Below are 495,945 nucleotides of genomic sequence, written 5' to 3'. Positions count from 1 at the left end.
TTCTTAAACAACTAGCATATGAATCACCTGTAGACCCCGTTAAAAATGCCCAGTTTGATTTAGTAGGTCTGAACTGGTTCCTGAGTCAGGCATCTCCAACAAGCTACTGAATGAGGCTGATGCACTATTGGAGGACCCAACTTTTGAGTAGCAACATTGTAGAGATGGTTTACAGAACACTTGGGGAGCCAGGGGGCGGGGGTGGCTCTCAGGTTCCTATTATAATCACAATAATAGAAACAGTGTTAACTTTTGCAGGGCTTACCTATACTAAGTACTGTTCTAAGCACTTAATCTGTTAACTCATATTACCACAACTTTGCGAGTTAGGCACAGCTATTATTTCTAGTTCAGGGATGAGTTCACTTTAAGTTTTAGTCCCCCCCTACCCCTAACTCGTTCCCATCTTTGATGGCTTACTTCTACTCTTCAAGCCTGTAGAACATGAATATGATTTAAAAAGTGAAAACTGCACAAAAAACACACTCGGAGAAGTGCATTTCTTCCGGAATTCCACCCATTCTACTCAGTCCTCTGAGTAAACAACTTCATGGTTTTCTGGTTTGTCTTTCCTGTGTTTCTTTGGTAAAGCTAAATGATCCATGTGTATCCTTCCCCAGCTTCTTTCTCACACAAAAGGAGACAAGCTCTACATGCTTTTTTTGCACTTCTTTCATGTACCAGTATCTTAGGAAGTGCACTCCATGTCACCTCACAGAGATCTTCCTCATTGTTTTTTACAGCTGCATGGGCCATCAAATACACATTCCATTGTGTGGTTCCATAGTGTGTTGAAATAGTAGCTGGCTTATGTTTGGACATTTATGTGGTTTCCAGTTACAAATGATGCTGCAATTAAGAAACTTTTACGTGTATATTTTCATATTTTTGGCTGTATATCTTTAGGGTAAATCCTTAGAAGTGAGGTTGCTGTTTTCTGGGTTACAAATCAATGTGTATATAGTGATTAAAAGATTTTTTTTAAGCTATTGCCATAGTCCTTTCCTTAGAGCTTATATCATTTTACTTTTCAACATTTCACACAGCAACATATGAGTGTCTGTGTTCCACAAGCTTTCTAAGCTTCTATTGTCAAGCTTTTGAATTTTGCAATCTGATGGGTAAGAAATACTATCTCAATGAGGTTTAATTATTTACATTTCTATTATAATAAGTGAAGTTGAACATTCTTTTGTATATTTAAGGGCCATTTTTATGTGTTTTTATTAATGATATATTTATCATTAATAAAATGATTTTTATTGCTCATTCTTATATAGATTTTTTGGTTTCCTTTTGTCTTCAATTTTAAAAGATCTTTGTATGTTAGGGATATCAGCTCTTTATCTGTGATGTGTATTCCAAATATATTCTCTCAATTTATCATTTATATTTTGACTTTAAAACATTATTTTTGTTGACAGGGATAGCTGTCATTATTTAAAACATGTTCTTGTAATACACATATGTAATTCAATTGCAATTACTTAATTCTCATAGTAGTTCCATGAGTAGATATTATTTCTTTCATTTTACAAACAGCAGTCCAATATTAAATGATTTGCCCAAAGATCTAATGATAATAATATAATTTATGGAATGCTTATATTTTTTTAATACTTATTTTTTAGTTGTAGTTGGACACAATGCCTTTATTTCACTAATTTATTTATATGTGGTGCTGAGGATCGGACCCAGGTCTTGCACATGCAAGGCCAGTGCTCTACCACTGAGCCACAACCCCAGCCTGCGGAATGCTTCTATGTTTACTTATTGTTTTTACAACTGTTACTTTTTAAAACACTATGTGAGCTGGGCATGGTGGCACACACCTGTAATACCAGTGGCTTGGGAGGCTGAGGCAGGAGGATTGCGAGTTCCAAGCCAGCCTCAACAAAAGAAGGCACTAATTAACTCAGCGAGACCCAGTCTCTAAACAAAATATGAAAAGAGCTGGGGGTGTGGCTCAGTGTTCAAGTGTCTCTGAGTTCAATACCTGGTTACCACCCCCTGAAAAAAACACTATGTGGCAGGCACTGAGACTATAATGGTAAATTATTTAGGGGGACTTTATAGCCCAGCAAACAAGAAGCCAGATTTTTGTCAAGATAATCATGCTAATAAAAGTGTAATTACAAACTTGGATAAATGTATTAAAAGAAAAAAAAAAGATGAGCACATTTAAATAAAAACCTAATCCAGATAAAGAAGGCCTGAGGTATTTGAAATTAGGCATCAACTAGATGGAGATGAGGGGGTGTGGTAGCCACACCAGGGCATTGGTCAGTCCAGCTGCAGGCTACATTTCTGATCCCATCACACCCTAGGCCAGGCATCTTGACACAGGACAAACTGCATAACCAAGGGCCAGCATGTGTGCAAACCCACATGAGTGGAATTAGCATTCAGGAACAGAAGGAAGCCTGAGGAGGCCCCTGTGGATGAGCACAAAGAGCAGAGTGAAGATAAAGCTGGAGAGGAAGGCAGGCCAGAGAAGGTGAGCCTGCGGGGCCAGGATGAAAAACTTTGTTTTCTGTCCTAAGAGCAATGTGAACTCTGGAGAGTTTAAGCAGGAGGTGAGAGGATCAGTCTAGTTGCTGCTTGGAAAATGGGTTGGAAAAGACCAGGATGGATGCAGAAGAGGGCCAAATCCTGGTTACTGTAATAATTTTCTATCAATAAGTAGAGAGACTAGAAAAATGTTAACAGAACAGTAAGAGAAAAACTAGAGGACATAAAGGACAAGGGCATCATTAGATTTTATGAGAATTAGAAAGAAGTGCTTCTCTAGATGACAAGTTTTTAAAAGGCATCTCCAGGCAGGTGAGATGGTGCACAACTATAATTCCACACTCTTGGGAAGCTGAGACAGAGGATTGCAAATTTGAGTCCTATACCCTCGCTCAAAATAAAAAAATAAAAATAAACTTGGGATGTAGTCCTGTTCAATCCCAAGTATGAAGGGAAAAAAAAAGAAAGAAAGAAAGAAAGACATCTCCTCTGGCGGAGGCATTCCTATAGATGCAGGGCTTGGGCAGCAGACAGTGGCATTACAAGAAGAATTAGGCTTCCCCTTCCTCTAGAAAGATTCAGCTCCACACCAGGGCATTGGTCAGTCCAGCTGCAGGCTACATTTCTGCTCCCATCACATCCTAGACCAGGTATCTAGACACAGCACAAATTGCATAACCAAGTTCAATGTCTGTGGCAAGAGAGAAGATCGTAACCAGAGGGATGATATGGTCAACTATGTCAAAGCAAAGTCAAGAAGAACTTCTTTTTCTGATATGCAAGAGGACTGACCAATGTTTATTTGATACAAGAACATTGAGATGCTTGGGAACCTTGAGCAGGATCTATTTTGATAAAGAGATGAAAACAGAAGTTGTAGTAAAGTGAACTGAGAATCAAACAGATGGAGAAGAAGGTGCTAATTTGTATAATTTAAACGTGTGGGGCTGGGGTTGTGGCTCAATGGTTGAGCACTTGCCTAGCATGTGTGAGACACTGGGTTCGATCCTCAGCACAACATTTCAAAAAAAAAAAAAAAAAAAAACACACTAAATATACATACTAAAGGTATAATAAAGAAACTTGCAAGGAGTTTGTAAGGGGAAGGAGATGTGTGGTGCTGAAGTAGAGTTAGCTAGGAGAGGCATGAGGATATTTGCAGAGTGATGAAATAGGATCCAGTGTATGGAACGTTGTTGATTATACAGGAGAAAGAAGGGATGCTATAGGGTAAGTACTGGGAGACAATTCTCCATGGATCTTTTGTATTTCTGTACATTTTGTGGAAGCTTTGTTCCAGGTTGCCTTTTCAGAGATATTTGTATAGAAACAGCCTTGAAAGATAGAGATGGCATCTCCCTTCAGAATAGAGAGCACATATGTTTGCCACTCAGGATAAGATTTCCTTCCAGAGCAAAGAGTGGGCATGTTTGCTAGTGGCCCATTTAAAAGACTGGGGTTTCCTAATCTCAGGGTTCCTCAGCTGTGACACAAACCCACTGTGTACAGCATTCATCTGGGTCCTTTTCTGTATCACTTCCCACACATAGGACTTACCGTAGGACTTAGGTTGGAGAACTATGTAGCCAACTCAAAAATGAAGTTCATGTTACCTTCTGTTCTGTAAGTCATAAAGTCCTTTGTCTCTGACCTAGGATCTATGAAATGGTGACAGATTAACTTGTCAAGAACCTCATAGTTCCTTTTTTTTTTTTTTTACATGACCGCATGATTTATTTATTTTTTAATGAGCACTTTTTTTGTGTGTGTGTGGTACTGGGAATTGAACCCAGGGCCTTATGCATGCAAGGCAAGCAATATACCAACTGAGCTATATCCCCAGCCGATACTTCATAGTTCTTAATAGTACGTTTTCTGAGAAAGAAAGAGAGGATTGAATCCAGAGCACTGTGAGGAGTTGGCATTAGATCAGGAGTGGGAATGAGATTCTTTTCAGATTATCTCTTTATCACCAAATTTTCATTCATTTAGTTATGATGTGTCTGGGAATGTTTTTATTCTGTTTGTTTATCCTGCCTGAAGTTTTCTGAGATTTTTGTTTTTTTGATACCAGGGATTGAACTCAGGGGCACTCAACCACTGAGCCACATCCCTAACCCTATTTTGTATTTTATTTAGAGACAGGGTCTCACTAAGTTGCTGAGCACCTTGCTTTTGCTGGCCTGCCTCTGCCTCCTAAGCTGCTGGCTTGCTGAGATTTTTTTGATCTGTAGATTTATACACTTTATCAAATTTAGAAACATTTGAGAGATGGTTAATCTTCAGGATGGGAACTCAAGCTGTTTTTCGGCATAGGGATTTGGTCAGGGTTCTGGTTGTATGGGAGTGTGTCTTAGGGAGAGGGCCCAAAGATAACTTTCTTCTTTTGCTGTTTTACCAAGCTCCAAACACAGAATTGTGTTTAGAATACTAGTATTCTGTTACAGTTAGGACATTTAGAGGAAGACCAAACAATCAACTTCAAATCACTGAAAATATCAATGCAGTGGATATTTCATTATGAGTGATAGGATTTCTTTTTTAGCCTTTAAGGGAGCTATGCAGTTTCTGCTAGGTGATTGTGGAGGCATTAAAAGTGTCTGATTTTTCACAATGCCTGCTGTCTGTGGGGCTAGCACTAAGGGGCTACCATAATGTCTAGTGTAAGTTAGCTAACTGTCACTAGGTTTACTGAGGCAGAACCTGTAGGATATTGTTTGGAATTGACATTCTCTATTGTTACTTTGCTCATTTTTACATTTTCTTTTTTTGTTTTCACTGGAAAGATGATGCTCAGTTTAAAACAAAGTGTACAGATTCCTTGTTATAATAAAAATGTATGTGTGCACGCGCACACACACACACACACACACACACAAGCTATATTTTCCAGGCTTAACATCTCTTCCTCTGATGTTTAGGCATGAAGCTGGTACAGTGGGTATAGACACTGGAATAGATAATAAGTTCACAGGAGAGCGACAGACCTTCTCCTTATCACTGCATACTCTCCTATGTGTATAAAAAGCATCAATTTACATTCATGTGGGATTAAAAGAACTGTAAAAATTCATTTATAATAAGCACCCAAAGGATTAGATAGAAGATGCAGTATTAAAGTCTCCTCTCTTCTGAACTGGAATGCTCTTAATGACAGCTGTTTTTTTCTGCTGACCAAATAAATAAAAATAAACTTTTATCTTTACTACTCTATTTTGGATGTGAGCAGTTTTCAGTGACTCTTGAGAAATATGAATCTTTAGTAAAATCCTTGTCAGAGCATTTAAAATGATCCCTCAGCTCTTGTCCCAGGCCCACCTACTTTTAATTCTAGTCTTTCAGTTTTTTTTCCTTAACTTATTCCAACTGTTCTCTATACATTGGCCAGAGAAGGCTAATGGAAAGGTATCTGCTCGAAACCATCCAACAGCTTTCCAATGAATGCCCCTTGGTTAAAGCTGCATTCGATTAATATGAGAAATTATTTCCATCTGTCACTCCTCACTCCCTCAGCAGCCCTGTCCTGCTCACAGCCCTTGACAGTGAGTTTCAAGCTGCTTCTTATAATATAAGCGGCTCAAATCCAAATGATCTACAGCTCCCTTAAGGAGTGAAGCTAGTTCCTGGTTTTGTGGATTTGCACATATTGCTCTCTTCCTACCATATATCTCTCTAGTGGTGTTCCTGAGAAATCCTACATATTCTTTTTTTTCTGGCTATAATAATTTAGAACTTCACATGGGAATGGAGACTAACACAACTCTTGTAAGCACACACAACTCATTTAAACATTAACGTTTTAACTACTTTATTCTGACTTTTTAAGGAGAAGTAAAACACTTTAGGTAGAGCTGATATCTTCCACATGATGCCTTCTGATCTTATTCCCCTGCCTGAGATAACTGCTATCATAAATTTGTATTTATTCCCACACATGCTTTTATACTTTCACTATGTATGTATTGATAAGCAATACACAGCATTTGTTAGCAAGTTTTAAGATCTGGTAAATGGTTCACATTATATTTGTAATTTTACAACTTGTTTGGTTGTTGTTGATAGGCATACTCTTCACATAATATAACAGTATATTATACAAATAAACAATGTATCCATTCTCTTGTTGATGAACTTTATTGAATTTTTTGTTTGTTTGTTTTTTTGGGTAACGGAAATTGAACTCAGGGGCACTCAACAACTTAGCCATATCCTCAGCCCTATTTTGTATTTTATTTAGAGACAGGGGTCTCACTGAGTTTCTTAGTGCCTTGCTTTTGCTGAGGCTGTACAGAAAAACCTAAGGATTTCATCAAAATTGATTATTTGCAATTATTAAAAAGAAAATGTGGTATATATTCACAGTGGAATATTAATCAGGCTTAAAGAAGAATGAAATGATGGATTTTGCCAGTAAATGGATGGAGCTGGAGAATATCATGCTAAGTGAAATAAGCCAATCCTAAAAAAAACCAAAGCCTGAATGTCTTCTCTGATATGCAGATGCTAATTCATAATAGAGGGGGTTGGTTAGGGAAGAATAGAGTTACTTTGGCTTAGACTGAAGGGAGTAAGAGTGGGAAGGGGTTATGGGGTAAGAATGATATTAGAAGGAATCAATTGGACATTACTACCCTATGTGCATATATGACTGCATGGCCGGTGTGATTCTACATCATATACAACCAGAAGAATGAGAAGTTACACTCCATTTATGTATGATGGGTCAAAGTGCATTCTACTGTCATGTTTAACTAATTAGAACAACAACAACAACAACAAAATAATGAGGCAAAAAAGTTTATTGTGAATTTTCTTATACACATCTCCTTGTGTATGTATGTTATGATTTAGACATTAGGTGTCCTCCAAATACTCATGTATGAGACAATGCAAGAAAGTTTAAGAATGAAGTGATTGGGTTATAACAGGTTTATCCTAATCAGTGCATTAATCCCTTGGTAGGGATTAACTTGATGGTAACTGTAGGCAGGTAGGTATGGCTAGAGGAGATGGGTCCCTGGGGGTATGCCTTTGGGGTTTATATTTTGTCCTTGCAGAGTTTTCTCTTTGCTTCCTGGTGCCATGTTCCTTGCTAATTTCCTCTACCACATTCTTCCACCATTATGTCCTGCCTCACCTTGAGCCCTGAGGAATGGAAACGGCCATCTATGGACTGACACCTCTGAAACAGTGAGCCCCCCAAATAAACCTTTCCTCCTTTAATTGTTCTTGAAAAGCTGACTAAAACAACATATGCGGGAATTTCTCCATGATAATTACCTAAAAGTAGCTGGGTCATCAGTACATATATCCAATGTTACTGATGTCACACTGCTCTCTACAGATGTTTGTATTAACTGTGCAGTATTTTCTTAAGTGTATTCTCTAAGAGAAGGAACTAGACAAGAATGTCTACTTTCATCACTATTATTCAATATAATACTGGAAGTCCTGGCTAGAGCAATTAGTCAAGAGAAAGAAATAAAATTCATCCAAACTGTGTAAGAGGAAGTCAAATAGTCAAATTGTTCTTGTTGCAGATGACCTGATCTTATGTATGTACAGAACAACCTAAGGATTTCATCAAAAAGCTTAGAACTGATAAAAAAATTCAGTAAAATTGAAGGATGCAAACTCAACATATAAAAATCAGAAGAATTTCTAAACACCAATAATGAACTAGCTGAAAAAGAAATTCAAAAAAAGAAATCCCACTTTATAATAGCTTCAAAAATACCTAGAAATAAATTTAACCAAGGAAGTGAAAGATCTCTATAAGTATAAAACACTGAAAAAAAAAATTGAAGTGGACTCAAAAGGAAAAGATATCCCATGTTCATGGATTAGAAGAAATAAAATTAAAATGTGCATACTACCCAGAGTAGTCTATAGAGATTCAATGCAATCTGTTTCAAAATACTAATGACATTCTTCACAGGAATAGTAAAAACAATTTATAAAATTGGTAAAGAACTACATAAGATCCCAGAGAACCAAAAGCAATCCTGAACAAAAAGAACAACCTGATTTCAAAACAGAGACCCCAGAGCCTGCTAAGAATTATTCACACTAGACAATCCTCAGCCTGCTCATTCTGTTTATCTTCTTCTTCCAAAAAATTACTACAATAAAGGTTCCTATCCGTGCCTTCTCTTCATTTCTGCCTCAGGACCAACTCTGCAGCTCCCCTGTGTGACCCTGAGTGACATGGCATATCTTTTCCTCTTAAATCTGTGGGTGACAAACTGTCTTTACAATGTCTGTCATCTTCTAACCTTGTTGGCCTCACCATACCTGAATAATAATGAAATCGAGATTTTAAAACAATATAACCAAGCGGTGTGTGAGAGTTCCTGTTAACATACAAGAGTTCTTATTTCCAGCACCAATATGATTAGATTCTGATTTTTGCCACTCTGATTAGATATGAAATTTTTTGTTGTTTTAAATGATATCTGCCTGATTATCAATGAGGCTGAAAACCTTTAAATTTTTCATCATTCCAGTTTTTTCTTCTATGAATTTCTATTTTTATTCTTTGTCCATTGACAAACATTGTCTTTGTTTTAGCCAGCTCTTTCACTGCTCTGACCAAAAGACCTGACAAGAACAACTAGACAGGGAGAACTGTATATGTGGCTCACGGTTTCAGAGGTCATGGGGGAAGAGAGTAGTGGAGGAAAGCAGCTCGGGACATAGCCACCAGGAAGCAGACACACACACACACACACACACACACACACACGCCTACACACCCACAAAGAGAGAGAAAGAGAGCCCCCTTCATTACAGAAAAAACATAAACCTCAAGAACACTTCACGAGCAACCCCCCCACCTATGATTATTGCACAGTTAATCCCTATCAGTGGTTTCATGCATGGATTAGGTTAAGGGTCTCATAAGCCAATCATTTTACCTCTGAACTTTCTTGCATTGTCTCACACATGAGCTTTTGGGGGACACCACATTCTAAACCATAACTTCCTTCTTTCTTCTTTTATCAAATTGCATCATTATATATATATATATATATATATATATATATATATATATATATATATACATACATATATATATATTCATTCTAGACTCTAGTCCTTTATACATTATGACTTTTTTTCCTCCCAGTCTGTGGCTTCTTTTTTTTTTTTTTTTTTTTTTTTTAAGTTTTATGGTCTCTTCAGTTACAAAGATCAGGTCAATTTGCCCTCATATTTTCCCTTATGATGTGTGTATTTTATATCATGTTAAAGTAATCCTTCTTTCCCCAGGACCACATTATTTTCTTCTAAGAGTTGTAAAGCATTCCTCCTTTCATTTTTGACTTTAATCCATCTGGAAGTTAATTTTTGTGTAATGGCATATCCAGGGATCTCTGTGTTTTAAAAAATATTTTCTATTACCCTAGTGTCTTTTTTTTAATTGTTCTTTTTAGATATACATGATAGTAGATGGTATTTTTAAAAACATTCTTCATTGTAGATTGACACAATACCTTTATTTATTTTTATGAGGTGCTAAGGATTGAATCCAGTGCCTCACACATGCTAGGCAGGTCTTCTACCACTGATCCACAACCCCAGCTCCAGTTGATGGTATTTTGACATATTATACATACATGGGATATAACTGATTCTAATCAGGAGCTCATTCTTGTGGTTGTACCTGATGTGAAGTTTCAGTGGTGGTGTATTCATATATGAACATTGGAAAGTTATGTCTGATTCATTTTCTACTGTCTTTTCTATTCTCATCCCCACTCCCTTCTCTTCATTTCCCTTTGTCTAATCTAATGAACTTATATTCTTCCCTCTCCCATTATTGTGTGTTAACATCTACCTATCAGAGAGAAAATTTGACCTTTGATTTTTTTGGGATTGACTTATTTCACTTAGCATGATAATCTCCAAATCTATTCATTTACTGGCAAAAATCATAAAGTCATTCTTTTTTATGGCTAAGTAATGTTCCATGTTGTATATATACCATATTTTCTTTATCCATTCATATGTTGAAGGGCACCATTGTTGGTTCCATAGCTTAGCTATAGTAAATTGAGCTGCTACAAACATCTATGTGGCTTCATCACTGTAGTATTCTGATTTTAAGTCCTTTGGGTATGCACAGACGAGTGGGATAACTGGATCAAATGGTGGTTCCATACCAAGTTTTCTGAGGAATCTCCATACTGCTTTCAGGGATTTGGTTTTATTTTCTTATTTTGAATAATGAATTGCTTTAGTATAATCCTTTCTTTACTCATTACAAATAAAACTGCTATGACTACATGCTTTCATTTCTTGAGTAAATATTTATGAAAGGACTAGTTAAGTCATATAGTAGGCATATACTTAGCTCTTTAAGACATTGCCAAACTGTTTTCCAAAATGATCTGTATGGTTTCACAGTCTTGTCAACAGTATAAGAGAGTTCTAGCCCTTGCCAGTACTTGATATTGTTTGTCTCTTATCAATACTAGCAGGTTTGCAGTGATATCCCAATGTGGTTTTAATTTGTATTTCCCTCATGATTAACCATGTTGAGCATAATTTCATGTGCTTATTTCCCCTCCTTATATTTATTTTAGTGAAGTATCTGTTCAAATCTTTCTCTATTTTTTTTTTGTTTGTTTACTGGTTTGTTTGTTTCATTATTTTTGAGTTTTGAGAGTTCCTCATGCATTCTCGATACAAGTCCTTGATCAGATATTATTTTGCAAGTATTTTCCCTGGTCTGTGGTTAGTCTTCTACTTATTTTAGCAATGTTTTACAAAGAGAAAAAGGTTTTAATATCTTTATTTTAGTTATTTATTTTTATGTACTGAGGATTGAACTCAGTGCCTTGTACATGCTAGACGATTGCTGTATCACTAAGCCACAACTCCAGCCCCCCCAAAATTTTAATTTTGATAATATTTTAATTTGCTGTATTTTTTAAAAAATATTTTTTAGTTGTCAATGGGCCTTTATTTTATTTTAATTTATATGCGGTGCTGAGAATCAAACCCGGTGCTTCACACATGCGAGACAAGCACCCTACCACTAAGCTAAAACCACAGCCACTAATTTGCTGTTTTATGAAAGAAAGTTTATGCACTTTTGGTAGCATAGGTAAGATATTGCCAACCAACTTAATATTCTCCTATGTTTTTTTCCTAGAAATTTCACATTTTTAGGTTTTATATTTTGGTCTGTGATCCATTTGGAGTTAATTTTTGTATATGATGTTAAGATATAGATAGAATTTCGTTCTTTTGCATTTGTGTATCCAATTCCAACTCCACTTGTTTAAAAGAGTTTCCTCAAAGCAACTTAGCAAGACCCTGTATCAAAAGAAAATATAATAAAAGGGCTGGGGAGGTGGCTGAGTGGTTAAGTGCCCTGAGTTCAATCCCTGATATTCCCCTCCAAAAACAACAACAACAAAGACTATCCTTTCTCCATTGGATTACCTTTGTACTTTTGACAAAAATCAAGAAAAGCAAGTTGCTCACATATATTTGTCTATCTTCCTGGACTCTCCACTGTTTTATTGCTCTATTTGTCTGTCTTGATGAAAGGAAGTTTATGAAAGAAGCTGTACCATATTGTCTTGATTACCAGTTTTATAATAAATCTTGAAAGAAAGTATTTCTCCAATATTCTTCTCTTTCAAAGTTGCTTTGGCTATTCTTGGTCCTTTGCAATTCCATATGTCTCAGGATAAGTTTGTCAAGTTCTGTAGAAATGCCTGTGGGATTTTGACTGGAAATGCATGGATGTTTACGTCAATCTGGAGAGAGCTGACAAGTTAACAATATCAAGACGGCCAATTTGTAATCACAATACATCTCTCCTTTTAGTTAGCTCTTTCATTTCTCTTAGCCATACTTTGAAGTTTTCACATAATTTGAAGTTTACACATAATTTCTCAGATTTATCCCTGTTTCTTTTTTCTTTTCTTCTTCCTCTTTTTTTGGTTACCAGGGATTGAACTCGGGGGTACTTTACCACTGAGCCACATCCCCAGCCCTATTTTGTATTTTATTTAGAGATAGGGTCCCACTGAGTTGCTTAGTGCCTCACTTTTGCTGAGGCTGGCTTTGAACTCTTGATCCTCTTGCCTCATCCTCCCGAGCCACTGGGATTACAGGTGTGTGCCATGGCATCCAGCTGGATTTATTCCTATTTCATATTTGTGATGCTATTATAAACTGACTTACAAAAATGCTATCTCACTTCAATGTGGAATCTAAAATAATCAAACTCACAGAAGAAAACAGAGTGGTGGTTTCCAGGGATGGGAGCAAAGTGAAATAGGGAGATTAGTTACTCAAAGAGAATCAAGTTCCTCCTATGCAAGATGAGTACTTTCTGGAGAGCTGAGGTACAGCCACGTGACTGCAGTTAGCAATAAGGTTGTAAGTTTGAAATTTGCTTAAGAGATATTAAGTGTTCTCATCCCCCCAAAGGACTATGTATAATAGATATGTGAAGAATGAACACATAAATAAAATGACTGAAGTGGGCCATGTAGGAAAAATCCTCTGAAATCATAGTTTCATCTCTCACATTTAAATGTTTCAAAAGGTACTATTACCCCAGGGATGCAGTCTACCTTCAAAAGATGGCTAATTCATTAATTGGAGGTATATTTAGGTCCAATATTGTTGATGTCAAAAGAAAGAAAGTTTACCATGGCTGAACCCTCGAGACTTAAAATTTTTTCCTCGATTTTAAAAAATCCTCTTGAAAATCAATAAAGCATTAACATACTTTTTATTTTTTCAGATGTCAAAAGCAAGGAGGAAAATGTCTAAATCACCATTTTTATCCTTGACATTTAGCTAGAACCTGCACTTCACAAGCACTCAATAAATATTTGTTGAATGAATGTATGAGAGTGCTTCTTGTAAGACAGGCATTGTGTTAACCACTAGGAAAATTCTTGGGAGAAAAGTCATTTTCAGAATTCTTTATTGGCTTTTCTTAGTGTAGCTACAGAGTGGTTAGTAGAAAAAGCTGAATAAGAGAAAAAAAAATGCCTAAAATAAAAGCATAATTGCTATGACCAATGATGAAACAAAAACATCATATGTATACTTGACTTCAGCATCAACCTGACCAGGCTTACAAATCCTCCATGAAATTTAATTAAAAATGAATGAAGACAAATGAACTTCAAATGGCTTTTGGACATAATTTTTATTTAAGCATGGGCTTTTAGCATGGCTCACCCTGGAGTGCAGCCTTCAGTTATTCTAATAGAGAGGTCAGGGATACAGGGGCCATTATAATCTTGCTGGTGTTGGTTGCACTTCATCCAAAGAAGATGTGAATATGACCCGCAGGAAAAACAACCCACGAAGAGAACACAATGAAAAAACATCCACTGTTTTACAAATCACTTTGTTACCACAGACACAAAATGGCAGTTACTGTTAGTAAATCAGCCACAGAACACTTTTTAAAAAAGAAATCTGTAGACAAGGAAATGGGAATTCCTTTGTGGGAGACAGGGTCTTCATACACAATTTTTAAGTAGAAAATATCTCAAGGTCAAGCATTTTTCTCATCCACAAAACAATGCTAGATCAACGTACATTTTAAGGAGTATATTAAAGGAGATACAATATCTTTACAACTATTATCTTGAATAGGTATTTCAATTAACTTTCTGCAGAATATAAGTAGATCAAAATTCAGCAGCAAAATATTGCAACATAACACGTAAATACAGTTTCAATGTGTTATACTGTAGAAGAGAATACATAAAGGACAAACGATGATAATTTAATCATATAAAACATGATACAAAGCTGAAATACAGTCCACTTAAATAGCTTTGTGACCAAGAATGTTAAATACTGTGCTAAATGCCATTTTAAACATAAAATCTCTTAAATTTTTGTGCTTAAACTTTTTTTTCAGTTAAACTATTTCTTATTTTCAATACTGCCACTGTAACTGATATTACAACAGATCACAATTTTCACGGACACATCAACATGGAGACATTTACTTATGAGCAAATAAGTCACTTGTCATTAGTTCACAGTGTGGGAAAGTGGTATACACTCGGTCTGGAGAAGGGCTTTCTGTTAACCACCAAGTCCTTCACAGATATTTCCTGATATCAGATGTGGTGAGAGGTTTAAAGGAATGGAAAGCAACACGTCACATGTTGGAAGGAAAAATAATCTTTTTGATTCTTCATGGGTGTCGCCTAAGTGACCTTCGTCTTCTGTTGTAGAAGTGCCTGAGCCCATGTTGCCGTGAAAAATTCATCATGTAATTTTGTTTGCGAGTGCTGTTGAAATGAGAATGGATACAGGCAGGGAGGGAAAGGAGAAAGAGCATGTAAGTCCCATCATTGAATGTCAATCTATTCTAGATCCTAAGTTACCTGCTATTTGAAAGCTCTCAGGATTCATAGGTCATGCTGACATTACCACCCAGGGACACAGGAACTAAAGACTGATACCCACAGCCACTGCCCTTGGCCCTAAAGAAATCCCTTTCTTTTCAGAACCAGAAAAGAATCAGAAAAAAAAGCCTTTTTTTTCTTGATTAATAGCAAAAGCAGACATACACTTTCGGATTTTAATTTTATTCTTGAGCTCTTCCTGAAAACATCTATTTGACGAACTTTAGAGGAAGTACATGCTGGGCCCATGATCTTATTTACATATATCTTTAACAATTAGGAAAAATAGTTTGATCACTCCAGTAAAGATTTTCACTTAAAGCTTAAAAAGCAAAACAAAGAAAAGCAAACTTGTTGGATGAGTCAGTTGAACCTTCCTACTTTATGCAGTCCCTGGATGCAAAATGAGGAAGTACATTTCTCTTAGAATGTTGGATTCCATTGTCTTCCTCAAACAGTAAGCAATAGTAGTGGTATTCTATACACAGGGATTTATGAAACGGATACTATGCTAAAAAGAGGTCATAAAATACAAAGGAGATGAAATTGAATATATAACTAATTGTAAACATGTTTACGAATTCTCCCTACATACACACATTGATACATACATACTATGTGTGAGGCTGGTAAAAATACTCAAAATGAATATCAGAAGCCTGCAGGAAACTGCATGGTACTGGGAGTGATGTTGCTAGGGTTTTGGCAGGGAAAACACATTTTTAAAAAGATCATGATCTATAACATCACTGAAAAGAATCATACTCACACACTGACCTGAATGACAACATATTTATATGTCGCATCAATATGTGGTTTATGAGTGTGAGCCTATCAATATTTTCCATATTCACTGAGTCTCTTGACTACATGGTCCCAAAGCCTTTCATCCTTAATACAAGGAAACTTAAAACACATGCAGAGTGGGATAATGTCATATGAGGCGATCTCACCATAAAGATCGACATGACATGGATTTGAGTTAGGGAAAGCAAAGGAAAAGGATAATTTTTCACTGAGAAGTGTAATCTTCTGGAATGTCAATCATTAATAATATACTAGTGTGGTGTAAAATGATGTTGTTTTACCTAGTCTATTTTACTCAGCATTATACTTAGGGATATTATACTAGCACTTGTAAAATATAGGAAAATTTAAAATAAGAGAATTTTATAGTTAACTTTGATCATTTGAAAATTTATAATAAACTGTCTCAAAGCAAAATACATAATTTCAATTTCATGTATAATTAAAAAGTAATAACATCTGTGTTAAAAACCTGATTAAAAGATAGACATGAAATTGATATATGTATTTTATAACATAAAGTGCTAATCACTTTCCACCCTGGATTTACTATAAAAATGCTATAAAACGGAAATAAAGAATAGACTCTGCAGGCATTTTAAAGAAAAAGAAAAAACCCTCAGGTTTTGTCTTCAGGTGGCCTAACTACCCATGATATTCCATACATCACCTAAGTTGATCAGTTTCAATGTCACGTTGGAAGATGCAACAAATGTGTCCATTATTCATCAGCAGCTATAAGTACTAACTGCTGCCTCTGTAAAACTGAGTTCCAAAAAAAGGACAAGGAGCCGATGCACTGAACTCATCCACATCGGGAGAAACTATCTGGTTACTTCTTTATTCACAAAATCTTGGGACTGGTTTTTGATCTATTCCTGCCAGCACCCTAGGTCACCTCATAGCCTTTCCCCAAACTGTTATAGTGGTCCCCTAAACTAGTCTCCTTATCTCAGTTCTCTCCCCGTATGAACGAAACTCCATTGACAGAGAAACCATGAAGTGCTAGGAAAGAACAATTTAATAACACAATTGTGTGTCTGTTCTCCTATACAGACATACAATTGATTTGACACGCCCTTTTCAGTAAACTTTCCCCTGAATGATGGCTTCACCTTGCTCAAAAACCATTCCTAATTCTCTTGTGGATGGAGTGATATATAAGCCACTTTAACCAGATATCTCATGTTCTCTAGATGTTTTCAGGCTTTCTCTCCCCTTTGCTTCCTACATAGACTTGTCAGAAGTCTTTTCTACCTGACTCACTAGTCAACCTCCAACATCATATCTTCATTTAATTGCTTCATTCCTCCCTTTGTTCCTTCCTTCCTTCCTGGTACCACCTCCAACATCACATCTTTAATTCCTTCCTTCCCTTCCTTTGGTCCTTGTTCCTTCCTTCCTGTACCAGGGATTAAACCCAGAGGTGCTTAACTAACACTGAGGCACATCCCCAGTCTTTATTTATTTATTTTTTATTTAGAGACAGGGTCTCATTAAGTCACTTAGGGCCTCGCTAAGTTGCTGAGGCTGGCTTTAAACTTGCGACCCTCCTGCCTCAGTTTCCCAAGCCACTGGAATTACAGGCTCACATCTTCAATTTCTACTTGGTCAAGTATCACATTTTCTATATTGCTCACCCCTCCCCTCCAGAAGTAATTTTTTTTTCTACTTTGAACTCTCATAGTACTAATTTCCTTCTTTGAATGGAGTTTATGTTCATATCTTGGCTCTCCCCATGTCTAAACTTCTGCCTGTCCCCCAGATCCCCCAACCCCATCCCACAGCACTGAGCCTCCTGCCTGACCCTTGGGTGGTCAAGGTGTGTTTATTGAACTTTTGGTGACTTACTGATTGGATTCCTGTCGTAAATCATTACTCTTTAACTATAAGGAATAATTGCAAAGTTAAAGCAATGAGATTATTTTGTTGAAAACACGTTTAAAGATATAAAGTACTGAAAAAAGTTAAAAGACTTTACATTAAGTAAAAGGTACTGTTAGTTTTCACATTAAAAACTAAAAACATAGAACACTCAAGATATTCAATTATTGACATAAAATCTACCTCAGTATATGGGAACAAAGGAACATTTAATTTAAACAAAAGTTGGTGTATGTTTAATGGCTTTAAAGCAACTTTGCTGTGTAATTATTGGCTTGTTATAGAGCTGATTTAAATTTTCCATCCTTATGTGTCAGAAGATAAATATTAGCAAATTTCAGATCTTTAATACCCTGCAAATTAGCCCAGGTGGAAGTTTATAGCTAATTCAGGAGGCACATTGATTCATAGGACACTCTTTAATTTTGGATAAGTTTATGTATGATGACCATATCTTTGGATTCCTGAGAATGTTAAAGTGCACTCAATAATGTGCTTGTTTTAGATGCCTAGTGTTTAAATGGTCATATTAAAAAATGACTTTTAAAGCATCCTTTAAATTAACTGGTTATTTGGTGATGTTAAACATAAATCTCTCTCAAGCCAGTTAGGTTGGAATCTAGTCAGGTGGATTTTTCTTCCAGTTCATAAGGCTTTTAAAATCAAGCATTATGAAGAGCTAGAACAAAATGCTGTCTAAATCTAGGACTATTTAATAAACTGGTATGGTTATAAGCAGTTATTGTATCTTCTAAAATGTCTAACTTGCAAGCCTGCATATTAGGAAAGTTTTTAATAGGTTTAAAAATCTAATATTCACTCAATTTTTTTTGTGTGAAGTTTGTCTGAGTCTATTTTTGCTTTTGATACATATAGATGTGTAGCTATAGATAACCTCATCAATAATAATAGGTGCAATGGATTTTTAAAGATTTATTTCTTTATTGCATACAGGGGAAAGTAATGTTTAAATAAGTTCAATGAAAGCCAGTAGTACTCATGCCAAAAGCATGTTATGTCACTTGACATGTCAATTTGTTTTGGTGGGGATAGAACTAGGACCCTTTAGAAATTCTCCCATTATGAATAAGTCATTAAAAGAAGGGAAAACAAACATCAGGGATTCCTGAAAATACAATTTAGAGTTCCATTGTTGTGGAAGGAGTTTAGGGACTTACATGGTATGTGGAATTATGATTCTGCATGGGAAATATGGGTGGTGCAAGATCTTTGAAGAACTAGTGACTCTCTTCTCTTTAGAACCATTACTCTACTGGATCCACAATCTTAGCTCATTTGTTATTATGAAAACAATTCAACTGATTTTTTTTCTTTTTTGTGCATGTGTGGTATTGGGTCTTGTGCATATTAGGCAAGTGCTCTACCACTGAGCTACATTCCCAGCCCTCTACTGATTTTTTAATGGATTCTAAAGGAAATGGGAGAGATGGAGATAAATAGAATAATTTGACATGAAATTGAGGCATTTTTACTGGTCTGTAATTAACTCATTTTTCATCAAAAATTGGCTCAATAAATGATGATTTAGATGAATGTAGAAATAAGAATCCAGTGGACTGTTAGACATTTCTTTCAGAGAACAATTGGTGAGAGTAAGATGGAAGCTGCCATTCAGACTAGTCCTTGGCATAGAGGAAATTCATTTGAATTTCAAGACAAACACACATTTTGGGGAAGACTACATATTAGTAAGTGTAGGCCCAAATGCCCCAGATATACTAAAGACTTCCTGTTTCTCTTCTTAGCTAAATGGAGATGAGAATAATATCTGATAACGCATATCTCTGGGAGTTGTAAGGATTAAATGAAAATTTGCAATATCATATATAGATGGTCAAGAAATGATAACCATTTTACTTTCTTTCTTAAGTTTTAAAGTATCTTAACTAGTGGACAAGTTTAAGTATATATTAAAGGTAGCCAGTCTTATCTAAGGACAGGATCTAGAACTCATAAAATATCATGAATAAATCTACTCCTCTCTGCTAATTTATTTATTAACTTAGAATAGACTTTTAAAGGGGCTGGGGCTATAGCTCAGTGGTAGAGCACTTGCCTGGCATGTGTAAGGCACTGGGTTCAATCCTCAGCACCACATTAAAAAAAATAAATTAAACAAAACAAAACAAAAGAATGGACTTGTAAAGTCAAGTCACCTTCATGTGTCTCTAGCCTAATAGGTCTTTTGAAAAATATTACATTTAATCAGGACTCCTAGATCTTCTACACACACCTTTTATTGTCACGTTCCTCATAACAAACTTGTAAACTGTGAGCTTCAAGCACACTTCATACAGTGCCAGGCACAGAGGAGAAACTAAGACAGATCTGCTGACCAGTGAAGGAATGCTAATGAGCACTCTGGCCTCCGTGGTTGTACCCATATTGTATAGGTTAGAGACTTCTCTCAACTTGGCTATCTCTTGAATTTGCACAGATACAGGTTTCAAATGTTCCATTGTATCCCAATGTCATTTATAATAGCTGTTTTCATAGATTTTTATTTTCAGTTGCAAAGGTCTTCTACAAAACTTCTCAGTTAACTTTGGTAACATTGATCAAAGTAAGAGTAAACAGTTCCCCAGATTTAGTGAGGAGGACTTACCTTACTCTAGTGGAAAACCAATGACAGCAAATAATGAAATATAACACAAGTTAAAAAATGGCTTTCAATGCATGCAGCACTGTGATTAGTCATAAAAGTCTGACCAGGTTTAGACGCAATATAGGATTTTTCATCTCTTTTGAAAATAAAAATTAAACAAGTTATTTCTTATTCTCCTATACCCGATATATACATACACTTAACTTTTTAATGTAATGCAACATGCAATATTTGCTCATAACCATATGTCAAGGTACATGTAGCCATAGTACTACATTTGGCATAAATGTTGCATATAAAGTATAAATATTAAATCAATAGTTTAATGACCACTATTAATTTTATCTGATTTTCAATTATTTATATTTTAGGAAATACTAATTCCTGATTATAATAAGGAATGGGCTTTGAAAATGCAGAAGTCCGCTACATCAGATAACACAATCAAATTTAATAAAGGATAAATATGCTTTGCAACAAATGTAATATGCTCATCTCCATAAATCATTTGTGCCAAAAAACGTGACAGTATCTTGATGATGAATAGCATGAGGGGATGGTCATGATGGAACTTATATTAAAATCTGATAAATGTGTTTAAGGCCACAGCAACATGTTGGTTCTCAATTCTCAGTAAATGTGATAATAATTCACTTTTAATTAAATCATTTCACAAATGCTAGCTTTTTACTGAGTGATTCGCTTTCAAGGTACACATGCAAAAATCAGCCCACTTCATTATACACATGACAGGTTGTGACTTAGACATGTACACAGGAGATGTGATGTGTGAATGAAATGCATAGTTGGGTGAGGGAGATTCTTAGGAGAGAAGGATGAGTGCCCAACAAAAAGGTTAAGACAAGCAATTCTCTTCTATCCTAAGAAGAACCCCACCAGCATGGATCTTGTGAGGGATCTGCCCAAATGTATTAACAAACATTTACTGAAAAACAAATGTTCTACACTAGTAAATGAATTCAGAGAAATTAGGTTTCTGACACTGGATTGTCAATGATCATGTTATGCTACATCATTTAGACTTTAGGGAATGAGGAGTTTTTGTAAGCTAGTGAGGCTGGAAAAAAATGATCTGTCAATTCAGTTTATCTGCTACATGGCAGATTAGCAGGGGCTAATCATCACGAAGCACTTTTCATATGTAGGTTTTACTGGAAAACATCATGAGAGTGGGAAGATTACACTCTCAAACAAGCATAAGAGACTTTGTTAAATGCTGAAATGGTGGTTTTTATCTTTATGGTACAGGGCTGGTCGTTCTGTGTATCCATATTTATGGAACTCAAATCTTTTCACATGTAGTCTTTGAGAATTAAATTAGTGAATTCAAAATATGTCATGTATCCTGTTCATTTAGGATGCACTTCAAAACCTTGAAATATTTTCAAAAGTGCTGAATTTGTTCTTAACAAACCTCATCAGTCCTTTTGATTAATGTGGGCAGTATGGACATTAAATTCAAGGTAAGATACCATGCGTGAACACAGTTTCTCTTTCTAGGGGTTTTTAGCATGTGTCCTTGGTGCACATGCACAAAAAGCGAAACTATGATAATAAAGCTAGAGTAAGGCCAATCTTCATTTAGAAAATACATTCTTAAAAATTTGTAAGTGAAATGTATGCCCCCAACCATTAGTTGCAAAAACATATTAATAGCCCTATTTGTAGCATTCATTTAGGTAGGGCTTGTGTCTCTGAAGATGTGTGCCTCAGGTTTCTCCTTCACTCTGCACCTGAGGAGCAAACATTACCAGCTCATATAACTAAATATTCTGCTTTAGACATGTTGTTAAGTGAGAAAATATTCTCAATTAATATGGTTTTATGGGAGTATTCTACTTGTCTACTTTAAAATATGCATCTTCCATAGGAAAGTTATAATTAGCAATATTTGTGAATCATGACACAAACCTTGGCTAGCTTCTTTGCGCCTCACATGATTGAAAGACACTCTGGGACATTATTATATGTTACTTTTTCTGATTCCTCTACAACTATTTTATGTTCATTAAATAAATGCATCATGCTGAAGAGCTACCAAGTGCATATTAATGAATGCTTAAAAGTTTTTGTGACTCTTAAAGAAGTACTTTGAAAGGGTATAGTAGCTAGAAATGTTGAATACTGACAGCAGAACAAAACATCAAAAACAGGTCTTAAAATATACTTTAAGATTATATTTTTCAAAAATAACTCATTTTTGAATTCAGCTTTGTGGGGAAAAGAAGGAAAATAAGGTTACTTCTATAATTTTAATAAATGTTTGAAATATCATTGAAGAGAGAGCATTTAGTTTTATGTATATAAAATATGTACACAAAAAGTGTTTGGCAATATTTGTGAAGTTATAATCTCTAGGTGACTCACTGAAAGAAGACTTGGAATAAAACAACCGTTGATACCAAGTATATGTGGTGATGGCCTTTTTTCATTTGGAACATTTTAGTGCCCTGAGAGATTGAGATAATGACAAGTACAGGTATGTGATAAGTTCTTCAAAGTAATAAAATGAAGTGATACAATACATATTGTAGCCTCAGAATAACACCAGAAACACTAAGAGTGTCTGAATTTCATTTTTATAATAGTATTGTGATGCTGGTAGTTGCTTATACAAATTAATAGCAACACTAGGTATTCTGGAAGGTTCTCTTGGGGGCTATGTGAGGCTTCCTGTTGGGGTTCTGAAAGTCTCTGAGGCAGCATGTCAATAGGCAGCAGAGAACAAGCTCTGTTTCTAGGTTATGGAGGGGTTGTGTTGCTGAATGTCAGGGAAGTCTGTACTTCTGCTCTTCAATTTTAGTCCAAGGGAAGTGATGATATGTCTCCAAAATCCAAAGTAGGTAACTCTAATTGCTTGTCTGGGTGGGAGAAGAAATCTACTCAAATGTATGATATGCTGAGGATTTTTATGTCTATCAAGGGTAGAATTAGCATCCTGCTTTCTTCTGAGGACTGACAAGTTTTGAAGTTTCCACAGGAATTGTCAGGCACAGGAAACTCCATTAATGCAAACTTTCTTGGCAGGAAATCTGAGAGATAAGAGTGGTTATTGACTCTAATTTGAGTCTGAATCAATTTATTGGAATCACCTGAGGTGTTTTTAAAACTGATTGATGCTCAGTTCCCACTGCAGATCAATTTAAACCATCCACAGGGATGGGCCTGGACATTATGACATTTCTTGATGCTTTCAGAAACTTCCCAAGTGATTCTGACATTCAATCAGACTGAGAATCACTACTCTGTAAGGAAAGTAGCCAGGGCAACACAACTTGAGGGTTGAATTTTGATCTATGAGGACATTTCTCTAGGGGCTCACTCTATGTATATTCATGTTAAGCCCAAGTTATTTTATTTTCCTGGAATAATGTATCTGTGGAAATCAATAGCTAAGTAAAACATCAGCCTCATGTTTAGATTCGAAAGAGTCTGGACTGTTCCTTTAAACTTCAACTTTGTCTTGTGGAGGCAGAGCCCAGCAAGTTGTCCAAAAGCAGCAGAGCGCACAGTGGGGGCTTGTGTAGGGACCGGGTTGCTCTTGGAGTTGGGGTTGATATGGATGCCATGCAAGCAGGTGCCTCAGTGAGAACTAAGACAGGGCTAGCTCAAGACTGAAGAATTCAGCTCATGGCTATGATCGAAAGAAAACAAATCTGGTAGTTTTCCTACCAATCAATCATTTAAATTTGCTTTCAAAATGACTGAAATCAGCCACAAGACTGATTTCACTTTGGATTTGGTAAACAGAATGAACATTTGAACCTATCTACCGAGAAGATTCGCCTCTCCTTGCCAACCACTTGGTGCCATCAGTTCGAACCCGTCGAGACATAAGCATTCCAGTTCTACAGGAACTAGATCGTTAGAGAAAAAGCAAGTCATCTCTCTGCGAGGGGATGAATAGTCAACCCGGCCAGGGGAAAGTAGTGACAGCCCTATTTCATGGGAGAAACCAGCGGGGACACCCTTAGCCCATTGGGTGCTGGTATTGGTCAGTGGGGATTGGAAACCACAGATTCTGTATTCTAGATGCAGTCATGCCATTAAATGGAGAATGCCTCGGGCATCTGTGGCTAAGATAGGAGGCTGTAATTGGGCATGTTGGCCACCAACACTCTGTATATAGACCAGTACAGATCCTTCACTTTTAGGGTATCATTCTATTTTATAGGGCAACCCAGATCTGGCATAAGATATTGTTTCCCGTTTACCTGGAGACTTGTTTTATCCAATTTAACCACTGATGTCAATCCTTAAATAAATGTTTTACTTACTGAAGATTTTTTTTCTAAGGTACATTAAGATATATTCAGGGCTTTGTTATTTCACTGTCGACTTGAGCTATAGCTTGCCGTTGCTGAAGAGTGTAAGCCAAAGTGGTCCTGTGGGAACCTTCTTATCAGGAACATTTCTTACTGAATCAAGGGAGCATGCCAGATCAAAGGAGTTTCAAACCTTTCTCAAATGGACACAGGATGCCATGTATCAGATACTCACAGGACGACCTCCACATGGTCCAAAGCCCACTGATCATGACCTGTTCCATTGTGGCGTGGTTGCCACCAGCGCAGTAGGACTCCTTTCATCCGTGCCTCCCTGGGTCACAGATAGAAGGAAAAAGAGGTTGAACACCAGCAAACAGAACTTTCTGGGATGTAACTTGCCCACTTTAGATATTGTAATAGGTTGAATCAATACAACTTTGGGCATGGAATTTGCTTAGGTCAGTGCTCTTCTAAGTAGCATTTTATTAGCCACTCAATGAGGAGTACTTCTTTTCCACGTCTCTTCCTCTTTTCCCTTGCTCCAGGAATAGCAACACATTTGATCACAAACATGAAATACTCCATGTGACAGGCACTGTGCTGGAAGTGGGTGAACAATGCTAAGCAAAACTGATAATGACCGTCTATGCTCAGTAAATTTTCAAATTAGCATACTAAGCAGAAAATAAAAATTCTGTTTCCCAAGGAACAGAAATACTGTTTAAAGAAAGGGAAGTATGCAAAAAGTGCCTTTGTATGAGTTGATATTTTCTATTCCCTCTTTCCCTTCTTCCTTGCTTCCTATCCTAACAGACGGTAGTAACATAACCTTTGGAGATCTGCATTAGTCTTGATTCTGCACTGCCTAGTTTTGTGGTACTGGTCCAGTAACTTCACCCAACCTCCACCTCACACTCTGTGATTCTCTGGGAGCAGGAGAGAGACCATGCATTTCTAACCAGGCTGCTTACAGGGGAACGTTGTAAGACACCCTCTGAGCTTGTGTGAAGTCCTTTGGCTGGTGCTGAGCGATGACATGCCAGGTGATGCCGTTGTTAACGCTATACTGCAGCAGCACTGCCTTGTCCACGGCATGGGGGCCATTCAGGTCACTGTTGCAGCTGTCTGTCTGGGATGTGCTCCCAATTTGTAGAACAAACATAATTTTGCTGAAAAACACAGTGGAAATTGTATTAAAACAAAAGTCAGGATGTATCAAAGGAGAGATACTTTCTTAATCATTTTATTAAAGTTCACAAAATCAGCTCTCTGTATCTGTAGATTTGGCACCTGTGGATTCAACTAATTACAGACAGAAAATATGGAAAAAAATTACATCTGTATTGAATGTGTCTTCTTATTATTATCCAAGCAAGATAGTACAGATGCTGTTTATAAAACATTTATGTTGCATTTAGTATTATAAATGATCTAGAAATGATTTAAAATATATAGGAGGGTAAGAATAGATGATGTCCAGCTGGGTGCTGTGGCACATGCCTGTAATCCCAGTGGCTTAGGAGGCTGAGGCAGGAAGATCATGAGTTCAAGGCCAACCTCAGCAAAAATGAGGTACTCAGCAACCCTGTCTCTAAATAAAACACAAAATAGGGCTGGGGATGTGGCTCAGTGGTTGAATGCCCCTGAATTCAATCCCTGGTTACTCTCCCCTCCAACAACAAAACAAAACAAAACAAAAAAATGACTAGGGATGTGGCTCAGTGGTAAAGCACCCCTGGGTTTATTCCTCAGTACCGAAAAAAAAAAAGAAAGAAAGAAAGAAAGAAAAAAAAAACTAGTATAGGTTATGACCAAATACTACATCATTTAAAAATAATTTTTTAGTTGTTGATGGACATTTATTTTATTTATTTATTTATATGTGGTGCTGAGAATCAAACCCAGTGCCTCACACATGCCATAACCCCAGCCCCCCGACATCATTTTATATGACTTGAGCATCCATGGGTTTCTGTAACTGTGGGAAATCCTGGAACTAATTTTCCATGATGCCAAGGGATGAATATCAAGTAAAAATAGATATGAATAAATCATATTAGTCATACAATTTATTTATGTTATCTTTTATATTAGAATTGTGAAAAATAACTCAGAAGGCTGCTTTTCTACAAAAAAGAAAACAATTTTGACTTTCCAAGATGGATCTTCTTTTTATGATGCTGGAAATCTTTTTAGAGTATTTCACCTGAAACACCTTCTATTTTCCAAATTGTAACATGGACCAAATGGGCAGCTGAGGACATGGAGAAGGCAAGAAATAAAATTGCCATATTTATACAATATGCTTTTTACAAATAGCTCCAAGTAGAAGAGCATCTGGACAAAGATAAATCATCATGTCTATTTTAGAGAAGGTTGTCTGGATGTCAGAGATGAGGAAAACTAGGAACATGCAGGCTCTGGCTCACATCTGCTCTGTCCCACTCATCTTCTTGCTTTTCATAGGCATTCTTGCACTTAGAAGACACAGCTTTTAAATAGAGGAAATATATCCTCAGAAGATTCCTAGTGATTTACAGAATGGCCCTATTTAGAGTATATGGTCACATAAAGAACCTTCTTAAAACTTACATTTGCATAAATTAAGTTAAAATAAAGTTACTTCTACCACATGTTGTGTAACTGTTAACCAAGTGCTTTGGTGCAGCTGTTCATATACAGGGTCAAGGAAGACATCAGGTGTCTCTAGACTAACTATATCATTTTGGTAGGAAAAAATGGAAATGAGTGGTTTATATTAACAGTCTCGTGCATCTATCCACCATCCCTATGGTGGATACAACTTTTAGAATCTCCATGGTTATCATACAGGGATCCATACTGTTTTCATTGTTTACCATATAAAGGACTACTAAACCTGCTTTTCTGCCTCTGAAAATACATTCCTAATATTTTATAAAGCGAACATCTACCTCATTGGTCAAATGTCTAAATCTCAAATGTCCTCATAGCTCCTGAAAACTCATCAGCATTCAGGGAATATTCCAGTCCAGTACTCAGTAACATTTCTAAAGTCTTGGAATATTTTCTTGAATTACATAGATGAAAAACTGTGACTATTCTGGCTAAGGCAGAATGGATGGGAAGAGCAGGTAGAGAAAGAAATTCGACCTTCTGGGGTCTCCTTTTCTTTGTTACTTTCCTAGTCCATTTGGAGGATTTCTGTCTATTTGATTCTATACTAATCTCCAATTCCTGTAGAGCATGTGAAGTATTAAAGATCTCATCCATTTATTCACCATTACTATTTACTGAATTTAAGCTAAATAGAGGTATAAGTCTTCATTCCTAAAATATTCATAAACACATTTATTTTACATTCTTGCCTGTGGTCAACATTAAGTTATCTATAAGGATTTCCTAGCCGATTTTTTATATTTGGATATTTCTCCCAATATGTGTCCATGTTACAACTACTCAGCCAATATGCGTGAAGAAGTATACAACAATTCTACAATAAATTTAAGCAAAATTATTCTAAGTTGGTAAAACTTATAATGCTTCCTTGCACCAAATTCGAATAGTATTTAGGTTTCCACTATTTGGTGACATCTGTTTCTTAAAGTTCAAGATCAAAGCTAACAGCGTCTGGACTACAACACAGGGGTTTGGTTACCTTGCTCGAGTGAGATCCAGAGGTTTGGTAGCAGCCTGCCTTATCTGACAGCCATTAAAATAGAGTGAGTCTCCATGGGCATAGGGTGCCAGTTGCCCACAACCACTTCCTATTACGCCACCTTGAATGGTCTCCCAGTTTGCCTCAGTGACTCTTGCTGATTCAAAATTATCTTTAATGTAACTAGGAAGATCGTGACTGAAAACAGAGCAATCATCACCTACGGGTAAAAGAATAATCATAGAAATCAGAATTGGCTGGAACAAGCAGAATCATCAGAGAATAAGTATTCAGTTTTAGATTTGAGCCATTGTTACTGCAAAAATGGCAAGGGCCTGGGGCCTGGGGTTCAGTGGTAAAGCATTTGCCTGACATGTGCAATGTCCTAGGTTCAATCCCAGTGCCACCATTAAAAGAAAAAAAAAAAAAAAGAATGGCAAAATACCAAGTAGACACAGACTCCTAGAAATAATTATTTTTTTGTTGTTGAAAAACATCCATTATTTTTGAGATAATGTTCATTAAAATATGTAGGTGCCAATGTAGTTAATGCTTGTGTGCATCTGTTATTGAAATACCACAGCATCTGGCCAGGCCTTGCTTGTTTACAAATGATAAGTCTCAGTAGGAAGTTTGACCTGGCATGAGAGGCCAATCTAATTTCTTTTTCTCCCAGCATGATTTTGTAGAAATAAGTCATGTTCTTGATCTCCTTCCAGCTCTACATTCCTTAGTGCAGAGTCTGTATCTTAATTCATTGCACCTAGCACAATACTTAGCTCATTTAAGATATTCAATAATAATTCTGGGATAAATAAACAAATACTGAATAAACTGGAGTTATCTGTCAAAGAACACTGAGCTGAAATATTATCATTTAAGTAAGACCCTATGTTAGCAAGGTGATTTGAACAGTACATCTTTTCTAAATGTCCACCAAAGTTCAAAATCAAAAGGCTAAGTAGTGTTGGTTTATGGGGAGGGCAAATTCCAGACATCTGGGACTTTTTGTGAGGACATTTGATTCATTAATTTGCCTGAAGTTAAAATTCTTTAGCTAATGCACAGATGGACCCAGCTGGTCTCAGTGGCAATGATAACAGGAGAAAGGAGATGGCTAAGTAATTTCTAACATCAGAGATGTGCAGCAGTCTACATTAATCATAGCCACTTCATCTGGAGGCAAGGAAATAGCATCAACCAAGAAATCAAAATATATCCTACTCTGAAATTCAAATATATGGATTTTAACCTTGTATGCCTAGAGAAAGTTGTATAATTCTGATCCTCTTTGGAGAAATCTCTCATCTATGAGAACTTAACAAAGTTGACTGGAAAATACCACCCCATACTGTCTTCTCTCCAGCTGTTACTAGCTGTGTGATGTCTGGCTAGTCACTTAACTTCCCTGAGTCTCAGTTCCTTTACCTATTAAGTGGGTATAATTATTTTCATGATAGGAAACATGTGCAGATGTCATAAATATTAAATGACTCTGGAAAATGGGATGGGTATATACTGTGTCAACAATAAAGCATAAGAGAGTGTATGGATTAATTCAGAGGATTAACTTGCTATATGGCAGGTATTAGGCTATTAGGATATAATGGTAATTGTGTAAGGTGAACTTTGTAATGATCTGTTAAAAATATTGGATTTAAGGAAAGCAGGGTTATAAGCTTCTTAATAACCTGACAAAAATTTTCCTGTGATGTGAGGTTCTGAGTAGACACTATTCCAAATACACACTTGGCCTCTAGAAACTGATGCAGAGAAAAGGAATGGATGTCTTTGAGTCATGAAGGTTATTTTGAGTGACAAAGTGACCTAGGCAGCACAGCATCTTGAGTTATCAGCTACTTCTTGGGAGGACAGTGCCAGCTGCTATTGGAAGAGGCTGAGGAAGGGTGGATATAGACAAGTGCATCGTAGAAAATAGCCATTGACAAAGTATTTAGGGTTGGGCAGCTAGGCCAGGAAGGAGAGAGGCCAAGAAGTGGAATTCAGTGTTGGGGGTATGGGTGGGGCAGGAAGTTATATGAAAGATAGGAAATGTAAAATACTACAGAATATCCTGAGTGGATTTATTTGGATTCATATTCACTTATAAACTTATAGAATATCCTGAGTGGATTTCATTCTGTATTGCAAAAAACAAAAAAGAAAAAAGAAAAAAACTTCCATGAAGAAAACATAAAACTATTCTTGGAAATTAATTCCAAAGATAAATAATTTTGTGTTCAAGGAGACCTCCTCAGCCTGGAGTTCCTATGCATTTCCTAATGGGCTCCTGTACACATGTTAAGACAAGGAGACCTCCTGGTGTTCTGAAACAACAAGGCCCAGGGTTCACACCTTGGAAACTCTCATCACAGATGCAGATGGCGCCAGTGGTACAGTATCCGTGTCCACTGCAGAGCTTGGGGCAAGCCTCTCCAATGTACACATGGTCAATGGCCCAGCTTTGCTTCTCAATTTCTTCCCCTTTCTGGATCCAGCGGAACTGTGTCGCACTGAAGAGACCCAGAGAGAACAGGAGAGAGTCATCAGTAAGCTGATATTTCCCATGGCTGCGCCCAACCTCTGCCTCTAGGAAAGGGGACCTGAGAAAAGGGCTTCCCAAACTTCGGAAGTCCCCCAAAGATAGAGGTAAGTGAACGTGTACCCCTCAGACTCAGGGAACATATTCCAAAATGCCTTTCTGGAAGCTTTTGTCTTCCTGAAAATTTTATGTGAATTTTCTATTCTATTCCATAATACTTTGGTGTCTGCTTGTTCCTTTGGAGGTGTACCCTTTTCCAAATCTTTGAGTAAAATGCATGCTGCTCTATAGAGATTGCACAGCACTGTATTTATTTTCAGCTCTGGGCAACCTGGCAGTCATATACCCCAGGGGGTACTCCTGTCTGGATGAGAAGCACAGTCTTGTGAGAGCAGAACATTGGGGCAGAATTGGTGCCAACTCCAGTCTTTGTTTAGGGTCTGGCATTCAGGGCCTGAATAAGTTTGGCACATGCATGGTATATAGTTGAAAGGAAATCTGAGATCTATGAATAATTTACAAACAAGATATAATTTCTTATTTTTTCCTGGGACATACAGTTGCTATTTGGGGGCATGGGTAGGCAAGAAGAGCGTAGGAAAACAGGAGAGGGTCCTAGGGCTAAAACTAAAACTAAGGCCTCTCTTTATCATGAACTCTATAGAGATGGCCAGAGAGTTCCACTAGGCAAAACTTCACATGCAACCTACCTGGAGGAGACATGGTCGGGCAGCTGGATGGTGATCCTCTTCCAGCTGGAGCTGTTGACAGCATTGTAGATGGTGGCTTCATGGAACTGGAAAGGGGAACAGCCAATGCTATTTGAAGAGGAAGGAAGGCATTGGGTCTGAACCAGCTGCCAGGAATCAGACCTGCAGAAAGCAGAAGAGTTGCATTAGGCAAGTCATAAGAGAATTTTATAACTAATTGAATGCGAAGGTAATGCTTTGGATTACCTTCACATTAATGTGAAGCTTCCTGTTTCATAAACATTTATGATTAGAGATCACAAAAAGAAAAATTGAAAATAATTTCTCATAAGAAATATTCTGAACTTCAAAACTATGCGGATACATTCACAAATAACAGAATAAAATAATAGCATGCATGACAATAAGATCTAGTCACAAGGTAAAATGGACTATATCAGACTTTTATTCACAAATGCTAATATGTTTTAGGAGATGTGACTTTCACTGAAGCATATGTAGATCATTTATTGGTTAAAAATTTTCTTAAGGTTGATTGAAAATGACCAACATGAATAAAACAGTTCTACTCTGAGAAAAAAATTTAGTGTCCTACTAATTTTTAAATATAAAGTTTCTTGGCTGTTGATTTTCTTGGTTTGAAGAGAAAATTTGAAGATGTGTAAATTTTATAGAAAGGAAATCTGTATGAAAATACATATGAATCATCCATTTTAATACATAAGATTCCTTCACTGTAAGCAGCTGCTTTAAAAGTCGATAAGCATTTGAATTGTGTATTTAAATTTGGAAAATATTTAATATTATTTTGACTAACCTTGCATCCTTTGTGTATTCCAACATCACAGAATGGAGGTCACCACAGGAAGTGGCTTCACAACCCACTACAATCTAAAGCAAACACAAAGAGTCAATATACAGGCAAGACTAAATAATATCTAATATCATTAATTAGAAATCCCATCTCTCTCCATCACAATTCTGATAGGCAAAAAATATTCAGAGATGGTTTTATAGAGCAGCTGCCAGGACATAGAGGGTTCATTTTTTTGAGTTCTGTTAAAGATATGCAGTTTTCCATTAAGATGGGAATTTAGGACTTTATAAGGAACTATTTCAACTAACTTGATTAGTGTAACATGTCAATTTGGCTAAAAAGAAAGTAATGTTAGAATTTATGGAAAAAATTAAAAACATTACTGCTTTGAAACATTTTCACTGGTATCCTAATTTTGTTGATGCTACTGTTAAATATTTATTTGGATTCAAAGTAGAAATTTTTAATTACTAATATTCATTCTTAGGGATTTTTCCTTTTCCATAAGAATAAAATCTTCCTAGATGATGTGAAATCAAGTGGTTGAATAATTAATAATGCATAAATGCTATAAAAATTTGGTGATTCAAATTTAAGTCCTAATAATCTATTTAATCATTAAATCCTATTTCAGTGCCAATATTAGGGAAGATGAGTACTAAAAACTATACACTCCTGAGTAAAACAACTCTGAATTCAAAGGGAGAGTAAAAAACATGGTAATAGGAATCATAAAGGATATAAGTAAAATGCTGTGGTACTTCATAGGAAGGAAAAATTGTATTTGATTAGATGTATTAGAAAATAGTTTATTGAATAGAGTGCATGTGAGCTGCCCCTTGAAGAATGGGAAGAGTCTGAAAGATAGAGATAGGAGAAAGATATTTGGGTGGAAGAATGAGTGTTAGCAGACACAGAAGTGTAGATCACAGCACATAGTGTGTTTGGACCTAAGTAGAGAGTATGTGGGATGTTGGGAGACAAGGTTAGAAAGATCAGTTGAATTTGGAAGAACATGAGTTGTAATGTAAGGTATTTGATCTTAATTTTGTATACAATGCAGAGTCATTGAAGGTCGATGAGGAGTGGACAGATGAACTCAGCTGTAAATGTCAATCACACTTTGATGTCAAAGTCAGGAGTGGAGAGAGGCTGGGTGTAAAAAGAGTACTTAGTGGACAGTGGACTTAGGACAAGAATGGAGTGGTGAGAGTGCAAACGGTAGATTCCACAGAAGCTAAGAATATTGTAAATTAGAATTAGAAGGGTACAGGAATTGATTAACTGTGAAAAGTGACTAGTCAAAGACTAATATTTCAAGCTAGTTTCTAGGTGAAAGGTGCTGCCATCAACAGAACAGAAAAATCAGAAAGAGGAGTTGTATGGGGAAGGGGGAGATATTAAGTTGACTGTTAGACATGTTAAGTTGAGGTACTAATTAGAAAAAGCAGAAACATGTAGATGCTATTAGAAATATTGAGTTAATAGTTAGTGAGCCAAGGTCAGATAATGCAGATTTGAGATCTACTTCTTCAGATTATGAGACTTGAAGCTAGAGGAATGGATAAAATTCCCAGCAGTGCCAATGTATATGGAAAAGAGAAGAAATCTGAGATGCATTGAGAAATGCTGGCATTTAGAGGGCTGAGGGAAGAAAAGCAAAAAAGGAGACAGAAGTAGATTTCAAAGAGCGGGGTGCAGTGGCACACTCCTGTAATCCCAGCAACTCAACTCAGGAGACTGAGGCAGGAGAATCACAAGTTCAAAGCCAGCCTTAGCAACTTAGAGAGGCCCTAGGCAACTTAGTGAGAGTTCGTCTCAAAATAAAACATAAAATGCACTGGGGATGTGACTTAGTTGTTAAGCACCCTTGGGTTCAATCTCTGGTATCCAAAAAAAAAAAAAAAAAAAAAATAGTAGAGATAAGATAATCAGCAGTGAAGCCAAGGAGAAAGAGATTTCCACAGTTTGGAGAGGTGAGGACAATAGTGTCAAATGGTTCACAGGAGAGGAATGGAGGAGAGCTATGGGATGCAGCATAGAAAGTCTATGGTAACTTTGAAGAATACAGGGTTTATTTCTTTCCCTCTCTGTGTGTCTCTTTTGTAGTGCTGGGGATGGAAACTGCAGCCTCATGCATGCACTCCACCACCACTGAGCTACATCCCCAGCCCACTGAGGGATGCAGTTTTTGAAAGATACAGTGATATTTAACTATTTCTGGGGACAAACTTTCTTTTAAACAAATTGACTTGGGTTAGAGACAAAAATTACAAGTCTCCTTCAGTTTTGGATTGACAGAAGCTCCAAAAGAGAAGCCCCCGTCAACTCAATCAAATGTGATGCCTTTGATATGGGCCACAGTGTGGGACTGGCTGAAGACAAACTTTCACTCTTAAGGAACATCCTGGAAGTAGGGATGGTGTAACTCTAGATATGACCTTGGACAACCTTCATGCCACTAAAGCTAATAGTCCTGAGGGAGCAGAGGCATTGGGGAGCTTGCCTCACCTTCTAGTCTCTGAAGGAGAGTTTAACAGTGCCAAGGCAAAAAGCAAATGCTTTTTTTTGGTATCAGGGATTGAACTCAGGGGCACTTGACCTCTAAGCCAGGTCCACAGACCTGTTTGTAGTGCTATTTTTGTGTATTATTTAGAGACAGGATCTTACTGAGTTGCTTAGCGCCTCACTTTGTACTAAGGTTGGCTTTGAACTCACAATCCACCTGCCTCAGCTTCCTGAGCTGCTGGGATTATAGGCATGCGCCACTGTGCCTGGTGCATACATTTTTATTTCTGCTAATAAAGATTCTTACTATTAATCATCACTGTAGTAAAATCTTTTTAAATAAGGGAATTCGAATAAGTGATGTCCTTAAATTATCTAGTTATAAACTGCATTTTTGTAGTGTGTTTTGAAATGGAGAGACATTAATTGCTATTACTCTTTCTTTCTATGAATTACCTGTTCTGCCTTCCCTTCTATCTCTATATACAGATAAAATATGCAGCTAAAAAGATTTGAAAGTTCCCTCTTGTTCCCATTAGCTCCAACTGGGCTAATGTACAGGTTTGTGAAGTCAGAGACAAGGGAAAACTGAAGGATATACTGAAAAAAGGTGGACCAAGAAGCAAATGATCTGAGACACATGACAGGCATGGAGTGGGGGAAAGACAAGGAGAGAACTGGGCAACATAGGAGAGTCTCAGAGCGAGAAGTGGGCAGAGATGCTTATTTGAGCTTTTTATTTATAAGGTCTGGGAAACTGAAATCAAGATTACATCTATGAGATACACTACAGTTATACTTCTTGCTACTTCCCCGACATGTTCAGAGATTCTGTCTATGCTTAAATCATCTTACTTGAGCAAAGACCTTTGTGAAAGATTACCTCCTTCATTCACAAGAGAGTCTTTATTAATGAATGAAATCAATCGTTTCCTTATAGCTGTCCAAATAAAAATTCTCCCCCAATCCCCCAGTACAACACTCCCTTCTGTTTTGAAGAGCCACTTCCCCTTACTTTAAACTGCATCATGTATCCTGGTTGTATAATGAGTTCCCGGGAGGAGAGAGCATTGTGAGTCTTGTCCTTCTTTTTATTTGGCCAGTAGAGGTGGAAGGATGGATTGCCACAAAATCCTGCTGTCCTTACTGCATTAGGGTAAAAACTCCAGTTTTCTTCATGGGAAGTGCCTTCTGTTAAGGCAAATTGGAAGCAATACGGCATATTATTTTCTTGAACTGATTGGTTTATTGCTGGATCATGTTTATGATGTAACATTTTGCTTACTCCTTAGGACTTATTTTATTTAACTACTTAAATATATATATAAATTCAAGGTGAGGACTCAAATTTAGGAAAAAAATACTGAATGCTAATATAATGATTACCCCACTTTCAAAACATAATTGCTTTTCTGGGTAATTTGCATCATTACAAAACTCTTCTTGGTAGACTGTTTAAGCCATTGCAATATGTATCTCTGTGATACAGAAATTACTCAAGGAACTAAAATTATTTTTGGGCATTATAATTCCAAATTACATTTGAAGCAAGACATTTTACTTTTTGCAGGGTTTATTAAATTATCAGCTGACATGTGAACCAGCAGTCAACTCTAAATGTTTATAAACCACTGGGTACAACCACAGTGAACATTTGTTGAGCAGGAGTATGTGCTAGGTTCTCTTCTAAGTTCCTTTCATGTAGTGACTCATATGAAGACATAAGAACACAAACTGCTCACAGAGAAAACTGTTTGATGCCTTGTTTCTTACCATCATCAAAAGTGTCCACCAATTGACTCGGATTGATTTCTGCCCCACCAATCAAAATGTTGTCTAGCGCCCACTGAGCGCGCTCCACTCCAGAGACCACAATTCCATTGCTGATCACAAAAGGCTGCCACCAGCGAAGTCTAGTGGTGTTGGTGAGGGCATCTTCGGGAAGAAGTATGTAGTCGTGTCTAACAGAAATATATTTCTGGAAATCCATCTCATGGAGCAAAGTCCAAGTAATTCCTATAAATATAAACATACCAACAAAGTAACTTACCTGGGAAAAAAAATCCCATAAATCATCAGTGTACTGCAGATACTACACTCTTCAATTAGGAAATGCAAATTGATTTTGCTGACTTTAAGGTAGTTATTCACCACTTATAAACACTGTTTCAATATGATGTTGGTGATATGAGGGGAAGGATATTTAAAAATACTTGACCAAAATGAATATTAAAGTAAAAATGACTTATTTTCTGCTTTTAAAATTTAGTTCTGATTCTTTTTAGGCATTATTTCTCATAAACTATAAGATTCATGTTTCTATGACAATAACTTCTAGTATTTAAAAAACATAGCTATTATAATTCTATGGCACTTATAGTTAGTTGAACTAGTGTGAAGTTTATTTTTTCTTGTTGTTTTTCTGGTATTGGGAATTAAACCCATGAATTCTATACCTCTGAGCTACACCCCCAGCTCTCTTTTTTTTTTTTTTGAGATGGGGCCCAAGTTTCTGAGGTCGGTCTCAGTCCTGTGACCCTTCTGCATTAGCCACCCAAGTCTCTGAAATTGGGAGCTGGAGACATCGGTCAGTGGTAGAGTACTTGCCTGATATGCAGAAGGCCCTGCATATCAATTGCCAGCACTATAAACGAAACAAAAGTCTCTGGGATTACAGGTATGTGCTACTGCACTGGCTTAAGGTTTGCCTCTTACTGTTTGAAAAGATGAAATGTTAAATTACTTAAGAAGATATCATTTGAAAGGCTAAATACTTTAGATTCCTCTATCAACTAGTTATTCAGAATGATATGTGTTTGTTATAGCATGTTTTCTAAAGACCTCATGGTATTGCTGGTCTATTACTTAGCTACTCCAGAATAATAAAACAGAATTTTGTTGAGCAGAATAATAAAACAGAATTTATTCTATGACAGACTCATGAATTCAGAATATTTTCACTGCTAGTAATGAGGTTTTCTTGTAGATCTCTGTAGCATTTACGATTTGCTTATTGACACAAAAATTTTAAACATGCTTTAAAATGTTTAAAAATTATCTTTTGCTTGGAAAAGCACATTAGATTTTATTAATTATGTCACTTATAAGCAAGTTTTAGCTAAGCTAGTGGGGATTTTCTTCATTAATAAAGTTTGGAGTTTATTTTTTTAATGTGATTTCTCTCTTGATCCCTTTTTTTGGGTAGATTTTGCCTAATACAGAAGTCACATGCACGGAACATGTAATGGGAGCGAGATCTTTAGCTTTTTCTTTGTCACTCTTTAGATTGCCATTGTGAGCAAAGCTTTGCTGAGATGTTTCTGAAGGATGTTGGATGTAATTTGGGAATGTGCTTGAAGGTGTGGCATTAGCCCCTAAAACCTGCCTCCATCAGTGGAGTAGTCCAACAGCACGCCTTCCTTCCGGCAGATGGGCCGATGGCAGGAGGTCATGTTGTTCTCACTACCGATGCGTCCCCAGTATTGCAGGAATCTAAATGCAAGCACATATTCTCTATCAGAATAAGGAATTAGAACACACCCTGCTCAAATTCTAGATAACAATTTCTTCCACAGGTGTTCGTTGCTTTGGGGCTAATTTGCTATGTTGCAATAAAAATAATTAAACATTGACTTACTTTGCACCTCTGAGATCCAAATCTTGAGTAATAGCTTGTCTCACAGTGGATCCCCCAAAATAGAGTGCAGTGTCTTCAGCAAGAATTCCACACTCAGTACAAGTACTTCCACCTTCTAAGGACATCCATAAGTCAGGCTTGATTTCTTCACTGTCAAAGCGCTCCTTCAGGAAAGTCTGAAAAAATAAGTAAGTGGAATTTGCTTAAGAAAAAAAAAATTCAGATAATACCCATAGAATACTTAAGACAATACAGAGTTAACTGAATTTAAAACAAATAGGAGCTGATTTCAGTGCTTTACCAAAGATATTTTAAAAAGCCAACAGGATATCTCCACAATTTTCTCTTCCACTATATATTGAAGATCATTATAACTGCTTAAATAATGCTTAATAATTAGAAAGTAAAGTCTAGATTAAAAATCTCAAACAATTGTAATGTCAACTACAGTAACATTCTCATTTGTAAAAATTTACTCAAGTGCATACTCCAAATACATATATTAATTTACACAGCATACAGAAGTACTGTTGTAACTTATTATTATATTATTAAACATGTGTAAAAATAAAAATTTAGAAAAATAAAATATAGGCAGCCTTTCATGCTTTCCCCTCAACATTCTCCAGTGGGTTGTCCTGGAGTGTGTGGCCCCTGACTTCAGAGACTCCTTAGGCAGCCAGAACCCTTCAACTTTTAGCATTCAGTGAACCTAGAATGCTTCTATGGTTAGGGAAGGATATTTGAAACCAAAGCTTTCTGTTTAAAGTTAAAAGAAACTTTAGAATTAGAAGGCCATGGGACATACTTTTTGCATGTTTTATCAGAGCCAAGTTGCAGGGTGATGGGGAGAAATACTTGAAACTCAAAATAAAACATTTTCCCTGAGTCTCTGGCTTATCTTTTTAACTAAAAATGATCAACAATTAGAAATAGTCTATTTTCTAAAGAGACTTTATTCCAAAGAGTAATAAAGGTGCACAGCTACAGTTTATGCCAAATTAGCTTATTCTCTCATATCATTGCCAAGATTTTCTTTTGTTTCTGTTCACAGTACATTCATTTTGTCCATAATATAATTTTTCATTCATTTGACATAATTTTTTTTTTTTTGGTACCAGGGATTGAACCAAGTGGTGCTTAACCACTAAGCCACATCCCCAGCCATTTCTTTCTTTCTTTTTTTTATTTTGAGACAGGGTCTCTAAGTTGCTTAAGGTCTTGTTAAATTGCTGAGGCTGGTCTTGAACTTGTGATCCTCCTAAGCTGCTGGGATTATAGGCATGTGCCACTATGCCCAGTGAGATAATTTTTTTAAATGATGAAAATATTTAATAAAAACTGTTTGCTAGAGTTGTGATTTCAGTAATTGTATCCAGAAAAAAATGACATTTTTTTCTGTGCTAGTTAAGATGATTTAAATAGACCCTCTTTTTCCTCAAACTTAGAACACAGTCAGCTCTATAATTAAAGACATGCAATCACATGTCAGTTTTACTTTATTCACTAAGGGTGATAAATGAACATAATTTTTATAAATGAAGGTGTATATGAAAGAGCACGAGTTAGAAGAAATGAGTGGTTGACTGTCCAGATTCTCATTAGAAGGGTCTGAATCAGAATTCACCATTTAGATTTGTGTAATTTCTTATCCAACCTAGGAATACTAATGAAATTGGCATGTTTGTGAAAGACTAGATTCTTTTTGTTTATTTACTACCCATGGCTATAAAGCTATGTTTCTCATGTGGTAACTCCATTTGTTGACAATGGACTAACATCTTCAGACATAAGTGAGCATTGTTTCAATTTTAATTTTAATATTTTTCAATTCCAAAGTTGTGGAAGTACTGGAGGAAACAAAAATGACAGAACAGGCTTTGTTTACATCGTTTGCCTCTCAGTTGTTGGATTTTAATCACTTGTGCTTTATCGCTTAGCCATTTTTCTGTTGCCATAATGATGAATGCTTTATACTTATTTGCAGAAATAAAATGTGTATATGGCAACTGTGTTGAGCAACTGTGTTTGTTTTGCATGTTAAATAATGATGGAACAGCTAACACCTCCAAAAATGACCTTTTTATTCTTTATATACAACCGCATTTCAGCAGTCAACAAACTAAAACATAGAATTTTCTGAACTAAAATTCATTTAATCCTGCTTGAAAATTTGATCTTTTGTGATAATATGTCTATATTATTTGCTTTATTTAACAACAACAACAACAGCCTTATTCAAATGGTGCGTTAATTGGAAAAAAAATGAGGCTTAAGAAAGAATTCACTATTGATTTTAAATTAAGCTTTAAAGAAAAAAGAAACCTGCTCCCATTTTTGGGTGATGGAGGCAGAAAGATTGTAAATTTGAGGCAGTCTCAGCAACAAGACCCTAAGCAACTTAGTGAGATAGTGAGACTCTATCTCAAAATAAAAAATATAAAAGTATCCCTAGGTTCAATCCCTGGAAAAAAAAAAAAAAGGAAACAAAGTGTTCATCTTCTTTAACCCATATAGTCTGACTTATTTTATGAATTGCATAAATTGTTGTTCCTAATATTCTTGTATCTAAGATTAACCTAAGACATATTTTTTAGTTTCTGTCCAAAGGATTTATTTCCTGGGGTACCCAAAGAATCTCATGTTAGATCAATAATCATACACATAAACTGGTTCCTAGGCATGACCTTTAATAAAAATAAATGCTTCTGTAGGGGCTTTAACATTACCTTCAGAGTGTGAGTCAAGTAGCAGTTTGGCCCAGAGTATCCCGGATCACAGATGCACTGCTCCTTTAAGCAATCTCCATGACCCCGGCAGTTGTCCAAGCATCCAGGGCCCAGGTAGAAATTATCGATTGCCCACTGCATATCTGAGTACTTCTGATAGAACCTAAACCTTACTGGACTATTGGCAAAACAAAAGTTAATTTTTTAAGTCAATTATTCTGCATATATAGTTAGTACTGGAGGGAAAAAAATTAAGAATCTCTTGCTAGATGAAATGAGTTAATAAAAAACATTTTCTGACCACCATTTTCTGTTTCTAGTCATGGAGCTGTAAAGCTGGTTTCTACTAAATTTTACTATATCTGAGCAAACCTGCAAAACAAAATGAAATCAGTGGAATCTCCATGTGAGCAATAGGAATGTTTTAAAATACAGAGCTATAACTTTCATAGATCAGGTTTTTATGAACTGCAGTTCGGTGGTTGTAAGGCAACTTAGATTCACTGATTACATTTCTGAACTTGTACAGAAGGAGAGCGAAGCCTTTCACAGAGCTCGCCACATATCACACAGCCCTCAGGCAGCCGGAAAACGGCAACTTCTGAGTTCCCTGAAGATGATCAATATTCTCAGAGTAACTATGCTAATTAGAAAAGGGTTATATTAAAGGCTAATTTCCCTGAGATTTTAAATTTTATCATTGTTCTCCTCTGTCTTCTGGGGGTAAAACAAGGCTCACAATTAACCCTATATTAAAATAAGTCACACAATTTTGGTTTAAAGAGTACAAAGTGCATGAAAGAACTTTCTGGGGTTATGTAAATGTTCTGTATCTTGTTTTATGATGTGGTAACATGGGTTACACAAGAGTAAAAGCTCATTGATCTTAACAATTAAGATGTCTGCATTTTACTGGATGCAAATTATACCTCATTATAAAGAAAAAAAGGAAGAGAGAATAGGATGGGGAAACAAGTGAGTACTGAGGTGTTCCCCAGCATCCATTTCATCCCAGATGATTCATATGAGATATTATTGGATTATGAATTCTCTAACTATTAAGCGGCTCAGGAATAGGCTAATTTGTACCAATGGGATGCAAAGATGTACTCATTCTGGATCTACTGGAAAATAAAGCAACTCTCTTTCTCTCCCACTGGAAATAGGAAAGGAAGCATTCTGCTCCTGTTTTTTGGTTGTCATCTTATGTTCAATAGTGGAATCAGGCTGGGTGGAGTGGTGCACGCCAGCAGCTTGGGAGGCTGAGACAAGAGGATTGCAAGCTTGAGACCAGCCTCAGCAATTTAGCGAGGCCCTGAGCAATTTAGAGAGATGCTATCTCAAAATAAAAAACAAAAAGGACAGAGGATGTAGCTCAGTGATCAAGCACCCCTGTGTTAAGTCTTCAGTACCAAAAAAGAAAAGAAAAAGTGGAATCAACCCGAGAGCTGAGTATGACACCATTGTTGTGGACAGAGGAGCAAAGAACAAGGGAATAAGAAAGAATAGTATCCTTGAAGACATGTGTATTTGCAAATCAACCAATCCCAGTGTCCATTTATCTTTGGATTCTTTCATCAAAGATAAAACAAATTTCATTTCTAATTAAGCCAATTTGAATTGGTTTTAAAATTTTTGTTACTTGTAGTTGAAAACATCCTGATTTAGCTTCCTAGCATGCTAACTGATTCATTCCAGCAAATGTATTCCAGGAAGCTGTGAGTGGTCATATAGTAAGTGATAACTACAGGACACTGGAAAAGCTGTGTGTATGCACATTATTCAAAAGCTCTGTATGTTCTGGTCATATATCACAATCTGTTTCACAAGAAGGCTTTTCATTTAGCTAGACTATATGATTAATTTAGTAGAGGTACACTTGTCATTTTGTTTAATGTGTCTCTTGTCTTAATTTTATAGTAGAAGGGAACTCTTTTGGAATTACCTTAAATTAACATATCCACAGACTTTCCAGAGCATGGTTTGACCACTTTGGCTCACCATTGCTCCAAGCTAATTACTTTTCACTGCAGGTGCGGAACACAATGTTTTCATAAGAAAAAAATGGAACCTACAAGCCAGACTTGTACAAATAGCACAAAGAGTTAGGATTTGCAGTTTGCCCTATTATGGATGTAGAAAGCATATGTGCATGGTGGACTACAGTCCACAAGGTCAATAAGGTCACATACACCTTTTCATCTGGCTCCAAGGCCATCACTATTGCTGTTTCCAAATGATGATAGTGTGGAAAATGGAAGGATATGCCAAGGATCATTTTCTCAAGTCTGAGGATTGCAACTTGAGGTCTCATGAAGTCAGCTCATCATGGAAGTCACTGATTAGAGCACCCTAAGATTTAGGGATGTTGAGAACACTTTCCACACAATCACACATAATTTCTGACTTGATGACAGTGTTCCTAATCAACTGCTGGATGTGATGCTTGAATTCAGTCTTGAATTTACATTTTCTACTTACTTTCCCACGAGGCTTTCAGGAAGTGGGTAGGTGATCCTTTTCCACCCTTTAGTTGGAAAGAATACAGATGGCTGAGACACACTTCCAGAGCATTTTGGGTCAGCAGGTAAGCACTGAGGGACTAGATAATTCCAGCTCACACCAAAGTCAGTAGAATATTGCACATGAATTTGATTCTGGGCAATTTTTTCAGATACTTTGCATCCAACAGAGATCTAGTAAACAGAAAATCAAAATAACATCAAGATCATCAAAACCGTATTACATATTTCTGCTCTAAGGACTTGGCTGCAAGAAAGCTGCTAAACACTTGGTATACACCATACTGTATTTTCAGGTTCATTACTTGTTCTGCTAATGGACAGGGGAGGTGGACAAGTTGCCCAAGGTGACAAATTATAGAAAGTGCCAAATGTATTGTGGAGGGGGTTTGGAGAGAAGCTGAAACCTGTGCTTTTGCCATGCTGGCTGATTGCCTTGAAAGGCCTGGGTTATTCTTACAAATTGTTTTGTTAATGTCCTGGCACTTTTATTTGGCAGAATACTTGACCAAGAAGGATTGCTAACAGCTTTACCAATTTTATTATTTTGTCATACAATTTATGACTCTCAATAAATCACTTTTGACTATAAGTTAGATGCATGAAGGAGAATAGAAGTTACTTTTAATAAAGCACAGCACCCTTCATTTATGGAGACAGCCATAATGTGATTTTTTTCCCTAAAAAAAGTGAGATTTAGGTAGACCAAATAAATCAGTTGACAAAATACCTTAACCAAAATCTTGGCCAAAGTTGATCCTGGCATGAATTCTACTCATGCTTGTTTTCTATAATTTCCTTCCTCTAGAAACATCCAAATGCTCTTGTAAAAGAAAAGAATAACCATTGGAGCCTCCTCTTAAGGGATTAGGTATATAGTGATTTAAGTCAGGGAGTTGGAATCAGTATCTTACATTTTTTATTATCAATATTTTGTTCTATCAGTATTTAATCCTGAGCAGAAACACAATTACTCTTATGAAAGATTCACCTTGAAATAGTTCAGAAATGAAATATTTGTAATCACTAAGCAATATATAGGTGAGTGAATTGTATGTTACCTAAATATTAAATTTTATTTTTCAAGCTATGTATTAAGTCAATGAAATATTAGGTGATCTTTGTCTCTATGATGTTTTTGATTGGTTATATTGCTTAAGTATGGTTATTTATGTAATCAAGGCCATGACGTTTTCACCTTGAATTGCATAATCCAGCCTTCAGTGGGAGTCAGGTCATGGGTCACTGCATATACTTCTCGTCCATCATGACTGCCACAGATCATGACACCGTCAGGAGAGTCACAGAACCTTTCTACTGTGCAATCATCATGGAATAGCCAATGTTCATTCACTTAAAAAAAAAAAAGAAAAAAATCTTATGACAAAAATGCTTTAAGTAAATTTTCACTTTAAGCAAGATTAAGAATTATTTTCTTCAGTCATAACTAACATTTTTATTTCAGGTACGGCTGCAAGAATTAGAATTATTTTAAGTAAAAACCTCTCTTACATACAGTATGTAACATACAATCCCACTAATGTAAATATACTGTTTTTTGGAACATGGATACTGGGATTACTGAGATATACACACTATCTTTTTTAGTACACAGACAAGTATAAGTAATGGAATTAGTCTACACTTGCAAAGAAAAAGAGCAGATTTGTATTGGATGTGTTGCAAGTGAAAAATCAAAGGGAAATATTTATCTAATTTTTTGACAGATTTAACTTTGTAAGCAGCATCTGAAAGAGAGAAAGAATTTTTAGTAACATGATGAGGAAGAGAGTTAGTTGCTTCTACTTGAACTCTAGTAGTATTATCTGTGTAGTTAGAAAGATAGTAATAAAATTTTTCTGTAGCCTTATTGAGGTATAAATGAGGCTCAAACATTGTACACATTTAGTATATACATAAGTTGATAAGTTCGGATATACTCACACACGTGTGATACCATCACCATGACCAAGGTAAACATACCATCACTTTCAAATATTTCTTTATGTTCTCTTGTGTGTGTGTGTGCGTTGCATGTGTATGTGTTTTATTTTTGAATAAGAAGATACTGTATGAGATACTGTATTCAACATATTTTAAGTGCACAATATCATATTCTTAACTGTTGTACATAATACATAATAGGACATATTCATCTATATAACAGAAACTTTATACCCATTATATGTGATTCTCCATTTCCCTCTTCCCCAGATCCTGAGATGATTTTGGGGAGAGGTCCCAGAAATTTTTTGAGAAAAATTAAATCTTTGTATTGTACAGTTTGTTATAAAGACTACTTTTAATTCTGAACTGTGAAGCTATACTTAATTTGGCAAAAACTAAGATTATTTTAGAAACTCAGTTTATCTCTAAAATAATGCTATTGTAAATTTAAGTCAACAATCCTCTTCATATTTGAATATTTAGGTATGGATTTTTAAGTATTCTAGTTATTTCTTTAAATAAATCTTGATTCTTCTTCTAAACCAGATCAACAGTAACTCTTTGAAGAAAGGTACTCAAAACAAAAACAAAACAAAACAAAAACTGATGGGATAGATTTGGAAGACTCTAAAGAAAACTTTAAGTAGCAAGATAATGAATTGATTAGTCCAGAATATATCTTATGTGTTGAGTCTTTTTCTCTTAAATACACACCCCTCACGATTTTCTTTCTCTTTTGGAAGAGGTGTAGGTGTTTTTACTAATTTTTATCCCAGAATGATTAGAAATTAAACATATCATAAATTTCATCTAATGATATACTTTGATCTGACAGGTCCAACTTTTCTCTAGAAGTTTCCTGGTTAGCCCCACATTTACAATGGAGATGAACAAGTGTAACTGGAGGCTTGGGGCCAGGATACAAGCAGCAGAGTCAGATGGCCTCAGAGGATCCAGAGAAGAGACCAAGCAATTTCATTGTAATTCAGGCTTCACCCATGGTGTGTCTGTTTGATTTTGTCTGAGCATAACATGTGCCTGTAGAACAAGCAGCTTATCTCTGGGATTCAAATGGCTACTGCAATATCCTTATCTGTGTCTCCACTATGAGGGATTTGGAGACACATTTAATCCTACATCACAGATATAGGACTCAAGAGTCAAAGTGCACAGAAATTTGAATTCCAATTAGAATACTCTGAGCCAGTTTATTCTATGGTACATATTTCATTTTATGCTAGAACTCTGCAATCCTGATGAAAGAGGATTAATCAACTAACTCAGCAATCTCTTCTGCAATATCAGAAACTATTCTGTAAGTAGATGTTCCGGTTTTTAGGAATTCCATTTTTTGTAAGACAGACAGGAGCCAGAAAATTTGTTCCTTCAATTGTATATCACCAATTAATTCTAAAGTAAAAATCACGAGTAAGGTACTTGAAAAATTAGTCTGTATTTGCTTTTATTCACATAGAAGCAGTGTTAAAATTATTCTCAGATTCTTAAACTCCCTAATGGAAATCATTGCACAGGGGAAAATAAATGAGTTACTTAGCAAAGTTCTCAGTTAGATTTACATAAGCAAATCTTAATAAACTTCTTAAGAGAATAAGACTATTTGCTAATGAGGAGGGACATTTTAAACTTTTTCTATTTGCAAGTGTGGTTTTTTAGTAAATATTTGCAGTTACACCATAGTGCCACATGCTATACTAATAAATGAGATGAAATTAATTAACCTAAATATTCAGCAACATCAAAGGAATAAACTATGATTAAATATTATAAAGCTATTAAAATTTTATTTTTAAAATGTTCTTAAGGACATGAGGAAAAAAATCAGCATTCAATTCTAAATGAAAAGGGCAGGTTACAAAATATATGTATGATTTGATTATAATTTTGTTATGTTTACATAAAGACAAAGGAAAAATGATACTCTGAGAAAATATGCTGAAATATTGATAATGGTTGTCCCCTAAGTGATATTTATTTTAATTCTCATGATTTTCTGCATTTTATCAATCTCACATTTAGAACACACATTGCTTTTACAATAAAGCATTAATAATTAAGTATTTTAAGTATTTAAAACTCCACACATTTCAAATTTTTTTCCCTATATAAATAAGCATCATTCCCCTGGAAGATTCTTCCCAGTTTTATTATTTTAAAATTATCCAGGTTGTTATGCTAGAACTGAATATAAAACATGATCCCCTGTGTGCATAGCTACAGTGATGTGTATCTAAATTTACCATTTAGATACATTTGCAGGGTTAGTATGAGATACATAATTAAAGATCACTACTTTTTATGAAAATGCTGTTTTCTGTAGTATAACCAAAGCACAGCAAAGGCACATACTTAATACATAACGCCACTTAACATTACTAGAATGGTATGAAATAAAAAGAAAACAATAGGGCTGGAGGAATTGTAGCTCAGTGGTAGAGCACTTGCCTAGCATGGGTGAGGCACTGGGTTCAATCCTCAGCACCACATAAAAATAAATAAATAAAATAAAGGTGTTGTGTCCACTTACAACTAAATTTTTTTTTTTTTAAGAAAACAATACATTACACATGAGAATAGTATTTAGAGGTCCTTCCTAGTGTTCAGTATCATTGAACTGCCCCTATTGAGAAGGAAGGATAACAGGCAGGACCCAGGACAAGCAAAACCTGGGATTCTTTCTGAAATATGAAAGTAACAAATGTGTCTGTCAGACACATTTTATCTTTGGATATTAAAACAAGTAGCCAGGAAATATTGGCTTTCTACTGAAAGTGGAAAACAGAAAATATAGAAATGAAAATATTCAAAGAAGAGAAAATCCCTGTTCATAAAATTATAAAGTGCTATTTATTTTATTTATTTATTTATTTTAAATATTTATTTATTTATTATTTTTTTAAAGAGAGAGAGAGAGAGGGAGAGAGAGAGAGAGAGAGAGAGAGAGAGAGAGAGAGAGAATTTTTTAATATTTTTTTTTTTTAGTTTTTGACGGACACAACATCTTTATTTGTATGTGGTGCTGAGGATGAACCCAGGCGGCACGAAAGTGCTACTGCTTGAGCCACACCCCCAGCCCCAAATATTTACTTTTTTTAGTTGTAGTTGGACACAATACCTTTATTCCACTCATTTAGTTTTTATTTTTTTAATGTGGTGCTGAGGATTGAACCCACGCATGCTAGGCGAGCACTCTACCGCTGAGCCGTAATCCCAGCCCCCAAAGTGCTATTTATTAAAATGCACTAGCCAGTTTGAATGAAAGAAAAGATTTAGTTATAATGTCAACTGGGAAGGTTGTGAGGAGCAAAGGATGACAACTTTTCCCTGTTTCTGCACCACCTGGGCAGCTGAAAGGGTCCACTTTTTTTTTTTTTAATTTTTCAGTTGTAGATGAACACAATATTTTATTTATTTAGTTTTATGTGGTGCTGAGGATGGAACCCAGTGCCTCACATGTGCTAGGCAAGCACTTTACCACTGAGCCACACCCCCAGCCCCCACATTTCACTCTTTAGAGAAGACTCACACAAATGACTGAGTGTCCACTGTAGTTTATTTAGCGTTAGTGAACAGTACCTGCAGTTTTGTCCTCCATAAACATGTCGAAAGCAATTCTCCCAACAGGGCCTGCGTCTGCCGGGGAGCGCTCATGCTGGGGTACTGGAGCACTGCTGAAGGTGTCCAGCATGACAGTCCTCTGGTCAGCAGAGCCTGAGATGAGGACATTGTCAATAGCCCAGTCATTCTGGTCCAGGCCATCGTGTCGTGGTTGCCACCAGCGAAATCGAGTAGCAATCTCTTTAGCATCGGCAGGGAGAAGGATATTCACAAACCTATGAGAAAAAGATGGTGGTAGGAAAACCTTTGTCACATATATGAGTAAAACACAAGCAACCTGTGATAGATATTTTATGTTACATGGCAGGCGAGATAGGAGAGGGCGCTAGATAAAATAATTTTTAAAAGCCACAATTAACTGGCTTGATTCTACAGTCTTGGTAGTCACTAAATTGAGGAAATAGAATGTGAACAAATGCAAGCATCCTGGAACTCCCCACTTACTGGAACTGTCTGTGGCAGGCTTGGAGGGACTCCACAGGGTTTTGAATACCTGGGGTATCTGTAGGCCTACAACATGGCACATTAGTTGGCACAGCCAATATTGAGGGTGTTGCCCCTGTCCCCAAAGGTTGATACGAATGTCTCTTTCCCTTGGCATTTTGTGTTCATTCTAGTCCCCTGAGTGCCAGCAACTGGATTGGAATATGGACACTGGATTGTGACGGATGTTTGAACTCTCAGGTGTATACTATCAGGTGTCTGAGTTATAGACACACATTGTTTGTATGCTCTTTTTGATATTTATTTTTTAGTTGTAGATGGACACAATACCTTTATTTTATTTTTATGAGGTGCTGAGGATCGAACCCAGTGCCTCATGCATGCTAGGCAAGCGTTCTACTCCTGAGCCACAACCCCAGCCCTGATTGTATGATTTATCAAAAACATTCTATGAAGAAATACCGAATGAGAAATGAGCTAATAATAAGCCAGCCTGGCATACTCTTCCTGACTTAGTCACCAAAGACAAAGAAATACATAAGTCTGTGCTCCCACACGAACTTTTTATTAGCTAGAAATAAGGTTTTGAAAAATCCTCTAATCAAAATATGCATTAAAACTCAGGAAAGCATCAAACCCTTTTAAATGTATATTCACAATTTATAAAGTCTGTTGTGGAAAATAGTTTCCTTAGGTTTACTCTCCTCTGCATAAAGGATCATTTCTTTTTTTTAAATCTATGCTAATCTAGCTTTCTTTAATTTCAAAGGCTGCCTTTCAGTGCTTCTGGGTGGGACCAACCAGCTCAAGTCCATCCCAAGAAGAACCCCCAGCTGAGATCTTCAGTGGCAGTCACTTGAATCTGCCTTTCACATTAAAGAGGTTTCATGACTTTGGTTTTGTTTACATGGTATCATCTTGTATTTTTTATTTTTTCCTTCCTCTCTTTTTTATGTCTTCTTTGAGATTACAGTGCCCAGGATAATCGGCAGTATTCCAGGCATGAACCAACGAAGATTCATCAAAGCTAGGAAGCTTTTATTGGGTTTCTAACACTATGATTTTAAATACTATTTTGATTTCCCCTATCATTTTGTATACTCTTTGGATCATGGCAACCTAATGGGTATTGATGTCAGGGAAGAAAAGTACAGTGTGGATTTTAGACCCTTATCTGTGTTATTCCTGCCAGTGTAGAGACATCAGCTTCTAGGCAGAGTCCTCTACAAAGTTCATTTCCTCATGCTTCTCATCTGCCACCTTCCATTTGTGAATGTGTGTGTGAACGTCTTGTGACGTCTTCTTATAATTTACCCCACTGATTCAGCACATTTAATTCACATTTTCAAATACATTAATAATATCAGAAATCTACCAGCTTCTGGGGGGATTTACAGTAGTACTTCTTTATTTGGAGCAATGATTTTTCCCTCATATATTTGGTTTTTAGTTGTAGTTAGACACAATACTTTCAGTTTACTTATTTATTTTTATGTGGTGCTGAGGATCGAACCCAGCGCCTCGCATATGCTATGCAAGCACTCTACCCCTGAGCCACCTTCTATCCCTTCAGCCCCCCTTTATTTTATTGTCATGTGGTGCCCAGGATCGAACCCAGTGCCTCACAGGTGCTAGGTGAGCGTTCTGCCACTGAGCCACAACCTCAGCCCTGGAGCAATGATTTTTTAAAAAATATTTTTTCTGTCCTGTTTCTAAATTAGTTTTCTTTCTCTGATAAATCCTTAACCACATTTAAAAATTTCTGGGGTAGAAAGTTATTTAAGGCTGCTTGAAAGTCTAAATAAATCATGACCACAGTTCCCACCTTGGTCAATGAGTTTCTCCTTCAGAGAACTAAGTAGATCAGATGGGATGCTTCCACCCTGTAGAAACACAGCTCCCTCTCCCTGTGCTTATGCTGCTGAAGTGTTCATGCTTCAGAGTCAATAAAGTCCTCCCCAAAGACCAGGGAAACAGATTACTTGACTTAAGTATTATCTCCTCTTAATAGGTGAGTACATTTTTTTTACACTGTTACACTGTGTACCACTTAGCTTGCAGTTGGAGTCCTTAGTTGATTTGCAACTTTAATTTAAAATTAAAAGGATTTAAAATTTTGCTTGTAGAGATTGCGGACATTTCCTCCATTACCCTTCTATTTTTTCTTCCTCCAAATAGGAGCCAATCTTTTTATCAAGATGACTAGTTCCCCAGAATAAAGACAAATCCAGCCTTCCTTGCATCTGAGTGTGGTTATGTGACTAAATTCTAGGAATGAGAATGGAAGTATGTGCTACTGTTAGGAAGTGGCTCTAAAGAGACAGCATATCCTTCTTGCCCCCTCATCCTTCCTGCTGCCCTTTTTGAATTATGAGATCAAAGTCACACAAAGTGTAGCAGAACAAGAAGATAGAAGGAATTGGGGTCACTGCTGCTTGTGAAGTCCCGCAGCCCTAGGCTACTTTTGGGGGGATTTACATGAGAGCAAAAAATTTTTGTTCAGGTTATATTGGTAGAACCTATTCTTAACTGATATATTGAATTTAAATAATCATTTATAAATTTGTTATTTTACTCAATTTTTAACCTGTATCTGGCTTGTCATATAGTAAGGGACTATCCTTTTTTTTTATTAGTGCATTATAGATATACATAGAGTTTCATTTAACATATTCATAAACATATATCACATAATTTGCTCCATTTAGAACCCCAATACTTCCCTTTTCTCTCCCCTCTTCTTTCCCTTGATCCCTTTCTCCACTCTATTGGTTTTCCTTCTATTTATTTATTACCCATATGTTTTGTATTTCTTTCTTTTTTTGAAACCAAGGATTGAACCTAGGGGCACTTAACCACTGAGCCAATTCCCAGGCCCTTTTTTTATATTCTATTTTGAGATGGTCTCACTTGTGTTGGGCCTTGCTAAGTTTATGAGGCTGGCTTTGAACTTGTGATCCTCCTGCCTCAGTCTCCCAAGCCACAGGGATTACAGGTGTGCACCACCCCTCCTGGTTATTATCTGTATTTCTTGATTGGGTTGTATTTCTTTCCTCCTTTTTCTGCCCTTCCTCCTCTCCTCTTCCTCTTCTTTTTCCTTCTACTTTAATGAATAGGCCCTTTTACTTTTTAATAATTACTTCGACCTTTGTAATTGATTACATTGATTGCTTTTGGCCCTACGATAGTATTTTTTTTCTCCTTTCCCCCCATATCTTTTATTGGTGAATTATAATTATACATAATGGTGGGATTTGTTGTTACATACAAACAATATAAATTTGTTGTTTTTTTTTTAAATGACCCATACGCTGTGTGTTTAGTCAAGGTTGTTTAATAAGGGGTTCTAAAATAGACTCTAGACTTCTTAAGAATGCTTACATCTAATTTTATTTATTTATTTTTTTAGCCCAAAATTCTCTAAAACTGAGTGGATACTATATAAATAAATATTTGTTTTTCTGTTTTCATTTTCCCAAAATGTTAAAATTAAACATCATACACTTACTAATTTCTATGGGTTTTTGCATTGTGTTTATTCACTGTTGACTCATGATAGCATATTTCTTCTTATTCTGAGATTTAAAAACTGTTTTTTTTTTAAGTGGGAATTGAACCCAGGGATGCTTTACCATGGAGCTGCATCCCTAGACCCTTTTTTTTTTTTTTTTTGGACTGGGGATTGAACCCAGGGGCACTAAACTACTGAGCCACCTCCCTAAATAACTTTATACTTTTTATTTTGAGACAGGGTTTCACTAAGTTGCTTAGGGCCTCACTAAGTTGCTGAGCTGGCCTCAAACTTGCAATCCTCCTGCCTCAGCCTCCCAGATTGCTGGGATTACAGGCATGCACCACCATGTTCAACATAACTGTTTTTAAAATAAAAACCCAAACCAGCTATTTATTCAATCCAGAAACCTTTCTTCATGACACAGACTGATTTCTAGTAGCTTTGGTGAAGATTTTTGCTCAACAGACTACTTATTAGAGATAAAACAGAACACAAACCCAGGTTTACTGTACTGGTCATAGAAAATTTCCATTAGCAGATTCCAGGTAATGCCTCCATTGATAGAATATTCCAAGAGAACACCTTGGTTACGGTTGTTTGGTGTAATCAGGCATCCATACATGAAATAAAATTGGATAAACTCCGCATTGGTGAGGTTTAGATCCACGGTGACCAGCAATCGACTACAACCCTATGGAAAAGGAAGAGAATAAAAAAAATACTGATAAAGAATCTTGATTGCAGATTATAGAATTTCTCTGGTTTCTGTCCTTTGTAGTCCAAGTCGTGTCGTGGCTCTGGTTTTCTTATCATCCTTGTTGCTATGCCAGCTCCTAGCATGGTGCCCAGTACGTAGTAAATACTCGGCAAACATTTGCTCAACTGTGAGATTTTAGTATTCAAGACTTCCTTACTATATGGAAATTTCAGTATTCAATACAGAGGGTCATATATTCTAAGGAGATTTTCTATACATGTGTATTTATCTAAAAGTATATATAAATTTATTTGTTTATTTATCTATTTATTTATTTATGGTACTGGGGCCTGAACCCAGGGCCTTTTACATGCTAGCTAGGTAAGTGCTCTACTACTGAGCTACATCCTCAGCCATTTTTAGTTTGAGACAGGGTCTCACTAAGTTGCCCAGGCTGGCCTCAAACTGGTGATCCTCCTGCCTCAGCCCCCTGAATATAGGTGTTACCACTTTACCTGGCTCTTTTTATATATATTTTTAATAAGCAAGGTGAAGGGTGGGGTTAAAGAAACTATTAAACTGTCTCTTGTTATTGAATGGCATTTATTTTATATATATAATGTTTTGTTTAGTTGTAAATGGACATAATACCTTTATTTTGTTTATTTAATTTTATAGGGTGCTGAGGATCGAACCCAGTGCCTCACATGTGAGAGGCAAGTGCTCTACTGCTGAGCCCCAGCCCAGCCCCTAATATATATATATATTTTAAAAAGGCATCAGCTATCAATGGAATAGCACATTGGGACGGCTACTTTAATATGAAAATTTTAATGCCTATGTTTGAAAATTTTTGTATAATTTAGTTAAATCACAGATAATAGTTGCAACGCTTTTTATTTGTAGTAGATTTTAATGTCATCTATATTCATTCACTAATTAATGTCTATAGGTAGGTATTTCTTGGTTGAAAATATGTGGAAATCTAGGTCACTTAAGAGGTCCACATACTCCAGGAAGAGAATCCTAAACACTGTGTTCTTGATGTTGATGATGATGAAAATCCTATACACTTTATTATTTTTACTCTTAAGCTAAAATACTAAACACAAATAATACACTTCATTAGGACCAATGCAAACTCAAAGTTAGAGCATGGTAGAAAAAAATAGAGTTAATAGCAAATTTTTTATTTTCAAAAAATTAATTTGCCTGTCTAATCATGATTTTGGAGAAACTGTGTTCTGAAACAAAGTTCATCTTTGGCAGCAAAGGAGAATAATTATAAATTTTCTTAAAGAAAGTTCCCAACATTGCTGCTGTCATTCACAAAATAATATGCTATAAATACAAGTGCCTAGTAATTACCGACAATTATTCTTTCTTGAATAATTTCAGAAAGAATTAATTGTTGTTAATACATTCAGGAATCATCAAAGCTCATTTTCCAGATTTTTGGCTCCTTAAATCCCATATCTGTTGCAAGCTCAAGGGTTTTCAATTAGAGTTATATCCAGATGGAAGCCCCCACACACTGTGCAAGTGCTCGCCCTTCCAGGATTGAAATCCATTTAAGTCCTTTAAAAATGTGTACTTAAATATTCTCTGCACTGATACTACTCTGCATAATTAAATTGGCTGAACTGATTTGTGGTAGGAAAATACTGGAAATAATCACCGTTTTCTGATTTGTATAAAGTTGCAAGATCAGATCAATGTTGAGCATTTAGGGCAACTAGGGTAACTAACCTTCTGCATCTTGATTTACCCATTATACTTCAAAAGAGACTCAACCATTTGGGGGAAAACTTGAAGGATGTAGAAATGTGTAACCAACAGCCAAGCCCTCACCCCGCTGAAATGGAGAGCCAGCCCTGAAGCCACAGCCCCACAGACGGTACTCAATTTTCCTCCGTTCACAGTCAGCCAGTTCTGGTTGGAGGGAGCTCGATTGAAGTTGTCTTTGAGTTGGGTTGGAAGGGAGGTCTCAGGCTCATCACAGTATAGGCCACCCCACTGCTCATCACAGCTGGATGTGGAGAAAGAGGAAGGAAAAGTCAACATCAAACAAAACCCCTGCAAGCGTATTCTCATATTAGTGAAGTCAACTCTTTTTCCTAGTCCAGGATGATGAAAGGTTACTGATTTTCACAGAGCTTGCCAGAATTCACTTACCCTCCTTAACAATGCTTTAGGTTAGAAAAAAACTGAATTAACTACCTCTAGGCTTTCCTGAAATAGTGACACTTGGGGGCTACAGGTAGAGAAAAATAAATGACTTCAAAGAATATATTAAAACCCTGTCTCTCCATGACCCAACTCTGGATGGCTGACAAACGATTACAGCTGACAAGGTGAACTGGTGGGTCCTATAATTATAAAATTGATGTTTTTAATGTAGGCTTTGGGTCAATTTAGAATCTAAGAGGTCATGTTGCAAGCATCTGAAGATAATTTGCATAGTAACTGCCATCTTTGACCAAAGGACTGACTCCCCTGTTCAGGATGGAAGGGGATGTGAACATAGAACTGGGAGGTTCAAGGGTCTCCAAGGTCAGTCTGCAAAAGGGCTATGATCATTAATCAAAGGAAAGACTTCTCATGATGTGATGATTAGTGGAGGAGAGAATATGTATTCTCTAACATTATTTTCCTCCATATTACTCCACCAAAAAGTATAATCTTTGAAAATAAAGCTCAAGCTATAGTGTGAGTATATGCATTTGTGTGCTAATGTGCCCACAGTTGTACTCATACACACACTTTATTTATATTCTTCCAAACATGCTACAGCTTTCTAAGAATAATATACTAGGCCTCTTTGTCAAATATGCCTGGTAAATTGACCAGACATTTATATACTTTCTTATGCAAACAACATGGAATATCAATTAAATCATGACAAATGCATATCATTACAAATATTCATACCTAAGTGAGAAAAATATATATGATGTATTATTTTTGATCAGAACATACTGAACTCCTGAACTTCTTCTAATGACTGTTTCAAGGCTCAAGTGTATCACAAAAACACAGAAGGAAATAAAATACAGCCAATTATAATTTAGCTTTCTTCTGACAAGGTAGCTGTTGTTCAGTTCCTAATCTCTAAGCAAGAATGAAGATATATAATACCCATCAACTTCACAGTTAGTTCAATATCATATTTCAGGAAAAATGTATAACCCAAGGTAGCTTGGGAGCAATACAAAAACCAGTTTCAGGAAAACCTCCTAGATGGGATGTGAATCAGAAGAAAGGAAAAAATTTACTTACACACAGCCTCCCTGGATGCACTTCCCATGGCCACTACACATGTCTATGCAGCCATCCCCGATATAGACGTTATCTATTGCCCATGTCTGTTGCTTGTCAAAAGGAGCTGGTTGATGCCAACGGAAACGAGTGGCTTGGGACCTTGGAAGAAGAGAATCACAATGAAGGATACAGTGGAATGGAATCCCAAATTTCGTATGGGAAACTTCATGGAGTGATACCGGGGCTATTGCTAACTTATATTATTAAATTCGGAAAGGATGCCTGCCCTTGAGCAGATGTAACCTCTCTGCATTCAACTTTGGAACAAAATATGCCCTGGATTTCAGTCTCCACCACTTGCATCCTAAGACAGATACTTTTGTGCAATGGGCACACTGGTCCACCTCATGCAGCATACTTGAGGAATTCTCCAGATGAAAGCCTTAGGGACAGTATGAGTGTAAAATGGGGGATCAAAGAAAACCTAGATAATTCTATAGAGAAAACAGAGGGTGAAAAATACAACCAGATTTACTTCATATTGATTTAAAAGCAATTTGGAGAACAAAAGTTCTCCATTCCAGAAGCAGAAACACACTTGCTCATGCACAGTTTTGGGAGTGTCTTGTGAAAAACATAAGCATATGTTTTCAGAGGCACTAGATGGCAGTAAAATCCAAACAATATGTGAGGTTCACGCAAAGTGAACATTAAATGTCTTGTAAAGGAAATCATTTGTGTTTATTGATCCACATGTGTGTTGGCTTTTGACTGAGGAATATCAGTTTTAAAGGGTACAAAAGATCAAACAACAGCAAGGATCTTGTACTTTCTAATTGAAAACATTTACATAAAATGTAGAAAATAGAAAAGAAATGAATCAGAACTAAAATCTTCTTTCTGGAAAATAAATAGTTCAGTCCAATAAGTGTCTCCTATGCATCTGTGCACCACTGATCTCTCCACAGTTCTCCTTGCTCCCCAGCTCCCATATGTTCCCCCAGCAAAGTCATCTCTGCCTAATTTTCTCCTATCACTTCCTGTTGCATTTCACTTAAACCCCAAACCCTCATGAGGTTTAGCCTGAGCAAGGCCCTCTCCTTTCCTTCATTCTGGCCACTCATGTCGAGAGCCTCACTTCCCTCAGTGCCCAAAGCAAACTCTTTCCCACCTTCCTGCATGCATGCTCGTCTTCTCTCTCACTTTTTCTATGCCTGGTTCATCCCTGTGGGTCCTTCAGATCTCTGAGGAAGTGTCAAGTCATCACAGACAATTTTTTTCTTGACTCCTTTAAAAATGTTTGTTCCCTGTTATTCTCTGTCATAGAAAACTGTTCGTTTCCTTTCACAGTATTCAGCCTAATCATAATCATGTGTTGCTCTGCACATATATTTGATGCTACCTGTCTCCTTGGAATGCTAAGTTATAAGGGAGTGGGTGGAGTTGATCCCTTTCTACTTGACATTGTACATTTAATGGACAGCACCTAGCGCTAAGCAGTGCTCTGTAGGTAGAGGGAATTTGTATCGGGGCCACCATTATCATAGAAGGCAATGTTGTAAAGATCTCTCCCCACTTGGAGCTGTGCAGCTCAGTGACTCTGCTATTTTTAATGACAGAATTTATTAACAGCTATGTCTGTTTACATGCAGCACCATCTGTAAGTAACATAATGGAATGCCATATTTTCATAATTCAATTCTTGTATTCTGATAACTAGTCAACATTTATATCTGTATTGTGTCTTTCTTTTGAACTCTTACATTTCTAAAAGGCAGGAAATACCTTCAGGGAATATTGTTTGGTAACCTCAGAGCTTATAGATAGTAAATAAAAATAAACATTCCTTGTTCCCCTAATATCATATACATGCTTCATCGAAGTTCTTATCATTTTGTGTTTAAACTGCACATTTATATGTAGTTCCCTCTGTTAGGTTATTCTCCTTAATTATCATCTTATTGTTGGCACCTATAGATTGCACTTCATAAATAGTCACTGAGAGAATATTAAGTTGATAGCAATAAAGATGCCCCCCAAAAGTAAAATAAAAGACATTTTGTAGAGCAGGGTCTGGGGTCAGCTGTGCAGGGCAGTGACTTGGTAGCTGTTGAAGGGGAGGAGAGCTTCCCAGCAGGTGTGAGGTGGCACGGGCTGCCCAGCAGGTGGTGGCTTTCCAGTCATGGTTATGTTTAATCACTGTCTGGGCAACCACTGAACAGAGAGATCGGACAGAAGATTTAAGAGCCTGATGCATTGTTGGAGTTGACAGCCTTTGTGGGGACTTCCAACCCTGACATATTCATTTGTGCAGCTCTCTGGAGTTCCACAGAAAAGGAAACAGTGGGAGACCAGGTGAAGAATGTACTAAAACCAGAGTTGGCCAGTGGAAGTAAAGTGAGTGAGGGCTCTAATTTTTTGCTCTGCCACCAAAGAGTTCTATGTCGACGGTGAGTAATTTAACATCCATAATAAGGAGGTTACATTTGACCATTTCTAAAGCTCCTTCTCAAAAGATGATTTTTATATTCTTAGGAATAATTATACCTAGTAATTATGTGCCCATAAAACAAGGGTGCATATATCATCCAATATTACTTCATAAAAAGAAACACTGTCACTAAGGGGAAGAACTAAAATATAAGTTAGCAAAGATCTGGAAGTTGAATTCAACCGCTAAGCCTTTCAATAAGACTCCTTATTCCCAGCACTGTCACAGTCTTGCTATGTGAAAGGGCCAAATCACTTATGTTTATGTGCTGACACTTCCCCATCTGTAGAACTAGGAAATGCTACTTCCTGACTCACAAGGGTGTTGTGAAAATTAATTAGTTCATGTTTACCGAGACCTACAAGTGTCTCGGTGTATCCCTTGGCAGGTGTCATCCTTTATCCTGAAGGTTCCTTATAATGATAGCTACCACCAGCTGCTGCTTCTTGGAGTTGGAGAAAAAATGGCCCCAGAGCAGATTTTTAATTTTTACACATCCTTGAAATCTCTCCTTTTGCATACATTTTTTAATTTATACCACTTCCTCCCCATCTAATGCACAAAGCAAGGCTACATGAGTGTTGTTTAATATATAAATATTCATTCATGTCATCCTTAAAGAAAAAGAAGGACAGTAAAACACAATGTCTCTGGAATGACCCTTTCAGTTCCTGGGGACCTGGCCAAGTCAAGGGAACAGAGAGCAACCAGGCCAGAATGTCTGGATGGTAGTATCTTGAAGGACATTAACTTTCTCTCATGTATGCTGGGAACTAGGACAAGTTAGTTTTATTTGTAGAAAACTAGTTTTTTTTTTTGCACATATGCCAGGACAGCTGCTCCTTGGGGTGCTGGTCAGACTAGGAACAAAGAAAGTTAAGCAAGCTAATGCTGCTTAACTTCTATAGTCTAGATGATACAACTCCTCTCTCTTTGGTAACTGGTGTGGAACTTGGGGCACTTTGGAAAGAATATATGTCCCTGGGTGATTACCACTGGATAAAATGCTGTGAGGGAGAAATGTTTTTTTTTTCCTGGAGCACCATTGTGAAGGAAAGGAGGTGAAAGCACTGTGGTAAAGCACTGTGAGGGACAGAGGTGCTCCTGTCCTACCAAAGCCAATGGACTCTGGAGAAGTCTCCTATCTAGCCCATTGCCACAGACTCTTCCCCATAAATATTTCCTAATAAAACCCTATATCTCACTCCCCTATTTCTGGGTTCTAGATCTCTCAATAACCTATCTCTGTCCTAGAACAAATGAGCTGTGGATCCTACACCATTGCTAAGCAGTTAGAAAGTTACTGCCAATAACATGGTTCCTATCACTAGCCTCTTGGTATGTTTCCCAACACTGCCTCCACATCTTTTAATAGATTTCAATACATTTCAGTTTCTGCTCTTTTCTTCAGGATGACTTCATCCTCCTACTCTAACAGTGAAGATGAGGCCCAATGACCCAGGTCACACACCGATTCACTAATAAAACAAGGAAGGATCTCGTTTCATTATTACTTTGTATTCCTGTTCAGTAGATCTTTCAAACTATTTTGCACACAACCTCTAAAAATCAAAGTTAGTAAGAGAAGATTTTAAATGAGCCACCCTACTTGGCCTTTCTTTTTCCCTTGGTAGAGAATAAATGGAGAACTTTGTAACAATCCTGGCCTAACCACTGACTGTGTGATGTTGGGGAAAATAAAATAACCTCTCAGTCTCACAGTCCCCATTACAAAAGGAAGGCAGAGGGATCTAGAGGTTAAAGGAGACTTAAGAGACATTTCTACCAATTATACTGATTTATCTTGACTGGAAAAAAAACCTATGACACATTTTGAGATGGGGAAATTGGAACCCTGAATATAGAATAAAGACAGAATAAGAAATTACAACTAATTTTTTAGGCATGATAACAATATCACAGATTTGTTGTTTTAAAGTCCCTCTCTTCTAATGATACACACAAAAATATCTACAGTTGACATAAGATGCTGTCTAGGATTTGCTTTAAAATAACACAGAAGGTAGGAGCAAGCACTACTAGTTATGAAACAATGATATCAGACATGAATTGATAATTGTCAAAGCTAAAGTACGTGGAGGACTGGTAAACTATTCTCTTTAATTTTCTATGTTTAGATTTTAAAGAGTCAACATTGTGAGCAAAAATTATCTGTAGTCCTTTTAAAATCACAGTGAAAATATTAATTTGAGAATTAAAAATAAAATAATGTGGCTGTCATTTTTAGATTAATATAGATTTTAATTAATTAACTAATTAGTTGTTTTTTTAAAAACTTGTAGCATGGGGGTTAAACATAGGGTGCTCTAGTACTATGTTATACCCATGACCCACTATCATTTTTTTGAGGCAGAGTCTTGCTAAATTGTCCAGGCTGTCCTTTAATTTGTAATTCTCCTGCTTCAGCCTCCTGAGTAACTGGGATTTCAGGCATGCTTTACCATGCCCAGTTAATTTTAAAATTATTTTTGCTGATAATTATAAGTAATTATGACATAAAAACAATGTATTTTGACTAAGTCCACTGAGGGCATCAAATACATTGGACCAGCCATCAAATACGAGACATTTTTTTTTTTATAATTTGTAAAATATCTATTTCCTCAATGGAGATTGACTTGTAGTTAACATTAAACAGTCTTAATAATCCATATATGCAAAACACAGCCAAACTATACTTCTCTGATAAAATTTTGAAAACAATGTTAACAACGAATAAAGCTGAGAGTAGTTGCAGAATTTATGTAATTAGTTTTATTCTCTATTGTAATGGAAGTAAAACTATATTTAATTTGCTTTAACAAAGTGTCCAAAATATATTAATATATTTAGTAGATGAAAATCAATAGTAGCATGAATTGTATTAGACAAAATTATTTTACTATGTCCTACGGTCCTGAAATACCAGCAATATTTTTGTAAAATAATGGCAGCAACGTTCAAAGAAGTAAAATGATATGTGAGAAGATGATATGAAAGAAAAGTCCAATACTTGTTTGGCTTGGGTGAAAGTTTTTAATGAGATAGTCAGTAATGTGAATGCTTGCAAAAAGGTTTTCAAAAGATGCTATTATGCTGGAAGTAACAATTGACAGAAATAAAGAGAATGAGGGCAAGAATAAAAATCTCTCCTTAAAAAAATGAACTTGTAGGGCTGAGTTTGTGGCTCAGTGGTAGAGTGATTGCCTAGCATGTGCTGGGTTCAATCCTCAGCACTACATAAAGATAAAAAAATAAAATAAAGGGTATTATGTCCATCTACAAATACACACACACATAATATAAAATGAACTTTTAACTCTTGAATGTTTGAAGAACCCAGCAAACATTAAGCTTAGTTATTTGGTTTCCTTAGTATGACTCCATTTCTTTGCTAGTAGTTATAGTATGTAGGAATGTCATTGGAAAATATCCTTCCTCAATAAATTTATTTGCCTGCAAAATTTTACAGCCTCCTTCACCCTCTTCCCATTACCCCAATCCTTCCACAGTTCACCCTTTCTTTTGCTTCCCACTTTTCCTTGGAACCTCTAGCAAACATTAAGTAGCTTCCATGCTGTGGCTAAAACCACCTGGCATCCAAAGTGTTGTAGTTAATCTTTAAACAAGGTGGTATCAGTAGGGTCACGAGGGCTAGTTGAAGGAATAGATCATCTTCAAACTGTGACTTAAAATAGCCATGTCACACCTGAGCCTTCCAGTGATCACTCCCCCCCTCTCTTTCTCGGTGGATTTGAATTACCTGCCCTTCCATTGACCCACCCTGGTTCTCAGGTGACATTTCAAGAACCCTTGCCATTTGAGTCACCTGTTATTTTAGGACTGGGTTAGTAAAGAAGAGGAGGCAGATTCAGATGAGGGGCTATGAAATGGATTTTAGCATCTTTCTGTCTCCATTTTCAGTCTTTCTCAAGAACTCTTGGCATTCTTCCATTCCTATTCCTCCTAGGACCATATCTCTTAGGCAAGTAATAAAGATGTAGTACTAATATAGTGGTTAAGCCCATGGGCTCTGGGGCCAGACAAACTGTATTTATTTCCAGTAGCTTCCTGAAACTGTTCTTTTGAAGGTCACTGATTATCTTCTAATTGAAAAATCCTGTAAGTTTACTGTAAAACTTTTTTCTCTACTACTCTCTGTAGCTTATGTCACTGAGGACCATCTCTTCTTGCTTGATTATCTCTTCTGAATTGGCTTATGGTCACCATGTTATTTTGGCTTTTGACTGAGTCTTCTCAGTTCCTTTGTTAACCACTTCCACTCCCGTTACTGCACTTAGGAATCCTCTCTTTTCTTTCTGAAAACTCTCTTGTGGAGAGCTGATGCAGTTTGATAGCATTGTCTATCACTTCCATGCTCATACCTCCAAAGTTTATTAAATTTCCCTTCGGCTCAGATTCTCAACTCTCTAGCAAATAGATATTTCCTTATGTATTTCCAGCCATCACATTTAATTTGGCAAATTTTGACTTAACTTGCCATATTGTCCCTCCTGGAATCTACTTTAGTTCTCTCCCCACTTCTTCTCACTAGCCTGCCAGCCTTTAAACTTCAGAGACATCTCTTGTGAGTATAATGAAGAAGAAGTCAGTGACTGAATTTTATCAACTTTCTTTAAAATTTTCTCTAACTAAAGTACCTCGTCCCTCCGTGTTAGCCGTAGCCCTGACCCTTCTTCCTTTATCAATAGGTCATTAGCATAACACCTCTGCCACCTTCTCTTAAGTCTCTCTGTTCTTCCATTTTTTTTCTCTTACAAGGATATTGCCAGCTCAAGAAACACCAGAGTAGTACATTTTCCCTACAAGTCTAACCCCCTTTCCTTGCTTCAATGCTTGCTGTAAGTTAACCCAACTCTACTAACTAGCAGCTTCCAGATATGAGTCCTCTGCTTTAATCAGCAACTCCTGTGCTTCTTCCAGGATCATGTCCACAGGTTCCTGTCTTGTTCAGCTGGTTCCCCTGCTTTAAAATGTTCTTCCCTTTACCCACCTAATTCCTAGCCATTCTTCAAGTCCAGGGTTCAACACTCCCATGAAACCCTGTAACTCTGGCAATTCAACACTTTCTCTCATTTCCACATCTGTAGCATTTCTAGCTCTTCCCCAGTGAAGCTCTAAATTATACACAGCATTAATTATGTTTAAGTTGTCCCTTAGGTATACTTCTCATTTTCCTCCAATGGGTTGTAACCTCCTTTAGGGCAATGAGTTAAGACAGTGGCAAAGCAGAACCATGGGCTCATGCTTGGGAAGCTACACTGGGGCTTCAGAAGATTTCTTCGTTTTAAATCTGACAATAAACTTGGGCTATGGTTAACAAGTGTGATCATACGGTTAATTCATAAAAGTAAAAATGATTTATAATGCTATACATACTTCCATGCACAATTATTAGCTTTTTTTTTGGTATGGTTAAAAGGACCTCTATTTTTCAGATGAGGAAACTGAAGTTTGGAAACTTCAGTAATAATTGTCTATAGTTTGTTTACAGACTCACAGGGCTGAAAAGGCAGAGCTCTTCCTATACTACACATTCATCTTCTTTTTTTCCAGGAAAATCTAACCTAACCAATGTGTAAGGCAAAGAATAAATGATAAATCTACCCCAATTATTTATTGTTGAATATAGCAATGCCTCCAGCAGTGTATTGTATCTTCTGTTTAGTCTCAATGTTCCCTTCCCAGTGAGAAGGACCAGCATCCATTCAGTTCTGCAACTCAGAAACCAGGGAGACACCTTCAATGCCACACTTTCCCTCAACTTCCCATGTTCATTTCATCATCAAGTTGGTCTACTGTTCTTGTCTCCCTGTCTCTTAAATTTCTACACTTCTCTTCTTAAGTCAAAACTACAAGCATTTCCACCTCTTTAGGAGCCTCCTTGCATCTATTCTTATCCCCTCCAATTTGTATTCCAGTTAGAATAAGCTTTTCTGAATTTGAATCTGATCATGGCTCCCTGTCCCTGAACATGCCCATGGCCTTTTTGGTGTTCCTATAATAAATCCTCAAATCTTTAATAAAACCTGCTCTTCATGGTCTGACATCATCTCACACCTTACTCTGCCTGCCCTACCATCGTCTGTCTAATCCACATGTACAGTATCTCAAACATGCTCACTTCCTCCTACGATAGGCCATTATTCTTACCTGGAACACTCTTACCCTTATTCTTTACCTAATTAGTTCCCATTCACCCTTTATATCCTACCTAAATTACCATTTTCTTGAGAAATTATTCCATGGTCTTGATCAAATGAAATTTCCTTATGACATCCAATATTATAGCATCATGTATTTGATCTCCATCATTGCATAGTTGGATTGTATATTTACTTCCATGACTACTAGGGTATTTCTGGCTAATAACTCTCTCATTGACCTAAAAGGTCTTTGAGGCAGAGATACATCTCATTTGCACCAAGATCCAGTACATAATTAAGCAGTTCAAAAGTATTTGCTTTATGAGTGGATAATTTGCTTCATGAATGAATAATTGCTACTGATGATTACTGGCCATTTCAGTTTGATTGATGAATGGTTTGATGCTAATTTGTGGACAATCAACTTTGGTTTACTTTCACTACCACTGTGGCAAAAATCCTGGGATCCTAACCTATGGTCACATGATAAGTGAGTGGAGAAAGCGGCAATGTCACATGGTCACAGTCATTCCCAACCCTTATTTAGCACAGATTTTAAGTTGTCAACATCACATTTATTTATGGCAAAGAGCTACAAACTGAAATCCTCAATTCAGGCTGGTGGGCCACATAAACATTTAACATTTGAACACATTTCCAGACCACAAGACGGTCAGCTTAACCTAAAACAAGAATATGCCATATTTAACATGTAGGGGAATTAAGAGTTAACAGAGTACAGATATGTTAACTTATGTTTGAGGAAAGTGCTCTGAGGCTGGCATGTTGTTCTAATGATCTTTGGCATGTGGCAGAGCATGATAAGAAGGGGGTCCAGCCTGGGTTACAACCATGCACATTTCTTTCTGAATTACCCAAAGGGCTTTGTTATAAGACAGTGTCACCTTGAAGACCATTGTGCAACATGAGCCTTGAGGGTAATACAGTAAACAAACTGCAAATTTTCAATACGGTAACAGAAGGTAAGAGGAGTAAATGAATGCTCATCAGATTTTTTCAAATATCATTTGAAAGGGTCAAAATTCTTGTGGGTATGTGCAAGAGACAATTAAAAGATAGATTAAAAGATGAGAAATAATTACTTTTCTTGAGTAAAAGACTCCAGGGTATAATGACTAGCTGGAGTAAATCTTAGAATGTCGCTTATTTGCAAAATGCGGCCGAGTAGCTGGGTAATAATTCATAGAATTCATAAAGACTTAAAAGACTGCTGCCTTAATGGAGTTTTTTTTTCTATTTTACTTATTAAGATCGCCTTAATAATTCATGCATGGCAATACCTTTAACGAGCAACAAAATCTCATGTATCTCATTTAAACTTGGCAAGTGTGCTGACAGTTAATATAGCCTCGTGCCTCTGAGCCAGCAATTGTAAAGCAGCCCTGGGCTGTTAGTAACTGAAACCATCACATTTATGATAATCCCAAGAAAAGTTACGTCCAGATGAATGGTTGGATTTTATGGCCATTTGCTAAGAGATTTATTCATTCTTCATTTGTGGGGAGGCGACAGAACAATAATGAGACCAAACTATAACTCTTATTCCACATGCTGCGTTAGTTGCTTCTTTCTTAATGGCAGAAACTGATCACTATTTTCTTGGAGGGAACAGGAGTTTCTATCAAGATTTTTAAAGTTTTCCTATGATAAAGACGTACTTTCGATGGTGAAAGAGTCATATTACACTATTCTACTAAGCAGTTAATCCTCTGCCTTACCCGAATAGCAGAATAAGTGCACAGGTAATTTAGATTCGACTTCTTTACCAGCATTTACCAGGCAATTTTCTTAAGCCACGACCATTTCCCATAGACACAGTGAATGAAGCATTTACAACTGTCTTTCACAGAAGAGAATGCTCCGGGTGATGATTCTCAAGATATTGTTCAAAATAAAATTCCCAAAGCAGAAGCTAATGTTAACACAAAATTATTTGCTACATCCATTCATATGATAATGCTCACTACATTATGTCAGTATAACTGGCAAATATGCTCAATTTAAATCTATTTTGTGTTCAACTGACCTATTTAAATTATTTGTTCTTGGCATCTCTAAATTTGGTTGAAAAAGTTGGTTAATGGAGCCAATGTTTTCTTCTATAGGCCATTCTTTAAAAAATATTTTTAAAGTAAAGGCCTTGATTTTGGGAATATTCAGAATAATGTCACCACAAAAACAAGCTTACCTTATTTTTATTAAGATTGCCTTAATAGTTCATATATAGCAGTACCATGGACAGGTAACAAAACCTCATCTATCCCATTTAAACTTTCTGTGCTAAAATATGCCAATGGAAGTTGGGTCAGTTCATGCAGAAGCATCCCTACCTAGTGTAAGGCGGGAGAGGCAGAGTGATTCTGGTCCACTTGTTGAAAGTATCTGAAACCAGGATCCGCTGCAGATGATAGCGATTGCATTCAACATTGGTAGGCAGACAGTCCCTCACCAGTGGGTGCCATGACAATCCAAGATCCACTGAGTACTCCAGTTCAATAGCTGCAACAGGAAACAGACCCAAGAACCATAGTCACTTATCACATTTCTATATTTTATTTTCAATCAAATGTCAATTTGATTTTTCCCTATATTTGTGTTTCTTACTCTGAAATGTTTCCCCATATTTTGTACATTATTTATTATGTACATTATTTATTATTTTTAAATTTCTATATTGAAATATTTCTGTACATTATTTATTATTTTTAAATTTCTATATTGAAATACTTCTGTACATTATTTATTATCTTTAAATTTTTATATTGAAATACTTTTTATTTCAAGGAAATATGATCTAGTGAAAAAAGTAAATTTTGCTGAATCCTCCTTTATAATGAGAAACTTTCAGAGCGATTACAGCAAAATTATTGCTTCATAGCTATACATGTTATATATTTATAATTTAATATCATACTAGTAACATAAATTATATAAATGCATTAAGTGCTATATAATTTATAACTGTAAATTAATGTATAATGTTCATTTAATTATTAACACACAGAGAATATATTAATTATATATTTTAATGATCAGTCTTTAAATAGTTAAAAAAACTGAGCAGACTTCTCAAATTTTGACCTTCCTACAGGAATTCTGAATGTCAATTTTGCTGGTGATTTAAAATTCATGACTATACAAGTACATATAAAAATCATATTGCTCACTTACTGGACTTTAACTTTTTGAGTCAGAATGTACCTATTGAAGACAAAATTCAATAATATTTCAGAAACTCACAATTCATCTATGTATCACACATGGACTTATCAGAGGTTCTGAATGGTCCTAGAGCAGAGGCAGCCACAGATGTTTGGCCCTGTCTGGAGATGGATGACTTACCATAGCAAGAGTCTGTGACTGAGCAGGAGGCAGCAAAATCTATCTGTAGGAATGAATCCTCATTCACAGCAATGTCTGTGGTGACCACATAACGGGTGCTGGCCTTTTCAATGAAGACCAGGGCATCACCTGTAGAGCCACACACAGGCATCTTGGTGCCCCCTGGGTGGAGCAGCCATTTTCTACTATCCAGAGTTGTGAAATCATCCTCCAAGACTGTATTACCAGAAATATTTCCTCCAATAAGAATCTAAAATAGAGTAAAAAAAAAAAAAAAAAAAAAGCAACACCCTAAATTCTCAATTTGGCTTTAAGGTACGGGAAAGTTCAGTCTTTTTGTTTGTTTGTTTTAATCTGCCAGTCTGTTCAGAGCTGGCACTATACAGCTAGCATAATGTTAGGGGGCCTTTCAGAATGCTCTTGTTTATGTGGTCTGCTTGCCCATCTGGCAAGAAGCTAGAGAAAACAAATCAAAGGATTGACAAAACCATTCACAGCATTCACTGGCCAAACTGTGCCTTTGGAAACTATATGTACCCAAGCTGGGAAAGCAAACTTTGGCTTACGTGTGATTATTTTCTAGGTAAAATTTCTATTTACGGACACTTGTACCCTGAGGCATTTCAGTTCCAATTCATTCAATGGACTCTACTGTTTGTTCACAGGTACTTTTTCTATTCTATTATGTATGAAGTTCCTTTAGGGCAGTCCATAAAGACGTTGAGCAGATTTATTCCTCTTTTTTTCTTTAAAGGCCAGGAAAGAAGATTTGAAAATGGCTGACTTTCTGTGGCACCAATGCCAGTTTTGCACATTTTCCTTTCAGGGAATTATAACCTTGTATCAGGCTTGATAAAGTTGCTGGATCCATATGGCAGCATTCTTTATGAGCAGGATCTAGGCCTTCTGTTGCATGGTTTATTTTCATGGGCTTACGCAATTGAGGGACCAGAGAATGAAAGGAAGCTAAAGCCCTTATCTAATCTAGCTGTGGGTCCTTAGGCAAGTCACTAAATTGGCCTGGACTTCCTATACGGAGTTAGGGGATTGGACTAAATGCTTTCTAAGGCCATGTTCAGCTCAAGTGACAAAAATTAAAATAGTTAATCCTGAAGGGACTGACCTGATCGATAACCCAGGGGCTGTAGAAGTGCCCATTTTCAGATGGCTGCCACCATCGGAGGCGAGTAGAGCCAGAACGAGCTTTCAAAGGTATCTCCAGGGCAATGTACCTGCCCACGTTGCTGGAGTTGCTGAAAAGAAACTCTTGAAGGAGACTCCAGGTGAGGCCACCATTGAGAGAATACTGTAGAAGCACAGGCTGGCTCCTAGGGTCTGGAACACCTTTCCCACATCCCAGTCTCATGAAGAACTGCACAAATCTGACATTAGTAAACTTTACTGTAGACTTTTACTTCAATGAGAAATCCATATTATAACAGAATACAAGCACCAAAGATATGTGGGGGGAATGAATGGCTTTAAGGAATGATGATTTAATGAATGTCCAAAGCAATCACTTCAAAGCCTGATTTTCCTTTTTAATGTGAAAGGGAGTTAATTAAATGTGAAGTGTGAAAAATGGCAATTCTGTGCCCATATTTGGATCTCAAATCTCTCCTTAGAGGAGAATCTGAGGGAAGTGAGCATTCTTTGCACCCTTTGGCTGCTCCATAAGATGATGGGAGGGATCCAAAGGCTGTTCTAATTTGGGAGTGTGTAGTTATCTACTTAAGATAAATTGGATTCTAGTCCTTAGTATTTGAAACTAGAAGAATGGAATTAATAGAGATTATGCCACGTTATCAGCAAAATCAATTCTCAGGTTTCACCAGTACTTTTACAGATCTCGTATCACTGGTTTTGGGAGACACATTTAAATTCATCAGTTGTAGCACCTCTTTGCAAAAGGCCAGGCAGTTTTGGAAGAGGTGTGTCAAGCCTGGACCTCTTTTCTGTCTTTTGTGCCAGAGGCAGGGAAACATGGGTGTGGGTGGTTGGTGGTAGCCAGCTGAGCCAGCCTCTATCTGTTGCTGGGTCCGGGGATGGATGATGCTGGCCGCTGAGAACTGTGGCAGCCAGCCAGTGGCAGCTTTCCTAGCTGGCAGGGAGGTGGACAGAGCAGTAGCAAGCAGCTGGGGTGCCAGTGAAAACGAGCTCACATGTTATCTTTGGCAGGCAAGCTGCTGGTGCCTGGTCTGGACACTACGATAGATGGTAATGCAGAATAAATTTCATGTAGAACTCAACATATATACCTAATAACGTATGCATGCCAAACATGAGAAATGTAATGGGGCTCATAATAAATGTTATCAGTACCATATAAAAAAATTCATTCCTCATGATTTCCCCACCTTCCATTTATTTGTCTCATGACCCTGGAAAAATTGGGATCTTACATGAAGCATTGTCAGGTCAATATATGCAAATCCTACACAGCATGCTATGGAGATGAGCTATATTATGAAGCTTTTAACATTGGATTAAAGAAAACATACGTGGCTAGTGCCTAGTGATAGTTACACTCATAAAAACATTAATTATTTACAGAGAAAGATTTTCAGAATATAGTCTACTTATATTAGGAATATGTTTATATTAATTTAGTAATAAAATAACTACCAAGTTGTTGGTAGTTAAGAAAAAGCATATCAAAATTACTTATTTGAAAAACCTAGTAACTTCTAAATTAGAGAAATTAGCTTCTAGTGAAAATCTGAAGTAAAATGTATCAAGTTAAACTATATATATTAAAATGGAATAAATATAAGTAAAGTCTTTCTATAACTGCAAAATTATTATATCACAGATAGAATTGTATTTTATATGAAGTGTGATAAAATGTATGATCAATAAAGATTTAGGTGGAAGAGGCAATGAATATGTAAGACATATCTTAAGATACTTTGAAATATTTCGAAAACTAAAAACACGATTTCTTTATTCACTTGCAAAAATAGGTCAGGGTTCCATTTTATACATGTTAAATTGTCTTTCTTAAGTTTTTGGCTCATCAAATGATCAAGGGATACACATCTTGACAGGACATAATCCTCTGAGCCAGTTTAAAATGTTTGTTTCTGAGTGACTGTGCTCAATTTAGAAAATGACTTCTTAGAATGTGTGAGTGAATCATTGGAAAGATGCTTATAAAGAATAAGGTCATGCCTCAAATGTTCTTAAATAAAATTGCTAGTGGAGATAAAATTAACCGTGAATAATTTAAGGATGTATTGCATTTCAAATAAGCTCTTTGCTACGTGTGTTATAATAAATGTATATAATTTCTGCATAGTCCAAGTACTAATGAAAAGTTTGTAGAATGTGGATAAAGAAGATGCAATATCATCTTCTTGAAGTTAAAGTAAATCAAACATTGTCATTTGCCAGTCTCAAACTTACAAAAGAATAGATATTAGGGTTTGTCTGTTTAGCTGTGCTTCATTTCTGATGTGGCTATTGAACTAATCTTTCAGTGTTGACTGGAAATAATATGAACTGTGTCTTAATGGAGGCTCCCACCAGGAAGAAGTCCAGCATCTCTAAGGGAAGGCCTTGTCCTTGAGATCTCTCTGCTTCTTTCTGTTTTGATTAGGTCCATTATCATACATTACAATGCAGTCTTCCAATGATTACCTAGCATGAGATAAATCCAGGTCCCGAGTCATCAACATGCGCAAGCCATCCTCATTGAAGAAGAGGTTGTTTCCACTGGAAAGGATTCCACACTTCCGGGATGGCTTTCCACCACTCATTAATAAGAATCTATCAGATTCCAGTTGACCTGAAAAAAGTGGGAAATGTAGTTTACCCATGAACCCCAAGTATAATTATTCTATTTTAAAAGGAATATGGTAAATACATTTTGTACTTTTTGTTTTATTTTTTTCAGTGCTGGGGATTGAGCCTAGGGCCTTGGGCTTGTAGGCAAGTGCTCTACCACTGAGCTACACTGCCAGCACCACCATATAGTTTTCAAATATAAAGTCATAAATATTAAAGTGTATTTTGGGAGAAGGCTCCTTTTCAACGTATTAGTTTATTTGAATTGTTTAGCCTGGGCTAGTATAATCTAAGAGCCCACATGATAGAAGGAAAAATCTTTCCTTGAGGATTAATAGTCTGGCCAGATGGGTCTCTCTTTTTTATTATTCCACACTGAAAAAAAAATGATACTACATAGTCACAGAGTGTGTGGCCCCAAAGTGAAGGAGAATATACAGGCTTTTCACCAGTCTTTCCACTGTGTCCTCTCTAATGTGAGGATAGTATTAGGCAGGGATAACAAAAGATTTTTTAAAAACATGGTTTTAATAGAAGAAATTTTAGTGTAACTTAATAGCCCCTATTAAATAATATGTGTGTGTATGTATGTATGTATATTTTGGTGCTGGAGATTGAACTCTGGGTGTTTTTACCACTGAGCCACATCCCCAGCCATTTTTATTTTGAGATAGGGTCTCATTAAGTTGCCCAGGCTGGCCTTGAACCTGCAATCTTCCTGCCTAATGCTCACAAGTTGCTGAGATCACAGCGTATATTACTGTGCCTGGCTTAAATAATGTTTTGAAAGTCAGCTTTCAACTGTATTCAGCTATTCATCTTAGATTTCATATATTTTTATTGTAAAATATGCAAAACATTAAGTTTACCATTTAAACCATTTTACAGTGAAAAATTCAGTGACATTAAGTATGTTATTTGTGTTGTGCAATCATCACTGCTGATAGTTCAAGTTTCTCAATGCCCCAAAAGGAAACCTTGTACCCCCACTAAGCAGTTACTCCCCATTTTCCCACCTCCACCCACTGGAAACCACTAATTTTTCTCTGTTTCTATGGATTTACATATTTTGGATATTTCATATACATGAAATATATACCATGTGGCCTTTTGTGCTGGCTTCTATCACTTGGCATAGTGTTTTCAAAGTTCATTCATGCTTTAAAATGTATTCATATTTCATTCCTTTTTATGGCAGTATAATGTTCTATTGTTTATCTATACCTAAATCTAGTTTTAATATGTACTGTAAACCCATAAATATATAGTTTTAAGGAAAATTTGGGAAAAACAAAGAAAATTTTTTAATCTCATTATCCTAATATAGATAGCTATGACATAAGACTTTCTCTTAGAAAATATTTTTCCATAGCTTGGTCATAGTGCATCTACAATCTAAATGCTTTTATATAATCATTACATCATGTACATTTTTCTATGTTGTGACATTATCTTCACATATAATGATGCTGGATTTAGAGGTGTAAAAGCAAGCTCCAAAAAGCGATGAGAGGTTCTTTAGTGAGTTATTGGGAAAGCAATGAAAGGAAGTTAGATTTCTGATAAATCATTTCTTCCCATCCAAGAAGACTAACTTTCTGGAGATATTTTCCAAAATTTTCATTAATTAGAAGTTACATGTGACATAAAGGGTAAGTAAAAATAGCCTTAGTTTTTTCTCTATAAAGGTCCTGTTCGCTCTTGATGATTATTTAAAAAGTGGAACCCTAATAAATTCAGAACTAAATGAACCCTTCAGTGTTTACAATTATTTTGATAAAATTGATACTCAATTTATAAGTTCTTTCATAAAGTTACACAGAATTTATGAAAAGACTACCTTCAAAATCATCCTTAAGAAAATCAGGATTTTTGGTGCTTATTTTACAGGTTGGACCTGAGTAGCCAGGATCACATATACATTTGGTTCCATTGACACAGCTCCCATGTCCATTACACATCTCTTCACATTGGGGACCAATGTAGACATTATCAATGGCCCATGTCACTGGCTGAGAGCCTGCGGGGTAAAATCCCTGATACCATCTGAAACGTACAGATCTGGAAAAGAGGTACAAGTCTTTAAAAAATGAATCAACAGAACAATACACCTTTAGAGTAAACACGTCTGATCAATAAGCAATGGGAAGTTATCTCCTGTGTACCATAATCAAGAAGCAGAAAATATAATCTGCCATTTCAGGAACAAAACTACATTCTCCAATCTCCAGAATTTTTTCAATAAGTTTCTTGCTTCTGGCAAGCCCATTGCAATTCTATCAATATGTAAAAATCCCACCACCTGACCTGCCCACCTTTTTCAATACTTCATACCTCAATGAAGATTCCATCCCTATCATGTATACCCTGCATAACAAACATTTTAATTTTTCAAATTGAGGTAAACTTCATATAGCATAAAATTAACCACTAACCATTTAAAGTGTACAGTTCAGCGGCATTTACACAGTCACTGTATTGTCTCTATCTAGTTATGAGATATTTTCATCACCCCTAAAAGAAACCCCCTTTGCCCACCCAGCCCCCGACAAACCACTAATCTGCCTTCTATTTCTGTGGGTTTCCTATTTTGACATTTCATAGAAATGAAATATATGTGACTTTTGTGTCCAGCTTCATTCATTTAGCATAATTATTTTAAGGTTCATCCACATTAGCAAGAATCAAAATTTCATTCCTTTTTATGAATGAATAATATTCCACTATATCAATATACCATTTTTTTTCATTCATCAATTGATGAACACTTGGTTGTTTCCACCTTTTGGCTACCGTAAATAGTGATGCTATGAACATTTGTGTATAGTACAATATTTGCTTAAATAAGTGTTTTGAATTCTTTTGGGGTAGAATGGTAGTGTAATTGCTGGGTCTTATGATCTATGACTAATCTTTTTATTTCTCAATATCCCTTCCATAGTTTTGATGGAATTTCCATTATTATAGTTATCATAGCTGGAGTTATTTAAAAGTGTGCTAATTTCCTCACTTGTAGAAGCTTGTAGAAGCCAATGTCCATATGTCCCTTTTCACATTTTCGATGGTGTCCATTTCTATTTTTCATACACAGTAGATATTCAGTAAATTTTTAAGAGAAAAAGCAAGAAATCACCTATATTTTTAGTTTGCAATTTCTTAATTTTTAAAAAACTCAAAGATAAATAAATGAACTGTCTTATGTTAATGATGATAAATTAGCTCCTTGGAAATAATCTACATATTTAGGTAGCAGTCTAGAAATAGTTTAGTATATTTTATCATATATAAAACTCAGTTCAAAGAAGATGGACTTATTAAATAAATTAATTAATTAAAAAAAGAAGATGGATTTATTTTAGAGAGGGCAGGATATAGAAATGGCACGTACACATACTTTTGTGCATTTAGAATCTGTCCAATTTCCTGTTATTATAGAAACTGAATTCTTAATATTTTTTTATTATTTGAGAAATAGAACTCAGAAGTCAAGTACTAGAGCTGGGGATGGATGGTGAGAGGGAAATGTATTTGTTAAGCTTCTAAAATTTAGAAAATAGTAAAGGAGGTGGAGTCAAGTTCTTACACATAAATTTAACTCTCATTCCTTGTTTATATCAAGACTCCAACTATACTGAGCTGCCCCCAAAATGCCAGTTCATAATTAAACTTATTTTCAAATACTTGCCAGAGTTTAGTCTTGGCAAGAAGCACTTCTTACCTTTTGAACTTCCAGACTGCTGAGCTGAGGGAAATGGCTGGAGTTTTCCTTTGAACAAAAGCCTACATGGATTTTTTTGAACTTCTTATTTATTCAAATGTTCTGAATACAAATTAACCACCTTGGTTGGATATTTATTATTGTTCACCTGCCTTGACAGAAACTGCAGGCGTTATGATAAATGGTATGAAGGGTATGGTTTTGCTGTGGTTCCCTTCTGCCAAAATCTTATTTTGAAAATCCCTCATTCTCCTTGGTGAATGTCAGCACCTGTCCTCCTAAACCAGTGTTACTGAAAGGATCTGTTTTCTAAACATAAACTTAACATTTCAAGCACACAGCACTGCCTCCATTAAATAGGGTTTTTGGTGGACTCATTATGAAACTGCATAAAGCAAAAACAATTAGGAAGTTTAAAGACAAAAGATTCTAGACTAAAAGGACACAAAGGTGATGTGAATAAAATTAGATGGAAACTCAATACTTGGCTTTTTAATATAAATGGGCAATATGCAGAGGCAAAAACATCAACATTTGCCACCTGAAAATATTTGATATATTTGTGTGCGTGTGTGTTTGTGTGTGTGTGTCTTTCTCTAGTGTCTAAAAAGTCACAGGGGTAATTTCAATGTAGATTTTATTTATTTTTAGCAGCTAGCACTTGAGCCATTACTATGTGCCATGTTGAATACAAACCAAGAAATGGTTCACTGAGTTGGAGAAAATTTAACTTTTGCCTTCCAGCAATTCATGCCTGTGTGCATTTTAAAAACAGTGCTAATTCCTTCCCTGAAACAAGGACTAGACAACAAATTTTTCCCCTCACAGAAATGGCTGAAGGCAGTTTGAAAGGTAGGTTTATACCACTCTGAGAGTGGGCATGCCTCCATAACCCATTTAATTTCTTCTCATAGAAATAAAACAACACAGACTACAAAGGACATGACAGTGTAAATTCTGTACACAACAATATAGGATTGTATTTTGTAAGTGGATTTTTATCAGTGGGGTGAAAACTCAGATGTCTGCATTTCTCTTGTTCAAATTTCCAAAATTATGTTGCCATTGTTTAAAAGTAAGCAAAGCAGAACAGCATCACCAGCTGCCAAGTGTGGTGGTCTCCATGACATGCACATTGTCCTGGTATGGGCATCTTCATTCAGGGGCTCTCACTGGCAGACTTTTTTGACCGTATTTCAAAACCTTCAGACAGCATTGCCATTAATTCCATATTGGGAACTTGCTGAAGCAAGTCTCAGTTGGTTAAACAATCTAAAATCATGGCCTACCACCTATCTTTAAGGATTTTTTTCTACCTAATAATTCTTAGCTGGGCAATTGGAGAAAACCAGGTCCACGAAAGGGAAAACTTGGCACTTCTCAGCAATATAGTGATGGAGTTTGATGGAATGTTCTAGTCATAGGTGTGTGTCTGTGTGTGTCTGTTTAAGAGACAAAAGAACATAAACTGGGCGACTGACAAACAACAGAACTTATTTCTTACAGTTCTGGAGGTTGGAAGTTCAAGATCAAGAAGCAAGAACATTGTGTCTGGTAAGGCTTGCTCTGGGGTTCACAGATAAGGTAAGATAACTGTCTGGAACTTCTTTTACAGGACAGTAATCCCACTCATGAAAGCTCTACCCTCATGACCTAATCACCTCCCCAAAGACCCCACTTTCTAATACCATTACTTTAGGGGTCCATATTTCAACAGATGAATTTTGGGGTGGGGTAGAACATGAACGATCATACTTCAGTACTGACTGCCTATGTGACTGGATAGCCAGGCTTTTCCCCCTGACTACCTGCCCACAGGCATGGTCTTTTGGAAGTTTTGCTTCTGCTTCAACACTTGGATTTCTGGCCAAAGATTGGTTCAGATTTTTAGGAAACCTGCAATTGAGAGCTCTGGAAAATGAGAGTTGTGGTTTGCTGAGTGATGCTAATATTAGCATGTTAAAAATGAGGATCACACTTTGTTGCTGAAGTCCTCACACTTGCTGAATGGAGTCTTTTGTAATTCCTTAATATCTTTCCAATAAATTCTTCAACAATTTTAGAATAATTTTTATATTTCTTGCAACAAACTATCTTTAATACAACTGGTTTTGGATAAAAAGTTTTTCCAGAGCTATTTCCCCCTTCCTACTTCTTCTGTAAACAGCTGTCCCAATCAAGAGGAGCTTTCTGGTTGCACAGACTGAATTATCAGCTCCATTCAGGAATTCTCTCCAGAGACTCTGCTCGCCTCCTCTGGATATCATTTCTAAGGAACTAGGGGGACATTTTGGTTAGTAGTGTTTATCTTTTTAAAAATAGCTGGATTTTCTATCAAAATAATGTCTCATATAACAACAAGGATTAGTAAGTGACATTAGCTGACAACAGAAAATATTTAAGTCCTTAGCAGTCAAATTATAAAACTTATGCTATCGAGATGATGAGGAAGGAAATGGATTTATGTTCAAAGAAGACACAGACTTTGGAAAATTCACTTTCATTCTTTTGGAAAAGTACTACGTATTAGTAGTAGTTTTGTTTGAATACTACTAATTATGCTCAATTTCACATCAGAAATATAAATCTATTTCCATTTTGAAAGTAGGATAGTACTTCTTTCTTCTTTTTTACATACTCTGAAATAATAAATTCCTTATTCTGAAAGAACAGACAAATTCTGAGGCAGGCTGCTTTGTTGACTTCCTCCCTTTGTTCACTTATATTATTAGCTTTATTTTTTGAACTATATTCTTTATTTCATTTTTATTATGGTTGAAGTCCTTTATCTCCAAATAACTTTTCAACAGAGGTTGAAAAAGTAGAAATGCCTGAGGGAAAAGTGCTAATGATTTTTTTTTTTTTTTTTTTTTTAGTGAGACATCAGGAATGTGTTTGGGCTTCCATCCTCCATTTGTTCCCACTTTCTGCATGAGAGACACAGGAAGATGTTTGAATGATTTGAATGAGGTGGGGTCACAGGTACAGTCTACAGAGTGCTCTTAAATCTACCTTCATACTGTAAGTTAGCAGCTTTATCAACTCTGTGTCCTATGCTTTAAATACCTATCCATCTGGTTCAGGTGAGAACTGAGAAAGAAGAGGAAGGTGGAATTTTTCCCTGATAGAGTAGCAAGTCAACGATGACTTCAGGAACAAACTCTCAAATGCGACAGTTTCCATCTTGAAAGGTATGACTACTCTCTTTTGCAAAATACTTGAGAGAATAAAAATTCTTCATTCTGGAGGAATGAAGACAGAAATTCTGAGCCAGGCTCAGAATCAAAGTGGTACCAAGCAGCAGGTCCTCACCCGCAAAGGTGCAGCTTCCCGAAGTGCACGACCTCCCTCCTCCAGCCCTGGGTGGTCCCCGCGTAGTACGTGCTGCTAGGGTGGTGCTCAGTGGAGCATAAGGAGCTGACGTGGCTGCTGCTGTGGTAGCAGAGGGGAAGCAGCAGGTGCCAAGTGGCCCCAAAGTCCCTTGAAAATTCCAGTCTGACTGGATCAGTAGATGAGCTATCAGTGGAGCATCCAACATTGATCTTGGGATAAAAGAAAAAATGATACAAATTATCTCAGAGCGACAAGCCTTGAAATGATTCACCACTTCATTATTTTCCAGAGAGTCCATTTTCCTGGGAGCTGTCTCACTGAAATATTTAACACTGTAAGATTCTGTTTTGCCTGAGCAATATCATATATTTCCTTTAAATTACATTTTTTTTTCATAAAGAACCTCAAGAGACCTCATGAAAAATTTATTTTCCCTCATTTTATGAGAAACCAGGAAGTGGATAAGGCAAAAAGCTGGGAGAATTCCAAATTTTACCTTTTGCCTATTTTCATAACCAAACCAAGCAATTTGTAATAAAAAGAGTTGTTTCCCTAATCCTGTCAGCTTCTCCCCCTAGTCTGTTAGGGAGGAATGCTTTCTGTTTTTCCTCTTCTGATACCTTCTAAGAAATCCCAGAAGTTATACATATGGAGGGTCTTCAACAATATTCAATATCAAAACAAAACAGAATACGATCGATATTATTTCCCTGGCACAAGGAAAGAGGTTTTTTTTCCTCCTCAGATATATGTAGTTAAGGTGGACAGGGCTGTTTTGAAAATATACCCAGTGAAATGACCACTAGAGTTAAGCAAATTAATCTGTCCATTGCTTCCATGGTTACCCTTTTTATTTTTTAAAAAAATTAAAATATATTTTTTATAACTTTATTCACTCATTCATTCATTCATTCATTCATTCATTTTTATGTGGTGCTGAGGCTCAAACCCAGTGCCTTACCCATGGTAGGCAAGTGCTCTACCACTGAGCTATAACCCCAGTCCTCCACAGTTACCTTTTGATGTGTACTGGGATGTGTGTGTGGGGTAAGAACAGCTAAAATCCACCCTCTTACCAAAATTCAGTACACATTACAATAATATTTTCAACTATAATCCTCATGCTGTACACTAGGTCTCTAGTTTATTAATCCTACATAACTGTGAGTTTGTATCATTTGACCTACTCCCATTTCCTTCTCATCTGACCCCGGATAACCTGCTTCTATGTAAAGACCTTTATACCATGAGAGAAAAACAACTACTTCATCCCCTGAACCAAGGCTTTCAAGGGCAATAAGCTAAAACTTACATGCATGTGATTCTTCCTGTGAAAACATCCCCTTCAGATTGAGATGAACATTTTCTATCATGCCATCACAGCCACTGGTTAATGATATGCAGTTTGTATGTGTACATATGTTTACTCTTTTTACTTTTTGATGAGTAAACTACTGGTATTTGATAAACTTTTCAACTATAGATACTTGCTTCTACTTTGAATTCATTAGTAACAACTCTTAAAAGAGACAAAGGTATGACCTTTTAATTAGCATTTAAAGCATAAAATAAGATTAGAAAATATAGCAGTTTACAAAATAATTTCTCCACTACCATTTGGTTTTTAACTTCTGAGATTGCAACCAATAACTCTAATGTCGAGAATGCAGAGGGAAAGTCTAAAATATTCAAAACTGTGCTGACACAATTAGGCACTATTTTAAATAAGTCTGCTGATTGGTTGATACAGACCTCAGCTATGAAATTCTGTTATAATGTACCTTTGTTTCTGTGGATTTTATCCAAGATTTTGAAATATGTAAAGGTTTTTATGTTGTTAATCTGTTTTCTTGACAAACATAAGGAGTATGAAAATATTAACAAAATACACAGCAAATTTCTTTAAAATGATAAAACAGTGCAGTATTGTTTTATCTGTAAAATCCATATTAGTGTGAAAATGTATATAGACATTGATTTGGGTCCTAAGAAATATCAAGTTTCACATGGAAACTGAATACAATAATATCAGAATATGATCCTTTTCATTTTTATAATGGTCAAAATAATTTATTTCAACAATTTATTGTAGTAGGTGGGGACACTATATCATCGATAAAAGACAGAAACTCAGAAATAAATGTTGGTATGACATTATTAGCTCTGCTAGTAAAAGTGAATTATTACTCCAAAATCTCTTATGCCCTTGCACAAAAATGGAAGTCATAATGCATGAAATTATCTGAATTTTCCCTCTACTTTTGTAGCTTTTGTTCAAGATAAAACAAAAAATATTTTCCCATTTTTTTAAATTGCTGCATTTTAGAGGGATTAGTTGTTACATATTTGTACATGCACACAATATAATAATATAATTTGGCTGATATTATTCCCCAGTATTTCCACTTTCCCTCCCCTGCTCCCTCCTTCTGGTCCCTTTCCTTTATTCTACTGATCTTCCTTTGATTTTCATGAGATCCCTCCATCTCCTTTCTTTTCCTCTTTACTCTCCACATGAGAGAAAACATATGACCCTTGACTTCTGAGTTTGGCTTATTTTACTTAACATAATATTCTCAAATTCCATCCAAAAGTTTTAAGTATTCCTGATAGAATCAAGTTAAATACCTCAAATTGTATTATGGTGTTCTCATTCACATTGAGGTCACGGGTGGTAATCGAGTGTTCACCGACTTCATTAGAAACGAACACCATCGCTGAATCTTCCTCACTGTTATTCAACAAACAAACAAACAAACAAAGCACAACAAGGAATCCACTTAGGTAAGAATTCATCAGGATTTGTATAGAGCAGTAGTTTTATTTTTACCTTCTCAATTAAATACTTACGGTGCTCCCTTTGAAGAATAGGGGCAATAAAGACCAATGTTACCGCCAGGATAGAAAAACCAATTGTCTTCTCTGGGCCCAAAGTCAAATGTATCCAGAAGCATCACAGGGTTGTTCAGATTATTTCCATCAATAATAAAATCATCAACAATCCAGATCTCTTCTTTCTTACCTAAGGCATTTTTAGATAAAAGCAAGTTTTTCCAAAGATGAAAATCAGATGGACATTTTTGCTCATTGGAAGAAAGTAAAGGACGGAAGGAACTCAGTAACAATAGGTCAAACATATGCCTTCTAGACAAAACCCACAAACGATATGACAGCGTGTTCACAGTGATCAAAGTGTGAAGAAATTTAAGCTTGCAACCATAATAAATTGACACGGCACAGAAATGCCTCGCTAATTTCAGAAAGCGTTAACAAATGGCTTGTGGGAGTGTGCTGTCCTTCCAGTTACAGTAGCATTACGCAGGGTGGGGTCTGAGTCGTTTGTGGTTTGGGGAAATCTGTAAGATGTCTGGTCTGTGGAGAGGGGCAGTCGGACTCAGAACCAGGAATAGTAACTAGTCTACTCAAGGAGCCACTTGTGACTGGGTCAAACCATGACTTAGCACCAGGATTAATTTAGGTGGAAGGACTATGGCCCTTAAAACACTGCCCCGGTAGATAAATAAATAAACAATTAGATGCAGTTAACACAAAGGAAAAATATTCTAATATATAATGCTTAATTTTTCCTTAATGGTTTTCAAAATCTCCAAAGCTTATTTAAAGATATGCGGGAATATATAGAGAATTAGTGTGTCATACGATTTGACTCAGTGACGTAGGCCAGGTGTTTAAGGAATATGCCGCAGGGCTGATGAGAAGGCAAAACCCAGGCTGCTTTTACAAAGCACTGTCTGGACTGAATTTGAAGCAAGCTGATAAAACCAGGCCAAGTAGAAATGTCAAGATTCCTTCTAACTGGCTTCTTTCTACATTTAGTACAATTCTCACAAAATATAAAAAAGGGTCTATAAAAGAAGCCTGCAGAATTAACGTAATACTTTAAATGAAATGTGTTGAATTTACTCTAATGCTTTGTTTCCTTATTTTTGAAGTGGCTGGTAATACAATTAAAAACAAAAACCCTGTGAGCATTCCAAACACAGTATGGAGACAGCAAGCTTCTGGATTTTGAACTGGTTATATTCATTTTTTGTATTTTTATTTATTGATTATACAGGAGATATACATACATACACACACACACACACACATACACTCACACACATATATACACACAAGACATCTATATCTACCTGTAGACCTATACATATATAAATAATCCTATATAATATCATATATATTTATGATAATTAATTTAGATGAAAATCATCATAATTTTATATATTTTTTTCAAAATAAGCTAAAATTTTATGTCTTAATAAAGAGATACTCATACTTTAGAGATGGAAGTACTTCTTTCTTCTTCATTTCTGTATTACCTCTGCAAAGAATTCTGCTTAATGTGGTATCTCTGTGCTTATTTGGGCAATTACATACATGATTTAGTAAATTCTGGTTCTTTGTAATCAACAGTTAATAGAAATATTGGAGGCAATAAAACATTACACATTACAATCATTTTTTGTAACCATTTGAAAATGCCATTAAATTATACATTCACTTTAACTTATCACTGAAGCAAGTGTATGTGGCAAGATATTCTGTTGGGCACATGAACTGCTTTGTCTGAGTGCTTTTCCCTTGGCCATGGTGTTTTGCTATCACGTTCTATTTCACTAAGGAAATGACAAAATCAGAACCATTCCTAAATGAATTCAACAAAAATGCACTTACAACCAATGAATGCCTAATGATAATGCTGGATGTTTTAAAAAGAATATTAGCTCTGTGTCAGGATTCAGCTGTATTTAACCATCAGGAGAGCTTACTAGTCAAGTATGCAGAGGTGATAAAGATACATAAAGTTAAGTATTCACTGAGACAGGTCAAAAGTGAGGCATGTAGCACACGTGTGCTGTGGACAGCTAAGTCCCTGGGTTGACACTCTCTCCACTCCTGAGAAATAAGTATGTTAACATTCCAATGGTAATTTTGATCACAGATAAACACATGCATTTTTACCATTATTATAAGGTTGCCAAAGTCTGAATCTTGTAGCATTGGTTTGGGCACCGTATGGCAAGGGAACATTAATGAAAAGTATATTGGTCGTTTGAGGGAAGTAAAATTCATCCATCAGGTGCCAAGTGATTCCTCCATTGATAGAAAATTGTAGCAAAACAGAGTGAGACCTCTCTGGGGTACCTAGGAAGAAGATAACAAAGGCATAACATGTATTGTGATAAAAACAGGGAAATAGTATGTTTGTAGCTATTCTTCTAGCATCAATGCATGAGCTGGTTTACGTTTACATAGAGGTTTTATAGTTCAAATGCATATGAAAGTGATGACAGGCTGGGTTTTTTTTATACAAATGTATCTTAAAAATACACAATAAATCTGGGATTTGCATACAATAACTCCCTTTGTCTTTTAGCTATGTGCCCACACACTTCTCATTTAGGAAATGTTACATTGAAAATTTTTGATTTTACTGGCATGGTAATTTTATAAGGGTCAAACATTTAAATCTTGAGGTACAAACAAAAAACTACTTGAAAATTTATTATACCCACAATGACATTTTTTAAAAAAGAAAATCAATTAGTTAAACATGAAAAGTCAGTTCTGGCCAAATTAAACTGTTATATCATATGCATGTATGAATATGTAACAATGAATCCCACCATTATGTATGATTATAATACATCAATAAAAAGTATGGAAAAAAACATGAAAAGTCAGAATGACAAACAGTAGGTATTTGGGAGTTCACATCTATAAAAGGAAATACAAAATTTTATAAAATAAAAAATTTTAATTTAAAGCTCTTATAGCTAGAAAATAGTGGTGGAAAGACTCAGGGACATAATGATAAATTAAACTACCATGGAACTATTGAGATTACTGTGGCTATATGAAATAAGTTAAAAATCAGTAGTTATCTTACGCTAAAGAAGAACATTTGTGAACATTCATGTATACCAATTTATATTAGCTCTTTTATACAACAAAATTTGTAGTCCTTAAGTACAGTACTTCTTTCTGGAGGAATTATGCTTGGAGAATTTTCTTGAACGAAAACAATGAATTCAAATCTCTAGACATAGCTTACCTTTTGCTATAAATCTAAGTGAAAACTGGACATACACAGTATTGGTGCAATCTAGATCTCTTGAAATAAGCATCCTCAGTCCTTCCTGAAAACAAAAACAGACGGGTCAAGCAATCTTGTTTCATTTGCAAAGTTATTTTCCTCTGATTTTACACATTTAACTTGCACTAGTTAAATAATTACCTATCATGATCAAGAAGCAAAATTTTGTCCAATTCAAAAGGAGAAATTGAACAATCTTCATTCCCTCTCTCATAATGGTCTCCATTTCCTGTGTGTGAGTAACCCAATTGCATTGTCTCACCTCGGAATCATAGTTTGCTGTGACTTTTATAAAAACCAGCACAAATGATAGCATTATATATCTACAAGACTTTTTAAAAATAGCCTCCTTTGATCACAGCATGTCGTGAAAGAAGTAAGGAGAAAAGCAGATGGAAAATGTGCCAAGGGCTCCTGCTGGAGGCCGGGAACTAATAGGTAACTTTCTCAGGGTTCTGAGGAGTCTTAGAGACTCACTACTCCCTTGCCTGCTCTGCCAGCCCCAGGAGGCTCTCATTCAGACTGACACAACACCCCCCAGTTGGTCGGGTTAAATAAGGCATAAGTAAGGCAGGTCCCCAGGCCTAGGCTGTAAGCATTCATGCAGAGAAGCCAAGGAATGAGGAAAGAGAGCACATTAGCTTTCATAATTTTTTCTGCTAATTAGCTATTTCTGGTTGCCTGAGATTGACAGTTTGAAAGGTTGTTTTCTTCACGTGTACCTACTATTGTGGTGACAGCCAGTAAGACAGATCTCACTATGCAAATGTCCCAAGGTCTAAACAGGCTTTTGAGTTTCTCAGCTGTGACTTCATTGTAGTGACTCTTCAGTGATCTATAGCTATACTACTATAATACTGTGGGTTCTTTTAGAGTTCTTTTAGAGTGGACACTGTCAACTGATTTCTTAATTATCAGCTAGCAAATACCAGACCTAATGATAACTAGAAAGAGCAAATTTCCCTCTTTTTCTTAACACTCATTATAGCTCACAACCTTCAGTAGCTTAAAAATGTTAAAGCAACTTTCACAATAACAATCATATACTGACTGCCTATTACATGCTGTGTTCTGAAAATAGGCATTTTAGCTATTTAAAGCATCTAGTACCACTAAGAGAAAGATACTATTATTCTTTTGCAGAAAAAGAAACTGAAATGCAGAGAGAGACAGTAACTTGCTCAAAATACAGTCGATAAGGGATAATGGTAAGATTGGAACCCAGATAGGTCAGATTCTGAAACTTATCTTCCATTCTCTATAAGATATCAGTGTTTTGTCTACTAAGCCATCTCTAGGTGTGGCGAGAAGAAATCCAGATAATACTACATTTCGAATTTGACAGTTGTTTGGTATTGTAATAAAAAAGCAACCACATTTATTCCCACCTCTCAACTTCACACCCCAATGATTCATACTGGTAGAATTGAAGGTTACCAAGTAAAAGCCTTCTATTTCCAGTCTTCATTTTTCTTTTATGCCTAATAATTCTCTGCCTTGCTCAGTCCATGATGCTTCCTCTCATTGCCTGTTGTTCATGTCTCAGCATCTTTTCCTTCTTCCTTCTATACGTGAGGGCATTAAGCTGTGGGTTCTTTTATAGCTCAGTGCCATGCATAGGTTGAGGTTAAGAGGAAGGCTTGTAATGAGCTTTGAGGTGAACAGCTGATAGACTCAGCTAATAAATATGCCTTTCCAACATCAAGATAAAGGAAATGATTACTCTGCCCCTTTGATCAAGGAATATAAGTATAAAATTGTTCCCACAGGCAAATGCAAGTCACCCATAAAAGAATCCATTTTCTATTTTTTTTGTAGGAGCAATTTTGTTGAAAGTGTGGGTATAATCTGTAATCTAAAAGTAACCTTCTTTCATATTTGCAGTATTTGTCTATAATTTAGTACTTGATATTGATATTTATACAGTGGAACTGTCAAACCCTGTTGCCACACATATTTGGTTCACACAGATGTTTCTTTTATCATCCTCTTTCCAGTTTCAGTGATCCATTTGTGCCAAATGTGAAGAATTCTTTTGTATCCAACAAGCTATTTTAATAACTGATAGTACTCCTGAATCTATGAACATTAAAAAAGAAACTATCATTTCCTTTTCACGCAAGAATGCCTTGCCAGGTCAAACTGCAACCTACGGAGTCCTCTACATCTTGCAGAGCTGAAAGACAGTAAGTCTAATACGTATGATGCTTGGTTGCTCTTGCATTTGGATGGCTAAAGGAAAAATATAAAAGGACCGTGTATCTTTCTTGTTTGTAGACTTCAAGGACCATGTTGATTCTACTGGTCAGAAAGTTATCAGGCAAAGGTCTTTGAATCATGAAAAGTTATAGAGCATCTGTCAGTGGGATCAGAAGTTCATTAGTGATAAGACTAAAGCCAAGCCCCCAGAAGTTTCCACTCTAAATGTCCTACCTCAATTGCGTTGGTCCTTCAAAATTCTTAGGAATTGAAATTTCTCAGGTCCCTAAGTATTTCTTTTCCTTTTTCTCATCAAAAAACTTGTGAAGAACTTGGGTTCAAAAAAGATGATAACTGCCAACTATTAACTATAATTGAAAAAGTTCCAGGGTGTCTAATTTTCTGAATGTTAGGTATTAGTCATTAAGGTTGTGTATAAACCCATGCAGATTTTTGTCAATGATTTCATTTGCACACCTCGATTAGTCAATTTCCCCATGCTGAGAGGGATGGGATGTAGCATGTATTCATACATGGAGATGTGCCAGCTGAGCACAGATTTTTATCAACTGCTTAACATTTCTCTGGTAAGACATCTAGGGTGAAATATGAAAATATACTAACAGTGTTTGAGAATGCCACTTAACTTGACTTAAATGTTTGGTTTTCTTAAAGTGACCACCAAGAAGTTCTATCATCAGGAAGAAAAGTGAAAAGAAAAGAAAAAAGGAAAAACATTTTCAGAAAACCATTAAAAAACAGAGCAAACCAATTGTTTAATAACATGAAAGGTTACATTCCTGGAAAGTATATTCTAAGAATTAAATGCATATTTATAATTCCAGCAGGAAGTAAGGAAAATTTGATCACCAAAGCAGAATAAAATTTCATGCCCCAGAGAGCATTAAAAAAATGACCACTAAGTAGACGAGGAAACATGTTTTGGGCTAGAAGACAAAAGCTACGTATAAAATAATACACCATCTGAACAGATTCAGAAATGCATTTGTGTGAAGCAATGAGTGAAAAGGGGAATGACGGTAGCAGCTGGGAGTGGTGTAAGGAAGTAGAATCTTACTGACCCCTTTAAAGATGAGAGACGTTCCAGATTTGATGGTTTCACCGTTCAGATTCCCCCTCTCTGCACCATACACTTCAGGCCACAGATCAGGATGCAAGTTCCCATTGAAATCATCTTTCAGAATTGAGGGGAGAGGAACAACAGGAACACAGTAGGGTCCACCAAAGCCCCGGTCACACCTAAGGAAAAAATGAGTGGAGAAAAGGCATCATTTGTCATGGGTTCACCATGCCAGGTTTCCTGTGGCATTGCAAAGAAAGAAAACTTCCGATTTGATTAACTTACACACAGCGTCCAGCATCACAGATCCCTCTTCCAGAGCACATCCAAGGGCACCCTGAGGCCAGTACAACATTATCAATAGCCCAGGAATCAGCACCCATGGTGTAGTTGGCCTGAATCCATCTGAACCGGGTCCTGGGAGAACTAACCAAAGAAAACACACCATTGATTTGACAAATAATTTCCAAAATATTTTTCATCGATGTGCCCTCTTCCAGGGTCCCACTCTTCTTTGAGGTAACTTATACTAAGTAGAAGATGCTGTTTCTTCTTGACCCATAAATAGGAGCAGAAAGCATGCTATTTAAATATTTTGCCATTTCTTTCATATAAGAGTCTACAAATACATGTGCGAGATGGAAAAGTTATTTTGAACTATTGATCATTGTGTTTTTGAAATACATGCATATTTTACTTTCAGTGTTTTTTACTGCTACTCAATACTGGGAAAGAGATCAAAGGTGATAAACCTAAGGAAAAACTGGACTCTTAACAACATTCTGGCCGTGAGGTTCCTATTCCATTGTCCCTAAGTAGTTTCTGAGAGTACATGAAGCCCTGTCATACTTCTGCCTTCTCTCTTGGTTCTCAGTGTTCTGGCTCTCTAGAACTGAGGACTAGGAGGGTGTGATATATTCCCACAGTCTCCACTGTGTTTGCAATCTGTTATCTGGAGTATACTAACAGTCCCTAGTGGAGGAACAGAGGAAGGGCAGAAGATTGCTAGTTATCTGGAATGTGGAATGAGGTCCACCTGAAGTTGAACCACTCAGGTACTACTGTTTCTCCACACCGGTTTTCTTTTAGTGCCACGTAGCTGTCAGCAAGGTGGCTTTACTATTATATTACTTTTATCATGTTACTATTCTGCTAAACCTCTGTCAATGGTTCTCCACCAAACACCTGCACACTCAAAGCCAAATACAGCTTCCCCAGCATCCACTCCCTCCCCAGGTCCAACCCATCTTTCCCAATTTCTTGTCTTAAAATTATATTCTGGCAACTGGATTTTGTTCTAGCTTACAACTGTTTGAATGCTCTCCTATGTGCTTTGTCACTTGAGTAGACCCTACTCACTCATACCCAGATGAGACAACAATTCCTCCAGGAAGCTCCTGCCAATACCATCAAGCTAAATCAGGTAGTATCCTCCTATGTTTCACTAATGTTTCCGAATATTACCTCTGTTATTATTTTATTTGTAAATATATGTTTATAGACATCTGTTATCCTAAACAATATATTTGGATCCTGGCCTTAGCTTATTCTTTTAGTACCAAAGTACTTAAAATGCAATCAATATCTAATACATATTTGTTGGGTTAAAAAAAAAAGAGCGAGGCATTACTTAAAACTCCAAGGGTCCACAGAGAACTATTTTAGGACAAAAGCTAATGTGTTTTGGTTTCCTATACTTTCCCTGTCATTTTGCTGTGCATCTATGAATCTCAGTTAAATCAGAAAAACAGACACCACTGTAAGCAGTTAACACCAAGAGAATTTAATGCAAAAAATTGGATGATGATGGCAGAGCTCAGATGTCAATAGCAGTGGTGAGAAAATCAGAGTTTAGCAAAGTTAGGAAGTCACTACAAGTGTAAAGCTGGAGGGACATAAGGAAGAGACATTTTTGCTGGTGCCCAGGCCCAGGATCACATGGCAGGGCATTTAAGAACCACAAAAGTTGGCAAGGATGCACTTGAGGGGTGGGGGAGTGTTTGTGAGGGGGAATGCCCTGATTTATCACTTATTTCCAGCCTCCCACCTCTTATCAGTGTCTGACAGTGTCTAAGCCTACCAGGAAGCCAGTGGATACAGGAGGCTGGAAGCTGCAAAAGCCAACTTTCTGCAGGAAAGGAAAGGCAAAGATCTAAGGGACAGAGATGGTCCCAGAATGGCACAGTTTCTAATAAGTCACTGCTGTACACATTAGTCCTAGAGAAAGATCCTCAAATAACCCAAATGCCTCCACAAGAAAAGTGGGTGCTATGCTAAGTCAATACGACTTTTGAATGTGATCTGAAATGTTGGGAATGGCAAGAGAGATGCAAGACAAGAAGAGCATTCAAAATATAAATACATAAAAATAAAAACAAACCCCAAACCCCACCTTCTATTTGTACTGTGGTCCTGAGATTAGAAAACCAAACCAAACCAAACCAAATCCAAACAAACCTAGAAGCTAAGGGTACTCTCTGATATGCAATAATTTCACATTGCTTAATGTGAGTAGGTATGTTTAGCTTATGGGTAGAGGCTTATTTTTACAACAGAATGAAAACTAAATCTGGTGGGAGCCCTCATGTTGCCAAGGAATAGAAAAATGCAGCCTTGTAAAACTTCTGGAACTCTAGGCAGTAAAAACTGCAACCCAAGGAGCCTTGTAGTTTTCTTCTTTCTGGCACACTGCATGCATAATTATCATGAAGAGTAATAGAGTCCCCAAGTAGAATCACAATTATTTTCAAATTAGGTGACAGAAACCTAAAGTTCTGACATGTAGCCAAATGACAATTCTCACTTGGTGGAGAGTGGAAGGTAGACAGTGATCCGCTTCCAATTCTGGAATCTTTCCGAGGTGTAAATTGAACTTTCTGTGTAGTGCAGACAGCCAATGGTTGGAGGAACACACTCTTCAGTGACAAGATGCCAGTCCCTGCCATTGTTCAGAGAATACTGGAGCTGTATACTGTGGGAGGCACTGAAGGGCTTGCTGCAGCCCATGCTCATTTCAAACTGCAAGAAGGTAGATGCTGACACATGAAAATCCCAGGTCTCAGCATAACGAGGTTTTCCTACCAAAATAAACAAATAAAAAAAGGCGGGGGGAGAGGTGGGGGGGTGAAGTTGAATGGTAGCATTTAATTGTACTCTTACTTGTCACTTATGCCTACAATCAATATTTTCAATAGTAAACAAAAATCACGCATCTTTAGTGCCTCATAGGGCTTTGACTTTTCTTCGCACATTTACTGTTTCTATATGGTTACCACAGACTTGGAAATATGGAAGTCTGCCGACTTGAAAAGTTTTACCATCTTAAAAGAATTGATAAAGAGTGAAGTTTATAATTTTGCAAATTATGAAACACAGGAATGCCATCATACAGATATGTTGGTCCTGCCTTTAAGAAATCTTTTTCCTATTATGTTCGCTGAAAGGCAGTTTTAACAAAAGAGTCACTGGGCTCACTAAGTTATTTCAGAGGACAATATTTTGATCCCACAAGAGCCTCCCTAAACAAAAGCAGTTAGGCACACAGTTTAATATTAGAGAATTACGTTTGAGTTTTAGCTAATTTAGTTCTCTATTTAATGAAATATCCTCCTTTATCTGATGATAATATATACCTATGTTTTCAGTGAATATCAGAGCAGTATCCATAGAGAGACAGTCAATATCAACTTGACCTCCTTGGATTCGATACCAGTTGGCTTGCAAATCTATAGAGCCATCAAATTTGTCTTGAAATCCAGTTTGAGAGCTGTCATTCATTCCTATAAGGACATCATCCAAAGCCCACTGGGCTGAATGCTTCCCTGCAATCAGATGAATAAAGGCCATTGGAGAAAGTTCATTATAGAGCAATATGAATATCTTTGTGACCATGATTTTAAATCAAATTGTCTAGAAATTGACAGCAAATTAAAAAAACACATAATATAAGATGGATATGGATGCTATACGATCTGAAAGCTACCATCAAAGTTGAGGTGAGCAATGACTTACCATGTTGTGGTTGCCACCATCGAAAAGCTGTTGCAGGTGTCTTTGCCTCCCGTGGCAGGTCAATGGAAATGATCTGTGGTTCCAGAAATGACATGAAGTCCAACTCTCGAAGCAAATGCCAGAGTATCCCATTGTCATTTGAATACTGAACAACAAGCCCTGAGTTATAAGACATAAATTTAGTTACTAGGACAGCTTTCCTAGAGGCAAGGAACAGTATTTTTTAAATGGCAAAACTGCAGCAACTTCAAATTGAATCTCATGGAATGAGAGCACATCCATCTAACATCCAAGGAATGAGTTAGTGGACCCGAAGGCTCATCAATTTCTTGACAGTTTCTAATGCACTGACTCCCAGTAAATGGAGACCAAAAATACATAAGCTCTTTTAAAGACCACTCAGCTTTGTATGAGTGATGAGCAGGTTGGTAAGGGGACCATAAAAACCCCCGCTCTAGATCATGTACTTGAATTTTAGATTTTGTCCTGAACATGACAAAGTCTCCTGTCATTATTATATACTCAGAAGAAATATCTCAATCTTCCTGGCACAAAATCAAGCGGCACTCTGCTGCCAAAGCATCGGGCAGTAAGCTCTGCCTAGTCTGGACTTCTAAGACTTTTTAACTAGAACTTTGCACTTGGCAGATCTCAATTAAAGAAGCTTGAATAGGGTCAAATGATTAAATAGTGAAGCAGAAATACTTCTATCCAATGTGACCTGTGCTTTCCTTTCTCCTGTCACTCTTTTCCTCGATGCTTATCCTATCTACACATCTCCCTGTCTATAGCATGACACAATCTTGGCAATTAATGTGTAAGGACCTCATGTGCTACTTCTGCTGTTTCACCCAGAAATATTTTTATTTATTTACTTTTATTTTTTTTGGGGGGGCATCAGGGATTAAACTCAGGGGCACTCAGCCACTGAGCCATAACCCCAGTATTTTATTTAGAAACAGAGTCTCACTGAGTTGCTTAGCACCTTGATGTTGCTGAGGCTGAGTTTGAACTCACAATCCTCCTGCCTCAGCCTCCAGAGCCACTGGGATTACAGGTATGCGCCACTACGCCTGGCTATCTTTACTTTTTATTAGTACATTATAGTTATGCATAATATTTGGGCTCATTTTGACACAGTCATACATCATGGAATATAATTTTCTTCACTTCAGTCTCCAGTACTTCCCCTAGCCCCCCCCCCCAGTCCCCCTTCCTCTACCCTGCTAGTCTTCTTTCTATTTATTTAGGTTTTATAATTAGTGCTTTATAGATATTCATAAAGCTGGAATTCACTATGGTATATTCCCATATATGTATATGGCACAATTTGGTCAATTTCAGACTATCAGGGAGGGAGGATTGTCTTTGGTCTCTCCTTTCAGAGATGACCCACTCTCTCCCCCTCCATCTTGAGAATGCTTTGCCATTCTTTAACCATGAAAAAGATATTTGTGTAATTTAGCACCAGTTTTAGGAAAAAAAATAGATATGAAATATATGAAGGAGAGGGAGCAGAGGTCCTATCTAATTGCCTACTTTGCAGTTATTCCTAAAATAGGAACAGCTTTATTCATAATTATGACTGAGGACACTGAACTACTTGCTAATAATTTCATAATTCACATAAATTATGCTCAGTAAAAATATACTTGTTATATTTATTTTATTATATTATTACTCTTGGAAAACTATAAATCATTTATGGTATCTGTAACATTTTAATTTCCCTATTATTGAGTGACTAGAACTTCTCCATCCCTTTATCATGTTAGATAATAAAAGTTCACTAAAATAAAGTTTCAAGAAATATTAGGATGAAAAATATAGCCAAATGAAAGCTGTTTAATGCTAATTAATAGCATATGGAATTATGGTTACCAGATCTGACAAGGAATAAAGCCAGAAATAATAATAAAGCATATGTATGCTAAAAATTAGAAACCTCAAAAGAATTAAGTATACTATATTTCAAATAGAAGAACCTACCAAACAATGAGAGGATAAAAATGGCTTGAAGCACAGGGCCTCTTTGGGGAGTCAGCTTGCTGTATACAGGTGTAGGGATAGGAGTTAGAGCTTTTCCATGTGTTGGGGAAGGGAATGTCATGAAGAAAATGGAATCTCAGCTGTTTCTAGTCTTTATTCTAGTCAAATTGAGGACTGTCTGGCAAAAGCTCTAGTCTCTAACCCTTAATGTTTGCTCAAATTATCTCCTATTGACTTTGTAGTGTAAAGGATGGATAAGAGTGTAGACATGTCAAAATTTAGTTTTCTTGTGTCTACTAATTTGTATTATTATGGTTTATATTTAATACCATGAGAAAGATGAAGGGGTGTGTGTGTGTGTGTGTGTGTGTGTGTGTATCTATGAAGAGAAAGAGAATATTAAGATAGCTATTTGAAGGTGACCTATTTAGAAGGTAGATCCAGAAATGAAGCATCATGAGAATAAAATCTCACTGACTGATCCTTCTCTTCCCTTCCACTCAAAGCACAATCCAAGATCAGGACCTGCATCACCTTGGAACAAGCCTTATCTGTGATGATTTATAAAATATGTCCAAAATTCTTTGACATTCCTCCCTTCAAAAAAAAAATGAAGCTTAATTCTCTTCCCTTTGAGTTGGATGGATTTAGTAACTTGCTTCTAAAGAACAAAGTGTGGTAGGAGCCATGGAGTGTGACTTCTATGACTAGGTCATTATAGACACTGCATCTGGGGTGGGGGGCTGTAGCTCAGTGGTAGAGCACTTGCCTACCATGAGTGACACCTTTGTTTGATTCCCCTCCTACCAAGAGTGTAAGTTTCTTCCTTGCTTTCTCTTAGGTGCCTTGCTCTGGAGAAAGCCAGTGAAGTAAGGCAACCTATGGACAGGTCTATACAGAGAAACTCTAAAGCCTCTTGCCAAAGCCAGAGAAGAACGGAAGCCTCTGCCAACAGCCATGTGAGTATGCCATCCTGGAAACAGACTACATCTCCAATGACTGTCCCCATCCTGGCCTTTGTCTTAACTGTAACCTCACAAGGGATCCTGAGCCAGGACTACTCAGCTAAGCTGTTCCCAACTTCCTGACTCACAGAAACTGTGAGACAACACATGTTTGTTGTTTGAAGCTACTCCATTTTAGGATAATTTGTTATGGAGCATACCACCCCAGTCCTACTCAATCAGAATTTGCATTTTAACACATGCAAATCCCAAATGATTTCAGGTGTACCGAAAGTAGGAGCTGCGTGGCTCAGAAGGTACGTCCTTCCCTTGGTCTCCGCTCCTTGCCCTCTCCTCACTAGCTTCTTCAGGAGAGTCACATATACCTTCCGGCAGCAACAAGATCTACAGGGATGAAACCTCAATTCCAGAGGACAATGAAGAAGTGCCTCCCAGAGAAGTAAGAGAGTGTGGAGGAATGGAAGAGGGGAAGCAATATCCATATTTGGTATCAGTTGCTCAGCCTCATTAGCTGTGTCATCTAACACATTGTACGTCTGAATAAACCAAGCCATTTTAGCTCATCTACTGAATGTTTAAGGCATGTAAAACATTTCTCTTTTTAAACTACAACTCCATCTGCATTCTGCCGAGCCTTATGGAAAACAGCCTAATTTTGACTTTAATTCCAAATATGTAAATTGATGCTTCAGCTTGAGTAAGTAAAGAATCTTCACTTTCATCACTGGAAGAGATTTGTTCAAGGATTTAGGCAGATTTACATGTTAACAACCAGCTTTCAATAAAAGGCTGAGAAATGCCTGTGGGATGTGAATTACATGGCCCATATTGAGTCTAAGAAAATGGTTCAGGACTAGCTGGGAACAAGTTACTTCTTCCTAAAGGGATCCTAAGGGGAATTTGCCCCACAGGGTAGACAATGGCACTTGTAATCAGAAGTTAAGTATAGAGCAGAGCATCATGTCCATGATAAGCAGATGCTTCCTACTGGGCTAGGTTCAGGGTCTTTCTTTTTCTTTCTTTCTGCTTTTTTGCTTATATAAAAACCAGGGTACAAATATGAAATTTTCATAAGAGCCATGCATGTAAACTTCCCTTAGATTTCAATTTATTAAATGTCACTTCCTTGGTAAGTCATACCTAGACTATTCTACCTAAACTGGCACCTTACCTGGTATTGTTTACTTTCTAGCTCAACCAGTTTCCGTCTAACTCCTATCAGCTAACAGTTTCTGACTTATTTCTTTTCTTTATTGTTTGTGATCTGACTCCTTCCACTAGATTTTAAGTTCCTTGAAGGTGGTCATTAGTATTACCCTGGCTGCTCCTGACCCAAGGTAGGTTTGTGCTTTCTTCTCTTCCCCTTCACTGACATGGCTGACAACATTCAGGATCTACCCAGTAGATGCTTCACGATCTTGTGAGCTGGGATGAGGACCTCAGATGACCCATGAAGAAAATGTAGCACAAGGAAAAAACCCTTGTTTTAACCCATACGTAGGTAGAGGGTTTTTATTCTAGCAGAGCCTGGCTCATCATGACTGATGCATTTATGTTTCGGTGACATTGTATCTGCAGCACCTAGAACAGTGTCTGGCTTAGAATGGATTCTCAATAAATATCTGTAGAAAAAAATCAAAGAATGCAAATGTTCTATACAAATTTCCAGACTGCTACTTTAGTAGATAGATGATTTGGATAATCACTAGACTAAAGTACTGAGATGCTCAGAAGTCATTAAAGCCTTCAGTTACTGGAAATTTTGAGTTGATGAACAGCACTCTTAGTGGTTCTGCTGACTAACAGGTGCTGTTTAAGTCAGTATGTTTTACACAGTCACACCTGACATAATAACACACTTAGATAATAATCCTGTAAAACTCCCCACATGTTGTTTTGAGGCCACCGTGTTGAGAAGGACCCATCTGAGAAATCCATGGAGTTTTAGGAACCACCTCATATTCTGGGTTCCTGAAAGAATCCCATTCTATCTACAGAGCTTCAAGGCTTTGCATTTCTTTCAGAACTGAGTCTTTTGGGGGCAGAAGATGGTAAGATGCCTAGTGAGGATTCAGGGTAAGGAGAGAGGAAGTATAGTATGATGGTTAAGGTGTACATTGGGGAGCTGATGTGAGTGGTTTGAATCCTTGTTCATCCACTTACTAAATGCATGGTTGTGGGTAAGTTACTTGACCTCTCTGTGTCTCCGTGTCTACATCTGTAAAATAGGATTAATAATGGTACTAGGGACAGCAAAGGAATACCATGGAGATGAAACAAATTAACACCAGTAAAAGACTCAGACACAGTGCCTTGCATGTAATAGGTGCTCAGTAAAAGTTAATGTTCTGTAGTTATATAGACATTAAGAAAAATTAATTAATACATTTTTAATAAAAGTTAATATCTATAGAACTGTTCCTCTCACATAAGGATTCCTACAGAATTTTGAGGAGCAGAAGTAGAGTTCAATCTGTATTCAATAAAAAGTATGTCAACATGAACCTAAATGTTATATATAAATAAAAAGAACCAATAAAAAGGAAAAAAATTATAAAAATAGAAAATTAAAGAAAACAATTAAAAAATAATAATAATGCCCTATGCCAACAAGTTTTAGTTCTCACACTGACTGCAAAAGTCTATGCAATTACTTCCTTTTCGCCCCTCCAAGTGGAGACTTATAATGAAATTGAGCTCTCTAAAACAAATGACCTTTGACCCTACCTGCACTCAGAGCAGTCATGGTATTTTTCAGGCCTAAGGATCTGTATAAAACATTTGAACTATGACTCTGTGTTGTCACCCTTTCCATTAAGGATAAAAGAAGGCAAGACATGATTCAGGGTAATGTATCAGTTTGTATAATCCAGACCAAATTTTGGGTAGAAAAGGGGCTAATTTGCCTATATAAACTGTCATTTCTATGGAAATATACCCACTTACCTTCATTTCTAGCCCTTGGTTTGATGCAGGTAATACCTGAAGTTTTGCTTCCAATTTGTATATAAAACTGAACAAGCCTGGAGAAGGAGAAGGGAAAGAAAAAAAAAAAAACACCCCTCAGTTTACTTACAAATAGGTGAATTCTCAGAAGAGGTTTAACCCTTTATATTTTGACATAGAAAGAAAAAACTCTCTAATTCTTAAGTATTACTTTTAAGCCTAAGGGACACATGACAGGCAAAAATAAGTACATATCTTAATAAGTTAACTCTGTAATTATTTAGATGAAGTTAATTAATAGTTAAGTTATAATGATCTAAAAAAAAAGAAATAAAACAATTTAATCCCCTTTCATTGTGATGGTCTGATATACTCTAATGGGAGATTTCTTAAATCTAGACAATACCATTTCTGGACATTCAAATGAGAGAGAGGAAAAAAAAAGATCTAATACTAAGAAGTTGAACACTATATTTGTTTAGGGCCAGATAATTATCTATTATTGATTTAGACTCAGTTGGCTGAATTTTTCACAACTGAATCTCACTCAGTGTTATGTAAATTCTGACTCTGTCCATGGCAATCAGAGGAGACTATCTGCTTGACACAAGTACAGCTTTGAGAGAAGAATATGCAAGGACATGTAAAGAGACTAAAGTTAGCAAACCACATTAAAGAGAAACCCAGGTTTAAGTGTCCTTTCTACCTGTTCTCTAATAATTTAATGGATGGAAAAGAGCAGAATTTTATTTTAGGTGTGCTACTATTACTTCTTTCGACCTTAAAAACCAAACAGTTCTCTATACTACCAGTAGGTGTCAGTGTAGGTATTTTAAATTTCTGGGGTAGTTTTCAATAAGTGATGATGAATAAATTTAGATAAAATGAGGATCATTTTCAGACATGGAATTTAAAGTTGAAAAAAATCTTTGTTTCAACAGCACATACAAGTATAATATCAAGGACTTTTTTAAATAATTACAAATAACTTTAGAAACCAAGTTAAATATACACTAGGTGTATAAGCTTCGGTGATTCCTGTATGCTGATTGATAAATTATGGTATGACTTTTGTAGTACACATCTATTTAATTATTGAGCTAAGGCTATGCTTCAATTTTACATAGTATAATCTGTATATAGAACCATTAATCTGTACATAGAAATTGATATAAAATATCAATTCTCCATAGTAAAACAGAATGTTTTAGGTTGGCCACATGGTGTGGTCGATACTATGTTCATGGAGAAGTATACCAACTAATAACTTACCTGATATTTCTGGTGTCCAGAGGGACAGTTCTTGCCTCCCTTTTCCCAGGGCCATTAAAGTAAAGAGACTTGCCATCATTAAGGGTTCCGCAGCCAGTTCCAACCTGGCCACCAGTTATCTTGTACCACAGAGGGCTGAGCTTCCCCTCAAACCTATCAAACATCTCGCTGTAATTAGGGATATTTGACACACAGGTTCCTTGTGCAGCTTCAGAGAAAAAAAACACATAGGAGCTTTGTTGGAATCACTAAGCATTAAAAGGTATATTCAGTACATGGACAAAGAATTTCCACAGGTGTTAGGAGAAAGACGCTACATAGAAATTTGTATCTTACAATGATCTGCCTGAAAGACAAACATCACTACTATCATCAAAAATTCTATTCTGAACCAGAGATATGATAACTTATGATATAATGGTGTATTAAGAATTGTAATGCAAAAATAAATAAATTTTAAAAAAGTTCTATTCTGGGGCTGGGGTTGTAGCTCAGTGGTAGGGCACTTGCCTACATTGGATATGATCCTCAGCACAACATAAAACTAAATAAATAAAATAAAAGTATTGTGTCCATTTACAACTAAAAAATAAAAATAAATGCTATTCTGCTTCTGTATTTTTATATTTTTTTAAATAATGATAGACTTTGGGAATGATGCATCTCCACAGTTCTTGCTAACCAGTGGATCTGTGTAAACTGAGAAGTAGATTTTGTCCACAGTTAAATTTATTCATTTGTTGTCCTTCTATTACAGGATCAACAAGGGGAGTTAGTCCTGGACTAAATAAAAAAAAAAATGCCACCCTCTGAAACTATAAATGACAGCACTCTCCACAGAAGGCCTGCAACAGCGAGTCTGCCTTTGGTTATGTGCCAGAGGCGGCCAGAGCACAACAAGCTGAGAAGGAGGCTTTGAAGTTGCTCCCAGGAAAAATTCAGAAATGATTTTGAAGCTTATAATGTTTTCTTCAGTTTTACTCTTTAATCTCAGTTCCCTTTTCATTTTTGCTTATAGTAACATTCAAAGGTGACTGTGGTTAGAAAATACTTCTTTTGCAATGCTTTCTTTGGGCAGTCTTCCATTGTTGTATTTTTGCTTTAAATGCATACAATTATATTTCTTTTTTAAAATTTACTTTTTAGTTGTAGTTGGACACAATACCTTTATTTTTATGTGGTGCTGAGGATCGAACCCAGGGCCTCGCACGTGCTAGGTGAGCACTCTACTGCTGAGCCCCAGCCCCAGCCCCTACAATTATATTTCTTTTTAAACAAAAGTAATGTAAAGGGTGCAGGGAGACCCTGCAGCCAAGTGGTTAAGAGCCTATGTTTAGGTTTTGGAGAATGACTGCCAGAGTTTGAAGCCCAACTCTAGCAACTCCTAGCTGTGTGACCTGAAGAAATTTATAAAGTCTCTCTGTACCTCAGTTTCCTCAAATGTAAGTAGATTTTATAGTACTATGGCATAGGGGTTATGTTAGAATTAAATGAGGTGAAATAAAAAGCACTTACTTCAGTGCTTAGGATGAAGAAGGGTCCCAAGCAATGTTCATTATGGTTGCTATTAATAATAAATCTCTAGGGAGTTAAATTTGTGACCTCATATTTTCTTCCTTAAGCAGCTTGAAACTACAAAATATATTTTTTATTTATTTTTTTTAGTTATTTGTGGACACAATACCTTTATTTCATTTTATTTTATTTTTATGTGGTACTGAGGATTGAACCCAGTGCCTCACACTTGCAAGGCAAGTGCTCTACCATTGAGCTACAACCCCAGCTTTACAAAATATCTTTACCTCATGTTCCTAAATGGCAAAATCTTACAATTCTTAGACTTAAAGAAGAATAAACTCAGCATCTACTTCTTTGAAAGAATCACATGAAATTATTGACTAGAGACGAACATTATACAAGCAAACCATTAAACTCATGTATTTGGCCTTACCAGTGTACCCCAGGTCACAGAAACACACGCCTGAGATGCAGTCCCCATGGCCACTGCAGTAACTGGGACAAGGCTCAGATATGTACACTCCATCTAAGCCAAACGGAGGCACGTTCTTCTGTGAGCTGCTCTCCTGGATCCACCGAAATCTGGTTTTGCTGTTGGGAGAAAAAAAAACTCACATCTGTTTCCTCACACACAGCCTTGGGATATAGACAGTTCAGGAAGACTCAAGAGAGATTTAATATTTATTTAAATGTCATGTGTGTTCTACCCCATGTGTAACCTTCATAAATTGTCTCTCCGAGATCTTTCTCACAATTTCTTGATTTTTTTCCAGCATAAATGTTTCAATACCAAGAGGATATTATTATTATTTTTTTACATAAATTTTTTGATGGCCAGATATATCATAGGTTTTTATCTGCATAATTTTCCATCCTAGGTTCTTTAAGTAATCAATAAAAACCAGAGTGAATCCTTTCTTTTCTTTTACTTAATATTTTACCCTTCCATCACCCTACTTTTATGGATATTATAGATTTGGTATTTTCAGAAAAGGTTACTTGGGAGTTTTTGAAACCTTCAAATACAATGTTCTTCTTTTGTTGGGACATAGAAGAGGACTCTGGCCATTGACCATTGAAATGATTCAGGTAGAGAAGAGTTAAGTTTATAATGACAGCTCTCCAACCATCTCTGACTTCCTTCTTTTACTCCTCATGTTTATTCCATGAACTCTTAACAACCAGCTGGGCTGCCAATCAACACTGGTACTGCCTATGAACAAAAAAGGGACCTAGTTCCAAGACTTCAAAATCCTACAAACCAGGAGGCTAGGAAGCTGCTCAGTCTTTTTCTCCCCCAGTACAGTAGTTCTGGCCAGAACTGGGGAAGCAACCCTGTTTGCAGATCCTAAGGTTCCTACCGATTCAAGAAACAGAGCACACTCTGAGGTATTTTGAGAAGGTAAAAGATCTCTCAGGAGTACAGTATTACAGAATCCATATTAACAAAACAAAACTGAACCAAGCTCTGTCTTTAGTGGACTAATCATTTGATTAAGTAGGTTAGTTCAGGACATGATGAATCATAATTGGGAGTTCTTGATGGAAGACTTTTTCAGAATGAAGAAAAACAGATGGTTCTTCTTTTACTTCTTCTAGTCTTTGCTACTTGGCCTTTAGTTGGATGGTGCAAATCAAATCAACAAAACTTCCACTAGCCACAAGGTAAGCAAGTTTTGCTTCATTTCCATCTCTTTAAGTTGTGCCTGGTTCCTGATGCCTGCTGCTACTTTGTTCTTATCTCAGTGTCTTGCCACACAAGTAATTCAGCAACCTCAGACTTGCTAGCATAAGAATGGGTAAAGAACTCATTAAAGGGCTAGGGTTGTAGCTTGGTAGTAGAGTGCTCACCTAGCATGTGTACTGGGTTCTATTCTCAGCACCACATATACAATAAAATAAAGGTCCATTCAATAACTAAAAAAATTTAAAAAAAATACTCATTAAAAACTAGTCAGAGACAGACCATCTGAAGAAGCAAGGAAGTATGTAGGCCAAAGCTAAGCTAATAAGAATGTCTAGATTCCATATTTTAAATTAGAGGAGATACAGCCTTGAAATTATTAATATTTTTTAAAAAAATTTTTTAGTTGTAGATGGACATAACTTTATTTATTTATTTGTTTATATGTGGTGCTGAGAATGGAACCCAGTGCGTCACATGTGCTAGGCAAGCGCTCTATCACTGAGCCACACCCCAGCCCAAAATTATTAATATTATTAATGTTATTTGGGTGCATGTACCTTTCTTGATTTTTCAAGGAGACACAGTAGAATATAGAACCATGATCTCCTGTTAAACAGCATTAACTTATTTTGGAGAGCCACACAAAGAAACAAAGGAGTCTTCCTTGTAGTTAATTGCCTATCTCTGATCATTATGTTCATTCAACATTCTTCATTAAACCAACATCTATCGAGTGCCTGCCACATGCCAGGCATTGTGCTGGGGTTGAGCATACCAAGGGAAGCAACATCCAGACTTGCTTCCTGCCTGTGAGTGGCTCACAGTCGAGAGAGAAGACACACTTATCAAGCACTTAAACAAAAATATGAACATCTGTAACACGGATAACCACTGCTAAGAAGAACAGAGTTAGGAGAGCATGCAGGAGAGATCTTTGATTTGCTAGTCTGAAAGTGGGTTGGAAGTGATCTGGAGGAAGTAATGACTCAGGAGAAAGAGTTTAACTTATGTAATTATGTAAATATGCAAGTAAACCATAGTGTGGTTTGAATTATTGAAATCACTAAACAAAACTTTCCCTTTGTTTTTCCTGTTTCAGATAAGCAAGAAGGGTCTATATTTTTGTCCTATTCTCTAGTTTTCACCTTTGTCTGGAGGATGCCTGCATGAACAGGAGAACTGGTTTCACCCTTCCACCACCACACAGCTCAGAGATGTTGCCTCTACATCTCCAAACTAGGAAGATTCCTGTGTACCTGATGTTCTGTGCAGAGATGCACATGGGGTGGGTAGTGAAGACATTCTTTTTAAAATTTTTTTTAATTTTAATTTTTTAGTTGTCGATAGACCTTTATTTTTTTAATTTATATGTGGTGCTGAGGATTGAACCTTGTGCCTCTCACATGTGAGGCAAGTGCGCTACCGCTGAGCCCCAGCCCCAGCCCTGAGACTTTCTTTAGAATACTAAGCAATGGTGTCAAGACACATCCATGGACTATGTGTGGACCAAACTGGCATCACAGCCAATGAATAGGAAAATCTGGTATCAGAGAACTTCCAGTGGGAATCCTACTGGTTAAGACCACACAATTTCATGTGAATTTCTTTTTTTTTAAATGTTTAAAATAATTCCATGTGAATTTCTATTCAGTTCTGCCATGTTCTACACAGCACTAGAGACGGGGTGACCTGCTGTAGCCACTCAGCCTCTCAGAGATGGGTATAACCTGCCAAGATGCCAATCACCCTGTTGACTGCAAGACATCATGAAGCAAGACTCCACCCCTAAACCTTATCCTTGCCTTTGATATACCCCCTTAAATAAAACTACCAGAGCCATTTTAGTTGTTCAACTCCAGCACCTATATGGGCTGGACCTAACAGGCACTCCAAGCTTCTTAAAACTATAATTCTGACTTTGTCTTTTTTCTTTACTAATTATTTTAGATTTTATTTTCCCAGGTGGTTTATCCCCTCCTAATCAGGAAAAATTACCCTGGCAAGGTGCTGGCCACCTTGTGATATGCAGACACCTGTTTCAGAGCAGACTTGCAAGCATACAGTCTGGATGGAGAGGCCTCTGAGATCTGGGAGAGACCTATCAACACCAGTGTCCCTCCTCTGTAGGCAAGAACTAAGTGAATTAATAGAAGCACAAAGGGCTCCTTTGAGAAAATTGGCTTAGATTATTTCTGAAAGAGCAATGTTCTAGTAACTATTATAAGCATGTTGCCTCATGGCAAAATAGCTCCAATTTTAACACTTAGAATTCTCAGCTTTTGAACACTGCGTTTGGAGATATCTGAGTTTAACATATTGCAGAAGGAACAACAACAGCTCATTTACTTGGGGTAAAGTAGAAACATATTTACTATTCTTTAGCAGAGGGTTCTTCATCACAAGTGCCATCAACCAGCAAGCTGGATAGTATCCAAATTAAGCAGGAAGAAGCTGGATTCTAATGGAGAAGATTTATTCTTCTAAAAACTGAAGTCCAACAAAATACTGATATATTGGGAGCCTCAAATTATTGGCTCATTTTGTGATGCTAAAGATGATCTTTTCTTACTTCTCACATGTAGCTTTACCAATTGGGTTATTCCACCCAACATCAAACCAACTGTAGTTACAGCTTCAGCTCCATATTTCTGGGCTTAGAGAAATCAAGCCAGATTGGTGTTCCTTGGCTCCTGTTTGTAATTATCTGCTGTTACAGTGATGTCTCCCAGCACCCTGGTATTATTGTTGTAGCAAAGATGTACCACTTGATGTTCCTTAGTTACACCTCTCTTGGGAAGAGCTGTGGTTAGGCCATAGTTTCAGAAATCATGGGGAGAGGAAGGCAAAGGCGGCACTGTTATGGGCACAGCTTGTGATGGGCAAGAAGCAGGATGAGATCCCTATTTAGCAGAAAACACAGACAGGTTTTTATGGAAAAGGAAAGGTGGTTCAGAGGATGAAGCCCAGAAGGTAGATGCAATAGCTGAGAAGAACAATGAATTAGAGATTTGTCTTAATGAAAGAAACTTTCCTATCCTAGGCCTGGCTCTGAGAGGAGGGAGTCCTACTCACAAACCACTTGTTGGCTTTCTGAATTCCTATGGCCCAGTGACTGCTGTGTGCCTCAGATCTCCACCTTCGCTTTTTAGTGTGTTTTTCTTCGTTTGCTTGTTTTTATTTTTTTTGAACAGTTATCCTGTCATTATAACTTGACTTTACAGGTTGGTATAGATCAAAATATTTGGGAGTGAGTACGTGACACTGTGATGGGCTAAGACCTTGGGGGATCTTGGAGGATAATGAATGTGTTTTGCATGTGGGAGAGATTTGAGTGAACAGAGGTAGGACAGATATGTTAGATTGTAACCATAATGATCTCCCCCAATTAATCACACCTCCTTTTGTACATGTTTCTCTGTAATGTGTACTTCCTATCAAAAAAGAGGAGTCTATTTCCCAACCTTCTGCATGTTGACTTGTTTTGTAAATTTCTTTGACTGGCAAGATGTGGCAAATTAGATGATTTCTTGGGACTCAGGAACCACCTAACTGAAAAATACTGGGAAGAAGACCACAAAAGAAGGAAGGTTCAGCTGTTCCTAGACACTGACTCATCAACTGAATGCAGCTACATGAAGGAGGCCAGGAGAGAGACAAGTAGACCTGCCCAGGCAACCCCACAAACCAACAGAGATAATAAATCATTGCTTTTTTAAGTCACTAAGCTTTGTAGAGGTGTGTTGCCTGACAATAAATAACAGCACAATATTATCCTAGGCTCAGCTAAGGAATATAGACAAAGAGTAAGGCTGAATTCTGAAAATAATAATGTATCTCTGCATCCTTGACTCTCTTTTCCTTTCAATGGTTAGGAGATGACAAAATCTGGAAAGGCTGCCTCGGTTCCAAAGATGGAAGTCATACGCTCAGGATGTCAGAGTCAACCTGTCAACTCTGAACTGCTCATCTTTGGACCATGATATAAGAAAGAATGAACTACTTTGTTTAAATCTTGCTAAGCATCTGTGTTTGTGAGTTTCTGTGTTACAGTCGTTGGCCAGATCTGTATTTTAACTAAAGCAGACTACCAAATTCTTAATTTCATTAAAAAAGGTAGACTCATCAACCCTGCTACCTGAACATCAAAGACCTAAAGCATTTCAGTCTCACTTTGATAAACTACAAAGAACACTGACATATGAAGATAAAAATTACTTATAAGTTGACTTGGATCCACTGATTGAAATAGCTTAATGGCTATGTCTTGAAATAGATGGTGTTTAAAGATTATGTTTCAAAGTTTATCAGGCTAGCACAGAAACTTTTACATCTTTGACCAAATCAGTGCCTTTCTTTTTCAGGAAGTGTTCCTACATGAACATTGAAGGTGTCATTTTTTTAGGTATGCATGCCTAAGTAATGACAGAGGCAGAGACTACAGCCAGCTTCTCTAGCTGAATGATGCATAACAAATTTTCTGATCAATTAGGTGAAAGATTTCACAGACAGAATAGTCTCTAAAAATTTTATGAATAAGCCACTTATTCATAAAATTGCTAAGCATCTGCCATTATATCAGTCAGGGTGAAATGGTTACTGTGGTAACCAACAACTCCCAATCTTGTAGTTTAAACCAACAAAAGTTGATTTCGTGCATGTCCAGTGTAAGTTGGCAAGGAAGTCTGGTTATTGTAGATATTCAGGGACCCAGAGTGATGTAGGCTTTGTTTCAGTGATGCTTCTATGAAGTAGGGACATAGAAAAATGCACATGAGCTCTTAAAGTCAGGTTTCATGTCCATTCACATTTCATTAGGCCATGAAAAACTTCAAAGCTGTGGGGGAAAGTATAACCCTACCTTGTTCCAGGAAGGAAGAAAGTTGGAAATATTTCTTAATTACCCTACTGAGTATCCCAACCACATGCTGCATCATCAGGAAGCAGTGCAAACAGACTTTTTATATCATCTCAGCTCTGAACCCAGCTGCCTTGACTAAGTTACAGTTAAGGTTACATTCCAGAATTCAATTAAGTGTCCACTTGGGCTGGGGCTGTAGTTCAGGGCAGAGCGCTTGCCTTGCATATGTGAGGCACTGGGTTCGATCCTCAGCATCACATACAAATAAACAAATAAAATAAAGACATGCTGTCCATCTACAACTACAAAAAATAAAATAGAAAAAGAAGTGTTCACTTGAAGAATGTTTCTTTCTTTCTTTTTTAAATGATAGAGTTAAAGATAACCATCTTTGTGTAACCTATGCCATCTGGTACAAAGACGCTATGAATTAATTCTAGAATACTGAACCTGGAAAAAAGTGCATTTTAAAAATTGGAATATTTCTATTTTCCTTCTTTTTACTTAACAATGAGAACTAAGTTGTGCTATATTTTCCCCCCTTTGTTCTAGCTTCCAGGAAGCTAAGAGTTCAAATTGTTGCCCTATTAATGAAACAGGTTCACTTCCAATTCCCTCATCAATTGTTTTACTCTTTCTCTCTATTGTCTTATTATTTGTTTTAATGGTCATTTAAAGGGGTTGTTTATTTTGCAAGATACCTCAACTTGTCCTCGAAAGGAGACACTAAATCACTAAAAATCTACAAATGGCAAAAGCCTGATGTAATGATGCCTGACAGCTCTTTTTAGACTTCAACGGCTTTTGTTCACTGCTGTCTACTCAATGCCCTGAACAGTACTTGGCACAGGTAGGTGTGCAATAAATCTTTGTTGAATGAATTAATGGGAAAGTGAGCAAATCCGTCTCAATTACAAGTATGTGTGAGCATATGTGTAGCACATGTGCATGCGTGTGCGCGCGCTCGCGCACACACACACACACACACTCATTTCCACCTATTTTGGAAATTTTGTCCTAGAGTTCTTTACCTTATGAGTCATTACTTGAAGAGAAACAGACATATTATATAAATTTTTCCAAGTTATTGAAATTCTTGAAATGTAGCTATTGAGATAAATAAATGTTCCCATGAAATGGTAGCTGTGGTACATAATAAGAAAGATTACCTTACCTGGCTGCAAGAGTCCTTGGAATAACAATGGTGATTCTTGTCCACTCTTCAAAGTCCCCTGTATGATACATGGTGGGCTCACTCAGTTCCCTGGAGCTCCCTTCGCATCCTTTGCCTGCAGAAGCTGGGAAACAGCCTTCTTTCACCAGAAACCAGGACATTCCAGCATCATGAGAGTACTGAAGAAGAACTGGGGCAGTATTGCTGAACTGATTGGCACATCCTATGTTTAGCTGTTAAAAAGGACAGAATTACACAAGGTTTTGGTTCCAAGACATCATCCAACAAATTAGGCACTACAGCAGCCAGAGCCCTTTCTACTCAGTCTGCATGAAATCACAATGTCAAGACTGTGCAGCTCAATCCCAACCAAAGCCCTACCATAAATTCTGGGATTTGTTGGTGGATGCAATCAGCAAGTACTTTTTAGCAGAAAGCTGAACAAGCTACCTACTTTATGGGTTTCTTGGGACTATCAAAAAGAAGAAAAATGTATAATGTCTATGTTTCTGAAATTGCGTCCTTCTCCCTCTTGGTATAAAAAGGGAAAGCAGAAGATGGAGAAGCAGGTGTTTTTCTCAGAGCAGGAAGAGAAGGCTGGGTTCTCTGCTTTTCACAGAACCAAAATCTTTATTCTGTTTGTTTTTTTTTTTTTTTGCCAAAACTTACTAAGAAATCAGAATCAGCTTAGATGAAAGTGCTAAATTTTTGCTACAGCAAAAATTTAGCAACATAATTAAGAAAAAGAACTATTATCATTCTGTCCTTGAGTAGAGACTGTCATAGGATTCATAATAATGAAAAAAATTGTAAAAAAAATGCAACCTAAATCCTATTGCTTAGCATATTGTTTTTATTTTTCTGTTTTCCTTTCTTCTTTTTATATGGGAGTATATATTTTGGACATGTCGTTGAGGCTATCACATTTCTAGAACTTTCCTCCTATTTTCTATTTAACATTACTTTATTATCTTATGCAACATAGCAATGAATATATCTTTTCCTTTTCAGTTGATTTTTTATCACCAAATAAATCCCTAGGAATGGTATTACTGAGTCAAATTTAGAAACACGTTTTACATTTTCTAATTATAGATGTTCATTTAGTATCAGTTTGGTTCAAATAGATCAGTTTTACCACAGCACTGGGTATTATATCAGCTTAAGATAGTTTCTTTCTAAACTAATACATACATAAATGAATTTTAATACTGTTTTAGTTTTCAGTTTTGATAGCTATAACTTTCAGACATTCCCCCTATTTATTTAATTATTGGTGTCTTAGGTGAATGGTCTGTTTAGATCTTATTCACATTTTTGACTGGAGCTTTGATGGGATTTTATTTCAGGAGACTTTAAAAATAAGAATAGTCTAATTACAAGAAAAATTGTAGTAAGGAACCAAAAGAACATGGTTGTGACCAAAGACTAAAGGAAGACATAAAGGTAGAAAGGGCCAGAGACACATAAAAATGGAGGTTGGAGTTCATGAGATAAATCAGTTATCCTTGTGACTGTAGGGTAGCTTTATCTAGTCTTTAAAAGTCTGTATTTTCCTCATTTCCAAACTCAGAGCTAGAAAAAAAAATCTCTCAGAAGGATTTATACCTTTGACTGCTAGGAATTTAAATGTGACTCATTTATTTAAGTTTATGTAGAAAATGTCAAGAATATAATTAACGGTTTGCACTCTCAAATGCATGATAAAGATCTTCTAAGGACTGGGGTTGTGGCTTAGGGGTAGAGCGCTTGCCTACCATGCATGAGACACTAGGTTCTATCCCCGGCACCACATAAAAATAAGAACAAATAAAATAAAGGTATTGTGTCCATCTACAACTAAAAGGAAAAAAAATGTTTTAAAAAAGATCTTCTAGCAGAAATTTGTTTTATTGTACTACTCACTAGTAAGAATAGCCTTTGGCTGGCACCTGGTGATGGCAGCCTCATTGGGCACACAAAGTTAGCTTTTTCTCTTGAATTTTTATGACTGCTATTATTTCTAAGGTAAGCAAGTTGTTGGATCTTTTAGTTCATTGACAAGTTTGTGATTAGAAATCAGGCAATGAAGTGATACAGACACACTCTGAGTTGTATTAAATATATAATTCAACTTAGACTTTGCATTCAGGATCCATTTGTATATACATCTAGCAAATATTTACTGGAGAACCTGCTAAATATAATCTATACATGCTTATGTCTCTCCTACTTTAAAAAGCAAAGCAAAAGAAAATGAAAATTCTTAATGATTTTTGGGTCTGCCTGTAACTACACAGTTAAACATATTGAGATAAAGGCCATATTTGCTGCATAAATTCCTGCATAAATTCCTCAACATTTTTCAATCCATTATAAACTGATTTTTGCTGTTACCATTGCAATGAATTACCAAGGAAACCCCATCAAACTAAATCTGATGGAAAAATTTAATCCTTATTTTACAGATTATTTTGTTCCTTCTGACACTGTTGACCATCTTTTTTTTTTAATTGACCACATAGCCTGACTTTCTAATGCTGCTGTTTTGTAGGATTCAGTTCTTGTTTTCCTTACATTCTAATTCTGTGCATGCTTTCAATCTCATTCATAAGCATAACTTTGAGTGCATTCTGAATGTCCCTGACTCCCAGCTATGATCTATCACCCAGTAGGTCACCAAAACCTGCTGACTATTCCCTTAACATCTCTCAGACTTATGTACTTATCTTTTTAACTCAAGATATGCTTTAACCTGACCTAATTTATCACTACAGCTCTACATTGTTTCTTTACTCAAATATGTTTGAAAAGTTGATCACTTTTCTCTGTCTCTTCCACTGCTGGGCAGGGCCTGTTCCTACCAATTCTTAGTTGGATCACTGCAATAGCTGCCCCAGGGTATCTCTGCTATAGTCCTTGCCTCTGCTAGCAGATTTCCAGCACAGTGATTATTTAAAATCCCAAGTCAGTGCATGTCATCCTTTAGCTGGACACTTTATTCAGAACAGAGGCCCAAGTCTGACCTGACATTTTTTTTACACTCTATTCACTTCTCTGTTGTAGTCATGATGACATCCTTGTGGTTTCTAAAACATTCCCAAAAAACACTCCCACTTCAAGACCTGGTACTTTTTATTTCATGTGCCTGCAGAGATCTTCCCCGTGTAGCTGCATGACTCACTCCTTGAATTTTTATAGGTTATAGTTTAACTAGTATTTTACTAGAGATCAACCTGACAATCCTTTATATAGTGGTTACTGCTCTCCATCACCCAACCCTGTACTCTCTATTTTGTATTTATTCATAGCCTACAACAGTGTCTGAAACATACAGACTTTATGTTTGCTGAACGAATGTACTTGTTGACTGCTTTCCCCTTGTTAGGTAAACACTCATATTGCTGCCAGAATGACCCTTCTAAAATACAGGTCTGATTGTGGCATTCAATAGATTAAAAATCTCTGTTACTCACTGTTCTTGGGATAATATCCGAGTGACTTGGTGTAGAATATAATCAAAATGAGCTCTTTCACCTCTGCTACATATACCTCTTACTCCTCCACGTTTCTAAATCTGCCATTCTCATTTGCATTTTCATGTATTTGAGTGTTTTGTTTCTTCTTTCTGGATTTCTCCCCTTCCATTCTTTAGCGGTCTAAATCTCTATATTTCCAGAAGTTTTAAATTTTCATCCATCTATCCATCCATGCAGGGTACTCTCACAGAATTTATGGCCTACTTCTACTAAAGCACTCTTATGACTGTACTGTGACTATTTAGTTTTCTGGCTCAAATTTTTCTTGTGCACTCTTGCCCTTTAAGTACTTAACAATTTTTTTAAATTTAGATTTTTTAAACTTTAGAATATCACCCTGCAGAATTTAATGCCTAACTTACCATGGTTTTGTCAGTGATTAAATGGAAAATATGATGAGAAATAGCACAGTATTCTGGAAATATATCTGACATTAATGTTATTTTGTTACCATTTTAAGTGTTACCAACACATGAATATAGATTCATGTACCATTATTGATGCTTTCCCCATTACAGTTTAGCATCAACATCTAAACGGGGAAGGATAACATTTTACTAATCATATTATTTATGACTAACTTCCTTGTTTACAGGCTTGTGGAAATTATATTTGAAGAGCTGCCTATAAACATCTGATCTCTTTAATAATTCCATTTGTAAATTATTTAGGATCTGCATCCTGCCGTTATGTAGGGACCATGTAGTTGTGCTAGCTCATTAAAACTGCATTACTTTCGACCCCAGAATTCACCAATGGGATTTTATTATAAACACAATGAAATTTTGATTAGGGTTCTGAGACAAGTGCTTGTCAAAGTAAATACTTGCTATACATGTTGATATGTTACCACAGTGCTGAAAAAATAGGCTTTTAGGAGAACAATTATAAGTGGAGTAAAGGAGGGGAAATTATTTAGTAAATTCATAAAATAACTCATAAGCCCAAACATCACTAATAAACTGAAAAGGGAGGTTTATCCAGCCCCATTAAGAAGCATGGGATTAAATCACCATCAGATTGATGTCTTCAAGGTCCATGTTATTTTTAATTATGGACAAGTTCCATAAGTACTTAAAGAAATAGAATGATATAGCCACAACTTCTAGGACTTCTTGAAAACTGATAAACTTTTTTCCTCATGAGTAGATCTTTTCAGCTCTGTCATCCTGTGATTGAGGAACCTTTTTCATTCAAGTGAGTGCCTTTGTTAACAGAATAAGAAAAATTTGTGTTCTTTGTTTCACTTATAAATGTGCAAGATGATTTTACTCTTTTACCTGCTTTGGGAAGACCTTTGTGCATAAATACCTTGAACTGTAGCACATATCCAGGTTTAAGGGTCAAATCTCGAGTTACTGCAAATCGATCTCCATCTGATTTTCCAAACACCATGGCTGAAGGCGTGGTGGCACAAAAGGTTTCATTTTTAACCATTCCTTCATTAGCCAACATCAACCACACACTCATTTGATTCATAGGGTAATCAAACGCTGGCTTCTCATAAAAGTTCTAATAGCAACAATACAAATAAAGCAGGAAAGCAATTTAATGGCTCTGAAAACAAAAAAGGAATTTTCAGTTCATGACATGCTGAACCATGTACCACTTGTATTTCTAGGAAAATACAGAAGATTCTCTATATTAACTTTCTTTTGACTGCCATTCACATTTTCTCTTGACGATTTAACAACCAAAAATACTTTGCTGCTGTTTATAATCATTTTATAAATACTCTAACCATTCTGCTTGATAACTTGGTTAGACTTTATAGTCCTTTTCACATCCAAATAATCTGTGAACTAGTAGCCAAGAGAGGTAACCAAAAAATGAAGTTACAAACACTAAAATACCTGGGGTAAAGTTGGGTTCACAACTGGAATAACCTGCTTCTGCTTCTCTGACAGAATGATGATATCATCTACTGCCCACTGGTCATAGTCCTCCCCAGAGAACACAGGCTGCCACCAGCGGAACCTGGTGCAAGGGGTCTTAGCAGTGGCTGGAAGCTCCAGATACACAAATCTGCAGAAGAGCAAATCATTTATGGGGAGGAAAGGAAAAGCTGTGTTTTTCTTAGAAGCTGGTGAAATAACAAATTTAGCAACAGGAGAATTTAGTTTGATATTTTGAAATTCTAAGTTTGGACAGATCAGACAAGGAGGCTTAATGTTGTGAGAAAGTTTGATCCTGATCATGTTTACTTCATTTGGAATGGTATCTTTTGGAGAAGAGGAAAAATATTTCAGCTGCATTTGATTCACCCACTTCTTTTGACTACCAGAAGGTGGCTCATAACTTTTAAAGAAATATCAAGAAAAAAACAGTTCCTTCATACATATTACATAAATAATGGTAATTTTAAAAATGTAAGGGTAATTCTTACCAGGGAAAAAAATCTAATTATGGTTTGGTCTTTGTGAACATTTTTTTTTTTTTTTTTTGGTACCAGGGATTGAACTCAGGGGCACTCTATCACTGAACCACATCCCCAGACCTATTTTGTATTTATTTAGAGAGAGGGTCTCACTGAGTTGCTCAGCACCTCACTTTTTGCTGAGGCTGGCTTCGAACTTTCCATCCTCCTGCCTCAGCCTCCGGAACCGCTGGGATTACAGGCATGTGCCACAACGTCTGGCTCTGTTGACATTTTGATGTATATTATCCTACTCTGTAATTTATTTTATAGGCATTTATATTTTGGAACAACATTGTATCGTAAGTAATTATGTCAGTAAAATTATTTAAGAACAATTTGATGTATATGATTTTTCATTACATTGACATGCTAGAGTTTATCTTTCCCTATTACAAATAATTTTGTGGTGGGACTTCCTATACATAAAGCTTCCTCTACTCCTTACTTTTTTTTTTTTGGTAAGAGTCCTAGAAGTGAAATTATTGGGTCAAGTAAACTGGTCATGTTTAAGGCTCTTGATTTTCTAAATTCCTGTCTGGAAGGGTTATAATGGTTTATGATAATTTGCAGGATGACACAAGAGAGACTGTTTTGCTGTTCCCATGTGGAGACAGCTCTGGGTGCTACCATTAAAAAAAATGGCATTGTGACTGTTAAAAAATGGTATCTTTTCATGCAATGGAAGTTTATTATGATTCACATTTTATTGAACATATGTACTTCCTCTTTAGTAACATCCACTCATTCCTTTTATTTATTTTTCCCATTATTGTGGGATCTTAGTGCTTTTCTTGACAATTTGTATAAGCTTTTTACAGGAACATTGATCCTTTATCTCATATTTGTTGCAAATACTTTTCCCAATTAGCTTTCCTACTTTTCACATCATATGTGCAGTCATATATGTACCTAGGGTAATGATGTCCATCTCATTCCACCATATTTCCTGTCCCCATGCACCCTCCCCATCTTTTCCTCCCCTTTGCCCAATCAAAGTTACTCTATTTTTCCCATGTCCCCTCACCCCCTTATGGATCAGCATTCACTTATCAGACAGAACATTCAGTCTTTGGTTTTTTGCGATTGGCTTACTTAGTTTAGCATGATATTCTCCAATTCCATCCATTTACCTGCAAATGCCATAATTTTATTATCTTTTAATGCTGAGTAATATTCCATTGTGTATGTACCACGGTTTCTTTATCCATTCATCTATTGAAGGGCATCTAGGTTGCTTCCACAGTTTAGTTTTTGTGAATTGAGCCGCTAAAAACACTGATGTGGCTGCGTTACTATAGTATGCTGATTTCAAGTCCTTTGGGTATAGATGGAGATGGCATAGCTGGTGGTTCCATTCCAAGTTTTGTAAGGAATCTCCATACTGCTTTCCAGATTGGTTGCACAATTTGCAGTCCCACCAATAATATATGAGTGTGCCTTTTCTTCTACATCCTTGACAACATTTATTGTTGCCTGTATTCTTGATAACTGACATTCTGACTGGTCATGAGATAAAATCTTAGAGTAGTTTTGATTTACATTTCTCTAATTACTAGAGATGTTGAACATTTTTTCATATATTTGTTGATCAAATGTGTATCTTTTTTTGAGAAGTGCCTGTGCAGGTCCTTAGCCAATTTATTGATTGGATTGTTTGTTTTCTTGTAGTTCTAGATGGACAGCATGCCTTTATTTTAAGTTTTTATTTATTTATTCTAAGTTAAGTTTTTTGAGTTCTTTATATATTATTTGTTGTCTTCTGAATCTCCGAAGGAGATTTTGAACTTTTGTAGTTTTCTTCACAGAAATTCTCATTATTGTTTGTTAAAGTTGCTTCTTATATTTATTTATGTATTTGCCACCATGAGTGGGGTTTTTTTTTTTTTTAACCATATATTTCAACTCAGACTTTCTTAATCAGTTCAGCATCACAGAAACCTGAGAGAATATGGTGGATTCTTTGGCCTCCCATAAATATTCCCATAAATAAGACATTTGAGGAGACTCACAATGCCTGGAATCCAGGTTATCTACTTTGGTTTAAACTAAGTATTTCTGGGATTTGAACAAGCCATTTAATGTTTGTTTATTTACATAGTTGTCTAGTTACTTTATTGAACTAATAATATCCAATTTGACCACTAAATTACTTGGAAAAAATAATTTGTCTTATTCTAAACTGTTGTTTAAACCAGTTTGGCACTGTTACTCCCCTCTCCACTCCCCCTAGTTCTACTGGACTGCATCTCGGGGACTCTCACTAGGTTTCCTCTCCTATCCAGGGTTCATGACTTTCTCACTAGATGTTAAATCTCATTTTGCCCAGGTGTTTCATTTCTGGTTTCAGCCTCTACCCCATGTTCCTTAGATAAAAATCTTTTTCATGTTTACTTGTGTTATATGTTATGGAGAATTATATTGCCTTTAAAGGACCCAATATTTTGAAAACACAAACTTGTAAACCTTTTACCTGTAATAAAGGTATATTTGAAGTGGTATGTTTAAAATATATTTGATTTGTAAGACTTTGATCTACATATTTCTCAATAATTGTTTTTCAACACCAGACTCAGTTGTAATATGCAAAACAGGAACAATATTAATATAGTAAAGCTTAATAATCATCAGTGGTCAACATGTAAGAAGAATTTTGCCTTGCATTAAAGTGGAAATATAGAGATTAGAAAAAGAAACACTCTAAAAGTGATCTTTGCATGAATTTTAATATTTATGTAAAATGTAAAGTATAAACACAGAATTTCAAAATACTACATAATTACAAAAGAACTAAATTTTAAAATATTGACTGCCTAGTGCACAAAATTATTTTCCTAAATGCTTCAACAGTTGTTGTCTGAATTTCTTTCTCCCTTAGTAACTGTGGTCTGAACCCAGGAGCATTTTACCACTGAGCTACATATCCAGCCCTTTTAATTTTTTATTTTGAGACAGGGTCTCACTAAGTTGCTTAGGGCCTTGCTAAATTGCCGAGACTGGCCCTGAACCTGCAATTCTTCTGCTTTAGTATCCCAAGTTTCTCGGATTACAGCTGCAGGCCATTGTGGCCCAGCTGAAATATTTAATAACATATATTCTCCATCTACAGAATAGTCCATTAAAAATTTTTAGAAAATCTGAACTCTACAGACTCATTCATATATTATTTAGGACTAGTCCTGGATGTAGCCATATGAAAACTTTTAACAACAACAAACCCATCTCTCTCTTGAATCTAACAGTTGAGCATATTTTGTGTTACATATAAAACCAAAATCCAAACCAAAAATCTTCCAATAGAAAAGTGAGTTTGGAACATCCCTATAAGACACTGGGTAAACAGAGATCTATCATCTTGCTTTTCTTTTAGCCACCATTTTCCCCCCAAATATTTAAAAACTCCAACATGAATGCAAATGGATTTTGTTCCATCAGAACAGAAATGAAGTGAAAGTGGAATGAAATCTTTATATGTTGGGTTATCATTTGTGTTAAATATTTATGAGTTTGGCTATTTTTGTAACTGTCAACATTTTAGAAATGCCTCAACAAAAAATGTAATCTTTACCATTCCCAGAAACCACTGGAAGACCCAGTAGGTGGGAGGTTACCTTGGCTTGCTGAAATCTGAGAAGTACATCTCTGCCAGCAGGTGCCACTGGATGCCCCCGTTGTTGCTGTACTGGAGGAGGACGCCCTCCTCGCGGCTGTCGGGTTTGTTGCACACACCACTCTCTCCGCCTATTTGGATGTAGAACTGGACAAAGTCCACCCAAGAGGTATCCAGATCCCAGCTCACCAATTGTCTTTTCCCAGCCTTTCCAAAGAACAATAAAACCACTGTCAATCATTTGAGAGCTCTTTGGCATTTGACTGTTCAGTTCCAAATTCACATGAACATCCTAACACTATGTGGAAGTGGTCTTGTCCCCAGTTACTTTTGGGAGGAGCAAGCTGTGCCATTTTGTTGTTCTGTTCTAGCTATAGTAACTGTTCTTGGATATATTTGTTTAATCTCTTCATCATTGATTCCCAGAATAGATTATGAGGCCCTTGGGAATTTCTCATTATACCAAAGGGTATTTGAAAGTTTTTTAAAAATGAAGCAAAATTAACTTTAATTAAAACACTCCCAGATTTTGCTTTATAAATCTCCTTTGGGCAGAGTAATGGAGAAGGAAGACAATATACCTTGAAATCAGAGGGCTTTTTGGTTTTTGTTTTTGCAGTGCCAAGGAGAGAACCAGGGCCTTGTGCATGCTAGGCAGGCACGCTAACACTGAGGTACATGCCCAGCCCCACTTGAATCTGGGTTTGAATCTCAGCCTAATACTGTTCAGGAGCTGTGTGGCCTTTCTGAGCTCTTATTTTCCTCAAAGGTACAATATGGGTAAAAAATACCTTATTCATAGGATGTTGTGACCATTGGGTGAAATAACACATGACACAGAAACTGTCTAGCTCACTGTGTGCCTTCCTGAGGGAACATCCTCTCCAGAGATATGCCTGGATCCTCCTTTCCCCATGGGAAACAAAATCAAACAGGCAAGACAGAAATTTCTTGGCAAAAGAGAGTACTGCAGTGTGTCCCGCTCCTAGTCTGCCTGCCTGCTATCTGCCTGTCTTTCACTTCCAATACAGAGGTTGGGAAGGGTTCATTTAAATTAGTTATTACAACCACTAAACAATCTTGTTATGTCTTTAAAGGGTTGAAACTTCCCACAAATCCACTTTAACTCAACTTTTCCCATTGGTATGTCTGTCCCCTGAGCATCAAGGTATTGTGGTGAGGTGTACAAACTACAAGAATGTCACTGTTGTTGTGTGTGAATGGTTTCATAAGAAGGGAACTGAAGAAGGTTTGCTTTTGATACTTTTTCCCTAAGCAGGTATTGATTAATCCATGGACTTCTCTGAGTTGATCTCAGAGAACTCATAAGAAATTCAACTAAAAAGTCAGTAAGAAAAAATGGGGTTGGGGAGGGAGAGCAAGGGAGGAAGATTACCTCTAGATAGGGAATAGGGGTGGGAGGGAAAAGGAGGGAGAAGGGGAATTGTATGGATGGTGAAAGGAGACCCTCATCATTATACAAAATACATGTATGAAGATGTGAATTTGGTGTCAACATACCTTATGTATAATCAGAGATATGATAAATTATGGTATAATGGTGTATTAAGAATTGTAATGCAAAAATAAATAAATAAATAAAAAGAATTAATTGGACAGAAAGTGTATCTTTATTTTCTTTATACATCTGTTTAAATGATTTTTTAATTATGTCTTCATTAAGCATAAAAATGTCCTAAATGGAAGAAACTGAAACTTATCAAGGTAAAAAAAAAAAGAAAAGAAAAACTGAGATGGTATACATAGTACAGAAAACACTCCTCATCCTTACAACCTGAACCCTACTCTAATCCACTAAGTTCATTCTGGAAGGGTTTCAGCTATCAGAAGTTACAGGATCAATATTTGGGACTAATTAAAGGAGTACTCTGCTATTGTCAGAACTAAAGCCAATTAAGAGACTCCAAGACAAATGAAGGTTCCCACAAAATGAGAATTGAAGTTAATTCTGAGGCTGGAACTCCCTCCTTGAAACTTTCATTTTTAAGTATGTATTTGAAGGAATCTTATAAGTAATATGCATTTTGAACTTGTTATATGTACTTAAAATTTTTCTGATGGTTGATTTGAAACCCTCAGTGATCCTAGTATTTTCATGCTCCAGGCTCATTGCAGGAAGAATGATTTTTAGAGGAAAACCTACAGAACCTAGCAGGTTAATTCCAATCTAAGCAAACTTGTGAAAAACTTGGCATGTGGGAATGAGCCAGAAGGATAAACATCTAAGGTGAGGAAAGTTTAAAAAAAAGCCAATTATCACAATTAGCTGGTTGGAATGATTGTTCTATTGTGAAATTCACAGAGCAGAGTTGTTTTTCCAGGAGATGATAGTGTTAGTCTACAGAGGTTTCGAAAGAAGGTTTTGTGGGATTTTTGTAAATGATGGAAAATATCACACTAATGCTTAGTTTGGCACTGAAAGTGTTTTTTCCTAGAGAATAGCACAAATCACTTTCTTTTGTTCAGTGACCTGAAATAATGCTGAATATTGTTTTAAAGGAAGAGGGAGAAAAAAGATGAAAGAAAAGGAAATGGCTCATGACAAAGTTTTTGTTGGAATTTAGAAATGGATGTAAAAGATGCTTTGAAGTTCTTCTGTTACACTGTGATCAATGGATTTGTGCGTATGTGCTGATACATGTGCACATGTGTGTTTCTATGTGCATGTGTGTTTGAGTAGTAGGTTAAGCATCTCCTCATTCCGGGAGTGTGGAAATTACCTTTCAACTTTATCCTCAAATTCTAGATTAAAATGGTTCACTACTTTAAGGGTTTAGCCAAAAATGAAATAAGTTTTAATAAGGAATGCTTTTACAACTAGAATTTTTACAACAGAACCTCTAAAATACTTCATTTATCTTTATCTTTTGCTTCCCATTGAAATTTCTTTAGATAATCAAAATGCCCTAAAAACAAAGACTTCGATTTATTTGATAGTAACCATTCCTTCAGCATTTCTTTCTTAACTTCATTCCTTCCTTCCTTCATTCACTCATTCCCTTCTTCAATTTTTTTACCATGTATTATAGAAACAACCACGCAAAGGGCCCACAGATTTGCAGCAGAGACAGTGATGACAACTGAGGACTGCAGACCAAGTCCTGGTTACTTGTTGAGGCCCCTTTGGTCCTATGATCACTTACTAGTTCTCAAATCTATTTAGTATTCAGGGTATTTATTGACACGTGTATGTCTAGTGCCAGGCATGAATTTGGGAGCCTAATACTTTATCTTTTGACTCTGTTAGTGGGGTTCTATATTCTGCTAGGTACTGTGTGGATACAAAACAAGATGATCAGTAGATGTATGAATGGAGAGTGTTCTAAAGATAGAGAGATTACTACAGTTTTCCCTAGCTCCCAAAGTCTTCATGGACACAGCAGGCTTTGAGTGGATGCTGAAAGGTTTATGTGATGCAAAAAAAAAAAAAAAAAGGAAGTGTAATGGGGCACAGGATCCAGAGCAAGGCAGGGAAACTGGAAACCTTGGATGACCAGGAGAGTTTCCTGGCTGAAGCAGACGACTCATGTTTGGAAAATGAATATAAGTTATGCAGGGAGGGGAGGAGACCATCCTGGACATTGTCAAGAGGAAAGGAAAAGGATGGAAGTATATTTTTAGATAAGTTAATCGAGGGTGCTTTGTGCATGGCCTAAAGTCCTTCTTTGGGGATCTTGCCTATTCTCCACTTCCAAATGTTTGCTGTGGGACTGCCAAATTGGTATCCCCCTTTTCTACCAAATCAGTGAACACATGACTATGGCTCTGACCACCATTCCTCTAAGGACAGAGAGATTGACAATCTAAAACCTTCCTCTGTGTTTTTCCTTGTCACTGCGTGACAACGGAATGGAGATAGAGATGGCTCTGTGGGCATTTGAGTTATTGACATCTATGAGGCCTCCTTGTGTTTTGACTGCATGAAACCAGTTTTTCCCTTTTTTGACTTCAGGTGGTTTCCCCAACTAGATATCTAAACAGATCTCAATCATTTAAGAAAAAAAAAAAAGCAAGCAATTACTCTGAGATATTCTGACAAAAATTCACAAGGGAAAGCTGGATTGGGAGGTGAAGAGAAAAATTTCACTTTTAAAATTACGTAGACAAATTCAATAATACCAATTTGAAATTTATTTTCATAAAATATAATTATGATAGCTAACATTTACTGAGCTTTTTTGATGTGCCCAACATTATTTTTTGTTCTTACTGCATTAACTCACTTATTACTCTCAAAATCCCACTTTCCAGACAAGAAAACTAAAATACAGAGAGATGACATAACTTTGAAAGGTCAATCAATAAATAAGTTTTGGAGCACAGATACAAACCCAGGAAATCTTACTCCCTAGGCTCTCTTGAATTAAGTGGAAGAAATAATGACATGTAACACAGATCTTTTATGTATTTAAAATTTGTGTATGTGTGTGTGTACACACACATTTACTGGGATATTTGGGTATATGTTGGTGAAAGATTCATAATCTTATTTTTTAAAATTTTATTTCAGTTATTCCTTAGAAGGTCAGGCACTTTAAACAACAACAACAACAACTTTATTTTGTTTATTTAGTTTTTTTTTTTTAATACAGTGCTGGGGATTGAACCCACGGTCTCAAACATGCTAGGCAAGCACTTTACCACTGAGCTACAACCCCAGCCCTCATAATCTTATTTTAAAATTAATGCTTATAGCCTTCTCTTTTCTGTGCAATTTTATAGCATATGCAGATCTATATAATGCATGTTGATCATTCATTGACTATTATCTTTAATAATATTCATTAGAGGACCTTCATTGTCAATGAATCCATTCCCGACTTTCTATCATTCCTTGTCTTGTTTATTTTCTGATTCTTTGTTCTGCACCTGCATCAAAACAAAACCTGTACCTATTTTTGCACTTGCATAAATTAATTTATCTTGGATTTCCGCCTAAACATATTCTGCAACATATCAGCCCTATGGTATATTATTCACACCTCTCTACTTAGTACATGATGTAAAGTAGGACATTTCTAATTGTCTCAGAATTGGTGGCTCTAGTCCTTTCTGGAAAGTAGTATTTAAGCACTACACGTTCTAAAGAGAGCTGCCAATAATAACAGTTAAGAGATGTTGTTCAGTTTGGAGATTAAAACTGTACCCTTTCTAGTCCCTTTGAAAATTACATAAGAAGATACACTGGAGCAGACAGGAAAAGAATGTTCAATCTATACTGTAGCAAGGGAGGAGAAGCAGATGATTACCTCTATCTCATCCTTAACCAAGCAACAGGGATTGTGGGTATTCTAAGATAATCAGTCAATTATACTGTGGTCCCTACTTGGAATCTACCAATCTGCATGTCTAATTTGGTAGCACTAGTGTGAAAGCTGAAGATTGCAAGATAAACTTTGATGTAGAGTTTCACCAGTATCTATGGAACCAAGCCAAAATAAGACCTGAGATTTCTGCTCACCATGGACAGCTGCTCAGTTCTCTTGGGACAGCCCTCCCTACCCTTATTCCTCCTTTCTCCAATCATATTTCTGAGGTTAATGGAATGACAAATTAATAAATGAACATAAAAGTGGTTTTCTATATGTCAGAGATTCTTTTACATAATTGTTAAATTCTAGCTCATTTAATCTACATAAAACCCCCAACAAAGTAGATTCTCTATTGTCCCAATTTCGCAGATGAGAAAGTGAAGCCACAAGGAGATCGAAGTAATGTGCTCAAAATTACAGAGCTAAGAAATGGTAGAATCAGGTTGAATCATGCAGACTGGTTCCAGAGTTGCTTCCTTAACCTCTAAGCCCTTCTACTCCTACCCCTGCTCATTTCTCACCTGAAGCCCACACATCCAAACACCTGCCAAAGGCCAGGGTAAGGAAATACCAAGAGCCTCCCCATTTAAAAAGCCTCAAGACACAGCCTGTCTGACATCAGAAGAGAAGAAACAGGATTGAGATCAGGTACAATCTGTAGTAACCAAAAACAATGAAAAAAACTCTTTTAAGTTTCCCAAAATGTAGTGAAGTGAAAGGAGTTCAACAAAACCCTGTCAAAAGCAGGGAACGTGGGCAAAAGCAAAGCATTGCATATATGTACCTTTGGAGTTCAGCCGGTGCTCTAAGCAAGTCACACATTAAAGTAGCCACTGCCCTGTGACTCACCCCAGTCTTGGTCATACCTTGCTGAAGTACAGAGATGATCCAGAAGAGACGACTCCACATCCTTGTTCTGGTTTTACAATTTCTCCCCCAATTACTTCTTGCCAGTCAGACTCCCAACCATTCTGGTTCTCAAAATCCGACATAATTGTGGAAGGAAGTGCAGCTTCTGGATGGCATTCAGTGCCTTGGTATCCTTGGTCACACCTATGAGAGAGCAGGGCCAAGTAACCAAGTCACCAACTACTTGGCAGCACAACAGCCATCTTGCCAAAAACATGTTAGGTGTCTCACTTTTCCTTGCGTCTTATCATTAGCATGAGATTTTTCTTTACAGTGTTTACCTGTGTATGTGGTGTGGTACTAAAACAATTTAGTTTTCATACTCCCCCAAATAAATAGAATCCTTCCTGAGAAGACATCATGGTAGAATGGTAGAATTTAGGCATTAAATAGCAATGAGGAAGGACACAGGTATATGTGCTTATATGGAGTCGGGGTAAGATATAGTGGAATTTTCCGGCAGGCTTAAAAAAGTCACATAGAAATGTTTGTCTGTTCAACCAACATGCAACTATGGCCATGTTTCAGTTTCTCCTTCTGATTTAATTATGTCTCTTTTATAGTCTTTATGGATTCAAGTGTGTTCCTTTCTCATTCTCATTAGTGATAATCACTGTCTCCCTGCATGTACAACCTTGAGCTTCTGTTGAAGTGGCACAGGAGAGCGAGCTGCAGTTTCACTAGTGCTTTAAGACTTTCAAGGAGAGAAAGGGGAAAAGACAGCAAGGCGTTTTTAATAAACTCTGAAATTTAAAAACCAGAAGCTGTTGTCTCTAGACTATATATGGCTTTATACTTATTTTAATATATCTTTTTTTTTCTTTTTTAGTACTAGGAATTGAAACCAGGGGTACTCTATCACTGAGCCACACCCTCAGATTTTTAATTTTTTTTTCATTTAGACAGGGTCTTGCTAAGTTGCCTAGGCTGGCCTAGAACATGGGTTCCTCCTGCTTCAGCCTCCCAAATGACTGAGATTACACGTGTATACCTCTGTACTCAGTTAATGTAATGGTATCTTTTACATCTAAAGAAAGAAGAGAAAGTAGGCTCATTTTCTTTTGGTTATTTCATCATTTATTAGTCTATCTACTAACTGATGACAACAGCTGTGGTACACTCATAGACATGATCCTGAGAAGCAGGGATGGTTTGCATTTACTGGAGCACGCACCTGCACATGCCATGGTCACATGAGCCATGCCCACTGCACATGTTGGGGCACTGCTGCCCGATGTAAATGCTGTCCAAAGCCCACTCATCCTGGGCTGTGTAGTAGCTCTGACTCCATCGGAAGCGGGTGGCACTGGACCTGGAAACAAAGTACATAATAAAAATAGTGCTCCAGAATGCCAGAGCGCCAGATAACTCACTTTCTGGAACTTGTATTTAGCTGTTCATCATTTATTTTCACTCAACTACTGTGCAATACAACAATTCTATCATGAATGAAAGTTAAAAAGAAATCCCCTATATTAGATATACTTCAATCTTAATTCATTTGAGATGTTTTAAAGAAAAACAAAATATCTTTATTTTTGTGGCTGCTCAGAGATTTGGTGCTAGAAAAAGAACAAAAGAGGATACTTTTTAAAAAATAAAAATATCTACTAAATGGAGGCTTTCACAGAAAAAATGTAAAATTTCCAGTCAGAATAATTCAGTTTCTCAGAACAAATGTATCACTAGTTATTGGCAGATTTTCAGTTAGCTTACAATATAAAACAAAAATTTTATTTGGGGTATTATAGTTCAGGGGGAAGAGGACATATTGTATATATACCATACTATTTCACAAATAAGAACACCTGCATGTTAAATTCTGCTTCTTCTGAAACACTGACTTGCTTAAATTTCAGGGACCAGCTGATCTTTACTGGAGATGAAAACTGAAGGGGAACATTGCACAGAGAGAAACACTTGGGACCTTAATTCATTGAAACCAGATATAAAGCTTAAAGAAGAGAGTATTTTGAGAGCACTGTCAAAAGGCCTCCAGTCACTCACTACTTTAAAATATTCTTTTTAAAATTATGGCATATTTCTCACCTGTAGGAATTTTCAGGAATCTGTCATTAGATCTTTTTGGCTAAAATACTAAACAAAATAACAAAGAAAGGACTTGCAGAATGATTGTGGTTGCTTAGCTTCCTGATTAAACCATCCCTAAGCATGCCATCTACACATACATTTGATCTTAATGTCTCTGAATGATCCATTAAATTTTCAGCATCAATTACACATATTAAGTACTCCCTAAGTACATAACAGACCGTTAAAATCCAGACTGAGTTTTATTGTTTATTTTACCAATGATCTGTTGCTAATAGGTTGCACTTTCATTCCTGGTAGGATAATTCCTGGATTCACTGGGGTATATCCAGTAGACACAGTTTTGCTGGTGTATAGTCCTCGTCAAAGGACATACAGTAGGACAGATGTACCGCCTCCTCTATGGTAACAGATTTGTGCTTGTAATTAAACGGTCATGACAATTTCCATAGTCCCATTAAGAAATGGTTTTTAGAAAAGCCCTCTCTAAAAGTGGATACATTGTCTTGTAGTCTAGAGCCCTACAGAATAGAAGCAAATAAAACTCATGCACCATTGTCATCATGAAAAGGAGAGTTGACTCTAATCTGAGTCAAGTCCAGGACCACAGCTGACGACCATCTGAGACAGGAATATCTTTAGTTCCAATGGTTTACACAGGAAAAGAATAAAGTAAGTGCTCATAAAATTGTGTTAAAAAATGAGTCAATGAGTGGCTGAACAGCTCAGGAAAGGGTAGACTGTTTCTCACTTCTGTAGGTAATATAGTAAAGAATCAAAGGACAAGACCCCTCGGACCCTGCTGAACAATTTATCACCTGTGTGACCTTTAGTGAGAAATCTAAGCCTTCAGGGGCATCTGCTTCCTCACTTCTCAAATAGAGGGTTTCAGCAAACTGATTTCTAAGATCCCTTCTAGCTCTCAAATAAAATGATTCCTCTAGTGGTGTGTTGGCCAAGGTGACAGTTTTCTTTATAGTTACATGCTGCTACAAAACCCATGGCATACTTTATTAGGAGGCTTTGTCACTTCCAGTATTTAAATGTGGTATGAGGGTTCAGGAAGCTGTCCTAGATTTCCCAGTTCATTTATGCTTTTACTAGTCACGTGCAGACACATTCTGAATTCTTTTTCTAGGTAAATTAAACCTTACACACATTCTATGAACTCTTAAAAAAGTTATTTCCTTAAGACAAAAAGCTTAAGGGGAATTATTCCATTTAAATAAAACCCATAGTTTAATGTTCTGATGTTAATTAAGAGAGAGTGCAATAAATGGTGGTTGAATATTGGCTTCATTTTTAGTGAGAAAAAAAAAATCAGTTGTGTGAGCCATCTCCAGCTGGTCACACGTGGGAGGACAAGGTGTGATCTCACTGATTTTCAGCTGCATCACTGCTAAATATTGGCCCAAAATACCAATGTTTAATTTGCCTGATTCTCTCTTTCTCCCAACTAAGTAATCTTAGGAAGGTCTTGCACACTTTGGATAGAATCTGAAAGTGGAACTACTGCTATGTGGGTCATGAAATGAAGTTGACTTGCATTTAAAACCCAAACTCTATGGATTCCCCAAAGCAACAGAACTTGAATCTTCATTTAATTTTTTCCCCCATATAAACTTCAAAACAGAAACAAAGTGGCATTGAGTCATCTCTTGGTAGTTGGATAGCCTGAGGAATCAAGGTAAATGAAGGCTGACTAAATTGTATTTTCCACCTTCAGAGTTCCTGTAATTACATTTACCCAATTATTCTGAAACTCATTCAGTCATTAGGTGTTGATTTGTTTATGAAGTTGGCGACTGACAGCTGTTTGGGTCTCATTAGGCCCTGTTCTTATGTAAATGTCTCTCATAAAAACGAAGTTAATTTTCATTGGGTAACAACTGTTCAGTTCTTATACAATATAATTTCTCTGAGCAGGTGTATACATTTGATATTTCCATTCTAAGTTATCCTAACTAGTACATTTTCCAAAGTTAACAGATCTTTAATAATGCAAGAATCACATTTGCTTTTATGCATTCAATTTATATTTTGTGTAAGTTTGAATCAAAATAGCAGAACAAAGATTTGTCCAAAATAACACAGCTTCAAGCTAAGCTTCATGGCTTTCCCCAATGAAATATTATTTGCAAAAGTTTGAAATGAATATAATAAAGTTATCAAGAATGCCAAGGAGAGTAAATATATCTAATCTTTATAGCAGAAATTTTAAATGTTATAGATCCCAAAACAATGGCAATAACCAGTTAAACACTATTTATTTAAATGTAACAATAATGTAAGTATTAGTCAGTAAGAATGCTAAAATAAATATCCTACTGAGCTGTTTGTTTTTAAAAAAATATTTTCACTTTCTTTTTCCAGGGCTTTGAAGGAAAGTTGGAAAAGCAGAAAGAATTCATTTTTTTTAACATGTGTTTAAAGGCAAATGCACAAAAAAAAACTTAGTTGATTTTTTCTGTCTTCAGACTGAAGTATCTTATAATAAAATATCTCTTTAGTTTACTGAGGCACACTGAATTGAAATTCTATATAATTTTCCAACATTCAATGAGCCACCTACGATATAGCAGGCACTGTGTTCAGGCTAGAGTTTAAGGGTCAATATATCTCCTTTCCAGTGTTTAATTAACATTGAGGACAATTAACCTTTCCTGACTATGCTAAAACTTTCACTTTGCTGATACATCTTTCAAGTTAAGAAATAATAGTGCAAAGAAAAAAAAAAGAAGAAATAGTAGTATAACATACATTTTGAGTGTAAAATATCTATAAACATGTTTTTCTGATAAGGTTAATACTTTTGGGGTACTTACTAAACTACAATAAATAAGAAAAATAGCTCATAATGTTTCTAGGGGTGAAAAGACATCTCTAAAATATACCACTGATATTATCTTACTATAATTTTGAAATCATACCACACATTTTCATGAATAAAAATAATTTTCAAATAATGATAGAAATATACTTATTTGTATATGTGAAATAAGGGGGAAAAACCCTCAGTAGCTTGGGTCCAGTATGACTACTACTTCAATTACAGATGTATCATTTTGCATAAATTTCTACTGATATATATGATTAGAAAGTCCTTGAAATTAAATAAAAGTTTGATTATATTCCCAGCAGTAGGCATCAAAAAGTAGATCTTGCAGAAAGTAAGAACTTGTTATACAAAATATCAACAGAGTACCCAGAAATGGCTCACAGTTGGACAAAAAATAAAAGATCTGTATGAATAAAATTTCAAGCATTTTATTCCAACTGTCGTAATGATGCACCCTTAAAACTAATTAAGGAGGCATTCTTACATAATGCCATTATTCAATTTTCAACTAAAAGTATTAAAATAATGCCAGGTTGTTATTTAACCAATTATTTTTGTATAGAATCTAATTTTTAGATAAAATAATCTGAGGATTTATTTCATAATTTTCTTTTCACCAAAGGGGTATGGAAGATAGATATCACAGAAAAATATAATACTTGTCTCTCTCATGCTTTTTCTGCTGTTCACATCACAGAATCTTACAATTCCAGGACTGTGAGGGACCCTTAAGATAATCCAATTTAAAAATTTCATTCTATGCATAAAGAATTGGCCTTAAAAGGTAGTGAATGTGAAGATCATGTGGCTAGCCTCTGACAAAGCTACTCTGAGAATTCAGGCCTTCTAATTTCTATCTGGGCTTCTTCTTTGGGCAAAGTTCATCCTGTTCAAGGGCTTTAAATCCTATTCACAGTACTTAATTCTTAATCCCCCATCCCTTAAGTACTGCACTGTTTTGATTGGTCATCCTAACATGAAACAGTGTAACATCTGGGAAAAACTATTGTGTGGTTTTTTTCTTTTACATTACTAAAAATATTCTTTCTTGATTACTGAAGCCTCTGCCTCCTAGGGATGATTTTTATTTATTGAAAAAATATGACTAGAGAAAGGAGTATATGTTAAGTTTTTGATATAAAAAGAAGGGCTTTGAAGCATGTCAATAAATTTGCAATTTATACTGCTTGAAGTTTTAGATTCCTGTATCATTGCCTTTTGTATGTCAAATCTAAAGGAACTGGCTCTTAAGTTCTCACCCCCAAAATAAAAACTTGGGGCAGGCAAGAAGGGATGTCAGAGGAAGCTGGGACATGGGAAAGAAATTTTTCATGTTTTTCATTAGCTCTATTTTTTAAATATTTTCAATACAAAAGAAATATCTGGGTTTTTGGATGGTACAAAATAATGAATAAATATCTTGCCATTGTGCTTAACTCATCTTAATATCCAAGTCATGCCAATAGAGATAGTAAGTTAAAGTGACAGCCATATCTAAAGATGTCATCTCTCACCAAGTTTTTTGGGGAAGAAGCACTATGACTCTTCTCCACTGTGTGAACTCACTGGCATGGTAAATGCTTGCTGATGTAAATTCTTGACAACTCGGCATACTTGGAAGGCATTCCTGAAAGAGAGATAGGCAAAATTAAACTCCATCTTCTATTCCCCAGGGGAAATATGTTTACTTATCACTGTAAGTGAAAAAGACCTGAGGGAGCTGGGCATGGTGGCAGATGCCTGTAATTCTAGCTGGGAGGCGCAGGCAGGAGTATTGCAACTTCAAAGCCAGCCTCTGCAATTTAGCAAGGCCCTAAGCAACTTAGTTAGACCCTGTCTCTAAATAAAAAATAAAAAGGGTTGAGGATGTTGCTCAGTGGTTAATTACGCCTAGGTCCCAAAACAAAAACAAACAGAAAAACCTGAGGAAAGTCTAATGTAATAATCTTAAGTATTGGTGGTGGTGATGTGGATGCAATCCATGATTTTGGGAAATAACTGCAAATAAGATGCTACATGGAATTAAACGTCTCCCAGTTCTCACATGTACAAACAGAAATGGATTAGGAGCCATTTTTAAAATCTGTTGTTAGCATACAGTAAAATTATTATATTCATCATGGTATTTATGCATTCATTACAATGCCAGATTATCAATGTATATATAAAAAAGTAAATTTTATTTTTAAAAAATGGATCTGTATTTCTTTTTTGTTTTATTTTGTTTCTAAAGAGAAACCAGGTAAAGATAACTAGGAAAGGAAGAAATGAAGACATGAAATGGGGAAAGGAGAGGACGTTTACAGTGAAAAAAGAGTAGAGAAAATAATATTCAAAACACAATTTGAGAGTATTTGTTCTTGAAGTTATTCCCATTTAGTATCTCAGAATGAAGAATGTGGTCTCCTTATAATACATTGCTGACTTTATGTCAGCTTTAAGCTATATAATACTTTTTTTTTTTCAACTCAAAAGAGACTTTTAGAATTTTAACTGCTTTCAAATGGAAAAGGAAGAAGCCACCAATCACAAACATGAGAAAATATACTTACTTCCTGGACAAGATGCCAGGTAAGGCCATGGTTGGTTGAGTACTCCAGCTTCACCTGGTTGTCCATGTGTGGGGTATATTTCTGGCCACATCCCATCACCAAACTGAACTGAATCATATAGGAAGCGCCTATCTGCATTGATTGTGTTTCCACATAGCGCATACTTGAGGCGAGTTTAGAATCTCCTGTAAAACTGAAAGAGACAGAGGTGGAAGTCAGAAAATTCTAAAAGTGATGTATCAGAAGAAAATTAAGCTCCTCACTTTTTTTCTTTTTTTGGTACTGGGAATTGAACCCAGAGGCACTTAACCACTGAGCCACATCCCAGACCTTCTTATTTTTTATTTTGAGACAAGGTTTTGCTAAGTTGCTTAGGGCCTTACTAAGTGGTTGAGGTTGGCTTCAAACTTGTGATCCTCTTGCCTCAGCCTCCCTAGCCACTGGGAATATAGGTGTGTACCACAGCTCCTCACTTTGTGCTGTATGCTATAACAGTTTCAGGTTACTTATTTAAACCTTGCTAAGTTCCAGAACATATTTCATTCAATCAAATAAATGTGATTTAAAATAATCAATTAAATAAGCTACTTTTTAAGAAAGTTGATACCTATAATTGTCAAATGTACCTGAAATTGGGTATTCACTCATATATTGCCCTCATTAATCTCACCTCTTGCAATCTATCCAAAGGAAATAATTATAAATTCAGAGACAATTTCATAAAAATGTGATGAATATTACACGAATAATTATAATATAATTTTTTGCAATCTTATTGTCAAACTAGAGAAAAATGGAAGGCTTAAGTATAAAATGGCATAGCCAGCCACCTGGCAAAAATTGTGTATATTTCAAATATTTATGAAGGTCATATAATCACATTAAATTTATATTATGAAGTACATTTCAAAAATCTCCATAAGATGATGAAGAAAGGAAATTGACCAGAATGCTTGTGGTGGCTGTGCTTGGTGGTAAAAAAATTTGATGATTTCCAAATTTTTTTGTTTTATTTTCCAAATAGATTCTAATGCTCATGCATTAAGTACTAAAAAATCATAAAGTAATCTTAGCAGTTGTACCCTAAGTCAGTAAAATTCCCATGTTTTACTGGGTCCCAACTGAGTGCTATATAACTGTAATTGTAAACTGTTTGAAGGTAAACAAAATTATTATTATTATGTTTTAGAGAAAACTTCTCAAGGAATTTGTAATCTACCAGAGAAAAATTAAAAAATGGACACATTGGCATTGAAGTTACACAGGTCAACTGCACTAGGGTTTATCTGCCATGGCACTTGTTTCTGCAATTCTATAAAAGGTCCACTACTGCTCTTCCACAGTAACCCCTACTAGTCAAAAGGCACAGAAGATGTGGGCAGAGGAGCTAATGTAATACTTTGTTGCATTTAATATATTTTCTATTATGGTATCAGCAAAATAAGGAGTAACTACGATGACTTGCTTCTTGCAGAGAGGAAGATGTTATTTATAATGGAATATTATTCATATATAGGTTCACAATAGACTTGGACTTGAGGTTATAAAATATAAACTTTTCCTATCAATGAGTAATTGCCATTTATTTTTTTTTATTGTTGGTTGTTCAAAACATTACATAGTTCTTGATATATCATCTTTCACACTTTGCTTCAAGTGGGTTATGAACTCCCATTTTTAGCCCATATACAGATTGCAGAATCACATCAATTACACATCCATTGATTTACATATTGCCATACTAGTGACTGTCGTGTTCTGCTACCTTTACTATCCTCTACTATCCCCCCTCCCCTCCCCTCCCCTCCCCTCTTCTCTCTCTACCCCCTCTACTGACCTTCATTTCTCCCCCTTGTATTATTTTTCCCTTTCCCCTCATTTCCTCTTGTATGTTCTTTTGTATAACCCTGAGGGTCTCCTTCCATTTCCATGCAATTTCCCTTTTCCCTCCCTTTCCCTCCCACCTCTGCATTAAAAAATGACAAAATCATAGAATTTGCAGGGAAATGGATGGCACTAGAGCAGATTATGCTAAGTGAAGCTAGCCAATCCCTAAAAAACAAATGCCAAATGTCTTCTTTGATATAAGGAGAGTAACTAAGAACAGAGTAGGGACGAAGAGCATGAGAAGAAGATTAACAATAAACAGAGTAATTGCCATTTAGATAAAAGATTTTAAATTAAGATTTATACTTGGAAAATGAGTAGAGAAATAAAATAGAAGAGCTTCAATATCTGCTTTAGTAGAATGTTAAAAAACAAAAACAAAGGAAAGAGGTATATTCAGGATAGCTGGTCTTGCAAATCAGTTAAGAAATAGCAAAAGCCACAACTTGTTTATTATTATCAATAAAGGTGCCCATCATTTGTTGTTAGGCCCAGTCCATGACTGTGCTCAGAATAATACCCAAGTTATCTTCTTTAGTTTCATCTTCAGAGTAACTCTGTATAGTAGGAAAAATGATCTCTTTTTAGCAATTGAGGAAATGGGCTAGTCAATGGTAGAGAATCAATGAGAAATTGGCTTTGCTTGACTCCAGAGTCTCTTAACCAATACACTATTTCTGTATCTTCCAATCATTCTAAAATTGGGAGAGAATAACACTGCAATTTGAAACAAATTTTGCTTATAGTTAATTTATAAGTCATTAACTTACGCAATGATACCATGGTGTTAAAGATATAAAGCTATGATTGTTGTTTTATGTTACAGTACACAGGACACAATCTAAAAAATGCAACACTGTAAAATGAAATTTTTAGCAATATTGGCGGAGTAAATCAACATAGAACAAAAACAGTAATAAGCCATATAGGCACGAACTTATCTCCATAATTTCGATGGTCTTCTGAATAGGCACAAAAAGGTTTTCCAAAGGCTTTTTTTCTGGGAGAAATAGTGGTGCTTTTAGGATTAAATGCCCTTTCTAAAGCTTTCAAAGAAGAAGGTAATTAGAGGAATGCCAACTAGGCTTCATTTAAATTGTTCTTGCTTTAAAGATGTGCTGTTTGTCCTGGGTGTCTTGAAAGAAAACCCCACAGCGCAGGCAGCATAGGTCCTGATGGGTCTGCAAGTGACATGAAGACACTAAAGCCTTCTCACTTCTGCCATGCATGGTATTTCCCCACCCCAGAATTTCTGAAATAACTTAAGAATATTTTCAGTTTTTTTTGATAAATTCATCTCTTTTGGACTGTTTATTGTCTCTATAATTCTATACAAAAGCAGATGAAAATCTGTGTTTTTCACACACACGTTGTGTGCACCTAATCATTTGTATCCATCACAAATGGAACCATGAAATTTGCTGAGGACCTGGAAACATACACACCAAAGGACGTGTTCTGAGCTACTACGATGGAGAACAACAGATTTTGATAATGCCATGACACCAAGAAAATCAAAAGATAAAATATATATAAAACAGCGAGTTCAATAAGCAAAATGATGGCAGTGAAACAATGACAAGTCTTGCTTAGCAACTATTGTCTGTCAACTGGTGGAAGCGCTGTCCAGTGGGCCTAGTGTTTCTTATTATGGGCAGATGCTTAAGAGTGGGCCAATTCAACTGCCAGCCACAGCCTATTTTGTCCCCAGTCACCTTCCAGAGATTGTGTCTACCAATGAGTTCTCACCAATGAGATGTAAGAGATGCTAGGTGGATTTACTCACTGGCTCAATTACAAGCTTTTAAAAAGGGACAGATGGAATTGACTGCCACACCCTTCTGCCTGTTGCTTCTATGGGTTTCCTTCCTTTCTAGTGACAATAACAGAACAAGCAGGTGGGTGGAGATAACTTTGCTGACATTGTGAAGTGGAAGCATGGGTCTCTGGTGGCCTTGTTAAGATACTCACCAGTCCTGGGCTGTCTATCCTAGGGCTGCTTGTTATAAGTGAAAAAATAAACCTCTTTACTTTTGTTTATGCCATGGTCAGTGTTTTCTTGTTTTATGAACTGGCTCTGGATGCATTTCTAACCACTACCCCTGCCATACCCATAGCGCTGTACGCTGTACGATATGTATCCTTAATGCCTTAATCAGAAAATAATACAAGAAAGGCACAAATGTCTATGCTTTAAGTTCTAGTTCATTCACAGCACAAGTTCATCTGACTACCTGACTCAGTTGCAGTGTTGGGGGCAGAGAATTTCCTCTAATTTACAGAACAGCTCCTTTTTGCTGCTTACTGAAGTCAAGATTATGTTTACAAAGGCAAAAATGAACCTGAACTTTTTCTCCGTTACAATCATAGGAAGAGAAAAGAACAGGCAGCATCAGCATTCTGAGAAGAAATTCTGGAGACAGAATGCACTAGGAATCAGGAGGCTTAGCTTTATTCATGCTAACTTGCAAGAGTGCCTTAAAAATAAAGGAATAACTTGTAAAAGTTCCTGTGTTTAACTGCAAGATTTCATGAGCCAATGGGGATATCTGTTTCCACTAGGACAATATTACCCCTCCCTTCAATTCCAACTGCAAGAAGGCTAGTAGGCTATTATGACACCAGTCAAATGGATAACACCATGATGTAGCTTCAGTCTCCACAGTTCTAAGTTCTTGGTATAGCTCCTTCACCTCCTCCTCCCCTGCTTAATTTCAGGTGCTGCCGAGGACCTGCTTTCCTGACCACATTGAAACCTCCCTGCAGCGAGGGATCATATTTTATTACTCTGCCTCCCCAAAAGATGCAAAAAGGACCTGTATCTCACAGAAAACATGGTGTTAGACACCATGATGTTTCAATGGTTGGATTATCTCATTTGACCTTTGAGCCAAGGCCATTTGGGAGACATCAGGGATCTGTAACACTGTGTCACAGAGAAGGACAACTGAGAGATGGAGTTGCTGGTCCCAGAGTCACACAGTTGCTAGAAATCAAGAAATGAGACCTTCTGACTTCTATTTTGACATTCTTTCCACTATATTCCACCTGGGCAAGGCTCTCAAAGAATGTTTGCTAAATGAAATGAGCACATGAGTGCAGTCTCTCACCTGGGGAGAAGACAGGTTTTACGAAACTATAGCTACTTCAATACCATAATGAACACAGATAAGGTTTTGAGGTGACCTTGGCTTAAAGAAATCACATTCTCTCCAGAGTCTCTTTTCCATCTTCAGAAAAAATAAAAGACTTTCATATGAAAGGAAGATAACATATAACTAAAGTAAGCAGTAGAATACTTGGGCCACAAACTCCTTAAAAGCAAATTCATGTCAAACAGCCAAATCATCCAGGGACTGAGTCATTTTTGACAACTGATTTCACCTCTTTAAGAATATTTTTGTCAGACAGTCAACATGGCTGAAATCTCATTATTAATGTGCTGTAACAGAGGACACTATATCCATATTTACATTTCTTAGAAATCGAAGCAAAACTGCTATTTTCAAGAATCTCACAGAAAAGAAAAAATCTGCAGAGTTCTTTTCAGAGAACAGAAGAGTCACAGAATGCTATTTTTTTTGAAACTACACATAAGTTTTAGTCATCTGCAGAAGAAGATGTGAATGAATCTCGCTCTTAGATATCATTGTCTTTTTATGTTTTTATAATCATCAAAGGTATGTTCACTAGATTTGATAGAAAAAAAAAACCTGTTGATACCATGGGATTAAAGGTAGCATTTTAATTCAGTTGCTATTTCTACAGTATTAGAAATAACCATAATATTTTAGTGGATTTTATAAATTGTATACTTACTGAAAAAACAATCTGACAATGTAGAAGAAGCATTTTTTTAAAGAAATTAGAGCTTGCAACTCCATTATATGGATATGATCACTTAACATTTTAATATAAATACTTCTAGAAATTTTTCTTATGCTTACATAAACATACAGACACATATACACTCATTTTTATTCTGTAAAAAAGTTAAGAGCTGGGATGGATTGCACATGCCTGTAATCCAAGTGATAAGGGAGGCTATGGCAGGAGGATTGCAAGTTCAAAGCAGCCTCACCAACTTAGAGAGTTCTTAAGCAATTTAGCAAGACACTTTCTCAAAAGAAAAAATAAAAAGGGCTGGGAATATGGCTCAGTGGTTAAGTGCCCTAGTTCAATCCCTAGTATTAAAAAAGAAATCATAGTGTATTTGCCTTTTTCTTTTTTTTTTTCAATGATTTCATGGCCATCTTCCATTGTCATTTTTTAAAATTTAATTTAATTTTTTAATTAGCTACACATGACATTACAATGATCTTGGCAATTCATACATTTGAATCATTGGGGTATAATTTCTCATTTATCTAATTGTACAGATTGCAGAACCACCCACCACCATTGTCATTTTTAACAAATAAAGCCAATCTCCAAGTATGGAAATTTTAGAAAGCTGTTTCCATTTGTCATTGCTATAATCAATGTATCTATAATATGCATCTTATGTATCTGTGCACTTGTCTAATAATTTCTGAAGATAAATTCCTAGAATCAGAATTGCTTAGTCAAAGCCAAGCCTCCATCATTTAGAGTGTGATTTTAATATTTTGCTTTAGTCCTCTATGGATCAAGATTGCAAACAAGAGATAAGACCCAGACAAATGAAAAGAGATAATTAACAGGCATGTTGTTAAAGTTGACACTCACTGCCAGGGTTGTTTCCAAAAAGATCGTACCAAATTACATTTAAAGAACATTATGACTGAGGAGCCGATTCTTAGCACTTGTCAATATTGAACACTGATAATATTTTTCATTTTAGCTACTTTATGTCTCTTAATTTTTATTTTTTGATTATTAATAAAATTAAATGGCTATTTGTGCTTATTGGCTATTTGTATTTTTATGTGTGTGGAAGCAGATTTTTCATGTACTTTTTCCATTTTAAAGAATAGGGTTAATCTTTATAATTGCTTTGTAGTAGTTCTTCATATATAGAGAATGGATAGCCTGTTATGTTAAAAACATTCCCCCACTACAAATTTGTTGTAATAGGTTGTTTTTAAGGAGAATTTTTTTCTTCCCCAAATACAAGTTTAGAATTTTTAAGCAGCGGAATTCTTATGATGTTGTTTTATTGGTGCAAATGACATTTGAAAGAAATATGTATTTTTTATATGTAAACTTTCAAAAAATAAATTAAATTTGTTAATTACCTCCTTTCGTTTGTATAGGTCTTCACTTGTTTTTTGTTTGCAATCTTGATCCACAGAAGACTAAAGCAAAATATTAAAATCACACTCTGAATTATGGAGACTGTAATTTCCCCTTCATAATTCTAACAGTTTTGCATTCTGGTCCTTGCTCTATGGTGGGCAATATGTGGAGGCCCCTGACTGTCTTCACTTCTGTCAGCTTCTCCCCCGATGGCACCCACCTCTGTTCTAGTTGACAACCTCAGCTTCAGTTAGAAGGATTTAGTGAGGACTGGGCTGAGGGGCTAAGCTCTTCCTCACTCTGCTCTCAACACACTTTCCTCTAGCATGGTTTCTTCCAGAAACCCACTCATATTTCAGGTTCCAAAAATGGTATGGCATTTCCTGCTTCCTGGTGCATCATTCCAAGGTCAGAAGGAGAAAAAGAGTAAAACATGTTGACTTTGATGAACTATTTAGTAGTATTCCTCTCTGTTTCTTGACTACATTCTCTCAGCCAGTTTCTCAACGGTACTTATTATCTAACTAAGAAATTCCCAGATATCACATTTATCTTATGTAAACACTTTTTTAACTTACTTTATTCAATCTACAGCCTCAAAAAAATTTTAATTCCTCTACATAATGCATTTTGTCACGCAGTTATTTAATACTTCACTTAAAGAAGTTTTTATGGATTTTTAAGTGACCAGATCCATCCTTATTTATTGAGTTAAGATTTCAGAGTTAGGTTGGCAATCAAAGATATTTTGTACTCTATGTGCTTTTGAGCATCTGTTTTAGGTTCTTTTTTTATATATATACTTTTGTTCCTAGCACCTGCTTTGTTTTGCTTATCTTTATCCTTCCTATATAAAGTAAGTTTATATTTTTCAACTTAATTTTCATCCTTATTCTCTCAGTTTAGAAATTCAAATATAGCTCTTTAAATCAGGATTAGATAGTTTATGCTAGATAAACTCTTAGGCCAACAAAAAGTATAAGTCAGGTTCTTTGGTTGTTAATAATTCAGCTTTTACAGAAAGCTATCTCATTGCAAACAAAGATCAGATTAAAATTGAGCACTCAGTAGAAAATATCTCCAAAAGGATTAGACAACATTTTGTGTGGGAAATAAAAGTGGAGGGACCGAGTCCCCTAAGAGGTTTGGCTATCTGTACACAAAGGCCATCACCACAAAGGAACATGACACTATCTACCCAGGTTATGAGCATCTACAGGGTACTACTGTAGGATGGGTGGGTAAATAGGACACAGACACCACAGGGTAAGGGTCCTCTACTCCTTGTTTAGGAGTCCAGAGTTCCATTCATAGTCCAGTCACTTACCCAGGTCACCTATTCACTCAGACCAATTCATCTAGATGCCATAAGCTAATTCCAGTAATTTTTTTAAATCTAGTTTAACATTTGTAGAAATTTGTTGGTGAGATACCGGTTTTGAAGACTGCTAAGTTTCAATTGATAAGTCTTCATTTGGCCTTTTTTGAATGAAATGTTTAGCGATTGGAATAAATTGTGGGAGAGACAGACAACCCTCTGCTGAGTGACAGGTAGAGGAGGAGGAGTTACAAAGCACAGTCCAAAATGTGCCCCCAGAGAGAGGAGGGAGAAGATGAGAAGGAAGGACAGAAAGGACAAGCTGTCAGGTAGAAAGTGGGGGAGACCTACGAACCAGAGAGGGGAGAAAAAAATCTTCTCAAAACTCTAGTGGTGCCTGCTGGTCTCTTTATCAGGCAGGTGTGTGTGTGTGTGTGTGTGTGTGTGTGTGTGCAGACAAGGTATCAGGGTCTATTTTTATCTACAGTACTTCCTGATATTTATGTGGGGGTGAAGGCAATCAATAAACTTTAGCTATTTCTAGCTTGTCCTATGTCTGTCCCTGCCTTCAAAGCATCTGCTGTCTCTTGACTATCCAGAACCCTTGGATTCCTGTTTTTCTCACATTGCATCATATCATCTACAGAGTTACTTGGGTAGAAGTGCCTTGCCTGATCCACACTTAATCCTCTATTCTTAGGATGTACCCTTTGAACATCCTCTGGGGTCCTTTCTATTTCTCTACCTTGCTATTCACTTCCTTTCAGAAAGGAAAGGAAGTACTGGTCCATGTAGTCAGGCCTGACAGCCCTGGCTGAAAAGATTTAGCATGGAGGGGAGAGTTAGGGAGAGAAAAATACATGAGGCTGCATTGAAATCTCCTTTTCCCCCTTCTAGCTGTGAATAGCCATGTGCATTATTTAGAGAATACTTAAGCAGAGCCATTTTAAGAATTTTTTAAAGACCTTGATACTTTTAATTTTGGAAACTCCATCCCACATCACAGCAAATATACTAAAATGCACCTGTGTTCCACTATGAAGTACAAATGTTCTTAGTTGTTAAAATCTTCAAATGGATTTTACAATTTTGTATTTAAATTTTATTTGGCTACAGGTAATGCCTTTAATATACATACGGCTGTGATTTCTCAGCGTACTCAGGAATCTGAACAGAAAATTATTTCTAAGATTGTGAAATTCTATGAATAATAAGTTTAGTAATTAATGAAGTTGGCATAATGTTGTGTTTTGTAGACATTAAATTAAAATTCATTACTCATTTTTTATTTTGCAATTTTCTTGTCCTATTTTGGAGACAATACACATTTCCTAGATCTTGGACTTTTTCCAGACCCCTGGAAAGCTTGGAGCTATAGCATTATGCCCAAAAAGAGTAATGGAAGAGCTTCCTAGGCAGAGATATAGCTAGTGCAAAGGTGCTGGGGGAAAAAGAGTTTGGCTTGCTGGAGCACCAAGAAAGAAGAACATGACTGGGTTGATTTGGTGAAAGGCAGTGAGGTAGAGGTGGAGGTTGTAGAGGCTGACACAGCCAGGTGACCCAGGGAAGACCAAGAGGATTTTTGTGAACCATTTTCCAGAGAAAATAATAGCCTTAGCCTACTGAATTCCTGTTTCAACAGACATAACTTCAGATCTCACCCATCAAATGTAGATTTATTTTTTGATATTGTTTTGTTTAGTGGTTTGTTTTCTTACTTCTGAAGTCTTGTTTAGTTACTTAGTCCAAAAGGAAGATTTTGAAGGAAATTAACTTTGAGAAATTAAAGATTTAAAAATCAACCCAGTGGACATGAACAGGACATGAGTTGTGGAACACAGCCATTATATCCTTTTCTTAGGCTGATCCTCCAAAACATGTCCTCCAAAACAGATCAAGGGGTCCACTTCTCCATGGCCATCTTCCGACTCCAAGCACCATGACAACATGTGCAGATGGTGCTACTGACTTCCTTGATAAGCTCCTTCTACTGCTCTCCTATAACCCCCTGCCTCTCCACACAGCAACCATCACTATTTAAAAACATAAGGTCACATCACTCCTCTGCTTCTCCTGCCTCCTCAGGCCCTTTGTCCTCACAGTTCCCTCTGCCCACCTGCTCTTCTTCCATAGCATTGTCAATCATCATTCTGAACTCTAATGCCTCCCAGAGGGCTTCCCTGACCCTCTCACCTAAAATAGCCCCACTCTCCTCTTCTGCCACCTAAAACTAACTTGATTACCCTCATAGCATCATAATAATCAAGGATATTATTAAGAATAGGAACTTGTTCCTGGTCACATATCTGTAATCCCAGTGGTTTGGGAGACAGGAGGATCCCAAGTTCAAAGCCAACCTCAGCAACTTAGCAAGACCCTGTCTCAAAGACTTGTTTACTGTTGCTATTGTCCTCCAGAATATGAAAGCTCCATAAGCAAAGGGCTTCTCTATCTTTATGTCCTATACTGACTGCTACCCTTTCAGTACAAATAGTGCCTGTAAAGCCGTCGATGAACAATTGAATGTATACACTATTCTATCAATAAATGAAAGATTTCCTATAATGAGATCCTTATGGTGAAAAAGCCTAATACATAGGCTCTATTTTAGAAATAAATCACTTATAAATCTATTTAGGGTTAAACTCAATAGCAATTTTATAGAGGCATGGAAAGCCTCAGCTACTGAGAATACTCTTCACAGCTGTTGAGAATAATAGGAAGTGACTGCAGTGTGTCACTCAACATATTTACCTTCTCTAGCAGTTAAACTTCCTAGACCAGTCAGTAGTTCACTAGGAAGTAGCAGTTGAGGTGGCTCTTGGGAGCTGCCTCCTCCCAACTGACTTCCTTCAGCAGAACAATTTTAGCTGTTTTGATGCTCTTTTTAAGAGTCATTGTGAAAAGAATCCAAGTTGTTAAAAACAAAAACAAAACCTTAAATAGAGGAAATTTCTATATAAGTTATAGATTGATTTTTAATAAAAGAAAAATCCTGTAGAAATTCTACTTGGCTATTATTTTTATTCTATGTCAATTCATTTTACAAAGGGTTGTTTAATAGTTTTCCTCTTAACCTGAGTAATCAAGGACATCTACAGTTTCAGCAAGGCACTAATTGGAGATCTCCTTTGTCCAAGTTTACCAACAACACAATCTTTATATTAGCATCAAGAAACTTCTTTGACAAATTTCATAGACTAGTAGAAAGGAATAAAGATCTGGGGCTGGGGCTGTGGTTCAGTGATAGAGTGCTTGCCTAGCATGTGTGAGGCACTGGGATCAATTCTCAGCACTGCATATAAATGAATAAATAAATAAAGGCCCATGACAACTAAAAAATATTAAAAAACAAAAAAGAGAAAGGAATAAAGATCTGCATGTAGTAAAGACTCTGGTTCATACATCCTTATTTTTAAAAATTAACCAATATTTAGAAGAAGAGGCATATATCATTTAAAAATGTGTAGTCCAGCTGGGTGTGGTCTGTAATCCCTCCAAGAATATCAAAAGTTTGAGGCCAGCCTCAGCAACTTAGTGAGACCCTGTCTTGAAATAAAAAAATATAAAGGGTTAGGGATGTGGCTCAGTGGTAGAGCATTCCTGGGTTCAATCTCTAGTACTGAAAAAAAAAAATCAAATCAAATAAAAAATACGTGGCCCAGTGCTTGTTTAATGTGTGACAGATCCCAGTGCAGATCTGAGTGTCCCTACAGATGCACCTGAAGTCTGATGCATCTGTAGGGACACTACTAGGTGATCACCAGGTCAGTCTGGAATCTTGTTGGGTTGTTCATCACTGTACATCATTGTTTCCTGATGGTCCTTAAAACCTGGAAGTACCTTAACAACAACTTAATAGCCTCTCAAATATAGATTAAAATTTCACCCATCCTTCAATTCTGCTATAGGATTATATAATTATTATATAACACAAAATTATTGATTTTCTTCCATCCATTAGTTGAGCTATAGTACAATTTTCTAGCTCATGGCAAATGAATTGTATTTAATTTATATTCTGAGATAAACAGGCACTTAGCATCCTTTTTCATCGTAGGTTTTTGCCTGGGAAACCATTGCTTCTCATAAAATATACAAACAATTTTTACCTTGTCCATATCATAGATACCCCAATGACATAAGAACGCATACTTTCTTGTTTTTTGGTACCAAGGATTGAACTCAGGAGCACTCAACCACTGAGCCACATCCCCAGACCTATTTTGTATTTTATTTAGAGACAGGGTTTCACTGACTTGCTTAGTGCCTTGCTTTTGCTTAGGCTGGCTTTGAACTTAAGATCCTCCTGTCTCAGCCTCCCAAGCTGCTGGAATTACAGGCATGCACGACTGCGCCCGGCCAAGAACAAATACTTTTTAAATGTCAGGAACACACAGAATTTGTCAGTTCTTTCTGACTTGGGCTACCCATCCTGAAGCTGTTCTCTTCGTCTTCTCTCTCCGGTTTCCTACATTTCCAGGGCTGAACATACCACCTCTAGCTGGTGTGAAAAGCTAGGCTTCAAAAAGCATCCCATCCCTTCATCACACACCACCCAGTGCTACTTGTTTTGCCCTCACATCTTTTGTCATTCACAGTGAATTTCACTTCTTACACATTGCTTTTATTTTCTCTCTCATTATTTACTTTAGAAAATCTTTCTTTCTAAAATGTGAATCTAACAGGACTAGTGCTAGTGATTTACTTGTATAAAGAAAAAAAAAAGAAAGCTTTAATTAGCAATAAATAAAACATTAGACTTAAAAAATGAGCAGCTTTAGTGTCCATGAAGTTCTCAGGAGTTTCTTTTCATGTTCCTGCAAGTTTCACCTTTTACTAAATCTCCTTTTAATTAAATCTGCTTTTCTTCAAGCACCACTAATAATAAGCAAAACTATAGCTCTTCTAATCCTATTTTAATTTTTACTTTAAGTGTTAATAAGGTCATTATACTTTTTTTGTACTTTTGTATTGCAAATAAACTATGTTTAAGTTATATTATAAGACAAATACGCTTTTAGGACACTTTTTTTGTGTGTGTGGGATTTCATTGTAACATAACCACCCACCATTCACAAAATCTTATCTATAAAAACATATTCAGTGTTACTGGAATATAATCCACTTATACCGCGGTGATGATTGGTATTTAAATAGGAAAATACTGACAAAAATAAGTATAGGCACTATGATCTTTCTTTTGCACCAACCAAATCTATTTTATACAAGAAAAAGCTTACTTAACATTTCTATTTGAATTCTTTAAATTTTAGAGGCATGGTCTTTTGCATTATTCAGGCAAAATGTTGTTTACTAGCCTTTAAAATTCAAGAAAGTTTCTCATAATGCAGACCTACATATGTGAAACTACAGATACCAGCTTTTTCCCTTCAACCAGAGAAGGGAGTGGAAAAGGCAGATAGACGGTAGGCACTTTCTATCTGTGACCTTACCTAAACTTTATAACAATCTTGGGAACAGAAACTATTGCCCTCATTTTACAGATGGCAAGCTCAAGTTCAGAGAAGCTAAATACATTTCACTCGACTTCTGATGTTACTGCTTTGACATTGGGACATGTTTGGTAACTTCAAAATGAAGCCATTAAAATGTCATCTCTAGAAATCACAAAAAAAGTGTGTGTGATGGTGTTTCTCTCTCTATGCTCCACCCTGAGCCCATTTTTAGGGGCTGGCAATGGAGAGGATCAGGTAGAGGGCTGAGGTTAGAGTTGGAATGAGGGTGAGAGATGCCACCAGGTCATGATGAGCTGGAAGGCACATACTGAGAGAGCAGGAACTGGAAGTCAGGCATGTCTATTGTACGTTATTTACTAATAAGGTTTAGGTATTTCCTAATTTTTTTTTTTTGTGTGTGTGTGTGGGTGCATACCAGGAATTAAACTCAGGGGCACTTAGCCACTGAGCCACATTCCCAGCCCTATTTTGTATTTTCTTTAGAGACAAGGTCTCACTGAGTTGCTTAGTGCCTTGCTGTTGCTGAGGCTGGCTTTGAACTTTCAATCCTCCTGTCTCAGCCTCCCAAGCAGCTGGGATTACAGGTGTGCACCACCTTGCCTGGCTCAGGTATTTCCTATTTTGATAGAGTTGCTTTAATGCAATCTTCTTAAAATAGGTTGATCAAGATACACTTCTCAAAATGGTTAAAATTTGAGAATTTAGTTAAAACTTCCCTGCTTTGATTATCCAAGCTTCTCATTGGAATTGCCTGAATTTCAACTCAAACCTATGGCCTCAAAGCCCAAGCTTATACCATACCACAACCACTAAAAACAACTGCCAACTCCAATACAACAACTGTCACCTCAATATGCATACATTTAAAACCAAAGCTGTACATGACAGCAACGTCCTTTCCACTTGTTGTATCTGGCTAGTTTATTAGATAGGAAGGAGAAACACTAATGTCCTTTACTATGAGCACTAACAATCTTGAACAAACCTCAATCAAAAGTATTTCCCTCTGGGATCTTCAAATATATGTAATAGGTTTTAAAATTATTTTTAAATCCGGGAGCAAGCAGAAATTCTGACTTCAGATACGGTGTATGGAAGAAAGGAAACTACTACTAAGAATTAAAAGCAACACATTTCTTTCCTTAAAAACAATGTGCTCTAGCATGACAAGCTGTAAAGTGATTTACAACATATTGACAGCAGTTCTTCTAATGAAAAAGCAATTGTCCAAGTATTCCCTGGAGAATGCTCTCAGTAACAACAATCCAAGCTCATGGAAAGTCATGAGTTAGAAAATGAGAACCAAATGAACTCACAGCTGGGAAGAGCCAACAATAATTAATTTAATACCAGCCATTCAGTGTAGACCATGTCTACATGTCCCTCGAGAGAAACAAGGTCACTGGAGGGCAGAAGCCACGTATTCAAATATGTTTAAAGATTTTTTTACTTAATAAAATAACATGCTTCAAAAATTTTATATAAAAAACCTGATTTTTTAAGATGAGGAGGCAAGAATAAATAGTTGGTCAGTATCATCACTTGAATTTCAGTATAGGACAAGTGTTTCTGAAAAATGTCACCAAAGTGACTTCACATTGAATTTTGGACAATTCATTCCTCAACAGCAGCAGAAAGAAAGCAGTGTCATTAAAAGGGGTTTTATTCTGACTCACTGGCTAGGAAAATGGGAACAGTTTGAGATCGTCCATGTTGTTTCATTTAAATGAACAGCAAGCATGTTTCATGTCCTTATTAAAACGGTTACTGTGTTTTTCTAGTCTCATTATCACTGCTAGAGTCTCCCCTCTGTTGTTCCACGATCAAGAAAACTCCTTTTTGTTTCACAGAAGATCAGAAAGTCAAACCTGATTGCTCACATGTTGTTGTTAATAAAATTCCTATGGTGCTGCTCAAGGTGCCCATGGGGATTGCATAATTATTTATATTTTCTCATGGTTTTCTATAATTACTGTGATTGTACTTTCACAAACTAAATGTATCTCCATCAATTAAAGCAGTGGTGGGTTAAGAATATTCATCAGACTTGTGTGAAAGGATATTGTTCTTAGGGTTTTGATCAAAGCACAGAAATTAAACTGCTGTTATCATGCATTCAACCCAAGTGTTAAATTAAAATGCTCAGCAACTTTGGAGTTTATTTGAGCAGATGTTAACTATTTATGAAAATAAACATGATACAGGACTTGCATTCATGATAGGACTCTTTGTTGTATTAAAAGTGGTAGAAAAAAAAGCCCTAATACACAAACTTATGGGATATGTCTTATGGTATGTGACCAATTGGAATTACTGTTAATTCAGGTCAATTAAAAATTTTACAAGCATAAAATTCTAATGAATTGCATTTTGGGCTTACATATTTATATCTTTCTATCTGTTTCACCCCTTACTTTCCATTGAGGCAAGAGAATGAAGGAAGAGCCTCTATAGAAATAAGCATCTGATGCTATCAAATTGAAAACATAAAAGATAACCTTTCCTACATTGAATAGAAATTTCATTCTATCTAGCCTGACATGCTTGCAGCAAAAGTGACCGGCTGTAGTTCCATCCCATTAGCTGTCATTTTGATGCTAGAATTTTAGCCTGCTGTGTGTGAAATGTGACTGTACATGCACAATTCCCATCAAAGGTAATTTTCTGTGCAATGGTGTGTAAAATTTACCTCTAATTATGATAAGGTCACTGATGGGTCATTTATGATATACTCTCCAGAGACAATGGTGGTGAATAGCTTTCAGCATGATTCATCTGAAGGAATTAAATTGACTCAATAGAAAAGAAAAATCTCTAAAAAAATTATTCCCCAATCAGGTCTATAGTTCTAAAGGAAACTAGAGCAGGGTAGTATGCATAGTGGTGAAGGTTGTGGACTTTGGAATCATGCAGACCTAAATTTTAATCCAGGATCTCTGAGCCCACATGAAATGGCCTCTGAGTATCTTGTGGTCTCCCTCCTGGACATGTGTTCTCTCACTAAATGGGTTCCGTGTACCACGGGCCTCTCTCCTGGTCCTTGAATAGGCCATGGTCATTCTTGTTTTGCGGTCTTTATACCACATTTCCTCATAGTTGAAATTCTTTTCCTCCAGATCCCCACATGCCTAGAACTTCCTTGTTGTTCACTTTCCAATATGTAGAATGTATCATTCCACTGTCTGAACTATCCAAAGGTTGTCTTCTCTGCAAGGCATGTTGGGAGTTCCCTATGTCATGTAGTCAGCTCCTATCCCAGTTAATCACTGCTGTATCATCTGGCTGATGTTAATGAAATACTAATCACAACTGAAAGTATTTATTTACTATTTGCTGTATAATCAAATTTCAATGTGAGCATAGGGGGGATTTAAAAATTAAGGGTGTTATCTTAATTAGGATATTCCACAATCTTGAAACCCCATTGGCATTAACTATATGAGTCACTGGTTCAATATTTCTTGATTAAAAAAAAGACATCTCAGTTACTAAATCAGGGCTGAAAAAAACTTCTTGGAGTTTGTATAAAACAGCACGAAAACAGAACTATTTATGAGAAAGTTTGCTAAATAGTCACCAGAGTGATTTCACTCTGATCATCATGGACCTACATGAAGGAAGAATATGGTAGTCGCTTTTATTAGTAGTACTTTTTTTTTTTTTTTTTTTTGCTACCAGGGATTGAACCCAGGAGAACTTAACCACTGAACCACATCCCCAGCCTTTTTTATTTTGAAACAAGGTTTTGCTAAGTTGCTGAAGCTGGCCTTGAATTTATGGGTGCTCCTGTCTTAGCCTCCTGAGCTGTTGGGATTATAGGCTGTGCCACCATGTCTGGCTCATTAGCAGCACTTATTGATGAGGGTTTTATATGTAATTGCGGAAAACAAAAATTTGAGATTAAGGAAGATGAAATTTCATATTTATTTAAATCTTTCTATTTTGTTTTCAGTCCTCCTCTGAAGACATCTTATTTGCAGGCATAATATTCACTTGTTAAGTGGTTCAGTAAGTATTTGTTAACAAATGACTAAATACTAAATGAACTGGAAGATCATTCTTTATGTTCCAATACCTAATGTAAATTATACAATGAAAATGATGAAATCCTTACCAAAGGGTCCAGTCATGGTCACAGTATGGCTGAACATTTCCAAGGTAGAATCCTAGAGATTGAGTGACCTCCACAAGATTGGTAAAATCAAGACTAATGCTGTTGAATAGAACAGAAGTCATGATAATTTCATCAATAGCCCACACGTCTTCCCCCTGGGAAGAATGATATGGTTGCCACCATCTGAACTGAATTCCAAACTGTCTTGCATCATCTGGTAATTCTACAGAGATTATTCTAAAGAAAAAAAAAGTTAAAAATTCAAATTACTTTGTTGTCTTAATATACAAATATATATATAGCAATACAGTTTTATCCCCCTGAAGTGTAGTCTTAAGAACAGTTCTATTACAAATATTCTTTTGAGATGTCCAGTTTCTTGACTGACATCTCAAAGGATGTAACAATGTAACAGTGTTTTCTAAACCCATCCAAATATGTGACCATGCTCATTCATTTGCTCTCAAAATGGTGAACTCAATACAACACAGTAGTCAAAGTGGCAGGATTCATGGGAGTTTGGTGAAAGATCTCGTGGCAGCTCATTACATATTTACATTTTGGGGCTAGAACCATGGCACTTCCTCATTCCCCAGAGTTTAGCAAAGTGCGTATAGGTCACTTGCTGTGTCATGGCAGCTACGACAACAAACCTGTATCTGACAAATGGGGAAGAAAATTAAGAATAATATCTAATTTCCAGGAGCAATTATTGTACACAGCAGCAGGAACCATACATTAATTGCCACTGCAATGACATCTGCTTGAAAGCTCCATAAATCACAGTACCATGCTGCTCACATCCACACACAGGTGAGATGTGAAACAAACAGCAAATGGAACATTTGTCTCCATCAATGTACAATTAAACTCCAGGAGAGGTGCTTGCAGTAAATGCATACTGAAGGGACTGCAATCGCCCTCCACTCTCCTCCCCGTTGCTTAGCAAAAAGAAAAACTTCCTGAGACAAGTTGAGATAACTCAGAAATAAACTTTAAAAACTTCAATGTCCAAGGCAGAATTTAATGGAGAAATTAGGTTGATTTTCATATCTTTGTTGTATAAAAAACCATGTCAAATGATATGTATAAGAATGTAATTTCTTACATATTGAAACTATTAAAAACAATATCCATTTTTTTCCTTTAAATAATTTGTACATGGATATTTAGGGCAGAAGAACATGACTATCTTTGTTAGTTATACAAAAACTGGAAAAAAAAAAAACCTGGAAGGACATTTTGGTGCATGAGCAAATGCGTGTTTTAATAATGAAAAATCAATATGCAAATATAGAAATCTAAAATTTTTAAAAAAATTTTTAGTTGTAGATGGACACAATACCTTTATTTTATTTATTTATTTTTATGTGGTTCTGGAGATCAAACCCAGTTCCTCTTGCATGCTAGGCAAGCACTCTACCACTGAGCCACAGTCCTGGCCCCAGAAATATAAATTTTAAAACACTTCTTAAACTATAAAGACATAGCAAAATACATTTGTGACCTTTAAAGACTTTCCATGATCTGCTAAATTTTTTATACTAATGGAATTTATTAGAGTAAAACTAAGGTAAATTAATTTTCATTTTACAATAAAATATTTTTATTAGATAGATACATGTATTTATTCATAATAAACATACAGAGGGTAAATAAAGTTATTAAGTTATATTTAAACTGGCTAACCAATGAAAACATCAAGTATTGACAATAATTTAATTTACTTCAACCTATTATTAGAAAATTATAATTTTCTTTTTGGTAATAATTTTTAAAGGAGCTAATATTCTCTCTTAGGAAAATAAATATTATATTTAAAAATAACAACTGAAAATAGATTTTCCATGAAAATTTTAAAGAAAACAAAATATATATGCATGTGACAGCAGTAATTAAAGTGATCAAGTTAAGACTCTTCATCTACAATCAAACTCTTGGGTTAGAGTCCTTGTTCTGAAACCTAATTATTGGTGATTTTGCAACCATAGAGAGATAACTCCATGTGCTTTGCATCTTCATGTGTGAAATTGATATAATGATATCCATAAAGTAAGGATCAGGGACTTTCTTGCCTGTTTTCCACTCTCATGTCTTAGTACTTTGTGCAGTACCTGGCACATAATAAGGATTCCACGAGTCCTTGGTGTATAAAGTGTTATTACCAGTATCCCTGACAGAGATGCAAGGACAGGCATGAGAAGGTTAAAAATTATTTTTAGGAGCTCGGGTTGTAGCTCAGTGGTAGAGTCCTCGCCTAGCACTGTGTGAGACATTGGGTTTGATATATATAAATAAATATAAATAAATAAAATAAAGGTACAATTGACAACTAAAAAATATTTTAAAAATTACTTTTAGGTTAAGCAGATTCTAAGTGGCAATGACAGGATTTGAATCTAAGCAGCTTTGTTCTAGAGCCTTATTCTTACCCTCTATATCACATCTTGGGGTGGAGTAGGAGTTTGCTGATTTCACTACTCTTACATATCAGAGTGGCTGGTTAACATAGCTATAGGACCATTTGATTTGAATATGACTAGATAAGAACCCAGAAACTTAATTCAACTTTCTGTCTCAATATCCCTTTTTGTGGGTAGGGAAGAAGTTCATGGATTTCTTTTAAAAAATGTTCAATAATTATATGTACTATGAAATTGGATGACATGATAAAACCAGGAAGAAATCAAATACGATAATCAAGATATAAAAATAAACTATGATTTGATCTTATAATAACTTTAGAATATAAAAAGCCCTATAATTAAGAAAAATCTAGAATAATTTTAGTCTCAACAGCAATATTTTACATTAATAAAGGTACCAATTAGTTCAAAGACATTCTAGTCAGTTTGAATTAAAAGACTAATTTAGATATATTACTAAATTTTAAATTTTATAAATAAACAGATTGGGTTCTTTTATTTGCTGAATCATAGACAAGCAAATTATCTGAAATTGTCTAGGAGTAACAGTGGTTAGCCAGCGAGCATATCTAATTTATGTATCACACTTCATTTTCAAACAACCACGGCATAAAAAAGAACAATATGGAACTCACAGCAATTATAGGAAGCAATTTATACTGAAGAAAATACAAAAAATGACTAAAGGCATAAAGATATATTTAACTCTCCTATGAAGACTCTCCATGGTTTGTATTATTTATCATATGGAATACAATTTAGTATCTAGAATATATCAAATTCCACTTCTGCCATGTCACCTTTTATTAATATTTGTAAGAGACAGGGGGTGGGAGGAAGATTCTCACAGACAGAGATACATATATAGAAAATGAAAGTGTACTGCTATCACTACTACACTCCCCTTTTCAAAAAATCTCTACTGTGATCATAATCTTTCAAGCTCTGCACATACCTAATATTGAAAAGCCACCTTGATTCTGCTTGGAAGAAAAATGTTGCTGTCAAATGGCAGGCAAGATTAAACATACCTTTGCAATAGCACATTAAATGTGTAATTATTTTTCATATCAACAAAGATTAATTAAATTTCATGATATAGATTGATTACTGAATTTTGCAGCTGTCCATCCTTGTCAGAAAAAAATTGGGCTTTAGGCCAAGTTAACTTAGGATTGTGATATTTTCTTCATGTTTTCATTATACCTTAATTTTTGTTTAATTTTCTTTTAATGCTTATTATGGAGAGTCTATAAAATGTTTTTTAGGATTCATATATCTCTACTGAGTGAGAAAAACAAATTCAGCCTTGCATTTTTATATACATAGGGAAAATACCCAACATGGCTGGTGCATTCTTAAAATTTTATGATGTATAAAATTTAAGTCATTTAATAATAGTTATTAATTACTCTCTGTTATGTGCTACTTCATTTTCTAGAAAATAAAAGTACTCATGTATTTGCAAATATTTAAATATGGGGGAGAGCTACACAAAATTGCAAAAATATGTCAGTGGCTCTCTCTCCTACTTCTCTGTCTTTTCTCATGGTGCCAATGCAAATCTGAATAACTAATGTCCTCCACCTTCTCATCTCCTATGATTAAAAGGTTCTTCCAGAAAGGGGACTGGTGTTTATCCAACAGCCAGGTGGCTACCAATGTTAGTTCTTTACACACGACTGTGCGTATAGACCACAATGTGCACTGCTAATGATATTTTAATTTTTTACCTTAATTTTCAGATTTCTCATTCTCTTCCCTTGTTCTTTTAAAAGGAACTGTGGTGAGCATCTCAAAAAGTATTCTTGCAGGGGAGAGAATCTTTCAAATATGTATGAAATCTATTACTAATGGTGGTTACTACTCTGCTAACATTGAAAGATGACTTTCCTTTAAGCAAAACTTGAATCTGACAATAGGTCATGACATATAGAAGCTAAAGGAAAACAGAAGCAGCCTAAAGAAAGGGCTTTAATTATGTCCTCACACCCTACCTTTGCTAGGGACTTTACAGCATGCTAGAAAATTTCTTTGTACTCTTTACTTAATTACACTGCATGCAAAATTTAGAAACATATTGGTTATCATATTTTATTAATTATATGTCATAATTTATTATAAAATCAATAAAAATTTGTTAACAGTACTTACCATTTAATTCCATATTAAAATAATATCTAATAATTTACATTATAGATATTATTATAGAATAAGGAAGATGGAATAAACCATTTTTCTTTCTTAAACAACAAAATATTTTCCTTAGATGCACATTTCAAAATAAGAATAATTTTCTCCAAATTATCAGAAATCAGTCAGACAAAAAAATTAGAAAAATGTGTCTCACTAGTTTTTTATTGCAAGACACATCAATCTTTGTTCTCTCCATCTCTCAATAAAAAAAAAAAATCTGAAATCTTAAACTGTTTAAATTATGTTTGTCCCAGGAAGGAGATATCACATTAACCATTTTTCCAAATGATTTCCAACGTACCTGGGCTCATGGTAGTTGAGATATGAATAGTGCTCCAAGAGTTTCCAAGTTATCCCATTATCATAGGAATAATGCAATAAAACACCTTCACCAGGCTGGTCCGGGGCTCTGCATGTGCTCAGAACAGACTTGCTCCCCAGTCTCAATGTGAACTGGAGAAACCTAGACATGAATTGCCTATGATTAGTGGATGCATAAACATTTTTACTCATAATGTTAATTTTGGTTTTTAAAGAATTTCAAACAAATTTAAATTAACTACCTACAAGATGTAGGTTTCCACTTATCCCTCTGTTACAAAATGTAAGTAATGACACTGTGAGATGTATGAATATGTGTAGATGAGATCAATGTGCATATTTTAAATACAGATATATATTCATAAAAGTATAACTGTATGTTCATACATATTTGTATACTATGTACTTATGTACACACACTTAAAATGCCAATCACTCCTTTACTGCATTATTTATTAAGAACTGGGGGAAGGGAAGATGTGGAATAAATCTAATCAGCCTCTGCAAGCTGTCAAATAAATAAAACTACATGAATAATTAACTAGCCTTTGGCTTAAGAGCACAGTTTTGATTTGAACATCTCATATTTAAAAAAATCTAGTCAGTCATTAGTATCTCAAAGTCATTGATGAGCTTTCTAATTTATTAAAAACTGGAACAAATTAACCCTAAATAAATGGTAAGTTCCTTTCCATCCTGGTTAAAAATTGGGAGATGGATATATCCGCAAAAAAAGAAAAAAGAATATAAGTTGAAAGAGATGTAAATTCAACATTAGCATCTGGTTTCTGCATTATTCCAGCCCTCCTTCACTCACCTGGATTGGGAGCTGTCCAGGAAGGATGTAATTAACTGGCGTCTCCCATCTTTATTGAAAACCAGGGCCTTACCGCTAGCGAGAACACCACAGCCAAAACTGACTTCAGCACCACGGATAGAGTAAAAGTTATGGTAGGAGGAGAGCCTGGAACTGCCAAAACTTTCCGAAATAAACATTGGGAATGTCTGGGATGCCATCTCACAAGCTGGGCCAGAAAACCCAGGGTCACATCTGAAAGAAATGCAGTGTAAAATTAAATCTTAAACTGTGAATTCTTTCAGAGGGTCTTCATTCTACTTTGGGGAAGAGGGAGTCCAGAGGCCAGGATTTGATTGAATGGTAAATGAAGCTTATTAGTCTCTGAAGAATACCGAATCAGAAAACTTGATAAGGACTGATTGACTGTAAATATTCCAGAAGAATATAGTCTTCATAAACTGCTACTGTAATAAGTTTATGATTAAAATAATAATCCAGCACTCACCTTCAACCAGTGACCTCAGTTTATCTAACATTCATCTGTAGTCTGCATATTTGCAACTTAAAATCTCATAAAGATACACATACACATATACTTATAATAATACTCATTAAATTTATAAAGAAAACAATATAAATAAAATACTTCAAATAAGATACCTGGAATAAGTTTCCTCTAAGGACAAATGCAAAAAGACATATTATAATAGGAATTATTGTAAATATTTAGAAACAATTGGAAATATATCTTTAACCATTTCAGACCTATATTGACATTATAAAGAGAATATATTCACCCTTGACCTATACATAAATTCCTAGGATAACTGTGTGGTGTCTCTGTGGGCTCCCAAATTAGGCATACTTCAAGAAAAATCAACTCATTTCCTCTCCCACCCCCAACAATTTGCTTGGGAGAATGTGCTATATTTCTGTTAGCTGACTAGACTATATAAGGAGTTCCCTGAGTCTTCTATCAGTGAGTAAAACCTCATCACAGATGGATGAATAATTGAATATGAGAAAATTCTCACATTTTAAGGAGTATGCTCATCAGAAATTAGTTCCAAATTCTTTTTATAAAAAAATATTTTAAAATTTTGGATACTGGGGATGGAGCCCAGGGGTGCTCTACCACTGAACTACATCTCCAGCCATGTTTATTTTTATTTTGAGACAGGGTCTCACTAAGTTGCTTAGGGCCTTGCTAAGTGCTGAGGCTGGTCTCCAACTTGCAATTCTCCTGTTTCAGCCTCCTGAGTCTCTGGGAATATGGGCATGTGCCATAGCACCCAATTCAAATTCTTCATTTTTACTGCACCAGTTCTTTCTTACTACACTTACAATGTTACCAATTATAAAATGGGATTATTTTCTTTTGGTGTAGGGGATTCTCATGGAAGCATTCAAACTTCCTTTAGTCTGAAACAAACCTTTTGTAAAGTAAGTATGCAAATGAAGTGATAACTATAGTATGACCCAGAGGATACTTCTTAAGCAGTGTTACTGAAACTGGGGTCCATATTGACCTTCCACAGGGTCCACAGTATGTGTGAATGTTCAGAAATCAAATGCCAAATTTTATATATGTATTAGATTTTCTGGGGAGAAGTCCATATTTCCATTAGATTTTCAAAGAATTTGCACCCTATAATGCCAAGAACAACTGCAGCATGAAGGCTTTGGGTTGTCTTGGCATCTTGAACAGCATTGAGGAAAGGGGTCATAAAGAAAAACAATATTTACTGGACATGTAAATCAGCTTCAAACAGTTGTTTTCTTTCACATGTATATAATCTCATGGACATAGTCCGACTCTGAATAAATAACCAAGTAGTTCCAAAAAGGGGAAAAAATTGCTAAATTGAACACATTTTATTTATTTATTTATTTTTTATTGGTTGTTCAAAACTTTACAAAGCTCATGACATATCATCTTTCATACATTTGATTCAACTGAGTTATGAACTCCCATTTTTACCCCAAATACAAATTGCAGAATCACATCAGTTACACATTCACAATTTTTACATAATGCCATATTAGTGACTGTTGTATTCTGCTGCCTTTCCTATCCCCTACTATCCCCCCTCCCCTCCCCTCTCATCTTCCCTCTCTACCTCATCTGCTGTTGTTTAATTCTCTCCCTTGAATTGAACACATTTTAAAGTCAGGAAACTGAATGTGTCTTACCATGACAACAAATTGGAATTTGTGCTCCCAAACAAGACTATTGCCAGTATCTATTTAGGGTAAATGGGATTTTATGTATCTTAAATGTGTCTTCTTAGGACTAGTGGTTGGGAGAAATTGGTGACTATATAAGATGAAGCACATTGGAGTCAGTTCTTATTTAGTGATTCTTATAGTCCAGTTTTAATAAAAGATTATGCAGTTGGGAAAGAATATAGAGAAGCATTCCACTTGTATTTCAAAATTAAAACAAACAAATAAAAAACAACAACAACAACAAAAATCTTTGTAGTTGTTATTTTCCAGAACAGTAAGGCTGCACAAACTAGTGATTTCAGTGATAACAAGAGGCTCCCTGACTCTAAATACATCCCTGCTGATTCATCTAGCTACCCTTAAATGTGGCATTAAGTTCATTCTGTATGTCGGGAGAAAAGCCCCCACTGTTGAGATTCACGGATCATAATTGAGAAGAGTTCCAATGCTGTCTCTCCCCATTAGCCTCTCAACACAGTTAGGCTCTCAGATTAGTGAATTTAGTCAGTTTAGAAACCGAGGCTTGGGATTGTAGACAGGAAGGAAAATGTTGGGGAACAGAAGCAGGTGGGATTCTGGTAGCAATTAATAGTAATAATGAGGGGAGCAGTGTGGAGAAAAACAAACAGTTGCAGAGCCCCCAAATTCAAGGATCTGCTTAAAGGAAATAAGTGGTGTTGAATAAAATTTTTCTCCCTGCAATTTTGCTCAAACTCAACAAGGCACATAGTCTGGGAAAAGAGGCAGTGGTCAAATGTTTAGCCTAATATAGAAAGCCAATGAATGTTACAGAAAGCATTGTCAGAATAGGGGAAAAGCTCTATTTCTAACTGGTGAAAATATTTTGTAAAACTTCAGAATGAGGAAAGGATGATTAACTAGGGTAACATATGGTGTCAAAAAGAACAATATCAAAAGCACAAAATTACCATTCAAATTTATCTTGTGTTGATTTTATTTTAAATGCATTTAAAAAGTGGATGTCCCGGTTATGGATTATGCATGAAGATACAACTTGAAGAAAAAACCAGCCAGTGTTACATGAGGCAGTGTCTCGGGTGGGAGCTGATAGTTTTATTTAAAAGCATAGAGACTTGTATTCTGTTTTGAAATTAAAACAGAAACTTACCAATTTTTCACATAATTTACACGATATTTTCATGTGCAGAGTGATTTTTTTTTGCTAATTAAATCCACTGAAATATAGTTTAAAAAGTTAACCTTCAGTCTAATCTCAGGGCTTACAAAAGTGTTTGCCTCATGCATATAATTTTCAAATGATTAGGTTCAATGCCCTTTGTAAGTTCTGTAGTCATTAACTACCCAATTAATTAATTATTCTTTTTGTTTGAGGGTATTAACTTTATCTGTATGACAAAGTTGGCTGTGTTTCAGGTATTCCTGGAATATTTTATAATTAAATATTAATCTGAGAATGACATAATAAATGTAAATATCCATTCTTGCTATAAACATAGCACAATTTACTAGTGATGATTAAATTATGAAATGCATAATTTCAGACTTCAAATTCAGCACCACTGTTCTAGAAAATACTTTATAATCATCTTAAAGAGCCAAATAATTTTCAGAAGTACATAAGATTGTAAAGTTATATTTAAAGATGTTGCATTTTCTTATCAGATCTGCTAAATCTGGCCCAGTTCTGATTCCTTTAGCATTGGGTCTATGGATCATTACTAATTTTATCTTTAATGAAACATTGACAAATTATGCTAGGAATCAAAACATGACTCATGAACACTAGAACAATATTATGAAGAGGAATATAACAAAGATAGGAAAGAGAGCCATCAAGTTATGATGAATTCCAATTTGTTCACAAATTTACATGACAGATACTAAATCTGTTCACAATTGACCCTCATATAAATTTATTAAATTTCACTTACAAAATACATTTAAATTTCACTTAAATTTTATTGGGAGTATCCTGTTTTTGGTTTTAAAAATACTTCAAAAGACTACAAAAAAAGGATACTAAAATCAATGAAAATGATTCTGCCTTTGATATATAAATTATATACCAAAAAGGAAAAGCATGCACATTTTTTTTCAAATGCTTACTTGCAACCATGTCGAGTGCACTGTCCTCTGCCAGAACAGAACTTGAGACACGATGGACCAATATAAACTGCAGGAAAAAAGGAATCATGTAAAAGATGGCGACATAACTGGAAAAACGAGGAACACCAACAGTACGATTTTGTGAAGCAAAATCTATGAAATATGGTCTATTGCTTGTGTGTTTGGTAATAGGAATCCATCGTGACATATGAAGTGCTATGTGACAGGGTAAGTGCTTAGTTACAAACCTGCTGGAAGTGCTTTGCCTTCCATAAATAACCTTTTCAAGATTTTAATGTTTTGTACTAAAGAAAATAGGACCATATGACAGGGATTCCTTAACAGAGTCTCTTCTGCTAAAACATTTTCAGACTGAATATTACTGCTTGTATTTTGACCTTTCTATACCATTTAGGTAGAAATGAAGAATTCATAAAGGATCGATTTGATACATCACAAAATGGAGAGAGATCCTAACTACAATGACCATTCTTATTTGGGGGAAAATCTACAACATTGTAAATGATTGTTACATTTACTAATTCATTCTCCCTGGAAGTATGGTATTAAGAATCTGTTATTGAGCATAAAAGTTAATTCATAATGCAGACCTTTATTTTTTTTCCCATTCCCCTCACAATCTCTTATATGTAATTTTGTATAACAATGAGGGGTCTCCTTCCATTTCCATGCAGACCTTTTTCCTTAAATACTGAGCTTGACTAAAAATGCAATGTTGCAAACCTATATTCTAATCTTTGGAATGTTGAAAAATGCTCAAGTGATAGGTTCTGATATACTCAGACTCTAATACATTTAAAGATACTAAGTATTTTTGTAATTGGCACAATCAACAAATGAAACAGCCCCAAAGTGGGACAAAACCAAAGAGGATTTGAGATATAATTAAGATGTTATGAAGACCTCACATATTCACTTTCAGGCACAAGACAATTTACCATCCATTATCACTTTCTTCTCTGCCCTATAAGCATGTCACGATATTTAAACAATTCTATTTTAGAATAGACTTTCCTGTGGCCTACACTCCTAGAAACACATAATCCCTTCAGCCAATTAATAGGAGGAGTAATTCAAATGAGATGCAAAGCAGGCTGGTGGTGGAAAAAAAACCTTGATGAAGGAAACTACTGGTTTAGAAGAGAAGAGATAGCAAGCCACATTATTAACAGCATTGGTTTTAGATGTCAGATAATCCTGGATTTGTATCTGGCTTCACCAGGAAACTTTGATTAACTGATTCATCCTGTTTAAGCCTCAGTGGTCCCATTCTTTAAAGTGGGAGAATGATATTCCTTGGAAGAGTTATTAAAATGTTTCATGTCACCACATGGTTATAATCATCATCACCATATTGGGGTTGTTTCCACTGCCACTCTCCTGCCCTATGTTGTTTCAATGGGCTTCACTGTACGTCAACTGCTGAGCCATCAGAATGGGGCTCTATTATTTCTTTAGCCTGGAAAAATGTATGGATTTTCTTTCCAGCACACTTGGTTTTATGACTGTAGTAGAACCTGCTCCAGGTGCTGTGAGAGGAATATTGCACTCTGAAGAATTACTCTGGAGGCTGCCCTACAGTACATACATGCCATAGTTCAGAAAGTCTCCAGGGTGAAAACCCCAAACCAACAATAACATAAGGCTTTCCAAACCAATGAAAAAACAGCGATAAGGATTTGTCATCCTGTCCTACTGAGTAGAGTCATTAGGACTCCTAAGTTTACAGTCTTCCTTTCCACAAGAGTATGGAAAGCATACAGTAGTTTTCTTTACTACTATTGTTAATGTAATATAGCTGAAAAAATAAAAATATGACAACAAATATAATTTAACCTAGGATTTTCCATTTTGTGAAGATTTTTAGGATAACTTCCCACATACTTTCTTATTTATTTATTCTTTTTAGTTATATGTGATAGTAGGGTATATTTTGGCATATTACACATAACATGGAATATAATTTCCCATTCTTGTGGGTTGTACATGATGTGGAGTTACACTGGTTGTGTATTTCATATATGAACATAGGAATTATGTCCAATTCATTCTACTGTCTTTCTCATTCTCCCTCCCCCTACTCCCTGTCCAATCCAGTGAAACTACTCCCTCCAACTCCTGCCTAACCTGAGTTAGCATCTGCATATCAAAGAGAACATTTGGCCTTTGAGGGGGGATTGGCTTATTTTACTTAGCATAATAATCTCCTGCTCCATCCATTTACACGCAAATGCCATAATTTAATTTTTTTAAACACTGAGTAATATTCCATTGTGTATATGTACCACATTTTCTTTATCCATTCATCTGTTGAAGGGCACCTAGGTTGGCTCCAGAGCTTAGCTATTATGAATTGAGTTGCTATGAACATTGATGTGGCCATGTCACTATAGCATGCTGATTTTAAGTTCATTAGGTATAAACCAAGGAATGGGACAGCTAGGTCAAATGGTAGATCCATTCCAAGTTTTCTGAAGAATCTCCATGCTGCTTTCCATAGTGGTTGCACCAGTTTGTCATCCCACCAGCAATGTACTCACATACTTTCTTTACAAATAGCAGGAGCTGGCTATTGTAAGGGAAGAACATACCTAACAGAATTATGATACTGGTCTGTTTCTTTCTCTATGTTTCTTTTGATGGTCATAATTCTGTAATTCCATACTGAAAGGGGGAGATTGCAGGGGAATTCTATAGCACTTGTTTCTCTTGGGAAGGAGTGTGTGTCTTCTCTTTGCTTTGTGAAGAAGCCAGAGACTGTTCCTGTTTTTGTGAAAACCTCACATAGGATGATAACAGAATTGAAGAGATTCTGCCCTCAGTTTTGCATTTAACACACATTGCTACCCATATGCATTCTCTGTATCCTAACCTCTTCCTAGTATACTCAAAGCATGATGGTAGGAACCCAGATACATGAAGTAGCTCTTTCTGACCCAAATCATATTATAATAGCCTTATTCAGAAAATTGAGATACTCTTCTCATAGGCTTTTATATCTATACTTCATTGGACTCTCAGTTTCCTCGCATGCTTTATTTCATTATTAATTTTGAAACTTCTTTTGTGATTATTAAAGTAATAAAAGTAATGAGCTTATGAGAGAACCCTTGAAAACTATGACAGTAGGAAAAACCCGTTCATATCCCACTACCCAGAGACACATGCTTGTTCCCTAGAGCTCATTAAAAGGTGTAGTAATTAAAATGCTATGCAAAATATTCTATCATTGCCCTGTAATCCCAGCAACTCAGGCAGCTGAGGCAGGAGGATCACAAGTTCAAAGCCAGCTTCAACAACTTAGCAAGGCCTTAAGCAACTTAGCGATTAAGATGAAAAATAAAAAGGGCTGAGGATGTGGCTGAGTGGTTAAGCATACCTGGGTTTAAACCCTGGTATCAAAAAAACAAAAACAAAAACAAAAGAAAAATCTGTCAATGGGGAAACTCTATTTTAACAAATTCAACTTTAGATGTTTTTACAAATGCACTATGTTTATAAAACTCACATGGCCTTCAAAGTGTGGGCTTTTTACTGTTTTTTTTTTTTTTTTTTTGAACATAAAATATTTAAAAAATTCACATTGGTTTATGGGTAAGCCATCTTGCCTGAAGTTATTCCCAAATTTAAAGAACTTTATATATGTAATTAGCTTCTCAGTGTCTACATTATTCAAAAATAACAAAAGAAGATTAAGACATGGAAAAACCAACATTAAACAATTATGTAGGTTTTATAAAGTTGATCACAAATCTGTGACCATCGGCTGAAGTATTGACATTTTGTCCCTCTTTCCCTTCCCTGTCTCTCTCCCTTTCCTTTTCCTTGTAGTATAAACTTTCAGTCAAATTTATATACTCTGAAAACAGAAAATATTTGAATCCATCCATAATTAGAATAAAAAATAAGAAAATTGACTATTAATAACAAATGTAAGAAATTAGTCATCTAACCCTATAACTTAAAATACCTTTTTTCATTGTGCATCTGTCCTAAGTGTTATTGGCTTAAAAATGATGCAAATTGTCAACAATTTACTTAAAAACTTGTGTGTATATCCACTTTTTCCTTTTATGCTATTTTCTGGAAAAGGAAGCAGAAGTTTCACCAGTATTTTAGAGATGATGTTGCTTTCAGTGTAGTGTCTGCAGCAAACAGATAAGTCTTCCAGATGTTATGGCAGTTACTAAGAGAATAATGGGTCTTATTTTAATACACGCAGGATGGTATTTATGTTAATTTTGCATAACACATTCAAAGAAAATGTTAGGATATCCCTTGTCATCAACTGTGAATTTGAGTTTCAGGGCTTTAAGCATTTTTAGACCGTGTATGTTGAAACATTCTAGCATCTAATATTGCTGACTACACAGGCTTTTTTTTTTTCTGATTGCGCATCCCTGGGTTTCTAACGGAATGCAAAGGAGAAAAGGAAGAAAGGGCGTTTGATGAATCGCAAGACCATGACTTAGAAATGTGATTAAGTCTGGGATGACTAACAAAAGCACAGGAAGACTCCACATCAATGGCATGTGATTATGACAGGCATAAACACTAACCATTATCAATCGCCCACATGTTTCCAAGGATTGATCCCGTTTGCCTCCAACGGATCCTGGTGTCTTGGGTTAGTGCTGCGTTAGGGAGGGGAATCGTTATTCGGTTCCACCTGCAAAAAAGTTAGCACAAAACCAGACTATGTTGACATCTTTTAAATCCATTTGATATGCGTGTGATGTTCCCATCTCTAGGTACTTGTAATAGCACTAAAGATTCTCAATGAACTCTTTATGTTCACCTATGGAATTTGTGTATAGTTTAAAAACAGACATACAACTTGTAAGAGCACCCATATCCTACTAGAGTAGTGGATTTATTCTTCATAGCAAGTGATATTTATTTTGTTTAGACATTATTTTTATAAAATGTTTTATTTATTTATTTTTAACTTATATATAAACATTGGACATATTAATGTGGTGTCATGTTATGTTTTGATACATTTATACATTCTGTAAGGTTTAAATCAGGTTTTACAGTACTCACACCTTAGATATTAACCTACAGAAATCATCTGTGTAGAGATGGGGTGCTGATTAGCATCAATTACTTTTTAATTTTTTGCTACCCCTTGCCCTCTGCACATGTAAAAAGGGGTAGCAAAATGTTTTTTTAAAAGAAAACATTTCCCAACTTAATTTTGATGTTCTTGTAAATATTTTTACTATGTAAATCATATTTCTTCTGTTAAGTGGAAAGCATTACATAACCATTTTAATTCTAGTAATTCTCAAAGGAATACATTTATGGTCTTTAATTTATGTGAAAAGAAGTAGAAAGTTTCTCAGAGAGAATGCATATCATTACCCAGATAGTAGATGGCAGAATAACATATAAACTCAGGTCTAATTCCAAAACTTAACTTTTCTATACTTCTCTATGCTGGCTCTTTCCATAAGTCTTATTTTGGCAGTAAGCCTTTTGGTAATAATCACAGGATTGCCATAACAGAATTTAAATTCATGTAGTCCAAAATATAAGTCAGGTACATGAAAAACGAATGACTGTATAAACTGTGATCTTGCATCAGCTTTAGCAAAAGTATTTCTCTCCTTCTTTAATGATACTACTTTTAAGGAGAAGTCAGATTCCTTATCTATTATGTAAAAAATGCTATAGTTTCTGTATTACTCATTAATTTTCATTCTGCAGCATGGAGAGAATTTACTCACCCACTGTAGTTTTCAGAGGAGTAGATGGTGCTGTGGGGGAGGTGAGGGCCAGCACAGATCTCAGGTAAGCATTCAGTGTGAAGCAGGGACCAGGAACGCCCATGGTTAGTAGAAAACTCCAAGCTGACACTAGTAACAACAGAACAAGCACAACACAAAAGCGGCAAAGATTAAAAAATTACTTTTCATCTCTGCGTAAATACAATAAACATCTTTAGAACTAGTGTGAGATTTCTTTAAGATGGCTCTTTACTAAATGATTGCTTTCTCTTTCACCCAGGTCTGACCAGCCTTCAAAGGGCAAGCAGTTAAATTACTGCTATAATAACAAACTCCTTTAAAAGACAAAAAATGGTAACTTGAGTCTGAGCTCTTGAATTTGATAGATGGCAAGGCAATTACCATGTCTCACACTGTCACTTCATCCTGTGAATGCGAGACACAAAAATTCTTAGAAAGGATCCCAGCAACACTTCTGCAAGTGAAACTGAGAAGTCATAGCTCTTGAAGTGCTAATTGATTTCCCTGCCTATTATTAGGGGGTCACTAGCCAACATGAGGTCAAGCTTGTTTTCAGTTGTTACTCTCTCAGCAATCTGTTGTAATGGATGGCTGCCACAGCGCATGCACACACCTCTCATACCTAAAATCATGCTCTTAGAATGAAGCCAATTCCTACTTAAAATCTACCCAGTCATAACCCACCTATTAACTGAAGGACTTCTCTTTTGGGGAAAATGTGTATTTTATTAATGGATATTTTATTAAAAATCCAGCTAAAAACTTACTGAGAAATTGTCTCTGATTTAACAGCCAAGTTCATGTGTTCATTTTTAACTGTTAGTACACCCACAAAATAGGGTTTCCTACCTGTTACCAGGTTGATGTGTTCCACATCCCAGATTAATAGAAAACTGTATCATGTGAGACATTGTAGAAGGGAGAACAGGTAAGACGTGGAAAAAGTCTACAGCCCAGACATTCCTATTATGTCCTTGATGGTTCTTTTGCCTGAGACAAAATTTGGTAGCAGGAGTCTGAAGTTCAGGGTTGATGACCACGGACACCAAAGATGGAACCTTCCAAATAAAGGAAACCAAATCACTCATAACCTTTCCTATGTTTGTCAATGTGTATTCTCATAGGTTCTCTCTAGTCATCGCTAAATACATAACTGCCATCTGTTGAGCATCAGGCAATAGCCCTGTGTTCCATTTGTTATTTCATGTAGAAGATGCTGTCAAGGAGCATTTTTTTTTTTAGTGACTCAGAATTCCTCCTTTTAAGACAAGTGTGGCTTCTTGTGTGTGATTGATAGGGCTCTCTGTTCAAAGACAAATTGGTCTAAGGTTTTAAAAAGGTTTATCCATTTTATCTACGTTAGCACAAGACAAAGGCAACTTGACATTTACTTGGCTTTATCAATAGTGCTTTGGAAAGTGGATTTGTATGATATTAATGGTTTTCCAAACCAGGTATTCTGAAAATAGTACTCTAAGCAGAAACTTTCAGAGCCAATGAGTTAATGTATAACTTATACAATTGATTTGGTCTGAGACACGCAGATGCCAGACCAGATATAACCCCACCATGTCCCTGCTGTAAAAGTAGTTCACTAAGAAATCCCAAGTGGTATAACATGGGAACATGCTGGATATTGTCATCAATATTGGCGATAAAGCTGACTAATGAGCATGTGGGTATAATCTCAGCACAGGTAAGTCTATTATAATAAAAATAATTTAAATCTGATACCCTATGACAAGCATCTCACATGATTTGACGATATTTGCAAATAACCAGAGACAATATTTGCCCTGTATCCACAGGGCAAAGGAAAAAGGTCAACCTCAGTCACTCTAATTAGCAAAGAATAAAGCAAAGGTAACATAAAAGTTCTGTTACAATGTCATCTGCCTAACAAATCTCAAAAGGCTGGATAAATACTTATTAAGCTTGATAGCAAGGCTGTAAGGCTGCATAATTACAGTCATATTTAGAGCTTTCCTGGGGACAAGAATAACTGTCAGTCAGAGTATTTGGTTCCATTTTATTATTGCTGATGGGCTATAATTCTTTCTTCTTGATAAAATCTAATTTTTATTTGTATCAGAAATAAAAGTGAATATTAAAATGTCCATGTCACTTTTTTTTTTAAACTGGCAATTTCTTGGGCTGCCAGGAAAGGGATTTATTCTCTGTATCTGGCATGGTCTTCATGGTTTTGACTTTGGCTTGTCTGGGGAGTTGTGAGGTGAGCATTTGGCACAAGGATTGGGAGTTGTACCTTATATGAGGAATAGGAAAGAGTATCCAGTGCAATGTGCTCTTTTCTTCCTTCTATCTTTGCATACAAGATAATGTCATTTTCATGAGAATCTCCGGGGTCACAAATTCCTCCTGCACCAAATAAAAATTTCGTGGTGTTAGTACCAACCTGCATTCCCCAAACATCAAATACAGTGTTAAATTTCAGAATAAGAAATAACTATGCCACCCAGATGTCACTTAATAATCCTAGGGGCTGCAGTTGTATCTCAATGGTAGAATACTTTCCTCACACGTATGAGGCACTGGATTTGATCCTAAGCACCACAAAAAATAAAATAAATAAAACAAAGGTATTGTGTTCACCTACAACTAAAAAATTGATCCTAAACAAAGATAATCAAACCCAAGGAAATCATTCATGAAGATAGTTCAGATGAGCCATGCTAAAGACTTGATATTTGTGAAGGTCAAAGTAACTATTTGCTTAATGGGATTACTCAAGTAAATGTCTGTGTGTAGCAGGACAACATGTCTCTGTTTCAACCCACATTAAAAATGATGTGCTTTTGGGGAGAGAAAGGGGCTGAATTAGAGCAAATTATATTCCATCCTTTTATACATTACATCAAAATGAGTTCTAGTGTAATATATAACTAAAAAGAATCAATAAAAAGATGTGCTCTTGCTTTTTAATAAACCATTACTTTCTTATATTTGAGATCTTTATGGTCAAAGTTCAGAACCTATTGATTATGATTTTAAAACAAGTTTGGTGATGCACTGCATTAAAGACTTATAAAGTGGTGTCATTCAGGCTGTTGCAAAGTAATACCTATGGTATTTTAGCATATATATTTGTATTTTAAGTGAGGTTCATTTTACATTTTTCATTTTTATATTTGGTACTTCATTTGATTGTTGGAAGGTACATAAAGTAGTTATTCACTATCTACTTCACAGTCCACATGAAATGATATGCTATTAGAACTGGAAGGTACTTAAGATTTTTCTGATGATGAAATTGAATATCACGGAAGGTACTGGAAGTTCAAAATCATTTAACCAGCTGGAGGAAAAGCCACAAGTAGATACAAGTCTTTTACCCTTTGATCCTCTGTATTTTAGTCAGCGTTTTCATTGCTGTGACCAAAAGACCTGACTGCAACAATTTTAGAGGAGGAAGAGTTTATTTGAGGCTCACAGTTTTAGAGGTGGTGGAAGGATGTGGTGGAGGAAAACAGCTTAGGATAACCATCAGGAAGCAGAGTGAGAACTCACTCACCAGGGACAAAAATGTATACCCCAAAGGCACACTCCCAGTGATCTACTTCCTCTAGCCACTTCTACCTGCCTGGTTACACACCCCCCATCATCCATTCAAGTGCATTAATGCATTGATTCAGTTAAGGCTTTCATAACCCAATCATTTTACTTCTAAACTTTCTTGCATTATCTCACACATGAGCTTTTGGGGGACACTTCATATCTAAACCATAACACTGTTCTTTTCACTACTGTGCTTTGCCAATAATTCTTGCTATTTCTGACTTCTATCCATCGTCTGCATAACCTAGATTTTAAAGGATCCCATGTCTAACTATATGCCTCTCCCCACCCACCATTATCCTTCATATCAGTCATAATCATGACAACAAAAGTGTGAATGTGTATATACAATTACTGGAAAATATCCTATCTTTAAGGCCCAAAGTTTGTAACATTATTACAAACTTTTATTATTATTATTTTTTGTGGTGGTGGGGATTGAACCCAGGGCCTTGTGCATGAGAGGTGAGCAGTCTACTAATTGAGCTATATTCCCAGCCCCACAAACTTTAATTATTATCTGAAAATTCTTTCAGTTCTTAAATCAGCCACTTTCAATGTTAATTTTTATCTATAGGCACCCGCTGTTGCTAGCACTCTATGGTGCCAGTAATGGAATCCCAGAGTTCTAGAATGAGATTACCCTTTGAGAATTAAACTAGGAAAATAAATATTGGTTGAGACTCACAACGTGAAATAAAACACACCAAGAAAGGGTCAATTGCTTATAAATGGTTGATTCAAAATCCATTAGCGTAACTGGTTCTGATCTTGGGAAGAAATGATTTTCTAAGTGATGTTAAATAAGAAAACTAGAAAGAATCCAATCAGTAGAAGAAATCTCATAATAATAGAAGAAATATTAGCAAAAAAAGAAGGACATCATAGAGCAAGACTTTGACAGGATGTCTATAGCCTGGACAGGAATAAAAGGGTTTTTAATGATAAAGGCAAGTCCTGTTAATTCATTTGGCAAGAAGTATCCTGCAGTGAAGAATGATATATCAGATTATCATAGTTCTGGAATTCTTGCCATTAAAATGACTGGGTGATAGGTATATCTGATTTGATCCTATAAACATTGTTTATTCCTTAATGCTTAACGGTTAAAATTGTCATACTTATTGAGAAGAATTATGATTTGTCCGTAAGCCTCCTCAGAGCTTTTAGCAGGAGCCATTCTCCAAGATCCCATTTCTGGGATTAATTAAGAAAACTGATTTTTTTCTGAATCTATAAGCCTGAGACCTGCATAGTGACAGTAATGACTCCACCAAGGTCACCAGTGAAGCCCATTTTGATTGGCAAGCTGTCTTATTTATATAACTTCCTTAAAATTTCATCTTCCTAAATGTAACAATTCTCAATAATCTAAACTAATAGTTAAACAGATGACTTGTAATTGCTTTGGAAGCACACTACTGGAATTATACTGTGCAAACACTCTAAACTCAATTCTCCTAGGCTAATTCTAAAATTATTTGGCATTTTTGAGAAGCACCAGTGGAAGTAACCCAATAAATTGTCTTGATTGCAGAGAAGCCAGGGTCTGGCTTGAAAACTAAGCTTCTTTAAGATAGACTAGAGGATTCTGGGAGTTTGCTACTAGAGTATCTAGTAGAGCCAGAGAAGGAGGAAGTTCAGCACACATTCTTACTCTATTGCTGTGTTCCTAGAGCTGCCTAGGGGTTTGTGGGATAGCAATAAATTACAGGGTGGAGCTGTGGAAATTAACTTCCATATTTGGTCAAAAAGTTTTGGAGAGTAGATTGAGATTCCGGCTCATGACATACTGATCTTATAGTTCAGTCACTTGTGAGAAAATCTGCCTGATAATCTGTTTAATTCCCAAAGAAGACGGAGGAGAATGATTCCAGGTGGGATGACAGGGAAATGATCTGCAGCATAGAGAATGCCACAGAGAATAAGGTCAAAGGTCAAATAGGATAAGGCTGAGAGATCAACAGGGACTTTTGAGAAAGAATTCCCAATGTGAAATGCCTGGGAAACTAAAGCACATGGAGTTAAAAAAAAAAAAAAAAAAAAGTCTGCTCCTTCAAGAACTTATTCCATAGAGTTAAGAAGAGATATGGTCTGGATCTTGAGGAAAGGGCAGTATCTGTGGTTTTCCAGCTTCACAAAGAATTGATGGTGGAAATGGTGGTAGGCAATGTCTGGACCAGGGTTTTATTTTGGGCCAGACTTTCGAGCACTTACTGTGTGCAGTGATATAGTCAGCTTTGTGTTGTTGGGACTGAAATATCCAACAAGAACAACTTAGAGGAGGAAAAGTTTATTTTGGCTCATAGTATCAGAGGCCTCAGTCCACAGACGACTGCATTGCACTTGGACAAAGGTGAGGCATTAAATCATGGTAGAAGGTCAAGGATCCAGGGATAATATAATCCCCAAGCAACCCCTCAGTGACCTATATCCTTCAGCATATTCTACCTGACTATAGTTACCACCCATTAATCCATTTAAAATTTTAATCCACTGATTATGTTACAGTCCATCACAATCTAATCATTTTACCTCTGAACATGTCTTTATTGTCTCACACATGAGCTTTCTGGGACACCTCAACCATAACAGTTCTATAACGAGCCCATACTACCAAAGTCAAGTCTGTAGTTAACATTATTTTGTTTGACTCCAAATTTACACTACCACTCAGAAGGGAAGTCTTGGATGATGGTATTTGTTTTCCTGTTTGTTGTTTGTTAAGTAGTACTGAGGATTGAACCCAGGGCCTCATGCATGCTAGGCAAGCAATCTATCACTGAGCTATATCCCCAGCCTGAATGATGGTATTTATAAAGCATTAACATTTGGCATGTAGATATGTTTGCCTCAGGTAAATTTGCCTATTTAAATATTTATAGGATTAAGTAATATGAACTGAAAATAGAGAAAGTAGATATGATAATAATGTAGATCTCATCCTAATGGATGCTTGTTGCTCAAGGTCAACCACCCATAGAGAACATCTTGTGATTTTAACATTAGCATCATAGTTTTAGCATTTATTACAAACTTCAACATTTTGATAAGTACAGTTAGTAAAGTCACCATAAATGATGGTGTCTGGAGGAAAGGATCCATGTTAAAAACAAAATTCCCTTTTAGAAAAATCAGGTTTTTTTTAAAAAAATTGAGTATTGAGCACATTCGCAGGCTTACCAGGAAAAAGAACTAAAAAGGTTAAAGGTCACAGATGGTGTGGGTTTGGTGCACCACACCTAAAGACATAGGACCCAAATTATCAATTCTCTGTGATTTCATTAACTTGTTCCCTGTGCCCCCTGTGCTTTCCTAAGAATAGTCCATGAACTGCATCTGCTTGTCAGAGAGATGCAAGACATGTGGGAGCCTCGCCCAGCCCAGAATGGCCGAAGAAGGTCCAAAGGGAGCCAAGACATTAAAATGTTGATAGACTTTATCTGAAAGAGCCCTCTGAGGGTAATTTATCAGTTCTGTGAAGTTTCAGTGACAGCAGCTCCTGCAAGAAGAAATGAATTCTTCCTTAGCTTCATAGCCTTTGATGCATTGTGGAAAGTAGCACTCAGGGGGCATCTCGCATAGCAATGAATGCAAAAAAGGATTTCAATAAAAGCTAGATGAATGGATGTTTTTAAGTATTTTAAATACTGTTTTAAGTAGCATTTAAGATACTTATTTATACGAGGAAAGTGATTTTGAGGCTTTGCTATTTGCAGAGTGTTGGACTAGAAGAGGAAATACATCTTGACTTCAAAAAATTTGTTATTTAGTGAGGAAAAACAAGACCGGTATACAGGAGTCTCTCTTATTCCTAATTTTGTTTCCATTGTTTATTTTCCATGGTCAACTACAGTCTGAAAATATTAACGTCTGTCTTGCCTTGTCTAAGACAGAGAGACCACAATTACATAATATTTATTGCAGTTATTACAATTGTTCTATTTTATTACTAGTTATTGTTATCAATCCCATACTATGCCTAATATATCAATCAAATTGTATCATAGATATGTGTATGTATAAAGAACCAGTATATATAGGGTACAGTACTGTCTGTGGCTTCAGGTATCCATTGGAGATTTTTGAACATATTAATAAGGAGGATATGTTGCTACTTATATGAAAAAATGACTAGAAACTGTTGTGCACCACAGCTGTAGCAAAAATGCAGAGAAAAAAGATATAAATATGAGCTGAAAGAACTGAGCACATTGTAGATGCTAATAAATACTTATTGGACGACCAATAAACAAATAATCAAATGAATGATGTCTGTTAGGTTATTTTTGTCCTGTTCATTGAATTCTGGCTCTAAAAACAGTGCTGAATACTGGCCCTTAATGAATTTGTGTTTGAATAAATGAATGTATAAACAAAGGAAACAGACTTTGAACTGAATTTTGGAAACTGGATAAGTTTTCCAGAAATTACATTCACAAAAATCTGATAGGAAGTAAGCATATAATATATCATGGACAGGGTCTGAGGGGGAGGGGGTATGATGCCCTTTAGATTAACAATTAGCCACTGATTCTCCAAAGGTGCCAGAGGGGTTACTTATAAACCACCTTATGATAAATCCCTTCCCATAGTACTTTCTTTCCCACTAGCTATCAAAGTTTCAGTTTTTTTCTATAGGTCCAGTCTTATCCTATCCCACCATATCCTACCTTACCCTCTCCTCCCCTCTCCTGTCCTAAAACAAACAAGTTCCCTGGATACCGTGGTTTCCTCAAGATCCAGACTTCATTTGTTTTCTTAACTCTACTGATGACATTCTTGAAGGAACAGTCCTAGTTCAGTGACATGTTATTTTCTTTTTTTTTTTTTTTTAACTCCATGTACTTTGGCTTCCCAGGTGCTACACATTAGGGATGCTCTCTGGAAGGTCACTGGTGGCCTCCCAGCTTTTTCCTGGTTGGCCTTTCTCTTTGTGGCATTCTGTACACTGCAGATCACCTCCTGTCATCCCACTTGGATCACTCTCTTTCATCCTCCTTTGGTGTCAAATGACAGACCTTCTTCAGACCTCCTTTGAAACCCTGTCTCAGTCTCCTTTGCCCACTCTGTCCTTCTACCTATATCTAACTAAGGGTTCTTCCTAAGAATTTTTCAGATCTTATGCTACTTCCACTTGGGAGACATGGCAAGCCCAGGGGTTCCAGTTGTCACCTGCATGTGGAAGATTTTCAAATCTGACTCAAACCCTGAATAGAATTTCTTCTTTCCCATGACAGTCTAGAAACCCCAGTCTTAACATATCTAATAACAAAATATTCTCCACATTTGACTCCTTTTTTGGATATTTCCTAGTTTAGGAAAATGACACTATCTTTCCAGTCACCCTGAAGAGAAATCTGTGTCCTCTCCAGTATAGTTCTCACCCCATCCCCCCACCCCCACAGTCAACTCTTCAGTTATCCCCTCTCTGTCCCTTCTGTGACATTACCACCATTACTGCCTGGATTCTTTCGTTGCTCGGTCTAGTGCAATAGCCTCCTGATTTAGGGTAGCCGGATACACACATTGCATGGAAAATATTTATACAAAAATTATTGTTTGTCTGTAATATGTTTAATTGGGGTTGCATTTTTTCTTTTACCTTTTTCTTTTTTTCTCTCTCTTTCTTCCATCTGACAAACTTGCCCTAACTAGAATACTGCCTTCTGATTTCATATTGTTTCAATCTTTCTTTCATTCTTTTGTCAGAATCATCATTCTAAAGCCCACCAGATGGTATTCTACAGAACCAACAAGAACTCTCTGATAACCCCAGGTAACCTAGAAAAAGAAAACTCTTCAGGATTAAAGAAAATCACTACTCAGCTCCAATTCACTTTTCTAGCTCAGTCTTCCATGCTTCCATTCATCTGTGTGTGAGAAATCACCCAGCCCAAAACATACCATGTACTTTTATTTTCATGCTTCCCCCCCCCCACAAATGGCTTAGCTTAGAATTCTCTTCTTCCTTTAATTGCAAATCACGCCCACTCTTCAAGGCGGAGTTCAAATGCCATCTCCTTTATGAAGCTTTACCTTTATCCCTCCACTACAGTTTCCCACTGTGATTGCTCAGGGTTTTTTTCTGCACTTCCATAGCAGTTTCATTCCACTACAGCAGCCTGCATTCTCCCTTGTACATAGTTAGGTGTTACTTGTGGGCAGGAGCTGTGTCTAAGTAATTTTTAAATCCATAGCAACAAAGAGATGTAAGTCTATGTATTACTCACTGTTTTGAGTGCTTTGTGGGTATTAACTCATTTGACCAGCAACACTGTGATTCTGGTGGCATTATTCTCCCAAGTTGTAATCTCTACACATCCTAGTTCAGAGCTCTACATTTAATAGACATTTATTACTTTTAATTGAATGGAGATGATTTATTTGGGATAATGTACTTCTTTGGGTTCCTTCGAGTTAATTTTCCTGTATAATCAACACTATTTTTAATTCATTAGTTAATAACTTGCTTTGCTCTAGAAAGAAATAAAGATGACTTAATATCTCACATATAGACACTTATAAAAAGGAATTTACACAACGAGGACTTAATCTTATATAAACATACTTAACTGGGTTGCTTTTCTGTGAAAAAGTCAAGAATTCAAATATATTATGTAAAAAAATGGTAAAAAGGGAAAAAATCTAAATTAGATTGGCATAATAAATATTCATTCCAACTTTTTTTTTTTTTTGCAATAGGTTTCTCAGGAATTGCTTTTAATAAAATGAGAGACAGCATGAACATGAATTATTTAGAGGAAATGAACTCTGAGCCTTTAAATATACAAACCATTTCAAAGTCAAGGCAAGGATTTTCTTAAATGTGAGATTACATTATTTTCTATCTATGACTTCTCAGTTATCAAACAGATCATTATTGGAAACGAGTTAGCATCACACAGGCAATATGCTTGAGAGCATGATACAGTCCTGAGGTTTACCATGCAAATCTGAGCTGGATGATTGTCAAAGAGGTGAAGTGAGGAATGTGAGATAAATAGCCACGGCCAAAGAAGCCTAGATTCAGGAGACCTGTTTGTCCTGCTGAACTGACATCTCTGCTAGGAAGTTCAAAGGTAGACAATGTTTGTTTCCTGTTTCACTTCCAGATGTTGCCTGTGCTTTCCCAGTCACTCAACAAAGAAGGCATGTGACAACTACACACATTTCTGGAATGACATCAGGAAAAAACATGTCACCGTGGCTCTTGTTGACTAGCAGGCTAAATTTTAGGGGAGGGTGGTTCACCAGTTTCAAACCCCTAATTCTTCCCTAGGTATTTTTCCAGCTTTGTTTACTCTAAAATAAATCTAAAGAAAAAGGGGCTTACGAATACTTCCTTTCTTTATGTGTTTGCAAAAAGAATGTAGAGAATATTACTAAAGAATGATAAAATGTTATAAACTTGTTTCTTTTACAGTCTCTCCCAACAAAGAGGTTAGGCAATGATGGGATATCCATTGAAAACAAATGACTTACCCTGACAGACTGCTTTTTGGTGAGGTTACTGGCTATGGACAAAGGAGTTGCTTTGCTCTTAGCTTTTCTCCTATTGTCTTCTCAGCCATGACCATAGAGCGAGAGGTGAAGGAAGGTATTGTGGCATTTTTCTTGAGGCCCAGTCATGGCATGCTAAGACTAGCTCTTGGCAAGAAGACACCAGCAGGACCCATGCCATAGGCCTTTGCTCTGTCCGCAAAGTTCATATTTCATGAATTTTCATTTTATATAGTAGATAACAAACAATCTTACTTCTTAGGAATAAGTCCTGGACTAGAATCTGCCCTAAGGTCAACAAAGTTTGTTCAAAATGTACCTACCCATAACGAAGTAAAATCTCAGGTTCCCGTAACCAGTAGTGTCCATGTATGGAGTGCATAATTTCCTCTCTCCGTCTTTGAGGAAGACCATTGATAAACCTGATTCTATTGTTCCGCACTCTGTACCGATAACAGCTCCCAAGATGTCCCATCTTAAAAAAAAAAAAAAAAAAAGTCATTGAGAGCAAATCTTTACAAAGTAAAAAATTCTGTTTTTAACTAAGAACATTTATTTAGCAATGAATGATTCTGAAATAAAGGTGTGGTACTGCAGACTTTAGGCAATGAATATACTTGGAACACATCCCATTCACAGTTATGGTTCTTCTTTAGAGAGACAATTTTTATTAGTACTATGCTAGTTTGTCTACCACATGGCCAGAGCGTGCTCCCAAGTAGGACAGTGTTTACTTTCAAAGTACTTGCAGTTCAGTTCAGGAATCAAATATGAACTAAGGAAACAGTGAACCATTGAATATCATAATATAAACCCTTGCATGGTATTTTGCATATTAAAAATTATTCTAGAATGAAAAGCTGTAATAGCTGCCAAAATTCCAGCAAGTTTTCAAAAAGGAGACAGGATTTAAAATGGGTCTGGTCCAATAGGTCTTTGGATATGTACAAGAGAATCAAAATAGCTAACTCCTATTTAGTGCTAACTTAGATGTCAGCTCCTTTTCTAGGCTGACACATTCTTCACATATTATACACATTTAATTCTCACAGTAACCCCATATGAGAGTAACTATTTCTATCCTAATTTTTTTCAAATTATTTATTTATTTATTTTGGTACTTGGGATTGAACCCAAAGGTACTTAACCACTGAGCCACATCCCTAGTCCTTTTTGTTTTTAATTTTGAGATAGGGTCTCTTTAGGTTGCTTAGGACCTTGTTAAGTTGCGGAAGCTGTCTTGAACTTGTGTGATCCTCATGTCTCAGCCTTCTGAGTCTCTGGAATTACATACCCAGTTCTATCACAATTTTGGATGGAGGAACTGAGATTCAGAGAAGTTTAGGACAGAAAACAAAGAATGGGGATGGTACTCAAATCCATGCAATATGACTTGAGAGCCTGTCATATACTGTATTTGGGGTTGATGACAACATGTGAGTAGAGGCTGAGAACTGGGTATGACCCTGACACTACTAACAGTGAGCTATCAATAGACGGTGGAGAGTGCATACTGGGGAACAGCAAAAACTATACTTGATTTGTAAATTGGAAGCAACTCATGAAGAGCTCAGATAGAGGATTTCAGACTCCATTTCAGCAGCCCTCAGGGTGATATTTCTAAAATGCAAACATGATTATGTCTCTCCTTTGCTTAAGGTCTTTCAGTGGCTCTCCATTGCTAACCAACAAATTCCAAACTCCGTAATGCAGAATATAAGGTCCTTCCTGGCCTGAAGCAAGAGCACTTTCCTAGCTCCACCTTTATACCAACTCTTTGGCTATATAACATGAATTTGAAGTTATTAAATTATTGTTTGTCAGACTTCCATAGCTTTAGTCACTGTCTACTGGCGAACTCAGAGTCATTCTTCAAGATGTCCTTTAAATATTGTACACCTTCCATAGGGACCTTCCCAGACTCCCTTACTTCCCCTAAATAGCCACACCATCTCTCTGACTTAGATTCTTCCTTCATGATGCCACTGCTCACTGCATATTGCTATTACTTCTTTATATGCCTTTCTTTATCTTGATGTGTCAACTCCTAAGACAGGTATTTTATTTTTATATTCTTAAATTTAGCCCAGTGTCCAATACCCAGTAGAAGCTCAATAATTCTGTGGAACTATGGAAGTATCAAAGGATTCTAGATCCAAAGAGGGTGTAAAACCTAATCCAATGGGCTTCCTGAATCCCATCTTCACTTTCCTCTGCTTTCTGTAGCTTCATCTTTACCCTCTCTTGTGAGACAACTCACTCTTTGCAGAGAGTAGGAAAACAGCTCCTTCTGCCCTTTCCACCCAGACCTTCCAAGGTTGAGAAAGGCCAAGGGCAGGTCTGATTTCTACTCCTTCTCCCAGATTGGTGATATGATATTTCAGTCACAAGGTCCCCTGTATCTAGACTTAATGACTGGTGACACCATGGTTGCCGAGCTTTGACTTCAGTCCTCCTTCCACATTGAAGTCATAGCCTTGAAGGTCAAGATTCTCTGCCTGATGGATCTTCGCGAAACCATCCGCCTATCTAGACCCAAGACTTGACGTGACCACTGAGCTTTAGCTTATCCATCAGCCTTGGCTCTGGGCACACACTTTAAATGTTCAATATGTTCAGAAAGATTTTTAGGTTTTGATCTCTTTTCAAGATTCAAGAGCTTCAATGAATAATCTTATATAACATTGGATCCTTTCTTCCCCCAAATGCCTCTCTTCTTGTCTATAATCTCTCTTCTCCCATTACAAATCTGATTCCTCTGTCTTTTCCCCTTCCTAAGTCTGACCCATCTGTTGCCACCCAAGTGCTGGTTTTGACAGTGAGAAGTGAAAATAAACTAGTAGGTCAGAGAATGCTCAGAGCTCTAAGCATTTATAGCACAACACAATGAAGAGGCCTTTAAAACTACTCAAAGAGAAATCTTGTAAAACTTTTATTATTTTTTTTAAATTATAACAGAAGTCAGAGATTGTTTTTTTTTTAAGAATGACCATAAACTTTTGATGTACACTGAGGTCATTTCCATGTTTTGGTCATTACTAGCAGGGCTGCATTCAAGGTCCTGTGTAAATGTTGACATGCACACAGCCTTTCTTTGCTGTGTCTGTGAGAGAGGATGCCTAATTCCCTAAGGCACTCATTGCATTACTGATTTTTTTTTTCTTTGCATTCACAATGGTACTACCTATCTTCACCTTAGGAGAATTGAAAAAATAGTGACTCAGATTATTTTCTATGTTATGGGGTTCTCATAAGAATCTCAGTTGTGAAACGTTAACAGGAGTACCATGTCTGGAAAAGGAATTACTGGGAGACATGTCACTTCCTTATCACTCCACTCTTCAATAAAACAATTGGATAAATACCTGTTCCCATCAGGAGGGTTTAAGATTCCTATCTCCCCACAAGTTCACCTTCACTTGATTTTGTCAAACTTTTATAATTTGGCCTAAGAGATGGAAATAAAACTTTATCACACTTTGACATTTCTGTGATTACTAATGAGGTTGGAAATCTTTTCATGTTTATGGCCAGTTGGGGTTGCTCTTTGAGTTGTCTATTTCTGACTTTTGTCCTTTTTCTACTAGGATCTGTCTCTTCTGGCTCATTTCCTTGTGATTTAAATTTTGTTTACTCTGGATAGTAACAGTAATCTTTCCTTGGCTAGTAACCTTTTCTTTTCTTTCTTTTTTTTTTCATTATGTTTATGTGTCTTTGGGTAATATAAAAAGTTTTTAATTTATCTTTTATTTATGGCTTGTAACTTTTTTCTGTTCAATAAATCTTTCCCTACCCTGAGAACATAAAGAGATTCCCTTGTACTTTTTCATATGATTTTAAAATTTTGTTTCTTACATTTATGTAGTTTTAATTCATTTGAAATTGATTTTGGATAATAAATAAAGTTGAGATCCAATTTTATTCTTTCTATACAGGCAACTGGTTATCCCAGCACCATTCACAATTTCCTCTCCAAATGATTGACTGGTAATGCCACTTCTGTCACAAAATAATCTCCTATAAATGTCTCCAGGCTCCAGCCCCATTACCCTACACAGCTATCTCTATGTTGAAACCAAGTGGTTTTAATTGCTATTTCTGTATAATAACTCTTGATAGCTGTCCCCCTCCCCACATGCCTTTCACTTCTTCACACTTGGCCTTGGCTGCTCGTCTGTGCTTATTCCTCCTAATGAATATGAGAATCACCTTGTTGAGTTCCATGAAAAACCCCGCTTGGACCTGGTTACGAATCCACCATTTCTGATTTTACTCAAAAGAAATAATCCAATTTAAGTTGTTGCTTCTCTATAAAAAATCTTTTTTTCTCTATTTGATTTTTTTTTTTTTTTGGTCTTGGTCTTTGGTATTCCAAAGGTTTTTGATGAATGAAGGTGTAGGTTATTTTATTTCTTATGCTTTGAGGACCTGATCAGCCTTGTCATTTTGAGGATTCATATCTTTAATCAGATCTGGAAAATTGTAAGTCACTGTCTTTAATATATTAACTTTTGCCCATTCTTTCTACATTTGTTCTGGAACTTTCACTAGACTATATATTTTATGTTATATTTTTCATGTCTCACACTTATTATCTTTATTTCTTTCTATACTGCATATTCTCTCCTATTCTCTCAGTTCTATCTCTAGTATAGTATTCTAATTCTTTAGCTCTTTCTAACTTTTAAAAACTACATAGTGAATATTTAATTCTATGACTGTATTTTTCATTTTTAAAAGCTCTCCTTGGTGCTTTTTAGCATCTATTAGGTTTTTAAAATAGTATCCCTTCTTTTAAAAAAATTCTTTAAAGTAATTTAATCATGTTTGTTTTATATCTCCCTCATATTTCTCTTTTACCAATTTCTCCTTTTTATGTATTTGCTGACTGTCCTTTTTGATGTATCATAAGATCATTTAGATAATAGTTTTACATTGTGAGTTTACCTTATTTCATTATGGAATTATTTCCATTGTGAATTCCACACACCTTGCAGGAGGGTTTCATATTTGTGTTTATGAGCACTTTGAAGCTTCCTTGGTTCTGAATTCTTTTTGACATTAATTTTTCAGTTAAGCATTTTCTTATAACCCAGGTAGAATGAATGTGAATTTTACATTTGTTTAGGGTTTCCGTTCTCCTGGGAATGGAATCAATGAAAGGAGCTATTACCCCAATTACTTCTTTATGGAGGAGGAGCTTTTCAAGATCCCAGCTTTATACAGGAATATCAGTTCTAGCTGCCATCTGCCAAGTGTCCTGTATGGGTATTTTAACCCAAATTGTTAGCCTTAGATTATACGGGGTGTGGTATGCCCTGAACTATCTAAATGTGAGCTGGAAAGCTAACCATCTAGGTTTAATCTTTGCTCCTGGCATCCGCTCATTTTCTTTCCCTATCCTATGGCTAAGCATTAAAAAGAATTATCATACTAATCCAACATTTCTATGTGTTTGGTAGAGGGAAAAGGACCATGTGAACTCAAATTTGTCATCACAATTTCAAATTTTTTAGCAGGATGGTACTATTGACAATGATCAGAAATGAAAAGAAAAAATTAGTTCATTTTAGGCCCTCGTTTAATTATATTAGGGGTGTTAACAACAAATTAAAGGACTATGTAATCTTTCAGATCAGTAAGTGACTTTTTTCAAGTAGTATTCAATATTTTAAAATGTTAAATAATCACCAATTTTTAAACACAGATTGGCTATTAACTCTTCCACTTATCTTTAAACATTAAAATTATATACTCTGTATCCTGGGTGACTTTATTATAAAGAAAGTAATTTCATAAATAAGAAAGCAAACAATTGTTAGTTGCTAAATATTAACAGTTCTCCAAGGTATGGAGATGTGTTCCCTTCTAAGAAAATAAATATAATGATTATTAGCCATAAGTTCCCCCATCCAAGTCTTAAGAGATATTGAAAAGCATCTCTAAAAAAGAAAAGAAAGCATCTCTAAGCAGCATATTTAAGCCACAGTTCATCTCTCAACAAACAGTCACTAGTTCTACAAAATTTCATAAAGCAGACTAATTTTGCTATAAGTCAATATGTACAAATAGAATTATAGCTATTTTAGGTAAAATGTTCAAGTATTCTAGTTAAAAACATGTTTTTCATATTTCTTTTACAAAATTCATCAACTGTAGTTGACTGCTTAATTCTATTTGCAAAGCAAAGGTCATTCAAGGAAATAAATTCTAGGTACACCAAATAAATAATATATAACCATACTACCACACAACTGGCAACAGATATTGAAGGTGATATAATAATGACACAATTACATGCATAATAATTTTAGGGATTTATTTTATGATAAAAGATTAATATTTTGAATTTGTACACAATATTTTAAAAATTTAATATTTAAAAACTCATTTCTTCTTATTTTCTCTTATTTCTTCCACTTGTTTCTGGTCATGTCTAATTGGTGAGTTGTTATTTGCCAACTAACTTGTCCATAAATGGAGGCAACTAGGAGACACAGAGGTAAATGGCTTGCCTGAGGCTACTGTCTAGCTCTAAAACTGACATCTCCTATTTCTCAGTTTGTTGTGATCTTAGTAGTTACTGTTCTAAAGAGGGGATTTCACTAGGATGATATGTTGAACCTTCCCAATTCTGAATCTGAAAATTCCCAACAGATTTAGAACCAAAACCTTAGGAAATGCACATGCGCGTGCAACACCCCCCCCACCCCCACCACCCCCACCGATTATATCAATCATTCAAAGAATACATACAAGTAATAACTTTTTGTAACAGCTCTTCCTGGTACTGGTTCACTTGTAAATTAACCAGGAGTCTCTCCTGACGCATACATGAAAAACTTCACACTGGTTCATTGGTCTTTTACTTGCTCCATTTATCCCAATTAAACCACTCAGCCTACTGATCCACGAAGCAAGTTAAAGTTATAAATGATGCAGATGATGACTCCTTTTAGACATCTATCTGCTTTAGAGCATTTTTAAAGGGAAAAACTAAATTGCAAAAGATGGAATTGTCATAGACTAAAAGAACCTTCTATTCAAGTGAGAAATGAGATAAGTAGCCACTGTCTCTTAATTATTTGTTGTAAATAACTTTTCTAGATTAATCTGAAATGAATTATTTTCACAACCTCAACCACAAAGCTGTCTGAAATTCGACTGTTCATGTATTATCAATCTTTATTTTGAAGTCCAACATACCCAATTCTACTCGTCTTTATTTTTCCTGCTAAAGCTGTTAGAAGATAACAAAAGTGAAGTCAATGTCTTTTGAAACTGAAATATTTATAATCAAATGAAATGGGAAAGTTTAGTCTACTTTGAAGAGAAAGAAGCAGAAAAAAAAATATGCTTTCCTAAATTTTACAAATTATGCCTGTGGTAAAAATCTCATTGCTTTGAATAAATTACCCTGCATTTATTAAAAATTCAGTAGGAGCTTGTTATAGCACAAGCTCTTTCTTTCATAAATTTATATAAACAGTGGCTCAAGCATGGTTAGAGGCAAAATATCCTTAAGTGGATCCCAGAGCTCCCTGAGCTGCTGGGAGCCTTGAGGGAGAATCTTTCTCCTCTCCCTGGACTTCAGAGTCCCAATCTCTGTGGTCACAAAGTTGTGGTTGTTTCCAGTTTAAAAATGATGTAGTCCCTGATGCTCTCCTAATATAATAATTGCTCTAAGTGAAATTATATCATAACCAAACCTGGAGACCAGCAGTGGTTATTTGAGGAGCTCACAGGTTAACAATACCTTGGATGCCACAGCAGTTTCCCTCAAAAGGAATGTTGCTTTTGTAGTTTAAATTATGTTTTTTCCAAGGCAAAGCAGTTTTATGTGAACTGCATTTAAAGGAATGCCCCCCTAAGGGGCTGAGCTCTCTACAACATAGCAATTTATATTTATTCTTTGATGACTAATTATAAAATAAAAGCCTCTATCTTATTTCTAATAAATACATTGGTATCTATTATGTATTACAAATAGCATGGGGTGATGTTGGAGCACACAATAAAAAAGTTTCTTATCAATAAAATGCCTTAAGGTAACCTCATTCTTTAGAGATAACAAGGTCACAATAATATTTAATTTATAGCTTTAAAATAAGACTTTCTACTTTTTGTTGTCATAAAAAAGGAACATTTTATTAAGCAAAAATCATCTGAAGGAGTTTCTTAGCTAACAAGCTGATGGTCCTCTCCATCAACTGTTTGGAATGCTTTGTGGATAAGATTAATTAAAAGTGATGTATTCTTTGAAGGGGAATTTGGCAATAACTATCAAAACTGAAATTACATACATACTCATATACATGTACAAGTACACACACATGCCAGAATCTCGAATTTTCACCTTTCAGCAAATATTGTAATAAACATTCTTGTGTACTTTTTAAAGTATTTTGTCTATCAAAAGAGGTTGGTTACATAAAATGGTATACTTCCTTTCTGAAATAATGAAGATTCAAATTTATTGTCTAGGAGAGGCATTTGAAACATGTTTTTAAGTTTAAAACAATCAAGTTGAAGAAGAATATGAAAAATCTGGTTCTAGTGTTGTTGTTTTGGTATCATAGGAGAAAAATTTTTGAATATATGCCAACATCTTAACAGCGAGAGTTAAGCATGAGGAGATTTTTGACTTTTACTCTATACATCTGCTTTGTAACAAGCAAATAATTTCTGGGGCAGGGAGAAGAAAAAAAAAAAAAAAGAAAAGCATTCGTTTATATGTACTATAATTCAGAATAAAATTTAAGTCATCTTATTATAGATTGGAGAAATCACTAAGAATATAAGCAAAGGAAATAGAGATCTAATATTTTAATCGGACTGTCCCCTGGTAATATTGGCATAAAGTGCACTAAAGGTAACAGACCATTTCATATTATATAGAAAATTTATTTTACTATATTCTCCAGGATATATAAAACCACCTAAAGGTGGCAACTTTAGGTATGAACCAAGGTATAGAACAAAGCCTGGCTAAAAGACCTTATATTTATCAAATTCATAAGTATTTAAAAAATCTCATATGAATTCTCTGATGTTGAAAAAGTTCATTACATTCATAAGGTCTCTATTTGGAAAATATTCTCTGATATTTAATAAGGGATGTGCCATAGGTAAAGACCCTTCCACATTCATTTATATTCATGAGGCTTATCTCCAGTACACATCCTCTGAAGTCTAGCAAGATATATACTTGCACTGAAGGCTGTGCCACCTTCATTGCATTTCTGGGTTTTCCCTCTACCATGACAGCTTAGTGAAGGTAAAGAATGAGCTCTATTTGAAGGCTTCCCGGCATGCATTGCATTTCAAAGATTCTCTTCTTTAGTTGGTTCCCCTGAATCTCACTAACATTCAGATTTTTCTTAGGTTTTTATTACATGCATCATGTTTATTTACACTCTATTTGGAATAACACTAATAAAGAATATTGGTTTCAGAATGGTTAGGAAGCACACAGGTTGCTCATTAGTAAGAAAATAATACAACCTAGATTGAAGGTTATTTAAGTAAATAATGTATTGGCATGGGACATTACAGAATCTCAATAAATGTTAGTTTCCTTTTCTCCTTTGGTAAAATGTAGTGCTATTTTTGTTGTAAAATAAGTCACAATAGTAATTCAAATGCATTCTAAATTGTTTCTTTTTTTCATACCAGAATGAACTGTAATAATCTTGATGACATTGCAAAGTGTTATTGCTGAAACAATCATTAATCAAGGAGATATCTAGCTGAAAGAAAAACTGTATTGTATCTACCTGTGAGTCTTTTGAACTGTTAAAAAATTTCTATGAAGAAGTTCCAGACTAACGTCAGCAAATACAGCTTATTTTTTGTCATTTGGAAAATTATTGTTTTTATTCCAAAAATGCAAAAATTATTTCCTTTTTAAAAAGTGATGTTAGAATGAAGGTCAAAAGAAAACTAGAACAAGAAAGAAGTGATGTCTGTCTTTCATAATGAGCTTGCCCCAATCTATTTGAACACCTTGCATGGTTTTTAAGCATATTTAATCATCACTTCAACTAATGTTATTTTTCTCCATGATGTATTTTACTTGCTTATTTTCATAATGATTTAGGTTTCATTGAATTATTTAACTTTGTGTTTCTTGTCCATCTTACTAATTAATATGAGTATAATTTTCCTGTGAGCACCATTTTGGCTATATCATATTACTGATAGTAATTATGGTTGAGATAACAACTAATTTTTGACTTGTTTGATTGCTTGTAATGTGTCATGTATTATGTAAAGTATGCTACATGATGCATGAAATATTGCTTTTTAGCCTTTTCAATGTTTAAATCTGAATTCTATTTTATGCCTCATTGTTTCTTTTGTTACCTTTGCCTAGAATATTAGCTCCTCTTTAACTTTCAACTTGTGTTATTTTAGTTTGTGTCTCTTATAAAGGGTAACAATGTAGCCAATTTTTTTAAAAAAATTATTTATTCTAATTTGTTATAGATGACAGCAGAATGCAATTCAATTCATATTGCACAAATAGAGCACAATTTTTCATGTCTCTGGTTGTACACAAAGTAGAGGCAATTTTTTAAAAATTACTGTGAGACTCTCATTTAATAAGTGAATATAACTTGCTCAAATTGTTGACATGCTCATATAGGCTCCTGACAAGCTCTACCCTGTTTTCTACTTACCCTGCTTTTTTTTTTTTTTTTTTTTTTTTTTTTTTACTCAGGGGCACTCGACCACTGAGCCACATCCCCAGCTCTAAAAAAAAATGTTTTTAAAAACAAACAATTTAGAATTTTTTACTAGAGATAGGGTCTCACTGAGTTGCTTAGTGCCTTGCAGTTGCTAAGGCTGGCTTTGAACTCCTCCTGCCTCAGCCTCAGGAGCCACTGGGATTACAGGCATGTCACCATGCCCCGTTTACCCTGCTTTTTATTGTTTACTTTTTTCATTCTCCCAATCTATGTTCTTTGCTCCATGTTAACTGGACGCATTAGAAGTTATCTAGCCTATATGTGGGGTATCTAAATTGTCAACACATATATTTCTATCAATACTCCTGCTTTGCTATGAACATGAAGAACTAAACAAGATCTAGATCCTCACATTCCAACCAAGTTAAGAATCTTGGCAGCATTTTAATTTCTTATTCTGCATACCTTCTTGTCAATTGCCCTTTGTACTCAGATGTTGAGGTGGTACAGATTTTAATTACAAATTTCCATCAAAAAATTTTTTTTAAATCAACACTTATTTTAACCAAACTATAAGTTTTACTTTTTTACTTGCTCACTATTCTTCACCTCTTAGATGAATTTCCAGGAAACACATCTTCTAGAAATTCAGAGAGAGTTCAGGGGTATTAAACTTACCAAGTTTATGTGTCTGAAAAGATTTTTATTTTCCTGACATCTGATGATATTTGATATGAGAATGAATTTTATACTCTAAATAATTTTCTCCCAGCATTTTAAGATAACAGCTTTTTTAAAAAAATTATGTTTATGGGGGCTGGGGATGTGGCTCAAGCGGTAATGCGCTCGCCTGGCATGCGCGGGGCGCTGGGTTCGATCCTCAGCACCACATAAAATAAAATAAAGATGTTGTGTCCACCGAAAACTGAAAAATAAATATTTAAAAAAATTCTCTCTCTCTCTCTCTCTCTCTCCCTGTCTCTCTCTTAAAAAAAAGTTCATGTTGTGGGCCAAGCTATATAGGAAATGACCAAACAGACTCCATTTTGCCCTGAGACTCCACGTCATGTAAGAAATGCCTCTCCCAGGGAAAGCCCCACCTCTGTACCCATCAACTTTTGCTTAGCATAGCATGTTTGACAGCACAAAATGGCAATTCTTATGCAATGTAAAAGTGTTCTCTCTTTGGTTCCCGTTTTTCTTGGACAATGTACCCTGTCAGAGATTGATTGTCTAGATGTTAGTAACCATTCTTTAACTTGTACACAGCTAGGGAAATTTTGGCCCACTCTCTTTTCTGCTTATGATTTTAGATCTCATGATGTTTGTTTATGGCTTTGAATCATAGCAACAGCCACTTATGCTTTAATATGGTTTTGGACTATAAAAGGTGTATTCAAACCCCCGGAGGGGGTCAAAAGGTGTACACTTGCAGCCTGTCCCTTGGCCTGCCAGCTGGTGGATCTGGACCACCAACTGTTGAATAAAATTTCCGTCTCCTGCTTTAAGATCCACTCAGTGATTTATTGCAATCTCCCCTTAACATTTAATGATGTCAAGGAAAGTACAATGAATTTTACCTGAAGCTTTTAGGATTTTCTCTCTTATCAGTGATGTTAAGTTTCTCCCCTAGTTTAAGACTGGGCATTTTTTTCCCATTCATCTTGCTAAACTGTTTCACTCACAGCAGCTATGTGTTTTCTTTATTCTTCTCCTTTCTATGGGGAACTTTAAAAATATTTATTTGAATATTTCATTCCCTATATTCCCTCTGCTTCTGAAATGCAATTTCTAATGTTAGAAATGCCACTTTTCCAGGTTGATGCTGTAGCTCAATGATAGAGCAATTGTGTAGCATGCATGAGGCCCCAAATTTGCACTTAACATTTCTTTTTCTTATATTTAATGATATGATCTCAACATTCAAATTTCTAGCTCAGTCATTTGTTCTTCAGTTATGCTTATACTGATATTTGGGGGGATACAGTAAATTTTTTTCAAACAACATAGTTATAAATTTCTCCTTTATCTAATTGTTTTTCCTCGTAAAATATGTTTTAATTTCACAAATGTAGCCTCTTATCTCTCTGAAGATATTAGTTATACTTCTCGCACAGTGTCTATCTATTTTTTATTCTGTTATTCTCATCTACTGAACTATTAATTCTTTATTGGATGCTTTTTCAAATATGAAATTGCTTTTTCTTATATTTGGTGATGCTAGATCATTTGCTTAAGTTTGTGTCTGCTTTTCTCTATTAACTTCAACGTAAGAATGCCTGGTGAGGTCACTTCTGCTCCCCTGCCTAAATTGTACCTGCTCACAACATCTCTTCTGCTCTGGTCTTGGGCCTAAGTCGTGGTGATAAGGCTAAATGCACCAAGAAAGTAGGTAAATATGGGTTCCGCTATGGTGCCTCCCTCCGGAAAATGGTGAAGAAATCAGCCAGCACACCAAGTATACTTGTTCCTTCTGTGGCAAAACCAAGATGAAGAGACGGGCTGTGGGGATCTGGCACTGTGGTTCCTGCATGAAAACAGCGGCTGGTGGTGCCTGAACCTACAACACCACTTCTGCAGTCACAGTCAAGTCTGCAATCAGAAGGCTGAAGGAACTGAAAGACTACCATATCACAAAATTGTGGTTTTTTGTTAATTGTATTAACTGGATGTTCTGATGTGAATTGCATTAATATTGCCCTTTCAAAAGCGATTTGTAAATTGAAACCCTTCTAATTTGAATTGGAAAATTTTGCTGAGATGGGTTATTATAATTCAGGTCTTTTCCCCCAAGTAGTCAGATGATAATGGCATGAAACTAAGTCTTACAGCTTAGGTATATGCTTAGCTTTTTTTTTTTTTTTAAACCACTGTTCAACTACTCAGATACATTGACATATTGAACAAAATTTGTTTTAAAGGTAAAATGTGCTAAAATACACAAAGGATATACATTAAAAAATAATAATGCCTGGTGATTGGGTGAGGACTACCATGGGGTGAATAGCTCAGTTTCTTCATTCCAAGTGTCCTTATTTGTCTTCTGTTCCTGGTGGCAGAAGCCTCTTTTAGAAATAGGTGCAGTGAGGGGCTCACCTACAGTCCTTATGGTAGTACCAACGCCCTGTCCCAGCATCCATGACCTGGAGCAATGCTGGGATGTCACTAACAGTGTCTAATTCAACATGTATTTCAGAACAGAGTTCCCTACTTCCCTTCTCCCCAGATTCCAGATTCTCTTTCTCTCTTCCTCCACTCATTAGTAATTCCTGGTCCAACTTTCTTGTTTTATAGTATCATTTCAGATATATTTGTTCCTTTTCCTGTAATTCCAGTGATTTGGTGCAGGTGGGGAAGACTGGAAAATGCTGTCTTGATTAAATCTTATGTTTGTGGAGTTATTTTTTAGTATTAATATTCTGGGACAACAATAAAGCAGTTTTTTTATTTTCTTAAAAAATTTGGTGGGGGCTGAGGCTATGGCTTAGCTGTAGAGTGCTCACCCAGCATGTTCGAGGCCCTGGGTTCGACCCTCAGCACCACATAAAAATAAATAAATAGAATAAAGGTATAAAAAAAATGTGGTGGTACCTAGGGCCTTGCACATGCTAGGCGAGTGCCCTACCACTAAGCTACATCCCCTGCCCTATTTTTCTTTTTAAAGATATTTGAGGAGTAAAAACATATGATCTTTGCATTTGGGATGCAAGGCAAGTATGCAAATTCCACATTATAGGAATGTGATGTTTTACAAAGCCCCCTCCCACCTAAAGACAGACTTAGCTAGGTGAGATGTGGTAATTGCTAATTAAATGATGTGTTTGTAAGGTGAAGCCAAAGTTCAGAAACACTCACATAAATTATCAGTGTATTTGTTAAAGTTTCTCCTGTACTGAAGTAACAGATGTATTTTCTTTAGGAAAACAAAACAGAAAAACCTTTAAAATCCTGCTTTACAAATATAGACATTGGATTTGGGACAGCTTAGGGAAAGACCAACAGCTCTCACATCCTTGTGATCTGAGATCAAATGCTTTGACTCAAATGATAGAAAAATGTGATTGGGAAAGTGGTTTCTAATAAAAGCCATAATGTCATAGTGGCTTTCTTTTCTTCCTACCCATGCAAGTGAAGTGTTCTGAAAAATATTATTAGGTTATCTCTATATATCTGTCTATATTCTATGGGAGAAAAACATAGTTAAAAGATATGAAAGTATTATAACGTGAATAATTTAACTTCAAAAATTTTTGAAAAGTGACCTTAAAGCTGCAGAATTCAATCAATTTAATGGGTCACTTTTGAGGATTTATCATTTATGCTTTCTATTTAAGTAGGTGAGTTTATAACAATAAATTGCTTTTGTGGATGCTGGTGGTTGAAGGGAAGAATGAGACAAATATTAATCATCCTGTGAGAGAAACAGAACACAACAAGTGTTTCACTACCAAACTCCGAGTCTGCTTTTCTTTGCTGGAACTTACCCTAGGTAACGATGCTTCATGTTAATTCAATTTTGTGAAAGGATTTTTTTCCTTGAAGCTACGATTAAAAATTATAATATCAGCATTCTTTCCTAGACCAACAAAGCAACATTTGGCAGTAGGTGGGAGTGGGACTTCACCCTTTCACACAAAAATTTTAGATTAAATTAGCATTTTATCATCGCCCCAAACACAAGACAACCCTGGGTGCTCTCATCTTGTTTTACCTTCATAACATAAGGCCAACCTCATAACTGGGCACAGATGAGAGAACCAGTGAAGTAATTATAGTGGTATGGTCTGATATCCTAGGAGCAAAAGCCCCAAATAACCTAAGAGGTGGTTGCTAGAATAATTAAACTGCTTTTAGAGTTCTGCTGAATTAACTATATGGCATTAGACTGGCACAGGTGCTTTTTTCTGAGCACCTCATTATACATTTTGGAACCAAAATCTGATGATGCCACAGCCGGAGAGTATCAGCTTGTTTACTGTGACTCAAACCCTGGTAAATCTTCAGTCCTGAGGGATGTCCAGTAAGTATAATGAGGACCACTTGACTCACATAGTAGATGGACTTTCCTCCACTGTTCCTCTGTGTCCTTATTGACATTAGCTTTTTTGTTTCTGGGATATATACTTTTAGTTCTTTGTTTTAGGGAATGATGAATTTTGCTGTAGCCAAAATTTCTCTTATATTATTCCTTAGTGCTCAGTGAAAATAGAATGTCTGATATTTTTTGAAATTTTTTTGGTCGGCTTTGTTTATGGATTACTATATTAGTTTTCTAAAAATGTTTGGTGTCTTCTAATACTAGGTCAATACATTTCTAAGCTTAATTCATGAAAAGGTTTCCATGTTTTGTACCAAGTTTCCATAATGTGATTAAAAGAGAGATGGACAAGCTATTTGTATTTGTACTAAAACATTTATTTTGTTTTTATTAAAGAACAGGCTTTGATGATACAACAAAGTAAACAGTAGAGGGGGCAGGGGACATCCTGCATTCTGGGAGAGGGAATAGCTGGCTATGAAAGCCACAGGCAAAGTAAGTTTTATCACTATAGTGGGCTGAGGGCATAGCTTAGTGGTAGAACAGATGCTTAGCATAGGCTTTGGGTTCCATCCCCAGCAGGAAATGAAGGAAAGAAGGAAGGGAGGGAATGGAGAAAGGGGAGGGGTGACATTTAAGACATCAAGTTTTACTGGAGAGAGAGGGAGAGAGGAGAAGAGAAGAGAGGAGAGGAAAAAAGAGGAGAGGAGAAAAGAGGAGAGGAGCGGAGATGAGAGGAGAGGAGGGGAGAGGAGAGGAGGAGAGGGGAGAGGAATGGGGAGGGGGATTTATGTGTATATCAAAATGGTATTCTTGGAGATTAAATTTGTGTTTTATCTCTGCTCTTGTGAGATGGGACTGGTAATGCTGGGGAATCATCTAAATGACCAGAGTATATGGACTCCCTTAAGAGGATGACTTGTCACTGATACATGGATGAACTAGCTCAGAGGTGAAGGAGTGGGGGTGAATGAGCCTCCTGTGTTTGGACATCTGTGCTCCTTTGCAGGCAGTTAAGATTCCCGGAAAGGGAGTTGAGCTGGTCTTGTAGTGAGTGTCAGAAGGGCAGAACTGATGGATCCTTTATCTCCATAAGATAGATAAATAAGCCCCTGTGCACTGGCACGGCTCTGGACTCCATCAAAGTTCTTTGTGAGGGGAGTGGAGTGAGCCCTTGTGTATTCTGAGGGTTATACAGGAGAGCAGCCTGATTCCTGGGGATAGCCTAGAGACTAAAAAGAGGAGCAGTGGTTACTAGTCCCTCAAGGAAGCACCAGAACCATGCTGGACACGGAGCTTAGGGAGACAGGAACCTCAGAGGAAAAGGGCCTTCAGGACTGAAGGACCTGAGCATTGGTGTTGGGCCTAGAGAGGCAAATGGTAGGCCCCAAGAGGTTGTGAAGTCTGAAACTGAGGAACTCCCCTAAGGAAGGAGGTGCAAGGCTGGGTCAGCCATAGTAGAAATATAGTGGTCAGCAGGGAAAGATCCCAGAGTGTCAGCAAATGGTCACATCAGCCATGGGGCTCAGGCTGCTGGTCATCAGACTGAATGATGTGCGCGGGCAATGCACAGGAAGTGGGGAACCTGGGAGGGCAACACTGGCTTTCTTGCCACTCAGGCACTTACTTGGCAGTTCAGTCAGTTTTGACTTGAGGTCAGAATGACACAACCTACCCCTCCAATTTTTTTGTGTTCTGAGAAAGTTCCTCACAGTAACAGTTAAATTACTGCTCTTCCAGATTCATTATGGGATTATGTTTGACTTTAATTTTGTTGATCCTCATCATAGTATTAGAAAATATACACCAGAAAATAAGTACCTGGTATTCTGATTACATGTATTTGCTGTAAAAGAAAAAGTGAGGACCAAGAAGTTTCTAGAATTTCCTTACAATGCAATTTACCTTATAGATTTTGATTTTGATCTATTAGTTAGATCAAAATCAATTTGATTTGATCTATTAAATAGATTTTGCTCTATTAATTTTTTTTTAACTTGATTTCAAAGTGCTGCTCCATTAGTAGGAGCTATCTTAGGTGACCTAGAATGCAGAAGAGGGCAACTAGTACAAGATGGTAATAAAGCACTAACCACTGAGCCAGCTCTCTGCTTCAGGTTTCCTCTACTTCAACCTCAGGCCTCAATTCCTCCTTTATAAATCTCTCAAAGATGAGTTTTACCCTCTGAACCACTTTTATGGTTCAAAAACATTTTCCATTGAAAATCATATAATAGCTTCTATAAATCTCAGATCCCAAGAAGACAACTGAAAATCTCAGTGGGATGTAATGAAAAGATTCTGTAAAAACTGAAAACTTGCTTTCAGTAAAAGCTGACTAAACTAAGAGGAGATACAGTGATTCAAGTGAATTAAAAGGTATTTGTAATGACACATTTTTAATATGGATAGAAGTATTTGATTACTTAGTAAAGAATCTTTAGGGTAGGTGTAACCCCTTTCAGTTTGTCTACGATAAGAATTATCAGTGCTGATTTAAGTATGCTTTTGCTATTTAACAATGTGCATTTATAATATGCCCAGTGAAATAAATGTAAGTGTTGTACACAGCATGGGAGATAACAATTACTTACCCTGTAGGTTGGCTCTCAAATTCTTCTGACCATTGCTCTTGAATATCCTCTGTAGAAAGATCTACATCCCGGGTGGTGGCAAAATTGAACTCGCTGCCTTCATTTCCATGGAAATAAATGGAGTTCCCATCTGACTGACAGCTATGCTGTAGATAAAAAGAGAGCATGGGGTGGCTGTTGAATTGGCTTTGTAGCTGTATCTGTCTTACTTATGTGTAATTAGAGTTTTTAGAAAACTCATTATATTATTCCCTTTATAATGGACTCTCAATTCAAAAGAGCTTGTTACCTCCTTTTTTGCCTTGTTTAATTCAATTACAATTTCTTTCTAACTTATTAAGTTATCACAAAAAAGGAGTCAAGAGGGCATTTGAGTTTTGCCATCTCAGCCTTCAGTATGAAACAAGAATATTTTAATTGGAATAATTTCCCATCTTTACCACAGCCCTTGTTGTGAGAATTAAGTCTGATAATGACTTGTCATATATTTAAAATTCTGTGGTTATGGGCTAAATCGCACTGACCTTTTCAATATTCCATATATTTCTGACTTGCCATTCAAGTCTTTCACAATTTGTCTGTAAATGGGATATGAGTAGAATAGCCAGCTAATCAAAACAGGGAATACAGAAAAGGTCAAAGCAATTCCAGAGATGATCGTATATTCTCAGCCAGCTTTTGAGTAAAAGTTTCTGACCAGATCTAAGAAGGGCATGACATCCCCAGTGAAGAACTGGGAATTCAGAAACTTTGTTATTCTCCAAAATGACACTTGCAGAAAATAAAGCGAAATAATAATTTCTTGTGATACTTTTTAAACATTTGTGTGTGTGTGTGTGTGTGTGTGTGTGTAATTTTTAGCCTAAAGTGAATAGTCAGAAGTAAGATCAAACTCTGGAACTGAGTAAACTGAATGTTTACTTCTCAAAATTATAAGTTTGAATTAGACATTTTTGGTAATAAGTCATATATAAGGAAATACTATCACATATATAAGATTAAAAATCTTTTAAGTTATATGCTCTCAAAATTAAATAGAAATGAAGAAAAACAATTGGACAAGAACTATCCATTAGGCCACTGACTATGGTAGCTCCTTGCTGTATTCCAGGTCTTAGCACAGTGCTTGGCATAGGGTAGGTATTCAAAAATATTTGAATAGTTCAAGAAGTGAATAAATGAATTACATGGTTATGTCTTTCCAGTAAATTGATTATTCTTTTGTGGCGAACTCACTATGTAAAAGGTATTAAGTAAGGTACTAGGGAGAAAGAGTTTATACATGTAATAATACACAATCTTTGCTTTCAAAAACCCCAGTCTATTTGAGATATATCAAAGACACGACCCAATGGTGAGGCTGCATATTGCCATATGCCAATGAATGTGATAAGGTAGCAATCACTCTGTCCAGGGCTAGCCTAGATAGTACAACTTTATGGATGAGCAGGTTTTCAATTGGCTTTATGAGGGATGGAAAAAAATCCAAGTTGGATAACAAATATGAATGAATTACAATGGTGAAGAAGGAATGATTGGAGAATCAGACAGGAGTTTCTAAAGGATCTTAAATGGTAGTCTGAGGAATCTTTGTTCTGTTGGTAGTGGTGTTCCAGAACAGAGGAGAGATTGCAGAGACCTTGTATGACAATTAAACTGTCTATAGGTAGTAAAATCAATTGGGTTGGAATCAAGACTTGCTATTTGATGGAAAGAATGAATACAGTTTCTAGAAGGGAGTGGGAACATGTGATTTTAAAGGAGTCACTGCGCAGCTCTAGGACATAAGCATGCCCTCTGGGCCCTGTCATCATCTTAGGTAATACTGTCGGATGTGGCATGCATCAGGGACTTGAGAATCTTCTTCACACGCAACGAATACCGATTATTCATGCATGCTAAACTGAACTCATTATATGCAATCCTTAACCCAAACATATTGACCCAAATCTAGAATTTAGTTTATTTTACAGTAAATAGAAATAGTCAACGGATGACAAACCTAAAACCTCTCTTTTACTATGAATACTATAAGAACAATCAATGTTAAATGGAACAACAAAGGTGACTTTCCTCATAATAAACAACTGAGCTGTAAATAATGGTCTTCATAATTACCTTCATATAATCTTAATTCTGATCAACTGTGGCCTCTGTTTATCTGCAACTATTATAAAGACTCAGACATTGATACAACATCAGTGTCCTAGGAAATGGCATACATGAAATATCTCCACATGTAAGAAGAAAATTACTATTTTTTAAAAATATATTTTTAGTTGTAGATGGACAAAAAAAAAAAAAAAATATATATATATATATATATATATATATATATATATATATATGGCTGGGGATGTGGCTCAAGCTGTAACAAGCTCGCCTGACATGCACGGGGCACTGGGTTCGATCCTCAGCACCACATAAAATAAAGATGTTGTGTCCACCTAAAAAACTGAAAAATAAATATTAAAAAATTCTCTCTCTCTCTCTAATATATATATATATATATATTTATATGTGGTGCTGAGGATCAAACCCAGTGCCTCACATGTATGATGCAAGTGCTCTACCACTGAGCTACAGCCCCAGCCCCAAAATTATTTTTAATTTAAAATTTTTTTGCAGTGCCACAGATCAAACCAAAGGCCTTGCACATGTTAAGTAAGTGCTATACCATGGCCTACACTGTCAGCCCCAAGAATAATTTAAATAATATATTTGTGTAATAAAAAGAATTATTCACTTAACATGAAACCTTGGTCATTTTTGACTAAATGCCCATTTAATTAATCATTTCAATTTTGGTTTTATTTACTTCAAATTGTTTTTTAAATTGTTATATCTAATTATTGCTACATTTCAATATTTGTATTAGTAGCACACTTGATGTCCATTTTAACCTTGAGATAGAAAATATATGTAAACTAAATCATAAAACTGGGTAGCATATTGTTAAACTAGTTTCATGAAGTGAACTGGTAGAATAGACAAGTGAAAGCATATTTTAAAGGATCTTTCTGCTAGTTTATTTTGGGTTCACGTTTGGCAGTAGAACAAACCATTGCAACTGTGCAACTACTGAAAAAATTAATTATCAAATATACACTTTATCAGCATCACCACAGTAGTGCTAACATATGAAATAGAAGTAATATTTACAACACTTATGAAGAAAGAAACCCGAAAAACATGTGAATAATTTGAGTACTAATCAATTTTCAAAATAGTAGCATCTAAAATCTAGCAGGCTATTTCTTTGAAAAGTTTCTATGATAGATAGAAAGGTATGTTTTTTTTTTTTAAATTAGAGCATTATACTTATACATAGTAGTTGGGTTAATCGGACAAAATCATACATGCATGAAATTCTATTTCAGTTCACATTATCTCCCTTCCCCTGCCCACTTTGTTATTCTTCCTGTACTCTACTGGTATTACTTTTGCTCGTCTATTTATTTATTTATTCTTTTTTTAGTTGTATATTGACTTAATGCCTTTATTTGTTTTTATGTGGTGCTAGAGTCAAACCCAGTGCCTCACACTTGAAGCAAGTACTCTACCACTGAGCTACAACTCCAGCTTCTCATCTATTTATTTTTGATTGGTTTAGAAAACATGTTTTTGACATACCTTTAAAATCTTTATAAAGCTGTTCTTTACCAATTTATAGTAAATGAACTAGATTAAAAATCAAAGCTAAATTTAATCGAACAGGTTAGTACTTCATAAACAGTGTGTTGTAGCCTTTGCCCTAAAAACATCCTAATCTTGAAGGGGAGTCAGAGTTAGCTTTGTTCTCCCTCCCAAAGGAGCCCAGTGTCCTTTTAGGTGAGGAGGGGGAGAAGCATAGTTCTTGCAATAGTCTCTTCTTCATAGTCTTAATACAGTGACACCTTATCAAAGAAAGTCTGTGACACACCCAAAACAAGCAGTTGTCAGTGGAGGTGGTTCCACCTTCCCATATTTTCACAAGATAATGCTGTCATTTTCCAGGCAATAGAGTCTGGAGATGTACAGAATACACAACTACGAATGGCTTGCTCTGCTCCCCTCCCCGCTCCATGCTGGGGGGATCAAGACATGATTTCCACCTTTGCCATTCTGAGAACCCAATGTTTTCAAGGTTTACAGTGAGAGTAAAGTTAAACAAGTTAAGTTAAACAAGCTAGTAGTGTAATACTGGACCCATAAAGAAGCGGATAGCCTGTGTGAAATTGGAAAATTCCCGAGTTCCAGTGGAACTACTGAGTCCCTTTTCTAAGAAGTTGGTCTATCCAGGCCCTGTATTTAGGATTCCTGACTGGGTGGGGGGAGGAGTGAGTGTTGGGTTCTCATTTTGAGGATCCCTAAATCAATTACAAGAAAGAATTACACGTTAACTCTTAACTCTCTTTTAGGATGGGTGACAGAGGCTCAATGTCTTGAAATTATTTGGTTTCCTAAACACTTTCCAAACCAAGAACTGATGATAGAAGGCATTCAGATTGGGACAGAGTCCCTGGGCACCCGTAGGTTTCCTCCTTGTATCTCTGCTTCTGCCTGGGAATACATGGCCTGCCTGGTTAAGGGTGCTTGGACATTCTCCTAGAAACTCAATTAATTCAGCACTTTCATGAATCAAGGAAAATAAAGACTGGAAAAGAACAAATCATTGGAAACCCAGACCAATAAAGATGGTAAAGAATGAAAACTTAGTTACTAACTAGCTTCAAGGAATTTGGGAACTAGAATCAGAAGGTTTGTTCAAATACATTTCCTCTGCCTAATGACTAAAGTTTTATACATGTTATAATTAACTCCTCTAGGCCTCAGTTTCTCTGGCCAAAAAATGAAATCAATAATATCTATTCTCTGGAGATGTTGTCAGAAGCACAAATATAGGAGGAAGTGTTTTTTTGAAACTTCAAAGTGCTAATAACATAATCATTATTTCTGAAAATGTAGTTAAAAATATGCTGTTATTACTGTTATATTTCATCCTTTTGGAATCAGATGTTAGAACATATAAGACTATTTAAATATATTTTTGTCTCTAATCAGTTAGTCAAAAGATTCTTCAAGTTAAAAATCTTTAGTAAAATATACAAGAATACATCCTACTGTAAGATATGGTAAAAATATCGCAAACATTCATATGCTATCAGGACAGATAAAAACATCAATTAAATTTTAAAAGCCCTTCAAAGTTTGGCAAATTAAGAAATATTCCCCTAACATAGGAAAACTCAATAATATAAGATGGCTGATGTCACTTTTCTCACAGATGAACTTGCACTGTATAACCTTAGCCTCCTATGTTAAAAATCAAAGTGCAATGTGTATTAAAAGTATGAAAAGAATTTCAGGAAAGTGTCTCAATTTTAACAGCCAGCTGTTTTTGTTCAGTATTTATTCAAACTCATGTCATTTATATGCAATAATAAAATCCAAACAACTTAGCAAACAAATATCTATTTTGTGAGATACATGAGCTCTTGACATGATAAAAACAAGAATATTTTGGAATTCAGGACTATTTTATTTTGAGCCACGTGAAAATTTATCAGGTTTTCTTGAGGAAATAATTATATAGCCCATGTGACTTCTTGAGTCAGAATTTTTGAATGACTTATATTGAATATCAGGTAACTGAGCATTTATTTTGGATACAATGCAAGAAACAGTTCTGCACACAGCTCTACATTTTTCTGTGTCTAGGCCTCCTAATGTGCATTGGGTATTGTGTTAATTATTTTTACTAATTTCATTATTTTAAAATTGATCAATGACATACTTTATACCTCTAGGAAGTAGTAGATTTCCAAATTTTAAAAATCCTTCAGTATAGTCTCTGTTTCTCTTTGTCAATCAAAAGTATTTTTCTACATTGATGCTAAATGGATTTCCTTTACTTGACCAGCAGAACACTGTGTAACTAAGTGACAAGAATTTGCCATTCACAAAAGCATCAACAGGAAACATCGGTGCAAATTCCTCAAATATAACAAGTCCTTGGCCACAATTCAGAATAGCAGTTTTCTAGGGTTGCTCCCTATACTCTGCTGAAAATGTTAATGACTTCACCTCTGGACTTGTAAGAGTACTTACAATCACCTCCACCATTGTTTAATTAGGTTTCATCAAAGATGAACACTGAGGCACCTCTTAATATTATCTCCCTGGGGTCTAATGGCCCTGATGATTCTTTCAGGCATTTATAGCCTTACAATTTATTTTTTGACGATATACTTTTTGTCGGAATGAATGTATTGGCCATTTGGGCAAAGCCAGCTTGCAGAGAGCTGGTGGCAGATGGAATGAAATCTGCCTGGTATGCCTTCCCCTCCACATGAGCAGAGAGCCATCCATTTCCTCCATTAAGGAGTTGTCACTCAGCCCACCCAGCTGGAAGACCATTTTTGATAGCCAAGCTGGCTGGTGGCAGACAATTCAGATACAAAGTGCACTTTAAAAGGAAGCTAAAACATCATTTGTAGGAAAATTGAAAATGCATGGCTTCCACCACAGCCAATTTTTTAATGACTGTAATATTTTAAGTGATTATTTTTGCCACTTCAGATTGCTCCTTAGAGAGGAGAGGTTTTTTAATTAAAATCTAGGCAATGCAAACAGATGAGATATGAGGAACAGAGGAAAGAGAAATAAGATGAATAAAATTAATTAAAATGGTATTGTTGGCGCAGCCATAAATTAGCCACTGTCTGGCTGGAATATATATATTGGTATAGGAAATTCTGGATTAATATGAGGTGTGTGCTGAAGAGGTTGGAAGCTGACCGACTTCCAGCCTACATGTCTCTGTGTTTCTTAAGCCTTCTGCTATGCTATTGCTGTTATACAGAAATGCATCTTTCCTAAATCCTTGTTCACTGATCTTTAAAGATACAGATTTTCATGCTATAAATTAAAAATATATATATAAATAGGAAGAGAATGGCTTCTCTTCTGACTCCAAATGAATTTTTATCATTTTCCACACATTTGATTTCTAGGTAATTTAATGCCAGTTAAAAAACTGAAAACTTGGCTGTGAACACAGTCCAGGTGCAGGAGGGTTGAAGTGCATTTTCTCTAGTCAACACAATGGACTCAACCATGGTGAGAGAATTTTAGGGAGTTAAGAGTGTTTTTTTCACATTATTTTCTGGATTCATTAAGCATTCCCATTTGAGTTACTTTGTACTAAGATTTATAAAGATTCAATTTAGGGTATATTTTGTGACAAGTGTATAATTACTTGGCAATAGTTATGACAACTCTAAAATAGCAATAGTGACAGATTTGAATTGGAATAATGAGAGGAAGAATAACAATGTAAAAATCCATAGGGCAGTTGTTAACCTTGTCTTTGGGGATCAACTTGACTTTCACAGTATCTGAGTTTTCAGACTTGCCTCTTCAAATTAAAGCCAAAGATGCTGGGCACGATTTGGGAGGCTGCAGGACAACTTGGAACACAGGGGCCATGTTTTATAGTAAAACTCAAAGTCATTTGGCAACTCAGCCTCTGTTTTTTCATCTGTAAAATGGGGATAATTATAAGGATTAAATGAGAGGCTGCAGGGAACATGCCTACCCCAAAGATTTATGAATCTTAGGAAATCCATAAATACTAATTTTCTTTCTTTTTTTGCCCCCATCTTTATTCATTCCTTTAAGAAATCTTACTTTAATGAATATTGCTATGCAATTTATTGTGCTAGTTGCCTTGCTGAAGTACCAAGATGATGGAAATGTTACTGTTTTAAATATTCATACAGAATAAAATAAATTGCACTCATTGAATATTGTGCTAATTCAATTAGTGACTAAGTGTGTCACCTTCAGACCAAAACAAAACAAAAACAAAAGGTGCATTAGCCAGGAAGGACCCGGGGATTTGTTTAAATGGTTATTTTCTCTAGAATTTATCAAAATTAGTTGTTTCTGTGTTATTGCCACTCTTGTCATGGTGATCTGGCTCATTTCCATGTTTCACTAATGCTATTCCACATTAATTACTGTACAAATAGGCCTCATTGGGGGGAAATTGTGAAAAGCACACTATTACATTTAACCCTTCATCCCCAAAGTACTCTTATTAGCTTAACAAATTATATTCTGGCTCATTCTACAATATCATGTACCCACCTCTTGGGGGAAACATGACAATATGAGCAATCCCATCCAGAGTGAAGAATATGCCAAGCACAGGGAATTTAGGTAGACAGCATGCAATTAACCAAGCTGGCATCTGGCCAGAAACAGGGTTAACGTTCTGATTGCTAATGGAAAAAGACATGGGAACATGGACTAGCCACGCGTCTTACTGGGCTCAGGTTTACCCTCCTTGGAAAGCCAGTGCTCAAATCCCTGAAGTCACACGCTAGATGGTTTCCAGTACAGTGATCTGCAAAGCACATTTCTCAAAAGCAAACCTGATTTCCTCCCATTTGTCCTTTTTATTCTGAGAAAACAAAATCATCAAATGGATTGTCAAAACCTTCTTCTGGGTGCTCAATGGCATATTTTATGGAAAATAAATTGGGTTTTATTGTAGACAGGCATTGCTCTGCCAGGAGGTTATATTCCCAAAAAGTAGGTTTAAAAATGAATTCTACTCAGTGTGTGATTTTTCCTTTCACTGTTTGTCTTAGGGTTTTTAAAATTTTTCCTCCTCATTAGCTTTGACTTGTGTCAAGACTTCAGATTTTTCAGACAAATTAATTTACATTTTTTTCCTACTTTGGACACAATGACCTTTTTCCTCCATTGATGATTCAGCAATTTATGACCACAGTGCTAGACGGGAGAGAGCAGAAGCTGAAAATGAAAGCTTCAATTCTTATTCAGGACTGGAGGCTTGCCTACTGTCCACTGGGACAATGAATTTGGCAAATGCGTTAAAGTACAAGAGCAATAAGAAAATTAATAGACTCTCCTGTTTTGATTTAATGCTTCCCCTTAATGGATTGTTGATTTACCTAATGGCTGTTGTCTTCATTAGGGCCTTTTGGTGTTTGTTAAACTAGGAAAATTGTCATTATGGGAGATTTATCAACAGTAAAGGTGGTAAAGGGGAAGCAATCAAACTTAAGTAGTATGAGAGAGAAGACCCTTCTAAATTCTGTAACTTAGTGACTGTAAATTCTTGGTATAAATTTACAAATTTTAATATGTTACTTTTTAAGGGAATTTCTTTTAAATGCATGTGATCAAATCACAGCCTATACTAAAGGACAAAACTTCACAGCAGAGTCTACGACATCCAGTGCTGATTTACTTCTCAACACAAGCTGACATATACGTATAGAAGGAGTAATCTGGAATTCTATGCAATCCACACAATAAACCAGGGCGATAAATAGAAAAAGATTAGCAGGTGCAGGCACAGCCATCAGAGTGGGAGGGTTTCTTACAAATAAAAAATATGTGGAACAGCACCTATCTCACAGTGATCTGCATTTAATCTGCAGGTCAATTCCAGGGTGGACAGAAACCAGTGATTTATGCCTCTGTAAGCTGAGGGAAAGTGGGTTAGCTGAGAAGGCTGAGAAGATAGAAACATTTATTAATGGTGAGTGAGCAAAGCACTCTCTTGCCCTTTTTCTCCTTTCTTTGTCTCTGTCTCTCTCACACACACAAACTAAGGAGTCATGGGTGATTTGTGCTTTCAAAATAAAAATTTTGGCTGTCACCATAGATGGGAGTAAACAAAAACACCACCACACCACCAACAACAACAAAAACAAACAAAATGAAGCAGCTGCCTGACCAGTATTCACCTCCATGGCATATTGATCCATTCAGAAATTCTGCTTTATGAGGCACTATATCAAAGGATGAGGGAAAAAAACAGGAAACAAAAGCATCCTGCTCACAGCTCTTTCCAAATCATTTACTCCTATTTCTCCTCAGAGGACTTCACTGACCTCTTCAGGGCTTCTCTCTGATGGTAAGTAATGGAAAGCAGGCGGCTACAGCAATTCTGGGATGATCCTCCAAAAACTTGTATTTGATGTTTTTCTTTGAACTTGAAATTAAGAATATTCTCAGATTGCAGGATGCTTGTTTGAGGAGTTAGAAAGAAATGACTCTGATGGACTTGACTAGACTTTTCAAAAGTGATTAACCAAAACTGATCACTAAGCAGCCAGGGTCTTTATAGACACCAAGAAGTCTATCTGTTAAAGATATAAAACTAATGACAAGACCTTCCCCATAATTCTGGCACCTACAAAGTAGTTTTGAAATGCTATCAATACTATGACTATTATCATCGTCATTATTACTATTATTTATCAGGATATCAGTTACTATTACTGTTATTATTTCCATCAATTATTATCTTGTATCCATGTAATTTCCTTGCTGTTGCAAATATCAGTCCTGGATATGAGAATTGTATCCAGGGTAAACTGCTTAAACTTGATACTGTAGGTCTTCAATGGTGAGTGCCAAAAAGTTCAGATCCTATCCTTTAATCCTTGAAGGCAAAGCCAAGACCATTCTCACAGTTGATGCACCTTGAAGTTGCCTTGAGATTAACCATTCCCCCACTTCAGATGGGAAGAATGCTTCCCTGGCTCCTAAATGTGGTGCAAACACCCCTAGCCACTGGATGGAGGAACTGCGGGGGGATGGTAGCCATGGTAGCAATTGCTATTCTAGCAACTGCTGCTTTGAACTGATACAGTACACCCAGATCTTTAGAATAAGATCAACTGACACCAAGTCTTGATTTTTCTAGAAATGATATAAAACTTTTTAAAAAATGGATGCAATTCTCCCTAAAAGAAGGCAAAATCATTGTAACTAATAAGTATAACACAGGTGATATTATACCGAATGGATTTCAGGCTCCTTCCCTTGCTGAGTGCATGATCTGCTTACTCTGGGAGATCGCTAATGAGGGTGATGCTCTGGGGAGCTTTTGCACTTGCAGCAGTATATTTACTGGCATTTAAAGCCCCACATACTTGGTAGTGAACAAAGGGCTGCTGAGGGATTTGTGGGAAATAAAAAATGATGATAGTAATTAGAAGCACAATAGCATGGGGTGCACCTTTTCTCTCACATGGGAAAGTTCTCCGGAAAAACACTGGAAGATGAGTCAGGCAGGGGCCTGGATGTGTAAGGAGAATGGAAGAGAAACACAGATGGCTGCATTGGAAAAACATATTGATTTTGTAATCTCTTAGAGTCCTCCTCAGCTTAACAATCCCAAATGAAAAAGCACAACAAATACAAGGCCTGAGTCTACATTAAAAGTTGTGTTCTATGTGCTTATACAAATATGGCATAATGAATTCCACTGTTATGTATAATTATAATGCACCAATAAAAATAAATTTAAAAAAATCCATGTTCATATGTGTGTGTGTGTATTTCATATTAATTACAAAAGAGCCAACAGATGGTAAAGGCCTTCTACCAACCCAGGGAAGATTTACACTGGTGACCTATAATTGCAATTCTCCAGATCATGTAACTCCTTAAGCTAATTACTCTATTTGATCTTATATCATTTTGCCCTACTTGAGATAAACAAGGATAGGCTCAGATGAGATAGATTAAATATTTCCAAAGAAACTGAAAGAAATATTGAAAGAAATAAATATGTACAGTGAAAGACAATGACTTGTTTTTATCTTTCCTATTTGACCTGTCACTCTCAAACACTGTTGTCAAGATCAGCAGGATAGTTTACATATTCACATTTTATATCACTTTTGTCTTATTAATAGTAGCATTTTAAAAATATTTGTAGTTAATAATGAAAACCATTAGTAATCTTACATGAATGGCATTGAAATTTAATGAAAGCACAGTGGATATATCCAGTATAACAAAGTGTTGAAATGGAATTCATTTAACTACAGATTTTGTTGAAACCCCATGAAAATAGGTGGCACTACTCCATGTGCTGAAGTGATGTGATAGACCAACTCTAATAACCTGTCCAGAGAAGTGGTAAAATGGCTTAATTGCTCATTCACAATGAAGGTGTGTAAGCTTGAAGCTGAAGTGGGCCAGGAAGCTGAACCACAGAGAATTGATTTCTTTAAAGAGTTTTTGGTGACCTGTGAGTTCTTCTGAGGGTCATGTGGGCAAAGACAGCACCTCTCCTCACTTCAAGCCTAGTGCACAGGATGTAAGGACACAATGTAGAGACCATGGTGAGTGTCCGGAGGTGTGGACCAGTGCTGGAGCCACTTGGTAGGTTCTTGGGTAACAAGAGGGCTTCACTTAGAAATAACCATTCTCCTGTTGATGGATTCAAGCTGAGTGTCTACCACAAAACAGGCCTGGGCTTATGCACATAAGAGGCCATTAAGGTAGTCTAAGATCCTGCCCTAAAGATCTCTATGGAAGATAAGGAGTCCTCATCACAAAGAAATTGTATTTATGACAATCTGAGATCCTACAGTAAAAGATACATGCATGACTTGCCTGAGAGAAGCTCTGGGCAACTACAGGTGAGAGATCCCCAGCTTTGATAATGAATGGGAATGTTTCTTAAAAATCTATTGGTAAATTCAAGAAGGAGTCAGCTTTGATCACTTGTCAGGCCCAAGGATCAAAAAAAAAATGACAGTTCCCAATAATATCTGCTTCTTGCCTCTTCTTTCTCCAGACCCAGCCTGCAGGGGTCAAAAGCTGAAACTAGTCACAGGTGGTAAGAAGGAGCTGCCCCTATTCCTCCTGAATAGGACCTGAGATGGAGGAGCAGAGGAGCTGTGGGTGACACTTGGAGTATGCACATTATAATAAACTGATCACATTTGATATTGAACTGAGACATTTGGAAAACTACAATAGTTGGAAAACTTTTTTTTTTCTATTAGCACTCTTGGAACCTATCCTACTTTTTGTGCAGTGAGGGCAGGAATAAAAAAGCTGTCAAAATGAATATGGAAAGGGCTGAGGTTGTAGCTCAGCAGTAGAGTGCTTGCCTAGCATATAGGAGGCACTGGGTTTGATTCTCAGCACCACATATAACTAAAGGTCCATTGACAACTAAAAAATATTTTTTTAAAAATGAATATGGCTAGCCACTGGAAATAGAATGGTATTATTTCTTGCATCCAGTTCTCACTCCAACAAGTTCTGTTTGTTGATCCTAATGGTGTGCTATGGAGGGAAGGAAGACATTTGCCCACAAAAATTTGCTTAGACAAACACATTTGAACTGGGCAACTAAAGATGGAGAGGATTTACTAAGCAAAGAAAGAGGAAAGGTGAAAAACCATCTGCAAAGAACAGGGAGTGTGAAATTCAGTGTTGTGCTTGTGATGCTGGAGTACAACTAGGCAGAAGCTGAGAATGAAAAGTCAGGCTGAGTCTGGGATGCAGCTCAGTGGTAAAGCCCTTGCTTAGCATATGTGAGCACACAGGTTCAATCTCCAGTACCACACACACACACACACACACACACACACACACACACACACACACAAAGGGTTAGGTTGGCAATGGCTAGGGAATTTGCTTTGTATCATCCAGGCCTATGCAGGAAGCCATCAAAGGTCTTGAGTATGGAGGTAACATAATGTAATCTACATAAGGAATGACACTGGAGGGTTCCTCAGGGGCATCCCTTTGGATGATCCTTGGTTCCAATGTCCTTGTCAGGCAGTTGGCTACTATAAGACTCAATTTCTCCTTCTTCACAGTCCCACAGTCCCTACTCTATTGTATCTCCCATGTGGGTTACTGCAAATACCTCCTGTCTCCACAGGGAAATATTTTAATTCTTAGACCTTCTTAAGTTCACTTTAGGTCAGCAGTCAATACCTGAGATGGACCAGCAACTAGAATTTTGAAAATTAACTATTATAATATAAAAGAGAGAGAAATGACCATATTTAGGCTGAACTGCTAAATTCTAAAGTGTGAAAAGCCAGTCATCTGAAGGAAGGAACATATATTATGCAGGGAACAAAATTGGAGTAATACTAAGAAATATGAGGAAAAATAAGAATATTTTAACCTGTAGCCATTCAATGATGGGGGGAGGGGAGAAAATGAGCAGATAATTTAATAGGTTGGTATTGGGAAGAAACCCAGGATAATCAGGAAGCACATCAGTTCATACTCTCTACTTGTAAAAGCAAAGCTATGTGTCAACTGAGAGCAAGAATTCTAAGATCAGATTCCTGGATGGGAACCCTGGAGTTGCCACTAATGGTTCTGCAACACTTCTACCTTCTAGTTTCATTTCTGAAAAATGGAGCTAAATAGCACCTTCTTTAAAGTTTATCTTCACACAAGATAATATGTGTGCATGCATATATTTCTGTGTATCTTTGAGTATACACATACATATTTGTGTGTGTGTGTGTGTGTGTGTGTGTGTGTCTGGAACAGCAAGTGACTTGAAGCATAAGTGATCAATAAAAAGCAGCTGATATTACTCAGCCAGATAATTCTACTGGAGCTCAGAAATTTTTCCTTGAATTACAAATTACTTTGTAATACAGCACACTTTCTCAATTGATGCTATACTTCTCTTTGATTTAGTTAAAATGAAAATATCTTGTAAAAGTTTAATGAACACAGAAAAGATAAAGTGTAGGTTGAACAAACACAACCATCACAATCCAAAATTCAAAATAAAGCAATGTTTAAAACACATCTTTATAATAAATATGAACATGGATATATGTTTTCTAGTCGATGGTATTCAGTTTTCATCTTAGAGGCCACCAAATAAAGGAACAATATTTGACAAATTACATGCAGTATAAACAATTTTTATTTTTAAAGTTCTGAGTCACTTGCCAAAAGCAATTTTCCATTCTGAGATATTTGAATCAAAAATCAAAAGGGGGTCGTCATTCAAATGAGTTAAAAGGACAAATTCTTAAAATTTATCAATGCATTTATTTGAAGTTTTAAAAAGAGACTTCTGAGAAAATTTTCTGACAGCCAATTGAAAAGATAACAAATATCATTACCACTATTATTTTTTTTCTTAGTAGACTTAGGTCACCTGGCAAATCTCAGCTTATGATTCTAAGCTTATGGAAAGCTAAAGTGTATTCTACCCAGAGTTGTAATTTAATTAAAATTACTACTGAAGCAAAACCACACTTCATGCATTCTTTATCATGGGTGGTACCAAAGTACATGCATTTAGAAACTGAATACCTAATCAGATTAGTATAATAGCTTGTAAAATGAGGCAGAAAAAGTACATTTATGCAGTAAAGGCTACTGAGACCAAATGACAAATAATCACCATGGGAAAATGATGTGAATCCCAGACCCTGAGGTCTCCGGTTTTGCACACTTTCTGGCCAGTACTGAATGACAGCAGAAATCCCTCTTAATCAAGTGGCCGTGGGATGACACACAGGATACCCTGACAAAAGTTCATTTCTATATCTAAGCAAAAGTAATGTGTGGACTCTTCTTAAAGGAGCCAGGCTTCAGAAGGTTTTTCAGAACAAATATTCCTAAATTGAGCAAAGAGGATGCCTGTTTCTAATACCAGATAATTGATACAATAATTTCATCAACTTGAAATTAAATGACTAGGATTTGATTGGTTAAGGAAAAAGTTATTTGTGTCAGGAGAGCTGCTGTGTTAAGCGTTCACTAAATAACTTGCAATCCTTTTTCTAGTACAGAGATAAATTATTAAGAGGTGAGCATTTTGGATCTTCGTACTCGTTATTCTTCCTGTGATCTAACCCTCATGGAGCACAAGATTTTTTTTTTTTTTACATCAGTAAGTCACATTTAAAAAATTATACAAGCTGTATTTGCATTTTATTTTCACATATTAGAAACCTGAAAGGGTCCAATTGAGAGTCTAATGACATTTTCCCTGTTGTTTCATTATTATACCCATTTCCTGGGTAGGCAACCCCTGATTTCAATTCCTATTCATAATTGCAAAATTTGGATTTTCCTCTGAACTTTTGACCCTTGCATCCAATCTCCTGCCAAATACTCTTGCTTGCCCTCAAATTATCAAGATCTATATGTCCAAAGTGATATCACCAACTTCCTGTGAACCTGTTCTTCCTCCTGTTTTCTGTTTCAGTGAATGACACACTATCCACCCAGTTGCTCAAACCTTGTCCTTGACATCTGTCATTCCCTCATCTTCTCAACCAGTCCCCAGTCTTCTTCACTCCCTTTTAAAAATCTCTAAGATATTTCCTCCTATCTCCCTACTTTTGGCCAACCATGATCTTTCTCCTGACTACTGTAGTCAGCTCCTATTTGGGATCTCTGCACTCACTTGATCCTCTTTCCATTCCATCCTTTATTTCAAAGGGATATCTCAAAAGTCAAATTGGATTGACTCTTATTTAAAGCACTTGAGGTACTGTTGCCTTCTGGATAAAGTTTAAACTCTACAGCAGTTTATAGGACCTTTGAGTCTTATCATTAGTCCTATCTCCAGAATTACCTATCACAAGTCTCAACATAAAAATATACTGGACAATTGCCATGTGCAGTGGTGCACGTCTGTAATCCCATTGGCTCGGGAGGCTGAGGCAGGAGGATCATGAGTTAAAAACCAGCCTCAGCAATTTAGCAAGGCACCTGGCAACTCAGTGAGACCCTGACTCTAAAAATAATATAAAAAAGAGTTAGGGAGGTTGCTCAATGGTTAAGCACCCCTGGGTTCAATCTTCAGTACCAATACATATCAATTGTTTTGAACTTCAACCAAGAGTTTTGCTCTGTGCTCTCATCTTCCCACCTGTCTTAGTTTGGGCTGCTGTAACAGAGCACCGTAAATTGGGTAGTTGAAATAACAAATATTTGTTTCTTCTAGTTCTGGAGGCTGAGAAGTCTAAGACCAAGATGCTAGAAGATCCAGTTTCTGGTAAGGGCCCACTTCCTGATTCTTGCAGTATCCCTACATAATGGGGAGAGGGCTAGCAAGATTTTGGGGGTCTTTTTGGTAGGGGAACTAATTCCATTCATGTGGGCTTCACTTACATGATTTTATGACCTTCCAAGAACTATATCTCCTAACACCATCATAATGGGGTTAGGATTTCAACATATTAATGTGGGCAGGCACAAACATTCAGTTCATAACCCAGCCTTTTGTATAAGATTTTCAATAGAAACACTATTCCTCCTATGTGACCCCCCCATTACCCTTAATCCCTGCCTGGATTCCCTATTCTTTGAATAACCTCCCTAACATCTCATGTCTGGATCTGGTACTACATGCTATACCCTCTTGACACTGTAAACTTTCCCAGAAAATGATAACAATTAGGCTGTTTTGTATTTGGATGTTGAAATGTATACCTGCCTCCACTAAACTGACAGCCACACAAAGTGGAGAAACATAGCTGCCTATTTGCTATTATGTCTTCTGGGTTCAGCCCACTACATAGCACAGTGGGTCTTCAAAAGATACTTGTTGACTGAATTAATGAATGTTTATTAATAGTGATATTCCATCCTTAAAAGATATGGAAAAATGTTAATATCAATTATTCTTTTAATAATAATTTGGTAAAATAGCTATCCTTGCATAATTTGGCTATTGAGACTTAGGTTTCAGAAGGAAGGTGAAAGAACTCAAGAGCTCAAACCTTGACTGTTGCTCCAGGGAAGAAGAGCCAGTTGCCGGTGTCCACTGGGTCAAGATTGTCTTCTAAAATGACTTGTCGATGTGCTGAATTAATGACCAGAATGTTATCCAAGGCCCAGCAGGCTTCATACACTTCACCAACACGGAGATTTTCCTGCTTCCATTGAAACTGGACGCTCTCCCCTTTGGCGTCTTCAGGAAGGTAGAGGATGTGGATGATTGTGCTGACATTGGAAGGGGCTCTAGAATATGTGGAGAGACAGAGAGTTCAACAGTATCCATTTTTTTCTTTCTTTAGATGATTTTTTTTTCTTAATATTATAGTTTCACAATCTCAAAAACATATTCATTACAAATACTAATTCCATTACCCTTGAATCTTTCAATATCTGCTATTTTAATTTTCATATTGAGTGAGGTTAATTTAAAAATTAAAGGTCTTAAAGAAGCTTACATTTAATACAAGGCGGTCACTGAGTATAAGAAAGTGCTATACACTGCCTTGTTGGGTTAAAAAAAATCCAAACGTATTCTGTTCAGGTTTTGCACATGGTAGATAATTCAATCTAAAATAAGTAACTTACAAGTAAAAAGGAGGAAATGTAGAAAATGATGATCATAGTCTTGATTCTTACTTTGAAATTACGCACCTTTTATAGGTCATTGTATGAATACATTTAATAATCAATGTTTAAGTAACAATTAGTTTATTTCTAGTAACCACACACAATTTTATATGTTAAGTCAACATGAAATGTGAGATTTGCCATGAGAATTAAAGGTACTCATTTATAATTATTTACAGTTTCATGTAGGTCAATCTTTAAATATGATATAATTTTAACATGCTTTTTATATTATATCTGTTAGAATCTAGATCCTTCTGCTGTATAATAAAATATTTTTATTAAACATTTTATTCTACCAAAGTAGAAATATGCTATAGTAAAAATGATCGCCTTAGTCAAGATTAAAAATGGTACTAAAATGCAAACTAGTGGTACCTTGGACTTGCTATAAATCAGTTTTGGAAGGACTACAGAAAAGCCATATTTTTCACTCACCAATGAAGCACATATATATCTGTAGAATTGTCAGTGTAGGTTACAGATGGTGTACCTTACCTTTGGGGGTAATGAATTCTCTCCTCTTTAAAAATATTTCATGATGACTATCTTTTTAGCTTCAAAAAGAATTTAAATTGATTAAGAGAATATATCTTGCTTTTAGGTAGCGACTGAAAAATACTTTCATTTGGATTACCAATGGTAAGGAAAATTTCCATTAATGAGTAGGATGTTTTGGTACATGGTCTAAAACCAGAAGTGGCATTTAGTGAAAAAATAAATGGACTTAGCTGAATGTGATCTTTTTATGTTGTAATTAAATGTGCAATTTCACTAGGTATCAGATCAAAAGCATAGTTATTTTTCAGCAAGAAACATGCACTATAATTTATTTAAGCTATGACATATACTAGAAAGAAAATGTGAAGATATAAAATTGATAAAATTTATGCTGCCTTGCTTAAAGTCATTTATATAAATAAGTATTTAATATGAATGCAGCTTCATAACTACTAGAAATTGGAAAGAATAACAATACATTACAAAATTGGCATGGCATATCAGAGCTCAGATCGTACTAGAAACTCATAAATTATATTTTACCCTGTCACAGAGGGAGTTTATTAAAACCCTCTCTCAGACATGTAAAGTTTTTATTTATTTTTATTTTTAAAATACTGCTAGAAATGTACAAATTGGTTTAGTATTAGGACTGTGAACCTAATATTTATTTTTCTTCCCTAAATAATAAATCATAGTTCTTTTGTATGAAAATAAAGTAAGGAAAACAGCTTATGGAAAAAAATTGTCAGAAAGCTGATTGAATATGTACTACTTGAGTTATGCTAATTTAAGAACTAATCCAACCAAATAATCACTTTTGTTCAAGGTATTTTTTTTTCTTTAAATATCTTATACCTGAAATTCGGCATCCATTTTTATTTTATTTGAAGACTTAACTCTGCAAATATGGTAAACATAGTTTTGCTACTTTTACCAAATCTTTTAAACATGAATGAGTTTCTCCTTCTTCAAACATCCTACCTCATTTTATTTTTAAGGGATTTATTTTTAATAAACAATATCTGATTATTACTTGTATCACAATTATGCTAATAGACTTTTAAAATGGGCTTTAAGGGAGACATAAAGGAAATGGCAGAACTAGAAATGAAATGCAAAGGCCCTGTGGCTATGAACTCCATGTCAGCACAGAAAAGTCAACTCTAGTCTTCTATAAACCAGGCTGGAGTCAGGTCACCTATAGCAATGGAAGGTGATGTTATTTTGTGGAGGATACTAGCATAAGGGTTATGTTCCCAAATGTACTTTTGCCTAAAATAGTTTGACATAAGGAATATAGGCTGCAGGAAGTTCTGAGCGGAAAATGACACATCTAAAATATCTTTCTCAAGTAGAACAGGTCATACCATGTGCGCTCATGTAATGCAACATAATTAACAACCAGAGTGCTTTCAACCATGATGAAAATGGCAGTGGTACCACGGAGGCAAATAGGAAAAGAGAAATCCATTTACATCAGAATTTGTGAAAACACTTTAAATGACAACAAACCTAATTTTCTCAAGTTGAATCCAGTCTGCAGTATTGTTCTTGGCATACGACACGATGATGCTGGGGTCTGAGTAACTAAAGCGACATGAACCTGACCCTGGAACCGGCAAAAAAACAAAACAAAACAAAACAAAAACAACGATAAATTTCAAAAATAAAAACAGTATAATTGCACATTATCTTTCCTGATAAATATTTTTGATAATTTTCTAAAGATTTAGATATGTATTTCCATCCTTTTCAACTATGCTTATATTTCCTGTAATTTGTTCTCATAATAATTATTTGATAAATAAGCTTAGAAACCAGAAAGAAGGTAAAAAAGATAACTTGCAAATTTCTTTAGATATATGAACTAAGAAATATATAAATATTATAGAATGACTAAATAATGTTATTATTGCTCTTGAAAGTTAATATCAATTAACGTAAATGGTACACAGGTCATTAAACTGAGGAACAAAACCACCATTCTCTTTCTGGGTTGCATATTGTGTAAATTATGACACAGTATGTGAGAAACTAACATAGAAAGTTCAAGTGCTACATGAATGAAAACTGATATTACTCTGCTATAAACCAACAATAAACATTTTAAAGAGAGATATTATCTCCCACTGTGAATATTTGGTGATTATTTCTCATTATTTTCAATATTAGAAATATGAATAAGGAAGTTTTAATACTGCTCAAGAATTTGTTTTTATTTGTTCAATGAATTGATAAAATAAAAAAATTGTGTGACTACAATGTCAGAGGTCTCAGAAAAACTTAAAATAGAAACATTTGCTGGAAGTTTCTTGTAACTAATGCAACAGAATTTTTGGTGTTACATTAAAAATAAATGTAAACCCAAAGTGAACCCAAAGAAAAAGCAATCGTGTGATTTGTGTTTAACTTTTACCCATCTGCCAGAGGAGCCTCAGTTGAGCACCTATTAGCTGTTCTACATTGCAAGGTTCAGGGTTCAGGGTTCCACACTTTCACCAGATTCATTTATTTCAGTGGTGTTTAATGCAAAATTGGCAAGTGTCCTATTGCCAGGTTGGCATGTGCTAAAACGCCAAACAGCAGAGTTTCTAGATTCATTCTCATAGCTGCAAAGCAGGTGAAAAGGCATGAAAGAAAGGGGTATTAAAAGGAAAGCCACACAGCAATCCTGATCTCACATGGAAATCCACCTTATGCCATGGTAATCACTGCTAAATTCTACCTTCCAAGAGCAGCTGCTTAAAATAAATATCAAACTGTGCGGCTGGAAATGAAAACGAGGAGGATTTATGGGACAAACTTCAACACAAACAAGAATGAGGCCTGGCAGAGAATCTGTTATTTCACAGGAAAGTTCAAATTAGCCGAAATTTATTTATGTGCTTTCTTTATTTATGGCTTATACACCCTAAGTACTTAAAAGCAAATGTATGAGGCAAGTCTTTGAAAAAGGATAGTCAAAAATGTTCCTTACAGAATGCAATTTGTTGCAAATTATTTATAAATTGAGAAGAGAAAAGGAAAGCTGATATGTATCAAAATTTGTATGTCAAATACAGCCTGATGACAAATATGACTTCTCCTATGGATTTTCCCTATATTACCATCTCAATATTTCAAAATGAAATTTATATTGTAACTATTAAAACAAAAAGGCATTTGGCAGGTGACTTACTTTTCCTCTGCCACCTACTCATTAACTTTTTCATATTTAAAACATTACTAGTTTTGAATCTATCTCTTTGTTGTTGCCAAGATCCTCATTAGCTCTTGCCAGGTCTCTGCAATTGTGATTAGGTACTCTCGCCATAACCAGCCTCACCTGTCCTCACCCAGTACCCTGCTGCCAAGCTCTTTCTACAATCAAATTGAATCTTAGTACCTCCTTATTTATAATCCTTCAATAATTTCTCAACCCCTTCAGGATACAGCTGCACTGCTACTGCCAGAGTGGTAAAGGGACATAGCTCCTAGGTATGGAATTTGTATTTCGAGGAGCAGAACTGGCTGTTAGAGGGTTCCTACACAAAAAGATAACCAAAGAGGCAAAGGGACTCCAATAGAAGGGTGGGCACCTGGAAAACCATGACTGGGGTTTGGAGCGCAAACAGCCAGTCAGGAGGGAGGCACTGCCCAGGCTAAAGGCACTGAGGTGGTAGGTTGCCATCTGGAAGAAGCATCCCCAGGAGAAGCACTCAACTCTGGATATCAGCCTCACCCAGAGGCCACTCACAAACTAGCTTTCCAAATGGCACCAGTCCAATAGCTAACTGATTCTCCATTCCCAGAGTGTAGCTGCATAACTGTATTTTTCCTCCCATAAACCCTTCCAAATCGCAATCCCACTGCCACATGAATTACAATCAGCAGAGTAATATTTGTCATTGCCCAGATTAAACATGGTTGCTTAACTCTGTCTGAGGGAGAGGCGGACAGAGTCAGTCATAGTTCACTCCTTTCTTGTGTGCCCAGGTGCCTAGTGCCACTCCCAATGCCCAGAACTCAGACGCTGTGTACAGACCTATCACATTCCTCAGGGCACCTCTTGTGGAACAATGAGACAATTACAAGCAGGCTCACCTGTAACAGCCTTCTTTATTTCCCTTCTTAAAGCAAAGATGTTTAATTGCTAAATCTGAAATATAAACCCAGGAAGGAAAAACACCTTGAATGTCAAAGGCAAAATACACTCTCATGTGCAGCTCCATTTCCCCTCCTCCAGATCACTTTCAATGTAATACTTCACTCTAACGTAGCAATTTTGCTAGGATTTAAGGAATTGTCAGTGGAGGGAAGAAAATTAAGAACCACAGTTAACAGAGTATGGTCTGAGAGGCACTGATGTACCTAAAACTGGTCTAAAAATTCAAGCATTTCCCTTGTTTTTTTTCAGGCAAATGAGGAAAGTCCATATACTTTCATTTTAACCCACAAGAAGGGTATGAAGTGGTTAAGGATTCAACGTATTCATAAATAAAATTAGTAAGCTTCTAGAGTTTACTGAGGACACCACACAGGCAGAGAAAGCTGGCTCCCATCAGTGCAGACACACATCAACACGTCCAGCAGTTTTGGGGAGGACAGCAGATTTTGTGTGGAATGTACATTATCAGTGTTCTTTCTGATTAATCTTGGTTATCAATTCTTGATTTCAAATCAGCTGATATACACTGATAAATGATAAACCATCATTTACAGTGACTGTCATTTACACTATTACTTAGTCAACCCTGTTGTGTATAATGATAGGTATTTTCATCATCATATCTGGTTTATTATTATCTTACAGTTTGTCCTACTACAATATAAAAACAAGCCATCTCCACTCCTGTACTGAGGTAAACATCTACACAAGACCTCAAACAGTCTTGCAGCAAAAAACTCTTCCTTCCTCATGGATGATATCCTGCAGTTGTACTACTGAATTTGTGCCTATGAATCTGTGCTATTTGAATAACTTGCTTAGTATTATCAAATACAATACTAGGTCATCATTACAATTTCTTAGCATTGTAGTGTAAAATCAATGTTTAAGTTGATTGTTTATATATATATATATATATATATATATATATATATATATATATATATATATATATATATATATTTAAGAAAACATGCAGATAATAATGGCTTCATTTTTTTACCCATTTATCTACATTTACCAGACTCTGTCCACCAATATCAATATTTTCTGCCTTTATCCTGCTACAGGGGACTTATTCCTCTTATCTAACTTGAAACTTTGTACCCTTTGACTAATGTCTCTGTTTACCCCATCTCTGTTACTCCCTAGTGGACTTTTAATGCCCATCTTCTCTCTTAACTACATTGCCCCCTTTGGAGATCTTACCAACTTTCAAGGCTTTAAATAACATCTATAACAGTCTCCCGTGAAATTCACACTTCAGATCCAACTGCTACTGGACATCTGACAATCAGTAAGTTAAGATTAGACCTATTGGTTTTCCACTCCTGGCCCAAATATGTTGTCTTTTCATTTCAAATAAGACCACTCTAAGAGGTGAAATTAAACCTATAAGCAAGCAAACAAAAACCTAAGATGCTTTTATGTTTAGAAAGAACTCTAAAAACGTTGCCACTTTTTATATAACTGCTTCTCTGTATTGTAATGTGATAGATTAACAAGAAAATCTTTAGTGGTAGATGATTTTTCTAACATATCTTATTGTCTTAAACAGATCTGATTTATTTTTTTCTAATATAAGAGAAGGTTACATGATAATAAGTGCTTATCAGTAGTACTTATCATTCTATGATTTTTTTTACTTCACTTTTTAGAGTAAAAATTACCTTTGACATAAGATATGGCCCAGCAGGGCAGTGTGTATGGATTGGAGACAGGCTGCCAGGCTTACATTTGGGGTTTGACACTTCTTAGCTGTGTGATCTTGGGCAAATCACTTACTCTTTCTGTGGCCCAGTTTCCACATTTGTAAAATGTTGAGAAATAATGACAATCACTTCATAGAACTGTTGTGAAGATTAAGGAGTTAACACATGAACAGAGTCCAGAAAACTGTTCTTGTCCTAGTTAATATATTTTAGCTATGATTCAGTATTTTAAATTTCATTTATCTTTAAAAACAAAGAGGAATTTATTCAGGGACTAAGTATTAATTAATGCTCATCAAATAATTTCATTACATTTTTTTCCCTATAGTTTCTTTCACCTTTTCTTATAGTCTTCCTCTGTGTTTAAATTAATTAGTCTAGCAGGGTGTTTTGATTCCTTGCTTATTATTTTTGGTTTGTCTATTACAGATTTTTGCTTTGTGGTTACCACAAGGCTTACAAAAACACCTTTTGATTATAATAAGCTATTCTGAAATGATAGCATCTTAACATGATCATAAATATAAGAACAAACAAACAACAAAGAACAAGAGAAAATGCTAATTGTATGAGAAGTCCCATAGACTGGGCACTGGAGCTGTTCCAGAAACTCCTTTCATGGGCTGGCCTGGGGGTTGTTAGGATTTGCCCAGTGTTAGATGTCACCAGCCTGGCACTACTACCAGGACAAAGTCTTGTTTCTATTATCCTGTACTCCCCATAGTTAATGGGGTTTTGTATCACGGTAGGCTGCCCACAGTTGGGTAGTGACGGCAGTCCCTTGGCCATCTAGGCTGATGTTAAGCTGGGTCACACCTGAGTCTCACAGCTGCAAGGACCTGAAGAGTCTCAGGGGTGCAATAGGGACTAGGCCACAACAGACAGTGATACCTGGTCTGTCCCACTGGGGCACCAGTCTCTGCCTGGTACTGGGGCAGTTTTAGAGCCCTGTCAGCAAGGACTGACCTGGTAATAGCTGTGCTGCCCCAAAGTTTGTGCAGAGGTGGTGGAAATAGTCCCTTGGTCACCAAAGATGACTCTAAACCAGTTTGTGCCTGAGTCTCAAAGATGAAGTGGCCTCCATAGTCTTGGGAGGAGGGTGAGTGTGCCCAAGGCCTTCTCCAGGGCTGGAACTGATGCAGCTGAAACTGGAGTCTGTCCCACCAGTGCACAGTTCTCTCTGCCTGATGCTGGGGCAGGTCTAGAGGCTTTGCCTTTGAGCTTTGACTTGTGTATAGGGTCTTCAGTTTCCAGCAGACCTGGCATAGGAACTTCAAGAAAAAACCCTGTGCTAATTTTCCTGCCTTTTACCCCAATGGATGGAGTCTTACTCCCTGCTCTGAGCTGAGGATGGAGACTGTCAGCCTATGCAGATCCAGGAGCAAGGTTCTTGGGTATTAGCTTGACAGGAGGAGTCATGGGGCTTTGCCCAGCAGTAAGTTTCTTGGTGGTAGGCCTGGAACTAGGTTTCAAGCTTAGTTTTCTCTCCTTCCCCTAAGTTGGAGGCTCTTCTCCCCATGTTGAGCTACTTGGAATTGCCAAACATATCTTTCCTTCTTTGTTTTGCTATTCTAAAAGCAGGCACTGTGGCTTCACCTGATTTCCTCAGCTTTCTGAAGGTAGTTTGGTAGTTTGGTGTGTGAATAGCTGATCAACTTGGTGTGTTTGTGGAGAGACAATGACCAGAGGATCTTACTCAGCTGCCATCTTGCTCCATATCTGATAAACAACCCTGTAATTCCTTGTACTTTAGGTAAATTCCCTACTCTTTAGAGGCAATGCTATAAATTCAATAAGGAAACACAAGATGAGACTCTAGTGAGTAGCCTACCTATTTGTTACCTATTTGCTAGTAAATGTGTTAGTCGGGGATAAAAGGAGTCTACTTGTAAAAAAAAAAAAGTCAAGTGTAGAATAGAATAGAGACATATTTTGTAAGGTCTACACAATTGCTAATGTGGAATGAAAATTTGATTTTGCAGTTCCTGGCATCCAAAGAAAACAGAAAATATGATGTTAGAATTTTAATAGTACCCATCAAGAAAAAATTCCAGTAACTCAAGAGAATGAATACAGGTATGCACTACTGTATGCATACCTATAAATAGGTAGGTACTTCTATATGCACACCTATAAATAGGTATGTACTATTGAATGCATTCACCCCCTAAGAAAACTAAGATAAAGAGGAAAAGAAATCTACGCAGGGCTGTACATACCCAAAAGGGATTCAGAACCAGACAGACCAGAACCTGTGCTTCAACTATTTCACTGTTCTTTCAGGTGCACAAAGCACCCAATCTTCTTTATTTCTTTTGCTTTTCTTTTAAATAGTGCTATATTCTCATATGGTCAGAATATATTGAGACAGGTTTCTGTGTTTCTACTTCTACTTAGGCTCATGGCATATGGCCATAATGGCCTTTATCTTGATAAAGAGAACAAAACCTGAAGAACTGGATGGTCTTTAAATACCCGGCTAGTCATCATCTCAGCTCTCTGGTGTCACCACAGGTGGAGACCACAGTGAAACTATATCAAGAAGATACCATGTTCACTTGAGAATCACTTCCTCTGTAAATTCCCAGTCCATTCTTCTCCATTCCCTGCCCCCATAGCCAGTCACCTGATCCTAAATATTTCTGTAACATTCCTTTACTCCACCATCACCTCCTTAGACCATCTCTTCCCCAGGCAATGTGATAATCTCCTAACTGGATTCAGAACAAATTAACAAAAGGTTAGCCTTCTAAAGCTATCTACATATAAGTCATAAGCTTAAAAAAATGAAAAGTTGGATTGGGGTTGTGACTCAGTGGTAGAGCACTTGCGTAGCATGAGTGAGGCACTGGGTTCAATTCTCAGTACCACATATAAATAAATAAACAAAAAAAAAACACAAATAAATAAAAGGTCCATCAACAATAACAAAAAAAATTCTTAAAAAATTTCTTTAAAAAAATCTATGAAAAGCTATTTTAAAAAACAGTTGCATTCCAAAAACAATTATGTGAAAAGTGTTAATCTGCTATGATATTACAATCAGGGTTAAGTTTATGAAGCCAAGTTAATCCACATTTGTAACCTAATTAACAAATTCTATTAATGGCTTACAAATTTATTACTGAAATAAGTATTTTACCATAAAGAAACAATTCAGTTTTATAAGTACAAAACAGTAGTCAGTACTTCTTATTAAAAATGAGGAAATAAAAAGAGAGGCAAACATTATTTCAATATGGTTGTTTTCTTTCACTGTTAGAGAGATTCAACACTACAACTCTATAAAAATTTTTATTGTAAACTTGGTTTTATCTATAAACCACTTTACTGAGTTTAAAATTACAACTGAAATAGCTATTAACTTGAACCTCTGGTTCTATTTTAATAGTACTGTACCTAGTATAATGTAGAAAAAATGGAAAAGTAACTTTCTACTTTTGTTATAGAAAGCTCAGGCATGATGATTGATCAACCAATCAATCAATCAATGAGTCAGTCAACTATGAAAAGTACATTTAATGCCAGGGCTATGAGTGAACTCAAAAGTCTAGTTACTTTCTTCTGGTTCAGTCTCACTTCTCTTGACTTCAGCTGTCATTCAGAGAAAGCTAGGAAAACCAGACCCAGAAGAGCCCTTTCCTACTTGAGAAGTAAAGCACAAGGCTCCTTCTGCTGGGCTTATTCTCCTGCATGGTTCAGGCCTCTGCTCAATGGTTACACGCTCAGGGGCCTTACCCAGCTATCTTTAATAAAATGCTGCCCAAATCCCTCAATGTTCCCTGATTCATTTTCTTCATTCCCTTTTTTACTCCCTGACATATTCATTTGTTGATGGCTGCCTCTGTTCACTAGAACCTCAGCTCTGCCAAAGCAAGGATTTTATTTTGCAAATCCTGTTTTCTGAGTACCTTGAAAACTGCTCATGCAGAAAAGGAGCTCAATGAACTGCTAAGTGTTGATTTAGTCAGTTAAACTCTAGGAAGACAGTCTTTTGGAAATACACAAATAGCACTGTTGTTATTAATATCTGGCTCATTTTCAGCCCCTCTTTCCTGCAGGATAGGGAGGTGTGATGGATAGCCTCTGTCTACTAGCATGGTAACTGACGCTCTTCTCAGAAAAGCCGGAGGGGCAGCACATTTGCTTCTTTCACACCAACCCTGAGGACTGTCTGGATCACAATGTCACATGGTTCCACTGATGTTGCATTTGTTTCTCTGTTTAATATCTTTCTCTGGTGATAAAATAAGCTACAAGTATAAATTAAGTGCAGTTGTTTAAATAAAGCTATGGCAACTACTTTCATATTTCTTGTGGGGGCTGCCTTAACTAAAACAGACAACATAATAACCATGTTTTCCAACAAAATGCATTCCTCGGTAACCTGTCATCCTGCTCCAGCACTTAGGACACAGTGGGAAGTCATTAAAAAGATCATGAAGATGAACACTCTTATTTTACAAACAAGTTGCCAGGGGTGGAAACAGGCTCCACCACTCACACAGGGTTATGTGGATAGTTCAATTGGCAGATTCCCAGCCCACGGCTTTTTCCCTGTCTGCATTTACACCAACCACAAAAGTTGTTTGTCAGTGTATCTGAGTAATAACATCTCATGCTACAGCTTATTCTGCAAATTATTTTTTTGAAATCTCTAACTTCAGATACCTGTGCTGAATGAGAAGCATTATTGTACATTCATGATGATTACTTATTACAAATCAGAACATTAAATGCAGCAGTATACAGAAATATCCATGGTCCTTATATGATAACTGAAATAGGCAAAAGCAATGGCATATTAAATAAAGGAAAGGTATCAGGATGTGCTTGAAATTTGAGAGGGAAAATTGAGACAACTTGCAGGAGGGTCTGAACAAAGTAAGGATGTGATAATAAGTTTATTGTCAGAATGTAAACATGCATTAGATTCAAGTTGGTTATGAACTCCCAATTTTACCCCAAATACAGATTGCAGAATCACATCGGTTACACATCCACATTTTTACATAATGCCCTATTAGTAACTGTTGTATTCTGCTACCTTTCCTATCCTCAACTATCCCCCCTCCCCTCCCCTCCCATCTTCTCTCTCTACCCCATCTACTGTAATTCATTTCTCTCCTTGTTTATTTTCCCATTCCTCTCACAACCTCTTATATGTAATTTTGTATAACAATGAGGGTCTCCCTCCATTACCATGCAATTTCCCTTTTCTCTCCCTTTGCCTCCCACCTCGTAATGTTTTGAACAACTAATAAAAAAAAACAAAAACAATGACAATAAAATGTAAATATTATAAGGGAAAAAAAAAGAATGTAAACATATGTATTAATGCAACAAATACGAACTCAATACTCCATTCCAACATGGTTAGTGTAGACAGAAGCCAATTTATGATGAAATTGATGGAGGTTAAGTTTCTTGGGGCTTACTTGTATGAGCACTTTCCAAGGCCCTGGAGATATTCTAGCAATGTATTCGCCTGATTATGTTTTATAATAGGTGCAGCTGGTTAAGGTACTGTCCTGGCTCTGCTCCCTCATGCCTTTCCCCTCACATCAGACAATACAGACATGGTCATGGCTGCATTAGGGATTCAGCTAAGGAAAGGCTGAATTGGAGATCCATTTATTTTGGATTGATGTGACATGACTCTGTAGCTCACAACATGGAAAGAGCTACTAGAAACTCCTACCGCCCACTGTGCTGACGCACCCAGTGTCATGACTCAAAGACAATGACACACTGTTTAGTGAGTGACATCAATTGAAAGAGCAGTTTAGTTAGTCACTACCCAAGGGAAGTCAAAACACTCTGATTTTTAAATAAAACTGAAATTTTTCCAATTTGAAAATGCTCCCAAAAATCTAAATTATATTATCAATGAGGAGTTGGATGGCAAAATATTAAACAAAGAAAATTAAACATAAAAAACAAATCACAAGTTTTCTATTCTTTCTGCAGAAAATATTCCAAAATTATTGTCATATGGAGAAACAGTTTAAGAATCTACAGAAGAAAAAATGTAAGAAAAAAATTATAGGACATTTTAGGCCATTAATAAAGATGTTTTATTTCTTGATTTTGTGATGTTTATGCTATTTCCAACTTTCTTAAAAATCTGTAAGTGAACTCAGGAGCTGGAGTAGTCCATTCACCCTGAAATTCTTCCTTGGTCTCTCTCTGCTTCCTGATCATCTTGTGAGCTGTTTCCCTCCACCACACTCTTCCACCACAATGTTCTGCCTCACCTTGAGCTGAGGAATGGAGCCTGCTGTCTATGAATTGAGACCTCTGAAATTGTGAGCCCCCTAATCGACTTTTCCTCCTCTAAAATTGTTCTGGTCAAATCTTTTAGTCACAGCAGTGAAAAAGCTGACTAAAACAGAGTGTTGGTGATGAATAAAACCTGCACTGACCCTCATGAACCGCAGGGACTCAACAAAAGTTGGAAAGGACCTATAACTCCCAGGACTGCTTCTAGATACTTCTGAGCACTATTGGCTGGGAGAGTGTACTACAAAGCTCTAAGAGTTGATGCATAAGCAGGTGAAAAAGTAGCAATTATGTACTAAACAACTGAAGACCAGTGTAGGTATGTCAAAAACCTATTCTGTGTATGAAACCTTATTTGCTATAATATATTTGTATGGAGAAGTTTGCAAATTCCTCCTAGAGGAGCTAGGAGTGTAGATGAGTGGTAGAGAACTCAACTAGCATGTATGAGGTCCTGGGTTCAATACCCAGCACTGTGGCGGCGGGAGTGGGGGGAGACAAATACCCCCTAGAACTAGGAAGTTTACAAAATCTACAGACTTCTTTCTTAGGTAGTTGACATAAAATAAATTACTTTAAAAATAGCTTGATTTGGTATAAAATCAAGCCCATTTAAAAATAGAAATATTAATAACTTCTGAACTTGAATTCCAGAATTCAAATAATTTACTTAATTCACAGATTTCATAAAGGTAATATGGTGCATATGCCATAAATTATGCTGTACTCCCAGCAAAGGTGGACAACTCCCTAATCAAGCAAATCAATGTTTCCGTAGTGAAATGCATGAAGATCCATACAGGTGGTAGAAAAAAGGATTAATATAGGTTTAACCCATTACAAGTTAGGTCTTGCTGTCAAATGAATTCACATCATGTCAGACTTTGCTATCACATAAGTTGAAAAAAAAAAAGGCTTCTGGTTTTTCTGAGTTCTTTTGTACTCTGGAATTACATATTAGGGATTCTGAATCTGTATCCCTAATAGTCCCCTCTATTCCTTTTTACTTTTAGAGTAGAAGAATAAATCAATTGGTGTTTAGTCTCTTATTTTATTTGTATTTTTTATTTTTTGGTTATGTCCCTTTCCAGCAATCCCAGGACTTTCCAAAGTAAATCAGAGCAGCACACAATAGAAGGAGTTATTGTCCTCTTGGGGATTGGTAGTGGTTGCTGTGAGTAGCCTCTTTCCCTAAAGTTCTGCCTTAAAAACAATATGCTTCTCCAAATGTAGCACAAAGCCACAGGAGGAGGAGAGAAGTGATCTCACCGAATTGATAGATGGGGAAGAACACTGCCAGAAATCATGCCTCCAGATAGCATAACGGGGCCCATAAATACCACAGGCTCAAGGAGTGTCTGCACAGAAGCCTGTGGAGGATTCTTGTAGCAGGAGTGCTCTTGCTGCCATCACTCAACCCTCAGACCTTAGAGACTAGCAGGGACTAGGAACTGCATGTAAACAGCAGCATTTGATATAGAAACATCATAAAGTTTTAGAATGGATGCAATCTGGTTGTTCACAACTCCTTGCTATGACTGGAGCAAATCTTAGCAAGATCAACACACCCCTTCATCTTTTCAAGATAGATAAATGGAGGACAAGACCATTAACTCAAGGTTATAGTGAGTAGAATGCAAAAGAGATGAAAAGAGAACTTAGCGGGGGTGGGGTGGGGTGGGGTTAGAAAGCTAAACACTAGGGCTGGGAATGTGCTCAGTGGCAGAGCATCCGGGTTCTATCCCAGTTCTGAAAGCATAAATAAATAAATAGCTAAACGCTATCACTCCCAGGAGATTTTACACATTACTCTAAGTTAGGGTGAAAAATACAAATACTGTGATGAGCAACATAAAGATAATAGCATAACAAGCAGTTCCTGAAATGTTTTTTGTTTGTTTGTTTTTGTTTTGTTTTGTTTTGTTTGCTAAGGTTGATTTGATTTTTGTGGCCAATACTATTCTCTAGGGAGAACTAGGACAGGCTACTCTCACTATACCCCAAAATCATCAAGGAACACAGTAAAAGATTATTTGCAATTTTGCAATTCTTCAAAAAAATTCTGCCCCAGTCAAGACCATTATTATCCAGAGGATCAATATTTTGATAATTTCTACCAATGTCTGCTCAAATATTTCACTGGAAGCAGTTGTACATGTTTATTTTTCCTATAATAAAAACAATGTAGAACCATGATTATATAACACTTAAATTTTTATTTCCTTCTTTACTGAGTCTGCCAGGAAAATCCTAAAACCATTAGTTCACTTGGAATATGGCATCAAATCAATTTATTGTAAATAAAGTAACATCTTGAACATATGGGAAGTTTAGAAGTATGAACTAATGAAGATAACCTAAAATATGACTTCCAGTTTTAAGCATACAATGCTGAAATTTCCAAGATAGTTGGTTTAATAACAATTCTTAGTTTTCAAGTTTATTTTATTCTTTTCATACTATACAAAATCTATACTATTTAAATTTTATGTATTCATGCGGATTGTTTTATAATGTAGCTTATCTCCATCAATTTCCATTAGTTCATAAATTATATGAAAATGTAATTCGGTTTGTTCTCTAGTAGTGATCTATCTTCTTGCCTTAACACTGTTCAAAGCAAAATATTTTTATTACTTTTATCTTACTGTGTGTCAATCATCTACAGAGTACTTTAGAGTTCAAGGCAAAGGGAAAAAAAAATCTACCCGGAAAGATGAGAACTTGGTCCTAAATAGGCTATTTTACCATTTCTCAAATCATGGGTAAAATAAATGCATGAAGAATAGCTACATATGAAAAGCTGTTCTTGGCTGGGCCAACAGTCTCTCCCAACTCCTGGGAGGCATGACCTTGGCTGCTATTCCCTGTGCCTGATGGGGCGTACACAACCTACCATGCTTGGTGGCTTCTGGCTCTCCTGCAATACAGACTTGATCTGGTGTGCGGTGTCTTGGTTACATTCAGGGGCCTTGGCTAAAGGGGCAGCAGTTTGACTCATGGGTAAAAAGTCAGGCAGGAAAAAAAAAGTGGTTACTGTATCAGATAATGCTTTGTGGCAGCCCAGGCAGGAAGTGTCCTGGGGCTTCTCTGTCCCCAATGACATGAATGGGAATTGTGACCGAAAAGAGCCTACAGATATTACTTTAATTAAAAACTGTTCCATTCTACACTTGAAGAAATCCTCAAATTTCTTTTGGATCTGTTAAGAACAAACATTCCATTTTGGTAAAATATGATCACTAAAGTTGAGATAAATCATTATTTTATTAATATAAATTATTAATTTAGAGAAATGATAGGTCCAAAATCTTTGGTCATTCTAAATTACCAATTAGACAACTATTTAAATATGAACATCTAGAGTTTATGTCTGTATCTCTGTCTTGCTTACTAAAAATGCCCCTGGGGGAATTTAGCATGCTTGCAACTGAGGAAACATTTTTGAAGGACAGTGTTGTAAGAGGGGCTGTTATATGGAAGAAAAGTTTCCATTTTAGGTTATCTACTATAAACTGACATGAAGGAGAAGAGAGGTCAAGTACAGTAGAATAAAATGAATGTGTCTTCAAAAATATTCTGTATTGGTACTAAAAACATGCTTTCTTTAAACTTGAAAGAACTCTTTCATAAACTGTAGAACAGCCAGGTTTTGAAAGCAACTGTTCTTCACCTTCTGTTTTATATTGGTTTATTTTAAAAATGAAGCTACTAAAGAGTAATATTTCTGTTTTGACTGACTTTATTAGCAAAGAGGCTATTCGATTTGCAAACCCCTTTTCTGCAGAAATGTAACACTGTGTGATTTACTGTACTTAATATTTTTGTCCCCTTAGTCATTTTTCTGGCTGAAATGCTCAAACCTCATTAGGGAACGTCTTCCAGTTTATGACAGATGGACAATGACCACAGGATATAAAATGAACAGCTGTCCTCCTCCTCTTTGTGCCTTTCTTTACTCCAATCCTAACCCCGTTCCCTCACTTCCAAAATATTTGTATTTCTTCACTGCCATTATTATTACTCCTATCACAAGGAAGAGACAAATCAATTCTCTCCCAATTTACAGAATGGCAAGTCATCTTCCAACAACTTTGAGGTGCCCACTCTTTGCAAGCTTCTTTCTAAGCCTAAATTAGAGAACTTTCGCCAGAGCCATGTTGGGGAAAAACAGAGGAGAGAAATGTAGAATGTGTCAGGTTTTGCCAAGTTGCCTGCTAGGCAGGCCTCCTTTCCCCCAGGGCCCATAGAACCTATGCCTGAGTGCTCAAGTCTGGCCCAGTTTTTAGAATGCCTAATCCCCACTCAGGCAGCAAGTGTTAAGCACCTTGTCTGCTCCACCCTAGCTCTACCATCCTTGCTGCCCTCTGGCTCTGAACTTGTCCCCAGTTCTTAGAATGACCCTTGCCTAATTCTTCCTGCAGGGTGCCATCCCCCAAACCTTCACTCTGTGTGGACCTTCTTGGGATGGTACCATGCCTGCTCTTGTCAGTCTCCCTCCTAAATGACAAAGCCCTGCCTCTGGACCTCCCTCTTATCTGGACTTCCAATAACTGCGCTGTGTCCTGTGTGCTCTGCATCCCTTAATTATCATCAAAGTTTACTGCCTTACTTGTTTTCTTCTCACACATAGACTCCCCCACTTATTTGATAATGCATTTTTCCCAAGTTTTATTTTGTTTTTAATTGACACATAATAAATGTATATGTTTATGGAGTACATTTTGATACAATTATGTGTCATGCAATGATCATCATAATAAATTTCTTGAAAGTTGGGGCATTGCCTTTGGGTTTGCTTTCCCTACAGGGAAAAGTGGATTGTTTTGTTATATATAATACACTTCCTAATATCATATTATATATAATACACTTCCTAATATCATGTTATATATAATACACTTCCTAAAGATCTGTGTGATGGAAAGGTCCCTGATTAATTAAGAAGAAAGTGGAAATCGCTTTTAGTGTTGCCCAAGGATTTCATTCAGCATACTCCCTTGCCTCAATGGGTAAGTACTGAGCACCAGTGTGGAAGAGCACAGTAACCTATGAATTTAATTCAATTCGATTTATATTTACTGAGTTCTAATTGGGAGCAAAATTCTGCTCTACATACAAAGAGGGATGCATATACATCCTTTAGCCTTCAAAGAATATCTAAGCTATAAAGGGTGAAGATGGATGCATGGAAATGGCCAACACATTAATCAAAGCAGAATGAAGTAGGTGTCCTAAAATACATTCAGAGGTGGTGAGGGTTTAGAGACATCAGGCTGGGGCAATGAGATGAGTTTTCATGAAGGAGTGGCACTAGAGAGACAATTTGGTCTACACTGATGATTGATTTCTTCTCAATCTGTATTTCACTGTTGTATCCCTTCTTCTAGAACAGCCCCTAATAAATACTAGCAGAAAATATTTATGACCAAACTACTGATAGTTATTTTTTAAGTATCATCAGGTGAGCCACAAATTGAATATTTCAAGAGAAAGGGAGTAAAGCTACTTTCAAACTGTCCACACAAGGACTTTCAAATTATCAATTCTAATAATTCGAAAGCACTTAACAATTAATTTAAAACAATTTTCCAGAAGCTATGCTTAGTAGAATTTTATAGAATTTCAGAATATTCCCTTTTATTATTTTAAATGAGACTTAATTCTTTGGGGTAAAGTGGATTTGAAAAATATATATATTTCAAATCCATAATATATGTGTGTGTGTGTATTTTTCCTTTTTTTCATTTAAACTCATCTTTTAAAACATAAATTCCATAGAAAGTATTAGGTCAACCCTGGTCTGAGGAGGCAGGATATACTAAATCATAATGAGTTTCACATCTCTTTTGTGTGTGTGTGTGTGTGTGTGGTGCTGGGGATTGAACCCAGGGCCTAGTGTATGCAAGGCAAGCACTCTACCAATTGAGCTATAGCCCCAGCCCCATATCTATCTATTTATTAAATTTAGATAACAGGAATTCCATATATAACTATTTCAGATTTTTTCCTGTTAATATAGATCTTTGAAGATCTAAAAATCAACTCTTAAATCTTATTTTAATATATTTTATATCTAAGACTCTTATACTCAAATAAGAAGTATATTTAACCTCTTAAAGCATAGACATTAATTTGGTCATTAACATTTTCTGAACTTCTGTTTTTTATTTATATTTGTTTAAAGCTCATGCCACCAGAGATTTTTTTAATCTGATATAGGTTCCATGTTTCAGAAGAGGTTTTACTATTTCATAATAAATTCCCCAAGGTCTTATTTACCAAGGAGAGTGACTCTTGAAAAAACTGAGACTCTAATTTGAAATATACTTCAATAAGTTCTCGGAGGAAATGAACAATAATTCACATTGCAGTGTGCAGGGCTCGATTTCTCCTCCCCCTGAATTACCTGCTCTAAAAGAGTTGAGAGAGCTTCTCTACCAAATCAAGTTCTGAGTAATTAATACGTTTATGAATTAGGCTCAAAGGAAAAAGAAACTGTTTCTCTTATGTTGCATAAAGTATAAAAGTATAAAATCTCTTAAAAGTGGATTTTATTCCTTTTATCTATTTCAGAAAAAAAAATCCAGGTCTTTCTTTTACACAAAAATCTTTCAATTTAGCTCAGACTACCTCTAAATTTGTAATTTTAAAGTTTTAAGTTTTCAAATTATGCTCATACAAACTGAGTAAGCTCTCATTTATCTCAGAGTTTCTATGGCACATACAGTATAGAAAGAGAACAATTCAGGCCTAAGGACACTTTTATATCTTAATATGTAAAGATAAAGCATTTATGCTTTAATAACTCTCCTCTGTCTTAAGATGATAAAATTGAACAAAAAAGCAGTGAAACACACACACACACACACACACACACACAACCCCCTCTTCCCCACAAACACTCTCTACAAATCCTTAGGATATTTATAAGTAAAAGCAGGGGGCAAGGAGATACTATTTCTACTAATTATAAACAAATAATAGATGCTGGTTATTTCAATAATTCCATATTGATGAACATATGGGCATGTATTTCTGTCTACCTGATTCACTAAAAATAGTTTATTGGTGATTCTCAGTTTCCTTCTGAGTCATCTTTTCCATTGTCTGGGGTCCTCATATTGCCTCCCCCTAGCTCACTTTTGTCATGAAATGTCTGTATCACACCAATTTAGCACTTGGCTTCATAGCATTATGATATCACTGTAATGGTCACTTGTCACTCTGGAAAAAAATATTTATAGCATCTACTTGTTGTGAGTCCTTGGGTTGAGGACTGAGGCTATTATGATGGACAAGTCAGATCTGCCTCCCAAGCCACACTATTTGCTCTTCATAGTGCCTGTTTTCAAATGTTTTATCTTTTATGAATTCTGTTATTTTGAAGAAAGAGTTGGCAAAACTGAACAAGCATATTACTTGGAAAATTTTTGTAGAGTGACTTGATGTGGATTTATATCCAAGAAGTAACGAGTCCACTGTTAATATTGCAGATATTTTTCTTAAGATTTAATTTTATTATATTTCTGTACTGTTACAGACAGAAAGAGGGCCCTTTTGCAGACCTCTATCAAATAAGTTAAACAAAGAACAAAATCATACCATTTTAAACAAGTTAAAGGAGTTAAAAGCCCCACTTAGCCCTCTTATTAAAAACATCAAAAGTCCCAGCTGATACAGATTAGCTCCTCAAACCCAATTTTATGTGACATTGTTTATAGCCACAAGGGCCAGTCTTTCTGGTCTAACAGGCACTTCTGTTCTCCTTCAGTAAGTTGCTTGTGTTCACTCCATCTCCTCACCTGGAAAACCTTTCTGTTTTTTCAAGTGCTCAGGTTGTTGGCTTTCAGAGACATCTCTCACTAAGAAGCCTCCCTGAATTGTATCACCCTGCAGGACCTGATTGGGCCCTGGAACCCTGAGATCAGCACATACTCCCACCCATTTATGACCATCTGGCCCTGTCTAGAGAGTCCATACTCTGTGCATATCTGGTGCCTTCTACTACACCAGTGCTGTAAAAAGTAATATAAAAATATTATCCTCTCACTTTTTTTTCTTACTATGGTTAAGTTAGCTGAAGAGAGTGCCAAATGAATTTTCAGTAAAATTCTATTAAATAAATTATTGCTACAAAGCACTATTGGCATTTCCGTTTGACCCAGAACCCTGCGTGGAAAAAAACAGAGTTTGGAGGCATCCATAAGATAATAGTTTGCAAGGGCATCTGCTCAGATTTTTCTTCTTATCCCAGAGGAAATCTAAAGGAAATGGGTAAATACCCCTAAGGCTACAACCATAAATTCCACAAGTCAAATCTAATGATTCAAGGGAGGTTTGTAGCAAATCGATGCCTCAGCATAGAAATGGATACAAGATCTTTCATTGGAATGGAAAAATGAAGAGTTCTTCTAAGAATACTTTAGGAAACTTTTCAAGATGATTTAGCTATTGATAATCTGATAAATTTCAGCTTACAAAAGTGGGTTTTCAGGATGCTTTAACTTTAAAAATCACTTAAGATACCCAGTATGTTTGTTTACATTTATGTGTGTATGTATTTCTGTATATATACATACATGTATAATATATATGTAATATATACACATATATAATATGCATATATACTACATATATCTCTGTGTGCATATATGTGTGTGTATATAAAGAATTGGGAGGTAATTGATGCTAAACATTGGCATGATAGAGTTTATTAGAGATATCTCTTAATAATTCAAGCAATTTTTGTACACATATCTCTGAAGTACCTGGGTTTCTTTTCAATAATATTTGTCACATAATTGAAAATGGTTACAAGAGCAATATAAAATATTAACACAGTTTTTTCAAGTGTGGTTAAATATGCCTAATTATGAATATAAGTCATCACTGAGGTCATAAATAATGATGGATTCCCCTAGAAATTATCTAATGTAACTTCTGAGTCATTGTACTGTACAATGAACATTTAATATCTTAAATAACTTCCTAAAGAAAGAGTGACACTGAAACTGATCATATTTAATCATGTTACTAATATAGATCTGGAGAATTCCAAAACACACAAAGAAGTATAACTGTCAACATGTAGGGTTTTTAAAAAATAATCCATGTAGTTTTTGAGATAAGCATAAATGAAATGACTATGAAACTGTGGTTGCTATTTTGATATTTGGTTGTCATGGGCTCAAAAAGTGTAGGGTGAATATACACATTTATAATATCTCTAGAATTTATAGGCATGCTCCCTTATACCTTCTAACATGAGTGGAATGAGATCCACAAAACCATTTCTGGAGAGTTCTGCTTACTATAATGTATATTTTCACTACCTTACATCATATAAAATACAACTAAGGGTTTGCTACTCCATTGTTGCTCTGTCACTCTAACCCTTTTTGGCTCTCAAGAATTTTTAGTCTCAAAATGCAGCAAGTAAATATCCCAAAGAAATTTCTAAGCAATAATTTCTTTTCATTAAATATTTTGTTTCACTCTAAATAACACATTATAATTTCACTTTTGATCTTAAAACTGTTACCCCAAAAGAAAATTTGTAAATCTATTTTTAAGTTATAGATAGAGTGTTCTCTCTCTTTCGTCTATCTATCTATTTATCTATCTTCTTTGAATTCCTCAATTCTTCCCATCTTTGAATCCAAGATTCAAATTCATGCTTTAAATAATGCAAGCTGGCCTGGTGCGTTGCTGCTCTCTGGCCTGTGGGAAAATCAGGGGTTCTTGCTAGCATATGGGTCTAGTCCCAAGACCTTAGACTGGTGCTTTTCTGGCTTTGGAGTCTCAGGTAGTAACCCTGAATTCTCTAACTCCCTTTCCTGGCTCTTTTCATTAGCTCTTCTGTAATTGATATTGTAATTGGTGTGAATATAAGGTAAGGAAAAGAAAATCTATGTCAAATTAGCAGTATATACTTCACTGTTCACAAAAATAGACATTTTCCCCCTCTATAACAAAGATAATTTAATTGGTGCTGGATCTTTTCTCCCATGAATAAAGTGCAATTACTAATGAATTGTGAGACATAGTTTAAAACGGATTCCCTCATATTCTTTCATTGCTTACATATATTATCTGATATTAATGTTTATTGTCTAACAAAAAGAATAAATACAATATAGATAAATTGGTATCCCTTATTCAACTTATTTTTTTTCTTAATAGCATCATGAATTTAAACTATTTGTCCTGGTTAAGAGCCTCAAAGTTACCTGCCATGCTAACCTTCAAAAATTGTTTTTGTCATTTTACTACTTTAAAAACTGAACTTTATTTTTTTCCTAAAAAAAGCATTACATGTTCATTACAGAAAAGTTAGGATATATTGTTAACAGGCCAAAGCATTTCTTTTATTTCTTTCTTTTCCCCTGTGGACTTGGGGATTGAACCCAGGGCCTTGTGTGTGCTAGGCAAGCACTCTACCATGGAGCTAGTAGATCACTCACTAATAGATCACAGAACTATTAGGAACTTCTCATAAAAACTCATAAAACTTTCTCATTGAAAACTAAAAATTTTTGTTTTGCTAACACTATTTTATGACCACATATAGATGTATGAATTGTCTGTAAATTTTTGAAGATAATATTATCAATGTGAGAAGAAAGTAACTGAAACTGTAATCAGGCAGTTTCACACAATACCTACACAAGCTAAAACAAGCACAGTGATGATAAAGTGACAACTGCATGACCAGCAGAAAAGCATTCTTAGCTACAATCAACCACAGTGAGTTTCTGGATGTAGAACCCTGACTTGCAATTTGCAGTTGAAGGCTATTGAGGAAAATGTCCTTTCACTAGTAGGGCATCTCCAAACATACAGGAGTGAAGAGAGTGGAGACCGGAGGACCCTGTCCCAGGCATGGCTGCCAGACACCAGCAATTTTCACACTAAATGGGGAGATCTGTAAAGCTAGGTCCCATCTAGAAGACAGGATCTTTCTTTCCCTAGAATATTCCCTTTGGATATTTGTTTGAGATCTCTCTCTCTCTCTCTCTCTCTCTCTCTCTCTCTCTCTCTCACACACACACACACACACACACACACACACACACCTTTAAAAATCAAAATGGTATGGAATAGAAAAGACAACAAAACTACAAACACTTGAACCAAAGCCATCGTATTTTACTGAACGCTTTTGGTAGGAACTTTCAGCTCATATAAAAACGCTTAAATATTACCAGATACAGTTCGGTTTTTTTTTTCATTATTTATGTCAAAATTTAGCATAATTATTTATGTCAAACATAAAGCCTTAATTTGTTTCTTTTTAGCCACCAATAATTATCTCTTCCACTACCAGTTAGTCAGAGCTCAGGCAACTGAACAGATTTCTATCTTAGTCTGAGAAAAACATAACTTAGTGAGATAATTCTACTGTAATAAAATAACCCAATGTATTTAAAATCCATATGTAAATACTTTAAAGATGTTCCAGATTTTCACAAGCATTTTTAATACCACTCAGCATTGGAGAGGACTGGAACAGAGTGTAACATTTAAAAATATTTAATTTCACTTTTAAATGTTTTAAATTATTTACTGCAAACTTAAGACTTATTCTTCTGTAAAGCTACAAGAATTTGGCACTACAATTCTGATTGTACACTGTGATTAAAACAAACATTTCCAAGTTAAATTACTGTACATGCTAAAAACACTTACCAATGGAAAACTGGAGGACAGAAGCTGTAGTCGTATTTAGGCCTGTCGTAGTCTAGAAAGAGAAACACAAAAATGAGACATGAGAGAAAGAGAAGGGACAGGTGTTGGAAAGAAGAGGGAGGGGGAAAAGTACCATCAAGAAAGGTCACACTTATCCAGGAGTTTGTTCATTTTTATCAGTATGGTCTGAATACAGATATATTTCCTGTGCCTCTTGGTGGGGGAGAACTATGAGAACCTGATTTAGGCATGAAGAGTGAACTTCTCAGAGTTCTATTGAAACTCTTTTTAGGGCAATCTACCGGGTAATCTTGTGAGGGAATTGAATGAAGCCCTCTCTACTCACCCCATCACCTTTTCCATTCTACTACAGGTCTGGGACTCAGGGATTGCCATGAAAAGGCTACCAAAATAATTGGGAAGTAAATGAAGAGCAAATGAGTAGAATAAGATTATTTTGAAAAGTGAAGAGTACAACAGCTAAAGAATACAGGATTTCTTGGGGGATGCTGCAAATGCTCTAAATTGATTGAGACAATGGTTGCATAACTTGTTGAATAAATTATAAACGTGCACTGGACACCAAAAGTTCATGAATCATGGAAATGGTGGATTATTTTTCTATAAAACTGTGTGTGTGTGTGTGTGTGTGTGTGTGTGTGTGAGAGAGAGAGAGAGAGAGAGAGAGAGAGAGAGAGAGTCTGAATTATGGGCCTAGAAATAGTGATCCAATACATTTCTGCTACATTTTTTGGTTTCAAGAAGCTTGCTTAATTAGAGAAATGCAAATTAAAACTACACTGAGATTCCACCTCACTTCAGCCAGAATGGCAATTATAAAGAACACAAGTAACAATAAATGTTGGTGAGGATGTGGGGAGAAAGAATGGGATCCTAATAAGAATGGGATCCTTTTCCCTGATATGCAGATGCTAACACACAATAAGGGGAGAGTGAGGAGGGAAAGAATTGAAGTCAGTTGGATTAGGCAAAAGATAAGGAAGGGAAGGGAGGGAGGAGGGGAATAGGAAGGAGAGTAGAATTAATCAGACATAACCTTCCTAGCCTTGTATTTGAATACATAACCAGAGTAACTTTGCATCATGAATGACTATAAGAATGGGATCCTAATTAGAATAAGTTATACTCCATGCATGTATAATATGCCAAAATACATTCTACTGTCTTATATAACTAAAAAGAACAACAACAACAAAGCTTGCTTTAACAGTTTTCCTTCTTCTAAAACAGCACTCATGTAGTTTTATCTTTACATTCTTATTATTTTTTAGCATTTTAAAATTTGTTCTAATTAGTTATACATGACAGCAGAATGCATTTCAACTCATTGTACACAAATGGAACACAACTTTTCATTTCTCTGGTTGCACATGATGTAGAGTTACACCATCGTGCAATTATACCCATACATAGGGTAATAATGTCGGTCTCATTCCACCATCTTTCCCACCCCCATATGCTCTCCTCTTCCCTTGCTCCCCTCTGCCCAACCCAAAGTCCCTCCATTCTTCCCTTGCTCCCCCCATTATGAATCAGCATCTACTTATCAGAGAAAACATTTGACCTCTGCTTTTTGGGGATTGGCTTCACTTAGCATGATATTCTCCAGCTCCATCCATTTACCTGTAAATGCCATAATGAGATGATAATGAAGCTTCTTGTTCTGCTGGGTTCCCAAGTACCATATGATAAAGTATAGGATGTTTTTTGTGACTCCACTTTCAAGAACAGAAAGTGTTTAACTGTGTTTCCATGGTGACAGCAGCAGTAGGAGCAGCAGTAGGCTGTCTTTCTGTTGCTTATCTTATGTTTTAACATCTCTAGACGTATCCCTGCACCTTGTTAGCCCCCAGTGACAGAGCCCATGAGTGTGGAAGAGCCAAGTGCTATATAGTCCATGAGTGAGTGATCAGACCTCTTGCTTTGCCAGGACCCGGTTGAGATATGCATATTGAATGATGTACGACCTGATGATCCACAAAGATGACTGGACATGTGCTTTAAACAGGTGGCTTTGAGATTCAATGAAGCAGAAAAAAAGGTAAAAGAGGAGAGGGCAAAAAAGATATGCCCTACATTATCCATCTAAAAGCATTATTATTATTATTAGCTACTAATTTATTTTAAACAGCAAAAATCACTGGTGTCACGGTGACAGAGAAAATTTTCTCTTTAATTTGAATCTGCCCACTATGCCCATATCTCTGTTTCTTCCCCCGCTAGATACACCAGAAAAAAAAAAAAGTACAGTAAAATTCTTTAAAAGTAATGTTTTTCCTCTTAGAGCTTTTAGAGAAAGTTGAACTATCTGTCCTCATGGGTTTCTACTTAGATAATTTGATCTTAAAATTCAAAGAGGCACAACACCAATAGAGAGATTTTTTTAAATTTCAAATAAATTGAATGATTTTATGTGACTGAATAGATTCCCAGATGAATAATGAAACACTTCTGAAATAGATTCTTTGAAATAATGGAATTATATAAATTGAAAACACCATGGTTATTGCTACTGCTAGTGCATTAAATATACTAGTCTTCAATTCTTACCCTGATGGTATAATAAATGCTGCTCGTGTCACCTGCATGATCAAGTTCCACAGTGGTGACCTCTGCTATCGAACAGCAAGTTGCATGAAATACTGCCAAATTTCAAATTACATGGGTTAACTGAGAGTGACCCTAGGCTTTGATTAGTCATTGATTCTGCATTTTTTTCTTCAGGGATGCTAAGTTCTGGTGCAATGGTTGATTATCATTTTTTAACATTTACCTAATCACTTTATTAGTAAAATTGTCAGCTATAAGGAAAAATAGGAAAGATGAAGAGAAAGAAGTAACAAGAAGCACTGCCTATAAAATCTACCCCTCTGTATTTGTACTTGGGTATTAAAAACTGTTTATTAATCTTGAGTTCAAATATGTAACTTTAGTTTGCAATGTTAGTAAGTCTTTATACCTGACATTCTAAAAACAAAAGGGCTTTTTCGGAGGCTTTTGATAAATAATATAGCAATTATGAATAATTGATGGAGAACTTTTATCCTATCAAATCTCACTGCTCTTAAATAATCAAATAGACTTCAAACTGTAGAAAATTAGTATGATGACTAAATGAATCTGAAGAATTCACTATGGACTTAAGCTGTTCATTCTGTACTTCTTCCATGAAAAATGTCAGCCCAAACTCATGCATTTCCATACATGTAATAATAATTTAGTAAATGATTTCTTTTTAAAAAATGAAGGTTAGGGCTGGGGCTGTAGCTCAATAATAGCTTAGTAGTACTGGAAACCCAAGCTCCTATAATGCCCCCCAAATAGCAGCTACCACATCTGACTGACTTTGCCTTTTATTGACATGAAATGACTATGTATTTAAATTTGATGTACTGGGGGCCTCTCTGAAATTGTCCTTCACTCCATCCTCCCTTTTGCCCTTCTGAAGGAGGACCCAGTCATTATCCTAAATCATTCCTTTTTGCTCCTCTGACCTCTTCTTTCTTTGACTTATTTCTTCTCCCCAGTTTATCACAATTTCCAGGAATGGCAAGTTCTGCAGGCAAATATCTCATGATGGGAACCCAGACTCCTCCTACCCCCAACAGTAATGACTCCCCTGATGGCAATAGGACTCCATATGACCAGACCTGAGATAAAGATCAACCAGATCACTATGGACCAAGACCACCAACTACACATACTTCTCACCTCACACCCTAATTCCTCTCCTTTGTAACTGTCATTACCTTGAAGGTAAGTCTTAAGTCACTAGACCTCTGTCCTTCCCAGTGTTGGCCACACTAAAAGTATCTTTCTTTTCTATTTCACTACCACTCTTTCTGTTATATGGATACTTCTTGGGGCAAGTGGCCGTACCTGGTCTTTTGAGACCCCCCCTGGAGCTAGACTTCTGATCTAGGCCTCCAGTCACAGAGATGCTCTTTTTTGGCATTTTTAAAAGATACAAAGACTTAATCAACCATGGTTCTTGGTCTATAGTTGTTTTACAATATCAATAAGAATTAAATTTCTGAAAAATAAGAAAACATGCTGTTTAAAAAGTGATTTTGGGAGCTGATATCTTTCATCAGTCTTAGTGAACAACAATTTTGGCTGGATTCAGTCTTGACATACCGTGCAGATTTTTAATTTTAGTAAACATAAGGTTAATGGACAACCGAATTTCTCACTTTTCATTTGATTTGTCTGCTTTCTATAAATACAATTTGGATGGAAATATATATTTTTACTTTGGGGGTATCAATACAATGTCAAGATTATTGAAAGCTAGAAGTCACTAGTATAAAACATGGATGTCATCTCATCCTTCTCAATCTCTTTTCATCCTATTCCCTTTGAAACTGTAGTAAATTCATCTTAGGGAAATACATACGATGGAAATGCAAAACTACATGTTCTTTCTAATTTATCAGATGAAGATAATTATAATTATTTTTGAATATTTTCATTTTCAGTTGCAAGGCTAATCTCTCATTAATTATATCATGTAATTCAAAACTAGTCTGCTGGGATATCAATAAACTGGGATATAGTAAAACAACCAGAATTAAATATACATGGGATCAAATAAACTAGATGTTTCAGCTTTTATGCTATGGAAATATGAAATTCTGGCATTATATTGTTAGACACTTTAACTTCCTATTAACCAGTAGAAACACAAAGAACTTGCCAAGATTTCTAGAAACATTACTGAATGGGGGCACCTTCTAAAACAGGCAATTACTCTAAGCTCAATTAACTATGATAAAACTTTAATTTTATTTCAAGGTTTATAGATAATTAATTCAGTCATGGAACATTATTTAAAATGTACTAGAAAATCCTTTTTTTTTTTTCCAGGAAGAATTTCACTATCGGAGTCACATGTGTCTGTAAGAATAACACCTATGAGTCTTGAATTATGAGCACCTACTCTTTTAATTTATATCCAATTAATTCTGTTTGTATTCTAATTTCAACTACAACTCTACAATTCATCAATGCTCTGAAGCTTGTATCTTTAATAAATTAAATGTACCTATTGCCATAAAAGAGGTATCCAAGCAGCATAAAATAAGAACCATGTTGCAAAAATTAATTGGTCTTCACATTTTGATAACTAAATTGACTTTTAATTGCCTGTTTAGGTTTTTTCCCCCACCCTCTTTGCCATGGAAGTCAGCCTTTTGGCAACTTTTAAAGTCAATGATTGTGAAACACAATGTGTGACACAGGTGAAAAATACAACTGGTTACTAAAAGCCCCATGGAAAGGAAGACATGGGAGAAAACAAGAGAACAAGCATTGAAGTTTAAGCTGAAAAGCAGAAAAACAAAGCAGAGAAGATGCCACAAGAGTATTAGGGGCAAAGTGCTTGAGCCCTGTCATATCACTGCTTTTATATCCTTTTTCAGGATGAATGTAGTCATCGTGTAAGAGAGAGGGACCAAGTAACAAGAGGCTTATTAGCCACATGCTGATGGCTAGGGGTTTCATTGCTTTCAATTTAGAATGCTCATGCTTCATTTTACATATGGTTCAGGAACTTATCTTTGGCAAGCAACAGCTAATCAGTCTAAATTAAAGAAAAGTAACTAAGCTCTAAGTAATTTAGCATAAACCAGAATTTTTAAAAATCTGATTTATTCAAAGTACTCTTTCACTTAAAAAATTATCTATCAAAGTTCCTCCATGTTTAGGAATCAAAGTTAAGAATAATGTAATAAATTTGAAGAACAAACATTTTGACTTGCAAAGAGAAAATCAGGACAATTTTAAGAGCAAGTCTTTATAAAAGAACTTAGAAAGTCATGTTATTTAGAAATTATATATATATTACATATGTGTGTACATTTACAACATACATCACCATATTTTTACTTTTAAAGGTCATCTAATTATAGTGATGCATTATGTTTAATGAGATCCATTGATGTTGTCCATTTCATTATTGAATTAATTTTTTTACAGTTGAAAATAGACCATAAAATTATCCCTCATGATTTTGAGATATGTGAAACAGGATTCATAATATAAATAATACTGCAAAATTTTATCTGAATAATGAGTATAAGAGAGCCTTTTGCTGGAAAAAAGCTCAGTAAATAGTATAATGGAATAATGTACATAAATAGCACATACTTACCAATTCTCGTGGACCATATGGCTCACAGAAGGTGACAGCATTGCCATGCATAATTGCACCACACTGTTCTCCAGTTTCACAGTTGTTACATTCAACCCTGCAGGAACACAGAATGCATTCCCAGTCTGAGAACTAAGGGGCACAATGTGGTGTATAGCTTAGTTAAGGAAAGGCATAATAGTTAATGTTATTCGGCTCAAATATTCATTTCACAGACGGTAAGATGACAAAGTTTCAGAAGACCTGAAACCAGAAAGACTTGAACATAAATCCCAATCCTTTCAGTTACTTGCAGTGGTGAGAAGTTACTTAAATCTCCCAAAGTTTCACTTTGCTCACCTGTAAATGAGGATAATAATGCTGACTTAAACATCATAGAGTTACAGTGAGGATTACATAAAGGTATGCAGAAAATACAGAGTACAGAACCAATTTCATAGTAGGCCCTTAGTAAAGGAAGATAACATTATCAATAATTACATATTACATATATTATACCCAGTACAAGAAAGTTTGCACCTAATCACTATAGCACACACCTATAATTCAAGCTCCTTGGGAGGCTGACACAGGAGGATCTAAAGTTCCAGGCCAGCCTGGGCAATTTAGGGGGACCTTATCTTAGAGTGATAAAACAAAAAGAGCTGGTTGTGTAGCTCTGTGGTAAAGGGCCACTGAGTTCAATCCCTAGTAACCACACACATACAAAAAAAAAAAAAAAGGTAGCAAATATTAAAAACAAGCAAGGTAATGTCCACTTATATAATGAACTAAAAATCTAGATCTGAAATAAAAAGTTGTTTTACATATTTTAAACATTTTTCTTTTGCATACGGTCATTGTAAATGATTTAACTGTCCTCAGATTGTCATTATACAAGGCACCACGCTAAAAGTAATGGAATCAGATGTTATATTCAGTCCTTATATTACTGTGCACATTACTGGGAAATATACAAAATTTCTAATTCAAGGAAATGTTGGATACCAAGTTAGAATATCAACCTTGCAAATAATTTAGTTAGCTGCTTTACGCTATAAAATGAAGTATTAATAAAAACTTAGGGCAGGATCTCAAAAATAAATTTATTCATGTCTACCTAGTAGTAACTGAAGGTATGCATAGTGTGAATTTGATTTTGTATATTTTTGGTAGTGTTCATAATGCTCTGTACTGTGGCATTTCAACCTGTGATCATTACACACCTAACATGTAGAAAGATCTATTTTTCCCTTGTCAGATCCTCAAGCCACATGAGAGCTGTATTTTATGCAGAAAGAACGTTTCCAAAGACTGTCACACTCCAGGTGCCAAACTCTGTGGAAAGGGCACTGCGCCCTTTACTTAAGACAGAGATCATGGTATTATTCCTTGCAGCTCTTAGCTGATTTCAGAGAGAGGGAGCAGGAACTCCCATTCAAGCAGGATGACAATTGTGTGAAACGAGAAGGTATCCCAGAAAGCCAAGAGGCAAAAGCACAGTAAGTACAAACTTGGCAAATAAATGAAAGTACTTATTGTAAATTTTACCATATGGAATAAATGATGGGTATTATTCTGATCTTTTCAGTTGTGTTCCCGCATAGGAAGATCAACGATATCAAGAGTGTTTGATTTCTTCAGAAGAAAAGAAAAGAATTTCTGATATGGAATTTAAAATGTATCTCATAGCACTACAAATCTTAGTAGGAGATTGAAATCTTCTCTTGATTACTGTGAGGAAAGAATCTAATAAAGTCCTTGACATTAAAGAGACATAGTGGTAACTTTGAAAGAGTAACAAATCTGTTTCTTGTTCTTCCTTTAGGGAATGTTCATTTATGGAATGCTGTATTTCATAAGTATTTTTGAATGAATAAATGAATATAGGACAACTTCATAAATAGAAATATTATTAAGGTCCTAGGTCTAAAGAACTTAGAACAAGTGTTTGGCATATAGTAAGGATGAAGTATCAGTCATAACTACTATTATTAATTTCTCATGGATTTCCTCTATTTTCATTTACTCCAGCATTTGATTCAGAAATGGTGTATTTGATCCTTCCCTCCCAAAGGATTTATATTATGAATTTTTTTGTGTGTATTGGAAATTAAACTCAGACTCTCATGCCGTGCTAGGCAAGTGCTCCACCACTGAGCCACATCACCAGAACTTCATAATACCAGTTTTCTAATTCTTTAAATTGATTGTGGTTGGGATAACCATACAGAGATTTAGAACAAAAATTATAGTGGGAATCTGACATTACTGATAGTGGGGCTTATTTGGTCTCTAGTCATTGTGAAACGGATTGAGAGAAACATCAATTTTAACAGAGAAAATTAAAACAATGTTCAAATCTCATAATGGTTATAAGATTATCAGCTTCTAGGGACACTACCTCAAAGTATTCCTGTTAATATGAAATCTAAGGCCTGCTATTTAAATTTCTATAGCAATCTTCTATTTCTATATATTCATCCATAGTCCCAAATCAACCATTTCCTAAAAATAATATCTATATAAAATATGCATTGTAGGCCTCCTCTTCCAGTAGTCTAGATTAAATATGATTCAGGTAGAATACAGGTAACTTATATTGTTTAAAGGTGGTACTGATGTGGATGGAATACAGCCAGGAATGAGAGAATCAGTGAATAGACCATGGATGTGTTTGGAGAAACTTCTACTTTGTGGAACAGCAATAGTGCTATGAGACACATTTTTAAAAAATAAATGCAAGAGAAAACCAAATAGATTCAGCTCTTCTTTTCACCAACCCCTCTAGATTTTTGCTTCTTCTTTGTGGTATCTTATATCTCCAAAACCTAAAAATTTAAAAAGGCTTTGCTACCCTATTGATGAATCATAAAGATTTACAATTACCAGCTAATATCCTCTGGGTTGCTACTTGGAGGAACAATGGTTTCACCAAGGATTGATGGGACAAACATGTCAGCTTCCTGCCGACGTCTTTTAAATGTCCTTTCTTCCAGTCTGACTGGGTTTGTCAAGATAATTTATTTTAATTTACCCTGAATGCCCATCCCTCTAGGTGGTCAAATCCAACCCTCTCTTAGCTGCCAGTGGTGTTATTTATTCATTCATCATTTATTAATTCATTCTTGTACTTAACAGAAGTATGTTAAGCACTTACAAGCACTGTACTAAGCTTTAGTGGGACAAAGACCAATATAATACTGTCATTTTCTTCCAGGAGTTCACATTTCAGACAGAAATTCAGAGAGGTAAACAGTGACATGTGATGATAGCTATTTATTGCATTCTATCATGTCCTAAAGGTTTAAATTAAATCTTAGAAAAGAGAAGTTATCACTGTCCTTATTTTACTAATAAGAAAATTGGGCTTCAGACAGGAGAAGTATTTGCTCAAAGTCACACAGCTGTGAAGCTGAAGAATTGCAATTGAGACCCAGGGTTTGCTAATGCTGACACTCGTGATATTTTCCGTTATTCCTTCCTCCTTTTAACAAGAATATAGAGTGGCTGTGGTGGTACTTCTTTCAGATCGGGAAAGGAAGGGAAGGCTTTCAAAGCCCCCAGTACTGGGCCTGAAGGGAAAATAGAAGTTACTCGAGCAAGGATGAAAAGTGAGCATCAGGGCACAAATTATGCAGAAATTATGAGACAGGAGCTGAAGTGTGAGTTCAGGGGGTCAGTGTGGCTGGAACCATACTGGTACATGTAAAAGGATAGCAAAGGATGAATCTAGAAAACAAAGGGCTTTGTGCACCATTACCCAAGTGATAGACACTTTATTAGGAGCTTCATAAGCAATGCCTCCATTAATTCATATAAAATTATCCCTATATATATTTTTTATTAACCTTTATTTCACTTATGTATTTTTATGTGGTGCTGAGGATCAAACCCAGGATCTCCCACATGCTAGGCAAGCGCTCTACCACTGAGCCATAACCCCAGCCCCCCTTATATATTTTATATCCCCATTTAGAAGGTGACAAACTGAGATTTAGATACGGTATCACCTAACATTAAATAGCTAATAAATCATAGAACTGGGTTCAAACTCCCATTATTCCATTTATAAAGTCATGCTGCAAATCCAACTTTTAGGAAAATGACTCCAACAAATGTTGGGTTGGAGGTATAAAAGACTGAGGGCTATTGATATAACCCAAGCAAGATATAACAGTGCTTTGAAAAAAGGTGGAGATGGAGGAAAAAAAGACTCACTATAGAGTATCACTGCTCAGTAAAAAATGTAATGTAAGCCACATACATAATTTTCAACTTTCTAATGGCCATTAAAAATTTTTTTAAATGAATTAATTTTAATGTTTCATTTAATCAATATATTTGCTATATTTTCACATGTAATTTGTTTAACATTATTAATGACAGATTACATTGTATTTTTGCATTATATCTTCAAATTATAGGGTATATTTTATATTTACAGCATATCTCACTTCAGGTTAGCTACACTTCAAGTGTTCAACACTCATATGTCACCAGTGCCCATCATATTGGACTGTACAACTCTAGAGTATTACAGGACTTGGAAACTATACAAAATGCTGACACTTGGAGATGACTAGCCAAACTTTAAAACTTCATGAGACTGATATGACAGTTTAGGATCTGGTTGAAAACATGGGAATGCATAATTTTATGGGTCAGGTGAGAGGAAAGGGTATATAAAGAAGAGAAGAGGCCCAGGAATGAATCCCTGAGGTATAATCAGCTTGCCTTTGGTCTGGTTTCTGGAAAGCTCAGCCTATCATGACTCTTCGGTGTGAATCCTTCCATGTCTACCCATCTCCCCTGACTTTTCCAGGACTACTGGCAGTGAGGTGCATTTCTATTCTACTCCCAATCAGGCACAGAGGGACCTGGAGTGAAATATGCCTGGAGACCAAGGTCCCCACATCCTGTAGTGACTCAGAAGGGCTTTCAGGACACAGGAAAGAGGAGGAGGATTAATGAGAAAAATAGGAGTTATTTGCACAACTAAACATTAATAAATGTTGTGCAGCACCATTATTAGTGCTGCCCATCAAAGTGGGTTTTCTGCTAGTGCATCTACACTATAATCTTCCTAGTTTTTCTATCATCAAAATGAAGCATTTTACTTCCATACACATGAATACATTTTACTTCTATACACATGATAATAAAAGGCAAGATAAATAAAATTTCATGATGAGTACAATGATCTTGATGGAGTACAGATAAGATAGTACAAAGTAAAACTGATGGACGTGGCTTTTCAGAGGAGAAGAGAGCCGCACCAGTATGATGAGGTGTGTTTTAAAAACCTTCAGATGTACTCTACTTTGTGTACAACCAGAGACATGAAAAATTGTGCTCTATATGTGTAATATGAATTGTAATGCATTCTTCTGTCATATATAACAAATTAAAATAAAAATTTTAAAAGTATCCAAAAAAAAAAAAAAAAAACCACCTTCAGATTTAAGCATGTAAATTTCAAGAACAACAATTCCTGGGTCACTCTAGAACTTCAAAAAATGTTTGAATGCTACGTGTTCTTCTGCCCTATCCTCCTCATTTTCTCAGGCCTCTATGTCTATGATTTAGTGTGGTTGAGAGGAGTAAGATATTTAACTCCAAAGGTTATCCTCTGAGAAAATCCCCAAAAGTCTGAAATACTATTCTTCCTCTATGGAAAAGTTCCACAAGTTCCTGAGAACTGGGGTTCAATTTTCTGGATAATGAATGGACCAATTTTCTTTAAGCTCAGAAAGAGAAAAAAAAATCTGTTTGCTGTGACATTTAAATCAATGATGGGAGGCTGAGGCAGGAGGATTGCCAAGTTTGAGGTTCCGCCTCAGCAACTTAGAGAAACCCCATCTCAAAAAGGAAAAAAAAGGGGGGGCGGGGACTGGGAATGTAGCTCAGTGGTAAAGCATCCCTAGGCTCAATCCTCTCTATTAAAAAGGAAAAAAATCAGTGGGCCTTAGAGCCAAATTTCTTTCATATAGCTCATTCTTAGGAAAATGATGGGCTTTGTAAAGTTAGGAAACATATTCTTCAGTTATGTGTAGGAAGAAGAAAGTTTTAAATAATCCCAGATAAACAGACTTTTGTTTTTCAATTTAAGAAGGAATGTGACTTCCCAGGCTAAGGATTAGAAATGAATCATTTCTCTATTTAATAGTAAAATGCTGAATGTTTCTCTAACCTTTTCTCTTTTTTTCTAAATATACAAAAACAGAACGTAAGAATCTAACAAACAGGCACATCATAGGGATTGCCCACATCAAAATATATTCTCTCATAAACAATATGATTAAAAGACATTTCAAGGGAAATGCTTGCAATCTTCAAGGACCATGCAAAGCATGAATTTATTAAACCCTCTTTGAACCTATTTACCACATGCTTGGGTTCCACATGAGCCTTATCTATTACTTGAGGTCACAGATCATCAAGTTAGAGGGGACCTGCATTATCACTGCATCTCATTACCCCCTCATCATTAAAATGATAAAACAGAGAACCTGACTCCTAGTTTAGTATTGTTCTCACTGTACCATAATGCAGCCAGTAAGATGGAAAAAAAAAAGCCAGTTCTATTAAAAAATGTGCATTTCAATGAATGCTTGTAATTTTTACTGTCAAAGTTTATTTTGAAAATCCACAATGACTGTTCTTAAAATTGTTTTTTCACTTATGGGATAAAAGGATTTTGTTTGAGTAATGAAACTACAAACATAAGAGAAACAGATTTCATAGAAAACACTGTGTGAAATTACTGGACTGAGTACATAAGAATCAAATTCAGCACTCCTTTTGGCTATCTACATCCTTAGGTAATTCATAAAAATATATTTTATGCGTACATCATTTTCTCTCTCTCTTTTACTAACAAAAACATGAAAGAATCAGTAAACATAAAGGCTGGTACTTGCTGACCAACAAAAACAGGGTCAAACCATAAACATAAAAGAAAAAGAAACACTTTGAACCAGTATTTTGTTTTTCACTGTAACAAGCTTGTTAGTTTTGTATTAAGTCAGTCTCCCCGCCCACACACTACCCCTCTCTTTAAGTTTAGGTGGCTGTTTTTGTCTTCGGCCAAAGAATTATATAGGATGTGCATTTGAGCAGTAGAGAGTGCACTTCTGAAGGTATAATCATGCCTTTTATCTTGATCTTAAAACTATTACACATGAAAATACAACTCAACTGCCCAGTGAGTAGGCACAGAGAGACCAGGAGTGAAATATGCCTGGAGACCAAGGTCCCCACATACTGCAGTGACTCAGAAGGGCTTTCAGGACACAGGAAAGAGGAGGAGGATTAATGAGAAAATTGGACTCCTTTGCACAACTGGAGATTTATGAATGGATGGTGACATCATCCTGATAACAATAAATAAGTAATCGAAATGTTATTTTCTCAAGAGTAGTCTAATGACATGACTCACTCCATTTTAGATCAGAGTGAAATCATTCAGTCTGCAGTCAGGCACTCTGCTGAAACAAGTTAATCACCTGGAAATTCACTGACCATCAGTCATCATCAAATTCTCATTTGAGATACATGCCATTTATCCCCAAGACCCAGGACATCGTATTATCTATCCCTAATTTATTGCTTTTAAAGGGGTCAATGTCTTATACTCAGCCTTGCAAGAAGCAATCAGGCATTCTGGGAGCCAGAATTGTCTATGCGCCAGCATTTCTGTACAGAGATGTTAAAATTATTTTTATGACATTAGTTCTAATTACATAAAAGTTATTTAAAACTGGGAAAATCAGAAAAACTTCTTATAACTTCTTGATCCAAAGATACTGTGTCTCTGCCGTGTAGATCATACCATGTGCAGACAAAATCTGACATGTACTTGAAAAGTGAGGCCACATCAGGAACTGGTGAATTCACCCAAGTAAATGAGACCCGGCAGGTCATGTGGTAGCTAGGCAATAGCTGACTTCATCAAAGACACCAATGATCCTTGCACCTTCCATTCAGGCCTCCACAACCAATACACTCAACCTTTGACCACATTCTATAATAAAGAGGCCATGTTTTATAATCAAGAGGTCATGACATGTAAGCCATTGATATGATCATTTTCAAAAAGTGAAAGATAAAGCTTTAAAAAAATAAACACAAAACACCCTATTCTCTTTGTAAATGGGAAATAATTTTTAGAAAATAGCAAGGAAAGTTCACTGTGTAAGAAAGAGAATAATATCCCCTTCAACTATGTCATGCCTCTTTTTTAAAGGAGCTAACACATGCCTTAAATGTTGAAAGTGACAAACTCCATTTATAGTTCATTCTTCTCATTTACTTCTCACTGAGGAAGGTAAAAGAAATCTTCTGATTTCACTAGGGAGTTAGAAAATTTGATCTCTTCTTCATTAACAGGTACAATGACAAATAGGTTAAAAATAACCCCTCTGAAATCCTACTACTGCACACAATATTCTTGTCTCCCACAATGGTGAATTCTACGACATGCTGCTTGAAGAAATATTTTCTCACTTGTTTCAAATGTACTTGACATTTAATTCCAGTGAGTGAGCTCTTGTTTCTGTCATCTAAAACACAGATTAAAGAAGGAAATAATAAGCCTCCAATTCATACCTTCTTTTATTAGTGGGGGGCCTTGTGGTTAACCTTTCTATTGTAGATGAAGCTTTTCCCCAGGGCAATTACATCATGGGAGGAAAAAAGTAAAAGGAAGGGCTAGGAAGCAAGAGAAGAAAGTTAGAGGTGAGTTTTATGGTAAGAGAAAGTATTAAAAAAAGAGAAGACAAAGTGAGAGATAATGGAAAGAAGTAAAGAAATCAAGAGGAGAAATAAGAGAAAAAGAAAAGAAAGATTCACAGAGGACCAGAATACTGCACCATGAATCTCCAAAAATTAAATTATAATTCCAAACCCTCAAATGCAATGATATATTAGAGGTTTTGGCAAATATTTATGTTGCCTTACTTTTCTCATCTATTCACAATCTGTTATAGTAACTTACTCTTGAAAAAATGGGGGGCTTATGCTCCCCTTCCACCATCACTGTCTTCCAGACATACTATCCACGGGACTTCCTTACACCGAGAAAATGACCCACAAAATTGGATAAAACAGTTTTTTTTAATGATTTCTTCCTGAGATATTTGTTCATCAGTCTAACTTCTTCCCTGAAAACACCAGTTAAATGGTAGTTCTCACACTTAACTACAAAATGCTTTCATTATTTATGGAGAGGGACGGGGCTTCAAGATACAAATAGACTGCAGAGAGGTTTTACTGTTTGCCTGACTTCTAAGCAACCACTGAATTAAGCTTTAGCTAGAATAACATATACTCATTCTAAAAATATCAATAATTTCATATTTTTTTTGTCCAAACAATTGTGTTTCTTAAAGGAAAAGAATATTATTAAGCCAAATCACCAAACTTTCATACTAATTTACCCAATAAATTAGTATTTTTAAATGAATATCAGGTAGAGCAGAGTTTATGATCTTTAAGCTGTAAATTGTGGGGCTTTCTGTATCCTAACCAACTGACAGAAATTTTCATGTACCATAGGATCTAAGAACAATTTGTGCATTTCTTCTTGATGTCTCCTATCTCTGTTGGCATCACAGCTCACTCATCTAAGATGCTCCTTCTGAGGGCAACTCCTGTTCTTCCCCGATCTCTGCTGAATAGGACGCGCTTGCTATTACTATTGTTCTATCACTGTGCAGGAGGGGAAACATCTGTTGTCTTCCAGTTGACATCTATCACTGTGTGTTTTAATAGTCCTGTTTCCCTCTAGAACATTAGTGATATTAGAGCTCCGGATACCTTCTGTAATCTTCAGAAAACAAGGATTAAAGGGATAACTTAAGCAAAACAAAGATTTCTCCTTGACTCTAATTGCCTGGAGGGTAAAGATGCTTAACAAAACTTAATTGCTTTTTAAGAATTCATTCATCTTTTAGTTTTCTTCCCACTCTAAGTTACAAATCAGAAAAATTACCCATTTCTTCCTTTTCTCTTTGCTTTTCTTTGAAAAATTCTGAAATTTTGTTGAGGTAAATTTACATGCAGCCATAAACACAGATGTTGGGTTTTGGAAATGCACTTATCTATGTAGCCCATACCCTCTCAAGATACATATAACATGATCATCACCCCAGAAAGGTCCTTCATGCCCCTTGCCAGTCAATACTTTATCCCACAAATGACTACTGATCTAATTTATGTCATTTTAGATAATTTTTCCTATTATGGATTTCATATAAGTGGAACAAACTCGAATTTCAAGTCTAGCTTCCTTCATTCAACATAATATTTTTGAGATTCATTCACACTGTTTCAGGTGTCAATAATTCATTGCCAAGTAGAATTCTACTGTGTGGCTGTTTTACTGTTTAACCATGTTCCTGCTGACAAGAATCTGAGATGGTCCAGGTTTGGGCTTTTAAGTATATTTCTTTAATGAAAAATAAAGCTTATTCTCTGATCACATGAAATACTAAACTAAAATAGTTTAATTCACAAAAGAAACTATTAAAGTGCAGTTGAGGTGCAAGTTGTGGCTGCTTAAATTAAAAGTTCATAAAATAAAGTGTATCTGTGGTTCTGACATTCTTTTAAATTCAGTAATATGAGATTTTCCTTCCCATCTTTGGAGGAGGGGGTTGGAGGGTTGTTACTACATATCTAGGACATGACTGATTCCTCCCCCCATCTCAGCAGTGCAGCTGAGCACACTTGTTGATAAACTGGTCTGCACTCCTTCTCAGCCTGGAGAGTCAATGGCACATGGGATTGCTGTGTCCAGGGGTAAGCCTGCATGTGGTCCAGCATCAGGGCAAAGCCAAAGTGGAGAAGTCCCTCCATCAAGCTTGAGCTACTACTGTATTGGTTTGTTGATTCTCTTCATTTGCAACTTTGCTTCTTAGCTGTCGTTTAAAGATGCAATCAAAAAAAAAAAAAAAAAAAGAAAGAAAAGTCTGGGAGAGATAAGGGGCCACATTCCTAGGAAAGTCATAGGAGAGATTTGGGAGAAAAGAATGGAAGGTCTCTGTGCTGCCCCAGGAGGCAGAAGGACCACAGTTGCACAATTGTATACCAGAACATGGCATCACAAAGATGCCCATGCCCCAGGTTCAGGGCACAGAGCCCTCATGAGGGCTCAAAACATGGTGGCAGATGTGAAGACAGGACCAAAGGCTGTGTGAACCAGTCAACAAGGACTAGAGGAGGTAAAGGAGGACTTGGTGCATATCTGCAGGAATAAATGTCTAGAAAACAAAGGTGCAACCCCACTTATCACCTGTTTTATCAATAATAAACTGCCTCTGAAAGTAAGTTTAAATACCCCAAAGTGGGGCAAGACAATCCAGAGTTCAATGAAATTAAGTTTCCATCAACTTTACAATAAAAAGGAAATAAGTTGCATAAGTAAGAGTAAAAAGAGTTTTTCTGTTACCCTAGTTTGTGAGTTTGTGTACAGATTCCTAACTATACCTGTGTAACCATAAACAATTTGTGGCATTTGTGGAAGGACTCATAGAAACTGTTATACCAGTTGCCTGTGGAGAAAAAGAATACAGGTCATGTGTAAAGAAAAGGCCTATTTGGGGTCTGGGGTTATGGCTCAGTGACAGAGCATTTGTCTAGCATGTGTGAGGCCCTGGGTTCCATTCTCAGCACCACATATCAACAAATAAGATTAAGGTCCATTGACAAGTAAAAAAAAAAAAAAAAAAAAAAAAAATATATATATATATATATATATATATATTTTTTTTTTTTAAAGGTCTATTTTTATTGTTTATATTTTTGTATTAATTAACTTTTCACCAAGTAAAATTACTAAGTTTTAAATTAATTCAAATAGTTGAGTAGACAGTACATTCAATACTGCATTGACATAAAATTTTTTTTTCTTGGTTCTATCCCAACTGCCATCAAACACTTGGAAGAGTAACTTAGCTATTACCTTTGTTCACAGTAAAAGGTTTTTCATTTTATGTTCTTTGTCTTTTATGTAGTTATTTGTACATGAGACAACAAACTTGGATATTAAAGAGATTACATGAAGTAAAAGGAAAATTGATTTCCTGTAGTGAGGTTAATTGAAATAAATGAGTAGTGAATAATTCTACTTTTAAACTGACCTACCTCTCCAACACAGTATAATAAGCATAACTTTCTTTGCTTTCTTTCTTTTCTGTATTGAGAATTGAACACAGGAGCACGTTACCAAGCCACCTTCCCAGCTCCCCTACCCCTTTTTAAAAATTTTGAGACAGGGTTTCACTAAGTGACCCAGGATGGCCTTGAACTTGCAATCCTTCTGCCTCAGCCTCCTGAATCACTGAGATTACAGGTATGTGCCACCATACCTGGCTAACTTTAGCTTCTTAATTTCTCCTTTTACTTGTCCATAAAAATTACAAATTGAATAATGCATATGAAACTTTTAGAACCTCACAGGAGAAACATGCTCATATAAGCAGGACATTTTCTTCAGCATTTTCACATTTATTTTGTGATGTAGTTAGCCATGGCAATTTGGCCCCAAGCAGCACACCTAGCACTTGTTGCTTCTATCTGGTGGTGTGTGGCAGGGCCTAGAGACAGAGTTGGTTGGCAGTAAGGATTCTCTTTCCACAATGCCACAAAGCTCTAGTATGTTTCTGATGCTTCTGTGGAATAAAGAGAATCAAAGATAATCTTATAAGGGACAAAAATCTTCTGACAAAGTATGTACTAAGAAAACAGACTTCAAGAGAGTGAAAACTGCCTGTAATGTTCTAAAATAAAGTGGGACTTTGCTGCTTTATTGCAAATATTTAACTGGTATAAATGATTTTACTGGGTACTGGTTTGTGACCTTAGGGAGTTTATGTTTATTTTAAGAAGTTCAAGTTAAGAAATAAAAAATTTTTTTCCTGGGTAAAAAGTGGTGTTTAGACATATTTTTTTTCCCTTTTCTTAACAAAGATCTCAATTTATTTTAAGAAATTTATACTTAGGATGTGTTCATAAAGTAGCATTCTGTTGACAGACTGTTTCCTTAAATGGCACATAAAAGACCCTCTTTTTTCCTTTCTCTATGGTTCTACTATGATGCTATTTTCATTGATATAGGTCTCTTAGTTTATGTAATATAGATATATTTGATTTAATGTTTGTTTTTCATGCAAATGCAATGAAGGACGACTTGGAGGTCAAATAAATTAGATTAAGACTATTTTTTTTTAAATGATTCTTTTTAAAAAATTCATGTTGGGATTTAGAAGAGGTAAATAGTCCATTGTGCAAACACATCACAGGAGGAAGAATCTGGGGAGGGAAGGAGAGGGAAGGAATTAGGAAGAAAGGAATAGAAAGAGGAAGCAAAGAAGGGAAAGAGAAGAAGGGGCCAAGGGAGAGGAAGGGTGGGAGGGAGAGACTAACATTGAGTATGACCACATCCCAGGCATTAGGCCCAAATCTTTGCACATGCATCCATCTTCAAAACAAAGCTGTAAGGACAGTATTTGCCCTATTTTTACTGTAAGGAAATGGAGCTTGGCATGGGAAAATGGCTTTTCACTTTTCTCAGTGAACCTAGTTAGCAAGCATCTTCCTCAGGAATCAAACCAGAATGACCTGATCTCAGAGCCTCTGCTACCTTTTGGCCAACAAAGTCATCTCTTAAATAATGAGGGTGTTATTGTTTCTCTCTTTAATCTCCAAAAGGCTAAGTGAAGGAGACTGTGGGCAATAGGGATAAAGTAAATTAATCTAAAGCATATTTGATAGAAGACAGAAGCAGTTGGCTTCTTAAGGTTAAAAAAAAGATTTTTTAAAAAACTAAAATAGGAAAAACCATAACTTAAGTAAAAGGGACATAAAATCTATAATTCTTGCCAAGAAAGCACATATCAGATCAGTCATGAAAATGGGTGAAGCAAAATCAATCACATTTTATTGATTTAAAAAACAACAGAATTTTAACAACATAAAAGTCACATTTTATATTTGTCAAGAAAACTCATTGAAGACCATGGATTAGTGTGACAGAAATGAACTTGCCTTGAAAGAAATAAATCATTTGATAACATCTATATTAATATAATATAAAAAAGCCAAATGTCAGGAGAAGTAGAGAATTTTTTCCTGGGTAAAAAGTGGTGCTTAGACATATTTTTCCCTTTTCTTAACAAAGATCTCAATTTATTTTAAGAAATTTATACTTAGGATGTATTCATAAAGTAGAATTCTGTTGACAGATTGTTTCCTTAAATGGCACATAAATTATGAGATTTTATGACTCTGTCTAGTCTAATAATAGTTTGTTCTATATTTACACTATCTAGACATACATTTCTTTCTAGAGAAAACAAAGAAGTGCCTTGCCTAGTTTTAAGTCCCAACACTCTCTATCTATATGTCATCTTCTACTCTCAATTCAGGGGCCTCTGTCCCCAAAAACCTTCCACTGGTATCACCTTTCCTTTTTTGTAATTTTACATACATTATTTATACCCTTCTATCACATTTGATTTCCTTTTTAAAAAAAAAAAAAAAAAATATATATATATATATATATATATATATATATATATATATATATATATTTTAATTGTAGATGGACACAATACCTTTATTTTATTTATTTATTTTTATGTGATGCTGAGGATCGAACCCAGGGCCTCACACATGCTGGGCAAGTGCTCTACCACTGAGCTATAATCCTAGCCCTTACATTTGATTTTCACCCTAGATTATAAACTTTAAAAAATGTCTTTCTAGTGTCTCCTCTACAAATTATTAGCTAATGGAGAGAACTGTATCCTTTTTTAATTTGATGTAAATAGTTACTACTAAGTATTTGTTAAAATAGTGAAAATAAACAAAAACAGGCATGAATACCATATGCTAACGTTCAAGCATGAAATTGGTAATTCTTTGTCTAGTCTCAAGTATTGCTGGATTTCCAATAGTAACTTGAAAGTTTACATTAGAATTCTCCAACTCTTCACTGTCCATACAGCAGCATAGAGTGTCACAGAAAACCCAAATCCAGATGGTCTTTGAAATTATAGAGAATGATTGTAGTTCTGGCTTGACAGACTTAGTCTTCCAAAGTCAGCGAAAATTCGACAAATTGCCAACAAAGTCAGGCATTAATTTATGTATGCAACAGTTTTTAATGACTGAGTTTGAATTCATTATATCTTTGTCTTCAAAAGCCCAGGGAGTTTGCACTTTTTAAAACAGCCTTCTAAAGAAACACTGGAGAATAAGTAATGAGGTGACCCAATAACGTAGAAATTATTTGGAAGTTTGAATCAAATCATTTGTCATTTTAGACAAAAGGTTTCCTTGATTATTTGCCATCAATGTAATCATTAGACATATTATAGCACAATGTTAGTTATGTAAAGATCTTTTAAAAATAAAAAAAATATATAATCACATCCATGATTTAAGAGGCACCTAGATCCAGTTCTGAATGAAGTCAAGAAATAGGCATTGTGTACAGTCAACATTAAGCCCATTCCATAGCTTAACAATTCTCACCGATGCCTTATCACTAAAGAGCAATTTACTTTTAAGTTAACTGCTCCTTAAGGAGCATCATTTTTTGCAATAAACCAAAATGAGGCATATTCCTGTAACTTACCATATATTTGGATTTAATTCCAGTTGGTGGTAGGAGTCAAAGTCATCTCGTAGAATAATGCTGTCACTATGTATTTCAGCTAAAAGAAAAGAAAAATATTTAGAAAAGAATTATACTACAACAATAAATCTAGCTAAATAAAAGTGTCAACATTGTACATTTGTGAAGAATAATAGTATTTTGTATTAAAATTGAATTTCAAACCAGCACTTAATTGCATTTTCTTTGTCCCTAAAGTAGTAAGAGACAAGGGTAAAGGCTTTGCTGTTGAGACCTCCCCAAGTCTGGAACTCAAAGCCTCCAGAAAGAAACCTCCAGAACTGTGCAGGCAGGAGGAGGTAGGAAGGCCAAGGTTTGTACCAGCCTATAAGGAGAGGCCACACAGGACCTGTCTCATGTCTTGACACAAACTCATCCAAGTCTTCCAAGAGACTACCCACGTAGATCCTGAGGTATAGACATACCTCACTCTAAAACATGAAAGGTGATGGAATGTTCTATTTATTGTCAGCTAAAGTTGTTGTATTTACTGATCCACTTTCTCTTCTCCTTCATACTATCCCTCATGCCCTTGCTTTCTCGTTGCTCACATTTACTCAAGTTTTATTTAGTGTGCTTCAAATTGTTAACATTTCCCCGGTCAGAAATGCATAGGAGAAATTAATTATATGAATAAGTAAAATTCCCAAATAACATTAATTTAAAAGGCAGGAGAATGCCAGGGAATCATAAATAGTTTTAAATACATTATTACTACCCTAGAGACTGTGTTAAATACCCACTTTTGAGCTTACGGCTCTTGTGTATGTCAAGATCAAAGAATGTTTTCATAAACTGTAGAGTACACATCTCCACTGAAAAGAGAGGGTGGGCAAAAACAACAAAGAAACAACAACAACTAAACAATGTCATGGCCGGCTCCAGTGTTAAGTGTGATCAAGGTGCAAAAACTTAGTGCTTTAACAATGCTCTCATCTGATTCCCATGATTTGTTTAAGAATTTTGCTTCATCTAATACAAGTACTCCAGGTCTTTATAATTTTGTTTGAACTGATTAACAGAAGCCTAGATGCCTTTTGGAAAAATTAAAAATCATTATTGCCTGATTAATAACAATAACAAGGGCTGGGATTGTGACTTAGTGGTAGAGTGCTTGCCTAGCATGTGTGAGGCACTGGGTTTGATTCTCAGCACCACATACAAATAAATAAAATTAAAAAAAATTTCATCAACAATTAATAAAAAGTATTAAAAAATAACAACAACAACAACAAAAAAACCCCACAATTTTCACTGTTTTCCAAGGTAATGTCTTCCGTTTTGTGGGGTTGGGGGAGGAGGATTGCTCAGATGTAATTATCTGAACTCACTGGGTAGCTCAAGTCTCTTCCAAATATCAGAAAGCATACTTTCAAATTCTCTCTGGTGACAGCCCCACCTGTGGCAGTCCCTGCCCCCTATGCCAGCTATGCCAGCAGGCAGGCACATAATGAAGTCCCAGAGACCAGTGAGTCAGCTACCGAGATCACTGGTTCTCAGGCTGGAAGCCTCAGGCACGAGAACAGGAGGGATGTGGACATACACTGGAGAGGGTGCTTTGATGGACTCCCATGTGTGGGGGTGGTTTAATGATTCCTTTGAGCCATTAGATGCTGGGCCTAAAATGCCCACAGGGTTCAGCTTCTCAGATTCCCAACCTGGCCAGCACTCGACTGCGCCACTGCAGGTCACCAGCCTGTCTTGGGTCTCAGCTACCAGAAGGCATGCTTCTAAGCACTTACATTCATCTGCCAAATAAGAGGAGCCCCAAGCTGTAGCATTACATAAAAGTAGAGCTACTCAAGGCAGGCGTTCCAAAGAGAAAAATAAATTAATTGGGTTTATAGGTTGAAAGGAAAAGCCCCAGAGACAAATAGCTGACCTGTCTGGAAGGCCTAGAGCGCGAGACATCTGAAAAGGCTGACCTAGCTAGGATGGTTTCTTTTCATGCTCGTTAAATTGTATAGTGTAGGAAATTAGCTTTTAAAATAAGTCCTCACTGACAAATTTCAAAAGAAAAAATTAACTCTTACTCACTTGTTTTCTAGAGACCTTACAAAGGCAATGGGTAAGCCTTGATAGGTCTTGCTTCATATATTTATTTATTTCCATATAATACTGCATCATTTACTACACAATTTATACATGCATTTAATGTTCCTATCAACCTTATGAGGTAGGTACTATTATGAATTCCATTGTACAGATGGGAAACTGAGGCACAGAGGGGCTGAGTAACTTTGATGCTAATGGTTAACAAGTGGAGAAAGGAGATAAACCCAGGCAGTTTGTTTCCAGAATTTGTTGTGTGAGTGTGTGTGTGTGTGTGTGTGTGTGTGTGTGTTTCTGGGATTGAACCCAGGGTCTCACATCCCCTAGATAAGTGCTCTACCCCTGAGACACACTCCCAGCCTTAGAATCTGTAATTCTTCTTTTTCTTCTTCTTCTTCTTTTTTTAGTCCTGGGGATAGAATTCAGGGTATTTAACCACTGAGCCACATCCCCAGCACTTTTTATATTTTATTTTGAGACAGTACCTCACTAAGTTGCTGAGGCTGGCTTTGAACTCGTAAGCCTCTTTCCTCAGCCTCCTGAGCTGCTGGGTAGAATCTGTACTTCTAATGACCATACAACCTCATGCTGAGAACTTTGAGCCACTGGGTCAGGATACTATGAAAGCATTGGTAGCATTTTAAAAAAGTAGATAGTTACTTAAACAGCTTCCTTTTAATTTATGAAGAAAGGACCAAATTATTTCTCTTTTTCAACCTACTTCTTTGAGCAGAGATCTCACATCAGAAATGACATCAGCTCCTCCACCTCTGTGGCTCTTTGCCCACTGCCTCCATGCTCTGGTTTTTCTGATGGGTGGGAGCTCTTTGGAAAATCTGTCACTCAAACACCCAGCTAAAAGTTGACACTGAACAGAAACAGAAGAGAGTGAGGGGACTAGCAGATAGGAAAGTTCCTGTGTGAACTGGCAGCTGGGCAGCATAATCACTGCCTCGGGGAGGTTCTGGTTTCAGGCACAGCTGGGACCTGAGTCAAATTTCAGTGGATGATCAGTGAATCAGGAAGGGCTAAGAGTTTCTCACCTCTGTAACACCTGCCCACATAACCAGAAGAGACAAGCAAGCAGATCAAATAATAAGGTTAATGACACCAGAGTCTTAAACACTTACCTAGATGTGGATGTGTAGTGGCCTCTGTTGGAGCTGGACCAAGAGAGGAAAAGAGAAAGATGACTGATTAGCCACAAGAGCAAAATATAGCAATGAACAATCACAAATGCCATTATAAAACTTAACAAATCAAAGTCTAGAGACTTTTTGGTGTGTTTAGGAATAAAAAAAAAAAAGATGGCCAACTCTTTAGTTATTACATCTAAAAATAATAGATTCCTCCTAGAATGAAGATAGAACCCTTTTTGCACAGGACAGTCATTTATTATATGGGCTTCATCAGGTACCCTTGAAGCACACAGTATATATGATGTGATAGTTAATGGACAGGTCAAAACCTTTTCAGAGCCACCTATTCCGTAGGAGGACTCTGCTAGGCATCAGGGAAATGGAAACAGAAGTACCATCCTGGCCCTCAAAGAGCTCACTACCTGGTGGGGACGAGTATAGTAGGGTGCAATAAGGGTTATGATAGTGTTGGGGGGGTGCTAGGGCGGGGAGAGGGGAAGAGGGAGGGATGTCACACCCAGGAGGATGGGGAGACAAGGAGCATCAAGAGAGGGTTCCAGAGAAGACAGTTTCTCTGCTGAGTTTTGAAAGACCAGCAGGAGGAAGACAGGAGGTGCCAAGGGAGACAGGAGGTGCCAAGGGAACTGCTGCTTTATGGAATAAGAGTATAAAGCCATGGAGAAATAAGAGAGAAGGGCCGGGTGGGGGAACCCTGAGTTCAGTATGATTGAATGACTGCTTGAGCAGGTTAGATAAGATAAAATGGGAAATACTGGGAGGACAAGATCATGCAATTAAATGTTAAGAATTTTGGACTTAACCAAAAACACACGATGATGTCCGGAACATTCTATAATTAAAATATGGCAGGTTCAAATATGCATGTGAAGAAAGGGCACTGTGAAACAGTATGGAGATGCAGAACACTACCCAAGTTATACTTTGCTCATGTTTTTTTTTTTTTCTCAAAGGAGAAACATCAATTCACTACAACAATTTACTACATCAATTCACCATGAAGAAACACCAATTCACTACTTAAAAATTATAATTCACGATGTAGACATTTTTAAATCTTTCCTATCTGTCAAAAAAGAAGTTCAGCTAGATAAGAAGAAATTAGTTTAACACAAAGGGCAGTAGTTAAGTTATGTTAGATTAAAAATCCGCTGTTATATATAAATAAAAAATAAAATAAAATTAATGTGGAAAAATCCAAACATCACAGCATTTTAAAACAAGAGATCCATGTATGTATTACTGCTTCATGTCTTACTGCACATTGAAAAAAAATTGCACTCAGTTTTTTGAAGCAGATTCTATAGAAAGTATGGGTATAGTCGTTTTTAGATGTGGTCTTCTAAAAAATGAACAAATTTCGTCAAATTTTCTGAATAGTAATACAGAAATCTTGAAAAACACAAAAGCAATTCTTGTGTTTTGTGCTAATGTTTATTGACTAAGTTGTAGGATAATTTCACAAAGATTCACTCTATGTTGAAGGTGTTCTTGAAACAAAAGGAAAACTCTTCAACTACACAACAAAGACAAAAACATGACATAATGATATATGTTCTCTCACCAACATCAGCACAGAGTATGAACAAGCTAAGCTGGAATCTTCTAGGAGAGTGAGAGCTTATTTGCAAGCTATCAGAATAAGTAAGGGAATTTGTGTTGAAACTTAACTTCTACAACAAATTTTTAATGATTTAATGATTTCCTAACATTTAAGGAAAACAAAAGGAGACACAGAGACAAGATGCAGAGGCAGGAAAGACGGCAGAGAGGCCAAGCTGCCAGCTTTATTTATGTCAATAGGTTACTTTAGGTCATTGGCATTATTAGTACATATTGTTCATTGTATTATTAGGCAGGTTACAAACTTAGCAACATTATGGAGCTTATTCCTCAGTTACTTACTAAGTTGCAATGTGCAATGTTAGGAGCTTTGTGTAGCTCTGAAGAAAGTCCATCATATAAAGTTGTTGTTATGTGGACAGGTTTAGGCTCAGTGAAACACTGTGGTTATCTAACAAGAGAGTTCCTTTATTCCCGGGAGCTGTGTGCCTGACATCAAGGTCGAGTCTGATAAGACTCTAGCACAGAGCCTTCTCATGCAGGAATTGCCATAGCAGCTAGACATTGCTACATGTATTTAGTTATTTCACTAGTTCCTAGGAGAAACTGCAGGGCATTCTAAGGTTGGGAAACAGAGTGCCTGTTACCCGCCGGGAGTTTGCCCACCAGAGGAACACTTCTCTGTATATTTCCATGGTCAGAATCTCTATATGAATCAATGTCTTGGAGGTTTTAACTGTAAGTCCTAGCATCTAAATTGCCTGCAAAAACTACAAGAAATTTTTGAAAACAATTTTGGAGTAACTTTTCAATTTTTGCAACATGCTTGTGATTTATAAATTAATAATACTAAGTAAATATAAAAGTGAATGAATTCACTTGAATAGACATACTTTAGAAATTAATATTATATATATTAATTTCAAAAGTATGTCTATTATATACATATATATGTATATATATGTATATATATGCTTTAGCATCAAAGATAGATGTGGTCTTCTAAAAAATGAACAAATTTTGTCAAAGTGGATGTAGATATTAAAGGAAAATTATATTTTTGATACTTAATTCAGTTATTCAAAGGCCTCTTCAAGTAGGTATGGAAAAAGTAGGTATGTGAAGTTAATTTTTTTTAATACCAGGGTTTGAGCCCAGAGGTGCTTAACCACTGAGCTACATCCTCAGTCTTTTTAATTTTTATTTTGAGACATAGTTTTGCTAAGTTGCTAAGGTTGGCCTTGAACTTGTGACCTCCCTGCTTTAGCTTTCTGAGTTGTTGGGATAATAGGAGTGTGCCACTAAGCTCAGCTATGAAGTTACTGTTCAGCTGTAAATTTTATGAAATCTTAAAACAGATCAAGTGTTCCAATATTTGAGATACACTCTAAGAATGAAATATGCACAAGATTTTGTAGTCTTGGTACAAAAAGTAAATGTGAAATATGTTCTTAATAATTTTATATTGACTAAATTATGTTTAAATGTATAATATTTTACATATTTTGTTAAATAAAATATATAATCAAATTAATTTCATTTCTTTCTTTTTTATATGTGACTACTCTAATATTTTAAATTACTCCTAGGCTCACATTATACTTCTATTGGACAATGATGAACTAGAGCTATGAGGGAGATCTGTACAAAGAAACAATTAGGAAATCACTGTTACAATAAAGGGAGGAGAGTCATGGAAGAAAACCAAGTCACTCAGAGACAATGTGGGGCATAAAGAGAAATAAAATTTGTATATGTGCTTTTAAAAATGGAGTGCACCACTATCTCATGAAATCACAGCAGTCTAGAATGGGCACATCAGATAAAATGAGGTTGTATTTAATTCCCTCAAAGGTTGTTCTCTTGACAAATGTGCTTTTCTTGCAAATGACTTATTTCAGAGGGAAACCTTAAAGTAATCATGTGACTATAAAATACAGTAGTGCTAATAAATATCAGACAATTTGTTGAACAAATAAGTCATTGCAAGGATTGAGATTTCAACACGCTGGGAAGAAAAGGAAAAGGATGACTAAAAACAAATTGGAGGAGTGGTTAATGAGCCCTGTGTTACTATTATTGGTCACTGCTTTAAACAGCCTTTGAGTCAAGTAAGTTATATAGGCGTGTGTGTGTGTGTGTGTGTGTTTATGATGACAGAAAATTCTTACAAATATAGGTATCATGTTACAGGAACCATATCTCCTGAATCATTTTAGAATTCAAAGGCCCTAGGTACTTTTGCCTCAGGTATCTCTTCACCTAATTTGAAATTCAAATGTATTAAATTTCCAAACCTAAATATGACAAATTAGACATGGTCTGTGAAGTTAGTATTTAATGAGCTATGAACCTAGACTTTCATCTCCCCAGGAATAATTTCTTTATTACTTTTTTTGTATTTTATTGCAATAAAGCACCATTTGACCTTCAAGTATGATAATTAGGCTTCCAAAAATGTTATAAATTTAGAGTGAAAATAGTTCTCCCTGTGTTCAGGAATATACTTATGACTAGTATAAAGGCTTACTTAATGTTTAAAGACAGCTAAATCACCCACCAAACCAGCAACATTAGCAATTATTTTTTTCCTCCCACCCTCTCTCATTTCCCACTTTGATTTGTGTTTTTTAACAACTTATCATCTTTCATATTCTAAAATAAATGGAATAGGAGCAAAACAAAAATATATCTTTATAATCTGGAAATAGAAAACTCTTTCAGATAAGATTTATTCTACGACAAACTGTCAATTATGACACCTTAGTGACTAAAACTTGTGATGCATTGTCTTACCATGCCCATTCCCGCATTTTGTCAGGGCAGATAGCCACACATTTTTTTTTCAAAAAAATTGCCTACGATGTGAATAAAAATTTTAAGTGAATAACCAGAATATAAAACAATATATCATTTGAATTGTTGGTGAAATTTTTAAAAATTGCTGTGCAATTGTGTACTTAAAAAAAAAATTCTAGACCTTTTAGAACTGAAGAAATACATTTCCATAAATGGGAGAGGTGAGAGGAAGAACAGCTGGAAGCTGACCTGAAACCTGCACACACATGGCTTTTAAACAACATTCAGAAGTATAAAGCAGGAGAGAGATACTAAGCAGGAGGAGAAAGAAGAAGAGGAAGAGAGTGGGATAGTTCAGAGAGGGCCTTATACAATAGACTAAACTAGGGGCAACTGGGGAAGCTAAAGGATTTCAGGCTGGGAGTAGTGACATGAGGTCTGTGTCTAGGAGCAACGTAATGGATGGATGGAAGGCCTGCACTGCCCATCACCAAAGCCATTAAGCATGGGAAGAAGAGGGCTGGTTACAGAGATACTAAGATTAAGTAAACTGATCTAGACATCTTGGGATAGGCATGCAAGGCAGAAAGGAACTAGCAAAAATAGCTATATAGGTTTTTGTTTAGTATCTAGGTTATTTATGAAGTCACTAAACACAGTGCCGTAAAGGGATGAAGATTTGGGGGAAAGCAAAGTTCAGTTTATTGAATTCAAGGTACCAAAAGGACATCTAAATTTAAGTGCCTAGAAATAGTGATGACAGCTAACAGTCTGTGCTAACCACTACGCTACATACTTCATTATGGTAGTCAATCCTCAACTTGACCAGGTTCCTTCTGGGCATAGAATATTGTCCAGGCCGTTGGGAATAGAATGGGATGGCCAAAAAGGTCAATACTATAATTTTCCCTATTTTACACACAAGACATTTGAGAGTCAGAAAGTACTAAAGTAGAAATTTAGACCCAGGGATAGCTCTGAACTTTATGTTCTCAACTGCTTTGCCTTACTGACTTTCAGCACCAAGCAAATGGATGGAGTTCAGGAGTTGAAATCCACAGGTCCAAGTGAGATCACCAGAGACAATATAAAAGTATGATAAGAAGTTCAAGGACAGATTCACTGCCAGCCCCAGAACGTACAATGTGGGAAGAAGAGGAACCCATGATGAAACTGAGAAAGGGTGGGCAAGTCAGGCAGGGTGAGGACTAGAGGCCCCTGGATTGGCTGGCATCCTAGTGGATTAGTGGTGACCTTGAGGATGTCAGTTTCAATAGCATGCTGGCAGTGGAGGCCAGATGGCAGGGTTAGGACTGAAGCCTGGGAACATGCAGTGCTCTTTCAAAAAGATGGAGAGTCAGTGAGAAACATGGCCAGAGGGATACATGCAGTCAAAGATGACATTCTTATTGCAAGTAGTGATTGGCATTAGTGTGTCTAAGCACTGAGGAGAAAGAGGGTCCCTGAACAGCAAGATATTGAAGCTGAGAGAAAGAGAGGGCAAAATTATTGGAGCAAGGCCTCAGAGGAGATGGGAGAAATGTTTTTCCACTGAGTTTATGTTTTCTGTAAATGTGTTTTGGTTATTCTTTTCTGGGTTTAAACTGGTATGTCTATTATAAGCTACTTAAGAACAAGATATGAAACTGCTTTACATTGTCACACAATTCCCACAGGTCTGTTAGTTTCCACACATGCCCACTGGGGACATACTCTAATATGTGCTAATTAATATTAGTACATTCCAATTCTCAAAAACTAGATTATGAAAATATATAGTGATTATTATATGAAACAACTGCATCTTCACATGTGCACTGAACATAAAGTTGGATTAATAAGTTGCAGGAAATAATAGTTCACAAGTCAAAATAAAATTGTGATTCATGTGTGTTGACAATAGCTTTGTTCCCCTCCCCCAAGTAATTAGATCCAAACTAGGTTCTGTCCTTCAAACTAGGAGGGAATCGACAGGATTATGTAGCAGCAAGAATGGGAAGCATACTTCCATAGGCATTCAAAAGAACTCAATGTCAGATCCTTCTCAGGCATAAATCTTGGTGTTTTGACTTTAGACTAGATAAAGCTGTCAAGTGGAAATGTATACAGCCATCAGAACTGAAGAGAAGGGTGTTTAAATCTATGTTCAATCACCTTGGAATAAACAGCACCAGTCCAAAACACCCTTCTTCAGGAAATTAAAAAGGAGCCAGACCCACCCAGGGCCAGTAGCAAGAAATTCCACTATAGCCCTGCGAGTGAGTTCTTTGTCATTCCCCTTAATCTTGTCTGTCTTCAGGATCACTCAGGGACACTTTTTGCCTGCCACAGCCTCAAGAGGGCTTTAATTCTTTCCCTTGTTGGGTAGTTTGTGAGACCTTGAAGCAAGATTTGGGGGTTCCGGAATGGTTCTCCCTGAGCCTCTTAATTCAGCTCTCTTTGTGTGTAAATTGCAAAGCCCAGGGATGTCATGAACAGGAGTTGTAACTGCTAAACTAAAATTCAAGCTACAAAATAGCCATGGGGAAAACAGATGTCTTTGACTAGCAAATGTTTTAACATTGGGAAAATTCAAGTGAAGCACATTATTTGTTTCCCATCAACAATTAAAGTAGATATGGCAAAACCTAATTCTGACTACTGAAGAAAAAAACAAGGCTGATTTAATAAAGACTTTGCCTTTCAGGGTTTTGGAAAGGCAATAATACAAGCTATTGAGTAATAAGTATATAGCCAAGGGAAGATTTTGGCAAATCTGATCTATAATTTGTGTAATATTTAGATATAAAACCCCCATTTAAAAATTATTTTCTTTTTATTTATTTGGTGGTTGGTACATGTAGGGGGGGTGGCTAGGGATTGAACCCAGGGTCTTAAGCATGCTAGGCAAGCACTTTGTCACTGAACCACATCCAAGCCCTAAAAGGTCCTATTACAGTATTGAAAAACGTCTAAGTAAATTAAATACCGCATTCACCTTATGAATTTACTTATTAAACGTTTCCCTCTCCTCTCATAGTTTAAATTAACTGACCAATCCTTGATACAAATGATTTAAAAATTCCAAAGAGTTTGGGGTCTGAAGAAGAAAACTCTCAACCACCATGATGCAATGGCCCCTGAAGAATACATGCTCACTTTCTACCACTCACTGTTTTGAGGACGATGAACAGCAGGATCTGCTGAGGCTGGCACAAAGCAGCCAAGGTTTTGTGCACCAGCTGTAAGCCTGACCCCTTTCCTCCTGACATAAAGCATTTGCCTTTGGTTATAGCCACTTCCATCAACCCAACAACAGAGAATTCCAGCGTGGCTTATAAATGGCATGCACCCTTTGGGGGCACTACAGGGCATGACTGCTGTCAGGCCACTAAGCCTGCCATCTGGCCTTGCTAAATAATCAATGTGTGTGTTTGAAAAGGGTATGCCAAGAAGCTCACAGGTCCATGAACATACACGCACACCATTATTCTCCCCGCCTCATCCTTGCCTGTGATTTGTGCACACAACTAGACCAGCAGCAGCCACGCTGACGCGCCCACAACAGCCTCACACGGGATGCTTTTGCCTTAAGCTTGTGGTTTATTTTCAAGGGCTCCAAAACGGGTTCATTCCTCCCTAGGTTTTCAGGGAGTTTAGGCAGTAGTGATAATCTTGTTTACTGAGGTCATGATTCTTGAAGATTTTCAGTGATTAATTTCTTAAATTTAATTTCTTAAATTTTTACTTGTTGTAATGGAATCAGCACTGGTCTGTGAGTCCTGAGATCTGGATTCTAACCCTTTTAGAATTTTGTCAAGTGAACTTTCTTGAGATCATTGCCCCTGAATCTGGTCTATGTTCCAAGAGCATCAAGGGAATTCACTAGAGTTTCAATGAAAATCTGTGAATGATTTTCAGATTTTTAAATGGCAGCATACACACATTTTGCAACTGAAGTCAGTGTAAGAAACATTGCTTTGGTATCACCCTGTCTCAGAGTGTCCCGCAGCAAAAATTCCAAAAAAGAGATTTTTTTTTTTTTTTTAGGAAGGGTAGAGAGTTTCCAACTATAAAATGTTTAAGTCCATTATTCAGCATTTATTGAGTGTATGCTTTATGCCAAGTATTACTACATGTTAAAGAAAACAACAAAAAAATTAAGTCATGATTCCTTCCTTCAAAAAGCTCCACTTGGGGGAAATGAGCACTTAAACAAATAATTATGACACAATAGAGACTGACCATGCTAAGAGAGCCAGGCTCAGAATTTTCCTGTGGTTCCTGAGAAATGATTCACTCCACCTGCCACAGAAGAACTAGTCCTCCCCCTCAAAAGTAGAAACTCATATCTGTACTTTTTGGGGAACTTATATTATTTTTCTATAACCAAATACTACAAGTTCATTGTAAAAAATTAGAAAATACAGATAAGTTTAAGGGGGAAAAATAAAATATTCCCATTCTTACGATACTGACCAGCTTACACTTTTATTTTATGTCAGCTGGTCTTGCCTAAACCTTTGTTCCAACAAGATCCCTTCCCTTTAAGATTTACTGAGCCTGTCCTCTGTGCCAGCATCTCTGCAGAGTAAGGTCACACAGACAGACCCTGATTCACTTCTCTATGACTCCAAAGCCGTCATAAAGCCTGAAATCCAAAACAAATGTCTGCTCACTGGATTTCTCTCCTCAGCCTCAAGAAAAGTAGCCCCTGACACCCAGATGTTGGCCTGGCTCTCCCAGCCAGGCCTTGGTGCTGTCCTGCTAAACATAAACAATATCAGACAAGGCTGCTTGGGGACCTCGATGGATCAAGAAAGAAACACATCCACTTCTTCATCATGTCTGAATACAGACACAACTTTGATACTGTCCAAGTCACAATGTACCAGGTGTCCCCCTCTCCTGGCTGGTAGAGGAGATAATACCTAGCAAGATAGGAAAACCTGAATTAGCCAGAGCAAAAAAGGCTTCAAGGGAAGGGTACAAACAATACTGGGGTGATGGAGTGAGGTTTATTTAGGAAGTTTTAAGGTAGAAGTGACAGGATGACAAGACATGAGGTGGGGAATGCAAACAGAAGCCAGATGTAAAGGATTTCCCCTGAATGAATGGAAAGCAGTGGGAATTTTTTTATGATGAAGATAAACTACTGCTTCTAATTGAGACAGGGAAGAATTTTAAGCAGGGAAATAATAAAATCATATTTCCACTGAAGCAAGTGCATTATCGCAGCTCTGTATAGGCACCAAGAAAATGGGAGCAGGACAATCAGGGAGGAGGCTATCAACCAATTCCCAGAGAAGGTAATGTGGCTGGACCAACGTTGGGTCAGTGAGAAAGGGAAGGAAGACAGAGAAACTCCCCTCCTCTTTTTTAAACCCTGCAGACCTTTTGGCACTAGCTCCCCAGGATGTCTTTCCTAAGGCCCCAGGCAACTCAGCTACCTCTGTGATTCATGGATCTTCCATTTACATCCTAGCCTCTGGGCTCCTCAAGAACAGGAAATGGGTGTCTTTTCACTTTCATGCCCCTGTTTAGCTCTATGAGTTAGGGCAGCAGCCTTCCAGGTGCTGGTTATATGTTTGTAGAATAAAGTCTTCCAATAGAGCCTTCTAAGGAAAGGAATCAAGACTATAGACTTCCTAAGACATCACTAGTATGTGTTCTAATACAATACAATCTTGTAATAATATCCATATCCAAGCTCCACAAAACAAATTATGCTTTGTGTGAACTGTTTTTAATTGAAATCAGCAAACCTACTGAATATGTTATAATTGAAAGGTCCTGTGATGTGGTAAGTAGTGATTATCATTTTTTTCTTCTTGTAAATATATTAGATATTCCTCATCTAATGCTAGAAAATCATTCCATGTTAAAATTGCTATTTTATTTGAGGAAATAATTAATATTTTAATTAAAAGTAGATAGGATCAAAATAAATATACAGTTTATAGCACTAATTATTTTCCTTATTATTTCCTGACAGCAAGAAGCCATCAGTCTTGTTAGAATTCTTTCTCATCTTATCTCGGTTAAATTGATGATTTCAGTGTATTAGGTGCTGTTGAAAAGCTCAGTGTTTTCCTTCTACCCTGGGCTGAGCAGCGCTTTTAATAACATCCACATCTACCCTCATTTAAATCATGTTCACGAGCAACACTACTATATAAGGCAATTTTTTTTCTCGCTGCTTGAGAATTTTTTTCCCCACTGATTTGTCTTGGCTTTTCCATTTCATTTTAGAGGATCCAGCCCCAATAATTCATTTATAGTAGAAAAGACTCTTAAATTCAAGGCTTTAAAGAAATTAGCTTTTAGGCGATGATAAATGTTAATAAAATTAGACTTTTTTTTTGACATTACACACTTTTCAGGATATTGATATTCACTGCTATACAGCATTCTATATTTTCAGTAATGTGAACATTTTCATAGTTTAGAAAAAATTTTACATTGTGATAGAATTCTTAAGCTTATTTGCAGAGGCATATTTTAAATATTTGCATACTCAAAAATCACAGAATAAAATCTGTTTAACCAAAGAATATTGATATGTCTGAAACTATAGAGTTTTCTGATTCAGAAATCATGTAAGTAAACAATCAGAAGTTTGCCAGTAATAATCATCAACTATCACATTAATTAGATAAAACTGTACTGATTATATGTGTACTGCATCCATATATGTACATGAGTGTGTATGTAAATTTTCTATTTTTTTAAGTCCATTAGATTTTCTTTAACAGAAAGATAATTAGTGGACATTGCCTTTAAACTCAATAATGTAATTCTTAAGTTAACAAATTCCCTGAAATATCATTCTAAACAGAAATTGGTCCTATGTCTATGATGATGAGTGAAAACAGCATAACATAGACAACATTGGACTTCAAATGCATTCATCGACGAGATGCTTAATCAAGGACTTAACGTATGCTTAGACCAATTTACATTCATTCTCTCCACCAGAAACTTTGGAGCGGCACTTATATGCCAGGCACTAGGCCAGCTACAGGGGAATCAAGAAGCATTGAGTCATAGCTCCTATACTTGAGAAGCCCAGTCTCAGGGCAGCATTCATCACTTTTCAAAGGAAAATTCTATAGGAAATGGTAAACACTATCATGGAGACACGAACAAAGTTGGATGGAATCTCAAGAGGTAAGAGGAGCAAATTTGCATATAGGCACGGATTCTGATTTTCAGTGTTTATTGTGCTTTGTGCCTAAGTATGTATCTGGAGTTTTGTCTGGAAGAAAGTCTGGATGTATACAGGACAATTCAAAAGTAGAAATCATTTAAGGTTGCCTGATTCCCTGTCACACATATCTGATATTATGTAAATTTTAATCTAAAAGAATTATAGTATCTACTCATAATTCTTAATAGTCCACAGTTGAAGGAAGTCCATAAATACTACATAAAAAGTAATAATCAGAAAAAAATTTCAGCAAAGTTGACAAGTTTAAATGGTAAATTAAGCAGAATACATTTTTTTAAATTCTAAAATTACGACTAAGATATGTATTTCTAGGATAACCAACATTAATTCATTAGAAAAAATATGAAAATAGTATAAACTTTCTTTTGATTTATTTTGCTCATATTTGGTTTTTCTCAGAGGCTAGAGACCTTTATCAACTGTCACTTAATAAAAAATAATTATTAGGAATGTAAACTGGTTAATAATTCAATTTTAAGGCAGTTTATCAAGTAATAATAATGAAATGCTTACTTAGTCATAGAATATAGGATCTATCATAAGTAATTTGGACACAACCAACACAGACAAGTCAAACACAACTCTTACCTCCTTGTTCACACAACTGCTGGGCTAATGCATCTTTGAAAATAACCTGGCCCCTGTGTGTGGCTGTAGCCCTGAAAATGAACAGGAAAAGGTTAATTCAAATATTGTAACCTATGTGGTACTAAGATCTTTTTAAAATTAAATTTAAATGCAAAGAGCCTCATTCTTAAAGTTCACTTTGAAATTATGATCTTTAAAAAGGAGTGCATCTGAACAGGGACAGAAGTGGACCATAGAGTGAAGGTTGAAACCAAAGCCCTGGGTTGATCGTTACCTTCTGGTCTTACTTTATAAATATACTGCAACATTCGGGGACTTATTTTGAAAACAGCAGATGTAAGCAAAACCTAGATGGAAGAAAAATTATGGAATGAATGCTTGTTAAAATTTATTCTTTAAGTGATGTTGATATAAAATGTTTGTGGAGTAATCATGATATTACTACTAGAGATAAATGTTCTTCAGGTATTTTTTTTTCCCGAAATCAATAACACAGAGAGTGAAGCAAAGAATTATATTTTTAAAAGTATTTTCTTTTAAAAAAAATAAGGGTTATTATAGCTTTCATAATAAAATCTGCCAGATTAAAATATCCCCTTTCTCCCTATTGGGTCTAATTCACTATTGAAAGGAGACGTGCATCTTTTACCTCCTCTAATCAGAGCTATGCACATGGGTATTGAGAAAAAAAAAATCCTTGCAGCAGATGTGTTATTCAGTGTCTATAATAGGAAACATCTTATTAAAGGAATAATTGTTTATGCTTTTATATGTTAAGTGTTTTCTTTTAAAAATAATTCTTCTGGTGTAAAAACATGTTACTTAAACGAATTTAGATCAGAAAATCATGTTTCCTTGAGAAACGTGATTTTTAGAAAATAAGCCGTACAAAATATTTTTACTAATTAAAAATATTAACATTAAATCCTGACTTTATTTTTTTTTAATCAAAAATCACCCTATGATAAAGATAATTTGATTCAGTCCTTATCTGCTGAAGATAGATTATGTACTTGGCTCATGAGAGGGCATGGTTTGTCCTCTGCATTTCTTCTCCCCAAGGTCTTCTTTGGTCAATCTTGTCCTTTCCTCAGCTCATGAGGGCCTCCTGGCTACCAACATTCCCTACTCTGGCCCCCATGTGGAGATACCTTCCCCCTTCATTCTGTAGACCTTTCTGATTTCCGTCCTCCATGAAATTGTTGCTAGCCCCTGGTGTCAATACCCAGGACCCAACTCTCTGAAAGTAATCTGATAAACTAATCCATTCTGGAGTGTTAATAGATGATGTTGCTTCAAGCAAATATATTTCAACAGTGACACTAAAAATATTATACTTTCACACACACACACATACACACACACACTGGCATGAGTGACAGTTTTGAGTGGTGGAAGGGAGACTTAATTGGAGAGAAAAATCGTTGTATAGCTTCAACTCACAGCATATGTGAAACCTATAAAGAGAGTCAGACCATGCTTTCCATATTAATTATTATCAAAATTACAGATAAGCAGATGCTATTTTTTCTTTTTATTCATGTATGTTTATAGTGTTTTCTTCACTTTCAGAAAGCTTAAAACGAGGACTAAACATTTGATGAATCTAAGCCATAAACATACCCTACTGACTCATTAATTAATACAAGTTTTCTCTCAGGCAGAATATGTTGACTTTATTTACCATTTTAAATGCATTATTCAATTCAATCAAGCCAAGTGTTTTTGAGATCACATCTAATTCTAAATAGCAATACAAAGATCATAAGTATAGAATTTTGGTGTGACACTTGCTTTGGAAGGGAGACGTTATTTTCAGAAATCACTAACCACTAAGAAACCTCCTACAGTATATAATGCTTAAATAATTATCTGTTTTAGTTGTCTTCTGATTGTAAGCATGTAATAGTCCTATCATAATATTTCTTGTTGGTCCACACGCTTGGTTATTATTGTGCCAGTCTGTGCTCCTCCTGAATAGGCTGAGCCCAAGTATTGAGATAAGATACTTTCAACAGAGGTTTCACTTATATCTATTTCAGAGATGTCAAGAAATCTTTGTTACCGTGTGGTGCCCTGTGGTAAGTCCATATGTTTTCCCCAATACTTACTTTTCTCAGATTTAGGATTTGTTGCTTTCATTCATATACTTACTTCTGCTTTAGTTCAATTAATAGATCTCATAAATTTCTAAAGAATTACAAAGTAATTGAAGCTGATAGCATAATACTCATTCTGCAGATAGAAAAGAAACTGCAAGATAAAAAATGGAGCCCTGGCTTTTGAAGTTGTGGGCTTCCCTCCCCTCATCCAACATGCTCCCCACCACCCATTTCCCCATCTTCCTAGTGCATTTTTCTAGAACTCTTGGGCTTTAGGAAGCAGATTTTGAAAGCCACTGAACTCATCTCTTACAGAATATGGATCAGGCACCCTGTTAATGGTAGCTTAGCATTTAAAAACTGTCTTGAGAAGCACAGCATACCATGTGCTTAAGGCCATTGTTCCAAGTCTTTTGCTTGGGAAAAGTAGAAATGGTAATAATAATGTGGTGGGTCTATACTATATCTATTATAGCACCTATTATTATTTAAAAATTACCCCTGTTAGCACTGTTGTAAGAATCTATATAAATCAACTTTTTCCTGACAACAGCCATGTGAGCTAGGTGCCATTATCCCAATTTTTCTAGAACACAGAGCTATCACGTGATTTACAAACGTCACACAACTGACTGTAAAATCAGAATTCAATCCCAGGCAGTCTGAAGGTAGAATATTGCTTTTAAGCATTCTATCAAATTTTCATTAACCTAGTCCAAGATATGATGGTAGTTTTCAATCTCTTTTGGAAGGAGAGCCTGCTTTCTGGGCTTGATCTTTTTTTTTTTTTTTAAAGAGACTAATCTCAGTTTAATTTAAATATAATTGGCATATAATGAACAAAAACATTTTAAGCAATCAAGAAGTTTTGACAATTGTATACACCTATGTATCACCAGTACAATAAGATATAGAATATCACCCTACAATTTTCATCACTCTACAATTTTCCACCTGTCTCCCTCTCTGAGACAGATTTAGGATGAATAGTATTCTAATTTCTATCACCATAAAACAGCTCTTCCTTTTAAAAATTTTATTTTATTTTTTTGCTGTGCTAGGGATTGAACCCAGAACCTCTCCCATGATTTACTATTGACCTGTACCTCCTGATCTTTTTGTGGTTATACATGATGTGGAGTTACACTGGTCATGTATTCATATATGAACATAAGAAAGTTATGTCCAATTCATTCTGCTGTTTTTTTCCATTCCCATCCCAGCTCCCTTCCCCTCTCTTCCCCCTGTCCAATCCAGTGAACCTCCACTCCTCCCTCCAGCCTGCCTATTGTGAGTCAGCATGTGCATATCAAGAGAACAGTTGGCCTTTGGTTTTTTTGAGACTGGCTTATTTCACTTAGTATGATAGTCTCCAGATCCATCCATTTACCTGCAAATGCCATTATTCCATTCTTCTTTATGGCTGAGTAATATTCCATCGTGTATATGTACCACATTTTCTTTATTCGTTCATCTATTGAAGGGCACCTAGGTTGGTTCCATAGCTTAGCTATTGTGAATTCAGCTGCAGTAAACATTGATGTGGCTATGTCACTATTCTAAGTCCTTTGGGTATAAGCCAAGGAGTGGGATAATCAGGTCAAATGTTGGTCTCATTCCAAGTTTTCTGAGGAATCTCCATACTGCTTTCCTGAATGGCTACACAAATTTTCAATCCCACCCACAATATATGGGTGTACCTTTTTCCCACATCCTTGCCAACATTTATTGTTACTTGTATTCTTGACAATTGCCATTCTGATGGAGTGAGATGAAATCCATTGTAGTTTTAACTTTTATTTCTCTACTAGTGATGTTGAACATTATTTCATATATTTATTGACTGTTCCTATTTCTTCTTTTTTGAAATGTCTGTTCATTTGTCTATTTATTTATTGGGTTCCTCTGTCCATTTATATATTGGGTTATTTGGGGGTTTTTTGGTGTTAAGTTTTTTGAGTTCTTTATATATCCTGGAGATTAATGATCTATCTGAAGTGCAGGTGGAAAGAATCTCTCCCATTCCGTAAACTCTCTCTCTGTCCTTGATTGTTTCGTTGCTATAAAGAAGCTTTTCAGTTTGATACCATCCCATTTATTGATTGTTGATTTTACTTCTTGCCCTTTAGGAATCTTATTCTTAAGCCAACATGATGGAGATTTGGGCCTACTTTTTCTTCTATTAGGCGCAGGTTCTCTGGTCTAATTCCTAGGTCCTTGATCCACTTTGAGTTGAGTTTTGTGCAGGGTGAGAGATAGGGGTTTAATTTCATTTTGGTACATATGGATTTCCAGTTCTCCCAGCACCATTTGTTGAGTAGTCTATCTTTTCTCCAATGCATGTTTATGGCACCTTTGTCTAGTACAAGATAGCTGTATTTGTGTGGACTTTTCTCTGTGTCTTCTATTCTGTTTCATTGTTCTTCATTTCTGTTTTTTTGTGCAAATTCCATGCTGTTTTTGTTACTGTAGCTCTATAGTATAATTTAAGATCTGGTATTATGATGCCTCCTGTTTCACTTTTCTTTCTTTCTTGCAATTTGAGGATTGCTTTGGCTGTTCTGGGCTTATTATTTTCCCCAATGAATTTCATGACTGCCTTTTCTATTTCTATGAAGAACAACATTGGAACCTTGGGAATTGTATTAAACCTGTGTAACAGTTTTCATAATATGGGAATATTAATTCTCCCTATCCTTCTAAGGTCTTCTTCAATTTCTTTCTTTATTATTCTGTAGTTTTCATTGTAGAGGTCTTTCACCTCTTTTGTTGGATTGATTCCCAAGTTTGTTTTTGTTTTGTTGAGGCTATTGTGAATGGGCTGGTTTTCCTAATTCCTCTTGCAGCGGATTCATCACTGATGTATAGGAAGACATTTGATTTATGTGTGTTAATTTTATATCCTGCTACTTTGCTGAATTCATTTATTAGTTCCAGAAGTTTTCTGGTGGAGTTTTATGGATCTTCTAAATATAGAATCATGTTGTCAGCAAATAGGGATATTTTGAGTTCTTCTTTTCCTATTTGTATCCCTTTAATTTCTTTTTTCTGTATAATTGCTCTGGCTAGAGTTTCCAGGGCTATGTTGAATAGAAGTGGTGAAAGAGGGCATCCCTGTCTTATTCCAGGTTTGAGAAGGAATGCTTTCAGTTTTTCTCTATTGAGAATGTTACTGGCCTTTGGATTAGCATATATAGCTTTTACAATGTTGAGGTATATTCCTACTATATGTTGAACCAACTTTGCATCTCTGGAATGAACCCCATTTGATCATAATCTTTTAATACATTTTTGTATGCAATTTGCCAGTATTTTATTAGAATCATTGCATCTGTATTCATCAGGGATATTGGTCCAAATTTTTTTTTCCTTGATGTGTCTTTGTCTGATTCTGGTATCAGGATTCTGGGCTTGATCTTTAAGGTTATATTTTCTTTGGTTTTTGCTCTCTTACCCTTCTGGCTACAGCTAAGCCCTTTCATTTAATTTCCTCTTGAAAAAATAAACTTCTGTTTCTGGACCATATGGTCAGGTACATGGAATTTGTCTTCAAATACTGCTTCTCTTGCCCCCTTCTACCATAGTACTCCATGAACCTGCAACTTCTAATCAGCTCATGGAAGTCCCCTTTTACCTTGGTTATGTTTCTCCAAGAGTCCCATGACCTCTCACTTCTTTCCTCAAGAACACTGGGTATCATTCTCAGCCACACCACTGCCCAAGCCTTGTAGGGACAACCAATACACATACGCACATTGGAAGATAATCATCATGTGCACCAATTCTTAAAAACCTTTAAATTCCTCAGATAATTATTATATTTTAATATGAAAATGCTTCTCCCTGTAGGAGGTGCATGGTTAGTCATTTTAAAGGTCTGCATATTAGCATTTTATCTTAGAGGGAAAGAGAAGCCCAGGTGACTAGCAAGAACATAGGTTCCATTGCTTTATCCTATGAGATGTCTGTTCTGTTCTCTCCCTCATATGACTATGTCACTGATGGCAACACTACACACATACTTCAAGCCATGAAATAATTTATGGTGATTTACCTACATAATTACAGCTTTGATTTAAAATCTTATAGGGAAATAATACATTTTAATATATAAATGTATATGTGTATGTGTGTGTATTTATTTATATATATATATATATATTTTCAAAAATTTCTAACCATTAAATGACTCTACTGTTCAGATCCTCCAATTTTTAACCCACAGTATATTTTTGATACAAGAATATACAGTTATGGAATATGACAATAAGCCTTAATTATTTTTCCCTCTCTTTTCACAATTTACTCATTTTCATAATTGTTACTTTATGTAACTTATAGCTCTCTTTTTTGAGGAAAGTCCCTCAAATTTGTGATTCTAATAACTATGCTGATAATCTAAATTTCTAATTTGGGGACATTTATTAAAACAAGAAAAAAACCTAAATGCTTTAAAACATAAAAGGGAGTAAATGAATAACTCCAGGGAGAAATTATTTTTATATTAAACTCTCAATTTCAGCTATGCTAGAAATTTCTGAAGTTTCCATAATCAGTAATAATTTTTCAGAAGAGTTCAGTGTTCACTGGTCTAGGAAGAAGACCAAATTTTTCCAACAAGTTTCTAGTAAATACTTATCATATTCTTAGAAGACACATAGATCTCTAAAGCAAGCCTGCTAATAAGAGGCCCTTTATTTGTGTCTTGCTTACAAGTACTACCATCAGATTTCAATTTGAATGTACAGAAAAAGAATTAATAGTTATTATTCACAAATATATTGGTAGTATATTAATAATTTGACGAATATTAAATAAATTTTTTCTTGTATTGCAGTCTTTATTATATGATTTTAAAAATAAATTCCAGTGTTTTCCACTTAAATTTTTAAAAATTTAATATAATATTGGTTGAGAAATTTTTTTTGCAAATATACTTTATATTCTAGAGCGAAGGTTGATGAACTTTCAATTAAAAAATCAAACAATAGATATTATAGGTTGGTGAACCATAAGTTCTGGCTCAATTTTTCAATTCTGTTCTTGCAAGAGTAACATACTTAGATGAAATGTGAATGAATTAGTGAGTCTATTTTATAATAAAATTATGTTTACAAATAAAGAGCTCCCCATATTAAATACATAATCTTAAAGTTACTATTCTACCATTTGAGAAACTCTTTAGATTTCCCAAATGAAGAAAACTCATTGTGATCAACATATTCTGTGCTTGAAATAGTCTTTGTTATAATTTTAAAAGAGCATGAGATAGTCTCATCTTATCAACTCCTAGAGCAACTGTCCACCAAGGCATTTAAGAATTAACTGTGGATTGTGCTGTGGCACAGGACTGAAGCTCAGTCTTTACAGTGAAGAATACCAGCTTCAGACTCCCTAAGTGAGGACAGGGATAACTTGAAATAACCATTATCACTTGAAGAAGTCATATTAACTCTTTGCATCCTTAATCTCTCAAATAGAGTCAAGCTTCTGAAACAGTATAAATCATTAATTAAAAAAGAAAGTGTCCCTTATAAGACACTAGTCATAATGATGTGAACTTAGGAAGAAATCAACACTATTTCTATTTTTTCAGTTCACAATTTGCTTCCAAGAGTGCAATATTGCAATCCAGTTTCCAAGTAATGAATACAGACAGGTTTTAGTATAATTGTCACAGTGCCTGAATTCCCAAGTGTATTGTTTATTTATTGAATGAATCGATTTGCTCACAGATTGATGTGAAGAACAATATGAGCTGCCTCATCTTAAAACTAGGACAATGTGCTTTCCCTCCAGGGGTGGGTTACTTTTCCCACCTTTCTCTGTGGCTTTACCCATGAGGTCTGGTGTGTTACTGAGTCTTTTATATTCACAGCTACAAGGGCATTCATTAATCAGGTATTTGAATTTAATTTAGTGCAATATCAGTATGTCAAGTTACCCTCCAGAAACTATATGGAACATGAGAAAAGAAAGAGGTTTTCTGAGTTTAGTAAATTTTGTCTTTGAAGGAATCAATTTATTTGGAAAAATAATTCTTGCACCCTTGTTGTCAGCAAATTTAATAATTTCTAATTTGGGGACATTTATTAAAAGAAGAAAAAACTCAAATGCTTTAAAACATAAAAGGGAGTAAATGAATAACTCCAGGGAGAAATTATTTTTATATTAAACTCTCAATTTCAGCTAGACTAGGCTATTACAAAATGCTTCAAAGTTTCTGCATGCTTTCACAGCATTTGCTTTCCAAAACTTCACTGCTCTCATTGTTTTTACAACCACATCTTTTATTTTTAGACCACAGCCTTTTTCCTTCTGTCAAATATATAAATATTCTCTATCCCTGAAATCTAGTAATTGTAATATCTGTCTGTCCTTAAAGGTCACCCAATACATGGCTTAAGCCTGTTTCCTGATGGAGGTATAGTTATATTAGCAAGAGAAAGGAAATACAGGTAAAATAATAAATAAAGGGAAAATAAATTAATGGTTAACAGTAACTTCACTTCCAAATGAATCAAAAAAATTAACTAAAGAAATTGAGATGTAGGATCTATGTTCATCTGACGCAGTTTATGTTCATCTGACAGCACAGATCCACTGAAAACACAGGTTGAGCATCCCTGATCCAAAATCTGAGATCCAAAATACTCTAAAATATGAATTTTTTGAATGCCATCATGACACCACAAATGAAAAATTCCATACCTGAGCTCACATGACAGGTCATAGGCAAAATGCACTGAAAACATCGTATAAATTACCTGCAAGTTAGGTAAAAAGATGTATAGGAAACATCAATAAATTTTGGGTTTAACTTAGGTCTCATCTCTAACAAATCTCAAAATGTATATGCAAATATTCCAAGATTTGAAATCCAAAAACTTCTTTTCCCAAGGATTTCAGATAAGTTATTCTTCACCTGTACATGTACAACCATGGTAGCAGCTATATAGTAAATGTTTGTGGAGTAGATGAATGACTAGTCTGTGGTTCCCTGTTATACACAATGTCAAATGTTTTAAAAAGTGACCAGCAGCAGACACAGTGGGGCATACCTTTAATCCCAGTAGCTCAGGAGGCTGAGGCAGGATGGTAGCAAGTTCAAAGCCAGCCTCAGCAACTTGGTTGGCCCTAAGCAACTTAGCAAGACCCTGTCTCAAAATGAAAAATAAAAAAGGACTGGGAACGTGGCTCAGTGGCTAAATGCTTCTAGGGTCAATTCCAGGTCCCCCCCCCCCAAAAAAAAGTAACCAGCATATTATTGCATAAGAAACACCATGGAAAAGATAGATGATAATATATATGGTCAAACAGACATTACTATAGATAAGATTTATTTTGGAAATCAGTTAATAGCAAGAAAAGTAAAAGTAAAACTGATGCATTTGCTTTACTATTTTAGCACATTTTCATCATTTAACAAAGAAAAACTTTCCTAAGTAATTTTAAAACAATTGTAATTCAATGCTTTCCAAAACTTCAAAGAAAAAATGTTTTTCATACCAACTTTTTTTAATCACTGAAAGTCATCAAAGAAAAGTACTGGAGTGGCTCTGCCTGTTTTAAACACCTTTTAACTAAGTATGCCTATGTGAACATGCCTCAGAGGTATCCTCAGGCAAGAGAAAGACAAACCTGGTAAAAAGCCACACCAGTTCCAAAGGAACGCTCTGTAAAAATTATGTTATTGACTAGATAGTGAATTAAGGAGTCTGTACTTGTGTTGAAAAACTCACACAACACAAGTTGCCTAAGAAGCACCATAAAGAGCCGGACATGGTGGTGCATACCCATAATTCCAGCGACTTGGGAGGCTGAGGTGGAAGAATCAAAAGTTCAAAGCCTGCCCTAGCAAATTAGGGAGACCCTGAGCAACTTAGTGAAACCCTGCCTCAAATCAAACAAATAAAAAAGGGGGTAGTGGGGATGTGGCTCAGTGGTAAAGCACCCCTGAATTCAATCTCTGCTACAAAAAAAAGGAGAAGCACCATAAAAAAAATGAACAACAAGAAAAAGTAGCAGCTTCAGACAGGGAGGAAGGGGGGTTTGTTCTAGCTCTGGCATTCATTCTGTCCATGAGATAGTCATGTCACTTAGCATCTGCACATCTCCTTTTCTTAAGCTATAAAATAAACTGGGCTGCATAATTGCTAAGGTTCAAACAGCAGATTTGTAATCAGAAGACAGGGATTTGCACCATGGTTCATGATTTATGTTTATTTTTGACAAGGGTTTCATTTTTCTAGACAGAACCAGAAAACTCATAGTACTTATTTTACAAGGCTGGGGTAAAAATCAGATGCGAATCAACTCTGTGAAGATGTAAAAATATAAGGAATTACGGTAATGATGTGCTGAATGGTCATCTCAGAAAATACTGCCACAGAATTGAAAGGAAATTAAAGAAATACCTTAAATATACCATATCACAAGCCATGTTTAGATCTTAAAAGGTGAAAAGAGGGAAGACTTACATGTTTTATGACCAGAAGATGACTACTGAAAGGTCTAATAAAATACATGATTTCTGACTTAGTTACAAAATCTTAACAATAGGATAATATTTTTGCTTTCTTGTAAAAATAAAAAATGCTACCAAAGTAATATAAGCATTGTTTTGGAAGAAATAAGTTATAAAGCAAGCATCTACTGTAGGCTCTAATAATGCATATTTTATTTTATAAAAAGAATTTTCATTATAAAAATTTTTAAAGAGAGGCTGAGGTTGTGGCTCAGTGGTAGTGCACTCACCTAGCATGTGTGAGGCACTGGGTTCAATCCTCAGCACCACATTAAAAAAAAAAATAATTAAAGAAAGGTATTATGTCCATCTACAACTAAAAAAGAAATTCTTAAAAAGAAAGAAAAGATGGTCACTATTAACATTTCAGTAAACTATATACGCTGGGAGTTTTTAAAATCAATTCTGAAATGTAAAGTTTAAAAAAATGCTAGCAAAAAAATGCTTGTAAAAAAAAGCAAGTTTCTGGGCTGGGACCATGGCTCAGCAGTAGCACATGGCATGTGTGAGGCACTGGGTTTGATCCTCAGCACCATGTATAAATAAATAAAATAAAGATCTATCAACAACTAAGAAAAAAAAATTTTAAAGGAAAAAAAATTTAAAAAGGAAGTTTCTATCTCTTTATATTTATTATTTATTTTAAATAGTTCCTATATTAAATGTTTTTAGACAGGATTTTTCAAGGATATATGGTAGTATCCTACCATATAGCTGAATCAAAGTTTCCTTTTCTTCTTTGGTTGGAACTTGTTTACAATATTTTCAGTAATTAAATATTAAATATTTGACCCCATCTCTTGCGTTTTGAAATAGATTTTCAGGGCTGGGAATGGAACTAGGAGCATAAACATTTACAGCCTTTGTTATGGACTGAAAGTGTCCCCTCTTCCTGCCAAATTCATATGTTGCAGCTCTATACCCAATGTGATGGTATCTGGAAGTCAGGCCTTTGGGAGACAATTATGTTTAGATGAGGTCAGGAGGGTGGATCCCCTGTAATAGATTAGTATCCTTTTAAGAAAAGAAAGAGAACAAAGCTGGAGATATCATAATTCCTGATTTCAAATGATACTACGAAGTCGTAGTAATTACAACAGTATGGTGCTGGCAAAAAATAATGTAGTCACATTTACCAATGGAACAGGACAAAAAGTCTATAAATGAACCCACACAGGTAGAGTCAACTAATTTTTGAGAAAGGTGCCAAGAATATGCAGTGGATAGGGACTTCAATGCACAGTTCTGGGAAAACTGGATACTCAGACAGATGAATGAAAACAGCCCCTTATTTTACACCAGACTAAAACATCATCTTAGGGCTGGGGATGTAGCTCAGTGGTAGAGCGCTCACCTGGCATGCATGAGGCACTGGGTTTGATCCTCAGCACCACAAAAATAAATAATAAACAAACAAACAAATAAATAAATAAAAGTTTTCATGTCCATCTCCAACTAAAAAAATTTTTTTAAAAAATCAACTTAAAATGAATTAAAAATTCAAATGTAAGATCAAAAACTATAAAACTACTAGAAGAAAATAGGGGAAAACTATACAATGTTGGTCTAGGCAAAGACTTAAAAAAAAAAACTTACCCCCAAATTAAAGGTTACCAAAGCAAAAATAGACAAATGGAATTACATAAAACTAAAAAATTTCTGTATAGCAAAGAAAACAATTAACACTGTACAGAAACAACCTACAGATTTGGAGAAATATTTGCCAACTATACATACAATAAGGGGTTAAGGTCTGAGATACATAATAAGAGTTTAAACAATTCAATAGCAAGAAAACAAAACAATATAAAAATTGAGAGACCTGAATAAACATTTCTCAAAGAAGACATACAAAAGGCCAACAGGTATGTGAAAAAATGTTCAATATCACTAATCACTAGGGAAATGCACATTAAAATCACAATGAAATACCACCTCATACCTATTAGAATGACTGTAACCAAAATACAACAGATGACAAGAGTTGGTATGATTGTGCACCGTTGGCAGGAATATAAAGTGTACAGCCGTTACAGAAAACTGTAAGAAAGTTGTATAAAAATTTAAAATAGAACTACCATAGGATCCAGGGATCCCACTTCTGGCATTTATCCAGGAGATTTGAAATTAGTTAGACAAAAAGATTTCTACACTCCCAGATCGGGATTGGCACTATTCACAGTGCCAAGAAATAAAATTGACTGATGAATGGTTAAAGAAAATGTGGTATATATGCACAATGGAATGCTAATCATCCTGCCATATGAACAGTCTGTCCTATGTAACAACATGAATGAAGTTGGAAAACTTTATGCTAAGTGTACAGAAAGATGAATACTGCATGTTATCACTCATATTTGGAAACAAACCATTTAATTCATAACAAGCAAAGAGTAGAAGGGTTGTTACAGACACTAGGTGTGGAGGGATGAGGTCAAAGAGAGATGATGGTCAAAGGTACAAAAAATCAGTTAAGAGAGAAATAAGTTTAATACAGTTCATAACAGTCTCCTACATTTCAAAACTGCTAGAGAATTTCTAATGTTCTCAAAACCCCAAATGTTCAGTATCTAAGGTAATGGGTATCTTAACTAACTTGGTTTAATTATTCCACATTGTATCCATTTTTATAGCATCACTTTGCATCTCATAAATAAGTGCATTTTGAAATGTGAATATACAATAACAAAAATATTATTTTTTTAAAAGAAGAAGAGCCATTAGAACTCACTCTCTGAGTGTGCACAGAGAAGAGTTCACGGGAGCACACTGTGAGAGATCAGCTCTCTGCACGTCAGGAAAAGAACCCTCCTCACTAGGAACTGTGAGCCAGTATACATAAACAGGCCTCTGACCTATGGATTTTGTCACAGCAGTCAAAAGCAAACTAGGAGAGCTTTGCTCCATAATTCTGAACAGCATTTCAGAAAATGTATACCAATTTTCCTCTCTCCATCAGTGTACTAGAAAAGCGCCTCCCTCACAATACCTCTGACAGCACTGAACATTACCAGCTGACAATTTTACTTTCCAGTGGTGTTAAGTTACTTTTAATTTCTAACCCATTAATTATTAATAGGGATATTTTACATGCTTGTTGGTTTCATTTTTTTCAGCTTTGGGATGTATCTTTTCATGTGCTTGTTAATTTTGCTATGGATTTTGACGTTTTTCTAGGATTTATAAGCATACCTTAAATGTTAAGACTTCTAACTTACTATTATATTTGTTGTCACTATTTTTAATGTAGTTTATAATTGATCTTTTACTATCATTATGCTTTTGTTTTATATTTTTTTTAAGTTTTAAATTTCCATGCAATTGAAAATTTCAATCTATTCCCTTCTAATTTTTTTCCAGGGCTTTCATGCTTAGAAGCTCTTTCTTATTCTAAACTTAGTTAAATAGAAGTTTGTATGCATTTTCTTTGGGGAATTTTTTCTGTACAAATGGATTTTATTTCTCTATATAGGCATTCAGTTGAGGTATGTATTTACTATTTTTTTTTCTTTTAATTTAAAAGACATTCTATCAGCACCTCAGGAGGCTTGAGGAGGAATGAATGCAAGTTCAAAACCAGCCTCAGTAACTTAGCAACAAGTACCACACCAAGACCCTATCTCTAAATAACATATAAAAAGGGACTGGGGAGGTATCTCAGTAGTTAAGCATCTTTGGGTTTAATCCCCAGAACTACATAAGTAAGTAAATAAATAAATAGATATTAATTAAAAGATAGTCTACTATATTTTATTGAGCAATCTTCAATCAACTACTTATGATAGACTTTTTCTATATTGCTGAGAGCCATTGCCAAATAGGAATGATGCATGGCAATTTCTTTGTCAGCCTACCCAATGTTGCTTAGAGGGAGGACTCTCCATTGTGGAAATGAGTTTGCCTTGGACCCAGGTCATTTGCAGTGACATTGCATGAATGTTTGAGAAAGGTGACCCTGCTCAAGGACCAGGGTGGATCCGGGTTTAGGGTGGATCTGGGTTTAGGGTCAATCCTGCTGGGAATAGGGCGGTTCCAGGTTTAAGGTGGATCCTGCTGGGAATAGGGTGTATCCTGCTGCCTCAGGCGCCCAACCACTCCTTGAGTTCCACTCCTTTGAGTTCCACGGGATTCCGAGGGTATTTGGTATGCAGAGCCCGGTGGAGTGTGTGGATTTTCCGAGAACGTGCTTGCGTGTAGAGTGCCCATGACAGTTCGAGAATAAAGAGTTGCTGTTTGAATCTACAAGGCTTGTGTGGTGGCTTGGTTATTTTGTGCCCAGCCAGACTGCAGCACTATATTATATTTTTAATGTCTATCAGTGTTACTTTCTGAAACATCCATGCAGACCCACTAATGTGAAAGCCTTCAACAAATTTCCATACATATATGAATAGAGCAATCATGGAACTGGGAATAATGTTTTCTATTATGATTTCTGATTTGATTAAAAATAAACAGTTCTTACACAATCATAATTAAATTATAGAGGTAAAGTGAAAATGGTTGGTGAAACTTTGATATATAATATCATGCTTAAATATAGTTGTGAAACATCAGTTCATTCAAATAATGTCAGGTAGCAATTCCTATGATAGTTTAAATATAGACTTGTCAGTTAAGTGTTTATATAGGTGAAGTGGAATGAATTTTAGGAAAGCAAACCTGTGCCACCTTCTTCAGATATACTGAATCAGAGGGTCTGCAATTGAGAGGTGGGGCACAATATAGGGGGCTAAAACAGGAAGATGATGAGAAAGTCTCTGGCATAAGAATTGCATCAGACACATCCTTCCTGTTCTTGTAAAACATTACCAGGAATTTGAAAGCCAACAAGAATAAAGATATATTAGAGCTTCCAGGAAAAGAAAACACGTAATATTCAAAATAAAAATAAAATTCTATCAGGTTTCCCAATTATAACCCCAGAAAACTTCAAAATTTTTAGAGAATATCACTTATAATCTGGAATTGTACCTCTAGTCAAACTATCATTCAAATGAAAGGAATTTTACCTACCATTACACTTTCTGAGCAATCAACTGAAAAAGTGCTTTAAGAAAAATAAAGCCATATATTAAGAAACAGAAAAAATCAATTACATTTAAATATAAAAAACTGCTCAAAAAATTAGAAAGTCATCAATTTGGTTCTTCAATAAATAATATATAATGATTAATTAAAATACTGATGATTAATTTTATTAAAAATTTGACATATTTATACTGGAAAAATATAGGGGTTGAGTTTGTGTTGGGGGAAGGAACAGTGTAAAAGAGATATATCTTCTTTTACCACAAGATGGAGTCACTGATTTAAGCATATTATTTCTATGTAACAAAAGTATCAACTAAAATAATGATGGTACCTTACTCTAGAAGTGTTACTGGCAGCAGTGGAGAAAGAAAGTCTTTCTTTTACTTATAACCCTTTTCCTGTTGTATGATATTGAAAATTTTTTGACAAAAATAAAATCTAATTTTAAAATAAATGAACACCAAAGTAAGCAGAAGGAAGAAACTAATGAAGATTAGAGCAGAAATAGTGAAATAGAGAAAAGAAAGATACAGGAAATCAGTTTTTTAAAAAATTGGTTCTTTGAAAAGGAGAACAAAATTGAACAACCATTAGATAGAATACCAAAAAAAAAAAAAAAAAAAGGCAGGGGAGGGTGAAGACCAATTTACTAAAATCTGGAGTGAAAGAGGGATAATGGTATTGACTTTAAAGAAATATAAAGGATCATAAAGAAGCACTATGAACAGCTATAGGCCAAAAATTAGGCAGCCCATATGAAATAGAAATATTCCTTGAAAGATGTAAAGCTCTTAAACTGATTCAAGAAGAAATTGAAACTGTAAATAGACATAAAAAAACTTCAGTTAATAAGAAAAACTTCCCACAAAGAAAATCTCAAGCCCAGATGGTTTCACTGTTGAATTCTACAAAGTCCTTCACAATCAAGGACATCAATCCTTCAGAAATTCTTCAAAAAAAAAAATTAGGGAAGGAGAGGAACACTTATAAAAGCATTCTGTGAGCCAGTATACCAGAAGCAGACAAAGACATCACAGGGAGGAAAAAAAGAAACTACATAAAATACCCTTATGTATATAGACACACAAACCATCAATAGTATACTAGGAAATCAAATCCAACAACATACAAAAGTGATCATGAAATTCACTCAGGAATGCAAGGTTGGTTTGATACACAAAATTAAACCATGCTTAATCTTATTTATAGAATAAAGGTCAACAAACACATGAACATCACCACAGTTACAGTGAAAACATATCTCTAATAAACATAGATGCAGAAATTCTCAATAAGATTCTGGCAAATTGAATACAAAAACATATCAAAAAGATAGTGCACCAAGATCAAGTAGGGTTCATTCCAGGGATTCAAGGTTGTTTCAACATATGGAAATCAATAAATGTAATTCATCACATCAGTAGACTTAAAGATAAGAAAAATATGATCATCTCAATTGATGCAGAAAAAGTATTCAACAAAATATAGCACCCATACATGTTCAAAACACTAGAAAAACTAGGGATAACAGGAACACATCTTAACATCATAAAAGCTATCTATGCTAAGCCCCTGGCACACATCATTCTCAATGGAGAAAAATTGAAAGCATTCCCTCTAAAAAATGGAACAAGACAGGAATGTCCTCTTTCATCACTTTTATTTAACATAGTTCTTGAAACAGTGGCCAGAGCTATCACACAGATGAAAGAAATTAAGGGGATACAGATAGAAAAGAAAAAAAAAACTCAAATTAGCCCTATTTGCTGATGATATGATTATATACCTAGAAGACCCAAAAAAATTCCACCAGAAAACATCTAGAACTAGTAAATGAATTCAGCAAAGTAGCAGAATATACAAAATAAACATGCATAAATCAAAGGCATTTCTGTATATCAGTGATAAATCCTCTGAAAGGGAAACGAGGAAAATTACCCCATTTAAAATAGCCTCAAAAAAAAATTGGGGCATCAACTTAACGAAAGAGGTGAAAGACCTGTATAACAAAAACTACAGAATGCTAAAAAAAGAAATTAAAGCAGACTTTTGAAGATGGAAAGATCTCCCTTGTTCTAGGATAGGCAGAATTAATATTGTCAAAATGACCATACTATCAAAAGCACTATACAGATTTAATGCAATTCAAATCAAAATCCCAATGACATTCCTCATAGAAATAGAAAAAGTAGTCATGAAGTTTATCTGGAAAAATAAGAGACCCAGAATAGCTAAAGCAATCCTTAGCTAAAAGAGTGAAGCAGGTAGCATCACTATACCATACCTTAAACTATACTACACAGCAATAGTAACATAAATAACATGGTTTTGGCACCAAAATAGATAAGTAGACCAATGGTATAGAATAAAAGACACAGAGACTAATCCCACAATTACAGTTATCTTATATTGGACAAAGGCACCAAAACCATACATTGGAGAAAAGATAGCTTCTTCAACAAATGGTGCTTGGGAAACTGGAAATCTATATGCAATAAAATGAAATTAACCCCCTATCTCTCACCAGGCACAAAACACATCTCAAAGTATCAAAGACCTAGGAATTAAACCAGAGACACTGTGCCTATTAGAAGAAAAAGTAGACCCAAATCTCCATCATGTTGGATTAGACCCCAACTTCCTTAATAAAACTCCTATAGTATAAGAATGAATATCAAGAATCAATAAATGAGATGGATTCAAACTAAAAAGCTTCTTCTCAACAAAAGAAACAATCAGTGAGGTGAATTGAGAGCCCACATCTTGGGAGCAAATTTTTACCACTTACACATCAAATAGAGCACTAAGCTCTAGGATATATAAAGAATTCAAAAAGCTAAACACACACACACAAACACACACAAACAAATAGCCCAATCAATAAATGGAGCCAAGGAACTAAACAGACACTTCTCAGAAGATGATATACAACCAATCAACAAATATGTGAAAAAAATATTCAACATCTCTAGCAATTAGAGAAATGCAAATCAAAACTACTCCAAGATTTCATCTCACTCCAGTCAGAATGGCAGCTATTAAGAACAGAAACAATAATAAGTGTTAGCGAGAATGTGGGGGAAAAAGGTACACTCATACATTGCTGGTGAGACTGCAAATTGGTGCAGCCAATCTGGAAAGCAGTATAGAGATTCCTTAGAAAACTGAGAATGGAACCACCATTTGACCCAGCTATCCCACTCCTCGGTCTATACCCAAAGGACTTAAGAACAGCATACTATAGGGACACAGCCACATCAATGTTTATAGCAGCACAATTCACAATAGCTAAACTGTAGAACCAATCTAGATGCCCTTCAGTAGATGAATGGATAAAGAAAATGTGTGTGTGTGTGTGTGTGTATATATATATATATATATATATATATATATATATATATATATATACACAATGGAATATTACTCAGCAATAAAAGAGAATAAAATCATGGCATTTTCAGGTAAATGGATGGAGTTGAAGAATATAATGCTAAGTGAAGTTAGCCAAGCCCCCAAAAAACAAATGCCAAATGTTTTCTCTGATATAAGGAGACTGATTCATAGTGGGGTTGGGAGGAGGAGTATGGGAGGATTAGATAAACTCTAGATAGGGCAAAGGAGTGGGAGGGGAAGGAAGGAGGAATGGGGGTAAAAAAGATAGTGGAATGAGATGGATATCATTACCATAAGTGCATGTATGAAGACACAAATGGTGTGAATATACTTTATATACAGCCAGAGATATGAAAAATTGTGTTCTGTATGTGTAATATGAATTGAATGCATTCTGCTGTCATATGTAACAAATTAGAATAAAAAATAAATTTAGAAAAGTTGTTATCTTTCAATGACATATTAAAAGGAAGTAGTAGGGGGCCCAAGGAAACAATAAAGCCTCAAATTACAACCAAATTTCAATTAAACCAAAATTTAATTTCACATATCATATGCAACTTTGTGCCCAGGGAGAGAATACTTTTTCTTTCGTAATGTATAAATACCTGCCTCTGGACAAATTTAGATGAAAGAAAACACATTAAATTATTGATGTAATGATTAATTGAAAGTCCCCTTAAATTATCCAGCATATTTATAGCAAAGCCCTTTGGTCCTGCTCAGGCAAAGCTACAACTCTTCCAAGTACATTAAAAACATCATTTGTAACAATTTTTGATGAATTCTAGAATTGAAATAACCAATATGAATACTTGGGATATTGTCAGGATGGGGGTTGACTTTTTCCCCCTCTGTCTTCTTTACCTAGAAATACATTCTTTGAGTTGTACATAGAACTAGACTTAAATTCAGTCTCCACAGTGTTTCAAGCAAATTCCAGTGTTGCTGTAGTGTTAGTGTCCATTTGAGATTCCTAGTGTTAACACAGTTCTGTAACTAGTGAGTTTGATCTTGGAATAGTACAAATCTCATAAGAGCTGTTAGATAGTAGCTCCAGTGAAAAAACAAAGTTTCTCCAGGGTAATGCTCATGCAGATCATTTTCAGGGAAAGCATAGGGTACAGAGATGAAAAAGGATAGTAAAAGGGTTGGTGGTAGCCTTGGATGGGACAAATAAACATTTTGCTAGACAGAAGTGTTTTTTATTTTATAGACAGCATACTTTTTTAAAAAAAATTTAAGGGTGTTTGAAAGGTTGACCCTAATTACGTGGACTACTGATTCTAGAAATAGGAAACTTTAAAAATACACAGATTTCCAGGCCCTATCCCCAACCAATTAGTTCAGAATCTTGGAGCACAGGGCTCAGGCATACACGATGTCCATTGTAGCTAGGCTTAAAAATGACTGAACAGGTGAACTGCTATACACTTCCCGAATGAGTCAGAAATATATCACCCTCCCTCTTAGTGAAACCCTCCGTTCTTGAAACAGCTATCACTCATTCTCGGCAAGTTCTTTTATTCCTTCTTTCCCCAACCAAAGGCCCTTTAGTAAAGATTAAAATTTATCTTGTTGGCTTCAATTCCCTTCAGTTTTTCACTTCCTTTGGTAGAAGGGAATCACTTGTATATCTACATCATAACAACAGACAGAAAGAGTGACTTTTCAATGAAGAGGGATTTTATTATGAATCTAAAAGGATACTGCAAATATGATGCACATTGACTGTGGTCTCCAGTATAGGTGTTTATTAACCAGCTGTTATGTTTATTTACCAGCTGATATTTGAGATGGATAATTCTTTGCTGAAAGGGGCAGTTCAGTGCACTGGAGCCCATTTAGTAGCATCTCATGTGTTTAACCACTAAACACCAGATATGAAAACAAAAATGACTTCAGACATTTCCAAAAATGTCCCCCGGAAACAGAGACAAAATCACCCCTGGTTAAGAATCACTAACGTATAGGTGTGTAAGAGCTCGGTCCATATCAAAATCATAGTATTTATACTGAACCTACCATTCACCACATCAAATATTATGCACTTTGACATTTATGCTATGAGAAATATTTCAAATTTGGCTGGTGCCTGAGAGCTTAATTATACATAATATCCCTAATGCCAAATAGTGTTTTATATTGAAGTCAGTTTCTAAAGAACAGTCATAACCAGCTTCCTGCATTGCTTTGAGCAAAAAAGAAAAGTAAGATTTGACACACAAACTCAGAAATAGGTATCTATATAAATGGTCCTCATGGGCTCAAGCTAAGTCTTAGCTTGGGAAAGTTGTCTTGTCTGATTCACATTTTCTGTGAACTTACTGTTTGACTAACACAATCCTTAGGGGTGGGAAAGTTGAAGTCTAATGTTTTTGCTTAAAATGTCTTTCCTGGAATTGAGTACAATATAATATTGTTAGAGAAAACCCAGTGTGGATAAATGGGAGTTGAAGAAAATATAAGGTATAAACATCTAAGTTCGGGCTGGGGATGTGGCTCAAGCGGTAGCACGCTCGCCTGGCATGCGTGCGGCCTGGGTTCGATCCTCAGCACCACATACAAAGATGTTGTGTCCGCCGAGAACTAAAAAATAAAGATTAAAAAAAAAATTCTCTCTCTCTCGCTCTCTCCCTCTCTCACTCTCTCTTTAAAAAAAATGATTTAAAAAAAATAAACATCTAAGTTCAAAATCAGAATCATAACACAAGGCTAGGGATTGGAGATTGAGCAAAGGAGATTGAGTCAATTAGTCCAAAAATTAGGTATTTTAGAATTGAATTACCTGCTGCATAAATATTTTTCCCCTTCCCTTTGCTGGGAAGACATAAACAAACTTTCTACTTAGCCAAAGGAAAGTCTTTTGCAAAGACAGCAAAGAGAGGTGACAGTATGGTTACAAGTGAAAAATCAGTCATGGAAAAGGACATATTTAAAATGACAATTTTAAATTCCTTTGTAATTATGAGGCCCAGTTTCTCACTTAGAGCAAGAAAATGATATATCATCAGCACGGTTTTGCCCCAGTTACACTATTTGAATCACATTCTGCAAGGAAGACCATTTTGACATAACTTGGGCTCTAGTAATGTCATTCTCTGCCTTCATGTAAGTATTCCATTTTTGTATAATGGCAAAGAAATCACATTTTTGTATTTCTGTAGTTCATTATGACTCATTAGGATTCATTTCTATGGCAACTGCCAAACCAGTCAATTTGTATAAATAATCAAACAAATTTCTATTGTCTCTTATCTGACATAATGCCAACATCAGGCTACCTATTCCAATAGGGGAATCATTATTTTATACTCTTGTCTAATTTTAATATCTCTGGAGTTATATGCAGTAAATTCTTTTGGGATACTGAACTGAGTGCATGTACTCAAGCACTTATCCCCTTAAATTAGATCATACAAAGAATCCTGAATTCCATGTTCCCAATAGACAAAAACCAACCCTACGTATTTTAGTTTGTTATTTGAATATTTCAAAATAGTAGCAATTTAGTGACCTTGGCTTTTCAAAATTAGTCATCTTCCAGCATGTCAGTTAGTTTGCTTAATTTAGAATTCTAGAATTAATAACCCTTTCCTGTATAGGGAAAAATGGCTACTCTTATCTTGTGACTTAAAGTTTTATTTCTGTCTTTCATCATCATTTATTGTAGTGAGAAGAACAGATACAATCTTCTTACCCTAGGAACAAGTCACAGCATCCAAAATTTACAAAATTTAGAGATACTCCATGGCTAGATAAACCAAGGGTCTGAGGAAAGTGAATGGGCACTTAGCTGTAGGACTATCCTTAGGTACTTATGTGGTATAAAATTCATGCGTGAAATTTCTTAATTAATTTGTTCTTTTGAATGTTAACTGAGCTCTCCATAAGATCCATTTTCTATTTTTAAGTGTTTCATTTTGGAATAATTTCATATTTATGGAAAAGTTGCCAAGACAATATAAAAGAGTCCCATATAACCTTTACCCAAATTCTCCTAAGGTTAACATTTTAAACCACTGTTCATTTAATACTAAGAAATTAACATTCAGATTTTACCAGTTGTTCTGATAGTATTCTTCCTCCCACCCCTCCCCAGTTTCCAATCCAGGATACCACATCACATTTAGTAAGATCCCCTTTGTAAACACAAAAATATCCCGGCCATGTAATTTATTAAATTACCAACCAACCCTATTATGAACTCGTTTATTACATTAATTTTCTTCTGGAAGGAAAAGATAAGGGCAGCATAAAAATCCTGGGCATGTGGGGTACATAAAGGAATTGTGAAGGGAAGGAAATGCTGCCAAGAAAGGAGGTAACAAATCAAAGCCAAAAGACATTCAATTTTGCCAGGGGCAGGCCCTGCACAGCTATGTGTAATTAGCTTCCTCAATTACTACATCTGACAAACTAATTTTCATGTGAGAGAAAACAACAAATCATTAATTATGGTAATAAGTCACGGATTAAAATCTTTGTGGATTCTACATTGCTGTGAATTGTACCTTCCTTGGTCAGCCAACATTTTGCTTCTTCAGCCTTTCCCAGCTCCTCACTCCTGGGAGTGAGTTATGTGTGAAGACACCACAGACTGCCCAGCCCTGGATGGCTACTCTCGGCCCTTGCGGAACAAATTCTGAGCCAGTTCCGTGATTGGGTATACCTCCTTACCAGCTGCAGTCTTGTTCTGATAGCAACTTGAAGACAAAGATATTATTTTAAGTAGTTGGAAAATACTGTGATAAAGAACACGAGCCCCGTGTGGTGGCACATGCCTGTAATCTCAGCTACTTGGAAGGTTGAGGCAGGAGGATTGCAAGTTCAAGGCCAGCCTGGGCAACTTAGAAAGACCCTGTATCCAAAAAAAAGAATTAAAGGGTCTGTAGATACAGCTCAATTGTGAAGCATCTGTGAATTTAATCCCCAGTACCAAAAAATGAAAAACAAATAAACAAACAAAAAAGAACTTTACAGTAAAGTTTGGGTTTAAATATTAGCTAAGCACTTCACAGTTTTAAGATCATTAAGATCTTGGGCAAATTAAATAATGTCTCTAAATCTCAGTTTATTCAGCTGTAGAACGGGGATGATAATAATAAGGACTAAATGAGCTGATCCCTATGAATATATGTTTGGCACAGAGTCATGGCTGGCACCCAAAAGGTCAGTCTAAGCCAATTATAAATTTAGGAAGGAAAAGCAGTATTTCAGCCCCATCATTCAAGAAGGCTTAGAATTTTCCCACCTCCTCATATGTAGGATCTTGGGAGGCAGTCATGATTCCTGATAACCCGTGTTGATCTTGATAGATATCATTCACTACTAGGCAGGCTGGAGACCTTTTCTCCAAAGAAATCCCTTGGGCAGTCCTTTTCTTCCTTCCACATCATCTTAGTGTTTAGGACTTCTACCTACACGCCTGCTCCTAACTCCTCCTGGTAATAATTCCAACACTATTCTAGGAACTTTAAAAAAAAATTAACAGAAAATTGTTTGTGTCCTCAAGAAGTTTATACCAGCTTTACCCACAGCTAGAGATTCAGATGCAAACCATCCTGCCTTCAGGTACCCAGGGTGGATTACCCAGCTTTCCTGTTACTGGGCTCGGACCATGGGAAATGGGATGCCAAGGGAAACAGTTCAACCTGTTCTGGCCTCTGCCTGGCTTAGGGCTTCTAGTCTCTCTGCTTAGCATCAGTTCCCTAAGACTGGTTATCAGACCTATTCGCTCCTTCTTCTTTCTCATATGCCATGAGTTGCCATGGCCACCTACCTAATAACAATTCACAAAAGAAATAAAAAATTCATGAAATCACAACCTTACTAGTAATTAAAAAAATGAAACAGTGCCAGAAATAAGTACACTGAATAAACATTTTACAGGTTTAGATACTTTATACCTCCATGTCTCTTCAACCTTGAGTGGGAACACATGGGAGATCACCTATGATAGAGCTAGTTTCAAACAATCCATTATCTAGCAGTAATCTACATTTTTATATGAATAAATATAATTGTACAAATTCTACTATAATTAAAACCGGGGCAAAGCTGTATTGTTCAACACACCATGCTTCTGTGGGAGAAACCTGCTTCTGTAGTCCATGTCGTCATTTATCAGTATTCCTTCATAACCAGTCACATTCATAGTTCAACGCATGCTTGCAGTTTGTCTAACATCTAACCATTTCCTACTTCAGGACTCTGGCATATGCTGAATAATTACCTTTGGGGCAATCCTCCTCCCTGGCCAACTCCTAGTCATCCTTGGGGTCTCATTTTAAATGTCTACCTCAGAGGGGCCTATATTACCTCCCAGACTAACTTAAATTCCTTGATGTCATCTCTCACCATACCTTTGAATTCTCTTTTGTGACATCTGTCACTATTATAAAAAAGTATTCTATTTGTGTGAAATATGGTAAAGTGGTCAAGAGCACATGGTCTGGAACCTGAGCACTTGAGTCTGAATCTGATTTTGGCACCTTGCTGGGATAAATGAAGTTAATCAATGATTTAACTTTTCTGTGCCTCACAATTAATATCACCTACTTCAGAGGGTTATGGCGATAGCTCAAAGACTTTTCAACATAAAACATTTATCCAGGAACATTGTAAGTTCCCAGTAACTGTTCCTCACAATAATTATGATTGAATATAATAATAATAAAATTGTAGGAGGCAGTTCTATTTGTATATTGATGCCTATTTCTAGGGCTTGTCATAATTCATGGCACATAGTAGATAAGCAATAAATGCTTTCTGAATTGCTGAATAAATGAGAAACAAAGAAATACAAATCAGATTTCCTCTTAGTCCGTGTTTACTGTTCAGATGGGGGAGAAATTGTTCACTGATGAAATTAAGTAAAAAAACAAAGCAAGAGCAACCCAAAAAATAAAAAAAAAACTTCCTCAAGTTCAGGAGGAAAAAAAATCGAGGATGCCAAGAAATTTAGATACATTGTTCTTGGAAAACTCTTTAGAGGGAAAAAAGAAAAAAAATGATCAAGTTCTAAAAATTTTCACTTTCAGTAACAAAACATAATTAATATATAACTGAATAAATAGAAATAAATAAATATTTACCACATATAATGCAATGCATATGTTCATGCAAAGGTATATTTGGGCACTCAAACAGAAAACAAAGGGAGATTGCTAGTTTAAAATATTAGTCTTTTTTTTTTTTTTATAAATCACATGCTCTAATTGGTCTTTTCCTATAAACTTGGATGGTCATACATTGAATTCTTTTGTTATAAACTTGAATTTTCACATATTGGATTCATTCTAAGACCAAGGTTCACAAGAATTTAAATTAATCTAAATATGATAGTGCTATTGAAGTCACATAAATTCGAGATACCCAAATGTAAAAATTTGAGGAGCATTTTGTTTAGCAGCAAAGGATTATATTAGCACTGTGCATTAAATCCCTGAGAAAATAAACTAGACATCTAAGTACCAATATAATTGCAAGTCTCCTTATGAAATCATAGTAAAAGTTCCATTTAAAGGCTCAGATTGGCTCCGGGATAGGTGTATAACTACCTCTGAAATATCCAAGCAGGGATTTAAAAAACGTGCCTTTCATATAAAATGTACACACAAGAATTCCTACAAAGCTTGCTTTACTGATGAAAACCAAAACAGCTTCCTAAGTAACTATGGTCACAATATAAATTTAAGAATGTTGACACTTTTTAACATGAAATGAACCAACCAGCCTGTTTCATGAAGTAATATGTCCTACAATGTGTTTTCGTATTTCCAATCCAAATGTAGGATGAACATTCCTAGGCCCCATATCCAAGTGAATTTGCTTGGATCAAATAAAATCACATATATAGGTACAAGAAAACCAGAGTGTTGAATCTCTCTTGCAGCCAAGAATAAACTCACTTCTTTCCTAAAACCCTTGCCAGCTTCATGCTAAAATGCTCTATTTTTATTCCCACTCAAACTCACATTTATGAACATATTTACAATTGTTGCTTTTTCACCTGCCATTTCATTACAGTCATTTATTTTTTCTTCATACTAGTATAATCACAATGCTGGTGATTAAAACATCTGAACAAACCTAGTGTTTTAAATGCATCTCAACTCTGCTTATTTAATTCATTGCCTTTATTTAAGTGCTTCTTCTTACATTAGATGTTTTTAATATATTTAGTGTTCTGTCCCTATCTAATAAACTCTTAGAAGTCAGGAATCCAGTGATTAAAAGGCACTTGACTGGAGTGATGATTGAAAATTATGACACTAACTCCATAACTTTGCCTAGGACTCCAATGATTGATACAACACGTGCTCTTTGGCACCTTTTGAATATAAGGCTTTATGCTCTGCTCAGTGAGGGACAGATACCCAAACCTTGTTATCACATTGTTTAGAGACTGCAGTTAGACATTCAGCTTCCAAGGCCAGAAGAAAGTTAAAGACTTACAGAATTTTCCAGGCACTCCTGCAAATTATAACGGGTGAAGATCATTATGAGACTTGATGACAACCTTGACGACTACATTTCCCGAACAACAGGAACTGGCAGGGTTATAGATCTTAGGAAGCTGTCATTTTCCCTCCTTCTCCTCTCCTAGCAACAGATGCAATTACAGGGAACACTTTGGAAAGTGGGGTTCACTAGCTATTTTGAAAGGTGGAAAATTTTATAAAGGGTGAAAATTGCACCCAAAAATATCTCAAGGCTATAAAAAACACTGAGAGAATCTTTGAGTTCTGTGTTTAAGATCTTCAAATGATGTGTAATCGGCAAGGAGATCTCCATTGCATAATTAGCTTCACCTTCACTACAGCTCAGAGAGATGGAGTCTTTATCAAATCCTTTTATTTCCTGTCTCACGGGGAGAAATTCTTGCCACTGAAAATTGTTTTAAATGTTCATATCTTTATCTTTGGGACTTGTATTTGTTGATGAAAAATTTGACAAAAGTTGATTTAGTTTGGGCTTAGGGAGAAACTTTATTTCAAATTTATATAAGAATTATTCTAAATTATGTTTAACTTGCCTGCATGATTGATAACAGAGTGAAAATATTAATGAGGCAAAAATCTCAAATTTTGTGTGAAGTTGCTGGAAATCTTTTCTGTTTCAAACAGAATGGCATTAAGTACTGGTCTGAAAAGAAACCCCATCATTTATGCTCTGAATGTCTGACAAATTAGGAGTAATGCCTGTTACACTATGCAGGTCACAGCCTGTCAGGTAAGCATTTCTCACCGTGTGGCAGCAACAACGCATATATTAGCTATGTAAATGTGAAATCTACACATAGTTTCCAGGTTAGAATATGTTTAAAGAAAAATGGGCATAAATAATGCGTAGGAACAACGAACCTGATTCTGCAATGTCTGGGCATCCACAAATTATTTATAAGGAATAGAAACCAAGATCCTTTAGACAGATCTAATGAACAAATGCATGTTATCACTAAGAAATAGTGCAGAAAATAGTAATAGGTTATTTCTTGGTAGCAAATTAAACTCCTAAATCTTAACTAAGAGCTGCAAAAATAAGTTAGAAAACAGCTTGCCTATGTTATTCAGTGTGGGTGGCTTTTCATGATGTATTTCTCTCTCTGTTCTTTTGCTAAATATCACATAGAGCCAAGGTATTTTTAATGTGGAGAAGTTAACAAATTATCAAAGACAAATGATGTGCAACTGTTGCTGATCAGGAGGTCTGGTAGAACTTGCCTTTCAGTGAAGATTTTAATATGTAACCAGGTATATTTATGTACACACACATTATATAGATAGGTATGTTTGGATCTAATATATATTCCTCCTGATTATAATAAACAATAATCAGTGTCAAAGGGTGGTTCAAAGGAAAACTATATTCCACTCTTGATTTTGCTGCAAACAATATGAGAGAAATGAACTTGGTGAGTAGTATTTTACCTATCTAAATACCAGATTCTTCATCTGTACAATGGGAACATCAACTGGTTTGACTGTTTCACGGGTGGGATAGGGAGTTTCAAGTAAGGCAATGAATGTGAAAGTGTTTTTGTAAACAGGAAACAACTAAATACACGTGGAGAAGTAAAGTCTAATTTCCCCAAATCCTTTCTAATCATCTCTACATATATGATTGTGCAGGGCATATGAGTACACACACAAGCACATCCATTCATAAAAACATAGAAAAGACAATTACCCAGTTGCCAACTTAGAGATTTGTAAAACTCATCAATAGTTGAACTGTACCTTTATTTTCAATATTCTAGTTTTCTGGTTTTAAAACTGTGTACTAGAACATGTGTCAAAGGAAGGAACAAGTCCATCCTAAAATTCTTCTGAATATTCAAGCAAGCAAACTTCCAGCTATTTGTGTTTTCACTGAAGGGTTCTTCTATTAGCCATTGATCCAGTGATCACTTAACCTTGGAAGCACTGAAGATCATTCACATTTTCCTAGGTCAGAGTCTCTTTAAATGTATCGAAAGGTGTTTTAACTGGTCACTTAAGTCAATTTTAAAATGAAGTATAAACCAAAATGATCAGCTTTCACTTAAGGAACATACAGCATATGGCCACACTGGTATCTATAAAAATGCTAGGTGAGCAAAGATGGGCTAGAAGAGACAAGGAGATACTTTCTTGAGAGCTTTTTTTACCAAGGTATTTCATAGGAACGAACATGCACTCACGTTGGTTTTTTTCTTTAAGAGCAAATGTAGGAAAGAGAACTTACATATTTTAAGTTTCTAAGTAAGGGAGAATTAAGGTTCTACAATTGCAGAAAGTTTTAAACCATCTTACAAAAGAATATTTCTACATGTTGGTGAGAAAAATACAATATGCATTTTGTGGAATCTAAATAAAACCATGCTTAATCTTTCAGGCACACAGGGCATAACACTGCACTATGTATTCAAGAAGAGAAAGAACTGAACCTTTCATGACATATATGAGTTAAGTGCTAGATAATAGCAGTTATCTGTTTATAATTATTGGGCAAAGATAGAAGGGAATTTGGTCTAGTCCACTGATTAAATAATTATCCTTCCACTGAGAGGGAATGGAGCTCCTTCTAAATATTTTCTTACATGCAATAATTTCTCTCTCTTACATTCTAAAAAAGAAAATAAATAAACAGTGAATTGAGTAACCATCAAGAGAACCTAATAAATGAACTCTTAAAAATCAATTTTTCTTCTTGGTCTTAAAAATCAAATAGTACAACTAAATCTCTTCAAGATAGATTAAGCCAGGAAATGTGTCTCTTCCTCAGTGTCCCAACATCCTTTACTCATTCAGTCAACAAGGACTTCCTGGCACTTAGGGACAGGCTCTTTTTAAGCACTAGAGATGGAAAGATGGTTAACACACAGTGTTCAAGGCACTGACTACAGACTAATGCAGAGACACATGAAATGGCAATTATAACAGAATGTGGTAAGTGCAATGATGGCACAAAAAGAAGACCTCAGACTGAGAGGGAGCACCTGGGCTAAGCTTTCAAAGGTCACTGAGAGCCTGCTAGGTTTTAAACTTGGTGGATTCAATGTGAACATTAACTCTTTCCTGAAACTTCACTAAAGTAGGGTGGAGGGTTTGAAAAAAATCCATAAAGACATCAAAGAGCCAAGAATACAGGAGAAATGACAATACCATTAAAATTTGGGAAACTGGAAATCTGGTAGATGAGTTACAACTAACAGCACAGAGCAAAACCAAGTCTTAAGCCAGCAGTGAAGTAAACTGAAAGAATTCCAGAAATTACTGGCACTGGATATCTTCTGTTATAGTTTAAGAGTTATGTGTCCTAAAAAAAAACTCATGTGTGAGACAGTGCAAGAGGGTTTAGAGGTGAAATTATTCAGTTATGACAGCCTTAAGATAAGGTGCATTCATCCACTGATAGAGTTAACTGAGTAGTAATGTAGATAGGTAGTGTATGGCTGGAGGAGGTGGATCCCTGGGGGTGTGCCTTTGGGGTCTATATTTTGTCCCTGGTCTACAGTCATTCTCTCTCTGCTTCCTGATATGATGTCCTGAGCTGCTTTTCTCTGACACACTTTTCATGATGTTCTGCCTCACCATGGGCCCTGAGGAACAGAGCCAGCTCTCTGAGCTGAGACCTCTGAAAACGTGAGCACCAAATAAACTCTTCCTCCTCTAAAATTGTTCTTGTCAGGTCTTTTGGTCACAGCAACAAAAAGCTGACTGATTCTGAATTTAGAGTAATGATAAGACTGAAAACAGAGACTATTTGTGGAAAGTCTGTTTAACAAACTTTTAAAAAAGAGCTCCTCCCTGCAATTCTGTGTAATCCATTAATGGGTCCTCATTACACCAGCAAAAAGCTAAAGGTTCATTCTCCAGAGACACCAGGCACAATCAAGAGTGGGATCTCACGCTGAAAAGGCAGAAATGGGAAAGTGTATGTACTGAATGGACCCCTAGCTTTCTTCTTCCTCTTGGCTCTCATTTAGCAGGGAACTAAGTGGAGAGCCTCCTTCAAGAGATGGGAAAACCTGACTGGCCTAAAGCAAAAACATAAAGATACTAAAATATGAGACTCTACAAACAATCAGTCAAGCCAGATCAACCTACAATGAAGAAAACCACCAACAACCTCTCACGTCAACCTCTGCACCTCCTGCCCCAAATTAAATATTGAATTAAAATATTCAAATGTTCACAAGAAAAAAAATTTATTGGAAATTTGTAATATTATAACAGCTAAAAAAACCAGTAAAAGATTTGGAAAACATAATGCAGGAAATTATTTGGATAGTAGAGTTAAAACAAAGAGATGGAAACATAAGCTAAACAAACAAACAAAAAAAAAAAAAAAAACAAGAACAAAAACAAAGAGGGAAAGAAAACGAGAGGATCTGTCCAGAATGTCTACAATCCTGATGGGAGAATTCCAGATATCATTTAAGAGGGCAGATTTAAGACATTTTCAGATAGATAAAAACCCAAAACTTTTTTTTATCTACTGGAAGGTCCTGGAGGATGTTCTCTTCCAAACAACAACAGCAGCAGTGATGACAAACAGGGAAGGGTACAGAGACTGTATCAAGAAAGAGGAAGATGTAAAACCAAGGAAACCAGTGAAAACACATGACCCTTGATTTTCTGAGTTCGGCTTATTTCACTTAGCATGATGTTCTCCAGTTCCACCCATTTACCCGTAAATGCCATAATTTTATTCTTCTTTGTGGCTGAATAAAACTCCATTGTGTGTATGCTCCACTTGTTTCTTTATCCATTCATCTATTGATGGGCATCTTGGCTGGTTCCATAGCTTGGCTATTGTGAATTGTACAGCTGTAAACACTGGAATGGCTGTATAGCTACAGTGTGGTGATTTTAGATCTTTTGGATAAATACCAAGGAGTGGTATAACTGGGTCATATGGTGGTTCCATTCCTAGGTTTTTGAGGAATGTCCACACTGCTTTCCAGAGTAGTTATACTAATTTTCAGCCCCATCAACAATGTATGAGAGTATCATTGCCCTCTACATCCTCTCCAGTATTTATTATTATTTTATGTTCTTGATAATCACCATTCTGACATGAGTGATATGAAGTCATAGTGTAGTTTTTATTTGCATTTCCCTGAATCTTAAGGATATTGAGCATATTTTCATGTATTTGTTGGCCGTTTGTATTTCTTCTTTTGTATTTTTAAGCCACATAAAAGTCAAGTTTTCTCTTGTGTGTCATGGAATCTACTACTAATGATACAAATTCCAGGAAGCAGAATTTCTGGTTGATATTTGCTTAAAGAAATTCTCTATTTTGAATAGATTCTCTACTTTTAATTAATCTCATGATTCATATCAAAAGGAACCACTTCAATTATCTTGCTGTTTCCACCACCCTTCTGTAGTCATTTTTCCCCTCCAAGGCACCCTATTCCATAATACTTGTGCTCTAACTTTCTCTCCTTTCTGCTGACATGCCTGGGGCATCCTCTGCTCTCATGCGTACATTCACTGTGCCCCCTTGCCCCAAGCATTATGAAATCAATTACTTATTACCTACTAAGTAATGTCATTTCCTCTCATCTCTTTGTCACTCAGGCCTTGAAAGCAATAGCTCATCCATCTTCTTTTCAGTGCAAGACCCAAATAACAAGGTCTTAAAATCATCAGGACCTAAAGCTAGGTTTAATCAACTGGAACCAGAGGAAGAAGGAGAAGACATTTGTGTCAGTTTCCTGCATATGTTGGAATTATTTTCTTTGGCAGAAACATGTCACATTCTTTTTTTTATGACAGTCAGCAGAGCCGATCACACGACTATGCTGTGGGCCAGTGACGAGGCACGACAACCTGGCAATCTTGCTATTATCCCAAAGCCCAGAGCTGCAGCACTGCTGGAGGCAGATTATCCTTCTCTCCAGGAAAAAAAGTAAAAAATGAAAAAAAAATCACCTCTTCTGCATGGATTACAGTGCACTCACACAGTGTTTGTTTCAAAGAATAAATATCGGTCACTGTGGCAATGATAACAATAATGCCAGGAAAATTCTCTTGGTACTAGAAGAGTTTATTTTTCTTCCTTTTTTTTTTTTTTTTTAGAAAATGTGTATAAGTACATCTTAATTTTTCTATGTCGTTGTTTGCTTTCAAACAAGCAAAACATTGACTTTCCTTGGTGTATATTAAACTATAATGTTTTCTTTTTCTTAGACTGGACTAACTGGGTCTATTTTCCCACAGTTAGGAAGGCATTTTTTAAAGTTATTACTGAAAAAGAAATTTTAAGGCTTACAATAAAAACTATTTTGAGGGGCTGTGTTGTAGCTCAGTGGTAGAGCATTCGCCTAGCACCGTGAGGCCCTGGGTTCAATCCTCAGCATCACATAAAAACAAAGAAAATAAAGGTATTGTGTCCAACTACCATTAAAAAAATAAATATTTTTAAAAAACTATTTTGACTGAGTATTAGTGTTCAATTATTTTATTTTAAAAATTTGTATGCAAAAAATATTTTCAAAAATAAATTATTGACATGTATTTACTTAACATATGAGAATTTCAAACCTGAAGACATGTTTTTCATTATACTTCTCTGACTGTTACTTCCTAAAATATATCCTGCTTGCGGGACAACAATAGAAACCAATCAAACCTAAATAAAAATAAATTGTATTTATCTGAAAAATGGCAAAGTGTAGAACAACCTATTATTTTCACCTGGCACATAAAGTCATAGAGAAGGGCCTGGGTTTAATCACGAGAGGAACTGTAAAACACATCTGTGACACCCCTAACCTAACTCATGTCTACATGAGAAATTGGTACATCTTATGAATTAAACATAAGTCCTGATTTATGTTCGGTTATCCCTCATATCAAAAACTACAGTAGCAGAGCTGTGTCACTGTGAATTCATTTAATGATATTGATGAGACAGCCTGCGCAGAGACTGCAAAGTAACCACCAGTGCATAGCACGGCCCTATAAATCACTTCTGCCGAGTGGTAAAGCAATAAATAACAAGTCATTAATTCATCATAAGTTATGCTAAGAAGCTAAAACTACATATGTACCAGATTGTAAATAAATACCTTTGTTGTAATATTTGAAACAGGCAATGTCTGGCATGAAAACAATTTTATAAAGGTAAAAATTCACTGAGTAGAATTAATTCCTTGTGGATTTCCCTTGGCAGTCACAAACACAGATTTTTCTTTTTTTCCTTCAAATTGACCCCTACAATTTCTTTTCGTCCAGAGGGAAATACAAAATATTAAATCCACTGAAACTTGTTTTAGTGTCCACATTATGAATCTACCCTGTAAGTGATATAATGGTCCTGCCATAATGCCCTTGAATAAAGCTATATGGCAATTTTGTAAAAAATAACTTGGTGGAATGAAGCTAGTTCAGATGGCTTTGACTTGTTGCATCCAGAGAACCTGCAGAAAACAGGTAACTGAGGCTAGTCATGTTGGGGTTTTTTAATCTGAATAAGAAAACATTTAGGGGCTGGTGTTGTGGCTCAGCAGTAGAGTGCTCTCCTAGCATGTGCGAGATGCTGGGTTCGATCCTCAGCACCACATAAAAATAAATAAATAAAATAAAGGTATTGTGTCCAACTACAAGTTAAAAAATCTTAAAAAAAAAAAAAAAGAAAAGAAAACATTTGCCTTCAAACGACTTTCGTTAACTTTTTCTTCCCAGTCAACGACCTTCTAGTCAGTACTCCCAAGCCATCCTTTATTCTTAGGCCCTCAGAAACTGAGTCCTAAAGCTGTCCAGGACTACACCACCTGGCTCTGTCTGGCCCTTCTGATCTTGTGCAGATTCCATGTCACCCTTTCCCCTGTGCTGCCTCTCAGAGCCCTGCTTTTTTCTTCACAACAGATCAATGTACAATTGGGCTGGGAAGCAACCTAACTGAAAGTAATGACTCTTAAAGAAAAGAACCTCATGCACTGCTCAGGCGGCTAAGGGAGATATTTCAATATTTCAAGGAAAAGGGAGACTTTGATTGTAGCTTATGTCTGGTGAGCACTGAATTTCCCTGGGCTGTAGGATATTTGCATATGTATGACAAAGACTAATCTGTTCTTTTTCTTTCTACTTTGTTTTATTTAGATTTAAGTCAGGTCTGAATTAATGTGTAATCAAGGAACTCCAAATGAGCTCTCATTAGAAGAGTGTTTATCTGATTCTTTCTGCAGAATCTGAATACAAAGGTCCTAAATACAGTAACATTTTAACTACATTACATTTCAAGCCTATAGCTAATTTCCGATAACTATCACTCTAGGCCTCTTTTATCATTATTACTCCCTAATTCTAGCTTATCTAATATCAAAGTTTAAAATTGCTTCCTCTCTAGATACATTTGCTCAAATTTTTAAAGCTTTTTTCACCCTTAACATCTCTAGAAATCTCTAGGGACCTTCTGAATTTAATCTTACTCCTCATTGGTATTTTGTAACAAATATCTATCCATTAAACATCATCTGAGAATTTGATTAACTTGTTCTTGGCCCTCTGTTTCAGGTTAATGATAAAGATGTTAATGTGGATATGTCACTAGACTCTCTGGAAGGTCACTAGAAACCCTTTCTCTCTTTACATATGTGGCCAATTTTCTATTGTGACCCCCTAGCCAGTTTCCCCCCATTACACAGTAACACCCACATCCTTATCACTTTGAAGTTCCTTAGTAACTTGACGGGGGAATTGAGAAAACAAAAAGCCAAGTGAGGATGCTTTGTACATTTATTATTCTTAACACACAGGAGTATCAAGGTGGTGTACATATAAGTAATTCTTCATGATTTTCTCTAAAATAAATTAGGAAAATGACAAATAAAAGTAACTTTATCTTTAGGTTAAAAAATAGAGGCAGAGAACCCAGGTTTTAGAAGCTAAAATTTAAAAATTTTTGTAAACCTACTGACTACTTTTTCCTTATACTTACTTTATAAGAAGGACATTTATTATTTTCACCAGTCATTTGGATGTGGTCAATAATGCTTTATTAACTGTATTTTGTACATGAGCAGATTTAGCTGAGCTATTAGGTACCCAATGCTAAAGGTAGCAATACCCAAATTAATTTATACATCCTGAAAACTGAAACTGTAAACATAGTATGAAAACCTTAAACATGGGGGTACAATTAATATTGTATCAGGAAGATACAGTTATTTGAATTTGAGCTTGTTCCAGAAAACACAGAATATAAGGTCGTGGTTTATATAGATCAATAAATTCAAACAAAACATCCCCATTTTCATCAGTAACCAGAGATCAAGGTTTGGATGATTGAGGTTTATGCTTCACTATCTTTTTCCTGTTATTAACATGTTAAGGAGGACAGCAGAAGTCTGGAGCTCAGTCTGCAAAGCCCTCTGAGGGCCCAGGAAACAAAGGGCAAGAGGATCTGCAGGATATGGTGTATGGAAGCAGAAGCTTTGGACTCCACCACAGGCTGCTCTGTGCTAGCTGGCGAGCTCCGTGATGCTGAGCTCACCTCTCTGGAACTCAGTTTCCTCATCTTTACAATGAATTCAGGTCTTTGTAGCTACCCGTAGGGCCTTAACCTATGCCAGGCCAAGAGAACTTTGCCCTTATCAAGTAGGTGTATACCTACTTGGCAATGTTTCTAAAAAAGTAGAATTATCCAAATTAATTTATACATCCTTGAATTCCAAAGTCAATTAGGGACAGCAGAAGGTACAGAAAGAAACATAGGCAATCTCTAAGATAGTACAGAGATGTGCTGAAATGCTTTGCTGAATGATTTTCCATTATCAAATTCTCGCTGCCCAACCATCATCTGAGCATTATGCATACTGAAAATATTTGTTCATGAAAGTGACTGAATTTGTAGAAATGCAGGCAAATACTACTATACACTGTCACAGGATTATTTCTTGAGTCAGTTTTGCTATGGAATTACTTTTTTCCCCCATTTTCAAAAAATTATTTGAGAAATTCAGCTCTCAGCCATATAATTGTATGCTAGTTAATATATAACCTTGTTCAGTTTTACATATAATGATATTAAAGTTTGACTTTTGCCAGGCAAATAAAATTAATCTTTACCCATGTTTTGAGGTTTCAAAGGCAGGCAGTTGGATGGATGTCTTTAAAATATGATTTTCTTCAGATTCAAAGTAAAGTTAGAAGTTTAATTTGATTAATTAAGCAAAATGTAAGTTATCTATGAAAATTTAAATGAGTATCATTACTGTACTTACTACAATATTATTAATGTAAACATTTAATTTGCCAGTAATACATACTACTTCTTGTTCAAATGAAATTGTTGAATATCAAGACAATACATAAAAATAAAACTTCTTGTGGATTAGCATGACAGGTTGTGGAAAGTCATTCTTGTGAACTAGAAGGGGTATTCTAAAGCACTTAAATAATAGTTTCAGTAGTTCCTTTAGGTCAAATATCTACCCTCAAAGACTTTAAAATCAGAGCACTGAAGTATGTTACTTCAGCGTTGACCGGGGATAGCAGCTCATGCCTGTAATCCCAGCAGCTCAGGAGGCTGAGGAAAGAGGAACATGAGTTCAAAGCCAACCTCAGCTATAGTGAGGTGCTAAGCAACTCAGTGAGACCCTGTCTCTGTAAAATACAAAATAGGGCTGGGGATGTGGCTCAGTGGTTGAGTGGCCCTGAGTTCAATCCCAGGTACAAAAAAAAAAAAGAGAGAGAGAGAGAGAAAAGAAGAAGAAGGAGAAGGAGAAAGAAAAAAGAAAGAAAGCAGCACTGCTTATAAACACTAATCGTCCAAGGCCATGTCCATCCCCAACATTGCTGTACTGAAAAGCTCTGTGTAAAAATGGACTTGAATCAAAACAAAAATGTATTTGAAAATACTCAATATTTAAATATTATCACTAAATCTTTCATAAAACACTTGCTTTTTAAATTCAGTCTTATATAAAGTACAGTTAAGTAAACCACTGTATGTCAAGTCCTCTAAAATGGAAAAAAGGCACTTCAATGTGTGCTAGAGCTTTATCTTCATGTTCTCAATGTTGAAATAAGAGAGAAGGGTAGACTTTCAAAATAGGCTACTTATATCAAGAAATTGAGCAAATGTAAATTATCTTTTAATTTGCAAAAAAATTATAAAACAATCAATATGCAGGAAATTATCTCCCAAAAGAAAACAGCATGATTTACTGTGGTTATCCAAGGACATCTTTCTCTGGAGACGCACGTGCTTGTGTAGAAAGGATACACACCTCACACACAAATAATATTATCTAACACTGAAAACACAGCTTCAGGGGCTGCTAACTGTAAGGCAAACATTCTCTGCTCTCTCTCCAGCGGCCCTTGAGGTGTTTTCCAGAACCAGGGGATCAGGTGGATCACATGAGCACTGATGTCTTTAAGACACAACTCTTAATTGCTCAAGTCTTTCTCTTGGAATAAAACTGAGAATTCTCAGGCCCTCATTTTGTGATATGACTCAGATGCTTTTCCTTGTTTATATCGCTTTATACTGATTTGGCACTCATGTTTTACAATATCACCTTCAAGTTATTCACATAAAGTTAGCATTTTACTCACTATAAAGTCTAATGTCACCGATAAACTTGAATATTTCACTAGAAATACTCAATTCCAGGCTATTTATAAATAAATTAATTGAGACCAAGAGCAGGCAGATATCCAAAGCAATATCAAAGTATCAAAACACATGGCCAGCCCTCTGTTTAGGCAATGTTTTGCTTTTAATTTAGTAAAAGCAGAGGTGAAGATGAGAAACACTGTTACCCAGATGAAAAAGAGCTTAAAGATTATTCTGAATGTTAAAAATAATTAATATTAATTATGTTCACATTTGTATTATACATATGTATAATAACTATTATGTCTAAGAATAAGTCTGTAGGATTTCCTTGGGGGAAAGCTTGAGGATATTTACATTAAGAATTTACCTTCCCAGTGAAGCCTAAGTAGAAAATGGAAGATAAAAATAATGCTATATTAAAATAGTATTAATATTAAAAGTATTCTATCACCTATGACAATCTTTAGAGTGTGTGTGTGTGTGTGTGTGTGTGTGTGTGCGCGCACGCGCACATGTGTATGTTACTGTGGACTGAACTCAGGATATTCTACAACTGAGTTACATTCCCAGCCCTTTTTACTTTTAATTTTGAGACAGGGTCTTACTAACTAGGCAACTTACTTAAGTTACTAGGCTGGCCTTGAATTTAAGATCTCCTGCCTCAGCTTCCAGATTTCACTGGGATTACAGGCATGCACCTGTGACAACCTTAAAGACTCCACTTGGGGCATAGAATCACTCAAAAAATAGAAATTTAGAAAAGTATATATTTACATAATATAATAAAACTAACTCTCATTTCCTAGTAGAATTTATATTCTCTTGTTTTTCTTACAGAACAAAGACAGGAAGGAATATTATAATCAAACTATACAGTTAAAATAACACAGATATTTTTAAAAATATAAGCATCAGCTTAAGAGGCTCACTTACTACCAACTACTTAGTTAAGGAAGCTTTGGAAAGGGAAAAGAATAGGTTACTTAGGCCCCACACAAAAATTTACCTTGATACTTTTTCCAAAAAAAACCAACTCAAAAAAACACAATATCTGAAACAAACACTTGGGAGGGAAAATAACCAAGTACTCCATATATAACTCTTAGATTTAAAAACTTAATGATAAAGTCTGATTGGAAGTTACCAAAGTGCAATGTGGAACTGAAATTGCAGAATAAATACTCTGTGAGAGAAAACTCTGATTTCCTTTGATTTTTTTGAAGAAATCATCGCAACATGCTCTAAATGAGCTATTTTGAAATCTTTCTCTCTTTTTTTCTTGGTATAGAATATCTGATTACACAACAAATCTGGGATTCACTGTATGAAATAAAGGAACCTATGTTTTAAAGACAAACTACAAAATTTTAAAGTTGTGAACTGTTTTCCTCTGATGACTTATTGTAGTTATTTATACACTCAGTTTCTTCCAAAAGTTTCCATTTTTCCTTAAATCCATAAATACTGCTTTGATTCCTAAAATCCAAAATATTTAAATAGAAACTAACACTAAACCCTTTCTCTTATTTATGGGTTCTGTTGATATACAGATAATACAGATTCAATTGTTTATATACAAGATAAATCACAATAGCAAAGTTATGGAACCCACCCACGTACCTGTCAACAGATGAATAGATATGGAGCTTTACTCAGCAATAAAGAAGAATGAAATTATGGCATTTGCTGGCAAATAAATAAAACATAGTTATTTTCCCACCCACATGTTTGTTTGAGACATTGTGTTTTTCAAAGTTTGTTTTTTGGAAAAAGTATCAAGGTAAATTTTTGTGTGGGGTCTAAATAACTGATTCTGTTCCCTTTCCAAAGCTCCCTTTCATGCTAAGTGAAATAAGGCAGACATCAAAAAGACAAGAGTTAAATGCTTTTTCTCATATGTAGCAGCTAGAGCAAAATAAGGGGGCAATAAAAGAGAGGAAGATTCCATGAAAATAGAAGGTAAATCAGTGGAGTATAGGAAGGGAATTGAGGGAGAGGGATAAGGGAGAAGGGAGAAACTGCAGAATGAAATTGACCAAATTATGCTAAGTACATATCTGAATATACTACAGTGAATTTTACTTTTATGTATATCATAACTAACTGGAAGGAAGACCAGTAAAATAGAAGAAGGGGAATAGAGGGAGTAGGAGGGGAAGTACTGGGGACTGAAATAGAGCAAATTATATTCCACGCATGTATGATCATGTCAAAAATGGGCCCACTATTATGCATAACTATAATGCACTAATAAAATTTTTAAATTTTTAAAAAGTTATACACAGGGCTGGGGTTGGGGCACAGTGGTAGAGCACTCGCCTCACATGTGTGAAGCACTGGGTTCAATCCTCAACACTGTATTAAAAAATAAACAAGGTATTGTGTCCATCTTCAACTAAAAAAAAAAAGTTAAATGCAACAAAAAATATAACTGTGAAACTATACATTTCAACATATTTTTTTTAAAAAATTCTACAGTGTGGCATTTATTATAAAGAGAAAACACCAAATATTTAATTTCAGTATTTTAGACTTAAATACTACCATTTAAAATTCCCTATGATATATTTATTTATATTTCTTTATCACAGTATAGAATATAACAGCATTTAATTTTAACATCAGAAAATAATGAATGTCATAGCTGATAGAATGTTTGAAGGACTTGATGTTTTCATCTAAAGTGACTGTAGGTACATTTGTCTGTTCCATCTTTCCCTCTCACACACAAAAATCATTCCATGCCAAATCCCTTAAATGCCTCTTTTGAAGTTTAAAATTAATTCCCGTGGTTACTCTTCTATAATCCTCCATCTTTTAAAAATGCAAAATATGCTTATACTTGTTTTGTTATACTTTTTGAGAAATCAGATGGAATCCCAAATACCCTATGTGAATATGTGCTATGCTTTTTAAAAGAAAAAAACACACACTCACCCTCAATAAAGCTATTCTTCAAGGAATCTAATTTTCCTGTAATTCACTGGACAAAGGTAACAGTTTTCTTTAAGGGTCCATTCATAACTTTAAGTCAATGTTATAAAGAATTTTCATGGAAATATATAAGACATCTATATTGATTCTAAATGAATTTCATCATGAGCAGGTCTTTTATACCTAATGGCAAGGTCTTTTATACCTAATGGTAACAAGGCTTTTGATATGTTACCAAGAGTGAGGGTTGACAACAAAACCACTTAGCTTCACTTTCTAACAATATTAAAGCAAGGAAATTATTAAGTACATATATTTTTCAATTGGTAAGAAACACTTCAAAGTGTTTTACCAAACCTTTCAATTTTGAAATCTAAAGGTTTAAATTTGTATTAGAAATTAAAGTGTTCTGTTTTTTTGGGGAACAAAAAAATCATGTGAAGAGTAGTTTGAACAGTACCCAACCTTTCTAATATAGTCTATTTCTTGTATAGATTTGTCTAAGGTTTTGCTCTTTTATAAGTTCATCTTTCCCTCGCCATTAGAAGTCCTAACAGCAGATGCTAGAATAATTAAAAACCTATCACTGTAGACTCTTCCGTCACATAACAGACTAGGAAAATGAAGGCAGTTTATGGGTGTCCTTGTCTCACTTTATCCACCTCTCCGTGGCTGACATGTAGGCTTTAATGTGCATCCTTGCACCTCTCCTTCGTCAGGAAGCCTGTCTCTGGGGATCACTTGCAGAAAATAGGACATTGAGTCCATAATTAAAGTAATCTCTTTCCAGGCAGATGCTGCAGTTGGCTCTGTTATCACATATTACAAAAGGCATCTTGAGGGTTATAAAATGTGCAGCAAATAGCTTTGGAGATGAGAAACAGCAATTTTTCATCTAATTTTGATCCATAGACATGTAAGTACTGTATTGCTACTTTTTGGTTTTGAGCCAAATAACTATTATGGTGCTGAGATGAGCCGGGCAGTAACCAAAATTAAAGAATACTTTAGCTTTTATCCTCAAAGTGAGAAAAGCTCTTTTGTAACCATCTTTTGCACTTAGCAAATAAGGAAGCCATCTCAAATCTTAGCATTAATGCCTGCAGGCGGATTTACAAGAAAGGCTTATGTGGCTTAGCTTTATAGCCATACTTTCGATATATTTGCTTAAGTTAAAACCAGGGTTTGATTAAGGGACCTACGATCTTAGCTCCTTTGCAACTTGAGTGTACATTTTTAATTAGAAGTCTTTTCACTGTTTATCTTTTCTGTAAAATTTAGAACATTGCTCTTTTAAATATATGTGAGCCCAGATAACTAATATGCTCATAATATTCATAATCCCTTCTATAAATACTAATAGAGGAAATGGATGGAGGAGATTTAACTATCACTTTTTTGTTTCCAGCTCAGGGTTTGTCAATGTCGCTAACCAAACTTCAATACTGGGAGATGCTGAAATGAACGTGAAAATAACTACTTTTGTTTAATATTTATGTCTCAAGGCTAAATAAAGAAACTTATGGATGTACACTTATGATATTTAACTTTAAAGAGGCTATCTTAAAATTCCAGAAAATATGTGATTTAAATTTTCTTATTTTTTTCAAAATTTTATTTTTTTTAATAATAAAGTTTTAGATAGACTTGGGCCATTCAATTAAAATTATTGTTAATAATATTAAACCTTAAGTTATTGAATAATAAATATGTTTGTATTTCAGTGTACTTAAGCCTTCAGAATTAATATTTAGAAAAAATTATGTAATGTTCCTTGAATTATTAGAGAAAAACTACTGTGAATCAAAATTTTAAGTTATTCATATAGTTTTACTAAATTATCAAATTGATATTTCCAGGGTATCCAAAATATTATAATATTATAATATATATAATAATATTTAATATATGTCACCCATGCATGCCTTGAGGTAAAAGAAACAGAGTATAAGCTCTAATTTTCTAACATATAATCTTCTGGCATATTTATGACTTCATGCATTTTTTTCACTCACGTATATAGACATTCATTCACACATTCAACAAATCATTTATTTAGTTAAAATTAAGATTACCTTTGATTGACAAATCACAATTGTGTTCATTTATAGGGTACGATATGACATTGTGATATATTTATACAATGGCATGATTCAATCAAGCTAATTAACATGCCCCTTACCTAACTTATCCTTTGTTTTTTATTGAGACTCTCAAAATTTACCACTTCAGTTACCTGGAAATATACATTAATATTGACTATATTTCCCCATCCTGCTTTCTGTCTGAACCTTTGTACCCTTAGATGAACAACTCCTCCTTCCCTCCATTCTTACAACTACCCCCAGGCTCTAGTAATCATCCTTATATACTCTCTTCTTCAAAATACAACTTTTTAGATTCTGCAAAGAGTGATATCATGTGGAGTTGGTCTCTTTTTGTGTCTGGTTTATTACATTTAGTATAATGTATTCCAGATCCAATCATGTCACAAATTACTGGATTTCTATCCCCTCCCATTTTAAGGTTAGATAGTATTCCACTGTGTATGCATACCACTTTTCTTCATCCACTTATCCACTGAAGCACACTTAGGTTGTTTCCATATCTTGGCTATTGTGAATGCTACAATGTATGTGGGAGTATATATTACTCCTTCAAATACTGATTTCAGTTTCTTTAAAAAAAAAAAAAATATATATATATATATATATATATATATATATATATATATATATACACACACACACACACACACACACACACACACACACACACACATATACACACACACATCCAGAAGTGAGACTACTGGGTCATATGGTAGTTCCAGACTTAGTTTTTGAGGAAATGTGCACTATTTTCCACAATGGCTATAATAATTTAAATTCACAACAACAGTGTATTAAAAACCCTTTCCTCTGCATTATCTATAACTTCTTTTTTATCTTTCAGATTTTTCAAAAAATAATTTAACAGAATTTTTATCTAAATAATTTTATGTCATTTGCAATTTAAGTATTAGAAAGACACACTCAGTACTCTGCCATCTGAAAGGCAATTTTCAGTTTTTCATATTTCTTTCAGCTATTTCCTTATATTAATGTAGCAACATCAACTTACTTTTGCCTAGCATTTATCTGGCGTGTCTCTTCCCCTCTCTTTTCTTTCAACATTTATGTGCCATTATGTTTAGGTTTGTCTCTTAGAAGCAATATGTTGCTGAATTTTGAAATTATGTTCTGAAAGTCCATGTTACAATTGTAATTTTTTTAAAAAAATTTATTTTTTAATTTGTTCTAATTAGTTATACATGATAGCACAATGTATTTTGATTCATTGTACACAAATGGAGCACAACTTCTCATTTCTCTGGTTGCACACAATGTAGAGTTGCACCATATGTGCAGTCATACATGTACCTAGAGTAATGACGTTCCTCTCATTCCACCATTTTTCCTGTCCCCATGCTCCTTTCCCTCTCTCCCACCTTTTGCCCAATCAAAGTTCCTGCATTCTCCTCCTGCCATCCCCTTGTTATGGATCAGCATCCACTTATCAGAGAGAACATTCAGCTCTTGGTTTTCTGGGATTGGCTTACTTCACTTAGCATGATATTCTCCAACTCCATCCATTTATCTGCGAATGCCACAATTTTATTCTTTTTTAATGCTGAATAATATTCCATTATCCATTCATCAATTGTACAATTTAATCTGTTTATATTTTTTGTAATTATTGACTTATTTATACTCATTTTATTTATCTTATATTACATTTTATACTTCCAAGATTTTAAAATTTGCTTTTCATTTATTTTGGTGGATTAATTGTATTTTTAATATCTCCCTATCCCCTTTCCATTCTAAAAGTTCTAATTTTATTTCTGTTCTTTGTACTTACATCTTCAACAATCATGCTTAATCAAAGTTATAATCTTCTTTCAAAATAATTTGAGGATATTTAATACTTGTTTCCTTCTTTCCCTCAACATAAACACTAATGTTGCTTAGAATTTTAGTTTTACATCGCCTTAACACACTATCCTATAATAGTTATCAGTGTATATTTTATAATTATACTTGCAAAGCCACTGCTTAGAGTTCTAAGATGCTTGCTAAATTTCTTTGCTCAGCATTAATTACTGCACTATGCCATTAAATTTCTTGTATCCTACTCTTTTCTTCTGATTTTATTTCATTTTTACTGAAAGATATCTTTAAAAACCTACCTTAAAATGATCTATGTATGGTAAAAATCTCAATAAATATTTCTGAAAATATATTCTGTTTTCACATTTGACATACTTTATGTAGTTATGGAACTCTAAAATGACAATTATTTTTCTTCATTACTTTGGAGACATTCTACCTTTGTCTTCTGACATCTCTTGTTACTGATGAGAAGACCACTGCTAAAGTAAATATTTGGGTAGTCTGTCTTTTCTCTTTTGTTGTTTATGATATTTTCTCTGTCTTCAATATTCTGAAAGTTCATTATGATCTACATTACTGCTAAATATTTTATTTATCTTGCTTAGATAGAAAAGACTCATATCTTTCTTATTCTAGAAAATTCTCCATTTTCTTTTTAAATTTACCTTTTCTCATTCTTTTTATATCTCCTTGTAAAACTTCTATTAGCTATTAATTTCTTAACTTGGTGTTTTTTACCAGATTAATCATGTAAACCAGGCTCCGTACATTTAATTGTTTTGTTTCTTATAAGTAACATTTTCCCTAAAGGCTCCAGGCAGATGACAAGTTCTCTTGTTGTTTTTACAGTCAAAGTTGGAAAATACTTTGAGGCTCCATGCTTCTTACAGTGGACTCAGTTCCAGCTCCCTCTCTTTTCTTATCTCTGGCTATCTTTGAAGGGGGTCAGTCCCAGGATCTGAACAGGTTAAAACTCCAGAACTAAAATCTAAATCCAGGTTTACTATATCCATAGGTCACCAAAATGTTAGCTGGAATCTCTCCTTTCTTCTGGACTCTGGTATTTCCACTTTATTTCAAATATATATATTTCCAAATATATGTATATTAAAGTTTGCTCCAAATTAACTGGAATTTCTATGCGATTTTAATAGTTGAGTTCCTGCTATGCCATCTTAGTCTTCCATGATGCCAGACATCTTCTACACACAACATTTTAATGTGTTTGAAACTGTATCACAGAAACAAATGTTTAGATGTTTTTGCCACTTATTATTCCAAGCACCTCCCAAGTTACTATACTATCTTTAAAAACACAGATAGATAGTATAGGATAGTGCTCAAAAGAAAAAATTCTGGAGCAAAGCAGATCTATCTCTGTGAGCTCTTCAATAACTCCATCAGTAATGGGTGGTTTGGGGAGAGAATGGGAGCTGAGGTTGCCCAGTACACAGGTTCTCAGGAAACAGAAGTTGCTGTTTTAACTATTATTATTATTATCATCATAATAAAATTACATTCTAAAATCACTATTGTTCTAATATTGATATTTTAACTATGAAGCATATGAATATAAGTTTTCACAGGGTAAGAGTACTTTAGAAAATGTGTAGAACCTAAAACACTGTGGCAGAGGGCAGGAAGGGGTTGGCAGAGTGGAACAGGAACTGAGACCTACAGGTAGGGACACAGGGGAAAGATTCTTACCTCAAGGCTCCCAAAGAGTAGCACTCTGTCCTGAGCATTGTAAGAGAAAGTAACCAGAGGCAATTCTCACTTGTCATACTTGGCCCACCATTGCCCATAAGAATGTTTAAAGACCATAGAAACTGCTGCACTGACAAAACTAAAACGAACCATTAGGTAACCAGCTTTTAACATAAAATAGCCTTACTTGATGAGGTTAGGAGTTATGATGGTTCAGGTTCACAGAAAAAATCCAGTTTTGCTTTATTCCTTCTATAGGTCCTTTGAAGTGTATGATTACCATCTTTAAATGTCAAGGTAATATCAGAGGAAAAGATAACAGATTATCTAAGCTTGTCTTGCCTATTAGAAATCTATGCTGTTCAATATAATAGTCACTAGCCATTTATTGCTATTGAGAACCTGAAATGTGACTTGTACAACTGAGAAACCGAATTTTAAATTTTTATTTAATTTTAATTAATTTAATTCAAAACATTACATGTACCTTATAGTTACTACATTAGAAAGTACAATTTCAATATGGGCTCAGTGGCATATGCTTTTAATCCCAGCATCTCAGGAGGTAGAGGCATGAGCCGTTTCAAGGCCAGTCTGGTCAAGTCAGTGAGACTCTGTCTCAAAAATAAAATAAATAGGGATAGGGATGTAGCTCCTGAGTAGAGTGTCCCTGGGTTCAGTCCTTAATACCACACACACACACACACAAAAAAAAAAGTACAATTTCAAACACATTTTAGAATATATATATATGTATATACATGTGTATGTGTTATGGCTTGGATATGTGGTGCCCCCAAAAGCTCATGTGTGAGACAATGCAAGAATGTTCAGAAGTGAAATGATTTGGTTATGAGTCTATAGCCAAATCAGTGGTTTAGTCCACCTGAATGGATTAACTGAGTGATAAATTAGCCAGGTAGGGTATGGCTGGAGCCAAGTAGATCACTGGGACATACCTATCAGGTTTATGTCTGTTTTTTATCTGTCATGGATTGAGCTGCTTTCCTCTGCCACATCCTTCAGGCATGATATTCTGCCTTACCTCGGGGCCAGAGCCAGAGTTGGTTGACCATGGACGGAATCTCTGAAACCATGAGCCAAAATAAACTTTTTCTTCTAAACGTAAGTTGTTCTTGTTGGGTCTTTTGGTTACAGAAATGCAAAACCTGAAACTAATACAGTATGTATGTGTACGTGTGTGTGTGAGAGTGTGTGTGTGTGTATCTCTAGATAGATAGATAGATAGATAGATAGATAGATAGATAGATAATCGCCAACAAAATAAATTCTTAAAAGGTTCTTATCTGGAAGAAGCAGTCCAAATTTTATTTCACATTTATAATAATGACTTAAAATATTTGGATATTTTACTAAAAGCAGGGTTTCATAATATACTGCCACAAGCATACGTTACTCATATAACTCTATTGGCAAACCATGAGGGTGTTCCTGCCATGGGAAAGGTTCATCCACCTGTTCTCACACATCATCGTCCTCACTAATTTTGACAGTGGAGGCAGTGTGGGGGGAAAATTACACTTAGGACTTCTAAGATTGTTTAAAATAATTTTAATAATATAGGAATAACCCAGATCTCTGTCTATATTTTACCTATGATATTTCTACTAGATTTAGAGAACTTCTAAGAATTGTAATGCATAAAGCATTTAGATCTTTGGTCTTTTGCTGTCACAAATGTTCCCTGTGGTTTCAAGTAAGAAGTGCCAAGCCCAGTGGTAATCCACTTAAATAAACCATAAGACCTTGTAATAAGGAGCTTCTTGTGGGTTCCAAACCTCAGTCCATTTACTTGAGTGCTCTCTAAACATTCTCACAAGATTGCATGAAAGGAAAAGAAGAGGGAAGCAGCTGTTTTGCCATAGACCTCTTTTTTCCTAGACGTAACATTAGGATAAAGTAATATTTTTGTCTAAAAAGATAAAAATCAGAGTTTTTAAAAAACAAATTCACTAACATAATTTCCTAGTAACACAACCATCTTTGGACCCTGGTTAAAAATATTTCATTACTGGAAGTCCCACTGTAAAGCACCCACTGCTCTGATGGTCTTGTGATTTTAATGCAGAGAAAAGTTTCCTAGTGGAGATTCTGGAAGATTTCCCTAATAGAATCAGGACTGTTTACACAGCAATTTCTTGGAGGGAGGAGGAGGAGACGCAGGAAGGGAGAAAGGAAAGAGAAAAATGAAGGGAGTACTCTTGCCTTTTGAATATCTGTTAAATTATTAAAGTATGTTGTATCATCCATATGACAAAACCAATTCCTTCAAAACTTCTTGGAGATTGATGGACATATTTAATCTCAACTACACTCCCCAAAATTAAACATTAAATCCCCAGGAAGCATCCTGACCTCATTTGTCAAGGTGTGGATACATAAGAACACACATTAGTCCCTCAACCTAGACTGTCTGCTTGCCCACACCTAACTGGCTGCAGAAGTTGATGAAGACCAGACCCTGTGGGGAGCGAGAACTATCCGTTAGGCTCTTAGCCATTTACCTTTAAGGATAGATGATATATATTTTTTAATCCTGGCACTCAGAGGAACATTTTTGAGCAGCCTTAAAATATTTGTTATGAGTTAGAAAATGTCTTTAAAAAAGAAAAACTAGACCATCAGAAAAAAAAATAGCAGAACTGTGATTTAAAAGACAGATAAAATTCCTCCTTCAGAAAACAATATATCTGGTTTTATCTCATGGTATGGATGTAATAATTTCAGACTTACCTGAGAAGTAATTTATTTTTGCATCAATCTATGAACAATCTTGAAAGTAAAATAGAATTTGTGTCAATTGTTGGCACCCTTATCTATATATAGGTATGAATGCACTCCCAATAGACCCAACCACGGGGGAGTCCCTGCTCTTATTCCAAATGTTTAAGTAACAAGGCAAATACATTTGTGATGTTTTCATCTGATGGATGGAAATAAATGGGCAACTACATTATCTTTCCTGAAGAACTCCCCAGACAGGCTGGAATGGCTCTCATCAAAAATTAAAGGCATCTGAGAGACGCTTAAGGCAGCACTTCAAATCTCTGCATTTGTATTATTTCAGGCCTGTCAGGTGTTCAGAAACTGCTAGTGTCTTCAATTTTTCCAGTGCTTTTGTTCTCTTATTTAATATATTTTTAAGAAAACCATCCCTCCAGGAGTTACTTCCGTTAGAGTAGTAAATGTTCAAATATGGCCCTGTGTTCCTCTTTGCTAATCTGAATTCATTCTTGTCAATGCTCGGGACCTTAAATAGAACATTACTCAATTCATTCTGTTTTCAGTCTTGGTGCCGCTCGATAGTTGAATGAATGAGACAAAATTTCTGTGTCTCCTACTGAGATATATTTCAAAATAAAGAGAGTAAACACATGATGGCCACTTTAAAAAGAGATTCTGACACCACACTGCAAACTATATAATTTAAATGGTATCAGTGCCATATTTTACCATAGTAAGATGGACAGTGATTATTTCAAAGGAAAGTGAAGTAGTAAAATCACTTGCTTTGAAAACAGATTGCCTTTTCTGAATCCAAGCTGTGTTCCTCTTTAGGTAAATTACCTAAGAGAAGTTATTTAACATCTCTGTACTTACTTCAATTTTCTCATCTGTGAATTGAGATAATAATAGTACCTATTTTAGAGAAAATGAGTATCAACGGATTAAATGATGAAAACTGCTTAGAACAATGGCAGGCACATAGGAACATTTCAAAAATATTATTAATGTTGTAATTGTTTTAAACACCCCTCCCTTTCCTCAATAGTTTCTCATCAACTTTTAGGGGTAAATGACTTAGAGATTTCCTTTCTTCCTTCCCTTCTATCCCTGTCTTCCTCTACTTTGCCTCCTTCCTTCTCCTTCCCTACCTCTGCCCATCTCTCCCGCCTCCTCTCCTTCCTCCATCTCCTCTAAACTTGAGGCTTATTAGTCAGTAAAAAAAAACAATAATCAAATATGAAAATCTAGAAAAACTCTATTGCTATAAGATCTGAATGCTGCACAATTTCTGGGTGAAATTACCACTTAAAATATAAGTGGTAATTTATCAACAGGTGCCATACAAGTAACAGTAAAATAATTTGGGTCCATTTTTTCCATCTGTGAAACTATAGCCCACACCTGATCCTGAGAGCTTCCTCTCCTGTCTCTCACTTGATTATTTTTAACAAGAAAGGCAGTAAGCAGACGGACCAAATGAGTAAGTGGCTGAGTGACTTACTAAAAAAAACATGGTCTATATTCAGACAGAATGTCACTTATTCTTCACTGGGTAAGGAACACAACATATTATATAATTGTATTAATTTTCAGTTCAAATAGCCTATAATTCCTGGATATTTGGAATTTTTTTCTAAAAAAAGGATTTTTAATATATATATATATATATATATACATATATATGTATATATATATATTTAGTTGTAGATGGACATAACACTTTTATTTATTTATCTTTATGTGGTGATGAGGATCAAACTCAGGGCCTCACACCTGCTAGGTTAGCACTCTACCACTGAACCACAACCCAGCCCTCTCAAAACAAGGATTTTAAATAGGTAACTAGGGTTTAAAATCAGAGTCCATCATACATTTGGCTGTTCTGAGATCACATAATTGGGTGTAATGTCAATTCTATTGTCAGTCTTAGAAAGACCATGTGTGCCAAGCTGGAGAATATCATGCTAAGCAAAATAAGCCAATCCCAAAAATCCAAAGGCCAAATGTTTTCTCTGATATGCAGATGCTGATTCACAATAAGGGGATGGGGCACTAGGGAATAATAGAGGTACTTTGGGTTAGAAGGGAGAGAAAGGAGGGGAAGGAATATGGGGATTAGAAGGATAGTAGAATAAATTGGATGTTATTACCCATGTGCATATATGATTATATGACCAGTGTGATCTACATCATGTACAACTGGAAGAATGAGAAGTTGTGCTTCATTTATATATGATGTGTCAAAATTCATTCTACTGTCATGTATAACTAATTAGAACAAATTAAAAAATTAGAGGAAAGAAAAAGAAAGAGCTTGTACATGGTAAATGATAAATGTTAATTGCTGAATTTCTTCAAATATAACACGCCAACAATTATAAGTCACTGTGTAATAAAGTAATTATCTATTATAATTGTAGGGTGCCATCAAATGAAATCTACTTCATAGATATTGAAACACTTATCAGTATTTTAGAATCAATGAAATATATTTTAGCTATTAATAACTATTTATTAAGAAACTTCTATTACACAAAGTTCAGTATTTAGGAAATACTAGGTATATAAAAATACTATTAATAGCCTCTGACCTTTGGGATTTAAAGCCCAACTAGAAAAAGAAAGCAAGCATGTGAAAAATTGAATAATAATATGAGTTAACTAACAATATAAGAAAGTCATAGAGAGCCAGGCACAATGGTGCACGCCTATAACCCTAGCACCTGTAATCCCAGAGGTTGAGACAGGAGTATTACAAGTTCAAAGCCAGCCTCAGCAATTTAGTAAGGCCCTACACAACTCAGTAAGACCCTATACCTAAATAAAAAAAACTCAAAAAGGGATATAGCTCAGTGATTGAGTGCCCCTGGGTTCAATTTCTGGCGCGCGCGCGCACACACACACACACACACACACACAAGTGATATAGAAATTTTCAAAAATGCACATAAGCATGGCTGAAGTCTGATTTCTAAAAAATAATTCTAATAACTAGAAGAGAATGTGAAGGTTCTCAATACATAGAAATAATAATATTTAGACAACACATACAAGGGACTCTTCCTTCCCCCAAATCAAACCTGAATCTGATAGAGGTTCTAGATTCAACTATGCATCTGCAGGAATTTCAGAGGGCAGGTGACAATGCAAGAGAATAAACTATATTGTAAAATTGCAAACAACAAAATTCTGATTCTAGGATAAGTGATCTACTTTTTTCAACAAAAATATTGCAAAGAGAAAAATGTGGAGGAAAACCTATGAATTTAAAGACTTAAAAATATTTATTTTTTAAAAACAAATCTTTAGTGTATAAGGATACATAGTTGGAAAATAAAACTATGAAGAATATAATAACAAGCAAAAAGAAAAAGTATTATTTGAGGACAGAAATGCAAAGTACTCTGATTTGATCTATATACATTATACACATGTTATCAAATTATAACTCTACCCTATAAATGCAAATATTATGTCAGTTAGAATAAAATTTTAAAAATTGAAATAGATCCCTATCTTTCACCCTGTACAAAAATCAATTCAAAATGGACCAAAGACTCAATATAATTTTGTGTGTGTGTGGTACTCACAATTGAACGCAGGGCCTCCCAAATGCTAGGCAAGCACTCTACTAGTAAGCTACATTCCCAGGGATCAAAGGCCTAAGTATAATACCTAAAACTTTTAAACTGCTAGAAGAAAACATAGTGGAAATACTTCAAGATATAGGCACAAGCAATGATTTCCTGAGACAGGTATATTTTCCCTAAAGCACAGGGGGACAGTAAAACACCAGGTCCCTGAATGCCCCATTTCTGTTCCCAAAATACCTAGCCAAGATAAGGGAACAATGAGAGCAAGCCTTGGCTGCAAAGTTCAGATACATATTATCTTGAAGGACACTGGCTTTCTCTTCAGTACATTGGGAGCTAGTTATCTGTAGAAAGCTTCCTTCTTGCCTGTACATGAGAACTGTTGCTCCTTGGGATGTTGGTAATCCAAGCTAACTAAGAAAGCTTTAACCTGATGATGTCATTGCTTCTGCAGCCTAACATAAAAAACCCCTCTGAGAGGAAACAGAACAGAGGGCACTGTGGAAAGGATACATGTCACTCATCTAGTTGGTTGCCTCTGGACAAAAGACCATGACAGAGAGGAGGTGTCATTTGGTAAAGCACCTTGAGAGATTAAAGTGCTACCCGTCAGCCTGTCACCACTGAAACTCTTCTTGGAGCAGTCTCTTGTAAGCTTTCCCCAATAAAATATATGTCTCCCATGCTGTTTCTGTTATTTGGCCTGTCTGTAACCCATCCTACGGCCCTGGCACAACTGGGCTCTGGACAAGACAATAGGACTCCCATAGCTCAGGAAATAATAGCAAGAATCAACAATTAATCAAACAAAAGAAAAAATTAACAGAGTGAATAGTCTGCCTACAAAACAAAAGAAAATCTTTGCCAGCTACCCTTCTGACAAAGGATTAATATCCAGAATATATAAAGAACTCAGAAACCTTAAAACAAAAAAACAAAACCTAATCAACAAATGGAAAAATGAATTGAACAAATACTTCTCCAAAGAAGAAGTACAAATGGCCAATAATTATGCAAAAAGATCAAAATCTTTAGTCATTAAGGAGATACAAATTAAAAAGAACTACACTGAGATCACCTCTCACCCCAGAAATCAAGAATACAAATAATAATAAATTCTGTCAAACTGGGGAAAGGAATTCTTACACACTATGAATGGTAATGCAAATTAATACAGCCACTATGGAAATCAGTATGAAAGTACCTAAAAGAACTAAAAATAGAACTATCTTAAGATCCAGGTATACCACTTCTCAGTATATATCTTAAAAAATTAAAATCAGCACATTATAGAGATACCTGTACACCCAGGTTTATCACAGTAAAATTCACAATAGCCAAGGTATGGAATCAGCCTAGGTGCCTGTCAACAAATGAATGGATAAAGAAAATGTGGCACATATACATGATGGAGTTTTACTCAGCTATAAAGAGCAATAAAATCATGTCATTTTCAGGAAAGTGAATGGAACTGGAGATCACCACATGAAGTGAAATAAGTCAGATTCAGAAAAATAAGCATCACCTCTTTTCTCTCATATGTGAAATAGAGAGTAAAAGAAAGATGACATGAAAATAGAAGGGAGACTGGGAAGAGGAAGGGAACCAGGGGAATAGGGGATGGGAGGTTAAGAAAGGGTAATAGAATAGAGAAAATGATCAAAACAGCTTATATACACGTCTACAAAAATGCCACAATGAAACCCAATATTCTGTATAGTTAATATGCACAAATTTTAAAAAGAATTCTTCCTACCTTTAAAAACTAAAATTTTAACTTGAATTTCATGTTAATCAGAAAAGATATTTATAATATACAATATATTTACCTCCCAATGCCTCAGGCTTTTGTGTTACTTTGTTTTTGTTTACTATGTAAAATTGATGTTGAATATTAGCAATCCCCTTCAAGTATTGCTGGACACTTACTAATTACGAATTCTAACCTTTACATGTAGCTCTAGTCAAAAACAAGCATTTTGCCCACATAATAAGCAGCTACTCTATGTAACTTCAACATCATCATGGCTGCCAATAAGGAGATTAACCATTTATGGAGAATGCTAAAAATATAAATTGTATCCTCAAAATTTGACTGGAAAATATAGGTAAGGGTGTATAAATGTCTTTCCAGTCAGTAAAAATTACTTATAACCAAATGATATTTTCCTGGCCTCCAGCAAAGAAATTAGAATTAAGACTTAAAACTCTCAGAAGGAAATAGAATTTCAGTATCAATGGGATTATAAGTCATAGAATATAATTTTTAAATAGAGTCAATTAAAAACCTAAATTTGTTTGGAAGTTGGCAGTTCTATATTGCTGATATAGATTTACTTTGTGTTTTATCTTTTAAAAACGCAATTCTTATTTTAAATTAAAGAAGTTATATATGACAAGAATTTGCTGAACTTGGTGGCCCCTGCCTATAATACCTGTGATGTGAGAGGCTGAGAAAAGAGGATCACAAATTTGAGGACATCCTGGGTAATTTAGGGAGATTCTGTCTCAAAATAAAAATGGCTGGGGATGTGTCTTGGTGATAGAGCACCATAGTACTGCATGCATGTACACAGACACACACACACACACACACACACACACACACAAGAATTTACCCTTCCAAGTGTCAACACACAAGAAAACATGGTAAGAGCATCAGGGATCACAAGCTAAAGGAAATGACAACATAAAACATCATATAATTCAAGGGACATTTTCCTGGACATCTATATATGAGACACTGTACCAAATATGGAGGAATCAAAAAGAAAAATTTGTCTCTGTCTAATCTAATCTAAGAGAAAAGGCAAAAAATTAACTCAAATCAGTATATTATAAAGTATAATGTGCATTCTAATAAAGTTACAAGCACAACATGTCAGTATGTATCACTTTTGTTGTTGGCATCTTAGCAAGTTTTTAAACAAGCTTTGAAAAAAACGTAGAAATTTTAACAATCTGCGTTGAGAAAAAAACAGCATTCAGGGGCAAGAGAAAAGCATGAAGAGAGAAAGCCAGGATTTTCAGGACATTGTGGCAAATCTTGCCAGTTTGTCCTCTATCAGGAGGTACAGGCTATAAGAGATAAAAGATAATAAAACAGCAGGATGGGGAAGAGACTTCAAATCCATGCCTTCAGTAGAGAATTTCATGCTTATCTAAATTTTGAGTGATCAAGGTTTGGCCTTAGGAAGATTAGGTGGATATCAATGTGTAGGGTGGACTGGGGGAGAAGCAGGCTGGAAGTGTGAGGGCAGTAATGAAGTTTCTGCAGTTATCTTAGCAGGAGGTACTAGAAGGAAAAGATTCAGGTACAAAAAACTTTCTATGGAAGAAAATGATTGGATTAAATGCCCATTGGCGATATAGGATGAATATGATGTTAGCAGCCTACCTCACCCAGAAACTAAGCAAACAGACTATATAGTCAGTGGTGTGGGAGCCATAGGATCTCCTAACACTGAACTATATGTTGCCAAGGCGGGGGAAAGGTAGTAGTGTTCTGTGAGTACACAGGTTTTGTGGGACTTTGCTGTATGCACAGGAGATTGGAAGAGAAAACCATTCAAGAAACTTCTAGTTTGCTTCACTGCCCACAGAATAACTGTTTCTGATTTGTCTGTGTCTGTATTACCTTGGCCTACTGGTCACTTCAACCAATATTTAAGGAGTGTTTACTGTGTCCTAGAGATTGTTGCAGACAGCTCTGGAAAATCAGTGGAAAAAAACCCCCAAATTTTGCCTTCAGGGAACTTGCATTTTAGTGGGAAGAGACAGATAATAGACAATGCACATAATTATATAAATGCAAGATAACATGTGGTAAGAGTAAAATATGCTATGGGGGAAAAATCAGCTAACTAAGAAGGGTGGGAGTGGTGGCTCAGGAGTCAGGGTTGGGCATTATATGGAGAGATGTAGCAAGTCGCAGTCTCTGAACCTCGATGTGCTAGTTATACAAGGATGCAGCTAAGAGCTGTGTTCACTAACTCCCCCAGTTTCTTCCTAATGAAAACTCATGAGAGAATCCTTAGGTTTTTATACAATACCTGACTTCTGGCCACCACGAATCACCTAATCAATCACATTTCCCTTTTGGCACTAACAGCCAGAAAAGCTCAAAGGAAATTTGTAATCATCTTCCAGTATGTGAAGTCTCAAAGCATTGCTTGTACCTGCTTTCACTTCATTTTCTGAACATTCATTTTACGGTTGTCCTGACTTCTTCAATTACTTTAATCTTTTTATAAACTCACAAATAACGGCATTTACTTGTAGGGTACAAGGTGATCTTTTGAAATGTGTTTACACTGTTGAATGATGAAATTATGTTAATTAACATACATAGCTTTACATACTTATCATTTTTTCATGAGAACTCTTGAAATCTAATCTCTTACAGGGAGGTAAATATGAGTAAAACAACATATCAACATATCCATGTATAGACATGTCATAGGAAACCCATTAATCTGTACCATTAATATGAATTAATATTTATAATAATAAAAAGAATACTAGAAAAAAATCTTCTGTCTTAGCAATTTTGAAATCCATACTATAGTCAGTATGCTGTATAATAGGTCTGTAAAACATTCATCTTTACTGAAACTTTGTACCCTTTCAATAACCTCTCCTCATTCTCCATCTCCTATCGTGATTTCACTTTTATTACATTGTTTAATTTTTTCAGTTAAAATCCAATTTAGAAATCTGGAAGTTATAAATGAATACACAAAAATAAATTGCTAAAGCTACTTTATAAAATTTTTTTGATTTCTTTTGACACCAAAATTAATGGTTTTAATTAAGTCTAACCTATTAAAATAATACTTGACAATAGTTACTCGCCATGTAGCTCATGAAAGGTTGCATTTGCCTTCCATAGCCATCTCTGACACTTTGGATACTTACATGAAATTGACGCAGCCAGTACCAGCAGGTGGGGCAATCCAGACGAAGCTGAGGTTGGTTGTGGGCAGGTGACTCACATGAGAGGCCACCACACTGCACATAAACTGGTTACCAAACTGGTGGTCAGACATGATCCCTGAAAGACAGAAAGGAAGGGACACTGTTACAAAGAGAACAAAACAATTCCTTCCTATCATGGTATAAAAATAATTCTTGACATTTTAATATTAAGATTTATTATGCACCTTGGACTTCATATAAGTTATATAATTTTTCTCTTTTCATTGCTAGAGGAAAATTAATCATTTAAAACAGTATTAAGAAATTACCTACTATAGCATTTACCTTGATTTTGTTGATTGATCTTTGCCCATCAGTAAAATCCACCAGGACCCACCTGCCATTGAATACATTTGAGTTTCTCAGAATGTAACAAGAAAGACAACTACCATGGGGAACTGGGAGGCTTCTCAGTATGAGGATGCTAGGAGGAGCTTGTTAAAATATTTGAGCTTTTATTGGGTTACTTCAGAGAGTGGGGAGATCAGGTTTGCCCAGGAGCTTTGCAATTTTAGTACTGAAAGTCCTGTGATCTGGGACACTCCCCAGTCCTGTTTAAGTTTCAGGAAAAGATGGTTCATCTTCTGGATCTGGGTCATCACAAAGTAGAAGTAACTTTGTTACTGAGTATCTTCATACCAGAAAGGTAAATCTTAGAGTAACCTTGTCTGATGTTCATGTTTTATGAACTTGCTTATGCTCAGCATGAGAACACCTTAACCTAGCTGTGAGCAGGTCAGAGTGATCTTTCTAAAATATGATGCTATTCATCATATTTCTCTACCAAAAAAAAATCAATAAACCCACATTATCTATAGCAGTACTATCCAAAATAGTAGGCACTAGCTAAAATGGTAAATTAATTAAATGTAAATTAATTAAAATTAGATAAAATTAAAAATTCAGTTCTTCAATTGCACTGAAGCTGAGCTGAAGCCCTAGGAACTCACATTTTAAATGCTCGGTAGCCAGCCATATGCGGCTGATGGCTGCCATATTGGACAGTAGAGAACAGAACATTTCCAGTATCACAGAAATTTCTACTGGATGGTGCTGATCCACAGGATAAAATCAAGATGTCTTCTCTCAGGTTTTTTTAAACCTTAGCTTCAGTACTTCCTGTTCATCCCTTTGTATTTTACACACCTCAAATACAAAAAGAACCCTTTCTCCACATTGGCACAAGCTGTATACTCTATCGAAAATGCTCTCTTCCCACCTGTTCACAATCCCCTGACTGATCCTATATCAAGATTTAGCTCATTTTCTCCTTTGACAAGTCTCTCCTCTCCATCTCCCAGGCCATTTTGCCATACTGAACCATGACTTAATTCCAACATAGCTTTTAGCCCAAGGTATCTGAATGTACTGTTTTCTTACCTTTCAACACTTCTGAAGACCTTTAAATGAACAAATCAAGTCTCCTCATCTACATTCCCCTAGCATCTAGCAAAATATGCACAGTCAATATATTATTTAATTTACTTGTATCTCTGGCCTTTAGTCTCATGATTTAAAAGGCCTTCCTAGTCCCTAAGATTTAAAAACATATTCTCTTACATTTCTATTAATTCATTTTTACATTTACATCTTTAATGTCTCTAAGTTTCATTTTGTTGTGCAGCACAAGGTTATTGCTTAACTTTTTCCCCCCAAAATGGTTCTGGATATCATCATTTCCCCCTTGGTATTGTGAGAGAGTTATCCACTAACATGGACCAGACACATATATCTTTCCACAATGAATTTATTGCATAACAATAAATTCACATGTTGTATCATTTTCTTTAGCTCTAATTCACTGAACATACTCATGTTTCACTTGGTGTTGTGACTAAAGGAATCACAGATTATTTTATTTCATTTCAATCTTAACTACCAATATCTATAAATTCAAGTTACATATCATATATTACACAATGATATATAGGCTATAGAAAGTTATTTAATTTTACTTGACTCTAATTGAAGAAAATGAATCTAAAATAAAAACGAATCTTCTCAAACATTTCTTCACCACTAAAGATATTTAGGAAGGATTGATGCAGCCAGAGAGCTTCAAGTGGCCTATCGGGAACAAAGGCAGAGAGCAAATACAAATGCAGAGTCACTGCAGGTGGTTAGATAAAATTATGAACTAGCCAAAGAGCCTATTCAGAGCACAGAGATGTTGGAGTTGTAATTTATTCTATGCCAGGGTCCAGAAGGAAGGAAGGCAGTTTTGAAGTGGGCCACATCAAGCAGGGAGATCAGCTGAGTTGAAGCCCTAGGGGCAGAGTAGGGAGTTCTTAGCCTGTTGACCTCATGACCCATTCACCAGATGGTCTGATGGTAGGCTGGCGTGTGCCACTATACCACCATTGTGGTATACCTTCCTTTTATGTGTTTCAGGTGAGGGGGTTGCATCTGCAGAGACTGATAAGCTCATGGGCCTGATTTTTTTCTGATATGAGTGTGATACACCCATGCATCCAGGTGCTTCTGATTTAATTTGATAAGTTTGCAAGTGATCATTTTTTATTAGCATGATAATTTTTTCATCACTTTGTGCCTTATGGTTGTGCTGTGTAGATGGTGGCAGTCTACTTTTACAAAATATAAAGACATTCTCCATCCACATGGAGTAGCTCATGTCAAACTACTGCTTTATAAAATGCAGTAACTCAGAGCTAGGCACATTCTATACAAGATGAAGTAAGTCAGAGGGGCACAGTGTGCTCTACACACTGAATTTCATGATGGCTCCTTATAGGTTTCTCTGTTCCCTCACTCCTGTATTCTACCAAAGTGACTTCTCTGAAAGGATGATCATGTCAATCCCCAGCTAAATCTCCTTAAATGGCTCCCCATCAGTTTCCAGAGAGATTAAAAACTCTTCAGCATCAGTTACAAAGTTCAGCATGATCCACACCTCCCTGCTCTCCCTTCTCATCCTTTATGCCTGGCTCCACAGCCCTTCTCTAGCACTGGTGGTAGAGCCCGCCTCACCCACACCTGTGAGCATATGCTCCCCTTTAGTCATAGAAGCCCCCCACCTTTTCTTTCCTCCCACTCATCCCTGCTCAATTAACTGTTATGTGCTTGTCAAGGCAAGGATCCATCTAACTTCTGCTTAACATCAAACACTGACAGAAGTCACTTACTGTGCTAGGCCTAATGACAGAAAGATACATCAGACACAGCCATGCCCTCAAAGACTTCCATCCTCACTCATTGTCCCTGCCCTGTGTTTGAATAGTTGCCCTTCCTACATGTTATAAGCAATTTAATTAACTTTGTTTTTTTACTAAATATATGAATAATTAAAAAAATAAAAACTTCAGAAAAAAAAAATATATATCACCTTAACTTGTGAAATAGAATCTTTTATACTAGAAAGTCATTCAGAATAGGTCATAAGTGGCCTAAGAAACAGAAAAACAAGTCTATATCTGACATGTACAAAATATGCTTTTTTTCTCATTCAAAGTTTTCTTCTTTAAAGCTGCATCTGAGACAAAATTCATCAAGCAGAAGAAACCACAGGGCAAGGAGGAAAAGTGACTCCCAGGGAATCACAGAGTCTCAAAGCAGACTCACAGCCATGACTCAAGCACTGCCACCCACCTCTGAGCAGGCAGCAGGCAGGGACCCAGTGTGTGGAAAATGACACATCTGCAGGAGTCAGCCTGGCCAAAAAAAAAAGAAAAAAGAAAAAGTCCAAGCCACAATATTGTGGGAAGGGAAATGAATTGAACAAAATAAGAGTTCAGATCACCGCATTCTTCATAACCCTTCTTAGAAGGTGAGTCAATGTCTAGGCCACATACTACTTGACAGGATTTTTATAAGGCGGCTACTTTTTGTCCCACTCCAGGTGAATATCCCATAGAGTAACATTTTTACAGTCCAACAGTTCAGCACAGTAGTTCTCCAACTTTCCTATATGGAGGCATCATTGGAAGAGATTTAATAAACACTGGCACCCAGTGTTTATACTGGCACCCAGATTTTGAGCTAACTGGTTTGGAATATAGCTTGGATATTGTTCACCCAGCAATTCTAATTAGCAGCTAAGAATTTGCATTAAAAAATGCCTTAGTAGAAGATTGTTTAAAATTTAGGGCTTAGAATCATACTATTCATATAACCACAATACAATATATAGTTTGAAAGTATCCAACAGAGTCTTACGTTATGTAGCTTAAAAAATTGTAAGTGTGCAGTGGTCTTTGCCTTTTTAACCTAGAGCACTGGCAAAGTATACTGCTAACACATCATAACAGGCATTTTCTCTGACAACATCTAAAAGTCAGCCATAGTTGTAAAATTCTATTTATCTAAATATCAATCCATATGGGAAAAAAACATATTTACAGAATCGCTATCAAACATTGTGTTAAGCTCTATGGAGATATGTACAAGAAATCTGGAGGTAGTCCTGCTCTGAAGTGACATGAGCTGTACATTCTAAATAAACCATTAGAAAATAAGTATGTGCTAACTGGGCGGGATGCAAATCAAAAGTAAAATGTAATTCATTATGATAGCAACTTATGCTTATTGAATATTTACTATGATTGGGTACTATTCTAGGTATTCATGAACACTGACTTATTTGTGAGGTAGAAGTTGTCAAGTTCCCCATCTTACTGGACGGGGCAGTGGGAAAATAGAAATAAAAGAATTTGCTCGAGGTCCTATAGCAAGTGAACAGTGTAGCCTGGGTTCCAACCAATTCCCCCCGCTACACAGTCAGAAAGAGCTTTGTTGAAGTGTAAGAATGGACTGAAGGAGAAGCTACAATTTCCATATTTGCTTTGATTGACATGAAGCAGCAGGAGATAGTCAAGATACTGTCCCCTCGGCTCTGCACACATTGCTGTATAACCTTTGTCAGGGTGTCCCAGCTCAAGTTTTATTCTGACATCTCTGAAACACTGGTCCATAGTCACTAAGCTTCAAAGCTCTCTGAGTCCAGTTTAAATGAACAGAACAAGAACAGGAGGACATTGCACAAAGGTAGACACCATGAGCAAGGATGCCCTTAGAAAATGAGAACTAGGAGAATGAGAGCAGTCAGAGTTGGATTCTCTCATTCTACAAAACGTAATTTATTGCATCCACCATGATGATGATCTAAATGCCTTCTGTGTCATGAAAGATATATACCATCTAATTAATAAGTGTGATTTGGAATCTCATTCTTGAGATAACTGAAATTAAAATATGATCACGAATTTCAATTTACATTAGTGCTTTCCCTGCTGCATGCTGGATAATAAGATATACATTATGTTTTTAAAACTACTTGGAAAAGTAAAACAAGAGCTATATTAAAAAGACTTAATTATACTATGTTTTTTAAAGGAGGTAGGTACAAATAAAATGTATGCATATGCTATGAAGTTATAATAAAAGATTTTTATGTTCTTTGTTCTGGTTACATATAAACTGTCAAACAAGAAATTTCCACATGGAGTTTCTTCCCCAAAGAAAGATGCTATACTTTTCTGAGAAAACTGGGCTCTAAAAGAAAAAAATCACTTGTGGCTCTCCTGATCTAACTGTGGATAAATGGTGTAGATTTTTCTTCAAACTCTGAAGTTCTACACACTTGATAGCTGTTGATTTTAGCAAGATGTTAAAGCATCTGTGTTACAAAACATTTTATTTTTGAATATTGTGTGTACACATTTGAGAACATGGACTATTCAACTAGCAACAACCAATCTAATTCTTTAAGACAACTATTATTTTAATGACATATAGAGATTTTAAATTCACTAGTTTACAAATATCCACTATTTGTCTTCTTAACCAGAGTTGTGGTGGAAGGACAGAAATCTATAGCAGGGTTTCCTTTATCCACATTATACTTGTGTAAGATTAGTCTCACAATGTCTTCAATTATTCTACCATTGCCTCCATGATCACTTTTAAGACAGTGACACACATTTCTGTGCCTTCCGGGATGTCATTTTCCTTGACAAGTCTTCAGTTATTTTAAGTTTGTGACTAAACCTTGCATGAACCCATTTTCCCACAGGAATACTTCTCTATGATTTTAATGTGCATGGCTTGGGTCTTCAGAACTATAACTAGAAGTTCTGTGATTCCCCCATCTCTAAAATAAAATATACCCATTCTCATAAAAAATGTAGCTCTCCATGTCCAAGAAACACAGTGAAGATTTTATCACCCAAAATAACCCTTGTAGTAAGAAACTGACATATTGATGTTAGGTTTATTCTATATTGTGTGGATGTGGATGACTCAAATCTCTTTAGTTTGTAATTTGTGGTAGTTACTATTAAAGTGGACAGAAATATGTCCTGGTTTATTTTCATGGATTTCAAAAACTAAGACATTAGCAGATGGACTATCACTAAACAGAGCAAGTACATTAAATCTACAGATTGTGTTACATGAAAAATGTAACTTCCATATATTAAAATCATGAAGTCTTAAAAGAAATGTTATTTTATTATTTCAAACACTGGAAGAAATCTTGGTAGAACATTGTGTCAGGATGCCTAGTAATTATTGACTTATTTCTATATATAAGTAGAAGTATAAATGAGAATGGTACAAAGATTTAAGATGTCTTCTACTTTCTTTCATTTTGATCCTTTGCTTTTTCTTAGATATTTATTTTTCTAGATATCTAAAGTCTTGCATCTGTTAATATAAACAGACTGCTGAAAATCAAATTTGTAAAGTTAGTACTATATTATAAATAAAAAAGAGAAAATGAATTACAGACTTCCTTTTTGTTATTCTTTTTTTTTTTTTTTTTTTTTGGTACCAGGAATTGAACTCAGAGGCACTTGACCAATGAGCCACATCCCCAGCCCTATTTTGTATCTTATTTAGAGACAAGATCTCACTGAGTTGCTTAGTGCCTTGCTAAGTTGCTGAGGCTGGCTTTGAACTCTCCATCCTCCTGTCTCAGCCTCCTGAGCTGCTGGGATTACAGATTAGAGAATAACAAAAAGGAGCCTGGCTATACTATGCCAGGCTCCTTTTTGTTATTCTCTAATCTGTTTACATATTGATTTTTTTTCATGCTGTGATTCTTTAAAGTGTTAATTCAAATATAAATAACTATTTTTGTACAGAATTCGGATTGTCCATTACTTGCCTTCTTTGCTAGGTCAATGTACTCAAACACTGCAATAAAACCAAACATAATTTTGTATGCCAAAAAGAAATCTCAGAACTTCCTGAAAAATACCTTCCTGAGCCTTACTGTGAGCAGTTGGATGAAAATGGTTGATAAGAACAGTTCCCAAGCTACGGGGTGATGGTGGCACATCCATCCACACACCCACTTGCCCACACTTTATTTTCTAAAGCATTGGATTGGAGGCATTTGGTTTCAGACATGAGTCTAAAAAGCAAAAACAAACAAAACAATTATCTAAAAATCACTCTGCAATTGTATGTTCATGGAAACATATGAGGATCTACACTGTTTCTACACTTTTTGATAGTTATATAAATAGAGCCTATTGTAATCAACCTGATTCTTTCCTCACACATCTGAGTTACATAGATGAGAGTTTTTGCTGCTTCCCTTTCCACTTCTCTGTGCCCAGTGTCTGGCTCATTTTACTGTCTTCCTTTTACTGGAGAGTCAGTAGAGGGGAAGGGCTGAGAGCATTGACCCTGGAGGTAGTCTTCTGTGCTTAGATTCCTGCTTCACTACCAAGGAGCTGTGGAAATCTTGGGCAGGTTACTCAATCTCTCTCTTCCTCAGTTTCCTCACAAGGAAGGGAATGAGAATAACAGGGTGGCTGTAAACATTAAATTGTAAATATACATGGCACATAGTGCTATGTGTGTTAGCCATTATTATCATCATCCCCTTTTAGAGATTAAGGAACCAAGACATGGTGAATTTAAATTACTTGCCAAGAAAAACAGCTAGTGAATGGCATTGGAACACAGGTTCATCTTCTACCTTACATGGTCCACTGGCTTCCTCCATATCCTTATACCCTTATACCTCAGTTCTGGGACAGACCCAGTCTCAACAAAATTCTGACCAAATCCAGTGATGAAGTGAAAATCACCTGAGAGAAAGTAGGAAGAGTTCTTCCTCCAGATACAGGAACAGGTATAAATGTTCTCATATTCATTCTCTCTCTCTCTCTCTCTCTCTCCCTCCCTCCCTCCCTCCCTCCCTCCCTCCCTCCCTTCCTCCCTCCTTCTCTCCCTCTCTCTTCTCCCTTCCCTTCCACCCTCCAAATGCCTTGATTTCTCAACAATTATTGGACACCATTTGTCCCTTTGACAGACATGTCTCTGAGTTACATATACATATGAAGGCACATCTTAAAGTCAAAAATTGTTCTTTTACAGGACAAGGCCATCCAGTTTCACTTAGGTCTCCATGACCACTGAGTTTCACAGAGCAGCATCCTTAGCTAAGAGTTAGGTCAAGTCTGCATTGTTGTTAGCTGAAACTCTCTGACCTAAAGCTTATCTCTGCTGCCTTCTTTCCTAACCTGCATACTCTCCTTCCCTCTCTAACAGCTGCTTGCTGGTAGATAATCATTACACACTGCTTGCCCCAGACTCTCCTCAAACTATCTGCACCAGGCTGGTTACCTGTCAAGAACCATATTCTGCTCCTGAGACCTGCTCTTGTTTGTGTTAGATTCACAGCCCAACTTCCAGTGTAAGAGCTGGATTTTACATATATACAGGTCAACGAACTGAAAGAGGAAGAGGCTTTAGAGATACACCCTCAAGTCATGTAGGAGACTGAAAAGAGTTCCTGAAAGGCTTTCTTCAAAACAAAGAACTAGAGACTCTTGCCTTCTTGGAATAACTCTAGGTCCTAAAAGCCACCTCCAGTTTTCTCAAACCTGTCTCTTCTTCAACTTCCTCACTACCTAAAGAAATGCCTATTTGATTAATCTAGAAATATCTGGAAATTTATTACATTATCAAAATTACTATTTAGCATTTTGGTTCTGACTTCTGCCTATCATGACTTTCAAAAAAGAAAAGAGAAGATCTTGGACAAAATAATAACTAATATTTACTGAGTATTTAATGATTCAGGCAAAGTTTTTAGTATTTTTCAAAAATTAACTCATTTATTCATTAAAACCCCTGATGGAGTGTTATTGTTATTCTCATTTTATAGAAGCTTTTACTGGTTAAGTTAGCCATGTCACTGATCACTGGATTGAGCACTAGTCACTTGGAATCCAGCCCTGTCATATTTTGGTGTACAATCACCACGAAATTAGCAAGTTACCTAAACTGTCTTAGTATCAATATTATTTACATTACCCATTTTGCAGATAATAGCAAGATATAATCAACAGAACTGCTGGCATAATGAAGTGAAAGAATTCTAGTTGTGATGACTAAAAGCTAAATTGCATATTAAGTGAGTAGGATAGTATTCATTAGGGATTGGAATTTTATTTGCAGGACTAAAAATATATGTTGGTCCTTTTCTGTTTTTAATACACTCCGATAAAACTCCCCTTTAAATAAGTACATGACAGAGCCGCCCCCCACACCCCGCGCCTGCCAGGTAGGTGGAACGGTGACCACCGACAGAAAAGGCCCAGTGGCCCGCGGCGGGACAGAGCTTCCAATCACTCCTGCAAGGTAGGCGGGCCTGCGACCCACCGGCAGAAGAGGAGCAGCGGCCTGCTGAGAGGCTGAGCCGCCCCCTCCCCCTGCGCCGGCAAAGTAGAGGGAACTGTGACCACCCACAGAGCAGGCCCAGCGGCCTGCTGAGGGGCAGAGCCGCCGCCCACCCCCCGCGCCTGCCAGGTAGGGGAACTGTGACCACCGACAGAAAAGGCCCAGTGGCCCGCGGCGGGACAGAGCTTCCAATCACTCCTGCAAGGTAGGCGGGCCTGTGACCCACCGGCAGAAGAGGAGCAGCGGCCTGCTGAGAGGCAGAGCCGCCCCCTCCCCCTGCACCGGCAAGGTAGAGGGAACTGTGACCACGCACAGAGCAGGCCCAGCGACCTGCTGAGGGGCAGAGCCGCCCCCCACCCCCCGCGCCTGCCAGGTAGGTGGAACTGTGACCACCGACAGAAAAGGCCCAGTGGCCCGCGGCGGGACAGAGCTTCCAATCACTCCTGCAAGGTAGGCGTGCCTGCGACCCACCGGCAGAAGAGGAGCAGCGGCCTGCTGAGAGGCTGAGCCGCCCCCTCCCCCTGCGCCGGCAAAGTAGAGGGAACTGTGACCACCCACAGAGCAGGCCCAGCGGCCTGCTGAGGGGCAGAGCCGCCCCCCACCCCCCGCGCCTGCCAGGTAGGGGAACTGTGACCACCGACAGAAAAGGCCCAGTGGCCCACGGCGGGACAGAGCTTCCAATCACTCCTGCAAGGTAGGCGGGCCTGTGACCCACCGGCAGAAGAGGAGCAGCAGCCTGCTGAGAGGCAGAGCCGCCCCCTCCCCCCCGCGCCTGCCAGGTAGGTGGAACTGTGACCACCATCAGAACAGGCCAGACCTGCAACCGACAGACAGAACAGGCCCAGTGGCCTGAGGAAGGGTAGAGCCGCCCCCCCCCCGCGCCTGCAAGGTAGGCGGACCTGCGACCCACTGGCAGTACAGCCCCAGAGGACTGCAGGGGGGCAGTGCCGCTGCCTGCGCCTGCAAAGTAGGCAGAACTGCGACCACCGACAGAACAAGCCTAGCGGCCCGCAGAGGGACAGAGCCGCCGCCCGCACCTGCAAGTTCGGCGGACCTGCTACCGACCGGCAGAGCAGGCCCAGCGGCCTGCCGGCGTGGTAGGCACATTGCCCCAATTAGAGGAGGGGCAGAGCCGCCGCCCGCGCCTGCGACGGAGACTTTGCAACTATACAAGACCAATATAAATATATAGGGGAAAAATTCAATAGCACAACAGTTTCACCAAGTAGAAAGGAACGCGAACAGTATGAGGAGACTAGGAAAGAAAGGACCACAAGCATTGCAGGTCAACTCAACGTTAGAAGAGGTAATAGCTGCAGCAGATGGAATGTCAGATAAAGAATTCAGGATATACATGCTTCAGATGATCTGGAGTCTCAAGGAAGACATCAGACAGCAAAATCAGACAACGAAAGATCACTTCAACAATGAATTACATAATCAAATCCAAGAAGCAAAAGATCAACTATACAGGGAAATAGAGGTTATAAAAACAAACAAACAGAAATCCTAGAAATGCAGGAAGCAATAAGCCAACTTAAAAACTCAATTGAGAATACTACCAGCAGAGTAGAACACTTAGAAGACAGAACATCAGACAATGAAGATAAAGTATTTCAACTTGAAAAGAACATAGACAGCTCAGCAAGACTGTTAAGAAACCATGAGCAGAACATCCAAGAAATATGGGATAACATCAAGAGACCAAATTTAAGAGTCATTGGGATACAGGAAGGGACAGAGTTTCAAACCAAAGGAATGAGCAATCTATTCAATGAAATAATACGAGAAAACTTCCCAGACTTGAAGAATGAGACAGAACCCCAAATCCTAGAAGCCTACAGGACGCCGAATGTGCAAAATCATAAGAGACCCACACCTAGACACATTATAATGAAGATGCCCAACATACAGAATAAGGAGAGAATTTTAAAAGCTACAAGAGAAAGGAAGCAGATCACATTTAGGGGTAAGCCAATCAGGATAACAGCTGATCTTTCAACACAGACTCTGAAAGCTAGAAGATCCTGGAATAACATATTTCAAACACTGAAAGAAAATGGGTTCCAACCACGAATTGTGTTTCCAGCGAAATTAAGCTTCAGGATGGAAGATGAAATTAAAACCTTCCACGATAAACAAAAGTTAAAGGAATTTGCAGCTAGAAAACCATCTCTTCAAAACATCCTTGGCAAAACATTACAGGAAGAGGAAATGGAAAATAACAATGAAAACCAACAGTGGGAGGTAGGACACTAAAGGGGGGAAAATAATCAAAGAGGAAAACAAACCATGTTTAGTAACATAAATAAACAAATATGGCTGGAAGAACAACCCATATCTCAATAATAACCCTAAATGTTAATGGCTTAAACTCACCAATTAAGAGACACAGGCTAGTAGAATGGACCACAAAACAAGACCCAACAATATGCTGCCTACAGGAGACGCATTTGATAGGAAAAGACATACATAGGCTGAAGGTGAAAGGTTGGGAAAAATCATATCACTCATATGGACTTCGGAAACAAGCAGGAGTATCCATACTCATATCAAATAAAATCGATTTCAAGCCAAAGTTAATCAAAAGGGATAAAGAGGGACACTACATACTGCTCAAGGGAACCATACACCAACAAGACATAACAATCATAAATATATATGCCCCAAACAATGGTGCAGCTATGTTCATCAAACAAACTCTTCTCAAGTTCAAGAGTCTAATAGACCACCATACAATAATCATGGGAGACTTCAACACACCTCTATCACCACTGGACAGATCTTCCAAACAAAAGTTGAATAAGGAAACTATAGAACTCAATAACACAATTAATAACCTAGACTTAATTGACATATATAGAATATACCACCCAACAGCAAGCAGTTACACTTTTTTCTCAGCAGCACATGGATCCTTCTCAAAAATAGATCATATATTATGTCACAGGGAAACTCTTAGACAATATAAAGGAGTAGAGATAATACCATGCATCCTATCTGATCATAATGGAATGGAACTGAAAATCAACGATAAAAGAAGGAAGGAAAAAGAATACATCACTTGGAGAATGAACAATAGGTTACTGAATGATCAATGGGTTATAGAAGACATCAAGGAGGAAATTAAAAAATTCTTAGAGATTAATGAAAACACAGACACAACATATCGGAATCTATGGGACACATTGAAAGCAGTTCTAAGAGGAAAATTCATTGCTTGGAGTTCATTCCTTAAAAAAAGAAAAAACCAACAAATAAATGATCTCATACTTCATCTCAAAATCCTAGAAAAAGAAGAGCAAAACAACAGCAAAAGAAGTAGAAGGCAAGAAATAATTAAAATCAGAGCTGAAATTAATGAAATCGAAACAAAAGAAACAATTGAAAAAATTGACAAAACTAAAATTTGGTTCTTTGAAAAAATAAACAAAATCGACAGACCCTTAGCCATGCTAGCGAAGAGAAGAAGAGAGAGAACTCAAATTACTAACATACGGGATGAAAGAGGCAATATCACAACAGACACTTCAGAAATACAGAAGATAATCAAAAATTATTTTGAATCCTTATACTCCAACAAATTAGAAGATAGTGAAGGCATAGATAAATTTCTTAAGTCATATGATCTGCCCAGATTGAGTCAGGAGGATATAGACAACCTAAACAGACCAATATCAATTGAGGAAATAGAAGAAACCATCAAAAGACTACCAACTAAGAAAAGCCCAGGACCGGATGGGTATACAGCAGAGTTTTACAAAACCTTTAAAGAGGAACTAATACCAATACTTTTCAAGCTACTTCGGGAAATAGAAAAAGAGGGAGAACTTCCAAATTCATTCTACGAGGCCAACATCACCCTGATACCTAAACCAGACAAAGACACTTCAAAGAAAGAAAACTACAGACCAATATCTCTAATGAACCTAGATGCAAAAATCCTCAATAAAATTCTGGCCATTCGGATACAAAAACATATCAAAAAAATTGTGCACCATGATCAAGTAGGATTCATCCCTGGGATGCAAGGCTGGTTCAATATACGGAAATCAATAAATGTTATTCACCACATCAATAGACTTAAAAATAAGAACCATATGATCATCTCGATAGATGCGGAAAAAGCATTTGACAAAGTACAGCATCCCTTTATGTTCAAAACTCTAGAAAAACTAGGGATAACAGGAACATACCTCAATATTGTAAAAGCAATCTATGCTAAGCCTCAGGCTGGCATCATTCTGAATGGAGAAAAATTGAAGGCATTCCCTCTAAAATCTGGAACAAGACAGGGATTCCCTCTCTCACCACTTCTGTTCAACATAGTTCTCGAAACACTGGCCAGAGCAATTAGACAGACGAAAGAAATTAAAGGCATCAAAATAGGAAAAGAAGAACTTAAATTATCACTATTTGCAGATGACATGATTCTATACCTAGCAGACCCAAAAGGGTCTACAAAGAAACTATTAGAGCTAATAAATGAATTCAGCAAAGTGGCAGGATATAAAATCAACACGCATAAATCAAAGGCATTCCTGTATATCAGCGACAAATCCTCTGAAATGGAAATGAGGACAACCACTCCATTCACAATATCTTCAAAAAAAATAAAATACTTGGGAATCAACCTAACAAAAGAGGTGAAAGACTTATACAATGAAAACTACAGAACCCTAAAGAGAGAAATAGAAGAAGATCTTAGAAGATGGAAAAATATACCCTGTTCATGGATAGGCAGAACTAACATCATCAAAATGGCGATATTACCAAAAGTTCTCTATAGGTTTAATGCAATGCCAATCAAAATCCCAACGGCATTTCTTGTAGAAATAGAGAAAGCAATCATGAAATTCATATGGAAAAATAAACGACCCAGAATAGCAAAAACAATGCTAAGCAGGAAGTGTGAATCAGGCGGTATAGCGATACCAGACTTCAAACTATACTACAGAGCAATAGTAACAAAAACAGCATGGTACTGGTATCAAAACAGGCGGGTGGACCAATGGTACAGAATAGAGGACACAGAAACCAATCCACAAAACTACAACTACCTTATATTTGATAAAGGGGCTAAAAGCATGCAATGGAGGAAGGATAGCATCTTCAACAAATGGTGCTGGGAAAACTGGAAATCCATATGCAACAAAATGAAACTGAATCCCTTTCTCTCGCCATGCACAAAAGTGAATTCAAAATGGATCAAGGAGCTTGATATCAAATCAGAGACACGCCGTCTGATAGAAGAAAAAGTTGGCTACGATCTACATACTGTGGGGTCGGGCTCCAAATTCCTCAATAGGACACCCATAGCACAAAAGTTAATAACTAGAATCAACAAATGGGACTTACTCAAACTAAAAAGTTTTTTCTCAGCAAAAGATACAATAAGAGAGGTAAATAGAGAGCCTACATCCTGGGAACAAATCTTTACTCCTCACACTTCAGATAGAGCCCTAATATCCAGAGTATACAAAGAACTCAAAAAATTAGACAATAAGAGAACAAACAACCCAATCAACAAATGGGCCAAGGACCTGAACAGACACTTCTCAGAGGAGGACATACAATCAATCAACAAGTACATGAAAAAATGCTCACCATCTCTAGCAGTCAGAGAAATGCAAATCAAAACCACCCTAAGATACCATCTCACTCCAGTTAGATTGGCAGCCATTATGAAGTCAAACAACAACAAGTGCTGGCGAGGATGTGGGGAAAAGGGTACACTTGTACATTGCTGGTGGGACTGCAAATTGGTGCAGCCAATTTGGAAAGCAGTATGGAGATTTCTTGGAAAGCTGGGAATGGAGCCACCATTTGACCCAGCTATTCCCCTTCTTGGTCTATTCCCTAAAGACCTAAAAAGAGCATGCTACAGGGACACTGCTACATCGATGTTCATAGCAGCACAATTCACAATAGCTAGACTGTGGAACCAACCTAGATGCCCTTCAATGGATGAATGGATAAAAAAAATGTGGCATTTATACACAATGGAGTATTACTCTGCATTAAAAAATGACAAAATCATAAAATTTACAGGGAAATGGATGGCATTAGAGCAGATTATGCTAAGTGAAGCTAGCCAATCCCTAAAAAACAAATGCCAAATGTCTTCTTTGATATAAGGAGAGTAACTAAGAACAGAGTAGGGTCGAAGAGCATGAGAAGAAGATTAACATTAAACAGGGATGAGAGGTGGGAGGGAAAGGGAGAGAGAAGGGAAAATGCATGGAAATGGAAGGAGACCCTCAGAGTTATACAAAAGTACATACAAGAGGAAGTGAGGGGAAGGGGAAAAATAATACAAGGGGGACAAATGAATGTCAGTAGAGGGGGCAGAGAGAGAAGAGGGGAGGGGAGGGGAGGGGAGGGGGGATAGTAGAGGATAGGAAAGGCAGCAGAATACAACAGACACTAGTATGGCAATATGTAAATCAATGGATGTGTAACTGATGTGATTCTGCAATCTGTATATGGGGTAAAAATGGGAGCTCATAACCCACTTGAATCAAATTGTGAAATATGATATATCAAGAACTATGTAATGTTTTGAACAGCCAACAATAAAAAATTAAAAAATAAATAAATAAATAAATAAATAAGTACATGAGCTGCTGATCACCCACAATGAGCATGAAGCACAGTCCAAAGCAACAAACAAGAAGCATGGTAACCCTTGTCTGACTCCAGAAAGGCTCTCCAAGCAAAAACAGGATCCAGTTATCTTAACTGTACCTCCAGATTGGCTGACCTAAAAGAACTGTCCCCAGAAAGGTCAGCTCTGAATAACCTGTGACCGTTGCCATGCAGCCACAGCTCCAGGCCAAACTCTTTCATTACATACTTTATCTTCCTTAAAACGAATAATCTCAGGGTCTTCAATGTTCAAATGCCCAGCATCCCAAAGGCACAGTGAACCCTCCTTTTTCCCACGTCTTGACCATCACACTGACACTGTCACATCTCTGAAAGACCCAGTTAGTCGATGACAGTGTTTCTTTACCTTTTTTAAAAATATAATTCTTCTAGGGGCTTGGGCTGGGCTCAGTGGTAGATGGCTTGCCTGGTGTGCATGAGGCACTGGATTTGATCCTCAGCACCAATAAAAAATAAAATAACACCTCTACAACTAAATATATATATGTATGTAAAATAATTCTTCAACTAAAAAAATATATAAAATAATTCTTCTAATAAGCTTTTTTCTAGATAGTTTCTTAATTATCCCCGTGATATTTTATATAAATACAACATTCTATAACTGAAGCCCTAGATATATCTACTGACATTCTCAGTTGTGAAGCATAGAATATAATCTAACTAAAGAAATCTTTGCAGATACTACATAGCTTCTCTGGGAAGGCCAGAAAAGTTAACTTGAATGCTACGAAATAGGAAACAATCCGCCACACTTTGGGACTCGTCCAGCATAAAAATAACAGAATAGCTGCTACTCCTTGCTCCTTGACACCAACTGTATTGAACTGAAATAATAGAACCTCTACCTCATCTATTTTCCCCAAATAAGTACCTTCCATGATTATACTGAATGGAAAATTGATCTCCCCACATGGGGCACTGTGGCAAATGCCTATAATAATCCCAGCATTCCAGGAGGCTGAGGCAGGAGCATGGCAAATTTAAAGTCAGCCTCAGCTACTTAGAGACATTGTCTCAAAAAATAAAAAGGTGGAGAGCAGTAGGAATATGGCTCAGTGGTAGAGTACCCCTGGGTTCAATCCCAGTATTATAAAAATAAACAAAACACACACACACAAGCAAAAACAAAAACAAAAAGGAATATTGATGTCCACATCACACTGCACACTTCACTATCCAAGTCTCACAAGGGTGGGTCTGATAGGTGAAAACTAGTTTACACGCCTTCAACCTAGAAAGGAAGGAAGTGTGGGAATTGTATTTTGGTAAAGTGGCACTCACAATGTAGAAAATTATATTAAAAGGTTTGGCAATCATGTACGGTATGTGTTTATTATAGAGGTCAAGTTCAAAGTTTAAAAATATTTGGAATTTTTGTTTCAAAAGTAATTGAAATAATTGATATTTTAAAAGTCTATAACTTTTATGTTTGTTTGTTTCTTTCTATCCTCCCTCCCCGCCCCCCGGTTCCAGGAATTGAAACTAGGCATGCTTCGCCTTCGCCACTGAGCTACATCCCCAGCCCAGCCTTTCTTATTAGACAGACAGAGTCTTGCTAAGTTTCTGAGGTGAGACTTGAAATTGTAATCCTCCTGCCTCAGCCTCCCAAGGTGCTGGAATTATAGGTATGTACCACTGCACCCAGCCAAGACATAAATTTTTTTAATATTTATTTTTTAGTTGTAGTTGGACACAATACCTTTATTTTATTTATTTATTTTTATATGGTGCTGGGGATCAAACCCATATTTGATCTGCTTGCATGTACTAGGCAAGTGCTCTACCACTGAGCAACAACCCCAGCCCCCAAGACATGACTTTTAATATTATTTCCATGACCTATGCAATGAGTTCCTTACCCTTATTCTGAATAAGAATTCTGCCACAGAAAAGATGTTGTTTATCAATGGACAGCAACAATAGTTCCCTACACCCTTCCTGGACAGCCTAAGAGACTTTCCAGGGTCAAATGCCTGTGTCTCCAGATGGTGGGATTCTGGAATAAATGTCAGGTATCCTTTTAACATGAGTTCCTGCTACGGGACAAACATCAGTGAATTAGCATAATAATTATTATTTCAATTAAAGCAATGCTGTCTCATGTAGGAGTCATTATTCACCCCTCTTACCACCTAGGTAATCAGTCATGGAGTCCTTCTGCTGTTATTTAAAGAGTCTTACAAACACACCCCCTCTTTGCTGCCCTTCCAATGAGTGTCTTACTTTGGGATTTCATAATTCCTTTTTTGGCCACTGCCGCCCAGCTCCTAATTGGTCATTTTTAGTTCAATTTTGCCTCCTCAGAGGAATTCACAACACGCAATCTTTCTAAAATGTAAATGTGATTTCATCATTTCACTGATTTACAACCTTCAATGGCAAAACACTTAGAGAATTAGACCTAAGTTCCTTCACATGAAATACTGCCCCCTATTGACATCTCTGGACTCATTTATCATGGTTCTTAAAAATTCATATGACATCAAGATCAAACTATATTTAATTGCATGTGCACATCTGTTTTGATGTTGTTCTGTCTAAACCAGGGGTCAGCAAATATGGGTCCATGGGTCAAATCTGAACCAGAATCAGTTTTTCACAACACTTGAACTGAGGATATTTTGATAATTTGTAAAAAAAAAAAATGTCTATATACACATATGTGTGTATATATAAATGTATGTGTATATATGTATACGTATAAATGTGTGTGCTTCCTTCCTTGGCCAAACCTCTACTTAACATTTAATATATACATATGAGATCAAAAGTAATCCCCTGCAAGAAATTTCTCTATTCAGCTTATTATTGAACCCAAGATTAAAGTTAAGAACCTCTTCACACACTCAAAATATGTGATGAAGAGTTTTGTCATGGAATTTACTCATTACTTTGCAAGGAATTGTCTTCCCAATTAGATTGTTAGTTAAGTGTTGTAAATTTTTCTATATACAGAGTCCATTATAGGCAAATAACAAACGTTTATGGAATGAATTGTTGCTGAAAGGGTATTAGAATTTACATCATATGATGTCACACCAGTTTAAATGATAGGAGCTCTCCACGGTACTGAAAAGTCTGCAGTAGCTAGCTCCCTCCTGCAGGATGTTCAAAACCTTGTTTTACATTCATCAATCACCTTCCCCACCCTCTATCAAGACTTCTCCTGCTACTCTCCAGTCAACTTCCTAGGTATATCTACTGACATTCTCACTATTATAGATTATAGAATCCTAATTAACAGTTGCACAGCCTTCATTCTGTTCTAGGTTACTACACATACCTTTGGCTAAAGCATTTATTGTTCACCAAATATACTCCCCCAAATTTTCCAGCTCCTTTGCAGTTCAAGAGGAAATGAGCAGAACTGAAGGGTGCCATTTCCTAGTTAAAGCACAAAATAGAGTATGTGAGTTTCACATGTTCATTTAATGATAATGGAGGCCACATGCGGAGACAGCATGGCCATGACATGGAATAGCCTAAACTGCTGCGATCCTGCATGGAGGACAACTACCCTGAGGAATCCTCTGTTATCATATGACTCTTGAGTTAAGATGACATTTGGAGTTCATTTCCTACCACAGGAAACTAAGTTTATCAGGATAAAACATTTTTTAAATCATTTACTTATATTTCCTTTACTAAATTATAAGTTACTTAAAAGAAGTGGCATCCTCTTATTGATTTTAAAAAGCATCACTCAGTAATTGTTTGCAAAACAAATAAACATCTAAGTCTGTTTTTCTTTCTCCATTATACTTTTATCAAAAGGAACAACCTAGTTATTTTGCAGCAGACTAAGGAAAGTACAATGAGTGTAAACTATAGAACACAATTCTTGGGTCAAACAGCCTGGGGTCACATGTCTTTGGTAATTATATGAAAACTACTGTGTCAATGTTTCCTCACATATGAAATACATAAAACAATTAGTACATGCTTATTTGGTTTCCAAAGTTAACTGTGTTTAAAACAATGCATTTTGCAGAATAAGTGTTAAATAAATGTTGGCTAATTACTACATCATGAAAACTTATTTTTAGGAGATGTAAATTTATAATCATGTCCTAAATAACTTACAAAATCAACAAATGTTTTTCTGGCAAAGGCACTTCATTCAGGAACTCATCTTTGTTTTCATAGAAAATGTATTTATAGATTGAAGAATGTTAAATCATATAAGATACCAAAAATTATAGCTTAAAACATGTATCTTATAGCTATTACAAGCACTTTATCTATTTATATCACAGAAGCAGTTTAAGTACCATGAGAAAGTACTAGCAATGAATGAACTCTGATGATGAAATATATCACAACATATTTTCAGGTCTTCTGATACACCCCAACCCCCATTTTCCAACACCACATTATCAATATTTCCTGGATGAGAGAAATAACATACTTCTTTAAAAGCCAAGTCACAGGAAAAACTATTTTTCACATGATGTATGCTACTTCCATTTAAGTTTTATTAAAATTCACACTCCACTGAGGCAATAATTAGAATATTGAATCAGAAAAATGAGTGTTTCTTACCCCTTGAGGCTAAATGATTACAAATGCAATCTTAGAAAATTTTAAGTTCCCTTTATATCTAAAATAGATTAGAAAAAAATAGAGTATATCTCTTTTGAAAACTAATAATGTGTAAACTTGAAGTTAGGCATCACATAATGGTTTGACTAACAAATATATTGGCATTATTTGAATATACATTCACTTGAAATGCTGCAAAACAGATTCTTTAAAAAGGCAAGTTATTGTTAAAAAATGGATTTTTCTCCCCTGTAGTTTCCATTTAGTTTTAATAGATAATGGCTAAGTTAACCCTTAGAAGTTTATTTCTCATTTAAAATTCTATCACTCCAAATATCAATCCACATAGTCATACTTCTATCATATAGCTTCTTTTACCTATTATGCATATTATCTTTAATGTAAATTTATAATTACATATTACTTTTACATTATTGGTAAAGTTAGCATCATGTCTAGTATGTATTCTTTGAGAGAAATAAATTTAATTTTAGATTTGGGTTTTCTTTTTACAGTGTCTAGCTATAAAGACAATCACCCAAACATTTCTTAAAGGAATTCATTAATATACTTTTTATTACAGTTGGAAAGAAATATTAGAACTTTTACATTTTAATATTAAGTTTATATATCCTATAACGTATGTTGCTGTGTTGGTACAGAAGTGTATATAATTTGCATAAATATACCACAGTGAATTTCATCTCTATGTACATTCATAATGCATTACTTTAAAAAAAACTGTAAGAATAAATTAGTATGCACTAATTTAAAAAAAAAAGATCAGTAGAATAGAGGAAAGGGAATGGGGGAGAGAGGTAGAGAAGGAAAGGGGAGGTACTGGCAAGTGAATTGGAGCAAATTAGAATCCATGCTTGTATAATTATGTCAAAATGGATCCCAATATTATGTATATCTATGATGAACTAATACAAAATGTATAATTTTCAAATTAAGAGTAAAAAGAAAATAAATAAACATACATGTGTGCTCAAAAATTGTACTCATATAATTTCATCAATTTAGAAGAACAAAATAAATAATTTTTAAATCATGTACAAAAATAAATAAATTTCTTGTACCCTTTTGGAAAAAAATGTTATTAATAGAGGAACACAGTAAAAAAAAAAAGTTTGCCTATAATTGGTCTATAGACTTCACCAGGTCAGGGATGAATTAAGGGATTAAGAGACTTAGTGTGAAAAATCATTTCCCTTGTGACTTTCTGAGATGAGGGAACTGCAAGGTTCTTAATTTATCCTCCTGTGGTCAATAAGAAGATACCAAATATAATAGTGATGGGAATAAGAACATAAAAGGCTTTGATTTGAGTCCATTGCTGTCCCTTTCAAGGAAATGAAGCAGAATACGCAAGGAGAATCTCAGCAGAAGCCTGGAATTGGAGTGTGTTTCAGGTTGGTCTGCTGTGGAATTATGATCCAGCCAGAGGAGGCTGGATTTCTGCCAACAAGGGATAAAGATGCCTGCAGGACTTAAGACAATGGAAGACTACTGCACAAATATTGATAATGTGAAGCAAATTACTCTAACCATTATAAAAGATGTATGGATTATTTTGTGAGTCCCAATAAACTATTACAGTAGCCTTTGAGACATGTTCTGAAAGAGGAATAAAATTCCCTTGGGGGGTATGTTATGAAAGGAACAGCAGGCTTGAAATAGAAAAAGGCCAGTCACACTGAAAGCACTAACAAGATGTGTAATGTGGCTGGGATACAAAGGTGTGCACAGGAGACACAGTGGGGGGAAGGGACTCGAAAGGCAAATGAGGGCAGAACAGGACATCCTCAAATGCATCACCAAACATTTTATATTATTCCAGACACAAATGGGAAATGACCACTGTAAATATGTGTACACAGAACAAAAATATTAAAATGGTAATGGTGTGTAAATGCATGGGTGCAGGCTGAAAGAGCATAAAGGACAGTGCCTGGAAGGTTACTGCAAGAGATCAAACAAGGCATTAAGAAGGGTTTGGATTTCAGTGTTAGGAGGAGAAAAAGAATTCACTGTTTTGCCTGGCATGGTGGCGCACACCTGTAGTCCCAGTGGCTTGGGAGGCTGAGGCAGGAGGATCTTGAGTTCAAAGCCAGACTCAGCAACTTAGCAAGGCCCTGTCTCTAATAAAAAACAAAAAAGGGCTGGGGATATGGCTCAGTTGTTAGGTGCCCCTGGGTTCAATCCCTGCTACAAAAAAGAATTCATTGTTTTATGTCTTATATTAGTTTAGTACTGCTGTCATTAAAAAAATATACCACAAACCAAGTGGCTTAAAGCAACAGGAATTCATTGTCTTACAATTTTGGAGGCTAGAAGTTCAAAGTCAGGGCATCAACATTCATTCCTTCTGGAGGCTCTGAAGGAGAATCTGTTCCATATCTCTCTCCTAGCTTGTGTAGCCCAATATTCCTTAGTTCATGGGTACATAATCCCAGTCTTCCATCATCGTATAGCATTCTCCTGTCTCTTTCCATGACTATATTCTTCAAAGAATAGAAGGCATATTGGATTAGGAGCCCACCCTACTAGAGTATGACCTTATCTTCACTTCACCAATTATATTTTCAAATAAGTTTCATATTCTGAGGTCCTGGGGGTTGGGACTTATACATATCTTTTAGTGGGGACACAATCCAATCCATGATATGCCTCAAGAAAATGAACAGGAACACAAAGAACCACCACGTTCTCACCATGTTTGCCATAATGAAAACAGGAATATTTACACAAATCTGTTAGGTAGAAGGGTTATTCTTTATTAAGGTGGTATCAAATAGGAATGATTAATTTTCTAAATACTGCTTGATTTTAGAATTCAAATTTCCTTAAAATACAAGATAGAATATAGCAACACAAAATAATGAAGAAGGAGCTAGTTAGAAGGGTGGACAGCAGAAAGGGAACATATACTTTATATTAAAAAGCAAATCTGCTAGCCAGGCATGGTGGTGCATGCCTGTAATCCCAGTGACTCCGGAGGCTGAGAAAACAGAATTTTGAGTTCAAAAACCAGCCTCAAAAAAAAAAAAAGATAGGCACTAAGCAACTCAGTGAGACCTTGTCTCTAAATAAATTACAAAATAGGACTGGGCATGTGGCTTAGTGCCCCTGAGTTCAATCCCTGGTACTAAACCCCACCCCACAAGAAAAACACATCTGCTGACAAAGTCTTCTAGAAGAAATTCTAACTTTATAATTGGAAAATGTGTTCAGGAGTCAGCATGACTCTTTGAAATTAATATGTATTTTTAAAAAGGGGCAACTCATTGTTACCCATGCTTTTCTTCACACTGAAAATCACTGGCTAATGTATACTCTATAAACATGTGCATTATAATGATCATTACACTTGTTTATAGACTTTAATAATCCAGGGATAATGATGCATGTCTCTGGTTCCAGCAACTCAGGAGGCTGAGGCAGGAAGATCCTTAAGTCCATGAGTTCAAGACCAGCCCTAGAAATAGTGATACACCCACTTAAAGAAGAAAAAGGAGGAGGAGGAGAAGGAAAAGGATGAAGAGAAGGAGGAGGAGGAGAAAACTGATGGATTTCATAGAGGGAAAAAATCATTGTTATCTAGCAAAAATTATTAGTAAGAACTCCCAGTTAGTTGTTTACCAACTCAATTAACTACAGTGTCCCTTTCCCTCCAATGTATTTTATTGATAAGCCAGATAAAACTTAGGCTTACATTATAATAATCCAGTGTTTTATAAAGATGCTACAGGAGATGACTTTCCAAAAACTGCATAGCTAGGAAAGACCACTATTTAAATTATGGTTGAATATGGATTTTACCAATTTTTTTCCAAGAAATACAGAGTGGTCCATTGAAAGATTGAGATTGCAGAAAGCCCACCCATATTGTCTAATTCATTGAGGAAGTCAACTTTGCATCTTCTAAGCAGGTTGCTCTTCATTCTCCACCAAGTGTGTAGGGGTGTAATACAGCCACATCTGAATGTGTAGGGATTTACAAACACAATTCCAATTACAAGGAACAGGATTTGCACATGTAAGGCCCTGCCAGGGAGCTGCAAATTCACCTTCTAATTTGCAGTATTGTCCCCAGAGGCTGAGCATGATTCTGCCCACATATGGTGAGTATGGAGAAACCTGTGCCTAGTACACCAGGTTGGAGGTAGGGAGTTCACAGTCATAACGGTGGAGCAGATGATTTACAGCTGATGTCTAAGAGCTCCTTAGAGAATCACTAAGCACTTCACTAAACACCACCAATCAGGGAAATCCAGTCATGGTAAGCAGGCCTGGCATTAATGACAGAAATAAAATATGCTAATCACTTGTTCTACTCCAGGAAAACAAGTCATTTGGGAAGGAGGAGAAAAAGCCATTTCTTAAAGACTTTGCTGAGGGGTTTTGTTAACAATTTTTTTCTAGCTATGACTATAATGATATTCCTAATCCATTTACAAGTAAGTAATGTTTGCTGTAACTACCCTCTTGATATGGTTTGAATATGAGCTGTCCCCCAAAAGCTCCTGTATTAATGCAGAAGGTAAAATTATTAGAATATGACAGCTGTAATCTAATCATACCATCCTAGTTTGACTGGACTAACTGGGTGACATCCATGAGCAGATGGGACACATCTGGAGGAGGTGAGTCACTCAGGAGCATGGCCTGGGAGGGTTCATCTTCCCTACAGCTCCTTCCTCTCTCTCTCCCCGCCCCCCCCCCCCTCTCTCCTTCCCACCTGCCATGAAGTGAGCAGCTTTTCTCTACCTCATCTTCAGCCATGATGTTCAACCTCACCTTAGGCTCAGCAATGGAGCCAGCCACCATGGCCTGAACCTCTGAAACCATGAGCTCAAAATAAAATTTTCCTCTCTAAAAGTTGTTATTGACAGGTGTTTCTGTCACTGTGATGAAAACCTGGGAAATGGTCAGCCTGGTGCAAATCCTCTCTCTGCCACTTAATAACTGTGTGACCTTGACTACATTACTTAAACTCTATAGTTCTCCATTTTTTAGTTAATTTTCATGGAGGTATTAGAAGGTTTGCTTTTTATCTTTTGGTAGTTAAAATCATGTAGTCACAAAATTTAAATGTCACTAAAGGAATATAATATCTAATTATACTTAGCTTATCATAAGAACTGTTCTTTTCTGACCTGCATCAACACTGTCATTAGTATATCCTTTACTATACATCCTTATTGGATCACCTTGATTACTTATTGCTGTAATAAACAAACACTAATGCAGCACTGGTGTTCCACAGGCTTATATTCTTTATTGTATAAATGCTGGCAATGGGATGCAATTTGATTTACTAACTAATTGAGCATATCATAGCTAACTGTTAGGAATGAATGCTATCTCAATTGGGGGGGGAACCTATACATTTTATTACACATAACGAAGATCTTACTACAGACTTGCCAGAGAATAGACAAAAAAAAAAAAAAGAATGGAGATGAAAGACCTCAATTCTATATTTTCAGCTCTTCATGACTGTGAGACACTCAATGGAAAATGTAGCAAATCATTATTCGCTTTAGCTCTAAAACTAGAGGGAGTGAAAAAAAAAAAAAGATGAGTGGTTGGGGGTGTGGGAGAAAAGTACAGAAGATAATAGAAATTCTTAAGTTAGCTTTAATGAGAAAACAATGCTTATTTGTGCATTTTAAACTATGCACATAACTGATATTAATATATGTCAAAGAATGACTGTTTCAATTTTATCATAATAATGCTCTGTCCATTTAGTATCTTTAAAGGATTCATGTTTAATCTTATAATATTGGGTTAAATATAATGTAAGTAGAACAATATTAATTGGATTTTTAACAACATGACATACCATATATCCAACTATATTTCATTTCCCATCACAACTTAATAGCTCTTGAACTTTTCTTCACAAAACCTAGAGTTCTAGTCCTAACTTTGATTTTTTTCCCCAAAAAATCTTTAGCAAGTTTCAAAAGTATGAATTAATGGAATACAGAACATAAAAATAGAGGGTTTGGGATTTGTCCGATTTGTCATTAGTGAGAAAAGATTACACAGAGAAGTGAAGACATCCATGTAAGAAGCCACTTCAATTTAAAAAGAAATGTTCAAAATGACAACAATGAACATTCCTCAAATCTCTATAAAAAAATGTCAACTCTCTATGACTCAACTATTAAACTCCAAATTCGAAAAGCATTAGTAAAATTATATGTTTTATTGACTTTCAATATGCAAGTCTAACCAAAATAAATTCAACTTGGCATCTGTTATTCATATCATAACTATAAGTGTAAAATTTTAATATTCCCCAGCTGTTTCTGTCAATAGCCAAAGGTAATTAATGATGACAAGACTTAGAACACTTTAAAACCTCCACAATAATTTTATATTTAACTCTCAAAACACTTAATATTCAATACCATGTATTCTGTGAAGCAAATGCATTAACACTTCTTTACTATATTCCCCTAAGGGATCAAGGTATTTAAGTTTTTATTTTAATTATAATATGTAGCAAGCCAATTAGTATATGGAGTAAGGCAGTGAATGGTATCACACTGTTTTATGGGTCCTTTGCTAGTTCTGAAAACTGAATATTTAGATGCAGGAAAACATGTAATGAGGAAGAACTTGTTTAAAAACTCTCAAATGAGGAGGGAGTTTCATTAGGCTAGAAATAATAAAAGCAGTAAATAGCTACCAATTTTTGATGCTTACTATACAACCTGTATTCTTTTTTTCCTCCAATAAATCCTCTCAATAACTCTGAGAAATAGAAAAGACTCATGCAATGGAGCTTATACTGGCTAGTGAAGGCTGACTGTGCACATTTCTTTCCAACTCTTAATTCAGTGGTGTCACATTGGTAGCTCAAAATTGGCCTTGGCAGGAGTATTTACACCACAGATGCTGGCAGACACTAGACATGAGCTCTCCCCTGGAGAACTGGTTCTTAAACATTTCCCTGCACACCACCAGAAATAGGAATGCATACTGTTACATTATATGGAAAGCTGATGTTTAGCAAGATTAAGAGATTTGACTAAGGCCACAAAATTAAGACTGAGATTGACTTCAAAGGAATCCAGAAAAGAAAGGAGGAATGGGTATCCATACAGAAAAAAACAAAACTGGCTCTGACTTGATGGTTGTTGAAACTAGGTGTTGGATGCATGGAGATTCACTATGTCTGGTTTTATATTTGATCAATATTTTTATATTCAAAGTTTAAACTCAGATGTGCATACAATACTGACACTTGGATAAATGAATTCAACAAAATAAAGACTCACTGAATCAGAAGTTGAGGAGGTAAAATTCAGCAATCTTTCTGGATGTTAAAAATTGATAATTACTGTTTTCATAACACTATTTACATAACTAAAAACTAGAAACAACCTAAAAAATTACAAATCGAAGACTTCTGAATAAACGTGGTGCACAGAATGAAGTAGTATGCAGCTGTGAAAAAAGGAATGAGGAATATATCCATATACCACAGGTTTTGGTCAGCATTTTTCACCACTGTGGGCAAAAGACCTCACAAGAATAATTACAGAAAGAAAAGATTATTTAGGGGCTCATGGTTTCAGAGGTCTCAATCTATAGATTGCTCAATTCCTCAGGGTCTGAGATGAGACAGAACATCATGGCAGAAGTGTGTGGTGGAGGAAAGGTGACTATGGACATGATGATCAGGAAGCAGAGAGAGAGAGAGAACTCTGATCAACAAAGACAGAATATGTACCCCAAAGGAACTCCCCCAGGGACCACCTTCTCCAGCCACACCCTACCTACCTACAGTTACCTATCAGAGTTTAATGCAATGATTAAGTTAAGGTTCTCATAACCCAATCCTTTCACCTCTAAACTCTCATGCATTGTCTCACAGGTGAATGTTTGAGGGACACCTAATATCTGAACCATATTGCCACTATTAATCAGTTTCCTTCAAGTATTAAAGAACAAATAATCAATAAAATTTAACAGCTGGGCAATATCAATTCCAACAACTAGAAGACTAACAGTTGCTATGTTAGAGGCATATATACAAATACAAAATTTATTTCCTTCACATTTTTCTCTTTTTAAATAGTTGTATTGAGATATAATTTACATGCCATAAAAGTTACCCATTTAAAGTGCATGGTTCAATGATTCTTAATAACTTTACTGAGTTGGGCAACCATCACCACAATTTTAGATATCCAGTTTTTGATATCCATTACTCCCATAAGTTCCCTCATGCCCATCTCTCCTCTGACTTCTAAATAAGTTTCATTAAAAAGTGAAAATGTAGAAATCACCAAGATTAAGTGTTGGCTCTTGTACTGGAGTTTACATTTTTCTAATACACATTTCCAGGATAGAATTAAGATCTATTTTAGATAATTCTGAGATATAACACCCAATACTTCACAATAGTAATTAAAATTCTCAGTGGAGATTTTAAATCCATATCGAATACTATGTTCTGGCATTTGTTTGATATAGCTGGATATTTCCTGAAAAATGTACTAATCATAATTTTAAAACAAGCAAAAATGTCATACAGACCACTATTATAACAAGCTAAAATGGGATAATTGTTATTATCATCATTATTTAAAACAAATTATTTACAGACTCCTCAACTACCTCAAAGTGGTCAGCAGCATGACTTTGATATGAAAATTTTAGAACACTCTGAGGATAATTCTACTATGTTTATTTATCACTGTAAAAGGTAAATATCAAGAATGCAGACACAGAATGCAAAGAACCTATTGACAAAGATCTCGAGTCCTATATATCCTAATTGAGGAAATTAACAAACAGTAAAAAATAAGTGCTAATTTATAAATGTTATGAAGTAATATCAGAATAGGATGTATTGTTTTCTCCTTTTGCATAAAGAAGAGGCTGCTTAAACAACTGCATATTTTTTTTCAAATGTAAACAGTTATGATTCAAGGCACTGTAAGGTACCTAGAAGTTGGTTAGAACATGCTTTCAATTCTCCAGGAACTTCATTAGCTCAAGTAAATGCAAAATTATTCAAGCTAAAAGACTAGAGGCTAGCAGAGCTTATGCCTTGAATGACAGTATTTGGAAACAGAAGGTTTTAGGTATCTTAGCATGGATATTTTTAGTAAGTTGTAGGCTGACTGACAATATTTAGGGTAATTTGTAACCACTGTGGTAAGACTAGCCACATAGAATCATAGAAACTCCAGATAACCGATTTTAAAAATCCTTTTTATATTCCAAAAAAAGAAATTGGAAGTAATCAACAGTGTCAACTACTGCCAGAGACAAGGAAAGATGAGACATTAAACATAGGCCATTGGATTTGGCTAACAGAATGTCACTGTTGACTTTTATGAAATGTTGAGAGCCATAGCCAAGTAGGAATGATGCATGGCATTTTTGGTTGAAAGGTGATGCCAGCAAGCTATTGAGATGATAATGATTATGTTAAGATGTGCATTCAATTGGAGATTAGACCCCTGCTGTCTGCCTGGGAGGGGGGGCCTGCTACTTTGGAGCTCTCATGGGACTCCCAGAGAGTTCCCATTGGTTGGGGAAGTGTGTAGGAGGGAATTCCGGAGGAGGGATTTCCTGTTGGTGTGGTGTGTCTTGGGAGAAGGCCATGTGCATGGCATTTGAGGGAGTTTTGGAAATAGAGTTTGTTCCTGCTTGAGTGGCTCGTGATTTTGTGCCCAGCCAGACTGCAGCAATGAAAGTAGAATCAATAGTGTAAGGGGAAAACAAGAGTTTTACAATAGTCTACCAAGATATGAGTAAGTAGTGAGGAAGTAAAATTAAGTGTAGTGTTTTTACATGAAATTTGGCAATGAAGGAAAGCTGAGAGGTATGGGGATAGTTGGAGGAGAAAAGATCAAGTACAGAGTTCATTTTTTGGATTCAGTTCTTTGATCATGTTGATTAGTCGAAAAGAAGCAGAAAAGAGGAAGATATTGAAAATAATACAGAAGTATGTAAAAATAAAGTTAGATTTTTGCCAGTGAAGAACTCATGAATTACCTCAGAGGCCATCTCTCAGCTACAACTCATCCTAGTCTCCAATTTCTCTTGGAGAAGGTCAAGATGAGGGAAATCCAAGAAATTATGGAATAAAGCAGCCATAAATTTTCAATGTAAAGAAGGAAAAAGCTAGGATTATCTGAGCAGTACAAAATGGCTGACCTTTCAGTATATGAATCTGCAAGCACTTGGCTCTTAGTGAATTTGAAATACCGCAGTATTAATACATAATTACAGTTGATACATCGTTCATAGTCTGAATGTATAAAGATAGTGATAGCTGGAAATTAACTTGCCATTTTGATATTGGCTGTCCTATTGTGATACTGGTCTCCACTTAGACCAGTTATGGTTTGGATGTGAAGTGTCCCCGAAAGGGTCACGTGTGAGAAAATGCAAAGAGGTTCAGAGAAAAAATGATTCGGTTGTGAGAGTCTTAATCCAATCAGTGAATTAATCCCCTGATAGGGATTAACTGGTAACTGAAGTGGTAGTGTGGCTGGAGGAGGTGGGAATTGGGGGCGTGGCTTTGGGGTATATATTTGTATCTGGCAAGTGGAGACCTCTCTCTCTGCTTCCTGATCATCATGTGAACTGTTTCTCTCTGCCACACTCTTCTACCATGATGTTTTGCCTTACCTTGAGCCCCAAGGAATAGAGTCTGCTGTCTATGGATTGAGATCTCTGAAACCATGATCCCCTAAAAATACCTTCCTCCTTTACAATTGTTCTGTTCAGTCACAGCAACAAAAAAGTTGACTAAAACAATACCCTTATTCATCTCTCTATTCATCCAACCAAGTCCTCTCTTTCTCCCCCAAGTCTTCCCCTGACTCTCTATCCCTCTCATTCTCATACCTCTCTGATTTTTCCCTATACCTCTTTTAGTGGTCCCATATTACAGGTTCTCTATAGTCCCAGATTTTATCTCCAGTACATGGCACATGATGATGCTCACTATATTTCTATTTAAATTTCACTTTACAAATTCTTCAGCTGAAGTCAAATATATGCTGATTTCCAGACAGGGATCTAAGATTGAAGAGATCTAAATGAAAGGCATAAGAGATCAGGAGTAGTGAAACAGAAAGCTGAAATCAAAGTAAAAAAACAAAACAGAAATCTAAGTTTTGGACAGCCAAAGGTAGCCAGGTCACTGTCTTCCAGCAGATAGTAGACAGGAGTAGGTGGTCTAAGGGATGATAAAACACTGACTCTGTTCCAGAATTTGCAAGAAAACAGAAAATGGGCATCATCTCCCTATAGAGGAAGGTAAAACTTTCTTCGGGAGAGTCACATATTCAAGAGTGAGTATCTATTTAAGATCATATCAACAGTCATTATAGGTCAGAATGTCCAACAGGCTGGGCAGTTGTAGAAATGAAGCAGGCCAAGCACCAAGAGGGTAAAAGAAAGAAAAATTTTAAGAACTGAGTCATTCACTACTCCAGTAATGAAGCCCAGCAAGAGACTGAAAAGAGTAAGTCCAACCTGGCAACTATGAAAACACAGGTGGGTCATTTTGAGTGAAGATATTAAAATGATCACAGATCTAAGAGGAAAAGCCCATAAAGCATAAAAGTCAAAGGAATAATTATGATCATTATAGTCTCTACCCAAAAGACAATTTTGACACCTACGTGTTTTGGAAGAATCATAGAATATTAAGAGCATCTGTCTTAATTTCCTTTATCAGGCAATGAAGTGGGGGCCCTCCCAGAACACAGAGGTCATTAGTGTGAGAGCAAAGATTGGAACCCAGGTCTCCAAGACCCAGGCTGCTACTCCAAAAACCTTTCACATCATTGTTCTCAATCACATCTTCATGGGACATAACCCATGGAGTTTTGAGAGTTTTAGGAAAAAATTATGGGATGTGGCTTAAAAATGGGGATATACACTAAAAAGACCAAATACCTATATCCTATATTTGTATAATGCTTTTTTCCCAGGTGCTTTTCTGTACATTTCCTTATCTAATTCTTCCCTGAAATTAGTAAAATAGATATTATTGGTCCCATTCTGTAGAGGAAGAGGTTTTACTCCAAGTCAGCAGAGAGGACTCACATCTTAAATTTCTCATAAGGTAAAAATCACATGTAATCAGTATTTTTCTTTTTAAAATTCCCAGTGCTTCTTAGCATTGGAAGATATCACTGTATTGTTGGCTGAGCACCAAATGAGGTAGTTGGCTTGCACAGAGGTGACATGTTGTGCAAACATATGGGTCTTTAACAATAAAGTTCCATTCAGCTCAGAGGGATGTTCACCCTATTGGATTCTCATCTTGCTTTTCACCTTCATGCAGTGGTGTGTGCCTTGGCATAGAAAGGTGGGTAGAATCACTCACATGATTTAATTTTTATCTTACTGTCTTTCTCAAACATAGATGAATTCTTATAACTCAAGCACATATACAATGCAACTTGAAGCAATTAGCACAAGATTACAAAGCCAGTGTCATCTCAGGTCCATGCATAAGTGGTATCATAACAGAGTTAATTAAAAGTGTTTATTTTTTATTACACTGAGGAACCTGACATGAGATCTACCCTTTTAAGAAAAATTAAGTGTACAATACAGTACTGTTAATTATAGATTGTACGATGTTGTATGACAGAGCTCTAGAACTTATTCATCTTGCATCCCGAAACTTTATATCCATGGAAAAGCAAATCCTGTTTCCCTGTCCTCATGGCTCCTATCAATCACCACTTTCTTCTCTGATTTGTGAGTTTGACTATTTTAGATCTGTAAGTGGAATTATGCAGTGTTTGCCTTTCTGTAACTGACTTATTTTAGCATGATGTCACCCAAGTTCATCCATCTTGCTGCATAAGACAGGCTTTCCTTATGATCCAGCTATTCCACTCCTTGGAATTTATGCAAAAGCATTAAAGTCAACAAACTATAGTGATACATAGTTTATAGCAGCATACCCATGTTTATAGCAGCATAATTCACAATGGCCAAGTTATGGAACCAGTCTAGATGTCCATCAACAGATGAATGTATAAAGAAAATGTGGTATATGTACACAGTGGAGTTTTATCAGCCATAAAGAAGAATAAAGTCATGTCATTTGGAAAAAAAATGGATGGAATTTGAGAGGAATTGTTAAGCAAAATAAGCCAGACTCAGAATGTCAAGGGTCATGTGTTTTCTCTCATATGTGAAAGTTAGAAAGAAAAAGGGGAAAAAAAAAAGGTGGTGGTGGTGGATCTCATTTAAATAGAACAGAAGAAAAGGACCATGGGGACAGAGGAAGGGAAGAAAAAAGGAAGGAAGTACTAGGGAATGAAACTGATCAAATTATGGTATGTACATGTATAAATATGCACAAAAGATTCCACTGTTATGTATGATTACAATACACACACACACACAGGGTATTTTGAACTCCCTAATTTTACAGTTTAAGGAACTAAAAAAATGACAAAATAAAGTTAACATTAGCAAAATAAAAAAATAACCATGATTAGAGCAGAAATATAGGCTAGAAAAACAATAGAAAAAAAACAACAAAATTAAGAATTGAGGTTTATTAAAAATAAAATTGAGAAACCTTTAGCTGGACTAAGAAATAAAATTAAAAAATCAGAAAAAGGGAGACATTAGAATTGATGTCACTGAAATAAAAGGATGAGACATTATAAATGATCAGTCATCAACAGATTGCATAGCCCTGAAGGAATAAGTTTCTCGAAACACACAAACTGTTAAGACTGAATCATAAAGAAATAGAAAACTTCAACATTCCAATTGTCCAAATTATTCAGTTGTTCAGTGCACTGAACATTCTGATACTAAACATAGAAACTGAATCAGTAATTAAAAAAAAAAAATCCTTACATTAAAGAAAAGCCACAAACCAGATGGCTTCATAGGTGAGTTCTACCAGAAATTTACTTATCCTTTTTTCTTTTTTTAATTTGTTCTTTTTAGATATACATGACAATAGAGTGTATTTTTATATATTACACATACATGGAATATAACTTATTTTAATTAATATCCAATTAATTAGTTAATTAATTAATCAAATTTAATTAGTATCCAATTCATTCTACTGTCTTTCCTATTCCCCTCCCTCTCCCTTCCCTTCATTCCCCTTTGTCTAATCCAATGAACTTGTATGCTTCCCCTCCCTACCTTCCCTTTTTATGGGTTAGCATCCACATATCAGAGACAACATTTGCCTTTGGTTTTTTGGGATTGGCTTATTTCACTTAGCATGATAGTCTCTAGTTCCATCCATTTAACCAGATTCTTTAAAACTCTTCCAAAGAGTTGAAGAAGAGGGGACACTTCCAAACTCATTCTATGAGTCCACCACTACCATGATACCAAAGCCAGACAAAGGTATTACATGAAAGGAAAACGCCAGGCCAATGTCCCTGATAAACTCAGATACCACAATCCTCAGACAAATTACTAGCAAATGGACCTAACAACACCTTAAAGGGATCACACAACGCAAGTAAGTGGAATTTATTCCTGGGATGTAAGGATAGTTCAACATACACAAATCAGTTCATAGGATATAGCACACTAACAGAATCACAGATAAAAGTTGTATGATAATCACAGATGCTGTATAAAAAGCATATCATAAAATTCAAATGCTTTCATTAAAAAACCCTCAAAAACTAAGTACAGAACCTCAACATGATAAAGGCCATATAGAAAAAGCCCATAGCTAACTTTATACTCAATGGTGGAAAACTGAAAGTTGTCCTAAGGTCAGAAACAAGGCAAGGATGCCCAATCTAACCACTGCTATTTCATAGTACTGGAAAGTATTCATTTTGAAAGGCAGAGTGTGGAAACTCCTAAACTCTGATTTAGCACCCACATCTTGTTTCGAGGCTACAGAACCTTAACCAATTAACCAACCATTTGATTTCAATTTCTTTGCCTAAAAAATGAGGTTAATATTACCAATCTTTTATTGCTTATATGCTATATGGTTCAAACAGAGTAAGACCCATTAAAATATTTTGTAAACTGGAAATCTATTAAAAAAATGAAAGAACTTAATTAATTGTTATTTTAAAATAGCAATTTCTGTCTTAAAATTGGTCCTGGAAATGTGATAAACTCCTCAGATTTTCACTAGAAGCAACCCTGAGTTCTGTTTCACCACATACAAAAAAGTGTTATTACTTTAAAAATTGACAACAGGGCTGGAGTTTTGGCTCAGAGGAAGAGCGCTCGCCTGGCATGCGTGAAGCACTGGGTGGGATCCTCAGCACCACATAAAAATAAAATAAAATAAAGGTACTGTGTCCACCTATAACAAAAAATAAATATTTTTTAAAAATCAACAACAACAAACCCTACTTAAAGCTGAGAATATCAGACTTGTTTTGCACTATCATGATACCAAATCAAGGTGCACTTGATTTACTGCCAAACCACTTTAGGGTTGGTTTGGCGGCAAGTACAAGCTTCCCCCTCTTCAGGGATGAATGTAGCTTTGGTCACACTTATTAACTGTACAATTTGTTTTACTTTTTAAAAAACTAGATAGTTATGACTGTATTCCTGAAATTATTCAGACCCCCAAAATAATTAATTTTACTAATATTTTACTAAGTATTTTTTCTCCTATTTGCATATTTTAAATCAAAAGGAAAAAGCTAAACTTAGCTAGGAACAACAATTGGGAAATCATCTCAGCAACATATATTTTTACAACATACACCCCAATATGTGTCTTTATTTTTTAACAGAATGCAATCATTACTATACTATTATTTATATAAATTAAAATATATGCCAAATTAGAAATTGTAAAGACAAGATAATGATAAAACAAAAACATGTAGGCAGATTTTCTTCACATCATGCAATGGGTCATTTTGTCTGTCCTTTGTACATGGAGGAGTACACAAACTCATCCCACCCAGACACATTCTCCATTTAGAGACAAGAACTAGATGGTGTTTTGTTCATTCATTAGAGAAGAAGTCATTAGCTATCCCTAGTTACTGCCCCAACAGGTCAATACATTCCATGCATTAAACAAAACCAGGAGACATGGTAGTTTAAGTAATCCTAACCAAAAATGAGAACTGGTGGGGATAAAAGTACTTCAAATACAAAATTATAAATGAACAGACACTGTAAGACATCTACACAAGCTGAGTAAGTGACATTTTATATTTACTTGAAACAACAAAATTTTTCTGTGTGGATCTTGTTACAAAATAGACATTATTTATGTACTCTTATTGCTGCACACAGTATATTCAATCCATGAGGTAGTACCTTCATTTAAAAAGATAAACTCGATAAACCAGATCATTTATATTTCCCAGGTTGATAATAGTCCCCCAAAATGTCAACCTTTAAGAGAAAGATTAGTTCATTATATTGCCTTAGTAAAAAAAGAAAATATTCACATACGGGTTTGGTATGTGTCCTTTGGGCATGAAAATATGAAGTCATGAAGATTCTGTGCTACTTTTTGTTTTGGAATATATATTGACAATGATTTAGAAGTGCTGGATCAAAGTCATTGAGCTTTCTAAGCAACTATTCTGCTTAAATAAGGAAAGAATAAATATTTAACTAGGAATATACAAAAAATATTTCCTAAAAGAAACATCAGTATTTCTTCAACTGAAATATCTAAGTTAATTTTGGGCTTGGAATACTTACCTTCAAATATACTATTTTGTTTAAAAAAAGAAAAAGTTTTGGTGCTGCTCCTGATTTGGCACATTTTCCTCCATGTCATCCTCAAATTTAATCTCTCCTTGACTGCAGGAGGCTATCACGTTTAGGAACCACACAATTAGATATGTCCTTGATTTTATTTTACAGAATAGCAAGAGGGGTGGAGTCTACCAATTTTGCTTTTGTGATAAAACAATGTGCTCCAATCACCAACTGCCTAATTCATATTCTGAACCAGAGCAGACCCCAGGCAACGCTGTGAAGTCAGCCAAATCTGTCCACTGTGTCTTCCCACCTCCCTTTTCAAAGCCTTTTTTCCCTCCTGGCGCCAAGTGCCCTCCTGCTCTGTCCAAGTGCTTGACAAAATTCAAAGCTCTATTTTGAGAGAAAAAAAATTGGCTCTAGCCAAAGGCACCCCTAAGGCCACCTCCATGCGTGAGTGTGATGGTGCTCCATATGGACACAAGTACAGAAAGAGCGCCCACATTTTCATAATGAAATGCCACCAACATCTCTGTAACCTGAAACGTGATTCTCTGTTAGTCAGTAAAACAGGATATCAGGAACCAATGTGAAAATGCAGCCTCAACAGGATCAACTGAAACACTTGGTGGAACTGTCAGATATCCAAAGAAAGCTTCTTAGGCCCATGTTAATCTATTTAGGCTTCCTAAACTCTATGGATGCATTGAAATAAATAGATTTGAAAGACCAAGTAATAGGTCTTCTAAACCTATTTCTACACAGAAATGAATTAAATATATTCATTTCATAGAAAGTATAAAATGGGGGAAAAAAAATCTACTAACACATTGTTCTTTGTTTACTATCTATGCCCTAAGTCACTTCCAGAGTCTAAATCTGCTTGCTCGCTCTCATCAGTCAGACAGAACTAACAATGATTATGTTTCCTTCCTCCTCTTCTTTCTTCCTTCCTTTCATTATTTTTTTTCCAGCAGTAGGGATTGAACTTTGAACCCAGGATCTCACACATTCTGGGCAACCACTCTACCACTGAGCTACATCCCCATATCTTTAAAAAAAATATATATATATATATATATATATATATTTTTTTTTTTTTTTTTTTTTTGACAGGGTCTCAGTATGTTACCCAGGCTGGCCTTAAACTTGAAATTTTTCTGCCACCAACATCTTTAGTTGCTGGGATTACTGGCATGAGCCATTGTGCCCAGACATTGCATTTCCTTTTTTGCCTGCAGAACTCAGTTAAATTTTGAATCTCCAACTATGATTCTGAATTTGTCTATTTCTCCCTTATTCTTTGAGGTTTTGCATTGTGAATTTTGAAATTCTGCTAAGTGGTAGATAAATACGTCACTCGGGATCTTTATAACTTCTTATTTGATTGTACCTTTTATGCTCATAAATGTCACTCTTTATCTTTTGTCATAATCTTTGTCTTTCATTTTGTCACATGTTAATATAGCCACACAAGTTTTTATACATATTGTATGCAAGGTATGATTTTTTTCCCATTCTTTTCCTTTCGATAATGTTTGTATTTTGTGAATACAAATAAACTACATCTTTTGTGAAAGGATGTACGTGCATATTGACTTTTATACCTATTCTGATCATTTCTGCCTTTTAATGGGAGTGTTTAATCGATATTTAATATAATTATTGGTATAATTCAGTTTAATTTTACTGAATTTTTTTTTAAATTTTTCCGTTCTTGCATAAAGGATTGTGAATAGTAATAACTATACATTTTGTGACACATAGAATGTAAAGGTTAGAGTTGTGAAGAAGTGCGAAGAAGGATGGCAAAGGGTAAGATTTGAAGTGGGGTACAACAAGTAAGCATTTTTAATCCCGTATTTTAATGATATTGGTTTTCTCTTTCTTTATAAAATTACACAGAGGAAAAATACCTACCTGTAGTTGATATTCACTGACCTTTCCACCATTTTCAGTGTTTTAGTTTGTTTTGTAGTGCCAGGGATCAAATCCAGGGCTTTGCACATGCAAGGCAAGAGCTTACCATGAGCTACATCTCCAGACACCATTGTTCTTCTTTATACCTGTTATTTCATACAGATCTAGGTTTCCAGCTACTATTCTTTCCCAAACTAGAATAATGTCTTTTATAATCTCCTGTAATACAGATCCCATGAAAATAAATTATTTTGAAAATATTTTTTAATTTTTACTTTGAGGTTACTCATACTGAGTATAGAATTCTGGGTTTGCAGGGGTTTTATTTTATTTTCTTTCAGAAATTTAATGACATAATTCAAGTCTCCTGACTTTTTCATTGTTTCTGACAAAAAGTAAGCAGTCAGTTTTTATAAGGCATATTTTTCCTTTGGCTACTTTAGAGATTTTCTTTTTAACTTTGGTTACAAGCTGACTACAGTATAGCTGGTTATGAATTTTCTGCATTTACTTTGCTTGACATTTGCTAAGCTTCTTGAATTTGTAAATTAATGATTTTAATAAAATTTAGGCCATTGCTTCTTCAAATACTTTTATGGCCAACGCTGACTGCATTCTTCTGAATATCCTATTATTAATATTTTAGACCATTTTGTATTTTTCCATAGGTCCCTGAAGTTTTTCTCCAAACTTTGTCCCATTTGTTCTTCAGCTTGGATAATTCCTAGTGCTCTGTCTTCAGGTTCACTGACTCTTCTGTCATCTCCAACCTGCTATTAAGCTCATTCAATGAACTTTTCATTTTAGTTACAGTCATTTTCAGTTCTGGAATTAACATTTGGTACTTTTATTATAGTTTCTATTTCTTAAGTTTTTCTATGTGTTAAACTTACTAGATCATGTTTTTATTTAATACTTTATTTTTTATTTATTTTATTTTTTATTTAATACTTTATTTAATTCTATATTCCAATAGCTGATTTAACATCTTTTTAGAATCCATACCTGGGCCATTTTAAAACTGGTTTCTATTGACTTCTTACTTTTCTTGACCATAGCTTCCATTTTCCATTTATAAAGGAAATGTTTATTTCCTTGTATACATTGTTGATGATACAATGTAGAGAATCTGGGTTCTCTTATTTTCTTCTGAAGAGTTTTGATTATTTTTGGTCAGGCAATTCAATTACCGACTGATCATACTAAACCTCTGTAAGTGTTGTTTTATAAAAGCTTGGCTAGGACAGATCTGTAGAATACCCAGCAAATTTCCTAGAATCATTTAACTTGCCAGTATTCATCATCCAAACTCACTCATCCTAGAAGATCTTCATCAAAGACTGGTGATGCTAGAGTGTGTCTTACTCTAGGTCAGGTTTTGTTGCTGAGGCATGGCTTTTCTAGTTGTTTCAGTATCTCAGCTGGATGCTTTCAAGGTGATAGCATGATCTCTTCATTCTGGCAAGACCAGACCTTCAGTGCCCTCCAGCCCTACTCATCCTGAAGTGTCTGTTTTCAACACTGCCTGGAAGCATCATTTAGTGTCATCCTGCATGTGTACTGCCCAGCCCTCAACCAGAAACTCCTGAGCAACCTCCACCAAGACTTTTGGGGTCCTCCCTCTAAGTACCTCCTTCCTGTGCCCTATCCCACAGATAGCAACCGATTCACCTGCCCCAAACTCTGATCTCTGTCATCTCATCTCACAAGACAACCATGCCATTCCCAGATCCCACCCACTGCAGCAGGTAGAAAACAGGGAGATCAGAAGCTTGCCTTCCCCATGCTGCCTGTCACCCACTAAGGAACAACAATGTCCACATATGTTCTGCTCAGTTTTAAGACTAATTATTATAGGTTAACTAGGCAAGTATGTGCACTTCATTATGGATGAAGTGAACATGCCTGAATTAAACTTAGTACCTTTTTTGTTTTGTTTTGTTTTTTGAGACAGGGTCTCACTAAGTTACCCAAGCTGGACTTGTGATCCTCCTGCTTCTGCCTCCTAAATACCTGGAATTATAGGAGTGAACACCTGCCTGGCCTCTCTTTTTCTTTTCTAGATAGTTTCTTCCCATTCTTTATTTTGTAAATTCCTTTTTACAAAAAAAAATTTTATATTGTAAATAATCTCAAAATATTTTCATAAGCAGGGATACATATATTACAAATAAATAATAAGCAAATATATATTTTACTATATACTGTACCATTTTTAGTGATATACAGGACACATGCACTATCAAGAACTTATGTAGAAAGCAAAAGGCTAATAAAGAACTGTCATAGAATACAAGATCTATGGCTTCACAGCAAGCATACCCACTCTGTCTCAATGATCTGTTTTGTGTACCAATCCCACCACGAACTATGGAGTGAAGGAGGAGGGGGAAGCAATGAATGAGATGGCCCCTCAGGCTGACAAGAGCAAAGGGAAAGATTTACGTTTTTAGGTATGGTATAAAGATAGAATGGACAAGGATCAAGAAGAGAATGGAAAAACTAAACATTTTCATAACCGTGATTTCAACTAACATATGTCATTTCATATGAAAGAGAAGGCAGTCCTGCTTTATGGACTGGTTTACTTTTACTTATTGGTATACTTCAATGTTTCTATGGAGAACTACCAGAGGCTTTAAATACTACACTAGAAAGATTATATCCATTTCACTATTATTAGAGAATTAAACCAATAAGATATAATGCTAATTATTTATATAATCACTACAGGCTGACCATGGTATATGAACATATTTTAGTAGAAAATTCTAAATGTCTTAGCAGTCTACATTGTGAATGAAATATTGTTCAAGCATTAAATACAGGTTAGTACTGTCTTAATAGAAATACCATATGCCATCACTCCAAAAAGATTCTAGATATTAATTACAACCTAAGCAAACTTAAAATGACTTGTTAAAATTACAAAGTATATAAATTCATAACTTACTTCCCAAATTACAGGGCAGAAGGGCATATACACAAGACTTAAAATTTTTTTCCAGACCCAGTCTGGAAATATCAAAGATTGCAACCAGTTAATACTCAAAATTCTGTATCTCTTTCATAATTGATGAATGGAAATCATCTTGGGACCTGCTAAATAAAATAAACTTGGAGTAAGATAATTCTGAAGAGATTCAAGAGACTTGGGGCACAATTCATGTTTTAAGTACATGTGAGAGACAACCCCAAAAGTCAATACAATATCACATAAAAGCTACCTTCCAGCAAACATTCTTGAGGAAAAATTCTGGAGATAACACAACAACATCAATTCCCACAGTAACCATGATGTCCTTGTTCCAGGATAGCTATTTCTTTGATTATGTACTCCTAAGGGACTATTGATTCCAGTTTCTGTCTTTTACTTAGTCTAGCAACTTACCTTTTTAGGATTAACTTGTACAGAGAGACAGAAAGAAAGGCATTTCATTGAGGGATTCAATTAAGATGAAATGTTAGAATATATCTTTTTTAAAACCCCCAATTATATGTTTACTTCATCCTTTAGAGACAGATATAGGTATAAATCCAGGTATCTGTGAAAGGCTATACACAAGGACAAACTCACAGAGGATAAAGACATAGTATTAATTTGGGGATTTACCATGTTGTTGAAATCTCTGAACACAAAGTATGCAAAGTACTATTTTACTTAATCACAGATACCCTCCAAAAATATCTATCAGACCATGTGCTCTTGTTCATGCTTAAATGTACATAGAAGTACAAAACACTATCAAATATAAGTTATTACTATCATTAAGATTTTATTACTCTTGTACCTTCTATTGACACCAGTAATCTTTTATATTATAATTACACTGAGCATTAATAGGAAAAAGTCTTATGCATGGTTGATTTTATTTTCACTGTATGAATATGTGACCTACTAATCTCCATTTAAAAAATTTAACAATAAGTGCTCTTTTCAGAAACATGGCATGTGATGCTTAATGATATCTGAAAAACACATTCAGATTAAAAATATAAAGAAAATATCAAATCCCATGGTAGAACTCTTGCTATTTAAAAAAAAAATCCCTTAGTTAAAAATCATCATTTCAGATTTTAATATATTTTTTAAATTTTAATTTGTTATATATGACAGCAGAATGCATTACAATTCATCTTAGACATATAGAGCACAATTTTTCATATCTCTGGTTGGACACAAAGTAGAGTCACACTATTTGTGTCTTCGTATATGTATTTAGGGTAGTAATGTCCATCTCATTCCACTGCCTTTCCTACCCCCATGTCCCCTCCTATCCCCTTCCTCCCCTTTGCCCTATCTAGAATTCATCTAATCCTCCCATACCCTCCACCTCCAACCCCCATTATGAATCAGCATCCTTAAATCAGAGAAAACATTTGGTATTTGATTTTTAGGGATTAATATTTTCAAACTCCATCCATTTACCTGCAAATGCCATTATTTTATTCTTTTGAATGCTGAATAATATTCCATTGTGTATATATGCCACATTTTCTTTATCCATTCATCTACTAAAGGGCATCTAGGTTGATTCACAGTTTAGCTATTTTGTGCTGCTATATTTAATTTTTTTTTTTTTAGTTACTTTCACTTATTGTTTTCTCAATAAAGAAAATCTAATAAGGTAACTAACAACCTCTGGGCTTCATTTCACTTGATTTCTCCACAGCTTCAACCTGCTAACCTTCCCACCCCTTCCCCTTTCTCCCCTTGGCTCTGGGACACCCACCCATCCAGTGTCTCCTGTTTCTCACCTGTCTCTTCTCAGAGTTATTTGCAATAACTTATATAGTCTCATAAGCAATGGTACCCTCAAAGATTGATACACATCTCTTTTCGCCATTTCCCCTGAAGAATGGTTTTCTCATTTACTGCTGTGGCTTCAGTGTCATCTATGGAAAATATCTCATAGCCAGATTTATATATCAGTTCACAAAGCTTCCTTGAGCTCCTTCCTGTTGCTCCTTCCTTCCATTTGAATATCCCAACATGGCTGCTCAATTTATTACCTCTAATGTCTTCCCTGTCAGAGTGAAGGTCTCAGACCCAGGCCAGAAACCTGAGCATTATCTTCCACTCATCACTCTCCTTCAACTCCAACTTCCAAACTTAAAAATTTTATTTCTCTAATATTTCTTAAATACTTGTTCTTCTCTCTATTCCTCCCATCACCTCCTTGGCTCAGCCCTTCACATTTCTCCTCTAGATAACTGCCAAGACTCTCCCCCCCACACACTCCATTCCTAACCTTTTTAATCAAACTTCCACAGCTGGGCCCAGAATGATCTTTCTAAAATGAAAATTGGTCATAGAACTTACCAGGTGAAATATCCTCAAGTCCAAACTCCCTAATTTAGCCCCTAAGACCCCTCAGGATCTGACAACCAGGATCCCATCTTCATCTTCTCTGCAGCCTTGTTAAACTTCTTCAGTTATTCAGAAATACCACGCTCTCTCCCGCTTCCAGGCCTTGCCACATGCGGCATCCTCTTTCTGAAACACAGGTCTTCCCTGACCCCTTACTACACATCCAGTTAAGCATCTTTCCTGTTTTAGCCAAGAAGAAGCTCTGCCCCTCTTACATACTTTTTTTTTTTTTTTGCATTTGTATTTAACCCAATCTTTGTAACTTTCACTTACTCAACATTGTATTTGTGGTGTCTACTTTGGTAAAAATTTATCAAATCATTAGATACACATCAATTGTGGGTATCAGCCTCCTTCTCCCAACTTCCAGGTATACACATCTCAGAAGTGTTCCTGAGAAATGATTCATCCAATAATGTGATAGAGTCACTGCCTACCCTAGGGGAAAAAAAAATAGGCAGAGTTCACCCAAGACTCCCATCTGAGGTGCTGACTAGAGGTGGGCAAGTGGAGCTCCTCCAATAGCAGGCTCTGGCACACTGATGGGGATGTATGACAAAATTTTCTTTTAAAAAATATAACTCTAACACATATATCAAAATTATATAGGGGCTGGAGTTGTGGCTCACTGGTAGAGTGCTCGCCTAGCACATGCAAGGCCCTGGGTTCAATCCTCAGCACCACATAAAGATAAATAAATAAAGGTATTATGTCCAACTACAACTAAAAACTAAATATTATTTTTTTAAAGAGAGAGAATTTTTTAATGTTTATTTTTCAGTTTTTGGTGGACACAACATCTTTATTTTATTTTTATGTGGTGCTGAGTATCCAACCCAGTGCCCTGGGCATGCCAGGTGAGCATGTTACTACTTGAGCCACATCCCCAGCCCCTAAATATTATTTTTAAAAATTATATAATCATATGTTCCCAGAGTGGGGATGGGATATTTAAACACTAAAATTCAGTAAAGAAGTAGTATCAAATTTGTATTCCTGTCTGCAAGTAATATAAATTCCCCAAATCCTTTTGAAAATATCTGTCACTGTTTGTCTCCAACAGAATCTATGCTTCTGAATGCAGATAAAGTCCAGATTGATTTTCTATTATTTATCACCTTCCATCCAAGCAGGCAGATGATAAAGGTTTGTCTCTATTCTTGGTCAATTTTCAAAAGTTAGATTTGGAAGTAAAAACTCAGGCCTTTACAAACAAAATGAACCTCAGGCTGAGGCCTTAATGCTTATCAAGGCAACCAATAATAATAATAGATAGGTCTAAGCTATCTTGAATTTTAAGCCATTTATAAAATAGCATCAACCACACCCTCTTCAGAATGTTTATCATTAATCCTGTAGAATTTGGAGTAAGTCACTCAAACACTCATAGTTTCAGTTTCCATATAGATATATCTCTTTCAAAGCATGTTTTGTGGAATAATAGAGATAATACACACAAAGTGCTAACAAATTAGTAATTATACAAATATTAACTACTTCTAATAATATTGTTACTATTCCTTTTCCTTATGTTTTAAACATCAGAGACAACTGGAGTCAGCAAGGATGGGGAGAACATCTCTTCATGTTCTGATGTTTCCATGAAGTGCTATGAGATTGCCCACCATAGTGAGAGAACCCAAACCACTCTTCCATATTCCAGTGGAAGGATGGTTCATCAAATGTAGGTCTCCTAAGGCCAAAATATTAGTCTCATTTTGATTCAAAGACAAGAGAATGACCTGCCAAAACACCAATAACTATGCTTCCTGCAACACGTGAATTTATCTGACAGGTGTCTCCATTCCAAACACTGACCAGTTCAGCAGTAGCTTGAACAGATGGCCCAGCTGGCAACAGACACATTTTCATTATTTTGCAGTTTCTCACAGGTGCTGGGAATGGGTGGATAATTCGGTGTTTTCTTATATTTTCATAACCTTGACTGCTATTTTTCCCATGGGCCATTTTATTTTGGACACATTTCTAATGTTTAATATTTGACAACTGAAGACAATGGTAGGAAAAATGAAAACATTTTTCTAAAAACTGATCTTCCCCACATATAATCATATATCTGACTCCAACCCAGTCATCATTAATTTTCTTTCCCTTGAGCCATTTTTCTCACCAACGTATCATTTTAATGTTTATCAAAAGATCACAAAAACTGCTTGTAAGCATTTTCCACAAGCTGAGTTTAATACTATAGTGTGTTTAAATAAGACATTTCCCTTTTGCTGAAATGAAAAACTATAAAAATATAATTATTTCTTCCGGATGGTAGACAAGGCAAGCCCACTTATTCTTCACCTGTGTTACTTCTGACTATAAACAGATGGCTGACTTAAGAAGCAGGCAATTTTAACATCTACTATCACAAGCAAAAAGGTGGCATAACACATCTCAGTAGAAAAGCTTACACATTCTAGGTGTAATTTATAAGTAACTTTTACTTAGAACTTGTAAAAGGATTAAAACAGAAGCAGATTTTATACATGTAAAATAATTCACATATTGTTAAAGCTATTTTTAGCTATTCTTTTATTTTTAGCTGAGCTGTGATGGTGGAGATCATGAATCATTACCAATAAATGCAAGAAAAATCAAGTCACCAATAATGATGGACTATACTCAATGACCATTTATTCGTCAAAATAATAATAATAATAATTATTATTATTATTATCATTCACCATCATCATAAATAATGGGAAGAAAGAGCACATGGGCTAAACACCTGAGATCTGGTACTTATGGACCTACATTCAAATCTCTGCTTCTTTCCTTCCTAGTTATATGACCTGAAATAAGTCATTTAACTTCTCTTAGGAACATAATAAGCACTCAATATGCTAAATGTGTTTTGCTTATTATCAATTATTCTTTTTTAATTTGTAGATGGACATGTGTTTTGCTTATTATCAATTATTCTTTTTTAATTTGTAGATGGACACAATACCTTTTATATATATATATATATATATATATATATATATATATATATATATAAAAATATGAGATTGCCCACCATAGTGAGAGAACCCAAACCACTCTTATATATATATATATATATATATATATATATATATATATATATATATTTTTTTTTTTTTTTTTTTTTTTTTTTTTTTTTTTACGTGACGCTGAGGATCAAACCCAGTGCTTCACATGTGCAAAGCAAGCAGTCCACCATCGAGCTACAACCTCATCCCTGCTTGTTATCAATTATTCTCAAAATACATTTTTATTTTTAATGACACATAGTAACTACATATTTATGGGATACAGTATAACATTCCAATTACATGTATAGATTCCATGATGCCCAGAGCAGGGTAACTGGCATATCTATCACCTCAGTCATTTATCATTCCTTTGTGTTGGGAACATTCAAAATTCCTTTACTAACTATTTTGAAATATTCCATTTCTAAACATAATTTTAAAAGTATGCCAAGGCCTCTCCCATTTTAAACAAATCAACTCTCTTCACCCCTATCTTCCTCTAGCTACTGTTTTCTTTTTCTTCCTTTCCATAACCTTACTTCCTACTAAGCACTCAATCCATTGCAATCTGGCTTCTGCTTCTACTAAAATTGGTCTTATCAAGGCCATTAACAACCATTTTTCATTGCTAAATCTAATGGACAGTTCTCGTTCATCTTTCTTCATGTCTCTAGAGCATTTGACCCTGTTGGTCATGGTGTCCTCCTTAAAAACTTCTCCTCTTTTGACTTCTGTGATAACCCTCTTTCCTGGTTTCTATTTCAGTCCTCCTTCTCCCTGCCCTTAATGCCACTGACCTACTTCAAGTTTCTGAAATGTATCATGCTGTATTCTTTTTCTCAGTCTTTCATAGGACACTCCTTTTTACCATGTTCTTTCTCCTCCCTCCAATTGTCATCTGTATTTGTCCTTCAAAACTCAGTACAAGTTATGCTCCAGCCATCCCATCAGATTTGTGAATAAGTTATTTTGGATATTCCATCTTCCGCAAATGCCTCATAAAATAGAGAAAAGCTGCCTCATGCAGCCTTTCCCAAATTACAGAATCACAACCAAATAAATAATGGTTATTGTTTTAAGTGATTAAATTTTCGGCAGTTTATTAGACAAAACATGCTCCAGCGCACCAGATTTACAGCTCCTCAGAGACAGGATTAGGTTTCATTGAATACTGTATTCAAATCAACACAGTCCTTGGCTCATGAAACTCCCCTAATAGATGAATCACCAGCCAGCCAGCCAATGAGCTAGTCCATCTCTATACTTAATTTCTTTCCCCCTTTTTCTCTTCAGAAAAAGGAGATTGAATCCAGGGATGCTCTAGCACTGAGCTATATCAACTACCCTTTTTATTTTAAATTTTTAGACAGGGTCTAGTTAAGTTAATTGCCCAGTTGGCCTCAAACTTGTGATCCTCCTGCCTCGGCCTCCCAAGTCACTGGGATTACAGATGTGTACGCCGATGAACCTGGCATCTCTTATTTTAATTAAATGTTGTGGGTTGTTTTTTTTTTCTGAACCAAAGCTTAGGGAAGCCAGCAAAATGGGATAAAGGGAGAGATATTGAAAAGAACTAATGTTATGAAATTTCATGTCCAGGGAGAAGCCTTCTGATCTAAACTACTAGCTCCGATCTACTTCTGTATCTAAAGTCTCCCTTCTACTACCTACTATATATTTCCTCTTAAGTATGTCACAGCCCCCCTCATTACCTAAAGTCGAATTTTTATAAACCCCCAAGCCTGGGCCCTAACTTGATCATTCTTGCTATATTACTATCATTGTTCATTCCCTACAATTCATTTTCTTTGACTCCCCCTTCAGCCCCCTGCCCCGCAACTGAACAGCCAGTCTCTAGTTGCCACTAATTTGGCTTGGTGATTTTTTATTTTTATTTTTGGCATCCATTCCTTCCTTTAAAATCCTCCTGCTTCCATTCCAATTCAGACTCACATCATCCCATTTCTGTATTACTATAATAGTTTTCTAAACCGTCTTATAGTTTTTAAATGTCTTACAATTAAAATGCTACATTGAGAATCTTACAGTTACATTTCCAAGTCACAATGTGTCCAACCAGAAGTCTTTTTATAAATTACACATTTAATATCAGGCTAATTAGTTCTTTAAAAAAGAAAATGTGATGATTTTTTCAATAGCCATTATTCTCTTCCAAAAAGAAATTATATTATTTTTAAGGGTAAAAGTAAATAGATCTTGAAAATGAACTTTGTGAAATGACTAAATATTAGAGCCTATTATATAATGAATTCTTCATGAGCCATTCCAGAAGAATAGGTGGTAGATGAGCCTCATATTTATGCCAATAGGTGGTAGATAAGGAAGCAATTTAAAATTGTTTTTGTCTCTCTGTAACCCAAAATGAAGTAAGTGGGCAAAAGAAAAGAAGAAAATAAAAGCTGGTGCCCCAAGTCTTTGGTATACATGTGTTCAACCTTTGTTAATGGGTAGGGAATTCATTATCCAAATCAAGAGGAAATAGACAAACATTTTATACCTGATAAGATTTTTCCTTTATGCATCAAATTCTTTAAAGGTTATCCAACTGAAAGACATTCTTCATCATGGGAAGTTTGGAGAAAGGATTTATCCATATGCTAAAAATCTATCAAAGCTATTCATGATTTTTGTACTAACAGAAGCTAACCCCAATTAGCCTTTTTCAATCAAGGGATTATCTTTCATGTACAAATTAATGCACATCTTGATTTTAAGCTATGGTGAATTATTTGTTTTGTAGGAACATGAAAGTCATTTTGATATTCAGAATGGGGAAAAGTAATTCTAATTAAGCAAATCCCATAATGTTATAATCTTATCTATGAAACAGCTATGAGATAAGGACAGCTGTTTGTGAAATAATGATTTTGATAACAATTAAGGTCACCTAAACTTATCAGTTCCTAAGGAAAAGTCATATTTTTCAGTCATGGTAAGGATGTATGCCACTGATAATTCCACAATACTACAATGTATATGCCTTCATATTAGGTGCCACAGAGCTTATACTTTTAGGAAGCTGCTACCCTTGAACTCATTTGTTAGCAATCTTCTGCAAATATAAAGTAGACAAGGAGAAATTAAGAGCAGGAACCTAGAAATTTATGTAGAAGCACAACATACAAATAAATACAAAGCAATGAAAAGGACAGCATGAGGAGCAGCACAACATGATTTTCTGCTTCCTGCAAATGATGTGAATATCCAGATTGCTACAAAAGGTTTTTATTAATTGACAGCATAGGTACTCCAAAATTTCCACTGTTCCCATCTCAGGACCAACCTTGGCAATTTAACTGCCAATGAGATAGTATGTCCACTTTGACAAAAGGTACCTGCTGAAGAGTTGAAGTGGAGATTGGAGAAATTTAGGATATTCCAATATGCAGCCCTTCATAGAGCCTCATATTTATGCCAATCCTGGTGTTAGCTGATTAACAGCCGTGCTTGAATATTGTTTGTCTCCATCAAAACTCATGTTGAGGCTTGGTCTCAAGGCTGTAGGATTGAGAGGTGACTGGACCATGGGCATGGTGGTGCATGCCTGTCATTACAGTAGCTGGGGAGGCTGAGGCAGGAGAATCACAAGTTCAAAGCCAGCCTCAGCAACTTAGTGAGGCCCTAAAGCACCTTAGTGAGACCCTGTCTCTAAATAAAATATTTAAAAGAGTGTGGGAATGTAGATCAGTGGTTAAGCACCCCTGGGTTCAATCTCAAGTACTAAAAAAATAAAAATGAAGAGAGAGAGAGAGAGAGAGAGAGAGAGAGAGAGAGAGAGAGAGACCTCACTCTTGTGAGACAGGACTGGTTACCGTGTGAGTGAGTAGGTTGTTACAAAGTAGGCTTGACATGCTTTCCCCCTCTCTCTCCCTACCCACAGTCTTGTGTCTCCCTTCTTATTTCTCTCTCTTTTCCATTCTCTACCTCCCTCTCTCTCTCACACAGCTGCATTGTGTATTTCCTATTATAGTAATGAAACAACAGACTGGGGCAATGTGAAAGGGTTCGGAATGGAGGAGTCTGCTCCTGTTACAGTGCACAAGACAAAACCAAAAGGAGAGTTTCAGCAGAGAAGGCAGCTTGCGTGGATGGAAGGATACTAACTCAATTATCAGCAATTAAAAGGGAAATTATATAAGGGACATTCAAAGTGCTAAGAAAGGATCTCCTGTGCAACAAAAAGTCAAAAGGAAACTGAATGGAGGGTGTAGCATGATCATGTTTTGTGGTTTACTCTGGCTATGGCAGATGGGATAGAGAACCAAGAGTTGGACGTTGGATGAGTAAGAGGTTTCTGTGGTCAGACATGAGATCAACATGTCTAGACCAGAAGGACATTCAAGGAATGTCACACGGAGAGAAGATGCTCTTTGCTTGCTCTAATTAAAGTATTTTGGTGAATACGTGGATGTCATTGGTGGGATGGCTGGAAGGAAGATTGGTGGCTGGATTTAGTGAAGACACATCAGAATTTTGAAAATTCTCTTTTTGTACCTTTGACATTTTCAGAAGAGTCCTAGAAAGAATATATTCACCTCTCGTTATGTATGGAAATAATATAGTAAAATAACTATCCCAGAGAGTTCCAGGGAAAACTCAGAGGCATGGATCAACTATGCTGTTGCCAGAAATTAGTGGAAAAACAGTAACTATCCCCAGACAGCTAGAATATTCAAGGTATCATCTTGCCCTATAGAGATTCTCTATTGCTTCCAGATATCCCAGGACATCATGAGAGTTCTAAACTCACTTTCTGGTCTTTTCCCAAATCATATAAACCTTCTTTCCCTTAAATAAAATTTCCTGATTTCCCAAGCTAACAACTAGATTTGTGCTCTCCAACACTAGCTCATATAAGGAAAAAAAATAACATGAGAACCTGAAACTGAGTAAATGCTTATGGAGTGAAGGTATAGACAGACGCAGAGGGGAATCAATAGGAATTGTTATTGCTCCCCCTATCTCAGCAGACATTAGCCTTTTCCCACATTTTGGGAACTGCCTTGTATTTACATTTCCTTAATGTTAGTATACTTATAACAATCTCTGCATTTGCTAATCCCATCTAACCATTTAACAAGGTTTCTAATGACCATTTGTTTAGCATCTTGTTAAAGAAACAGCTTCAGTATAAAGAGCCTCAAAGTAAAGAAGATGTCCTGTTGGAGCCACTACTAGCCTATTCTTGGCCTCTGTAGAACCATCCCTCTCTGGATTGGTGAAGTTCCATTACCCCACATCCTGATAATCCATAGGCCTTTCCTCCTGGCAGACACAATCCTGCACTAAAAGCACAAAACCTGGAAAGCACCAGGAGCCAGACTCTAGACCCATTCAGGAACAAGCTCTGTGTAAAGCACAAAATGAATGGTGCCCTGCACAGCGGAAGCTCTGCTCCCAGGTTCCAGCATCTCTGCATGACTCCTACTGACCCATCCTTATCATCCCAGCTTTCTGCTTTCTCAGATCCTGGGAGTGTCCAGGCAATCCCATTTAGCCCTCTGGCCACCGACCCCAAGCCATGACCTCAGCATGTCAAAGACTCATGAGTCATAGCCCCCTTTTCTGACCTCTTATCATCCAGCTCTGTTTCTGACAAGAGAGAAAACACAGAGGCTGAAACAGGCAATTATACAAACTTTTACTTATCAAGAGTGATAGTGTCAGGACAGACAGATAGTTTACACCATCCTTTAACTATCCTAGGCACAAAGATCTCAGACTCTTTAGAAGATGAAAACAATCTATACTTCATGTCATGCACGTGAAACACTCTTGCTTTTCTATTTCACACCTTTAGCAGGTGATGAGCTTTGCCAACAACTCTTCAGCTACCTGGGAATGTTGGTAGCAAGGGGGACAATTTCACCCACCAAGGGCATGACACCCTGATTTCTCTTTTGAGAGTGCTTCCATGAATTAATGTGTAACTTGTGAGCTAAAGTGCACAACTCGCAGAAAGTGTGAAAAGCCATATAAAATTGTGTGCTTCTGAGAATCAAAAGAGTTTAATGAGGAAAGGCTGGTAGAAGGCTAAAGAAGAAGAACCTTTGCTTTTTTCTGATAAGACCAGGCTTAGATGGAGATGGAGGTCCCTCCCAAAGTACTACATCCTTTCAGGGATTATGTTATTTTTTTCCACCTGAGAGAGAAAAAGATTCAGAGAGAAGGGATGGCAGGCACAAGTGAGGATGACATTATAAAGATGAGGAAAGGTTCTGTGGAACAGGCAGATTTTCTATTGAAGAAAACCTATTAGATAATTATTACCTAAAAGACTCAAATACTTCCATTTTATAGATGAATCAGGAACTATTATAAGCACCAACTGTAAAATCCTTGTCTAAAAGCCCAGCACTAGAAACATCTTCCCAGGCTCCTCCATTTGAGGAACCCAAGGCAGAGTCTGTGCCAGCGGAAAACGTGTCTGTCCCAGTACTGACTGAGTTGGCACTCAGAGTAGTCCTTCTCTGCATTCTGGCCAGTTACCACTAACTCAGTTCTTTTAAGTGGCTTTTTGTTAATGAACTCCTCTCATATGTTTTCTTGACCTCACTTCAGTCCTTCTTGTGGCACCTGTAGCAATAGTATTGCAATCTACTGGCCATGTGCCTCTAGGCTCCCCTCCCACATCTGTTATGTATTCACCATGGATACCATAGCATACCAGTGTCTCAGATCTGCTTATACTTAGAACTATTTGAGAAAGGGTTTCTTCCTAGTGAAGCAAGGCTGTCAGTTCCTCTCACCGCAGCTCTAGCAAAATGTGTCTAAGAAATGCTGTCTTAGGATTCACACCATGAGATTCTATTATGGGGGACAACAAGACCCTTTTGGCATTTCAGCAATCAAACTCCCTATATGGAGAATCAAGCAATATGTAATATGCTGTGACCCTTTCTCCGAATCAAAATGGGAAGCAGAAATGGAATATAGAAGGCCATCAAAGTCCTTATTTGCTAGAGAGGAAATTAAAGCTAATTTCTAACTGGATTATCTTTCATTGCCTCTAAAACGTCTCCCTCAATCATTTTGCCTATGTTAGGAAAAATTCTGTCTTATCTTAAAAACAACAGTGTGTTCAGCTTAGACACTTCAAGGCTGACATTAAGTGGGACTGTATGCATGACACTGGTTTGTAAATTGTGCCTACCATACAACTATCCTGGTTAGAATGTTGATGACCATCATCTGCTGTCTGTGGTAATTAATATTGCCAGGGAGGCAGAGACCCATCTTCAAGAACTTTGCATCAGGCTTAATATTTGTCTGGCACAACCCCTTCTATAACCATGACTGTGTTCAATGCTCAGATGGGTGGCTCTCCTCCTATGGCTCTTACTCCTATGTTTTTACCAAAGTCATGCCAGTTGCTTCTACTCTACTCTTCAGCAACACTTCCAAAGTCACACTGAACCTTTTACTTCCTGGAACTGTTTCACCTATGCAGTTAGTTAGTTAGTTCCCCCCATCCTAGCTTTGACCAAATGTTCCTATTCATCCAATTCTTACCACCCTATTCCACCTTAGTATTTATTCAATATTTATTATTCAGCAGATATCTTGCTGCCTTTATAGCCACACTGAGCTCTTTCTTTATTTCTCTTGTTAAGTGCCATTCCCCGGATTACCCAGGATTGTCCACTGTATTCTAGATACGTCTCTCCAGTACTCTTGACATTTTTCTTAAATTCAGGGAAAAAGAATGAAGGAGAAAAGGAGAGAATATAGTGTTCTGGGACAACTGGTGAGAAGGAGAATGGATCTCTGATCTCCTGGAAGAGAACAGATGATTGCTGAGAAGCCCTTCTCCCATTTAAAACTTTATTTTCTAGCAAGCATTCCCATCACCTCTCAGTATCTCCAGGCAAAACCTGATGTATTATTTCTGGACCAAGACAATTAGGAAGTAACTGCACCTTTTAAACTTTGCCCTCCCTCTTCCATCAGCTGGAAATTGTCACCCAAAGTGACCATAGAAAACTTGTGAAGATATGTTGAATGTAAGAAATAATAAAAAAAAAAAAGAAAAAAGAAAACTTGTGAAGATAGCAGAACCTCTGTCAGTCAGGCAGTGACTGAATGACTATGTGGAGCAAAGCCTCAGGCAGACCAGAAACCCCAGCATGGATGGATACACAAGTGAGGAAACAAATTCTATTGTTTCAAGACATTTAAATTCTGCATGTATACACAACAGCACCTATAAATAGATTTAAAGGGTGAAAAGGCAAAGGGAAAACACTTACTGAGAGTGCGCATTATTCACCAGGTATCTTTGCCTCTATGCTTTCATCCAGTTCTCTCCATAGTCATGGGAAGATAGATCCCATTTCCAGATTCACATAAGACAATTAGGGTAACTCATCATAAGATCACAACCAATTTCTTCTCAGGTTTGTTTTGAAGTCCTTAGTTTAAAATTGTAAAGGACTAAGACATTTGTAGCATTTTGTATTTTGGCATTCATAATAGATCTTACGTATTTAAGAGAAAAATTATGAATGGGGCATAAACCTTATTCAATTATTTAAAACATACGTTAAGAGTACTCTTGTAATATACTTTTAATTTTAAGATATACTTCTTTCCACATGAGGACCAATCACCTGACAGGCCTCATGATTTTAGACTTTTCACCCAGAGCTGTCATTTCTCTGATCACCTCTCAACAGGTCTTTGTACATCTGCTGTGTCCTGGTGTGCTGTCAACATAGGCCCGCTCTCCTACCTGAATACACTAGAAACTTAAGGATTATTGCTCTGCATAATCCACATGGGTACATGCTGCTTACATTGGGGGAAGGAGGAGACAAGAATAGAAAGTGAGCTTAGACCAACAGGAAAGGTATGCTGAAGACACAGGAGTAAGAGTGAGGACAGGGAAAACGGGGAAGAGAAACACAGGACTGGAGGATAAAAAGAAACAGAGGATTGAAATGAGTGCCTCTCTAGAAGCAGAGGGTAAGAAAAATCATCAAACACGATGAAAAGAGGCTTAAAAGCAAAATTTGAAAAGGAAGAAAGAAAAGAAAAAAAAAAAAAGAATTGGGAGATGGAAGAAAATAAAAGGATGAGTAAGGAGTCCAAAGAAAAGTCACCGTTCTCCTCACAGCCTGGTGGGATCCTTCCATTGGCTGTGAAATATCCCTCCTCTAGCTGGTGACCAGAGTCCCTACTTCACCTGACCCCTCCTTTTCCCTAGGGACTAGTCTCATGTCCAGACCCTGGGGAGGAATGTCAATGTGTCCATCTCAGAGATAATCATTTATCAAATATAAAGACTGTATTATGTTTAAATTATTCATAAGGTAATTTAAGATTTGAATTTTTAAAATTTCTGGGACCAAACCATTCTTTCAAAATTTAGGCTACATGATATACTCAGTTTTTTTTTTTTAATTATTTCAGTTCAACAAATCTCTAATGATGGCTCTTCAAGACTGAAATTTATTTTATTTTCCTACTCCAGCAAACAAATTGGGTAATGTCTAGTTTAAAACTGAAATTACTAGGTCTTCTTGGCATAATACCGTCTCTTCTAGTACGTACTTACACCATCCTTCTGAAATTACAGTAGGAAATGATATATTTTAGAATATATCTGTGGTCAGCCATTTATCTATATTTAGATATTTAACAGGAAAGCCGATGGCTTGACCAAAAGCGTCTTTAGTTCTGAGTCCAATATAGGAATTTTGAAAGAGAAGATACAGGGTTTCTGTGATTGACCATGTAGAATGGGTCTTAAAGGGAGACTAGAAGGAACGCAGTGTATATAGCCCATGCCCATGAGCAGAAGAGAAGATGCTGCATAGGAAGAAGAGAGATAAATTAAAAGTTTCTTTTTCTCCATCCCACAGCTGTGTGCCAAGGTGACTTCTTGTGAGACAGAAAACAGAGATGTCAACACTCAGCTGAGGAGAGCAAGGCCCCCAGAATTCCTAAACACTGCAGAGCCCTGAAGTGGGGCTGACAAGGTTGGAAGACCAGAAATGTGAGTATCCAGGCTAAGACTCTGCCTTTTCATGTGCATCTCCAGCTGGCCTCCTCTGTAGGCCAATTTTCACAAAGAAATAACGTTCTTGTGACTTCCTTACTGCACAAGAGCAACTAGAGAAATGCAAAACACTGCATTGAAAAACAAACACTGAGGGGCCACTCAACTGAATCTTGAAACGTGCACACTTACAATTTGTGCTTCAGCCAGATAACAGTTGATGCATGGCCTTGTGCTCTGAGGAGGGCTGCTAGTCACTGAAACTACAAATGCTAAACCTTACATGACTAAGACATAATGTGTAGGGATAGCAGAACATAAATGCACACATGTAGGAAGCCATGAAGCAGTGGAAAGCCCTGGATAAGGTGAGGGCTTGTAATGCTGCAAGGCAAAGCACTGTTTGCCTTGCAAGCAGAACACACAAATATACACTCATATAAACAAAAAGTTCATGAAACAATACTTATCTTTGTCATGACATGTTTAAACATTAACCATTGTTCCGTTAATAGTGCGCATTCCCCAAAGACCAAGGATCAGTAATATAGAGGAATGTATAACGGATCAGTCAATTGGTCAAGTGATTCCCTATCATCAGAAAAACAGACTCACAACCTGAATAAAACAATTACACAACATGGTTCTCCTTCCATCATCCTTTGAAGAGAGACTGCTCTCAGATAGAGCTGAGAACTGAATATAAGGGAATAAATCATAATTTACTAAAGCCCCTACTTTGATAACTCTTTCACAATGTTCATGGTGTTAAATGTATGTGTGCAATGATTAAAATATTCCAGCTACAAAGTTTTCCTTATGTAGCTTCATTTATTTAAAAAGAAACGAGCAGCCCGCTGCAGTGGCACACACCTGTAATCCCAGCAACTCAGGAGGCTGAAGCAGGAAGATCCCAAGTTCAAAGTCAGCCTCAGTCCCTTAGTGAAGCTCTAAGCAATTTAGTGAGACCTTGTCTCAAAATTTAAAAAGGGGGCTAGGGATATAGCTCAGTGGTTAATGACCCCTGGATTCAATCTCCAGTACCAAAAAAGGGGGAAAAAAATGAAAAAACAATTTTCCTCATTTCCAATAAAATCTGTAAAACTATAGTTTTAACAAGTGTTCTATCTACCACCTTCCTATCTTTGAATAATTCAGCATTTTATTATTTATAAAACTTATAAACTCTTTAAGGCTTTTTGACCTACAGTCTATTCTTCACTTCAATAAAGGTTTTGTACACAAACCGAAGTTCTTATGAAATATATGCACTGAAACACAGTGCCTATAATTACAGTGATTCTGAAGACTGAGGCAGGAGGATCACAAGTTCAAAACCAGCCTCAGCAAGTTAGCCAGAACCTGTTTCAAGATAAAATTTTTAAAAAGGACTAGGGATGTAGCACAGTGGTAGAGAGCCCTTGGGATAAATCACCATATTACACACACAAAAAAGCATGCATTCATAAAGAAATAAAATTTTAGTTTTTGTCTGGTGACTAGAGATTCCCTAAACAAATACAATTTTGAAACACTTGAACTGTCAGTGTATATTAAATGTTTGACAGTACCCATTCACTCAGTCTAAATGAAAAAAAAATTATTAAAAATAGACTATTCTAGTTAAAATGTCAACTTTAAAATGGTTTAATATATGTGTTTTTCAAATAATTTTGAAGAATAACATAATAGTAATTCCTACATTAACAAAAAGAAAATTGGCAGTCAAGTTTTTATTTTCTTCTTTTTGAATCTCCAGCCACCCATGTGATGTATTTAAGTTCTAATTCTAAACAACAGAAAAACACAGAGGAGGTGGTGGCCCAATTTCATGAGGAAAGTTTAAGGGTAAGAAATCCCATGTAATTATTAGGATCAAGAGAAAAACAATTGAATAAAGCCTCAAATCTCGGGTGTAAGTAGCAGAGTGTCAACCAGTTGGTGTTTTTAAGCACAAAGAAATAGTATTTCTTTAATGTAATGACCGTAGGCTGTGGGTTATAAGCACAGGAATGCTAAGCCAAAGTCACGCAGGCTTCCCCTGCCTGTGCTCTGCTCTGGTTCAATAATGTAAACTTTACATAGTGTATCTATCGATGTATTTAGTTGACAGAATAACTTCATTTGTAAACTTTGTTGACCAACGTCAACTTGGCACAAGCTCATCAGTTAATTAACTGTTAACAGATTCTTCTAGATATGACTGCTACACGGATATTTTATCTTCCTGTTAATTAGTAATTATGCACTGGCAAGAAAAACAGTGTTTCTTTCCAATTATCCCACAACTCAGTGATTATTTAAACTTGGCTAATTAGCATTAGAGGGCTATACATCTTCTGGGCAAATTGTGTTTGATAATCCTTATTAAAATATACATGGCGGTTGTTGACTTGTAACAGGAAAAAAAAAAAGTGGCAGTTCAAAGGGTATTAGATATAGCACGAGGCAAATGGGGGCCCATTAAAATTTCCCCAACTGCTCTAATGAGAATGCCGAGGGTCATTTCTGCCTAGTTTACCATCTGTTTGCTTTCTGGCATGTGGCTCTGGTGTGAAGGGAGTGTCGTCGTGAAGCCCATTTGGCTTATCACTGAGTAATCCAGGGGTCTGAAGCAATTTAGCCAGTTATAAAGTAGCACATTAACATTAGAAGTTTACACATGCAAAATGAAAAACTTTTACATATAAACATGATGCCACAGAATGACAAGGGTCTTGATTTTTGCACTTTTACAGAGGCAGGCAATGCTTAAGCATTGAGAACTTTTACAAACAATGTATATGAAATACAGTATATGCTTTCCACTTGCCCAAAGTTTGTGATAATTGAAAAATAACTACCTTTCAATAGTTAGAATCCATCACCTGGAGCACATGTTAAAAATTAAAATTACCTGCATTGAGACAGGTAATGGCTTCCCAGACTTGACACAGACAGCCATGACCAAAAAAGATCAATAAATTAGAACTAATCAAAATATAAAAGTTTTCAATTGTTGTAAGATACCATTGAGAAAAAGGATAGGAAAGCCATGAATGGGAAATATATTCACAAAATATATGTCTGATTAAGTACTGTACTCAGGCTATATTAAAATTACTATAACTTAGTGCTAACCCATAATGGGGGGGCATGGGATGAGTGGAGGAACTTTGAATTGGGCAAAGGGGACAGAGGGGAAGGGAGCGGGCATGGGGATAGGAAAAATAATGGAATGTGACAAACATCATTACCCTAGGTACATGTAGGATTGCATGAATAGTGTGACCCTACTACTTCATGTACAACCAGAGGAGTGAAAAATTGTGCTCCATTTGTGTAAAATGCACCAAAGAGTATTCTGCAATCATATATAACTGGTTAGAACAAATAAAAATTTAATAAAAATAATTACTATAACTTGGGCTGGGCATGTAGCTCAGTGGTGCAGCAAAGCCTAGCATGTGTGAGACCTTGGGTTCAATTCCCTGCACTGCAAAAAACAACATACGCACACACAAAACACACACATACACACACACACACAAATGTATTATAACTCAATAATTTAAAAATCTTTAAATTTTAAAAAATAAGTACAAGATATGAACAGATACTTGACAAAAGTAGCCAATAAGCACATAAAAAAGTGCATGTGGGGCATGGTGGCACATGCTTGTAATCTAGTCACTCAGGAGGCTGAAACAGAAGCATCAAAAGTTCAAGGCCAGGCTCAGCAACTTAGTGAGACCCTGTCTCGAAATAAAACATAAAAGGGGTTGGGGATGTGGCTCAGTGGTTAAACACCCCTGGGTTCAACCCCTACCCAAGATGGATGTATGTATGAACGAATGAATGAATGAATGAATGAATAAAATAAAAAAAAAAACTTCTTCACATCTTTAGTAAGCTAGAAAATTCAAATTAAAACCACACTAAGATACTATCACACATCCACCAAAATGACTAAAATTTAAAATACTGACAATACCAAATGTTGAAAATGCAGAGCAATTGCAACTCTAATACTTTTGGCAAGAGCATAAAAAAAGTACAAGTATTTTAGAAAGAAGTCTGTAAGTTTCTTAAAGGACAAAACCTAACAACACCACTACTAAGCATTTACCCATAAAAAATGAAAACATTCACAAAAAATTATACGAGAACATTCCTAGCAGCTGTATGCATGATAATCATGGGATGAGTGGAGGAACTTTGGATTGGACAAAGGGGACAGAGGGGAAGGGATGCCCAAGGATAAGAAAATGGAAAGTAAAAGGAATACTATTCAACAATAAAAAAGAACAGACTATTGTTACACACAATGTGGATGAATATAAAAAAAGAAATTATACTGAATGAAAAAAACAGACAAGAAAAGAACCATACTGAATGGTTAATTTATACAGAATTCTAGAACAGGCAAAATGAGTCTATGGTGGAATTAAATCAAAATAGTAATTGCCTCTGGGAAGTCAGGGGGAGTTGATGGATAAGAGGAATGAAGGAATTTTCTGGGGTTATGGTAATAGTCAATATTTTGATAAGAGTTTGGGTGACTTAGGTGTGTACATTCATTAAATCTCAACTCATGTATCCTACAATTTATATACAATGGTATATATATTTATATATACAATGGTATATCATTTATATACAATGATATGTACCACTTAAATACTATATATATATATATATATATATATATATATATATATATATATCCCTGCCTAAAATTTTTATATTTTTGAAAATTTTCATAATAAAATATCAAAAGTACATTGATATTATTTCAATCAAGTCCCTATGCCTAAAGTTACTTTAAATAAATAGCACCAGTTCATTAGATGAGTACCTACACAAAACATTAAACCTTGCAAATACAAGTATGGCAGAGCACTTCTTTCATCAATTCACTTGGTCATATCAGCCTTGCACATAGGGCAGTAGGTGCCACTGCTTTTGTGTACAATATTTGTAGCTCCCTGACCATGCTTATTTGGTGTTCCTTAGATGTATGCTTCTGAGGTGTGTGTTCCAAAATCCATTTATTTCCTCTGAACCTACAACTATCCTAACAGAACTGCATTAAATGTTCTGTACACTGATGAAAAATGAATCTTCTAAGAAAGAGAATTGTGTCAACAGAGGAATGGGTTAAGAAAATGTGGTTTATCTACACAATGAGTTCTACTCAGCCATTATAAAGAATAAAATTACATCACGTGCAGGTAAATGGATAGAACTGGAGATTATCATGCTAAGTGAAATAAGATAGACTCAGAAAGTCAAGGAGCAAATGTTTTTCTCTCTTATGTGGAAGTTAGAGAGAGAGAGAGATTTAAAAGGAGGAAGGGATATCACTAAAATAGAAGGATCAAAAGAGTGGAGAGAGGCAATTGAGAGGGCAGGAGAAGGGGAGAACATTGGGAAATACTGAGGAATGAAATCTACCAAATCTACTGAATTATGGTATGTCCATTATACATATGTGTATATGTATAATGGACATACCATATATATATTAAACTAACTGAAATAACAGTAACTGATCAAATTATGTTATATGCATGTATCAACATGGTACAATGAATCTCACTATTATGTATAATTATAATACACCAATAAAAACAAACAACAAAACATAAAAAGAAAGTAGTGTTGTTATATACAAACTAATTTGAAAGTTTAGAAAATACTAAAGAAACTAAGGAAATGTTGTCCTTAAATCCTAATGGAAAAGGGACCTGTTGAAGACTGCAAAATAAAATCATAAATATTTAAAACCCTATATTTGGACTGCTTCACAAGTCTGTTTATGTTCTTGCCCCATTTTAAGGAAATCAAAACTGGGACCATGGTTTATATAAATAAAACAAAACTCCAGTGGAAATCATAATATCCAGTGGATATTAAAGAATCTTCCTCAGCTGACATCTGAAAACTAGCCAATTTATTAACTAACCATACTATTTAATATCAAAACCCACACAAGCACTACCAATCACCCCTGCTCTCGTCACTCCCTCCTCATTAGATTGATTCTTTTTTAACAAACTCATTAAAGTGTTCTTTAATTATTCATAGAAAATAAACAAGTCTGTCTAACCAATTTATTTTAAATGATTCAATATGAGTTTTGATCATATTAAATAACAAGTTTCTAGAGTTTGTTTTGTGAGTGCAGAGGTGGGTTTCCAAGTACTTGTGGAAACAAGATGAATTCCTAAACTGTGTGTATATCTTTTTAATTTTCCATTGACACACACTATTTGTACGTATTTATGAGGCATAATATAATGATTTGAAGCATATATACAATGTCTAACGAACAAATCAGCACAATTAGTATTTCCATCTCCATAAACATTTACCATTTATATGTGTTGGGAATGCTGTATATTTGTATCCTTGTTTCGATTATACTGTAACAATTTTATCAGGCCATTAAAATTATACTCAAAAATAGAATTTTAATGGCAGCATACTACTATTTCCCCTCAGTACTCTAATTTATTTACTCATTTCTCTATTATTGGGCATCAACATAATTTTCAAATTATGAAGATGTGATTGATCTCAGCTCCTTGTTGAGAAGGGGACAAGAAGAAGAAGAAAGAGGAAAACAGGGTCAGGCTAAGAATAACCTTCAAGAGCCTCATAACTATCCTAAAGCTGGTCACTCATCCCATTCTTTAGAAACAGAAAGCCAAACCCCAACTGATCTCTTCTCTATTAGTAACAGATTTTTCTCCATTTTTGTTATTACTGCCAGAAATGCTATCAGATAACATACGTTCAAAGTTAGGTTAAAAAAGTTCTTTTGAAAATGAAGTAATTATTTTACCAAAAAGGGAGATAAACAAAATATCTTTCCAGAATATGATCTCTGATAGCTACATTTATTTTACTTTTAATTTGCTATTTGCTAGAGTTCATGTAGAGAGGAACTTTTCTGAAAGAGAACCAGAAATAACATAATTAACTGGATAATAGCAACAACATGGTTCTGATGTATGAAAACATGTAGGAAGGAAAGCAGGAGGAGAGCTCCATCTGAACTTTTAGCAAAATATTAACAATTTCTGCTATTCTGTTTTCCAAAATGGCAACTCCCACACAAACAAGTATCTTTCCATTCAGACACTCAAAGCCCTGAAAACAATAATTTAGCTGTGTGCTCTCCTCAGAAAACAGCCTACATGTCTATTAGGCTAAATGCAAAACTGAGCAGAGGGTTGAACACCAACTGCAAAACAGAAGACAAGAGCAGAAACAGAACCCATGTTTGGTGAAGCGCCTGGTGGCACTCCTACGTCTATTTTCAAATGCATCTGTCACATCCAGAACTATTTCCTGGAAGATGCCAAGAATTTACTTTCACTACTTTTATACTTTTTCTTCTGAAGATAATTATCAGAATTATCTGTAGGAATTGATAATATTATAAAAATGTTTTAAGTGTTTCTTAGAATTAACTGCCAGGAAAGAAGCAGCCAAATTTATTCCAGAGTATTTATAAATTAATTACTGTGAACATGGAACATAAACTCATTTATCATTATCTGGAAACAAAAAAAAAATAGAACTGGGAAACCTCAAGAGTAAACTACATTACAAGTAAAATGACTGCTAGGTCAGAGTCAACCTTTGAAGTTTATTCCCTGCAGCGTGTATTTGGATCCTATCTCCTGTTAACATGGACAGTCTGCAACACTCTGGAGGAGAGGGTAGAAAAATCGGCATTGTTTATCAGCCAAGAGGCCCGATTCCTCAGAGTTCCTTAAAATTATTATTTGAGAAATAGAATGAAAAGTATTCTCGGTTCAACTTTCATCTAATGAGGGCTAAGACTGCATCTACTAAAATGTATTTCCCAGAATTCTGCTTTAAAATTTTGGCAGGTGAGGAAGTGCCTGTGTAATGACCTACTGCACTGTCCTTTGTCATCAGCTCAGTTGTCGGGGCAAATGGCTTCTTAACAACAAAAATAAGGTTGCACTTTGCCAACAGAAGACACTCTACACAAATACAAATTTAATACTAACAGGCCAAATTAAAACATTTTCAAAAATCCTAACTTGTAAAGCATAGTAGCAACTTCTATGAGAATATGCTGTAACAAATGTGCATTTCCTGACATTCCTTTTTATGAATAATCAGTTACTATGAATCTGAGCACATTCATTTGAGCAGGAATAAGGAAGAGAAAGGAACTAGAAGAATTGCTCTTTCTTAGAAATGTATTTTTAAAGTACCTTTAATGGATTCTGGGTACATTTGTTATCAGGGCTAAATTCCTCTTTCTGGTGGAGTGTCCAGAGAAAATTGGCAAGTAAATTATTAAGGAGCAAAGAAATTGACAAATCTTATGTAAAACATTTCTTTTTTTTTTTTTTTTGGTAAGGAAACAAGTGACTTATTTTTAAACAAACATTTACCATTTTCAACTGAACTAGAAATTTTTAAAAGAGGTACTGAAATTAAAGCAAGGAATTGCACTTTAATATAAAGAAATCTCTCTTGATATTATCTTAGAATATGTTCCCAAGGAACTGTAGAGCTGTCATTTATAGAAACTTAACTATGATGTATCATTAAGCTGGACTGAACAATCTCTTGAAGTTCTTTTCTTGATCCTACTGAAGACAATCAATGATGTATCTGAAAGCACTGGTGCTTGCCACCTCCAGGAGAGAAAGGAGCAAAGTGGTTTCCAGGATGATGCGTTTCCTCAGGATCTTTGAGGATGAGATTTACTTATGTTTGTACAGTTTAAAATTCATGTATTGATGCGTACACACATATGTCCATGTATAGATTCAGAAATATCCTCAAACTTAAAGACAGAAATTCATGTTAATTTCTAAGTTTAACCATTTTCAGGTCAGAGCCATTAAACAGGCAATTAATCTCCCTCAGAGATTTCGGAGCCATTGGTAAGTATTTAAGGAATATGATGATCTTACTATAAGTAAGATCTTTTTTTTTTTTTTTCCAATTTACACTACTCTCTTTTTAAGAATCTGGTAACCACCAAATACTCACTCACTAGATAAAATGAAGTATATCCATACAATGGAATGCTATTCATCTATAAAAATACATGAAGTACTGATTTGTGCTACTATGAGAACTTTGAAAATACTATTTATGCTAAGGAAAAAAAAGCCAGGCCGAAAATATCACATATTGTGTAATTCGATTTAAATGAAATGTTCCAAATAGGCAAATCCATAGACACAGAAAGTAGAGTAGTGGCCAAGGGTTAGGGGTGAAAAGAATAGGGAGGGCCTGCTAACGGGAACATGCTTCTTCTAGAGGCTATAAAAACATTAGGTAATGGTATTAGTTATTGGATTAGGTAATGGTATTGGTTATATAATCCTGTGAACGTATTAAAAATCAATGAAATGCATGCTTTAAAATCGTAAGATTTATAATATGTGAATTATATTTTTAAAAAACATCTGAGAACGGGAAATGATGCCAGAACACCTGGTGTTAGTCCTCATATTTACATATACCACTGGCCCTCCCCAAACCTCACTTCCTTTATTGTCCACTAGGGGCAGGGGCTGAGCCAGCCTCTGCCAGAGGGCCTCTCTGGCTTTAAACTAAACGGGTAAGAAATTGAAGGCTCACCCAGCTCGAATTAGAGTCCGCCTCTATTGCCCTTTCAAAGAAAGAATTCTCACTTCTGAAAGTCTTTAAATAATACTGCTTGTGAGCATATAATATATTCTAGTTCCTTGAGGAATAATCTTATTTAATCCATCCAACAATTTTGTGAACTGGGCCCTAAAGTTATCCTAATTTTTCAGTTGCAGACACTGAGGCTTGGGGGAGGTAAATATGTTGCCCATGTTAGCAAGAAAGAGGGTCAGGGATGGAACCTGAGCTGCCCAACTCACTCAGTCATGTAATGAGCCATTATACTGAACTGCATCTCTTGACTCACTCATCCACCTTGGCTCCTGCACATCTGCCTGAGCAATTTGTTGATTGATTGCTTCAACTACTTTATATCATGCCCACTATTCTAGTAAGTGATTCTTTACAAATTCATTATTTAGGAGGTAGAAAATATCCCTTAGTGCTTTGTCATATGTCAAATACTAATAATATTGGTAATGCTAGCATAACCAAATGGAATGTATAAAGATCAAATTTAGGTTAATATCTAGTAAATAGGAAAAATTAATGGTGATATTATCTCATCAGTTCTGCTCCTTGTACCACTGACTAGTGTAATTATTTAACCTAGAGTCTTCTTATTAATTATAGATCATTTATCATAAGCAATAAAAGATCATGCCTTTGAATTATACAAGTATGTTTAAATTGCATTTATTTTGCATTTCTTCCTAAACAGAGGAAATAAATTTAACCAGATAATTCTGATTAGCTTAATTTATACTAGTAAATAAATACCACTACCATAAGGGACTTTGTTCAATGACGTTGCTAGTGTTTGCCTCATTTTTTCAGATATTAGGCCCTAAATGTGTGCCTGCATCCATAACATGTTATGTTCCATAGTTGCAGAATATTTAGATTGAACTGACTGAATTATAGCTAGTGTCAAGGGAGTAGGGGTTTGGGGGTTTCCTGATGACAATTATCAGAGTTGTAATAGGTTCTACTCAGGGTTTTTTATTTTTATTTTTTTATTTTGTGGGGTGGGGGTACTGGGGATTTGACGTGGGGTGCTTTGACACTGAGCCACATCCACAGCCCTTTTATTTTTAATTTTGAGACAGAGCCTTGCTAAATTGCCCAGGCTGGCCTTGAACTTGTGATTCTCGTGCCATAGTCTCCCAAATCACTGGGATTACTAGCATGTGCCACCATGGCCTGCTCTATTTAGTCTTAATGCAAAGAAATCTGCTGGATATGTTCACTAGATTTTCTCCCTAAACTATGATTTCATCAAATATTGCCATTTTTTAGACACAATGCCTTTATTTTATTTATTTATTTTTATGTGGTGCTGAGGATTGAACCCAGTGTCTCACCCATGCTAGGCAAGCACTCTACTACTGAGCCACAACCCCAGCCCCAAATCTTGCCATCTTAAAGAATTTTATACCATGAGTATTGAAAAAATAAACAAAACTACAAAAATTTAAGTGAAAAACTGCTCTACTGAATGCTGTATTAGCTGAACAATATTAGGAACTGGAAAGTACATATGTTTAATTTATACAGGGTTTAACAATTCGAAGTATGGCAGCTATACATCAGATCTGCAAACTTGATTCTGAAGTTTTAAAGCCAGAGTATTAAATATTGAGTAAAATGTGTTTCTGCCTTGTAAGGCAACAATTTTACATGAAAGGATATTCAAATATCCCTTCATTGAACCGCCACAATAGGCCTTGAAGATTTACATGATTGAGCTGGAATTCAAAGCCAAAGACAAGAGGGAAAGCATCCCCCCCACCCCCCCCCACACCCCTGGGATGCACAAAGAGATATCCATAATTAAACATCACACTTCCCCAGGGCAGCATGTTTTCTTATATTGACAAGCAAAATGAGGTATTTCAAATCAGGCATTGCTGGGTGTACAGTCATCCTGGGCATAGCTATTGTTTAAATGTATTTCTGGCTATTAGGCATGTGTCTATTTTTGGTCAGTGAGGCATGCATTTTACTTAAAGAATTCTGGTTTTTCATAAAAGGCCATAGTCCACCTTAGTGGGATTAACATTTCTACAACAGTATCTCAAGAATAACCATGGTCTTATTTTGGCCAGTCATACACACATTTGATATTCAAAGGAGAGTAGGTGTATTTAATTCAATTAAAATTAACTCTAGAAGAAAAAAAAACCTTTCAGAAATGCCTATTGGACTATATGCTTTTCTTATTATTTGTCATGGCTAGTTAAACATATCACACACTAATCCTATGTTATGTTGGGAAAATGCCAAGCAAACCATGTTTGCTTACCTTTCCATCAAAACAGAGACTAATGATAGAGTATGTATTCAATAACTCTTTTGTTCTACATCAAAGAAAACCGCTTCAGGCTGATCCTAACAGAATCACTAAACTACCAAAAGCAGCAAATCTTTTAAATTTTATCTTCTATAAGTTGCCTCTACTTTCCTACCTGTGCCCCAACAAACAAAATCTTATTTGTTTTTTAAATTGTAAAGAATGTATTAAACCTAAATCAAATGCCAGAAAGTTATAATTTTTTCCAAAAGTGGTCATTTTATCTAAAAGGACAGTTTTACCTCCTGCTTACCATTGAAAACATTATTTATGAAATTTAACTGTCATCAAGTCAGGCATATTATTAATTATTTTTATTATTTACTACCATCACATAAATACAGATGAAATCATTTGGATATTACTGGAAGGTAAAAAAGGTTTTACCTATCTATTCATCCATATAAAATTACCTGAATACTTGGTTATAGAAGTCAGATTATCATCAGCAGGTTCTACTCATGTTCAGAAGCCTCTTTGGACCATGGAAGCATTGACATTGTATTCACAGTAACAGAAAGGCTAAGTGCAACTTAAGCTAATTAAAACACATTCTAATTCCAGTAAAAAGTACCTTCTCATAGCTCTCAAAGTCACTCCAGAAAAAAAAAAAATGTTTTAAAGCCTAAATTTCTTAAATAATTTATAACAATTTCATTCTTAGATTTTTGTCTTGCTAGATAAAATCTGAGGCAACATGGCATGAGTACCTTTTATGTTCTTTGAAAATGTCTTTGCAACACACTTATAAATGATCATGCATTCATGATTTTCCTTATTTAATGCCCTAAAATTGACAAATAATAGTTACTTAATTCAATCAGGTCCTCTCAAATCATCTTGAGCTACATATCCCAGATTAATCACACTTTAGAATTAAGGTTTTTTTGCCCCCCATGGGTGTATACAAGTCCTGGACTAAAGAACTGGCTGCTTTTTTAGTCACAATGGTTTCTAATTTGGGGAAAGCTAATTTTATTGAGTATTTTCTATGTATTCAAAACTTTTTTTTTTCTTTATAGTACTGGAGACTGGACTCAGGGGTGCTTTGCCACTGAGCAACATCCATAGATCTTTTCATTTTTTGTTGAGAGACAGGGTCTCACTAAGTTGCTGAGGTTGGCTTTGAACTTGTGATCCTCCTGCCTCAGTCTCTGAAGTCGCTGGGATTAGAGGTGTGCACCATAGTGCCCGGCTATGTGTTCAAGACTTTTTATATAAATCATCTCCTTTAATCCTCAAGGCAATCCAAAATCTTAAGAAGCAGGTTCCATTATCATCACCATTTCATAGATGAGGGAAATAAGCTTAATGAGATAAAGCAACTTAGCTGACATGAACAGCTACTAAGTGTGGGGTTAGGGGGAGATGGGACCAGGATCCACAGCAGGTCTACGTGATTCAACAGTCCAAACACTTACCTCTTATTATGATTTAGCTATTAGCTGTCCCCCTCAAAGCTCATGTGTGACTCAAGAAAGTTTAGAGCTGAAATGACTGGGTCATGAGAGCCTTAACCTTAGCAGTGCACCAATCCCCTGACAGGCATTAGCTGGGTGGTAACTGTAGGCAGGTAAGGTGCAACTGCAGAAGGTGGGTCACTGGGGGCATGGCTTTGGTTTACATTTTGTTTGTGGTGAGGCACACTTGTGCTTGGTCTCTTTCTCCCTCTCCGCACCACCCCCCCATCTTTCTTCCTTGTTGCCATGAGCTACTTTCCTCTGATATACTCTTCTGCCATGATTTCTGCCTCACCTTGGACCCAGAGCAATGGAGTTAGCCATTTGTGGACAGAGACCTCTGAAACTGTGAGCACCAAATACACTCTTCCTCCTCTCAAAGTGTTCTTCTCAGGTCTTTTGGTCACAACAATGAAAAACTTGCCTAAAACACCCTTCTCCATACAGTTCCTTCTTGCTGCTGAGGCCAGCCTGCACCTGACTTCTTACGCATACCAGAATTCTTAACCACAAAACTGTCTTTCTTCATCCACTCCAGAGCTCTGGTTTGTTCACTACACTGACACCAGAGTGACCTCTGTAAAGTGAAAAGTTGGTCAAGTCACTCCTCAGCTTAAAACTCTCAAAGTCTTTCCCTTCTTTAGGATAAAGACATAAAACCTATAATATACCAGATGGTCTGGCTGTGGGCTCCTATCCAGCCTTATCTCTTTCCCTCTTGATTGCAATTCCAGCCACTCCAAAGTTTTCTTCAACCCCTAGAACATAGCCAGCCTCTCCCAGGCTGAGAACTTTGTACATTTTGTTCCTCCCTTGGATATGTTGAGCCCCACCTTCCACAGCCCGTTAGCTAAACATTGCCAGCCCTTAGCAAGGCTTGCTATTATATATTTATATGGTCATGTAATCACTGTCTTCCCACTGGACAGTAGCTCTCATATTTCAGTATGCATCAAAATCACCTAGAGTGTATATTTTAAAAAATGACCATGGGGTCCCACTCCCAGAGTTTCTGATTTACTCTGGAGTAAACCTGTAATTCTGCACTTACAACATCCCTTGTGTTGCTGATGCTAATGCTACAGGACAGAGGCCTGATCCACTATAACAGTTTTCAACCTGGATAAACACCTGAAGAACTTTTAAATTTCCAATGTTTAAACCCCATGCCCAAAGTTTCTGATTTAATTGGGGTGGGGTAGAGCCCAGGAATATAAATACTAAAATATATATATTTATATGCTAAAAAAATTATCTAAAATTCACATTTAGAGCTTGAGAGTAGAGTGCTTGCCTAGTATTCACAAGACCACAGGTTTGATCCCCAGGACCTCAATCAATCAATATATACATAAAATGAAATAATATTCACATTTAATTGGGTGTCTTATATTTTTATTTGTTAAATCTGGCAATGGTACTTATAGGTCCTGCTATAACAAAACAGGTAGTATATAATATATTTACACACACACACATTAATACATGGTTGTTAACCTGACCTTTCATCTGGACAGAGCACAAAAATGATGGGGTTAAATAAGAGGAATAATTAGACCTAAGGGCAAAAAAATTCCTGAGGTTTTGACCTTAGAAATAGTTACCAACAGATTATAAAATCTTACCTGAGATCTTTTGAAAATGAGCCAAATTCTCAATGTAAGACAATTTAACATGATATTTAAATGATTTTCAGGTTCCTTTAAACTCTGTGGCTATGGACCTCATCATGACAAGCAGCATGACAATGCAGCATCAACATTATTTCTCTGACATCCGTCAGTAGAGTCACCTGAACAGAGCTACTGCTGGGACTCAGGCAGAGCCGGCCCCTTTTCATATATCAAAAGTAGGTAAAAATTATTTTTTTAATAAGTATCTCAGAGAAAACTAAAATGTTGAACACATGACTGCCTTTGACAATGCAGTTTTATCTTTCTCATTTCAATACAGGAAGTCTTTAGTAGTTTTCCAATTTGAGAGTAACATCAGTGATTTCTGTCTTATATAAACTGGGTATATTAAATTTGTATTTTTGATGCCATGAAGGGTCTACTTAATCCCAGCTTGGCATGTTTACAGCACTCTGGGTAAACTAGAGATTTCCAACCCGAGAATCCTCTGGGATTAATGGCCATCATGTAGCTTTCTGCCTCTCCACATAAGTAATCTGCTAGGCCTCTGATCTAAGGACAAAGACTCCATGTAAGTATTTAAAATATTAAATGGTGTTCTTTTATAAATAGTCATAGAATTCAATTATTTTAACAAATATTACTAAGTCCACCATGGAATGCCTAATTGCCAAACTTAACACACTTTTCACTAAAAATTAAAATATCAAAATATAAAACTGTTTATAAGAACAGGTTACTGAATGATTGCACTCAGGTCATAATGAATTTCAGCAACCTAAATGACAGAACTCAGAAATTTATATGAGTTACAGAGGACCAATAGTAACAGTGGTGACCGATGGAGAAAGAGACAGAAAGATCATCACACTGAGCTCATGGTTGGCTAAACATTAATGAGACAGTTCATCTCACCCAGCTTCAAGAATCACTTTGAAAGTTTTTCTCTTAAATAATAAATGTTGAATATTTTAAAACATTTATTTCCAAAACAAAACAACAAAAAAATAACACTTGAAACTAATAAAACATTCACAATTACTGGCTTACCAAATCCAAAAGCATTAGAACCTCCAATGCTCTGTGAAGCTTGAACACTTGTAGAGGTGTACAGTCCTGTCACCAGCAAGCCATCAAAGAAGGTGCTCGTTGAAATTGTCACTGAAATACAAGTGAAAGGGAAAAAATTATCTCAATTAATACAGTCAGAATGAGATAATTTATGTAGTGTCAGACATTATCACAATAATCTTTACTCATTATTAACAAATTTTATATGCTATACCCAGTTAGAAATGTATGTGTGTTTGTGTGTGTGTGTAATCACAGCTGAGAAGAAAAAAAACAAAGCTCAGAACTTTAACAACTATAGTTGTTTGTCTTAATACAGCAGTCCTACCTTTTGCATTCATTTATACTATATGAAAAATCTGAAAATAATGTAGTATTGAACAGATGCTTTCCCCATCTCCTCCACCACCCCTGAAGGCAGTGAAAGGCATTGCTGGAGTTTTGGCATTAGGATGAAACACTTTTTTCTTTTTTTTTTAAGTATTCCATACTGTAGGAAACAATCTTATATCAGCTGAAAGAAGAACAGTAAGACACACTGCATTTCTTATTATGAATCTACACTTCATAGATGAGTTCCCTGAAGTTTTTTAACAAAGAAGACTAATTTGCATGAAGATAGTCAGTCTCTCCCTCTCCAGAACAAGAAAGGAAGACCACCTCATGCTCTAGTTACAGAACAAAGTCTACAGGAGGGGTCCAAATGGTTTCATAACTAAAAGATCAGGATTTCCTAGGAAGAAAAGAGTCAAATTAAATCTATCTGTATGCTATTCAGGTTTGGCTTCTTAAAATTTTGTCTTGCTCACCATCCTAAAAACTGACCATAATTTCCTGCTTGACATAACATTTTCTTTTGCACGGATTTGATAAGATCAAGATGATACCATTTATAGGAGGAAGTAGGGAGAAGGTAATGGCATTATATTGTAGAGTTCAGAACTTGGCTATCATGCTTGGTGGCAATAGGAAAATGGCCAGAGTGGCATTAACTTTGATGGGAATGTTTAAATTAAACTGCAGGGCATCCAGCAGTAAGTAGAGCTGAACAGTCTGAAACATGCATATCATAAAGCATAAAGCAAGGAACATCTATCAGTATAACAGCCTGCCATGCTACCCACCTCCTGCAAATGGCACTGAATATTGGAATCCATCACCTTTCCTTTCTCTAGTAAAGTAGCTAATGTTTTTAAATGCTAGCACATGAATCACTTAGTTGGGCTCTGAGTTAAGTAGGTTTCACATATTATCTCATTTAACCAGCAAAGCACTTCTGTAAAGGGAGTGTTGCCATTATTCTCAACATATAAATAAGGAATTTATGGCACAGAACAATTAAGAACCTGCCCAGAACCATCTGCTATCATCTAAACATTTTAATGCTGTTTACTTAGGTTCTCTTCTATTTTTCCTCTGTTCCTCTCAGATCAAGTAGCCAAGTAGCCATGATCAAACCCTTACTTCCTAGCTCTCTTCTCAAATCATTCATATGCATGAAAAGTAGTTTTACAATAGGAAAGTGAAAGCCTCAAGAGTTGATGTCACTGTTATTATAAAGGACCAAAGGCCACTGGGAGATAACTCTTGGGCATGGTGGACAAAACCCAAAGACAGGTAGGGGTGAGGTCTGGGTGCTGGGCCTCTGTTGGTTGGATATTCTTGGTCCACCCACTTCCTCTCCTTGGTCTAGATTCCTTCATTTGTAGAATAATATCCTAAACATCAGTCCACCAGACTCCATTTGGCTCACCCCAGATTCCCACAGTTGGTTTAACTGATGACTCTCTCCTTGGAGTCATGGAGTTAATCTTGACTAAGACTAGAAAGTCCTTTAATTGCTTCTGGCCCTCCCCACTGTGCGGTTTGGAATTAAGTGACTTCCTGTTAAGATGACCTTACTGACCAGACTTTGATGCTGTGTCTCTGGCCATCATTCACAGTGAATCACACCCACCCTGCAGTGTCCCATGGTGGAGTCATGTACAGCCACTTCCTCACTCCACAACACTCTAATCCAGGGAAGCAGCAGCTGGGCCGATGCACAAGCACCAGCCTGTGGATTCCTCTCTGGTCCTTAATGCTTCTGCTCTGGTTTCCATAGCTAAGATTCCACAAAGTGTGAGGTTACAGGTTTGGATAAGAGGCAAATCTGAATTTTGTTCTACCAGTCTTTCCCTCTGATCAGCATGTGACTGGGGTTTCTTAGATTCTTCATTTAAAAGGGAATGATAATACTATCAAGTTTACTTTGAGAATCAAAAGCAAATATAGTTACTATGTACCTCTCTACCAACATATCTATCACCTCAACACATTATCAAGCATTCAGTAAACCATCAATAAAAGTCAGTTCCCTTTCCTTGCCCCCTCTCAGACCCTGAAGCCCTGACTGGCTCTTCCCTTCATGAGAAAGAGAGTTCTGTACAAATATCCTGGCATCTGCCTCACCAGAGGCCTCGGCATATCCAGTCAATGGATTAGCCATGTCCAAGTCCTGCTGCCTGCTAGGATTCTTATGTGCCCTCCCAACCCACTACTTCATTTCTGACCATGTTTCCCACCTGGGCTGACCTGTGATCTCAGTGGGCCCAAGACAAGTGAGAAACCCCAGCTTGTTGGGAATTTGCTCTCCCTCCTAAAAGGTATTCTTTAAGAATGTCCTCAGAGCAGAGGCTCAAGACTCTTAGAGAAGGGCTGAGTATGAGAAGCATGATGGGTGGCAACTCTCAGTATTTCCTCTACTTCCCTCAGAAATTCAGTTCTGGTCCCAAAGGGGTAAGCCTGTCCAAAAGAGAAGGCCTTCGCTCAGCAAAAGAGAAGCCCTTCCATGTCTATCATGGTGATGGATTAGTTCAAGTAACTGATAGCTTGTCCATACCTGGTGATGTTTTCATCCTCTAGAGATGTGCATCTAGGAAACTGCCCGGACAGACCATGGCTCATTTCAGTACTGAGGTGCCAAGGCCAGCAGAGCCCCTTAGATGCCCATCAGACTGTTAACTCCATGCCAGGCATCCCTCTCATCTCTACCCAGTGCCTCTCCTGCCCTGGAGGATGAGTGTGTTCTGCTTTTAACTCCTCTACACATCAAAATGCCTGTCCAGTTTCAGATCAGTTCTTTCCTTTACACAGATTCTCAGATTCCAAAGCAGCAAGGGCTAGTGAAGACAGCTCAGGGTAAGAGGACTGAATTTATTTCCAGTGTGAATGTTATTTTGCTAGGTCAGATTAGGAAAGTTTTTCTCTGTTTGGTTCTATTCCTAGTAGAGATGTGAATACCTATTATTTAGTACTGCTAGGTATACTTAAATATGTGAGAAGTCATTTTTAAACATTGAGTGTCTTAGAATAAAAATGGAATTACTGAGAAAAACACTTATGTCTCTAGAGTCTCTTGGCTTTAAATACCATCCATAAGCTGACCACTTCCAAATTTCCATGTTCAGTTCAGGCTTCTTTTCCAATTCCAGATGCACAGGAAGCTGCTGTTCATCACCCCCACTTGGATGTCCAAGGGGCACCTCAACTTCAACATGACCAACACTTTAACATCGACTCCTCCCCCACCCCACCCCCTACACCCACAGAGCTGCATCTCCTGCAGCTCTTCCCATTTCAGATAATAGCAACATCACCTTTCCTAATATTCAGGCCAAAAACCTCTGGGTGAAATTTGCAATCACCTTCCTCCCACAAATCCACAAGTCAATCCTGTGGCTCTGCCTTCAGATTATATCCAGAATCAGGTCACTTGTCACACTACTCTAAGTATCATCATCTCTCCCATGAATTATTTCATTAGATGTCAACCTGCCCTTCCTAGTTCTGCCCTCACTTCTCTATAGTCCATTTTCACTGTGAGTCAGAACTATTGTTTTAAAATATACATCTGGGTGGGCACCATGGCACATGCCTGTAATCTCAGAGGCTCAGGAGGCTGAGATAGGAGAATCAAGCAGGAGGGCCTCAAATTCAAGTCCAGATTCAGCAAATTAGTGAGGCCTAAGCAATTTAGTGAGACCCTGTCTCAAATTTTTTAAAAAGGGCTGGAGACATAGCTCGGTGGTAAAGTGTCATTGGGTTCCTGGGTTCAATCCCCAATATATAAATAAATAGATAAATAAATAAACAAACAAACCTTCTGATTGATGTCACTGTTCTCCTTAGAATTTTCTAGGGGCTCCATATTTTGCTCAAAGTCTTTTTATTTTTTATTTTTTTGTACTGAGAATTAAACCCATAGACATCATTTTACCACTGTGCTATATCCCTAGTCCTTTTTAATTTTTGAGACAGGGTCTTGTAAATTGATGGCCTCAAACTCTCATTTCTCCTGTTTCAGATTACTGAGTGTGGGATTACAGGAATGCACTACCACTCAAAGTCAAAGTCTTTACAGTGGCCTACAAAACAGAACATAATCTGTCTCCATGCCCTCTCTGGCCTGCTGGCTCACATACATCAAGCCTTCGCATGAACCATTTCCTCTGCCTCAGACTCTCTTCTTTCCGATGTTGAAGGGCCACTTCACTCATCTCCCTTAAGCCTCAGTTTGAACATTACCCTCCAGTGAAGGCCATCTTAAGGACACTATTTAAACCTCAGACAGCCCCCTGTCCACCTTCCCCCACTTGACTCTCCTTTTCTCTTCTTCGGTACTATAAGTCATGTTATTACCACCTAACAGATGGTACTGATATAGCTATGTATACTATTTTTTGGTTATTATATTTATTCTCAGTCTCATTCTGAATCTTGAATGTTTTGTTCAATGATATATCTTAAGTGTGTAGAACAATTCATGATACTTTTAAGTGCTTGGTAAATGTTTAGTAAATTACCAACAAATAACTCATTCACATAGAAGTAGGGTGAGGCTGTCTTATCTTCCACTTGTTTCCAGAGAAGTATGTTGTAAATCCTAGACTTTTATGTGTCAGGGGAAGCCAAAGGGTAAAAGGGAGACAGAGAAAAGTTGGCTATTTAAATATGTGAAATATTTTCCAGAGTGCATGGCAGATCAATGCAGAGAGAAGCTGACTAAAAGGCCAACCAAAGAAATCTGTAGAAAAGGCAGGCTGACTTAAGGACATGATACCTTAGCTATCACATGCTGAATGTTTACATTAATCATCCAAAGAAAAAGTTCCCTTGTTGGAAACAAATTGATTATAATCTATTTCTGTTTGCTTGGGTCGGGATTTTAAAGTAGTTTTTTTTTTTTTTTTTAAATGTATTTGCCTTTGGAAAAATGCTGCTCTATTGACAGCATCAAACAAGCATTCCTTTTCCTCCTCCAAACAGATGTAATGAATAATCCATATGTGAACTGCTCTCTGTTTTTAAGAAAGAGGAAATGCAGCCCGACTCTTGCGGGATTTAAGACATACCTTTCTGATCACTAAGCTCCCTTTTACTCAAAAAGACAATGGATCCAGTTTCTGTATTTTAAAAAAATTAGACCATGGTGGATTCCCTGTGAGGGTGTAGGAAATTTCAGACTGTCTGCAGCTGGCATGTTGTCACACACAGCTTCAGCAGTGAACACAGGAGCAGTGCAAGGCACCACCAACACTCAACTGTCAGGAGCACCCTTCTCCCAGCTCCTTTCCCTTTCACTCTAGTCCTTCTTCTAGTCTCTACTTGCAGCCCCTGCTTAATCTGCCAGCATTTCTTAAAAAGAAGAAGTTAAATGCACAGAAAGAAACAATTGTCTCAGGTATGGGGGCTGCTCTGGCCACAGTCTCCAAAGCTGTTGTCGTCTGCATAATTCTGCTTCATCAGCCTTTCCAAGTTTCAGAGCTCACTGGAGGCCGCCCCCTGACCTGATCCTCTGATTCCCTTCCATAAAGCGGCACTGGCTCTTCCCTTCCTGTGCCCTGACCTGACTTTCCTCCCTCTGGTTTTTTGGGATCACCCTTCCTCCAAGCACTATTTAAGCTCAAGCCTTAGCTCACCGTTTACTTTCACAACCTACTGCCACTTAAGCAACTGAAAGAATCTTGAAAGCCCAAACAGTGATTTCTGACAAATGAAAGGAGATGTTTACCATACACAATACCAGTATGGTCCATGATGGAAAAAAGAAATTGAAGCTCATATTTGTAAATGAAAACTTATTTCAATGCATATATAAACTAAAGGGAAACTTTACAACTTTCACAGTATCAATAATCATTGATAATAATAATAATAGTTGATAATAATAATAGCTGATTAACTGAAGATAGAACCATTGTCTACTATTTTATATAAACAAAGTATAAATGAATCAGGATTATGCTTGTGTATGTTTGTGTAGATATAGATAACCATTTGCAGAATTCAAAATACAAAGTCCTAACTCCCACTAGAGATACTTTTTGTAATTTTTCTGACACTCTGATTTAGAATGTTAGCGTTATAAACTGTATAGTTTAAAATGTTTCAAAGGCATTGTTATATTAAAAGGTTTCCTTTAAAAATATTCATGTATGAGGCCAGGTATGGTAGAGTCTGCCTGTAATCCCAGCCACTTGGGAGGCTGAGGCAGAAGCATCAAGAGTTCAAGGCCAGCCTCAGCAATTTAGCAAGATCCAGTCTCAAAATAAAAATAAAAAGGACTGGGGATATAGCTCAGTGCTAAAATGTCCCTGGGTTCCATCTCTAGTACGAAAAATCAATATAAAATAAAATTAGCCAGGCACAGTGGCGCATGCCTGTAATCCCAGTGGCTTGGGAGGCTGAGGCAAGAGGATCGCATATTCAAAGCCAACCTCAGCAAAAGCTAGGCACTAAGCAACTTGGTGAGACCCTGTCTCTAAATAAAATACAAAATAGGGCTGGGGATGTGGCTTGGTGGTTGAGTGCCCCTGAGTTCAATCCCCTGTACCACCCACCCCCTGCCAATTAAAATATTCATATATGAAATATATTTCTATAAGTAGAAGTTATAGTTAAGAAATAAATTTGGGTGCACTAGGATAGGGAAAAAAATCACATAAAATTTTTATACTTGAACCACCTTTAAGACAAACAACTATAGTTTACATATGTCTAACTAATATCTAATACCAGTTAATAAGCAAAACCTTCATGCCAAGATTGTCAAACAAATGGTCTAATCCACATTAAGATGGCAACAAGTCTTAACTATGTATGAATTCACTTTAAAGATTATTAACATAAACAATTGTTGAGCCTATGTGTTGGGTGTGTTGGGTACACAGGTGTTTGCTGTGCTAGTCTTTTAACTTTTTTTTTTTTTTTTTAGTTTTTTCCCAATAATTTTATCAGCATGTCTTGGAGTTGATAATTCCTTATCAACCTCACAGTTTTTGGAGAATAGATTTTCTCTTACTTTGGAAAACCTTCATTTAAAAAAAAATTTTTCATATTAAAAAGTTGCAGAAAAAGAATTTTAATTATAAATGCATCCAGGATGAGCAAACTAACTTATTAAAATGTACTAGGACGAGACATCCAGACTTCATGAACTAATAAGCAAGACATATTGCTATGGTTGAATGTTTTGTTCCCCAAAACTCATGCTAGTATCTAATACTCAAAGTTATATGTTAGTGGTATTAAGAGGGTAGAAACTGAATCCGACCATGGTGTTTGAAGTGGGGCTTTTGAAAGTGATTATATTTAGATCAAGTCATTAGGGTGGAGGCCCAGATTAAATCTCTGAGGCTTTATAAGAAGAGAGACAGAGACCAGACACACATCCATAGACACACCCAGTCCCTGCCTCTTGCCATGTGATGCCATGTGCTGCCTCAGAACTCTGCCAGCAAGAAGGTCATCCACTAGAACTTAGGTGATGCCTTGGAGACCTACCTTGGAAAGTCCATAAAGGTGAGCTAAATAAATCTCTTTTCTTTATAAAGTCATCTGCCTTGGGTATTTCATTACAATAACAAAAAGCTAATACATATGAATAGAAATAACTGAATGCCTTCTCTGAGCCAAGAACAGTGTTAAAGCTGTAATTTCAGTATTATTAGTCAGGAAAGCAAAAAAAAAAATATTTAGAGCTATAGAATAGGCTTCTCCTTGACAAAATGTTTATATTTATAAACTCTGACATCCTATCAATTCTAGATATTTTGTGCAAATTAAAAGATAACACCACGATCTTCTTTGATATAAGGAGAGTAACTAAGATCAGAGTAGGGACGAAGAGCAGGAGAAGAAGATTAACATTTAACAGGGATGAGAGGTGGGAGGGAAAGGGAGAGAGAAGGGAAATTTCATGGTAATGGAAGGAGACCCTCAGGGTTATACAGTGGAGGGGGTAGAGAGAGAGGAGGGGAGGGGAGGGGAGAGGTGGGGAGGGGGGAGGGGGGAGGATGGGAAAGGCAGCGGAGCACAACAGACACTAGTATGGCAATATGTAAATCAATGGATGTGTAACTGATGTGATTCTGCAATCTGTGTATGGGGTGAAGGTGGGAGTTCATAACCCACTTGAATCAAAGTGTGGAATATGATATGTCAAGAAATTTGTAATGTTTTGAACAACCCACAATAAAAAATTAATAAATAAATAAATAAAAAGATAACACCACGATGAAAGTTTCATAGTATAATTTGTAAAATTCTTCCCGAGGGGACTTTTCCTCCCTTGAAGTCAATTTTTATATCTTTAATAGATTTGCATTTTATCATAGACTTGCATTAGAATATTGTAAATAGAACTAGCCATTTCGTAATCAAAATTACAGATTGCAAATAGGATTTTAAACTTGCCAGTATCTATTTTTTTGGGGGGTAGTAATAAAACATATATATTTTTACCTATAATCAGAAAGTGATATGTCCGATCAGATCATACCATTCTTCGTTCAAACAAACATCTCTAGCCCTCTATCATTCACAGAGTAAAACCCTAAGTCTTCACTGTAGTTTCAAAGACCTTCAGATCATCACTATAACCAACAGCTTCCATCAAATATCCCTATTGGAGAGGAAAATACCCTTTGATCCAGTGACACCAGAACATGTTCTGCACTTCCTTGCCCTTTTTCAGAGGACAGTCTTTCCTCGAATTACTTGAGGTAATCTTTTGTTAAAATCCCACCCATTTTTCAGGTGTAGATTCAGATGCCATCTCCCTCATGAAGTCTGTTCTGACTTCCAAGGAAGCTGGCTCCTCTCTTCCCAGGAACCCCAGAGCTCTCAGAAATTATGGAGCAGTTCAGCAGAGGAGCTCGATCAGTATGTGTTGGATTCAACCATACAGAAACATTTGTTACAACACAAAATACTGTATAAGAATAAAACAAAATGATATCATGAAACGAACTAAAATGGTGAAATCTAAACTTTTACAGGGAAAAAAAAGTACCAATATTACTCATATAGAGATATATGAAAATGAGGGTTTCCATGAAAATTTTAAAAAATGAAAAATACTGCATTATTTTATTTTATTGTAGCCTTCAAAAGTGAGAAATATTTGAGAAAATTTTGATTGAATTTTATGATTACAAAGCAGTGCTTCTTTGGCACCTATATACATTGTTGTGTGACTATAAATACATATTTTATATATGTACCAAATTAATCTTCTGATAATTTGTGTCACTAAGATACCTAATAACATTATCCTCACTCTAAAGTTTCTATGCCATTTCCGCAAATAAAAAATAAGAAGGCATCAAAAGGCTGAGGAGGTTATACGTATCTCTTCCACATCTGTGTTAAATTGGGAATGAGCTTAGCACCGGGAGGCTATGAATATGGATTGCCCAGTTGTGACAGGAGAATGAAAACATGATGTAGCAACACAATTCAATTCTTATCAGCGGCTCAGAGAGTACCACTGTCTTGAAATGACTAATTACCGAGTCAGTTATTATCTATTATAGCTTCTATTAGATGTTCTCAACAAGACCCTAATACTATTCTTGCAGAAAAGCACTGAAGATGAAAGTCTGGAAGAAAATAAATTTCAACATTTAATGCCATTTGCATTTCATCCTACAGTTTCTGGACTACAATGCTCTATGGCCCATTAAATTTTGATCACTTCAAACATATTCCACCATTACTTTATACAAAAGACTATTTGTGCAAAAAGGAAATATATAATATTTTAAATGGTGTTTCCATATTTTTTTAAAGTTGACAAACATCAGAAGACAGCAGGTTGCAAAATTGTTGAAATTAGTATTTAAGTATTAGTGAAGATGCACTGATTGTGAAGAGTTCTCATCTCATAATTTTATATATTTTGAAGATGAAAAACACAAGCAGAATCTAATATTGTCACTATCTTAAAAAAACCATCACATTTTGCCTTATGAACAGAAGCTTGTTTGCCTTTTGAATATAGAACAGATAAAATAGCCCAAGGAATACACATATTTCTCTGAAAATGAAATAAACTGAGTTTATTTGCTGCAAAATCATCAACACTGTGTGTTTGATTACTGATTCTTCTTTAGTTAAAGTGCCACTAGCTCTGGGTTCCAGAGACCACCAAAAATTACATTATAACTTCTTCCTTTCAAAGCCTAAGAATGTAACCTCTACTTCTCATTACATGTATTAATTTCATTTTACATGGTTTTATGCAGTTTTAAAATATTCAGGTATTTCAATAATAACATTCCCAAAGCAAGAAAAGGAAAGAAAAAAGAAATAATTACAGTAAGTATGTAAAAAAAAAATTAACCGAAGATCAAGATTCACTGAGAAAGGACATGAATTCATAGGAGTGAACTGAACACAAGGATTTTAAATAATTAGATTAGGAACAAATGGGCTCTGGTCAGCCTTCTGTGAGGAATGGGAAGAGATCACTCCTGACTTTCCTGTTTCTTCCAACAATGAATTGGAGGGGGCAGGATGAGGAAGGATCTGGCAGCCCACCTAGCTTAGTCTCCTGTGGATCCATCTCTGGAGAAACTCTGCTAAGTGTACCACACCCATCCTCTCCTCCTTCCCTAAGTTTTTAATAGATGGCTCACTTAGACCATCTCTAAGGATTCTTTACCTTCAGATATAATAGATGCTTCCTTAATAATAATAACAGCTAAATAATATATGAGCACTATGTGTCAGATATTCTTCTAAGCCTTTTTTAGGTATTATTTAATCTTTTCAATATCCCCTTGAGACAAGTACTATTATCATTCCCTTTAACTCATGAGAAAGCTGAAACAAAGGGAGTGGGAGGTGAGTTCAGTAACATGCCTTAACTGGTAAGTAAAAGGTGGCTCTAAGAAATGGAAATGGAATGGTGCTTTCCATTCTGGATGTATTGCATTAAGTACAGCAGCCTGTTTCCCAATGTGCCTGAGAGGAAGGTAGGGGCTTGACCTTCCTTGGAAGGCAGTGGTGCAGTGGAGCTTCCAAGCTTCAGACGCATGGGGGTAGAGACCTAGGAGTGTACCCAGCGGGTTGCTCTACAGAAAGCACTTTCCCTGATGCCTGATACACCAATTATTATTACAGCCATTTATTATCATTATTATTACTCCTCTTTTTCATTTCATACAGATCTATACTGTTCCTTGGGGGGACAAAGGAAGAAGAAGGAATGGCCTCTGAAGAGGACTACATGCAGTATGATGAGGATTATCTGAAGATCAAAATAATAAGGTCAAAGAACCCAGGGTCAGCCACCTTTGCAAGAAGAGGGAGAATGCCCTGACAAACGCCCTCCACCTCTGTCTCCACCCGAAAGGAGGGGGAAACCTCAGCATGATCTAGGAATTGTGGCAGGTGCATAAGACCCATCAACAGAAAAATTTAATGACAGAGTGAAATGCTTTCCTGGTTCTGAAAAGTGCTCTTTGCTGGCTAGAAAACAAATCTGGCATCTCTGTGGAAACTTATTATGATATATTTATTACAGATTCAGAGATTCAGATGAACCACACATCGTCTCTCGTCTCATCTGCTGGCACCACCAGTAATAAAAGGAGATCCACTGAGATTTTTCCCTCCTTTAAGTTCTTCTTAGGAGATAAAACAGATAAAGTCAAATGTGTCTGTGAATGTATTATTTTAAAATTACACCCTTTGGAAGCAAGTTTAAATGATAGCATTTGGTGAATTAAAATCTTTCTGTTTCTCCATCCCTCAAACATTGCCTTTTTCTCTATATCCCAGGTGTCTATCTTTCTGTCTCTCTCTCTCTCACACACACACACATACACACACACTCATTCACTCATACATTCAATATTTTTTAAAACATTAACTTTGGGTAAGACCTCAGGTAAAATCCCATCCCTAGCTTGGAGAGCTGTGTCAGAATAAGGCACCTAGGATAGGTCCCAAGCAATATTTTTTAAATCTCATGGAGATGTTCAAGTTTATCCTAAACACAAATTCCTTAACTAAAAGTCTCAAATATAAAATATATATATAATTTTATAATGCTGTACCCTATTCTAGCCCTTAGAGCAGAAATGATTTTATTTTAATCATCTGCCTTTGGCTTTTATAACTTATTATAAATTTTTAAAGAAATTTTCTAAGATCAATGATAAAATTGTGTCTAGAACCAAAAATATTTTTATAAGTGACATTTTATTATTATAATTTAGAGAACTACAACCAAGAGTTACTGGTATTTGTGATTTGTCTCTGACCTTATTTTTCATGTTACTCTTATATGAGGCTGGATGATACTCATACATGAAAATTTCATATTGTTGGCCCTGCACTCAATAAATTATTAAAGTGATGTGAATAGGAATGTGGTATTCAGGTTTTCAGCAATTTTTATCCCTTTGTTCTTTCCTTTTTAAAAGAAAGATTATTTTGTCTATAACTCCTCATAACTTTATATAATTTTAGTAAAGATTATCCTTAAAATAAATCATTTTGGGAGCTTTATTACCCTCAACCTTCCACCCAAAGTTCTAAAGCTGTTTTTCTTTTGAGGCATGGATGGAAATTAAGATTTCCTAGGCCGAAAAAACATAAGCCTAGAAATTCTTACAAGCACATATGCAGGTAAATATGTTACAATAAAGTGTACAGATGCCTAGGAATAAATATATGTGTGATTTTCCCCAAGATAATCAAATGTTTAAAGCTTTTACATAATCAAAAAGGCTTGTAATTGTTTTGTTTCTAATACATTTTCTTGATTTTTTTTTCTTTTTTAACATGAAGTACCTCTCCCATCCCTCCAAAAATAGGTTTTGATTGAAGATAACTAAAGAAAATTTGAACTCATTTTACAAATTACATAGCCTCTCCTCATAGTGCCAATTTGTTGAAAACATAAACATATGCTTTGATTTTAGTTCAACATATGGATTTCTGCCATAAGAAATATTTAAAGCATTTTCATATGTGCAAGAACTGTGTGTTTGCTCAAGAACATGCCAAGGGTGATAATGCTAATACTCATGTTTATGTCATGTACCTCTGTTACGCTCATAAAATGACTAAGCAATATTAATAATTAATAACTGATGAATTCCTAATAGAGCTAAACTGAATGTATTTATAAAAACATTAAATACTTTAATAGGGGTTTTCTATAGTATTCTCTATGGGTACTTCTATATGTTCATTTCAATATATTAAAAGTTAATTATTAGCAACTATTAGCTAATTATTAGCAACTTTCCTAAAATCAAAGAATTCACTCAAACACTTACTAATTATATTACATTTATGGTGTATATAAGATTGAACTAACTATAAAATCCTAAACAATAAATGATTTATATAAGACAAATAAAAATTTCTCATTTATTTCATGATCAAACCATGTGTACATGCATGCATGGGTGTGTGTGTGTGTGTGTGTGTGTGTGTGTGTGTGTATTGTTGAGCTCATTCATTTATTAAAAAAAATTTATAGATGATACTCTTTTTTGGTGGGGGCGTACTGGGGATTTAACTCAGGGGCACTCGACCACTAAGCCAATCCCCAGACCTTTTTTGTATTTTATTTAGAGATAGGATCTCACTAAGTTGCTTTGTACCTTGCCATTGCTAAGGCTGGCTTTGAACTTGCAATCCTCCTGTCTCAGCCTCCTGAGCCACTGGGATTACATGCATGCACCACTGCACCTGGATAAAGTGCTACTCCTGATACTGGGGATATAATGGTGAACTATCTGCTTACAAAAATAACATTTGAGTAATTGTTCTTGTGCTTTTGTAGTAAAATCCTTATCCTATGTTTCAAAATGCAATTCATAAAATCTAAAATTGCTACTGCTAACACTGAAATTCACAGAATAATGTTAAGTAAATGACACAACAGAGAAATTTTCAGGTATGAGCACAATTACCCTTTTAATATGCAACAAGTGAATGTTTTTCCAAAATTTTTAGATTAGAATAATCATTAAATAAGAATATAATTTAAATAACATTTACATTAACAGATGGCTTCTGAGAGTTATTTGGAAAGTTACAAAAGAAAGAATAAATGCACAAATTTATGTAACATTAATTTGTAATTATATAAAATATTTCTCCTATGGGGTAAAATGGACAATGCTGCACTTTATATTTTACAACATGGCACTTAGTACAATGAGTCTTGCAATCCCCTCCTTAAAATAACGAAATCTCTTGCAGTTAAATAAATTTGCATTTTCAATACAGCCATAAGACTGTTTTTCCAAGGATAAGGATAAAGAAAAACTCCAGGTGTGACTAATCATCAGGAAATGTCTGGAGGCCTAGGAGGAAAGGAAAAAGTGAAGTGATTGGTTATCTAAAGACTGTTTAAATGAAAGGATTTTGCAAAGGACCAAGGATGCTTTGCAGCTGTGGCAGTCCTTTTCTGGTGCAGGATTTCTATGCAAATCTTAATCTAGCCTTAGCACATATTTGATTTTGATATTTGTCTTTGATTTGTTGATTTTTTTAAAGAAAATTAACCTAAACTCTTAAGTTGAAGACTTGGCTTAGCAAACTTGTGTTGGATGAGAGGCAAACTAGCATACAGATACATCTCTACAAACATATAGCTCGCTTGCAACTATTTGTATACAGAAATGCTTATTTAAGATATAGTTCTAAACAGAATATAAAATATTAGTTAAAATGTCTAGTTAACACAGATGTACTCATTCTTTAAGTGTCAATCTGAAATATACAATTATTACTTTTTAGTCAAATAATAAGTATTTGGTTGGAAACATTAGCCAACTAAATTCTCCTGAAGATAATTTTATTTTTATAACTAAAATTTCTCATTACTTGAGAAGATTGTTAATATTTTTTATTCCTAGTACCACCCCCTGCCCTGAGATTTTAATTCTGTATAAATTCTGATTAAATCTCAGGGAAATTTTGTGTAGGTGGTCTTGGGGTAGATCAACCATAGTGATATGAAAAGTCCCAGATTAAGAGCTCCTGGGAAACAGAATGCCCCATGAAGGTTATCCATGGGAATAAAAGTCATGATTGAGTTGAACTACAACTACATTAAGAATTTCACTACAGTAAAAAGCCACTTTGCCTTTTATTATATTGTAGTTTCCTCATAGTGCAAATGATGTTTAACAAGAGGAGGAAACACCTGTTCTTAGGAGACCTCACATGTGCCAGGGAGTTTCCTATAGCTGATGAGGATTGAAACAAATCTAGAATGAAGAGGAGCAGCCAAGGTTGAAGATTTGGGGTGATCACTGAAGAGCAATGTCAGAGTCCTGCAGTGATGTTCTTGGCAAAGGGAACCACTGTATGACCTGACTGTGAATTAATAACAGAGAAAAGCAAATAAATGTTTCCTGAATTTGGCAGTATACCTTTGAAGAACATTTAGCCAATGTCACCTATACTATGGTTTTGATAACAAAACAAAAAAAAATATTGCAGGGGTAAGGGGATGAAGTTAACTTTGCGTATTTTGTTGTGGGGAATTCCCACTGGCTGCCAGGTATCACCTTTCTCTTTTCTGAAGTCTATTAGGTCATCAAAAGCTTTAGAATTTACTAATGAACCCATATCAACTTAAATAGCTGTGGTTCCTGGAATCTTTATCACAATACTTTTATTATCCATGAATCAGAGAAATTCCACTCAATGACCATGTGTAAATTTTTCAGCATCATGACTGGAGAACTGAGCTCCTTTCCAATGCTTATGTAATAGCACTATCCACCTTGAGTTTCAACACTTCTCCTAAGGTCCCAGCGTTCCACGTTTCTCATTTGGAATAAACTTCTTGATGAAGAAGGTGAAAATAATTTGAATAGCTGATTTTCCCCTATCATCCTCAAACAAATATACTCCCATTATTTGTAGTAGTTAGGTACTATAGTCACCTTTAACACTGAATTAATAGATTAAAAAATAACACACCTTTGCTCCTAAGGAACTTACAAGGTTAGGTTCCAGTGAGCCTCTGTTCTCATCAATTGCTAAGTACAAAACCTTGCTTTGTGTGGGTTTCTGTTTTAGAGATACCTACCTTACTGCATAGATACTGCTGGCAACACTGAACTCATATCTAGTAGCACTGTAACTCAGGCCTGAATGATAATCACATTCTGAGGTTCCAGGGTTAGGACTTCAATGTCTGAGCTTGGGGAGGTACAAAATTCAGCCCACAGCACCAACACGGCCTTCCTGTCACACCACTGCTTTTTTCTGGGCTTCAGTTCATTGTAGGCTTGGACTTCCTAAAAGCATTCTTCAAGCTTTGCCTCTGGACTGTATCTCTCTATCCTTTTTTAAAAAGGAAAAATTCATGTTTAAGTAACAAATAATTGTGTATATTTGTGGAGTACAATATGACATTTTTCATTGTAGTTGTAATATTAAAAATGTTAAAAATCTATTCTTTCTGCCCTCTTAAAATGCCTTCCTTAATCCAAGCTGATGCAGGGCGCAGTGGCACACACCTGTAATCCTAGCCAGTCAAAGATTGAGGGCAGGAGGATCACAAGTTCAAGGTCAGCCTAGGAAACATAGTGAGACCGTCTCAAAATAAAAAATAAAAATGTCTGGGGATGTAGTTTAGTGGTAGAGCACCTCTGGATTCAATCCCTAGGGCTGCCAAGAAAAAAGAAAAAATTTTTAAAAATCCAAGCAGATCAGAGATCTCTCCTTTTATTCTTTAGTATTAAAAGTTACAATAAGTAATTGGGGTTGACTGTTCAGAGACTTCTTTCCCTCTTGAGCATTTTAAAATTCTTTTGGAGCTACTGGCCAGGAGATCAGACCCATTACAAAATTTCTCTACATCCTAAGCACCTATCATATTCAGCAAAGTACCGAGAATTCCCTAAAACTCCAGACAAGCCTCACAGCCTGCTTTCCCAGGCTTTCCTCCAGCTCTACTCTTCTGCACACCTCCCTATGTCCAAACACATGAGTACAATGGTGGTTTTCTTGGTTTCAGCCCTCAGTTCTCACCATTGTTTACATCCTGAATTCCTTCCTCTTCATCTGTCCACATTGAAGTCCTTCCGACTCCTCAAGGACTCATCTAAATGTCACTTCTTCCAGGAAGCTCCTTCTCCACTCACACCTTCATTCTTCTTCCCAACAGCTATGAACTCTCTCATCTCTGTGATGTTTCCCACAACTACCTTGAAATTTTGTGTATCATCTGGTCTGCCTTTAGGCCACCAGTGTCTTGGAACCAGTGACAATGTCTTGTTCATCAGTGCATGCCACTGAGCACAATCCCTGGTAGGTTATCAGCAAATGTTTGTTTGTTTGTTTTTTAATATTTGTTTTTTAGGTGCAGGTGGACACAATAGCCTTTATTTTATTTTTATGTGGTGCCAAGGATTGAACCCAGAGCCTCACACATGCTAGGCAAGCGCTCTACCGCTGAGCCACAACCCCAGCCCTCAGCAAATGTTTTTAAAGCAGATATTCTCTGCCTTTAGTAAAATTTGAATCAGAATTAGGTGAATACAGTTGAGGTCCCTCATGATTGCTCCACCTTGATTTCCTGCCAATTTTCAGAGAGCTATTAGAAAATTATTATCCATGTCAGCCAGCTGGTTGCCTGGCTTAACTGTTGACTCTCACAGGACAGTATACTTCTGCCTCTTTCCTTAACCTTACCTCAAAGTTCTCCAATATGCTTCCACCTTCCATTCAGCACTGTTCTACTCTCTTTTGCACAGCTCTTGGGGGACACTTTATATCTAACCCATAAGAGGCACTTTATCTTACCAGTTCCTACTGCTAACTCAATGGACACGAAACTAGAAACAGGAGAAAAGCAACACACCATTATCTACCATAGAGTATTTTCTAACAGATACAGAAAGCATAAGCAATAGAAAATGTAGTAAAACAAACAAACAAAAAAAAAGCAAAGTATGAGAGTATATATTATTATATATTATTATAAAGCATATATTACTTTTGTGGGTATTTTTTCTCCAGAGTGCTGGACCTCATAGACCAGGTAGAGGGAGCAGCAGCACAGGAGCAAAAGAAGTGATATGGGAAAGGGAGAGAGCTCATAAACAGCACAGTATGAAATGCCATAGCAGTTGGCTGAAATTCCATCTAGTGGACAAATTTTGGGGAAAGGTGTAAAACGCTTGCCTCAAAATTATCCCACTTGAGGATCAAGGGAGCTGGTGGTTTATGCCCATCCTTTCTCTGTTGAGGGCTGCTCGTTCGGGGAGTTAATTTTTGCATGGGCAGGAGCAAAATAACCTTCCAGAAAAAGTCCTCTGGCACAGAGACGAGGATACTGGCAGTGAACGCATGCTGGAGCACAATGAAATGGCAAGGTTGAAGGGACACCGGCAGTATTGTGCTGGCAAATGTGTAACAGCTGCCTATCTGGGCAAAAGCCTTTAGTTTGTGGCTGTTTTAGTCAGCTTTGTGTCTCTGTGACCAAGAGACCTGTCAAAAACAATATAGAAGAGGAAAAGTTAATTTTGGATCGTGGTTTTAGAGGTTCAGTCCATGGTCAGCTCACTCCATAGCTCTGAGCCAGAGGTGGAAAAAAATCACAGCAGAGGGTGTTGCAGAGGAAAGCAGCTCAGGATTTGTAACAGGAAGCAGAGAAAGGGAGAGAGAGTGCTCTGCTCACCATGGGCAAAATATAAACCCCAAAGGCACACCCCCAGTGACCTACCTCCTCCAGCCATACCCTACCTGCCTATTGCACCCACTTAATGCACATTAGTGAGGATGTAATCATTTCACCTCCAAACATTCTTGCACTATCTCACACATCAGCTCTCGGGGGACACTTTATATCTAAACCATAAGAGGCACTTTATCTTAACAGCTCCTATTGCTAACTCACTGGACACTGAACTAGAAACAGGAGAAAAGCAACACACTAGAGATTCTTCTCCTTACAGAATCAGAAAGCATAAGCAATAGAAAATGTAGCAAAACAAAAAAAGAAAATGATGAGAGCTTGGAGCATACATTACTTTTGTGGGTATTTTTTTTCTTTCAGAATGCTGGGAACCCAGGACCTCATTCATGCTAGGTAATGGCTCTACCATTGACCTATACCCCAGCCCTCCTTTGTTTTTAATATGATTTATTTAAATATTAGTTTGCATAATTTAATCTTTAATAATGACTGTTGAACAATTAGCTTGCAAAACTTCCTGAAAAATTAATAAATGCCCTTTATGAGCTCACTGAATATGAGAGGGCACTGAAGCATCTATAACCATATCTCTTCTTTTTAAACAAAACACACTTTCTATCCTATATTCCATCTTATCTGTGGGACAGCAAGCAGAATTCCCCACAAGCCTGGGTTGTCTGGAAGGTTACAGAACCTCCTCTTCACAGCAGGAGAGGTATACTCAAGTTCAACTTCCCATACACTGAGGGGCTTCCTTTCTTAGCAGCAACACTCAGTGGACCTCAAGGTTTCCAGAAAGTTGGGCAGGTTGGCTTTCCAGACAACTATGTTTTCTTTTCTTTCCTCCTTCCTTCTTTCCTTGTGTGTTATTCAGGATCAAACCCAGGGCCTCCCCCACCCTGGCTAGGCACTCTACCACTGAGCTACACCCCAGTCAAACAACTCTGGTTTCTAACTACCTAGCCTCAAGCAGATTGCTCCCCTGCTGACTAGACTGTTTCCCCCATCCTTTGCTCTGTAGAAGGGAGAACCACAGGGACAGGAAGCTCCCTCCACAGGAACACAGATGCACACTAACAGTTCTGCTGCACTCTGGTTCCTGCCCACCTCTCCATGGGATGATGAGGAACAGCAAAACCTCCTATTTTTGTTGCCACTTGTTCTTTAAGTGTTCCAAATAAATGCCTATTTGTTAACACACACATGAAACTGTGGAATTTGTCTCAAATATTCTCAGGACAGTTGACAACCACAAGGGGATTCACCTTGCATGACACTTCCAAATCTCAATAATAACTAGGAGCTAAATTATTGACATATTAAAATTTCATATTCATCCTGCATATTTTTTCCTCTATAGTTCTTTCTACTTCACACCTGGTGTTCTCTATTAAATCTTTTTTTTCCAGATTATCTGGCATTTATCCCCCACTCCCTCATATTCAATGAGAACTGCATGCCTGCCAAATTATTTCTTGTCTTCGTGAGATATATTTTATCCTTTGCCAAGAGCCCATTATTCTTGAAGCTTAAGCCATAGCCAGAAACCTAAATCCTGTTTTTCAATACTTATCTATGTAGCCAGATGATTATATCCTATATCCCTCCCCTTCCTCTTCCAAATTCAGCTTCCAAAAAATAGTCCAGCTCCCCAGCCTCAAAAACCACAGCTTCCAAACGTTACGCAGAGGGTCCATGTAATGAACGTGTTCATCAAACACCCTGAGCTAGAATACATTGTGCCCACACCTTGACAGTTATCAGCATCTCCTCCTGTTGCTAGGCAACCATGCTGATTGGCAGCACAAGCTCCTCTTATTCAGCTTGGAGAAGGCAGTACCTATTCTCTGGCTCCAGCATCAGAAAAACTGACAGAGGAAGAGGGCCCTTCACTGACGTGGGATTCCCATTAATCTAGAGGCATAAAGTGGTTACAGGATGGCAGTGAGAAGAATGTTCACCTCACCTGCTCTTGGACAGAATAACAATTTCTCAATAAGCAATTATACTGGGAGAAATCCAACACAGAACAGCATTTAACACGTTTACTTACCTAACCTTTTAACATATAACAACTTTTAGCTGAAGTTCAGAGGTGTATATATATTTCTAATCACAATAGCTTTATTTTAAAAAAGCCATCAATGTGACACATTTATTTCTTTAGAAAAAGGACCTGGCACAAAAAAGTACTTGATAGATGTCTGGTGAATAATTGAATGCATCTGTTATGGTTTGGACATGAGGTATGCCCCCAAAACTCCTGTGTTGATGTAGGAACTGAAATGATTATATTATAAAAGCTGTGTCTAACCCACATATTAATTTAATTGATTGATTAATAATTTTAATGGATTACTAGTTGGCAGCTGTAGGCAGGTGGGGCATGGCTGGAGGTAGGTTACTGGGAGAAAGCCTTCAAGGATTATATATCTTGTCCCTATGACCCCTTCCCCCCAATTCATGGTTACCATGAAGTAAACAGCTTTCTTCCACCATGTTCTTCTACAATCATGATCTTTCTTAATTTGGGCCCAGAGCAATGGAGTCAACCATTTGAAACTGTGAACCCCAAACAAATTTTCACTCCAAGTTGTTTTCACCAGGTATTTTGGTCACTGTGACAAAAAAAAAAAATTGACAGAAATTGGTACTGAGAAGTGAGATTGCTGCTATAACTAACTTGGCCATGTAATTTAAAAGTTTTTAGAATTGGTTTGTGGAAAGAGTTGGTGAAAGTTTGGAGGAGGATGAAGAAGGCTTAGAATGTTGTAAGCAGAGCTTAATGGATGATTCTGGTGGTGACCAAAATGCCAATAGGAATGTGTATGGTGAAGACTGTACTCATGAAGTTTCAGAGGGAAACAGGATTCAGTCAGGAATGGAACTAGAAGCCATCCATGTTACATTCTAGTATATACTTGTCTACATTTCTGCCCATGTCCTGAGACTTTCTGTGAGGCTGAATTTAAAGTGATAGATTAATTAATCTATCTAATTAATATGGTGGAGGAAATTTAAAGGCCACACAGAATTCAGGTGGTGGAATGGGTGGTGTTGCTGGCAGCTTTTTGCCAGGTTTACTGTGAGAACTGGGAGGAAAATACAGAGGAAGAATATTTAAAACTTGCAATTTCCAGAAAAGTACCTGTAAAATTTGGGCCAAAGAGGGTGTAGCTGTTGAAGAGATTCTACCACCAAAGAGAAGCTAAGTACTTTACACAAAAACAACAGGAAAGATGTCTCATGAGCATCTCAGAAATCAGTGAGACCACACCCCGTCACAAGCTCAAGGACATAAAAGGGAAACCTACTGTGAGAAGAGACTATGGAGACCATTGCAGCCTTGGTCCAAGGGGTCTGGATACTGCTACATTTGGCAACAGAACTTGGAGTCATCCACATGATGCTGGTTCAGCAGAAATAGATGTTAGAGTTAGGGGTTCATGGAGGCTTCCACTAAGATTCCAAAGGAAAGCCTACAAGACCAGCCAAAGGGTAAGAGGGTCAGAATTGCCACAGGCAGGCCCTGAGGGATGAGACATGAAGCTGCTAAAGGAAGACAAAGTTACAGTGGATACCCCCATCCCTACTCTAAATTTAAGAGATGCCAGTAACATGAAACATAAGCCAGGGAAAGCTGCTTGTTGCAGACCAAGCCAGCCTAAGAGAGAGGCTATGAATGCTCCAACTAGCAAGGACACAGGGGCCCAAGACCTTTGGAGATCAAATCTCACTGTGATCTCAGACTCTCACAGTCAAGAGTTTGCCTTGAGTCTCAGAAACCTTGAACTTGTACCTTTGGCCAATGCTGAAACTGTTTGGACTGTGGGGACTCTTAGAGATGGCTAAATGAATTTTGTGTTGTGATATGGACATAAGCTTTGGGGGTTCAGGGGCAGAATGTTATGGTTTGAATATGAGGTACACCTCAAAACCTCCTTGTTAATGCAAGAAGTAAAATGATTAGATTATGAGAACTGTAACCAAATCTATGAACTAATCCATTTGCTGGATGAATAATGTAAACTGATTACCAGGTTCTATCTGTAGGCAGGTGGAACATGGCTGGAGGATGTAGGTCACTGGGGGCACCCCCCTGGGGATTATACATCTTGTTCCTAGCTCCTTTCTCTCTCTCTCTGTTTCTTGGTTGCCATAAAGTAAACAGCTTTCCTATGCTAAGTGTATCCGCCATGATGTTCTGCCTTACAATATTGGGCCCAGAGCTTACTAACTGAACCTCCGAAACCATGAACCCAAAAAGACTTCTCCTCCAAGTTGTTCTTGACAGCTATTTTGTTCACAGTGATGAAAAGCTGACTAGCATAGCATCCAACTACTTAGGTTAAAGTATCTTCCTGTTTCCTGAATTCCCCGGTTTTCAGTTGGTCTATAATCTTATCAATAGTCAATGTCCTCATCTTTTCCATCCAAACTACTGCCTCTCTTCTCTCATCTCCCATTTACTCTTCAAATCAATTTTGATCTAGCTTCCACCTCAATACTGCACAATAAAAACTCTCACCAAAGTTACTAGTGACCTCCATGTTTTCAAATCCAATGACACGTCCTCACCTTACTTGACCAATCTGTATCATGCTACTCTCTCTTCCTTTAGCCTTTAGGAGTCTCATTTTTTTTTTCCTTCTATATAAAGGAAATTCCCTCTTTTCTGTTTTGGCCCAATCCCTCCCCAGTCTCTAAAGATTAGTACTCTTTAAGGCTCTATCCTAGTACACAGTACTTCTTATTCTATTCTTACTCTGTTCCTAACCCTAGGCAATCTCAGTATGTATGTCATCTACATGTAAATGGATCATAAATCTCTCTCTACTAAAGCTCTAGATTAGCTTCCCTTAATCCTAGACATCTACTTGACAACACCATTTTAATATTGCAAAGACATTCAAACTAGCCAGGTGCCAGGCACAAACCCGTAATCCCAGCTACTCAAGGGCTGGGGATATAGCTCTGAGGTAGAGCTCTTACTTAGCATGGATAAGACACTGGGTTCAATCCCTAGTATTTCTCTCTCTCTCTCTCTCTCTCTCTCACACACACACACACACACACACACACACACACACACTGCCTCTACCTGCTGCCACATCCATTGTCAACTACCAAATATATCTTAAATATTATGTATTCTGTCCACACATCAATCCCGTCCATCTCCTACTATCTCCCTGTTTTAAGTTTCTATCATCTAATAAAAATTGCTTCACTGGCTTCATAATTAGACTTTCAACATTCACTCTAGTCTGCCTCTCCACACAGCAGACAGAGTGTCTTTCCATGGGCCTCTCCTTCCCCAGTCACACATCCAGGTTAAAACCTCTTACTAGCTCCTCTTTATTCTATGAATGTAGGATAAAATCCCAAGCAATGGCCTACAAACCCTAGTTTATTGCTCAGCCGCATCGTGAACAATATGTATTACCTCACTTGATATTTTCACCACTGTCACCTTCTCTTCCTCACATCACTGAGCTTAGGTACCTGCTGTTTCCTTTACTGGAAACATTCTTACACACATTCTCTCTCTCTCTCTCTCTCTCTCTCTCTCTCTCTCTCTCTCTCTCTCTTTCACACATGGCCTCATCTCTGTATGGTAAAATGCTATTTCTTCTGCAACCTTAGCACGTAAGTCTTCCTCAACTTCTCATAAGTTCATTCAGTTTACAACTACATTCTATATTTCTAAAATTCAAAGGATATCTGTTAATCAATCAATATCTTCAAATGTCAACATAAGATACTTCTAGATAATCTGATATTGCATTGTTTCCATTTTTTTATAATTTAACTTCCATATTCCATCCCAGGCTTCTTTTAAAATTTCATTCTTCATTCCTATGATTTCAAACATTTTTTCTTCTTCATTTTATCCTTAGTATCGAATGTGCCTTGGTAAAGAGATGACATGTATATAACATATTAAATAATTACAGTAAAATGTCTGATGGAATGGGCACTCAATGGATATTTAATTAATCAGTTAAATGGAAGTCAGAAAATTTGGTCTCTGATCCCCGTTCATACTAACTTTACCAGGAAGATCAATTTATTTTTTTTAAATAAGATGATTAGAGAGATTGCAAACCAGAGACTAGCAGGTCAAATGTGGCCTGTGGACATGGTTCATTAGCAAACTGTTCAAAGAAACTTTTGAACTCATGCCTGTAGGTAGGACTTATAACCTCTAGTGTGTGTAGCCACCACCAATGCCTATTGTCTTTCTCTTGGCAACTTCACACTAGTAGTGCTGGCCCTTGAAGACATTTGTTTTGAGGATCTGAAAAATCCCTCTAACTCTAATTTTTAAATTATTTATGCCCTTATGCTATAGGAAATAGTTATTTACGAAAAAGAATAACAGGAAAAAAATGGATTTAGCTGACATAAAAATTGTAAAGCAAAGAATAACAACAGGTGAAGCTCGAAGTTAGCATCTAAGTATTCGGAGGCACAGAGAATATTCTGGTAAACTTATATGCCAAAGAAGAAAAAATGACTTCATGCTTATAACATCTAGAGATCAGAATTCTAATATAGAGATTAAAACAAAAAAGTTGAAATGGTCTCATTGTAATAGGCTCACAACTGTAGGTAATTTGTTCATATTACAAAAGGCATAGCACAATCTGCCAGTCCTGGCAGCCCCTTTTCAATAATCAGGCTCAGGATTGAACCAGCGGCAAAGAGATAACTTTGGTAAAGAGATAGAGACCTCCAACCCCATCCCCACTGACCTTCACTTCTATAAATGAATTCTGTCTTATTTTGTGAAAATTCTACCATCTTCAAGCAAAAACTACTTTAGAAAAACCTCAATTCCTGAAATTACTAAAACTTCCTACTTAGAGATACTTTTATGTATCTCCCAGATGTATTTTTTAAAGTTGCATGTGCATCATCTCAATAGACGCAGAAAAGACCTTTGATAAATTATAGCACCCATTCATCTTAAAAATGCTGGAGAAACTAAGGATAGAAGGAACTTATCTCAACATTATAAAGGTTACATATGACAAATCCACCAAGCCTGGCCTTTCATTCATTCTGTCCAGCCAACATCATACTGAAGAGAGAAAAACTAAAAGCATTTCCTCTAAAAACAGGAACAAGACAAGGATGTACACTTCATAAATGTTCTGCTTATTCATCTGAGAGGAGGTTACACAGGTGTGATCAGATTGTGAAACTCATGTTATTTGTTTTTTTTTATATCTCTTCTACATCATCAAAATATTTGAAGATTAATTTATAATGGTTTAAACAGATACCCAGCAAAAAAACTGGAAGGAAATATAAGGGGAAAACAATCTTAATCTCCCCAGTGTTTATATGGGAAGTTGGAGGAAGGCTGTTTAGAAAGTAAGAAGAATTCAAGACCCAGTGTAACTGTTTTTTGGCTGTGTTGCCTGGGCCTACGTGACCTCTCACAGTCTCTCTTTCCTTATCTGTATAATGAGGCTACCATGATTTAGTAATTAAATGAAGTAATTTATATAAATTTTTAGAATATTTTCTGATATATGTTATACATTTGTTATTAAAATTTAAAACTATCATTGAACAGAACTCGGATTCTTAATGAAAATTACATCATTGAGAGCAATTATTAAAAATGCAAATGCAGGGAGAATATTATACTACTGTGTCAACTCCTTTACCCACAGTTGTCACTGACTATCAGAAGCTTCTATCATTTCCACACTCCTTTCCTAATGTGGACCTCCAACCTCTCATTCATTCTTTTTTTTTTTTTTGGGGGGGGGTATCGGAAATTGAACTCAGGGGCACTCAACCACTGAGCCACATCCCCAGCCTCAGTTTGTATTTTATTTAGAGATAGGGTCTCACTGAGTTGCTTAGTGCATCACTTTTTGCAAAGCTTGGCTTTGAACTCACAATCCTCCTGCCTCAGTCTCCTGAGCCGCTGGGATTTCAGGCATGCACTACCAAGCCTGGCTTTTCATTCATTCTTTCCAACACTCTAGAGGTCCAGGGCTGTTCTGGGAATATTCAGAGCCATAAACTTCTCTTCTGAACTTGATAAAATGAGCAAATCTTAAACCTTTTGGTAACCAAATACTAACTGCAGCATTTGTCTCCAGATTCAATGAAACCACTTAATCTGGTGGTGGATGGCTGGATCATTCATTATGTAATGGATCAACAAAGAAATATCTGAAACAAAATTTCCATATTGCCTCCTTGTTCACCTTCCCTTTCCTCCTGCCCCCATGCCATAAGGCCCAAACTAGACTGACAAAACTTCTTTAAGACATACTATCCCCTCAGAAGGGATGACTATAATCTTGGGAAAGTTTTCATGCAGTGAAGAGAAACATGTACAAGCTGAAATTTCTACTCATTTACTCTGATCATAAATCCCTTCTATGTTTCCTCCAAATGACCTAAAACATTTTAAACAAACTAGAATTCATTAAGGCAAAGAAATGTTGTCAAGATTGTCCATAGGCAAGGAAAAAATCAAGCTGTTCCTTTCCTTTAAAAGGAAACTTTGCTTTTCTGCCCTTTAGTCAAATTCAAAAGTCAAGTATGGATGTAGAGACAATTGATTCCTTCTTCTTACTTAATACATCTATTTAATTTCATTTTTGGCCTCTCTCTTCAACCATACCTAGCCAGAAAAAAATATTTTTCTTTATTAAAACTTAATTACACTTTTCTAATTATAAATGTGATATCTACTGATTTTAAAATTTTGGAAAAAAAATTAAATTTTAAAAAAGGCAAAATCAACTGAAATACCATTATCCAGAAATCACAACTGTCAACAATTGGCTCACAGTGCATATATTAAATTATAACATTTAAACAACATTTAACTAAATATCTACAAGTAGTAAACACTTATCTGGTAATCAAATAACAAGTCACTTTTAAAACTAAAAGGTTACAAATGAAAGTGAGTCTACTAGTAATGCTTCTAAGTTTTTCCAGAGGTTTACAGAATACTATGCTTCTGAGACAAAGAGAACTCACCAGGAAGAAGCATCATTGTAAGTAAAGCCAATGTAATCATAATTTCAAAATATCATTACTATATGATTTATCATATAATAAATTGTATATTGGCATTACTGAGTATTAATACATATGATTACTTGGTATTTGGCTTAAAAGCATAGTTAAAACAAGATACAATCTGATTTACTATTTTTAATTTACACAAACATTCTAAGTATACATCTATTCTAAAAAGCAACTAGGTTTTTACCTTTAACACTTTAAAGGACATATTTTATTGACCTATCCTTCATTTCACAAGCTTATCATATTTTGAAAACATTTAAGATTTAATCTTAGCAAGTTACACAGTAAACCATAATTAACTGTAGTCACCATGCTGTACAATAGATCTCCAGAACTTAGTGTTCCTGACTAAAACTTATTCTTCTCCTCCTAAGACCCCTCTAAGCTCCCACCATTCTTTTGTCTGTTTCTATGGGTTTGACTATTTTAGATTTGGACTTTTTAGTGAGATCATGAAGTATTTGTCTCTTCCTGGAGTAATTTGCTTAACATAATAAGGGATACATTTCCTAACTCAGTGATTCTCAAAATTGGACCAGATTATCTGTAGGAGTCACCTAGGGGACTTAGTAACGCTGCAGGTTTTCAACTTTGACTAAAGATTCAAGAAAACAGAATTTCTAGACAGGAAGCACCAGGGAGAAAGATCTAGAGAATCTGCATGTTTAATCAATATTAAGAATAATTCTTACCTGTTTAAGTTGGAAATCACTGCTGTGTCTCTTAGTTGATAGAAATGGCAACTGGGATTGTTTCAAGAACCAAAACTCAAAGAAATATATTTACATTTTTTGGTTTCACTGTGAAGACTGGGTCAGTAATAAAATATTGATGACAATGATTTTCTCTTAAATTAAACACAATATATAATACATGATGGTTAAGAAGAATCACATCATTGTAACCCTGCTCTGCCATTTTTGAAAGAGGCAGTCTTCTCTCTTACTAGAAATAAGGCAAGTTTAACACTCATAACAGACGTTAGAGAAGTTGGAGAAAAGATGGGGAACTGAGACACAATCTGGATTAAAATTATGACAGCAGCCCTCAGCAAGAAACACACCCCCATCTTGCCCTCTGGTCTGTTAGAATAACCACCTAAAGTTCTGTGCAGGCAATTTAATGAAGGGAAAGCCAGAAGCCACGTGTTAAGGCTACAATAAAGTTAGAGTATAAATTTGAAAATATACTCCTGAGATAACTCTATGAGTCAGAGAACTAAGTAAGTACTATGTGAGGTCACAAAATCGAGGCAGTCTAAAAAGCTCCTTTCAGAAGTAATAAATTAGAAATTACTAGTTTCCCCTGAACCAACAATTCACTTAAAATTCAGAATCTTGTCTAGATGGCAAAATAATGCTGAACCTGGTCAAATTATAACCTGGTTTCAGGCTTCAGCACCACATACTGTTCTTTCATTAAAGACCAGACTTCCACAGACTCATAGTGGGTCTCATGACCAAACAGGCATCAAAGTCATAGGAGGGACCAACTGCCTTCAGAAACTTATTGGAGGAGACTGGAAATAAAACTGTAGTAAAGTAGACGATTAGCCCTGTAGTAGTACTGGTAGTTTTAACAAAGTAAAATTAATTAATAATCTATACTATTAACTCTGATTTTACTGTAAAGAGTTGCAAGACTATGGTAGACAAGTGGGTGGACAGTGGCTGCAATTCAAAGATAAAATTTATAACTTACTTGAATTCAAAGGAGGAAGAATACTTTGACATTGTGTTCTCTCAGGGAGAAATATTGCAGTTGCTCATTTGCCAAGAGGTGGCAGAAAAAGACTTGAAGGCCCAGAAACAGCCACATGCAATTCAAGTTAAGGGTGATTCAAATTGTACATGATGCACTACATTGGATTATATCATGACCACCAAGGAACTCCTCCACTTCTCACTTTTGGTGACACCAATCAAGGTTGAGAAAGAACATGAGGGGACATAAGTCCTTATCTTGTATGTGAGGGCTTGAGTGGCCAGATGTGCTACTTCTATGCTTCTGTCTCCTGAAGATGAATCCCTGATAGACAAAACTTTGGCAGATAAGCAGGTTCCTAGACAACAGGATGTGTTGGCTTCCAATGTGGCAAGGTGGGCCATAAAGTTGAATTTTAACAACATATACAGGGTGTTCTGTAAACTCTGATGTTATCAAATAAACCACCAAAGACTCTAACTCCAGAAAAGTTTTGGGTGCTGGAAATGGCCCTGTGCCTATTTTAGTTTGAGATAACAATGCTGACCACCTTCTGTATGGCCCCTATAGTCCATCCTTTCATTAAACCCACGGAGGGAGAGTCTGCAATGATCACTCCCTCAAAAGTCAGAAATAGTAGCGCTCAGGCAATTTTAGGATTATATGGGCCTCCCTATAACTCCACCTGATAGTACCTCCAATTCACCTCAAACATAAAATTACAAGAATTATCACAACAGTTAAGCACACTCACAGAAAGAGAAGACAAGCCACAGATAGCATGAGTCCTTGAACTCTACTGTCTAATATTAGGACCTTCCAAGGGGTGCAGGAGCTCTCAAGAGACTGACCAGAGGAAGTAACAACAGTACAAAAAAATTAAGTGATGTATGAAACTCTTTTCCTTATCCTCAACCCTAGCAAAGAAATTCAGTAATTTTATTTTTTTGCCTATGATCACTATTGATCATGAAAACTCATAATCCATTTTTACAAACTGGGATCACCCTACTGATTCTCTATGGCTCTCAGACACTTTCCAATTGCTAACCCTAATCTAGAGAGAATAGTAGTTCTCATCTGTAACATTATTTTAGACTTAAAACCAGATTCAATTTACCTGCTTCCAAAGACTGATGGGTCTCAAAGGCCTTTGTGTGAGGTCTTTTCTGCCCAGGATGCACTTCCTCTTCCTGCCAATTATCACTCTCTCTACAAGCTGCTTCTTTACCTAAACACCATTCAATATTCCCACAAAATCTCATACTCCTCCTGCTTAGCAATTACCATGTTGTAACTAAATAATCATTTGAGTAATTAAATTATCTGTTCAATCTTTCAACAGACCTTCATAATCCTTCATGGAGCAGTGACTACATCTGCCACGTTAACTGTTACTGTTTCCCCAAGACCATGGCACATAATGGATGTGAAATAATATCTGTTAAATGAAAAACAAACCCTCTAATAATTAAAATCAAGTAAAGTTATCACTAAAGTTCTTTTGCTTCATTAAGACTATGCAAACTTGGTGAGGATGTGGGGAAAAGACACATTCAGACATTGCTGGTAGGACTACAAATTGGTGTAACCAATCTAAAAAGTAGTATGAAAGTTCCTTGGAAAACTTGGAATGGAACCACCGTTTGACCTAGCTATCCCACTCCTCAGTTTATACCCAAAGGACTTAAAAACTGCATACTACAGTGATGCAGCCACATCAATATTTAAAGCAACACAATTCACAATAGCTAAATTATGGAGTCAACCTAGATGCCCTTCAATAGATGAATGGATAAAGAAACTGTGGTGTATATACACAATGGAATATTATTCAGCATTAAAAGAGAATAAAATCATGTCATTTGCAGGTAAATGGATGGAGTTGGAGAATATGGTGCTAAGTGAAGTAAGCCAATCCAAAAAACCAAAGGCTGAATGTTTTCCCTGATAAGTAGATGCTGATCCATAATGGGGGTATGGGGAGAGCATGGGAGGAATGAAGGAACTTTGGGTAGGGCAAAGGGGAGGGAGGGGAAAGGAGAGGGCATGGAGGTAGGAAAGATGGTGGAATGAGATGGACATCATTACCCTAGATACCTGTATGAAGACACAAATGTTGTGACTCTACTTTGTGTACAACCAGAGAAATGAAAAATTGTGCTCCATATGTGTACTGTGAATTAAAAAGTATTCTGCTGTCATGAATAACAAATTAGAACAAACAAATAAATAAATAAAATTTTATTGAAAAGGCTATGCAAATGTAACCTCAACTATCATTTTTAAGATAATTTTGGTTCAATATGCTTAACAGGCATGCTAACCATTAATTTTTCATTTTGTCCTAGCATATGAAAGATTGATCCAAAATCAGTTAGAAATTCAAAATAATATTTACCTAAAGAAAAATGAATAATTTTATAAAGTGAGCCTGCAATTAAAAGTGGTAACTAAGTAGTACCACAGTGACCAGGGCTTTCAGTTAAATAATATCCAATTGAGGCAAGAGATGGGTATTAAACATTCATGAGCTGCTCAGAATATTATGAATTAATCAGCACTTCCTCATTTAAATGTTTAATATTTAATGGTAGTGCTTCTCCAGTCTCTTGAAAGTATTACACTTTACTGTCTCTGACGATTGAATAACAATAGAGTTGATATATAATACCTTAGAATTCTGTTTATGGAATCTACAATCATCTCTACATTAGAGGAAAACACTACTGTAATGCATTAAGCTTTTGATGTAATTCTCAGCACATTTATCTCAGATGTAAAGAGATAATAACAACAAAAACACTCACGATAAGCAAAAATAAGTGCCTTTGCGGCGTGATTGCCTTTCATCCATGATGAATTATCTGTAAAAGCTTACTAAAGCTCTGGATTTCATGAACTGCCCTAGACTAATGTAAGTGACATGCTATAGGCATTTGAGGTAATACAAAGTATTAGTGTTTGCATGTTAGTCTAGTAAATCTTCTAAACACTAACTGTGGAAACAGAATAATATCCCTCCAAAGGATTCATCCATTCTAAGTCCTCTCAGGCACCTTAAAACTAATGTTGCATTTAAAAATTCAATAATAGCTGTAATACTTTATTGTTACATATATTGTCATTGAGAAATCTCAAGGAGATTAACTGTGACTCATTACGTCTTGCAACATATTCAGTTTCTTTAACCCTAACAGGGAAGCACCTCTGTCCATCAGATACAGAACAATGGAGACTACTGGTGGAATTGGGCCTCCCCACCCCCCCCCCCCAAAAAATTCCTTTGTCAAAATCCTAATCCCAATACCTCTGAATGTGACTTGTACTTCAAAAGAGGTAACAAGTTCAAGCTAGGTCACCAATAAAGATATGTCCTTGTAAAATAAAAAGGGGAAATTTGGATACAGAGATAGATACAAATAGAAGGAGTATAGCATGAAGATAAACATGGAAAAGATAGTTATCTACAAGCCAAAAAGAAAAGCCTGAAGAACAGTCATTCTTTCAAAGCCCACAGAAGCAATCAACCTTGCCCTGTGGATTTCAAACTTCTAGCCTCCAGAGCTGTAAGACAAAATATTTCTGTTATTTAAACCATCCAATCTGTAGTAATTTGTTACAGCAATCTTAGCAAATGAATACAGTGATATAGTAAAATACTGTGCATTCCAATACAAATATTCCATTCATAAAATATGAACATTATGTTTGCCAGTGTAGCTGCAATTTGACTCTACTGTATATATTAACATGAAAAATTACATCTATCTATAGTATTAAATGTTACGTCTTTGAATGTCAATCATGCTTAGAAGAATTATATTTCTATGGTTTTTGTTCTTCTGAAATTTCTAACTTTTTCACATCTATGTATATTTTTAGTGTGATATGGCCCTTTTCCAAAATAAACTCATTTCTGTCTGTGTATATAGTAAAGCTAACCACATATAAGAATAAAGTATAAAATATGGCTATTTTCATCAGATGAATAACACTATGCTTCCTAGAGCAAGACAAATTCAGATAATACAAAAAGACATGAACAAGAATAATATCTAGCACTGCTAATTCCTATAATAATTACAATCACTAAGTAATAAAGGTATGCTGAGAGCCATAGCTAAGTAGGTACGACACATGGCAATTTCCTTGTCAGCCTACCCCATGTTGCTTAGAGGGAGGACTCTCCATTGTGGAAATGGGCTTGCCTTGGACCCAGGTCATTTGCAGTGACATTGCATGAAGTTTGAGTAAGGTGACCCTGCTCAAGGACCAGGGCCGATCTGGGTTTAGAGCGGATCAGGGTTTAGGGCGGCTCCACGTTTAAGGTGATTCCTGCTGGGAATAGGGCATATCCTGCTGCCTCAGGCACCCGCCCACTCCTTGAGTTCCCATTGAGTTCTCGCGGGATTGAGAGAGTATTTGGGATGTAGAGTGCCGGTGGATTTCCCCCAGAACGTGCATGTAGAGTGCCGGTGACAGTTCGAGAATAAAGAGTTGCTATTTGAATCTACAAGACTGTGTGGTGGCTCGTGATTTTGTGCCCAGCCAGACTGCGGCAAAGGTACTCAATAAGATATGGAAAACATGTTTAAATACTTAACACTTGCATGTATTTTGTTTAGATGTCTTGTGTTAAAACCTACATTTTCATGTCTAAAATCACATTCTAAGTGCTCAAAGGAGTCATCTATGCAAAGGAATATTTAGTAAATACATATACATATATATCTTTATATAATCAGTATATATGTATGTGTATGTATGTGTATCTTTTTAAAACCTCATCTTATCTCTATTGATTTTGTAAAACAATTCAGTCATTTAATATCAGGTTGACATAAATTGAAATATATATTCTTTTTTGTAAGTACTAGTTTTTATTAAGTGAATATCTGATTTAAACACTTCCTGGTTAAGTACTAGTGTGTTCCACTATTTATAATAGCTACTATTTATAATAGCTATTATGTATTCATTCTTTTAAAAAATATTTATTTATTTATTTATTTTTTTAGTTTTAGGTGGACACAAAATCTTTATTTTATTTGTATGTGGTGCTGAGGATCAAACCCAGTGCTCCATGCATGCTAGGTGAGCACTCTACCACTGAGCCACAACCCCAGCCCTGTATTCATTCTTAATAAGTTTTAATTCTCAAAATGCCTATGTATGAAAAATCTATAATGGAGCATATTATTTATAATAAAAAATCTCCACTGAGAAGTCATTTCCATAAGACTGCATCAAGTTCAAAGGCCAAATCTGGACCTGCCCTCTCTCAAATTTGTATATTAAAATTCTAATTCCAAATACGATGGGTACTTGGATGTAGGGCTTTGGGGAGGTAATTAGGCCATGAGTGTGGAGCCCTTGTGAATGGGATTAGTGTCCTTGTAAAATGAGACACTGAGAGTTTCCTTTTTCTCTTTCTACTCTCTTCACCAGACTCAGGATCTACTGGCATCTTCAAACTTCCCAGTCTGTAGAACTGTAAGAAATAAATCACTTGCCAGGCAGGGTAGCACTCACCTGTAATCCCATCAGCTCAGGAGGCTGAGGCAGGAGGACTGTGAGTCCAAAGCCAGCCTCAGCAACAGCGAGGCGCTAAGCAACTCAGTGAGACCCTGTCTCTAAATAAAATACAAAATAGGGATGGGGATGTGGCTCAGTGTTCCAGTGCCCCTGAGTTCAATCCCAGTACCAAAAAATAAAAATAAAAAATAAATTGCTATTTAGAAACCCAGTCTATGAGAATTTGTGATAGAAGCCTCAGCTGACTAGACAGCTATTCTCAGGAGGAGGAGGAGGAATAATATCCTAGATTTTAACATTTTATTTCATTATTAGTGGAGAAATCAATGAGTTTAGTATTTTACGAATATAAATTTAAGACATTTTCTTTCCTACTGTACATCTCTAATAAATTCTCCACTCAATATTTAGCTATGAGATGGATGGCTAATGCCCAGAAGAAGTTCAGTGGACTGTATTTACACTTCCGTGCCAAAAATGTCAAGCAAGCAATTTATATCAAGCTATTAGCTCATATGTCTTAATGAAAACCATGTTGACTTAATCCATCAAGGCAGCTATTTTAAAAACGTCATAAACAAGGTAGCTTATAAATAATAGAAATTATTTCTCACAATTCTAAAGACTGGGAAGTGTAAGGTCAAGGCACTGTAGACTTGTTTCCAGTTCAGAGGTAGCATCTTCTCCCTGTGTCCTCCCATGGTGGAAGGCCAGCTAGCTCCCCAGGGTTTCTTTCATAAGGGCACTAATCCCATGGAGTGCGGAAGGGGAAGTCGAATATAAAACAATAAATCTATATCGGGGGAGAAAAAGGCTATATAAAACAATAAATGTATATTTGTGTTTTAAAGTGGCTCTTGAGAATTTGTCAATATTCATACAAACACTTAAGCTATTAAAATAAATACCAAATACTACAGGCATTAAATTACTAATTGATTTTAGCATCCACTTTCTCTAGTCATCCAAAGGTATTTCCTAGTGCTTCTTACCAGCAGAAGAAAATTCTGAATCTTTTAAATTTTTTTTCATTTAAATGGTTTTTATTAACAATTTTTGGCTCTTAGAAGGCGGTTGTCATGAAAACATTTCCTCTCCAACATTGTATAATACTGTGGTAATCTATTCCCCTTTCTATATTAAAGAGATTACTGAAATGTTACTTAAAATTTTTGTGTAAATAACACTGAAATGTTATTCAGCAAAAAAGAATCCCCCATGCTCTATGACTATAACTGTATCTGGGTTCTGTTGTTGTTTTGTTTTAACCAATGGATTCCCCAGACCTCTCTCAAGTTGACCAGCCATTAAATCTATTAGGGCTCAAGTCTACTTATACCAACTGATGTATCAGCTTACCAACTGTTAAGATTGAATTACTTTAACCATAAACACATAAATATACACATATCAAAATGTTGTCTTTGAATTATGTCTAAGCAAAATCTAAAATAGTTTTTAGACAGGAAATAAATTGTATTTTAGAAGGAAAATAAAGTACATTTGGCTAAGTGGAAGCTATGGTCACCTCAGTTTTTTTCTACAAAAGCCTGCTTTATCAAGACCTTCCTTTCACTCAAGTGTTCTATCACTCTGCACACTTGAGTTAGCCTGAACTTTTCTTATCAAAACTTCTAACACCCCTTGCCCTAAAAACATGTGTATGTGTGATTAAACTCTCACAAGTCTGTATTTCTAGCCCTTCTTTGACTTTTGTGTCCTTAAATTTAAGTCTAATGGACTTATATCCACATATATAGACACCAGTTCTTATTTGGGTAGTCAAATATCTTTTCATTGGACAATTGTCAAATAAATCATCAAGAAAATAAATTTTCATTAAGTGCTATTGATATTTGTTGAATTTTTATGGCCCGTTTAGCACCAATAGTTTTATCGTTATCCCATTTTATTTTGATTTTGTTAATTTTTTGATGAAATTTAAGGGAGGAAAAGGCTGAGCACAAGAATAACTAAGAATCTTCAGTTTGGAAAAAAAAAAGAATCTTCAGTTTGATTCTTCATGCCATTTTCAGTCTAGCAAAGTCAGGAAACAGAACATTGATCATGTGCCAACTAAATTCAATTCCCTGATTCTTGAATTTGCAGATATTCCATACATTTACTTATATTAAAATAAATACATCTATATTTTTACATCTTTGGTACTTAATCATAAATTAATAACTTTCTTTTCCAGTTTCCAACTAAAATGTGTATTCTCCAGATGCATTTCTATAAACATTGCTTTAAGCTGTCTCTCCCTATGTCCCTCTTTCTCTAAATATAAATTTGCCACTATAAGAAAAGCTCTGGTGCCTTAAAAAAGACTTCACTAGAAATTATTTCAAATGCATAAATACATTTGAATTAAATGGAGACTTGAAGAGCTAGTATTTTTCTCATATAAAGCATCAAGGAAAGGTATACTAAAAACACATCCACAGGGGCTGGTTGGGTAGCTCAGTGGTAGAGCACTTGCACAGCATGTCTGAGAACCTGGGTTCTATTCCCCAGCACCACAACACACACACAAACACACACACACACACACACACACACACACACACACACACACACACAGTTTATCTTCTGAGGATCAGGAGACTCTTCAAAATCATGATATTGTTTAAACACAAGGATGATGAACAGTTCCATAAGTGTCTATGACACTGACAGAGGATGAAAGAAATATCCTGATGAAATGCCTTTTGCTTTTTGTTTTTCATTCCATCTTTGATAACTGGGAAAATGATATTTTAACATGGTTACGGGCTCTGGCCTTATTACAATGTGTTTCCTCTTGCTGGCTCCTCCTTAGGTGAAGCCACTAGGACATTCACCTCCCAATATGCCTTTTGGTGGGGACTAACCATCAACGCCAGGTTCCTCCCTTTCTTTCTCATCTTGTGCATTGATCCCTGTTCCAAGATTCCTGCTGACTTCAAAAGGAGGTTTGTTCCAAGATCAGCACCACAGGGGACAATATCATGACAAGAAAAGGCTTCCAAAGGAGGAGGAACTCTTGAATGTATCCTAAACTCATATTTATTACAAATAGTTTGAGAAAGCTAACAGACCGCCCTATCTAAAACTCACAATAACAAGTGGAAACGTTGTTTTTTGTTTGATTTTGGACTCTTACACACAGCTTATTGCAATCTTTGCCAAAGAACATTAAAAGACTCAGAGCAACTTTAGATACTGTGATTCAATCACTAGCAACATTCAGTTTTCTCTACAGCTTCACTAAGACCAGCTGGAATGTGCTTTTGACAAATCACATTTTGGCAGTGCTAATATTTTTGAGGCACTGGAAGGGAAAACACACACACTTTTATATAAAGAGTATTAAATATGCCAATCTTAATACCAAATGGTAATGTAATCTCAACTAGCTGTTGTAGTAAATTTGTTTTGCTAAAGATAAATGATACTCACCAGCTTTGTTTAATTCATACCCTGCTTCTGTCTCTTCTAGTTGTTAAGTACAGTTGCCAAGTATACTATGGTGATAGGCACCTACCCAAACATTTTGAAAGAGAATGGCATGAGAGAGAGGGGTGAGGGACAGGGAGGGAGAGGGAGGGAGGGAGGGAGAGAGAGGGAAGGAGGGAGGGGGAGAGAGAGAGAGAGAGAGAGAGTGTGTTATTTATCCCATTTGCCTTTATTGGGAAAAGACTTCAATAGCTTTTCTTCATACATCCTTTCTAGCCATTTCCCAAGTACAGGGTATCTGAATTAAGGTCTTAGCAACACTGGTGCAGAAAAAAAAAAAAAAAAAACATAAATGCCAAACACTCTTCAAACTAAGTTCAAGCACTGCAACTATAAGATGAACATTAAGAAATAAAATTAAAAATTCACAAGCATATTTTATACTTATCAAAGTACTTAAACCTGGAGAGGCAAGAATTGATTTTTGTGTCCTGGCAAACTAAAAGTGAAATGATAAAAAGTTATTAATCTAAGCACAGGCTATTTTCAATATTTCAAAAGCATATGGACAAAATAAATGTTTCTATATAGCCTTTTATGCTGATTTTTAGGAAGAGAAATTAAGGAACCTCAGAAAAAAACAATTAACAAGATTAATTTTAAAGAAAGTTTTTTTCAGCTGAATAGAAAGCCATGAACCATCCTTTATAAAACAAGGATGAGTTAATGCTAGATCAATTGCTCATTAAAAGCACAGACAGATTCCACCCAGAAGTTCAAGTCTGGTATTTGGTAGATTTCAAAGACAGAGACAACTTGATTCAACTACCTACACTTTTGGATAGCATATTGTTTAACTATGTGGCAGAAAGTCTGAGATCCAATCTTATCTATGCTTAGTTGAGACCTTGAGCAATACAATTAATTTTTCTAGACCTCAATTTAATAAACCACAATACAGAAGTGGCCGCAATGACATATAAAATGTTTCCCTACATAAAAAATCTCTAATGACCCTGTGGCATTATTATGTTTTAATATATTGCCATGAACAGTTATTGAATTTATTTCTCTAGAAATTAAAAATGAATAAAATAATCAAATCTCTCCCTTTCAGAACTTAAGGCTATTCTCTCCAGCAGCATAGGAATGGATGTGACTTGATGATTCACTGATTCAAAATTCACAATAAGACTACTGAGTGAAATTCAGGGTATATTTTCAATCTCAGGACTCACATCATGGTCCAGTTCTAGAGAAGTCTCCTGCTACTATCCCTTTGGATACTGTATCAGTCTTCTTTGCTGAACTTTCTCCTCTTGGACTCCAATTAGATGTAGGATAGTCTTCTTGCCAGGGCTTTCTCAGCTCAGGTATCTTAGACTGAGCAAGGCACATCAGGCCCCATCCTACACATAAAACACTTTGGCTTCTTTTCTCTCAGGTGAACTTTTTCCTGACAAAGAACCAGGATAAAAAAAAATCCCACTTCCAAGACACAGGGCTAATTTGAAAGACAGAGATTTTCTGGTTCTCATGCAGAGACAGAAAAAACCCATCCCAGCTTCAAATCTTGTGCTGAGTTCAGATCCAACTTTCTTTTGAGCACAGAGATCTGAAGTTTTGGTTCAGACATTAAAACTCTTAGCGCCTAGAGCATATATAAAGACCAGATACCACATGTGCTACTCTAGCTTCCATTCTTTCCAATTGCATTCTTTCTGAGTGTCTTTTTGGCTTCTTCCTCTTCTCTGGCATCAAAAGATTTCCCCCAATTTGTTCTGAATTCATCAATACATATTTTAGATTTCTGTCATATTCTGTCCACTATTTAATGTGTCTGGAATTTTATCAAGGTTCTCTCATATTAGTTCACCCTCTACCTGCTGCTGTATTCCTCAAAGACTCTCAAGTGCTACATCCAAGGTGGTCACTCAGCAAAGATTCAGTCACTATGTCTGCTCTACTTACCATGCTGGGGTCAGTCGTAAGAATCCCCTTATTTCTAGAAAAGTCACTACCTGAAACATATAGCTTCCCTGGAAGATGTGCAACCACAGTGAAACTGATTTTAATTTTTTAAGTTTTCAATAAGAAAAGTAAGGTAATAATATTGCTGAATTAATCTCCTATAAAGGGGAGAAAAGACCAGGAAAAAAACAAAGAGAATTTAAGAAATGAGGAAAAAAATGAGTGTTCAAATCAGCATGACACAAAAGTATTTCTTTTAGCATGTTTCTGGGCATAATAAAAAATAATCTTATGAGAACATCTTTCCTTTGTGCTAGTTTTCAAAACTTTTTAATTAGGAATCATACTGATCTATAATCTTTGGCTAGAAGCTTGGTTAACAAGGAAAAGATATTAAAGTGTGAATCTAAAATACCTTGTTTATATTTTCTCCCAAAAGAGGTTATTAACAAGGGTTTAAGAAGGCTTAGAAGTGCTAAAATTTCAATGTAGAACTGAAAAGGAGGTAAATAGGCTAAGGATGAAGCTGTAGACGGTGAATACTGTTGTCCTGGACAGATAATATAGAATGGAATCATCAGAGTGTTGAAAGAGAATGTTCCTGGCAACTCTACAACTTGTGCTTAAAGATGACAGAGAGAAACATCAAAAAGAAAAAAAGCAGGTTGGGGTAGAGGACAAATGAATGGTTTTGGTGTCTTGGGATACTCTAAGTCAAAGAGAAGATTAACACTTCATATTTGGAATTGGAAGCATAAACACAGGTACCAGGAGACTAAGAATTTTGCCATAAAGAAGAAAAGAAAACTGAGAGAAGAATCAACGACTCATGTTGCCGAGATGTAATTAGAAGGGCATTGTGTGTTTGCCTTAGTTTCATCGTGCTGTTCTCACTGGAGATGTCTCTGATTCTCAGTTCCCTTGAGTTAAAACAAAGAGACAAGAGAGAGAGGGAGAGAGAGAACTGCACTGAAATTTGTCTCAAGTTAAAAAAATTTAAAAAAAAAAGACTTTTTAACTTTTCTCAGCACTCCAAAAGAGAATAAACTAAGGGAAGAAAATTATTCTTTTTTATATACAGTTTGCTTAAAAAAAATTGAGAGGAATTGCAATAATTACCTCAGAAACCAAAACTAAAAAAAAAAACAAAAACAAAAACAAATCCCCTGGTTTTTAACTATAATAAAATGTTATCTAATCTTAAGAGGTCAACTCAATCATAAAAGCAGGTTTTTAACATGTCTGTAATACTTTATAAAACACTGTTACCTATCTAATTCAGCTTCATAACTATCTTATAGTACAGAGAAAGCAGACATAATTTGATTGACTCTGTGGATGAAGGCCCAAGGAGGTTAAGTTCATGCCCTGCATGCACACTCGCCTCCACCCACCTCTCTCTCTCTCTCACTTCTCTCTCTCTCTCTCTCTCTCTCTCTCTCTCTCTCTCTCACACACACACACACACACACACACACACAAATGCACATTTACAGTTAACAGAGGGATCTTGTTGTGATGCCTGTCCATCCCACTTGTGGCTCCCGCCCTCTGCACACCCCTACAGGGCCCTCTTACCTTGAATGCATCTGCATTCATTTTGTATGCATTTGAATATTTTCAGATGGGGCTTTTTAGATTTCATAGTCATTCCTGAATTGTTGGCTAAGTAATGCTCACAACGTCTGTGTAGCAAAGAGGGAATGCATTAAATCTGCAGGAAATCCTCATGAAAGCAAAATATGTACCTTAATAGCAGATTTGATAAAGCATTAGTGGTAGTCTGAAGGATAATAACATATTGCCCAGTTGTCCCTGGTATTAGCAAAGCTAGTCCAACAGTTTCCTCAAACTTTACATGCCCCCAATTGAGTTCTTGATGACACATTCAAACTTCCTCTCCCTAGTTTTTCCCATTGCAATAAATGCCAACTCCATCCCACAAGATGCTCAAACCAGAACACTGTAGCCAGCCTCCTCTCCCAGGCCCATCTCATCTTCAACAAATTTAACCCTGATACCACTCTGGTTCAACTCGGCAGCACTTGCCAACCATAATGTTATCATAACTTCCTAATTGGACTCTCCAGCTTTCATTTTTGCCACTGTCCACCCACCTTCTCCATGAGTTCGCTCTCAATTCAGCAGTCAGAGTGACCTTTTAGAAAAAAAAAAAGAAAGAAAGAAAGGATAAGATCATGCTCCTTGGCTCAAAACCTTTCAGAAGGTTCCCTTTCACTCAGTCCTAAGGGAGGGCCATGAAACTCTGTTATTGGCAATGTTCTCTTCCCAGTCTCTTCATGTTCCTCCATGTCCCGCCCCCCAGACACAAGTCCATCCTTCTATGACTCATACAGAGGTAGCCTCCCATGTGCTCACTGCTGCTTCTGCCTGGAAAGCTCTTCTTCCAGAGAGAGCTGCAGAGCTCACTCCCTCAACTCCTTGGAGTCTTCACTCAAATGTCCCCTTTGGTGGAGCGTGAGCCAGTGCTGCCCATCTCCGCAGTCTCTGACACTCCCTATTCCCCTTCCCTGCTCTCTTTTTCCTTGTCTTTATTTTTCTCATCTAGCATGTATTTTATTTATTTATTATTTCCTGTCTCCCTCCATCTTGGTTACAATGTAAGGGCATCTTTGAAATGAAGGAGTAAATCAATAGGTTGATAGTAGAATTCTCTCCAAACAAGGCTGTTGTCCAAACCAGGACTACAGTGACTGCTAAGAAAAAACTAATGTTTATGTTAAATGTACCTACATATCTTTATTTACCTGAGCATGATGGTATACACACATGTCTATATTTGCTGTGAAGATGCCTATAAATAAGCAAAGTTAGCACATTGATCAGGCCCCTCAAATCCTCTCTTTGAAAATATACTTTAGAAAGAAAGTACAACAAAACTGTTTTCCAAGGAGTTGTAGCACCAAAGCCAGTGTAACTAATAAAGAGAAGTGCTTTAAGGTGCTTTCCTCACATGTAAGCTGATTTCACTCTTCAGAAACCACTAACAAGCTCAGGCAAGCTTTTATGGATGGTGGGTGTTTGGGGAAGTGTGTGCATAAAAGGGATATGTAAATTAATAGGGCAGGCAAATGTCTTTAAACATGACTAGAGACTATGTGTTTGGTCAGCAAAGTGCTAATGAATAGGGATTTTAAATGTTGCTTGTACAAGAAATAAACAGAGAGAAGACATGCCTGTTATAGGCTCCTATGTGCTTGGCTAACTAAGGTAAGTGATAACAATTGTGAGGGAAAATGAATTTTAGAAGATACTCTACAACTGTTCTTTTGGGTTCTAATGAAAAAGCAATGTATTTCCCCCCAAAATATATCTTTTTTGTATACTTTAAATTTTAAGAAATTCAAATTAATCTTTAAAAGTGATGATAGTGGGCTGGGGTTGTGGCTCAGTGGTAGAGTGCTCGCCTAGCATGCACGAGGCACTGGGTTCTATCCTCAGCACCACATAAATATAAAATAAAGAGATTGTGTCCACCTAAAACGTAAAAATAAAATATTTTTTTTAAAAAAGGAAAAAAAATTTTAAAAAGTGATGATAGTCAATAACAATCTGAAAAAATATTTTGATCTGCCTTTGCTTTATCTACAGGGTAACTAAACCGAGGCACAGGAATCAACAAGTCAATAAACTGAGGTTTTCCCCAACCCCCTGCACTTCCAATCATTTACATTTAAAGGCAGCTAATAAACTATAAAATTGGCAGGATGATGCCAAAAAAGAACTGAGATGAGTAATTCACTCGCCAGGTAATTCACTAGTGCACAGTGGAGAGATGGCAATCTCATAAGCCTTCGAGCAAAGCAAACATAAACCCAAGGTGCTGCTGCTGAGCTAGTTTGTCTTATTTTTCTCCAAGAGACAAATACAACAAATGTAACTCAGAGCAGGTACTGTAGGTCTAGAAATCATCCCATCACTCCTAGTTCTGCTTGGCCTCTTATCAGCTCAATGACCATGGGAATGCCACCTAATTCTCTTCATGCCTCATTCTTTCTGTGCAAATACCTGTTGTTATTAGAGTATCATCTCAAAGAGTTGTGAGAATTATGTATAAATGATGCTACATTTATAACATTAGCAGAGTGTCTGGAAGTAGGAAACACAAGCTAAAACTAATTAGTTTTTAGTAATAGTAGTATTCAAATTCTGAGTCCTCCTGAACACAGAGGGAAGGCGGCTTTCTGCCTCTGTCCTCATACCATGAAATCAAAATAAGATGTTGCCTTAAAACTTTTTTTTGGTGGTAGTGGTCAGGGGGGTTCTTCCCAAAGTTCTCTTTATTTTTTGGTACTGCATTTCTTTCTGTCTTGTCCTTAATACTGCCAGCTACCTATAACCTGCAGCTGGTTATAGAAAGCAATACTTCAGAAGATGTACGTCCCTGTTCCCTTTCCCCAATCACCACTAACTATATCATTACCTCAACTACTAAGCTGCACACCCACTCCCCATAACTGGCCTTATTCCCTGAATGGCCACATTCAACACATTCCTCTCAACACCACAGGCATGTGCGTGTGCACGCTCTCTTGCTCTCTCTCTCTCGCTCTCTCTCTCTCTCACACACACACACACTCTTCAGAATTTGTGGGCCTCCTCCCTTTCTTTCTGTTGTTAAAGCAGTATCCCAGTCTTTCCCTTTGGTCTGCACCCTCTTAGTCCTTTATGCTTTTTGATGGCCTTTCCAAGCACTACCAAAATTAATGAGGTGCCTCTACACACAGGTCAGTGTCATAGATAGGTGGTACGCCACTGCAACCCTGTGGCACCTCACCAGGAGATTCCAATTCAAAGAACCGCGAAAAAGATGACACCTTCCAAGAGGAGAAAACTTAAAAGGCATTTCAGAGCAGATATTTGGATTTTTCATTCAAAAGTTATGCCTCTGTACCTGTGTGTGTGTGTGTGACATACAAGTGTGCACACACTTGTGTACGTATGTGTAAGTAGCACATATAATGAACTAATAAATTCATGAGTCAGCTATCACCAAAACAAAGTAGCTCACATATCATTTGTCTGAATCTCACAGAATGCAACTTTGAGATGACAATGTCACCAAAAAGTTTTTTAAAAAGCCAATTATAGAAAAAAACTTAACTTCATTAAAGATTATCATCCTCATCACTAGTCATCCTTTAGCTGATAGAAAATAATTTTGAATGTGCCTGTGAAAATAGGGTAAAACCAACAATAATGTAAAATTTCATTTACATTGTCTCCAACAAGTCACCCTAAGTCAGGAAATAAAGTGGAACAAGGGAGAAAAAGAGCACAGCTTTGCCAAGTACCAGGACAGGAATAGGAAGGAGAAGCAAGCCAGAGATGGGAACAGAAATGCAACATGAAGAGACTCAGGCTGGTTGTATGTCTGTCTGCCTCTCTCTGTATGTGTGTCTACCCTCCCCCTTTTCTGTGTCAATTTACAGATTACAAAACAATTTATGTACATGAGCTTGTGTCACCCTCTGAAATAAGCAAAAAGATTTTAATCCCAAACACATAAGTAGATAAATAAAGGCTTAACAAAGTTGCCTTCAGGTGTTTTAGGTAGCAATCTTTGTGGATATTCTTTCACCATCAAAACAACCTTGTGGAAGGAAGCTCACTCCAGGATTCTGGATCTCCCCAAACAGACTAGCTGGGTTTAGGTAAGAGTAGCAGCCAGCTAAGGAACAAAGGAGCTTTTTCCTGTCTCTTTTATTTCTCTTATGTGAAAAACATAGTGAATATTAATATTTATTATACTTGGATAGCGATGCACAGTGTTAAATTATTCTCTATGTTTGAACTATTTCAGTGGTGCACACCTGTGATCCCACCAACTCAGGAGCCCGAGACAGGAGGATCACAAGTCCCAGGCCAGCCTTGGCAACTTAGCAAGACCCTCAGCAAATTCAAGAGTGCATATCTCAAAATTTGTTTTATAATTAATTAAAAGGACTGGGGAATATTTCAGTGGTAAAGTACCCCTGGGTTTAATCCCTAGCACCAAAAAAAAAAAAAAAAAGAATCAATGAACTATTTTATTATGAATACAAAGGAAAGGAGAGAGAGAGAGAGAAGAAAAAGCCCTGACAAGTAGATAATAATAGGTCCCTTTTCAGATGAAGAAAACTATAGTACAGACAGGTTAAGTGATCTGCCACCCAAGGTGACACTAATATCACAAGATGTAGATACAGGAACCAAACACTAATAACTAAGAAAGATTAGATATTAATTCCTTAAATCGGGATGTTGTAGATGTATTTATTATGTTATTCAAAGAGATGAAAAAGAAATTGGAAAAAAAATCTTTGCTTCTGTAATCAATGTTAATCTAAATATATACAATTAATTTCCCAAATAGTGGCCTGAAAATGACCAGACAAGAGGGATTACAACCAATTTGAGAATAAGGCCATGTGTCTTTCTTCTACACTAGGGCCTGCAGAAAGAGGAAGGGGTCTCTCAACTAGCACCAACCACCCATGATGTCACCTACAGGGATAATATCTCACCCAGATGGCTCAATAAGAACAAAATCCATAATTTCTATAATTGCACTTCTGGCAATCCATTAAATTACTTAAATGATTGCACCAAAATTTCGGCCTGTGTAACGTCATCAGAAATTTTCAATTTGCTTTCCTCTTTTGATCATCTCAAAACAAAAAATAATAAAATCTCTGACATGAGGCTCTTAACTTCTACTATTTCACTCATCTTTATGCATAGGTTCCCCTGTATGTTCCCCAAAGGATTCTCCAGTACACTAGCTCATTTAAACCTCTATAAAGTGGGACTGAGTACAGTTGAGTGAGGCCACCTGGGTAAGTCCATGGCCATGAAGATATAGTCAGAACTTGAAGCCACAGACCCGGGCATGGCAGCTCCATCCACTAAAGGTAAATGAAACTTTGAACAAGCCATACTTTTTCTGAATTCGTTTTGTAATCTCAAAAACATGGATAAAATGCTGCCTCTCAGATTTATTGAAAGGAATAAAATAATTTATATAAAGCAATATGGAAAACTGAAAAACACTATTAAAAAGTAGTATTATATACAGAAATGATATTAAAATACATTTTCCTATAAACTCACTGTGCTTTTTATACTCATGTCCCGAGAACATTTATTTCCTTCAAAGACCTTAGGGCCAAGATTTTTCAAACTTGCTGCCTTAAAATATCTATTTTTAAATCAAAAGGATAGGGATTTTTAAAAATGATGCCTGTAAATATATTCATAGGCCACCTAGCACAAAGTGCATCAGAATAAATATAATAAATTAATATATCATCATACATGCTGAAAAGAACTCAGAACTCAAAAATCAATGAAATGTCTTTGTCTACAAGAAAGAAAATGGTTGCCCTGAGCAATTTCATCAGCATACTTGGTAGAAAATACATTATAATGTGGCCTTTTAAAATGACAATTTAAATAAATAAAACTGAATATTATAGCTTCATACTCATAAAATCATGTACTTGAATGGAAACTCTATAATGAAACCATCATTTTTTTTGAGACCTTGTCACATATTGTTGTCTTGGTCCCCTCATATCTTAGTAGCTAAGATGCTATTTTAAAAAATCCATTTAGGCATAGAAAATTAATGTTGACACAAGGGGCAATGATAACAAATTTATTTGCATATTTCCCTGATTATCTGCTTGGATCCATCCAATTCCCAGATCTATTCTCTTTTTGCCAAAACAGCAAAGTCCTTTGTTTCCTATAAATCTAGAAATCCAAGAAATCCAAAGCACTTATGTCAACAGTATTTAATATTTGGAAAATATTTTATTGAATTATTCCTGCCACATCAAATTTTAGGCTTAGAACTTACTAAGAAATATTAAATTATTTCAATTTTTGCACAGAGAATGTGATAATTGGATATAAAAACATGAACAAAATCATTGTGATTCTGTTCCATTTTGGTATTTTCCCCCCCTCTATATGGTACTGGGGATTGAACCCATGGGCACATACCACAACATCCCCAGTCCTTTTTATTTTAATTTTAAGACAGGGTCTAATTGCCAAATCGGGCTTTAAACTTTCTGTCCTCCAGTCCCAGCCTCTTGAGTAGCTGGGCTTACAAGTTGGCACCACTGTGCCTAGCATGATTCTGTTTTATAATATATAGCTGAATGGCTCAGACTAGAGATAAGTGTGCCAGAACTAGTACTATAAGTTATAAAGCTACCTTTATTTCCAAGTACAGGCATTAAATGAACAAAACAAACAAGATGCCCTTTTTTAAATACTGGTTGTCTTAGGGTACTCCCACATCTTGGTCCTGAAGGAAAATAATACACCAAATGAATCCACAACTTTACACAGGAACCTGCACATCTTTCCAAAACTACTGCAAACTGCCACTACTTCTATCATTTCAATAACTCAGACACTGGGGGTCACTGATGATTCTGTCTTCTATTTTGTCCCTAAATCAAATTAGCCATAACTGTCTAACTTCCCCATGAGGTTGTTCTGAAGCCATCCTCCTGGATAATAATCTAGTAATAGCTAACATTTATTGAGCATTTACTGTGTGCTGGATAACAAGGTAGGCCCTTTTGCATGTACTAAGAGATTGGCACTGTTGTTTTACAGAAAGGGAAGCAGATTGAGTGCTGGTAACAGCAAGATTCAAACACATCCACACCAAATACAAAGCCCACACTCTAAACGCACCAGGCTGTCCCCTCTCAACAGTGACTAGTGATCTAGCATTTGGCCTTCCTTCCTTGGGTCTCCACATTTCAGTCCATTTTACGTGGTCCCATGAGAAATCAAAATACTCCATGGACACTGGGGCTGGGGGTGCTGACCTCTTCTCCTTCAGTGATCACCAGCTACTTCAGGTAGTTGTCTGTGCTTGCCAGGGGAACCCCAAATCTGCACACCAGCAGCACTTCTCAGAGGAAACGGGACCCTAACAGGAATAGTTAGGGCCCCTGTGATTGCCCAGCTGGAAATTAAAAACTCTCAGTGGCTCCTGCTGCCCACAGACTGAAAGAGAAAGCCTCCAGCTTGTGTGCAAGGCTCTATCATCAGACCCAACCTGCTGCAGCCAGCCATATCCTTTGCCTTTCTGCCAAACTGCTATTCAGTTCCAATGGGCTGTTCCACTCACTGGTCACTAAACCCTTCCTACATGTTTGTATAGTCACCTCTGTGTTTGCCGCCCCCCCCCCCCCTTGGGCCTTAAGTACTATTTCCCTCTCCTTCCTTCTATCAAAATCCTAAGCTCAAGTTCTCTTCCTAAGCCATCTTTGATTACCCTGGGCCAAAGGAGCTTCTTTTTGTTTAAGCTCAAGTGGCCTGTGCCACTTCCTTATCATAGCATTAACTATTTGGAACTTGAATTTGCAATTCGATTTTATTTTTGAGTATATTTTTCTCAAACCAGTTGACAAACTCCTTGGCGGGAGGGGGGACAGGGAAAAGCAAACCTTTTTATTTCACTGACCAACCAGAATCCTCTACACAAAGTACACACGTTTACGGATTTTAAGTGGAAATAAAATTTCTTTCTCCAATCAGAAAACAAAACCAGTACTCTATGATACATGATATGTAATTTTCAAGCAAATAGGCTGTCAGATATGGCTGAAAGCAAAGGGTGTCTTAAAATCCTATTTAATGTGAACTCTGAAATAAAAGGACTGGAAGAAGAGTGAATGGAGTTATCTCAGAGGTGGTGCCTGAAGCACTGAGTGTCCTTTTATCAGTTGGCTTGACATCCAGGTCTGCGGGCATCAACATATGTTACTGAGGACCAGTTGGTGGCCTGTGAGAAATAACTGAAGAGGATCTGAGGAACTCATTATGTGACAGTAATGAGTAGCTGAGCCCACTCTCAGATGCCTCCGCAGAAAACCAATGTGGGCAGAGACATCAAAAACACTTTTCTTGAGCAGGGCATGGTGGCACATGCCTATAATCTCAGCAATTTGAAAGGCTGAGGCAGGGGATCACAAGTTTGAGGCCTGCCTGGATAACTTAGTTAGACCTTCTCTCAAAATAAACATAAAAATGTTGGGGATGTATCTCAATGGTAAAGCACCCCTGGGTTCAATCCCTAGTTCCAAAAAAATAAAAAATAAAAATAAGCCTCTTTCCTTGAAAAATTAACCCAATCCCTTCAAGATGAGATAAAATCATTGCCATAGGGTAATTCGAACAGGGTCTGCAGCAACAGGTTTTCATTACTAACATGGCCCACTTCAAAATGTTTTATTTAGACAGAAGACAAGGAAAAATTGAAGAATCATCTTTAAAATTAAATATATAATGAAAAGAAGAGAGGGGACAGAAAAAAGGGAAATTAAAAGTATATAGGAAATTTAGAAAGGTAAGTAAATGTAAAGGAGAAGAAATTAAATCTCAGTGAAGGTCCAACAAGGCAAATATTACTGCTTCCTTTTTCAAATCTACTCTAACCCTCTAGTTATTAGTAAAAACTTGGTAATTCTTTTCACTAAGCTATTTCTGTAATTCATTTGCAAATTGGGATAAGAGGCACTGGACTATTCAGAGCCAGTTTCAAAAGATGGAAACAGAATCCATGAGAAGACATCTTTTAAAATAACCATCCAAAAATGCTAAATGATGTCAAATTTTTATATTCTTCTAATAATAACTATAAAATATAGATAAAATTTTATAACATGTAAAATAATTTGATCTGAGCTATCATGGTTTATTGATATATAAAATGCTAAATTAAAATGCTGATTAAAATTTCAGAATGAGAAAGAAACAACCTATTTAAATTGATATTTAATAGGTTCCACTACCTGTCTGTGTCTCTATTATCTCCCTTGTAAAATGGAAATCATACTAACATCCACCTGTAAAGGTTCTCTTAAGAATAAGTTAATTCCACAAAGGGTTTAGAGAAAGACTCAGCTCACAGTGAAAACTTAATTACTGCTGCTGCTGTTGTTGTATCTTATCTATTGTGCATAATGCTACCATCCTTATTTTCCCACCCATAAAACAGAGGAGTTTGTAATTACAAGAGATATGTTTTTAAGATTAATAATTAGCCAGGCATGGTTGTATACACCTGTAATCCCAGCTACTCAAGAAGCTGAAGCAAGAGTATTGCAAGTTTGAGGCAGCCTCAGCAACTTAATAAGACCCTGTCTCAAAATAAAAAACTAAAAAGGGCTAGGGATGTAGCTCAGTGGTAGAGTATCCCTGGATTCTATTCCTAGTCCCCCGCCAAAAAATTTAAAAATTAATTAGTTAATTAGTTAATTAAATTAATGAACTGGGTTTTTAACTCCTCCAACTAAAGTGTTCTAAAATTTCATGCCCTAATGACCTATTGGAAATAAATTTCATTCAGTAAGACGGAAAATTAAGTTGTTGTGGCCCTTTATGGATTATGTGCAATCTGCCCTTTTCCTCCATCATGCTCTAATCATTTCAAATGCCTTAAAGATAGTTCCTATGGATGGAAAAAAAAAATCAACCCCCCAAAATATTTGCAAAAACATTCAGAGAATTCAATAAGATGCCTAGATACAAAATACATTTTAAAAATCAATAACAGGGGCTGGGATTGTGGCTCAGTGGCAGAGCACTTGCCTAGCATATGTGAGGCACCAGGTTCGATCCTCAGCACCACATATAAATAAGTAAAAAATGAAGGTACATCAACAACCAAAATTTTTTAAAAAAAATCAATAACAGTCCTACATACTAGAAATGACCAATAAGACATACACTCCAAAGTTCTTAGTCATTTGTGGCCATGTTCATGAAGAGCAGGAAAAAAAAAAAAAATGGGTAGTCAGAAGTAACATCCCTAGCCAAGGTCAAACAAGGCTCATTTCTTCTTCAAGCTCATATACAGTAAACAAGTGCCCCTACTGAGTATCTCATTTTTGCATTTCTGTGCTTTTTCTTGATGATTTCACTATTTAAAATGACCTTCAAGGACAGTGTTAAATGTTAGTTAGTGTGTGCCTTATACTCTACATGGCAGTGATGTGCCTTACAGAGACAATACATTCAGGTATGCACTGGAGGTATTCAGTCATAGTGCTGCTGGTCCAATGTTACTGAATCAACTGTATTTACTTACTAAAGTGTTCTTAAAAAGAAATACACATGCAACAAGGTAAGGTATTGATCAACTGATGAAAATGTGACTAGAGGTTCACAAGCACTTAACTTTACATTTATTCTAGATTAGTTCAGCATTCACTAATTTAGTATTCACCAAGATTTTACAGAATATAACTACCATGGATAATGTGAATTAATTATTAAGAATAAAAGTAGCAAAGTCTGGCTGCGCATGGTGGTGCACACCCCTGTAATCCCAGCAGCTTGGAGGCTGAGGCAGGAAGATTGTGTGTTCAAAGCCAGCCTCAGCAAAAAGCAAGGTGCTAAGCAACTCAAGGAGACCCCATCTCTAAATAAAACACAAAATATGGCTAGGATGCAGCACAGTGGTCAGTAACAAAGTCAGTACTAAAATCCAGAAATATCTGATTCCAAAGACCATACTAGTAAATACTATGTCCTGCTCATCCTGTATGAAGGAAACAATAGATGGATTTGATTACATTAAAATTAAACAATAAAGGGCTAGGGTTGTAGCTCAGTGGTAGAGAGAGCACTTGCCTCGCAAGTGAGAGGCATTGGGTTCGATCCTTAGCACCACATAAAAATAAATAAATAAAAATAAAGATAAAAAATAAAAACAAATAAATTAAAATAAAGATAAAAAATAAAAATATGTAAATAAAAATAAAGATTAAAAAATCAAACAATAAAGGAAAAGTGGGAAAAATACTTATAGCATATATTATCGTGGATTACCAACACTGATAAAGAGACCTTCAAATCAATATTGAAAAAAGAAACCTTTTTAAAACTGAAAAATAAGCAAAGTATTTAACAGATAAAGTGAGGTCACTGACCCAAGGGCTTACTACTGCTCAAGCACATTCCTCTTGTAAGATTTCTTTGGAGAATTTTTTTTTTTTACTTTCTATTTTTATATATTTCCTTTAAGGTTGTTGCATATCTGTGGAGTATGGAGCCAAGCTATTTTAGTTTCTGTCCTTCTCATTATTTATCCCCATTCAGATGAAAATTTAAATACAAACTAGCTACCCATTCATCAAGATTGCTTCAGATTTATTTATGGTACAGCATAGAGAAGCTTCTGGGAATAAGAACTTAATCTATTATAGTTTCTATTAATAATTGCAGTCACTAATTGCTATGAGAACTTTGTTGGATATGCTAACTTATAGTTAAAGTAAAGCCAATTCAATGAAATACTATAAATAGCCTTGCCTCATCTCACAGAACTCATGAGAATTTTGTAAGTTTGGAGGGTGGGAAAGCAGAAGTATGGTTTTCAGATTTAAAAAAAAAAAAACATTATTATCATGAATTCAAAAGGCCAAAGTTTAGAAATCATACTTGCAAATCCCTCTTTATAAATAATTCTCTTGATTATTTTGGAATTTTCACTTTCAGACAATATTTGACTATAATAGATATCAGACAGGGATTTCAAGTGCTATTTTTGTTCATGATTCATTAACTAAAAAATTTCAAAGTGCCTGCTGTGTGCAAGGCACCATATGAAAAGAAATAAAGCAACCAACAGGGGATATGGGTACCAGGGAAAAGGGGTATCCAGCTTTAAATAGTGTGGTCAAGGAAGGCTTCTCTGAAGTGACATTTGAGTACAGACCCAAATTAGGAAGAGTAAAAGCACCAGGCTCTCCAAGTAAAGGCATTGTAATAGGGGAATTGCAAGTGCAAAGGCCCTGAGGTGGGACTCAGCTGCTGCAATATTTAAAGAACAAAAAAAAAAGGAGCCCTCATGTTTTTAGTAGAGGAGCAAAAGGAAGGCAATGAGATGAGAAAAGGGACAGTAGAGCCAGGTCTTATAGAGCATTTATCTTTTTTTCAAAGAGAGATGGGGAGTGGCTAATCATATGGATAAAAAAATAATTTATTATTTAAATTCTGGCAATTTTGTTGATAAAAATGGTAAATTCAATGGCTCATTGGGAAAAGAGGAAGACCAGAGCTCTTTCAGGGAAATTGGAAGAATGGTTGCCTTAGGCATCAGCAGAGATGTGTCATGATTCTGGTTCTAACCAGACCCCTGAGGTTACTGTTTCAAAACTAGAATAAAGGAGCATAAGTGTTTAAGCAAGGAAAGTAATGAGGAGCCTACTGTCATACCCAGATGAGGGGTGATGGCAGTAATGGCAGATTCTAGGTGCTTTTTAATATACAGCCAGAAAGACTAGTGATGGATTGAATGTGGATGCTAGAGAAAAAAGATCCAAGGACTAAGTAGTTATAAAGACTGAGCTGGCATTAATAGAGCAGGGGGGTACTCCAGAAGAGCTAGTGTGGGCATGTCAGGGTAAGGGAGACAAGAAGCTCCCACAGCCAGCTGAGCGGAGATGATAGGTGGGTGGTAAGACTGGCAGGCACAAGACAGTCAAAAAGTCATTTAGGAGTCAGTAGCATGAAGATGGCAGGTAAAGCATTAGAATGAGTGACATCCCTAGGGATAAAGGGTAGATGAAAATAGAAAAGGAGAAAAGATAGAGTCCTGGGCACCCAACACTGCAGAATCAGGAAGAAGCAGAAATAGCAAAGGAGGCAGCAATCAGAGACATAAGAAAGCCAGAGCATGAAATCTCAGAAGTCAGGTGGTGAAAGTGAATCAAGGAAGAGGGATTGATCATCGGAGACAAGTTCTATTTCTGCTCTGGTCCTGAAAACCTGGCGGAGAGAAGCATTTTGACATTTTCCTGGTGAATATAGAGATGATTTTTCTATAGTCTCTGTGAAGGCAGAGGCATGCACTCACTCATTTACCTTTGATAGACTCTTGCAGAATGTTAAGATTCCTGATGGTCTAAAGTGAAGAGGTGCCAACAGCATCCTAAGGTATCTGGGCTTTTGGTACAAAGTCAGGCAATCTGCACACCATGTGAAATTCTCAGAAGAGAATGACACTCCCACAAAACAACAAACTGCAAATCACTTTTAGGCTAGATCTTTATGGATGACAAGAGGACAATTCTGCTACAGCCCAACCACTAAGATTTGTGGTTTGAGGAATTCGAATCTAAAAACCAAGAAAGGAAATGTGTCAAAAAGGATGCATCCAGACTGTGGGGCCAGAAAAACCTTTCACCTGGTTGCTGCCATCGAGATACTTTTAGCAGTTCACCATGCCCAGCCATAAGACACTGGCATCATTTGTAAGTGCAATGCTTGGACTTTCCTTCCAAATCTAACTCACCTTCTATTAATCAATCCTTTCGCCTCTTAGCCAGAATTGACTTCTGCTGCTGGACACCAGAGTACTCTCACACGCCTGCCACCTCTCCCAACTGCACAGTGCTACAGTCTTTAAAAGGTCATAACTTTTCGAGTTAGGTCACTTTTCCAAGGGGGGCAAAAAAAAAAAAAAAAAAAGAAGTTTATTTTTCTGAAAACATTTGTCTTAATCAAGGTAATGGATGTCTTTTTAAATGTGATATATATTTGTCCCATTAGTTTACAAAATTGAGGATCAACTTTTCTACCAGTGAGCTACATCCCTAGCCCTGGAGATTTTTTAAATTTCATAACAAGTATACAATATATTGTTACTAACTACAGTAACCATGTGACACAAAAGATCTCTTGAACTTATTCCTCCTGACTGAAATTTTGTATCCTTTGACTGACATCTCCCTACCCACACCTCTGCACCCTCAGAGGCTCCGATAATCAACATTCTCCTCTACTTCCATGAACTCAGCTTTTTCAGATTCCACATTAAAGTGAAATCATCTGTTTGTCTTTCTGTGCCTCACTTATTTCTCTTAGCATTAACATCCTCTAGGTTCCTCCACGCTGAATGACAAGATGTTCTTCTTAAAGGCTGAATAGAATTCTATTAATGGCTGCTTCTACAGGATGGCAACCAAGCACACAACTCATTCAAGATTTCCCATTCTAACTAGTTTGCCAAGCTTCCCTGTTGCTCATTATGCTGTAGAAATGCTTGGGAATGACTGTTACAGCTGGGAAAGAATCAACTTGCATGAGCAGAAATCACTGTACAATGCAGACCCAGTCAATAAGCATTATTTTAACAATTGTAAAGAGTCTGATCTCTAGAGTATTTGCATTTTGTTTCAATGAATACAGATGGCTATCCCTTGGGTACTCATTAGTGATACCAATTTTGAATCCTCATTTATTTTAGTTTTCTATAAGCTTAAAATATTCCGTAATTTAGGTGGAGTTGAAGTGTCTGCCTCAGTTTCTATGAACAGTCTTGCATAAACCATTTATATTTTAAAGAAATACTCTAAAAATTTTAACACCTGCATCAGGTCAGATCATCAGGTAAGCAGTCTTGTGGCTTCCTACTGGCCTACCTTGAGCTCAGAGATTTACTAGAGCTACAATTTAGCATAGCACATCAGAAAAGGAGAGAAGGAAAATAGATCTGGTACTTTGAGACTGAGAAAAGAAAACATCTGTATGTGGAACCTTTCTAGATTTTTGGTGACTTTTTATAAAGGTTCAAAGTCCTTAGAGTTGTTCAAAGTTCAATGATGAAAGTTTTTTTTTTCTCCTCGTGAAAACCTTCAGGCCCTTCATAGGTTCTAACTAGGCAGCTCTGAATCTGTCCACTGCCCTCTGATCTTACTTCTACTAGGGATCAATGGATCTTGGTTCAGATCTGATGTCAAACTTTGGCATAAACTACAAAGGTAACAAATCAGGAAACATTTGTATGCTAATGGAAGCACGAGGTAAGGGCAGATCCTGCTTCTTTTCACTAGACACTTCCTAGCAACACTTCATGCTTTATGTCTTGCCTGGTAGGCATGACATCTAGAGCTGAGTCCTGTATGTCCTCCATGGCAGGAGGTAAATTATTTGGAGGCAAGGGTCTGAGTGCTTAGAGGTTGCTGGGGTTTGTTTCCCCCCTCATTCAAATGAGCTAAACATAAAGTAATTTTTTAAAAGACCTAATCCATGTATGAAAAATAACCCTAGAAAGTTAAGTACAAAGTAAATGTTATTCCATTGGTTTGATATCACTGTATGAGCAGGACTTTTGAGTACTGAACAAGTCAGACATTTCAGAAAGCTCTGGGTTATCACCAAGTACTTCCATTGTATGCTATGTCAGTCAGTTTCACAGGGTGATAACACCAAAAAGAGCTTCCTAAAGAATGGAATATATTACAAACAGATAAACTTCAATGCAAATCTCTTAAAATGACCCTTTCTAAATTTTAAATTCTCCTCTCATAGTCAAATCCTATTCAAGTTCTATTCAAGTTCTATTAGTGAAGCAAAGAACAACTCTTATACAATTTATCTTAAAATCTTAACAAAAATTATATTCTCGAAGTGTTAAAAATAAATTTTGAATAAGTTTGAAAATCACCTTTTTATATTTTAGTTTGCCATCATACTTTAAAGGCATGTTAACACTTTCAGAAGAAGGTAAGCTAGATGACATCTTTGCTTGTGCTTTATCTAAAAAACAATGTCTAGCCAAAAACTATGAACTTGGTGGAATTCCTCCAGCCTTCTTTGACATGAATAACATTTTCCTGGTTTGATGTTGCAATCTTATTTAAAGATTCAATAACAGATTACTTAAACTAAAAAGTTTTTTCTCAGCAAGAGAAACAATAAGAGAGGTAAATAGGGAGCCTACATCATGGGAACAAATTTTTACTCCTCACACTTCAGATAGAGCCCTAATATCCAGAGTATACAAAGAAATCAAAAAATTAGACAATAAGATAACAAATAACCCAATCAACAAATGGGCCAAGGACCTGAACAGACACTTCTCAGAGGAGGACATACAGTCAATCAACAAGTACATGAAAAAATGCTCACCATCTCTAGCAGTCAGAGAAATGCAAATCAAAACCACCCTAAGATACCATCTCACTCCAGTTAGATTGGCAGCCATTATGAAGTCAAACAACAACAAGTGCTGGCGAGGATGTGGGGAAAAGGGTACACTTGTACATTGCTGGTGGGACTGCAAATTGGTGCAGCCAATTTGGAAAGCAGTATGGAGATTCCTTGGAAAGCTGGGATTGGAACCACCATTTGACCCAGCTATTCCCCTTCTTGGACTATTCCCTAAAGACCTTAAAAGAGTGTGCTACAGGGACACAGCTACAACAATGTTCATAGCAGTACAACTCACAATAGCTAGACTGTGGAACCAACTTAGATGCCCTTCAATAGATGAATGGATTTAAAAAATGTGGCATTTATACACAATGGAGCATTACTCTGCACTAAAAAATGACAAAATCATGGAATTTGCAGGGAAATGGATGGCACTAGAGCAGATTATGCTAAGTGAAGCTAGCCAATCCCTAAAAAATAAATGCCAAATGTCTTCTTTGATATAAGGAGAGCAACTAAGAACAGAATAGAGAGGAAGAGCATGAGAAGATCACCACTAAACAGGGATGAGAGGGGGGAGGGAAAGAGAGAGAGAAGGGTAATTGCATGGTAAAGGAAGGAGACCCTCATTGTTATACAAAATTACATGTAAGAGGAAGTGAGGGGAAAGGGGGAAAAAAACAAGAGAGAGAAATGAATTACAGTAGATGGGGTAGGGAGAGAAGACGGGAAGGGAGGGGAGGGAAGGGGAGGGAAGGGGAGGGGAGGGGGGATAGTAGAGGTTAGGAAAGGCAGCAGAATACAACATACACTAGTATGGCAGTAGGTAAAAAAGTGGATGTGTAACCAATGTGAATCTGCATTATGTATATAGGGTAAAAATGGGAGTTCACAATCCGTTTGAATCTAATGTATGAAATATGATATGTCAAGAAGTTTGTAATGATTTGAACAACTAATAAAAAAAAAAGAAAAAAAAAAGATTCAATAACAGAATTAGCTTTTAGTTTTGTTTTCTCTTTCTTGAAATTACTTTTATCACTTATTATTTTCCCTTTCCAGAAATAATCATCATTTCTAAAAATAAATGCATTGAAGTATAGATTCTGAAGCAAGATGGGCTGAGAACTCCCACATAGAACTTTTGCAATCTTAAGCCAAACACTTACCCATGACTTAGTTCTTGCATCCATATTAGGGAGATAAAAAGTACCTACCTTTAAAAGTGGTTTCTTTGAGAACTACAAGAATTACTATATGTAAGGCATTTAGACCAGTGCCTAGTATACATTAAGGGCTACTTTAGGATTTGCTGTTATTGTAATTCATTATTCAAAAGCCTGTTAGTTGCCTTTTTTCAGTTTCTATCAGTGCTCAATATAGGAATGTGAACCCACTTTTTCTAAGAACTGAGAACCAAGTAACTTGCTTATATTTCTCCATCACAAACACTAGACATATAACATATTTTGTAGGATGAGGGTACAGGAAGTGTTTACACAAACAAAGGAAGTAAGAAAAGAACTGGAACTGTGACCATAGGATATCTCAACATTCACAACACAGATGGCCTAAACTAAGCGAGTACATGTTCAGGTAAGACCAGACGTCTGTTTCCTCTGTCAATACATTACAAGCAAAAGAAATGACAAATTTGGATTTGGCCCTGGAGGATGAGCCAACAATAACAAGGTTAAGGTTAGGCAGAGCTCAGATTTACAACCATGTCACACATCTATGTAATTTAAATGTCAACAGGATTTACATATGGTGACACTGCATTTTAGAGAGATAGGAGAGTCGGGAAATAAAGTTCAGTGGCAGAAACTAACAAGCATTAATTGTCAGTGCATGAGAAACTCCAGAAATTAGAGGTCAGGCATAGGTTACCTTTTCAAAGCAGAACTAGAAAAGTTCACATGAAATGTACCATCATTGCCACCTGCAGAAGTAACATACATTAAGGGATGTTTTGAGATTTTTTTTTAAAGATTAAATAAATTTTAATTTATTGCCAAAAGTTTCTTAGAAAACATCTGAGTTCCATCAAGATCACCAAAAGTAATCCTATAAAAGGACCAGAGCAATTCAGAGCTTGATACAAGAATTGTAAGTGATCTACAAGAGAAGGCCAAGTGGGTCATTGTTTAGAATACATATTAATTATGATTACATTAAGCTGCATATAACAGAAATGTGACCTAATATGATAACTTTTCTTATAAGAAATCCAAAAATTATTTCAAGACTGTTCTAGCTGTCTGAGGATATAAATAAACATCCAGGCTTCCTCTAAACTTCTGATCCATCAACCTTTATGTGGCTATTATCCAAAAGGTTACAAGATGACTGTATCATTTTCTAGCTAGAAAAAATACATAAGGATACAGAAAAAATCTTCTAAGACTTTTAAAAAATCCCCTTTATCAATTATTTCAAGAGCTTTCCAAAGATTACAACCAGCAGACTTTATACTTCATATGCCTGAATTACATGGAGCTATAAGGAAGCCCTCAGAGATATTTTTAACTGAACATACTGTTGATTTGAATAAAATCAATTAGTAAGAGAGGGAGCTCTAGTGATGACTGGGTAGACAACAATTAATATATGCTTCAGAATGAGGCAGTATGAAGCCCTGAAACCAGACAATCTTCCTCTCATAATATCTACGGAAGATGCCAACAATACCAGGTGGCATAAATTGGGTGAAGAAACTTATAAATTCTGGAATCTGCCATTAAGATCATCTAACTCTACACTTCCCATACAAGCTACTAATAATGGTCATTGTCTACCAACATCAACTTTGGTATAGCGGACAGAGTGCACTGGCCAATGCTTTTATCCTAATTAGTATATTTTTTATTGTAAATGAATTAGCCTTCCAGTTTACCACCTGAACACTCATGAACCTTAGTGTCTGTAGGCAGTCTGATAGGCAGACTCTGGGTCTACTATCAAAATCAATCTTAGTTCTAATTTTGCTGAAATAGATTTGTATTTTAAAGTTATTTTACATAGCTTTGTAGAAATATGTTATAGAATTTCACAAAATATATTAAATTGATGTATTTACTTAACATCTTCCCCAAGACAACCACCTAAACACACAAATTTTTAGTTGTTATCACAACCAATCAACTCAAGACAAATAATTAATAAATAGGAATGTTTGGCTTAGGAAATGTCTAAATTAACAAAAGTTTTGGTTGGATAAAACTATACTAATTAACTCTACTATAACTACAGGCAAGTCATACATCAGTTTGGGATGGGAAGCATTTTTTAATCATTCACAATTGGTAATAAGCTTTGTCCTAATTTTGTGACCCTCCTCAATATAATGGATCTGAAATTTCACAGGAAATGTGCCATACATTGACAAGGCACAGAATGAACACACACGAGTGAGGAACCCTTATCTGTATAGGTTGTCCTTATCTCAAGTAGGGCAAATGAACCAGATGATAGCTACTGTCACTTAGTAACTACCTACTGTGTGTGCACCACTGGCACCAAGGCCAAATTTGGGGGCCAACAGAGGTGAGGCAAAGAACCTCACCCCCCCCACTGGTGCATAGACCTATCCACAAGTATGGCTGTATGCTGGACCGGTAGTCAGTGACGGGTATGATTCAATTGCAGTGGTATCAACCTAAGACAGGAGGCTGACGCCTAAAGGTCAGTTTTCCGATGACGGGTAAGAACCATATGTTGAATTGGACAACCTACCAGGCACGGTCCTTAAGCCACATTGCTTGTTGTTTAATTAATCAGAAGGGGGGAGATGCTGGGAGCCATTAGCCAAGTAGGTATGACAATTTCCTTGCCAGCGTACCCCATGTTGCTGACATGTTGCAGCGACGTTGAATGTAGGTGACCTTGCTCAAGGACCAAGGCAGATTAGGGTGTTCCCGGTTTTAAGATAATCGTGTTTAGGGCGTTCCCAGTTTAGGTTCCAGGTTTAAGGTTTAAGATTATTCCTCCTGGGAATAGGGCGTATCCTGCTGCCTGAGTTCCCCTTGAGTTCTCACGGGATTCAGACAGTATATTTTGGGAGACAGAAGCCCAGTGGAGGTAAATTTTGGGCAGAGAACGTGGATTTCCCCAGAACGTGGTTGTAGACGGCTGGTGTGAGTTCGGGAATAAAGAGTTGCTGTTTGAATCTACAAGCTGTGTGGTGGCTCGTGATTGTGTGCCCAGCCAGACTGCGGCATTGTACTTTATTTATATTGACTTTTTTAGTAACTGCCACTCTGAAATATGACAAATATTACTTCTATAATAAAAGAAGGGGGTTTGGGGATATAGCTTGGTGGCAGAGTGCTTGCCTAGAATGCGCAAGGCCCAAAGTTTGGACCTTAGCATCACAAACAGAAAAAAAAAAAAGTGAGGAAACAGGGTTACAGAGGTTAGTTCATTTACTACAGGGACACCTGTAACATATGGGAGAGCCAGATATGCACAAATGTTTGCTGCAAAAGCTTGAACCTACACTGTTGTACCTCTCTGGGCTTCGCTCTTAGTTTTGCTAAGTCTGGGTTCTTGGCTATGGAATCTCTGAATTTTTTAGCTGAAATAAACATTAGAACTCACATGGTACAAAACAATAAAACAGATTTATGTTCAATAAAGACTACAGTACCTCCCTTCCTGACTCTCAATCTAGCATTCTTTGCTTTATTCCACATCGACCCCCTTATTAAGTGCCAACAACCTGAAAAGGATGGCATCACTATGTTGGAAGCTACACAACTATAATTAAGAGCTTTGCTAATGAGACCAGCAAGCCATGAGACAACTTGAAATGATAGAGCAATGATAAGTCAGGCCTCCATCAATTTACTAGAAGAATCCTTGGAGCACTCAAGCTTCCAAGATATCTCCAAATTGAGTGGCCTTTTGGACTCATACTAATTCAGTGTGCATTTCTAATTTCTGCAACACGTACATCCTATTTGTTTCTATGCACAAACTTCAGATTCTGTAGCCTGACCACATAACTGATAGCAAGGAAAGCAGCTAACTCAGAACTAAACAACTATAGGCTGGAAAATTCTTCTGAGAGATTTCATAGTGGAGGAGGAGGGAACCACTTTTCTTAAGTAATAACTAGCCCATAAATTGAAAAATAAGCAAATGTACTTCATAGAAAGATAAAATTGATATTTTAAGAATGTGTTATATAAAGCCTACTTATCCACTTCAGTTACTGCAAATAGCAAATCAATATAATTGTTTATACAAATGCAGTGACATTTTTCATATTATAAAGGGAAAAAAAGGAGTAGAGATGGTGACAAGTGGAAACCCGAAGGGAAGAAAGAGAAAGAGAAAAAAAAATTAAAAGCAGCAGGGAACAGTGACACATGCCTACAATCCCAGCCATTTGGAAGGCTGAGGCAGGAGGACTGCAAGTTTGAGGTCAGCCTCAGTAACTCAGCAAGACCTTGTCTCAAAACAAAAAATAAGCAATGGGGTTGTCACACTTGTCTAGCATGCACAAAATGGTGGTGATGATGATGATATAAATTTAAAAAGAACAGAGTTGTGAAGCAGAAAAGAAAACAGAAAAAGAGAGGGAAAGCAGGGGTCCATGACACAGAATGAAAAAGAAAAAGGAAAGATAATGTGAAAAATGAGGAGAAGGGGCTGGGGTTGCAGCTCAGTGGTAGAGCAGCACTGCATATAAATAAATAAAACATCCATCAACAACTTAAAAAAAAATTAAATAAGGAGGAAGAGGGATCAAAGGAGAGAGCAAGAACCAAGGTGGAAGGAGAGGGAGACAGAGCAGGAAAGGCAGAGACACTGAATGTGGCACTACTGGTATCAGTCCTTCTCACATCCCTTGGTTTTTATAATCAACAATCAGCTGTTTCAAATATGCATCAGCTCTCCTAGAAGTCCTTTAATCAATAAAGTTGCATTTTTTTCAATGAAAAGTTTTATTTTTCTATGTAAATCTGATTTCAACATTAAAGGATATCCAGGTTTTTAAAAGCATACTTTGCAAAGCCTGAATCCAATAACTATCTCTTTGTGGCATTCAAGGCTACCTAATTACCTTACCTTTGTCTTTGGATGATCAGAGCTGCTTTGTACCTCAAATCAACATTTGCACTTTTGTAAAAACTCACCTACCTGCTATACACACATCCTCAAATCCATTTGCTATACCTGGGTCCTACCACTAATAAAAGAGGAAAAAAGTATCTTTAAAATAGTAGAGAAGCACACATGTTTAAAATAATTAGGTAACCAACAGGAACAGCATTCAGTTCTTCAGAAGCTCTGCCTTTAGTGAGATAGGCATGGCTAGTGACATAATGAAAATTACTCTGAGCCACACACGGACACCAAAGGAAGATAACTTCATGAGGAATGTCCTTAGAGCCAAGAATTTTTTCATAAGTACATCATTGCTGTGTTTAATCAGCCACATAGGATATTTTTTAATGTTATTATACCTTTAAATTTTTTAAAAAAAAATTCTGTAGTTGTAGATAGATAAAATGCCTTTATTTTATTTGTTTATTTTTATGTGGTGCTGAGGATTGAACCCAGTGCCTCACATGTGCTAGGCAAGCGCTCTACAACCAAGCCATAACCTTAACTCCTAGGATCTTCATATTTGAAAATTTAATCCCAAATTGTAAAAATGTGTTTTTAAAATGGCTTTGTTTGAAACTGATAAAATCGCTGGGTGTGGTGGTACACGCCTATAATTCCAGAACTAGGAGGCTGAGGCAGGAGGATCAAAGTTCAAGGCCAGCCTCAGCAACCCTGTCTCAAACTAAAATAAAATTTTAAAAGGGCTTGGGGTGTAGCTCAGTGGTAAAGCACTCCTGGGTTCAATCCCCAGTACTACTAATACTAATACTACTAAAAATAAATAAATAAAATTGATAAGATAAAAATCATAGAGTTTGGTTATTTTTTGAATGACTTTAAAATCAGGTGGAGGGAATGAATTAATAACCCCAGTGTTTCTTGAAACACAAATTTAGATAAATGCATTTCCTTTTTTGTTAGTGATGTGTCATTACTCAGACATAACACAAACTCCTTCTCTCTGTTCATCATGAACCTGCTGTTCCAATCTAATGCACCATCTTCCTTCTTCTCCTAATGGAGTGTAGGGTAATCCACTGTTTTTGTTTCCATAACACATTAAGAACTTTATATTTTTGTTTTGAGTATATGTATAAAATTTTTAAATGTAAATGTTCAAATTATACTGGTCACTCAAGTTTTGTTTTAGCAAAAGCTATTTGAAATAAGAGGGTTATCATATCAGCAACTATTGATACAAGATTTAAAGACACAATAAATTTCAAAGTAGCATTTAAAATAATCAGAAAACAATCAAACAATTGTGGTTTAATATGCAAATCATGACATAAGACTCCCAGATCATTCTATAAAGTTTACCAATTCTCAAGAGGAAGACAGATTTTTAAATATTTTCTACTGAATAAAATTAATTTCTGAAAAATTGAAATAATACTAACTTTAAAATCTTATTAAAATATCCATCATTTTATTTTTAAAGAAATTGGAATTAGATAGTTTTGTTTAAAAAGTATATTAATGATTGCAATAATAATCTACCCTATTTTATTCTTTTACGTTTTTAATGAAAATAAAAATATTTTTAAAAATAAAGTTCACAAAAATTGGAAGGAACCATCTTAATTAAATGATTTCTAGTACTGAAGTGCTATGAATGAAGTAAAAAAATTCTGCCTAAATAAGATGTTTTGAATTAAGATTCTAAAGACCTAGTTTAAGACTAGAATTAGAACACACAGGGAGAATATAAATTACGTGAGGCAAGATTTATGATTTCAGAAACAATCTGAACCACATCAGTAAAATGTGTTTGAAATAAATTGTAGACAGTAAGATGAAATATGTGACAAGTAGAGCAAAATGCTTTAAAATGCCCAATTTTCATAGTCATATATAAGCCGGACACAGCTGCAGTTCACTTATAAACTGCACTTGACAAATGATTCTAACAGTTTAAATATGCTGATTCCAGGATGGAAAACATATAAAGGACAAAGAACCATACATATGATCAACAATGCCTATTTTAGCCATAGCAGATTACTTTAATTCAAATAATAAAATGATTCCTTTGAAAGCAATTAAATCTAAGAGTATATTTTCAAAAATCATGTCTGACATAAATATCATTCCTGTATATGAAACGTCATTACATTGTTCTTGCTTTGAATAGTGATTTTTAAATAACAACCAGTTGATTTCAAAACATATGTAAACTGCCCTTAATCCTTATTTTAATTATGCCTTTTTAAAGATAAATGTTCAGTTTTAGCAGTGGGGAAATTATTGTCCTGCCCTGCCCACATATTTTTTTTCCCATAAATAATGGAGTGGAAATGTAGAATAAAAGGACTACTGATATTGTTGCTAGATTTACAAAATACAATAAAATCTCCCTTTTAAAACAGAATGCCCTATCTCCAATTCAGTTCTGCTGGAGACATTTTTTTTTCCTTCAGTCACCATTTCAAAGCATATTTCTCACTGTTAATCAATACTTGCCACATTTTATGTCACCAAAGTGACAGGGATTCTAGATCATTCTAGATATTCTGGTAAACTGTTTCACCAAAGCACAAGTATTTGGGCAGATGCATTTACCTATTCTTGGCTTTCATGCACAATGATTTTCTAAGGAATGACCTCTCCTTTCTGATGGTGACTGAGTAAAGTCATTCGTGTGAAAGGGCAGTCCTTACTGAAATGACTTTAGGGGTACCTAAAAGGTTTTCTATTCCAAAATATAAGACTCCTCAGTGATACCAACATTAATTTAAGAAAAAAAAGTCCTTCTAGAGTTGCAAATAAAACTGGGGGAGAATTTAATACTGAGGAATCACATCCACTACAGACAAATTGGAGGCCAGGAAGAGGGGTTTCAAACAAAAATGGCAGGTATATACCTGAGGGTGCAGGTAAGGAAGAGGGAGTATTGTGGGAGATGGAGAGGACAGACTTCAACCCAACCCTCCCCCTTGACAATACTGAGCTTGTCCCTAGGAGAGAACAGTGCCTGAGGCACTTCTGGTAAAGAGAAAGGCTACTTGAGTGGATCATCCAGGTTTTTGTTTCCTATTTTCTCATCACTTGAAACTTTCTGGGGGCGGAAAAAAAAAATCCAGGTTTGGAGCCTGGAAACCACATTACAGAAATTGACCTATGTTAGGATTTGTGCCCCACCCCTTAAAAATGCCAAGGAAAAAAAGTTCTGACTCAGAGGCCTTTCTAACTCAACATGATATACATGATACCTCTTTTTTGCTGAGTTCCTACCTTGTAGTATATTCATGGAAGGATATCATAGTTCATCATGACCAACAGTGCCCAGAGGAAAATCATATACAACAGAATTTAAAACATACAGGAAGATGAAAACAGAGATACCAAATGATACCATTTCGTAAACACATGAAGAGTTTGTTAGATGTAACCACACACTGTTGATAAAGCCACAGATATTACAAATAGATGGATAAGCTACTTAATGTTTGAAAACTGTGCTAATTCTTACAAACTTCACGTTCTTCAGTACTATATTTTGTCTTTGTGTCAAAGATTTGACACAAAGAAATTTTTAAATAAATGCGATACATACAGGAACTTATAATTTTGAACCATATTTTTTCTAGATTGTCACACAGACCATGTCCCAGAGGGTCACCGACTGATCTATGATAATGCACTTCTGTCTCAATGCATTCTTTCTAGTTAAAAAAAAAAAAAAAACACTCATAACTATCAATTCTCCACCCAAAAAACCATTCATTCAAATGATGAGCTCAATGGAAATTATAGACAGGACTGATTTTTCCAGGATAACTGCTAGATTAAGAAAGTTAGAAATCAGTTTTCAAGCTAACATTTTACAGATTTCTTAGCTTAAGTAGATTTTTTTGGCCAAATGGCCTTCCATTTTTGTCACATATCGAAATGAGCTAACTACAAACGTATATTAGGTTAAGTTTTCCTATCAGCAAGTCAATTCTTATAGATGCTATATAATTAATTTTTAAAATTAATTTCCAAAAGTTTAAAAGTAAGAGACATATTGGCATTACTTCATTTTTAAACAACTTCTTCTACCTTTAGAATATTTTACAGGAAAAACTCTCACTGAAGGCCTCTAGCTACCAACAGTCCAAAAATCTAAATGCCTGATAAAACAGGTAACAGGTATTTAAAATTTGATATCATTCTCAAAGTTTATAATATTTTGACCTTTCAACTTAATAATAAAATTTCTCTACTTATTTTGTTGGCAGAAAAGAGGTGGAAGTTTTGACTCCCCCCACCCAGAATATCTGATTTCAAGTATTATTCTTATTTTATAATATTCATTCTTCATCAGACTTAAGGATAGAATTAAAGTAACTAACTGCAGAGTAAATTCAAAAGCTATAGCATATGTTAATGCTTTTATTCAGTTTTCTACACGGCACTCACTCTACAAAGGATGCTGAAAACAGAAAAAAAAATAAGACTTTGTACATCACATAGTCTTCCATTACAACCTGACAATCATACCTTTTAGCCTAATCCTAATTCAGTGACTTGTCACACTCATTCACAAGTAATAACAGGCAAACATCTTTACTAAGGGTCACACTAAGTAAGGACAGGCTCAATCAATCAGTCTTTGAGTTAGGTCTGGTTTGCCATCGTGTTGGCTGGTCCTTAATTTAAAGGTTTCCATGACCACAGAAAAGCACTAGATTGTTTTTTGGGAAGAGAATGCAGTAAGTATTTTTATTAAAATACTGTACACGTGGAAAAATAAGAATTCACACCCCATTTGAATCAAATGTATGATATGTCAAGATCATTGTAATGTTTTGAGCAACTAATAGAAAATTTAAAAAAAGAAAAGACTAGTTACAGAGAATTAATCTTCCAAAATTAATTATAAAATTCCACACACAAGGTTGACACCATGCCACAGGAAATTGCAAAAGTAGTGTTTTAAACATCTAGGAAGCATTTATTTAGGCTAAAATTTTAAACCAGATATAATTTTTTAAAAAATAGAAAACTCTATAAAGGATTCTTATAATTTTTACATGCATGTCTGACATTCCAGCACCCCACAGATTACCTTCTGCCATGTCAATACCTGTTAGCCTATTAGGGAAAGAAACTATGACAAGAGCTTACTAGATGATAGTTTCTATTTGATTGGGTATAAGTACTTTTGCATTGAAATTCTAATTAAATAGTGCCTGTCACTACTTAAAAGCTCCATAGATGTGAAATGTTCAGAAGTCCCAGCAGGAATAGAGAAAATAGACAGTATTTTTATTTTTTCACACACTCAACTTGTAGCTTAAAATACATGCACTACATGAAATTGCATTTCTTGAAGGTAAATTTTACTTCTTCAAAAATGTTTCACCTTGATGAAGGACTGCATAATGATCCCTTTTAAGAAGGGATCCTCTTTTTATAAGGGGCTTTCAGCTCCTACCTGGAAATTAAAGCTGTTTAGATAAAAGACAAAGTCATTACTAAACATCACAAAGACAATGCTAACAAGAAACACCACGTTAAAAGAGAGAAATCAGAAAAATCATCAATTGCTGACATTTCAAACGACTAACTTAAAGAATAGAGCTGGAAGCAGCCGCTCCATTTCAGGAGGGCTGTTTGACACTGAATGGAAGTAGAGGGAATCCCGGCTGTTGAGCAGCCGGAACTTCGCAGTGGGCAGGCGGGTGGCATGGGGCTGCCACAGACCGGGACGCTTCAATCTGTCACCAGCCTGTCTGGCAGATAACAGTGACAGCCTCAACGCCACCCCAGGACCCACCAGAGAGGACCAGGAGCAGGACAAAGGTCTGAAATCCAAGTAATGGGTTAAGAAAGGAAGATGTGCAGGTTCACTCAACGTTTCAGCTGCAAGAATGGGGAGTGATGGGTAAAGACATAAGCCTCCACTATTTCTCAGGCGTTTAGAACAAGCACCAGTTCATTATGAAGAGATGTGTTAGGGGAGTGTGTAAGGAAGGGGTGGAGAACAAATCCCAACTCACAACTCCATTCTCCACTAACTTTGTTCTCTCCCCCCAACAGAACGCAACGCTGGGGTAAGGTTTATCACGATTCTTGTTGAAATGGCCCCTCAGGGGGAAGGGGATAAAAAGCTGCGCTCGAGGGCGAACTGGGGAGGCGGAGAGCGTGAAGATGCTGTGGTACCTACCATGGTATTCCTGTCCCGGTACGTAGTAGGTGGGGTTGCCTGCAATGTGCAGGGAAATGAGCACCTCGCCCTGCTCCCCATCCCCTTCCAGCTCCCCGTGGTGGGTACACAGGAAAAAGAAGGGCGAAAAGCGGGGGTAATACCCCACCGCCGCGCGCGCCCTCAGCGTCGCCCCCAACAACAGTGCCAGGAGGAAAGTCCGCGGGGCCCAGCAACTGCGCTCCATGCCGCCGCCGCCGCCGCCGCCGCGCGCCCCTCGCGCCGCTCGCTCATCCAGTTTTGGAGACGCCGGGACCGAGGAGCCACGCGGAGGAAAGGCGAGAAAGCGGCAGACCGGAGCAGAACGGGTTCAGGAGAAGAGCCCCGCCGGGAAGTTCGAGGGAGACGGTGGCTCCCAAAGTTACTTTGAGCCGCGGGAGCGCGGGGCTGGGACTGCGGACGCTGAGAGCGCGGTGTCCCGCCGCCTCCGTGCGCCGCTGCCGCCGCCTCTGCGCGACGCCCCTCGGCCAGGCCTGGGAAAGCGCCCGCCCCCCTCCACACCTTCTTAAAGCCCCGGGCGCCGAGTCCCCCCCGCCACTGCCACACGTGTCCCGGCAGCTCCCCCGCCCCCGCGAGCCGCCTCGCGCGCGCGCGCGCGCACCCGCCTGCCCCCCCCCGCCCCCTCGGGCTCTCTAGGCGTCACCTAGTGAGGCACAAGACAGACGCACGCTTCCCCGGAGCCCCGGCCCGCGCCCGGTTAGCATCCGGAAGGGCAGGGAGGGATGCAAGCCCTTGCTTGGAGCGGGGGCGCTGTCGGGGCCACTGAGCCCGCGAATCTGCAGTGAGTGATGTAAAAGCCCCGGGGAAAGGAAACCTCCAGCCCAGCTGTCCTAAAGAGCAAAAGGAGGCGGCCAGCCTCTTTGGACCTTAGATTTCCCTTTTTTTTTTTTTTTTTTCTTTTTTCTTTTTAACTGGGAAGACGCGCAAGGGAAGAAAAAGGGCGGAAGGGACGGCGCTGGCACGGGTTCTTTGTCTGTGCTGGCTGCGCCCCGCGCCCCTCGGGGCACGCCGCCTAGCAGCCAGGACAGCCTGGCTTAGGTCTGGGGATCCGCCCGCGGTCCCGAAGCGCGAAGGCCCCCATCGCTCCCTTCCCAGCCAGACCTCGAGTCCCTCCCGCTGTCCCCTGCCTAGCTCATCGCTGCAGCGACAGAGCCTCATCTGTAGCCGGATTTAAAATGAGATTAAGCGAAAACGGAATTGGCAGCCTCGAGTGGTGCCTGAAAATGGTGATTTGTGCTGCTCGGGTGTAGGGAATTGTGAGGCACTAAGGGCTGGCGGAGCTGAGACCCGACAGGCGCTCTTCGCTGGACTGTTATTCATTGCTACTGGTTTCTTCAGGCGGAGATGGGTGTAATAATTTTTTAAGTCCGTATTTATTTCCTTTAAATGTCAGTTATGGTCAATGTCCCTGAAATGGGGGGAGGGGAAGGCGTTCAGAGGAGCTGCTGACGGCAGTGATGAAGCGGGTAGTAATGAGCTGCCGCACATGAGACTGCGGAGAAGTGAAATCATCCATAAGCACGTTTTTAACTGAGGACGGCTGGCAGGAGCCCTGCGGCATCCGGAGATGGGGAAACCGGGTTGCCAGATTTTAATGCCTCTCCCCACCCACCCTGGGCTTGCCACCAAGCCCAGATAAGCCCGCGTGTACAGAAAAATGAGAGTATGAAATTGTCTTTGCCTGTAGTTGGGGCGGGGTGGATGGGTGCAAAACAGGGTTCAAAGGGAGATCTCTGTAATCACTCTGTTGCAAAAGGAAGAGATTGTTTTTCTTCTTCTCAGCCAAGCCGAGTTTAGACAGGTAGAAAGGGGCCACTTACAGCGGTCTACTGTTCTCCCTTACTTCAAAATCCCCAATGGGGGCTATAGCTGTAGCTCAGTGGCAGAGCGCTTGCTTAGCATGTGTGAGGCACTGGGTTCGATCCTTAGCATCAGGTTAAAAACTAAACAAAGGCATGCTGTCTATCTACAACTATAATTTTTTTTAAATCCCCACAGGTTCAATGGTATCTATCTATCTATCTATCTATCTATCTATCTATCTATCTATATCTATCATCTATCTGTCTGATATATTAACAAGTCATTATGCTGTAGCTCTATGCTGGGCACAGGCTATAGATAGGCTGTAGGTCCTTAACCTCATTTAATCCTAACACCACCTAAAGAGGCAAAAAAAAAAAAAAATTATCCCCATTTCACAAGGGAAGGAATGGAAAGGTTAATAACTTGCCCAAAATCTGTGACAAAACCTGAATGCAAGGCAGCCTGGCTGGTTCCAAAGTCTCTGGCCCCACCACTATCTACAACCCTAGCTAGCAGAAAAGTACCACCAATACTTATTTGTCTTGTGGTAGAGCAAAATGTTGCTTCCAGATCTCAGTGTCCTGACCCTCATTTCTCACTACAGTCTCAGGCTTCTGAAAGAATTTCCTGATCCTCCATCCTAAATTAGGTTTTCTAGAGCTGCATCAACCAACAGAGTAGGCCCTAGCCATAGGGAGATACTTAAATTATATTAAAAATTAAGTTCCTCAGTCACATTAGCAACATTTCAAGTATACACTATTTACCTCAATAGCTACATGTGGTAGTAGGTACTGTATCACACAATGCAGACTCAGATTATTTCCATCTGCAAAAAATTCTCTCAAACAGCACAGTTCCTATACTGAAAAGATGGATAAATGCTTAGTTGCTAATGCATTCATTCAATCAACCAATATTTATCAGAAACCTCCTGTGTGTCAAAATGCTAGATGCAATGGGCTTAGCAGTGAATACATTTAATATTGAGCCTGTCACTGTGGAGTTTACAAGCTAGTGTTGGAGACAGGAAACTCATGGAGCAGACAAGAGAATTTCTGACACTGGTAAATACCATGAAGAAATAAAACAGGATGATGGCGGTAGAGTCTAGGGCAGGGAAGTCACCTTAGATTGAGGAGTTGAGAAAAGCCTTTCTAGAAGAGTGAGATGGGAGCCAAAACTGCAGTAATCTAGAAGAGCCCACCCTGTGGATGTGTGGGGGACAGCAAGCCAGCCAAGGAGAAGAAAGAATATTGAAAACACTAAAGCAGCACCATGCCTAGGATGTTCTGTGCTCAGCAAGAAAAGGAAGGGTGGCATGGAATGAGCCCAGAGAAGCAGCTGAGACTAGAGTACATAAGGTGATGGGGAGATTTGACTGGGCAATGAATCAAAGGATAGAATATCAGGATGCCAAAAAAAGTTTGAGAAAAAAAATTTTAAGTCTTCTCCAGATTTAAATAAATATCTAACATAACATTTTAATGTAATTGTCTACAGAAGTTTCTAGATAGTATCAAAGGGCATTCACACATTTGTTTACTCTGACAAATATTAACTGACCAACTATTACATGCAACATACTGTGTTAGACACAGGGGAAAAACAGTTCCTGCTCCATGAAACTTACCTTTCAGTGAGAGAGAAAGAATTAACATCTATTACTATGATCAGTTGTGGAGTTTTAAAAGTAATATGTATCTAAAGGGAAATAAAAGTGACAGAGAGGGAAAAAAAGGCAATAGAGGCTTAATTGTGGAAGAGGCTAAAGCCAGGATCTATAAGGGTTTAGTTTGATCAAATGAAGGGGAGGAGGAAAAAATTATTTCAGACCAAAACACCTTTGTATAAGAAGGTATCCACAATGAAAAGGAAAGTGTACATTGAAGACTTAACACAAAGATCAGTGCAGCTGGAAACTGGCCCAGCCAGGCTACTGGCATAAGCTGCGCCCTAACTGAGCAGGACCTTGTCTGTGCCTGAATGAAAGGGAAAGAGGTGTGTTGAATATGCTGCACACACTCAGGCTTTTAGTTCTGGATCTAGTCACCGAATTTCTTTCCCAGTGCTATAGATCTAGCTTTTACTACTCCTCAGGCTTTTGCAGCTTGAGAAATTGTTGCTGTTGAGCAAGCTATTTTTTAAAATACTTTTTATTAAGTAAACTTTTAAATCAAGTATACCATTTGCATGAAAATAAGCAAACAAATCACACATTTAGAGAAAAATACAATGGAGCACTTGATACAAGCAGCATCCAGGGAACCTTAGGTAGAAGTCCTCATGACCACTTTAAGCAATTGCTCTTCCCCAAGGAATGATTTTTTTAAAAAGGACTTACTGTGTCTTCAGGGTGATTATTTTTGTCTGTTTTCAAGCTTTATATAAATGGAATTATGCAATATATTTGACTTTATATGTGGCTTCTCTGGCTCAGAATTATGGTTTTGAGAATAAATTTGTGTTTTTGCTTATAGCAAGAGTTTGGGCATTCTTATTACTATGCAGTATATGGGTATATGGGCAAATCACTATTAACTAATTATTAATGAAAATTTATACTATTTTCAGTGTACAACTATTTTCAAATTTTGGCCATTGTTAAGCCAGAAACTATGTGGTTAAAAATACTTTAGCACATATATTTCGGTGGTTATATGAATACATTTCATTTAGGCAAGGGAGTATTAGCCCATGGGGCAGAAGAACCTCTTTTAACACACCAGTTCAACAGAACTAGTAAGAAACAGAAGTTCTTGGAGGTCAGAACAGAAGTGAAAGCAGGAATCCAGAGATAAACAGTGAGTATCCAACCCACCCAGCTCTCTGAGACATCTGCCCACTTCAATAGTCCTTGAATTTCCACTTTGATGGCCATATGGTGTATGTGAACATGAGATAAAGCTTAGGGTCCGCCCTAAGTGGGAAGAATGATAGGACTGTGAAACTCAACGTATAGTTTGTATATCAGTCCACAAACTATCTGCTGCCTGTCCATGTTGAGATATGTACAGAAATTAAGAGGATTTAGACACTTTTATAGTGCATTAAGTATCTGTCTGTGATGGAATACAGAAAGTTTTCATAACACCATGATAGGCACTCCATGCATAAAGCTGTGACACATTCCTAAATAACTATACCCTCAATGGAAAGGTAAACCAGGGGGAAATATAAATATATATATATATATATATATATATATATATATATATATTTATATTTCCCCCTGGTTTATATAAATATATAAATATAAATATATATATATATATTTATATTTATATATTTATAAATATATATATATATATATATATATATCCCCCTTATTGGTCTGATTCTTGACAGAGGGTAGTGATGACAGGAGTCCTACCAAATTTGAAACTACGATCTGGCTCTCAAGAGTTTCTGACCCAACAAATGTTTTCTCTCACATGTGGAAGTTAGAGCAAAATAAGGGAAAGAAGGTGGCAGTGAGGGGAATCAGACATCATAAATATATAGGGAAGATCAGTGGAGTAGAAGGTAGAGAATGAGAGGGAGGAAGGAAGGATGGGAAAGGGGAGGAGATATGGAATGCATTTAACAAATCAGGTTATGTGCAAATATAAATGTACCAAAGGCAATTTTACCCTTGTGTATATGTAGAAAATACCAATCAAAAATAAATAAAGGAGCAAATGGAAAATCATTAGAGTAGAAAAGGAAGAACAGGGGGAAGGAACAGGGGAAAGGTGGAGAGGAATGGGGATTGAAGTTGAATTCCTTACATGTATGATTTTGTCAAAATGAACCCAACTACTATGCATGACTACAAGGTTCAAATAATTTTTTAAAAAAGAGTTTCTGACCCAAATTTACACTTCTGTTTGATTAAAAAACCTCAAGCCAAAATTAATTTTAAAGTGGTCTTGGATTAAAAGTGTTCTGCCAGATGTGTGTTCCCACACACCTGGCAGAACCAAATCCATATCATCTCCAGGAAGGAAAAAAAAAAAAAACTCATTGTAAATCAGGCTTCAAAGAATTCCAACTGATGAAGCCTCAAGGAACATATTCACAATGAAAAAAAATTCACTAATGTGGTGAGAAAGCAGAAATTGTGAATAATCATAAACAATAAATACAATCAAATTACAAAGATTTTAGATATCGGAATTATCCACAATATGTGGTATTTAATAAATTTAGAAATTTTAAAAAATATTTCAAAAATAAAACTAAAAATAAATGACTTCTAAAACTCACCAGGTATTTCCAAAATGAAAATCTAAAACTCTAAGGACAGAGACATGTGCTTCTAATCGTATGGAATAGTACATCTTCTGGGAGGCCTTCTTCCTGCAAGACAACTAGATTTATCATTAAGCTTGATTTTCTAGGATTATTGGGCTTATAGAAAGTAAAAGAAATCATTAAAAAATCAGCAAGTTTAACAAAGGCATCACATACTAGCTATACAATTTGAAGGACTTCATACAAAAGACAAACATTCAGTTCAAAAAGTAGGAAACCAAGTCCATTAAAGCTGTGTGCGTGTGCGCACTTGTGCACGTGCATGCATCAACCATGAAGGAAAGCCAGAACAGTACATTCAGTGGATACATATGAGTGTGAGTTCGCAGTTATGTGGAAACAATATATGGCATTTGTCATTGCAGATCTAAAGAGGAAACAATGGACTTTTCAATAAATGTTCTGAGGCGATTTGTTATTTGCACAAAAAAATAATAAAAATTGGACCTCTCTCTCCCAACTAGGGTCACAGACTACTTAAGTATTGGTCCTTTCACTTGCATTAACCACTTCCAAGGCCCTGAGAGGAGCTTGGAAATGGCTACATAGGGCTGGGGTTGTAGTTGAGTGATAGAGCACTTGCCTAACATGCGTGAGGCACTGGGTTCTAGTCTCAGCACCACATAAAAATAAATACATAAAATAAAGGTACTGTGACCATCTGCAACTAAATAATATATTTTTTTTAAAAAAGAAATGGCTACACATGGTCACACGTATTTTTTAAATTTGTAAAGTAAGATATTTTGATTACATTGTCCCTTTCTATTCTAACTACTCCTCCATCACTTATTTTGTGCAGACTGTCATACTCTCATTAGAATGTGAACTTTTCATTCTTTCTTTCTTTTCTTTTCTTTCTTTTTAGCATGATTAAAGAGAAGTTAATTTGGAAATTCATTGCATTTAGTTGGATATTTTATGTGGTTTACAATCAGTTTATGTTTAGAACTGTCTGCCATGAACATTTTCATAGAAGTATTTGCACAAATGTACATGTTCTTTTCTCTTTTGGAGTGAAATGCTTGGGAACAAAGGTTCTTAACTCTGTGTGAAGGAACTCTTTGGAAGTCTGAAGAGGGCTATGGAGCTCTTCTGAGGATATTGTTTAAACATTTTTATTGCCTTTATATAAAATACAAAGGATGACAAAGAAATTAAATTGAAATATAGTTAGTATCAGCATCCTAAAAACATATTATAGTAATATGTTTTATTAACACATAAAATAATAAGTTATAGTAGCAAATACTTTCAACATAATAATGAGCTCTATCTGTATTTTGAGTTCTATCAATCACAACGTAATATGGAAATGTCTGTGATTTCTACTGGTGACAAAAAACATACTATTTTGGTTAGTAGTCTACTTTATAATCAGAGGAAATGCTAAATTTTTGCTAAAGATTAATGAAAATTCCATTTCATAAATTTCTCTCTACCCCAACAGATTCCCAACCTGTTAAGAACTTGAAATAGAATATTATACTGTATTAAAAATGAATGAATCTTGTAATGCTCATCTTAAAGGCAAGTTGAAGAAAACATACAGTTTTACTTCACTTCTATAAAACTTAGACACATGCTAAATTACAATATATGTTGTTTATGTTGTTTACAATATATATATGTTTAGGCATTCATATAGTGAAGTATGAAAAAATGTATGGGAATGACAACAAGAATTTCAGAATGCCAACTACCTATAGGAGGGAGAAAGAGGGATTCGCTAGAGAGGGATTCAAGGAACCTCGACTTACTTGTAATAACATATTTCTTAAACACACTGGTAGGTTTGCAGGTGTTTGTTGTATGTCATTTTATATATTTATGCTTTATGTTTCCCATGTATTTGCATTTTATGAAATATTTCATAATAAATTTTTAAAAGAATGAATTAACCATTTTAAAACATGTAAAGAAAAATTATACCAGTATTTAATTATTATATTCAAAATATTAATGCCCTGAATATACCTAAAATACTTTATACTATGCTATACTCAAAATTGTGGAATTAAAAAACAAAAATACAGTAACATTTTCTTCTCACACTCCCCACTGAGTTTTTTCCCCAAGGCAATATGGGTAATTTTTGAAGCTGCCTTCAAAAAACTGCAAATTGTGCAACCAATCTGGAAAGCAGTATGGAGATTCCTTAGAAAACCTGGTATGGAACCACCATTTGACCCAGCTATCCCACTACTTGGTCTATAGCCAAAGGACATACTATAGTAACACAGCCACATCAATGTTCATAGCAGCTCAATTCATAATAGCTAAACTGTGGAAGCAATCTAGATGCCCCTCAACAGATGAATAGATAATGAAACATTAACAGAGAATAAAATTATGGCATTTGCAGGTAAATGGGTGGAGCTGGAGAATATCATGCTAAGTGAAGTAAGCCAATCCCCAAAAAACAAAAGGCCAAATGTTCTCTCTGATAAGTGGATGCTGATCCTTAAGGGGGGCAGGCGAGGGACAGGAGGAGAGGTAGCATGGGGGCAGGAAAGATGGTGGAATGAGATGGACATCATTACCCTAGGTACATGCATGACTGCACATATGGTGCGATGCTACATCATGTACAACCAGAGAAATGAAAAGTTGTGCTGTAATTGTGTACGATGAATCAAAACGCATTCTGCTGTCATATATACCTAATTAAAATTAATTAATCAATAAAAAATTTTAAAAGGTATATATAAATACATGAATGTATATAATACATGATTATATATAATTTTTTAAATAGACTAATAAAATATTTATATTTATTTATAACAATATATATTTATGAAAACATATAAATGTGTGTATACACATTTATATGTGTATACATAATATAGAGAGAGGTGTTAAACATTTTTCACATATTTGTTGATATATTTGTGTATATAGATATATATACACACACACACATTTTTTTGGGGGGGGGTAGGTACCCAGATTGCTTTACCACTGTGCTACCTCCCCAGGCTTTTTAAAAATTTTTTAATTTTGAGACAGGATCTCACCAAGTTGCTTAGGGCCTCACCAAGTTGCTAAGGCTGGCCTTAAACTTACAATCCTCCTGCCTCAGCCTCCTGGGTCACTGGGATTACAGGTGTACATCACCACACCTAGCTTTCAAAGATATTTAATTTCATTCTCTTTATGTTTTATTTTACTTTCCCATTATTTGAACTTCTTGGAATTTTCCCAGTAACTTTTTAATTTTATTACAGTATTATTTGTAGGTTGGAGTTGACAAACATTTTCGTTGTAACCAGTGGAAATCATGACTCAGTTTAATCAGTTATTGATTAGGTTAATCAGTTAATTATTGATTAGGTTAATCAGTTATTTATTGATTAGAATAACAGATACTTTACAGAAATATGAGTGGTCAACAAATATGTGAAAATGTTCAACATCTCTAGCAATTAGAGAAATGCAAATTAAAACTACACTGAGATTTCATCTCACTTCAATCAGAATGGCAATTATCAAGAATATAAGTAACAATAAAGCCTCTCTGGAGGCTGAGACAGGAGGATTGTGTGTTCAAAGCCAGCCTCAGCAAAAGTGAGTCGCTAAGCAACTCAGTGAGATCCTGTCTCTAAATGAAATACAAAATAGAGCTGGGATGTAGCTTAGTGGTTGAGTGTCCCTGAGTTCAATCCTAAGTACCCCGGTGAAAGAAAAAAAGTAATGATAAATGTTGCCGAGTATGTAGAGAAAAAGTCACACTCATACATTGCTGGTGGGACTGCAAATTGGTGCAACCACTCTGTAAAGGAGTATGGAGATTCCTCAGAAAACATGGAATGGAATCACCATTTGACCCAGTTATCCCACTCCTGGGTATATATCTGAAAGAACTAAAATCGGCATACGGTAGCTATACAGCCACTTCAATATTTATAACAGCACAATTCACAATAACTAAGATATGGAACCAACCTAGGTGTGCTTCAACAGATGAATTGATAAAGAAATTGTGGTATATATACACAATGAAGTATTACTCAACCATAAAGAAGAATGATTTATGACATTTGCCAGGAAATGGGTGGATATGGAGACTATCATGCTAATTGACATAAGCCAGTTTCAAAAAGCCAAAAGTTTTCTCTGATATATGGTAGCTAACACACAAAAAGGGGGATGCTGAGTGGAAGAATAGAAGTTCAGTAGGATAGACAATGGGAAATGGAGGGAAGGGAGAGAAGAGAGGAAAAAGAAAGCCAGTGGAATGAATCTGACATAATTTTTCCATATACCTATATGAAAACAACTCAATGAATTCCACCATCATGTACTAGAATTATATCACATACTTGTATAATTATATCAAAATTAATTCTGCTGTCATCTATAACTAAAAAGAACCAATAAAAAAGAATAACTGAAAAAGCCAAAGGAAGTCCTAGTTTCAGTACCGCTGAATAATGCTGCCAGCACTCTACAGCCCTTAGCTTTTCTCTATCCTGCAGCAACAGCATTCCCAGGCAGGCCCAGTCAACGTGGTAGCCCTTGGAAAGTCCTGGCATATTTTATCATTAGAGGAATGAGACTTATTGGACTGGCTGAGAGGCATATGCCCATTCTTGAACCAGTCACTGTGATGGAAATGTTGATTGCCTCTGTCTAGGACATGACTCCAGAGTCTAGGGTGAGTAAGTATAGAGTCAGATCCACCAAAACCACATGCACTCCTTCTTAATGGAGGAAATATAATTATAATATAGTGTGATCAATATTTATAGGAGAAAATGTACCAAAGAAGAGAAAGTGAATGCTAAGCCAAACAAACAATAAATGTCACTTTGTTATCACTTGGTCAACTAAGAAAAAAATTGTCCTTTCATTGTCCAGGGGTGGAGATTCATCCTTTGTCTTCTTGTCCTCTACTAACTGCAGAATACCTTACAATCTGTCTGAATGCATTCTTGCATTCTTCTATTTAATGATGAGTGCTGACAGAGGCTGGTTTTCAGAAGTGGCATTAACAGTAATGTGAATTTTAACTTGGGGTTTTTTGTTTGTTTGTTTTTGGTGTGCTGGAGGTTGAACCCAGGACCTCACACATCCTAAGCATGTGCTCTATCACAGAGCTACATCCCCAACCCACTAAGTTTTAACTTGATTGAGAAAAGTCTAGCCCATGGTAAAATAGAGTCCAGGATATCCCTGTTCTCCAAAACTTAGTAACATTAATAGTGTTTTGTATTCGAGTCCTCACTTGCTACTTCCATGATAAAGTCCTGCATGAATAATATATAATTCTATAAAGCTTTCTGGTATAGTTAAATAAAAAAGAAGGATTTGTTTAATATTGTAGGATTCAATGCTCTGTATACTGATGTAATGGGAAAATTATTCAGAAACATTTCATTCTTGAGAAAATACTACCAACATTATCAATGCCTTGGCACACCTGAGCTTATAAAAACTGCAGTACATACTTTCTAAGCACATGACCTTGTTGGTGACTTTTCACCACAGGAAAAAAAATTATCTTGAAATTTTATGACTATTAGCAGTGCTCAGAACAAAAGGTTTCTATAACAGACAAGGGTAAAATTGTTGATACTCACCCACTTCCCTTTCACTGTATTCAAAGAAATTTTCTAAAGAAATTCTCTATGTGTGGACGTGAAATAGGTATCCAGAATTTTGCTTATGAGAGGTTAGACTAAAGAAGGTTAATAAATATTGATTTATTACACATTTTTCACCTACTACATGCCAAGCACCATGTTAGGCCCTGGTGATGTAAGAGTGAGGAAAGATGATTTACACTCTCAAAGTATAAATCTTAATGGAGGAAATATAATTATAATATAGTGTGATCAATATTTATAGTGTAATAAATACTTTAATAAAGTGAATAGTATATACTGTGATACTCAGAATTAAGTATCCACAAGAAAAATAATGGGATGAGATGGCAGTATGCTGGAAAATGCTTCAGTGGTGAATAAACATCTTGGGGGAAACTTGGGCTAAGTCCTAAGGACAGTAGGAATTTCCCAGGTACAAGGGGTGGTCTAGGAAAGGAAAAGACAACCCAAACAGTAAATAGAGAAATAAGCAAGCATACTATCTTCAGTTTATTTAAAATGGGCTTAAACAAAGGCTGTATGAAGCTAAAGATATGGGTATTTTCCAGTAGGGTTGGAGAAAGTACCTACTAAAAAACATCTGTCACTTATCTGCTGAGATTTTATTCATGTAAATTATAATTAATTTTGTCTTAGAAACATTTTAATAGGTTGATGTCCTTGGGGATGGTGATAGAATAAGATTAAGTCTGTTTTGTATAGCTTTAATAGAATACCTAAGACTAGGTAACTTAAAAAGAACAAAAATTTATTTGTCACATTTCTGAAGGCTGAGAAGTCCAAGATCAAGGCACTGGTATCTGGTGTTTGGTGAGGGTCTTGCAAGATGGTGCCTACATCCTCTGGAGGGGAGGAATGCTAGTCATCACACAGCAGGAGAAAGCAAACCTACTCCCACACTCCCTTTTTATAAGGACAGTAAGAGCAAAATGAGGGCTCCATCATAACCTGAACACTTCCCATCAGGACCCACCTCCCAGTGCTGCTGCAATGGGGATTAATCCTCTGACATATGAATTTTGAGGTAATAAAAACACCTGGACGATAGCATAAGACAGTCTGTTACAACTCCTCAACTCTACAGTTGTATTATGAAAGCAGCCACAGGCAAATGGTATGGCTGTTCTAATATAATTTGAATCACAAAAACAGGTGACTTTTCCAAGATATCTACTAAGCACAGAGATGTGAATTAAGCCCAAAATAATGCCTCTTTCTAGCCATACTGAGCCCAACAACCCAACAACCAACCTCTCAAATGTGGAATATTTTCCTGGAAGCTGTTACCTCTTCTCCCAAAAGCCTATAAGAAGCTCTTCTTCCTTTAGAAAATGGTGAAAAGAGAGAGAAAAAAATAACCCTTCCCATTCCTGCTTGATTCATCCTCTGGCTTGGAAAGACAGCAATAAGGAACCCTACACAGCTGTGGATTTTCTGGTGAAACATGAGGTTTCCCCCTCCTTGCCATACTGGCCTGTGCATGGCACAGAGGTGTACATGGAAGTAACTTTGGCCATGTGCAGGTTACAAGGAACACTGTTTTCCAATTCTGAATTTATTTGCCTCCCTTCACATTCTCCACCAAATATGGTAAATCATAGTTGAGATTTAAGCCTAGACATAAAAGCCTCTTAACACATTACATAGCTGAAATATAGCAGTAGTCCACTACGAAAAGTTCTGTCATGTCTAGTGAATGTGTGCGTCTTGGACCATGAAACTCACTCTGAAAGGCATAAAAATATTTAAGAACTAGGAATCCCAAGCGTTTGGGGAGGGAAAAGAAAGAATAAAACTGGATACCTTTAATAATTTCCCTTTCTTTATCCTCATTTGAATTTGAGAAAGTCTTTAAAGCTTAGAGAGTACTTGTTCATTCCAAACAATTTATCTCTATGAATTCCTTTTTTGTGTATTTCACATGTCAGAGACACACAATAATGCAACCATTACTTGCCAGTTGCATGAACTTTGATCTCAAATGGGTCATGGGTCAGTTTCAAACAAAGCACTAAATGTGAAATGATAAGCAACTTCCATGCCTATGATATTACGAGATTTTATTTTTCACATGGTGAATACAATGGCATATTTTTGTCTTTATTTTTCGGTTAATGACTATAATATGAACATTGCTTGAAATCATGCACAGGTCTAGCAATTCTGTTAAAAGACCAAAACTTCTAAGCACTATACAGTCTGGTATTATACATCTTTTCTTCTAAATAGATTAATGAATACTTCTTTGTTCATTAATATTAAAGGATTTAATATGAGAAAGGCAACTCACAAAATTTGCCTTTTAACTGAAAAATCTAACACTTGAGAATTTGTAAAACTGGAAAACTGGTCAATGGTTAAGATGTGGTTGCACACACTTGCTGTCAATGCTACAGGTAGGATTGCAAAAAAAAGTAAGAATAATTTTTAAAGCCTCAACTTAGCCAAAATTTTTATCATATGGTGAAATATCACCAGTCTAACACCAATGTGGAGAAGAAAATGTTTATAACCAGACCAATAGTGTAGCCTCAGAATTAAGATATGTTAATGAACTTGGGTCCATGACTAAATGTGCTCAGATCCAGATGTTTTGTAAATAATTGAGTGGTACAAATGGTATGATTGCAGCATTGAATTTCTGGGTTGTATTCAACTGCCTCTAACAAAACCCCAGTCCTTTGTATGCACTGCTAGCCCTCAGTAGTTCTAATTATTCTAAAGGGCTTTGTGTCATGTTTTATGAAAACCCACAAACCTAAGAATCAAATAATACAGGCCTAACCCAATTTATAACTCTAATAACTGTAAGTTATATGCTCAATTACTAGAGATAGTAGTTTAAATTGATTTTAAATATAATTTTAGCACTTTTATGAGTTATATAAATGATAGTTTGGCTAAACTGATGTCTTTAAAATTATCACCATTATTATTTTGCACTAGTATCTGCAGCATGAGCAGCAAATGCTTGGAACTGTATTGGCCAATTTTAAAACTTCTAAAGTGTTAGATTTCTCCAGCATAAGGCAGATTTCGTTAATGTTTTTTAATATAAAATTCTTTTTACTAAGACTAACAAAATTATTTATAGCACTGTTTCTCATTTCTGGCAAACCTTCTAATTTAGTTCATAAAACTACTGCCCATGAGATGAACTTAAAATTTTTTTGATTTTAAAAATTAAAACTTTTAATTTTAACTGCATATGTTTATTATAAATCACCTCAATTAGAAGTGGTTTTGAAATATACACTGGTGATGACAAAGATCTCCTTCAGTTTTTTTAAAAGTTTATAATTAAGGCACAAACAATAATAAACTGCTAACTGCTTATCTTTCCAGTCAAGGTGGAATCCAAGTCAAAGATATTTATAATTGCTTTCTGGGTTCAGCATGAGTTATTTTACACTTTTGGGGGTCATAAATGAGAAGACAGGAAAAGGGAATCAGTTTTATGCCCTTATAATGTATGGTTCTCAAAAATATTGCACTGAAATACTCCCAAAGTTAAATATAAATACATTTGAGATTGACTATCAAATGTGATACGTGAACAAGTTGATGCTCTAACTTTCCTTTCTTGAAAATACAGTCTAGGCACTTTGCATTATTTCACAGAAGTCCCTCCAGTAAGTAAGCCATGATTCTTCCAAGAGTCACTTAAAGTTCCTGAAAGAGGATTTTTTCTCCAAAAACAGGATAGTTTGGAGACTCCCCATGAGGTGAAGTGAGAAATGCTCCCCAGTTAGAAGGTCCAGGGAGCAGGATGTCCCAGTGAGGATGACACCGCCTCTGTCTAAGGGTTCCATGCCCTCTGACCTGGATGGACAAGCTGATCTAATACCCAGGAGTGACAAGCTAGTGAGTTATGTGGAGTCAAGAGCTTTGCATGTTGATACTAAAACCCTAAACTTTTTAAGTGAATAAGCTGCACTTTCTGGGAACCGGGTAACAGGCTTCCAAGACAGCCCTTCTCCCTGATTCTGTTAATCATTGAGCTTTCCTTTTCTGAATTTGAGACTGAGTCATGGCTGTAACATGAGGGCAGCCTGATAAAGCTTAGGCATCAATGGCCTTGCCCTGTGATTTTCAGGTCAAAGGAAAAGAAAAAAGAGGGGAAAATGACAACAACTGCCAATTTAAGA

The 495,945-nt window shown here is 36.3% G+C and overlaps 1 protein-coding gene and 1 pseudogene across 2 annotated transcripts; one reads left to right on the top strand and one right to left on the bottom strand.

The window, feature by feature from the left end:
* Positions 1 to 13,750: 13,750 nt before the first annotated feature.
* Reln (reelin) lies at positions 13,751 to 480,270 on the bottom strand. Of its 2 annotated transcripts, XM_027926303.3 has the most exons (65): positions 480,045 to 480,270; positions 409,045 to 409,155; positions 334,963 to 335,098; positions 276,003 to 276,073; positions 263,816 to 263,848; positions 260,595 to 260,673; positions 244,973 to 245,069; positions 238,801 to 238,852; positions 216,481 to 216,577; positions 213,840 to 214,080; positions 196,282 to 196,427; positions 178,282 to 178,433; positions 169,146 to 169,258; positions 167,729 to 167,937; positions 166,859 to 166,987; positions 165,686 to 165,795; positions 161,106 to 161,172; positions 156,807 to 157,040; positions 155,970 to 156,131; positions 151,047 to 151,283; positions 133,031 to 133,223; positions 131,993 to 132,105; positions 126,762 to 126,899; positions 125,545 to 125,731; positions 119,347 to 119,552; positions 115,173 to 115,344; positions 114,631 to 114,831; positions 109,802 to 110,034; positions 102,516 to 102,673; positions 100,565 to 100,772; positions 99,293 to 99,369; positions 93,393 to 93,551; positions 93,014 to 93,202; positions 92,185 to 92,458; positions 89,667 to 89,807; positions 89,383 to 89,560; positions 86,060 to 86,144; positions 84,967 to 85,149; positions 82,834 to 83,005; positions 82,612 to 82,714; positions 79,963 to 80,192; positions 74,773 to 74,993; positions 72,786 to 72,933; positions 70,270 to 70,528; positions 69,147 to 69,396; positions 68,135 to 68,303; positions 57,144 to 57,284; positions 55,716 to 55,893; positions 53,665 to 53,858; positions 49,168 to 49,424; positions 44,825 to 44,979; positions 43,586 to 43,800; positions 41,105 to 41,282; positions 38,376 to 38,551; positions 38,124 to 38,230; positions 36,512 to 36,754; positions 35,754 to 35,929; positions 32,231 to 32,304; positions 31,414 to 31,575; positions 30,517 to 30,674; positions 28,162 to 28,381; positions 25,496 to 25,693; positions 24,757 to 24,855; positions 20,236 to 20,241; positions 13,751 to 14,801 (listed from the first exon to the last, which is right to left on the bottom strand). In XM_027926303.3, exons 1-65 carry the CDS (start codon positions 480,268 to 480,270, stop codon positions 14,705 to 14,707), a joined length of 10,383 nt encoding a protein of 3,460 aa, XP_027782104.3. In that variant the 3' UTR covers positions 13,751 to 14,704. The 2 variants fall into 2 exon arrangements, with proteins under 2 accessions (XP_027782104.3, XP_027782105.3); XM_027926304.3 differs by lacking the exon at positions 20,236 to 20,241.
* LOC114085192 (large ribosomal subunit protein eL43-like) lies at positions 184,391 to 191,327 on the top strand (annotated as a pseudogene).
* Positions 480,271 to 495,945: the final 15,675 nt, after the last annotated feature.

Source organism: Marmota flaviventris, chromosome 1 (assembly GCF_047511675.1).
Source record: "Marmota flaviventris isolate mMarFla1 chromosome 1, mMarFla1.hap1, whole genome shotgun sequence".
Classification (NCBI taxonomy): domain Eukaryota; kingdom Metazoa; phylum Chordata; class Mammalia; order Rodentia; family Sciuridae; genus Marmota; species Marmota flaviventris.
This window is presented reverse-complemented; position numbering and strand designations above follow the sequence as displayed.

Excerpts from the sequence above, each read along its gene's own strand:
- Reln (XM_027926303.3), bottom strand. The coding sequence starts at position 480,270 with ATGGAGCGCAGTTGCTGGGCCCCGCGGACTTTCCTCCTGGCACTGTTG. Across the intron at positions 238,853-244,972 it reads CATATGGTCCACGAGAATTG|ACTACGACAGGCCTAAATAC; the intron begins GTAAGTATGTGC and ends TTCTCTTTCTAG. Across the intron at positions 38,231-38,375 it reads TTGGATCTCAGAGGTGCAAA|ATTCCTGCAATACTGGGGAC; the intron begins GTAAGTCAATGT and ends GCTTGCATTTAG.